The 510519-nt window shown below is 39.2% G+C and overlaps 11 protein-coding genes and 2 long non-coding RNA genes across 36 annotated transcripts; 9 read left to right on the forward strand and 4 right to left on the reverse strand.

The window, feature by feature from the left end:
• Positions 1-7722: 7722 nt before the first annotated feature.
• On the reverse strand, positions 7723-13521 carry LOC133269189 (cilia- and flagella- associated protein 210-like). Its single transcript, XM_061453137.1, has 7 exons — positions 13107-13521; positions 12129-12285; positions 10880-11019; positions 10397-10589; positions 9677-9841; positions 9000-9104; positions 7723-8138 (listed from the first exon to the last, which is right to left on the reverse strand). The coding sequence occupies exons 1-6, from the start codon at positions 13202-13204 to the stop codon at positions 9003-9005; spliced, it is 855 nt and encodes a 284-aa protein (XP_061309121.1). The 5' UTR covers positions 13205-13521; the 3' UTR covers positions 7723-8138; positions 9000-9002.
• Positions 13522-13703: 182 nt separating this feature from the next.
• On the forward strand, positions 13704-24757 carry PHOSPHO2 (phosphatase, orphan 2). Its single transcript, XM_061453146.1, has 2 exons — positions 13704-13733; positions 22891-24757. The coding sequence occupies exon 2, from the start codon at positions 22893-22895 to the stop codon at positions 23616-23618; it is 726 nt and encodes a 241-aa protein (XP_061309130.1). The 5' UTR covers positions 13704-13733; positions 22891-22892; the 3' UTR covers positions 23619-24757.
• Positions 15196-21916, reverse strand: LOC133269215 (cilia- and flagella- associated protein 210-like). Its single transcript, XM_061453193.1, has 9 exons — positions 21804-21916; positions 20205-20431; positions 19747-19920; positions 19465-19658; positions 18391-18547; positions 17703-17842; positions 16680-16872; positions 16189-16353; positions 15196-15694 (listed from the first exon to the last, which is right to left on the reverse strand). The coding sequence occupies exons 1-9, from the start codon at positions 21856-21858 to the stop codon at positions 15434-15436; spliced, it is 1566 nt and encodes a 521-aa protein (XP_061309177.1). The 5' UTR covers positions 21859-21916; the 3' UTR covers positions 15196-15433.
• A 1901-nt stretch (positions 24758-26658) lies between the features above and the next one.
• Positions 26659-31704, forward strand: KLHL23 (kelch like family member 23). Of its 2 annotated transcripts, none has more exons than XM_061453106.1 (3): positions 26659-29018; positions 30599-30751; positions 31321-31704. In XM_061453106.1, the coding sequence occupies exons 1-3, from the start codon at positions 27806-27808 to the stop codon at positions 31629-31631; spliced, it is 1677 nt and encodes a 558-aa protein (XP_061309090.1). In that variant the 5' UTR covers positions 26659-27805; the 3' UTR covers positions 31632-31704. The 2 variants fall into 2 exon arrangements, with proteins under 2 accessions (XP_061309090.1, XP_061309097.1); XM_061453113.1 differs by having other exon boundaries at positions 31185-31454.
• Positions 31705-35242: 3538 nt separating this feature from the next.
• Positions 35243-45532, forward strand: SSB (small RNA binding exonuclease protection factor La). 4 transcript variants are annotated; one of them, XM_061453129.1, is made up of 12 exons: positions 35243-35352; positions 39765-39841; positions 41287-41390; positions 41570-41744; positions 41895-42002; positions 42103-42203; positions 42448-42519; positions 42604-42646; positions 43367-43507; positions 43872-44055; positions 44226-44345; positions 45061-45532. In XM_061453129.1, exons 2-12 carry the CDS (start codon positions 39776-39778, stop codon positions 45165-45167), a joined length of 1221 nt encoding a protein of 406 aa, XP_061309113.1. In that variant the 5' UTR covers positions 35243-35352; positions 39765-39775; the 3' UTR covers positions 45168-45532. The 4 variants fall into 4 exon arrangements, with proteins under 4 accessions (XP_061309113.1, XP_061309115.1, XP_061309109.1 ...); XM_061453131.1 differs by having other exon boundaries at positions 35325-35348; XM_061453125.1 differs by lacking the exon at positions 35243-35352 and adding an exon at positions 36728-37561.
• METTL5 (methyltransferase 5, N6-adenosine) lies at positions 45193-51978 on the reverse strand. 3 transcript variants are annotated; one of them, XM_061453180.1, is made up of 8 exons: positions 51957-51978; positions 49285-49406; positions 48452-48566; positions 47843-48024; positions 47368-47450; positions 47015-47066; positions 46280-46329; positions 45193-45301 (listed from the first exon to the last, which is right to left on the reverse strand). In XM_061453180.1, the coding sequence occupies exons 2-8, from the start codon at positions 49391-49393 to the stop codon at positions 45248-45250; spliced, it is 645 nt and encodes a 214-aa protein (XP_061309164.1). In that variant the 5' UTR covers positions 49394-49406; positions 51957-51978; the 3' UTR covers positions 45193-45247. The 3 variants fall into 3 exon arrangements, with proteins under 3 accessions (XP_061309164.1, XP_061309153.1, XP_061309143.1); XM_061453169.1 differs by lacking the exon at positions 51957-51978 and adding an exon at positions 49758-49855; XM_061453159.1 differs by lacking the exon at positions 51957-51978 and adding an exon at positions 49805-49826.
• UBR3 (ubiquitin protein ligase E3 component n-recognin 3) lies at positions 51256-160263 on the forward strand. 9 transcript variants are annotated; one of them, XM_061453014.1, is made up of 40 exons: positions 51258-51829; positions 65371-65510; positions 65918-66076; positions 67775-67918; positions 68524-68573; positions 73056-73122; positions 77013-77143; positions 82849-83077; positions 86886-87065; positions 87687-87820; positions 89281-89367; positions 90006-90071; positions 90160-90249; positions 91079-91207; positions 91292-91344; positions 91835-91968; positions 92532-92617; positions 93969-94110; positions 97335-97431; positions 99021-99162; positions 101797-101901; positions 102745-102918; positions 103149-103178; positions 104590-105050; positions 108918-109006; positions 116451-116600; positions 117079-117212; positions 120753-120863; positions 123009-123221; positions 124001-124137; positions 129625-129710; positions 138253-138358; positions 144990-145087; positions 149612-149736; positions 152603-152710; positions 153214-153324; positions 154149-154325; positions 155399-155608; positions 157141-157280; positions 157846-160263. In XM_061453014.1, exons 1-40 carry the CDS (start codon positions 51384-51386, stop codon positions 157961-157963), a joined length of 5589 nt encoding a protein of 1862 aa, XP_061308998.1. In that variant the 5' UTR covers positions 51258-51383; the 3' UTR covers positions 157964-160263. The 9 variants fall into 9 exon arrangements, with proteins under 9 accessions (XP_061309058.1, XP_061308998.1, XP_061309005.1 ...); XM_061453021.1 differs by having other exon boundaries at positions 152603-152707; XM_061453030.1 differs by having other exon boundaries at positions 123009-123209.
• Positions 160264-172146: 11883 nt separating this feature from the next.
• MYO3B (myosin IIIB) lies at positions 172147-379740 on the forward strand. Of its 7 annotated transcripts, none has more exons than XM_061453075.1 (37): positions 172158-172243; positions 176311-176376; positions 176582-176621; positions 202206-202389; positions 203887-204021; positions 207322-207426; positions 207690-207789; positions 211300-211376; positions 223579-223724; positions 250015-250080; positions 264991-265146; positions 274630-274726; positions 275619-275735; positions 276600-276704; positions 279411-279494; positions 280160-280362; positions 280730-280828; positions 281413-281527; positions 281905-282031; positions 282177-282387; positions 283466-283613; positions 283857-284010; positions 285994-286082; positions 287275-287404; positions 301201-301280; positions 304356-304376; positions 305444-305521; positions 307580-307785; positions 317418-317529; positions 318475-318637; positions 319335-319415; positions 328478-328598; positions 338160-338223; positions 339107-339245; positions 377210-377316; positions 377691-377737; positions 379046-379740. In XM_061453075.1, the coding sequence occupies exons 2-37, from the start codon at positions 176370-176372 to the stop codon at positions 379179-379181; spliced, it is 4050 nt and encodes a 1349-aa protein (XP_061309059.1). In that variant the 5' UTR covers positions 172158-172243; positions 176311-176369; the 3' UTR covers positions 379182-379740. The 7 variants fall into 7 exon arrangements, with proteins under 7 accessions (XP_061309061.1, XP_061309059.1, XP_061309060.1 ...); XM_061453076.1 differs by having other exon boundaries at positions 172160-172243; positions 176585-176621; XM_061453077.1 differs by lacking the exon at positions 176582-176621 and having other exon boundaries at positions 172147-172243.
• A 22557-nt stretch (positions 379741-402297) lies between these two features.
• On the forward strand, positions 402298-404404 carry SP5 (Sp5 transcription factor). The gene is made up of 2 exons (XM_061453205.1): positions 402298-402479; positions 403025-404404. Exons 1-2 carry the CDS (start codon positions 402429-402431, stop codon positions 404075-404077), a joined length of 1104 nt encoding a protein of 367 aa, XP_061309189.1. The 5' UTR covers positions 402298-402428; the 3' UTR covers positions 404078-404404.
• Positions 404405-417202: 12798 nt separating this feature from the next.
• On the forward strand, positions 417203-423305 carry LOC133269227 (uncharacterized). Of its 3 annotated transcripts, none has more exons than XR_009743380.1 (3): positions 417203-418329; positions 418601-418709; positions 420008-420402. It is a non-coding gene; the product is annotated as an uncharacterized LOC133269227 (long non-coding RNA). The 3 variants fall into 3 exon arrangements; XR_009743379.1 differs by lacking the exon at positions 417203-418329 and adding an exon at positions 423194-423305 and having other exon boundaries at positions 418347-418709; positions 420008-420167; XR_009743376.1 differs by lacking the exon at positions 417203-418329 and having other exon boundaries at positions 418347-418709.
• Positions 421465-424162, reverse strand: LOC133269231 (uncharacterized). The gene is made up of 2 exons (XR_009743383.1): positions 423556-424162; positions 421465-423508 (listed from the first exon to the last, which is right to left on the reverse strand). It is a non-coding gene; the product is annotated as an uncharacterized LOC133269231 (long non-coding RNA).
• Positions 424163-438798: 14636 nt separating this feature from the next.
• On the forward strand, positions 438799-472562 carry GAD1 (glutamate decarboxylase 1). 2 transcript variants are annotated; one of them, XM_061453244.1, is made up of 17 exons: positions 438799-439445; positions 440611-440748; positions 442623-442685; positions 447460-447609; positions 448336-448578; positions 450557-450647; positions 455458-455570; positions 456951-457066; positions 457170-457249; positions 457454-457508; positions 458576-458692; positions 458931-458995; positions 462297-462375; positions 463784-463933; positions 466275-466382; positions 467081-467170; positions 468765-472562. In XM_061453244.1, exons 2-17 carry the CDS (start codon positions 440679-440681, stop codon positions 468936-468938), a joined length of 1764 nt encoding a protein of 587 aa, XP_061309228.1. In that variant the 5' UTR covers positions 438799-439445; positions 440611-440678; the 3' UTR covers positions 468939-472562. The 2 variants fall into 2 exon arrangements, with proteins under 2 accessions (XP_061309228.1, XP_061309237.1); XM_061453253.1 differs by lacking the exon at positions 438799-439445 and adding an exon at positions 440299-440320.
• Positions 472563-493520: 20958 nt separating this feature from the next.
• Positions 493521-509172, forward strand: GORASP2 (golgi reassembly stacking protein 2). The gene is made up of 10 exons (XM_061453372.1): positions 493521-493702; positions 501754-501834; positions 502536-502739; positions 503163-503249; positions 503718-503848; positions 504425-504557; positions 504677-504800; positions 505161-505247; positions 507226-507321; positions 508124-509172. The coding sequence occupies exons 1-10, from the start codon at positions 493640-493642 to the stop codon at positions 508441-508443; spliced, it is 1326 nt and encodes a 441-aa protein (XP_061309356.1). The 5' UTR covers positions 493521-493639; the 3' UTR covers positions 508444-509172.
• The last annotated feature ends 1347 nt before the right edge of the window (positions 509173-510519 follow it).

The following is a 510519-nucleotide window of genomic DNA, read 5'->3' on the forward strand; positions in this document are numbered from 1 at the left end:
AGGAAATCCTTTCTACTCTTGCTGCTTCTTTGCAGCCTATGAGAAGGCTACTGCAGTTCTCCAGTACTGGAGCTTGGTGTAGTTGGAGCAGAATTTCAAGTGGTGTTTAAGACAGGCTCTTAATTTTTTTAAAACAAAAATTTGCTTTCCTTCCTACATCCCCTCATTCTGAAGACTGTACTCTCAATTCCTCCTCATTCCCTGCTACATGTATGTCTTCCTCAAACCAATTCCCTCCCTTTTCTGCTTTTCTTTCTTGCCTCTAGGATCCGCCTATTTCTTTCTCACCTCCACATCTTCATATGAAAGAGGAGGAGGTTGGATTGTGTTGCTACAGGAGTGCCCACATTCATCAACAAAGAGCAGCTGGGATGTGGTAGTGGTCTGAGAGGAGGATAGATTGGGTACACACCCCAGCGCTGCTTTCAGTCCTTTCAACTAGTCACGCTGAAGGTTGGCAAATCATGAAGTCCCTCAGGAGAAGTGATGAGCATTAATGTAAAGCTGTGTTGAAGCAAAACAATGCTTAAAAAATTGATTTTGTTGTTTGTTTTTTTTTTGGCAGATCTTTGAGTATATGGCATAACTTGTTCTTCCTGTCTTTGTTATGAGTTGTCATTTTTGCTATATAACCCACTTTGTGATCAGTGTGTGTCTACAGCAGATTAGCAGAATTGCTGAAACTTGGCTTGATGTGATCCAGGCAGTCGTTATTCTAAAAGAAAACAAATGGTTCTGTTTTGAAAGCAAAAGAAAATCCAGGTTTGTGAACCACATAAGCATCCTTTTCAAGGGAAGAAAACTATAGTGTTACTTTCTGGCAGAATACTTAAGTGGAGCCACTTTGGTTATCAACTTTTTCCTGTGTTTTAGTATGAGTTTCACATTGTGGTGGTTGTTTTACACAGAATGTGTAAAAATGTTTCCCAAGTCCACATGTGGGTGGAGGATACAGCTGTTAGTTAAAACCGCTTATAGTAGTGACCCAAAGACCTGTATAGTAGGCCTGTTCCATGTGAAGCCACTCTGAACTCTGTGGAGAAGATGTAGTCCTGTTTTGGGGGACTTTAGTAAGAAAAAGGAAATTAGGCTTAAGAGAACTGTATGGCAGCCTTGGACAGAGACTTCCTTGGTGCATTTGGTACTATGCATGCCATGTGCTTCACAGTCTCATTTAAAAGCTCTTTGTTGCAGTATTATCATTATTTTTATGGAGCTGAACCACAAGTAAACTATTGCTGAAGAAGTATATTTGCGCTACTCATATTCTTGCCAATACCACTGAAGCTCATATAAGCGTGCAAACAAATGCAAAATTCTTCAACTGTATTGACTGCTGCAGAAGAGGGGAGAAAAGCAGCAATAAGGCAATCCATAGGAATTGTTACAAAGTAAGTTGCAAAGTCCTTAATTCAAAATCTCAAAATGGAGATTATATCCAATAATAGTTTACAGTTGTATATAGTTATTTCAGAAGATGTGCTTGTATGCCCTTTCATATTGACTGCTTTGTTACAGTTCTGAAAAGTATTTGTACAAATTTGAGCTCTAAATTATTTCATAGTTTATTAAAATTCACCTGAGTTGGTGTCACAAAGCTAGTTTTCTTGGGTTTTAATGTACTTTGTGAGAAGTTGGTTATTTTTACTTGCACACAGTGGGATACACTTGATCTCTTGATGGTGCATTCCTTTACCTGTGCCATACTTGGTGCTGAATTGGTTTAATGCTGATCACTTTGTTTAAACTGAAACACAACAAGTGTACTTGTGTTTCCCTCCCTTGTAAGAGGGAGGATTTACCACATTTGTGCTTTTTCGTGGAAATTGGCAATATTGATAAAAATTTGGTGGGACTAAAGCACAATCCCACGGACATCCCAAGCACCAGTGAGCTCTTGCTGCCTTGTGAAGCACTGACTGCTGCTCTCGCTGTCCAGGAACTGTTTCTTCCCTCTTTGGCAGAGCTTTCCTGTTCCCAGATTCACAGTAACCGCCTTGTGCTGTAGCCACAGTGTGGCTCAATGCCATGTTTGGCAGCTGTGTCACAGCTTGTTGGCTTTTGGCTTAGAGACCTGGACTGGAAGCATATTTAAAAGCAATACTTGTATGTGTACCAGAGGTAATCAAAACAATGCTTGACGTTGTTCCTTGCAAATGTGGAAAATAGCACATTGAGAGGACAGCTTTTTCTGTCAGTACCCTGGAACTGACCTTACTCCAGAGAATGTGTGAACCTGAAGACTCAGTGAAATGAGGGCAGGGTGTATGAAACTGACTTTGTAAGCAGTTAAGTGTATATACAGGCATTAGACATGCATTCTCTTTTGTATTGACAGTAGATACTGACATTTGACTAGTACCATACAGCCTATGTATGCATGGAATACTGAATTTAGTATTGGCAGTACCTTTCCAAAGTTCAGCAGAAAGACTGTTGTTTGGTGTTGGATTTTCTGGGTACTGCCATCAACTTGGAGGCACAAATTCTTAGTGAGGGTGGGTGGATATAACATAAGGTTGTGTAGACACTGTTGCCTGTAAAAGATGCGTTGCTGTCTGTGAATTCTTTGAGACAGCCAGTGTTGCAGTTGTTGCTTTGCTTTAGTTTTTAAGAAAAAATCCTGTGTTCTATCTAGTTGTCAAAATTTTAACCTAAAACTTCTCAGTTGCTGGTTGAAATCCCATGCTACAGACTTTTCTTGCAGTGGTCTATGTCAGATGCCCTGAAGAATTTGCAGTGATCTCCTAGCAATGTCTAATTTGTCATAGTGTCAGTCTGGCAAGTGGATTTTATATTAATGTAAACATAAAAAAAAGTAGTCCTTTAGCCACCTTTCCTGGAAATGTTTATTTATTTGGAGCCAATAAAGTATATTTTGACACCCTTGTAGGGGCTTAGTAGACTGATTGCTTGTCTGATTGACAAAAATATATATCCCTGATCTTAGGACTTTCCTTATAATAGAAAACCTAGAGTTATTCATGCTATGCTTTATCAAAGATCCCTCTTTTAAATCATCTATGTATTTTCTCTCCAATACTCAAAGGACAGCTTTGTGAGAAAAGGCAGTATTTTAGCAACAGAGTTGCTTTGTGGGTGTTTTTGTGTGTATGTGTGTGTGTGTGTGTGTGTGTGAACTTAACCTGGAGGATACCAGTGATAAAATTAATCTTCATGCTGCTGGAGTCAATGTGATAGAAATGTAAAGAACTGTTACTTCCACTTTCCTTCTTTTGCTGAAAATAGTACTTTCCCTAATGCAGTGTTTAATGAAATTATTTAAGAAAATGAATATCAGAAGTGTGAACTTTTTGCATTTTGCAAAATTTGAGTTTGGTAGAATTCCGCAGTTGTCTGGCTTAAAACTTTAGCTTTCCATTTTGTTGCATAGGTACTTCTAGTGCATATGATAGACATTTTCACATATCCTATACATATCTCTGTAACTGTATATAAAAAGTAGTCAGTGTATGGCTTTTGCCATAACTGCTAATGAAAAGAACGGCTGGAAGGATTGAAAAGAAGTTAAGCCTATTAATTTATGTTCAGTTGGAAGAAGAACTAGCTGATTACTGGTTTCCTTCACCAGCTAAAAGAATTGTGGTTAATCACAGAGGCAATATTGTGCATGTAATATTTAGCAGAGTATTTGGAAACCTCAGTCTTTGGACATTTTGTAATTTATAGACAGGAAAGATCCAGTTCTCAGCTGGGAGAAGTAGCTGATATGGAATGTACAGCTTGTGTATTAAAACACTTCTCAAATAAATGCCTTTTTGCATATTTGTTAGTGTATTCCATATGTCTGCCATGTGTGCTTCTTGCAGTATTACTTAGCATCTTCTGTATTTAGATCAATACTCACTTCTGAGTCATATGGTGCAACCTGTGTGTGTAAATGTGCTTGTGAGTGTCAAATCTTCAGCCTTTTAAAGTGGTAGTGCTGTCAGTACAGCTTTACAAAGTATGGTGATTTGATGTCAGGGCACTACCTCTTCAGTTAAACCAGTCTGTTCATTTTTACTGAAGATGTGAATAGTCAGATTTTTATTCCATGCTAAATTGGATGATACTGTAGATGAAATTAGAATGTCTACTACAGAATGACAAATGACAGTCTATTCACTATATAACTACAGAATGACAAATGACAGTCTATTCGCTATATATTGTAACATACATAAATATGTAGTCATATAATGCAACTGATTGTTGTACTGATAGTTTATTTGCTAGTGGCAAACTTTGATCTTGTACTTGCATAAATATAAGTCTTGTGTGTGAAGCACAGTAGCTTTCACTAGTTATAGAACTCCCTGTTCATGGTCTGCACTCAAAAGTAGGGGTAAGACAGCTTACATTCAGTTTATAACTGAATGAAAGAACAACTTTTGATCAAAAAAGTCACCTACTGGCAGCCTGGCAACAAAGTACTTTTCCCATTCCCTACAGTCCTTTCAGAAACTTGTGTGCTAGATACCCACAGTCTTAATGCAGACATCACTTTCCCATAAAGGATTAGACTCAGTGCCACAACTTGAATCTCAAGATAGGAATACTATCTTCCATTGCATTCTCCAAAGTCACAAATAGAAAACTGTAACAAATAAAAGGTGCTCTCACCATTGATCTTATTGATACAGGCAGATGTTTTTAAACAGCTTACTCAATTTTATTATTTGTTCAGCAAGAAATTTTTTTTTAAGCCAAAGCATAAACTTTGAATGAACCCTGGAGGCCCAGCAATACTCAAATACAGTGCAGGTGAGTTGATAGTTTACCTTTGGTTGTTACCTTGTGACTTCTAAAAAGTAAATCTACTGCTTTGTTCCATAATAAAACAGAGCGGTTACTGATACAGTTGCAAGCTGTGGCACTTTGTTGTTGAGCTGAAGTTGAGTATAGGTGGTTTTTGGCAAATAGCATGCCTTGTAACTTGCTCCAGCTGTTAGGCACTGATAGGTTTCACAGGCACATCTAACTTGTAAGGAGGCAGTGGCTAGCTTCTTATTCCTTAGTAGATACTTCTGCAGTTATCTGATGTATTTCTGAAGAAGAAACAGAGTTTTAAGTCTTGCTGTATAATTAGCAACTACATTTATATGTATATGCTCTGATCATCTGTAATTGAAACCAATGCAGAAATACTTGTCTTATATATAACTAAGCTTTACCAAAATGTCCAACGTGTCCCTTTTCCACTATGCCACTGTACCAGTTGCTTGATCTGTATTTACCAGATATCGGTGGTCTCATCTTCGATCTTGTCTCTGGTCTGCTCAGTAACTATTGCTTCTTCCAGTACATGTTGCTGCTTTCTAACCTTTCCCACTTTTTCCCTTTTAAATAGGAAAGGAGTCAGACCAGCTGCCACTCATTTAAGACGGGCAACTACTATTATGTTAATGGAGATGTAATGTTGAATTTTACTGGACCTGCAGTTCTGATGTTTAAACCCTTCATCACCTAACAGAATTGTGCATTTCTCTGGATAATATACTGGAGATGAGGAAGCCTACAGAAAAAAAGTGGCATGCTGGTTTATGCAATACAGTCTCAACCAGCTATGAACAACTATGCTTTAAGACTGCTTTCTAGAGATTAACAGATTAAAGGGTGGGTTTGAATCATTTATGTATCTACTTGGGTATCTAGTTCTTGCCATCAAAGACCATGATGCACCAAAACTAGAAAAAGCTTAAATTGTAATGGTGGCAGGGCAGGAATGTAAAGGGAATGACTACATATATTCAACTTTAACAAAGTCTATAGCACAGCTTATTTTAAATAGAAAGGAATTCCTTTAAAATGATTCCAAAGATGACATCTCATGTGGTCTTGTCACATCTTTGGCCTTCAACTCCCTCTTAGTCTTAGCTGTCAGAGATGAGGGTTATTGTTTTTGTGTTAGTGCTGTTTTGGGGGGGTTTAAGAGCTATTTGTAAGTAGCAGATTTTCTTTCTCTAAAATATGCAGTGCTAGAACAAGGAGGAAGATTACAAACTAGCAGTAGCACTCTTCCATTCAAGAGATACCAGAAAGGTGTAAGTTAATAACAGGCATCTGAAAAAAAATACCTATTGAAACAGAACGAATAATTTGTTCTAACATGACCAGTGAGCTTTGGGAAAAATAAGCAAATAAATAAAAATTCTTTGTTTTTCAGGAGTACCCAGCCAGTCTGTACTGGAACATGAAAGTGTCCACCCTTAGGAGTCCCAGCTCTTGGAGCACCAACTCTTCTGTTTGTAGGTAGTTTTGTTTCCAGGTATGTGTCCTCTTCAGACTTCCTCAGAGCCGAGCAGTTGCAAAGGCTGTCATGTTAAAAAGAGCTTGAACAGAAGTAACAACTCCAGCCTGGAACACTACCTAACAGTAAAGAGCTGCACAGTGAGTCAACTCAAATTCCCTTAGCAGAGGAGGCATTTTAGAAGGCTCCTCTCTTAGTTTCTTAGGTAGGAGTTTTATTAGATCCATGATGAAAGCACTGTCTTACAAGGGTACCACAGCCACAGGTACCAGTTGTGTTACGGTTGGGAGAATATCATCTTAGACCCTGGAGTCCTGTGTGTTTAAACTTCAGTTGCTGCTCCACTTCCAGAGTTGGGTGACAGGTTTGGAAAATATGCAGTTTGATTTTGAGGTCTCTTTCAGTCCCTCCAAGGGTTGTCTTGCACTTCTAAGGTCTTGGCTTTGTAGTAAGGCCAACACCTATTATGTTTCTCATCTGCTATAACTTCCTAAAGCAGCAGACCATCTGACAGGGTGCTTTGTTGAGCAAAAACAGTAATTGAAGTTTACCAGTAAAATAATTTCTCAAATAATATTCTGATTTTCTAGCTATTAATTAAAACTTAACCTAGCACTGAAGTCCACCACCATCTATGCATCTTTTAAATACCTCTGAGGATAGTGACTCAACTCCAACTATTAACTAATACAAGTAGTGATGCTAGGCATTAGATCAGAGGTACCTCTCAATTAGGAGATTATTCCAGGTCAGCAATTTTCCTTAGCTGCAGTTGATCTCCATGTATTTTGTTGCCATCTTTAAATGGTAGCTGAAAAGGACCTCTGATGGTCAGCTAGACGAACCTCCTGCCATACATGGGACATCTTTAAAGCCTTCACAAGTACTGATTCCACCACCTCCTGCTGAAGCAGGCTTTCATGTCTACTCAGCCTGTTGTCCCATGTCACAGCTTGTTATATCAGTCACCTGACTCTGCTAAGAAGAGTTTGGCTCTTTAAGGAGTCTTTTCATTGCTGGACTGATTCTCATCTATTTGCTGAATAGCTTCCTTTTGCTTGCACAAGGAGCTGTTCTCTCAGCCTATTTCCTCTACTCCTGTCATCTTCAACATACCATAAACAAACTGATTTTAGTCTTCTGTATTATTCCTGCAAGCAGCTTTCCAATTCTTGCCTTTCATGTTGGAAAACTGTAAAAGACAATGAAATGTTACTAAATGTTACTGAAAATTTTAGAACCTGGAGTATTTCTTCATGTTCTTAAAACCCTTGAAGATTTTTTTGCCAGCTTTTATAGAGGATTACTAACTAGAGCTTGTCATTTAAAGCAGACACACAAAGCATGCGCATCTCAGACTATGGAATAAAGTGATACCATGATTCATACTGGATTTTTTCCATGCTTAATTTGGGTAACTAAATCGGCATTTAGCCAATGTGCTTTAAAAAAAATACTCGCTTTAGGTGTACTGAAAGGAAGAGTTGTTTTCTGGTAGTTGATTTTGATATTTCTGTAGATGCTCACAATAAAAAGAGTATAAACCCCATGGAAGCAGGCTGTAGACTTCAAATGCAGACATACATAATCTGCAGAACAGGGCATTTCTTGAAGCAGAACAGGAAATCGGGCTGCAGTCCACCTTGGTTCTTGCTTCTGTAGAGGTAGACTAAAACCCATTTAACTCACCAATTGCATGGTCGTGAGCACGTGCAAATATGCACTTGAGGGTGCCTTTGGAGAGTTACCAAGCTCTGCAGGTTTCAGCACCACGTCTGCTGTTGTCAGTGCTTCTCAAGGCTCCAGCTTCTGTGATCAAAAGGCTTTAATAGAAGTTTTCATTCTTTCTGCTTGCTGAAAAAAGCTTGAAGTAGTAAAAGGAGCACTGGCTCAGAGAAGGGATATAAGTCTTTTGTTAGTGAACCAAGTAAATTTTTTGAGACAGTTTCACAAGTTAATTGCCATGTCTCTTTTTTTAAAATATGTAATTTAAAAAATACATTACTCCAAGATTATTGGAGAGAATTGTGTCTCTTTCAGTTGATAGTTCAGCAATGTTAGCATTTTAGTTTAGATCACAAGTTGAGTTGTTGAAACAAGTCTCTTGGTTGTTTCTACTTACTGTGCTTTGGTTCACATTACAGAGCGATCACAATCTGGATCCTTTTGGATGAAACTTAAATAGGAAGATGTGCTTCAAGCAGTGGCTAGAGCTATTCTAGGCAAAACCTCTGAAAAACACGCATCATGGGTGTAAAGTTCTCAGCAGCAACTTCCTCACTCTACAGACAAGCCCCTTATGGGCCACACTAACTGACATGGGTACTGGGAGCCAGTCAGCTCCCCCCCAGCCATGTCCTGCTGTCCAAAAACCTAGTAGCAGCCTAGGCCACAGCAGGATGGACTAACCAAGACAATTCCTGGTATGTGCTGGCTTGGAGGAGAGCTCTTGTCTCTGTCATCAGGCAGGGCTTTGAGGGGGCAACACAAGCCGTAACACTCCTGCACAATGCTCAGTCCCTGAGCAACCTTGAGGGCTCACATACGTTTGGCAGGAGGAATATGGAGAATCCTCTTATCAACTATCCTTCCCCCTGACCCCTGAGTTGTTTTGTAATACTACACATGTATACACTCCACCAATCTTGCAAGTTTGCTAGTTAAGAAGCCCAGGTCTTGGTCCCTCCTTAGAAGCTTGGAGAGAATAAAAATTAGATCCAGTAATGGCATTGAGTCAGTTACTCACTCTTTATCTCCAAAATGCTCGATCCTTGCAGAAAGCAGCTTCTCTCTGAGCATCGTAGTCCAAGTCATCTTGCTTTTCCTGCTGTTTTTTTGCCTGCTTTTCAGCCTGGTAAAGATAAGGGAGTAACGAAGCTTAGTATTTCTTTCGCAACTTAACTTTCCCTTAAAACTCAAGAGGATGAGCTTACAGGAGTTCTGAAGTAATGCTAGTTTATAGTTAGTTGATACTTGTCAAATATCATTCCTCTAAACTTCTTTCCCCTGCCATACCCCGCCATGAAAAAGGTAGACTGAATAGCTCAGTGACTGCTACTCTTTCCAGAAGATACAAAAGGAAAACAATGATATGGTTGGAAAAAATGACATAATGATATAGGACAGGATATGATCCATCATTGTTGATCTCTTTCTTATTACCAGCCCTCTCAGGTCATCCTCCCTGACCAGCACGGGCCAAGTCACCTTGGAAGAGGCTTCTGTTCCACTGCTCTGGGAGGAAGCTGGTCCCCAGCTTCAGCACCTGCAGTGCTTACAGGTAAAAACAAGCAAACAACAGAATACGCATATCACACCCACAGTAAGCTTGCTTTCTCTCTCCCGTCCAGGAAATCTAATCCTATGGCTTTAGAAGCGTGCTTCTGTCTGAAGGCATTGACAGGTTACAGCTCTTCTGTTTACCATTTGCTGGATCTGAAATTTCTGTACATCCATGCTGGCATCATGTTGTCTTTGTTTCATGTCTTTTTCCTTTTCCAGGTAGGTGTGATCTGCTGTCATCTGCTGATTACGATCTCTCTCACCCTCTGCTTTTTCTTCTTTCTCCTTCTCTACTTTCATCTTCATCTGTATTTTACAAAATACACAAAAAAGGATAGCCAAGGAGCTAGCCTGCTAAGCTGGAACTCATATCTTTTAGCAGAAGCAGCCCCGTATCAGCACTCTGATGAGCACGGTCATTGTGGCTGGCCAGTGTCCAAGCCCAGGGCTTTCAGCAGCCATGGCAGATATGCACTGAACAGAGAAGTGGGAGAGAGAGAGGGGCCAGGAAAGATGTCAGTAGCACTGATGGAGCATGCTGATGCAGGGCACCAGAGCCACCAGATGTGATCTGGGCCAGGCTCCTCAGCTGCAGTGCAGAATCTGGAAAAATGTCTGCACAAATTGCCAACAATTCTGGAGCCTTCTAACTTTTGAGAGAGGATCATCACATCTACTGCTTACACCTTCTTTAAGAAGTTCATTCTGAAACTACAGATGGTAAATTTGAGAGGCAGCTGCTAAGTGAGAACCTGCATGTGCCTCTCACTTGTTTTTCTAGAATCTATGCTGTTTCCAAAAGGTATTCAGAAGTACAAGTATATGACAGAAAAAGGATTAAGAACAGGCTAGGTTTCTTACCATGGTGGTTCTGTGTTCAGCAATAGCTTCAATGGCAGCCTTTTGTTTTGCTTCTTTCTCTTTGATTTTTATTTGGTATTCATCTTCTACTGCTGCAGCTCCTCTAGCAAGACGATCATCTTCAACCTTAAATGCCTCATTTATCTGCGCAGTTAGTTGTTCAAGAGCTTTGTCCTTATGCACCTGGATTGCCCTGCAGAAGAACATGAGCTACTGTAACATACCAGGATATCTGCTCAGTTTACCTGGGGCACTGCTCCTACCAAAGCCAGCAATCCCACCCCCAACAGCACCAATTACTACTGGAACTAGTAGTCTTTTTTTTTTTTCTGTACTTTCTATTTCTCCCTCAAGTTTTAATTACAGAAAGATTGCCTACATCACAAAGTTTCAATTTTGCTGATACAAAATTGAGTAACATTTGTTACAAAATAAAATTGCAAGTTTGAATCTTAATGCTGAAAAGTGTAGCCCTAGACCTACCTATTAGTCTCAGCAACTTTTTCTCTTGCCAGATCAGCCATCATTTCTTTTTCTTTAATATAAGCCTCAATCCGATCATCTTCATTGTCTTCTTTTTGTTTCTCTTCAGCTTTAATTGTTTTCTTTTCAGATACATACTCCTGTTTACATAGAAAACAGCCTTTATGTAGAATGAGATTTTGAAAACATAAACTGGGGGGGGGGGGGGGGGGGGGGGGGGGAATATAGCAAAGACTTCAGGCCTAACCTAATAAGAGTTCTTTGGTTGTAGCAGTGGTGAAGCTATAGAAAATTGTAACCCAAAGGTGGAGGAGCATTCTCATGACCTACTTACCACAAACTACTACAAGAGTAAAATCAGTGTCTGGTTGCAGCCCCATGGCACAGTATCTGTAAGTTATATTATTTCCTCTACTTTCCCGCTGGCTCCAACTGTACTGCTCCCATCCTGTGCATCAGTCACAGCACAGACTGAAGGCCTCAAACAGTAGGAGTCTGTAGAACCACTAAACTGTAAAGCACAAGGCATTTGTGCAGAATGCACAGTCATATAAAGAAATGGCAGTCATATACAGCTTCTATTGTGTATTAAAAGTGCAGAATTGGCAGTCATATACAGCTTTTATTGTGTATTAAAAGTTGGGAACAATTGAGGTAAAAGTTGTGTAACTGGGGTGAGAAGAGTATGGGGTGGGGGAGCAAGTGGGGTTTCAGTGGGAGTTGTCTCCTCTTACTCTCTCACAATCCAGTGAATCATCACAGTACCTCCACTTCTCCTTGCTCAAGCAGGCATGGGGAGGGAAATACTGGATGTGGTAAGGATGTCTTGACAGATTTTTCTAAACCTCTCCAGTCATAAAGGGAAAGACAAGTCAAAAAGATATTATGTTCAGTCTCAGACTAATTCCCTCTTCCCAACAAATGGCCTTAAAGAATGGGTACATGGAACCCATGAATTCAGTTCTCAAGTCAAGGACAATCTCCTTGATATCTATAGCAGACTTTTTCCATTTTAGAAAAGTCAATACTTAGGTGCCATAATACAACTTCCAAGAGGCCTTTCTCAAAGGCACAGAGGAAAGACATGGCTTGCGGCTGGCAGGGTAGGCATATGATCCACTGCTACTGAAGCTGTAAGCAAACCTCCTCTTGCCAGGAGGCCCATTTATTTGTGGGCCAAATGCAACAGCTTCACTCCAGGCAGCCAAGGTGAAACAAGCATTTTAAACTCTGACTTCCTGTTACTTACGTGATGCTGCCTCCGGCGTTCAACTTTTTCTTTCTCTTCCTTTTCTCTGTCTTTCTGAATTTCCAGTTGGTACAATTGGTTTGATAACTGTATTTGTTCCCCTTCTCTTTTGTCTTCTAGCTTGGCCAGATCTGCCTGATGTTTGTGCTCCTTTATTCTGAATTGGGAAAAAGTTGAATAAATGTGCTAGGGACTGCACAAAGTAATGAACAGGTGTGGATTCTGCACAGCTACAGGTATGTTTAACAGTAAGCCTTAATATTTTGAAGTGAAAGTAGAATGTCAGAGATTAAAAATAGAACCATGTTTTTTTCAAAGGCAGGTGCAAGTCCTTTGGCTAAAGCTCGGGTCTAGTGCAAGGGAGCTGGTTAAGCCTATACTAGCAAAAACAAGTATGACGTGTATAGCGACTCAAATAGTAGATATAATTTGGTTAGCCCGGTTTAATTGTCAGCCCACTCACTGTCACAAGCTGGGCCATTGTCAGCTAGCTGACTTCCAAGCAGTGCCACAGCACTGTGCAAGGCGTGGCCATGGTCATCAGCCGTGTCAGTAGGATCTGCGAGTGATTCTGGGCAGGGGGCATCGGCAGTAAGGAATTTTGCCTTAGAGAAACAAGCCGCTTGTTCTCATTGCCAGAATCTAGACAGTCTCTTTTAACTGACTAGGTCTGCCCCTGAAAGCAAGAGACGTTTGTGAAGCTGGAAAAACGGAGTTACGGAGGAACAAGGGGGTGACGAGTTTTCAGCCTGACGAGGGAGCGATGCTGAATCAAACAATGGTTTACGAGCAATGAGTCACCCGCTCCCGCCTCGGCTGGTGCAGGGTCGCCTCAGCCGCGTTGGCGCCAAAGCACTCGCCGCCTGTGCTGTGTGCCCCCCCGCCGCGGGCGGTGCAGGCGGGCCCCGGCAGCAGGGAGCTGGTTACGGGGTGATGCTTAACCCAGCCGCGCTCCCCTCTGCACGTCGCCGGACTCACTGCGCCAGCTGCTCCTGGGCCACCGCCCGCCGCGCCAAGTAGCGCCCGCGCTCCACCTCTGCCTCCCGCCGAGCAGCGTCCGGCCCGTCGCGGTCCATCCTCGGCTTTTCTCCGCTGCGGGTCGGCCCAGTGCCCGACTCTCCGGGAAGCGGTAGCGTCTGCTGAGAGAGAGCCGTATCCCTACCGACAGCCCGGTGTCCCGGGGAGTCGAGGCTCGCTCTTCCGCCCCCAGAGAGGGAACAAATGCGGCGGCCACCACCCTCCCCCGGCTCCGTGCCCGCGGGAGCTCCCAGCCCCGAGCCACCCTGCCCGGAGCTAAAGAGAGCAGCGTTACCTCACAGCACGAACAGCGGTGGGGACTGTGCCGCAGCTCTTATAGCAACACAGCGCCCCGCCCCGCCCGGAAGCTGCTGTCGGGCGTCAGCTGCTCCTTCAGGGAGGGGAGGCTCAGTTCAGCCTTTGAGGAGTTTCTTTCCCTTCCTTTCTTTCCTCCGGGCCGGGCACAAAAGCCGGCCCGACCAGCGGCGGTCACTGCAGAGGCCACGGCGCGACGCGACCTGTCCTGTCCTGTCCTGTCCTGTCCTGTCCTGTCCCGTCCCGTCCCGGGGCCGCCCTCGTCCGCAGCCGGTGCGTGAAACACCCGTTCCTTTGTACGGGCCCGTACCCGGTAAGAGGCTGCAACGTTCCGCTCTGCCTCCGCCTTTCCGCTCCGAGCTCGGCGGGTTTTCTTCCCGCCGGGTTGCCTCAGCTCTGCGCGGCAGGTGGTGCGGCGCTTTGGCTGGCTCTGTGGGCTGCCGCTCCCGCACGTAACACCCATCCAGTTAGGCCTGCCTGTAGCTGCGTGTTGGAGACTTGCCTTTATCCATTATCTGGACTCAGTAAGTGGCCCCTGGGCACTGTTTTCCCTAAGGAAAACCCCTGGGAGCTGGATGAGGGGGTCTCTCCTCCCCCTCCTTCGACAAGTTCCTTCCTTGCCCTGCCTGGAAGAGACTCCTCGAGGGAGGAGGTGGCTGCTGCTCTGGGGAAGGAGTACATTCATCTTACATCCAGATGTTTTACACTGTAGGGGAGGCAAAACTAGCTTTGCTTGGCCCTCAGCTTGCAGGAGGGAACTCACCCGGTATAGCCTCATGTCTTGCTCAAGTCCTGTGCTTCCTTCAAAGCCTGTTGCTACTGAAACCAGGCTCACGAAAGACCTGTTTCCAAGTTGAAATATTGTCAAGCATCCTTTCTGTAAAACCAGTTTCAGGTTTGTTGTTTGTTTGTGTTTCTGTTTTTTTTCTAGAACTTGCATAATTTTCTAGTTTGTCCAGCAGAGATGGGCAGCTGGAAGGCTGGGACAGAAGCTTGTGTGCAACAAAACAAAGCTTCAGGTTTCTTGGGTTTTGTTTCCAGTGAAACCCAGAATAGGGGGATACCCTATTTAGACTCCAGGTCATTACACAAAAGTCATTACAGGAAACCTTAACCCTGTCCAAGGCAGGAACATGATGGTAAAATTTTGGCAAAGAAACTAAGCTTAAGGAGTGAGATGTGTGGGTGATTTGGGTGTTGGAGAGTAAATCAGATGAAGAATCTGAGAAGCAATTTCAGGTCAGATCTATTTACCACAGCTTGAATCAGTCTCTTTAAAGGAACAGTTCAATGATATTGTCTCTCATTGCCATGCTGTTTTTGTAGCAGCTATTGAGAGTTACATTGGGACCTATATTTGTTTCCTAGGTGACCTCTTAAGGGCTGTGATCAAATCACATTCTATTTTCATAGAAATATAACTCATTTATAGTGGAACATTTGTTTTACAGAGGTAGTTGCAAAATTATGTAAAAACTGCAGTACTGTTCTGACTTTCACGTGTATAAGGTTGTTTTTTCTTCCTCTGATGATTGTGGAAAGTATGGGGAATACTTAACTGGAAGTAAGCTAGTGAAAAATGTGAACTTTTGCACTGGGAATTTGTATTGCAGGCCTGAAAAACCTGGGACAGTGAGTTTTTAGAACAGTGAATAATAAAAATATAACAGTAATAGTGAGATTTTGGCTGGAATGGGTTACATGGATGGTCAATTATATATCATGCATTCCTGCCTCAAGTTTAATAAACTAACTTATATTTTTGAGAATATGACCAGTTCTCAGGCAATATCTTTTTGTTTTTCAAATAGACTTTGTGATTCACAGTATATAATAGATGCAGTTTAACTCTGCCTGTAAGGTTCAAAAAGACATTTTTTAACCACATGAAAACTGCTTCTGCCCTTCCCTGCTAGATAGTCTCTGTATTACTTCATGTTTTTAACTTCTTGTGCAGTAGTACATCTGCAAGGTTACTGGGTCCCAGCACCATCCTGTGCTTGAAAACCATTTGATCCTTCTTCTCTGGAAAATGGCTTGAGTCCAAGTCCTCTTACATCTTTGTATGCTTTCAGAAGAGGATAAAGATGATGTGTAGTCTTGGCCTCTGATTCAATTACTTGCTTTGCATAGCTCTGAAATTCCTGCTCTTTACAGAGAGCAATAAACTCTGTCTGAGCATTGTAGTCCAAGTCTGCTTGCTTTTCCTGCTGTTTTCTTGCCTGCTTTTCAGCCTGATGAAGAAAAGGGAATAACAAAGCTTAGTATTTCTTTCACAACATAACTGTCCCTTAAAACTTAAATGTATTAGGAGATGTGGTGATGTTAGTTGATACTTGTCAGATATAATCTTTCCCCACTCTTCTCCCCTGCCGCATCCCCTCAAAAATGGTACATTAGATAGCTGAGTGAACATCAGCATTAATTGTTGCTCTTTGGTGACCTGCCCAGAAAATACAAGAGGACAGCAGTAGTACATAATGGCACAGTGCAGGAGGTAATCTGTGACTGTAAACCGACCTTGACTTGTGCCACTGCTGAGAGGAGGCTACTCTGTGTATGCAGAGCATAATTGATTTAAGAAAACCAAACCCAACAAACACACACCCCCTCATGCCCCCCCCCCCCCCAACCAAAAGACAGTAAGCTTCCATTCTTCCTCTCAGGTAGGAGCTAGTGCTGTTGGTTTAGATGCATGTTTCTTTCAGGTTACATCTCTTCTGTTTACCATTTGCTGGATCTGAAATTTCTGTACTTCCATACTGGCATCACGTTGTCTTTTTTTCTTGTCTTTTTCCTTTTCCAGGTAAATGTGGTAATTTTCCATTATTTTATTATATTCTTTTTTACTCTCTGCTTTTTCTTCTTTCTCCTTGTCCGCTTTCATCTTCATCTGTATTTTACAAAATACACAAAAAAGGATAGCCAAGGAGCTAGCCTGCTAAGCTGGAACTCATATCTTTTAGCAGAAGCAGCCCCATATCAGCGCTCTGATGAGCATGGTCATTGTGGCTGGCCAGTGTCCAAACCCAGGGCTTTCAGCAGCCATGGCAGATATGCACTGAACAGTGAAGTGGGAGAGGGAGAGAGAAGGCCAGGAAAGATGTCAGTGGCCCTGGTGGAGCATGCTGATGCAGGGCACTAAAGCCACCAGAGGTGACCTGGGCCAGGCTCCTTGGTTGAGGTAAAGCAGGAATAAGAACAGGCTAGGTTTCTTACCGCAGTGGCTCTGTATTCAGCAATAGATTCAGTTGCAGCCTTTTGCTTCTTTGCCTCTTTGTCTCTGCGTTTTTTTTCTTCTTCAGCTTTTTTTGCAGTGTCTCTAGCAAGATGACCATCTTCCTTCTTTAATGTCTCAGCCATTTGTAAAGCTAATTGTTTAACAATTTTGTCCTGACGTTCCTGCGCTTGTCTGCAGAAGAATATGAGCTACCATAACATACCAGGATACATACCTTGGCCTACCTGAAGCACTACTGATACCAAACTCAGGTGTTCTGCTTCTAGTTTTCTCTCCTCTTGCCACACAGTCTACCCCAACCCACCCAACTCCTCAATCTCCAGTGTTCCTCCTGTTTCTTTGTTTTTAATTGTCTGCTTTAATAAATATTCCCTGTATTCTTGTAACACTAGCTTTCTGCTGCAGTAATGAGTTGGATCATGCAGTGGAGAGTCTGCCTAGCATTTTGCCATGAGGGGAGAAATGCTGGGTCTATTGGCCCAAAATGAGAAAAGAAGGAAAGTCTTAGATCATCTCAATGGTATCATCATGCTGTCCCTGTATTGATAAATGACCTTCCCTTAATAATAACCCAATGTAATTAATTAATACAGGTGCCTAGTTAAGAAGTCAATTATTTTTCATGATCTGGTTCAGGGAAATATAGCTTATGCTCAAAAATACTTTTGTTGAGGATTTTAATTGTCTTTAGTTGTTGAGGAGGTGGAGGCTTGGCAGGTGACATGGAAAATCACTAATCCCAACACACTGGTGTTGAGCTTTGTACTTCTGTATGTCTTTGTACTTTGAAGGGCGGAAAGATCGCTTCCCCCGCCTCCCCCCCCTTACTAAGGAACCCGTGACAGAATTTCCTTTTTCTCCCAAATTTCCTACCCTCTCTATCATAATTTAATTTTTAGAATAACTGTGGATTGTGTTATATCATCAGCCTGAAAGATTTGAAAATGGCTACAGTATGATTTTTAGTTTATTTGCAATTAATACTCTATTTTTGTACCTACCTACGCAATTCAGCTTTTTTCTCTTTTGTCATCTTGGCGATAATCTGCTTTGCTTTAAAATGAGCTTCGATCCGAGCATCTTCTTCCATTTGTTTTTGTTTCTCTACTGCTTTGATTATTTTCTGGTCAGCTACATGCTCCTGCAGGGGCAAAACGGTCCTGATGTAACGGGGAAAGTTGAGAAAATCTGGGCCTAGGGTAGCAGCTTAAAAGAATCACTCCCAATTCTCTTTTTCTGCGTTTGTTTCAAAAAAGAGAGGGAATAGTTTCTCAGTACCTTCATTCCTGCCTCCCTGTTCATACATGAAGAGAAGATAGTAGATATGAGTAAGGAGAAGGGGAACTGAGCATTGACCAGCTGCTTCTCCAGCCCATTACATAGACAAATTGCTATGCAATGCAGTGAGCATTATCCCTTGTTTCCCTTCACACACATGGGAGAGGGGGATGTTGAGAGGAATGGGACTGTGCAACCCCCACCAGTACATGCAAGAGGCCTTTCTCAAAGGCACAGAGGAAAGACACAGCTTGCAGCTGGCAAGGTAGGCATATGATCCACTGCTACTGAAGCTGTAAGCAAACCTCCTCTTGCCAGGAGGCCCATTTATTTGTGGGCCAAATGCAACAGCTTCACTCCAGGCAGCCAAGGTGAAACAAGCATTTTAAACTCTGACTTCCTGTTACTTACGTGATGCTGCCTCCGGCGTTCAGCTTTCTCTTTCTGTTCCTTTTCTCTGTCTTTCTGAATTTCCAGTTGGTACAATTGGTTTGATAACTGTATTTGTTCCCCTTCTCTTTTGTCTTCTAGCTTGGCCAGATCTGCCTGACGTTTGCGCTCCTTTATTCTGAATTGGGAAAAATAAATAAATAAATGTGCTAGGGACTGCACAAAGTATGAACGGATGTGGATTCTGCATAACCATAGGTACCTTGCACAGAAGAATGTGATACTTTAAATTGAAGATGGGTGGAATATCAGAGGTGAAAAATGGCATCATTTTTTGTAATGGTAGCCCTAGATCCTTTGACGAGAAATTGGGTACATGGTGTGCTCACAGTTTGCAATCTTTTATCTGGATGACTCGTTAGCACCATTGCATTTATAATGTTCTGGCCTCTCTCTGCAGCATCCTCAGTCACAAGAGTTCTCCAGTAAGTCCCACTGTATCTGTGTTTCTCTCCCTGGTCATGCAGGCAATAGCTTAAGCTGGTAGTGTTCGATAAGAAGTTCTGCAAGGATTCATGTGTTGGACCTGGAATATGTGAGACCAGTCTTTGAACCCTTCCTCTGCCTCAGGGAATTTGACTCCTATCAGATCACCAGGGCCAGATGTCTGTAAATACTCCTGGGGACTCCTTCATTAAGGTATCTGGAAGAGCCCCACAGAAAGAATGGAGATGGCAATGATGTTCTCTTGATGCCGGTGGAGGTGGCAGTGATGTGTTCTCTTGATGCATTCTCCGGACTCCAGTTATGGGTGAATGGAAAATCTGGTTTAACCATTTTTGGAACTGAAACTGAGTTCAAATACACTTTCAGTGACAACTTTTGAGTAGTGATTTGTCTAAAACCTATTGAAGCCCGCTAGACTGTTTACATGTAGGCTGTTGGCAAGTAAAAGAGTGCAATATCACAGCTTTTCCCATTTGTGCAAGGTCCTTTGTGGCACCCTGGATTCAGTAAGTTTCTGCAAAAACTTTGTATAATGTATTTGTGAGAAGAGTAAATAACAACTTAGGGTAACTTTTGATTATTACTTACTGTTCCAGCTGATCTCTGCGTAGTGCCTGTTCATTCATGTAACGCCGACGTGCCTCTTCTTGATCCCTGAAATTAGCTTCTTTATATTCATGTTCCTTTTCTTCATCCTTCTTTTTGTTAGCATCTGACTTTAACTTTTTAAATTCAACTTGAGCATCTCTTTCTTTTAGGACTTTGGTAAGTAGAAGTGCACTCTGCAAGAGAACATTTAGAATAATTTGCATGTTCAGCAGTGTTTAAAGACGTTCAGTACAACTTGAATTTGAAAACCTGTCAACACACATGAAGCCCTTTAATTCTTTCGTTCTGATAGCTTAGGTAGGTTTTTGCACGATCAATAGCCTCCTTCCGTTTTGCTGCTTGGAACTTTGCTTCTTCCAAATCAATTAACTTTCTTTCTTCTTCTTCCCTTTCTTCACGTAATTTTCTGGCTTTTAGTTTCCGTTGTGCCATGCCCTATATTGCAGATAAAATTAGAATTAGAAATCACATCTAAAGCCCATGGATTAAAAATGTATAAACCATTCTGAAGGTGAGATACTCAGTGTTTTGGGTTTTTATTAATTTTGTATTTTACCTTTTGATTAAAAAAAAGTTGATATTAGAAGTTAAATATATTTAATTGTCTTTAGTTAAAATATTTATATTTTAAAAGCAAATGTTAAAGGGAGTGCAGCTAGCAATATTACTATGAGTGGCTTTGCATATATGATTTGTTTACAAATGTGTGTTGTACTTGCCATACAGGTATTAGGCCAGTCTTTTACAGCAGCTTTGGAGCGTAAATGCATTTCTTCCCGTTCTTTCTTCTCGGCGAGGATGACTGCAGCTTCTCTGGTTCTGCTGCCAAGGCTGTCCTGAAGCCTTTCCCATTCTGCCTTTGGCAATATAATTACCTGATGAAGATCTATTCCATTTGGAAGAAAAAAGCCATCTAGAGTGTCATTTTCTTCCAAATGGTGTGGTGCTGTGCAGAGGGAAGAAAAGATAGGTTACTTGGTATCAGAAAATCCTATATTCAAACCTGTCACAGGATTTGAATTCTTTCATAGCAACAATAGCAAGATATCCTTAGTATTAATTACTCTCCTGTCGTGGTTTAAACCCAGTCAGGTAATTCGTTCGCTCACTTCCCCCCCTTTCTTGCCCTCCCCCTGCTCTCGGAGGGATGGAGAGGAGAATTGAAAAGAATGCAACTCCCACGGGTTGAGATAAGAACAGTTTAGTAACTAAGGTATAACACAAATCACTACTGCTACCACCAATGATAATAATGATAAAGGAAATAACAAGGGAACAGAATACAACACCTCAGCACCAGCCGACCAATAACTCGCCCCCCAAGCCCGACCAAGCTCCGACCGATACCTCCTCCAACCCTGCAGTCTCCCAGCCCTTCCGGCTAACTCCCAGTTACATCCTGGGCATGACGTGCTGTGGTATGGAATACCTCTTTGGTCAGTTTGGGTCAGGTGTCCTGTCTCTGCTTCCTCCCGGCTTCCCCTCCTCCCTGGCAGAGCATGAGGCTCACAAAGTCCTTGGCCAAACCAAAACATCTCTATCAGCTCTGTTCCCGAGCCGAAAGTCAAAACACTGCACTGCACCAGCTACCAAGGAGGAGAAACATGACTGCTACTGCTGAACCCAGGACATCTCCCCATCTCTGTACCCCAGAGGTAAGACAGGGTATCTGTAGTCTAACTACAGCTAGTGCATGTGCTTGGGCTGTGGCACTGACTTAACTGTTGTATGTCCCCTTGTCTCTTTGTCTTGTGGTAACTTACATTAGGTTTTGTGAAATGCCTTTCAAACTATCACCAGTATTGTTAAAGGAAATGGCACTCTGTATGGAGTAGCATCCTGTTAGAAGTTCTTGTTCATCTGGTTTGCAGCAGACTGAAATGCTGTTTCAAATGTAAGGAGGCTTTCAGTGATACTGACATCAAAGGCTATTTTTCAGATGCAATTGCTAATCAGTTTGCCCCATGATAGGGACCAGGCAAGGCCTTCTCTCTCTGTCTTAGGTGAAAGCAGCTAAACTTGTACACTGAAAAGGCTGCTCCCTGCATGTAAGGAACTGCCAGGTGCCTAGTTCTTGAACTCCAGCCCTGGATGACACTGTACCTCCACTGGTTTCAGGGTAGTTCTTTCTAGTCAATTCTTAAGGAGAAACAGCCTGTCTTGCTGTCTGCAGCTGTGAGAGTGGGTGGTTTGGACAAGGAGACAGGAACACCCCTACAGCCGCCCGGAGCCGTGTATAGCCGGCTGTGGCTACGGGCTCGGCAGTGCCCCCCCCACCCCCCGCCGGTGCTGAGTCCCAGCAGGAGAGCCCCACTCACGGGCGAGCTGCTGCTGGTGCCGCCTCCCGCGGGAGAGCCTGGGCCCCGGCGCCATGGCCCCGAGCTTCGGCGAGCCGCCTGTGGACGCGCGCTGTTGCCGGGCAACCCGGCGGCAGGGGAGTCATGTGATGGCGTGGGGTTGAGGCACGTGACTCGCGGCGGCCGGGCTTCAGGCGGAGGGAGGCGGTCGCGGCGAGCGCGGAGGTGGGTCGGTGGCAGTGCGGTTGTCGGGCGGTAACGGCTCGGCGCAGGTTTGCCGGCTCTGGCCCTTTCCCTCAGGGCTGTCGGTCTGCTGCCCAGCTCCCCCAGCGCCCCGGCCAGCCCAGCCCCGCCGCCGCGGCTGCTGAGCTTTAGTCCTCGGCCGGGCGGTTGGCTTATGTGGCGGCGCGGCCTGCTGGCAGGGAGCTGGCCTAATAGGACTCCTTGGGCTGAGGCGGCGGTGCCCATGTAGGGAACGGCGTTAAGTTCCAGCTGAGGTGTCTCCTGTTCCCAGGGGTTTCCGTAACCCATAGGTGCGCTGCAGGTACTGAAGTTGTAGGACAAGAGCAAGCGAACTTCATGTGTTTGTTTGATTTCCAGATTCCCAAATGTCAGTATGTCTTTATGTTGGCTGGTTTGATGCGACATGTCATGGTTAAAAAAACTGGCTACATCTGTTCAGTAGCAGTTTCCTTTTGAAATACTTGTGAAGGTGTTTTGCTAGGAAAATCCCAGTTTGGGTGTGTTGGCAAGTGCTGATGGAGAAACAACTGATTAGTCAAACTGATGGTGCATGTGTACTGCAAGATTGGTTCTATGTTAGCAAATATGCAGCATGAGTTTAGATACTTTCACTAATTTAAACAAGCTTGATACTGACCTAGAACTTTGATCTTTACAGACTGTTTTTTTTTTAGCTTCAGCAAAACTTCCCATAGCTGTAGTGGCCATAAATAGTTTACTTTGTTTAGATATTTGTCCTCATTTTCTTGAAACAGATTTTTTCCTCTTCTGAGCACAAGTTCAGGGTAGGAATTCAGTACTTTTATTTATATAAATAATTGTCTTTTTTTTTTGTTTGTTTGTTTTGGAAACTATTTTCTGACAGCAATGAAATTTCTGTTGGCTTTTGATTTTGACCATACAATCATAGATGAAAATAGCGATACTTGGATTGTGAAATGTGCTCCTGAGAAAAAGCTTCCTAATGGATTAAGAAACTCCTACCGACCAGGACGATGGACAGAATATATGGGCAGAGTCTTTGTCTACTTGGGAGACAATGGCATCAAAGAAGATGTAATGAAAAAAACTATGACAACAATCCCTTTCACTGCAGGAATGGTAGATCTTCTGGGGTTTATTGGCAAGAACAAGGAGTTATTTGACTGCATAATTGTTTCAGATTCTAATACAGTATTTATTGACTGGATTTTGAAAGCTGCTGACTTCCATAAAGTGTTTGATGAAGTGTTTACAAACCCTGCAGCATTCAGCAGTACTGGCTACCTGACTGTACAGGACTTCCACGCTCACCATTGTGCAAAGTGCCCTAAAAACCTTTGCAAAAGGGAAGTTTTAAAAGAATTTCTAGATAAACAGTTGGAGCAAGGAATAACTTACACACAAATTGTATATATAGGTGATGGTGGGAATGACTTATGTCCGGTAATGTTTTTGAAGAAGGGTGATATTGCTATGCCCAGGCAGGGCTATACCTTGGAGAAAAAGATTTCTCAATTGGCCCAAAATCTCAGTCCTGTGGAGTGTTCTGTTCTGGCTTGGTCTTCTGCTGTTGACATTATGTCTTACTTGAAACTGCTTATAAAGGAATAATTCAAATGATAAAAGGAAACTAATGCAATTATATTTAATCTTCCTCAGAGAAAAAAAAACTGAATGCGTATAAAACCACAAAATTGTAACATTGGGCTGTTACCTGAACATATCTTTTTAAGCACAATATAAAGCTGTTTATGTTTAATCTTGGCCATAGTGGGAAAGTGAAGTTAAAATGGCTTTCTGACATAGTACACCTTCCAACGTAAGTGGAAAAAGGGGCTTGCAAGAGAAACTGCCATTATTCTTAGTCTTCCCCCTCCCCCCAGGCCTTTACCAAAAAAGTAACTGACCTTTTCTGTCCCACATGCATAGGGGAAGAAGTAGGATTAGTGCACAAAATAAGTTCTTTACTTACAAAACATTCGGTGCCAGGAGCATGGTTCTGGAACTGTTGGCTTTTACATCCCTTCGATCAGGATAAATACTCAATTTTGTAAATTATTTGGTATGCTTGTAATCTTGTTTGATCTGAAGATGCATTTATATTTTCAATATACTAAATATTTTACCCAGCAAAATTACTTTTTAATAATTTATCTTTTATTGTAAAGACAATTAAAAGTTACTGTCACTGACAAAAGCAATGCACCTCATTTGTGTAATGTGCTCTGGCCTGTGTATCATCAGGCACCTGTTCTTTGAAAGTGTACAGCGTACACCAGTGTAGGTGTCAGTCTTTGGATAATACCTTCATTTTTTTTGTCAGTCAGACCCCTTTTCTTCTGGAGAGCAGTAGTGATGTTACTGCTCTGTTTAAAGAAAAGTCACTCTCCCATTCCCTTGCCTGCAGCCCTGACGGTGTGCTGCTGCCACTCCTTATAGAGCTAATACCAGTTTGAACTGCTGTGCGGACACCTTTGAGACAGCTTGGTGCTTTCTTCTTGTTAGGCTTCTGCTGCAATGCACAGGCCCATAAATGGTGCACGTGTATACATGTTTACATTGACTTTTGCCTATACGCTGTCATCCATATAGTATAATCCTCTTTTAACTTTGTAACAGGATTGTTCTGCCTTGAAGTAGTTTAAGGAATCATTTGTGAATATGCGATCTTTCTATCACTCACAGTGAGATGAGTCTCAAGAGTTGGGCCATGTGTATAGAGATATTAAAAAAAAAGTCTCATTAAAGTTAAATAACGTATTTTATGCCAAATGTTTTCCTTCTTACAGTCCCACAGAAGGTCCAAAATGATAATGTAGTGTGCTATTGAACTGATACCTGTTCTAGCTTAAATGCCCTAAGCTTAAGTGCCTTAATAACTGAGAAACAGTTTTGCAGCACTTTGGTTGCAGATGTCTGAGGTGTAGCTCAGCAGCCTGCAGTTGCTGTGGCTCTCTTCCCCTGTTTTGTGTGCAGCACTGTTCTTGTTTTCTTCCTGACATTTGGTACTGTCATTGCCTTCTTTTTCTCAGTTGAAGACTTTTAGGAGTTGTCTTGCCTGTTTTCAGGCTGACAGTGTATATAATTTCCTATGAATACTTACTTGTAAATGGTCCTGTTTTTATCCCATCACCTATTTCAATGAATTGTAAAAGGTTACTTTGAATTCTCTGTTGTCTACAATGTCCAGATTAATATAGTTGAATTCTCAGGAGTGTTTCTTTAGTGATGGATATTTGGTAGATGCCTAAGATATTTGTATTGGTGATCTTACTCTATTGTCTTGTGCAAGGGCAGGAAGACAGCATCTGAAGAACTGGTAGGTCTCAAGCTGTAGCAGGTTTAAACTGTCTGATTTCCAGGCCATACAAAAGAATGGTAATGGCTGTTGTATAGTACAGCTTGGTATGGTTTCTTTTTTCTTTTAAGGTCTGTGTTTCCTTCATTCCAGGTGTGCTGCTGAATGTTCCATGTCTTGTGTCTGTTTCTTCTGTGCTTTTCAGAACTTGGTCGTGAGACAGCTTGCTTTCAGTTTGTGCACAGATCTTAGTTACTTACTTATAACATAAAAACAAACATAAACCACACATAAAACAAACATAAAACATTTACAAGTAATTTTTCAGCTTTTTCACTCACTTCATATTAACTGTTGTTCTTTTAGCTTTAAGTAACCTGCTTTGTAGTTTGTGTTGAGAGTGAGAAATTCATCTTCATGCTCAAAAAGGGGTGCTTTTGATGAAAGAACTGATGCAGGAGTTGAGAGTAGATTAAGCAGTCTATTTGAAATATTGGCAATTATGATTTAATAACTTCAAGTAGAGGATTGAGCTGATGCTGTTTTCCAGACAAAGTGCATGTTGGAGACAGAAGAAATTTTTCAATTCCAGTAGGTAGACCATTAAGGTATTAATGTGAGGTCTTTTTGTTCCTCTTAATTGAAGAGAGAACTTTTCAGAAGTACTACAATTACCAATTTTTTTCCACATTTGGATAAAAGGGAGGGGAGATGAGGATCTTCAAATGATGAAGCTGGTTTAAGCTGGTAACCCAGCCAAAAAAGAAAGGGAAAAGCTCCTTGAAGGGACACATGTGCAGTACTAAGTGTTGCTGACCACAAGACTTGCTTGTTCAGCACAGTTAAATCGATGTACCCTCTGGGAGGGAGATGATTAGGTAAGGATGTTATGAAAATAAATGCATAAGGGAATGTGTATGTGTATGGGAAACATTCTATATGGTAATGGATCTGCTGTTGTACACCAGCTACTGTGAAGACTACGTAGCCTAAGTCTTATGTGCTGGTCCAAGGCCTAGGAGAAGTTCTTACTTGTCCATGGGGAGTTGATGACATGGAAAGTGCAAAACCACAGCAAAACAAAGCTGTTGGCATAGGAATGCATAAACAGACTCAGGCCTATACATGGGAATGCTCAAGAGAAAAAAATGGAGTGAGTAGTTGAGCTAAGGGACAGGCCTGGCTTGGAGGCAGCAGGGCTACTGCGAGTTCCTGGGTTACACCACAGAACTCCAGTTTCCTGGGCTAACAGTGTATCAAGAGTGGTTGAAAAACCAAAGGCAAAGATGTGTGAAGGGTTTTTTGCTTTTTGTTTGGATCAGCTTGTTGATGCCTCACTACAGAGAGGTCCTGTTGGGAGATTAGCATGTGAAGAAGGATAGTAGAGAAGTATGTCTGTATACACTTTTCAGTTCATGCTTCTGGTGGGTATTGCAGAGGAAGTACCACCAGTAATTAAAAGACAAAAATTGCTCTTTTTAATCTGTGCTGAGCAGGAATTCTCCTAATTTCTCCTTTTGGGTACTGCTGGCACTTAGCTAAAAATAACAGATATTCACCCCCTTTTGGCAGGGGAAACTGCTGCCAGTCCTTTCAATTCAGGAGAGCTCTGGCAGGGTAGGGGGAACCCAGCTGCAGGATCCAAAGGATCCAAACCCTGCTGCAGGTGAAGGAGGGAGTACAGCTTCTTAAACCCAGAGGATGCTGTGTTTCAAATATTTTTTAAAGGTCTCCTTTGCAGAAAGTGTTCTGCTAGCAGAGAAGAAAAAGAATTCTTAAATTGTGAAGCATTTTCAGAAGTGTTAAAAGCCAATATAATGTTCTTCGTGAATAATTTGCTTCTGGCTACAGTCTGTCAGCACAGTTTGTGACCGTCCTTTGCTCCCAGCCAGGTTCAGGTGTTTGAGGAGAGCTCTGGCCGCCCCCTCTGGAATCCTGCCCTCGTACAGTGGGAGAGCCCCAGGAGCTTGCTGCTCTTCCCAGCATCTCCCAGTGCCCGGAGCAGCGGGGCAGCTCCAGCTCCCTGTTCGTGGCAGCCGAAGCCCTCTTGCTTTGTTGTGCGGCTCAGTACCACCGAGCTGGCGGCGCTCCCCGGGCATCAAGCTTCTGCCCCGAGTACGGCCGCGCCTTCTGTCCTCGTCGCAGTGGGCGCCATACTCGGCTGCCCCGGCAGTGGGGAGCCCCGGCTGGCAGTAGCGCTTCAGACCGGAGTTCCCCGGGGCGGGGCCCGCTGATCTGGCGAAAGGGTCCGGGGGGCCGGGCAGGCGGACGGGGCACCAAAATAGACGCTGCCGCTGCGGGCCCGCCGCCTCCCGCGGCTCTTCCAAAGATGGTCACGGGGCAGCCACGGCCGCGCTCCGCCTGGGTGTAAACGCCGCGCCAGGACTGTGCGGGGCGGGCGGAGGGGCTTGGCGGAGCGGCTTTGTGGTCCGCGGGCGCGGCGAGGTCAATCCCCGGGGAGCCCTGCGGGCGGCCCCGCTTTTGTGCGCGGGTCAGGGCGATGGCAGCGGCCGGCCAGGAGGAATACGCGTACCTCTACGAGGACTCCTCTCACCCCGCCGGCTTCCTGGAGGCGTTCCGAACGTTTTACGTGGACGGGCTGTTCACCGACATCACCCTACAGTGTGCCTCGGGGGTCATCTTCCACTGCCACAGAGCCGCCTTAGCAGCTTGCAGCAATTATTTTAAGGCCATGTTCACAGCCGATATGAAAGAGAAATCTAAAAGACAGATCAGACTTCCCGGGCTCAGCCATGCGGTACTGGAAGCTCTCGTTAATTATGCATACACATCGCAGATCCAGATAACAAAGAGAAATGTCCAAAGTCTGCTCCAGGCAGCAGACCTCCTCCAGTTCCTGTCAGTAAAGAAAGCCTGTGAACAGTTTCTGGTGAGGCACTTAGATACTGACAACTGCATAGGGATGCACTCCTTTGCTGAATATCATGATTGCTCGGAGCTAGAGAAAGAGTCCAGGAGGATATTGTTATGGCAGTTTGAAGAAGTGTGGACTCAGGAAGAGTTTCTGGATACTGGCAAGGAGAAGCTCTCATATATTCTCTCCAGAGATAATCTCAATATTTGGAAAGAAGAGGCAGCCATCGAAGCTGTCGTTAAGTGGATTGCTCACAATGTGGAAGAAAGACTTGAAGACATCTATGAACTGCTGAGCTGCATCAGGGTAGACTTCAATAATGTGTATTTGAGGTCGGTTTTAAGCCCACAGAAAAAATGCCGACTTAATGATACTAAGATAAGGTCACTCATATACAGTGCCCTGAACCTCAATCCCAAAACTCTTTCCAGAAGACCTACAGCAGCCATGTATGTGATCGGAGGATATTACTGGCATCCCTTATCAGAAGTGCATGTCTGGGATCCATTAACCAACACATGGGTTCAGGGAACAGAGATGCCAGATCATACCAGAGAGTGTTATGGGGTCACTAGCTTGGGGTCAGATATATATGTGACAGGAGGTTATAGAACGGAGAGCATCGAAGCCCTTGACACCGTGTGGATATATAATTGTGAGAGAGATGAGTGGACAGAAGGCTGCCCCATGCTTGATGCAAGGTATTACCACTGCACCGTTTCCTTGGGTGGCTGCATCTATGCGTTGGGTGGATACCGAAAGGGAGCTCCAGTGCAAGAAGCTGAGTTCTATGACCCTTTAAAAAAGAAATGGCTTCCTATAGCAAACATGATCAAAGGTAGGTAGGCTGTTGCATGGTGTCTGCTTCAAATGTCAGTCCTTCTGCATCTGCCACTTTCTAATGCCATGATCATGTTTAGGGTTTGATATAAGTTCTAGTGATGTCCACGGGAATCTCCTGTTAATGCTGGTGGCCTTTGCTGCAGGTCTCTACTAGGCAAATGACTGCAAACATCCAAATACTCTGTGGGGTTGTGCTAGAACACTATAGTGGAAAGGCAAATGGTAGTCTCAGTTTAATTTTGTCTTCTTTCAGAAGTGAAATTTCTGTACAAATTAAAAAGAAATCAGAAAACTACCAGGTATTAGAGTCATAGAGACTGTTCAGTGTATATTAGACTAAATGGTCAAAGAGCAGCGGATTTTATTGTTTTAATATAAAACCAGATTACTAAGATTTTCTGTGCAATCATCTATAAAGGTGTCATCTTCATTTAAAACTTCTTCCATGTAGTTCCCTCATATTCCAGTGTATCATCTGTTCAGGATCCTCAGTTTAATCTTTAGTATGAGGATAATTAAAAGCATTAATGCCTGTTTCTAGCAGCCAACATAATGATCTATTAAAAATGTATGAATTTGGATCACAGCCTAACTAAATGGTGTTATTTTGTTATAAAATTTATAAACAATTATCCGCTTATACATTTTTATAAATTAATGCAATTATTTTCAATTAATTATACGGTTTTACTGTAAGTTGATGCAACATGGTATTTTTCTACATGTGAGAATTTTTGGAGGTATCTATAACATGAAAAAACACTAATGCTCCTATAACTTTCTTCATTATTTGTATATTTTCCACAAACACTGCTATTATTCTGGGTTTATTTCCTTTAAAAACAGAAATGATAGGCTAGTACTGTGAGGAGTTACACAGTCTGTGCAGTTGTTTTATCCCTCTTTCTGTGTGAAACTTATTAGATGCTTAAAACTCCCACACTGATTGCCTAATTTTGGTCCATTTTATCTTGCCAGATCCCTTGTTTTATTTTGTTTTGTTCTCCTAGAGACAGAGTTAACATGGCTCCATTCTGTTTGTACCCTTGTTTATACAATAGTCTAACTAATAATACCATGAGAAAGACAAAAAGTATCAGAAAAGATATCCCAAGACGCTGAATGATCTCAGCTCCCATATGAGAAAGATGAAAAGTATCAGAAAAGATATCCCAAGACACTGAATGATCTCAGCTCCCATTGTCTTTGTCTTTGCCATAGCAGTGACTTTTACAAATCTCTGTAATTTAGTGAAATACTGAAAGCAATTCCATATTCCAGACCCAGTGTGATGATCTGTCTTCAATTACTGCATAAAAATTCTGTGAAATGCTGCATGGGCTATATTACATGCAGTATGTTTCCATTACTGCAGTTTTATTTAATTGCTCTAATGCTGCTAAAATAAGGTGTCTTGACAAACTTACTTAATTTCCCATTCAGCTAAATGCTTGCAGCATAATTTCACCCTAAAATAGTAATTAATGAGTCATTTGAAATGGGGTTATGGCTGGAAGTGACTGTGGATATCATCTGCAGTCTGAATATGTGCTGTGACTTTCACACTGTTTACAGGTGTTGGGAATGCCACTGCCTGTGTCCTGCATGATGTCATCTACGTAACGGGAGGTCACTATGGATACAGGGGAAGCTGCACCTATGATAAAGTCCAGAGATACCATTCAGGTAGCAATGAGTGGAGTATAGTCACCACAAGTCCGCATCCAGGTAAACAGTAATTTCTGTAACAAGCGTAGAGCTTGATTTGATAACTGGTATCTGGGGGTATTTAAGCCCACTTCAGAGCTTCCGGCATGTTCCTAATAAAAGGAGCAATGCCTGTAAGGCAGCAAGGGCCAGAGTGGGATCATCTCCCATTTCCAGACTCTGAGAGTGAAAGACCGTCTTCACGCATCAGCTTTATAGGAATCACTATATAAATATTGAACTAAGGAATGGCTGCATTCTGTTAAATAATATCTCTATATTTCTAACTTTCTATAAAATTTATTCATAGATGTTTGGCAAGAACAATTGATATGAATTTTAAATGGGTTTTCTCTATGTTCTACACTTGCTAACAGTAAATTTTCAAAGCAGTTCTCACTAAGTACTGGTGGGCATGTCTGTATCATCTTGATCTTGCTTTTACCAAGTTTAGCAGGAAATCCTGAGGTGTCTTCTGAGCTCAGTGAAGAAACTCAGATGCCCTCACTGGTGCCCAGTGTTTGTCAGGTAGCTGTAGTTCAAGTTATCATTGTCATGCTGAGTTGAACTGTATTCCTTTTTTCCTGAAGAATATGGATTGTGCTCGGTTACATTACAAAACAAGATCTATTTTGTGGGTGGACAGACCACGATCACAGACTGCTATGACCCAGAGCAAAACAAGTGGAAGCAGATGGCTCACATGATGGAGAGAAGGATGGAGTGTGGCACGGTGGTTATGAATGGATGCATTTATGTGACAGGAGGATACTCCTATTCAAAAGGAGCATATCTGCAGAGTATTGAGAAATACAACCCTGAACAGAATACATGGGAAGCAGTAGGGAATCTTCCCAGCGCTATGCGGTCGCACGGCTGTGTCTGTGTGTATAATGTGTAAACATTTAATTTTCATGTTGCTGTTAAGAAAACAGCAGATGCAATATCCATAATGGTACTGAGTGGCTCATGAATGAGATGTCTAATACGGTCTCTTAATGCACATAATTTTAAACACTAGGTATAATTTGTCTTTGTTTTAAACAATTCAGTAATACAAATATGTTAACAAGATTTCCATATATTTTTCAGTCCAGTCATTCTTTTTCATGAAAGTTTTCAAATGACTTTCTTGTAATACTTTGTGCAGCTGTATAGAAACTACTGTGAAAAACAGATCTGTGTTCATTCATCACTGCGTGGAACTATGATCTGGTGCTAAGGTGAGTAAAGCCAAATGAAATACTTTGCATTTCTATGGACTGCTGAGCTTAAGATAAATCTTTAATACTCCAAAGGTAGCCGTAGGAGTGGTTCATTGCCACAAGCTAAGTGTGTGGTATGTACAGAGCAATATTACTTGGGTAACCGGGTTATCACATCCAGAAATCGGGCAGTTATACGATGCCTCTAATCCTACCTTCAGATGCCAGAGTGGAGAAAAGCACAGGCTGGGAATGAGGGAAGAAATGTCGTACAGTAGCCCCAGAGCACAAGCTGAAAGTGTGCACTAGTTTTCCAGGAGAACAGTGCTCTGCAGTTCAAGGAAGTTTGAGGAAAACGCTCACTCTGCCCTTCTCACACTGGCAGGGCCTGTGAGAAGTTAGACTCTGCATGGCTTTGCAGTGGACTCTTGGGCTGATGCACAGGTATTGGGGATTCCTCCCATCCCCCCAAAAAAGCCTTACCATGGTAACTTTTTTTTAAATCAAAGTTAAAATATGTCTTTTTATGGAATGGAAGGAGGAAATGAGAGACTGAATAGTTGCTAATATTACCAGGTTACCAAGACACAAACTTCTGTTTTTTATAATAACGTCTTTTCTAAAACTGTTAAACTGCGACTTGAGCAAAGGTGACAAGTGGAAGAAACTTGTCAGAACATGTTGAAGAGACTGAATGCCAGGTGGTTTCTGGATTTACTTATTATTTCTCTCAAAACGGAATAGGAGGTCTTAGGTCTTCCGATTCTGTCTAGAAAGCAACTTGAGATGGGCAGGAAGATCATCATTTGGGCATCTCTTCACTGGGAGACACGGGTGGCAGGCTCCCAGTGCAGCATGACACTACCAGTGCTGGCAGAAAGTGGAATCCCTATGGAGTATTTAAGTATCTGGTGGTTTGACGCTGCCATCCCCAGCCTTCTCATGAGTCCGTGTTCCGCATGTTGTCATGTAGGTAGTTAATACAAAAACATTTGGTTGAATCGTTATTGCAGTGACTTCTTGGGATTTGTTTTCTCCTTATAGCTTGTATAGATAGTGTAAAATGTGGGGCTTGCTGTTAGCCTGGTTCCTGAGGGGGCAAGATAAAACTGTGTCGTCTTTCTGTGTGTGTGTAAGCTCCTCTTTAATGCTGGACTCCCTTGTTTGGATTCAGCCATGTTCTACAGGGAGGTATAGGCCTTAAAAATACACAGTTTTTCAGTTTTTTATGAAAACTGGTAACAGAAGGGGGGGGGGGGGAAGAGAGACTGAAAGGAGTACACCAGTCGTGTGGTAAGTACAAGATGGCAAAGCCGTCCTAGTGCTGAAGAGGTGGCTGTGAGGAGCGATCTCTCTCCTGCCTTTATTGCCTCTCACCCAGTCCTCCTTCAGCTGCTATGGGACCACGGGGTCTGATAGCAGTGATCCAAATAAAGAAATGCCTTGGGAAGCAGGGAGGCTCTTTTAGCTGGGATCAGTTCACCAGCACAGCTTATAAAGAGACTGCAGGAACAGCTGTTGGGCATTGGCATGAGAGGCAGGGATGAAAAAGGGCTGTGGTGGGAACTTCCTGCAGCAGCACTGCTACCTAAAATGGAATTTTTGTTTTGCTGGATTTATGGGTAAGCCATAAATCTTTTTCTTGGTGATATATTTTCCATTTTTTGTTTGTTCTCTCATGTTTTTATGCTATTTCTCATTTGAATTTAACTGCTGGTAGCAGGCAGCACCCAGCTCTGAGCTTCGATGTGATGCGCTGCAGTGTATATATAGTTCTTGGTTTGAGGTCTTAGTATGTCACCTTGCTATGTCAGAAGCTTATGGGCGTGTGGGTTCAGTGTTTTGCTTCATTGTCTGTCCAGCTGAGAGCTACTCAAGGATCCAATGTAATTTGTTTGAAGACATTAAGCTATGAAGAGGTGTGGGGAATTGAACTCTGACAATGCTTGAAATGCATGAGCTGGACAGGTGGGCAAAAGAAATAAAGTGAGTTTGTCCTGGCAATCCCACAGCTGAGAATTGTTGACAGGCAGGGGGAAATTTAAAGGACAATATCGCAAGAGCATGAAGGTGATCTTTGTATGGAACCAAAACCACAGTGAGCTCAACACGTGTATGTAATTTTTCAGTGCAAAATATATACCTGTGAAGCTTCACTTTTGTGGGAAAATAAGAACATAGAACAGCTGTTTGTGCCTGGCCCTGAGGTTCCTTCTGGCCTCTGTCCTGTCACCAGCAGTCCTAAGTCAGTGAAAGAGAACAAGGTGAGGACTAACAGAGCCTCCCAGTGCTTGCTGGGAGAACTTCCCTGTCTGCTGCTTCTGAACTCGGTGCTGAACGCTGCTGAAGGACAGCGCTGTTCAGAGTTGGAGCACAGGCACTGCTTCCCTGTCTCCCTCTGGGCACCCTGCAAGCGAGCCTGATGCTGCCTCTCGGCCTCATTGTAACTGCAAAGTGACAAAAGGCCTTTTAATTCTCACATGCCACCAGAAAGAAAGGACAGCGTGTGCTGTCTGGCCTAAAGGAAGTCGGTGAGATTACTGCTAAGGTTCAGGTAAGTCCTTGTATGTCTTAGAATAAATGGGGTGTAGGAGTTCAGACCTGTGGCTGTACTTTAACTGGTGCTATTTTTTATACCAATTTACAATGCCCTTTTGGATTAGCTTATGTCTGTGGCACATCTTAAGGAAGTGTATAACACTCAGGTCTGGAGCACAGGCAGAAGTGTGAATGCATTGAGAGGAACAGGTTCTCTGGCTTCCGGTCATCATCTTGTGCACCTGAGTGGGAATGGAGAGCTGGGAGCAGGGCATCTGTGACGCATTTTTAGTAATCATAGTTGAATATGCACACTACATTGTTGTGCTATTGCACCTGTAGTACGGTAGACAGTGTTTTACTGTTTCACTTGTAAACTGTACCTAATACAGATGTCAAATATTTGTAGCACTGTAGATGTCTACAACACGGCTACAGTACTTGAGTGAATGTTTGTAATGTTAGTAAGTGTAAACAAAGCAGTAGGTTACAAATGGCGGCTCCTCAGTTACTTTCTTGGTACCCGTGCAGAAGCCTGTGAACGCGACCCCGCAGGCTGCGGCCTCTCGGTGCGGGTGAGGCACATCCATCGCCGCACCAACCCTTCCCGCTGCTGCCGCTGCGCTCCCTTCACCGCTCAGGAGGGGCGGGCTCCTGAGGTGGGCGGGCCGCCCGTGGCACCGGGTTAGAGGCGGACACCTCCCCGCTGGGGGGCCGGCCACAACCCAGGCCCGCCCGAAGTCCGCCCGCCCCGGAAGCTGCGCCACGTACGGGGTGGGCGGGCGGTGCCGCGGGGGCTGCTGGGCCGCGCGGTGCCGACTGCGGCCTTTAAAGCCGCGGAGGGGAGCGGTGTGCGCGCTGGGGCAGGAGCTGCAGTAGGTTTGTGCTCCACCGGGCAGGGCTTCCCATGGGAGCCCCGGGCCGCGCCGGGACAGGGAGGGCTCCAGGCGGGTGGCGGGGAGCGGCGGCTAGGCCGGGAAGCGGGTGGACAGGCGCGCGCCGCGGAAGCGGGAAGCACGTGCGGCTCCTTCTCCCCCGGCTCGGGCCGAAGCGCGGCGGGGACAAGGGGGTGCCGGAGCCCGGGCCCTTCGCTCGCACCGGTGCCGCCGCCGCGGTGGCCCCTCGCCGGAAGCGCTTCGCGCAGCGCTTGACTGCGGGCGGTTCGCCGCTGGCTCTGGAGTGCCGCAGGGAGCGAGCTGTGCCTGCCCTCCCGCGGAACAGGGCCCCGGGGCTGGGACCGGGTTGGCTGAGGGCTGCGCTAGCGCTGCGGCCAGGCCCGGGTGCCCGCAGGGCGGGAACTGGGGACACGGGGCTTTAGGGGTTGCGGAGCGGGATCTGCGGTCGCTGTGGCAGTACGTAAGTGTCCGGAACAAACAGCCGTAAGGGTCAGGAGCCGGCGTTCCTGTCACGGAAATACTTATTACTCCTTATATTGAACTGATTCTACTCAAAAAAACAATCGTGAAAGTAATGCGTGATCATGAGTGGTGGCAGTTAATCCTTGTCTTGAATAAAAAGCTGCGTTTTGATGTAAGAATATGGTCAGAAGGCCCCGGCCTTTTACACAGAGGTTCCCGCACACCGCATGGATGAGTAACAGTTCCGTGTTACTTTACTGGGGATCCTTTTTATTTTCTTTTCAATTTGTATTACAGTAACGGTAAAAGCAGCCTGCAACTAGGCTTTGTCCAGACCTTGAAACTAAGTGGCTGGTAAGACTGAAATTCACTGGAGAGTTTTTCCGGGATGCTTTAGTTAATACAGTGTGGCATCAAATTGTTCTAGTTACAGGGCTTGACTACTGTCATTTTCCATTTGTAATTTAAATCCCATACCTACTTGCACTATTTTAAGTTGTTTTCATCTTGAGTGGTTCTGATGCAGACTGTTGGCACACCAAAGGAACTAGTCAGGGTGGTCTAAGAAAGCACTTGTAATAAAATCTTACGTAGGATTTTGCATGTTCAGACTGTGCCTGTTCTTCTGTGGAGGTAGCTTTTTATCAGTCCTTGTTGCTGCACAGCAACTGAAAGCTATTGATCTGGAAGCTGGATCCAGAAGACAAGCTTGTGCCAAATGACAGGGCTAAGGAGCCTGAAGTGAGCATGTGCAAGACTAGAGGTTCCCTTAAATTAAAAGGCTGCTTCTGTTTTATTTTAAATAGGTTAGAGCTTGGTCAGTGTCTGAACTGATTCCATGTATGGCAAGCTCAAGTCTTTCTAAATTTTCAGTTTGTTAACTGCAGCCAAATGGGTGCTTTTTAGAAAAACTTTTCCTGGTGTTAGCCGTGATCTGGAGGACTTGTGCCAGACTTTGTGTTGTTTTACACTCCTACAGTTTGGGTTTATACTGCTAAGGACAGACTCTGTTTGTCATTTCTTCTTAGCAGTAGAGCTGAGCCTCCATATGTGTAAAGCAGGTTACTGGTTCTGAGGAGTTTGGTACCCAGAGTGAGGCTGATGAGCAAGTGGTGCACTGTGAGAGCTGGGGAAATACAAGAAAGATGGCATTCAAGGATATAACAAGGCTGAAGGAGTTTAGGTGGCAGGAGCTAGGTGAAGATATAAGCCTATGTTGTTCCATTAAGCTTCACAGCACTATTACCTTGGCATTTCTTAATAGGTTCTTGGGTATCCAGCATATTTCAGAGTGGTGTAGTTTTTGGACAGGCTAGAAGAGCCAAGCTACCCTGCACAGATTTGAGGGTCAGTGGTCTCTCTAAATGACAAAACCAAAGCAAAGTCAACAGGCTTATGAATGGATTCTCTTCTAACTAAACTGTCTCAGACATGCTGCCTCTGTGTGATGCTCAGCCCATTAACTAGGGTGGAACTGCTGGTGATTAGTCGGCATGTAGCCAAAAGGCCTCAAGTTTTATTATAACAACTTTTATTAAGGGAGAACTTGCTCCAAGAAATCCATGGACCGTTTGTTATGACAGGTAAAACAGCAGAGACCACAGAAGGAGCAACCAGAGACAGCCTCTTGGGATGCTGGTCTATGTTTAATGCTGCAGAAGAGTACAAAGCAGCTGTCTCCACTCAGCTCACTCCCAGCAGTGTACTGAGACTGGCTGACCACCAAGGTGGTGAGGGAAGATTTCTTTTTTCAGCTCAGTCTGTATTTCAGTGTGCACCAGCAGACTTGTCTCCATTCTAGAACCCAGAACACAGTGTTAATGCATTTTCCTTAAAATGGGGTGCATGACTAAAATACAAATTTGCATTCCTCAGAATATGCAAAAGAGCAAAACTTTCGCATCTCTTAGTAATTTTTATGTTGTCTTACACGTTAATTGAGCTGTACTGTGAAGAGCACCCATAAGACAATGGTTCACTTAAATATGTTGCCTAATGCTTAAAAAAGTTTGCCATGCTTGGAGAAGAGACTTTGCAATGACTTGCATCTCATGAAGATGCACACAGCTGCTATTTTTGACCCTGAGGATATAGTTTAATGTTAAACCTAACCCACTACAACTGCTTGCTGACACAGAAAGGTTCTGATTGGTTTTTTTCTTCTCTTGTGCTCCCTGCCCAGCTCCATCACTAGTGTTTTCTACAAGCTGAACTGAGCCAGTGATAAATTTAATCTAATGGAACTGTTCTTCCCTTTTTTGGTGGGGTCAGGTGTTACAGCAGCACACATGTCAATTAGCTGATCCAATGGAAAAAGCTGAAACTACTCCATAGACTGCCATTAAATGACACCAAATTAGATACAGTATAAAATAGAACACTGGTTTCTCTCACAGTTCAGGTATTGGGGATGGCATCACAAGGGAGTGTTAAGATGGTGCCAACACCTAAATGAACACACTGAACTGAGTCAGTCTCCTGTAGTCAGGGTGGCTAATAGGTGACATCTGAAGGAACTGCAACTGTCAGCTTGTGTACTGTGGCCTTGATTCTTATGAACTGCTTTATAAACACAGCTGTCAAATAATACTTGTGGAAGCCATGCTCATGCTTTAGAAAGTGCCACAGCATCAGATACTGGTGCAAGTCCAGTAGCGGAGACTAGGATGCAGATTTTGAGGCTGTAAGTGCCTAGATTAAAAAGCACTACAAGCAAGTCAAAAGATGCAGTATAGCCTCAAGATCAGGAAGAGGAGGAAATGGAAAATGGGAATACTGCAGATTGCAGTAGGCTGAACAATGAATTAAACTACTCAAATAAGAAGGTGAGGCAGCCACTTGGCTGTTCTGATGGGGAACTATTTCCTGTGATAAGGGAGTGTCAAGGCAGTTTTCTCTGCTGCTTTGCTGTCAGTTGTCTTGATGCTCTTGATGTTGCTGTCCTGCAAGTAGCATAAGAGCAGAATGTGTGTAATTAAATCTTTCAATAAACTATGCGAGAGCATTTTCACCAGTAGTCCTAATGATGGCTGTTCTTTGACCTGGGGGCCATCAGACTGCTTTATCTTTTATAGCTGGATTTAACCAGTGTGTTAGGGCTCAAAGGGAGAAAGAAGTCGGTATAAAACTGAGTTCAAACCAATTTCTGACAGCTTTTTATAAAGCTGCATTTTTTTCCTCAAGGATTACTCTTAACACGCTGTTCTTTATCTAGACAGGCATTTTCTGATCCCCATTAACCTTCTGGCCAGTAGCTGCTTTCTTGCCAACCTTCTGGTGTGTGTAGTGATTGTATACTGGGATTATACGCTTAATGCCAGTTTAGGGAAGAAGTTACTCTAATGATAAAACATCTTGCCTCTTAGCAAAGGTGCTTGACTCAGTATTCAGGGAGAACTGAAGTGAAGTTTGTAAAGGAGAGAACTAGACATCTTTAGGATGTAGTAGTAAACACAGATATTTTCATTCCCTCCTCCAGTAAATTTCAAATATTAGGAGGCGGAAACTTCAGAAAAGTTTCTAGTTATATCTATTTAGGAATATTAAACAATTGGTTATTGATGTTTTGCCTGTGATGAAAAGCTGGATTTGACTTAAAGAACAAATGTTGTTGGCTCTCGGGTTTGTTGCTGTTAGGTACCAACTGAGGATCTGTGCCTAGAACAAGTATCAGCATGTTTCTTTACTTAAATTCAATGCAGGATGCCAAATGCTGCCTTAGCAACCAAAGTATTTTACTTTCTTGTTTCTTAGTTTCCCTTTGGAGTTCTGTAGTCATGTTTAAAGTTGGCTCACAAGTGTAAATGTATGGCTAAAGAACTTGTTTCTTACCTTGTTTAGATGAGGCTGCAGTGAAATGCAGCACTATGAAGATAAGTCTGCAGAAAGTAGTATTCAATACTTAGTGCCTTTGTTCTATGTTCTTTCCTACAGAGCTGGTGAAAATGGCTGAAAATGGAGATGGTGAAAACATGTCCCTTTTGGAAAACAAAATATGTCAGCAAATCGAGGTAAGTTCAACTTACTGTTTGGGATCTGAACTGAGGTGTAGTTTTGGAGACATTCATTGGTAGGGACTTGGCTAATGGGAAGTTAACTTCCTAGGGAGTTAGACTTGAATCTTCGGCTCTTTATAAATGTCTGTTATTGGTCTATGACAAGTATTTAATGCTTTAAGGTAATTCGTAATTGTAGTCTAAGTTGGAAGTTATGCAAAACTGCCATTTAAAAACACAAGTGTTTAACTTGCTAGCATTTTAGGTGCTATAGCAAGTGAACGTATCATTAAACAATTTACTACTATGTTTATTGGGATTATTCTATCTATGTAAAAAAGAAGATGCATTTTAATTCTGTATGACTTAATTTGGGGAGCTTGGGGAATCCTCCTACTTGGCAATCTCTGCTGGTCAGAATGCTAGCACATCACATAATTTGGTGTTATGATTTAGTGCTTTGTAATTTATTGCTACAAATTACAACTAAACTTGCGTGCCTACTTTAGATTAACTATTTCTTACTCCAGAGGTTTGAAGGGTTGCCCTACAATGGAAAACTGAGCACCATCACGTAAAATGACATTTAGAACAGAAGTTTTTTTTCCTGAAGGACAAAAATGTAGCTGCATGTGAATCTCCATTAGCATATGGAGCTGTAGCCATTATGAAAAAAAAACAGGAAAAAAAAAAAAAACCCAAAGCAGAGACTGAGGAAAAAGAGCTAGACTTGTGGTAATGTGAGTTTGAGGTATACCAGAGGAAAACGTATTGTTGTAAAGCTTACACTGACTTTTTAAAGCACAATTTACACAGGGTAAATTGGAAACACTATAATTTACCTTATGGCTTCAAGTGTTTGACCCTAGTTAAATGATTACCAGTAAGCAAAAGAATCTGATTGTCTGTCTTGTACTGAATTGTTTTCCCATGCTGGACATGATCAAAATAAGAACAGAGCAAATTAAAATAAAACCATTTTTTAAAGTCCTATTTTCCTGAATGAGACCTAGAAACTCTAGTATACCAGTATGATTTTTCAGTATGGCAAATACAATATTCTTGCTTATAGATTCCTTAAATAAGGACTAAACCTGAATCTGTTGGTGAAAAACTTTACTATTGACTCTGCAGAGCTTGATCTGATTGAGGAGTAATTATGTTAACAAAACAAGCTTTATGCCTTTCCTAAACAAAACTGCAATCTACCTGTGCTTCATTAGTCCTATTGGATATGAAGTACGGGGTTTTTCTTACAACGTATGTGTTGCAGCTAACTCTTGGAAAATCATCACATTAAAACAGGAAGTAATAATTTTGGAGTTTCTAATTACTCAGATTAATTACTTTTGGTGTGTCTCAATCCACTGCAGTGAGGTGTCAGATAACAATAAAGTTTTAAGACTGAATATTTAAAGAAAAATATCTTTCCCTATTTCCCCTCCCCTTCTTTTTTTCAGTACTATTTTGGCAATCACAATCTACCAAGAGACAAATTCCTGAAGGAACAGATCAAACTAGATGATGGCTGGGTGCCTTTAGAAGTAATGATCAAATTCAACAGGTAAAACCAAAGTACAAAACTAGTCTGGAGTCTGGATGGAAGGGTGACTTTCAGCTACTTATGTCTATTTGGGGCCAAATGTCCCTGGTCAGCATGTACAACTCCTGTTGCTGTTTTAACATTTGGCTTCAGCTTTGCCAGTGTATTTGTAATAACCTGTGTCTGCTTACTCAATATAGGTTGAGTCACCTTTCAACAGATTTTAGTGTTATTGTAGAAGCATTAAGAAAATCCAAGACTGGTTTAATGGAAATAAGTGAAGACAAAACAAAAATCAGAAGATCTCCAAACAAACCCCTTCCTGAGTTAAATGACCAGTATAAGGCTGCAATTAGAAACAGATCTGTATATGTCGTAAGTAAACTTCTTCCTTGGCTCTGCACCATTCTGCATGACTTTGACTGGAAACCGTCTAAGGAAAGCCTGAATTAACTCACACTAGATAGGTTATAATTTCTAAGTGTCAGCTGTTGCATATAATTGAAGCTTGTTGCTCTCTTGCAGAAAGGCTTCCCACTAGATGCAACTCTTGATGATATCAAAGAATGGCTTGAGGATAAAGGTCCAGTTGAAAACATTCAAATGAGGAGGACACTGCAGAAAACATTTAAGGTAGCTTTTGCAATGAAAATTCAGCCCTGGGGCAGGGATCCCCCCCGAACAACATTTTGTTCAATTGCTCTAATGCGGAATATCTCTTACCATTTAACAGGGCTCAATATTTGCAGTTTTTGATAGTGTTGAATCTGCTAAGAAGTTCACAGAGATCCCAAACCAAAAGTACAAAGACACAGAGCTGATGATACTTTTCAAGTAAGTCCACTTAACTAATGTATGAACTAGTAATGGTCAAAGGTAGATTTAGACAAGAATCTGGCTTGACCAGAGAAGTTTAAGTTTCTGCACTGTTGCACAGGTACTGATAGCTGTACCTTTTGGATAGTAGCATCTCTGATCTGACAGATAATCTGAACTGCTTCTTGGGTACTGCTGTCTTATAAAGCAATCGTAATGGAATACTTTAAGTGTTGTTAACTTAGCACGTCTTCTGTTGCAGGGAGGAGTACTGTACAAAGAAGAATGAAGAAAGGAAACAATACAAAGTAGAAGCTAAAGCAAGAGCTAAACAGTAAGTCATTATCAATTGAAACGCCTGGTTTTGTTCACCTGATCACACTTGAAACAACTCTTAACTAATTTAACCTTTCTACAGGGAAAAAGAAGAAAAACAGAAACAAGCAGCAGATGCTGAAATGGTATGGGCTTCTTAAATCTCTGTACTTGAAAACTATGCAGTGCTTGCTGTTGTATGGATTTTCCAATCCACACATTACAAACATGCTCCTGCAGCACATTTTGTAAAGCTGACATTCAACATTAACCGTTTGAAATTCTGTAATACAGAGCACTTTCTAGAAAGTTCGGCTTTTCCAACTGACCTGTGGTGAGACTTTGTGTTGTCCTGATATTTCATCTTATTTTCAAATGACTGATTTTGTTTAAAGGATCATATCCTGAATTTAAATTATTTAGCACATTTACCTGTTGAGAAGTGATCCTAAATGCACCACCGAGATGACAGTTCTCCTGTGGTATTTAAAGGATCTAGTAAGGATTTAATAAGTATTATATAGCTTTTCAGTCTGAGGTGTCAGCCTTCAAAAAACTGTTCTGTAGAATTTAAAGAGTGTAATTCTTACAGGAAGAGTACAAAGTTCCTCATAAATGTGTCAGAGTAAGCAAGGAAAATTCAAGAAAAGGCGGCGAGATACACCATGCAAGACTTTGACATCAGCATTAATAAGCTATAGGGCAAGAACACTTGGGTTACTGATGGCGCTAACGGGGGCTGACTTCAACTGCTTATTCATGACTACCATGTGTTAATAGTGTTAGGGTTGGGGGGGGGGGAGGGTGGAAATGAATATTCAGGCTTGACTCTTCAACAAAAATGTGTGGGTTTTTATTTCATTTAGAAGTCTCTGGAAGAGAAGACGGGATGTCTTTTGAAGTTTTCTGGTGATCTAGATGATCAAACATGCAGAGAAGACCTCCATGATGTATTTTCTGATCATGGAGAAATCAAATGGATACACTTTGTCAGAGGTGCAAAGGAGGTCAGTAGAATCTTAGACAAGGAATTAAGATCTCTGTATTAAAGTTTTAAACTGAATGATTAAATGCTTGGTCTCTTACATAATCAAGTAAGAAATTACTTGGCTTGTGGAATTGCAGAGTATTCAGAGAACTGAATTACAAACAGATAAAGTTTCTGGCCTTCTCAGCTGACAAGGTCAAACCTGAGACTGAGAATGTTAGGACAGTCTGAGGGTTTTGCTTCAGTCTAATATCTAATATCTAATTTTACAACATGCAAGAGTGATGAACTTGCTGAGCTACCTAACAGAAAGCGTTGTTCATCATTCTAGCTGAATGTTTTTGCAGCAAGATTCAAATGCTAATGCCATTCTTCTTTTTAAGGGAATTATCCTTTTTAAGGATATTGCAAAAGAAGCTCTGGAAAAAGCAAAAGCAGCACATAATGGAAACCTACAGCTTCGGAACAAGGATGTTACATGGGAATTGCTAGAAGGAGATGTAGAGAAAGAAGCTCTGAAAAAATTACTGGAAGACCAGCAAGAATTGCTGAAACAGAAGACAAAAGGTCCTCCTTTTATTGGTTTAAGCATTTATAATGTCCTAAAAGTGGCACTGTGGTGGAAGTAACTGTAAATAGTGAATATATACTAAACACTGCCTAACTGTAAAGCATTCTTTTGAGCGTGCTAGTTAAAAGACAAACTACAAAGTTCCTGACATCTTCCATCCCCACAGGACGCAAAATTAAAGGAAAAGGAAGAGGGGGAAAGACACCTCAAGGAGCACAGAAAGGAAAAATTCAGTTTCAGGGCAAGAAAATCAAGTTTGATAATGAAGAAGGTGGTGAAGATGATGCTAAAACAGGTATGTCGTTCTGTGCAGTGCAGTCTGCTTCTTTAGTACAGGGAGCTACCTTCTGGAGAAGTACTCATGTTTTTAGAAGTGTTTGGGATTTGGCCCTACATTGCAGTATTTCTGCCCTCTTGTCAGCCATCAGTAAGTTATCTGAAGATAAGGGTCTTGTGCTTGATTCCTTCCAGAGCTGCCCCAAAAGCATATTAAAAAAAATTACTAGATATACAGGGCTGTACTGTGTGGCTGTTCAAAGCATTCTGCATTGAAAGATGGTGGTTGTAAGCAACATGACACAGTTGTACAGAGCCAGTTTAGTGGCAATTTCTCCTCTTTTTCCTTTGAGACTATGAGAAGACTAATAATTCTGCATATTGGTATTTTGCTTGGAGAAGAGGAAGAGCTAAGCTTCTGTTCATTAGATATGGCACCTGCTTAAGCAAAACCCAGTTGATACCTAGTCCTGCTAGATTGTCTTCCTTCATCTTACCTGCTCTCCTCCTGTGAAGTTATACAAGTAAGAAGCTCTTTAAAGATGTCTTTTAGGACATCTAAAAGCTGTAAATCACAGTAATAAGTAAGCCCTCTAGTGTAGCAGTGCCTCGTGAATAAACTAGGACTCATCCTTGAAGTTATATGATAGGGAGGATTTTTTTTTTTTTTCTGAAGATTTCAGGCAATACTGAAATGCTATCCTTTACCATAAATGACTTCCTACTCAATCTTGCAGAACCAGCAAGTCCCAAGAAGAGACCACTAGAAGAAATGGAAAAAGAAGAACCTGCACCAAAACAGTTGAAAACAGAAAATGGAGGAGGTGATTAGTAATACTAAAATAATAAAGTTTAGAAAAAAAAAAATCATTGTTTTATTGTTCCATTTTCAATAGGTTTTAAAGACATGCCTCAGTTCAGGAGTTTCTTGGCAGAAAATCTAATGAAATCCACTTCAATGTCAACCTACAATGAGAGGAAAGCTTCATTTTGTTGGGTTACAGCTTTTTTTCTGTTTAAGAAGCATGCTTACTCTTAACATACCACCCTGGAAAACTTTTATATTTATACTTTTGTTTATACCGTCAGATCTTCACAGTTTCTCTGGCAACCCACTCAAATGTAAAAGGTTCTGGACTCTGTAATATTGCGGTTATGTTAAATAGCAGCTGCCAATAAATTCAGAACTTAAAACTGCTTACTGCTGAAGCCTGGATGTTAATGTAGTATGAAGCTGTACCTGTGAAGTAGCAAAGCTGAAGGACAGACTTCCATAATTTCAGTTCAAGTCACCAAGGCAATAGATACAGCTAAGTGAAACTTGTCTTTGCTACTCAACATACCTAACAGTCTTAACATCTAAGTTGGTTTACTCCAGGATTCTCTCCAATTCCCCTGTGGTAGTGGGATACACATTTAGGCCAGCAGTCCTCTCCCAGGAACTTGCCTGCGGGGCTAAGCTTCCATACTGCAGCATCCTGGCTAGATGTTCTGGGAGCAGTGCACAGCTTGCTCCTGCCCTCTTCAAGATGTTTCTATGAGGGATTTCACTGGCTGCAGCTATTTGAGGTAGAGAGCTGAAAAATAGAGTACTGAAATAATCCTACAGCTGTAAAATCCTTGTTACTCTGGCCTTCAGTACTTCAGGCTAAGTTTCAAGCAAATAACTTTTCAGTAGGCTACCTGTAGCTTTTCACATCAAGTTGCAGTGCTGGCTCTAATCTTTGCATACAGTTCTGACTTGCATTACAATGATTCTTTTCTCTGTTCAACTACAAAATGTAGTAATAGCAATGGAACTTGATGCCATAATTGTGAACATCTCTAGAGCGTTGTAAGCATTTCTCATCCAGTATATATGGCCCTAAAACTTTAGTGTCCTTAAGTAGAATTAACTTGCCTTGTACAAAACATTTTCTCAGTTACGTTAGGTTTTATACTTACTGATTTCTTCTTATGGAACTTGTATGATGCTGGTAAGTCATATCTAAGTTCTGTAAACAGTACAAAGAATATTTGTTACACTAGAATGAGTATTAGTTGACTTACACCCTACACCTATGTTCTTCTATGACCTGTGCCTGTTGTCCCTGACTATGTAACTGTTGACCTCTGACCTAGACTGTGCCTGAACATTTAAGCCAGCTGCATCAGACAGTAAGTGGATGGTTGAAATGCAGTTGTGTTTCAAGCATTTGTGCAACTTCCGTGTCTCAAGTTGTTATCACTATGTAACACATCCAGCTGGCAACTTAAGTAGTGGGAAGACACTTGAACCATCATAAAAGTACTTAGGACAGGTGTGTGGTTTTTTTTTTGTGTGAGAACTAACCAGCACTTTGCCTTTGTTATTCAGCAACAATCTCCTTTTGAAGCAGGAAGGTAGGTAAGCTCTGCTTGAAGGCAAAATCTAGCCCAGGAAGAAATCCAGTTCTAATTCAGCACAGAATAGGCATTCCTCAAAACTTAGTAAGTGCCTGCTTCTATTCTAGCCAGGCATCACCTATTTAAAAACAACCAGCCAACAACACCATGCCCCCACCCAAAACCTCCACAAAAGGAGTGCCTAAAAAAAGACTTCATTTTTCAGTCACAAATCCAAATTTACATCAGGCTGTTAAGACACTGGCCCCTGCCATAATGGTTTGGGGGTGGTGTTTAACAATTAATTAATCTTACCTGCTATGACTTCCATCTTCACATTCCATTCATCTGCTTTCTTTTGAATATGCTACAACAGAAAATAGATGCAGCTAAATTTAAAAGCACATTTCTATACTATTTATACATATCTACACCCTTACACTTATCCAAGAAGTCTCCTTTTGTTTTTCAAGCTGAAACATACTTATCTTGATTAGTTACTTACATATATAATATATATATACTTGTCTTGAGATTAATTATTTGGCATGATTAGTATTTCCCCAGAACAAACTTTACACCCATAAAGGGGTGTGTGAACGCATCAGTGAAGCTATAGACAACATCCCTGCCTGATTATGCTTGCCCTATTAGAATGAAGGACTTACCTGCCGTGTTGAAGTTTTGTGAAGGGAATATACAGCTGTTTTAGCCATCTGTAATGCAGTTTTCAGAAAAATCATATCAATTCCTAAAAGATTGATGAAATGATTAAAATTGATAAATGCAAACTTAAACTAGAGGATTTAAAGATCTGCTTCATGCTTCTGTTTTTTCTGGAGTAATAACTATTTGAGAAACAGTACTGAATACATTAAGGTACAGAATGTATTTCTAAAACCCAATTACTTTTAGTAAAAGAGAAAAATGATATGGATATGAAATAGCTGGTATTGTTTATTTCAAACCCAGCAACTGTTAGTTACAACACTGAAATTTTTAATCTGTACTTGGGAAACTGATTCCTGATGAACAAAAGTCTAGGTAATTACAATAGGTAACTGTAATAAAGAAGGGAGATGTTTCATTAGAAGCGTATCCCTTGCTGTTTCATTCCTAATAACAACTTTCAGAATTACCAACCTTTATTATGCTTGGTACCAAATGGAGGGTTCATAACAACTGTGTCAAAAGTCTCTGACATGCTGTCAGATAAAGAACAGACATCACACTGAATCATGTTGATGTTCGTGAGCTCAAAGTCTTCGATATTACTATTAAATATTTCCAGTGCATCTGCGTCAATGTCAAACCCCACACTAAACCTATTAAAAAAGAAGTGTGACATATTAGTCCCCTGCTAACTAAAATGTTTAAATTCTATAGTAAAGCTTTGAAAGGGATCTGTGTAGACAACTTGCTTTACCTAGGCACTATAAATTCAGTCCTGATAAAAATGTGAGTAGCTCTGTTGCCCTTTCTCAATTATCTTTTTTCAAGTTTGTGGAGTATGTTTTATGTGTTCATTTAGTGCTTCAGGGGAAAGCTAACACTATGACTTCCAAATTCATGTCAACTGTCCATCTCTTCCACTATCTCAATGGTTATTGACTGTCTAAACAGATTAAATATCCTCATTATGCACCAGGTATTTTACCTAAAATGAGTTTAGTTCAGCATTACTATGTTCTAATCTTACTTTCTACTCTTCCATACCAGAAAAAAACATATCCAGCACTTAGTATTACTTACCCTGCTCCTAACATTGCACTTCCAATGCTGAGCATGCCGCAACCACATCCTAAGTCTGCAATCGTTTTGTTTTCAATATCATCAAAAGTATTGTGAATTGTATAAAGCATACATGCTGGGAAAAACAAACACAACCAACACACACAGATCAGTAATATCAAATATGCATCTGATTAACCAAGAAAATCTACTTCTGCCTTCAGAAAACTCTGAACTACAGGTTTCTTGTCATGCAAAATTAAACCTATGTTCTCACTGCCTGTAATTGTCTTTTTCATTTATATGTGAAAACAAGTCAAAAACATTTTGACAAGTTACAGAACTCCAAATCTTTGTTGGAGACATTACAACCAGAGCTGTGAGTATTTGTGGGAAACATATGACTCTCAGGTTGTTTGGGGTACATCAATAGGAGGTGAAATGTTGGAAAAAAAAATCCGTAACTAAGGTGACTGTCTCAGTATATATACTTTTACTGGGTTTTGTGTGTCATGAAATAATTCCATTTTGGCTTTCTCATTTATAGGTTAGGATGTTTATTATAACTAAGATGTTTCTACCACAACGTTGTATTTTAAATCCATTTAACTTGATTTTTTGATTGTACATTAGCAGTATACTTCTAATAAAAAAAGGTTATCAGATCGTTATGAAATTAACATTTCTGCTGAATTTCTCAACTACTTTTAGTTTAAAGGACTCAAATGAGATAATGCAGTAGAAACTTTTTGTTTTCCTATTTTATTTTTCCTGGGTTTTTTTTACCCTACTTTTTCAGTGCTGATGAGAAGTAGCCAAACGGATGACAATGCTGTATGCAGGGTTACCTTTACCTGCAATATGAGGTCTTGTTGGATATTGTTCAAGGAGTAGTTTTGGATTTTCAAAAGTATCAACTTGTTGAAGACAGCTTTCCAGTTCTTTAAGTTTTAACTTCTTCATGTTTGTAGTTTACCTATTGAAAACAACGTGTAATCAGTTGCAATGCACTTACAACAATAAAGTACATGTTGTCTCGAATTATCTTACACTTCACACCCCGGTGTACTCCTCAGCATCTCCCAGGTGTTTTCCAGCAGCGGTTGCCATGGATCCCTACGACGACAGGGACAGGCGCGGCTAACGGGAGGCCGGTCCGCACCGCGACAGACCCTCTCTTCAAGCGCCATCAATACCCTGCTCCTCCCGCGGCCGCTTTGCGGGCGCGTCCCGGAGCTCCGCTCCCACCGGACCGGCTCCTCCCGCCGCCGAGAGCGGCGCCTAGCCCAGGTCGGAGCAGGAACCCAGTCCCAAGGACTATCCGTACCGGCCGCTCGCCCGACAGAGCCCGCGAGGCCTTGGGCCAGCACACACCTGCACCGCACCGCCTCACGCCACCTCCAGTCACAGCTGCCCCGGGGGCGCCGCGCACTTCCGCCGTGGAGCGCCCGCCCCTTTCCGGGTTGCTGCGGGAATGGAGGGCTATAGAGCTTTCCTTTTTTGTTATCGAGAGGTGTTGGCGTTGACTAACGCGTGTCATAGACATGACACACTTTATTGCAGCCCGACGTGCCACCGCTGCTCGGCGACTGTGAAAGCCCGCTCTCCAGGGCCTGTCCTTCCCCAGCACTCAAGCCAGTGGGGGCAGTTCGGGACAAAAAGCACCGAAATGGGTTTCCGTCTCCTCAGTGGAAAGGACAGTCACCGAGAGAAAAGAAACCGGTTTACTTAGTTTTCTCATGTTTTCCTTCCTGTAATCCCGGAGGGAGAGACATACTGCCCAGTATTCCCTGCCCTTAAGGAACCTCAACAGAAGTCATGGGATCACAGAACCATAGATCAGTTTGGGTTGGAACGGACCTCTAAAGGTCCAACACCCCTGCAATGAGCAAGGACACCTTCCACTAAATCAGGTTGCCCAGGACCATATCCAGCCTGGCCCTAAATATCTTGAGGGATAGTTCACCCACCACCTCTCTGGGCAACCTTTGCCATTGCTTTACCATCCTCACTGCAAAGATTTTTTTCCTCAAGCCCAGCCTGAATCTCCCTTCTTTACATTTAAAACAATTGCCTCTCGTCCTGTGGCAACAGGCCCTGCTAAAACGTCTCTCCCCACCTTTCTCATAGGTCTCTTAATAACTGAAAGGCTGCAATAAGGTCTCCCCAGAGACTAGAAGATGGCTGGTTATAGGGAAGAGAGCAGGAAAGCCAGCTGAGGGAGGCTGCCTTGGGGACTTGGAGGTCTGCTGCTGCCAGAGAAAAGGTTTCTTTTAGGGACAGATTTTCTCTGTTTATGTTTTCCATTACACAGCCGGAAAGCTATCCATCGAGATCTAAAACAGCCGGTCAGCATATAAGCTACGGCAACTGGCATCTACACACTCTCCCGGTGGGAGCATGCAGACACAGTACCTCAGAGCTCCGGCCACCCAGGCACGGAACTACTGCCCATGCCCGGTGTGCTCTGCCGGCTTTGGCAGGGCGGCTGAAGAGAGCAGCGTTCCTCCGTGCCCTCAGAGCCACCGCCGCCCGTTCACACTACTGGCAGCTTAGATGCCTTCGCTCTCGGAGCGGCTCGGTAACAAAGCGGACTCCAGTCCTGTCGGGGGCGCAACCACGCTGAACACGGCCGGGACCTCAGTGACAAGCTGCGCGCCCCTCATCCTCGAAGAAAGTTTCGGGCCGGTGGGAGGCGACATTTTGTGGGGCGGCGGCGTGAGCCGCGCACCTGCGCGCTGACAGAGCGGCGCGGGCCAGCTGGGAGAGCAAAGGAAGAGGAGGGGTAATGTCAGGGGAGGGGAGAGGCAGTGTCAGGAGGAGGGAGCGGGAGGGGAGGGCGCCGGTTCCGCGGCTATCGCGAGAGGCATCGCTGGGAGGGGAGAGAGGGCGGCGGGGGGAGCCCCAGAGCTGGGAGCCCGCCGCAGCAGTGAGGGCTCCTCAGTTTCCCATCATGGCGGGGACAGGCGCCAGTGGCCAGGATAAGCAGGAGACAGCGAAGCGGCTGAAGACGGAGCTGGGCGGCGAGAGCGGCACGGCGGCGGCGGGCCACCTGCGGGCGCTGCTGGAGCGGGTGCTGGCCCCTGCGGCGGGCACGGGCGGCGGTGAGGCAGCGGCCGAGGCGCTGGAGTGGTGCCGCTGCCTGCTGTCGGGCGGGGAGCCGTGGGACAGCTTCGTGCAAGCCGTGCGGGCCTACGACCCGGCGACGCTGTGCGGCCTGGTATGGACGGCCAACTTCGTGGCCTACCGGTGCCGGACGTGCGGGATCTCGCCCTGCATGAGCCTGTGCGCTGAGTGCTTCCACCAGGGCGAGCACGCCGGGCACGACTACAACATGTTCCGGAGCCAGGCGGGGGGCGCCTGCGACTGCGGCGACAGCAACGTCATGCGGGAGGCCGGGTGAGCGCCGAGCGGCCTCGGCGGGGCGGGCGGGCACCTGCCGGCGGGGGTGGCCCCGCACGGTGGCAGAGGTGTGTCCCGATCCTGGCGGCTGCTCGCTGCCGGGCGAGGGCGGTAAGTGGGGCACCTGCTTTCGCCTGGGTCGCCTCTCTCCTCTCTCCCCGGCTGGCTGTAGGTCGGACGAGACCCTGTGGGAAAGACGCCCGGGCCCGGGGGGGCGGGGAGTCAGCCCCGCCTTCTCAGCTGCCAGTCCCGGCGGCGGTCCAGGGAGGTGGTTTCCTCCTTTGTTGCAGTGTTTGAGCTTTTTTAAAGGACTCTTATGAGAATCTGGTTGCCCTTGCACCAGTGCCTGCCTTCAGGGAAGTTGGTAAGGCAGAGTGCATGGGAGGCAGTACCTGTCAGCTTCCAGTTACCTGCTTTGGCCTAGCACAGCAAACCATGAAGTGTGTTCAAGTACTTTTGGACTTCATGTGAGCAAATATGCCGAAATTAACAAATTGAGTGAGAGGGAGCCTTTTTTGTGTGTTTTCCTAGTGTAGAAAACCACACAGGTTCATATTTCCTTCTGTTTTCACTATTATCAGCTTTAAACCAAGGAATTCATTAACTCTTGGATGGGTATAGCATGGCAGGATTTTGCGAATGTTGAATGTCATTCGTATTCTGTCAGCATGCAGACCTACTGGAGGCAAGACTGAAGTACCTGGTCAGAAGAAAGGGATTTGAGTTCCTCATTGTACCCTCCCTTGTTCCTTTTGTAGTCACTGTTAAAAGGAAAGAGCAGTCAACCAGTTACTGGGTGGTGGTGTTATATAGCCAATAAACTTCAAATTTCTCAACTGGGTGTCATTTTGGAACAACCTGTTCGTGTTCATTCATCAGTGCAGAAGACTTCAAAAAGGCAGTCTGGTGTGCTTGAGTGAGGCTTCTCTTCTACCTAGCTCTCTAGAATAGTCTGTGTTGACTGTCTTAGCCTGGGTGAGGTGGCATGCTCTTACAAGAGCCATCTTGGCTCTTCCTCATAAACATTGGGTTGTGGTGCACCCAGCAGCAAACACTAGGAACATACAGAAATATTAAAACATCGGTTCTTTTAATGTTTTTAACATTTAAAATGTATAATTCTGTATCACTCTTTGTTTGAGATTCCTTCTGTTTTTGCATTTCTAGAGATTACACTGATTTACTTTTTTTCTGTTGCTTGAAGGTTGTTCTTGCTTCTGATTCTCTTTGTCTGTAAGTCACATTCTCCTGTTCTGTGCCTTGAGGTGGCTTCATTCTTAGTTTCTTTCTTTTTTTAAATATCCTTTTGTTTCTCTTACTATCTGCTTCATCATTTCTTCATTTTAACTTTTTGGCGGAATCTTTTCTTATTGGTAGACTCACTCCAATGGAAGAATTTTTCCCCTTTTGTTTTCATTGATCTTCAGTGGTTTCAAGGGGCTACTCCTGGAGTGATTCTTTTTTTGTCTGTTCTTGCTCAACTTCTGGTGATTTTGCTTTCCTCAATATCACTGAAATAACAGTTCCCCTTGATTCTGAGAAGTAAGGCAACAAAATTAATGTCACTTCCGCAGTGCTCAGTGTGGGATAGATTTAGGGCTCCTCATGGTGGTTGGATTTTAATAGAGCACAGACAAATTGATCTGTTTTAGGTAAATATTAAAATAACTTTTGATACTGCTCTCATCTCAGAGTTTATAGCTTGCACAATTGTCTTTTACTATTTTGAACATTTTTTTTCCTTGAAGATAGATGGTTTAATAAAGAAGAAATAAAAACCACTGTTAAATTTGCAGCGAAAACAGATGCAAAGCCTGAGGGAGTAAGAATATTCTCTTAATAGTAGAATTTGAAAGTAAATAATCTTGAGTGTGAGGTGGGTCCCTTCAGGAGGTTTGATAATTCCTAGATACAGAATTCTGTAGTACTCTTCAGAAACGGTGTTCTTGAGCTGAGTGGTAGATTTTCCAGTCCTTGTGAACGTAGAGGAGGACAATACATGACAGTATATATGGTGTGCCTGTACTCAACATGAGGTCTCTCCTACTTAACTAAAGAACTGGTATTAAGCCAATGCAATAAAGTGAGGTAGAAGCCTTGTTTGCTGTGCAAGGCAAAGTTAAGCTTATGCCAATGTAAAAACATTAATGTGTGCAAGCACACTGTTTTGCCTGTTCACTTGAATTGCTTCAATGCAGCATGTTTAGATAAACCAATTTAACTCAGTGTGTACAAATCAATTGCATAATTACAAAGGTAATACTTTACATGTTAAAGTTAGGAGGCCTTCATGGCAGATCCAGGAAACTGGAGTGTCTAGCCCAATATAACCTTGGCTGTAACAGCCTAAGTTTCTATTAATAGCAAGGGAATCAAATGTGGAGCCTACTTATGAACTTCATCTATCATCTGCCTGCTCAGATATGATTTTGTGTAGATACTGTGTATGGATATTATAATAATAGTCATTTATTTCTGTTGGTTCTTGTTATCTGGACTCCATGTTCTGAGGTTTTTTTATTTGGTGCATTTTAACTAAGACTTCATCAGAAGTATTCTTTAACTGGTCTGCTGTAAAGGAAATCTTTCCAGCTTACCATTTGGAATATCTTTTAATTTCCTTTAGGGTGGCTAATGTGAATCTAAAGATGGTTTGGTCTGAGGTAAAAGTATGTGTGTGTTAATATGTTATGACAAATCTATAATTTACTTTTTAGAGATAACAGTGTTAATTTTTATTTCTTATGCCTTTATATAAGGAGTCTGGAATATAGTGTAATGGATGGATGCTGATTTTCTTTAGGTACCTTGTGTAATTCTCATTTGTTTTGGAAAAATCAGATTGTCCCACTTTTCAACCTCAAGATCCTCATGCAAATTTTGGAGGTTTTGATGATTACAGTATTACAGTATGCTAGAGATTGGAAGGGGCCTCAAAAGATCATCTAGTCCAATCCCCCTGCCGGAGCAGGAGCACCTAGATAAAGTTTAAGGTTTAAGGATTAAGTTAATTGCAGTTGGTCTGATCTATTAGAATATTATTTAGACTTCAGAAAATATCCAAGTCTGTAAACATACCTGCTTGTCAAAGTATTAAAAGCTCTAGCTGGGACAAGGTTTAATAGATTTTAAGATTCAGTGATACATCAGTAGGAGAAAATAGTTTGTAGTCATCACCCATATGGTATCTAGCCATAGGCAAATGAAATTTTGCAGCTCCATCAGAGATCATAGAATCATAGAATCATAGAATAGTTAGGGTTGGAAAGGACCTTAAGATCATCTAGTTCCAACCTCCCTGCCATGGGCAGGGACACCTCCCACTCTCCCACTAAATGCTTTCAATCAGAGCAGAAATAACAAATATTTTGGGTGGGAAGAATGATAAACCAGAATAACTTTACTTTTCAAGGAACCATTTTCAAACATTTAAAAGTAATAAAGAAAAATTCATCTCTCTTCTCAGTAGGTAACCCAGTTGCAGGCAAGAAAGAGCTAATTTTCAGATAATTAATAATGTTCCGAAGAAGACAAAATCTTCAGTTCTAAAGCGTTTAGAGTAGACATATGCTCATAGTTCAGCTGGTGAGTTCATCTGTTACAGGAAAAAAAACAACCATGCAGTTAGACCAGGAGAAATTTGGACTGGGGTAGTTTTTGGTTGGTAGAGGGTATTGTGTTATAATGAAACTTGATAAAATAAGTTGGAAGCAGGCAATATGCCATGTGGTTATAATAAGAGTATAAATAGTCAGTAATCTGTTACTGATGAGTGCTGTCTTGTTTCTGTGGCTGGCTTGTTCAGGTTCCTCTTTAAGTCTGTAGACAATAACCTGATATATTAGAGAGCCTCTGCGCTTTGGCTATTTCATTCCCTCCGTGTCCAGTTTCTGAGTATGCCTTGCTGTGTGTTGACTTATTTGTTAAATTAATCATGTGGGAAGCAGATGTTTTAGTGCTGCATTACAGTACAAAGAGAATAATATCTTCATCAAGGGTTGCATATCCTGAAAGGCAAAAAGCCAGGTTAAGAATTTAATTGCACAGGCTTTGCATTGATGTTTCCTGTGCATTTGTTCGTAGTTACGGCAACCAGTGGCTTCATTGACAAAGTGTGTTACCTTCTCTTATGACTTTTATCAAAGGGTCTAAGAAATTATCAATTTCCACTTGTGACAGTGAGCCATTTTTTTTATCAGTAGGCATGTGTGAAGTACAAAAACCTATACTTATAGAAAGGTAACTGTTACAAATTGATGTTGTATGCCTCGTATTCAAAAGCGCCTCCAGGTTCCTAGCTATAAGCTTTCTGCAGGCCTATCTCTGATGATCCATACTTATCTTTCCATTTAGCTTTGTGTCTTAGGGTATACATGACTGTAGGATACATGGGCATCCTCTCTGAGCTACACACTGTATCAGACACCTTCCTCTGTCCTCTTATGAAAAGGCTTGGAAATTCTCTTTTCCTCCTCTCGCTGCCAGAAAGTATGAGAAGTATATTCATAGTTTCTGGCCTGCTTATTTTTTCTGCTTCAGTTTGTTTAGAATTGGCTCTGTTTTTTCAATGCATTAAAATGTTTGCACCCAGTAAGTACTGAACAGTTTTAGTTTAAATTTAAATTTTGGACAGTAGATACCTAGTATTGATGACCTTTACTACTCTGTCCCCATGTCCTTCTTTCCTTCACTCTCACCCAATTCCTTATTTTATCCCTTTTCAGAGACTCATTTCAATAGAAATGGCCTTGCTGTTTGGAAGCTATGAAGATTATACTCTTATTTCTTTTTTTTTTCTGTTGCTAAGTAAGAGTAAAGGACCATTTTCATATTCCAGACTTGAGAGAACTTTAACAAACAGATTGAGAATAAAAAAGCAAGCTTGCTGTTGAGAAAGCTGTTATTAATGGTTACCTCTGGATGGATTCTGTGCCTGTTCATCAGGCAAGGTCTCTTTATCATCTTGGGTTGCAGCAGCTGTGATCCACTTAAGATCAGAAAAGTCAGATCTTCTTGCAGCTGTCTTCTGGGGCATGCAGGTAATAACTTTTCCTGGCATTAAGTAGATTATGTGGTTATCTTATGGACTGTCTTGCAACAGTGAGTCTCCTGTTTAGCATACATATTGTATGTTGCTGCTTCAAGGTTGTCCCTTCTAGTGTGACTCTATCAGTTATATTCCTTAACAGTAGACAAGAAGGTTTTAATTCTCCAGGTCCTATGTTAGATTTGGTAATGCAGCCTCAAAGAGTGAAGGGTGTTCTTTTGGATCTTTTAAGAATTTTCTGAAATGGATGCTTATCAACAGGCTAAGAGCCTAGACATTGTCAAGGAGTTTAGCCTCTGAATATTATGAGTCTACATAAAAATATTAGATTTTTTCAGGATTGTTGGGTTGGTACTGTGCGTTCTGTAAGATCTCTATCAGTTTCATGCAACTTTTGAAGTTAACTTTGGGCTAACAGGGAAGTCTGAGCTGTACTGCCTGTTAGCTTAGCATGAGTCTGAATAAACCCATGGTCATGTACTTCTGGTGGGTGCAACTCTTCAGAACAACTCTATTATCTGGTCTTCTACATACCAGGTACAGGAGTTCATACTAGGTTTCACACTGACATCAGCTTTTCAAAGAACCACAGTTACTATGCATCTATAAATAATTGATTCTTTCTGCCCTACTCCTCACTTCCCCCATATTTAAAGCTCAATATTTGGTATTGCTGCTTAGGATTCCAAAGTAGCATTCAGTAGTTTTCATAGAGCTTCATATTAGGTCTAATCCTTGGAAAGCAGAAAAGATTGCAGGTTGCTGTGTTGATTGAGTCCATCGTTGCATACAGACAGCGCACAGACCTGCCTGTCTTGATTTCTCTTAATGTCTCTAATTAGGGCTACATCAGCCTCTACATTAGTCACTGTGATGTTTTCCAAATGGTTGACAGCCAAGTGATAATTGTGTATTACTGCTTTTAGAGCTGTGGCCTGACGAGATGCCATGTACTTTATACATGCTGAAGCATAATATGCACTTGTTTCGAAGGCATCAGTAAGATACTCAAACATATTGGTATACATAAGTGATATATATAAGTTTAAACATTTAGAAGCTTTAAATCTTGCTGTGTTAGTCACTGAACAAACTTAAATGATAGTTCTACTTCAAATCTTTTGCTAGCAGGCCAGTCTAATTTGAAGAACAGAACAGTAATGTGAAAATTGAGCTTGCAAGATAAACTACTTCTTGCCTTGTCTGAAGTTGGCTTATTTATTGTATAACTTGTCTATTGCTTTGTAATATACCTTGGTATGTATTCAACTTAAGAACTGGTGTTTCGGAGGTCTCTGGAAACAGTCTTGTTTAGATTTGGGCTAACCAGTGTTGATTTTCAGTTCCTTTGCTTTGATCCCACCAACTTCTTAAACTCCTTTTATCCCTTTTGTGAAACTACCAGCTGCCCAGGGTTCTAAGTTTGCTATGTCAGGGTGGAGTGTTATTCATCTGGTACATATCTGATCTATGTGGGGCTGTCAATGGATCTGTTGGCAAGACAATAAAAGTGATGTAGGGTGTATGTTTGCGGAATGCATTCTGAAAGAACTTTTGTCTCTTAGATCTTTCTTAATGACAAATAATATAGTTTGATTCAGAGTTCAGGCCATTCTTCCTTATAACCTGCAGAATATCAGGAATTTTGTGTAAAAAAAAAAAAAAATTTAAAAATCCTGAAACGGTGTCTGACAACTGCAGGTGATTTTTAGTAGTATGCCTAGGTGCCCTTCTGTAAAGAGTGTTCTGTTAGTAAGCTCTTCACATTGAAGTAACAGAGAGAGCCCCTTGGGATATTGCAATAACAAGGACTATATAATGAACTCTCTTGCCTTCATTGGGATGCATCTCTGTTTCCACGCAGCATCTGCAGTGATAATGGCTCTGGCATAGAGAACATGGACACTTCCCTTTCCAAGAAAACTGCAAGCTACATGCAAACTACTATGTCTGTTGGAAGCCCAACCAAATTGGTATCTTCAGCTTAAGTTGGTAGTTTTTATTAAAATCCACACATCTTAGTCAAATCCTGATGAAATTAAGGTAGTTTTTACATTTGTCTCGCACTCTGCAGTCACTTAGAACTTTGTTAGATATGAAGTATTTGGGTCAAAATAATACCTGTTGTATGTTTGACCTGTTTAAATTTTCTTGAGAAAATTCTCTTAGCCAGAAAATGTCTTTGTTAACTATTTTGGAAACTTAATTGTTGCTATTCAAATAGAAGATGAAATTGATGTAACTCTGAAGGCAACTGTCCAGGGAGGCTGCATGTGAACTAATGGTTTGGGAAGAGTCAGGGTCAAGCAAAGATGGCTAAGGTGACGGCTAGGACCAGATACTCTATTTGCTGATCTGCTTCTCAGACATATTTTTGAAGTCAACTGGGAATTCTCCTTTGTGAATGCTGTGTAAGGTTAAGAATGCTGAAAAAATTATATCCTAAAAGTTATGAACGTAAGCATCCAGAACTAGAGTATACATTGTGTCTTTGTTTCTCTATCTTTAGGTCCATATTTGGGAAAAAAATATCCTTTAGGTATTTTTCTTCTGAGCTTTTTAAATGTTAACCTTAATGAAGTTTTCTACTCAGAATTCTATTCCTTCTCATTATCACTATTTCTAAGGTCTTACGATTGAAGTTGCTAAATCTGTTTCTGATTGATAGTGGATACTTGTATACTAATGAAACTCATTGTAGTTTTATCTACTATACAAGTTGTTTCTGTCTGAGGTCTAACAAAGAATAATAGAAATGCTCTTCTGCAGAGCTTCTTTGCTTTTTCTTTGAATTGTAGAGCTTGCTTTGATGAAGGGTGCTCACTGTAGCTCTGAGCACCAAGGGAACTGCTGGTGACTCACTACCACTTTTCCTGCTGTTCTGCAAGGATTGGAATAATTTCCAAGTCTCACCTGTGATTTCTAGCCTCCCAAGGTGGCTGAACAGGTTTGTCATGAAGGATTAGAGCCTGGAAAGATGTCCTTTAAAGTTCTGACTTTGTTGTTGTTTTGTTTGATGTTGTGGTGGTGTTTTTTGTTTGGTTTTGTTTGGGGTCCGTCCCCGTCCCCCCCACTGAAGCCATTAATTCTGCTGTGTTTTATTGTCCTTCACTATTGACTCTAGTGCCTTTACTTTGGAGATTTCCTGGTTAGGAGGATTAAACTGACATCTTTCCAGTTGGCTTTGCTTCTTGTTGGAGTCCCTAATAGTAGAAATGCAAGCATTCAGTTTTGTCTCAACTCCTCTGTAGCTTGCATCTTTCTTAAAGAGCAGACGAGCTGTCATTCCTCAGGCCTTGAATCAATTTTGGAAGTCTATTTTGTAGGTGAAAGCAATTTAATTATTCAAAGTATTTACTAGGGTGTGTGAGGGAAACATGCAAAATTTCTTTTTCAGAGGAGCAGTTAGTTTCTCTGCATTTTTTTCAGAGTTACCATTGTGTTTGTTGTTTGAGACAGTGGATTTACATAAGGCAAGGCTACAATATATCAAAGCCCTTTTACATGCGGATAGTTTTCTAATGCTGATTATAAAGTTATATTTTGTTCTGCATTAAGATTTGGTTTAATATGTGAACTGCAAAAGCAGGAAAAAAACATTTCAACGCTCTTTGCCAGTACATAAATAATGAAAAATCAGTTCACAAGAGCTCTGAGAGACAACTGTAGCACTCAAAAAATATTTTGCATCTTGCATCTATTTTGTAGATTCAGTGTATATAAGAATAGTATTAGCATGTTAGTTTTACAGTAGGGACAAAATGTGTATTAAAGTGTCGAATTCTTATTTACAAAGCTTGCTTGGGTTTTTTGACTCCTTTATGAAACATTGTCAGTTGTATGGTATACAGTATGACATGTATGTAATGTCTTAAATAAAAGCTCAGTTTACATATTGGTACTGAATTGAAGAATTAAGTGGAGGTTTACTTTCTTTGCTTAGGAATTGATTTTCTGTAGTTTTCATTTAGGTCCTGTCACTGGAGTCTCAGATTCTTGTCCTTAAAAGCTTCTGACAGTCAGGTACTCATAGTGCTGTAGTACCATAAAAGTTGTGAAAATGGGATGCCTTCTTTTGACAGCTCTACAATTCAGTTTAAAACATACGACTTTTAAACATGGGGAGGCAGGGGACAAAGTAGTAAGAGAAAAGTGAGGGTAAAAATAGTCTCTCTGTGTGTACGTGAACTTATGTCAAGTTTCTGGAATGCAACTGAAACATGAGACACTGTGGGATGTAGTGGAAGGGAGAGCTGAGCAAATGTTCAAAAGCTGTAAAGGTGTGGTCTGGCTGGGACTGAAGGCATTTATCAGCTGCTGTAATAACTGGAGAAGTTTAAAATTTCTCCTTTGAGGTGAAGGAGGAGTTGGCTTCACAGGGAGCGTTCTATCTACCTAATGTGCTGGTTGGCCAGGACAGCATCCTCCTATATTGCTGCGTTTTGGGGTTTTTGTCCTCTGTTTTGCTCCCTGTCATGTGAAACAAGTGAAGGGATGATGGCAGGATGATTTAGGGATTTCACTGTGATTTCAAGAAGGCAGGCCTGTGAGTGTTGGTGAATTTAAGCTGGCCCAATTAATTTTTATTTGTTTTGAAAGTGAATAGCTGCTGCTAGCTTAGCTCCTGAACTGGTTTAATACAGGGTCAATCAAGTGCTAGTGCTGAAACAAATAAGAGGGCTGAAGACAGGCTGTGGCAGGACCGCCCTAGTTCAATTTATGCAGTTGTGAAACTGTAGCTTGAAAGAAAGGAGTTACTTTACCTGCAGGCACTTGTAAAATACATTTTGGAAAATCACAGTAGAATTATTAAAGATGGAAAAATAGTAGGAGAGAGTGGAATCAATCTGGAAAGCCTAAAGTGAAGGTTGCTCGGAAGATGTTAATGCTGCTTATGTTAATAATAAGTGGTATTCCTTAGTCATGTAGATGTCAGCAGTATTCTACATCTTACAAATAACATGCCAATGCAGAATAAGAAATTGCAGGAATTATTTTGAAGTTGTGTGGACAAGACCTCTTATCAAAGCTGGTTTTATTTAATTGCAGATTTTTTTGTTACTCTCTCCTTTTGCCATAATTAGTCTTGTCTTTTTGTGAAAAAGCTATTTCAAAAGTAGTGAGCTGCACAGAAGAAAAACCCCAACAAACAAAAAAATATCAACAGAATATACTTCTGAATTGGAGAAAAGAAGGGAAAAAAAGATCATGACTTTTTTTTTCTCACCGTAGACTTGCATTTTAGTACTTTTGTGTTAGACATTTGGTGAGATAGAGCTTGAATATCTGTGGCTAATGAACTGGCACTCTCACTGAAATACTCCTATTCTTAAATCTCATTGGAGTATAATAGTAAAAATATTCACAAGGAAGACTGTATAGCACAGTAAATGTGAAGTACTACAGATTAAATAGAAACTACATGCTTGTAAAAAAGTAATTTGCAATATTGAAATAATGTAATAAAGCTTAGGTGATTTAACAACTCAGGGTAATTTGTTATTTGTCTAGTCAGTCTTCCTCTCCATAATTATTTTTTAGCTTCTTCAGAAAACTGTTTCTTATCTAGATTATATCCCCCTTTCATCACCCCCCTGTTAGAGACTTCTGCCTGCTTCAAGTGGTGTATTTCCAAAGCTTGATGTTACCAGGAGAGATTTGGAAAATACTCCTTTTTGTTGCTATTAAATTGCTATTTCAATAGTCTTGGGAGCATTTTGAAAGTACATTTACGTAGACAGACAATTCTTTAATTGAAACTGTGGTAAGGAAGGTCTTCTAGAAGTATAAGGTATTGATTATGGAATAGCTTTGGCTGCTGTTTGTCCAGTGAGTGTGTAACCCATTGAGAAGTTTGTCACAGGTATCTCTTTCTGCCTGTGTAAGAAGTTTCTACTTGTTTCTTTCTTGGCACAGCTTGGGGTTCTGGCTCTTCCGAAGTTCAAGCAGCTTCTGTTTTAACTCTGGAGATCTTCCAAGTCATTGTCTGGCATTTTGGTCAATATCTGTAGAAGAACTGTATAGTACTCTGTGGAGGCAGTAGTGCTTTGAGTAGAACAGAGTATTGGTATTTTAGGATTGTGCAAGTACCTTTGAGTGGCAGGGTTGGTTTTCCGTAATTCAGCATAAAACGGTGTCTCATGCGTGAATGTTATAAACTTGGGCTCAGTAAGATTTCTTCATCCGGATTTGTAAATAATACAGTCTGGGTTGCCTTTCTTGATCATTAGAGTAATTCTTGTCCTTGAAATTCAGTCTGGCCAATAGCTTGTCCAGTGGCGGGTCATGTCAGCAAGGAGGTGTTCTGTGGGTTAAAGAACAGCTACAATAGGATAGTGATTTTTGACAGTACTTTAATACTGTAGCCTTTGAGCCATAAATACAGAGTATGGCTCATCTTGTAAAATGATACTGGCATTCCTACTTTAAGGTTTAGGGCCTGGTATGTAGAAATCATTCCCTGTTTGGAACTGCCGTAGTTTGTGCATGTGACAGTGAAAAGACATTTCCTTGTAGTAAATTGAATTTGGGTTCTGCCTTAATTTTTTCAGAATCTGTATTAATAATAGCACACTTTGTAAGTAGTGCTTTCTTGAGAATCTCAGGAGAAGACCTGATTTTAAAGTTCAGTTACAGGATGTGTTAAAATTGGGATAATTCATAGGCTGATTCACAACTGCTATGCTGGCATAGGCTTCTTGGGGAGTAGAGCTTTTTATTTTCTAAGGAAGGAAGCTTTGTGCTTAGCAGAAACTGGGATTCAGAATGACTGCGTGTGAGTTTTATTACTGTGACTCCCTTAGCATGTATGTGATCATACAGCAAAAGCATTGGTTGAATGCAAAATATATTGGGGGGAACCAGGGGAAGTTATTAAAAAACCCTGCCTAGTAATTCTTTGCTTATGTGTCTTTTAAGTATTTATTTACTTTTGATCCCTTCTTATAAGGATAGTGGTGAAAGGGAAACCAAATACCTTTAAGATAACAAACAAGGTAGCATATTGCAGCATAGATCAGGCCAGATTCGTGATTTTCTGGCACTTCAGGTTTCTATATGTGAATGGGACAAAAGTGAAAGACAGAAGTGAAAAAGTGAATGACTTTTCATAACTTCTGTAAATGTCATTTGCAAAGATGAATGATGAAAGTGAAAACCATCCATTTGTGCATTAACAGAAAGTTACCAGTCATCACTGAGCTTGTTCTGCCAGGCACTTTTTCCCCCCCCTCGGGGATGCTTAGGCTGTATATACAAACTGCAAATTATCTGGCTAGTCTTCTTACCCTTTAATTAAAAGTGTAATCTGTAATTAGCAAAGGAGAAGCTCTTGATCTTTAATCTTGCAAAGATGCCATCTGAACTGCTGGACTTCCATCCGCCCCCTTTTTTGTTGTTGGTTTTTTTTTTTTTTTTTTTATGTGTACCATAAATTCAGATTCTTGCTTTGTGTCTTCTGTTTCCTTCTTTTGAAGGTGAAAAAAGGTTCTCAAAGAAGAAAGGCTTATGTTGTAGAAAGTAGCAGGCTTCTTCTGGAATGTGTAGCATAGCAAATATAGTGGAGACATGAAAACAATTTTCATATTTAAACCTGAACCATTTCCGAACCTTTGATCAAAAATTACTGGTAAAATCTAGTGAATCTTTCCAGTGAAAGTGGTGTGGTTTAGACTCTTTAGTTCTTGTTAGCTTCTTTGACATGGGTGAATAACTCTTTGATGCTGGTAAATGTTCTTTCTAAAAATAGATTTGGAACTGAAAAGTATTCAGTGACTCTTGAGTCAGGCTCATGTTAAGTCAGTGGGAAATCATTCTGTCTGCTCTAACGGGGTTTGGCTTAACCTCATGTCACTGTGCATTAGCTAAGCCTCAGCTACTACCATACAGGAATTTGCCAAAGAAGAAATGTTTTCTTTTCTTTTTAAATGAAACAGTTTGCACAATTTTTGTTTCTATCATCGTTTGATAAGTCAATCTTAGTTGTTATACATTTGAAATAAATACTGATCCTGCAATGTCTTAAGCTTTTGGGAGTTTTTTTTAATTTAATGTCAGAAGACATTAAAAATGTCAGTAGCTGAATGAGGACTTGAAGACTCAGTCCAGCCCCTGACTATTTCACAGAAAGGGGAGGAACTGTTTCAGTTTGATATTTTCAATTAGTCTCTTTAGAAATTGGGAGTTATGTCTTGCTAAAAAAAAAAAATATAATTGTTCAGTGGAAGAAGCTTCTAGCATGTCTAGGAAGGAACTGGGATGTTAGATATGTGGACTCTGATAAGGGGAAAAAATGTGGCAACTTAATAATTTGCTGGACACAGAAACAAAATGGGTTTGAAAATATTAGCTGGAATTTCAGATTGTCATTTCTGCCCCACTTTTAGTGTAAATGGATGCAATATCTGAAAAATATAAAAAAAAAATAATGATTTTCTTAGTATATGTTCTGCTGAGCTGTGCTTGGCTAACATTTTTCTCATCTGTTTTATAGGTTTTGTAAAAGACACCGGATTAAGTCAAATTCAAATGTTCCATGTGTCCCAAAAGACTTGTTGATGATGTCAGAATTAGTTCTTCCACAGTTCATCTTTAGTCTTATTCAGCACTTAAGAGAGGGGTATAATGAGCCTGGTATGTTTTCAATTTTCATGTGTCTAGTGTATCTTACCATGCTGCTATCTCTTGCTTTGCAGTCTGTGAAGAAACAGTACATGAATACTGTATAGAATGCATGAATGCTATCTGTAGTTAATAGTACTTAATTTTGTACCTCTTTTCCTAACAAAGTTACTGCCTGGCTAGGTCATTTGATCTTTGTTCTCTGCTGAAGAGCTTCTTAAATACTTTAAAGGTTACCAAGCATTGTGTTGAGCTCTTCAAGGAAATTAAATTGGGATTAATTTGAAACTTGTACATGTGGATTTTAGAGCATTATTAGCACAATTTATTTTTTGGTGGTCATAGCTGTTCTGCCTTGTGAAGGTCTTGATCAAATTACATTACATTTACACCAAAAGTTCTTGTTGTGTGGTTTTCAGCTCTTGATCTGCCATCAGAGAAAGACCTTCATAAAATCCTCCAGGTTTTGGAGCCTCATGTTTCCTTTCTAGAAGACTTGACCAAAATGGGAGGAGCAATGCGATCAGTTCTTACCCAGGTTTTGACTAGCCAACAGTTCTACAAAGATCTTAGCTCTGGTATGTTTGTGTTATTTCTAATAACTAAATTTTCAAGTTATGGAGAATTTAAGGACATAAATTTTATTTATCAGTTTCTGCATGTTTTTATTTGACATCTCAAAACCCAGAAAAATGCATGTTTTTACGGATACTTTTGTTGTTGATAGAAGGGGGGTGGGCTTCAGGAGCAACTAGAAACATTTGTTATTAAGGACAAACCTCTTATCTTCTGTGTCCCAGATAACTGTATAAACATACTTAATTTCAAAAGAGTTCTTATAATGAAGTTGTTATCTTTAAAGTGAGGTGAACGTGGCAGCTTAGATCCTCCAAATAAGGCATATCAAGCTTATTCAAAGTGGAATATGTCTAACTTATTTTGGGATCTGCTCTCACAGAGGTTACAGGAGGAGACCTGAATGGCAAAAGGCCATAGTGTGTCCTGTACTTCTGTGCAATGCTTTTTTATTTTTCTTTTCTTCCTTAAACCTCCTCCCTCCTCCCAATTATATATTGCATCCTGTACCAAATCATAATGAATCTGAAAAAATTGGGCAGTCACTATTAACTCCATACCACCTAGTATAAATTAACTCCATCTTACTTTGTTGGAATTAGAAAGTGTCTTTTTTTGAGTACTTTGCATACTTCCTTTGCATACTTCCTTTGCATAGGTAAGAAACAAATAGTAATTACTGTAGATTTAAGTTGCTGTAACTGGCTTGGGCAGCAGGTAGTTGTAGAACAGGCAATTGCCAAGTCATTATTTGGAAGGAGAAACGCTTGGGAATGCTGCCTCAGGGACAGTTGTCTGTATTCTGTTTCCTTCCTCTTTTTCTCTCTTGTTTAATGATATTTGATTGAGAGAAATTTAATGACTTCTCTTTTCCTATATGCAATGAATTTCCTGAGATAGAAAAGTGGAGAGGCAATGGGAAGTAAGGCATTCTTATCTGGACTTCTGGAATGGAGAATATGTGTGCAGGAGTAGGTACAGTTTCTGGGTAGGGAAAGGAAAGAAAGGGATTTTAGAGCAAAACATGTCCTTTTGGCTTCAAATGCAAAAGGGGCACAGCTAGAAAGATGCCATCATCTTTTTCATGTTTTCTTTTCCTTCAACAATTGGCAGAATTTGCTCTTCTAAAGTTTTTTTTTTCCTTCTGTAACAAACGTGTTGAGGTTTTTTGGTCCATTTCTTTGTGGAAAATTTTATATCCTGAGTGTTCAGTGTGACTTTGCTTCATCAAACAGTTGCAATTATGTTACCTTTATGAATAGTCTTTGTTAATTGCAGCTGTCAGAACTTGAACTTTGAAAGAAAAATTCCAAATATTAGAAATCATACCTGGTGTGTTACCATTACTGTTTTTTTTTTTGTTTTTTTTTCCCCATGAGAAATTGTAGATCCCTGTCCTTTCGGTCCAAAACCAACCAAATCCTTTTTTTGCTTTAGTGTTAATGATGGCAGTGCTGATAAAACAGAAATGAAGTACATCATTTAGAAGAAAACACTGTGTTGGAGGGCAAAAACTGTGGAGGTTTCTTGTCTTTTAGATTTCAGTTCATTAGTTGAAAAAACTTCTTAGCTTTTACATCTCATAATTATACAGCTTATTAAAACATTGTGGACCATTTTTTAACTTGCTTTTATTGAATATAGAATATATGAACCAAGTAGCTGTTGTACATTAATGCTGTTTTACGTATGTATTTAAGGTGTTGGAGAGAATGCATGTGCAAAGAAAAGTCATGAAAAGTACCTCATTGCTTTGAAAGGCTCTGGACTGGCATTTCCTGAGGATAAAATTGCATGTGGTATGCAGGAACAAGGAGCTGGAACTAGCACATTAGCAGTTCAAGGTTTGTGTAGAAAAATATATTAAGAGAAGATTTTACTATTGTTGCTTTTGATATAAATTGTTTAGTTTATTGAAACAAACAAAACAAAAACAACAAACAACCCAAACCAAATCTTAATAAAGCTTAAGGAATTACCTGCTATTTAGTGCACCATCAAATTACAGGACTCATTTTAATTCTGTCAACAAAGCTAAACATGTTAACTTTTTGTTGCTAATATACTAAGCATCATTTCCCAATCATAGCATTAGTGGAATTTGAGTAGGCAAGATGAAATTGCTCATAGTGGAATTTTGTCACGGCAACTGAGTTAAGCCCCCTATTCTTACAAAAGTGCTGTGGATTTTTTTTTTTTTTTTAATCACTGAAGGCCATCAGAGTTTTCTGTAATTTCTGAAAGAACACATCTTTGTTAACTCAGTATGTTGAAGTTTGCATTGGTTTTGTATTGGTTGGAAATCTTACTCCAACTTCTCAGTCCACTGCTGTGTATCTTTTAAAAAAAGTTAATGTAGTGTTCATTTCATACTGGCTCATTAAATATCATAAACTCTTTTCAGTTTAAGACTTACAAAAGGAATATCTGAATTTTTTTATTTCAAAAGGTTTAGCAGGTGCTACAGCAACATCAGGACAAGGGGATTCTTCAGATGAGGTGAGACTGTTTTTAAAGACTATAATGAACTGCAATGGAGTATTAAATGGAGAGAATGCTTGCAGCCAAATCCCACAAACCTTAACTCTTCCATCTACCACATATTCTCTCCATTTTAATAATTAGGAATAAATGAGATATAAAGGAATAGATCTTATGCCTTTGATTTACTAAGGATCTTTTGAAAAATCCTTATTTTTGCTAATACTATTTCAGTTTAATATGTGTATGTAATGTAGAAGAAACTTGTTTAGGTAGTTCAAAAATCACTATCAAGTAAATTGGGCTTGATTAAAGCTAACTTACAGCGTGTGATGCTGTGAATGGTGTTAGCAATTTTTGGCACTTGAGAATCCAGCTGAACTGGTGATAGCAGCAGTGAGAATTTCTCTGTAGATAAATTCCCATGTGTAGACTTGACCTTACTTAACAAACGCATTGAGTGGGAGTGAAAAGGAGGGAATCTCCCTTAAGATTGAGCTGTAATAAATATATGAAGTTTAAGGAGGGAAGTTTAATTCAGGTAGAGTTACTGTATCAATTTATTCTCAGTTTGGTTTTTTTCCCTACTATTTAAAACCCAATTTCAACTAGTAAGTCTTAGCATCCGTTCTTGTAGAACAATATAACAAACTTTAAATAATGTAAAGTATAGTTTTTGTAGGATCTTTGCTTATGTTGAATTCTGTGTGAGCAAGTATTGAAGTAAAACCAATTGTTTGTGTCTGTCTAAAGCAGTTGTATGACTTATTTGCCTCTGTCACGAGCACAACAGCATCTGTTACGCTTTCTGCAGTGCTATTTATAATTTGGCATTTTTCAGAGTATTGCTTGCTGTTTTTTCACCATCACTTGACAAACAAACAAACAAACCCAAACAAACCCCAAACCAACCACAAAAGATTGTTGACTATCCCTTATAAGGACCATGAAAGAAGGTGGCAATTCAAGTTAATGTTAATAACCTCATGTAGTATTTTCAGAGAAACTTTCAATGGCTCAGCATGCTTCTCTGTATTTTACTCCTATAAGTGATGAGGAGAGAGGAATAAACTGAAGTTGTTCAGAGTCTGAAGAGAGACTGGATATTGCTGATGTTTCTTTTGTGACTACAGGAGGGAGGTGGCAACAGGTGTATTTTGGGGAGAATATTTTTTTTTACAGGGCAAATACTTTTTTTCTAGGAAAAGATATTTTAAGAATAAATAAAGGGAGGAATTACAGCAACTGTGTTATAACTTGCTAGTTAAAGATACCTGTTGTGTAGAGATTTTTTCTTTCTGATCTCTAGGATATAAAGGTATTTTATTATGTTACTGCAGATGTGGGTTTTCTAGATTGAAATCCTGCATATATTCACATACCTGGAATCAATTTTAAGATGTTAATTAAATTATACATTGTAAAGAAGCACAAGAGCCTATTTTGAAATCTGTATTTAGAAAATTTTTAAAAGTAATTACGAAGTAACATAGCGCTAAAACATTAAGCACTCAAAAAATTAGGTGTTTCTTAGTATTTTCACTTCTGAATTTTCTTTTCATGTCTTCAATAAAATCTCATTGATACAATATGGGATCCAGTTAGAAATAATGTCAACCCTTGGTGGCATCTCTGGAGAAAGTGAATTTTTTATTTTACAGTTTTTTTTCTAATAATGGTCTGCTTGACAAATATGAATTGCTGAAAGTAAATCCAGTCCTTTCATCCAAAAGCCAAAACAGAACAGTGCAGGTGGGAGGCTGAAATGCTGATGAGAAAAATGATGTTACTAGGGAAAGGAGAAAATAGTTACTTTGTTTTGACTTCTCTTCCTCTACCCTGAACTCCCTTGTAAGTTACAAAGCACATATAAAGCTTTTGTAATGCCTTACTGTACTCTCTTACAGCAGAGTAAAACTGTGTTCTAATTAAAAAGTGTGGCAAGAGTCTGCTTTTAACTGGATTTTCTTCCTCTGGTATTTAAGATGAATTTAGAAAGGTTAATATTATTTTCTTACCAAGTAAGTCTTAAAAGTAGCATTGCTTCACAGAAGAAAGGCTAGATTACCAAATGTATATAGACTACAAATTAGAGCAGTGCTTCTGCAGGGTACTAAACAGCTTGAAAAGTTTGCATAGTTTGATATTTAGTTTCACTTCCACAATAGTAGATAGTTCTAAGATAAAAATAAATCTGAAGGATTGATTTATCCTGAGATTGTTAGAGGTTGTTCCTCCCCCACCAGTAGTATAGGCTTACTTGCGCTCTATTTCTTAAATAGTTTGTGTTACATCCTGTAGTATTTTGTAGAGAACTTGCTATTAATTTCTTTTGTTAGCTTTTCTTTCTCATATTTTCCTTTTGTGCAAAAGGAGAAAAGAAGTCCTGTCTAAACCTGTCCTCCTACTTAAGAAATTTTTACGTTCCGAGGAATCACTTTTACTACAGTGACAAATAAACCTTTTTTTGATATGTCTTTTTGGCTGCCCTTGTAGTTTACTCAGCACTGAATGCTGTATTACTCAGTTAATATACTTGTTGGCTCCAATTGCTGTTTAATGTAATCATACAAAAATCAATGTATGGTATATAATATTTGAAGTTTATTATTTGTGTTTACAACAGATATGGCGCAACATATTGTTAAATATTGTTGGCATATTGTTAAATATTATGTTAAGTAAACCTACATAGATCTTTGCTGTTATGCAGGTATATTTAGACAGCATTGTCCAATGGGTAAAAATAAGGTGTTTTGCTTACCTATTCTCTTACTCTTTATCCTTGGGCTTGTCAGACACTATGTGACCTAGCACTCTCAATCTCAATGCTGTCAAAACTCCTGCACTGACATTAAGATGTAATCCTACCTTACTTAAGCAATGGAAGCCAACTGTCTAACATTATGGAGGGGAAAAAAAGAGTTATCAAGAAAGCATTTCTCATAAGTCACTCAATTTTTCTTCTTTTTATTGAAATCACTTCAAAAGTTGTGATAAAGACTTAGATGTTTACATTTTTCTCCTACTGCATTTTATTTGCCAGAGCAGTGATGTTGGAGGCTAGAATCAAACACATTAATCACAAATTGTATACACAAATGCACTGTTTTCTGGTTAAGGCCCATCTAGCAATTCTCTGGATTAACTGAGGCTGCTGAAGCAGTCTTGAGACTTCCAGCTATCAGCTTTCTAGCTACAGGAATTTAGACGCCTCTTCTTCAGGGCAGGAGACTTACGTTGCAGAGTCTTGTAGTGTATCAGCAGGTCTGATGTTTGCTTTAGAGTACTTGGCCCCCCTGATGGGGGAGTGGGCAGTGGCAACATCTTGAGAATTGTCTGGCTCCCAATTGAAGTACAAAAGTTGCATGTGTTCACAAAGACCATAGGACACCTAAGAGTTCAAATGTTTGTCCATCTTAAAATGAATTTTCAGATGGTGGTACTGAAAAAGGGTAGGAAAATTCAGACTTTTCATGAATATGAAACTTTTGGTCAGTCCTTGGATATAAAATATGAATAATCTTTCTTCCCAATGAAGGACAGTAACTTCCTGAGTATCAGGTTATCATTGTAGTGAAGTTTGGTTGTAAAATAGGACATTTGCTAAGAGGAGAATGGCATTGATGACTTAGTTTCAGTACTAGATATCTGCATTAATTAACTCCATATTACTCAATATTAGATCCAGTAGGAATCTTTATTTCCACTGTTGCATTAGGACTGTTACCACTGTTGGTAAAGATCCATGCAGCATTTAATATAGTCTTGCAATTCTTTTTTCGCATTCTTTTTTCTTTTTTAACGCCTAGTGTTAGATTTTGTAAAGTGGTGGTGATGATGTTTTTAACTTGCATTTTGTTTTGGAACCTTTACTATTTTGTTTGCAGAGCGCCTTGAAAGCTTCAGATGACAAGTGCCTGCGTAAAGTGTTTGCATTATTCTGTAGGGAACAAGCAATTAGAATTCAGCAATTAGATTTGACCTCTTAAAGGTGTCAAAAATACTTTATTCTTGCATGAAAACTTTTATATTGATTAGAGAATGTATAGCTAAATGCCTATGCTGCCAACTCTAATAGTCAACATGTTGGCTGCTTTTTCTTTTGGGAAACAAAAAACTCCAAACCCTACAGATGAATGAGGTGAAACCTTGGATGTGCAACAGTTAAGATTTTTGTAGCATTAAATGTTTTTGTAGCAATCAGTTTCAGAAATCAAAGCAAGAAACATTACAAAGTTAATTAAATAGATGAAGCTGTCTGAACTTGCAGATAGTAATGTTGCCTGTAGGGGAAAAAAGGCAAATTAAAAAAAAATGTGATTTCTTTTCTATGGAGTTGCATGGAGTCGATTGGTTCCTGTCAACAGTAAAAGTAGTTTTCTGGTGTATTTGGGATTTTCTGTTTTAGCTTGATAGTTAAACCAGAATTTTGAGAGCATACCATCTCTTGGCAATAACATTCTAAATATACCATTATCAATTTTTTAAACTCTTCAGGAGGACCAGGATGGTAGCCAAGGTGTGGGCAAGCGCAAGAGGGTGAAACTAAGCAGCACCACCAAAGGTATTTATAAAGTACTGATCTCAGTTTATCATATTTGCTTTCTGTCTATCTTAAAAATTAACTAGGGATATCTGTTCACTTCCCAAGCACTGGAGTGCTGCATGTGACAGGTGTTAAACACAGCAAAATCTAAAAAAGAGTAGCAAGTGAAATTGTGGTAATTGGCAACTTTCGCTTGAGTGAGTACCACTATCTGGGACTCTGTTTGACCAGTCATTTTGTCACCTTCGTGTCGTAAGTAGACTTCTAAAAATTCATTCCATTTTCACTGCGTGGCTGACAAAGTTGCAGTGCAACTTAGCAAACAAGTTTTTTGATGTATTTGTTCTTAACAATTACTTTTTTCATTACACCCCTGTACAGTATGGATGTATTCTCAGGCAGGCAGGAGTGGTTCTTTTTGGTTCTCGTTGGTCTTCGTCTACTCTTCTAGTGATGTTTAAGAAAAGATACTTGAATCAAGTCCTGTTTGAAACCACTTCATTGTTTTCCTAGATTGAAATTAGTCCTCTGTGCAATTTCTAGTCCAACATGAGCAGCACTTACATTGAGGTCAGAGCAAGTTCAAATTCAATAATGGCCATAGGCTAGAGGCAAGGTAGCCCTATCCTGTGCTGTCCTTGTCAATTTTTGTGCTAAAGTGTTTAGTAATAATATTAAAAATATTATTTTTAGTATTGAAGCACTTTCTGTTTTTGTGGGGGTTTTATTTTGTTGTTTTTAATTATGAGTATGAAGAGACTGATAAAGGCAGAACAAAGAAATTGCAAGTCTAGAGAAAAGAACATTCAGGTAGAAAACCTTCAGGTGAAAGTTGGAATTAAACTTCTGGAAAAGCTTTGAGTTGAAAGTTTGGAACTTGAATTTGAAATGCAAGGTTTCATGAGGTCAGTAAAGAGGTTGGAAGGTGTTGTGAGGAGTATGTGAAAGTAAGATTGTTTCTGGTGGTTTCAGATTGAAGGAAAAAGATTGGGAAGCTGGAAAACCAGCTAATTGGTTTTGCAACAATGGTGTTAAGAGGCAATCTTAGAAATGGTGTGTGAAAGATTGTGACAGAGAATAATAGTGTGGAAGAAGAGGTAGTTTTGGGGAAATGCAGGAAACTTAGAGACATCCAAAGGAAGCTCTCTTACTTGAATTTTTGAGGCAGTTGGATTGTCTAAAAGATAAGCTAGAGTCAGGTAACATAAGAAAAAAAGTTGAGTTTCTCTGATTCATAACTGATTAGGGGAAATAGGCAGGGAGGACGTTCAGGTTTAGAAGGTACCATATCTGAAAACCAGTATCAGCAATGGCATTTCAGGAAAAGGGATACTTTAATTCAACATTTGATTTCCCCCCAGGATTGTAGTCTTCCCCCTCTGAGGCATCCCAATATGGACTGTGCTCATGATGTTGATAGCTTCTAGTATCAGCCCCAGAGGAGGGAGTCTGCCAATGGGGGAAGGGTAAGTATCTGTTTTTATTAAATATTGAATAGTTTTCTGAAGTTTTCAGTATTCATATTTTATGTCCAGTAGGGTATAAAATAAGAGTATGAAAAGAAAATTTTAGAAAACTGAGTATTGAATAAAAACAGATTTACCTTTTCCGTATGAGCAGACTCCCAGTCCCATCATAGGTCTGTAGTGGTACTGTCTTCATAGAGCCTTATTTATATACTGGGGATATCTTAGAATGCAAGACTTGTGTTCTAGAGAGATGTTTGCAGCAATTTCTGGGGTTTTCTGTGGCACTAGGGAAGAACAAAAGGTGTCATTAAAGAAAATAAAGGTTTTATGCTGAGGTTCACTGATACAGATATAAGACTGAGTATTGAGAGGATTTTTATTTTACTCTTTTAAAATCTGCATCCATCTGAAGGACCAGATGTTTAAGGTAATTTTAAACCCACAGGCACTATTGACTTATTTTTAAAAAAATATTATTTGGTGAAAGAAATTCAGACTCATGTGGCACTTTTCACAAGAGCAGGGACATGAGTCCCGGTGTTCTTGGCAAATTTTCCAAGTTGAGTAAGAGCATTCTGCCTACTTAAATTCTGTAGCAAGTATAAGTGTATATATATTCTGTTCCTGCCTGAAACTGCTGCGTAAGGAATTTGGTACGTGCTGTTCAGTTGTGATACATGTCAGAGAAAGGTGCACGTGAGTGACAGATGAGGTGGTGTGCCACTTGTCTCCATGCCTGGTGTTCTTACTCAGTGGTATTTTGCACGTACCTAAACCGGTGCTGCTGTTCTGTGGAAAGAGGACTTCAGTTTGCCTGGCTACCAAGCTTTCACGGGCAGTAAAATCTCTTAAACAATTTCTTAGCAAGAGACAAGGAAGAGAACATAAACAATCATTGTATGTTTGCTGCAATAGGTGATGTGTAATGCTTTACAAACACTTTAAAATCTTTCAGGATTCTGTGAAGGTAATTTTTTATTTCGATGCTTACAGAATGTATTGGATAAAACATATTCTTGTCTTTGTGTGGCTTGCTAGAGTCTTGAGGAGATCCCTGAAATTTAAATTACATGATACTATTTATGATCTTTTGCAATTTCCTGATATGTTTTGGGTTGATTGGTCACTTGACTGGGGAACTCTGACCTTTGGTAATGGTGGAAATTTGAGGTAATTCCTGCTTAAGAAATACTCAAATGCCTATCCTGTTTAGGATAGGCAGGATGCTATCCAGTGCAGTTCCTGAAGCTGTCCTACTACAGAGACGTTTCGGGTCTTTGAGGCTAGATGATGTTCAGCTTAAGTGTTTTTGAATCTCTGCTGATGGGAGCACTTCATATAGTCCCACTGGAATATGGCATTTGGGGGGTGCATGTGCATGTGTGCATGTCCCAGGCCTAGTTGATTTCTAGGTATAAAGGAGCATTATGATAATTGTTTTTCTTTAGTCCTTTTATGTTACAGGAGTGAACAATACCTGTTGTAGTTTTAAATCATAAATAACCTTTTAGAAGAATGATGGTCAAGACTCTTTATATTTTAGTGTATTTTTTTCCAGTGGATTTAATATGATTTATGCTTTGTCAAAGCCAAAGTTTCATGAACAGTTTATTCTAGCAGAGGTCAGTTTGTGCAGCTCTGCAATTGGGAAACTGATGCTTAAAAATGCAGCTGGCAGAATGCAAAGATGGCTTGATTCCTACTTAGGTACCCTACATGGATGTACTGTCAGCATGAGTAGGGGTCAGAGTGAATGGCCAGGAGTTAAATGGGGAAAGATGAGACTCTCTCTTCTGGTACCATCAGGAGCTAGTGCCTGGTTATCTGATTATAGTAATTTTTACGTTTAAAAAAACCCAAACAGCAGGCAACCAACAACTGTGTGGTTGATCAGTCAGAACATATGATGCTTTAAAAATAAGAATAACTGATACATTATTGTTTCCATTTTGCTTGTTTAGAACTTTATAAACAGAACGTAAGTGTTCTTAGGTGATAGAACTCATTACTTAAATTATATTTTGTCGTTTTGCTGTTTTAACTTCAGTTAAATAGTAGTCTGCATGAATAGTTTCAATTAAGTGGCTCTGTAAATATTGTGCATATTGCTGTGATTCATTACAGTTAGTAGAGCTATTAGAGTAAGGTGATGTGGTTCAATGCAAACAATGAAGGCTAGACTCTATGTGGTAGAATTGTACTAAGTACTTTCATTGGCTTCTCTGGGAGGTCCTTTTTATTGTTACAGACTGACACTACAGTGTTGGCCACATTCATTTTCTCAGGGTTTCTTGAGGAAAAAAAAATGTACAGTGTGCACAAAGATGTTCTTAAATTTTTGTTACTGAATTTTATATAAGGCGGTGCAACTACACTATCACTGCTTTTAGTTTTCATGATTATTACATTATACATCCCCTCCTCCAACCTTTTATGCAGATCAATCTATCATGGATGTTTTGAAGCATAAGTGTTTTCTAGAAGAATTATTATTTTGGACAATAAAATATGAGTTTCCACAGAAGATGGTGACTTTCTTACTCAACATGCTGCCGGATCAAGATTATAAGGTACTTGCCTTACTTCATTCAAACTTAAATGTCTTTATTTATTTTCATACTTACTGTGCCTTGCATGAGACCACATATGTTTGTATTTGAGTAATCAGCAGTACAATGCAGATTTTTTTTTTTAATCTTGTTTTGAGTATTCTGTTAGAAGGTCTAAAGTGTATAGTATCTGAAGAGAGGTGTAAGCAAAACAAGATGGATAATTCTGCAGCGGCAGTGTAAATTTTGGTGTAATGGGTCAGTTTTTTCCTTTTTGGCTGTTAGTACTTATTTGCATGTGTTGGACTTTATTTTGGTTTAATTTGCTTTGTAAATTAGGTTTTTTTATCAGTTAAAAGATGTGGACCAGCACTGAATGATTCTGTAGTGTGGTATGACTGGTAAATAATTGTGGCGACTTTGTTCCTGTTGCAGCTGTTGTAGGCAGTGGTTTCTCTGTATAGACCATTACAGTGTGAGTGTTCTTGCTGCAGCTATGCCCTAGGTGCTTTTGGGAGCCTTCCAAGTGCTTCCTTACAGAGTTTTGCAGTTGTCCATACCAAGTGTCTCCTGGCCTGGAGTCATGGATACTGGATGTCATCTTCCTGTTTTAAATCTTGGTGTGCAGCCAGGTTTGGTTGTTTGCTCTACATGTTCCCAAGACCTAGTATACATAGCAGTCAGGCTTAACATTTTGCTCTGATCATGTCATACCTTTAAGCCATGCAAATATTTTGGACCTTCTCGATCCCTGCTGGGGATCTGCAAAGATGAAGAAATCCTAAAGTTCAGGCATGCAGGTTTCTTCAAAGATGTCTGTTTATAATAGGACAGCCCTGTATTCAGGCCCATTAAAACCTTGCTGTGTCAAAGCAAAGGATATGAAGATAACTTGGAAGGAAGAAAAAGATTAGATACAGGCTTTCAGCAATACTCTGTCCAGGTCAAGACAGCATTTTGATTTGGGATGCCAGCACAGATTCATCTTGGTCTCGGATTCAGCTATTACATGAAGAGACATGAGGACTATCTTAACTGATGATCCCTTGCCAAGAAGCTTGGTGTTTGGAGACAGACCCATGTGGACATCCAGTTCCCCTGATCCATTGCCAACTAAACTCCTGCCTGTACTGCTGGTAGCATGCAGAGGAATCTGGTAAGTGTTGCTATGTTTACCTGTTTACTGTACTGTGTAATAACAAATTTTAATGATCATGAGGTCTTCTTTCCTTTGACAATAAGCCACAGTCTTCAGTGGTTTTCTTCATTGTGTTTGTAATTTTTCTTCATTATGTACTGAGAAAAAGAGACCATGTTATATTTAGTTTCTCTACTGGCTGCCACTTTTGTCTGGAAATCAATCTGTCTTGCACCCATCTGTACAGTAATGTTTAATAATTAAATATTTTTTGTTACCCATTTTATGTTGTGTTTGATATAAACAGTTAATTTTTATGTACAAACTTCCTTACTAGCGTTTGAAATCTTCTAGAATCTGTGTTGATTCTAATTGCTGTGGCTAAAAAGTGTTTTTCAGTAGTAAGGAAAGTCAGAGCAGGAAATGTATCACACAGCAATACTCGGGAAGCAACAACACCATTTTTTTCCCAAGATACCTGTGCTTTGTTGCAAAACTGTGTCAGTGATGCATGAATTCTAAACATGTCTATGAGGATTGTGGCTCATTTACAGGGACTGGCTCTGCCTCTTACAAGTGTACAGAGAGAACATACCATTTTGGGATGAATTAGAAGAATGTTTTGTCTTCTAAGCTTCTATTTAGCTTTTATGAAGGAAAAGCTTGAATTCTCAAAACAGTAGGAACACCTGGAGGGATATAGGTAGTTCCAAGTGATCTCTCAGCTCTCTGCTACTTTCTTGCATCCTGACTATACCATTTTTTTTTGTCTCTGCACTTATGCAGTTGGTCTGATTCTTCATGAGCTGATTTAGCTCATTAAATAATTTCCAGTCATGATTTACTGAGCTAAATCAGCATAGTTCTGCTAGGTAGGTTTTCTGATAAACTGAGTAAGCTAGCCAAACACTGAGCGCAGAGTTGGCTATCTGTGTATGTTCTGAAATTGCTTAAATCTCTGGCCTCTGGCCTAAACATCGTAGAGCTGACTGAATCCACCATGCTCTGAGCAGCACTCAGTGAGCCACCAGCAATCTCTGTTGCACAGATTCTTATTTAAATAGGAACACAAACTTCTCTTTTTAGGGTTCCCAGTATCGAAAAGAGGTTTTGAAAGGGGGGGGGGGGCTAAAACCCTGGGTTAACTTCCCCCCCCTCCTGCCTTTTGCATTTGAGAGAGACAGCACATAACAGTGTGGTCTTTGCCTTACAGGATTTGTGCCTGAGGCATCTGTTCCATCACTCTCTGACATTTGAAGCTTTGAAGACTTACAAGTGAAGAAAAAGAAAACAGAAGCTTTTTACCAGAGCTTCCAGGAAAATAGAGGTGTTATGGCATGGACAAGGTTGCTGCAAGAGGAAAAACAACAGACCAGAGAAATAGAACTGACCTTCACGTGACCAAGGAGAAAGCAAAGAAGGGGTTGCCAATAAACAGGAAGCTGATGGAAAAGTGTAGATCATCTAAGAGCAGAGCCCTGCTGAAATCTGGAAAACTGGAAGTAGAGAAATACAGAAGCATCTGGTAGAGAAAATGAATAAACAATTATCAGAAATGCACTGCCTTGTCAGGCACCTCCCATAGTGAGCATTGAGGCAGCTATTATAGCAATAGGACTTCACTAATTCCTGGATATGCTGTTCTGCAGATTCTGTAGAAGAGTTTTTCCAGTGGAAATTTAGTTTTATTATGGCTGTCATCTGGCAGAACTAGCTTTTTCTTTGCATTGAGAAGATAAATATGGGAGATGGAAGTTCTAACTGAAACATGGGGTTGATGCTAGGCTTCTAAAAGTTCTGGGATGGTTGAGTGGCCACCAAGACAAAAGGCCAGATGAAAAAATAACTTTTGTATTTGCATAGGCTAGAAATTTAGAAGCTGCACAAGTTCTTAAGAGAGTTAATTAGTGAAGGTAATTAAATGTACAGAAAACATGCCTTAGGAAGCTACTTCTTGCAAATGGCTGCAAGCTGAGTAAGTATTTGGAAAGACATGTTATGTAAATATATGCATTCTTGCTCCATTCTTCATTTTTCCTTAGTTACATATACAGCTTTGGCCACTCAAAGATAGGATACTGAGCTGGATGGACTGATTTGACCTCTATGGTTATTTTTATATATGGAATGCAGTTTACCACAGTATTTCAGCGTTTTAAATCTGGAAAGAAGTTTAGTGTGTTCCTCTCTGTCCTGGGTTCAGCTGTAGCAGTTATTTTTCTCCGTCATAGTAGCTGGTGCAGTGCTGTGTTTTTTGACTTTAGTCTGAGAACAATGCTGATAACACACCAGTGTTTTTAGTTACTGCTAAATAATGCTTAACCCAATCAAGGACATTTTAGTCTCATGCTTTGCCAGTGTGGGGGGGCACAGGAGCCAGGAGGAAGCAGAGACAGGACACCAGATCCAAACTAGACAAAGGGGTATTCCATACCACAGCTTGAGGTCAGATCACTGCTTGGGTGTGGCTGGGTGTTGGTTGGCGGGTAGTGAGCAACTGTGTTGTGCATCAGTTGTGTTTATTGTTTTATTTTCCTTTTCCTTTTAATTTTATATTCTCTCCCCTTGTTATTTCCCTTATTATTATTATTATTATTATTGTTATTGGTGGTAGCAGTAGTGGGTTTGTATTGTACCTTAGTTACTGGACTGTTCTTATCTCAAGCAGTGGGGTTTACATTCTTTCTATTCTCCTCCCCGTCCCTCTGGGAGCAGGGGTTGGAATAAAAGGGGGAGAGAGTGAGTGGCTGCATGGTTCTGAGTTACCGGCTGGGCTTAAACCACAACACTCAAAATTTGAAAGGTTGGTTGTTTATCTTCAAGGTGAATATAGAAATAATGCTTGTGTATTATGGAATCTCTATAATTATACCATATTGATAGTGAATCTACAATACTATCAGAAATTCGGTATTATCATAGAATAGTTAGGTTTGGAAAGGACCTTAAGATCATCTAGTTCCAACCCCCCTGCCATGGGCAGGGACACCTCACACTACATGAGTGAGGCACAAAAAGTTTTGAGGTGTGCTGACTTTAAATAAATACATCCAAAATTTGTCCTTAGAGGGGGGCCATGTTTTTACAATGATCTTGAGTGTTGTGTTTGACAACTAAAATGTAGTTTCTACATCACAGAATCTAAGAATCCTATCTAAACATTATACAGTGTGAAGAAGTAATACAGAAATAAAGTATACTTCTTTTACTAGCAGCATTAATATGCTAACTTTTTAAAATATCAGGTGTATCATTTGTGTCTGAGACAATATTAATAGCATAAACATCTTAATGCTTGTTTTAAGTGTCATTGCCAGTGATTAAAATAGTATCAAGCTTTAATTTAAAAGAAATCATATAATAGGTTGTTCTGCCTTGGAATACCAGAACAATACTGTATTAACTGTGTAAAAGTATTGAGAATATGTAATTCCAAAAAAGCTTCAGCTGAAAATAATTACCCTTGAGCTGTGTGCCATATGTACAAGACGCTCAATTATTACAGTATTTTCCGTCATTGTGAACCAGCTAAAGGAAGGCAAGTTAAGCTGTGTTGTCATGTCACCATCCTGGTCTGATTTTTGCATGAGCAAATTTATTTTTGAGGATATTTGCTGGAAGAAGCAGTCTTTGTGCCCAAGAGCAGCATTATGGCATCATGATATTTTTGGAAATATTTTCTAAATGAGAATAACATGATAGTGCTATAATAAAAATACGGGAGCACTGGGTCTGAGGCAGGTAAAATGAAGTATTGGTTTGTATGCAGTCTGGTGAAAACACAGCTGCCTGAGGGTGGTTTTAAAATTTCTAATTTTATGCTTATGAAAGGTTAGTACTTCCGAAAGGAAAAGGCAGGGGATTTTAGACTTTGAGCTGAAAATTTTCATCGCCACACAGCTTATATTATCTCTTCTGATGCAGCCAAGCAAGTCCAGATGGTGTTAATTCAGAACTTAAAGTACTAAGTGAGAAATGGTTTCAAAGCTGGCAGATATGCACACAATGTATATGCAGTGCAAAAGGTTGGTTTACAATGAAATTTGAGGCTAATGAAGTGAGACAAGAAATAACCTACATGATATATCTACATGATGTAATTTAAATACATGTAGATTTAGATCTACATATATTGATACATTTAAATACCTGGTTTAAAAATCCCTGAACAGTTGCCTGAAGAATAGCAAAGCAAAGCTTGATATTTTTTTAATATACAGCATATATAATTACTAATTTTTTACATCCTAAAACTTTACTGCTTTCATAGGTATGCTGAGATCTTATATTCCTGATTTCAGCATCTCTGGGTTTTTTAATGTGGAAAGTATAGAATGAGAAGATTAGATTTTGTGATAAGGTAGTAAAATTGGAGGCATAAGTTATCCCTGTCTATAGATTTGTCTTTTCATGTGGACTGTAGAAACTAGACATGGGATATTTAGGCCATCAGTTTTGCTTTGTCATAGCAACTGGTGTTTCCCAGGGTATGCCGATAGTATTTTTGTAAAGGATTATTTTACAATGAAAGAAAGCTGTAATTTTTGCATGGTGCTTGTTAACATAAAAATTTCTTTGTAATTTTCAGATTGCTTTTACAAAAACTTTTGTTCAGCATTATGCTTTTATTATGAAAACACTGAAGAAAAGCCATGAATCCGACACAATGTCTAATAGAATTGTGCATATCAGTGTTCAGTTGTTCAGCAATGAAGAGCTAGCACGTCAAGTAACAGAAGAATGTCAGCTGCTGGATATTATGGTCACTGTTCTGTTATATATGATGGAAAGTTGCCTTATTAAAAGTGAATTGCAAGGTAGGTTGATTTGTTTGTTTGCTTGTTTCCATGAATAAAAAAATTGATCATAGAGGAAATTTAATTGCTTTCTTTGGTAGTCAACCCACCCCCTCAACCTCTTCCCAAAAATGCACAGGATCTAGCAAGATATAGTAGAGGCTGAGTCTTAAAATTCCCTAGAAATACAGTTATCAAGAGCGACACTGATGTTTTATGCTTTGCTTTATAGTGTTTTCTTTTGTAAGACTGTTACACAGTTAAGAATACAAAGGATTATCTTGCAGGTGCTTCATTTGTTGGGTGAAGTGCATAAACATTCTTTGTGAAGCTCATGTTTGAATAAGAAATTATATATGCACCTTGAGACCCTTTATTAATTTAAAAATATTTTCAAGGTATTTCACAAGGTATTTGAAGTATTTACAATTGCTTTAATTCTTCTCACCTGTGCTTGTCTTAATAAAACTTGATAGAGTAGAATGATTTAATACTTTGGTTGACAGAGTGGCAATTTGAATTAGTGTACACTGTTTAACTTTATTAGTGAAAACAGCTGTCCTGTTTCTACCCTCCTTGTTTTAGCTGTCCTTATCTGAAAACGATAGTGTAACAAATCTTGCCAGCTTCTGCTTTTCATGCTCTCATGTACCAGACTGCATACCTCTCAGCTGTCTTTATCCTTGTTTGAATTTGGACATGCTCTCTAGATAGGCTGACTGCTGCTGCCAGCTAGGTACCATCAGCTTCTGCAGGAAATTCTAATTTTTCTTGTCTGAAGTGTCCTTTGTTTCCAAGTCTGTGTATAGCCTAATACAGCACAACTGTACCAAAATGGGAAATCATTGGTCATCTAGTGTCAAGAGTGCCCTCAGCTGCACTTCAGCAGGAAAAATTTTTCTATTGGCCTACATAGATTGCTTTACTGTATTCAGAGGAAAGTGTTGAATCTTTAACAGTTTGTATATGAAGTGACTTTTGCTTGCCATATTGGTGGAATGTAATTTAAAGCACACTTTTAAACATGTACAGAATGTTACTCATTGGTCAGAATGGGATGTTGCTAGCATGGTGGTAAGATTCTGTAATGGATCAGAATTTGCAGCCAAATAGAAAATGGCTGTGACTGTGATTAGCCATTCTCCGAAGAAACTTCCTGGTAATTAATTTTGTAAGCTGGAGCTGGTTTATGAGAAAAGACTTGCCCCTGGAACAGCTATCCCAAGACATGAAGCTACTTGTTTCCGTTCCCCAGCACCAATGATTTTTGTTAGCTAAGTCTCCATAATGGAATCTGTAGAGTGTTCTCAGTGTTTTCACAACTCTTCCTCCTTACTACTTTGTATAGAAGGGGTTGGATATACTGTAAAGTGACAGAAAAAAAATAGTAAAATACTTTATTGGTTTTCCCTCTGCTCTCATATTCTCAGCGTCCTTCTTTTGCAGTTCTGTGTGCTTGTATCTTGTGTTCAGTTCAAGGTATCTCTCGTGATGCTGGAAATAGTAAGAAGTCTGTTAGAACTCTGTGCTAGTGAGATAAATTGTGAAGAATTGTGTTTGTGCAGCTAGTGCAAGCAAGTAGGTCATTTAGTATCTGATTGAGATGAACTTTACAAATCCAGCCAATAGTTAGGTGTAGAAAATATGTTGGAGAGGAACATGGAGAACACGGAGCTGGAATTGTATCTGTTACAGCCGATTTAGTTTGTGTTACAGATCCTAATTGTCTTTTGGATAGCTGACACGTGTTAAAAGTATACAGTTCATGAAGGGTATTTGTGGATGCTAAGAGACAAACTCTTTTCATGAAACAGAGTTGACTTAGGAGCTGTGTTGATACCAACTTTGAAAGTGTTACTAGTTCAGATTACTGCTCTCAAACATGATGTGAAAGGATGAGGAGGAGAAATACGGGTGCAGATGCTAACCCGGCTCCCTAGGAAGATTTATGTCCTTATGATCTTAGAGATTTTTTTCCACTCTTCCAGAATTTTACTACTCCTGAACTTTTTATATGAGAAGAATTTCTATCCCAAGGAAAAAGTTGTTTTGGTAATGGTTCATCCTTTAAAAAAACCCACCTCTTTGACCTTACATTAACCCTGGCTTGTAGAGTGCTCTGGATAAGAAGCAATGCCACTGCCAGTTTGAAGTATTGCTGGATTTGTCTTACCCATACTCAGGCAGAGAATCAGCAGCATGTAACTGTTGGCTCTTTGAAGAGTCCTTCGGTGGGTTCAAGCAAAGACAGCTGAGATGTTACCCTGTTCTTCGACAGGCTGTGTGAGCATATGGGAACCAGGCCATTCAGCAACAAGACCTAGTTTCCTTTCTTCACAGATGTACCACATAACAAGAGAGATGAAAGAGTATTTGATCAACTGTGGCAGAGAAGTTTGAGAAGCTCTGCAGAGCACTTCTGGGTTCCTGTTCCTTCCAGTGCTTCAGTGTAATAGACTGGAGTCAGTCTTAAGACCTGGAGCTCTGTATTAACTTATGGTAACAAGGAGGTATCTATTCACTGTTGTGTGCAACTCAGGCAGTGTGTTTTTCAGGATGAAATCTCATTCATTTTTCAGACTGTGCTGTGCTCTTGGGAAGTAAAACTTCTCAAGATCAAAATATTGTATGAGTTCAAGTTAGAAAACTGTTGGTATAATAGGTAAGAGGGGAATTTGGTTTTGTAGTTTTTTGTTTTGTTGGTTGTTGTTTTGTTTTGGGTTGGTTTTTCTTTTCCGCTGCTACCAGTAAACTAAACCCAGGACACAACAAAATAGAGAAAGAGGGGAAAAAGAAGTATTTTCTTCAGTAGTCACAACAAAGGACAGGAAAAAAAGCTTTCATATATACCAAAAGGAGCCACTTCAGATACAGATGTGCCTCATCAGCTGGAGACTGGAGTTTCTTAATAACAGTCCTTTAGCTGTGCCTGTGCTGTAGTTATGACCCTTTCACTGTGTAAAGAGTAACTGCAAGAGTCCTTCAGTGTATTTCAGCTGGGCAAAAGCCATCCCCGGGGCTGATCATCAGATGCAAGATTCTTGCTTCTGTTCACTTAAAATAGAATAGCAATTGACAGATAGGTGCTGGAAGATACTTTCTCTTGGACTGTGAATTTGGGACCAGTCCTGTTACCCTTCTGGTCTTTGCAGGGGTCCCTCTTATGAAAATCAAATAAAGAGATTTGTTTGGCAGCCATGGAGAATGTACTTCTGTGCTTTGGGGGGAGGAAAGATACCTACTCCCTGCACCACCCATGTCTTCTCTTCTTTTGGGAACCTTGTTCTGCCCTAGTCTCTGGAAGGCTGCATAAACACTCTTTGAGTTCCAGCTTCAGAGTGGAAATGCTTTTCTCTGCTCTCCTTCTCAGACTTAACATGCCAGTATAGGTTTCGATACTGGATTCTTGTCTGGATGCTGTCAGGTGCTTCTTGCTGGAAGCATGGCAAATTCAAAATGCGTTTCAGATGTTCGTAATAGGAATTGTATTGCTTGGTCTTTTTATGCTTCTTGCAAGTATTCAAAGAAGGCATAGCTGTGATGGTTTTACTAACGCACTGCTTTTCCAGGGTTGCAGTGTTCAAAGTCTGTGTGTCTCCTACTGAGTAGATCCGTGTTTCTCATCTGTGATGAGAAAACAGCCTCAGGTACCACAGAACAACCACTCTTCTTTTCTGCAGTTTTCTCTCTGTGTGTCTGATCACAATGTTACATTAAATCCTAATTGTTATTTTTTTGCATTATGTGGTATAATAACTTTATTTAAAAACTACAAGAAGAAAAATAAATACTTTTTCTTTTTTTCTTTTTTCTTTTTTTGTGAATCTAGATGAAGAAAATAGTTTACATGTTGTGGTAAATTGTGGGGAAGCACTACTGAAGAATAATACTTACTGGCCCCTGGTTAGTGATTTTATAAACATACTTTCACACCAAAGTGTGGCAAAGAAATTTTTGGAAGATCATGGCCTTCTGGTAACATGGATGAATTTTGTATCATTCTTTCAAGGTATGTGACTTTGATAATCAGTACTACTACAAGGATCTTAAGACAGCTTAATGTATGCAGTAGCAAAATCCTTACAGTGACCTGTATGTAAATATGTAAGTCATTAGTATTCTTATAAGTCTGTATTCCTGCAAGGGAAGAGTATATTCTAGAAAGCAGGTAGACTTGAAAATGATCTAATGGATGTTTGTCTTGTGTGGACTAGTTAAAGAGCAATTGCATCACACTTGACTGAGATGCATGGTGTCAGAATTCTCAGGTTGTATTTAAAGGGCAAATCATAATTTGTGCTAGAGGTGTTTTACTGGTGAAGTTCTAAATTTAAATATTTGGTAAATTAATCTGTGCATGTTAATGTCATCTGAACATCAAGGACTGCAGTTACTAGCCAGCTGAGAGCTGTTTCTCTTTTCTGCTCTATTTCTGTTCAAACTTTGATGCTTGTTCTCATACTTTATCCATTATTCTACTGCTAGATGGGATAGCTTGTTACACTTTGTGGGTTGTTGTTTTTTTTTTTTTGTCTTATGGTGCGTGTGAATGCGTAATACTGAAGATAATGCATTCCACTTATCTCTAGTTCAATATTTTAGTTGTATAACTCTGCTTAAATCTGTGAAGGTATGAATTTAAATAAACGCGAATTAAATGAGCATGTGGAGTTTGAATCACAGACATACTATGCTGCCTTTGCTGCTGAGCTGGAAGCCTGTGCGCAGCCAATGTGGGGTCTTCTGTCACACTGCAAAGTTAGGGTAAGACCAACATTTCTCTGTCATTATTCTTAGTTTTATTCATGGCTTACTCTAGGCTTGTTGAACGTGAAAGGTCTGTCTTTTTTTATGTTTGGAAGGACTTGTTTTTTGCTGTCTTTTTCTACCAAATATACTGTGATCAACTGGAACCCTGTGTATAGTGACTATAGAATTCGTGCTTGTACCTGATATATTGTCTCCAGAACTGGGACTACAAGTTCAGGATGTGTACAGTCATTCTGTATGACTGTATATATGGAATAATGGGATAAATGTCTCTGAGTCATTCCATCTTTGTTTAGTGGAAAAGGAGATATATGTCATCCTAATGAGATTATAATGTTGATTATGTCTGTGAATAGGTGCTCTGTTATGATTGGTGATGCAGTTTTTATGGGTCTGTGGTGTTTTACTAACAACCTGACATGAAAGCCTCATAGATTCTCACATCTCACGGTCTCCTAACTAAAACAAAGAGTTGCTACCATTTGCTAGACTGTAAGTTATATTAAGTTATAGTAAAAATCCACTAGCTTACAGGAATACTTAACAGGTGAAAAAACTTCTTATTGGTTATTTTTTACGAAATCAATACTTATCTTTGAAATTAGCTTTTTAAGATACAGTTTAAATCGGGCAGTTGCAAAAGCCTTTCCGTTATGTAAGTTATACTGACACATTATGAATGTATCAAGTTAAAAGTTTAAACTGTCTTTTGAAAACTGAATTACAACTTTAGCTTTTTGAAGCATTGCTTCTTTTTAGCTTAGGATTGGAAAGGGTCTGCCTTTTAAAACCTGTATGATTCCTTGCTCCATCTGTCTGCTTGTCGGTTGTGTTTTCACCACCATATTTGAATCTTTTGTTCTTTCTCAGTAAATCTGAAAGTGTTTTAGAAATTCCATAGTTTAATGTACTTGTTTAGTGAAACCTGATGGGTGGGAAGAGATTCCAGTTTGCGTTCCACAGGAGAGCAGATCCTGGCCGCCATAGAGGGTGGAGCAGCAGGATGGGAGTGTGGCTGTTGTATTTCCTGATGAGAAAGGTGTCTGAGCCAGTCAGCACTTGCACAGTGTCTGGCTGGCTAAAGCACTGCTGGCTTTTGCTTAAGAAATGCGTCATGCATATCCTAAGACTGTGAGGCAGGTCTGGAGTCTTATGTTTAGGGGGAAGGGAAGCTTAAAGGAAAAGTCCATTAAGAAGTCAGGCTTTGTAAGTTCAGCTCACTGTGTATTTTAGCTCCCACACAGCCTTCCCTTCTTCATATCACTGCTTTTCTCCTGGAGGACAATGTATAGTTCTAGTCTTGAAATACAATTTCATGATTTAATCTGAAATATATTACAGTTTTTAGGGCACTGTTAGAGAGTTATATGATACAATCATTTTTAATAGAAAAACAATGATGCTTTCTTAAAACAGTTTTGGCTCATGTGGTACACTGGTTTCTCTTACTGCAGGAAACACAGGAATACACACGAAATGTTGTCAGATATTGCCTTGAAGCACTTCAGGACTGGTTTGATGCTATCAACTTCGTAGATGAGGTAAATATCCCTAGTGAATTTAAGTGAAGTACTGTGAAAATCTGATTAAACTTCAGAGGTGATACACTCCCTACTTTCTCATCACCCTCTTAAATTAAATCATAGTTCTAGGTACTGAATAAAAAAGGATTGCCATGCTGAAATTAGAGTTTGTAGTTAATATTTACAATGTTATGTCCTACGATTGTTTCTTGTAGGTTCTTGGTAATTTAGATTTGCTGATGCTAGCTTAAACAGTGAGTCTTAAAAGCATTATCATTCATGTACCAGTGTATCATGCTTAAAAGCATGTATCATTCATGTTCCAGTGAATGAGCTGAAGCAATGGCAAAACAGAAGTCCTCTTCTAATATGGTAGTGGGAGGCAGTTTTGCCACTTTAACAAGTGATACTCAATCAGAGTAGTGTAGTTACCTACTGGGGATTTAGTAAGCGATTAACTGCAGTTGTTTCACTAAGGAAATTTATGAATCATTAGGAAGTGCAGGGAATGAACTAATATGAAGTTAGTGGAAACTAGGACCATGAAATGTAGACATGCAAGATACTGTTCTTGGTGGTTGTGAAAAATCACTTGTAGGTGTGTGGTTTTTTTCTTTTTAATGTATGATATTAAAATATCTTTATTTTGCTTTCAGCCAGCTCCTAACCAAGTTACTTTTCATTTGCCATTGCACCGTTACTTTGCCATGTTTTTAAGTAAGGTAAGCACATGTTTTAGTCATGCAGATGGTGGAAATTCCCTGTTGAGTGTGATTGTTCAGTACAGTGTATGCTTGCTTTTGTTTCTAGGCCGTCAAATGCCAAGAACTAGATCTGGATACAATCTTGCCAGATCAGGAGATGCTGATGAAACTAATGATTCACCCACTTCAGATTCAGGTATGGGCAGACTTCTGACTTTGCAGGTGTAGAGATATACAACAAAAAATAATTGCTGTCTGATTCTTTTAATCCCAGTCACTTAAACATATTTGTAAGTATTTAACAAGGGCTAGTATGTCTTAATTGGGGAATATCAAAATAAGCAATATGTGACAATAACATCTAGAATATACTGAGTAGTTAGGATTTTTTTTTCCTTATTTCCAAAATTAAATATGTGGTGTTAATTATCATACTCTGACAAGTATGATAATAATACTCACTATAGCACTTTCAAAAGTTTAAGGAGAAAGTTTACTGACCCTTTGAAAACATGGCATTACATGTTTATGGAATAGCTACCAAAGGAGTGCAAGTTGAGAAGAAACCTGAAGCTGAAAATTTCCTATCTTAAATTGAAAATGAGTTCAGGAATGGATGCACCCTACAACTTTTCTAAAATTTACGATTTGTATTTATTTGTATGTCAGTGGTAATGAGCAGTATTTGTAATCACTGCTTTTACATCTAACTTTTTTGCCTTCATTTTTGGTGTACTTTTCAACATTTTAATAAATGCATAAATCACTTCATTGGCTTTGATAACTTTTGTTGTCTGAAATATGCTTTTATATGAAAGTATAGTATGTGTTTCATAAACTTGCAGTGGTTCCTCTTCATCCCTCACTCTCCAGAAGTATGCTGGTATAAAAAAGGTGTATGTATGAAGATGTAGTGTGTATGTATCTATAGGTGCAATAATATATTGATGATTTGCTAATGTTGACCTAAATAGCTGAATATTCTTGAAATATTTGTAACAACTTATTTTATTTTCCCTCAACAGGCAAGTCTTTCTGAAATTCACAGCAATATGTGGGTTAGAAATGGTCTACAAATTAAAGGGCAGGCCATGACTTACGTGCAGTCTCATTTCTGCAATTCAATGATTGATCCTGATATTTATCTGCTACAAGTAAGTTACATTTTCTGAGAAGCCAAGCCAATGCTTGTTTACAAATGAACTACTGAATCAAATGGATTTATTCTCTTTCCACAGGTCTGTGCCTCTAGGCTGGACCCGGATTATTTTATTTCATCTGTTTTCGAAAGGTAGGGTTAAAAGATGAATGTTCTTGTTCAGTGTTGTGCGAGCTGTTGACTAATTTATGCCATGTGAGAGAAAAGTTGCATAGCTGGGACACATCTTCAGTGGTGCAACTCTGCCTAGTCAAAACTAACACTTAAGGGCTCTACCGAAAGAAGTATCTCAAGGTGTATCCTTGTTTTTATATGGGATTGGCTTTTGATTCTGGATAAAACTGTTTGAGAACAGATTTATTTGCTTTAGCTTTTATATATTCATAAATATATAGGTATTTTCCTGTGGAATAAATATCACCATGGCACATTCCATAGTTAAACAAAAAATCCAAATTTAAAAAAAGAGGGTTTTCTTGTATGTTTGTATTACGCATTGCATTATGCATTTCATTTTGTATTAATTACGGGTTGCTGAATGAATGGAATCCCGAGTTTATTGTTACATTTCATATTGGTGTTTTAATGTTGGAGAATGATGACTTCAGTCTTTCCTGTGTAGATTTAAGGTGGTAGATCTCTTAACGATGGCATCACAGCATCAAAATACAGTCCTTGATTCAGAGCATGAAAGGTCAATGTTGGAAGGAGCCTTAACGTTTTTGGTCCTTCTGTTAAGTCTTCGTTTACATTTAGGTAAGAATTGCTGCTTTAGGAGTACTTGTATGTAAGTAACGTGCCTGTTTATATTCAACATTTAGTAGCTACCATGAAGCTGATTAATCACATAGTAACTTAAAGCATTTGATACTTGGTTTCACTTTTGCCACTTCCTGAATTACTGTGAGGGTGGTGAGACACAGTGGAACAGGATGCCCAGAGAAGCTGTGGCTGCCTCATCTGTGGCAGTGCTCAGGACCACGTTGGTTGAGGCTTGGAGCAACCTGCTCTAGTGGAAGGTGTTCCTGCCCATGGCAAGGGGGTTGGAACTAGATGATCTTTAAGGTCCCTTCTAACCCAAACGATTCTATGATAATACATAGAAATGTGGGGAAAAAAACTTTAATACAAGTGGGCAATTTATATATGTGATCATCCTTTTCAGAAAGACAGCAGGTTTACTTTGTGCCTGTCTTTCCTGACTGAGAATTTGTTAATGTTTGTATCAAGTTTAACTTGCATTTAATGATAAACATGTAGCTGAATGTGTGTTTTAAAATCATGTTATTTTAATGGCTTTTAAAATTTTACCCTTCTAGGAATGACAGATGATGAGATCCTCAGAGCAGAGATGGTTGCCCAGCTCTGTATGAATGACAGGACACACAGTTCATTATTGGATCTTATATCCTTGGAATATATTAATTAATGTGCACATATGAGAATGACAGATACCTGGATAATAGTAGGATTTTTGAGCTTAAAACATGTTTTCAGCTTATGTAGTTATAAAAAAATCACGTGAAGGTGTGTTTGCATGTACTTATCAGCAAAGGCATTTGCTCCAACTTTGTTTTTTCTTGCAAAATATGCAGTAGATTGTAATAGTTTTAATATTGATCCAAAATGCTGAACTGCTGTTTTTATTATTTTTTAAACAGTACAGAAGTCTTTTAGGTGTGAGGTGATAAGTCTGTTTTCCAATAGTATTTTTTAAAGTTTAGCCAAGCATAACCTTTATCTGGTTATGATTTGAGCTTTCGTTTATTGCTAATTTTATGACAGTATAAAAAGCAGCCACTCTATGCTATATTGGTGTTTGCTATCAATAGCTAAAAATGCAAATAATAGCAATTCTGAATGCTGCTTTGAAATGAGAGGGAAATGTGTATGTCATGGGGGAAGCATCTTACTTGAAGAACAGGAAAATCTAGTAAGTCTTTCTGCACAGTGAAATATGGTTCATGTTCCCAAACAGTTGAATGCAAATGCTCAGGTCTTAACTGCTATCAGTGTATTAGGCTTTGTAGGCAAATTAAATGGCTTGTGGTGATTGTCCAAAAGAGCCCAGGGATAAGCAGCGCAAAATACTAGGAATTTATAAAGATGGGAAAGAAGATAGTTAAAAATGTTATAAAAATTATTATTGCAATACCACTTAGTGACTCGATCACTTAAGTATGTAAAATAAGCAGATCACTTAAAGTGATTCACTTAACTATGTAAAATAAGTAAATAATTTCTACAAGCAATCACGTTTCCTTATTTGTAATTGCTGCTTGTGATTTGGGGTAATGCCTGTAGGTCACTTGAGTGTTGCTCCCAAAAATGAGAAATAGCCAATTCAAAATGGAGAATTACTTAGTGTGTTTATGGATCCCAAACTATTTACTGCACTTGGCTGTAAATGTAAAATATTCTTGCTATGAAGAGAGCCAAAGTGTTAGTAAATAAGGGCAAGTATAAAAAATTTATATATACTACAGATAGCAGTTCTTATTTCTCATTTAATACTTCTCTTCAGCCAAGCATGTAGCAATTGGCTTGCTTTAAAAAGTTTAGTGCTTAAGAGGCATTGATTCACTTCACTAATAGTTATTGTTCTGTAGCAGCTGGAGCATACAGACCTCTTGTGGTAAACACAGAGCACTGCCGAAACATAGCCTCTGAAATGAGTGACTGAAATTGTTAAGAGGGGAGTAAGATGCTGTGTACTGCAACTAAGTTAACTTTGCTTTCCTTAACACAAACATTACATTCCAGAAAACCCCAATCCTAAAAGTGGTATTATTCCAGGAAGCTTAAGCTTTGAATCGGTCTTGTCAGCAGTTGCTGATTTTAAAGCTCCTGTTTTTGAACCTGGAGGTTCTATGCAACAAGGAATGTATACACCTAAAGGTACAGTAATCAGTATCCTCTTGTAAAATACTGGGTGGTAAGATGCTTATCCAGAGGTTTCTTTTTTAGGAAAACAAACAAGTAGAAAAGCCCAACTGATGAATAAAAACCCTGCCTCACCTTCCTCACAAAAACCCCAAACTACCACCACCAAAACCCCACAAAACTTGTTTGACTTTTTCATGATTTTCTGTCTCTTCTTGAAAAGCACTGCTAAAGACTGTTGGTAGGTTTTAATAATTTTATTTTGATCTAGAGTGAAAAGGAGCATCTCGTGTTCCTCGAGTACCCTTAGAAAACAAGGGAAATAAAGGAGAACTGAAAAATTGTTATTTATATTTCACTGGTCTGCATATGTCATTACTCATGGGATTTAAAAAAGTCTGATTTACATTCTTCAGTCTACAACTGTTAGCACTAGTGAGGTGTCAGTTGCAAAGATATACTGTCTGTGAACTCTGCATTTTCATTAATAAAGGTACCATGATATATAATTCATTCTTTTGCATTGCTTAACTGTCTTGGTATACTGTAACATTTTTCCTAGTCAATAGTGAGGGTCTAGAGCAAAGTTCAAGGTGGACAGATTACAGAATATTGTTCTGTAATTCTACAACGCATACAGCACAAAAATGACAAGTTTCGTCTCCCAGTCAACTCATCATCTAAATCGGACTTGACACAATATTGGTATATCGAAGGAGAGGAAAAACTTAGCAACTCAGTGTTCCATTACTGTTTCCTGTCACTGAGCAGATAAGCCTGTAGGAATTTGAAATGCTCCATGTGTTCTGGTTGTGCTTCAGCTCATGGCAAAGCTGAAGAGGGATTAACTCCTTCCTCCCCTGTGTACCTCCCTTGAGAACTAGAAGGGTTTGGTCTGACAATCTTGAAACCATTTGGTTTGTAGGCTGTGTTCTTTTGTGGATTTTGTTGTTGTTAGTACAGTATTAGTTCTCAAATTAACTTGTTTGCTATTTTTTTGTACTGGTAAATTGATGAGTCAGCCAAGCTCTCACTTTGTACACAAATGAGCAACCAGTGAGGTAATTTTTTGAAACTTCACTTTTGGGAATTAATTTGTTCTAGTTCCTTGATGTGTAATTAGGCAGCTTAACACCTATGTATTTAAAATAAGTTTATTTTAATGTAATGTAAACTGTGTTTCCTTATGTGATGTCTGTTTTTTTCTTGAGCTTGTGACATGCTGGTCTTTTTGTGTGAAGGAAAAAAAATGAGATTGATAGTCAATTATAAAATGTTAGGGAGCATTATAGTTGGTTTTGGTTGGTTGGTTTTGGTTTTGAGTTTTGGGTTTTTCTCTTTATTTTTGTATTTGGGTTCTTTTAACATATTTTACCTCTAGAATAGGTTGTTTATCTTAATGTGTTTTGGGTTTTTTTTTTAAGTATCTCATCTATGGCAGTGAATACTGAAGTGATTTGTAACACTATGTAAAATCTCTTTTTCTTACGGTAATACAAAACTGAAAGAGCTTCTGCAGAAATAAAGCCAGTATGGTTTTCTTGTGTATTACAGCGTTTTAAGTGTTACAATCTTTGTAAGACTGTATAGGTTCCCAAAAAGAACGATGATACTCCAGTTGCTTTTAAGAATTGTAGTTTGTGGCCTATCACTCTTGAAGCAAGTCACATAGAGATTCATTTCTCCTAATCCTTGGCTTTCCTAAATTTAGGGGAAAAATCTACTTTATGATCACTGAAGTCCCAGATTCTCCTTCAATTAACCATCAGTTTGAAAAACAGGGCATAGTTTTTCTTGTTATCTGTGGATTTGTATGCTGAAGGTGCTAAGTGTGTCCATTTCTAATACTCCCTATATGGTCACGTAGTCCTTTCTCCTAGTTGTGCACTAGCAGCCCAGAGAAGCTTGGTCTGTGTTTCAGACTGCAGTAGTAAACTATGTCCAGAAAAAACTGATTTTTTGCAAGCAAAATTTGATCGTATTTCATACATAGTGGAAACTATGCTAAGTGTTCTCTCTCAGCACCATGTGAGTGTATCTGTAGAACTGCTAACAGTAGCAGGGGTTAATAGGAGGATAGACTGTTTGTCTTCCTGCCTGGGGGAATTTAATCTCTAAAGCTGCTTAGTTTTGCCTGTGAAAACTTTAAAGAATGTTGTAAGGTTTGTGTTATACCTGCTGGTGGAGCTAAAATTCTGTACCTACTGGGTTTCTTCTTCCTTTTATGGGGTCACTGTATCTTGCCTTCAATTGCTGTGCTACCAGAGCTAAGGACTTCAAAGCAATTAATAGAATGAACATCTTAATTTGGCTTTAGGTTGGAAACTTAGTTTTATTTTATTAAATAACTTGTAAATAAAAAATCTGTTAAAAAGGATATTTTTGTAGTCTGTTTTGACTTTCCTGTTTGTGATTGCTCTGAAAAGCCACTCTGCATGTTGCTTTAGAGCTACGGAATTAAACAGAGATAATGAAGATTTTAATCCCAAAATAATGCATAGGTTTTAGTTTTAAAACAAAGGCATGTTTGTAAATGGATTGGGCATAACTGTTTTTGGAGAGGAAGGTTGCCCATTTTCAAGACTGAACAGAAAATTGTATTGTAGTCATTTGGTTCATTGCATTTAGTAGTTAAATATCACCTACATGCTAACTGCTCAGCACTCTTCTTGTTTTCAAGAGGGCTTATGCTTATCAAGTACCAAATGAAAAATGTTGTAAGCCTTTTCTTACTTGTGCTTGCAAATTTAAAAGAGCAAAACAAGATGCGTACTGAAAGGTGGTTTTTTGGTACTGCCTTTGTGTACTTAAAATTGGATAAATGCACTTAATTTTTAAATTTAATTTAATTTTAATATCCTCAGCATATATTGCAACTGTTTACCAGAAATATCTTACTTTTCTTTTTATGTTTTATCCCACGTTGTAAATTTTTACATAACAGAAAGGAAAAAGATAAAGTAAAATAAAGCTTGTTAACAGAAAAGATCTATTGCCTTAATAGATTGTTAATTTATTTTTTTTGCTTTGGAACTAATAAAAATTTCACCAAAGATACTGTTCTGACCACCAATGCTAGTAATTTTAGTTCAGTAAGTATTATTAATAAGAAATATTAATATTACTGTACGTCATTTCAGAAATTACTATATAGCAAAAAGCTAGTGAAGAAGAGAATCTAGAATAAGTTATAAGGTCTTTAAAGAGAATTTTGACATGTAACTTCTTTCAAACAACAGGTGAAGTTTGGGATAAAGAATTTGACCCAGTCATGGTAATACTTCGAACGGTTTACCGTAGAGATGTGCAGTCTGCAATGGACAGATACACAGCATTGTGAGTTGGATCGTTTTTAGAAGTGTAACATCCTATCGTTGCTCATTGCACAATAATATTTTTGTTTTCACTGTCTGGTAGCACTGATCATGTACCAATGTTTTCAGGCCTCAGATTTGCCCTTGAGTAAATAGTTTATAAATGTCGAAGGAGTATCAGGGCTTCGGTTAGCTTAGTCTGTTTCTCTTCTGTAAATATTTAGAAATACATAGGAAGTGCCACAGACTAAGTAGTGAATGTCATCACAGATGAAATACGTAACCAAAAGTTAATATTTAAAAATCAGTTACAAATTACTTAAAGAAAGCAGTCTTACCTATTTTTATTTTACATTTAGGTACATGAAGCACAGTATTACAGTATTCTGTGTTTTGAAATAATACTGAAGACAAGTGTTTTTCTGTGTATTCCCCCATTGCAGAAACCACAGGTGAATTAAATACTGATCTAAATACAGGAAAAAAACATTTGTGGAACTCTCATAAGTTCTAAGAAGCAACATTATTTGGTCTTAATTCTGTTCCTTAACATTCCATCCCTTACAGCTTCTTATCCTTATAGATTTTGATTTCAGGTAATTTAATTTGGTTGTCTCTTTTTTTGCATACCTTGGGAGTAAAAAACAAGGTTAAAAAGCCCTTATAATAAACTTAGTGAAATAATCCTCTGCCCCTGTGCTCATTTCATTAAGTCAAAGGGTCATCATAAATGTACACTGTAAGGAATTTTGAATGGAGTAATGTTCTATTGAATAACTGCATTATTCACTGAACTGGATTCCAGCTCATTATTAGAAATTTGGGTCCGTGTTGAACTTAACACTTAAATTCACAGATATGGTAACACTGGTACTGTCAGCTATAGCTAATGTTAAAGCTGGAGAGGGACTTCTTACAAGGCCATGTAGTTACAGGACAAGGGGAAACGGCTTTGAACTAGCAGAGAGTAAATTTAGATTAGATGTAAGGAAGAAATTCTTCTGTATGAGGTTGATGAGGAACTGGAACAGGTTGCCCAGAGAATCTGTGGCTGCCCCATCCCTGGCAGTGTTCAGGGCCAGGTTGGATGGGGCTTGGAGCAACCTCGTCTTAGTGGAAGATGTCCCTGCCCATGGCAGGGGGGTTGGAACTAGATGAGCTTTTAGATCCCTTCCAAACCATTCTGTGATTCTGTGATTTCTATGTTCAGAGTTTCCTGGTATTGCCTGTAATCCATTCCTACAGATGTGAGATTTCTACGTTCAGTGTCTGACTAACATGTGGATATGGGTGAAGTGAAAAGTTTTCTGCCTCTTTGATGTGCCTCTTAGAATGAAAATGGAATTCTTAAATTCATAGCTTAATTTAATAGCAGTAATTGAAAATTCATTTAACTTTATAAATAAAGGTCATTTAAACCAGTGGTAATCCACAGAAAAATAAGAATGGGTTCAGTTTGTGTATGTATTCCTGGTTTTGGAATGCTGCCTTAGAAATGCTCATCAATTCTAAAGTCAGTCTAAACAAAAAGAATGCAGGATAGTTACCTGTAATGGTGGCTGTTGTCTACATTATTGTAGTGTTTAACGTAAGTCTCATTTCTTTCAACAGTTTAAAGCAAAGTGGTAAATTCCCTGGGAACCCATGGCCTCCTTACAAGAAGAGAACACCACTGCACCCAAGTTACAAAGGTCTCATAAAGCTTTTGCACTGTAAAACTCTGCACATTGTACTGTTCACACTTCTTTATAAGGTACAGTCATAATTCTCATTAAGTTTAGTATCTTATTTCTGTTTTTTTCAGAACAGGAGTTCTTAGAAGCATGATACTTGAATAGATCATTTGGAGTTGTCAGGTTTAAATTGATATAAGGTTGGTTGGTTGGTTGGTTTTCCAAGTCTAGTATGATGATGTTTTTCAACCATTTTCATGATTTCATGAATGATTATTTCATATATACATACACTAAATCAGGTACCCCAGTGGATTAGCAGTTCTACTCTGGAGAGCTATCTTAACTGTCAGAGTTACTATTTGAGTTGTTGCTCCTTGATAGTTGCAGGGAGCATAGTGGTGTGAGTAGTGTTACTTTGGCTCCCACTGCAGTGTTTTAGGGCATCAGCAGCCTCTGCAAATATATGCAGTCTCGATGGCTTTAGATCCTCGGTGACAGATATGCCTCATAACTGCAGTTGGTTCTAACATCACTTCCCAGGCACACTTCTGGCTTTTGATAATGTTATAGCACTTGTTTTTCAGGACTAATTGATGCCTTTAAATTGTGTTTGTTTTGTCTTTGGCAGTTGGCTGCCCTTTTTAAGAGAAGGACATCCTTCTTGAAGAGTACATTCGTCAGAAAACTTTGAATGTGTCTTTGTATTTGGAAAGTGTTTTCGCAGCACTGTGCTGCAGATGCAGATGAGGGCCTATAAGAAGTGGTTTGATTGAGTAGTACTTTTCCTGGGCAGACATTCCTTTTGTGCTGTCTTAAGTGCTCCCAGCTCCCCTAAAGCTCATTTCATTTCACTGTTAAACTTCAGTTGAATAGAAAATATTTGTAAAATATAGTAAAAATGTGCTATTTATAAAAAGCTGTGCTTATTCCCATGAGTTGTTACAGCTGATTTCTTTCTCTAATGAAGTATCTTGTAAATTGTCAGTATACCGTTGAAATGAATGACTTAAGATTTTACCTGAATTCATTCAATAAATTTCACCTTTATGTCAGAAAAGGAGTTTTTCTCAAGAGCTTCTTATTGTTTTCACATTAATTACTTCAGTAAGCTGTAGGTTTGACTGTAACTAGTGTACTTTCAAAAAACTCCCTTAAAAGAATATATAAAAATGTTACTATTTTACTACTAATTCTCCCTTCTCCTTATATGCCATCCTCTTATGAATAATACTCATTTCTCTAGTAGCCTGTCTACAATGAAATTTTCAACATATTTTCTCATCCTCTTTTTTGGTAACTTGCAGGCACTTGCCATTTTCTTTCCCTTAAGTCAGAAGCTTTTATCAAGAGAAAAGCTGTTTGGGTTTTTAATTTCAGCAGCACTGCTTCTTCCTCTCAATGCATTGAAAGCTGTTTTAGAAGAAAGATATGGGCATTTATTAAATTAAAGATAAGGTTATTTAGTATTTATAATTAAAAAGGATTATGTGAAGATGGTTGTGAACTAAATTAATGTTAACCCTTCTGGTGTTTCCAGTTATCTAGGCATTGCTTATAAGACTAGGACTTAAAGGCCTTCTGGTGACTAGTCACGTGAAAAAAAGAGGGGAGGGTGGGAGCAGCTCTTTGCTTGTACCTGACAGTAGTGGTATCTGTGTGGCTATATCTGGCAGCTTGATGTTAAATTGAATTGCATCTTGAGCTAGCAACAGTTTGAAGGTACAAGTTTGTTTGACTGGAAAGTTGTAAAGTTAAATTTTGCTTTTGTGGTGATGCTCAAAGGTCAGTTTTTTCTAAACCTCAAAATAATTTTTAGTAATCTTAAAAAAAATAATTATAAAACCTGAGGGTCCGAAGTGTGTTGTCCAGAAAACTTTTGTAAGTTAGATATAGTCAAATCTTAAAGGGCTGAGTGGAATAATGATTTCCTGTCTTTTAAAGACAGCATGCTTTTGATCCATCACATCCACATCTTATTTTGTAGTAGTGCTCCATTGCTATTATTGAAGAGCTATATTAATGTTGATACTCTTACTGTTCTCGGCTTACTTAGAAGTTTATGTTGGGGGTTTTGTTTGTTCCTTTTTTTTAATCCTATAGCATAATCAGGTATTGTGCTGGAGCATTCAATCATAACAAGAGTGAAATGTAAAATATCCTGCTGATGTTTCAGAGTAGGTATTCCAGGAAATTGAATAGGAAATTCACTGCTCTTGAAAATAATTTTTTCCTAACCATATCTTTGTGCATATGATAGGGCTTAGAAAGTGTTACTGTGCAACAAAAAGAAAACTGTTTTACATGCTGAAATTGGTGCTCAGTGTCAGCCCAGAATACACTGAGGTAGCAAGTGGTGTTACTGTGTTCTGCCTGTCCAGTCTTTTCTTTTAACTGATACTTGTGTATCATGATAGAAACAAACAAACCCCAAAACAAATCCAGGCAAAAATCAATATATGTGATTCAAGACATTCTTCTACCTTTCCTAGTGTGGCCAACCTGGAAGGACATGCTCTGAGGCATTATTTGTAGGTAGTATACTGAGCTACTTTCTTTACCATCTGGTTTGTTAGAGCTGTCCGTCAGGTTTTTAGCAGTTTTGGGTTTTGTTTTTTTTGTAATAGGGATTGTGAAACTCTCAAAGGTGAAAGCTTCTAACATGTGAATGTCTTCTTTTTTTTCTTCCCCCCCCCCCCCCCCCCCCCCCCCAGATATTAATGGATCACCAGAATTTATCAGAACATGTGCTGTGCATGGTTTTGTATTTGATTGAGCTGGGACTGGAAAATTCTCCGGAACAGGAGTCAGATGAAGAGGTAAGAATAAACTCTATCTTTTTCATTAAAATATAAAAGTATTGTCTAATGATTCCGTGTTATTTAAAAACAGATGTTTATTAAAATTATAATTTTACCATGGGAATAAAACATCTTTACTTAAGCAGGAGGAAACTTTCAACAGCTTCTGTATATATAACCTGGTAAGACAGATTGGTTACATCTTTACTACTCTGTAAATTAGTACACGAAATTGGATGCAAAAAAAATTTAAAATTATTGATTATGAAGCTTGCTTAAAATATCTGGATTTTTCAACTGAAATATTTATCACTGAGCATGTTATTGCTGAAGTCTGTATCTTCTAAAATATGTCAATTAGCCAAAGTTTTAACATGCTTTTGGTGAGAATTTGGATATAAAGATCCATTATTTTCATGATTCCAGATTCTCTTATGGTATATAACTTTCTTAATTTTTCCTGCTGTTTAATGTTGCTTTTATCACTACAGGTCTGCAACTTTTTTTCTCCTTCAGAGACTGACTTTGTATAGTTTGGATTTTTTTTTTTATTAATCTTAAACTTTACAGCTTTGGATTTCTCCAAGTAGTTCCTGTTACTTCTGTTACATAGGTCTGATGTCTGTATTTGATTATATTAGAACCAAACGTACAGATCTATGTACTTAGCAGACCTGTAGTCCTCATGGTTGGCATCAGTCATGTAATTTTAAAGAGGTGTATCAGCTCTAGTGAGATACATACTGTTCAGCATACTTGTTCCTGTCTCATGGAGAGATGGTGGCCTCTGTAATGCAATTATAAACCCCACATGAATTACACATAAAAGCAAGTATACTTCTTTCTTTATTATTATTTTAGGAATCTGCAGGTGGTCAAGAGCGTTGCCATGATAGTTGGTTTCCAGGTAGTAACTTGGTTTCTAATATGCGTCACTTCATTAACTATGTTCGAGTAAGAGTGCCAGAGACTGCTCCAGAGGTGAAGAGGGAACCACCTGCAAGTACAAGTTCTGATGGTTTAGCTTCATCACAAGTAAGTATATACAAATACTAATTTTTCCAGAGTAGTTTAAGTTATCTCCTGTTTGGTCTTTTTTGTTAGGAGTATTTTTTCACTGTTTTTATGAATTGCTTAGGATATTTTTTTTTCTCCAGTAATCTTTGAGTGTACTGATAATAGAAACAGAAGTTATTTCAATTGATACCTCCTTGCAAATGATGTATTTAATGACTTGTTTTTTTTTTTTGTCCTCAATCTACCAGAGTTCAAGGCGGAAGAGCCTCCAGAGAGAGGTAGATCTGTGTGCAGTTTGTTCTCCTAAGCAATCAACTTAGCAACATGGCTTTAACTGTGCTCACCTTAACATTCAGTGAAATCTAATTTTCCTGAATTTCCTCTTAATTCATATTGCAAGGACTCATGCTTTTTTCATATTATTGAGTGTAATCTTAGGTAGTAGATTTTTAAACAACGAAATGCTCTTAATTTTTAATGCGCATTTTGAAATAAAAGCTTTCTATCAAATATAAAATGTCATCAATAGCTTACTGCTTGAGCTTTGTGTTTAGGCCTGTTCTGTCTTGCCAAGATATTACTAACATTTAATAATGTAGAGTAGTCTTAGCATTCTTGAATTTAGAGAACTTTTAACCTTACATTGAAAGTGCATTTTAAATTATTAATGGCAAGTTTATTTGGTTTGGGTTTTTTGGTTTTTTTTTGAAAACAAAATGAAGATGTGAACAGTGGGATCCTGAAAAATTTATATCCAGTCAATAATACCACCTCTGTCTCAGGAAAACTTTTGTATACAGCACTGCCTATTACTGTATGCCAGATGTAGTGGAACGTAATGGATGTTTCTTTTGCATGTTAATGTTAGAAAAAAAGGTCGAAAATTAGGTAGCTGCAGTGAAATATATTAGAGCATAAGGTAGGTGAGATGATTGTCAGAATCCCATTTTTACATTTGATCTCTGAAGAATTTGATATCTCTTGGCTGGTCAGAGTCCTGAGAAGGAAAGGGTAAGATGTAAAGCATTTTGAATTTCATGTTCAAAATATTGAGGAAACATCTCTGCTAGGGATTCAGTATATGTGAGTAGCTTCCATGTGCCCTTAATCTGGGACTGAAAGCAGGTTAGTATAGATAGAATAGGGCTCTGTCATTAATGTAACTGCGCTCATGCTCATGTATCTTGAATAGCAAGCTTCTGGATCTCAGCTAATAAACCTACACAAAATGGATAGTGCCTGTGGGGATGTATGGGCTCACCTATGTTAACCTCTGTGGATTATGAGTTGCATTGTGCAGCAGAGCTCAGTAGACTTAAATAAAGACACTGAAATTAAATGAAAATTCTAGAAGTTATGAATATTCTAGAAAAAGTAAGGAAATATTTCTTTGGAAAACAGAATTCTGAGTTAGACTAGAGCAAAGCCAGTTGTTGATTCTTTTGGTATGAATGACATTTTCATTTTGTACCTGGCTTTTTATGCAGCTATTACAAATTTGTATAAAAAACATGGTATGTGGATTTAGTATTTTGCTATACCAAATCTCAGTGCTTTTTGGAAGGGGAAAGGAAACTTCAAATGTTTAATGCTTTTCCTCCTAGCTTAAAATATTTTTTATAGTTTTATAAATGTGTATTGTCTATACTTGTATTTTTGAAAATTAAACATTGTAATTCCCCCCCCAAGAACTCGGGGACAGCTCAAGTGTTCAGTTTGGTCGCAGAACGCAGGAAGAAATTTCAAGAGATCATCAATCGAAACACCAGTGAGGCAAATCAGGTGGTTCGGCCCAAAACGTCAATGAAATGGTCTGCACCTGGAGCAACTCCACAGCTAACCACAGCCATTCTAGAGGTCAAGGAAAGCATTCTGTCCTTGCTGATCAAATTGCATCATAAACTCTCAGGAAAACAAAACTCTTACTATCCTCCATGGCTAGATGATGTGGATGTTTTAATCCACCCAGAAATTCCAAGATACTCTCATGGTGATGGAATGACAGCAGTAGAAAGAATTTTATTGAAAGCTGCTGTACAGAGCAGATTGAACAAACGTATAATTGAAGAGATATGCAGAAAGGTGACACCTCCTGTACCACCAAAAAAGATCAGCTCTGCAGAGAAGAAAACTTTGGATAAAGAAGAAAGGTAACATTAATAACAAAGAAAAGGAGCAGTAAAAGGGCAGTGTGTGTTACACGTCTATTGACAAATCTCTCTCTAGGCCTTTGCATGAATTGCTTATCAAAAGAATGTCTTAATTCTACTTTTCTTTAGCCATTTTGAATATACATGTTTTACATGGGTATTGAGGAAGAATGTGCACCTTGCTAATTAGATCTTTACATTAGAAAACTTTCATAATGATTTTATGTTATATACATGCTCACCCTTTGTGTTGCCATGTATACCACTCGTATACAAAGGTGAAGAATGAAGTTTGTGTTAACTTTTGAGGCTTAACCTCAAGATGAGTTAGACATTTTTAGACATTTACTTCATGTTGTTCAGTCACATAGACAAGTCACACCATTGTTATTTTTGTTTGTTTAATATATGTGGCTTTGGTAATTCTGCCTTTTGTGCTTCTGAACCAATGTTCAGTTTTGAAATTCTGGTTTCCATTTTTAATAGTCTTTAAAGTTTTTTAAATTATATTGCTATTTTCTCATGATGTGGCCTGAAGACCTGCATGCCTGGTGCCTGTCTTGGGCTGAAATTTTTTGAGGAAAAAAGACAGTTTCAAGATTGAGGTTGGGGCATAACGGAGTTTTGAGAGCACCCAAATTGCTAGGTGTGAAACTGAATGCTGAGAGCCTGATTCTCTTTCTGCTTTTAACAAATGTGTTGGCAAGTGAGTCCTATGGAAGATGATTCATCCAGGCCAAATGCCTAGAGGACAGCAACCAGAGTGGAGAAGTAGAGGTGAAATCTAGGACTGGTAGGAGCAAAGTTGAAGACTGGGACTGGGAGGAGAAACCTTCTGGTTGACGTAATAGTGAGCAAAGGGAAGTTGCAGGTCAAATGAATATTTGATGTGGGAAGACTCAAGCTGGCAAGTTGGGGATTACAGGGAAGAACTGGGGTGTCAGGACAGAAATACTCAGAGAGGAATAGCAAATGAACCAATTTTTAGTGAAAATCTTTATGGGGGAGGAGTTTTGAGAATTGATAGGAGAAGGAGGAGCAGGAATGCAAATGCCTGGAAGGTACGAGTAAGAAGTTGGCATTCGGGGGCATGTAGTAGAGCCAGCCAGAAAGAAGAGTTGGCTGGAGGCGGGGAGAGGAGTGTGGGAAGAGATTGGTAACTGGGACAATGCATTTGAAGCAAGAGGATTGTGGTTAGTGTTAGAACATTGGAGTGTAGAGAGTGTCAAGTCAGAGTGTTTACCACACGAACTGAAGTAGAGACAGGGCACAAGCTGGAATGGACAAGAATAGTATACTTTGTCCATGCAGTATTTTGACATATTAGTGGTTTATGTAACCAGACTATAATTATGGTTCTATAAAGTTGGTTCTATAAACATGCAGCCATCTGCTTCAGTTGATTTCTAGATTAGTTACCTTTGTTCATCCTGCCATTCTGATTTGAAAATATTTTTTTCATTAAATTCTGTGTCAAAGACCTACACTGTCCTTGAAAATTAAACGTAAAAAGAAGATTTAGTATTTTTTATAAGTTACGTACTGTACAAAGTAAAATTATTCCTTTTTCTTCCAAGTGTGCAGTTAATGATTTTCAATATCCCTTCTAATAGTTCCGTAAATGAGAGAAATAGTCAAGGTTTAGTGTGTAACATTCTTTCAGAAAATGCCAGACTGAATGGCTGCTTTAAATAAAACACAGCAACATCCTGGACACCTACTCCTTATTGTGTACTCAGTAGTGCTGGATTTATGTGTGGGAGAAGGATGGGAATCAATGAATCACGTAACTTTTCATATAGAAAGGGTAACGTCATTCCTTTCCCTCTAAAAAGGATGTGATATTTTCAAAGATCAGTTGTGGGCAGTTAAGTTCTGGGGCTAGCTGAATGATGAAAATAAACGTTTCCAGGTCTTTGTTGTTCTGAGTGAGTGTTTTCTTTCCCCCAAATTCATAATGGCATTGGGGACCCGTTAGTGGACAGTGTGATAATTGAAATGACTAATCTCATAAATGGACAGTGCTCATATAACCACATGGCAATTTTTACATTCTTTTTTATTCTTATTTTGTTATTCTTTTCCCTCCATGTCTAGTTTTGTGTTAGTGAAGACCAAGTAGACTGAGTGTTCAGTGATCACCCTTTTTCGGTTACTTCAATATATAACAACATATTTGGCATCACTGAGGCAATGGGTTGTTGCCATAGAAACCGTAATGCAGCTTGAGCTGTTTGCAGTATTTTTTTCAATTGCAGTGTCATACTCCCATGGGCCATCATGGAAAATTACAGTACTGAGCTGTACTGAATCTGTCAGAGTTTGTTTATGTCTTCTTATTAAAGGCCTCTATTTACAGTCATCCTGCTTTCAGTCAGGGCGTGTATTGAGAAATTCCCAGGGAGGAATAAATAAAAAGAGGTTTAATGAATGCCCTGGTATGATGCTCAGAACAATGAATCTTAGGATTGTTGTAAATAGAAGTTATTTTGAGAAATGCTGGTGGTAAAACATGACAGATAAATGGGCAGAGGTATTTGGGGTTTTAAGGTGCTTTTAAAAAAACAAGTTAGAAGCTTTGACTTATAAACAGACCACTTAAGGATAACATGTTACAGTATATTAGGTGCTTTGGTCCTGTGCATGTCTGTTCCTGTGCCAGGACAGTAATAAGCAGACAATGCTGGAGACTAAAGAGGACTCACCCATCAGCATATCAGACGCCAAGTGATGTTTTTAAATCCCTTGTTAGTTAGCTGAGTCATCCCTGGGTGGGGGGAGTGCGTTGTAAATGCTGATGCACAGAGTTTGTAGCTATGATAGAGCGTCCCTAGCTGCACTGGGAAGGTGCTGTGTAAAAGCCCTAGCCATGGTGTATGTAGGTCTTTGCATGTGCCATGTGGTGAGCATCTGTGATATGAGTTTTGTTTGTTTTTCCCACTTGCACTGCCCCATTTCTACTCTTTGTAAACCCTTGTCAAAGTAAAGACCCTTTCTTGGTACCTCAGGAAGAGAAAAATAAATTTCTATTTTCATTATCTTTTTACATCCATCAATATTATTCTGACTGCTGCAGTAAGTATATACACAGAGTTACAGAATACCTGGTCTTATAGTGTTTTACAGATCACTGATACAGTTTAAATGGAAGGATAGTCAAGAATGGGTCTAATGTCTTCCATTTGTAAATCTAGAGCCATATTAAACAGTGAGGAAAAGGTTAGTCAAGTCAGCATGGCTCCAGAGAGATAAATTCCTTCAGTCTGGAAGCAGTCTCAAACTTCTTTAGGTTTGAAAGCTGTTGGTGACCAGTATCCTGGGTAGAAGTGGGGGAACCAGTATAAAGAGCCTTAGCTGGAAAATAAATAAATAATTGTTTCCCTTGGCACCAAGCTTCATATCAAAAGTGAGTGAGGTAGGCTGCTGCTATCATTATTACTACTACTCTTGTGATTACTATTATCTTGTTGACATTGGTTGCTCACAGGAGCGCTTGACAATTGACATTTCACTCTCTTATTCTTTTCTTGCATAATAGAAAAATAACTTTGAAGAATAAAGTCTTGGGCTCTTTTTCTTACGATGCTATGTCCTAATCTACTAAATGATATTTTGATTTCATGGAGGGTATTTCAGAGCAGGATTTTATTTCTTTCAGACTCAAAATAACTGTTAGGCTTGAAAATCAATCTTATATTTGGAAAGAAACTTGAATTTTGTATTACGTTGTTGAAGGTGGTGACTGTAATAAGCCTGAAACTACTGACTAAAACCTCATTTGTTGTCCTTCATTATATGTACTCTTTTTATTCTTTTTTTTTTTTCTTCACCTCCTTTTCTCTCTTTCCCCCTGCTTCTTTCACTCAGACGACAGAAGGCCAGGGAAAGGCAACAGAAATTGTTGGCTGAATTTGCTTCAAGGCAGAAAAGCTTCATGGAAACTGCCATGGATGTTGGTAAGTTTTTTTTTGTGTGTGGTTGATTGCTTATTCCCTCCGCCCATGTTAGTATTAAGGTTTTTACTCAGTTTAAAAAAAAGACAAACTGTATCCACTTGCTCACTAAATACTTAAGAGGCTTAAAGTTGTGTTTTCTGGGAAGATAATACTGAATACAGAATTGCTAAAGAATAAATAAAATTATCTTGAAAATATTTACATAATTTTGTTACTACTGTTTCTTAATACACAGTGGATGAAATGTGTGATGTATTTTGGAAGTATTTGCTTAACATCCCAGAGTTTGTTTGTCTTTTAAAGACTGCATTTTTTTCAATCTTTAATAATAAAATTTAAGATTAAAGTTTTAAAATTTGAGGTAAAAGTTTTCCATTTTAAATCTCTGTATAGAATTAAGGAAATAATTTTCAGACCATTTCAGTTGCTTTAAATGATAACAGTCTATTCTATTTCAAGCACAGGCTTTACAGCAGCACCAGCTCTTGTTTTTCTTGAGGGTAAATTGTTTCACATTCTGCCGTGTAGAAGCATGTAATCTTGATTGATTTGCTTGTGTTTAACTGAGGAATAGAAAATATTTTAATCTTTTGGATTATTATTTCATTGAAAGTCAGCACTTTTCAAAGATTAAAAAAAAGCAGAAATTGGGGTGCTTCCCCCCCCCCTTTTTAAATCAAATATCATCTGCTGTGTAATTCGTTTTGAGTTTAAGCACTGGCAACTGCTTTTGCTGAAGAAGTCTGATTTTTTAAATTGTTAAATTCTCTCCAGTTCATAAATTGCTGAGAAAATTTATTCCTTTATACTTACAAAAGTCTTGTATAAAGCAATCATTAAAATTTCTGGAGCAAATTAATGACTATATGTATAGTGCTATGCTTGGAGGGTGTGCAATAGAAAACAAAATCCACAAATAAAAATGAATTTAAGTCATGCTTATTAAATGGGTAGCTGTTTCTTATTAATCTATAAGTTGAAGTAAGAAAGAAGAGAATTAAAAACATGATGTTCTACTTATTAAAAATTAAGTCTTTTTATGGTTGTGGCTAATTGGAAGCAATTGGGAATCTTTGATTCTGCAGTCAGCTATATTACGAATTCTTGATATTGCAACTTTAAAGTTGATGGTTTTGTATATGAAATCATTTGTAGCTATATATATTTACCTGTCATAGCTATATTTTCATATATACATATGTTTGCATAAATACCCCATTCTTGAGTTTTATAAGCTGTGGTTAAGGTAACTGCTTTGATTTATGGATGGACCACATCATTAGTTAAATTAGATAAATCAATAAATTACACAGTATTTATTTATGTCAAAGGCTGGTAGCTTTTACTTAACTACATATGTCAGATATCTAAAAGAATCCCTAATTTCTTTAACAGGCAGACCTGGGCCCTTTGTGCTTATGATTGTGCAGGAAGGTTCTTGGGCATGCAACACTGAAATTGTTTGTTTCTTAGTATTTAAATAATGAATAACTTCAGATATCTGAACATAAAACGTAGTGTGGGTTGTCAGTTGTACCAGATCATGCCCAGCAGTAGATATAATCAACTCAATGTGGTATGTTTTCATAAAATTGTTCTGCATGAAGACTTTTCGTGGCAACAGCTTAATAGAATTCCAGGCATTGTGTTAGCTGAAAAATTGCTTTTCTTCTCAACCAACTTTTTAAAGTGTCTTCTAAGTTGCCATACTGTTTTCTGAGTTTGTGATGAAAAGTTTGCTGAATCTGTACTATAGCCCAGTATTAACAAAGTTTTATGTTCTGACTGGCAGAAAGGAAGTATCTGTTCCATTATAGTGTGTGGGATTTATTTAAAAACCTAGATTAATTGTTTCAGCTGTGAATGCAGTATTGATATGCTAAAGCAAATTATTGAAAAAGCTGCAGAAAGTATTGTTGCTATAATGCTAATACACAAAACATGGCAAGAATTCTGAAGCTAGTCTTTCTGGAATGATTAAATTGAAAACTAATATATTTAATAGGCTTACCCTGAATTGTATTATAGCTGTGTGTATTTTGTTTTAAAACAAAAAACAAAAACCCTTTTCGTACTAAAATCAGTCAGTTATAATGCATTCCCCTCTCGCACATTCAAACTGTTACCTTTTTTTATTACCTCTGTTACTTTTATTATAGGTTGAAATTCAGCAGTAGGTTTATTCCTGAATTTTGATTGTTTGTTGTAACAGTAATAGCACTGTCAGAAGGCAGGGATGGTGAGGCCTCAGCTCCATGTCTTTCTGACTGATTCAGTTGGTGGCATTTGAGCAAGTTAGTACCATCATCATCGTCGTCTTTTAAAACTTCTTTATGAAATGTGGATGTGATTCACTAGTAAAATGTGAGAACTGGTGAATTGCTTGTGGGTATGCACTAAAGAAAGTTCATAATAACTTCCTCTTGACTGCAAATACTCTGAAAACAAATGTGTCTAGATGATGACAGGAATAATAAATAGCCAAAGCTTAAAGATAATTTTATTAAAACCTCATAAAATTTATAGTTTTCAAAGTCTTCATTAAAATACATAGAGCCACTTAATCCTCTGAGCATCCCTCTGCTTTGATTGGTGGGGTACTGCAGTGAAACATGGCTTAAAAGGAAGTTGTTACCCAGTTACATGTTCGTTTTTCAATATTGAATGTCTCATCTTACCAGCAAAAATTATGTATTTGAACTGGAATTCACAAATTCATCTGAGATGCTAAAAGTAAAGCATGGCATTTTCTTGCATATAATTACTGTAGAAAAAAAAGCCACGATTATGTAGCCCTTTACATTTGGGCCCCCAGTTAATTTCTATTTATATTCTGTGACATCTGCAGAACTGCATTGCCATTCAAGTTTGCCTGGAAGTAATTAAGTGAAATTTAGAAACAGCTATGTTAATGAACGAGAATGGAACAGGGCCCACTGTGCTGTCTTTAGCTGTTTGACTGCAGGACAAACGTAAAAAATAGAAAAATAAACCAAGAAACATCTTTCTAATAGCAGAGATAGAGCTCTTGAAATATTTAAGGAGACTGTCTAGTGAGCCAGTAATGTGTTCTCATGTAGTCATATACAGTGTCAATGCTGTAGTTCTAGTCTCCTACTAGCAGCTACTTCTGAAGTCACTTACCTCAGTGTGAGGCTGTGGTTTACCTGTTGTGATGTGGAACTCCATGCTAGAGATTTTTGAAACTTCAGCTGCCTTTCAGGCAGGACTTGATAAGAACAAAAATTAATCCCTCTGCGCAAGGTTAATAGTAGCCTTTAACAAATAACAGTGATATTTATAGAGATCTAAGTTTTATAAGCATGAAATACTATGATCTATTCCAGGCAAGCTGCTGAACTACATAATCAAATATATCTTAGTGAAAATTTGTGAATCGTTTAATTTGTGAATTAAGATATCTTGCATTCCTTCAGTAGTTTTGCTGTCTCTGAAGTGCACAGTGTGATGGTTATGTTGGGTTTTTTTTACTGTTTTTTTTTTTTTAAATGCTCATGATAAGCACGTGGTAGGATCTTTGTGTTTCTTTCCTATGGTGCGAGTGTTGGCAGGACATTATTTTGTCCTTCAAGAGAAAATTCCTTAGCTAGACTTAAAAAGAAGTGCAAAGTTGTAATGCAAGGTGACATACATTTCCTAACGCTCGACCTTCTGAACCCAGATAGAAAAATAAATTAGGTACTGATCTCTAGAGAATATATATGCTGGGTCAGGGTGAAGAATATTAGCATACTAATGGTTGCTTTGATGCCAAGGGGCCGCTTTGACACAAAATGTCGACAGCAGGAAAAATGTTGACTACCATCAACAGAGACTGTAAACTATATTTACTGTGTTTACAAGGCCCTTTTGGTTCTGGGGTTTTGCTGGCTAGGGGAAAGAATAGGAGTGGATCTTTTAACTCTGGATAACAGAACGGAAATAAAATTTGGGCAGCAAAGCATTCTGCAGTAAAACAGTGTGCCAGATCAGTATTTGCCAGGAGGTAGGAAGTGCTAGGATTTTGTTACTTTGGAACTCTGAAGAGCTAAATAAGTAACTGTAAGCATCCTTGGTTGTATTACAAATAATGCTTGATGTTTGTATGACTGCTGCCTTAGCAGCTAAAGCCACCTTGGTCTTCCTTGCTCTTCTTTGCCACTACTTACGTTCTGAATCTCCGCTAGAGTGATGAGTTGTCTTGTTTTGGGCGACACTGGTTTTCATGCAATACAAGACTGCAGGCTTCTACAAAAACTGTTTGAAACATGGAGGGGTAATCTGTCTCAGGATCAGTATCTTAGCAAATAGGTGGCAAAGGATTCTTTTGGCACTCAGTAAGGCAGCATTGTTCTAGGACGTAACACAAGTGCTGTTTTTCATGGAGATACCTCCCTAGTGTCAGCAAAAAATTTTGGGAGTTTGTGCACCACGGGAAGCAAGATAAGGAGATTTAGGTTATCCTTCATCTTTTATTTGCAACTGATACAACTTTGTTCATGTGACAGTTCTTGATGGTGATTTGGGTGTGGGTTTTTTTTAGGTAGAATAGAAGGAATTTTGTTATATTAAAGTCAGTGTTTAAGGCTTTTCATCAATGTAAAAGCCATTTAATGAAATAATAATTTTTATTGAGCTGTCTTTTTATAATTATATCCTGTCAGCTAGGAAATGTTAGCTCATGCTTTAAAAATCGATAAGAACCTGTACTTTATAAATCAAATTAATAAAATACATTGCAACTCCAGTCATTTAAAATAAATGCTTCATAAGTTGCTATGAAAAACACAAAACAATTCTGTATTTTTCTTTATATGAAATGGAGAAAGAGGAAGAAAAAAGCAGTGTGGAGCTCTGTTTCTGGGCATTTAAAGCTTCCATATGAGTACTATTGCAGCAAAATGCAATTCAGTTTTATTTTTCCCCACGTGAAACAGGAAATATGTAACTGAAAGTGAAGTGGAATGGAGGTATGCCAACTACTTTGTACTCACAAGTATCAATGTATTAATGAAATAGTTTAGGTGGAGGTTGCAGAAAAGAGTGTCCCTCATTTTCAACGGTATTTTGAGTTGAAACATGTTTGTCCTGGTCCTTACCAGTGTAGGTAGATTATGTAGCTGGTGTGGCAGGGTCTGGTGCTTCCACAGGAGCTCCACAGAGGCAAAACTCAGGAGGGCAAGAAAGATGAGAATGAGATGGTTGCTATAAGTATAGCTTGCTTTCTTTTTTCTAGTCTGCCACTAATACGTTTTTCACACCAGGAAATATGCTGCCAAAATATACCCTTTCAAACAAACCCTTGCCCAGGTTTGATCTTCTGAAGAAGCTGACAACTGGTTTAAGCCAGTAATCAAGCTTTATCATAGTCCATTCAAAAAGAACTGGGGAGGAGGAGCTTTTGCTTGTTTCATTGGAATTATTTTAGTCTGCTTGATTATTTGAGATTTTAAATTCTTGCAAATTTCTCTTGCCCTTGGATTTTGTGTAAATTGACTTTATTTTCTTTCACTGCCTCTGGGGGAGATTATCTTATTAGGAAGTCTTCCTTGATGCTAGAAGCTTAGTTTTTGAAATTTGATTGTTTGCCAAGTAGCCTATCACTTAGTCTAAGTACTTAGGAAGGAAACATTCATTAGATCATTAAGTTCTATAATTAAATTAGCCGGATTTTTATGTGCTGGTTGCACATAGGCAATAGAAATATAGATTATGTATACTGAATCAGTTGGAAACACCTTTGAAACAGTGATGTGTGGGGTTTTTTCATTCAGGTTTAAAATATGCAATTTGCTATGAATGAATGGTATTTTGTAGACTAAATTTTGGCTGGTTTTGAGGACTTCCACTGAGTTGTTCAAAATCAGATTGATGCACTACAGTGTCTTTCTACACTTAGAAAGTATTGAATGGATGTGTAGTTTATGTTGTACTGACAAATTTTAGAGAAGTGAGAAGGCAGAAACTCTCCCGTCGTTCTCGTGTCGTGTGCTTCTCATACACAAGTATGTGTGAGTGTGCGTTACACTATTAGGTGATGTTAAATATAAAAGATCACTTTAGTGCTTACTTCCTTCTGTGCTACAGTTGCTCCTGGATTTCCTGGCTATCTGAACTTAAAAAATAAATGATGTGCAGTTGCTGCATTCTGCTTTTTTTGTCATTGTACATCTGACTGCCACTAGATGGTGATAGACGTGTGTACAATATTAATAACTGCATGACAGTGAAGATCAGAGTTCATTTTCATGCGACCCTCAATAACTGACTGGGAAATCAATAGTTACTAAAATTGTGTAATTTTGATACTGCCCTGTGAGTGAGAGCATAGCATGGAATTTTTCATAGCAAGGAAAGATGCTGCCTGGCATCAAGCATGCTTCTCCTTGAGCAGCATGAACTACTGAGCTTCTCATGGACTTTAAGAAGAGAGCAGTTCTCCTAAGAACAATTCTCTGTGAGGACTTCTGCTGCACTTAAGGTTTTTGTATTCTCTATAAATCACCTTGGCCTACTTAATTAAGGAGATATAAAGGGCATAGTTGAAGATAGGAAGGAAGTGGTTTTGTTTTGGAAAAATTATCTTCTAGGAAAGAAACAAAGCACCCTTATGTTCTATGTTGAGAGGCTGGCTGTATGTATTCCCGAGCAGTCAGGAGAGGATCATTTAGTCCTATGGTGCTTTTCTTTCAAGCATAAGATAACATAAAATTGCTTCTGCTTCGGTTAGCCCCCTGCTCAGAAACCAGCACAACCAAGTGCAACCAGCACTTGTGCATCAAGTGCAATTGCGTCATAATTTGAGGCTGGTCCTTAGCCTCAAAAGTTTCTGTCTTTGCACCTAGGAAATGATAATGTGGGGCATTAGGAAACCAGCTCTCTGAGACATCTTGCATAGCAGCAGATTGGTTTCTTAATGACCCCTAATTTTTAAAGATTATCCAAGTTTCATATTTGAAAAAAATCTTTCATTTTTAGTTTCATGTTTAATTCACCTTTTCTAAGCATCTTAAAATTATATCATACATCTCCAGATGAACTTTTCCTTACAGTTGTTGTCAATCAGTTATGAGCAAATCTGGTTTTAATAGAGATTCATATTCATTGCCTTTCATTTCTCTATGTTCAGAGTTTTCAGCATAGTATTTAATGAATTAGAAGCTAGATCTCTGCTTTATATAAGTTTTAAAGAGATCAACTTTAATACAAAACTTGAACTAAACGTTTCATGCCACTGGGAATAATTTTGAATATGGGGAAACTTGTACTTCATTGTACGTGTATCCGTTTTAAGCAGCAAGGTTAGTTTCAAGTTACTTTCAATATTTTAGTTATAGATAAACTAGAGGAATTATTTTGAAGGGTTTTTTTGTCACTGCCTCAATGGAGATGCAATTGGATTTCTTTCCCTCTGTTTCATATGAATTTTCTTATCCTTTTTTAGAATCGCCAGAGGCTGATATTGCCATGGAGGTAGCTACATCAGAACAGCATGTTTCTGAGGCCATATATGATTGTGTTATTTGTGGACAAAGTGGTCCTTCTACTGAAGACAGACCTACAGGGCTGGTTGTACTATTACAAGCATCCTCAGGTATGAATATATGACTTGTTGGACAAGCAGTGTTTCTGCAGCTTTTAAAATGTGTGCATAAATACCATTGTATTTCACGCAGCCTGGAAGGACCGTGTGTCCTCATTGTTTTGTGGATGGTCCTCCATAAGGCGCGTATATAGGTCTGAGGGTACTGAGAAAATTTTCAAATGTTTGGGAAAAAAGTGAACAGTTGGGTGCCCTCCTAGTTCCTGTCAGCTTTGCAAACCTAGAAGTATATAGTAGGACTGCAGTAAAATAAGTATTAAAAGAAAAGGAGAATTAAATAGACATTAATGTGTCTGTATATGTGTGTACATGTATGTACTTTATGTACGAGTGCAAAAGCACAACAGTTTTTTGATATTAAACAGTAAAAAAATTATTAAGAAGGCACATTGTAGTTACAAACCAGAATTTCCTGGTTATTTTCTTAGTTGTTTAGTTTATTGTTTTATTGCTGCATTTCCTCATACAGTATTGGGACAGTGCCGCAATAGCACTGAGCCGAAGAGACTACCAACTACTGAAGAGGAGCAAATATATCCTTGGGATACCTGTGCAGCACTGCATGATGTGAGGCTTACAACTTTACAGCGATACTTCAGAGATGTAAGTATTTCATATGAACAATACTACCACTTATGAAAAAAATATGTGTAAAAAGGTAAATGAAATTACAGCTTGGAGTCCTCCTTCTTTCATTTCCACATTTAGTAAATGCTGTGTCAAGTTGCAGTAGTTATGAAGTATTTACATCTGATAGGGTCCTTATTTTTAAATAGCATCTGGCTTTCCCAGAGTTACACTTTTGGCATATAGGCATCTAGTGCATCTACAAGCTATATAGTTGTTAAGTACCCATACAGATCTTCTCTAGAAGATATTTTGCAATTCAGTATGGCCACAAATTGAGATGTGAGTTTACTGTCTCAGGTATTATTTTCAAAATACCAGTTTTCTTGTGGCTGTTGAGAGAATTGATCAAGGAATTACTCTTCATTGATTGAAAGTATTGTTGGCAGCACAGAGTAAGTGGAAAAAGTTGTTTTAACCTGTAACAGTTTTCTGAGCTGCTACAGAGAAGTGGAAGGGGAGGATCAGTGCATGGAAAGAAGGGATCATCAGAAGACTTCATCCTCTTCTGCTGAATCCTCAACTCTGCACATTACTGAAGTTCAATTTTATATTAGTTGTATGTCACTGTCTAGTTTGCAGTTCTATTAGCTGTTCTAAGCAAAGTTTTGCGTTTTTTCGCAAAGCCACTTTACATCTTTTAATATTTAATTTTGAGAGCCAACTCTTGTTGCTGAGCAGGACATGTTCAGTTGTAGAAGTTCGTGGAAGTGCTGCCTGTGACTTTCCTTGCTAGTATGTGAAACAGCTATGTAAGAGAATACATGACTGTTCTGAGAAATCATTCTGGGGGAGAAAAGTATGTAACTCATGACCCTAAATTAGCTTCTATAGACTAATTCCAAGTGACATACCAACTCTCACACAGATCTAACTAAATAATGAGCCTTTAAAAGCTTAAATATTGGCTTTAAGGAGTCAAAACTGGGACAGTTTCTTGTGTGACAAAATTGCTAGCTTTCTTGTAATTGTCATCCACAGATAATTGAAAGTTGCTAACTGCATCAAGCTTGCTTATGTACATTATGTAGATTAATTTAGAGTAAATTCTGTAATTGTGTTGGTATCATTTTAAAAATTTGGCAACATTTTCAGAAGAGCACCTTCTCCTGAAGTGTTTTCCGTTCTAGGAAGTAAAAGTTTTAAAGATATCAGCAGGAAATTCTTTCTGAACATCTGAACAAAAGACTTTTTTAATTCAGAAAGAATCTGTGGACAGGCTTTCCTTCTTTTGACATTGAGGATGTTTGTTTGTAGTTTCAAACAATTAATGAATATGTTTTTCCTACAGAAGTGATAAAAAACACAGAAACAATCCTGTAGCTTTATTTTCACATGTTTGCATGCTACAAATGGATGGAGTTCCAAGCAAAATATTACTCAAAAACTTGATCTCACCAAAGTGTATATTTCTTTTTCTGCGCAGTAATGCTACCAGCAGATTAGTCTAAAATACACTGTGTAACGCAAGGAGCAAATGCATCCTGCTTTCAAAAATTACAGTCCTAATATAAACATTAGTTGAATTGACTACACTTGCTTGCAAGTTTCCAGGTCACTACTGTGCTAAAAAAAATGTCTCTGCATGAAAGAACTAATCCTTAAATTTCTTTTGGCATAAAAATGGAAACATCTGTCTTGAGTGTCTTGTTCAGCTGAGCTAAGCAGTAAGTCCTTTTGTTTATCAGATGTGTCCTTCTCAGTAAACGTCCTTCCTCTAACAACAGATTTCAGGAGGCAAGTAAATAATTTCTCTTAGATGTAAGAATTTGAAGTTACGAAGCATGATACAGCTGATTCTACAGGAAGAAAAAATATTCAAAAGCTTTGTGCTGCATACAGGATGGGCAAAACAGGCCAACTCTTTCCATAAAGATTCTTTTTGTGCTTTCTTAGCTGATATTTGATGTTCACTGTCAGTCAAAGAGTAGAGTTCTCGCACATGAAAGGAAAATCAATGAAAGTGATTCTTTTTAGTATAGAGATGTATGACTAAGGATTAGGAGATAAAAGTTTATATACTTATATCAATAGGACTATTTTCAGAATCACACAGTGATTCAAGATAACTTGATACAGGTATGCTCCGTGCCCAGCCTGTGGCTTGCTTGGGCTCTCCTTTATTTCTAAATTCAAGAGAACAGAGAAAAAGTGTTCTTGCTAAGACTTTGGGGGTGGTTTTTTATCTTCTGTAACTGCTGTTAAGCAGCCTTGTTAAATACATGCAATTAATAAAGGTTTTCCCAAATTAAATATTTGTCCTGTGGGGTTTATCCAGGTATACCATATCGCCTTACTAAATAGCGCCATTTACTAAATCATGCACTAACCAACAGGAAAAAAAAAGAAAGTTTTTTCTTATTCTGTGGCCTGAGGGTCACAGCACATTATGAATGTCAGGTTGAGGCAGGGTAAACAGGGTTATGTCTTGTGGCTTGAATTTGTAATTTTGTTTTAATTTCCTGCTCATATGCACGAAAAAAAGGCAATGCTAGGGCATCCTTAGAAAATACAACTATCAGAATGGTTATTCATAGTACCCTGGTTTTGAATCATATAGTAAGACCGTTTCAGGGTGAGTCTGCACTAAAAATTGTTTCCCAATTCTGGTAGCTATAAATCTTTTTCTGTTCCTTAAATGTATAACCAGAATCCACATTTCACTCTGTGTATGAAATTTATTTACTTACTTATTTATTTATTTATTTTGAGAAATGGAGATTTAATAATTTGACTACAGCTGCAAATTCTGCAGGAGAGTTTTCCAGAATTCCGTATCAAAACTTGCAGTCGTGCCAGGGTTTGTTTGGTTTTTTTTTTAGTTCATTATTTTCTGAGAACTGCCACTGAGGTAACTTTATATTTCACACATGGGCTGTAAGTAGAGTCTTTGAATGTGGCCAGTATTTTCAAAACAATCCTAGTACAAAACTCAATTCACTAAACAAATGTCTGTTCTCTTTTCCCTTTACCATGTATTATACATAACATTGTTCAACAACTTCCTAAAAACTCTCTAAGTGTTTACACTGAATTTTAATAACAGATCAGGGTTTAATTTTATAACTGTGATCTTGTTATTTTAGTTACATACAGAACTGAATTAGGTGTGTTGGAACAGTTCGTTGTAGAATTAGGTGTGTTGGAACAGTTCATTGCACTTGTACATGGGATAACTTGTGCTATTGGAACAGATGGTGGAGTTAGAGCTGTCTTCATGTTGTAATACAAGAGGTTCTTTAAAGAAGCCATTATCTTAAGTGACAAGAACTGCAGAAGTTTAACTTAGGTGCTTGGCTCCTTGTTGGAAAGAATAGCATAATGGCAGCTATGTAAGTTAGCATAAGGAAATACTTTAAATACTTTATAAAATATTTTTTCTTTATTTCCACATCTTTTGATTTGATAATATGCAAATAAAAATCTGTTTTTTAAATCTTAAAATAAGTTGTCCAAATACCTTTATAGCTTCATATAAGCTGCTCTTTTTTTCTCATGATTTTTGCTTTGTTTTAGAGCTCCTGTCTGCAAGCAGTGTCAATAGGCTGGGAAGGAGGTGTTTATGTACAAACTTGTGGTCACACTTTACACATAGATTGTCACAAATCCTACATGGAATCTTTAAGGGTAAGTGAAACTAAAAAATCAGTTTTGTTTATTTGGCTCTGAACTGTTCTTAGTGGAATCAGTTGGATTTATGCTGTTCAGTTCAGAGAAAGAAAGACGGGATTTATGTGAATGAACAAGGTGTTTTTATTATGTTTCAGGAACTCTAGATACTAAAACTCTTACCACACCTTGACAATATTAACAGAAGTATTCTGTTTTCAGTTATTCTGGCATGTCAGAAAAAGTACTTGGCTGAAATAACCTTGTTGTAAAACAATACAAAAATACAGTAATACAACTTTTTATTTCTGGCGTGGATTTCAGGTAAACCATTTCTTACAGGTTTTTCATTTCTGTTTTATAGATTCATATTTTGATGTTTCAAGTGTTAGAATTTACAGAGAAAGGGAAGACAAATGAGGGGAATTTTACAAGAATAAACTTCTGCTTTTAGTTCTTAATATGAAAACTGAGTTACAGAAAGTTAGATATTTTTTGTCTCTAGCTATGTATGGTATATATTACATATATACACAAAGGCTAGAGAAAGTGAGTTGAAAGAATTTAACTCTTGCGAACTGTGCTTTTTTTCCCTCCTTGGAAAATACTATTGGGAAATTACTGCTATATATGGTTTTAAAATACAGTTTGTTAGTCAAGCCTTAGAAATCGTTGGCTAGGAAAAATACCCATTTCTTTTCACATGGTCTCAGTATGCAGGGTAGTGTTCCATTGATGTTGCTGGCCTCTTTCAACTCCCTCAACCTCTTGCAGACCAATCTTCTGAATGGCACCATAGAATGCTACCACAAGCTCTGCAGTTGTAGAAGGCATCAGATTTTAAGCAATCATTTCATTCTGTATTATTTAGTGTTCTAAAATGAAGACTAATTGATGACTTCTTATTGCATATGAAACAGCCTTTCTATTCACGATTACTTTATGTGGTGTTTGTTTATTTTCTCGTAAATTTTGTTGATTTTTGTTTTCATTTTGACAAAAACTATGAGCAGTGCTTTGTATTTTTAGTATCAGCATTGGTCATACTGTGGAACTTGCTCTAGAGAAACTGGAAGCTGTGCCACATTTATTGGACGCCATGATGAACTGTACTTTTCCATATGACTGTAAAGATGATTTTCAGGGGTAATTGTGTCATCAAGATAATTAAGTAAAATCTGGGCTTTCATGGTAGAATCTTCTTTTACTGAATTTTGGGAAAGTAATCTATTGCAGCATATACACGCTGAAGTCCCTTTTTCGGTGGATTCTCACTTAAAATTGAAGTAAACTGTAGATCCATCTCATTGTATTCTTGAAGATTTCTAATTTACTTCAGTGAACTTTTGATTCTAGATATTACTACTACCTAGATGAATGCATAATAATTTCAACTATTTCCTAGTGTTCCTAATACTGAAATAATTTATATAGACTTGTAGTCATATGGATAAACTGTTTATTTTTACATAATACAATCAGAAATCAACATCCAGAAAGGTACGTAAAAGTCTCAGCTTTCTGGGCTGATATCTTGAAGTTTAAATTACAGTCACTATTAATTTACAGGAGAAGGAGGTGATTGAGGCAGTTCACAAAAGTAAAGCAGTGTTGCTTGCCAGTAATAGGAGTACTCAGGAGAGGTGCTTACTTCTCGATCACATATTTCCATCTCCATTTTTTGATCCTTTATGATAAAGAAAAACAATTTAGAGTTTTGCCATGCTGCCCTCCAATGGCTACTTGATCAGATTTTTTCAGCCTATATTTCTGACAAATATCTTCAAACGTTTCTCATTGATGAAAATAAAATTGTCTTTAAAAGATCTTGTCACAGGAGTTACAAACTTTATTGGAATTGCTAGAAAGAGACAACACATGTGGAATGTTCAAAATACCCCATTAAAGGATTTCTTGTTTATTATGGGGGATATTGTTGATAATGAAAAGTACTTAAAAATTAGGAAAAACAGTTGAGTTGGAGGATTGTAAGACAGTTGCGTAGTTAGGACCTTTTTCACTAAAATGAGGAGCTATTCCAATTACTATTTTTTATAGTTTTTGATTTTAGATCTACTTCTTTAACTACACACCTGAAATATCAAACTAAAAAAAACACGATCTTTTGCAAATTTCAAATACATCTTCATTATTTTCTTTCAGAATGACCAGGTCCTTCAGGGGTTTTCAGTGGACAAAGGAGAATTTACCTGTCCCCTCTGTAGGCAGTTTGCTAATAGTGTTCTTCCTTGTTATCCTGGCAACAACGTGGAAAGAAGTCTTTGGCAAAGTCATAGTAACAAGTGTATGCAAGATCTTGTGCAAGAGGTGGAAGATCTTCAAGAACAGCTGGGAACTTTCCCAGTAAGCATCAGTGTAAGGCAGAAAGATCCTTGTTAATTTGCCTCTACCTTTCAGTTTTTACGTTATGTTGCATTTGTGACCTCTTAGAAACTTGAGAACCGGGGGAAACTTCGTTTTTTCCTGAGATGGAAGACAGCATAATTTACAGCACTTGAACTGCATTACCTACTAAAAATAAACAATTAAAAAGCTAAGACAAAATATGATTAATATCATTTTTATGAAATACAATTCCACTTCTCTCCATAGTAATTTACATGGAATCGAGTCATGTAATATAATTTTCATTTATCATTTCTTTACAATGTAAAAACCCTGATATCCCTGTAACTGGAAGTTATTTAAAGAATGTCTATTTAAGAACATTTTTTGCTATGGATTATTTGTTTTACAGAAAGCAGTTTACAGACCTTCATGTGTTAAAAGCTTCGTGAGGTCTTTCTGAATGGCAGAATTAATTCTATTAAATTTTGCTAGCCTTCTAGTCTTCATGGAAATACAAAGTATTACTTTCATGTACTTGTACAATGCAAATATGCTTTAAAATGACACAGTGACATCCTTAAACCTAGGACATGGACAAACCAGTGATGTTTCCATATTCAGAACAAACCAGAATAACCTTCAGAATAATATAACACTTCCGTGAAATACAGTATTGGCTTTTAATGCATATTTTTCATAGCCTGTAAACGTGTTTTTATAAATATCAAAGTGCTTGCGCTTTGCAATCAGCTACTGCATTTCTTTGGATAAAATTAACTGATCTTCTTGTATATGTTTGCTCATAGTCTGAAACCAATCTCAGTAAAGAAATGGAATCTGTAATGAAAGATATAAAAAGTACCACACAGAAGAAGTATACAGATTATAGTAAGACTCTTGGATCACCTGACAATGATTTTCTGTTTATGTATTCTGTAGCCAGGTAGGTATGGTTTTCTTTTTATTTTTTTCTTTTGTTTTTCACACTAATGGTATTGCCAGATAGTTTACTTAAACAAACCAAAACAGCAGACTTTCTCTCCAAAAAGTACTTTATGAGTACTTAGTAGATCAAGGTTAGATTTTCTAATATTCGTATGCAGGCATATGCAAGATGGAAAGATGCCTCTCAGTTAATTTTTAGCATATGCAGCAGTGGCTTGAAACCTGGGGAACATTCTGTCATTTCCTTATTTCATTTTCTTCTTTATTCAAGGTTTTGTTTTCCATATAATCAGAATTTTCTGTTGAATTTCTTTTGCAGCCTTCCTTTCCCAAACCATCAAATCACCTTTACTCCTGTTTAGCAGAATTAGATTATTTCTATATCACTGCCACTGCTGTGTTGCTGTTATTTTAAATCACAGGGTGTTCTTAATCTCTTCGTCAGATAGTTGTTTTGTTTACTTAAATGGGGATCACAGGAGGAGCTTTTTCTACATCGGCAAGCAGGAATCTCTGTGTGTGAGTCAGACTTCTGAAAAAAGTGTCAAAACTACTAGCATTTTCTCTGTGATGTTTGATTCCAGTTTTATGGCTGTCAGTGACGCAGACACTGTCTCCAAGAAAATCAAAAAGGTCCCTCCTTCCATCTATACCATAAATGTTAAGGTGCTCTGAATGGTTACTCTACTCAGATTTACTGTAACACAGTGTTTTTCCATAAGAAGTTGAAATAGTTAGTAAGCAAAGAATTTTTTTGTGCTGCGAGGACTACAGGGGAGGTGCTGACTGCAAGTCAAGAAAAGAAAGTGCAGGCATGCAAGTGATTCAGTAGTATTTTTTTTTACTGCAGTTTCATAAACTCTGGTTGTTGAGTGCCTTGAGTGTATAAGCAGTGGAAATACTCAAGACGTGGCTCAGCAGGACTCTGGATAAGCAAATCTAAAGCTCAGCTTTTGCAAGAAGGTTGGACTATGTGATCTCCAGAATTTTCTTCCAACCTACATTATTGTATAGTTCTATTAAAAGAAATATTGTCTATATTTTTAAAGGTGTCTTTACTGTGCCTCAAGAGCAGCAATTAAACTTTATACATAACAGATTATATTAAGTGGTATATGCTATACAGGATTAAGTAATGTTGAGATTTTTAGCAACAATGCATTTGGTCACTACAGTTTAATATCTTTCCAAAAATACAAAGGACTCAAAAGTCATGTTCCCCATATCAAAGTATGATTACTTGTAACCATAATTTGATGTTCTATTTAAGGTAAAAAAAGGGCATTATAATACATTTCTGGGTGTAATGTTCTATGGTTTAAAAAATGATAGCTAAATCTCTTTTAAATATTTCTATATTTTATTATATTTTATTAACACCCCACACCGAAGATTTTTGTTTTCATTTCAAGAGTTAAAAATACCTCAAAGCAGAACAGTGTTTCATTGCTGCTTGTACAGCTGGAGAGAGAAATCATGGTTGACCACTAACATTAGAATATGCCACCTGTACTCATTGTGACCCCTCCTTGTTAGGCTGGACTTGTGTCAGTGGTTTCCTATTTATTCATGGCTGAAGGATTTTGGGTGTTGGGTCCAGTCTTGCATATTGTTACCATAACTCATAAGGTCACTTAGCAGGGGCAGATTAGCTGCAAAATGGTTAATCTCTCTTGCCTTTCGATTTGGCAATTCAGATTTGCAGGCTTCTACTACTTGATAATCACATAGCTAGGTTGAAAACCCCTGAAACTTCTAAAAAGACATTTTAATACAGCTTCATAGTTTCTGTTTGTGGAAATAAATATATGAGCTCATCATCTCCCAGAGCAAAATAGCTTTCTCTGTATGATCTCAGTATGTTATGTTTAATTTTAAGTATCCAAACAATGGATTATCCACAGTTAAATTACAGGCTAACTTGCTTTCTGGAAATTATTTCTGTCATTCATCCTGTTTCTTCCTTATTTCCATCCAGTTCTTTCTGAGGTAACGATAACCTTGTGTTCCTTACCAACCTTTGAGCATTTCTAGTTTCATGTATCTGAAACATTTCGTTGTTTTTGGTCAGAACTTCTACAGCTGTTATTCATTTCATCCTGGTATTTAACATACAAATTAAGTGGTCAAGATGATAAGTAGTCTCCATTTAAATAAGCATTTGAATGCAATTATATTTTTATTCACTTCATATATTTGCAAGTGAATTAAACACTCTTAATCTTTTTATAAGTCATGTTCCGGTTTTGGCCAGAAAATGACATCACCTGCAGCTTTCTTAAAAGATGCTAGTTTACAGCTGGAGGCCAGCTTTGAAATGTATTTCCGCATGCTGGAATGGGAATACTACTGGTTACACAAGATGTAGCTGCTTCCCACAGCTTATCCTTTCTGCTTCAGGAAAACCAGGAACTTTTCTTCCTTCACTCTTGCTTACCCAGGCAGTTGTCACTGGTAGTAGAAAAGAGAAATTACAAGCAAATTGTCTACCACCCAGTGGGAGAGCTAGCCCCTGTCTGCTTTCCTAGCAAAGGAGGCACTAGGGGTCTTGGTATCCTGATTTGTATGCACAGCTGGAAATGCAGCTCCTCAGCTACCTCCTCTTTCCCTACAGTCTTACCTTGTTAAATTTATGACCTTTTCATATGCACCCCTGTTGGTTTTGCTACCGATCTTAAAAGATTAGTGCATCATTTGCAAATCGTGTGTGCCTAGCTTTAATTTCAGTAGCTCCACGTTCATAGCCCTGATGACTGTCGTTTGTGGCAGTACCTTGGAGGCCTCTTTCTGGGTTGCACAGCAGTACATTTTGTTCTTTTGTTGTCTATGTAAACAAAGCTTTTGGTTTTGCTGTCGACTACATATAGACTAATATGAGAACCTTCAGTTCTTCCCTTCCTGTCCGTGTTTCAGTATCCATTTTGTTATTTTCTTTTCATATAGGTATGTTGTCTCTGTAAAGTGAAATGGAAAAACTGGTAGTACTTAACTTGATTCTTGTGTCCCAATAAAAAGAGGAGGTCCATCCAAATATGTTCTCTTTCTGGAAAGGGCATTGCATTTTTGCGTCCCCCTACTCTGTCCTGTTACAAATTCTGAGAAATACCTTCCCCCACACCCCATATGTTCCTTTAATGAAAGCTCCCAAGAAGAGATGAAGCGGGAGTCTGTACAGTTGAGCCAAATTGGTCTTCTCAGTTTTTTTCTGTGAGTGAGGAAGATAAAGCCAGTGTTCTACAAAATCGTTGCTCCAGTGAATGATACAAAGATTTCTAGATACAGGAAACAGCCACTCATAGATTTTCTTTCTCCTTCCTTCATGTTAAGGAGGCCGAGATGGAAAAGGATGCTTTCAGAGACCACTCTGTGTTCTATCTTATATCAGATGCCCCAAGTTTTTCTTCATTGCTTTTCTTCAGTAAAGGGCACATGGTGCTCAGATCCTCAAGGCAGAAGGGAGCCTGAATTAGGAGGAGATACACTGGTCTCTTTCAAAATTATTTAGGACTGTACATGATGTTGAACATTTTATAAAGTAGAAATGTTTAGTTCCACAGAAGATGCTTTCTCTACTGTGCACTTTCATGCCAAAGTTCAGGTATGTTTTGAAAGAGATGTGTTAGAGAAAAAAGCTATTTTATGTTTTCAAGAAGGTTGAACTGTAAGCTGCTGTCTTTGAGGGGCTGGGGGCAGTGAAAAAGTGTGGGACGTGAGAGTTGGTATGGTATGTATGATGGAGTATGTGTTTCCACAAATCTCTCTCCTAACATTCCATGTAGCAAAACACACAACAGCTCGCATGTATCGAGTTTGTTTTTTCTTTTGTTTTTCAGAATTGTCCCTGAGGCTTGTTCTGTAAAATTGCACATATTTATTGGTGAAAGGGAAATTTAAAATTCTAGATCTAGGAACTTATTCTTAGACATTCTGGTAGTGGGTTTGATTTAGGTCTTAATTATCTTGGTTTTAATGGAAGGCTGCCATTGATTTTGTTCTACAAATTAGTTTTCAGAAGGTTCGTAGAAATAAAACATACTGGTTGCCTTTGTATTTGCATGATGAACTAGCACGTACTGATCTACAGTTGCTATTTTGTCCAGTAATATGAAATCCCTCTCCCTGCTTCCTTGCTGGTAGATTTTTAGAAGTTCAGTGAGCACTGCAAATCGCCTGAAGAGTGGAAAATTCCCCTGTCACACAGATGCCCTTATCAGCAGCAACCAGATGGAGCTCTGAGAAGGCACATTATCAATGTTAAATTGCCTTTTCTGAGTAGAGAGGATTAAAGCATTCCTTCAGAAATGAGTGGCATAAGCTGCAAATTTAGGGGTAGTAATATTCTGAAATGTTACTATTTTTAAAACCATGCGAAAGTATCTTAACAAACACCGCATATCAAAAATGTTATTTCAAGCTGATGGAGCTCAAATATGTAAAAAAAAAAAAGTTTTGAATAATATAGTCATCCTGTAGTTTCTTCTTTAGATATGTGGATGTATGTTCTTATCTTGGATATATTATGTGCCTAAAATTCTAAAATAGTTTTTAATATGTATTCAGCTTCATTATATTGCACCTAAAATTGTTCAGTTCTTAGTTAAAGGACAAAATAAGTTTAGCCTGAGCTTTGCAGTTTGGATTAAAGTAGCAAAATAGCATTTCAGAATAATAGAATTATATTCCTTTAATTAAAGAAATGTACGTTGACTTATTAAAGCAGCTCTCAGATAACATAACGTAAATTGTTTGCTCCAAGTCTTGGAGGTAGAAGATAATGCAGTACTGAAACATCCAATTGCAAAATTAAACAAAGCTAACAAATTGGGCCTAAACAATTCTTGCCTACGTATCAGATTACAGTAATACTACGAAAGAAAGAGTCAGTGTGACATACAGGGATTTAGTGACACAACTCCCGTGTCATACTAATGGGCTGCAGTGAATACCAGTGTTTCATTTAGAATTAACCTACAAGGCTTTTATTAACAAATTTATCTATAAAGGTCAGTGCTTCCGTTATAATTCAGGCAGTTTTCTCACTTAATTACTTGATGGCATATCCATTGTACTGTCTGTTTGTTTAAAGCAAAACAAGAGTCCTGCCAATAAGGGAACACTTTCTAGACATGTCTGATTGATTGAAATTTAGCCAATTTGTACATTGTCGTTACAGATTTGCACATAAATTATCAAGGAGTTGTGTATGCTTACAGAAAAAAGCCTCAGAATTAATTTTTTTTATTCTTCAATCACAACCATTAGCAGCTTCTTTTATATAGTACTTGCTAATCGAACCACTTAAAATCTTATATGTCAGTATTTTGATAAAGCTAGTTTGAGTCATATTTTGGCAGTATCTCGGACTAAAGATTAGTTCACAGGATTCTTTTACTTAGTGGAGGCTGGGAGTTTGTGGTAACTCTTTTATGTCTATAGAAGCTTGAATAATTCTGTTCCATTCAACACAGTTATGTTTTTCTTGCAGAACAAACTTGGAACTTGAACTGGTCCATCGAGGAGGCAATTTATGTTCAGGAGGGGCGAGCACAGCTGGGAAAAGATCATGTTTAAGTAAGATTTATGTTACGAAGTGCAATTTAAACTATTAGAATATTGAGTAAAGATGTCTAGTTCTTTCTAGCATTTTCTAGATTATATCAGCTTTTCTTTAAAGAACTTTTTTTCTTGCCTTACTCTGAGTTTTGTTGCAATTTGAGAAATCTGAAATCTACTTTGCACAAATTATTCATTAGAGATGTTCATGTGCTGTGAGTATAATTATTTAGAACTCAATTGTCATAGTATTCATTTAATGTTTTTTGGTAAGTAAAATGAGAAGTATTTTAAGGGTTAAGCAGGAAAGCTTCGTTTCACCCTGGCTATTGCTTGTAATAGTAAAATAGTTTGTTTCTCTGAGTGCTAATGTGTCTGATGACTAACTAGGTCTCATACTTAGAAATTTGCAGCTACCATGTCCCTTGTCTTCAGTTTCCCTAGCTCTTTCTCTGACAGGAGAGTTTAGCAAATTTTCTTTGGTAGAAATTCTCAGATCTTCATTGTTCTAAAACCTTTAGTATTTGGCAAATAAACAATTCTGCTATCATACTTAATAATTTTTTCACCACTCTTACTATTTTGCCATTAACTCTGTGTGTCTCGAAATGAACCAATGTTGCTTGTTCATCAAAATAGATTACTGGAACAAACTAAACTTGCAGAAAGTTGAAGATACTTCTCATACTTAAAAGTATGGAAATTATCATCCTAACAACAAGCTTTAAGATTACGTTAACTATGGCTTTTAAACTTTTAAAAACACACAGTAGTTTAGAACTATTGCTTTTAAAAATACATGTTAGTTTACAAAATTTCAAATGTTTGAGATATGTAACTTCTTGGTAGCAGCAAATCTGATTTTAAACTGTGTGTTATTTGTCTATATAAAGAGTAAAATAGCCCAAGAAGGAAAACATAGGTTTAAATCCTTGTCTTCAGAAATGTGTATATATTTAGAGAGAAGAATTTTTTTTCTCCATGACGTGATTTGGCTGTTTTTGTGTACTTGCCCACAAAGGCTTAATCTGAAATTGGTGGAGTGTTTCTTCTGATTGGAAGTTGTGCTGATGATGCTTTTAGGGTTACAACATTTCTTGATATTTTTTGTTTGTTTCTACTTAGAACACATTGCATTTTATTTACTGACTAATATTTTTCTGTTCCCTTCTTAAACTGTTGTGCATGTGTTGGGTGTGGTGTACACAAAGTAGTGCTTTCTCCTGCAGCTGCTGCATTACTTTTAAGGATTCTAGCATGTATTTCTGATGAAGTAGAGACAGCATTTAAACACAATGCACTTGCTTTTTTCCACCACTTTAGAATGTGTGTAGAATGGTACATTTTCTTATTTAGATCTAAATCAGTCATGTTGGTGGCTTCTAGTATCTGCCTTGCACTGGAGAAAACTTGAAGGCCTTTAAAGCTTTTGGATGAGAGTTGTTATGTGTATGAATGTATTGTTGCTTTAAACAGCATGGACCTATACATGTCATCTATTCATTCTTAAAATGTACACATGCTGTTTATGTTCTCTGTTGGTACTTATTTGGTAAAATTGTTGTGTATCAAAATAGTCATATTTAATCTTGCATGAAAATAGGCTCATTTTTAATGTTAGGTAACAGGGTTCTCCTAGGACAGAACTGTACAGTACTTCCATTTTGTAGTATTCTGTTTAGTTTTGGAGCTTAGGCTAAGTATGTTTAGTGGGAAGCAGAATTATTTCTCCATATATAGAAAGGTTTGTTTTCAAGAAACTGTTATATAATAGGCCAGGTTGGACGGGGCTTTGAACAACCTGGTCTGGTGGAAAGTGTCCCTGTCACTTCAACCAGGGGGGTTGAAACCAGATGAGCTTTAAGGTCCCTTCTAACTCAGACCATTCTGTGATTCTGCGATAATTATGCGAGTTTCTTTCACTGCCCATTCCTTATTGTTGCATTTAAAGATAAAAAATTGCAGTTCTTCAGATACTTTACATTCTGTAATAAATTTTATTATCTTTCCATGCTAATTTCTTTTTCCAAGAGGATTACCTCCTGGATTTTTTTAAAGTTTCACTCAAATATACCTTCAACTTCTTCATGCTCTTACACAGTGAAGAAAGGGTGACCTTGAAAATCCATGCCCCATCTAGAACTTGAATACTGTTTTCTTTAAAGTCTTGCTTGCACAGTATTGAAACTGCTCTTGTTTTTAAACGTCATTCATGTCAGGTCCAGCAGAAGTAATCTAAAATATAGCCCATTTTTGTCTGTCTTATCTGTGAGATAATGAGGTGTCTCTTCTGAGATCAAGCAACCCACTGTGTCATGTAAGAACTGTAAAGTTTGTTGATTAGATATTGCAGAAAGAGGGGTATGTAGTCCCAGGTTAGCTGTTACAGTGGCAAGCATCAGAGAACAAAAAGGTCAAAAACTCTTTTAGTAGACTGCACCTTGAGGGCAGCTGCTCTTGGGAGGTAAAATTAAGAGTGATTAATGTAGCTGTTAGTATTAGTGATTGAATCTGTGCAAGAAGAATGAAGAAGAAAATTTGGCTGTAAAATTGGCCATTTTAAGGTTTAAATTTTTGTGTGTGTTATGACATGGTATGCAACCAAAAAATCCAAATAGAGTCCTATTCTTATTACTTTAATGTTAAATCCTGTTTTAAGGACCACATTACAGTTTTAGTCTGTGGCCTTGAAGATCTCATGGGCTATGGGGATAGTTATGATGTATAGCAATTGCACAGTTCTTACTTCTCTGTTGTGTGTACATGTTTTTCTCTGCCATTGTTACTCTGGTAATCTTGCAGTAGTAGAGCGAAAAATTTCCAAAATTTAAAAGTTGTCTATAAATTAAATATAATCTAGTCCTTTCTTCCTTGTAATTTTAAATAGTTCTTTCTTTCTGGCTGCTTTCTTTTCTTTTTTCCTTTTTCCCTTTGTGATAAGGATAGGATTAAGGTTTTTTTGGAAGGATTAAATATTGTGTCACCTTGTCCTTTGGCTTCAGTTTCCCGGCATAGGAGCTCCTTATCCGTCTACTTCCCTCAGATGGCAGAGTCTGGCATTTCAGCATGAACTGCATTAATTGGAAAGGACAGTAATTTACAGGGGGACATCAAAAAAGTATTTAAGACTTGTGTAAGCTCACCTGAAATGTCCAGCACCTTCCTTACTTTTGTGATAGTTCTAACCATTAAGAAACCGTTTTGCTCTACTGGGTATTTTGTTTGGCTGGGTTTTTTTCTCCTCTTGTTCCTTTGAAGCCTGTGATTTGTGTTTGTAGATGGCTCAGCAGTGTCATCTGTCTTGATTAAAATGTTAGTATCAATTTCATCAGTGCTTCTAGTGTTTTTGTGAGCAGAGAAAGTCATCTGGATGTGAAGCATTTTCCAAGCTCTTCATATTCCTTCTGTATCAGATTTTTCAACCACACTGATAGTAATGACTGTCTCATTTTACCAATATGGTCAGTGGTACTTGGGACCACTGAGTATTCACTGTCTTCTTCCTGTAATCTATTAGTATGAATACGGTTGCAAAGTTTCCTACCAGATCTCTGCAGTCACTGAAAATAAGAATAAAATTAGTTTTCAGGAATGCTTTTTCCCTTGGCACAGGGGGTTTCTGTGGCTGCTTGGGTTTTTTGGTTTGTTTTAGTGTTTTGTTCTGTTTAATTTTTTCAGTTAGTCTGGCAGTCTGCAGGTCTTTGGTGCCCATCCTTTCATGCTAGATCGTAACCATTTCCTAAAAACCTTGGTATGCCATTCATACCTAGGGTGAGAGAGGCAAAGGTAGATACTGTTGAAATTCTATTGCTGAAGTTGATTACATACACTGGCAAGTTTGGTGTCGAGGATAATTAACTGCTTCATCAGCAATTAAGACTTTGTAAAGACTATTCATGTCTTAATGCCTTAATAAGCTTTTCCTGACCTTCACATATTTTTTTTCTTCACTGATTCCAATCTACTGGATCAGCGATGAATGGGAAGATGCTGTCAGCAGGTCTTTGCAGCTGTTGTTGCTAAGTGGACTATATAAATCTCTACAAGGAGACAAAAATTCCTCAATCTCCTTATTAAGAATCAAGTCCCATCTGGTTGTGTCAAGTCTTTTTTGTTATAATGTACATTCTTCCTGATAGTCCAAGAAACTCTGGGGCAAGAGCATAATGTCTCTAGTCTAGTCCGATCTTCATGCAGCTCTTGAGAAAAGGGGTGTTTTCAATTCCACTTGTGGTGAACTGCTGTGTCACTGACTTTTGTGGTCTTTTGACATTGTAAACATGAATACCAATTTATAGAATGAAAAAAATAGAAGAGTAGATGGAAATAGCAAAGTAGAAGTTTTTGATAGCAGTATATTATTTACATCTATCTAAAACATGAATATGAGAGAGAGTGGGAAATAAACACATCATCTAGACTTTTGCAAGCAAACCAAAGTCAGCTAATTCCTTAATTTTCTTTGTCATCATTATCGCAGCACAATTGCTATACATTGTGGAAGTGGAATTAATAACAGAAAAAATCTTCTGATTTCAGCTTTCATAATTTGAGAGTCTAAAGTCAAGTGACTGGAAGGAGGAAGATGAAAAAAAGGCAACAAAAGTCATGTGGAAATTTGGGATCTCCTTGGCAAAGATCAAACCAAGATTACTAGTGAGACCAAAACTTACATCTGCCTGTAACTTCCTGAATCACTAATTCCTTAATACAAAAATTTGTAAAGAATGCAACTGCAGGCAGTATGGATAAATAGACAAAGTACCCATTATCTTTAGTTTTTATGGGAGGAGCAGCATGAGAACACTTCTTCATATAGCGCCAGTCCGTGTACAAAGACAAGGCCTTATCCACTGAGCTGCTCCCATTCCGATTGAGTTTATCGCTCCTCTCTCACAACAGGATAACATTAAGAAGAAGAGCTGATACAAGAACAGTTGAAAAGAATGTACCAAGAGCAGCAATGTATGGTACAACAGGTTTATTTTCATGATTTTTAGAAATGGAATCAGGATGGCTAATCTGACTCAAAGATAACCCTCGTGTCTAACTGCTAATCGAGGTGATTCTAGTAAGTGTTTTATATAAGCTTTACATGTATTCTAAGAAAACAAAGACCATCTAAATAAGTTGGGGGAATTGAGGCAGCACTGCTTTAATGTAGGTGATATTTGAGCCATATGAATGTGTTTTAAAGCCAGTAATAATTTTGCCCACTTAAATCTCTAAAACTTGGAATCTTGCCAAGCCCCTCCTGAGTTTCCACAATAAGTTACATTGTGCATTCTAATTTTGTGATTTTTGTACTTATTCAATTTAACTTGATGCAGTCAGTCTCAAATATTACAAGGTTTTTGGGAAAGGAGGACCTGGTTCAAATTAATTTTACTGTTTACTTCTCATGGTTTATTATCAACAGACCTGTAGTTCTCATTCAGTTGTGAATTCATAATTACTGTTCTCTAATTTTGTTGCTGCTATGCTTTCTAAAATTAATATTCTACCAAATTTTGTTAAGAATGTTATTTTGATGACTTTGATCCTGTCTTTCCATTTCATGAAGGTGGTCTGTCCTGGAGAGAACTGGCTGTAAGATACGCTGTTGAGCGGTGGTAGGATTTGGGATGTCTGGCGTAGCTATGGCCTTCCCTCCCATTCTTCAGCAGAGTAGGCAAGGTTCTTGGCTGTGGGCCATTGTCATGTTAATGTTCTGCTGCTACTTGGTTGGGTTTTTTTATGGGGTGTTTGGGTTTTTTCTAGGTCTATTCTGAGCTTCTAAGTAGGGTATAAGAGAATGGGAGGATGTTCTGTAATTTCATATTTATATTTTGGAATGATGCTTTCACACAAATACCCAGGGAAAATAAACCTCTGGCGTTCATTTGACTCAGAGCAGATTTTTGCCATTCCTCATGAAGTAAGAATGTGGTGAAACACCAAGTACTTGGTGCACAAAGAAGTTGCCCGGTCTGCATTCTCAGAGCTCTGGTGTTTTCCCTGGCTTTCTCCAATACTCCATAATTACAGTAAATTTGAGGTAAAGCAATTGGAGTCGCTGTGGTGTAAAACAGAAGAATGTGTTTGTGAGGAAATAAACCTTTGTGTATTCCTCTGGCTAGTCCTAAGTATTTGCTGATTGTTAGAAATCTTCTCAGATAATGCCAATATGAAGGCAATAGCCAAATCGGAACACAATTTTACTGACTTGGAAGGTGGCTGCCGCCAGGCCATTGTTGTGCGGCACTGGGGGCAGTATTATTCCTTTGTCATGGGCTAGAAGCAAGCATGGCATTGACTTGGAGAGCATCATAAAATTTTTAAGTCAATTCATTAAAAATATTTCATAAAAAGTCATTGTAACTGTATCTTATTACCTACTTCCTCCCTTTACATTCATGTGCTAAACACGTTTTCTTCCAAAGGACTGATAGCCACCTTGATCACAAACAGAAATTACTGTCTTACGAGACTGCTATACGGAACTTTTCTGTTCAGATTCAGTTGATGATAGAATATATCTTGAATCTATAAATGTTACATGTTTGGAAATTACAAATAAGTTCTCCAGTGCTAGAATTTGATGCTTGCCTGCTTATTTTTGTCTTCGTAAAAGCTCAGGAAAATAGCTGTTAAAGGAACAGAGGGTTCATTAATTATGCTAAGTTGCCTTGTTTGAGGCAAGGAGCAGTTCAGAAAAGAAAAAAGTAACTTTCCCTTTAGTCACAGAGAGGCAGGAGGGAAGGAATGGTCTAATGGGTTTCATTCCAAATCAAACCATACTGGAGGGGGGGGGGTTTATCATTTTGATGAACTATCAGTATATTTTCAGGGATTTGAAGTTTGTCAGAAAAGCCATGTTTTGCTGGAATCTCTTACCGGGAGAAAAGATGACTTATTTTGTCCTCAGTGACTGTTCTTATTCAGAAAGCAGGTGACAGCAATCAATTCCAATGCCATCTACATCTCCAATTATTTTACAAACCCCAGGAGCTAATTACAGCCCTCAGGCTCTGGCAGTCAGCTGACTTCATCATGCGCCTCTTTTGGCTGTTGCATACCTCTGAGTAATTGTCTATTTATGGAAAATAAATTAATAGCTGCTATTTCTACTTTAAAAAGAGGACCTGTGAGTGAGTGTGTAGGCTGAGTTGTAGATAGGAGGAAGATGAAGAGAGTAGGAGGCAAAGATATCAACTAAAGGAATAAAAGAGGAGTGAGGGGAAAGGTGATGTCAAGATGCTAAGGGAAAGAGTTAAAAGGAAAGGGAGGAAGGAGGCAGTATCCCAGAAAATTGAACAGGAGAAGCAAACATGGCAGCAAATGGCAAGATACAGTGTGACAGGAGGAAAAAAGTGAGCATTATTGTGGAAAATAGTATTTTAATATAAACCTGTGAAGATAAAATATGCTTTGTTCCCAAATTGTAACTGTATTGTAAACACAGAGAAGTCTGAGTCCTTGGCAGTCCCTGACCTAGTTGAAGGTATCCCTGCTCATTGCAGGGGAGCTGGACTAGATAACTTTCCAACCCAAACCATTCTGTCGTTCTTATTATACCTTGCTGGAAACGCTTTCAACAGAGATGTTGCCTGCCTTCCTGGCTTGCTTAAGGGGAGGAAGGATAGCCGTTATTATCTTTGTATTGATCAGTTGATTCATAGAAAAATTAAAACTGTGCATTTTAATACAAGATACTGCAGTAATGTGTGTGCATAATAACTTGAGTGTCCTTTGTTCAAAAGGTTCTGGAAGTGTCTTGTAAATATTATGGACACAGTGGATATACAGAAGGTTTTGAATTGATGAATATCAGCAAACTTTGCCTGCAGCTCGTATAGACAAATCTCTGCCATTGTAAAGACTGTTGCTATTTCTGTGTCACTGCTGCGTGGTCAGAAGTTTGTTTGGATTTTTTTGTTGGTTGGGTTTTTTCTCTTACTAAGGTTACCTACCTACCAAATAACCTTATGAAGGCATAAGTGACCCTGCTATAGGCCGGAACTTTAGCAACTTCAGGTTAATTTAAAATACGTTGTGTACAGAACTTAACTGTGAGAGAGGAGAATAAAAGCTGTGTGTTAAAAGTATATCGGTCTCTATTCAGAAGAGATGTTTAGGATATCATGGCTTCTGGCATAAACTAGAGAGGGAAGTGAAGTGTGCATGTAACCTTAGCAACACAGCAGCGTATGTAACATATGAAACAGGATTTTTTTAAAAAGCCCTATAATTAAGTAAGTGGAGCTGGTGTTTCATGAGCACTGAAACAAGTGGGATGTGGTTGGAGCTTTCTAAGCAGCCTTTCCCTGCTTCAGAATGCGAGGAGAGGAAAAAAATAAATGTTTTAATCTACATGCATATGTTCTCTGCCTTCTATCGAAATCTTGCTTTTCTTCTAAACCTGTTTTAATGAACAGATAATAAAAATGTGCTTGTTAGGGTACTAGCTTATTTGGAATGAGATGACAGGCATCATGCAAAATAAATGATGGCATCTTAATGTAAAATACTTCCTAGTATTATATGTAATAATCAGCAATCTGTCTTCTCCACCTTTCAGATCAGCTGTTCCACGTGTTGGCCATGCACATGCGCCTGTACAGTATAGACTCTGCGTACAATCCATGGAGAAAACTGACCCAGCCAATACAGGATAAAAATTCAGAGCAAGTATTTTAATTTATCAAATATTAATTTTACTTTGTGAAAGAAACATCCTTACAGAGGAGCTTTGGGTAACTTTCTGTCTTAATGTAAATTCTCTGTGAGGCAGGCTGATGAACTTCACATCTAAAAGTTGTAGGTATATGTTTTTAAAAATAAATTTTCAGATTTCTTTTATATAATATCTGACACATTCCAGTTTTAAGTTAAAGCTTAAACACACCACTTGCAAGCTTAAGCATATGCAGATTTAGCAATATTGCATAAGTGGATAGGTGCACTGCTGGTTTTGGTATAGATGCTAGACAAAATTTACATTGAGATTAAGTTCAAGAATAATGTATTGAAAATCAGGCAATGACTAATAGCTGTTACAGAAATAACATAAGTAGGTCTAATACATTTGAGAAGTAATTCTACTTTAAGCTGAAAATTTTCCTCATGCTTGTTATTTTAAACAAGTTATTTACCTCAGTTTGCTTTTAAAACATTAACCTGTGCAAGGATTAACAATATAATAAATGAAGCCATGTATCTGTGTTCTGCAAGGCCTCTTATCCCAGCGTAAGACCCTTCTCTTTTCAGATTCTACCTTGACGGTGAGAATAAAGGTTTCTCACCTAACAATAGATGATTATTTTTCCTCATAGGAGGAAAATAGGTTTCTTTTTTTTTTTTTGGTTTGTTTTTTTTCCCTTTGGCACATGGAGCATCTTCATAGCTAAGGTCTCCACTTTACGGCTTGCAGTAGTGTTGAAAGACTGTCCTTTTAGTGCCTATGCATCCATGTATTCGTCAGTGTGTTTCTAGGAGCCTAAAGTGGAAAGCATTACGGAATTTCAGGAATTGATATAGGACAGCGGGGCTACAGTCCTACTCGGCAAATTGGGAAAAATTATTAAAACAATTGTGCTTGCTTCTAGTTTGAGATTTTACTCTTTGTTCTCTTGGACCCAGGTCTCTTTTTGCAGTCAACATTAGATTATTGCAAATGGTCTATAAGCTATACTGTTAATTAATTAAATGAGATTAACAGAACAGTTTATAGACCATTAGCAGAACAAAGCATCAGTTTTATTACCTGGAAACCTATGTCATTCAGCATGCATTCAGACCACTTTGAGAGGCTGTTTCCTGTGATTCTGCCCTGACCTACATGTAAGGTTGACTGACTTATACCAGGCAAAACTAAGATCACGTTCCTTAGGCTCTTGGCAGGCAGAATGGCTGTGGGACTGATTGTGCACTTCTCATTTTGGAATTTGAAGAGCTTGCTGGCTTTGGAAGCAGCTGTTAATAGAGGGGCTGCTTTTTCTTTATCTGCAACTTTTTTTCACCCTTACAGACTTGATGGAGTTCACCCTGCATTGGTCATATCAAGGTTAGATCGCTGCAAGTTAGGTTTCATTAGGCAATATATGAATCACCTAGAAATTAATGGTACAGTAGGCCATACAGTCTTGCTTTACAGGAGGTGCTGCATGTTGAGAATGCATTTGAGCAGTTCTGTTGTTTTCTGCACTGGTTTTCAGGTTTTCTTGGTAGACTTGCTGATGCGGATTTGGCATTACATCCTAATTGGCACTGCATCCTTCATGGTTTAAGAGGCTGTAACTGAGAGATCATCCATTTTTCCATGATGCAGTTTACTGTTAGGATGCACAGATGCACTCGTGCTGGGATTTTTTTGCTCCCTCTTCAGAATGTTTTTCCTACCTTAATCTGCAGGCCCTGGAAAGCTGCAGAGGAGGCAACTTGGGGACAGGTTTTTAATGCATAAATTAGAGCATAAGATGCATAGCCATAATTTTATTTTAGAATTTGAAGTTGTAGTTGTACTTGAAGATGGCATTTATAGGATTGGTGTGTATGATCTAATTGCACATTTCTTAGTCACCCAGCTTTCTGAGAAAGCCAGAATAGCAAACTTCTTAAGTTACAGGAAAGAATACTCAGAGCAATTAGAAGGCGATGCACTCACTGCTCTAAATCGAAGAAGATTAGAAGGTGGTGGAAAAATAACCACTGCAGATTTTAGATGTTGATAGCACTCTGGCATTCTGAAGCTAACCAGGTAATCTAAATCATCAGCCGGAATGGCACACTGGGCACATGAGACTTTAAACAGAGGCTTGTAAAATATCAATGAGAAGAAAAGATTGACTGCATTACTGTGATTCAAATAATTTAAGATCAGGAAAGTCACAGGATGCTACCCAACATGCTATCCAATTTTGTTTTGTTTTTACTTATGCTTATTATTTCAGTTGAACGCAATTTCCATAGAAGTTACTTGTGTTCTATCTATTTAAAAGGCTAGTTTTCAAAACTAAAATAAATAAGTAATTTATGGAATGCAAGTGCCATTGTATTACCTTTTCACTGTTATTTAGTTGAAGTTACTTGATTCAAATATACATAAATATTTACAAGTAGAAATATCCAGTAGCTTGGTTTAACGCGGTTCAGCTATCATTATTCATAAATCATGCCTTAGATTTCATGTGTCTGGGAGGACTGATCAAAGTAACTTATAAAGACTCACAGAATTGTTCTACTATACTTCCCAAAGCCCGTGGTTTTGCGCGGTGTCATCTTCTACAGTGGTACCTAGATTGCTCTGTAGTTGAACATGGCAGCTGAGAGGAAAGATAGGAAGGAGCTCATGCAGTCACACCAAGGTAATGTAGAAATAAAGAAGTTCTGAGCAAGAAGATACCCTTTCAGAAAGGGCCTAATCAATGTGAACTGTTTGAAGGAAGGAGGAGGAGAGGGAAGACAAAGCTGAGTCTGATGAACTGTGAATAGTCAAGTGGATTTTTTCTCCTGTGCAGTTTCTTGGTCCCACGGCTCTGTTTAAACAGATTGTTCTACTAGGGACAGATCTGGTTTCAATGGTGATAAAATAAACAATTATTGTGGTGTAAGTGGAATAATAGCTTTTAGGAGGGGGCAGAGAAAGAGCAGCTGGAGGCAATAATTACTGAATCCAAATGTGGATTTAATTCAGTAGTCTGAATATACAGAGTTTCAGGAACAGCAAACCTGAAATGAAAGAATATAATGGTTTTGTAATTTACATCTTTACAGAGTCTGAAATTTTTGTGTCTGTTGTGACAGACAGAATATGTTGGCAAAGAACTATTTGTTAAAGCATTAAGGATCTTTGCAGTAGAAGCACTTGTGGGGGCAAAATGCGTGATGAACTGAAATGCTGAAACATACTGGGTTATTTTTACCAGAGTGTTTTGCTGATGTTTTGTTCTAAGCTAGATCAATTGAGTAACTGTTTACAGTGTCACACTGGGGCAACAAACTGCAGCACTGGGATGGGAATGAGCAAGTGTGTGTGGGAACCTCCTGAGTCACATCTCCATCACAGAAAATGGGAAATGGGAAAAAGAGTTTTTATGAAGATACTTTAAGGCAGACAGAGAGTAGGATGATGGGACAAGGGGGTTTAGTTAAGGTTTGTTTAAGAGGTGGTATTTACGTATACATGCTGCAACAGGACTTATGTGGTACAGTCAGTAAACACAACTGCTGCCTGAAACACTGGTGTCTCGGGACATATGTTAGGAAAGGGAGGTTTTGATGGTAATGCCAGCTGCAAGAGTACTTGCGCTCATCTGTTTCTTCTTTCCCCTTTAGTTTAGCTCACCATCTTCAGCCGTGCTGACGTAACTTGGGCGGGCTGCATCATGAACAAAGTCAAGCAACTAATCCATGTTTCTAAAAAGGTTAATTTGAGTAAGCTTGGGAATGGCTGACAGGGGAGTGCTAGGGGCACAGTGGTGAAAGAGAGAATGGGAGATGCCTGCTGTTAGTACTGCCAGTGAAATCCTGTGTTGTATAAGGAGAAAAACTGGCTTGCTGCAAAATCTGCTGTGACACAATGAAGAGCAAATACGAAATTGTGATTATATCCTAGAATGTACCCAGAATAAATAGTAGAATTCTACTTTCTTACCATGAACATCAGAAGCTGTGTATTCCTCTGACCTTTCTGCAGGCTGGGACTTGTGGGCTGTATTTCTCCTCCTGCAAATTCTGAAGAGAATATAAATTTGCCCTAGTTGATTAAGCTTTCAGCTGCGTCTATATCCCTGTATCTCAGGTTTTCTTTATCTGACAGTTTGAAGAGGTGTGAGGCCCAAACCTACCACTTTATTGAATTTCTAACTTTATAATCAGTTGGAGTTAGTATCAAACAAAAATTTTAAGTGTCTGTAGCTGAGAGACAAGGGGAAGGGGAGGATATGTGTGAGGAAATGCCATAAGCAGATGCTGCTTGTTGTGGAGTAGAACAGAATTTTCTGTTCCTCTGTATCCATTCCCATTCTGCTATGACCTCTATCAGGAGGATGCAGAGAATACAGAGGCAGAGTTCCTCAGCTGTCAGGCACAGAGTGAGGTGCAGCCCAATTACCTTGTACTGGGGGAGAGGTCAGTTCCATACAGAATGTGGAGCAAAGCCTTTTTGGTACATGTTTATATTGCAATATGTAGTTTATTTTATTTTTCCCCCTCCCTATTTTTAATGGATTCAATGTACAACTGTAATATGTTTGAATCATTTTATATTACTTTGGTCCCATCTGCAAATGTACTTGCTTCCGTTTTAATCAGCGCTTCTGTGGCACAATTTTTTGTAAAGTCAGATTTATCAAGCTTTCACACATGCATTGGAGATTGTCAGGTTGGGCAATTTCCATAAAACACATTTCTAAACACATTTTATATATTCAGTTTCAGTGTCATAATGAAGAAGTTGCTTAGGCTCTTAACGAGTGACAGAGCAATTTTTAAGTGCTTTATATGTTGCAGTGCTTGATGTCAACGAAAGCAGCTTATCTAAAACCCTGGCTTTTAATGTAGCTTTACTTCTCCAGTTCGTATGAAATGAATAAATTAGGCAAATCATTCAGTTGGTCCTGCCTGTGGAAATGAATTATTTGTGATACTGCAAGTCAGTCACTGTGTTCTGTATGTATATTTCCTAATTTTGCCAGAACTGGTGTTTGACCTAGTTGTTCCATGACTGCTAAACAATAGATGTTTATACCCCTTGTCAGAAAGAGGTATTCAACTACATGTGACCAGAGGGAGTTAATTTTTTTTGTCTTACTGCTATTCCCATAATTTATTTTTCCCATAATTTATATATAAGTTAACAATTAAAGGTGAGAAGTAATTTAAGAGAAGTCCATGGTTTTAAAGTCATTATATAATGAGGGTTGTTATAAAACTGAGTGTCATAGGTCATAAAATAGAACTAGCCATAGGTTAAGATAGAATTAGAGAGACGTAGTGAGATTAACATCATCTTTGCCTGTATAATTTTGAAAATGAGACTTGGTAGTGTGATAACTACACTTGGTAGGGTAGGGGGCACAGTGTTTGCCCCCTTTATCTTCTTTAGAATTGAGTGTACTGATTGGTAGATTTTGCTTCTTTGTTCGTTTAGCAGGGGCCCACGTATAATTATGTATGTTACAGTGTTTTAAAACAATCATTTTATAAAATGATTGATGATAGCAGAAGGTGTTCTAGATACTGTTTGCTTTGTAGCTGTTTGGGTTCATTAATTCAAAAGGACCAGTTAGACCATGTTTGCTGTGACTTCATTTTATAAGACCAGTCAACCATGTGACAAAAAGTGTTCTTTTAATCCTCCTCTTACATGACTGCTTCTGTGTGTTAAAATTCTGATCACTCCTAGCAGTGCCTTTTGTAGAGAGAGGTCTGAGTTTTCATGACATCAGTAGTGATGTAGAGGTCTCTTTCCAAATGTAGCATCATATTTATGTGCCACAGAGATGATGAACTGGTTGGATCCCCAAAGCTGACAGAAGTCACTAAGGATCTCCTGCGTGCATCTACATCCTGCTGCATGGGAACAGCCTTTTCCAGCATGTGGTCTGCAAGAGCTCAGTTTGTCTGATGTGTGTGTGTGTGTGTGATAGTTGGCACCAAGGGGAGTCATCAGCGGAGCTAGTGGAGTAGCCAGTGCCAGCTGAGTTGGGTCAGAGGAAAAGCTTGGTGCCCTGGGAAGAGGTAGCAGTCTGATCCAGTGGTAGTTCATCAGCTGTGATCTGAAAGGGCAGAGCTGAGACAGAAGAGGGCTTTAATGCCTTGTCTGTGTGTTTGCTCAGTCTGATTCTGTTTGTACAGAAACTTGGGCACTTGCTGCAGGGCTTAAGAAAGTCTCACTGAGGAACTGTGGTCCACAATGTCTTGCAGAATAAGCTAAAGGAGGAGAGTGAGACTGTAGTTTTGGTGGTAGAGCTTAATAAAGATATATGTATAACTTCAGTACAACTATCTAGCTGTTCATCAGTTGTGGTTTGCCTGCAAGACAGTTAAGATTGCTGGAACAAAGCATGAAGCTAGCCTTAAAACTGCAGCCGGTGGATGCATTTTGATTTCCTGACATTTTCAGGTGTTTTTTATGGAAGGCCCAGTGAAGTGCCACATGGCATACAGGCCTGTAGTTACCCTAGGTAAGGGAAGGGAGAATTGTATTTGTCCTCTGAAAGCTTGATATAAAATGTAATACTATTTAAAATAAAAGTAAAATATGAAAATGGGTTTATAGTATCACAAATGATTGTCTTTGGGGTTTTTTTTCAGGATAAGTGAAGAACTGCCAGAAGTTCCTGTACTTTACAGAGATGTCTCATCCCTTTTGCTTATCCAGATCTTAACCATGCCTCAACCATTGCACAAAGGTATGTTACAAAAACGTGTATTTAGATGCTTATGTATATGAGGCTGCATTCATGGTGGTTTACATGGTAAATCCTAGCTGGTTGACCATGTATTCTAAAATAATGTTTCTGCGTATCTACAGAAGGTGGCATTGAACAGAAATTTCTGTTGTGGGTTGACACGTTTATCTGTGTCCCCTGTCTTCTCCCCTTATCAGTCAGCCTGTTCATTAAAGATACAAGAGCTGAGCAAAAACTATTAAGTACTTTTACTGAAGGAAAAGTGTCCTTTGTTTGACCTTCATCTCTTTGCTTAGACGGGCATCTCAATGGTTGAAGTTGAACTGAGTGCCTAAGGGTGAAAGATTGTAATTTAGTTTGAATTTCAGAGTTTAAATTACAGCAGCCTTACATAAGAAGAGGTCAGATATACAGATGGTAATTGCTGTAATGCAGCAACTTCAGCAGAGACAGCATACAGTATTATTTAGAATAAATATTAAGTAGATACTTAAGAACTAAATTTTTCATTACTAAAGCAAAATTGGTTTAAACCTACATTTCTTTCCTGTATGAAAGGAAAAACTGAACCTGGTCCGTCTTGTTAAGAAACAGCATGTGCTCCAGAAGAATGTGTAGTTCAGACCCTCTGGGCTCTGGCTTTATTATTTATAGCAATACCTTTAGTTTAAAACCAGGACAAAAAAAAACAAGTATCTTTTTACTACTGCACGGACAATGAACTGGGTATCTGCTTTGGGGTCTGTGTGGCAATAGCTGAGTTTTGCTAGTTTTTGAATAGGTAAATAGAAGGACGGTTCTGTTCTTGATGCATGCACCTAACTTACAAAGTATAGTAGGAAGTCTGGTGTTTAGTCCTCACTATTGAGTGTTCAAATTCAGCTCAAGTGACCCTGTGTGTATCTGTGAATGTTTTGGGTTGTGGTTTTTCAATTCAGTGTACATGTTTATAGATTAAGGCTGTTCAGTAAGTTACAAGAATATGAAAATACCAAAATAATAAAATATTTCTGAATAGGAAGCCTATTGTCAAAATATTTTTTCTTTTTCTTTTTAACTACAGCTTAACTTAAATTTTACTGGAAGGACTAAATAAAAGCAGTAAATGAAAGTTTAATGAAACTAACACTTTCTGAAATACAAGGAGAAACTTGTAGTTTATGTTCAAGCACTGGAAAATGATATTTATGCATATATACCTTACCCTAGGAAAGACAACATTCAGTTAATAATAAGGCATCCTGTCGAGAATTCTGTAAAATACCACACATCAGCAGCATGTTTTGCCGTTGTTCTTAGGTTTGGTGTATGTTGCAGTTGAAAGGGAAATGACAGGTGGCAGGCTTCTGAAGCTGTTTCTTCAAATAACTGTTCAAGCTTTAGATCAAGAAGAATATTTTCAAAGGTTATTTAAGTAAAGTTGCCTTTCTGAATTCACTAAAAAAGGTCCGAGTTCCTTAATTCTGCATTTGGTTTGCTTTGTGCATTCTTTCTGCAGTCATTGCCTACCAGCATATATATCTAATTTGATACTTAAACTAAAAGATGCATGTTGACAGTGGTACGCTTATTCATCTGCACACTTCTTGCACTAATGTTAAAATTAGAGTTCTGGAAGTGTTTCCTATATAAACTTTACTTTTAAAAGGGGTTTATTTAGTGCATATAATGGGATGGGATGCTGTGAAGTAATTTGGTTCAAAAATTTTGCTTTAAAAAGTTTTAAATCTAGGAACATAAAAGCGTTTCTCAGTACTGTTCAAAAATAAAAACAAAAATGCTGCAGTAATCTCTGTTCTGTTTCTAATAGCTTAGTCTTAGTAATAATACTTTTAGACTGTCAGACCATTAGATTAGGATTTTTATGTACAAACACAGAAGTCCTGACTGCATTTTAGTGCAGAACATTGCACGGTAGGTTACTCCACGGCATATAAATATGCTAGCTACCTTTAGAATTATTAAATCAAAATGACGATGTAGCAAAAGCACAGCCTGCCCTAAGGGAGCAGCAGGAAAACACCGCACACTCCCCACATGCACATTTCTGAAAGGCAAATAAAATTGCTCTTTGCAGTAGACAAGAATATAAGAGCTCTCTAGTGTTGCAGATACCTACATCTGTCAGATTGTTTGCATTTTACAAATAAGGGATAGCACATATTAATGAAATTATAGTTGATCCTCTGGTGGTTTTGGTATGTCTCCCATAAGATAATTTTGTGACTGTAAAATACTTGTTTTAAAAGCCATGACACTTACTACACAGCATAAGTTTGTGCTGAAGTCAGGACTTAAGCGTGATCAGAAGTGGAAGTGGGTGTGTTTTGTCCAATTCTGGATTCTCAAAACCTGAAAGCCGTTGCCATTTATGATCACATACATAGAAGTAAATACAAGAATGTGAATTCATTTTTAAAAACGGTTGGAACTACGTGAGCTTTAAGGTCCTTTTCCACCCAAACCGTTCTATGATTCTGTGTAGTATTTCTGGTGAATTGAAAAATTAGTATTAAGGTGGGGATAGGGATAAGGAGTAATTATAGTTAACAAAACCCAAGTTTTCAAAATGTCCTATTTCCATAGGGTGCTAAGACACTCAGTGTTGAGCTCTGTGTAATCACCACAGCAGAACAGGAGGAGACCTAGAAGACAGATTGGGCTACAGCAGATTGGTGACTGTTAACTGGTGACTAGTTTTGCTGCTGTAAGCAGAGTGGTTTTCATTCATGCTTTCACAGTGTAAAATTGGTCTCTATCACTTGTACCTGCTGTTGATGGAGATAGAGCTCAGTACTTGAGTTCAAGTCTAGCTACAATTATAGACTGTAGCTCAGGCTGAAGAGGCAATTTGTACAATTCTGTGAGTACATGTTGTTTAATCTTGTAGATCTCAGTCCCAGAAAATTCACTGAAAGGTTGCCCACTGTTCCTCAGGAGGATTGCTAAGAAAATTGAGATTTCAGCAAAAGAGAAAAGTAGGGCCTAGAGATCTAATGGGATCTGGTGAATTCTCCTGAGGAAATGTGGAGAGGAAAAATCACTACAATTCTACCTGCTCTAGAATGGGGCCGGTGAAGTATAGCAGCATTTGTCATCATGTTAACATAAACTCCATAGGAAGATAATACAGAAAAAAGTGCACTTTTAATTACATAGTTACAAACGATCATTTAGGTGCTTAAATTGTGCTGCTTGTACACACTCAGTGACATTAAAAAGTTTTGGTAGCCATTTCTGTGTTGATTTGTAAATATTTGTTATCTATAAAAGCAATTGTTATTTCACAGATTTAATTACGTACTCATGTCCTGGCTGGGTTTGGTTTAGAATCCAGTAGTGGGGGTTTGATATTAGATACAAGAAAGGAGAAGCAAGGAGTTTCATCTCCATTACCTCCTTTTAATTTTCACCTACAAAGCTTGTTTTAAATCCTTTGGGAAGAAAGAAGAATGTAACCTAATTTTTGTGAGGTGCTTATGTAAATAAAACTGTTTTGCTTGACTTCAGAGCCTGAGAGGACTTTTTAAACCCTCATTCTTTTATAAATTGTTTCAGATACTATATTATAGTTGTGTTTGTGCTTAAGGGGTGGTGTAAATGATGATAGAAGTTCTTTGATCTACCTAGATTTAAAAACAAAAAAACAACACAGATTGTTTGGGATGGGAAATAGAAGCTAAAATAAAAAGAGAAAAAAGGATTGGTATTAAAAAAAGGGTATGGTATAGTCTCATTTCAGAGAATTGTCGCATTTACCTTTTTTCCTGTTCCAGTTCTAGGAAACCTTATTTTCCTTGTGTTAGTTTCCCCCAAAAACATTTCAAGGCCCTTCTCCTGCAGTCTGTATGTAGGCGATAATAATCCTTTAAATATACAAAAATATTGCAAACGTTAAACATTTTCCGAAAGAAGGTAAGTTCTAAAATGAAGGTTTTAGTCCTCCTCTATTCGTGAGGTCCACTAAATAGGTACTCACTCAAAAGTGATTTTCAGGATTATATAGCTGGATTCATATCTGGAAGTGAAGGGGTAGAAGCTGAAGTATGCTTCATGTCCTTGCAATGATTTTTTAGGAACTTTAATTTTCCAGTATTTGTATGAATGTAACTTAGCCCAGATGGATTAATCATTGCCAGAAAAGATGGTAGGATATGCATTTGCTTACATCTACGGCACCCAATTAGTTGTATCTATCAGTAATCAGTAGCTTCATCTGATGTAACGTTTGGACAAAATAAAATCTGTAATATCACCAGGTACCTGGAGGAAATCACTGCTGATCAGGATTAAGATGAACAAATGGAGCAGTGAAAAATTACTTGCCCTATACTTGTTCCATTCACTATGGCTGCCAAGTCATTTCTGAAAGCCAAGAAATATGTTGTGTTTTGGGGTTTTGTACTTTTTGTATAGTGCTTGCTTTTCATTTGAGAAGCATCGTTTCAAATAACTAGAGATTCTGTAATCAGTGTATTTGCTAAAAATACCAAGTGTTTAAAGATTACTTTCTTTGTTTTACAGAACACTTCAACTGCATTATAAAAGTGCTGTTCACTTTACTGTATACTCAAGCCTTGGCAGCACTTTCTGTTAAATGCAGTGCTGAAGATAGGATGGCATGGAAAGAGTCAGGAGCTCTCAGAAAGGTTGGTTAATTTATTAAAACATTTATGAAATCTTGCTTATGTATTTCAGGTAGGAATGTAACAGATTCTTCTGCTTTGCATGTAGTAATTTGCTTCTGCTTCACAAAAATCCAGTATCTTGTTTCTCTTTTTAGAAGGTTTTGGTGTGTGATGAGACTTAAAAGCTTCACAATGAATATCTAGTTCCAGAACTCAGCTTCAGGCTTGAGGCTGTATCTCTATAGTTTCAGCCTTGAGGTTTTTTTGCAATGGTATCGAATAAATGCAGCTTTCCTTCCTGCCAAATTGAAGCCTTCCTAGACAAACTGTGGTTTGATCTGATGTGTTCCTTTACAGGGAAAGCACACAAACTTGTTAGTCGGGGAAAAAACCTCTTGTCTCTTTCTTATTTATTTATGCTGTTTGTGGTTAGCCATATAAATTTCTCTCAGTATGTGGTTTAGAGTGCTCATGTGGTGAAGAGGCAGAGAAGGAAATTCGTAGATTAGGCAGGTAGATATCTTACTATCATTTCATTGCCTTTTGGTATTATTTACAAGGAAAGTGAAGGCACATCTTGCTATTCCACTTCAGCTGATTGAGTGCCAGTTCCCACCAGAAGACACAGTTCCCTGCACTGGCATTCATTTAATCCTTCAGTTAGTTTTCTGCTGCATGGACTGATTCCCCAGAAGGTCAGAAGAATGCTAATGCCAGACTTAAGGGAAAGGATGAAAGTGTTGGGGCCAGGAGGAAGAATACCCTTTCAGACAACAGCTGGGCCTTAAGATTATGTTGGCTGTAACATGAAATGCACGCTGAGAAGCATAACCTGCTTTTCACATAGAAGTTAGATTTGTCATCCTGGTCAGTCACAACTTCAAGGTATTACGGACAAATTATCTGCTACTATGCAAGGTTTGTTTGTTTTCTGGGGTTGCATTAAGCATTGAGATCATTGGGCAGTGCTGCATTTTGTTAGCTCCCTCTCCATCCTCTTCTTTGAATATATTTTCTTAGAATTTCAAGAACATTTCCTTGAGACTCTTGCTGGTGAGGGGGTGTTCAGTTTTTCTCTTTATGTAAAGGTTTCCCAAGTGATAGATAATTTTGCAGTTTGAAATTTGTGGTCTAAATAGATTAAAATGTTAGCATCTTATATTCTTTCATAGCCCATATGATAAACATGGACTACATTTTTTGTTGTAGAAGAGGTTGGAGTTTATTTGAACACATGTTTACAATGCTTAATTTTTTTGTCTACAGTGACAGGTTTTACTGTATGAAAATACACTTAGGGTGTCTGGTAGGTGGGCTTGCTACCTATTAGTTCTAAGAACTTTGCTAAGAACTTCTTTTATAGAAGCATGTGAAAGCATTTGCTTCACATAAAGAGCTTTGTACTTGAGGCTTGCAAATTATGATAATGGCTCAGATAATGGATTTATGAAGTAACCATCTGTCTTGATACCGAAGAGCCCGTTTTAGTGGAATTTTTACTAGTGTGCTTGTCTTTGGATGAAAAGGCTGTGTGGGAAGTAGCACATTAAACAAAAAAGTATGTTATTGTGAATGGATGCTGTGGTTTTTCTTACGTGCTTGATAATACTGACATTTTGATCCCAGGATGACTGCATCTTACTTAATTTCTGTCTGTGGATAATGCTAAGAGACTCTATTTCAGTTTGGTATTCCAGACATTAAAACACGAACTGAAGTCTTGTCTTTGTATTCACACCAAATGATCAAACAACTATAGGAGTTTGATTTCTCAGTAGGGCTGAGAGGTGGATGTTCTACTTCTGATTCCCAACTTCACACTCGCTGTCTTTGCAAGAAGACATACAGTGTCATAAGAAGTACACTGTAAACATCTGTGGAGTAAACTTCCAGGAATAATGTAGATAAAAGGTTTGTCCTAATTGCTAATTTCAATATGTGTTGCTTTCTGGCTCTTGGACTATGAGCATGAACAGTGAGTCTGCCTTCCCAATGCTGAAAGGTGAAGGCCCCATCTAAAATCAATAATTTTAACTGATGTCAAAATGCACTAAAGAAAGCAACTGATGAATTATGTACATTGTTATGTACTGAAGTCTTTATAGGTCTAATCCCACCTAGCTGCTTTGGAATTGTTTTAAAGAAGCCCAGTAATGCTCCTCTCTGTTACTGTTTTTTATGTTCTTGATACGCTAACAGAGCTCAAAATTCGCACCCAATCATGTTATTCCTGGGTAGGATTTATTATGACTTGAAACAAACATGTTTATGTGAATACTGCTTTCCATTTCTGATGGCTTTCTGTAATCGTTGCCTTTAAACGTAAATATTGTGGCACAAAGCTTAGTGGCTATTTATTCTTTCAACTAAATATTTCTTTCCATCTGTAGTAGATATTGTTCATTCCAAACATAACTTTCCATTTTATGATAGACTCATTTCAACTTAAAATACATAGCAAGAGTTTTGGAGCTCATTCTGGTTGGTACATTTCAGAAAGTTACTACTTTTTTTAATTAGTTGTATTAGAATTCAAGTTCTGTCAAAACATGATGTATCCATGAAGTGATTCTTCCCAATTGTAAAGTATGCATTTTTATACTCACAGAAAAAAACAATGGATATTCAACATTTTAAAAATGTTTTCATGTAACACTCACTTTAGACCACATGCAGCTGAAGTAGCAATTCCCATTTCACTCTGTGACGTAAATGCAGTCCCTTTGGTAGAATTTATTTTTTTTTCTAAAAGCAGTATGTATCTTCGCAGGTCAAAATCCGTGTGCTGAACAAAAGGAAATGTACTTTGTTGCTGTTACTTTTACCAGGAGCCTTTTCTCCTTTTCATGACCATTGCATTTTGGGTTTCTTTCCTTCTTATTTACAGAATACATCCAGTGGAGAAAAATCTTGGGAAGTGTTGTTGGGTCATGTGATCAGTGAGCTGTCTAAGGGGAAGATGTATGAAGAGGGAGAGACTGAAGAATTAACAGTGGTATTGGCAAATCTCTTGAGAAGTTATCCAGCATGACCCGTTTCTGTCTCTTATTTAAGTTTTTCAGCTTTGTTGTTTAAAATGATTTTTCTCTGATCTTGCTAAAGACTACAGTACAACTCCTCATTTTCCAGATCAAAGCACATCCCTTTGGGACAGTTTGCCTGTGCAAATCTTTCTTTTACTAATATCGTATGTGGCCAGTGCTGTGCTGGGGAATTTGTTGACAAATACTTCTTTATGATTGTGGGTTTTAATCATATGTATGAAAGACCTTTCAGAAACTTGGAAAACTGAATATTTAAGTAGGAAAAAACATTTGTCAAGGGGGAGAAAAACCCACAGTTATTTCAGATTATTAGTGAAATGCTGGCCTTTGGAATGTGTTTTTAATGTAGTAGCTTATATAGGATGCTAAAAAACATTTGTTTCATATTGGAGTTTCTTACATGGCAGACAACTTATTTGGGGCAAAATTCAGTAATTGCTTCCTTCCTCCATAGGTAAATCCTGATTCTGTAGAGTGCTATCTGCAGCAGTTCTGCCTGCCTTTCCTCAGGATTGCAAGCCTTCTTCAACACCATCTTTTTGGAGGAGATTTACCTAGTTGCCAGGTACAGATTGAGAGGGGCACACTCAGATGTTTCCATTTAAAAGCTAGAGATCAAAACTTAAGATTTGAAGGTATCTTTTTCATAGTATATATTTTCTATCCTAAGATTATTTTTTTAAATCATTTAATAGCATTGCTCTGCAGCATTGTTTGTTTTCTATAAATTTGTTTTCAAGGCAGTTTCCCTGATTTCTGATATTCTTAAAATTCAGTACATAGATGCTTATTTATCAGATTGTAAATCCCTGTCTTATAACATGCCAGCATACTTCTAAAACTTGTCCAGCATTGGCAGAGATGGCATAATTTTCACACAGACTGCAATTCAGCCCTGCTTTCGCTTAATGCCTGTTAATGTCGACTTTATTCTCAGAGGTGTTGCATCATCAGACAGTAATGTTTAAGTTCCATGGCTGATTTAAGTACAGTTTGCTGCAGCTCAGCTCCTTCAGTTCCTTGTTTCAAAATCATCTCATCTTTAAAACCAGCTACAAGCCAGTTTGGAGTGATAAACAGGAAGAAAGTTATTGGGGAGTTTGGAATTTTCTTTTTTTGTTTGTATTTTTTGGATTCATGTGGGTTTTGGTTGGGGTTTTGGGAGGTTTTGTTTTTTTTTCACTGACTAGTTTTCCTGCATTTTGAAAATTCAGTTTACGGTACTCTGGAAAAATTCAAAGGTTTTCTGTGTCTCTAAACATGATTATTAGCATCATTGTACCAGAACATCTTTACTTTTGTGATTGGAATAGATAGATTTTTAATAAACTGTTTAAACATTTAGAGCATATGCATTAATCTAAGTCTCTCTGGTTTCATGCCCAAAAGGAAGATGAAGAATTCACAGTTCTTGCAAGCTGCCTGTGTCTATTACCATCTTTTCAGTCGGCTCATCAGTTCACCAGTGCCTCTTGTCTTGATTGGCCAGTGCCAGCATTTGACATGATATCACAGTGGTGCTCAGAATTGGCTTCATTTGGAGACAGACATCCAGATCAAGTAAAGGTATGTAGCAAAATTACTTCTTCCAAAATAGCCCTGATGTGGCAGCAGCTGTTTGTTGCTTGATTCACTATGCACATATACTACTGTCCTGGATATGGATCTGAGAACCTGACTTGTAAATAAGAGAGAAATTTTACTCAGAAATATTAGTTAGTGGATGTGGGATGGATTGGTTAAAAATAGGAATAAGAAAACCTGTCTGTTTTTTTTTTTTTTAAATATGATTACTGGAGACAGAAAATAGAAATGCTATTCTTAGATGATACTAAGTGTATCCATGTCTTCTGCACCTGAAGCCTGTAAAAGGCATGTAGTTGAAACTTTGACTTTTAAAAAAATAAGTACCAGAAGCTTTTTCTTGCCTGTAAGATGTTACTGATATTTTTTAGCATCTTCAGTTGCAATACTGAAAAAGATCAACAAATAAAAGCATTTTTAGTAGTCAACTGATAAAAGATTGCACATCATATATGAAAGGTAAAGAAACACAACAAAGACTTGAATATGATTGGAGTATCAGTTGTGAAATGGAAATGTTTCAACATTACTCATGGTTTTTATGAAGAAGGTGCCTCTCAACAATTCGAGTTCCCTTCTCCTAAGTTGATGGTGTCAGAGACAAGCCAGTTGCATTCTTTACTCTGCAAAATTATCTGCATCTGCCATTGCATGCTTGCAGGCATGAGTTAGGCTATTGTGAATGAAAATTTGAATACTCAGATTAATCTCAAAATACAGTTGCTGACAATCTGATACGCATTTGAAAGAGACTGCAGTGAAACTGATAGCATTCTTTCCGTGATTGAAAAGGAACCAGCTACATGTTAGGTTCTGAGGTCTCTCTTAAAAAAATGTCATGTTCAGAAACATCCGTGGGAAAAGGCTACTGTCTATTTCACACCCATTGCAAAAGATGAGATGTGACCACAGCTGGGGAGGGTGTTCAGCCAGATCAGTTTTGACTTCTGAATGGAGGAGTGAGAGATTTTTAAACTGCAGGCTTCCTTTCTTAGAAAATACTAGGGCATATGTTAATGTTCAGAACTAATAAATTGTTCTTATATTATTTGTAGGCTTTGCTTATCCAGGAACCCAAGTGGGACTTGCCACGCCTCCTTCAGTTGCCTGAGAATTATAATACCATTTTCCAGTATTATCACAGAAAGACTTGTACTGTTTGTACCAAGGTTCCTAAAGATCCTGCTGTTTGTCTAGTTTGTGGTACTTTTGTATGCCTGAAAGGACTATGCTGCAAACAACAGAGTTACTGTGAATGTGTTCTGGTAAGAGAGAGATAATTCTCATTCTATAATTGATTCTCACTCTCTTGTATAGCTTTTACCTCCATTGCTCAGTTTTGGTGGTTTCTTTCCAAAATGTGCTTATATAATCATAGGATAGTTCAGGCTGGAAAGGAACCTCTAAAGGTCATCTAGTCCAACTCCAATGTTTAGCACTTATTTCTGGTAGATGGGCCTACACTGGATTCTAAAGAGTAATTTAATTCACATTTTTAAGCCCACAGCCTATTTGAGGAATTCTTGCAAAGCCGTTGTTTGTATCGTTGATGCATGGTTTTGATTCATAACCAATGGAATTTTGTCTACATTCTGATTGCTTATTATTTTAATTTTCCTGTTTTGTTTCCTTGCTTTCTGTGTACACAAGAGTATCAGTGTATGGTCTGTTGGGGTTTTCTTTTTTTCCCTTTTATAGAATATTTTCTGATATACCCGACCATCTACTAGTGATCTACAGACTATAACTAGATAAAGAGCATTTTAAAGTCTTTGACTTTAATTCAGCAGCAAAGTTTTCTAGTCAGCATATCCATAAGTTTTTTCAGGAACCTCAGTTGGACAGCATCTAGTATTGTTTTCCTGTCTATGATAAAGGTTTGCTTTAATAGCTGTTCCGTTTCCTACCATAGGACAGTCAGTAGTAGAAGGCTGGAACTACTTGGACTTTATAAAACTGAGGGGAATTTGGTTTTTGTTTGTTTTTGGTTTGGTTTTTTTTCCGAATGAGGCATAAAATCAGAAGAAATGTTAGAGGGATCTTGGATACTATTTGAAATTGTTTGAACTCGCCTTTCTCTCATGCTGCTAATGTGGACAGGATTTTAAATAGAACTTACAGCTGTATTTAAGGTGTCAAGCTTCTTGAAAACAAAGTTATAAAAAAAGGAATTAAAAATCTATATACTTAAATTTCATTATAGGTTATGCCTCTAATTGTAATAACATTGTATAGGAAGAGCACGTTTTTAATTGCTAAAATAAATTTGTTATAATACAGATCATGCTGTTCATAGAGATGGGTGACACTGAAGTTTAAGCAAAATTACTAAAAGAATTTTTTTTACTAGACTTGTAGAGCCATAGACTAGGTCTGTGAGCATGGACAGAGAAAGCAAATGCTTAGTAATACAGACTATTGTAAAAGAGATTAAGTTTTTCTGAATAGTTTCTCTTATTCTTGCCATCTATGAAAAATATTTGGCCATGCCACACAGTTTGTTACTACAACAACAAATCCAAAATACCACAGAGAATTTTTTTTCTCATTTTTGTTAGGTAATTTTATTTTGGCATGATAACAAATATCCTCCCTTTTTGAGCAGGAAACCATTTTGTTGTTATGGCAGCACAAGACATGGAATTTTAGTTTGCCTGGAGAGTTCTGGGGCAGGCTAACCTTTTTCAAACTCTTATTAAATAATGTGTATATGTTATTTCAAGCAAAACAAATTACAGTTTTGACAGATACTAATAGAATCTTTGCACTCTTACCTTTTTGAACCATATTGTTACAGCATTCTCAAAACTGTGGAGCTGGGACAGGAATATTTCTTTTGATTAATGCATCTGTAATCATCATCATACGAGGTCATCGTTTCTGCCTTTGGGGTTCTGTTTATCTAGATGCACATGGTGAAGAAGACAGAGATCTTAGGTAATGTTTTCATTACAAGTATGTTTTATTGTTGCTCCTCTGTATAGATCAACTTTTATGTTATGCAATAACAGATTATAATAACTACCTTCCTTGACTGGAAAATCCCCATTTACTGCAAGTTGGACTGACTCTGTTTTTGTTTTTGCCCTGAGCTGGTGTAATCATGATCACTGACAGATGATTCCTATTGACAGATTCCTATTCTCAATGACAGTCAATTCTTGGTGTTGCATAGGGAAACACTATTTCTCCCAAAGTTGTTGTTTGCTCTCAGTCAAACGATGCAGTTAAATCCTAATGTAGGGAAGGAGTGCAGCTTCCAAGCTACACAAGCTTGAGAGAACAAGAGATGATTTCAGGTTTCTACTATCCAGAAGGGAGGAAGGGAAGACCCAACAGTTATCCTTTTATAAGCAAAACCAAAAGCCCCTCACCAATAAAAATGCAGGCTTCCCCCGGGAAAAAAGTTGTATGACTGTCATGTGTTGATTATGTAATGAGGTTTTACACTTACTTGGCCTATTAACTATTTGTATTTCTTTTTTTATCCCTTTTCCTACAGGCGTGGTAAACCTCTCTACATATGCAAGGAAAGATACAAAGTGCTTGAGCAGCAGTGGGTGTCTCATACTTTTGATCATATCAATAAAAGATGGGGGCCACACTATAATGGCTTGTAAATCATCATCTACACGCCAATTCATTGCTGTCACCATGAACAAATGCATCTCGACTGACAATAGCTTTAATTGAATGAGAGTTTAGCTCTTTGCCTCGGGGTGAAGTGTCGTCTGGGCATAAAAGGGAAATGGAACTTTGTCAACACGTGAAATTTTAGCAAAATTAGCTGCTGTTGCTATTAAATAATGATACGATAATTTGAAATTAAACCCACAGAATGGTGTGAGCAATCTGATTGCACTCCGTAGTCCATTTTTCTTCTTTTTTTAAAGCCCATTATTGTTAAGAAGCACAAATTTTACTTACAGTTGTTTAGAGGCTCCAGGGATAGCTGTCAAGTTTTCATTTTTTTCTGCATGGAGTTGTTTTTAGCAATTTCTACTGCAACAGTGTATATGTCTACTACATCTACTAAATATGTTGGATAAATTTCTTGGCCTTTTTTGTGTTGGTTTTGAGGTTTTGCTTGATAATGCGTTTGTAATTAGGGTTTGTAAAAGAGTTGTGAGACTGCATGGTTACAATTGGTCTGGAAGTTTAAGTATTTCACTTATCATGAGAGATCTATTGAAATATTTCAGGCATTACTGAAAACTTATGCATTCTCAGGAATTCCTTTTATTTTTTTTTTGTCTCCATAAATAAGTGAAATAGCTGTAAATTAGGTATCTATTGCTCTTCATGTAATCCAGAACATATATTCTTATTCTTTTCCAGCAAAGAGACTTTTTTTTTTCCATATAAATTGAATAAACCGTTAGTGATAACACATACAGAAATTGCTGTATATAGAGAATTTGTATGGCGCCCAACATAGCAGATCACAGTTACAAGCCTAACCACCATAAGCCTGCCTGTCATTTCAAACCCACATGTATGTTTCAGAATGATTGGATTAGAAATGTGCAGGCTATTCTGCAAATGAAACATAATTTTGCATCTTTCCCGCCATTTCAGGAGGTTCTTCTATATTGTATTTGTTTAAAGTAATCACTGTTCTTTCTGCTTGGTTTCCTAAAAGGGAAAAAAACAGAGATAGCCTAGATGAACAACCAATGCATGTGCAGCCTCACTGGATGAATGCCAGAACAGTTCATGCTTAGAGGTCTAAAAAAATTCATGACAGCAGGCATGACTGGGCTAAACCCCACCGTGTAAGTAGGTAGGAAAGATTATAATTAAAATCTGGTATGTAATATATTGCTACTAATGTTTTTCACAAGCGTTGGACATTTGCTGGCTATTTCATACAGTACTACCAAGCAGTCCTGGTAGTTTTGACTTTCATAGCTTGCGTGTAAGATAAAATTTATATGTGTAAAATAAACCATCTTATGATAAAACCACATATACAATGAAAGCAGTTCCCCAGTGGAAGTCCTTATCTAGTGAAAAGTGTGTAGGGGAAATAAAATGACTGTATAGCAATCATGGAGAATGGACAGAAGGAAAAGTAAGTAAATACAATGAGTTTTTCTGGATACCTGCAATTCAAAAAAAACACAATAAAGGATGCTGGGTTTTATACATACATATAAATATATATCTTTCAAAAGTATTACAGTACTTCCTGTAAGAGTAGAATTATTCTGTTTCACCAACTAAAAGGCTGTGTCTTTTCCAAAATATTACTTTTTTGATACTGTATTATAAGTTCTGCCTGTAATATTTTTGCATTGCTCATTATGAGTATCAGGCCATTTTGTAAGTGTGGTTAAAGAGCAAAAAGAATCTTTACATCTCCAGCATAACATTATTACAGGGCTCATGAACTTGAGTAATCTATAGTTTGAAGCTCCAATGCTATATTCACAAGAGATAATGTACCCAGAATTTGATTACTGTGTTTTATTTAAAATGGAATGTTCTCTGGTTGTGCATATGGATGTGAAGTAAAACTATTAGCCTTAACTTTAACATTTGGGTATGTCATAGTGTTTATTTTAGTACTGGTGAATTAGTCACCAGTCAACTTAAAACCAACAACAAAAAAATCACTTGGTGGAAAAATTGTACTTGAACATCCTTGCATGCTGCTAAACAAGAATTTTTATTTCCCCCATAACTTTTTTAATCCTCCTTTGTTAAGCTAACCTTGAAAAATAACAGGTCCAAACTAGAGTGGTGTGTGCGTGTATTACTCAAATGTTCTGGTGTGATATCCTGTATGAATGACCATTTAAGTACAGTACATTACTGTAGAATCTAAATCTTTATAACACATCAGAAGAGTATAAAACTAGGAATACAATAATCAACAATTGTAAGATATGTTAATAAAATTCTACTGTCAATCTGAGTGTTCGTGAAATTTTTTTCTCTACCACAGTCATCCCAAATATGATTGTCACTCAGTTTACTCAATAGCCAGGCCGTTATTTAAAAGTCAGAAGCTTATGCATGCAAAGTACTTTGCATAGAGAGGAATCTGGTATGTTTTCTTTTTGTTACTTAGACACAGTCATGTATTTTGTATTGGTAATTTGGATTATTTTATTGTTCTCAACTATACCACTTAAGGTTGTGCTTAGTTTTATGCTAGCTCTTGCAGTATTGCTGCTCTAAACTGCCAGAATTAAAATGCTGAGTTGAGAAACTGTATTGCTGGGAAAATCATGCTTGAGCTTCTCTTCTGTCAGTCTGTTTCTGGAGTTAAATATTACTTCAAGTTGATGAATGTACATATTTATGTATTAAATTTCTCCTTTTTTCTGACCTTTGAGAAATGTGGTGAAACAGTCTTGTTTTGACCTTGACCTTTGGATAATAGCATTTTTTCTTAGTGGCAGCCTGAGATTTTCAGTGACTACTTGCATCACCTCTGCAGTGGGAATCTTGCATAACTCACAGCATTTCACAACAAAGCACATTTTTTCCTTTAAAAAGAGAATCTTTCTCTACAGTATCCAATAGATGTTATTCTTTACTTCAGACTCCCATACAATTAATTTGAGCTGTGAGTATAGCTGCCAGAGGAGACAGTGCGGTTTGTGCTGATCTTGATATGATTTAGATCCATTTTTCACCTAACGCAGATTCTGCAGAACTGCTTTACTTTTTTTCAGAGGTGGGGGTAATGATGAACGTAGATAGGATTGACAGGACAAGGGGGAATGATTTTTCAACTGAAAGAGGGGAGATTTAGATCAAAGAAGAAATTCTTCACTATGAGAGTGGTGTGGCACTGGCACAGGCTGCCCAGAGAAGCTGTGGCTGCCCCATCCCTGGCAGTGTTCAAGGCCAGGTTGGATGGGCCTTTGAACAATCTGGTCTAGTGGAAGGTGTACCTGCCTTTGGCAGAGGGGTTGGAACTGGATGAGCTTTAAGGTCCCTTCCAAACCAAACCATTCTGTAATTCTATGAAATTATGATGTTTGCGAAGTAAGAAAGCCACTGGGATGAGCTGACCCAGCGTATGGAGGTTTACAGCTTTCAAGTGTCAACTGCAGGATACGACGGTGTGCATGTAATCTTAGGATACTGCCAGTGTGTGACTATATTTGCTGGGTGAATTGCTCAGTGCAGTCAGTGAGATCCATACTGCTCATCTGAAGGCCATGCTGCATGAATACCTGCTTTTGGGAGGACAGTGCCCAAGCACTTCCTCTCATGTTTTCTCAGGTGGGCAGTTGTTTGCCTGAAAGTGCACTTACACTAAGAAGAGCCCCAGCTGCTGTGGGTTCAGCCTTGTGATTTACCCTGCCTCTTGTGCCACTGTGGCATCCTGTCACCATGGTTGTGATCGTCCTAGGTTGGACTGTTAATTCCTAGAACTGGATGTCCTTAAGTAGGAAAAGCATATTCTTAATGAAGTCAAACACTTCGTGAATTCTTAGCTGTATAAATGGCCAAGGTGTTTTAATAAATTAAAAAATCATGTTAATTGATAGATTTATCTTTTTTTATTCAGTTTGTAATTTTTACTTTCTTACCTCCAGTACTGTTCAAGAAATTTAACATTGCGTTTCTTTGAAATACTACTGAGAAAGCAAAATTGAATCTTAGGTTAATCTTACTACCCTGAAAGATGATTTTTGCAAGGCATGCTTTTGCATGGTACAGGAAAATATGGAACACCCCCACCTCCCCCCCTGCAATCTTTTGAAAAGCCTGTTAAATTTAGCTGTAAGTCCCAGTTAAAATGCCTCAAAATGAGCTTTCATGAAAGCACCATTACTTGAAAAGCCATTTCCTGTAATTCTGTCACTTAAGGTACAGCAGGCTACTCTCTTTAATTCATGAAAATGGGAGCTGGTTGCATAGAAACCCCTCACATCACTGAACAATCTACCACCCAGTAACCAACTTTTATTATTCCTTTTTGCCTTTATCTCTTATATGTACCACATGGATGGTAAAAATGGTAAAACTTTCCACTTCCACTGAGAAACAAGCTTTTTTTCTCCCCCCCTCCCCCTGTATTGCCTGCTGTTACAGAGCATGAATTTTCTGGGAGAAAACTTTTCCTGTAAAATCAGACTCCCTCAGTCAGTTTGTTAAATTGCCTACATCATCTGTTATGCAATACATCTGCCATCATAGGTCTGCTTTGAACTTATAACTCCTCAACTTCTTAATAATTTAGACTGAAAACGATTCTGGCTTATTCCTCATGGTTGGAGTTTCAATCTTTTTAGGCTTCAACCAAAAAAAGCAAAAGCAAGATACCTTTCAGAGATTAAATCGGGGGGGGGGGGGGGGGGGGGGGGGATGAGACGGGAAGTGGAGAAGTATTGTTTCCTTCATTTTAACAATAGTTCTAAGTGTTGGGCACATACACTGTCTCTATGCTTTGGCCTTAAATGTGGTGACCAAATGTGCCACATTAAAGTAGAATGGAACTGCATACTGAAGCACTTACCAAATCAGAACAATATGTTCTTAGGGATTATGTGTAAGCACTGGCAAGTACCTAAAGCACATAATGAGCCTTTGTCTGGTTTTCAGGTGTCAATATCCTTTGCACCTGGCTCTTGAAGCCATTAATACAGTTTGCTGTAAGAAGTGTTGTTTTCCTTCTGTTTCTTTGAAAAGCTGGGGCTGTCTCCTTATAACCTTTTTCACATCTTTGTTGTCTCTCCATATCATATATGCAACTACCTTGTTTTTGTAGTATTCCACAAGAGAACAATCCTAAAACAGCTGGAGAGTCCCCTGCAACTGTATAATGATACTTTGTAAATAAAACTGCATTCTCTTGGAGCACTTCATAGAGAGATACCCAGGGGTACAGCTTGAAAATAGGTTGTAGAAGCTGTGGCTGCTTTCTTCCTCTCTGGTGGTAGTCACTGTAGATTTGTTATACATCAGCTTTGAAAACTTAAAACCAACTTTGCATTTTTTCAAGGTACAGGTATACTGTCTGTGTTCTAGGACAGTTTCCCAGTGCTCTTGAGAAAGTTAACTACAAAGCTGCTGCTTTAATCTGAGAGCTCTGCACCAAAGTACTTCCTGAGAATCACTGGTGTGAAGTTATGTGTCATATAAACTATAGACATGCACACTTGTTAAACTAAGATTTTCAGGGCATCTGAAGGGACTGTTAAGTATTGTTTCATTTAGGTGCTCTTGCCGTTTGTTTTATCCTGTTGGTTTTGTCTCACACTGAACTTGTAAGCTCCCTTAAGACAGGGAACGCCTCCTGTTTGGTTCACTAGGTAAATGTAAGTGCTGCTCTCAAATGGTAAATAACTGGTGCTAGAGGATTTCAGGTAGTAGGATCTGCCATAATCAAAGAAATATAAATGTATACAGGGAACTTAAGTGAGATTCAGCCCTTTCATGCTTCACTTTCATGCTTTCTGCATATTTTCATGCTCTGCTGCCTCCAACCTCAAATGTCCTTTCCATACAGATATTTTGGCAGTAATCAAAATCACCAGGAAATTAAAATTGGTTTGTTTCCCACAGAAACCTGTGACTCTGGACACACTGATAGATACCTCCTCAATAGCCCTACTTCATGGGTTGGCGGTTTTTTTCTTGTTTTGATGTTGTTTTGCGTTTTGTTTTGTTTTCCCCTGCCAGAAACTGCTATCTCAAGAAACAGATATATTCCAAGACTCAAAATGCCTGTTGCCTTTCATGAGACTAGTGCTGTATTTGTACAATTGATACTTTCCAGCAGGTGATTGATGTCATTCAAATAACCTTCAGATACGTGGCTATTCAGAAATGGCTCATACTTTCACTTTATCCCTACTTGGATTTGTTTTTCTTAATAGCAAGATAATAGCAAGATTTCATGCAGAAAATTTTCCTTGTACAAGGAAAAGAGGTTTGCTTGGGTTTGGTTTTGTTTGTTGTTTTTTTTTTGTAATATATAAATTAGATCGGCACTATTTTAGTGACACCTATTTCACAGACTGGGATTCTTTGTATTTAAATTGTGGGCAGAATTAGGGAATATTACTCAGTTTATTACGTATATTTTTACAATTCTTGGATGTCTAAAGAAACAAGTAAGAAATCCGAAACAATCTCAAGCTGAGGTGCTACAGTAATGCTGCTCTTCTGTGTGAGTATTTCTAAGGATGCTGCAATACATTTTTTCACTGACTGCTGCAGGGCTGCGTTGCATCTGGTCCTCAGAAACATGTCACAAGACATGTTACATTGGTGAATACCAACAGATGGTTCCCCTAGCAACAATAAATAGAAGAAAGCTCAGCCTATTCAAGTGATTTACCCTTATAAGTGTGTGGCAGCAAAGATAGATTTTGAACACTAAGGAAACTCATTAGCTGTAAGAATAAAGCAGCAAATGAAGAACAGTAGATCTCTCTTGCACAGCATTGTTGTTTATTAGAATCATATAGAGTGTAATTACTGGGAATTTGCATAGGATATTCTTAACATGCAATACAACCTCATTTTACTTTTTCCTTCTGCAGCTTTTAGTTTTCTGTACTATGGGGAAAAATGCTATATGAGAAGGAAGAAGACCTTTGGGAACTGGAAATAATCATTTGGATAAGTTCACCATACAAACTTTATTAATAATGTCCTGCAGGCTTGCTCAGGCCTAGCATTTGAGTGACATAGGCCACTCAGTGGTTCAGATGTTCATCCACTAAGGGTAAATTCAGAGATTTAAAAACAACAATTATATCGAGTCTGCCCAGCGATAATTCTCAATGTAGCCATGAGAGGTTGTAATGGCGCTCCCAGTAGTATTATTGCTGCTTCTGTGAAGAAAACTACAAAGCAAGACTAAAGATTACTTGTGGGAGCATCTCACTGTAGCTCTGCAGAATGAAGTGTAAGATTATTGTGTTTGGGTAACCTTGACTCCTGTTGTGGAATAGCTACGCATTAGGTACTGCTAACTGCTACACATTGCTTGCTAGAATCTGTGTGGATCTTTCTCTCAGCAACTGGTATCTAGAATATACAACATGTAGGCTCTTCTCTCTGTATTGTTTGTTGTTGGTTTTCAGGTCCTCTGAGTCACCTTTCCTCTGGAGTTTAGAGCTGGGAATGAATCCAACATAATTCTAACTCACTATAGTTCAGTGGTGCTATTTATATTTCAGTGCCATCTCTACATCAGGCATTCCATCTCCCCCGTTCTGTTTCCAGGTGTCTGCCTGACCTCTGCAGTTTGTGCTTATGATTTGTAAAGGCTGGGCTATGGTTATGGACCTTGAGCCTTAGCCTTGGCTAGAACTGTTACATTGTTACTGCTTCTGCACTTTCCGGATGCAAGTGTAATTACTCTTAAATGCTGTGTTGCTACCTAAAGAGTTTTGCTGCGTTTCTATACACCTTAACTGACTACTCTGCAGCTGCTGGCTTCTATTCTATATAATCTTTGAATATATGCATAAAGTTCCAATATTTTTCTCACTACTTCCACTGATTTCAGAGGCAGTGGAATCCACTCATATATTAACACTGCCAGTTTTGCATTTCCTTCGTTGCTGAAGACCTTTTTAATGGACGTTCTCTCTCCTTTTCAGTTCCCTTTGCGTTTGTTTTGCTTTGAATTCATGCTGTAAAACCTCTTAGTTGCTTTGCCCTTGCTGTCCTCTGTATTCAGGTAATGCAGTAGTTTTGTATTTGGGATTTTTCTTCTACTAGTGCAAATGAGAACAAAACTAGATTTTTCAGCTGGAGCAACCATCTTTCTATGCAAGTCTGCACAGACGCATTAAAGGTAGGAGCTGTCATGTCAGGTGTTTGCCTAACTGAAAGTCTAACTGCAATAAGACCTTAGCTACCAGACCCTTTAGACACAGATTACTGTATTTGTCCCTGCTTTTCCTCTCACGTGGTAAATGGGATGAGGGACAGTCTAGGATGGGATGGGTTTTGGGATGGAATTATGATTTAGATATGACAACTCTGAATTGTTTTGCTTGTCCCAAGACAAAGAAAGCAATCTGGTCTTTGGCTTAGCAGGCTGAGAACTGGCAGCTTTGTTTCCTTCAGGGGCCTTGAGCTACACTCCTACAGGCAGAGCCCTGATTTGGGACTTGGGGTAGGTTCTGTGACTCTCCCAAGGAGCTATTAGCAATGACTGCACACCTTATCCTTCTTTTTATCTTTTTCTTTTGCTCTCAGAAGTACAGCAACCCTACTTTTAAGCAGAGATGCAGATGAGGAAAGTAGCAGGTAGGATAGGGAGTGTTTCCATGTAAACACTCCCTATGTGTTCCAAATATGATTTGGAAGAGAAGGAATGCACAGATGGAGGGAAGTCTTAATGCGAGTTCTCCCTCTTAATGAAGCAGAAGGCTGGCGACCTGTGAAGAACTGGCTGAACCATAGAGTTTTGTTTGTTTTCTTGAAGATGGTGGCAACCTTTGAACAAGGTGCATTTGCATTTATTTAAAAGCTAAGAGGCAAACTGAAGCAGCACCCAAGTGACCTGGTAGGACAAGACAATATGACATGATATGCATTAACTTAGATACTTACACTTGAGAGTGCTGTGTCCATATTTGCACAGCCAGAAATTAAAACTTTCTCAAGATTTTCCCAAAATAACAGGCATTTCAACAGTATACTTAAAGTCTTCAGCAACTGTTTTATCCCTTCCAGTGAAACCTGTTTGTTATAATTACATTAAGCTCTGACTCACCAGTGTTTATGATGTGTGTAGGTTAATGCAATCATGCGTTCTGTTTGTCATCACAAGTCCATTTCCGGACAAAGAAAAATGCACACAGGGATGAACAGGTATTTAAAAAGCATGAAACTCTCCTGACTTTTAAAGGGATTTACTGTAGTGAATAATGTTTGTGTATATCCATTTAAATAAGAACATTTTAAGATTATATATCAGGCTAAGGCAGTGTATCTCAACTTTTTAATTACAGAAAGAGTAGGTTCCAGTATATGTTGTATGATTAAAATACTTCCACATATAATTTGTTGGTTACGTGTTTTGCTACAAGTCAGAACTGTATGTCTATTTAAACACGAACAGATGCAAAAAAAAACCAAAACAATCCCAAATCTACTTAATGGTCAGCACCTGAGCACTTTCATAGAATACACTTTGGAAATGCTCATCAGTTAAATTCTGTAGACTATTTGCTCCCTCAGAAATACTCCATCACTATTCAGTTCTTGAGATCATTTTATATATTTCATTTAATAATAGCTTTTCACCTTTTGGCATCTAGCCATGGCCATAAACATGATGAATTAATTTTTCAAATACAGTCTAAAGAAAGGCTAGAAATAGCTTGCATTAGTGGAACAATTGTATCAATTGTCATGCATGTCATTACACTGCATGTGTAATTAGAAAATACTGCAACAATTAGTTGCTCTTTTCTATCTCAGATTTGCAAACAACAACAAAAAATAATGGCTGTGCTGAAATAAGGCTTGGTTTGGTTTGTTTTCAAGGATAAGCATGTTCATATAAATCATAGTTTAGGATTGACACTCATCCTGTTACTGCAAACAGTAATATTAAGGATGTGAAGCTGCTTGAGTGAGTCCAGAGGAGGTCCACAAAGATGCTCAGAGGGCTGAGACACCTATTCTATGAAGACACGCTAGAAGAGTTGCACTTGTTCAGCCTGGAGAAGGCCTAGGGGAAACCTGACAGCAGCCTTCCAGTACCTAAAGGGGCCTATAAGAAATCTGGAGAGGGACTTTTTACAAGCACATGTAGTGATAGAACAAGTGAGAATGGCTTTGAACTCAAAGAGGGTAGATTTAGATTAGATACAAAGAAGAAATTCTACCCGATGAGGGTGGTGAGGCCCTGGCAGAGGTTTCTCAGAGAAGCTGTGGCTGCTTCATCGCTGGCAGTGTTCAGTGCCAGGTTGAATGGGGCTTGGAGAAACCTGCTCTAGTGGAAGGTGTCCCTGCCCATGGCAGGGGGTTGGAGCTGGATGAGCTTCAAGGTCCCTTCCAACCCAAACCATTCTGTGATTCTATGAAACATAAGAATCTGGGAGAAATCTGGGAATACCCAGTGTCTAGATTCTTACTATGAAATAATTCTTGAGAATACTGAGGGAAAATGCACAATAGTTCATGTAAATATTATTTTTGCTTGAATCTAGGTGTTCACTTGAAAAAATCATTGGCGTATTGAACATAGGAACAGCCTCCAATTTCTTTGTAAACAAAGGAAAGTGTATGAGAGGAATACCTACCTGCCTTTCTTCTCCTCAGGCAACCATAAACAACCTGAAGATGGTTATGCCTGAGCTCAAATAAAATTAATAGGTACAAAGGTGAAGCTTAAAGGTGGGGAGACTCCTCCATACTCACCCCCAAAGGGGGAGAAGTCCTATATAAAATCATTTTCCTCATCAAGACCCATTTCTCAGAGCAGAGATGGAGCTGTACTCACAGTTCATGGCTCTGGACAATAAACTGAAGAGATGGAGACAAGCAAGGTGTTTAGTCTCAGTGTAAGCTATTTAATACTAACTATGCAGATATTAATTTCATTTCCTGCTCCTAACGATTTCTTCAGTAGCTCACTAAACGTTACTCTTCTTTTAGGGTGTTTAACTGGCCTCCTCTGACAGGCTCCGCGCCCGGCTCGGCGCTTCACAAGCAGCAATAGAACCGCGGCCTCCCTGAGGTAACGTCGCCCGCCGCCACAGCCACGCGGCGCTGCCTGACCCGGCTTAGCGCCTGCTCCAGGAGGTGGCGGGCCCGCTCCCGCCGCCTCAGCGCACCGGCAGGGCTAGGGCGGGGCGGGGCTGCCCCGGTTCCACAGCTGTGCCTCGCAGCTCACCGTTTCTCCCTGCCGTAGAGCGGTGAGGCTCCACTCCCGGTTAAGTCTCTGGCCCGGCAGGGCTGCCCCGCCGCCGTGTGGGGTTGAGGGTTGCCCCTTAATGAAGACGGGCTACAAAATGGCAGTCGCCATTTGCCATGTAGTCCGGTGGCGCTGAGAGGCGGCCAGGGGCTGTGGCCTCTCTGAGGCAGTGTGTGCTGGCAGGGCTCGTCTCTGCCGCTGGAGCAGGCCTTTTCCCCAGGACCCAGAGAAGTCTGTTCTGAGCCTGGCTTGGGGAGGCGACCTCTGCCCTGTTGGCGAGCTGCGCCGGCCGCTGCGCTGAGGTGGGGTTCCTGGGTTGCATGGGGCCCGCTTCTGCAGCGCCACACAGGGGGTGCTGCTGACGCTGTGCAGGTACCCTGCCTCTGCAGGTGACCTGTTTCTCGTTTTGTTTTGTTTTGTTTTCCTTTAAACTTTATAGATAAGCAGTGCTCAAAAGAGAAAGAAAAAAAAAAAACCAAACAACAACCTCTGTGATTAAATGATTAAAATGGCAGAAGATAACTACAAGGCAAGAAGTACACGTGATACAGGGTTCGGGCACATTGTGACAAAGCCATGCATAACTGAAGAAAAGTCTCTGTAAGTTCCCTAAGTACCTGAAACAGATCTGGCTTTAGTATACAGTACTTATTTACGCAACATACTATTAACTAGTGAACCATAATACGCGTTGCAAATACTATGCTATATGATAAATTCCTTAAAGCAAGTATATGTGTTCTTTTCTCCCTCCCTGGTACTTATAGGTATGCAGCTGCTAAGAAAAGAAAGGAAAAGGTACCATTATCCATAGAAAATACTGCACACAAATCAAAAAGAAGAGGCTAACTTAAAAAGTCTTTGCAGTTATTTCTCTGAAGCAGTGCATTCAGTTCTGTGTAAATACAAAATGGTTTTCAATTTTCATATTTAAAAGCAAGGTTGGTTTCCCCCCCCCCCCCTTTATTTTCCCCTTCAAAACCTGCACTCTGGAATTCCAGTTTCAGTGTACTGTCAAAACCGAGGTTCAGTGTTTTGTTCTGCAGTATTTTGAAATTATTAAGTGTAAAACTATGTTCCTGTACAGAAATCTGTTAGTATGAGGATGTATAATAATAGCATCAGCATATCAGATGCAGTTATTGAGTTTTTTTCTGGCAAAAAAAGTGAGCTGTTTATATCTTAATTTACTGTGGGCTCTTGGTGAATCTGTTCTGAAAATACACAGAATCCCTATTTAAGACTTTTTGTACCCCCAAATTGAAGTCCATCTCAGTTCTTGATATGCACTTTCAAACTCTTATGCATTTATTTTTCTAACATTATATCCTTTAATCCTCTAATGTTAATCCAGATTGATGTAAATTACTGAAATTGTAGCACATAAAGTAAAAATGGAAGAGTTCACCTAAGTTTTATTCCAAAAATAAAAACGTGACTTGAGTCAAGCACAGCTATTTTCTTACTGGGCTAAGATTTTCTTATGGTAGTCTGGCTAGAAGGCAAGATGGATATAAATTTCTACAAGCTATTTCAGGCCCATTTAAAATAGAAGGCTAGTTCAAGTGTAAATGAATTGTTTTGGAAACAGGGAAAGTATGAACTTCTGTGCTGGTACTTGCAGCTCTGTGGTGTTCCATGATTAGGAACTGTATCCTGGGCTGCATCAAAAGGAGCATGACCAACAGGTCGAAGGAGGTGATCCTGCCCCTCTACTCTGCTCTCATGAGACCTCACGTGGAATATTGTGTGCTGTTCTGGTGTGCTCAGCATAAAAAGGACATGGAACTGTTGGAACAAGTCCAGAGAAGGGCCACGAGGATGATCAGGGGACTGGAGTACCTCCCGTGTGAAGACAGGCTGAGGAAGTTGGGGCTGTTCAGCCTGGAGAAGAGAAGGCTGCGTGGAGACCTCATAGCAGCCTTCCAGTATCTGAAGGGGGCCTATAGGGATGCTGGGGAGGGACTCTTCATTAGGAACTGTAGTGATAGAACAAGGGGTAGTGGGTTCAATCTTAAACAGGGGAAGTTTAGATTGGATATAAGGACAAAGTTCTTTACTGTGAGGGTGGTGAGGCACTGGAATGGGCTGCCCAGGGAGGTTGTGAATGCTCCATCCCTGGTGGTGTTCAATACCAGGTTGGACAGAGCCTTGGGTGAAATGGTTTAGTGTGAGGTGTCCCTGCCCATGTCAGGGGGGTTGGAACTAGATGATCTAGTTGATCCTTTCCAGCCCTAACTATTCTATGATTCTATAGGAACGTTACCTGGAGCAGTATGTTTGTGCATGTTGGAGAGTGAGTGGCACTGTGTTATTCCTTCCTCAGAATTACATGCTGCCTTGTTGATACATGTGCAGAGTAAGTGATTTATCCAGTACCATCCAAAGTTCTTGATTAAAAGAAATACTGTACCTGTGTTTTTGACTCCTGACTACATGGAAGACTTAGTGAGCAGTGCAGGGGCAGCTTGGTTGCTTTAAGAGCTGCCAGGACCAGTTATGCAGTGTTTCTGCCAAATGTATTCAGAATCAAAAGTTCATTTGACAAAGACAACGATTCTTGCTGTGGTATGTCTGGAGAGGCTCGCTAACAAGGGGCTCCTGAGTGCAGGCTTGTCTGAGGAAGAGAAACATTTTGCATCAGGAAACCCAAAGTTACTCTCTTTACCAGCCGCCTGTCAATAAGGAAATGGAAGATAAGGGAATAATGAGCAAAGTGCTGATACACTGCAGAGCTATGAGAGTAATCAAAAACCACTCTTGTATAGGAAGGGGTTTTGAAGTATTGAAAATTATGGTGATTTTTTTTTTTTTCCTCTAGCCCTAGTTTTGAGGTGTAATCGGAATCATCTGAGCACACTTAGTATGATAGGTTGTATGTCTGTAGCTTCACTTTCGTTAGTTCTTACAAAATTTTCTTCTCTAGAGATGAGTTCTAGCTATCTACCCCAAAGAAATAGAAGAGAGGAGAGCCTATGGATCAGCAACAGAAAATGAGGAGGTGAAGAAAAGCCTTGTAGAAACCTTGAGCATAACTGGTCAGGTGAGCACTAAACTTCTTGTCTATTATTCTGCCTGCTGAGCTTCAGTAACGTAGAGCCAGAGAACAGAGAACAAGGCACCTTTGGCTTGGCTGTTTCAGGGAAGTTGGGAATGCACCTGCAGGAACAATCAGCGCTTCACTGAATAGGACTTTTTCTTTTGTTGTTGTTACTGTTTAATTAATTTTCATGCAATTGAGCGGAGCTGAACTGCAGCAGAATTAACAAGCTGCAATTTGTCTGGCAATTATGACATAAGTTCAGAGTAGGCATTTTTAGTAAAGACTCCTGCATTACAAACTAAAATATGGAGCTGTATTCCTCGTAGTGCTAATGGGACAAAACAAACATGCAGAGTTGTTTGCTGTGATGGATTATCACTGTGCTGTTTGATAAGGCCATGTAGCTCCTAAAATGGGGAGGGGGAGATAAGAAGAAGGTGAGGGAGCTGCAGCAGGGGAATCTAAAGGACAGAAGAGTGCACGGTAAAGGTGGTGGTCAGCCTAGGCAGCTGAAGAAAGCACCTGTTCTACTGTTTATGGAAAGTGCAGGGACTGCTCTGCAGGTAAAAATTTAGAAGAAACAACCATCTAATGCATGAAATCAGTCTTCTGCTGGTTCCCTCCTAACTTGTCTTACCTTTCATGCAACTTTAACTTCTTTGCACAGCTCTTGCTTTGGGAGTTGAACAGGTGACATAAATAGTGGGGAAAGGGTGGTTTGTGTGGGGTGATGAATTGTGACTGATGTGTTTGGTACTTCAGCAAAAGTAACAATGCAACATTAACAAAGTAAGGCCTTGGGATTGACGTGGTACACCAGAAACCTGAAAAATAATTTGAGAAACTGACATTGCTTAATTGTGTAGTATTTCTGCAAGGAATTTCCCCCTCTCTGGGGAAGTGAAGTTCTCTAAATAATGCGTTGTGTAGGGCTGTACATGCTTTCTTTGTGGCAAAGCTGGAAAGCTGTATGACTGTGGCTAGAATGCCACTACTCTGGGATAAGTGTCTAACAGTGTAAGGCTGAGCTTTCCCATCTGAATGCTGCACAGCAGGCAAGAAGCTTGTGCTGACCACAGCTGAAAACTGGCCTGTGGTAATGGCATTATGACAAGGGGGGAGGATGTATGAGATTTTTAATTCTTTATTGTTGCTTTGTAAGGAGCAAGGCATGTTAGTAGCCTCTTGCTGGCTGGTCCTCTTTTTCTCCACCTTTTACCCAGTTGATCCTTCCTCAGGCACTGACTGTATCCTGCTGTGTGGAAAGGGAGTACTGATACTGTATGTGAAAAAATGAACTACACTTTATATGTGGAATGCTTTTTCACATATATATGTGGAAAAGCAGAACGACGCATTTGAAAACACTAGTTTGAGTTAATTTGACAATATTTCTTTTGAAATGTATGAAAATTGAAGAAAATTAACACATTTCCTTATATAGCATGATGAGAATTAATAAAAGGAGTAACTTTTAGTAGTAGAGCATGTGTGAGATACACATCTCTCAGAATAAGGGAAGAGTTAAAGATAGCACATATCCTTTCACATCTTTCACTGTTCCTCTGCCCTTGTAGCCAGAATATCAAGATAAAGTGTAAGGCTGTAGAAAACGGCTCTTTGCCTGCCTGCTTAGCCTGACAGTATTACGGCTGATGGCAATTAAAGTCGCTGGAGTCAATTTTTTATTTTTTTCTTCTTCCAGTTCTGAAGGTAGCACACTGACTGTGAAGGGAGGTGCATTCATTACACTGGTGATGTGTTCAGCCCACCTGAGATAATGGCATAATTACTGCTGTCACTCTATTTAGACAGCTGTTTGTCTAACATTCTCATGGACGCTATCTTTTTGGCTTTGCTTGAGCCTTTCTCACTTTACACATGATCGTCCTGGGTTCAGCAGTAGCAGTCATTTTTCTCCTTCTTGGTAGCTGGTGCAGTGCTGCGTTTTGACTTTCAGCTTGGGAACAGAGCTGATAACAATGATGTTTTGGTTTGGCCAAGGACTTTGTGAGCCTCATGCTCTGCCAGGGAGGAGGGGAAGCCAGGAGGAAGCAGAGACAGGACACCTGACCCAAACTGACCAAAGAGGTATTCCATACCACAGCACGTCATGCCCAGGATGTAACTGAGAGTTACCCAGAAGGGCTGGTACACTGCAGGGTTGGAGGAGGTATCGGTCAGTGCTTGGTTGGGTTGGGGGGGGGGGGGGGGGGGGGGGGAGTTATCAGTCGGCTGATGGTGAGGTATTGTGTTCTCTTCCCTTGTTGTTTCTTTTATCATTATTATCATTGGTGGTAGCAGTAGCGATTTGTGTTATACTTTAGTTACTAAACTGTTCTTATCTCAACCCGTGGGAGCTGCATTCTTTTCGATTCTCCTCTCCGTCCCTCTGGGAGTAGGGGGAGGGCAAGAAGAGGGGGGGAGTGAGTGAACGAGCCCTCTGCCTAGTTTTAAACCATGACAATGATTCAGAAGAAAATTCTCTCTTCTTCAGTCTTCTGCTGCAGCAGAAACAATAAGGAATCGTTTATCCATCCAATTCACAGAGCAGCGTTTGCACTAACCCCCAGAGATTTCTCTGGTAAGCAACCTGAAACACTTGAAAGGGATGTAATTTCCAGGGTGTCAGTGTTCACAGCTTCAACAATTTATTAAGCTGGGCATACTGGTGAAAGAAAGATCTGCTTGTATTGAATCTGTGTTATTATTCCTATGTTGTGTGCAATGACTGGAAATTCTGTGTTCAATAGCAAGGTCAACTCTGTAAAGCAGGTAGCAGCACTTCTGCTAATAAATACATACTTCCTGCCTTGTATTTAGCTAGGTTTTATTTTTGTAGAGGACAGGAGCTCATTGTCCATCTTCCTTTGTGGCTAAATGTGAGAGCCAGCCTAAGATTCAAACCTGTTGGGAGTGTAGAACAGGGTATAAGAAAGAAACGCATGGGGTTGGAACTAGGTGATCTTAAGGTCCTTTTCAACCCAAACCATTCTGTGAATTCCAAGTGAGGGAAGGTATTGAAGTGGAGTAAGCAAATTAAGGCACTCAGCTCCAGTTTCACTGAGATGCCATGTGAAGAGTTTCCAGTATGTCCTTTTCCTGAGCAGTGCCCCTCTCCCAGATCCACATGCTGGTCTTACTTTCTTGTTGCGAATGTCAGTTTAAATGTCCAACTTCCATGTGGGTATTCACATTAGAATATCTAAGATGAGTTCTGTGTCTTGCTCCCTCCCCCAAATTAGGAACTTAACATTTAGATGGAGCAATGTGAAGTGTCCAAATAGATTATGTCATTTTCTGAATGCTGTCCTACTCATTAGTATCTGCCGCATGGCACTGCAAGTAATAATAAGAATTCTGCAGAACAGAATACAGAGGAACTAGAAAGTATTCTCTTGAGAGGGAAAATTGATGTCAATTTTTCCTTTCATCCTGGCAAGGTTTCTTATGTTGGTTGGTACTTTCTAATTGCTGTGAGCAAAGACACAAAGTTATGTAAAAGAAGTTCCAGCCTTTGCCCAGAAATCCATAGATTTCATTCCTGCTGTGCTGTGCCGTATTCAGAGTTAATTGGATGACCCAGTTTTAAACCTGAAATACTGTGTGAACTTAGAGACTATATCAGCAACATTACAAGTTGCTTAAAGAGCACATCTGCGGTCTTCGGTACAAAGAGCTGGAGGACAGAACACAGAGTTGGAAGCATGTTAGTGGTTAACGATGGAAAAGAGAGGTGACCAGTGGAATGGGAATGTATACAATGACCATATGATAGAAGCCAGATATTTCCATTTTAGTTAAATTCTACTTTGTGAGAGACTGGTATGAAGGCAGTTCAGGGTACTGTGTTCATCATTTATTGCATTGCAGTAAAGCATTATCCTGCTTCTTTCCATATGCCATTTAGTGTTTGAAATAGATCAGTTGAGAAAGAATTCAGGAAACTCTTAAGTTCCCTTTACAAACTAAATCAGATTGTAAGTTTTGCATTTCTGTTTCATTCATCATGTGCCTTTGAGACCTCCTCAAGTTCTTGTTAATAATTCAGCCTTTACCTATTCTAGGTTTATTGCTCAGAGAGACATTACCTTTTGCTGAGTCCAGCATATGGCCAACAGGAGCTATGTCAGGTGAGTGCAAACTTTAATTTTTCACTTTATTCTCCTTTGTCACTTATCAGCTTTGGCGTAGAATTATAATACAAGCAGTTGGGTTTGTGTATGTCAACAACTGTTAGCTTGGGTAGCTAACTTACTTTGAAACAGCTGGAGAAATGCCAAAGATCTCAAATGTCTTGAAGGCTGTCAAGCTTTTACTTTTTATTTGTTGTTGCAGCAGCTGAGAACAAAGCAAGTCCTGAAGCAAACTGGAATAGGTAAGAAAGAATTTTCAAATGTCATATTCTGTGGCACCCGGGAGAAAAAAACAAATGTATTGTGTTGTTCTGACTCCCTTCCCATAGAATAGATAAGTCCTTGTCTCATTCTGCTAACATGTCATAATTACCTTACAGATGGTCAGCTAGTAGCTATGAAGCATTGCTTTGCTTGCAGCTGTATTTCTTAACCTTTTTCTTTTTTTTTCTTTCTCAAGTAATGAAATTAAAGTTATCAAACTAGGAAAAATAGCTGACTCCTGATTTCATCCTAACACCAAGAACATTGTGAAAGAAAATTACTCACCGAGAACTTGTAATTAAAAATAATGGTTACTGGCTGTTGCTTCTTAATGTGGCCTTCATACATTTGTAGTAGCACAGCTGTATTTGACTCAGGTTGCAGTAGAAGCCTTAATTCCATTCACGAATGTTTTCTAAGGGTAGAACTTCCCTTGTGACTGTGGGCTCGTTCAGCCACTTCTCTTTCTACTGCTGTGCAGAAACTACTTGCTAGAGAGAGACTTTTGAACTGGGTGGTGCATGTCTTGGTGAAATACAGGTCTCTGTGACTGGTAAAAGTCTTAGTTATATTTATTAGGGAACTCTTTGGCCTCATCTCTGAAAGAAAATGACAGTGCTTAGTTTCTATAGGCCTTACCTGTTAGCTTCTTTCAAAAGAGTGAGTGTGTTAAGTCATACCTTAAAAGCTGCTAGTCTTGAGTTACGAGTTTGTAGTGTTGATGGTTTTGATGATGGGCAGTGCCTCCAGTATTGGAAGATGAATAAGCTTTTACAACCTTGATATTATAAGAAAGAATGGGTTGTGAAGGGTGCAGCCTGTACTACTTTCATTATAACTCCTGTCTGAAGAATTGACTCATGGTATACTTTTTTCTGCTGACGATCTTTGCCAAAAAAATAAAATGGTAGCTCTCTTTCCGTCAGGATTCATGGCCCTGTCAGTGTCAACCTATTGTGAAATGAAACACAGGGATTTCATTATCAAAAATTTTAAAAAGAAAAATCAGCTCACTGAGAATATTAATGCTGTAGGTAACGCAGTTTCCAACTAAGGATTTACATACCTAAGTGTTTGCTCTTAAAAGAAGAAAAAGTCTTGCATAGGTTCTTATGTATGTATATAAGTAACAAGAGTAGCTCTTTTTAAGTCATGGTGATCATGAAGCTAATGACAAGACAGTTTGCACTGTCACGCTAAGGTGATCTTCTCTCTTGAAAGATAAAATCTAGTTAGATTAGCACATTTTTGCAGAGATATGCAGTTATCCATGTGTATAAAAGGTTTGACTCCTATTAGCTAGCAGATGCCTGTGTCCTTGACAAAGCTGTATTTGCAAGATAGATACCTCTATAGAATGCACAGTGGTCTGTACTGTATGCCATAGTTTCCTCTCCAAAATGCTTTGTGACTTGCAAATATATAAACATTTTGGGACTAGGTGGAGGATCTTGGACTTCTGCAGTGATGCCTATTCTTGTAAGGCTGCCCTAAGGCCCAGGTGTATTGGTTTGCTGTAGGACCAAGTAAACCCTCTACTCTGTCCTTGATTGACATAGTTACAGGTCTACCATGGAGGTTGTACTGAACTTGTAGGTCTGCAACTGCACCTTTTTTGCTGCCCTCCCAGCCTTCCCTCTTTCTCACATTTGGACCTCGGTGAGCTTGCTAACTGCAGTTATACATCTCCTTGTTGCAGGTGTGTTGTTTTCTAACTAAAGCTTTCAGGAGATAGAAGTTTCTGTGGAACAGTTCTTTAGGAGGACTCTGTCACTAATAAGCAGCATACTGTAAATGCTTGGATAAAGACTTTATGATACCTTGTAGTGGGGAGGTATCCTGCCAGTTGATCTGCAGTGGGCTGCTTGAGTTCAGCTCCGAGCCTGACAATGAATACCAATTGAGATTCATATGTAAATGATGTGCTGTGCACAAAAATATTTAGGTGTAAGAAGGTAGAGGCATCTCTGGCTTTTTTTTTTTTGTGGATAATAATGGAAAACATAGAAATATTTAGGGAAAATTTTCTTCCTGGCATTGAAATCTGGAACAAGAAGTGCTGCTTAAAACTGTTTGAAAGAGTGCTGTCTCTGCTCTTTTTAGTTTCCTGGGTAGGCATAGAGCTAGAAGAGTGATGCTGACCCCAAGGTGGGTCTCATCTTTACAACTGACTACTCCTTGGAAAAGGAAAAAATCTGTCCATTTTTTCATAAATATTTTCCTACTCAAGCAGGATTTTACTCATTTCAGCAAGGTGGAGAGTTTCCTCATTCAGTGTTCTCTTCTGCTTCTATCCTCAGTTTAGGCATCGGGCAAATGCATATATTGTAATATATTAACTTTGAGATTAGCCAGCAAAACCTGGAGGTATAGGGAGAGCAGAAGCTGTTCTCCTTCAGGTTCCTATCTCTAAGTATCCCAGCTAGGCAGTCTGGATACCAACTATGTAATCAGTATCCACTTCACTTCCATCATGGGACAATCCTGTCATGTTGATAGCATGTCCAAAGGACCTGTCACTGAGCTATTTGGTACATGGTTGTGTTTCCTCTAAATAATTGGTATAAAACCTGTTCTGAAACAAAAGGAAAAGAAAAGGGAACATTTTTGATATTGGAAGTATGTAATATAGATGTTGCTAGCAGTTTTCCTGCATATATGGGGAATAAACTCAGTCTGAGGGTATTAAGCAGGAGAAGTTGTAAAAAGTTAAAAGTGGGATGGCAGTTTTTGTGTTCCCTTGTAGGTTTTTCACACTATACTTTAAACTTACTGGAGGGCTTAAGGATTACTTCCATCTCACTTGAAAGAAGAGGGCATGTTTGGTGCACATCATGTTGTCTTCACTTGTTCTCTAATCGTTTCTGTCAGTAGTTACATGGATGATCTTTATACTTTGTGTGTAGCCTGTGAAGTGGATATAAAGACCTGTCAAACTATCTTTTCTAATACATTTTCTTTTGTGGAAACAAACCTAACGTAAATGTCGCCTGCAGTATGAGCAACTGTAGCAGATAGAGCATTAAATTAATGGCTCTGAGAGGCAAGCCAGGAAAGATTGTAAGATGAGATAAGTATGTCAGGTAATGGTACATGACTCAAAAAAATTTCCTGTGATTAAAAATGAGTTCAGGAAAGAAGAGTATATCTCCAAAAAGTTACAGAGCATTTTACAATCACCTATCTTTTGTACTTTTGTAAAACAGTTAAAAAGTCTTTTGCAATTATAGGGAAAATCCCCCATTCATTTAATGAAAAGGATATTTTTCAGCTTTTTTATATTCTTTTTCAACAAATACCTTGAATATGCTGAAGAGTAGGGAATTTGCTCATAAATGTGTCTGGTATGATGCCTCATGTTTTGTGGCAAGATCACTGTTTCAATGAAAAACTATTATAAAACTAAACTGCTTGCTGTATTGTAAATCATACATACTATCATCGAATGTAGAGGAAGTACCAGTGTTAGTCAAAGAAAGTGACTTGAGTTTAGCAGCTGATAATATATAGGAAGGTGATGTTAGTGGAGATACCTTGCTGGTATTCTTTTCATAGGTCCCGAGAACAGAAGCAGTTTATATGCTGGCAGGTTTTGGAGGGTCTGCAGAAGTCAGTGAACAATAAACTAAAGTTTATTATCAGTGATTCATGTAAATAGGCCAAGTTGCTTCTCACTGGTAGTGGTTTGGCCTCTTTCCCTTTTCAAGAGTGAAAGACTATGGCTACTGACTGTAATAATGCATATATTGTAATACAGAGAAACTAGCTGATTTAATAGCTGGACAAAAGGTGTTGGTATGGTGATTTGTGATGGCATGAGGTTGCTCAGCTGAGAACTACACAGAGTTTAGCAGCACTGCTGAGAAAATGTGCTTGGTTTCACACCCTCATACAGTGAACTGGCTACTGTGAAATGGACACCTTCTTTTGACTAATCTGTGAAAAGGCATTTGGAACAGAAAATTAATCCACTCTCTGAGCTGAAAGGCAGATGCTCTTTGTGGCAGGCTGAAAGACTGAGGATGCAACATTTACAAGGAACAACTAAGAATGCAATTTGGAGTACTTGTTAAATCAGATAATGTCCTTTCAGCTATAAGCAGTTGTGGTGAAGAATCTACACCCTCTTCTCCCTTCATAAATTAGGGTGGTCTTTCCATATGTAATAGTCTGTTCTGTCCTGGGGCACATCTTTTGCAAGCCAATTAGTTCCATGAGAATCAAAATGGGGAAAACAGTGTTTTAGCCTTCGGGTTCACAACTGTGGACAAGGATGCTACAATGCTGGCACTTCCTTAAGGTATCTTGATACAGCTATCTTAAGATTTCCTCATATTTGCCTCCACAAGCTGCAGTCATTCCTCTGGATTCCTGGCAAAGTGTTCCTGAAGTGGGGAGTCGTGGGGTGGCTGCCACATCCTAGTAGGTTCCAGTTTTCAGAGAGTTCTGTGGAGATAGTTAATCTGAGTTTCTCTTTTGATTGGTAGTATCAGCTTGCTCTGACATCTGATTAACCTGTACTTACTGCTGATAACACATGCATGCACAAACTTGGGTATTGCACAAATTTGGGTATTGGCAGCAGTGTTTCTCTTCAACTCTTATCTGCATTTTACCATGAGCTGTCTGAAAGAGAATAAAGGGAATACCTAACCACTTGGAAAGCAAGGACTACAGATGGTTCCTCAGGGAGCAATGGCAAAAGCTCTAATAACAAGCACAAGGCAGGAAAATGGTAGTACAATCTTAAACCAAAGTGAAACAGGAATCCCCCTGGGACCTAGAGCCAGCAGCAGAATTGCACTGTAAAGCAACACAAGGGCTGCAGATGAGGTGTTTGAAAGTCAGGAAGTTGGCAGTAGAATGGAACCTGCTGAAGCAGCTGGAGAGGAACCCAGCAATCAGCACTGCAGTGCTGCAAGGGCTCAATAAATGACTAATTTAACTTGGTGGCGCTCTGAAGGAGGTGTTTGCCTTAATTACTGTAGTCCCTCAGAGGCATAGAGGGAAGAATTCACTACACAAAAGTGTATTTTTAGATCTGTAAGAAGTCATGCTATACTTTTCTTCTGAAACAGATTTATTTGTCCCACTTCTTCCCCTGCTCCCCGGTAGCAAGCTCTTACGTTAACCTACCATTCCTGGGGATTTCACCTTTGTCTTTTCATCATCCACTTGGTTACTATCTCCATGCTCATGATCTTTCATAAGACAGACCATGTTCATTGGCGTGTTGTTGTGTGTGTCCCACATAACCCAGATGCTCCTTGTATTTTTGAAGTGAGCTGGAGAGCAAGTTTTGTCTTTTCCTCTAAGAACTCAGCTTTTTCTTTTCTTGTCATGCTTTCCTGTCTGTTCTGAATTTAGTCAGTTACAGATGCATAGTCTGCTTGTCCTAAATCAAGTAATTAAGTAAGGGTTGGAAAATTAATGGGAAAACTACATACAGTTATGCTTCTGTCTGTATTATCAGTAAAAAGTGCATGGTGTTCTACCACAAAGTTACAACAATACCTTTTTAAAAAGAAGCCACAAGAACTGCTGGTTCTGGGACTATTGCTTGTGAGGAACGAACATTGTACTACCACTATGAGAAATTTATTATGGTCCTGTTTAAATAGCTGTAAGGTGGGCTGAGGTGTAGTTTTCTGTCTTTATTTAATCTGGCTTCTCTGAATCTTAACAATATTGTGAAGTTTTAATGTTGAAAGCTTAGAATCATAGAATAGTTAGGGTTGGAAAGGACCTTAAGATCATCTAGTTCCAGCCCCCTGCCATGGGCAGGGACACTTCACACTAAACCATGTCGCCCAGAAAACTTCTGTAAACTTTGTATGGTGCAAATATGTAAACCTTATTTGTTTATCTATTGTCTGTAAGTATTTGTCTACCTGAAATATGGAGTCATCTTTTTAAGTAGGTAGTGTTCTAAGTCCTGTGTTGTACAGAAAAGGGAAAATATTAGGAGAGTTTTGGGAGGCATTTTCTCTAGTGTTCAAAATTAGATGAAAGAAAGATCTTTGCCAGTTCCTTTCTGAACAGAAGTGAAAAGGCTGTATCCCTCCTTATTAAAGTCCTGATGACAAATGGGTATGAATATTTCATCAGCCAGAAGAATATTTTGTTACCATTCAAACTTAGTCTTATGCTTTCATGAACTCAAGACTTTCAAATCAGAATAATTTTATAATCTGTGCCAAAGCCTAATTTTATTAAATAATATATACTAAACTTCCAGAATTTTGCAAGAACTGTTTATTTCATAAAAGAAAATAATTACATTTGAGAATAGGTTTTGAGGGAGAGTTTTTTTTTAAAAGCAGGTCCTGAAATAGGGTTCTGCTTTACAGTATGGGGTTTTGTGTAATTAAATATTGGTTGCCTCAATAATTACTCAGTCAAGAGCAGTATGTCCTTATGGACTTAAATACTTGCTTACTCTGCGTGAAGGAAGAAAAGAAAAAGGAAAAAGGAAAGATGAAAAAGAATTTATTTACCTTAAAATATTTGCCTTACAAGTTCCACACCACACTCAAATCTATTTCAATTAACAGTTTCTATATAAACAGTATCTAGCATTAAAGTTTAGTTTAAGACATATAAAGCCTGACTGTTAGCACCGGGTGATACTGGAGCATGCATATCTTCATCTGTCTTCCTTTAAGCAGGTAAAAATAGTGACCATGGGAAAAATGTATCTGGCTCATCTGTTTATAGAGCTGTTGGATCTCAGTGGTTTTGCTTCTTGATATGCTCTGAAGGATCTATAGAGCTATAGGTCTCACTACTCTTTGGTTTGAAAAACATCAATTTTTTGCATGTTCTGAGGGAAGCTAGCCTGGAAAAAGTTGTGGGTAAAGTGCCAGTAGGCACTCTGCAGTGAGGGCTGGCTGCCCTGCAAGGGCAGGTGAGCCAGGAGCTGTGGGTGCCTGTGAGGCAGCAGAGGCAGTGGCCTCACTGAGCATGGGCCATCCTGGCAGAACCCCAGCCAGGTGAGGGTGATAGGCCCAGGGATGGCAGCTGGGAATGGCCAACAGTCCAGTGACTGCCAGGCGAGTCTGTATCCACAAGGCAGACTCAGGGTCTGGCTAGGAGATCAAGTCCACACATTAGGGTTTGCATCTGAATGAAAACGGGGTACATGTTCTGGCAGATGCATGGCTGTAGGATAGCTTGGGCAGGGACCAGCAGTGATGGCCTGAAGTTAAATGCAGCTCCCAAGGAAAGCAGATGCTCTGACATTGCATACTTTTGCAAAATTGTGTAATCCATTGTGTTGCTTATGTCTCTTTGCATATGCTGGGCATTCCTTTGTTTGTTGTTGCAGTTGATAAGCAGTTTTACATCTGGCTTGAGTCAGAACTCACATACTTGTCTGCTGCAGGTCTGTTTTCTCCTAATATTGTGAATTCATGAGCACCTTTGTTATGTCATAGTACAGCCCACTCAAGATAAGAGTCATTCTAGCATGGATGGCTTCGGTTGCTGACACAACCTAATAGCCTTGTCAAGGATTAATTCTGGATTTTGCAGTAGTTTCCTTTTGAGTAATCATAATAAGATCTTTCATCAGGAACTTAACTCATCAACTTGCATGATTGTCTCATCATCTTTTGGCAGCTAATTTTTTAAAGTGTTTTCTTTGTACAAATAGCAAACCCCGAACCTCTGGTGGATTTTACATAGGGTACCATATTCCTTCTCTTTTTGTGACATTGCACTGTACTTCCTTTCTACAGGAAAGGTACATACTTATGAACTAGCAAATACATCAACTGCTTCAGAATCTGACTGTCATCTGAAAGGTTTTCTTCCTTTTTCACTGGTGTTCAGTAGTTGAAGGTACAGAATAAACCGTGGTTTATGACTCCTCATTTTTCCTCCTTTTTGTTCCTGGAGCCCTGGAGGCCAGCAAAACACTTCTGAAATCGCTATAGGTCTGAGATGCTTAGAGAACAAATCCTGCAAAACATGACTCTCTCTAACCTGTCCCTGTCTGTTTTGGGGATTTTTTTCCTTTTTTTTTCTTTTTTTTTTTTTCTTCTTTTTTCCTTCCCCTGTAGAAGCCAAGTTATATGAATTTGCAGTTTCAAAACCAGCAGTCTTCATATTTTGTGACCTTTTCCTGTCTGATCTTTCTCAGTAGTGATGAGAGGAAAGCAGTGTTCATAGTCTATGGCATTATTTCCTAGCATTTGTAGTAGTACCTCTGCTTCCAGACTCATGACAGTAGTGTTTCCTCTGTTCTGGACCGAACTAGACAAGAATTCTGTGGTCTTACCTTGGAAATGCTTTGTTGCAACATCCTTCCAAAATAGGATCATGTTAAACTAGTATCTAACTCCAGCAACATTCATTATTACCACATACAGCCTCTATTAAAACTCAGTTAAATGAGACATGCCTTCATCACATTTGTGTGTCTGCTTAACCTATGGTTGTTAACTTACAACATAACAAATACATAAAAATCTAAATATTAAAATTTTGATGGCTTTGGCTCATAGGTTTGACCATTTTCCAGTTAATGTTATGCTTCACAATGGACTAACAGATTGTGAAAAGGTGAGCCAAATGTGAGTAATCACGAAAGTTTCTTGTAGGGCAAATGAAACTCTTTGCATGAGGCCTAAAGCTGTCAGCCTCTCCAGAAAGTGGCAAGCAATAGTTTGATGGAGAAACAGATTACTTCTTAGATAAATGACTAGTAGCTTGTGTTTTAGGGAGGTGGACAAAGGCACATTGTCCCAGAGATGGCAATGGATTATAAAGCAAAATGGTTGCCAAAGTAGGATTCTCTTCTGTGAGGGGATAGGAGCTGAAAAAGAGCTGTGAGTTTATTAGATAAGAAGACCCCTCAAGACTGATCCGATTCTGGATGGATGTAAACTTATTTCTTTTAATTTCTGTTCTTTTGTGACTTTAAAAAACTTTATAAATGGCATTGTCTATTGCAGATGTAGTAAATAAATTCTTTTATTAGCTGTTTATGTTGACCTGGTTTGGATGAGGAATGATATGAGTACAGCCATCTAACTTCAAGGAATTTATGCCCATAGGCTCTTGCAATAGATGGTACTGAACTACTGTCAGGCAGCCAGCAGCCCAAAACACTTACCAGAAGCTATAAAGGATAGTGGAGTTGCACTGGCTAATAACTCTGTGCCTAAAAAGAAAAGAGATTTCTATTGCTGAAGAGGAAGTGTCTCTGCTAATGCTAGTGAGAAGCCCAAGGATTGCAAAGAAGTGTAAGGGTAGAGGATGTTACTGCAAATTTTAAAAACTGGGAAATTAGAGATAGAGAAAAATGAGATGATATTTCTAGGGTACACACAAAATTCTTCTGTCCTGATATCATAGCCCATTCCTAGACTATACTCTTAAGATCAGGTGTCTGCCAGCTCCTGTTAGTTGCTTTCCATATGGTGGTTGCCTTCACTAATGTAAAGGTTGAGCAGACTGTTAGGTTGGCATGCCTCTGAGATAACATCCCATTTTTAGAATTAGTTCAGTTTTCATTAGTGAATTAACTGGACATATAAATATTTATGACTATCTCAGATGTCCGATTACAACAGGAAATAAATAATTAATTATAGAAAATTACCTTTGTACAATTGATACCACAAGGATATAAATCAGATATGGCAATTTAAAAAAAAAAAGCAGCACAATATATTGGTGTAGTTTAAACCCAGCTGGTACATCAGCATCTAGCAGCTGCTCACTCACCCCCCCTTTCATCCCTCCCCAGGCGGGATGGGGAGGATAATCAAAAGAATGTAAAACCCGCAGGTTGAGATAAGAACAGTTTAATGCCTAAAGTATAACTACTAATTATAAAGGAAATAACAAGGGGACAGAATATAAAACCAAAAGGGGAAAGTAAAAAAACCCAAATCAATAAACACAAGTGATGCACAGTACAGTTGCTCGCCACCTGCTGACTGATATCCAGCCTGACCTGAGCAGTGATCTGACCTTCCAGTTTATATGCTGGGCGTGATGTGTTGTGGTATGGGATACCCCTGTGGCTAGTTTGAGTAAGGTGTCCTGTCTCTGCTCCCTCCTGGCTTCATGTGCTCCTCCTCACTGGCAGAACATGAGAGACTGAAAAGTCCTTAATGAGAGTAAGGGCTACTTAACAGCAACTAAAACTTCAGTGTGTTATCAGCATTGTTCTCAGACTAAAGGCAAACACAGCACTGTACCAGCTACTAGGAAGGAAATTAATTCTATCCCAACTAAAACCAAGACAGTTGGTTTTTCTGAAAAACTCTTGAGTATATTTTTGGTAGAACCATTCCTGGGTAACAAACCTTCCATTGCGTGAACAGTAATGATGTGAGAAAGTCTATTTACAGAAATTTGCATGTGATGTAAGTGTATTAACAGTTGGGTGAACAATCCAACGCTTGGTGAATTCTGCTTCACAATGATAGGAATAGCCGACATCGAAGGATCAAAAACCAACATCGCTATGAACACTTGGCTGCCACAAGCCAGTTATCCCTCTGGTAACTTTTTTGACACCTCCTGCTTAAAACCCCAAAAGCCAGAAGGATCGTGTCCTGGGTTCAGCAGTAGCAGTCATGTTTCTCCTCCTTGGTAGCTGGTGCAGTGCAGTGTTTTGACTTTCGGCTCGGGAACAGAGCTGATAGAGATGTTTTGGTTTGGCCAAGGACTTTGTGAGCCTCATGCTCTGCTAGGGAGGAGGGGAAGCCGGGAGGAAGCAGAGACAGGACACCTGACCCAAACTGACCAAAGAGGTATTCCATACCACAGCACGTCATGCCCAGGATGTAACTGGGAGTGAGCCGGAAGGGCTGGGAGACTGCAGGGTTGGAGGAGGTATCGGTCGGAGCTTGGTCGGGCTTGGGGGGCGAGTTATCGGTCAGTGGGTGGTGAGGTGTTGTATTCTCTTCCCTTGTTATTTCCTTTATCATTATTATCATTGGTGGTAGCAGTAGTGATTTGTGTTATACCTTAGTTACTAAACTGTTCTTATCTCAACCCGTGGGAGTTGCATTCTTTTGATTCTCCTCTCCGTCCCTCCGAGAGCAGGGGAGGGCAAGAAAGGGGGGGAAGTGAGCGAACGAATTACCTGACTGGGTTTAAACCACGACAGATCGTGAGGCCCCGCTTTCACAGTTAGTTTTACCCTACTGATGTTGTGTTGTTGCAATAGTAATCCTGCCCAGTATGAGAGGAACCGGAGGTTCAGACCCCTGGTGCGTGCGCTTGGCTGAGAAGCCACTGGCGTGAGGCTACCATCTGTAGGCTTATGACTGAAAGCCTCTAAGTCAGAATTGCATCTAGACATTTGATGTTGTGCTGTTGCATCATTGGTTACTTGTGATTGACCCAGGAGATGACAATCTTGTTCAGAATGCGTGGGTAAAACCCTTCCCGAATCTTTGTTAGCCAAGGCAGGCCTTCCTCATAGGAGAAGGAAAACTCCTATGTTCAAACCCGGGCAGATGGAGCTCATCTAGCCTTGTAAGGTCTTCCATCTAAGAGAAGGACACTCTTGTAAAACCTACAACCTGTGGACTTTGCTGTCACCATCCTAGCTAGCCAGGCCGTGGCAATTAAACCTCAGGTGTAACGGGTGGGGCCAGTTCTGTGCACGCTGCGCCTCACCTAAAAAATCCACTGCGCAGGCTGGAAGGGCTCACTCTCACTGTCTGTAGCGACAGGCCAGGGACGAAACAGTAGGTGACAAGGTGCATGGGAAGCTGCAGATCCAACCTTGTATGCGGGCAGATCAGGGCATTGGTCGCTCGAGATTGCCCCAGGAGATGACAGTCCTGGTCGGACACTTCCTGATTGCCTAAGCAGCATTTTTTCCAACCAGATTTCCCTATCCCACATGCCCTTGGTCATTGTGCTTGTAGTAAGTGTGGGTAAAGCCCTTCCCAAATCTTCACTTGCAAAGCCAAGCCATCAATTGACAGTTGGGACAGTTATGGAAGTCTACATATATTATTTCTGTTTGAAGTTTCTGTGTGTAAGTTTATCAGACTACAAGCATCATTTTGAGTAGGGGTATATTTGTCTGTTGTACTACTTCTCTGTTAAGTTGGTTAAAATAAACTACACCTGCCAAAGCTAACAGAGAGGACAAATTAAATTCTGATAAGTGAAATGGCATTAAATAAAGGGTTGAATACTCTGTTACAAGCCAGTTTATCAAGCTTTAAACTTTGGTCACATAGGGGATTTGAAGAGAAACCATCTAATAAGGAAGACCAAGGATTAAAGGAAAGGGATTCTTATCAGCCATTTAAAAGGAAAATCAGCCTCGCTTTCCACAAAAAGGGTGCTTGCTGCAGAGGTCAGGAGAAATGACTTGAAAGAGAACAACTGTGTTTCAGCTTAAGTGGCACAAGCTTGAAAGAAGAGATTGAGGACTCCTGCTTACAGTGAGTTAGAAGCTGAAAGAGTTTGATGTGTCAGGAAGTCTTAAAGCAAGATGTTTACTGTTTGACTGTTATGTTCCTTGTAATAGCTAAAGTAAAGGGGTTTTCAAAAACCCTGTTAAGTCGGTGCATGTATCCATTTCACCTCACACATCTTTAAAAATGCCCTTGTTGTGGAGCTCTGAGGGAGGGTTTCAAGGCACTGGAGAATGAGCTGCCAGCATACCTCTGTGGCTAGCTGAGCTGGTGCACAAACTCATGTGTCCAACAAGAGAAGCCAAAATGCATGACCTTTGAGTCTTGAAGGACGCTTACAGCAATCTGTGGGGTTCTCTTTGCACTGTTACCTGGGGACAGCTGATGAGACTTCTGTGAGGGCTACCACAACAGAATATTGCTGGAATGTTTACAGAGATACAGCTTGGGATTCGTATGTAGGAGATAACTTTAAATACAGGTGTTACTGTTGAAAGTTACTAGTTTTTCCAGTTTGTAAACAGAGAACCCAAAAACGTAAAAGAAAACTGAATAGCTGCTAATGAATGGCTAAAGGCTGGTTATTCCAGGTCGCAGTTACTGTACCCAGTGCATAGTATAGCATCCTTACCAGTCATGTTTTCTCTTTGTAAATTAAGTTCAGGTATTCTCTTAACTTTGTTCAGGAGCATCTGCAGCAGACAAGAGTTAATCTGGCAAAAGAGGCCAGTCTGTTATTACTTTATTCTGTGTTTAAATTCTATTCTGAAAGTTTGTGGACTTTTTTTTTTTTTTTAATTCTTCCCTCTTCAAGTTCACAGCTGTTGTGGGTGTTACTCTCCTTTAAATCCCCTGAAACAATAGGAATTTAAATTGATTAGTGTTTCTCTATGTGAAACACCTGGCAGGGGCAAGCTCTGAGAATTTTTGCTTGTCTCCATATTGGCATCTGTTGTTTTTACTGTGGCAGTTGTACTTTTTTCCTCAATTAGGTACTGAGGACTTTGGTACTGTGCTTTTGTATTAGTGGACATTAGGCCTATATGTAAATTTTGTAGACTTTCACTTTTCATAACACTTTATGTGATAAAGATAAAGCAGATCTTTTTTTATTGATGACCATATATCAGAATGTATGGTAACGTGTACCAAGATCTAAATTATTGTTTGAAGTTAGAAAGCCAGACTTTTTGCAGGATGAATATCATTGTGATGGTTTAACTCCAGACAGCAACTAAGTACCACACAGCCACTGCCCACTCCCCCCACACACCGGGTGGGTTGGGGAGGAGAATCAGAAGAAGGAGTTAAGAAGGAGTTTAGTAATTGTAGTAAAATATAATAATAAAAATAATAATAGTAATAATAGTGAATAAAAAAAATGGGAAATAACATTCAAGAAACACAAGTAATGCACAAAACCATTGCTTGCCACCTGCTGACCAATGCCCAGCCTGCTCCCAAGCAGAAATGTGTGGCTACCAGCCAACAGCCCCAGTTTATATACTGAACATGATATTCTATGGCATGGAATATCCCTTTGGATAGTTCAGGTCAGGTGTCCTGGCTGTGCTCACTCCCAGCTTCTTGTGCACCTGGTCACTGGCAGAACATGAGAAACAAGTCCTTGATCAGGGTAGGTACTACTTGGCAACAACTAAAATATCAGTGTGTTATCAACATTATTCTCACACTAAATCTAAAACAGAGGACTGCACCAGCTACTAGGAAGGAAGTTAACTCCATCCCAACCAAAACCAGGACAATCAGAGAGAATCAGAGCACTACAGCAATGTTAATTGCTATGCAAGTCACAATATGCAAATGCATATGCATATTTTTTTCCTGAAAATAGCTTCCCATCAGAGTTTGCTAACACACAGTCTTTCTGCTTGCCTTAAATATTAACAAATGGTAAGGTCTTTTTGGGTTCAGATCAGCAAAAAACAAATTTGTTTTTGTTCCTCTCTGTAGATTAAGGTGTTACTACATAACATGTGTAGGTATAAGAGCTCTGAGCAGCTTCTATGTGTATCACTGCATGTCCTTTTCTCTTACCTACCTGTACCCCAAAATCCCTCACTGATTTTCAAGTTCAGTAATTAACTGTGAGCAGCAGTGGACAATGACATTGTCCTGCCACTTTTTGTCAGTCTTTTTGACTGGGAAAGCATCAAGCCAATTGCTTGTGGATTTGCCTTGGTCTTTGTTACTGACTTGAACTTAGATTGTTATAGGCCCAGATAGCATAACCTGAATAATACATTTATATTTTATTAAACTTAATTCTTTAAAGGTTCTTTTGATAGGTGCTCCATGAAGATAGCTGCTGAAGGAAGTTTAAAATTAATGGATTCTATTTTGTATGCCTATTATTATTTTTGAAGCCTGTTAGAGAAGAGAAATTATGCAAATTGGTGTCACGCTAGGCTACTGCACACATGCTGGTACTGCATAACAACTAGCTCACTGATGAAAATACTTTATCTTAAGCAGGAGTCATTGTCAGCACTAAGAGATGTTCTTTGTATCCTGGTTAACCGTTTATTATTATTTTTCTTACAGATAAAGGAGGGTGTTCTTATTAAAATTTCTCATTAGAATAAGACTGCTGTAAAAATAATACTGGAGAACTCTAGTGATGAATTGTGATAGATTACATTATACAATTAAGGTATATTGAAAAACAGTAGGAAGATTCCTTCGAAAAATTAAGCAGTTGTTGCTCGCCCTCTATGAACGACTAAGTGGCTTTAATTCTTCAGCTCCTGAATGTAAAAGACTTGATAAATAGATCAGGCTCAGGATCAATTAGTGTCACAATGATCTTCAGTATTAATGAAGCGAGCTGCTAGGATTGAACCAGTTTATCTGTACCCTTCATGACAGCATCTTAGGTTAACACGCACTGCATTGTCTATCTAGTACTGGGCATGGGAACCTGTACACAGAACATGCAGTTCTGTGCAGCTCTGACCGATAACAAGAGCTCCTTGTGAGGAAGCTATCTTAGTCCTGAAGAATTCCGATACCTTAGCAGGACAAAAATCCAATATAAGATAAGCTGGCTTCAGAAAATAGGTCGCTAATGTAAGTTTGCAGTTATTTTCTTCCCAGGTTTATCCTACATCTGTCTTGGGTTTCTTTTTCCTCATCTATATACAAAGCATGTCAGACTTTTCTGATTAGACTGCTGGGAAGAGCCTGGTTTTGGTCTAAGGGTCATCATTCTGTTACAGCCCTTCATCCTTCTGTTTTAACACTAAAACATGCATCTTGTTTTCCCTGTTAAATTGCTGCTGAAGGAGGCAGAGAAAACCTTCTCAGGTATTGATTTTTCACACATGGGGACTGTAGCTCATAGTCACTTGGTTTGCCACCTGCAGTTTATAACTGAATGGGCTCATGGGATTATAAACTTCATTTTAGGGCTGAGTTTCCAGCCTGAGGTGAAGTTGATGTGTTTGCTGTTAGTCATTTGTATCTGCTTTAATGTATTTTGTTTGTTGGAATTCTGTTTAGATGGCTAATATAAATAGCATTTTTGCAGTGGAAATATCACTGATCAGAACTTCCTATTTGAGTGTCTTAACTGGCTTCAGGTATTTGGATATGGTCTGGGATAATAATTTCTGCCTACTATTTTTTGGTCTTCATTGTTACATTTATAATGTAATAATTATGAATTATATCATGGTAACTGACCAGGTAACTGACCAGGACAGTACATAATTTTGTTCAACATTTGGTCCTCGGAGTTGCAGGTAATGAACTTGATTAATTAGCAGTCAAACAAATAACGTGTATTAGAGTTCCTCCAGAATAATCAGGGGCTTCATTTTCAGTGGTACTCAAAACTTCACTAAAAGTTTCTGTTGATTTCTGTGTTCATAGCAAGGTACCCATTATCTCACAGAATAAGACAACTCTGCAAAAACAGTTGGTTTAGCAGGTGCAGGAAGTGATTTCTTTTTCAGTAATTTGAATCTCAGCAAAGCATTCAGTCTTTCATCACTGAATATAATTTTCTCTGTTGGTCCCAGCTTCCATTATAGGTTTTTGTAAATACATGGTACCTCCCAGAAACCTTGGAAGTATAATGTTTTCATTAATAATATATTTTGCTAATTTTTAAAAAGGAATAATGTATTTCTTGCATGTTAGTGGGAAGTGCAGGTTTGCTTTATTAGTCATCTCTGTGAATTACACAATCTTTATATGCCTTGGTTTGACCAACTTTTGCTGAACTTCCAATGCCAGCACAGATCTTAGGATATTTATGTTAAATCTTAGTGAAGCAGTCTTTTGAAGTTTTGTAAGAAAATCCTTTTTCAGAGAAGATTGCATCCAGATCTGACAGAGAAGTAGAAAATCCCCTAAATAAATAATTTCCTACAGTTTTCGTAAAAATCTGTGTCAGGCTAGAGGAATGAACCATAAACATTGTCTCCTCTGTGAAGATACAGGTTGAACTTTGTCCTTAATACTTTCTGCTTTGGTTGTTCCACCCATGTGCTAACCATTCCAGTTTAGCTACAGCAGAGGAATTTGGGGAATCAGAGGAAAGAAAGAATGATAATTATTATGATAGTAAGAAATTTAAAAAGTGCATATTTATCATGTTCATTACTCTCACTGCTCACGAGTTGCTTTGTGGCTTAGTCCTATGAATTACTGTTTACAAATTCTCTCACTCTAGCTACGTTTTAGATTTTGTATATACTCAATTAGCAAAGTTCAGTTATTGTAGACCTGCATGTTGTATCTATAAAATCCTATGAAGATGAGTGGGATTGAATGATTCTAACAGAAATTTGATTATTAATATAATACCATTGACATCAATGAAGATTAGATAGAAGAATCAAAGTATCAAGAAACCTTCTGAAGTACTAATAATAATTTTGATTAAAAAAGATAGAGTGGCTTGAGCTCACCCTGATCTTTAAGACCTTCCTACTCTAGAAAACCCCAGTGGGTGCTTGTTCTATTCTTGATTATGGAGTAGATTGAGGCACTGTTTAATTTAACTTAAAGTGCATGGCCTCATTCTGTGCATGTTAAATAGATCTATTTAAGGCTAATATTACACTGTTTGCGAGTCCCACTCAACTGAAAAATGGCTTGAGGTGAAGCAAATTGGTGTGGCTGTTGTAGACAGTAGATGTCACAAAGCCATGGGTCTGTGGTAAGAGAGAAGCAACTTAAAAATTAATTCTGGGAAGCAGAAAGAAACCCTGATTTTTGAGAGAGATGCAGCTACGAAGGGGCCAAGATGCCGCTAATATTAACTGGACTTCATGGGAGATGGAAATTGCAGGAATGCAAAGATAAGGTGCTAAATAGTTCTAGAGTAAAATAACTTCTTTGTGACCCAGCAAGAGAGTCAGCAGTGCTTCCTGATGTGACACAGGCCTTCAGGAAAGACTGAAAATGCATATCGAGTAAGAGCATCATTAGATTTGCAAGGCAGCTGGTCAGGAGCCAAGAAGTGCTGTACATTTGCCTACAGGCTTCCTAGCTCTGCTTATGAAAATGGCTGATCATGAGGATTTATTTGCCCACCCAGAACAATACACACATGACCAGTCATTATTGGACAGAGGTTAATGCTTTACTTATAAATATAAGGGTGCCATAGATTTACCAATAAAAATTTAGAGAGCAGACTTTGGCCTCTTCAGGAGCCTACTTAGTAAGGTTCTGTGGGATATAGCCCTAGAGGGCAGGGAGACTCAAGACTGTTGGTTGATATTCAAAGATCACCTGCTACAAGCTCAGGAGTGTGGCATCCCAACTAGAAGGAAGTGCAGCAGGAGGGCCAGGAGACCTCCTTGGATGGATAAGGAGCTGCTGAGGAAACTTTGAAGTTAAAAAGAGGCTTATAAAAGGTGGAAGCAAGGACAGGCAGCCTGGGAAGAATATACAGGGATGTTGTCTTGGAAGCCAGGGATCAGATTAGGAAAGCTAAGGCCCAGAATTGAACTTGGCTAGGGATGTGAAAGATAACAGGAAAGGCTTCTATAATTACATTGCAAATAAAAAACAGACTAGGGACAATATGGGCCCTCTCCAGAAGCTATCAGGACAACTGGCTACCCTGGATTTGGAGAAGGCTGAGGTTCTTAATGACTTCTTTGCCTCAGCCTTCACTGGCAAAGGCTCTGACCACACCACCCAAGTCTTGAAGTCTTGGAAGACAGACACAGGGACTGTGAGAATGAAGACCCTAGGCCCACTGTAGGAGAGGATCTGGTTCGAGACCATGTTAAGAACCTGAACATGTACAAGTCCATGGAACCTGATGAAATCCATTCACAGGTCCTGAAGGAGCTGGCAAATTAAGCTGCTAAGCCACTGTCCATTGTATCTGAAAAATCATGGCAGTCAGGTGAATGTGATGACTGGAAAAGGGGAAATATAACCCCCATTTTCAAGAAGGGGAAAATGGATGACCCAGGGAATTACAGACCAGTCAGTCTCACCTCTGTGCCTGGAAAAATCTTGGAGCAGATTCTCCTGGAAGGCATGCTAAGGCACATGAAAATCAACAAGGTGCTTGGTGACAGACAGCATGGCTTCACTAAGGGGAAATCCTGCCTGACCAATTTGGTGGCCTTCTATGATGGGGCTACAGAACTGAAGGACAGGGGTTGAGCAGTGCAAAGCGTTCGACACTGTCCCACACGACATCCTTGTCTCTACATTGGAGAGACATCAATTTGATGGATGGACCACTCGGTGGATAAAGAACTGGCTGGATGGCCGCACGCAAAGAGTTGTGGTCAATGGCTCAATGTCCGGCTGGAGACCAGTAATGAGTGGTGTCCCTCAGGGATCGGTGTTGGGACCAGTCTTGTTTAACATCTTTGCCGCTGACATGCACAGTGGGATTGAGTGCACCCTCAGCAAGTCTGCCGATGACACCAAGCTGTGTGGTTTGGTTGATACCCTGGAGAGAAGGAATGCCATCCAGAGGGACCTTGACACCCTTGTGAGGTGGGCTGATGCCAACCTCATGAAGTTTAACCATGCCAAGTGCAAGGTCCTACACCTGGGTCGGAGCAATCCCAGGCACAGCTACAGGTTGGGCAGAGAAGAGATTCAGAGCAGCCCTGCAGAGAAGGACTTGGGGGTCCTGGTTGTTGAGAAAATGAACATGAGCAGGCAGTGTGCGCTTGCAGCCCAGAAAGCCAACCGTATCCTGGGCTGCATCAAAAGGTGCGTGACCAGCAGGTCAAAGGAGGTGATCCTGCCCCTCTACTCTGCTCTTGTGAGACCTCACTTGGAGTATTGTGTGCAGTTCTGGTGTTCTCAACATAAAAAGGACATGGAACTGTTGGAGCAAGTCCAGAGGAGGGCCATGAGGATGACCAGGGGACTGGAGCACCTCCCGTATGAAGGCAGGCTGAGGAAGTTGGGGCTGTTCAGCCTGGAGAAGAGAAGGCTGCGTGGAGACCTCATAGCAGCCTTCCAGTATCTGAAGGGGGCCTATAGGGATGCTGGGGAGGGACTCTTCATTAGAGACTGTAGTGATAGGACAAGGGGTAATGGGTTAAAACTTAAACAGGGGAAGTTTAGATTGGATATAAGGAGGAAATGCTTTACTGTTAGGATGGTGAGGCACTGGAATAGGTTGCCCAGGGAGGTTGTGAATGCTCCATCCCTGGCAGTGTTCAAGACCTAGTTGATGAGGCCTTGGGTGACATGGTTTAGCTTAAGGTGTCCCTGCCCATTGCAGGGGGGTTGGAATTATATGATCTTAAGGTCCTTTCCAACCCTAAGTATCTATGATTCTATGATCTGCAGCGCAATAGATTATGATGCAGTGAATGTAAATGAAAGTATGCAACTGGATTATCTGGACTTGGCACACACATCTTTTCTACCTTGCATTTTCTTGGCTATTAGTGAAGAGTTTGCTTGTTTAGACTCCCAACATTTAATCCAAGAATTTGAGTCCAAGAATTATAATATTACAAATGGTTGTGGTTCAGAACTGGTTTAAGAGTGGTGATGTGAAAGTTTAACCATTTGACAAAAGTGTTGAAAAATCAATTTTTAAATTTTTTTTTTCTTTATTTCTAGAGAAGGAGGTAAAATTTATGTAGCCAGGATGTCAGTAGCTGTTTTGTGGGCAGTTTAGTGCGACTGATCCTAGGAACAGCATTGTGTTTCATGCTGTGATAAACTGGAAGCATAGACAAGGCAAGGGAGCAAACATTCACATTTTCTTCAGAACCAGCATCTAAACACAGTCCATTGCCACTGGTTATTACTCTGTTGTGGCCCTGTGGCTGATACTGCAAGTCTAAAAGCTTAGATTACCTAGATGGTCCATATAAAGGAAGCAGAAGGAAAGAAAGTAACAAAGATACTCCTGAATTTAAAGGACTTTATGTAGTAAAAGAGAATGTATTTAGGCACAGTTGGTAAAAAGTTTAAAAAGTTTATATTTGAGGGCGTGGAAAGGCAATTGCATCCTCTTCATCTCCATTTTGAACACCCACAAAGTCAGTTTCATGGTTTGTATATTCAGCACAGACTTGACTGTGAGCTGAATTTAGTAGGAGTGTTTTCAGGGATCTACCTTTCATCTATAAATAATAGCAGTTCTATTCCTGATTGTCCTGTTTTTCCCTTATGTTGGCCTAGTGAAACAATGTGATCAGTTAAAGTATGGTTCTTTTTGTTTGTGGATTCTATAGCATCAATAACAGCTTTTGAGCATACTTTTATCCTTCTCCTTCATCTCCTTCTATCACCGACCTTTATCCTGGGTAGAACTGTGCACATCACATTCTGCAGTCTCTCTTTCTGAGACCAACTGAGAACAGTTATAGGATGGTGTGTTGATGGATTCTTTTGTATGCTTCATTTCAAGATATTGACATCCCCTTTGTTTTAATCTAGCCAGTGAGAAACAGCAGGAGGAGAATAGCAGAGGAAGCTGTTCTGACCATTGATTTTCTTGTGCCTTTTGGTGGTTCATTAGTTCCTCCAGTAATTGCTTCTTAGGTAGCTGTCTGTGTGTGACCATTACTACCCAAGAGAATAGGGGCTGTCATGGCTGGTAAAGCCATAGCTGATAATGTCAGCTTTCCTTTCCAAATTGTTCTTAGTAAGCAATACTGAGCTTACTAATATTTACTAATTTACTAATATTTACTAATAAATTCCTTACTTTTGATTATGACATTCTTATTCTTCTACAGCATGTGTGGATGCCGGAAGAGTATAAGCCAGCTGTTTCACAAGGGAGACTAAGGCTTAGACAAATAGAACACTGTAAAAATCAGCCCTGTGAATGAATTGCTCATATGGAAACAGTATGTTCAGTTTTGTTTCACTGGTATTGACTGGTATTGCTATTATGTCCATACCCAGCTATATTAGAATTCAAAACTGTTTAGTACTGTATACCAGTTAGACTGTTAGAAAGCACCAGACTGCTGGGCTGGAGTGAGGCACTTACTAATTTCAAAACCTCTACAAATGTCTCATTTTACTGTAAACTAGAAAAGGGTGTGTGCTGGAAGGCGATAGGCAAACCATTGTTGCCTAGAAGTTGAATAAGGCAGTACTTTCTGAAAATAGATCAATAATTTTAAAGCTATTTCTGGCACTGGATTTGTTTTTTTGCTTATGAGTCCTTCTTGTTCCTGTAATTTCTGAGAAAGATAGCTGTGATAATGTGTGTAAGAAATAGTTGCTGATTTTATTCCTGAAGTAGTTGCATCATGAAAAAATCTGCATGTAGTTACTCTTTATGCGGTTTGTGTTTTTTGTTTTGTTTTCAAAACATAGGTTGTGAACGTAGGAACATGGAAGTTCACAGCAGAACTTCTAGGACACCACATAATTTTCTAGATAGCTGTTTTTAGGCTGTTTAGAGCCAGGGAATACAATTGGAAAGCTGTGGTTCACAGAGAGAAAAATGATTCATGCACTGTCCATAACCCATATTTATTTTAGGTTATCTTTTGTATCAAACAATACATGTAGTGTGTTTGTCTTAGGGCTAATGTAAAGGGGTGATAATGTGCAATCATTGATTCAAATGTTGATCTTACAGAGAAATATTTTGTTTAAATGTTGATAAATGTTATTTGCACACTTGCCTGCCTGCCGTTAGTCTGTCATGCCTGGTCTGACATAATTCATTCTGGCTGTTAAAAGTTTTCAAAATAGAAAAATCCAGGTGTAACAAAGAAACCCATGAAATTTACTGTATTAATGGAGAGTATCTTTTCATGGTTAAATGAAAGAAAGCCTGTCAGTGGCTGAACCCTGTTAATTTTTTGTCTTACCCTATTGCTTACCTTTGTTGGTCAACTTTTACAAGATTTATTTTAAGTTAGTATATTATCTGTGCTTCAAAAAAAAAACAAAAACCCCAAACAAAAACCCCAAACGATACTTTCCTCTATTTCAGCCTGAGATCAGTTTGACTGGACTAGAAGACTCCATCAAGTTGTCCTTACTTTTGCTTTGCAGTCTGTCTCTTCCCAAGTATGCAAAACGGGATTTGGTGGAGTGCCATTGCTATGGCTTGCTGATAGCATGTAGTCATTCCTCAAATAGTATGTGTGTGCAGTCCCAAATAGCTGTGTGTAAGATGTTCTCCATCCAGTGGAGTTAATTGGGAAGTGTAGTTTTTCAGCAGCTGGTGTGGGCTGTTTTGCTTGCCTGCATGGAACAGACTTAACCACTGAGAAGTTCTCTCCAGCTGGTGTCAGAAATCGTGAAATACTTGCAATCTGTAGATCTTTAATAGGTTGAGACTCCCTCTGGGGAGGACATTGCTAAGTTTTTCACAGCTAGAAGCTACTCTGCACATCATTTCAAAGCCCAGAGAAGGGTGAGGCCTGATACGGGGGAGTGAAAGGAGAAATTTCTTCCTGAAGGAATTTTAGCTTCAGTTATTTTAGTGTTAAGTTCTGAATACGGGGTTGCAAAAGTGGTTGCATTTGTATGTAACTTTCCTCTGTAGAGAAAAAAGTTAATACAAGGACATTTTATTTTCTGAAGCTTAGCAAATCAAGAAATAGAAAAAGCAAAGCACAAATTTACTTTACAACTTCACCTTTTTCCTTTATTTTTTACATTTTGTGTTTAAAAAAAAAATCCAGATTTTACAATACTGAAGATAATGGCAGTTCTTTTCCCTTTTTTGTAAAGCGTTCCCATCTATTATAGGAATGTTAAAGGTTACATGTGTGCAGTGGGACTTTCACTAATGGCAGATGTAGAACCTCATTTAGGTATGTATTACTTCAGTTCAAGAAGAGGGTGGCTTAGTTCAAGCAGAAGAGCTTTATGATACATATTTGTCAAGTGTAATGCTGTAAATTCTATGTCACAATGCATAGAAGTGCTCACTCACGAAATTTTTCTTCAGTCCTCCACCAGGACTCCATTTGTAACAATTTTGAATTAGATATTGTTTTGTCAACATTGTCTTCTGGTATAAAGAAATGTTAAATGTATTTTGAAAATTTGGCAATACCATTTTAAGGCTTACTTTACTCAGAACAAAAGCTGGCCATGAGACTAGATTGTTTTGTTTTAAGGAAAAAAATACTTATCCACAAAGGCTGCTAGGAGGGAGGCAGCATAATAAATATTACATCAGCATGAAGAGTGCCATGCATCATTTTCTGGACAATCTGTGTGATAGGGTAGTTGGTATAGTGGCAGTGAAATAAGTATCAGTTTGGGGTTTTCTTTTTCTTCGTATGTTTTTGTTTGTTTGTTTGTTTTTTGTAAGGTTGCATCAAAGCTCTTTGCAGTCTATTCTCTGTTTCTTTGCATGTGCACTTCTGTAGTATTTCTTCTAAAGCATTAAAACCCATCATGTTCAATATATTTGGGTTTTTTTTTTAACCTTAGATGCAACTGTTCCAGTTTATGTTTATATTCATCACCACTCCCCACCATGCAAGCAAACGTTGCTCTTAAGGTTGGCTTATCAGGAGCTACATGTCTGTGGCTGTTGTCTTCAGTGCATGTAGTACACTCTGTTCACTGATTTCAGAGAAGTCTTTCAGCTGACCTGCTTTGCTGTTGAGGTGCTAACTGTATGGTTCAGAATACTGTTTGTTATTTGCGGTATGCTGTTGTGGGTAGAACAGTAGTGAGAAACTCTCCTTGTAACTTACATTATTGACCCACAACAGATAAATGACATTGACTTAAGCTTTTTTTTTTTAGCCTTCCATTCTTTTGCTTTCTTTTCTCTGTCCTTCTTTTCTTTTGGTCAAAAGACCAAAACAATTTGATTTGGCACAAACTTTAGTGCAAATACATTTTTAATAAGGAGGAAAAATAGGTTTTTTCTCTAAATGTGCTTGCCATCATTTAAAAAAAGATTATACTTCTAACCTGACTTTGGTAACAGCCATGTTTGGTGCCTGCTATATGGTAAATTACCTTAACATCATGTAAGCTTTTTGTTTTAGAGGAATGAAAAAATTTCTCCTGGAAAGGAGCAAAGCATGCAAATGAGTTTATGCACATGCTTCCATCTGAATATTGCTATACAGACCTGCACTGCATGTGAATTTGCACACAGATTGTTTTCTTCTCTATCATGAACAAAAAGCATAATTATTTCTTTAATTAGATTGAAGAGCTGCTGCTTCATTCCTTCTGAATTTAATCAGTTTCTACAGCCAGACTCACATTTCTTTCTGACTATATTTCTTATGCCAGATAGTGGCCACTGATGCTGGAAATGGTGAAGAAGTAAATCAAAGAGCATGTTTTAAAAATTATTTTAAGCAGGTTTGCAGATACCAGACATGCTTACAAAGAAATGGCTCAAACCTTAAAATTTAGAAATTCAAGTGTATGTTTTAGGTGCTAGTTGATCTATCTCAAAAAATCAAGAGTTTTTGCATTCACTGATGGTATTGTCTTGAATTGCATTTGTCAAGAACCCTTTCTTATTTTTTTCCCTTGGTTTGTTCATGGGTGTGAGTCTTCTGAGCTTTCTGTTCCTTCATTTAGTGATAATATCTTTCTGTCTGGCTTTCATTTGTGATTCCATCTGTATTTCTTCTCATATTAGGACAATATTCGATTTCTTTATCATAAGATGCTTTCTTTAGTACAGAGTTACATAGGGCTTCCCACTGTATGTGTGTCTACTTTCTTTTCCAGGAAGCCATTGTATGGATTGTTTCAATATAATTCCAGTATGATTGGATTAGAATCATTAGCCGATCCCTCAGATACCTGGGAAATTATAGAGACTATTGGAAAAGGCACTTACGGTAAAGTCTATAAGGTTGCCAATAAGAAAGATGGGGGTCTGGCAGCAGTAAAGATTCTGGATCCTATCAGTGTAAGTAAAAAATATGAAATTGTAACTTCATTGTTAATGTGAAAGAATTCTCAAACACAGTTGAAATATAAATCAAATATATAAGATACTGAAAGCATCCTGAAAGGAAAAAAAATGCAGAATTCATTGACAGAAGTAGTTTGGGACCAGCACCTGAAAGCTGGAACTTAAAATTTCACTGTCTTGTTATGTTATTTAAGACAGCATTTGCCTGGTTTCTTTTTGAGGTTTATGTAATTCTTCTGGTACAAATTTAGGTATCTATGCTTGGAGCATGCAAGTGATAAGCACAGAGGCATTGCCCTTAGGGTTCTGCTATAGCATGGAAAATACAAGATGCTTTGAATCTTAATGTTTTTATTTTATTCTGTGTACTGCCCAAAAGAATTACTTTTGCCATCACAGAAGTGCTGTGAACTTTAGGATGGTTTATAGTTATCTTTCATAAGCTGGTAATACTGTGAGGCCATAGTTAAGATAAAACCAGAAGAGCACAGCCCAAATTCTCAGAGGTAGTTCTGTGCCAGCTCCTGTTTTAGTGGGCATTAAATGCCTAGCTTCCCTTGAGAACCAAGGCCCTAGTTTTCAGTGGAAGTTCTAATTGGCAGTTGCTCAGGTTGGATTGAGCTAAAGTTTGATCATGACAGCTGGGCTGAAGTGTTTACTAAAAAGCTACATTTCTGTTACCTACTACTACTGAAATTCATCGTGGTTTTCTTTGGTATCAATCTAAAGGTAGAAAATTATACCCTTTCTAGCAAAATGCAAAAAAAGGAAAATGCATGCAAGAGCTTAAGTGTTTCTAATAGTCACAGTTAATGCAGAAACAAAAAAAGTTTCAGTGCTTAAGAACTGTTCTGAGTTGTGGCCTGTGTGCTGATATTAATCAATATTTTGTAATTATCACGGAATTCTTTCATTAACAAATATTTAGTAACATTTGCTTATTTCATGGGTTTTGTTTTGTCTCTTTAATTGTTCTGGTCTGTTTGTTTTCCTCCTAAGAATGTTTTTACTGATGTCCCCTTTGAGGTTTTGTGAAATTGTTCTCTGTTTGGTCCCATCTGATAACCATAGAAAAAAGGATGAATTAAAGATTCCTGTATTTACATATAGCTTACAGATAAAAAATATGCATGTTTAAAAACAGGTTAAAAATACTACATGTGTAAATTTCTTATTTAGACAACTGAGCATAGTTAAGTATAATTTTTACTTCTCTGGCTGAGTATATTATGCACTGAAAGAATCCTTGAAGAACACTGCTTGCTTTACACAGACTTCATGTTCCTGTATATAAAAAAAAGGCAAAAGTGGCATAATTTGATGTGTATTAAATTTATAGTATTGTGTGAATAATTTCAGCTGTGTGAAAGAAAACCCATTTAAAACTACAAACTAATTAAAAAATGGTTGTTCTTCTCCGTGAGAATTTGCTCTTGCTTTGTATGGACTTACTGTGTTCTTATGTTCTGTATGTTTGTGTTTTTTATTTAGGATGTAGATGAAGAAATAGAAGCAGAATATAATATTTTACAGTTTCTTCCGAATCACCCTAATGTTGTTAGATTTTATGGAATGTTTTACAAAGCAGATCATTATGTGGGAGGACAGCTCTGGCTAGTACTTGAGGTAAAAGCATTTTGATAACATTACATCTTAACTAGCAAATGTTTGCTTTCTGTTTGTGACTGCTAGAAGAGCCACAGCCTTTCATGGTTCTCTGATTGGGGCCATCAATCAAAGGACTGGTGAAAAATGATGTGTGGTAGCCTACTGTTGAAAATCACATCCAGACTTAAAGTTTGTTCAGCAGGGAATGTCTTTGCATTTTATTTCTGTTCAAGGTGCTACATTCTGCTCCAAAACACACAAATCCTTTGGATATAAGTGATTGCCTAGAACCAGCTTGTTTTTTTTCTTGGTTGAGGAAACATTAGACAAGACATTTCTCTAAACTTTCATAGAGCTCAAGCACTTAAGGGAAATGCAAAAGATCATGTAGTAGTAACATGGCATACAGTTAAGAAATACGCTGTCTATTGCAAAAGCAAACAGGGAAAATGTAACGGGAAAATCTGTTTTATGGTAACTTAAAACTTGAGGCTGGTGGTTGTTGAAAATCTAGCAATAGAAATACCTTCTTCATATTGAGTGGCCATCAAAATGTATTTTGGCAATAAAAAATGAGTTTTGGTTGTACTGTTGCCAGTTAAGTGAGTGCCAAAGTTTGCTCCAAGTTGGGGGGTTCTTCTAGATTTTTTTCTAGACTAATTGAAACAGAGCTTTGCACAGAGTAATGAGCAATACCAGACCATTTATACGTTTCTCTCTACTCTTTGGTTTTGAATGGTGACTCGAATCAGAATAGGGAATCTTTATTTCCACTTTAGGGTGTGGAATCCCAACAATACATCTGACTTTTATGTGGTACAGAGTTACATAGCTTGAATTAAAACTTTTGGATGTGTTTCATCTTAAATTTCAGTAACCGTTAAAAAAAGGAGCTTTGGTATTTTTCATTTGGTGGGTTTTTACTGTATGCCTGCTCTCTTTGTCTTGAGTTTGGGCATGGTTTCCCATGTGTTTTCTGTTTTAGTTCAAGTGCAGTGTATTCAGCAGAGGCATCAGATGTGGGATCCCATACAACAAAATTTTGTAAAGCAAAATCATGTCATATTCTGTGTAGCAAAGTCGAATGTAGAATTTGAGACACTTAGCTGTTTGTACAGACCTTATCAATTAAGTATGTTCATTCAAGTGGGTTTTGGTGCACATTATCCAAAGTTTTAAAGAAATTTGGCATTAAAAAAGTGTTTTCCTTAAACAGACAAATTTACCAGACGAGTCAAACTATTTCTTGCCTTGGAATTTATATGCAAATTTAGGTATGCACAGAAGTCACTTTTTATATTATAAATTAATGACCCTTTTTCAGTCAAAGGGAATACACAGAGTACTTGGACTTTGTTCCCTGAGTCTTTGATAAAATATATTCATTGGATGTGTGACTTCCAAAATTTGTAATAGAAGGATGTTCTTTTCTTCAGGCACAGTTTTGCCATGTTTACTCACTACAAGTAGGACCTTGCTTTAGTAAATGCCTGAGATGATGAATGGTAAAAAAAGGTGGTCACCTCAAATAGTTTTATGATGATGCAGTTCTTGTATAGGTGAAGCACATGACAACTGTAAAGTATGTTTCCCTACTTTTCAATCTAAATGTGCATCATTTCACTTTTTAAAGTGTTGCCATTAGGTGTGAAGTGGTAATGAAGTTTAGAAGTTCATTTCAACCCGGATCTTTGCTGACTGTCAAGAACAGTGTCACTGACAGCTACAGCAGTTTCTGTGGGGTGTATTTTTCAAAGTCAGTCATTCATTTGACATACACTACCAAGCAGCTGTCAGTCTGTATCATTTTTCAGTCACAACCAGGTTAGGGATTTTTTTAAGTGAGGGCATGCTTTTCTGTAAACTAAAGATAAGTTTAGTGCAGTCTGTCTCAATAGAGCATTTAGTGCAATGAAAGCAAGAAGCAAAGATCTTTGACTTACAGTGGCTTGTCAGGACATGGTTAAGCGTGGAAAGAAAAACATGAGCTTTCTATGACAAGATGAAGTTCTCCTTTAAATATGCTTGAGGATTGTTATTGAGCTGAAGTTTCCCACCTAACTAAAAAAAAAAAAAGTTAAATAAATCCCTACAAATGAATTAAAAAGTCAAGTTCCTGCAGAACTCATCAGTGTTTTCAAGTAATGAATTTTTGCTTCAGGAACTTATTTACGTAAAAGATACCTTGTTTATCATGTGGTCTGGGACTTCCAATGAACTGAAACTTTTAGTCTAGTGAAACCTTTTCATGCAAGGGGAAGTTACTAATAAATGAAGGAAAATACTGACATATCACAGAAATTAATGATTGAACTGAAACACAGTTCATAAAAACTATTTGAGGGATGCAAAGCTTGAGAACTTCTGGTTTCATACCATTCTCTGGATTTGCACTGTAGTATTTTAAACTTAATGCTGGTAAGGTGAAATGCACTTCTGTTGAAATGCATTTGATCTCTGTATGGCAAAAATGTTTGTAAGGGTGCTAGCTACAGAAACAGGTCTAGAGGAGTAAAGTAAATGTAGGCACGGCAGTCCATTCTCCAGTTTTGGGTTTGTTTTGTTTTTTTTTTTAATCAAATAATTAAGGAAAGAGAAAGGGGAGGGCAAACAACTGCTTAGAAGGGTATAGACTAATGATGTAAGTGAAAAGGTATTTACAGAGATTCTAATTTTACTTTTTCTCCTCTTTTGATGTGTGGCAGCCTATTAGTGGGAAATGCTTGCAAGAACCTGCTTTTCTGGATCAGAATGTTTCATCTCAGCTGTTGACAGCACATGGCATCAAATCTGAGTATAGAGATATGGCTTCTGTCTACTTTATATTGCCTGCCAGCAGGAGCATTGATGGAATGAAAGTTTAAAATGACTGTAATTTATTGCCTCCCAGTTATCAAGAGCATCAGTCTTTTTTTTCTGGCCTTCTCTTGGCACAAAAACAGTTTTTCAAAAAGACAATACACGTATCATTGTGAAAATACTCAAGTAATGTAAATTGGACTTACAAATCCTTTTTTAAAACAAAATACATTCTTAATATTTTGATTATTAGTTACATTTTATAAATTACATTTCATAATCTTCATTTTTCACTTCCTTCCCCCACCCAGGCTGCTGTGATTTATTATTAACACTGCTAATAAAATACATTCTGAGGTGTGGTGACAATGTAAATAATTGGAAGGTAAAAATCTAGTTGTTCCCAGACCCATGTTGTAATGCAGTTTTGCATGGTAGGTGTTCACAGTCTAAACAAGTAAACTGAGTAACTGCAGACTTGTCTCGTTTTTTCCCTTCTCACAACCTCCCTCTTCACAGCTGTGCAATGGAGGTTCTGTCACAGAGCTTGTCAAAGGCTTGCTGAAGGGTGGCCAGCAGTTGGATGAAGCTATAATCTCATACATCTTATATGGTGCTCTCTTGGTAAGGATGTTCATTGGGCTTGTAATGACGGCAGAGGGTGCAATTTACTCATCTCATACATACATTTTCCATTTATAAAGTATGGTAATGTTGACAATATTATGTGGGCTGTTATAGCAGCAGGAGTTGTATGAAGCATGTAACCCAGTGGACAGATGTTTCTATAGAGTATGTGCAGATTTTCTGCATTACATTCCCTAACAGTAGGGTAATTGTTTTTAAATAAGGGAGTAAACTTTTTTTTTGTTACTGCTGGTATATAGGGCCTTCAGCATTTACACAATAACCGGATCATTCATCGTGATGTGAAAGGGAACAACATTCTCCTGACAACAGAAGGTGGAGTCAAGCTCGTTGACTTTGGTAATGACCACTTCCCATTTGTTTTCCTGATACATGCAGTTTAGCCAGAGGCATCTGTTTTACTTTCCCCTGGGAAGGCAGAATGCCATAGTGAGAAATTCAGGAGGATACTTGGAATTTTTTAAGAAGGAAAAGTGCAGAAGGAACCTGATACTGCAAGAATAAAAACTCAAACCAAAAATTGGTAATAGACTTTTAACTTAAAAGCTTAATCAGAATAAGTTAATAATTAAAAATAGTTCTGAAGGCACCGTTTTATTTACAGAGCTCTTTTGCATTTCACAAGGAATGTCATTTCCAAGGTAGTTGTCCTACTAATTTAAATTTAGATATTCTGTCTTTTGCATATGAAAAGGAAACATTCTTCTCTCTGAAATGGCTTTTGCTAGCCTTAAGCATATTTTTTCCCTCTGAGCAGAAGGTAAAATGGTCCCTTGGGTCCAAAACCCAACATCCATTTAATTTATGATTACTGCTGCTAGACTTGAGCATTGAGTCTGGAAAAATAAGAAACAGGAAGCAGGGAAGAAAGGGACTTGTCAATAGAATTTAACTCTATTCAGCAGTTTTGTTTCCCTTTAAAGATACACTTGTAAAAATAAGGCAGCTCAGATACATATGCAACAGAATGGCCAATTATATTAAATGTAACAGAAACCAATTATTAGTATTATGATTTATTGATGAAATCATATAATACATAAGGTAATCATCATTAAGAATAGCAGTATGTGAATACCATGTTTGTTTAGCAGTGCATGAAGATAAACGTTCACAAAATGAGAGTAGTGTAAAATGGTGTGCCAGGAAATTCTGCAAATAATTATTTTTCAGAAAATAATTTTAAAAATGTATGCAGTGGCAAGAAAATTTAATACTGATATTGTCATAGTATTATAAATCTAACATAAAATGCTATTGAAGATGATAAAGTAATTTGGGAAACAGGAGGCTTTTTAGTATCTTCTGGGGACAGAAAATCATTATGTTGAATAGTAAAGGCAACAATTAAAATAGTGCTGCAAAAAACATATGGCCTGAAGCAAAACTTGGAGTGGGTCCCTGACCTAGTACAAGGGAGGAAGATCCCTTTGCATTTGGGGAAATTTTGGCAGTATGATCTTTGTTTGTAACTAATCTGTTCTGGGAAAAGCTGGCTTTTCTCCCCAAACCAAAATGTTTTTATCAGATCTATCAAATGACTTGGCTGCTGTGGAAGCTCAGTTTGGAGCTCTGGCTTTCAAAGGCAGATGAAATGTGCTACAGCTCCAAGTGGCACATTCAGGGAAACAGAATCCCAAACTTTCTGGTGACCCATGGGTTTTTCTGATTCCACATTTTAGTTTTTTTTTCCCTACTGTTAAAGTTACAACAGTAACACTAGAAAATTACGACAAATATGACTACCTCAGAAAGAGACATGAGTTGAATCTTGAGTGTTTCCTAACACTTAATGGTTAGGAAATGCCAAGAAATGCCCACATATCTGTGGGCTTCCTGATTAAAGAAGCAACCAGCACCCACCTTTCATTAAGTTGCTATTTTTCTCTGTTGCCCACTGCCATAGTCATAGAAGGCACTCTGGGAACAGATTAGGACTGAGTCATGGGTGATGTTGAACTGTTTGTCACATTTGTTGCAGAAAGTGGAAAATCTATAGTGAAAAATGCAAAGAGCTCAGAAAGAAAAGGGACTCGTGGGTTCAGATGGTTGAGTGGCATCAAATTGGAGACTCTTCTTGATTCTGCAAGTTTCTCGGTGTTGCTGGCAGATCACCTGCATCAAACTTTGTAGAAGTGGCCACTCTGCTCCTCAATTTACCAATAGCCAGTTTGAAACATCTTGTTCTTTAGAGAAGATCTGTGTTCAGATCTATTACAACTCTACCTGAGGCATGTGGAGTGCCTGAAAACAGAAAGATCTCTGATTAAGTACCTCAAAACAGTGGATGCTTTGGATATTTTTAGGTTAATCCCTGGAACTAATAATCCTCTCCCAGTTTGCAGGAATGTTAAGGAGATTTATTCTTTGATGAGGAGGGAAGGAAAAACGTCAAAAGGAAAACAAAATAATAATTTTAAATTTAATGTAGGATTGGATATACTAAATAAGTATAATAAGAACTCAAATCAATGGGGATAAAAAATATTAGATGACTGTCTATTCAGTGAATGCTATCCATTCTGTCCACAAAATGAGACAGAATTTTGAATAAAAGTTAATTCATATTCAGGGCTGTACATATGGATAGTGGGTCACAGAGAGGATTATACAGATACCCTTAATTGAGGCTTTTTTTTTTCCCCTTTATTGTATGATTTTACAGCTTGCTTTTTCAATGTAACAGACGTTTCTACCCTCAACTGCTCTCAACAGCATGATATATTTGAATAAGCATTGGTCACAGTGTAAGTCAACCCAAAATGTCTGCAAATTATCATTCATTTATGCTCATGCTTGCTCACACTTTCTTACTGTCTCCCTGTCTCAGCTCTTTGGTATTCTGCACTGTTCTGCGGTGTCTGTAAATAGCAGCTACAAATTAAGCTAGCTGAAGAGAGATCAGAGTTAAATGCACAGAGGCTTGCTGTAGGTCCTAGCCATTAACTGTTTCACAGCAGTACTCATGAAGTCGCTGAAGACTTGCAGTCAGTCACACTGAAAAATGACAAATAAATACAGATCTGAATGTTGAAGCTAGCAATTGAATCATTTAACTTATGAATTATGAGTCCCAATTTCTTATTTATTGGCATGACGCAATGTATATTATATGTGTTTCTTCTAATTTTTGTCACTGGGTAATTCCATAGGATCAGACCAATGTTTTTTGTTTTTAAACAATGACAAGGTGAAATATGTTTTTAAGTCATTGCTGGTTTTGTGCCAGGCTCCTGAACTCTACACTTATATGTTGACGAGAACATGGAAGATTTGCTTTTTTTCAGCTGTGTTTCAGTAGTCCAGCCCCAGTCAGCAAAGCCCTGAATCACAGCATTTGTTGTGTATACGCTTAACTCCTTAAGTAAGAGCTGCAGCCTGAGCTTGAGTTTGCAGGGCAGGATTTAAGCAAGTGCTTAAATGTTTTGTTGAACAGGAGCTTCTGCAAATACTCCAGTGAACACACTGGCTGCCAGCAGTGTTCAGGGACTAAGTTTCTGAAATGGAAGTTTTAAAGTTAAATTGTAATTTGAATAGTTCTTGTTTATACTCATGGAAACATCAAAATGAGGTCTCTGATATTTGGGTGCCAATTGAATTTTCAAGTTTGAATGGAAGTGCTTCAAACTGAGAATCATTCACAAAAAAATCTTTCAGCAATTCTGAATGAAACCAGCAAGCTGAAATTAATCAAACAAGTAATTCAGTACAAACACTGCACCTACTTTCACCAGACATTCTGCAGCTGTACTCCCAGGTTTGGGGTTTGTTTTCCAGATACTTGAAATAAACTAACTGAAATGACAGAATAAATTTGAGGCCAAGTTTTTTACATCTCTTTTATTGCAGGTGTTTCAGCCCAGCTCACCAGCACACGGCTGCGTAGAAACACCTCAGTGGGAACACCCTTTTGGATGGCACCTGAGGTAGGCAAACATTCCTGTCTGGGTTGTCTTCATATATTGCAGTGCACACCTCTTCGCCACTTCCACATAATAAAAGAAAAGAGTATCTTTTCTTTCCTCCCTCCTACTTTACTCTAGGCCCCTATTCATTAAAGTGTATGTATCGTTAGAATATACAAAATGGATTTCTAGTAATTTAATTATTCTATTCTCTGTAATGTTTCCATAACAGTACTGACAACGTGCAAATAACGAAGGGTCTTCTTGAAAATGTTATGACTTGCCAATCAAATATTGTATGTCTTGGTGTGCTTGTCTGTGCCTCTGAGTAGACTGGAGTGAGGAAAAGGAGGATTTCCTACGTTCCTGATTTGTTATATGACTCTGCAAAACCCTGACTCAGCTATGTGGTTTTTAACCTTAATCACTGAGTAGGGACCTCCACACTTAGACACATGGAGCAGCATAGCTTAACAATGAAGAAAAATAATGTATAGGCTGCCTAGGCAACTATTTTAGACCATATTTTTATGTTCTACTCCCCAGACATAACCCTTTTCCTTCTATTTAATGAAGCTCTAGGAAGTTTAAACGCACTGCTGAACAAAGTCTCTTCTGTACTTTCCCTAAAATTGGGATGAAAGATGTTAATCTTTGCCCTTGCCATTTTAAAAACCAGAAAATACTTCTGTAAGGTATGGATTGTGCAGTTAAAAAATATGGAATGAAAAGGGAGTGATCTGTTTATTTGTAATCTGTTAAACCTTCATAACAGTATTGGCCTCATTTCTGTTGAAGGCCATTAGACTTCTTTGAATTTTGTGAAATTTGTGATGGAATTTGTATCTGTTACAAATACACACAAGTCTATTTCTGTATGTCAGACAGTTAAAACTATTGTGCAAACATTTGTTTTAGAACATTTTACACTTTTTATACATCTGTTTCTGTTGCTAAGGAAGGCTGATTATAGCTGAGTAGAGAAAAAAAGCTGCTGTAATGGATCCAAAATTGATCTTGCACACTCTCACAAAGAATGGTTGATATTTTACCATCTCCATAACAACCAGTTTACGTCACAAAGGAGACACAAGGTACCTTAGAAGCCACTGTGCAGGCATTATTTATGGAATCACCTTGGTTGGAGACATTCTGAAACCTTCATAAAATACTCCTCTAGACAATAATTGACATATTGTGAAATATTTTATTAAACTGGGATTATTAGATGTTATTTTTACAGTACTGTTTTGCTTGAATAATTACCATTAAAAGCAGGAATCATACTGAATTCATTTTCCCATCCTGCTTGAAAATATTAATTCTTGAGTTAAAAAGAAATAAGCAGAGATTTTGATGTGAAAATTTTTTACCTGAAAATACAACACATGTATAAGCAAGGTGCGCTATGTGCCTAGCATATCAAACCAGGAAGAGAAGTAGCTTTGAATGCTTTTTGTTTTGATTTTGAAGATTTCTCGAAATAACCAGCACCATAAGCATAGTAACTCATCTCACATTTGCATGCCTGCATGAGCCAGGACGATGAGGCTTCATAGAGATACGATCTGCAAAACAGCTGTAAGATGCTCAGATATCCATTACGCTGTTGTTGAAATGGCTTTTAAATGACAAGTTGCATAACAGTCATGCTAAAGGCACTATGGTTGCTTTCTTTGTGTTTATACGAATGACGTTTCAACTGTCCTGTGAGGTGCAATTTGCCTTACTTCTGGGGAGATCTTTCTGGAATTTTTAAAATGTGCAGCCAAATTTTTATGTGAAAGGTGAAAGATGAGGACTGCAATAAGCTGAAAAACTCTGCTTGGGTAACAGCTTATTAGGAACAATGTTTTCTAGGTGGAATTGTGATGAGAACAGTAAACCCTAGAAAAGTACTTAACAGTTGCAAAAATTTGTCTGTTTTGACCTAGGATAGAATCTATGTCAAGCCCCAAAATACCGTAAAATAACTGGACAGGAAGAAAATATTACTAATCAGAAATAGAAAGCATGAAGAGTAGGATTTTTTATTAATTATTTATTTATTTGTTTTTAAATTGGACTTCTGTTATCTATGTGTGAAATATAAGAGCCTCAGTCAATGCATAAAGCAGTCATGGGATCTCATGTAATGATGAGAAAGATGGATTTATTCTGAAGGGCAAGTGGAGAGGGGACATGAAAAAGCTTGCCTTGGAGGAAGAGACTACGGGAGTGTTTCAGAGAAATGAACCTTGTGAAATGAAGCTGACAGGGAATATTTTCCAGGGTAAAACCCAGGAAAATACAACTTGGGAAAGAATTGTGCAAAATTATTCAAGCTGGCAGATATGAACAACTGGATATAAGCAAGAGACAAATATGCTGAAAACTAGAATGGCTAGGATCAGGAACAGTCTGCATAATGAGGAAAAGCATTGTATTTTAAGATTAATTTTGCAAAATGTATCAAAGGGATTATATGGCATGGTACTTGCAATAGAAAGAGTTCATAGGAAAATAGGGTGAGGGTGATGTAAGGTGTTGTTTTCAGCTCAGTGTTCTTACTGGCAGTATGAAAAGCAGTAGCTTATAACCATTTTGACTGACTCAAACATCTTCGAGGGCTGTTTTTTTCTGTGACTGTGAGGCTTGTTTAGCAGCAACATGACAAATCAAAAAGATCTGCCCTTGAGCATTTGTTCTGAGCAGAGTGTGTGATTAACAAAATTTTTGCTGAAAACTGAAAATAGAGGGAATAACTATTCTGTGTTGGAAGCAACAGAGGAACTTGGAAAGGATGCATCAGTTTCAGAGCAGCTTTGAAGTAAACTCACTGAAAATCAATCATTGCTGTTTAACCTAATCAGTATTGTCTCACACTTAACAACCATAGACATGCAGAAACTTGAACACTGAATGCCAAAAAAAGATAAATAAGATAACATAGTTTAAATATGGTGAATACTTAAACCTCTCTCTTGCCAAACACTTAAGGTACTGAAAAACTGCTTCTTGTATGCTGAAATAAATTGTGTTGAATGCTAGCAGGAGGAATCAGATTTGAAACTTTTGAACTGAACCACCTATGCATCTCTAATTCTAAGCCTTAACATGTTTTGTCTTCAACCTCTAGTGCAGAGCTGAACAAAATCTAGTTCAAATAGAATTGCAGTTTGTTTTTTTTTTTCTAAATGTATCATGATTTGGCTGGAAATTTGACCCTTGAAACCAGCTCAGTTAGAATCTGTTCATGTTTTCTTTGGCCAAATTCTACTTTTCAGAACACAAAGAGAAAGATACTTGAAGTCAGAAAGAACTGGAGAGGTGCTGAAAGTAATTTAAAACCATTCAGAGTATGCTTATATATTTTACTGATAACTGCTAAAAATGACAATGGTGCGTGAATATTTAGGTTGTAAAAGGAACATTAGTAAAACATAGTTGATCCTTTGAAGAATTATGTGTTGAAATATGACATGTGATAGTAGGAAAGGTTGGGACATTGATAAAGGTAAGAGTTCTGTAACAATGAGTTAGCCAGTGGTAAAATCTTGGCTTTGTTTTGCTATTAATTACAGGGGGATTTCAGATGTAATATTATTATTTAAAGCTGTGTTAACTCTGTATTTTGGATGTTTGTTAACCATCCTCCCGAGGTGAAGTAGTGATCAGTAAGACCGCCCCAGATTGTTTTCTTTCCAGCTGCTGAATCAAGGCATACTCCTTGGGATAAAATTCAATGTGTCTGAGCATGAGAATATATTTTTGAATTGTTAGAACAGTAAGTGACTAGTTTAAATTGTTTTTCTTTTTTTTCAGTGCTCCTGTGTGGTTTTTTTAGACTTTGAGCCTGATTATAAGTGTGTGCCTAATCCTGAAACAATGAGTAATATTTGCATTGTTTCAGTATAAAGCTGTGTTTCTGCATAATCTAAAGAGGCATCAGTGAAACTGGTAGTTTCTGAAACAAGTAATTTCATGTAGTTAATGTAGTTTAAAAATATATGAAGGGAAAAAATCTAATTTTGCACAGACTCACAGCAGCTTTTCCACTGAGGCCAATATTCATTTCAGTAAGGGCTGTGTTCAGAGCTAGAATTCTGTCAAAAAAAAAAATAAAAAAAATCCTCATTTTGGTAAACTAGGGCTGATTTCTCATATTTACCTCTCTCAGAGGAGACATCAACAAATTACAAAAAAAGTCCATTTACCAGTAAATACATTTCATGTGTAGTTAAATACTGAGTTGGAAAAACAGCACAGAAAAGACAACTCCATCACTAACCTGGGCTTAAGTTTTTAATTTACTTTAAACAAGTACAGTGATACATTCCTTTGAAACTACTAAATATATTCTCATTTTGTCACACTTCAACCTAGCTTGTTTTCCAGCCCTTTCTAGCCCATCATGGGACTCAAGCCAGCAGCCTGTTAACAGTTTTAGGTCTCTTCACTTTGATTCCTTATTAGCTAACATTAGCTCTTCTGGTATGCACATTTTCACTACACTTTTAAATGCCAAATAAGTATGGAATTTTGTAAATGCTGATTTATAATGAACTGTAGGAATCCACTGCTTAATATAATTGGATATAGATTTTCAAGAACATATATACACTTATTTTTCAGCCTGAAAGGAATTTAAAAACAGTTGTACAGTGAAGCAGTATGCATATTTTGTGATATGGAAACACAAGGGATTATCTACCTTCCCTAGAAAGGAAAATATTTCCTTTTAAGACCTTCCATGAAGGTGTAATAACTGTTCTCTTACAGGTAATGATTAGATAGATTACTGAATTAGCTCTTACAATTTATTTCTTTTTTTAACCTTGTGAATTACAGTAAGTGAGATAAGATTGAAAACAATTTACAAAAAATAACGATGTCATTTGGAAGAAACTTCACAGATAGGAATGGGAAAAACTTCTGCTGCTTTTATAGAATTTGTGTTTATCTGCCATGATTATTAATAGTGAAGTGATTGAAAATCCCACACATTTAGTGGGTAGAAATAATAAATGCAGTAAGAAAATGGTAAAAATAAAGAATGGTGGCATTAAAACATTCATAACATAGATTTTTGTTGAAGTGTGATTTGAATAATTGCTTGTTGTTTAACATTACTTATAACAGTATGTGTTAGGCGTAAGGTGAAAGGGAACAGCCTTGTCGTGGTTTAAGCCCAGCCAGTAACTCATGACCACATAGCCGCTCACTCACTCCCCCCCCCTTCCCTCCCCCCCACTCCTGGAGGGGTGGGGAGGGGAATCGAAAGAATGTAACTCTCACGGGTTGAGATAAGAGCAGTCCAGTAACTAAGGTATAACACAAATCACTGCTGCTACCACCAATAATAATAATGATAAGGGAAATAACAAGGGAAGAGAATACAACCACTCACTGCCCACCGACCGATACCCAGCCTGACCTGAGCAGTGATCTAGCCCTTCCGGGTAACTGCCCCCAGTTTATATACTGGACATGATGTGCTGTGGTATGGAATACCTCTTTGGTTAGTTTGGGTCATGTGTCCTGTCTCTGCTTCCTCCCGGCTTCCCCTCCTCTCTGGCAGACCATGAGACTCAAAGTCCTTGGTCAGAGTAAACATTACTGAGCAGTAACTAAAAACATCGGTGTTATCAGCATTGTTCCCAGGCTGAAAGTCAAAACCACAGCGCTACAGCAGCTACTAAGAAGGAGAAAAATGGCTGCTACTGCCGAACCCAGGACAAGCCTACTTGGCAAAGACTCAGAAATTACATCCCTGCTTTCAGAAGTTAAAGTAGTGGGACACCACTGCTCTAAAAAGTGTGTCAAAAATTAGGGAATGCTAGCTGCCTTCTTGAAATGCAGAACTGAGTTTGAGCATGTCCTGTGTTACATGTGGTGAATAGGTATGGGCATGCTGGAGAGGACCTACTGCAGTGTCTGTGTGGGAAGGCAGAGTGGGAAGAGTGGCAACCATTGATAGGGCAAGATTGTATGGAAGAACTGAGGAACATAGAAGTGGAATGGTTTGCTTAGGGACTTACAGCAGGTCAGTGGCAGAATGTGGGATAAAATTAGGGCTCTAAATGATCGCATGAGGCTGAATTTTGATACAGAGGTTTCTTTAAAGGGGATGGCACACAAGAAAGGCAGAGAGTGCAGCAGAACAGCATCAGCAAGCTCTCCCTGCAGAGCAAGGTCCAGCAGAATGCATCACCTCCTTTGCCTCCAGGAGAGCTGACCTCCTCATGGGCTAGCATGGTAGGAGGGGGTTGAAAAGGATGTAGCAGCTGGAGGGAACCTTGCCAGTAACCTTGATAACATGATAATCTTGTGAAGGGATGTGGAGGGGTTGCAGATGCTTCTGTTTTGTTCTAAACTAAACAGCAGCTATGGAGGGGTTGTAAAACTTCCATGTAAGGTGATTAAAGATTTTAAAAAACAAAACAAAACCAAAACCCTCAAACCAGTAGAGAAAATAATTTCACTACCACACTGCTCTGCCCTGAGATCCCTATGAGAAATCTGTTTACTTAGGAGACTGGAGTTGCCTCCTAGTTTTCAGTTTGTTTGTGAAACACCATTTACAAATCTGTGCGAGGTGTGTAGAATATAATTCTTACAACCCAGAGGTAAATCTGTGGGTCAGAAATAAAATGGGTCAATGCTACTAGCCTTACTAGCATTGAAGCCTTGAATAAAGGCTGGTATAAAGCAAAACAGATTTGTGTACTTAAAAGCTTATCTGTTTTTCCCCACTGTATCATTTGGTCTAATAAAAAGTATTGTGCTTCTCTACAGATGTAGCCTGCTGGCAGAGTAGTCTAATGGTCTCAAGAATATTTCACTTGGGTGAATTGAAAGCAAAAATAAAAATTGGTTACTTGCAGGTGTTAAAACACAATTGACTTCTTGACATTTAATAAATTTCAATGAATCAACATTAATTGTGATAATTACCTTGAAGAATTATTTAAAATGTTCATTACTTTCTATTTTGGGAACTTTTCTAACAATATAATTATTATCTGATACACCATGGAAAAATTTATATGATGATAAATAAGAAACTGAAATCCAAATAACAAAATGGGGAAATATGGAACCAATTTCAATCAGAAATTTGCTCTTTTTTGATTATATGAATGTGCTTTAGGGGAGGGAGAAAGGGAAAGAGGGAAAGAGGAAATGAGGAAGGGATAGAGATAGGTATTGCTTTGGCCTGGATAATTCAGTATCCCCAGTGCTGCTAAATGCTATCATGAAAGATAGTTTCCTCCCCCCCCATGCATAGTCATTAAAAGAATATTTGCTATTCTATCTCCTATGTATATAAATGAAGTTGGGTTGCATAGTGTAATGTGGAGCACAGAAGTTCAGTTGGTTTATTCCATTTGGCTTGCATAGCTAGCAGTTTTGTTCTCCTTGCAGCAAGGGTAACAATTTTGTGCCACCTTCATTTTACATACTCAGTGCTTTTCAGCATTGTGCTCACACACTTCATAAGCTGCTTAGTAAGCCACGTCAGCTAAGTACAGCACCACCCTAGTTCAGGAGTTTCAACGTTTTTAACTCCAGACTTCTTTCTGCGGGTGGGTCACCAGCTCTAATTGTGTAGCAGTCGTCTCCAGGTAGCACATCTGTATTGCTGTTAACGTTATTGTGTATGCTTGCAGCTATACTTTGTACGTGCACGGTATACTGAGGCAAAATGAAAGTAAGTTCACTTCTAATAATTCTAGGTAAACTTAAAAGGGTTTGATATATTTTGCTTCAGCTAAACATATGTATAGCTTCCTCTCTGTGAACAAGTTAGTGTTTTCCTTCTTTTGAATACACCTGTGATCAACTTATGGGCTTGCTGAAGTCAAAGAAATCTTTGCATTGATTTCAGAACAAGTGGACTTATATCTTTGAGGTCTTCTAGTCAGGGTTAGAATGATCTTATGTATCTCTCTGAAGTTTTGTGTTCTCTGTAGAAGTGGTAAATCACACAGAATGCTTAATCACTGGCTTCTCTAAATACCCTCCAGTTAGTGTGACTGATTTGTTTATATGCCATCTTTGCCAGACCACTGAATTCCCCTCACTTCACCCTGTCCTAGTATGACCCTCAGCACAATTAGTGTTGAAGCTACCATCGTGTTGTCTCTTTCTGTGTGGTGTTTAGGTGCTTTCCATCCTACCACAGTATGGCGGGGCATGAAATCATGATGAAATTACAGCTAACACAAGAAGTGACAGCCTGTCTCCTTAGCAACACGGGCCACTGTGTGCATGTAACCAAAGGGAAAGACTTGGTGCTTATTCCTTTAGTGTTTACTGGTGAATCTCAAGATTAACTACGTCCTCCCCCAAAGCTTGGGCATGATGAGTACAGTGTTTGCAACAATGCAAACTACCTTCTTTTTTGCTTGTACAAGGACAGGGAAGAATTTGCTGGATGTAAAATAGGTACAGATGTGATGATGTCTTTGCAAAAGGTACAGAAAGGAAGTAGCATTTTCTTTCAGTTTCAGATAATTTCTTCTGGGCTCCCTATCTTCATGCCCCACTGGGCAGAGCAGGCGTCAACAGAGCTGAGAGGCAGTCTCAGCTCCAGAACCTTGACCAAAAAGGACAGATGATTCCAAAAAGATAAGTATCTCTGAGTTCCCAATAGAGGCTGGAACATAATGAAAGATAAATAAGTTGAATTTTTCTTTTGTATTTGGCTTTTAGAGATATTTGCTCTGCAAACAGTTGCAATAGTTTCCAAGGCAAAACAGGACTGGGGCATTCCCAAGGACTTAGCTTGTAAACTGTGACTGAGAGAACTCCTTCAGATCTCAAGACAGTGTTGTCTGCTAGCCAGCATATAAAGCAAACTGCTGATGTGCACTTCCCCTTCATTAATGAAAAGCTGTAAATTTGACTCTTGCATTAAAATTTAAAATTAGTGGCATTTGTGTGTTTTTAAGTGGTGCATAACTTGGTAGGATTCTAATAAATCCCACAGAAACTGAAAACTTGTTTCAAACTAAAGTGACCATTAAATTGATATATATGCTGCATACTTAGTATCAAAAGAGCAGTTAATTTTGTATGTTTTCTGTGGTGCTTATCACACTATAGTCAAGCTACTGTGTGAAACATACTGGATTGAACAGTCCACTGGCTGAATTTTTTTATAAACGAAAAAGAGTGCAGATTAATGGAAATATTTTTCCTAAAAGGATCACTGCAGGCTCTGATATTGGAGTGGAGGAGAATCTAATAGTGTTTAATTCCCCTTGGTTAGAGTGCAAGTATTTTGGCATAGTGTCACATTACCGACATGTACCATATTTACTGGAGGTGTAGCTGTTAGCTGTGGAGCAGAAGACATACAAAGATACATTATTTTCTCTTTGGTAGGTGATATATTGTGAAGTTGAGAAAATCTCAGACCTTTTTCCTTTTTGAAACAGCAGTTGCAGTATACTTTCTTTCCCCCATATATAATGAGTACAAAGCCCTCTGATGCTCATGTTATTTTAGTGTAGCTTAAGCTTTCTAAAATGGAGGTACGTAGCAAGTCTTGCCATCAGCCTGTAGTTAGAAGCGATTGTGATGTGCTTTAAGAGGAAAAAGTGGTATTGTCTTTGAATGTGAGAGACCAGCTACATCTGGCACTGCTGACAAATTCCATTGGGACCTTGTGCAGGCCCTTCTTTTCCTTCCCTTGAAAATAAAAATTTATTCCTCTGCATCATAAAATTGGAGAACAAACAGACAAGTCTGCAAAGGACTCAGCACACTGATAAGTCAGGCAACTTCTCAGATGGTCACTTCCAGAAGATGGGCTCTAGCAGCTTTTTAACCAAGCAGGTAACTGTTTTTCGTGTGTTAAAAATGAAAGGAGAGCACAGCATTTAATTAGTCATATATGGACAAGCTTCTTGCAGCTTCTAAGTCATGGTCTGGAAGTTGATTTACTTCCTTCCTTTGCTTCCTTTGCTTGCTTGCTTCCTTCCTTCCTTTCCTTCTTTTCTGTCCTTCCTTCTTTTCTTTCCTTCTTTTCTTTTCTTTCGTTCTGGGTGTCCTTGAATATACAGGTGGTTTGGGGAACTGTATAAAGAAACAAAAATAATCAAGAAATACAAGCTTCCCTTTCAGTCTCTGAGCAAAACTGCAATGTAGGAAACTCCAACCAACACCAGTATGGCTTCCTTATAATACATTATTTGATCTTTCTGGTGGATCTTCATACTGACTTTCTTCCAAGTTTTTGCATCAAATTTTGTTTCTTCTCTTTAAAGGCATGGTACAAGGAAATTAAACTATCATATAGGCCTCTGAAATAAGGGTGATGGTTTAAAGCCTGAGTTGCACAGAATCTATCATCTACTGCACAGTAAGACTCATCTTTTTCAAGAGGTGATAAGGGGATCTCTGGGACAAGATCAAGGCTATAATGAACTCTTTGAAGAACAAAGAAATATTTCAGAACTTTCACTTCTGTTGAAGACAAGTGAGATGGGGAAGTGATCTTTGCATGACAACTGAAAATCACCACATTAGCTAACAAAACTCTGCCTTTTGAGCTAAAGAAAATAAATCTCTGGACCATCCTTCGCAGTGCTTATTTTCATTTTTTCCCCCATTCTGATTATCTGATAGTTGATGTGCAGGGGAATGTGTATGTATGTTTTTCTCAGATGGCTTGCAGACATTCTGGTGACCACTTTATCAGTTGTCTTACAGATCACCAGTGTTCTTCAGACAATAGTTGAGAAACACTGGTTTAATACTTTATCAGAAGATTCTTTGGCATTACAGCAATAAAGGGGAAATACCAATGTCAGTACTGTATGGAAAGAAATTTCTTTGGCATACTAACCTGGAAAAATGAGGGGGAAGAGAGGGTTCTCAACACTTGACAAAGCATTGATAGAAAATTCAGGAAAGGTCTTAAATTTTCTGGACTGATTTTCTCTAGGAAAGGAACTGAACTATTAGTGTGTGGCAAAGGAATTAATTAATATCCAACTTTACTGTCAAAAAAACTCCCCCCAAACTACAACACCCCCCCTCCCTATTTTCATATTAATTTAACTAGTATGTTCAACACCCCTGGCTTCTAATGAAATAAATGATGAGTGCTGTATGATGGGGTCCTGAGTCCTTGACGAAGAGGTGGACAGGCCATTGGAGCTTGTTGGATAGAATCTCAACCAAAGGCAGGAACACCTCTCTGGTAGGTGCAGGTTACAGAGAAAGTCACCAAGAGGGCAAGCTGGAATCGGCAGCTTCTCCAGGAAGGGTTTTCTTCCACAGCAGGCAGTGAGTGGTCCTTTGCCAGCATGTATGTGGGGTGCTGACTTGCATATTGGCATCTCTGCAAAACATTGTTCCAGATTGAAATCATGGAAGCTGATAATAGCGATATTTGGGGATCTGACATATTTTCAAAGCAATTGGTCAATTGATGAGATTTGGGAAGACAATCTTGAGACGGATCTCAAATCATGGTTGAGTAAAAACCAGTGAAGCTGTGATTTTTGTCTCATCCCTTGCAAAGATAAAGTTTGAATCTCATGTTTAGACACAGAATTTTTTCCAGCTTGTATGAATAGTTAGCTTATGGTTAGGATGCAAACTGTGGGTTAGCTGGAAGTGTGCATCATGTTTGTAATGTTAAACATTTCTGATGTCCAAGGAGAGACTCCTGTTAATGTCAATTTTTCTTAGACTAGCTACAGGGTATGTTATTTAAATTTTTTTTTAAACTACTCAAATTTAGTAGAGACAAACTAATAATAAAAAAGAAAATAAATTGGCAGAAATGACTGATGGAATATTCTTATCTAAAACCAGCTGTGCAAATCAGTCTAGCCTCATGAATAGTCATAGAAGTTAATAAGAACAACATCAATAGGGTTCTCTACTATTGTAATAGACTTCTGTTAGAAGTGCTTTTAAAAAACTGGATTTAGTAGAGTGATGTTCTTTGTATAGATATTTAAAGCATCCCGTGGAGCTTCATGTAGTTAAAAAAACAGGGAGGGTGTTGTTTTGTTTTTTAAAAGAAATCACAGATAAGTTCTAATTTACTGTTACGTTTTCATGGGGGGGGTTCCTAACTGGGATATACAGGCACACATACGTATTTGAAAGCTACGTAGGATTTTAGACATGAATCAAAAATGACATTCAATGTCACACTAGGATGATGTGAATAGTACATTAGGTTAAAGCGTTGTTTTCTCTGCTTTTTTTCTGATAGGTCATTGCTTGTGAACAACAGTATGACTACTCATATGATGCTCGATGTGACGTATGGTCCTTGGGAATAACAGCTATTGAACTGGGGGATGGAGACCCTCCCTTATTTGGCATGCACCCGGTGAAAACCCTTTTTAAAATTCCAAGGTATGGCACTAGATGGCTCTCTTCACTCACTAGTTTGTTCGAAGGCAGTCTAGGCAAAGGAGAAATGCTTGGTAAACGGTTGTGCTTCAAATCCTAAGAATATTTAATTGGAAAAGGTATTAAAAAGCTGTAACGTTAAAGACTTTTTTTTCAGCCTGAAATCTACAATAGTTTACACTGAGAACACCTTGAAATGATAAAGACTTATGTATTTATTTTATTCTTAGAATGTAAGTCATAAAGTATCAAGATACCTCCCTTCAGAAGTACTTTTCTTAGTTACTGTCGATGAAAACATTTGTTTCAAAAAGCAAGAAGCCAACATCTGTAACTGCTGAATAACATTTTTAAATATTATTTCCCTAGAGTCTTAGGCTTGTTTTACTGTGGAAGAAAATCACACAATTTTTGACGATGCTGTGAAGCAGACTGGCAGTTCAAGCAAACTGTAGTCATAATTTATTTTTTAATTTACCTAAGGATGTTAAAATGGGAAGATTTCAGTTGTCATACCTGGACATGAAAAGAGATAGAAATTCCCTCTATGTATAGTCAAGTGAATTAGCCATATTATTTCATGCTATTTTTGTTTTCGTTTTGTTTTCATAGAATCACAGAATAGTTTGGGTTGGAAGGGACCTTAAAGCTCATCTAGTTCCAAGCCCCTGCTATGGGCAAGGACACCGTCCCCTAGACTAGGTTGCACAAAGCCCCATTCAGCCTGGCCTTGATCGCTGCAGGAATGGGGCAGCCACATTTTCATTTTGTTTAGTCTTCCTGAATAAATTGAGATTGACAGTGTAAAACAGAGTTTAACAGCAGAACAGTTGTAATAATAGAACAAATACAGAAAGAATTTGTCCATTATTCATTAGACTGGCATATACTTGACTTTTCCACATTTTGCTCATGAAGAAAGAATCACCAGTAACTGATAAATTTTTAAAGCTTCAGCAATACAAGTGTTTGACCTTTTGTTATCTGCACAGTTATCATAGGCTTTCAAAATTTCTTCTGATTGCAATTTGCATTTCTGATTAAGTCTATTTATATGCAGGTGCAGTTGTGCTGGGTTCTGCGTCATAGTTCTACCCAGCTCAGACATGAGCTACCACCACTCTTTCCAAAATTATTCATATTGAAGCAGTGGTTCATCTTGTTGCCTTTGCACAAGTGTAAAACAGGTCTTGGCAGTTAAGGCAGAAAGGGAGGCTTTAGATTACTAAAGCGATATCTATAAATTTGATCAGTGCTCAAAATGTTTTAGATAGGCATAACTCCTACAAAAAGTATCAGCAAGCAATGAGAAGATACACAGAACAGGGCATGTAGAGGCTTTGATTCCTATGAATAGTTTACCGCTTTCCTTATTTGCTGTTACATCTGTGTATGACTTAGCAAAACAAAGGTAAAGTATCTATCTGATTAATTAAGTAATGGGCACATTTGTTAAATAGAATGGTAGCAATTTTTAAGTTGAGAGATTTGCCTCTGCTTTGCATTTATGAGCCGTAACCCTGCTGCTGGTAAGTATGTGCTCATATTACATAAAGTAGGTAGTGGTGAGTGCCGAATGGCATAAGGTTCTGGGCTATAGGAGACAGAGCTTCTCTACTGGTACTTGTTTGAAGTCAATTCACAGCAAAAGTAAAAGATGCATTCCCTTCTTATAGTAGTTAGACAGTTTAGTAGTAGTATCCTTCATTTGGATATCCTGAATTTGTCCAATACAAATTCTCACCTACTATAGCATCTGGTAGCAAAAATGCTTGTAGGGCAGCTATATTTTATTGGAACAACTCTCCCCTTTGTGTGCCACTTCCTAGCTTCATTTGGTAACCCTTACCTGCCTTATGAGAAGAGGAAAGGTCCAGTCAATCCCTGTTGCCCCTCTCCATATGACTTAATGCCATTGTAAGATCCAGTCAAAAAATAAAGGAACCCTGCTGGGGTTTCCTTTTTTGTTTTCTTTTTTCGTTTTCTTTCTTATTTTTCTTTTTCTTGTTTTTTCCTTTTCCTTTTCTTTTCCCTTTTCTCTGCCCTCTGTTTTCTTATTGCTTCTCAGTTTCTTACCCAAGTTTCTCTTGAAAAAGGCAACTAGCAGGAGGTTAGCAGTTGCTCAGATTATCTCAAAGCTGTAATTTGCCATTCAAACCATATTAATATTGGAATACAATGAAGCTGAATGCTAAGGCACACACTTCTAATTCTGGGATTCTGGTAGTTTCAAGAACTTGGTCAGAAAGCAGTATAACCTTATATATATATACAGCCTTGTGTATTTACCTATACTTTAATTTCTGACAGATACAGGATGTAACTTGTTGATAACAGCTGCTCTTTCAGCTGGGGTTTCTTGTGGTTTGAGGTGAAATTGGAAAATCAGGTTTCATTTAGCTATTGCTAAATGGACTAAATGCCAAAATATGAAGTGACACCAAAGCGTGTTGCACAGTTATGGTGTGACTGTGGTACCCTACAGTAATGCACCTACGTTTTATCTGGAAGTGTAAAAAGCTACTACAAATAATGAGCAACAAATCTAGTGGGCTATTGATTTACTGCATATATCTGATTTCTTTATGTGTTCTCACAGGGTAACTGTTGTTAATGGGGCTGATTTGATGTTAGGTTGGAGAAGAGATGATCTTTCTATTCACAGTAAATGACACTTGAACATCACTCAGGCAGAGTTATCAGGAATTCTTTCTTTCTTCCTTTGCATTCTTGGCTATGGTTGATCCATATCTTTCTATTTATACTGCCTTCTGTGTGCTAGACTAGTCTGTTTTGTGTGCTGCTGATTTCTTTACATTAGCAGAAAACTTTGTGAGAGTTTTCAAGCACTGAATAATCTGTTATCATGAATGTACTTGAAAATGTTATTAATGGCAAAATTGCCAAAGCTAGACACAGAAATTTCTATGTTTGTTTCTACAAAATTCTTCCATTCTCAAGTAGGGAATAAAGTAGTTAAGTTTCTGTGTCACTTTAGTCATTGGCTTTTTTCTAGAGAGAGTCAGTAATGGTGCTGTTAGCCTTGGCATTGAGTGTCAACTTAGTGAGCTGTGGAGCTACAGCTGTAGTCTTAAATGCATATAATTGAAGTCAGTGAGTCTTCACTTCGACTTTATAGGGTTTGAATCAACCACTGAATGAATGATTTTGTATTAACCGTCACAGCAGTTACGTACCCCAAAGATCCTTGAGATGTCTTCTTGTGCAGAACTCTCACAATAAAACATTCCAGTTGCCCTGAACAGTCTGTCTTATCCTAGGTATTTATCTCATTGGGAGACTGTTGAAATTTGGATTTTCCCAGTCATACTTCTCTGTGCAGGCTAGTGTTAATACAGAAATGACAGAATATGCAGTGATGGTCCTGTGAGCTGTCAAATTAAGAGTGGAATTTCATAAAGAAATTCCAGGTAGAATTCCATAAAATGAAAAGATCTGATGGCACTAAAATGTTTGATTATTGCTTTCTCCTTTAGTGCTCTGAGGTTCTTAGTTCTGTATTTTTGTAACTGGGTTATTTTTTTTTATAGTTTTCACATCTCTGTCCTTTCAGCATTGCTGGGAAAAGATTCAAATACTTTTGTCTCTGATCAAAACCCTGTCTCCTAAAAGTGTTTTCATTGATGATAGTTCTTAACAGGACATTGTAGATAGCAAGGCCTCCATCACATCTCTTTCTCTCTCTGTTGCCTCCATCTCTGCAGCATGAACAGCAACTGTCTTGTCAGATTGCTATGCCTTTCTAGGTAAAGATCATAACTTACCCTTTATTTGCAGTTCTCTTCCCCCATCTTGTTCAGAGTAAGGATTTTTTTACAAAGATTCTAGTAAAAGGCTCATAAATGCTTCTGTTAGATAAATGACGTTAGTTGAAAGACTGCAAGCAGATGTGTTGCTCCCTGTCCTCCATTTTTACCATTTTTTAAACTGTAACGACAAATGGCCCACAGTGTGAAGTGGGTGGGTGACGTACGTGCACTGTTGAACTGACATTGTGGTGGGTTGACTCTGGCTGGATGCCAGGTGCCCACCAATCCACTCTGTGGACTCTTGCTCCTCAACTGGACAGGGGAAGGAAAATATCACAAAAGGCTTGTGGATCGAGATAAGGACAGGGAGAGATCATTTACCAATTACTGTCATGGTGAAACAGACTTGGCTTGGGGAAATCAGTTTAATTTTTTAACCAATCAAATCAGAGTGGGATAATGAGAAATAAACCCAAATCTTAAAAACATCTTCTCCCCACCCGTCTCTTTTTCCTGGGCTTAACTTTATTCCCAATTTTCTCTGTCTCCTCCTCAACAGTGGCGCTGAGGGATGGGAAGGGAATAGGGGTTGTGGTCAGTTCATCACATGCTGTTTCTGCTGCTCCTTCCTACTCAGGGGAGGACTCACATTCTTCTCCTGCTGCAGTATGGGGTCCCTCCAATGGGAGACAGTCTTCCATGAACTTCTCCAACGTGAGCCCTTCCCATGGACTACAGTTCTTCATGAATTGCTCCAGCCTGTGTCCCTTCCACAGGATTCAGTCCTTCAGGAGCAGACTGCTCCAGCCTAGGTTCCCTTGGGGGTTCACAAGTGCTGCCAGCAAACCTGCTCCAGAAAGGGTTTCTCTTTCCACAGTGCCACAGGTCCTGCCAGGAGCCTGCTCCAGCACAGGCTTCCCATGGGGTCACAGCCTCCTTTGGGCATCCCTCCGCTCCAACATGGGGTCCTTCATGGGCTACAGGTGGATATCTGCTCCACCATGGTAGTCCAAGGGGACAGTCTGCCTCACCATGGTCTGCACTACAGGTTGCAGGGGAACCTCTGCTCCAGTGCCTCCTTCTTCTCTGTCTTCACTGACCTTGGTGTCTGCTGGGTTGTTTCTCTCCCGTATTCTCAATTCTCTCCCTGGCTGCTATTGCTGTTGTGCAGCAGGTTTTTTCCCCCTTACTTAATTGTGTTATATCCCAGAAGCACTACCACTGTCACTGATGGGCTCAGCCTTGGCAAGTGGCAGGTCTGTCTTGAAGCTGCTGGCACTGGCTTTATAGGACACAGGGGAAGCTTCTAGCAGCTTCTCACAGAAACCGCCCCTGTAGTCCCCCAGGTGATGCCACAGTGCTGCACTCCCCTGAAAACCTGATCAGTGTTTCAAAGCAGGAGATGCTGGATGCTAAGCACTTTAGAAAACAGTGGTTTTTTAAGGTGTGCATGTATTAACTTTGTACTTTTGATAGTATGGCCTGAGCGCTGGGCTAGATGCTTAAGCATCTTCCAGTGGTTAACCATTTGTCCTACAGAAAATGTAGCGTCTGCAGTAAATATCTGATAGCAAGAGTGGAGTGAAAAAGAAAATGTCAGTTAAAATTTAAGCTAGATGTTTCATTAGACACTAACCTTCTGGACCTTATTTCTGTATGTATTGTGTAGATTTGGAAGTGAAGAGCATATGTGTTCATGGACTAATGCAAATTTTAAAACCCTCTTTCATTCATGAACATTTTATTATATGAATGTGCAGTGTCGGAAACAGTTGTGGTATCACATGCATGCAACTTATTCTTGGAACTGCATTATCTTGTTAATGTTCTGTTTTGCAATGATGCGCACATTCTTCCTCATCAGAATGGATTCTTGGATCTGACTCATAAATCTCCTGAAAAGGGACCTCCAGTGCCTAGAGATAAGAGATAAATCATACTGTGAAGACACTGAACCATGAAATGATTCTGTTAACATGTCATCTGTCTAGAATATATTTTCAAATTTCCAACAGAAGGGCCTAAATTATGAAGGGAAGGTGGCCTAGCAAACTTGGTAATTCAGGAGTTGATACTTTTAACCTTTTCCATCTGCTGCCTCTGGGTAGGTGTGTCTGTTTTAGCCAAGTATTTCAAAGTAGAAGATTCACAAATACCATTACACCTAAGCTTTCAAAAGTAAAATAAGTCCATAAATTCTTCAAATGATGTTATATTATGAGAAATGTTATATCATGTCAATACTATCTCTTAAGGCAGCAGTGATTTCAAATTTTGGAAAGAAAAGAATGAAAAGTAGTGTGGCAAAAAGGAGATTGTGCATTATAGTCTGGAAAGGGTGAGTGTATATACTGGTGTAAAGTGAGGATTTTGGATCATGTTGGAAAGGTCCTGTGTTTCAGGACACAGTCATGCTACAATTGTGCTTACAGGGAGGTGGTAAATTAACAGCAATTTTCTAGGTTACACTGACAGCCGACACTTAACAGAAACTGAACCAAATTCTTCTCCCATGTCTGTATGAGTCAAGTGTTGATCTTTTGAAAGCAGTAGAAGGCACCTGTTCTAAAACTGATTGGTGGTAAGAAATGTGTATTTAATTTTCTAACCCATGAAAACAGAGAGTTAAATGAAATTCCATTAAAAATTATTATGCTTCATTAATTCATGTTAAAGAGCCAGGAGTGGGATGGAGTTGAGCTTGTGAGTATTCACTTAATGATGTAGTTCTTCACCTATGTTGTATTGTGTTGAGACCTAAAGCTGTTGGGAGTGCTTATTAGTTTGAATTTAGCGATGCTTGACTGCTTCAGGAGCTGACCTGGCTCTAGCAGAGCCAAACCTGGTGTCTTCACCTCCTAACTCATCCCAACTTCAGCTTCCTGGCAGTTTGCAGATAGGCAGTGTGATTATCTTTGTGTTTCCTTTGCAAACATACACTATGTCTTCAGTGTTGATAATGATTTCTGAAGAAGTTCTTTAAGAGTATGCAGTTACTATCATTTTTAAGATATGATCATGTCAAGAGAGAGACAGACCTGTTTCACTTCAATAGATATTGTGACTGTGGGTCAGGCATATGAGGTAGAGAAGCCAAAAAATTTGCACCTTCACCTTGCTTTATTGTATGGAGCTAGCTGGCGTACTACAGGTAGTTTCATTCATCTGAACAGGTAAGAGCTGTTGTGGAGACGTTATTTTTGGAGGTAACAATTAATATTAACATTTTCTAATGGAGGCTTTCATATTGCAGCTGGCTTTACCAACTCTTTTGTGATTTTGCCATCTGCATTGGTGCTGACGTGGTACTGATACACCATGTAGCATGTACTTTTACTGCTGTTGATTGGAGCAGTAAAGAAATGCAAGTATGTGTTGTAAGACACTAAAGCTTAAGAGTTCATTGCTTTTGTGAATCAAAAGCCTGAAGAATTAATAGAACTGTTATTTAAAATGAAGTGTTTAAAGTAATTAAAGGAACTTGATTAATATAGTTTTTATATAATAATTTGACAAGAAGTCTGCAACTTTTGGAGTGCAGTATTGTTTGTTTATTTCTTAATAGGAATGTGAATTACAGTTACAGCAGAGTGACTAAACTACATGGAAAGACCAGATTCTGCCTATGGTTATAAGTGGAGCATCATGATATCCGTGAAAGCTATGTATACTTGTCTAAGGAATAATTTGACTTTTAGACATTACTTTTATGCCTGATAAATTGAACTTTCATTACTTTGTGATTGTATTTTTATAGGAAATATAAACCACTAGGAATGTAAGGTGACATGTTGTATCTAAGAGTACTGTGGAAATTCCTAATAAGCAGAATTACAAGGTCTTCCGGATCCTTCTTGGTTGGTATATGAGTAGTAAATAAATTAAAGGATAGAGTCTACCTGTAGGTGGAAAATAGTACAGACCTGTGATTGAGGATTAGAGAGACCACTGGTAGTTCTTCAGCAAGTTACAGACTGCTGATAGAATCTTGAACCAGTCCAGTATGATTAGATTTTCTAAATTATTTAGATCCCTAAATATGTTGTTAGGTAGCTAGTGGGGTTTCTGAGAAGCACTCCTGTGTTTCATTTCTGTTGAAATTCTTTTAATCTCCATTCTGTGTTTGATTTTTCCAGAGTTCAGGATCACCAATTTAGCAGAAGGTGAACTACTGATGTGTTTTAAAAAATGTCAGTAAGTGTGTGTACTTGGCTATATCTTCCACAGAATCACAGAACAGCTAAGGTTGGAAAGGACCTCTGGATGTCATCTTGTCCAACCCTCCTGCTGGTTGGTTCTGTGTTTCTGTCTCGACCTGTTCTATGATTCTGTCTCAACCTGTGCCTGTGCTCAGTCACTCTCACAGTGGTGAAAAAGTGTTTCCTGATGTTCAGGCTGAACCACCCATGTTTCACTGTGTGCCCAACACCTCTTGCCCTGTCACTGGGCACCACTGAAAAGAGACTGGCTCAGTCTTCTTTACACTCTCCCTTCATGTATTTATACATATTGATAATATCTGTTCTGAGCTTTGTATTTCATGTTTTAAACAGTCCCACCTGTCTCAGCCTTTCCTCCTGTGAGAGATGCTTCAGTCCCTTAACCAATCTTAGTGATCCTTCTTGGACTGTCTCCAGCAGCTTTGTATCTTCTGGTATCTGTCCTGCCCAGAACTGGACGTGACATGCCAGGTGTGGCCTCACCAGGGCTGAGGAGAGGGAAAAGATCACCTTCCTCAACCTGGAGGCAGCACCATTTCTAATGCAGCCCAGGATACCATTAGCCTTGTTTGCCACAAGAGCATGTTGGTTGCTCATGTTCAGGTTGGTGTCTACGAGGATCCCTTGGTCCTTTCACGCAAAGCTGCTTTCCCAGTGGTCAGACCACAGCATATACTGGTGCAGGGCTTTACACTTCCCTTCACTGAACTCCATGAAGTTCTTGTCAGCCCATTTCTCCAGCCTGCTGAGGTTCCTCCTCTAGATAGCAGCACAACTTTCGGCTGTATCAGCTGCTCCTCACAGGCTGTAACATGAGCAAACTTGCTGAAGGTGAACTCTGCTACATCATCCACTTCATTAATGAAGATGTTGAATGGGGCTGGACCATTTTTACCCCTGGAGTACACTGTTAGTGATGAATGAATGTCCTGGCATTTTGGCATTGCTACTATTGCATTGTGTCACGGTTTGCAACAGTACCAAAACATGCCAGAGCAGGGGCTCTGCTCTTAAAAAGATGTATGTCAGTTATTAATTATTAATTCATTTCTAACTGGTAAATGGTAAATGCATCCTATGGTTTGAATATCAGATTTAAATAGGTTTGTGCCAGGGTTGAACTGATCAATGAGTAATCATTATACTGTCTGTCTAAAAAGCAGAGAGCTGTTTGTGTCTAAGATCATACCGAATATGTACAAACAACTAGTCATTTAAATCTGTCAATATCTGAAAATTGAAGTGTATGCAGTATGCATTTGCCCTATACTGTAGCAAAATGGGGTCTGTACCCCATTACCTTGTGACATTTTAGTATATTTGAGAAAATACTAACAAATATTTTTATATACTACATAACACAGTAGAGAACCAGCTTTAAAGTTAAATCATCTTGGTGCAATTTTGTGAGCTGTGAACAGGTAGAATTTGATTTTCAGATGTGTTCTTTGTTCAGATGTATTCATAGCCTAATTTCAGCAAGTAATTCATGCTCTGTGGCTTGTTGTTGAATAGTCTGTTTAAGCGTTATCTGTAAGGGAAGACTTTGCCTGCATAGTACGCTGCTGGTTTTGATTTGTTAAGAGTCTCTCCTCCAACTGAATGTCTCGTGAATACATGCAATTACAAACAGAAGGGTATTGTTTTATATGTATATTCTTCAGTGCCTATTTAAAACAGACTGTTCAAACAAACATTCCTGCCAGTATATTTGTTGCTAGAACATTCATGGGAATTACATACGTAAGAGCTACAAAGAAATGCAGCTGAAATAAATTCATTGAGGATCTCGAATAATCATGAAAATAAGCATGCTCAGCTCTCAGCCATTTTCTGAGCAAACAAAAATAGAATCACCTCTGATATTCTGTTTTATTCTCTGTGCTGCGCTCTAACCCTCTCTGCACTCTAGGTAGAAGCTGAGATGTCTTTCAGGCATTTTTAGTGACTCTATATGCAGTTCATTTCATTCATTAAATGCACATAAACTGTTCTAGTCAACCAGTTTCTAAAGTAAATTGTTACTTTTCAAAATCCATTGCATAAATAATAACAGACTGCTAAGAAACAGTAAGTGCCATTTTGTTTTGCTCTAGTGGAAAATTTCATGCTGACAAGGTCAAGCCCTGCAGTCTGAGAGCAGTCAAGTGATGAAAGGCACATCCAGCAGGAGGAGAGGTGCTAGATGGACATTTAACTGTTGTGTCTTTCAGAAGTGAGGATTTGAAATGCGGCTTAGTTAGATTTGGGGGATAGAGCTGAGCTACAAAGTCTACAATCTGATATTGATATTCATATTCCTATTCATATAGTTGTAGATTAAAACATCTTGGTTTTAGTGTGTTTTCAAAACTGCTTCCTTTTTCTTGACAGAACTGCAGTAGTTAGCAGCATTATCTGTAGTTGTCCTGAGGTAGTGATACTGTGACAGTAGCAAGGTGATCCTTACATACAGTGCTTACTGATTTTTAAGGAGATTCATGCTGTGGTACTTGGTAAACTTGAGATTGCAATGGAGAAGATGTAGCATGGCTGATTTTTTTTTTAGTGCAGCAAAACACTTGTGCTCTACATTTAAAGTGATTTAAAGATGATGGGAAAATCAGTCAGTTATGAATAGTTAACAGCCGATTTTCCACCATTCAGCCAAGAGAACAGCTTCCTTCCAGGTAGATTATTCACATCTAATATTGCTTTGCAGTAAGACATCTAGTGTTCAGATATTTTTATATTTATTAATATACTTTTTTTTATGGAAATAGATTCTTAGGATAAAAATAATTGAGATAATCTAGGAGTCAGATTGCTCTGTAGAGAACTAGGTAACTATATTTTCAATATATAGATCTACATCATTACAGAGGTTGCTGAGAAGCTGCTGATGCCTTATTAGATAAGGCTTAGATAGATTACCTGCAGCACGAAACAATTTACTGAGAACAGAAAATGGGCTTCCAATACAGTCCAGAAATGAAACATCACAATTATTTGAGGTACTCTGTAACCTTGGAAACAATTGGGAGCAGTGACATCAGCAACAATTATGTGCAATTTCTGTCTTTAGTTTATCACCAAGGTAACCAGAGCAGGTTTTCCTGCTTGAAATTTTAAGAATGTCTTGGTTCAGTATTAAGTGTTCATGAAGCAGACTATTTAGGGTCTGTTAAAATTGCATTCTGCTTCCTTTTTAAAATGGTCCTTCAGAACTTAAATTTAAACTCGTGCTTTTGTTTTGTTGAGGATTTTTTTTCTCTTTAATTTTTCCTTTCTCTTTCTGAAGCAGCTGCAGGCAAATGAAGCCTTAGTTACTGTGTTAAATTCTCTGAACACTTGAAATAAGGAAAATTGAATTCCTCATTGAATTCCTTTTGCTGGCCCCAGATACCATGTATTGCAACTGCACACAGAGGCTGCAAATTGCACTGTGTTGGTTTTGGGGGTGCGACTCACCCATAGTTGAGAATACGTGACGTTCCCACATCTAACTTCCTTAAGAAGAGCTTTGCATGAAAGTCTAGGCTCACAAGAGACTTCCAGTCAGTGCTGCCTGAGGAGTACATTGGATGAGTGATTCTCTTAGACTTCCTGGCTGTGAAGGATCCTTAGTCAGCCTACCTCACCTTGTGATTGTGCTGGTCAAGAATGGCCTAGCATGATATCCATCTACATTTTTAATCCAGAGAGGTTTTTTTTATTGTGGTGGGTCTTGGGGAAGGTAATGTTCAAATTAAAGCCCTGTTGCACAGTGGAAAAACCTGTAGACCCCTTCCTAATTGCTCTTTGATGGTAAAGTTATATGGGATTGGAGCCATAATGCTGACAGGGAAGGATGTTCAGGATACACAGTCTCTCGCTTATGTATGACTTGCTATGAAATAGTGATAATGCTTATCCATCATGCATGGAGGTAAAAGGGGGAGCTGCATAGTTGCTTTTTTTGTTTATGTCTGGAACTCTATCTCAGTTTAAGCCACATCAGTTGAGAACTTCAAAATGAATGTATATGTTTGCATTCCTAAAGCTTGCATATTTTACCAGTGATGTCTACTTTGTCAAACATACCCTATTTTCTTTTTTTATTATTGTGCAGGGCAAGTGATGTGCAGGCAACTTGCCAGTCTTGTGTCTTACATGTAAGTTAGAATGTCATGTTTGAAGGAAAATAAATAAAATTCTGCTCATTTGGAATGCAGTCTTGAAGAAGTTGAACTGCACTTCAAGCGGTTAGCCCTGCGGGTTTCCAAAACACACTTTATAGCCTATGTTTAATGTAGGAATTCAGTAGCCCACGTTACTTATAATGAAGGGAAAAGATAATCTCTTCATGTAGTTTGGTACTGCAGAGAGGTAAGTCACCTCATACATTTCATAGTACTAGAGACTTTCATAGAACCATAGAATAGTTAGGGTTGGAAAGGACCTTAAGATCATCCAGTTCCAACTCCCCTGCCATGGGCAGGGACACCTCACACTAAACCATGTCACCCAAGGCTCTGTCCAGCCTGGCCTTGAACACCGCCAGGGGTGGAGCATTCACAACATCCTTGGGCGACCCATTCCAGTGCCTCACCACCCTCACAGTAAAGAACTTCCTCCTTATAAATAAATGTAAATTCATGGATGTAAATTGAAAAACAGATGCCTTTCTCAGAAATAGAATGTTCATATTTTCAAAGGAATTAATTCAATGACTGATAGAAGCAGAAGAAAGACAGACATTTTAGATACTAGTCCCATTCTAGCAAGATTGTAATTACCCTTAGAATTGTAATGAGTGTGCATTGGTTATTTTATTTTTCTAATAAAAAGTCACCAAGTGCCTGTGTGCTTTGCCCTCTGAAGTAATTTCCAGAAATATGCAGTAATAAGTAATCACACTATTTGCAAATATATTTGGTGAAAAAAATCTGTGCTTTGAAAAGTATTGATTTGCTTGTTACAGTTATCAGTTTGATTAATGTTAAAATTCTTTGCAGTATATTTAATCATTACTCATTACTAGTACAGTAATAAAGTACTACACATGTCTACACATTTACTATTAACAATTAGTGTCTTATATTTCTTTCATATCACAGGTGTAATTATAAGGTAGAACTCATAAAAATTTTAAAGCAATATTTATTAAAATAGACATTGGTTATAAATCTTTTTAACTACAGTATTCAGGGAGTTAATAATGATTTCGGTAGGTTTATTTTATGATAATGAAAAGCCGTTTAGATTACAGTTGTGTTGCATCTTCTCTCAAGAGTTCCTCTAGGAGGTTCAAGTTTTCACCACAGTTGTGAAGCTGAGAAAAACTCCCAGACAAGACAGCAAATACTGCATTCTGTGCAGAGACATCATGTTTTACATATGAACAAACTGAAACATAGTCAGATTAAATGACTGTGTGGTGCTACGTTCATAAAAGTTACAACAGTGTTGTTTGAAGAAATAGGAGGCAGGGAATGGAGAAGGGAAAGAGAGGAGGAAGAAAGCAGTAAATAATGATGAAGTCGTGGTGAATGGGTCTGTAAGTCAGTTCTGTGGTAGCATCAGTGTTTATATGGATCTAATGTGATCTTAGGGATGTAGGGGATACCAAGCAAAAGGCATGTTCAACGGGGTGGGTTTCAAAGTGCTGCCTGTCATGATAACTTCAGAAATCCTTGTGGAAAATTGACTGAAAAATGTATTCACAGTGTGAAGACCTGAGTGGATAAATCCCTGAGAAATGTGACCTGAACTCATAGGTGATACTGCTTTGAGCAGGAGGTTGAAGTAAAGACCTCCTGAGGTTCTTTGCAGGCTGCATTAGTCTGTGCTGTGGCAAAAAGGTTCATGTCATCCACGCAGGTGTATAAGGGGGAATTCAGATAGTGAACAGGATCATTCACTTGCCCAGTCTGAATAAGAAAATCACTGGACTAACTTGTCTAGTGGTGTTAGTAACCTTTCAAAAATAGCATTGAAAGCATAAAACTAGGTTAGAAAACAGAAAAAGAAGCTGGTAAAACTGATCAAAACCAAGTCAATTTTCCAGGAGACATACAGTTTTTTTAAAAGAGAGCCATGTTTGCTTTACTGAAAAAGAGTGCCAATAATTTCATGGTGTATCCAAAAGAAGGTTAGAGGCAACTTGAGTATAGCTCTGATTGTCTCCAGGGGTATAAGATATTTAAGACTAGCCTTCTAATGGGAAATAGAGAATGCAATCCAATGACTGAAAGTTGTATTTACAATTACTACATTCCAATTACTACAGGAACAGGGGAAGCAACCCTTGTGCTTTTGTAAAGGGAGCACTTAATTTTTTTTTTTTTTCCTATGCAAACCTTGCTTTAGTAGCTTGGGGGAAGGTAAGGAAGGGAACATCTCTTCTCTTGGGAGAGTTGGTATCTATGCTTTGGCATCCAGCGCCACAGTCTCTGAGAATATTAGGAAGAAAATAGTAGTACCAGCTTTCATCTTTCTACCTGGCTGAACCAAAGTGATTTGACTTTATGCTGTTTACTTTGGTTGAATTAGCCAAAATGTAACTTCTAGGTTTCTTCATGCACAGTACAGATTATATTGATTATATCAGATTCCCTGTTATCAGACTGTTCACATATTAGAGCAAGTGCTGATTAAAGATGTTCTGAATTACAATAAGATAGATTTATTTTGCAATTTGATGATCCATGATCTGTTGCCAGCATGCAAATGCATCAGACTTACAGGCAGCATCTGCTTGAACCGTCTGGGGAAACAAAAAGAACAGAAAACATCTTACATTGGAACAGAGATTTGACTTGATGAAAGTGTAATTTTCTTCCATGTTTAGCCATTCTACATGTTATTTAAAATTGAGTCTTCATGTCATGTCACTGCATGTATAATCACTTCTTAGTTCCTCATAATTAATTACTGAGAGGAAATTCAGGGAGGAAGGCAGAATTGTGTCCCATATTATAACCTGTATTTGTATTGGTGCAAATATATTTTATTTCTCACCTGGCTTATTTTAAAATTTTGGTTGGGTTTTTGTTTGTGGGTTGGTTTTTGTTTGTCTTAATTTTGTTTGTTTCTTTTTAATTTCATTGTTTCTTGTATTGGATATTCAAGTCTTGCAGAATTACGGCTTTTTAAGACTCCACAGATGTAGATAGTGCCCTCCCAGCTCAATCATACGGTAAATGCTCTTTGAGAGAGCTCTCTTTGAGGAGAGTTTAACTTCTTGGTCTGTTCAGTTGGGAGGATTTCAGTAGAACTGTGTCAGAACTCTGCACTCTAGAAAAAGCAGGGAAGGTAGGACTGTATATTTTTAGTGCTGGGTGCCAGAAAATTTCAGAGTTTCCAAAAGGACACATTCATTTTTTTCCCCAGATTTGTTGAGGAATAGAGTACTTGCTTGTTGAAACCACCTGATGTGTTACTAATGTTTTTGTAGGTTTTAAAGGTAAAACAGTGCTATGATTCAGATTCCTATTCAGTGCCTCAATATTTAGTATAGAAAAAGACAGCTAGAAGACATTTGTGTATCCTCAACACTTACTGCTGTTGCATTCTATACATTGTTTATGACACAGTTCTGATTGATGTCCACAAATGATTAAATTCTTTGCCAGTGGTAAAAATCTAGTAACTTTCAGGGCACTCAATTTCTACCTGAAATTTTCTTTAATACTTTTTTAACAATATGCTTTACTTATAGCTGTTTCTTTGTTTTTGATGTATTCCTCCTGCATTCCTCCAACACCAGCTCCTTTACTGTTGTAGACACAGTATGTCTTCAAAATATACCTTTTTAAAAGGTCTGTATTGTGTTTCAGTCCCTGAAATATATCCTTGGTTATTTTCTTGTTTTATCTCCCCATGCTAAATGTCAATGCTGTCTTAACCACAAAGAATGAATTATGTCAGCTCTTTTCCTTCTTCCATGTTTCATTATTATCCTAATTTAAATATTTTGATTATCTCTCCATTAACCATCTTGCTTACTTCTGTCCTCTTTGGTCCTCTCTGTTTAGTGAATGGTGCTTGTGGGGTTGGGTCTGAGCCTTTTTTTTGAGAGAATACCCTATATTGGGGATTTTGGTTTGCTTGTCTTCATCTTCCTTTTTGTCTCTCATTTTTACTTTTTCCTCTTCTTACTTGGTTACTCTTCCAACATTTTCCCAGTCTTGGCATTGTCTTGTCTTTCCTTACACCAGGATGTAGCCTCCCACATTCAGGGCACTCCCTTGTCCTATATTTGTCATTTATCATTGCTCCTTTCAACAATTTTCTCTGGATGTGTTTACTTATCCAGAAGATGTTTCTGTGCAAAGCTTACCCTAGAATATTCATTGTGAAGTGTTGGTTAAATCTTGCATTGAAAAAAATAATAATAATCCCTCTTGATTTTCACATGTTCCATGGTGGTTTAGTATTTCAGCTTTGTAGTTTTCACGTTTTTTTGCCTCGCATTGCATCACTAATTGCTTTGTTACACATTACTTGCACTGTTAGCATTTCTTGCCTTAAATTTACTGTAACTACCTTCATCCTTCCCTAGATTCCCTAGCTTATGAGTCAATGTTTTTCCACAGTCTGCCCAGTTGTTTCAAGAGACACATCAGTTTCAAGTTAGCATCTTAAAGGCTTACTGGGATATGCTCTTATTGATAGTATTATAATTTATTTCTGCATAAGAGAGGGTTTATTTGAATTGCTGTAATGGGACTTTTTCATAATGAATAAATTCTTCATGTTTATCAGGCTGTGTTATACTCCACTTATAATCTACAGGGATTCCTAAATCACACATTTTTTTTCTTTTTTTAAAGCAGACAAAAATTCAAGTGTTTTAGAATAAAGTTTATTGGATGGAATAGGTGAAGGAACAAATAAATTCCATTCCACATACAGTCCTCATGCTCAGAAGGCGTATTACCTTAAATGATAATTCCATTTTTAAAAAATGGTACTCTTACATGTCTTGCACATTTCTTTATGCTTCAGCATTTATTCAGTCTGTTACTTCAGAATTTTATAATGATCCTCCTAATGGTCCATTGGAAATATGCCACCATTAACTAATGTATTTCCTTTATAAGTATTCATTTCTGAACCAGACTAGTAGGGCTATCAGAATAATATCAGTTCTCACAATGCTATGAATGAGACTAAACTGAACACAGTAAGTAAGATTTGAGTCATAAAGTACAAATAAGGAGTAATCCTTGTTTCTTGTGGAAATGGAGAGTTTAAGTACTTGCTTTTGTCAAGCATAATGATTGAATTTGATGTTCAGTACCAGCCATATCAAGCAGATGGTAATAAACTTCTTTTATGGGGTTACTGTTAGGTTTCTTTTTATTTCTGTAGAGCCTCAACTAAGAAGAGGGTTTCACTCCATAAATGGAAGGATAAGCAGGTGTCTTCCTCTTTGAAAATAAGAGCTAAATTAATCAGACAAAGATCTGAAGGTAAAGAACAAGTGGCAAAACTGCTTCTGTTGTTCTGTGAAGCAAGTCCCTCTTTTCACAGGAGTAATGTAGTGAAAACATTTTACTCTTGATGTAAAGAAAGGATCCAAAAAGCATGTCTCAGCCAGTTGGAAAATACAAGTACCCCATGTTACCATGCATGCCCAGGACAGTATGAAGCTTGTTGGCAGACTAACTGTGGTATGACAGGGCTTTTTCTGCTGTGTGTGTCCTGGGCAGAGGCAGGTCTCAGCAGGAACACGGAACTGTGAAACCACGTTCTGTGTCAGACTCCAAAATGTCTATCTAGTTCTTCCCATAGCAATCTTTCTTCACTTCTTTAAAGAAACAGTTTGTGGCATCCCTCTAAGTCTTCCTCCCATTGACCCAACTTCTAGCTTTCCAATAGTAAATCTTCTCCACCAGGCAGTGCCTTCAGGCAGGTGACCTACTCAAAGCCTCTTAAAGTGGCTGATGTACAGTGGAGTTTGAAACACATACAATTTGCTACTTGCCTTTAGAAATTTATCTGTGAGATTTTCACATTCAGATTTTAACAGATATTTTACTTTCCCATACGGTTCTACAAACGTGGTATAATTGCAGTATTTTAATAGTCCAACTACAGAAGTGTCTAGACAGCACCATATGTATTTCAGTCAGGCATGGAAGTATTATTGTCCCATTTTTATTTCTTTGGCAGCTGACATTCTCCTGCTTTGCAAATTCACAGAGCAATGGTTTTAATAGAAGAGCAAAATACTACATTGCAGTAAAGATGTGTACTGGTTATAAATAAAAATCTCTACTACTAGTTCCTCTGTTTCAATTGCTGTTAATTTCAGGGACCTTTTTAGCTCTCTGAAACTTTTGTGAATAAATGAGATGACAAAACATAATTATAATTCAGTTATGCTAAATATTTGTTTTGGAGCTTGACCACCAGAATACAAAGCTGTATGTTTTCACTTGCATCAAAAAATATTTCTGAAATAAAATACTTGTTTCTATCTCAGTGAAGCCAGAAACTGAAACTGGAAACCGAAGAGTAAATGACAGATATAAATGATGCCTTGTCAAGCCTTGAAAAAGGCTAATGAAACCTTGCAGCTGCCAAATCTGACTGAAACCAGTGGCCTGTGAATCTCAGTGTTCAAGGAAAAAAGTCAAAGATAATCCAGATGTTCCCAAGCAGAACACTTTGCTGTACTTTTTCATCCATTTTCTTTCTGTCCGTATGAACTAAAAGAATTACATAACTGAGATTTGTTTTAGTACATTTTCTGGAGGTTATTATTTGACCTTGCAGCCCAGAAAGGCAACCGTATCCTGGGCTGCATCAAAAGGAGCGTGACCAGCAGGTTGAAGGAGGTGATCCTGCCCCTCTGCTCTTGTGAGACCTCACTTGGAGTATTGTGTGCAGTTCTGGTGTCCTCAACATTAAAAGGACATGGAACCGTTAGAACAAGTCCAGAGGAGGGCCACGAGGATGATCAGGGGACTGGAGCACCTCCTGTATGAAGACAGGCTGAGGAAGTTGGGGCTGTTCAGCCTGGAGAAGAGAAGGCTGCGTGGAGACCTCATAGCAGCCTTCCAGCATCTGAAGGGGGCCTATAAGGATGCTGGGGAGGGACTCTTCATTAGGGACTGCAGTGATAGGACAAGGGGTAACGGGTTCAAACTTAAACAGGGGAAGTTTAGATTGGATATAAGAAAGAAATTCTTTCCTGTGAGGGTGGTGAGGCACTGGAAAGGGTTGCCCAGGGAGTTGTGAATGCTCCATCCCTGGCAGTGTTCAAGGCCAGGCTGGACAGAGCCTTGGGTGACATGGTTTAGCGTAAGGTGCCCCTGCCCATGGCAGGGGGGTTGGAACTAGGTGATCTTAAGGTCCTTTCCAACCATAACTATTCTATGATTCTGTGATTCTGTGACCTCCAAATTATTTGATAATTTGCTAAGCACTAGCACGTTATTTCTGTCTGTACTCATTACTTTAAAGGTGACTTTTAATTTATCAGATATCTGCCATTTTGAATCACAAGATTGGTCATGTGAAGGAGGTTTCTTAGAAGGTTTCTTTTGGCAGTCTCTTTATAGTCTTCCTGAAGTGCTTTTCTTTTGGCAATGCATAAAGTGAATCTTGAAAATCAAAAGCAGATTTGTACATAATTCTGGAACTGACTACCTTTTTAGCATTTATTAGTGCTGATTATTGTGTTGGCTGATGAAATATTCTAAGCTGGAGAGTTGTGAATAAATCTTGATTTAAGTGTGTTTTGAAGAGATAGTTGATATTTTCATTTGTGGGTTTGTGTTTGTTTTGCTGCTGAGCACATATTTCATTGTTAATCAGTTAAGTCACCTACTTAGTGGCAGCAAAATAGATAAATAGTCACATAAAATCACAAGCAAAAGGGGGAAAATGTGTCTTTATGTGTTATAAGTCATATAGCCATCATTCTCTTCTGAGAAAGAGTGAAAACAGATATCCAATTTGTATTTTACTAAATCAGGACCCTGTATGACACAAAAAAAAATGTTAAAAAGTGAATTGGTACCCTCAGCCCTTTCAAGTAATAAGAATCCTACAGTTTTTAGTTACATTTGTTTGACTTTTAACTCAATACAAATTTATCATATGCTGTTGGATTCAGTCCAGACTTCTGTAATTGTATATGGCCTGTGGAAAATGAAGAGTATCCATTCCAGTAAAGAGGGAAATATCAGATAACTTTGTCTCTGTAATTAGAATATAGTAGAATACTTAAGCAAGAAGACTATTTTTTCAGAAAATTGTTTCAGAAATGAGGCAGTAATGTCTTGTGTTCCGTTTCCTCTTAACTGATTCTTTTCCCTTGGTAGGTTTTGATTTTTGCTTAAAGCAGAGTAACTTTAGACCTGGTTAGAATTCAGGCATACATTATTTGAATAGATATATGCTTCCGATAGTCTAGAAGATGAGAAGTTGAGGTTGTATATTAACAGCTTTGAACCCAGATATTTACACAAGGAAAACAGTTGTTTTGGAGAAAATTGAGGGGGTGGAAAAGGAGAAACTATTTAGAAGTGAATCAGTTGCCAGTGAGAAGGTATCTGGAGAGTGAACATGACAGGAGCATAGTTGCTTTTACTCCTTCCCCCAAATCTTTTCCTAGGATGTAATGTACCCTTAATTCTCACAGAATAAGGGTAATTTTTCTGGTGTTCCCTAATTAGTACTGGTTACAGTTCCCTGTTAGTACTGGTTACAGTACTAAGATCTGGCATTAGTTTGTTCCCTTGCCTGAGAAAGGTTTATGTAACTACAGAGCCCCTAGAAAGCTAAAGGTGATGTGAGGTGCTGCTGTCTCATATGCTGTGATTTGGTACATATGGTCTCAATATATGGTTCATGTCCTGTTGACTGAATAGGTGTGGTAAATCCTTGCTTATAGATCTGGTAAAGAGCTGAAGGGAGATGGGTCTGCAGAATCGTCAAGACTTGCACAGTTCCAAGTGTTTTGAAGAAGGGGCTTCAGTCGCCCCTAGATCAACTCAGTGGACGGACAGTTGCTTTAGCCCAGGAGCCAATTTGCCCATATTCCGTGTTTCTGGTATTGCTTCCCATTTTTATTTAGATCCTGTATTCTTTCTGATCTTCCAGTTTCTTGAGACTCTGCTGTGATTTTGCGCTGGTTCTCCACTTGTGCAGGCACCTAAACTCTACAGTTTCTATCTTAACCTTACAGAGCTGAATACAGTACCCTGCTTCATGCTGAGTGGACTCTGGTAAAGTATGTTACCAGAAGTCAGTCAAACTTGAGTAGCTTTTAGTAGGAGACAGATGAATGGGAGAGTGTTTAGGTTATAAATTTTTCATTCAGATCAGTGGAAACCTCTTACTGATTTGAATGGGCCATAAACTGTGTGTGTTAGGAAATCCTCTGAGCTCTGTTGAAAATTGACTGGTGTTTTTTGGAGAATTATACAATGTGGGGATGCTCTGGAGTGACAGGACTTTAAACTTGTGTGAGAAATTATCAGGTATTAATTGATGTAAATTATTCACATATTTCAATAGATACAATTTGCTTACATAACATTTTGTAGGGAAATCTCTTTATGCATGGTTGACTCCGTGCTTTTTCTATGGCTATGTCACTTAGTTTTTTGAAATATACATGAATGGTTTAATTTCATGTAAAAACTGTCTATGTATAAACGTAGGCAACCATCCACAGAACTATTGTCTCCAGCCTGCTAGGAAAATAATTCACAATGTGCGTATACAGGGCTGTGATTGCCAGAGCCTGCCCGTGGTGACAGGTGTTGGATACTGATCTGCTAATTTCTGATCAGAAACAATGTGGTAGGTTGATGATACAATTTGGTCACTGGAGGCCCTGTCTTGATTTCTGTTTATAAAATGGATGTCTGTGTTTACTGAAATAGTTAAAAAAGCAGTAGATATGTTTTCAATTTTTAAAAATTTGTCATAGAAGTATTTTAAGATAAAATACTTGTTTTCTCATTGCCAACAAAGAAATGTTATCTGTTATCTGTAATTAGGCTCACAGCTTAACGTAAAGGCTGAGTGGTGCTCGCTGAGCTGCATCATTGGCCTTATTGTGGTAAAATGACCGATTTTGTTTTACCAGCTGTGACTTTGGAGGCAGGCTGAATGACAGGGAACACATAAATAAAGCTTGACAGATTAAAATATTCTAGCACAAACCCATGTGTGTATCATTCAGAATTCAGCAACAGTTCTTGCTTGATAAGCTTGCTAATGTCTTCATGTTCTAAGGAACACTGTGCTTCTGTATGGGGTGTCTTGTACAGGCTCGATCCTGCAGTCTTCACAGAAGCAAAATTCCAACTGAAAAACAACATGACCGTGGAAAGCACTGAATATGAGGGTAGAAAAACTCCTCACAAGACCAATGCATCTGCCTAAGAAAACAGAGCATGTAGTTCTGTGACTAATTATGAATTACAGAAAGGATAAAAGGAAAAAACACAGAAAGTTGGGAAATAAAGAGTTGATTACTCATCTTGCATGAAAGAGGACATTTTCAAAAGATAAGCCCAGTTATACCCACTTTTTCTAATAATATTCATATCTACTTCTCACAATTTCAATCACTTATAATAGAAAATGAGACTGTATTGTCCTTCAGCTTCTTATGTATGTGGCAAGGAGGATTGAAGGGTTGCATGCAGAGCTTTCTAATTTTATATGAAAAGAGTAGAATAAGTTATGTTGGCAAGTTAGGAATAATGTGTTCTGAGTACTGCAGAAACAGCCAGATGATGGTGGACTGCTGTGATGTTGGCTGATGCAAGTGTACAAAAGCCATAGAACTTGATGTATTGAATTTAATATAGTCTGGAATCACAATGGCCCTAATTTTGGTCTTTGAGCTGAAGTAGTGAGGCATTTCAAACTGCAAAAGACCTGCAAAAAAGCTTAAAGTGAGTTGCTCTTGCATACCTGGCTTTTAGTGTCACCCTGGAACTTGAGTTTGAGTACTTACTGCAGAAGTCTACCTCTGAAGGTGCTATGGAAGGCATGGTGTTTTTTGCTGTCACCATGAAACAGTTTGTGGTGCCTTAGGCAAAATGAAGGCAGGAATTTGACCCTCTTATGCCCATTTCTGAAAATCGTTTATGGATGTGATGCTAGAAAAGGTGAGCTGACTTGGTACTTTGTAGTTAAGTAATGTTTTTCATCATATGGAACCAATGTGCTTTACAGATGCTAATGAATTAAGGTTCTGGTCATGTTTATCTGCTCAATTTGCAGATGAAGCATCAGTTTGGTGGCTTAATTAGAGAAGACCACTAGTTCTAGGTTTTTACTACAAAGGCACAAAGAATAACATATCTTCTGTCAACAAATACAGAAGTATCAATATCAAGCTCAGGAAAACATCAGTAGATTTATAGATTTCTTAGTTCTGTTGATTTGGCTCAGCCACCTGTAAGAGAGTAACTGTCAGTGAAATCTTAGTAGCTTAGTAATTTAAACATATTCTATGTGGTTAAAAACATCACTTTCTCCATTAATAATTAACCTGCAAATGACTAAGTGTATTTCGTGAATGGCATTCTCTCTGCTGGTCTGTTCTTCCATAATGAAATCCCACCTCTTTCTCTTATTATATTTGCAATTAATGTGACTATCTCTGTGTCTTTTTTCAGGATATTTCTTGTGAGATTCTTAATAGAGTCTCCAAACCATATGGGTTTTGTAAGCCCTGTTGTTACTAGAGCAGTGTGAACACAAGAGACAAAGCTACATATTCATGAATATGTAAGCTTTTGAAAAAGCAAATTTCTTTGCAGTGCAATTCAAAATTTCACAGCAGACAATCTGTAGATGGTGCTGGTATCATTCTAAAGAGAAATACGCTGTACTTCACATTACAATAAAAAATAGTTCTTATCAGAATCCAGACTGTCAGATAGAGTATCATTCATGCAAAATAAAGACTAAAAAGGTATCAGAACCCCAGCTGGCTGTCCCCTAAAGCTGTTTGCAGAGTTCATGAATGTGGAATGTTTGGACTGATAACTGTTTTCATTAAAGAGCAAGAGGTTTCTAAAGTGTTTCTAAAGGTGTGAGGTTTTGGGGGTTTTGTTTGGTTGTTTTGGTTTTGTTTTGTGGTTGTTTTGTTTGTTTTTTTTTCTATGGGACTATCACTAGAAATACTTTCCTATGGTTATTTTTATGCTTGTTAAAAAACAGATTCTGTGATGCGCAAGAACATCTGAGGCTGGTAAATGGAAGACAGCTCTGAAATGTTACTGTAATATAAAATAGCCAATCACATTTTTTTCCTAATGATAAATTTGATAAGCAATGCGCAGCTCAAACATTCTGTATTTTTTTCATTTCATGAAGAAAATTGCATTCCCTGAGTCCCCTGTAACAAAAGAGAAAAGTAGTAATATATCTCAGGAAACATGTCTACCCTCAGTGAAATTAGATGTCTGCATTTGTTTTGAATAGCTACAGATGAACAAAAATGGTCCATCTCTTACAAAGCCACATTGTAATTTTTTTAAAACCATTTTGTTTGGATTTTTGAGGGTAATTGTTAAATGGAACTAGTCTTTGAATGAATATTCATGAAAAAATCAAGACTACTAAGCAGATCAGCACAAATTTACGTTGTTTCTGCTACTTGCCTTTTTGTTTGTGAGATTTTCCAAGTAGTGTCATGCTGTGGAACATGGCCCTGGTATAAATGAGGTGATTGATGGTACAATCCAGAATGTTAGTGAGTTTCTGTCATAGAATAAGTCTTGTGATTTTTTTTTTCTGACATTTCGGTAATGCATGACCCTTTGCATTGAGCCCTCAAATGCAACAAAAGACAAATCATTAACGTTTCATAAAACACGAATTTAATCTGAAAAAGTTAAATAGACTTCAGTACTTCTCAAATCTGAAGTTGCAGATGAAACCTCCGAAAGATAACATAGTATAATATAACAGGAGATCTGTGAACACTTCCTGCTATAAGTTGGTCCGCTTAAATTTGAGTCACTTAAAATTTGGTCCACTTAATATGACCTATAGGCCTTGCTCTGTATGTTTGTGTATTTAGCTGTTACAGTAATACTCATCAAGGAAAGTAATTTCATGTCAGCTAACATGGAACTTAAAAGCCTTATGGAAGGACATCTTACATCTTTACATAGTGTAAAAATACTGTCTGTTTAATGTGCCTTTAAGAGTAACAATGATTTTTAACAGTTGTAGAGTTTACAATGTCATCTCAACTGAATACAGTTTGAAATCCAGACTGAAAATCCTACAGATTGTTGACAGTTTTGTAGTTCTAGTGATGAAGATATCCATTCTCACAAAAATTGTGGTCAGAATCAGTGATCTAGGGTAAAGTGGTGTGATGGCTAGCTTAATCTTCCAGTAGCAGTTGGTCCTTCCTGAATCAGGATGAATTGAAAGGGAAATGTTGTGAAGCGCACTGTGAGCTGTAGGGACTACCAGCTTCAAAGGTATTGGCATAAAAGAGGAATCACTGAATGATTTGGATTGGAAGGGACTTTAAAGATGATCTAGTTCCAAACTCCCCTGCCATGGGCAGGGACAACTTACACTAGACCAGGTTGCTCAAAGCCCCATCCAAACTGGCCTTGAGCACTTCCAGGGATGGGACATCCAAAACTTCTCTAGGCAACCTGTTCCAGTGTCTCACCATCCTCACAATAAAGAATTTCTTCCTTATATCTAATCTAAATCTACCCTCTTTCAGCCATTCCCCCTTGTCCAATCACTAGGAAAAAGTCCCTTGGAAAACATCCCTCTCCAGATTTCTTGTAGGGCCCCTTTAGGTACTAGAAGGCTGCTCTAAAGTCTTCCCAGACTCTTCTCCAGGCTGAACAAGCCCAACTCTCTCAGTGTCTCTTCATAGGAGGGGTGCTCCAGGCCTTTGAACATCTTTGTGGCCCTTTTTTGGACTTGCACAAGGAGGTCCATGTCCTTCTTGTGTTGGAGGCCCAGAGCTGAACGAAGTACCGCAGGTGGGGTCTCACCAGAGCAGAGGGGGACAATCACCTCTCTCAACCTGCTGGTCACGCTCCTTTTAGTGCAGCCCAGGATCTAGTTGGCTTTCTGAGCTGTGAGCACACACTGGCGGGTCATGTTGAGAGTCTTGTCAACCAGTACAAGGATATGAAAAGAGGGACACTCTTACTGAATAAGCAGCAGCAGGAAAAACCCAACAGGCGTCTGAAGGGGACACAGACAGTTTGAGCATTTTCTCCCTAGTGGAATAACTATCATCTTTGTTGACTGTGCAATAATTCCAGTAAACATTAACATTTTAAACCCCAAAACCTTGTGTTTTCTTTTCAGAAATCCACCTCCTACTTTGCTACATCCTGAAAAATGGTGCAGAGGATTCAACCATTTCATTTCACAGTGAGTTGTATTTTCTTCTAAAACCACCTTATCCAGCAAGGCCTACATGCGTCAGCCTGAAAACAGAATTCATTTATGGAGTTTTTGCTTTTGCAGGGTTTTAACTTTTCACAGACTCTAGACCATGCTTCACTTTTTGAAAGCTATACAGCACAGTTTGATCTTCTTACATAATTTGCTTCACAGCTTCTCTGAAGTGTTTAGTTGATTTGCTCCTTGCTTTTGATGGACCTGGGACAGATTTATAAATATACCTGATGTCTTTGATGGTTTTGCAGTGAAATTTTGTGTCAAGGAGAAAAAAAGGTTGATGAAAATGACTTCTTAATTTAACATAAGAATTTAAAAGAGAAGAAAGAAAAAAGTTGCCTTTTTCCACTTTACTAATAGTCAGTAGGTTGTATGCCCAGTATGTGTAACAACACTAGTTGTACCAAGAGTGTAATATGTTACCTAGACTTTACCAAATTTCTGGATGCCGCTGTCACTGAACTAAAATATGCTTTTGCTTTAAAAAAAGTAAACCAATGAAACTAAGAAATTACCATTTAGTAGTTGTTAGCATTGTATTCAGAAATCTTACAGCAACTTGTATGAGTGATTTTTAGGGTTCTTCAGGATTTTATTGTGACCTATTACAGCCTAAACTGTTTAACATGGGGAATCATAATATCAAACCCATGGGAAGTTTATGCTGATCAAATAACCAGATACTTTGAACACCGCTTGTCAGTGTTGACTTTTCAAGATAGGTTTGAAAACATGCACATCTGCATTTTGAATCTGTTTTGTTCCTTAATGTGTCTTGTTACTTGTGAAGGAGTACAATATCCCTTTCCGATATGTTTTTCTATCAGTTGTGTAGTAGTGTGTTGCTGTTTTAGGAGAAGTTAAAGACTAATGCAAATTTTATTAATAATATATTTGTATTTACTATGCTGGTCTTTAATCAGGCAGGACGATGAGGTACACTGTAGTGGCTGGTCTACAGAGGAAGGTCATTACTGTCATTACACAGAATCTTTTCCAGCATAGGTGGTAGAAGTGTATTCCTCTAGAGCAGATTTACCCTAGTTCTGTTTCTCCATAATGCATGTCCTTGTCTACGCAGCAATGTACATGGTGATCTATGGCAAAATCAGTGTTTAATTACAAAAGTGGTGGATGACTTCCATTCTCTTATAGAGAAACTTTATTTACACTATTCATGGAGTGTAGCCTATGTTCTGGGTGCTCTAACCCTGGTGGGTTATATTCCACTTGTGCTTTGGAGAGGTAGTACCCCTGGTAAATAAAATTACATTCTTTTTCAGAAACATTGTGCATTAACCTTCAGCACTGTTATACAAGTTTTTTGTTTCTTGGAATCTCCCTGTTTAGAAGTCTCTACTGAGCTTGAGAGCCATACAAAAAAACTAAGTTTAACATTTCTTAACAGTTGTTCAGTCCTTTAATTCAGCATGCGCTGTTCATGAAAGAAGTTATACGTGAATGTTTTTATGGCTATGCTTGTTTTTAATTTTGTCCCTTGGGTTTTTGATATCTTCAAATTATATATTTTTAATCATATTGGTTTTTAATTACTTTTGCTTAATTACTTCCTCTCACTAGGAACATCTGCAGGTTCTCAGATCTTGCTTCTCATTTCTGCAGTAATACGTACAATGAAGTAAGGAAGTATGCTCATATGCAATTTCTTAACATGGAGAAATGAAACAAAATAAACATGTTGGGTTTGTAGCTACATTTAACAGAACACTGAAATGGAATTCTCTGACATTGCTTCATTCTCAGACATGCGTTAGTAGAGTTGTTATGATGCAGAGGTTGCAAAATATTTTTATGGGGGCTTGGCTTTACATTACTGGATTTTCTAGAAAAAAAAATAATGAAACATTGAATCATACAACTGCAAACCTTTTAGCCATTACTGATAATTGGCTCATTTATATGCATTAACTATGCATTTATTGATGTCCACCTTGTGACAGCTTAGTTAAGATAAATTAAAAGCAATAATTGTATAAATTCCATACTGCCTTTTATCCATATGTTAGGACCTTGCCTGATGTTTCTGTCACCCTTGTGATGAGTGGTTAGCTTTCAAGTAATTTCATTATCTACCTCCTTCCTGATGGCTAACATCATTTGCATAACAAGCTTATCTGGTTCAAGTTGTGGCCAGACCAGTGTACTGACAGAAACTGAGCATGCAGCTTTGCCTAAGCATACTTTTGACTTCAGTTCTGTTTGCACAATAATTTTATTTATGACAAGACTGCCAAACCTTGTCATTGTAGCTTTTTTTCACCCCACATTCTCAGCCCTTGAAATGCCACTGCCTGAAGAGGTATTTTTGTTATGTGTTCTCTCACATATTATAGAAATTTATAACATGTCTAAGTGTTAAGCTTCAATGTGCTTTTGTAGGTAATTCTTTAAACTGTTAAAATAGTAATCATATATTTTTTAGAAATGAAGTCTCTATTTTTAACTGTGATTCTGCTGCCCCAAGAGATACAATTTTCACACAACATTTTGAAGTCCAGTGCATTATTTACAGAATCTGAATGGAGAGTCAAGATAGTTCTTAGCTTGATGAATTTGTTTCTATTCCCAGCATTGTTGACCTTTGCTTGAGATGAAGACTGTAATGTGTTGTCTTCCTAAGGACTTTTACAATGAGATAGCTAATCTGAGTTAGATATTTTGTTTAAAAAAAAAATAAAGACAACACAATTTCAGCTAAGTCATCTCTGGCAGCAGCCTGGTTTTGTGTTTCATATCTGCTGAGATAAGTGCAGCACAGACTTTTAAAAGGTCAGTAAAATTCTATGTATGTATAATTATCTGTACTGGCCATGAAGAACTTAGCTGCTCCACTAGAGCAAGATGAGAAAGAATTAATTATCTGTTTATCCACATATTAATAGGGTTTAGCATTCCTATAAGGGCATGTAAACAGCTACATCAGTTGGAGGATTGGCTACTAACCTTCTTTACCTATGTTTATATCTCTTGAAATAAAATCCCAGTTTTGAAGAGTTCACCCTATTCATTGCCCGTGAATGTTTACGAAGCTTTTTTTTTTTTTTGTAGCTACAGCATAGATGACATTGCTAAGATAACAATTTCTTTCCACCAGCATTTTAGACATACAGTGCTTTAGACTTAATTTGTAAAATAATACAGGCTGTATGTTATGAATGTATACCCCCGCTTCACTCACATTATCTCACATGCCACAGATAATTTTCTTGGCAGTTTAAACCTTGGCTGTTCTCTAGGGGTAGATAGAAGAGTTAATATGTTCTAGGAACAGAATAATCTTTATTTACATTACATCACAAAATGTTAATTTCAATTAAAATGAGCAATGGTATCTCCAGGGACATTCTCCTTTTAAATTTATTTAACCAATGATTAGCTATTATGGTTCTTTGAATTCATCAGTCATTCTTGAACTGGAGGGAATAAAAAATTAGCAAATTCAGGAAGTACAAATGTCAAAATGTGATGTTACAGTACTTGCAGTCAGCATTTATCATAAGAACATAACTTTTGTTTTAGCAATGACATTGCAAATACAATACAAATGTAATTTTTAGTCTTGATAAGCTCAATTTTTGTACTCAATTTAAACACAGCCTTACAAGCTGAATTTCATATTGATGAGTCTACATTCAGAGTTATTCAATTAATAGATCATCCAGATTATCTAGTTTTTAAGTGCTCCATTTATATTCAAGTTCTCTGAATACAGACCAAATTTTTTCATAGTCTAAACAATAGTTTAGTGACATTCTGTTCATATTACACAAAGAATATTTTACTGTTTCTGTCACAGAGAACATGGTGTGTGTTTGACAGAACTCATTAATTTCACTGTGTCTAAGAAGAGGTTTGCAAATGTCAGAAAGATTCAGATTGCGAGGTATAGTACCTGACAAAAGATCTCCACCGCTTTTGAGTACTGTGTGAGATATTTTATACAGATGAATGGGCATATGTAATGGATACAATTATCTTAGCTTTCTAATGAGCAGTTTTAGTAAAAACCTACAGCTTTATGTGGAGGTGAGAAATACTTGGGCGCGTTTGAAGTCCTGACCCTGCAAAGGATCATGCTAGATTTTACAAATGTCATAGTATCAAGATCTTTCAATCAGTAAAGTATACTGTTGAGATCCTTACCATTAGTGATAAGCACTCATTCTTCCCTTGGTTCTCATGGTTTTTGGGTTTATTTGCTGGCTATTCTGAGTCATTAAGTATTAATAGTAGTAAGGAAAGTGCAGTGTATCCATGGTGGAGTGACAAGTCCATTTGGGAAGCATTAGCAATTCTAGGAATAGTATGCTGCATGGAAGAATATAGTATCAGAGAGAGCATGTGAAGTAATTGTCTGATGAGACAGTTTCCTTATTCCCTTCTTCAAGCTCACATTGTCATTAAGTGCTAGTATTTCAGTTTCTCAAGTAGTCCCTACCTATTGCTCTTTCACTGGGATGGTTTTTAAGCTTAATTCTAAGCTTAGACGCTTCTAGAGTTCTAATGTTAATATCATTTATTGGAAGGAAAGCCTGTTATAATTGCTGATGCTTACCATCTCTGTGCTTTACTTGAAATGAAATGTGAAGGCAGGATGTCCTGTCAGTCATCTGCACTTGTAGAACAGAGACGAAATAAATTTCTTCTTCTGCAATTGAAGAACCTTAGACAAAGGGTACCTTGCTAGAAGTCACTCAATAATCAGCAGCAGAGCTGGGAATGAAGCAGCCCAGCATACTTCTAGATTAAGGGAAGCTTCAGGGAGCACAGATGCGCCTGCTGTCCCCTTGTGGGCCACAGGGTGTATGCGTCAGGTCTGTCACACAGTAGCAGGAAGAATGTTAACTGCCGGTGGACTCCCAGCTAGTACACTTAACCTGATCTCATCTGCCCAGGTGCTTGTGAACTTGTTAAAATGAAGATGTCATAGCATGGCTGAAGTTGGGGTTTCAAAGCAGAGAGCATCAGGCAGTCAGCTTAGCAGAGTATAAGTGAGAAACTTTTCCCAGCTGCTCTGTGATTATAGCAAAATGAACCTACAATTGCCCTTTTGGTGTCTGTCCTTATTTACTGGAAGATAGGAAAGAATGCACTAAACCCCAAAGGAGAGAAAAATATCTCTGTCCTTAGCTGCCTTTCCAGCTATGACATAAAATGTAAAAGAAAAAAACTGTCAGTATTCTTTCCTTATGTCCTACTTTCTCTATGCTCCAACTACCTCAAATCAACTGCATGCTGTATGTAGTGTCAAAGGGAGAATGTTTAGCACAAATGCAAAACACTTCCTAATTAAAAGTTTCAGTTGTAAATAAGGTTCTAAAGGCTTTTTGTGTTCCAGGGTCTTCAAGGACAGGCCAAAGAAACAGAGCAGACCCATGCCTGATAAAAGGCTAGAAACCCCCAATTTCATCACACAATAAATCCCTAGAATTGTTCTGACTGGATTTCTGTTGTCTCTAATAAAAAACTAAGGGTTTCAACATGAGCAAAGTCTGACCTATTCTGAGTGCTGTAAGAAGTCCCACTCCATAGAGTTTCCCTTGTTTTTTCTCCAAACCATGTATATATATAAATTGTTGTGTCTGTTCAGCCCAAAGGAGGCTGGGAAACCTGTTATGATTTGTTTTAGTTGTACAAGAGGTACTACACTTAATCTTACAATTTCTGTGTGAGTGAACCTTTGTTAGTTTTCAGATGCATTCTCTAAGTTAGGATGCTTGATTGTAAAAATTAAACTGAAAGAGGATTTATTAAGAAAACAGGTGCTGATGACATTTCAGTGTTAGAGTATTTCTCTCACTGTTTGCTACCAAAGGGCAAATCAATAATGATATGAATGTGTTCTGACCATCAGAATTTATATTATGTATATGATGATTGAGTACTTTGTTATAATTCAGTCTTTCATCCTGATATCTGACTGTAGCAGAAGGAACAGTAAAATCCTTGTTATTTATCATGGGATGCTGGTTCAAGACCAGAGACCTATTTAAACTATATATATACCCTTTGTGCCCAGCATTTGTTTTTTTCCAAAGGGGCAACTATATATAGTTCTGAAGATAAGGTTATTTGTATCCTATATGTCCTGTTGAATTAGGACTGAAAACAGAAATGCTGCTGGCAAAGCTGTCACAGTTTTTAGTTCATCTTTGAAAACAAGTGACCTGCAGCAGTGGGGGGGATGGGCAGGCCTGGGAATGGGAAGCAGGAAAGCTTCAGGGAAGCAGGGAGGCTTCAGGGAAGTAGGGAGCCACAGCCCTGCATCATTATTACAAATGTAATTCATAAAATGTCTTCTCCACATCTCTGCTGCATGCTACTGACCAGTGTTTGCCACAGCACATGTGGTACAGAGGTAGGAGGAACAGACAAAGCAATTGTTAAGAACAGAATCTTTTAACCACTTAGAAAACAATCTCAGAGACTGTTATTTTTCCTTCCTTGACTGGAAAGTTTCAGACCTTATGTGCCTGGCCTAGGTGATCTTGCTTGTCAGTGTCTGTCCTTCCATTTCTCCAAGCAGGGGTGTCAACCCAGTTGAGGTCATGCTCTTGGTTTAATTAATCTTCCACCATGAAACGACCTTCAGAAGGTTTAGATAGGAGAGTATGGGGAGGGAAAAAAAAATGAATCTCAAAACCCAGAGACTACCTTCACCCTGCTTAGGGAGAGGATGAAGAGAATATGACCTTCTGTGATGTTCTAGATCCTCAGCTGAGCTGTCTCTGCCTTTGGAGAGATCATGGTAACTGTTTTTTCTGCAACTGGGAAGATGGGAGCTCAGCGTCTCAGGATGACCTGAAGTCCTGTTCAAGACCCTGGAAAACTTTTCTATTCCAATAGGAGAATCCTGGAAAGATTCCCCACTGCTAGCTAGGCAGCAGGTAGTTGTGCAAGCAGAGAAGTATTTGGAGGGCAGGGGAGAGTGGTGTGGAGCTGTTTGAGGAGCAAATGATTGGAAGAGCACCCTGATGGGCCAGGGAGTGGCAGAGAGATAGGGACCTAGGGACCGGAGGAGTGGCAATGAGAACTTTATCTAACTAGTTGCTGAACAGATCAGAGACTTTGCCCAGAGGCTGCAGTGTGGATTCTCAGCTCTAATAAATAGTTTGATACAGAATCATGCAATAGTTAGGGTTGGAAATGACCTTAAGATCATCTAGTTCCAACCCCCCTGCCATGGGCAGGGACACCTCACACTAAATCATGTCCCCCAAGGCTCTGTCCAGCCTGGCCTTGAACACTGCCAGGGATGGAGCATTCACAACTTCCCTGGGCAACCCTTTCCAGTGCCTCGCCACCCTTACAGTAAAGAACTTCTTCCTTATATCCAGTCTAAACTTACCCTGTTTAAGTTTGAACCCATTACCCCTTGTCCTATCACTACAGTCCCTAATGAAGAGTCCCTCCCCAGCATCCTTATAGGCCCCCTTCAGATACTGGAAGGCTGCTATGAGGTCTCCACGCAGCCTTCTCTTCTCCAGGCTGAACAGCCCCAACTTTCTCAGCCTATCTTCATACAGGAGGTGCTCCAGTCCCCTGATCATCCTCGTGGCCCTCCTCTGGACTTGTTCTAACGGTTCCATGTCCTTTTAATGTTGAGGACACCAGAACTGCACACAATACTCCAAGTGAGGTCTCACGAGAGCAGAGTAGAGGGGCAGGATCACCTCCTTCAACCTGCTGATCATGCTTCTTTTGATGCAGCCCAGGATACAGTTGGCTTTCTGGGCTGTGAGCACACATATGTTAAGTTCCTCATTGACAAATACCCCCAAGTCCTTCTCTGCAGGGCTGCTCTGAATCTCTTCTCTGCCCAGCCTGTACCTGTGCCTGGGATTGCTCTGACCCAGGTGTAGGACCGTGCACTTGGCATGGTTAAACTTCATGAGGTTGGCATCAGCCCACCTCACAAGCATGTCAAGGTCCCTCTGGATGGCATTCCTTCCCTCCAGCGTATCAACTGAACCACACAGCTTGGTGTCATCAGCAAACTTGCTGAGGGCGCACTCAATCTCACTGTCCGTGTCAGCGACAAAGATGTTGAACAAGACCGGTCCCAACACCGATCCCTGAGGGACACCACTCATTACTGGTCTCCAGCTGGACATTGAGCCATTGACCACAACTCTTTGCGCGTGGCCATCCAGCCAGTTCTTTATCCACCGAGTGGTCCATCCATCAAATTGATGTCTCTCCAATTTAGAGACAAGGATGTCATGTGGGACAGTGTCAAACGCTTTGCGCACGTCCATGTAGATGACATCAACTGCTCTACCCCTGTCCATCAGTTCTGTAGCCCCATCATAGAAGGCCACCAAATTGGTCAGGCAGGATTTCCCCTTAGTGAAGCCATGGTGGCTGTCACCAAGCACCTTGTTGTTTTTCATGTGCCTTAGCATGCCTTCCAGGAGAATCTGCTCCAAGATTTTGCCAGGCACAGAGGTGAGACTGACTGGTCTGTAATTCCCCCGGGCATCCATTTTCCCCTTCTTGAAAATGGGGGTTATATTTCCCCTTTTCTAGTCATCGGGAACTTCACCTGACTGCCATGATTTTTCAGATACGATGGACAGTGGCTTAGCAACTTCATTTGCCAGCTCCTTCAGGACCTGTGAATGGATTTCATCAGGTCCCATGGACTTGTACATGTTCAGGTTCTTAAGATGGTCTTGAACTCTTCTACAGTGGGCCCAAGGTTTTCATTCTCACAGTCCCTGTGTCTGCCTTCCAAGACTTGGGTGGTGTGGTCAGAGCCTTTGCCAGTGAAGGCTGAGGCAAAGAAGTCATTCAGAACCTCAGCCTTCTCCAAATCCAGGGTAGCCAGTTCTCCTGACAGCTTCTGGAGAGGGCCCATATTGTCCCTAGTCTGTCTTTTATTTGCAATGTAATTATAGAATCCTTTCCTGTTATCTTTCACATCCCAGTTTAATTCTAACTGGGCCTTTGCTTTCCTAACTTGGTCCCTAGCTTCCCGGACAACATCTCTGTACTCTTCCCACGTTGCCTGTCCTTGCTTCCACTTTTTATAAGCCTCTTTTTTTCCTTTGAATTTTCCTCAGCAGCTCCTTATCCATCCAAGGAGGTCTCCTGGCCCTCCTGCTGCACTTCCTTCTAGGTGGGATGCCACACTCCTGAGCTTGTAGCAGGTGATCTTTGAATATCAACCAACAGTCTTGGGCCCCCCTGCCCTCTAGGGCTATATCCCATGGAACCTTACTAAGCAGGTTCCTGAAGAGGCCAAAGTCTGCTCTTTTGAAGTCCAGGGCAGTGAGCTTGCTGCACGCTCTTCTCACTGTCCTGAGGATCTCAAATTCGAGCATCTCATGATCGTTGCAACCAAGGTTGCCCTGGTGCGTCACATTTCTAACGAGCCCTTTGCTGTTGGTGAGCATGAGGTCAAGCATGGCACCTCTCCTTTTTGCCTCCTCTATTACTTGCAGAAGGAAGTTGTCTTCCACACAATCGAGGAACCTCCTGGATTGCTTGTGCCAAAAAAAAATATAAAAAAATTATTAAGGAATAATTTCTTCCAGATATTAATGTCTGAATCTTTGTGCCTGTAAATGGTAAACAGTGATGAGGTGTCTGGTTGGATATTTGATATATGAGACAAAATAAGTTCCAGTCATCCACTTTCATCATAAAATGTAGTATTCGCAAAATGTAATAATTGAAGAAAACAAAATACTGGAGATAAATCATAATGCAACTAAGCTGTAAGTATTGAAGCTGCTTGGTTTCTTTTTTTCTTCAAGAAAGTACTTGTGGCCAAATGGATTATAATAGATCTGAAAAGAAATAACTGCTGCTGCTCTGTTTAGGTTTGGCTGCAACAGTGAATGACGTTAGTAATTGTTTTCTATTTCTGAATGCACAGGAGACTCAGACCACCATTGCAGTTCTCTTGAAATCTATTTCTTTCCACTTATTCGTTAGTAAATATTAGCTCATGAATGCTTAACTGATAAATATCTCTTCATTTCAGTCATCTGATTTGCTACTTGCAAAATGGCAGTTTACATTGTTGAGAGGTAGCAGTTCCAACAATGTTATCATCCAAATGCAAGCAGCCAGTGAATTTTTAGAGGCTGTCTCAGACAGGCCTGTGTGTATGGGAGTCTGCTCTGATCCCCTGCTAATAAATGCTTCATCTTTGCCTGTAATTGAGGCAGAATGGAAATGGTACTTAGGAGCCTGGCTGTGAGATTGCAGCAAATGGCTGCCGCCTATGTTTAATGTAGTGACACTAATGAATTCTGAGAATTAATTTTCAGCTAAGAAAGCATGATGGGAGATACTAGAATTTAAAATTAGGTAATGGATTGACTTTCATTAAAGCAAACATGTACAATGTTTGTTTCTTTTTCAGTCTCTACTTACTTAGCCTTCATGTTATTTTAGATCAAAAAAATAGCAGACCAAATATTGTCATGTTTTCATCATACCTTAGATGAAACCCATCTTGTAGTAGATTTGCTCAATGCAAGACACTCTCACCACTTTTCTTTTTTAAATAATTTCCATGGGCCAAACAATTGGCTTAATCTGCAGATACAGCACATTTTGGGGTTTTATATGTAAATGCAGCATTGTTGTTTTTTGACAGTGCCTAGGCTAAGTGTCCAAATTGGTCTTAAACAAATGCTTAGAAGGGCACCTGAAGATATTTTAGTTTTCTCCTTTCCTCAGAAGCAAATCCTTCAGTGGTAGGACTTCTTAATATTGCTCTTGCACATTCCACACACTGATTTCTATTGGCTGCACTGACTATTTTCTGATAAGTGACATTATAAAAGCTGTTTTGTTAGTGTAGTCTTCTGCTTTCAGATGTTAATATTGCTGGATTTTTTGTGTATTACTTCTTGATTTCTTTTTTTCTGGCCTCTACATGGAATATATTTCCTGACTGAATGTACTGGCAATTTTGGAATCAGGCACCCATATGATAAACTTTTTCACACATTGTATTTCAGCATGCAGGTCAGTAGAAGTGCTCACCTTCATGCAGGCTTCAGCATTGTAAGAGCTGATATTCTGTTTTGTTTCTTTCTTTCTGAAGAGCAATACAGTGTCAGTGCTGCTTCCATTGTAGATGATACGTTACTGAACGCTTGCAGTGACACTAGCAGTCTGTTGCATTCTTTTTCACTAGCACATAGGTAGTGGCTCAAGGATTGTTATTTTACAGGTAACGTTGACTAAGAACAGCAGCAGTATGCATTCGGTGTGTCACTAAAAGCAACACAGTTGAAATGACAGCGTGTAGAAGGAGGGGATATAAATATACCTCAGAATATTAATAGGTCTTGTCTACGCAGAGAGGACAAAGGAATATGGATCAAGAGGAGAAACATCGTGTCTTTACAGTGTCACATGACAGCTCTTCATCCTGCATTCCTTTGCAGCAGACCTGGTGATAAACCAGGGTGGCACTGAATATCTGAGTACACGTTGAGCCCACAGTACCTACTATGACTAAGCTGCAAGCCAGTTACTGGCACTTGAAACATAATGAGTAATTTCTGGAAGTGACTGTGTCAACACTTCTGCTGTTTCAGAGCAAAAGGAGAGTGTATATGCCACAGACATTCAATTCTCTATGGCCTGCCTGGTCTTTCTTCTGCTGCTGTGTTCCTAATGTGCTAGGAACTTGCCATTTAACTTGATGGATTAAACTAGCTTCAGCAGAGATGTACATTCTCCTCTTGGTCTTTTGCCTGAACCGATGCAGAAGTACTCACACAAGAAGTTAACTACATGAATTTAAGTAGCTGTCCCTCACCCTTGCACTGTGTTGCTTACTAGCTCTCTGCTTTGTTGTGGAGTCTAACCACTTGAAAGGGATCTGTTCTTCCAATACAGGCACAAACTTGGCACAATAGTAGGTGTGCTCTCTCTGAATTTGGAACAGAGACTTTGATCAGAGACAGAATTGTGTGGATTTGTTTTGTATCATTAGCTTGGTCATATGAATTCATGAAGCTTTACTTGTGTTTCAAGTGACCACAGATGGCAAAAATATCCTACTACCAGAGAATGAGGGCTGCATATAGGTGAAACAATATATAAATTTGATGGTTGCAGAGCAGAAGAATAGCATGCATGAAAAGTGAATAGGCAGCAGGGGACTGGTAGGAGTATGCAATGGAAGAAAATATAATCCTGAAGTTGTCTTTAAAACCACCTCCCTGACAGAACTTACCTATGCTCATTGAAACACCTGCCCGAACTAAACAGTTAACATTTCAGGCACATAACAGAGAAGCTAAACAGAGAACCTAAAATGTTTTCCTTTTGTCTTTTCTTGTTGGGCTTCCGTAATGAATGCAGTATCCTGGATATTTGGATGTTTCACCTAGGGGCCATCTATATGGAAAATTTCTTTTGCAACTTCTGGATCTTGTCCATAGCATGTCTTTGGAGGTGCATTTTTCCAGAGCTCATAGTAGAATTCATTTTAATAACTACATGCCATCATGTAAAAACTTCTATGTTCTTTGCACTTCTGGTAAACACAAGATGTTCTGTCTGGAACTGTGTAATTTCTTGAAGAGAATGTGTTTAAACTTTAATGTTGCTGTTATCTGAAAAGCAACTGCTATGACATTAGGGCCTGTTGCAATTAGGACAACGGGTAATGGTTTTAAACTGAAAAAGGGTAGATTCAGACTAGATATAAGAAAGAAATTTTTATGATGAGGGTGGGGAAATACTGGAAGATGTTGTCCAGAGAGGTGGTAGATGCCCCGTTCCTGGAACTATTCAAGATCAGGTTGGACAGGGCTCTGAGCAACCTGATCTAGTTCAAGCTGTCCCTGCACATTGCATGGGGGATGGACAAAGATGACCTTTGTGATACCTTCCAACCCAAACTGTTCTATGGTTCTGTGACATAGCTTCACTTGAATTCAGTTATATTACTTGGAGAACTTCTGATGTGATGAAATTTAACACAAAAATTTTATATATAAACAATATAGAATAATAGTAAAAATTTGTAATTATTGTTAGAATGGTAAAAGTCACAAGTGCATGAACTTTTTAGGCTGAAATCTGCACTTCAGATACTTGCCATCAATCTATGATTTTGTATACTGCCTAGCCTTTGTTGGTTTATTTGTTTTGTTTGTTGTTATTTTTTTCCCCTCTGCCTTCCTGATTAATGTTATCTTTCTTTTCAAATGCTTCTTTCTTTTTTTCTCTCAGGAAACACATAAATTTAACCAGGATTGGCATAGACCATATTGTCTTTGTGGGTGTACTGACTTTTGAAAACCATGGATCACAAAAGGAAAAGGGCTCTCTGTGTGTGTGAGAGCCTGTTGTAGGCTAATGATGTATCATCTCTCACTAAAAGGGGAGGACTGGTATTTATAGCCTTACTCTCAGAGGCATGGTGATAAAACAGGTTCTGTTACTTTAGTCTTTCTTCCAGGAGGCTACAGTTCTGGCAACATTCACAAAAATATTTATAAAACCGTAGCCCATTTTGCAGGCTGTCTTGTCTGGACTAGCCACGCTAAGAAGAGGTTGGGAAAATGGTTTTCAGGAACCTAAAGTATTAAAGTTGTATTCAGAGATATTTCAGGATCATTTTAAGACCAGACCTTAGGCTTCAGTAACGTATTTGAGGTGAGGCTGAACTAATTTGCTAATGTGTTTGGTAGTATTTGAAATCAATGTGTTTGGTTTATTTCTTTTTTTAGATGTAGTTTAAAATTTTGCAAGTTGATATTGATAGAATATAAATTCCTTTAAAAGGTATTAAGTTACCATTGCACTTTTAGCTAAAATGATAATCTTTATTTGTGATATTTGGCGCTGCTTAAGAAGTACTTTAGGAGTATCACTTAAGATCAGCAAATATGAGACATAATTGTAAAGTATGTAATACAAATGCATCTCATCAGATAAACTCATCATGGGCTATAAATTGCTAGGAGGGAAATACATACTGAATTGCAGCATTTCTTTTTCATATTCTCAAATAATGTTATTATGTAAGATAAACAGAATACTTTTAATGTAAAGACTTGGTATTTTAAAGCAGTATAATCTTATTAGATCATTCTTCTGTTTGGACTGTTTTATTTCCTCTTTATTTTATTTTTGGGATAGCTTCCTCAGTTTTAAATCCCAATTATATAAATTAGCATGATACTTTATTTTATGCTAATTTAATAGAGTCTCTCTCTTTATTCCTTACTTGATCACCTGTTTCTATCACAGACAGAACTTTGATACCCTGACTAGCGTTTAATTCTGAGTCATTCATTTCTCTTCCAGTCTGAATTGGTAGGTTTGCAGAATGTTCTCATTCTCATGCTAGCACTTATCATTGCACTATAGAAGATCTACCTGAAATGCTTATTTTAAAAACAAGACAAAGCTCTGTATCAAATTGTTCTGACTAGTGTTGTATCACAGATTTCACTTGTAGTTTTTAATGGGATATATCATACACTTCATCAGACTCTCATCAGAGAATAAGTAGAAAATTGAAGTGAATTAAGTATTGTCTATTCATCTTAGGTTATGTTTAATGTATATTAACTGTACAGCAGTTACAAGATAGGATGCCATTTTTTCATAGTAAACTAGTTACAGTTAAAAAGAGAGATTAAATAAGCTTAAATTCATAGCATTTATACTAGTATACTTGTAGGGTGAATTCACTTAAGTACTTTATGCCAGATTTATTCCGATATAGAGGAGTTGTCTTGCTGCATGCTGGGGAACTTAAATTTGTGGAAAAAGAAACTACTGTACAATAACAGCCGCACAGTAAGCTGACTCAGATCATGCCGTAATGAGATATCATCATTGCCTGAGACTGCTTTTTCTCTGACACAGGTGTCTTATCAAGGATTTTGAAAAGCGTCCTTCAGTCACCCATCTTTTGGAGCATCCATTTATTAAACAAGTACATGGTAAAGATATGTCTCTGCAAAAACAGCTGGCTGAGCTCATTCAAGAACAGCAGCAGTTAGGCTCTGTCGCCAAAACAAGGTATTGTACAACACACATGCTGCAGCCCTCCTTCCACACATGAATCCTGGGAGCATGAGTTAAAACTCTGAATGCATAGATATTCATTGTTTCAATCGATGATACTAATACATTGGTTACCACTGTGATTAGCAAAGTGCTGCATGCCATGTGAATGCAAGAGGCATGTTTTCCCACTGTTACTTTTTAAAGCTAGTTTTATCAGCCATAATGCAACCTTCTCCTTAGCTGCCTTTGTCCCCTGGACTCTGTTCTATCTGCATTCGCTTCTGTCTCAGTCACAGAGATGCTAATAATTCCAGAATGTCTGGTTTGTGGAAATACGTATTGGCATGATGAAAAATTGTCATATTTTGGTAGCAGATCTTTAAAAATACAACTGTGAACAATGAAGCGACTACTAGAAAAGTTTAAGATCATGACATACTAAAGTTAAGTGTTTGGCTAGATGCTATTAGTAAGAAGGCTGTTCAGTACTTTAAGTAATCGTTTTGCCTGTAGTTCAATCGTAACTTTTTTTTTCATTCAGCCTAATAATTAATTTTAAAATGTGCTTAAAAAGCAATGAATATTTATTCAGCAGCAGTGGGATTTTTGAGACTGATTGTAAATATATATTAGTTTTGTTGTTGCCCAGAGGGTGGCAGAATTTCACTGTTTCAAAAGAGAAGTAAATGCAAATGAACACAGCTTCCCAAGCTCAGCAATCATTCTGTAATATGAAATTTGTCTAGAATGAGATAAGCTCTGGCCCATTATTATAAACAAACACCTACTAATGTTGATGAAGAAAATTAAATGTCCGCTATGTATGAACAAGTATATACTTCCATGCCGTAAGACTCTGTAGCTTAAATGCTAAAAGCCCAAACAAAAATCTACAAGTTAAAATAAAGGAATAGCTGTAAGTACAGTTTCAAGGTGAAGTTGACTTCTGTGAGGTTGGTGGTTTTTCTGTTTTGTTTTGGATTGGTTTTTTCTGTTGTGTTTTTTTTTTGTTGGTTGGTTTTCTCCTGGAAAAATAAACCAAAACTGCTTACAGTGAGGGAGCTATGCCACTGTTGAAGTAGAAGTATCTGCTTTATCTAGCCTCCTAAGCAGACTTCCCTGTGTAACACTTCACACACCAGATTAGCTACAGCTGTGGATTGGCTGACCCAAAAGGTATCAGAATTTTCCTAGCTGTTGACCAAATAGAAGATATAGACAGAGTGAAATGATCTTTGTTCCAATAGGAGCTCTGAAATGGATTCCACATGGTATTCCTTCTGGGATTCTGTCTGGGATCTGTCTCCATAATGTGGAGGGAGAAGGAATTAGGACTAAGACAGCATTTCTTTTCTCAAGCCTTTCCATATATTAACTGGGAATGCGGTGACAGACAAGCTGCTGCATGTTATGCTTATGCATGACTGGAATATAAGAAGGATTTTGCTTCCAGCACCCCTAGTATGAATCAGTGCTCACCTAATAGAGTTTAACTGCTTGTTGATCCTGTCACCACCTAACCCATCTTAGATATTTATTGGGAGCAATTATTTGCAGCTTGTGTGCAGTAGCACCTGCAGATTGCAATGGTGAAGGGGGTTCTCTTGCTATGGGTTTAGTCCTAATTTTATCCTTCCTATCAGTCTAAATTCTGTTATTGCTGATACTCCCACATTTACTCTGCCAACTAGTCACAGGTACCCTGTCCCAGGTTGTTACCTGACTTATCATTTCTGTCAGTCTCTTCCACCGTTCATTCTGTTTGTCCATAAGGCTTTGTTCTCCTGTTAGTGTCGGCTTGTGTCTTCTTCCTCTACCACTCCAATAGCTTCTGTTTCTATTCTCCACCTTCAGAAAGTCCTAGCTCAGGTTCTTCTATTTTTTCAGCCATTTTTCTGTTCTTGGTATTCCTCCTCACCTGTAGTTTGCAGCCCACTTGTTCTTTCTCTTCACTGAATTCAACTCTCCCAGGTCTATTATAATTTCTTTTTTACTTTTAAAGCTTTACTCTCAAAGCTTTACTCTCAACAGTCTCTTTGTACCCATCTCATTATTTACTGGACTGTTGGCTTGCTTTTAGACAACACTTCTGAAGTAGGTGGCTTCTTCCTCTGCCAGTGAATGATTTGTGGGGAGACATGATTAGGCTGCTGTAGAAGTAGTTGTCTTTACTGTGAAGCAGGTGTGCCTTGCTATTGGCTTCAGTTTGAGGCAAATAGACCTAACTGCTATTAAAGAATGTCCTTCTGATTTGTGTAGTGTTATACTCCGGTATACTTGTTCTTTGCAGCACCAGCCCACTTTAATCAGGGCTGAGAGCATGCTGAGTGAGGACAAAAATTTAGTGGGGTTTTACCACTGAAATCTACAACATTGTTCACAATGATGAAGTGCTGATTTTCTAAAGATTTGAAAGTTGATTAAATGAGACTGCAAAAGCATATCCCTGCAAAAAAACAAGTCTGTGGGACAGACAGTTAATACTGGACTACAAACATAAGATTATTGCAAGCTAACTAACCACCATGAGCATCTAATTGTCATTTTCCCCAGAGGATAGACGTAGTAAAGAGCTTGGCTCTGTAATAGGGAGATAGTACCCTCTAGGAAAATTTGTACCAATTAAAAGCCTGTAAAAACTCTGTAATGCATTTATAATGTAATTTTCAGTACAGAATCTGGCACGCAGAGGAACATATGACCAGCTAATACAGTAAAAATATTTACTGGTGTTCATTTGCGGTGATCTGTAGAAGACATCTGAATGTATAGTCACCACTTCAAAGTAAATAGGCCAATTAAAGCCCATGTTGAGTAAGACCTTTCTATTGTACCACTGGATATATGTGCATTCTTTTCCTGTTTATTGATGTGCCCATGACAAGTACAATGAAATGTGCATTAATTCCCTGGTTCAGAGATAAAGAAAAGTAGATGCCCTTTTTAGGAGTACAGCAACACTACAGATCAGTCATTTGAAAGATAAGTAAAAGAAAATGTTCTCAGGCACAGGCCGGAATTTTCAGAAACTGGAAAATCATAGGGATGCTGGTGTTAACAGCATTTCGATGCTGAGTGACCCAGGGAGTCACTGGTGATGACAACTGATCAGGAGGCATCTGGGTTTTTTCTCATTTGAAAGTCTTAAAGCAGCAGTGCTTTGGATTTACATCTTTGGGTTTACTGATTTAGCAGCTGTAGCTTTTTTAATAGTATTCTCTTTCCAATTGAGCCATGCCAGTTTTGCCTATTTTGGGACATCACTTAAGGTCATTTTGCCTGAGAGCAAGCCTGCAGACTGGAAAGTCAGTATTACCGATTTAGAGGGTATGATGGAGAGATGTGGTAAGCTGATCTAGCAGTTTGCCACTACTGAAAAGGAGAGAACTGGCTTCTTTCATTTTCCCACAGCTCCCAGGAGCAAGCTCATGGTGCTGTTTTTATTGCAACTCCAGTGATTATCAAAACTTCCTGAAGTAGAACTTCTAAAGTAAGAGAAAAAACAGGGCCAGCAGAAACACACAGTTTAGTGACTGCACGTGGGTGCCTCACTTGATACAGCTGAAGTGTAAAGGACGAAATACTCCACGTGACCAGGAACAAGGAAGAGAGAGGAAGAAAGAAGCAAGCTGACCCCCCTTTTGGCAGGATCATCTGGATTGACCTCTGGACACACAGACTGAAATACTGTTTCTTTCATACTTCATTTATAAACTTATTTGTGTGCAGTATAGCTAGGCTTAACTTCAGCACAGTTCTTCATACCTCTGAACTGAATGAGCGCTTCATTTTCCTTGCTGAGCTCAAAGGAGCCTACTAACACATATATTTGTGCTGTCATAAGTTTGTTGCTGACAAATATATTGTTGCTCACTTACTAGTGAGCTTTATATGCTATTTTTAGGTTAGAAATTAATAATGAAAAGGTTTATGCTAATAAAAGTTTAAAATGAAAAAATGGCATTAACAGTTGCTCCTGTTTTTTTTACTGAAAAAGATGCTCTTTGAAGCCTTTTTACCAGCTCTGTTTTTTCCCTAAATTATTTTCAACAGTGAGATGCAGATATCTCCTATCCTTATGCGAATAGGTCTTTTCAATTTCAGAAAAGCCAGCCAGGATACCCCTCTTTCCACACTTATGAGGAAGAAAATCCTGTATTCTTCTGTTGGCATCTTATAGGCTGAAGTCTGAGTTTTGCCGTGATCTTGAGTGAAGTTGAAATTTCAGCATAAGCACCCCACTCCTGAATTGCCTGTTCCTTATATTCTTCTGGGGAAAAGCTTTGTGAGAAAGCCCAATTTCACAGCTACATAAGGATGAGCTCTGGGTATTTTCTGTATTTCTTTTCCATATCCCTTTCGTAAGCTATCAGGTAACTACGTATATGTTTTGTCTAGTTTCTAACAATACCAGGGCATAAATGAAAATCAGTATATTAATGTACGTTTAACAGCTTTGACATAGAAGCAGTTATATGAAGTTTTACTTTAAGAAACATATTTGATGTTAAATAGTCCACTAGTTCTATTTCTATAAAAGTTCTTTAATCCTTAAAAAGCTGAAGTTAGTACATCAGAATGTTGTTTCATGTATGTTAATTTCAGCAATGCTGAATTGTTCTCTTCCACCTATTCTAAAGTCAAATACATCATTACTTTTTAACATATGGATACTAATTTGTAATTCATCTTGGGAACTAGAGCACTCTTATTCCCTCCAGTATATAGCTGTCCCTAGGCAGGAATCATTTCTTAAAATCAGAGGGAATGCTGTCACACGCTTTCAACCATGTTTTGTTTGTTTGTTTGTTTGTTGGGGGGGGGGGGTGTTAGTTTTTGTTGGGTTGGTTTTGTTTTTTTTTCATTTTAGCAATCCTGTGCTTGCACAAGGGCTGTGAAATGCTTTCAGGTTATTCAAATAGTATCCTTGTACAAAGTGACAGTTTCCCAGTTATCAATATCTTTGAAGAGGCCAGCTTCAGATGTGGCTCATTCTTCTCTTGGATGTTTTCCTGCAGACGAGGTAGCCTTATGTTCTGTATATAGGCTTCTTCATAGCAATCAACCAGAAAAGGTGTTCTACCAACCTTCAGTTTCAGTGTCTAAAAGAATGAAAAAACTTGTGTGTTTACATGGATAAGGTTTTAAACAAGCTGACTCTAGACAGTAAAGAGTTCAGAGTTTATTGGTTTGGGTCATGTTGGGTCAGTGTGCTACTGCTGGTCACCATTTAGAAGTTTGTGCAGTGTGGAACAGAGTTACAAAACCTTGCATTTTGAAGGATAAAACACAAATCTGAGCATCATGAAGAATCAAACTTGAAGAAGGTGGGGGGGAGCAAGCAGAGAAAGGAAATATAAGCTTGTAATCATTTGATAAGGACAGGTATGTTAGGCTACCTTTCAGGTATTAGGATGAGACTGTGGTGGCTTGGCAGCTTTCCCCTTATTAGCCAGCTGGATTACAGCAGCAGTCCATCCAAGGAAGTAATTCTTACAACCAGATATCTAGCTTCTCTGCCAGCTCACATTAAGTTTTGAAAGCAATTAACTGCAAGGAACTTGATTGCATCCAGCCAGTAATTTCCTTTGGACTCAGAGATAATAACCAAAACAGATCCAGAAATAGTTCTCTGATGCTATACACAATATAATTCAATGCAATTCTTCTAGCCTTCTTCTATGTGAATATTAGGCAAATGAGTTAATTTTTTTTTTCCTTTTTTTTTTTTTTTAATTTCAAAGCTACTGTGGCCCCCCAAGGTGATCCTTGCTCTAATTGTAGTGTATGTGTTTTTACAGGGGGTTGCACAGATTTTTGCTATAGCTGCAGCATTTATATTGTAATTAGGCTGTGTCAGTATTTCTATTATGACCTTGCTTCAGCAAATTACCAGGCTGAAACTTGAAGCGCGGGGGCAAAATTCAGTCTTTGCAATGTGTGGGAAATAGGCTGTGTTTTTCGGTGCAGCAGTAGCAGACTCTTTACTTTTCTTCTTTTCTTTCTCATTGTGTTGAGTATTTTCTTGTAAATCTCAGTTTGTGTGCAATTCATTTAAAAATTGTCAGTAATGTAATGGAGAACAACTACAGAAACAGTTTTTCCTATGTGAATCCTGGGGAAAAATAAACCAGTAAACGTAAATGCTTAACTGCAGCAAGAGGCCAAAGTAATGGCATTCATTAAAGAATGTTATGAGTGGAGAGGAGAGAGATCAGAGAGGAAGCTTCCCAATGAACATAAGCATTCTTGGTGTATGCTGCTTCCTGTCTTAGGGTGGACCTGCCCACAAGATGACTTTTTGATCTAGAAGTCTATGTGGTCAATCTAGCTTTTTCTTCCCCATCATCAGCTGGGTAGCAGTATCTTATGAGCGCACTTACAATGCACTTCTATGACTATGGCTGTTACATAGTACAAAAAGAGATTTTCTTTCCAACTTACCTCTTCCCCAAGTAGAACAAGCAAATGCTTCCCACCCTTTTAATGAAGTTGTTCATCTGAGAGAGAAAAGCTTCTTGCCTTTTGCTCTTCCTCCAAAATCCAAGCAAAATCTGTCGCTTCCAGCTATTCCTGTCTACCTGATAAAAAGGCAAAGGGAAGGTGCTTGAGAGGATAGAACCTTATTTAATAGACAGTGTTCCTCACTGGAATTCTGGAATAAACCTAATGTTGCTCCTCAGATTTAATAAGGTTAGGTACTTTGAATGGCCCTTTCTGTCACTTCTTTTGGCAGTGAAAAGATTACATCCTCCAGGGAATGATTCAGAACGTTGCTGGAACCTTAAGGCAAATTAACAGCTTTGATTTTTGTTTCTTGTGCACCTTGTATGTCATCAGAAAGGAAAGTTAATTGAAAAAATGGCTGATAATTGTACTTTTTATGCAAAGCATATACTAACGATTATTTCCCCAATTGAAAGTGTTTCCTTCCTTAGGCTTTTTAAGATTTTTATTTTTAATATTTTAAAAACAGATTGTATTTCTTATGTAAAATTCTGGAAATAATTAAAGGTTACTCTCTGTATTCTTCCTTCCCCCTGTGTCAATGTATCTGCAGGACATAGGGTCAGTAGAAAACTGATGAGGCCAGCAGGAGATTTGAAGCTAATGTGATGTTATGCTCCTAATATCCTCTTCCTAATCATGTACTTAGGAAAATGAGTTAAGCACAAGAAATTGTATGCACAAAGGTATATGTGTTTTACTTGTATTTGAGTAGTACCAGTTTCCTTAGTTATTTACAAAGTGTTAAAAACCCCACCCTTTTCCAATACTAATAAAAAAAAGTTTGTTTATTACTTAAGGAGAACAAACAGTGGGAGTTTAATACACAATCAGATAACAGATTAGTTTACAAAGCCATTCTGCAATTAGAGATGCTTAGGTTTGAATGTGCCCTTTTCCCCCTCCTCCCTTCACCTCTGGTAGATACATCCATACTTGTAACTTGTTGCAATTTGATATTGTGGCTGTGATGGTTTGTTTCAGGAAGCAAAAGCTTCACAGATGAGTTATGTTAGTTATGATGTCTGGCCATCACTTTGTTAGTCGCATCTCCATGAAGTAAAGCAGCTGTTAAAATATATGTTGAGGGGTGCTCCTATCTCTAAATGATTTACTTTATTTACAACAGCGTTTTTCTCTGCAGTGAAGTAAGAGGTTGAATTCTGGTTTGAAACATAAAACAATTAAAAAACAAAAAAACCAACCAAAACCCAAACAGTATCTTAGGCCACTTACATGCATTCCTATTCCTTTGAGGATCTGGCTTGTCAGCAAAGTGTAGTGTTCTTGAATATAGTGGCTGCTTTTAAAAAAAAAAGGCAGCACCCTCCTACAACCCACCACTTAATAAAAAAATGAATTGAATGGAATTTTGAACAAATTTGCTTGATCATCATGCTGCCCACTGGAAATAATATCCACTTTAACAGTTTTTCTTTCGTAGCTTCTTATTTGTGTTCTCCTTCTTTCACTTCTTCTTACGTACAAGATCAAGCAAACTACCATCTTTGGACGTACAGGATGTAAAGTGTAAGTGGGACTGTCAGCAAAGCCTGCTATGTTCCTGCTATTTTATTTCCTAGCTGACAAAACAGTTTTCATATTTTCATTTAGTTACAGGTTAGATAAACCATTGCAGAATACTTTTCCAGAACTCACTGAGTAGCCAAAAGTAAATAAGGAAAAAGAATAAAAATCGACATAAAAATATTTAGGATCTTTAAATATGATTCACAATTATTAGTGTAGCTGTACTCATAGCTAACAGTCTTCTTCCTCTGTGTTAGACACTTTTCATGCAATACTTCTGATGATGATATAATAGATCTTGGATATGAAAATGTTCTCCATATTAAATGAAAGCTCACTAGCTTCTAATGTAGAAGCGTTCATAAAGGGGAAAAAGCAAAAGCCTCTACACTCATTTTTGAGACAGGATTCCATGAGTATATGAAGATACAATTAAAGAAAAGAAGACCTGCTATATCTTCAGCATTGTAGATAAAAAGTGTTTTCTGCCAAGTCAGAGTACCATTCTGTTAGTGCTTGATGTAATATTTAGCGTTGGTTTGGGATGTGTGATCATGTGATTCCTACATTCTACATGGCAACCAATGCAGAAACAATCTGTCAAGGACTGTCATTGAGGATCAATGCTAAATGTTACTCAGCAGGATGCAGACTGTATCTCAGTGGGTGTCCTCCTACTATGCTTTGATTATGTTTGTTGTAAAGAAAAGCCTAGTTGTGCTTACAGCATTCATATTTCACCCCCTCTGCGGAAGACATATTTACAGCCTCTTGATTTGTCCCTGTTTCAACAAGATGTGTTGTTTAAAAACATATACACAGCATTTTCAAAGATTCCTTCAGCATAATCTGATTATGAAGGGGTTATGTGACAGTTTGTCTCTGCTGCTTATTGTGTGACTTAAATCTCTGAGGACAAGCTGACTGAACATCCATACAATTTAGAGTCTGATGGAAGCTGTGGCTCAAAAATGTTTTGGCTCAGATCTAGGGTCATCTGAGGAGGCACTTTGTCATACACCAAGGTAACAGAAGGATTTTATACTACTTATTGATTCTTATAACCATTAGATGACAATACTATAGGCTAGGTACATGGGTGGAAGATTTAATTAAACAGAGTGGTAGTTTATTAACTTAGAGTGAGAAGGGAAGGGAAAAGAAATGTTTGATACTTTACTGTGTTAGTGGGGAGTAGTAAGTCTACAGGTAAATCTTCATCTCTGAGCACCAATAAATAGGGTTATATATTGTGAAAGAGAAAACGTATTACAGTGGACAGCAGGCTGACCTATTGCTTTTATAAAAGGATATTGCAGGCAAAAATATGTATTTCAGAGAGCATGTCTCTGTTTTCTGCATGACAAAACCACCCACCCATGACTTTCCACTGCCTCTTAATGTTTGCTGTCTTTGATACAGTATTATAACACAGGTGCTCTACTAACACACTTGCAGGCATGAACGAATACACACTAGAAGACCTTACCGTGTGGATGGAGCGGACAAGTACTCTCTAGATGATGATCTGGTAAATCTAGAAGTTCTAGACGAGGTACTGTACTGGCTGAGTAGCAGTTTCTGACAATTGTGTCTCACGATTTGCCTGTTTCTTAGGCTTCTTTTAACAGAATGAAAAGAATTCCTTCTTGTCTCACCATGGCATTGTCATGTGACTGCTCTGCTATCATCACTTCATTAGTATTCTATATAGTGACATAAAAGCAATAGCAGTGAAATGTGTTATGTGGAAGACCTTAACTATGAGTGATGCTAGTTTAAATTATTTTGTAAGTAAGTTTCCTAAAATGTGAAGGTTAGTTCTGAAGATGTAGATTTAAGAGATTTTTCCTAAAATTGGCGAATTTATGGGTTATTATATTTATGGGAAATTATAGAGTAATATGGTATCTACAGCTTCTGGATAAAAAGTCATAAAACAATATCAGTTGCATATTTCACTGTATCACCTACATGCAGAGTATCTGTAAATTTTTGTTTTGATGAGCCTTAAATTCCATGCCAGCAAGAAAAAGACATGGTACTAAATTGTGCTAGTGTCCTCTTTAAAACAGTCTCTTATTACCACTTAAAATTTAATCCTTGAAAAATTATTATCCTTTTTTCATGGCCAAATAAAAAATTTAATGGAAATATACTGTGCAGCAGTAATGTGCATGGCCATTTTCTCTTCAGGAGGTTTTCTTCTCAGGCTGGTATAACAAAATACGTACTATTCTGGAAATAGGAGTTGCCATTTAACTTAGGTTTATGGCATTAGGAAGAATTTTGAAAATATTTGTCTGTTTTTGTGGTGTTGGCATTTGAAAAATAATTAGTAACACTTATAATAAGTATTTCGTAATTAGTGTTCTCAGCATATTTACAAAAATCTTCCTAACTGGGAAAATACTGTTTAACTATCAAACTTTTTGTAATCTTCTCAGGATACAATTATCCATCAGCTGCAGAAACGCTATGCTGACTTACAAATTTATACTTATGTTGGAGACATTTTAATAGCCTTAAACCCCTTCCAGAATCTCAGCATTTATTCTCCCCAGGTAAGAGAGAATCCAAGCTGTGGACACTGTTCACTTTACATTTTGTATTAACACCGGCTAAAATACTTAAAATGCTTAAGTGATGTTGAAAGGTAGGAGCACAGATGAAAAGCCAGCCTTTTCTTCTTCTTTCAGAAAAGTGTAGGTACAATGTTTTTTATCCCCTCCCTCTCCCACTCCCTCCACCCCTCAGCCCTGATTCGGCCTCATTTGATTCCATTCCTTTCTGCTCGATGGCACATATTCCACAGGAGGGGTGAAGATTACCCCAGCCTCCTCTCTGTCTCTCATCTGGGCTTTCTTCTGGAAAGCAGAAGAAGGCTATATGAACCTCCTCATGCTGAGGCTGTTGCTTCCTCAAGAATTGCTCTGACTATTGGTTTATTACATCTCCTGTGCCATCAACCGCTTCTTAAAATAAGTGAATGGAATGCTGTAAAGAGAGGCAGCTTAATTCCCTACAAATATGAAAAGAGGTGAAGTCATAAATCTTAGTCTCCATGGATGCCTATATCAGGGTTGCAGGTAGAAGGGGTGGGTTTCAAATTCAGTTGTCTTTGAAGTTTCTTTTGTACAAGTTGGGTATTTCCTTGGTTGAATGCTTGTGTTTGAAATTCTGTTCCTTGTGATACAGTGCTCTTTGCTGTGTAATGGGGGAAATGGAGTGCATTTTAGGAGTTGTAATTTGCATTCTGGAAGCTAGGCAGTGCCAAGAATTACCACTATTCTTCCAGGTGATTCAGTGGAAATTCTGTGGTAAAAAACAGGCAACTACCTTCTGTTGAACTCGCCTCTTTTCAGTTCTTTATTACATAGCTAAGTTAGTTACATATTTTGATGATTGTATCTTGTTTTTAAATTTAGTTCTCTAAGCTTTACCATGGTGTGAAGCGTTCATCGAATCCCCCCCACATATTTGCCTCTGCGGATGCTGCCTACCAAAGTATGGTTACATTCAGCAAAGATCAGGTAAGAATCTGTTCATTTGGGTTTAAACTTCATGTTAATCATACTGCCAGTATGCTACATGGCTGTGACTAATTTTCTGTTATTTTGTACTTTGGAAATTTTTTTTCTTTAAGCCTTTTATTCCTACATCAGGAAGATCAGAACAGAAATATAGACAGGTTTGGGAATTCTGAACAGGACACAATGCCATAAAAGAGACTAAAAGACTGTAAAATAAGATGATAGGATTGCCTGCCCAGTATAGTTTCCTGATACCCATGAAATCCTGGCAGTTGATACCATCTGCAAGTGTTGCTGCACACTCTAATTATAGCCTGACTTGCACTAGGTATTGAAATAATTCGCACCTATGTAAAAGAGGAGGGTCTCAATGCAATAGCAGATTGAGTTAGAACCACTTTTCCGTTGCGTAAAGACACTATCAAGCAATGGATAATCAATTCCTTTAAGTACAAGTCACAAAAATAGGAACTATGAACTAATTTTTTTAGTAAAGTATAATAAGGATAGGTCTAATATAAATGTAATAAGGACACAAATCAAATCACATAGCAATGATTTTAATGAGAAAGAAATACCATGCTATAGAAGCTAGATTTCTTTTTATTACATTATTTTGTAAATTTATGCTCTATTTTGATGCACTGTACGTACATGAATGTTAAGACCTAATAATTATTTTTATTTATAAAATCCTTCTGATTTTACCTTGCTTATCACATAATAATTCATAGAAAATGCTCTTTTAAAATCACAAAAGCAGAATAAAATAGTAAAACCCCTGCAGTCAGAAAATACCAAGCAAAGAAGATAAATAAAAGGGACATTGAAGATGAAGAAAAGAGGAGGTCTGCGGAGCATGAACAAGTAGACTGGCCTGAGAGGTGTCTAGTAGTTCTTTAATGACTTATATGCTCTTTGATGGAGACATTAGAGAAAACAGGTACTCTTGTATAGTAACTTATGTGAGAACTTGTTATCCAAGAAAAATAATAGTTATGACATCAGCCTGTCAGGCTGACTTTGTTACATCTTTGTTATGTTTCATACCTGTTTAAGGAGTAAATTCCATTTAGATCTAAGTCAGTTTCCTGTTTTCTGTTTGCAAAGGGTAACAGGAACATGTTCATCTACATTGCATGGCAAATGTTATGGTTCTTCAAGTAAAGGTGCATTATATAAACACTGTAGCTAGATCAAAAATAGATTGTTTGTTTTATCCATTGAGCTTTCCCTTGTATTTTCCTGTGAAGCCTGAAAATTGACTCCAGGTCTAACATTTCTCCTGAAGCTAAAAGCAAGTTCTGGCCAATTTTACAAGTTTCACAACTTAAGAAGTCATAGGCATTAACTGTATAAACTGTTGTATGTGACTTCTCTAGTCACACAAAGACAATTAATTTAGGCATCGTAACCCTGTAAATCCATCATTGGGTTATCTGTTTCTGAGAACAATAAAAATACCTGTCAAGAAGGAAATATATGAGTTGCAAATGTCATATTGTGCACATTGTTTAGAGTCAATTCCTGCACCTACTGTCAGACACCACAAGACACCACCAGAGAACTGCTGCATCTTTCAAACCCTTTCACGAAGCGTAGTTCTATATGAAGTGTCATTGCATCAAGGACCTTGTATCTTCTCCCAGCCTAGAATCTTGTATGTTCATAGTGTGGTTCAAATAATTTTCAGGTGTTTGCATAAAAACACACAAATATATGCAACCGCTCAGTGTTAACATTTTAATTATATGTTAGTTGATACTGTACCCTAAGTAGGCTAATGTACTGGTGACCTGTAGAACACATGAAAAACTGTGAAAATAATAAATGCTGTTAGAATTTCTTACTTCCTATGATCTGAAGTGTTCACACTTTGGTGTTCAGCTGTCAGGTGGCCTTCAGGGTGTGCTGGCCTTCAGGGTGTACTGGTCTTCTCTTTCCGTCTCGTCCATGATGTGTAACAGCAGAGAGGAGGATACCAAGTGGTTTAGGCCATTTTAGCTAATCCCTGAGTCTGGAAGCCATTTTCTGAGCCTATAAAATACCATGTGTTAAGACTGCTGACTCAGGAAGAAGATGGATGGATATATTCTCCCCAAATCATCCAATGAGCAGATGCATATTCTTCTGGAATGTTTAGATGCTAGTTTGCTGTTCTAGCTTGAATATCAGTGTCACCTACAGAAAATCTCTCTACACAGCAGCAATTATTTAAGGTTATTTCTAAAGCCAGGAGGAGACTTTTGGTCAGTGTATTACATAGAGCTGTACCCTGTGTTTCATGATAATTCATATGAAATCAATACAGTGAGCTCAGATGCACTGTTGAATTATGCCACATCAACTGAGCTTGGGCAATTTGCTGAGTTTTATGCATTTGAAACAAGCCACGTATGCTCATAGTGTCTGTTAGTCTTTAGATGTGGTCACTCATTTATATGTCTTAGCTCTTAGAAATTCAGTCACTGCTTCACACAGGTGCACATTGCTGTCAGGCATTGTGAGATGCATTTTAGTAATCTAGGGAATAAATTATTACACTGAGCCTTTGCTGATCTTTCCTTTCAGAAGGAAATTGAGGGAGTTGACCCTTAAAGTATTTTGTGGTCTTGGTGCTAAGCATTAAATAACAGTTAGAAGCCATAATAGCTGAAATTGATCATGTGGTGAGCTGTGCACTTAACTTTGGTTTTGTGTGTTCAGTGCATTGTCATCAGTGGGGAAAGTGGTGCTGGAAAGACAGAAAGTGCCCATCTGATCGTCCAACATTTGACCTTCTTGGGAAAGGTATTTCTTTGCCAATCATATAAAACTATGAACAAATCCTTCCAACACTACCTCCAGTTTCCACTTTATTTATTCTTTAATACTTAAAGATGTTCGTGTGAGTTGTCCCACTTGAATTAGGGACACAGTGATCATGCATGTGAGAGTATTGAATTAAGATACTAGAGAATGACCCACACCAAACCATTCAGTATTTTTTTAAAGAGAAGGTGCCTGATCCTGAGTGTTCAGTGCCTGTAGTTACTTACAATATTTATCAAATATACCATGTTCATTTATACAGTAAAAAATGACAGATCTTGCTATGGCATAACATTTAAATGTTATGAGTAATGCTGTTTTTGCAAAATGACCGGAAAATCAAATGTGTAAAGTTAACTTTAAGTAGGTGTGTTTAGTTTTAATGGTTTCAGTGCTCTGACTAATTGTGTGATACCTCAGAAGCAGAACAATTGCAGAGAAAGAAAAATCTGGGGTTTCCTACCTGTGTGAGACTTTGTCATCAATTTGTTGGTCTTGTTGTTTTGTAAGTACAAAGGTTAATGCAGTATCTAAGTCCATACAAGCATGAGAAAGGGATGCTATGCTTCTGAAGCAGGAATTGGTTTATGGTTAAACAGTATATTCTTTTCATGATCCTTCTGATCTGTATCTATTCTGTCAAGGCCAATAACCGTGCTTTGCGTGAGAAAATTCTTCAGGTAAATCCTCTGGTTGAAGCATTTGGAAATGCCTGCACTGCCATCAATGACAACTCAAGTCGCTTTGGAAAATATCTGGAAATGATGTTTACACCCACAGGAGCTCTAATGGGGGCAAAGATTTCTGAGTATCTACTTGAAAAATCAAGGGTCATAAAACAGGCTGTGTAGGTATATTAATTGTCTGTCCTTTCACATTTATGTAATGTTTTTATTCTTTTTAATTGTCAAAAATCTTTCTTTTAAATACTACTGTGTCTTCTGCTAAAGTAGTGAGCCTTTGTACAGTGCTATGATGACAAGAATTATCAGTTTCTTTTGGAGTGGAAGCTAGAGTGGCTCCATTCTTTGGAGAAATTTTGTAGTTGGTTGGGTTGTCTGTGTTTCACAGCTGCTCATCCTACAACATTAAAGCAAGTGGGAGATTTGCTACGTATTTCAGTGAGCTCATGATGAGAACATCTACTTTTACCTTGTACAAGATGCCACAAGAATAAACGCATGTGCTTTAAATGGATGATTTTTTTTATATAGGGGAGAGAAAAACTTCCATATCTTTTATTATATTTATGCTGGCCTTTATCATCAGAAGAAGCTTTCTGAATATAGACTTCCTGATAAAAAGCCTCCTAGGTAACTATCACTCACTTGTTTTAACTGCTTGTTGTAATTAGCTATTGATCAGCTCTTGTTTTCAGTATGATGCCTTAAAATCTCTCTTAATCCCTTAAGGATTTTTTTAATCCTCCCAAGTGAAGAGGATGGACAATAAGGCATTGCATTATTTGTATGTGTTTGAGAACTTGAACTATTTAAAGAGGAGGAGAAAGAATCAAGCTTATTATCATGTGGATGTTCTGTTATACTTTCATGTCAGGAAAATTGCCTTATGATTTCTTACGTTAATGCTTCACTAAGAACCCAGAATATGCTTTGGAGATCTGTTTTTTAATTGGTATTTGTACTTGGGGTTCATCTGATCTGTATGAGTGAGGGGATGTGTGTGAAATTTTGGTAACACTATAATAGATACTAAGAATAAGCAAAAGTTAGTGCAACAGAAACAAAAACTTCTTTTAAATTAGTACTAAAGTAAATAATTGGAAGATACTGAAATATATGCTCTTTCCAGTTACTGAGGGACTTGCTTTGAAGTCACTGGAGATTGTACCGGTGTATGTGCTAGTATGGTGCTTTCTTTCTCCCTCTCTATTTAGATATATCGATAATGAAACTGGAAAAGTAATGCATGATATAGTTACTAAAGATTCCTATGGAAGACAATTTGAAGCAATTCAGCATTGCTTTAGGATTATAGGATTCACTGATGAGGTAAGAGATCCAGTTGCTAAACTATTATTGACCTTCTTTATGAAAATCATCCCCAGTGCTGCCTGTGCACAGAGTGCTGGTTGGTTTTGTGGGTATGCGTCTGTGCCACAGGATCTCTTGTGACAGAAGTAAACTGTGGAAGCATAACCACACACTTGGAAGCCAAGACCAGTCTGAGGTCTTGGTACTCAGGCGCGTCTATCCACAATCCTCTGTCACATGGTTTTCTCTGTCAATAGGAGCTTATAGAACTTGGTCTCAGAGCAAGATACACGCTTTAATAGCCATTCCAGTGCCCATGTTTTTCTTTAACAGCCTAAATATGTTCTGTATATCTAATTGGATTCCTTAAAAGTGCTTCTTGTCATCCTTTGCAGGAAGTGTACTCAGTGTACAGAATTCTGACTGGAATCCTAAATACTGGAAATATTGAGTTTGCTGCCATTTCTTCACAACACCAAACAGATAAAAGTGAAGTTCCCAACCCAGAAGCCTTAGATAATGGTAAATGCATTTTAACATTGTCAGTTCTGTAAATGCAATATGATTGTATTTGTGAGAATGTCTAACTCATGGTAATAGTTGGACAATGCTAGTGATTTCCATTGCATAATCACAGTCCTGTATCTTTTTCCCCACTGTCTTTTAGCTGCTGCACTGCTAAGTATTGGGTCAGAAGAACTTCAAGAGGCCCTAACCTCCCACTGTGTTGTAACACGAGGGGAGACTATTATCCGAACAAACACTGTGGACAAAGCAGCTGATGTGCGAGATGCCATGTCTAAAGCACTTTATGGCCGCCTCTTCAGCTGGATCGTAAATCGTATTAATACGCTGCTTCAGCCAGATAAAAATATATGGCAAGTTACACATCACTGAATTGTGTATTTAGTGTGCATATGTGTTCCTCCTTTTGTATATTTTTGATTTTGCAGAAAGTGTGCTGTGTTTATTTTGGCTGAGGCTTCAAAATGGCTTTTATGCTGTGATACTGAATTCTGTTACCAGGACATTAACCCCAACAGATTCAAAGAGCTGAGGGGAATTATGCACTGACGTCGGTAGAAATTGGGTGGTTGAGTGCTGTACAATTCTTTAGAGACATGTTTCTGATGTAGTGAACATTAAAATCATACCAAAGGCTGGTAAATATCTGGAATATACTGCAGAACTTTAGTATGTATTCACAGTCCTTACAATCCTTCTGCTTTTGTAAGCTGGTAATAAATAGAAATCTCAGATTATTATTGTGCTGCTACTTGAGATGTGATTTTCTTTTTAATTTTTCATAATTACAGAAACATTCACCTTGTGCATCCTTATGATTTCATTGCCAGGTACTGATCTGGCTGCTATGGTCTTTTCAGGCAGCTGTAGAGATTTTTAGAAACAAGAGAACCCCTTAGGTGATGTGAAAATCCTCTGATCTGAGATCTGTACTTGGCTGTACTCCCTATATTGTATAGACATGTTCTCATCCATACTTGCAGTTCTGATGGTGACTGGTACGAGTCTGCTTGAGCTACTGTATGGGCTTTCAACAGTTCACCTTCTAGTGGCAGCAGACTCAGTAATTACCCTACTGGCTGAGTATAGAAAAAACATGCTATTGAAGCTTGACGCCTTTTGTACACCTGTAGGAGCAGACAATATCTTTATTTGGGATCTGCCTGTTGAAACCACTTGTTTTAATATAGCTGCTGTCTCTTAGTACGTACCTATGATTCACCTGCCTTATTCGTGGAAATTTGAAAGAAGCAAGTGAAAAACAAAACTGTTAACAATGCTGAAAAATTGCACAAGTTGTCTTAAGCTCAAACACTTTTTCTTCTCTCTTTTTGCATCAGACAGATTGAATCAATTATGCAGTCTTGGTTGCCATATTTATTGTAACTTGGTGCTGCCCATGATGAACTTTGTTTGTATTTTCACATGCAGCAATACTGAAAATGGGATGAATATTGGGATACTAGACATATTTGGATTTGAGAACTTCGCAAGAAATTCCTTTGAACAGCTGTGCATAAATATCGCTAATGAACAGATTCAATTTTATTTCAATCAACATATCTTTGCACTTGAGCAGGTAAATTCAACTGATGCAGTCTAGTTGAATCAGCTATCCTGAAAGACAGAACATAATCTATACATCATAATCTATAAAATGGGTATGTGATTTTATACACAGATCAGATAACAACATCTTTCAGTTGGAGTTCTGTAAATAATGTTATTGGGGCATATAGAGTATTGCTGAGCATCATAAATGATCTAATGATGATGTTGCTTTTACTGGTTCAGTATTGAAACTGTGCTGGTGACTTTGTAGATGGAATATCAGAGTGAGGGCATTGATGCTACTACAGTAGAGTATGAGGACAACCGTCCACTTCTAGATATGTTCCTCCAGAAACCCATGGGTCTCCTGTCTCTACTAGATGAAGAAAGTCGATTTCCTCAAGCAACAGACCTAACTTTAGTTGGTATGTGCAAACAAAAATTATGGGAAATAATAAATGTATTTTGATAGGGCAGAATGGACAACTAGCTTAGTTGTCCTTCTAAGGCTATGCCATTTCATTTGGTACATATTTGTCGTTGTGCTTCATTATTTTCCTCTGCTCATGTGTTTTCTGTTCTTTTCATATTGCTAAAGTTTTATGATATATCAGGTTTCTAGGTCTTGTTGTCTTTCCATTGTTATAAAGAAATAACCTGTGTCTTGTCCCTGTATGAGACCAGCATCAACCAGCATTTATCTCAATTTACTGAAGGGAAGGCTGAGACATTGTAGAATCTAGTGTCTAGGACCACCCTGTGAGCAGCATTAGTGTTGAGAGTAAAATTTAGATCTTCCAGGCTTCTAGGCCCATGTTTATCCAATTAGAAAATACTGCTTCGCTCCAGATTATCTCATCATAAATAGAAAGTGTGTGTTATTTCTGGTGTGTCATCTGGCTGAATATCCCCCTTCCTTCGTGCATATTTTACATGTATTTTAACAAATCTTGGTGCAAACTTTAAAACATGGAGATCATGCCATGTTCAAAACAGTTGCCCTGCTTTTTATTTTCTAAAGCTACATTTTTCCCTGCTGTTTGAAACACAGTTGCAGTTCCTTCAATGGAATGTGTAGCAGAAACTCAAACTGCTAGAGAAAAATAACAGCTGGCTGTTATACTGCATGATATATGTACAAGATTTTTCACTTCTGCTAGGCTAAGTTGAAACTTGAATTTAAGTCACAGAATGAATGCTGTGGTTTCCTTCCAGTCCTTTTTTTTTTTTGTGTACTAAAGCTGTGTGCTTCCATGTTGGTCCTATAAATCAGTTAGTACTGAATATTGAACTTACACTTTCACAGAGGCACTTGCCTTGGTCCAGTGCCGATCAGTCATACTGCTGATCTATACACAGCCCAGCAGGATCCCTCAAGGAGACAGTAAAGTGGGAAATTTCTGCCCTCTCCAGATGTGCCAGGCAGTAATTAATTCTGCCACCCTCCTCCCACCTCCTGAAATTCCAAAGTTAGTTCTTCTAGCTTTAGGTACAAGCTTGATTAAATGTTAATAGAAAGAAAAAAACTAATAAAAAATATGAATGGACTCCAACATTAGAAAAAACATGTTGATAATATTCTCTGACCTACACAAAAAGACAGAATTTTATCAATTGATTTTGGCCTGAGGTCTCTAGTTGCTAGTTCAGATAAAGAAATATAACAACAAGTTTTACTGTATCAGCACTAATTTAATTTCAGACTATTAAAGAGCATACAAAATGTCACAGGGTATAAAAGACATTTTTCTTAAAAAGTGGTGGGTTTTTTTCTGTCAGCTCTTTAGTCATAGGAGCTAGTTTCCTAGTCATAGGAAAGAGAAGTTTCCAAGTCATAGGAAAGGGAAGGCCTCTTTAAAAGAGGTTTTAGTTAAAAACCTCTTTTTCTGTAGAAGTCCAAAGGTAAATGAGAGATGGTCCCAGCAGGAAGACATTAACATATACTTAAAACATGATGCTCAAAGTCAAATGAATGGGGGAAGGAAGACAGGGAAAATACAAATAATGGGCATTTAAGCAAGCAAGATGTATGCACGATTTTGAATTAATATAGTTGAAATAAACCTACCCCAAGTCCTATTTAAGCAAATTCATAGCAAAATATGACCAGTGGTTGCACTTTCTCATTGGCCCCTCTATTTGATAGATTTGCATGCATGAAACTATCCACAAGCAGTGGGATTTGAAAGATGGTCTTACTGGACTAGTTTAGGATGAGTTGTTCCATTCAAAAGAGGCAGTTTGGAAGAAAGCACAGAGAAGCTGGCACACAGCTATTTCTGAGCAATCTGATAATATATGTGTTCATAGTGGTTCTGGCTTCTTGAGCAGCAAATTGTCCCTAGTTAGCATGAAGATTTTACTTAGTCACTCTAAGTTACTTATAGCAATCTCTTCCCAATGTCTAGATAAATTTGAAGGCAATTTACGGTGCAAATACTTTTGGAGACCAAAAGGAGTAGAATTGTCATTTGGTATTCAGCACTATGCTGGAAAGGTAAGGCCACATGATTTTTATTCAGTGCAAATAACTGGTATGGGAATTCCTTGTTTTATACAAAGTTTCTTGTTTAGAATTTTTTTTTCCAAAAATTTGAGAGTCAAAATAATAAAGTTTACAGAAATGTAGATTCTACAATAAAATTTTCATGTGTAGTGCTCTATTTTGGAACCTGTCCTTAGGGTTCTTTCACAAATTGTGTAGACAATAACCACCTTCTATTCTGTAAGAAATCTGGCACCAGAAACATCATTACTACAATCATTTCAAAGGACCAATTCTCTGGAGCCAAAACAGGCCACATGACTGTTAACAGCATGTTAATGCCAGTAGTTCTGTGTGTGAGTGCATAGAAGTATACGCACAAAATGCAATGTAAACCAGCATCTGCAATAGAACTTAAAATCCTCTAGAGAGCATTGGAAAAGACTGGAACTAGCAAGCACAGATGTTTTCTTGTACTCTGTAGCTCCTAACTTCTTTTTAGCAGTTCACGTATTATTTTATATGGGGAATAATGGGCCAGTTGTTTTACATAACATGAGCTTTGCTTGTGATTACAGTTCCAAGTCTTTGTGAGCAAAACTGAAATAGCCATGTTTTATATAGTTATCAAGGAAGTCCCATCTCTGGCTCATAAAACTCCAGAATTTTAATATATATTCTAGTAAACTTTGTCCAGCTTTCTAGCTTGTTAAGAATAACTAAAATTTCGCACAGGTTTAGGAAATTCTTTGTAACCAAATGGCCAAGTCATAAAAACACTGCTGGCCAGTTCTGTATTGCAGGAGGACATTCAGTTTCTGTGTAAACTAGTTGACTCCAGTGCAGTTGGGCTAGAGAGGAATATTGCTAGTTTCTTATTTCACACATAAATTGTCAATTTAAGCTTTCATGAAGTATCTCTGTTATATTGCATCATGCATACCATAGTTACCTGTGACAAAGCATAATGCAACATGATTTAAGCCACTTAACCCAATTTGATGTGGAGTGGAATGCCATGAATATAGGTGCCGTTTATAGATATTTTCCATTCTGAAGACACTACTGTAGCTGTACACTTTGCAGATAATTCATTGACATGCCAGAGCCAAATTAATTGGTCTACTTGATCATCCTCTCTGTTCACATTTTAAAGAATATAGGGGTTTTTTGGCAACTTCTCTGATTCTCTTTCCCATGCTAGGTATTATATGATGCCAGTGCATTCCTTGAGAAGAACAGAGACACACTTCCTGCTGACATAGTGGTGGTCTTGCGAACTTCAGAGAACAAACTTCTTCAGCAGCTGTTCTCTAGCCCATTAACAAAGACAGGTATTTTCTGCACAGCTTTGCTAACGTTGCAACATGTTCGGCTACCTACTCCTCCAAAATTGTAATTGTTTCTAGACAGTTTTGGGGTTTTTTTTAATTCTTTTTCAGCTCTGCTGTTTAAAGTTTCCTGGATAGCTAAAATGTTAATTACCATATTTTATTATTTTTTTAAACATGTGGGCATGAACTCTTCTAAAAAACACAGAAAGATTCATCCCTCACTCCAGAGAAAGGGCAAGAACTCATTCTCAGAGCAGGATGAGAATATAGGAGTTTCTTAGTTCTTAGTCTATTAATGAGATCAATTCTCAGTTGATAGATCGCACCGTGTCTTACAATTCGTAAGTCCTCAATGTAGATCAAGTTATTTTGAAGTTAATAGCCATCTATTTAGAGGCATAGATGCAATAAATAAAGTTTCTTACAAATTATAAGAAACACATAGTAATCTGCTAGAATTAATTAATTCACTTGATTTAAAACTTGTTGATACTGACTTACATAAAAGTGCGCTGATCTATAGCTGGATAGAGCAGCAAGATGAATTTTGATTACTGCATGGATAGATGACAGAATACCATTAACCTGTACAAATGATCTGCAGTATACATGCAAACTCTCCTTATATGTAAAATATTTTTTTCAAAAAGAGCAAGAAAAAGATGTAATACTAAGGAATGATTTAATTATGATGGATTGTATTAGACTGCAAAATTCTTGTAATCTGATATGACATATGCAAATGATGTTGTATTTTTAGGTAGAAACAAGTGTACGTGCATTAGTTGCGTGAAAGCTTATTGTGCATAGGCTGTAGATGCAATTCTGTGCCTGTGCAGCAGCCCTATCTGGGGTTTCTGCATCCTCAGTAGCCCAGTCATAGCCTCTGGTGGTGCATCTAGTCTCTCTTCAGATTTCTATGTAGAAAAAGAACATCTGGAAGAAGATGTATATTAGAGCCTTCTTTGCACGTGTAAAATTGATAGCACAGTATCTGTTTATATTCTACATAGGATAGATTCCTGTTAAGATATCTTTGTTCTTTTCCTGTAATTAGAAGGCTCTGGGTTACACCCCTTCAAATCATGCTTTTAGAGGTTCCTGAGAGGTGAGGAATCGATGAGAAATCTCCTTCTCCTTTCAGCTATGACAAGCTGAGATGGAGGCGAATATAGTTTAAGATGGAGTAGAACTGGTTTATGTCCAAGTGGGGAACAAAGAATCTTTCTGTCTACTTCTGACATTTGAGTCTGTTAAACTGGTAAAAGAGATTCTTTTACTCATGCTAGATGGTTCAAACAAAGCAAAAAATAAGCTCACATCTGGTCAAATGTGCCTCTGCATCCCTTTTTACTAGCCATTTTATGCCTTGGTGCTCATTGTGAGAATGAAACAGATAGGTGCTTTGTCCCATTTATCAGTCCAAATTGCTGTAAATATTACATGTTTGATCTTATTGCCATTTTTAAATCAGAATGCTGATGCTTTTGTGTAAAGTAATTTTCCTCTGGCTCTTTAGAGATATTTTCAGTGGCAGCAGCACTGAACTTGGGTATTTTGCCCAAGATGCATAAAAACTTCAGTAAGAAGATAGTTCTCATTGCAGTAATGTATAGTTACCATGTTACCGGGTGTATTTCCACCTTTTTTTTTTTACATGAATTGTGTGCTTTCTGCCTCCTACTGTAGAACGTTTACCTTTCCATGATGAGCGCACAGCAAGTTCAGTGTTACATGTATTTCTGTCAAGTTGGTACAGGACATCCTGTTAAGAAATGATTGTGCATATGCTCCTGTGCATGATGTTATAAGAATAGCTTAAAACCCTTATGTCATTTTTATATTATGGAAAGTCTTTGTGATTTTACACTCTTTTTTTTCCGGCTATCTAATATAATTGGCACTCACAGCCTGTGTTGGGGCCTCTGTGTTCTCAAATCAGATTGTTGCCAGGTTTAGTTTTGGCAGCTTGCAAGATAAATGAAAGGTTTGGCTGAGAACAGAAGGCATTGCTGGCAATGCTGCTTCATCTCTGCTCAGTGAAGAAGGATAATGCTATTCTTTTAACTTTCTACAAAGAGGCTCTTGTAAACAACAGTGACTGTGTAAATGCTCCATCCTACTCTGTCCTTGCTTCTTAGCCTTCTTCTCTCCATTCAACATGTGTTTCATTCCTAAGGCAAACCAGAAAAAAATAGAGTACGGTTCATAATCTTGATCATTTTCTCAGTTTTTTGTAGATTAGTGACTGATACAAAAGTTAATAATTTACATGGAAGCCATATTGCATCTTTCCAGGTAACCCTGACTTGAAATGAGCCTTCTGCCAGAATCTCTGGTGTTTTGTTTGAAGATGAGTGACAACACATTCTCCCATCTGCTTGCAACTAGCGCTGGAATTTGCAGTGTAGGTGGTTTTTGCCAAGCAGCAGTTTCCAATATGTGTAATAGTCACTAGGTGGTGCTATTCCAGAAGCAAGAGGGAATTTGTGGCTGCTAACATGGGTCTGACAATTACTGAAAATGTAGTTCTTAAATACCAATAAGAACAAAAAGATGCCTTTCCCACCCTGAGAAGATCCTCTGTTTGAAGTATATTTATGTAACTGTCATGTCTTCGGCTGTCAAAAACTGAGCAGCAGCAAGAAAATAAATATTAAAAAGACCAAATTTCTTTACTAATTTAAGATCATGTTAATCCCTGCAATTTATCAAATATACTTATCCCCTCTTAACAAATGCTTCCATTTCACATTAGCAGACTGGAGTTTAGAGGGCCAGAAATTAACAGCAGGACATTAAATATACATTTGTAGTAGTAATGTATGTTTAAGAGTGTGCACAATTAGCGATACAAGGTGCCAGAACTTAAACATACTGTCAGTAATAGTGTTGTGTGTACAGCATGTTTTGTCATCTTTCAGTGGAAACTTTCATTCAGCACGTCTTGGAATCCACACTTTCTATGGGTCTTTATGAACATATTCTAGTTTAATCTACCACTTCTCCCAGCTGCTTCCATATTTGTCCAGAAAAAAAAACCAAAAGTTGCTGCCACCTCAGTTGAATGTGCATGTTCCCATTCAGAGATATTGTGTTCCTGGTTGCCTCTGGGTTTTGTTTATCAGCATCACAGAGAGAGTTTTATTAGCATCAGAGAGAAAGGGAATCATGTGACTTAGAAAATAGAGTCCCCTTGTAAGAGAAGTCTTTAACTGGAAAAATTAAGGAGAGCCTTGGGACATTCACTAGTGGTATCAGTGAGGTGGTCAGGCGATTTGACTCACTGTCCTGATATTCCAGGAATACAACCATGTAAGTGGTGGTGCCATTGGACTGCTTGGGCAAGCACCACTGGGGCTTTTCAATATTGCAGCTTCCTCTTTCGCTTTTCCTCTCTCTTACCTTATTTCCCCAGCTAACCAGATCATGCTGGTGGGACAGGGAGGTGTTTCAGACGGACTTCGTCTTCTCAGAAAAGCTGCAGCACAACATGATTCTCTACTCCTGAAACTCAATTTCTGCACACTTTTTTACCTTCTATCACTCAGACATGTAGAGCTTTTGTCAGGGCTGCTCTGCTGCACCTTGGGTCCTTACTGGAGAGAGTTGAGAGTTGCCACCTGCAGAGAGGGAAGGGGAAATCCTCCAAACTTCCCACCAGCAAAATAGAGATGCTGAAAAACGTCCTTGTCTTTGCTCTGAGGATCTGTATGGGCTGGGCTTGGCTGTGTAGATACACAAAGCGGAGTATCATTGCCACTACAGCAACATCATGTCTAATAATTTTGATAACATTGGGTATTCTTTGCAGATTCAGAGTCATATAGTATCAACAAAGTATCCATTGCTAATTAAACACTCCTTGTTCATGGTGCCTACGTATTTGAAGATAATCTGTCAAAGAGAATTAGGATGAAAGTTTTCACAATCTTCACTGAATAGTTAGGATAGTGATGTTTTAACCAGGGAATATTTTTCACCAAAATAGAAGGAAAATAGTTTGGTTTGTTTCTTTGTTTTTTAACCAAGTTAATTATAGTTAGCCTGCCTAAAGGTCACTTCCCCTCCTCAGTATTGATTTTTGGTCTGTGTTCTTTGTGCCTTTGAGTCTCCAGCCCTGCTTACAGCTTTTAGACAAAAAGTTATTATAAACATAAACGATGCATGTCTCATAAAAAAAAACAACACAACCAACTAATGGACTATGTACTGAGAGGGAATGTGAAAAAGTTTCAGGTTTTCTTTATGCACACTAAAGAACTCAGGAATTAGGACCTTTTGCAAAATCCCTGTAAAGAATTGTTTTTCACCACTGCTTGTTGACAAGAGTTTTATCTCAATATTAATTTGTCTCTAACTTTGATATTGACTTATTCGTTATGAAGAGTCAGAAACTGAAGGAAACAAATGGATGTTCTTGCATTTCAGTCCCTTGAACAAATACTACCGTGCATAGAGTGAAATCCTGGCCAGTTGAAATCATAGATACTTTGCCATTGTTTTCAGTGGAAGCATGATTTGAGCTTGTCATGTTTGTCACTGTGCATTCCTATTGAGCACAGCCCTTTCTCTAGTGATAAGTAGTGGGAGGTCTCTTGGTTTGACTTTTGCACTGAAGTAGAGCATGTTTTCATTTGGGTTTAGCAGACTTTTTTCTTTTAATTCCATACATCACAATAGAGAAAAACACTCAAATACATCTTAATTTCACTAATTTGTCCTACAGTAATACCTTTTCATAATGGTACTTTTGTGTTAGTGTTTTCACCTCTAAGAGATAACTGCAAACACTCTAAACCACATGAAACAGAAACAAAGCCATTGTAATTATAATTTCTCTACTTAAAGATGAATCAGAATTTATATTTTGTAAGAATTGGATCAAATTAATGGAAGCTGTATGTTTTCACTCAGGACACAGAGGCTTTCCTGCTTCTGACTGGTCCGTATGTTAAAAGCATATAAAAGTTAATCATTTTTGCTTTGCTGCCAGTGTGTTGTGTGCAAAGAGAGGCTTTAAACCCCAGCTGTGCAATGTAACAATTGTGAACTTTACTGAGTTGCAGATGTGGGACATCAGTAAACTAAGTTAAATGTAGCTTAACTGAGTTTGGGAGGTAGGGTGTTAGATTACTTTTTATTTAGTGTTTCTATTGAGCATTTTACAGGTCAGTGTTTCTTTTTTCTTCATATTCTGAAGTTTTATGTCACAGGACAAATGCAGTACATAAATACAAGACTTGCTAGCAGCGGGATCCAAAATGCGGCCTAAACTAGCCCTAAAAATGGAACTCATGTAGAAACGGAGCCATCAATCAGATCAAAGTTAAGGTCTCAGTCCTGCAAAAGCTTTATATAAGCCATAATAATTATTTACTGTTGAGAATAACTCCCTGTAAACAAAGAGTGTCAGTGAATCTCTGGAATTGCACATGGCAGTAAGCACAACAGCTGAGAAGGGTCAAGTTAGATTTATCATGTTTATGTTTGGTAAAGGGTGTTGCCCAAGCAGAAGTCCACTGGTTTTAATATGAGACTTCACAGGTTACATTGTACTGAAAATGGGCAGAGGGCCTAGATTTTTTTCCTTTTTATTTTTTTACTCCAAGTGTTTGCAAATTGAATCCTAAAAAGTGTACAAGTGAGCAAGTGTAAGAACAGATCTTGATGAGCTAACTGATTTCATTCATCATAGGCCATTCTCAGTAGAATAAATCTTGAGAATATTTTTCTTTACCTTCAGAAGAGAGGAGGTAACTCTTTGATTTTTATGTTACTAGCCTAACTTCTCAATTCTATAATGGACATTATCTCACAGTAGTGAATAATAATCTTAACACTTCACTGTATACTAATTAAATTCAAAATGTGTTGATACTGAGGAAACAAAAGCTGTGTTACATAGAAGATTTTACCAGTTTTAGTATTAACTAGTAGACTGTGGGATCTCACTGTGCAGCATATGCAGAATTTTAAATAGAGAAATATTCAGAGACCATTATACAGTAGTTGTTTTAATGAGTAACTTACTAGGCAGTTTTGACAGGCACTGTGTGCTGTAAGGTCAAACTGTGTCAAAGATGCGTGGTACCTTATTGGAAGCATTCAGTAGCTTTCAAGATCAAATCCTAGAAGAGCAATTATTTTTAAATTTGCTGGTGAGTTTGCAGAGCAGATGAATTTGTTGAATATTCAGATAACTGTGCTGGTTTGAATATCCAGGATGGGTTTGGTGTGTCCTTTACAAAGAATGTGCTTATATTTCATATTCTTTCAAAATAATTGAATTAGGGGTTAATGTATCCAAGAGATTAATGTCGTTGGTGGAAAACAAACCTCTGAGTCTCTGCTGGATTTTCTGTATTTGTTACAGAGTATTCCATACTCAGAGAGTGATGTCTTTACTATGAGTTTGTACTTTTTTCTATTTTCTTTATTCACTCACCCTACAGCAAACTGTAAGGGTCTGTACTTCACTAAATCAGAATTATCTTTTCTCTTATTATTTGACTTTGTCTTGCTTATTCCAACCTGATCTGGCTTGACGTAGGAAAGCATATAACTGAATTGCCCGGACAGGAGGTCATAGTGTATGTCAGAGACAGGAAATGCATTTGTGGGTGTTTGTATGAATGGGTATTTGTTTCATTAAGTGTGGAGATAAAAATGCAAGTAAGAACAATGTTTTGAATCACCACAAACATAGCTGATTGTTCTCTGCTGTGATAATATATGGAAGCACTGAGATCCAGAGGAGCAAACATTCAGCTGAGAAGGCTTTGAGACTTGATTAAATTAGTAGTCAGTATCATTACTGTTTAGATTTAAAAATCAGGGAGGCAGGTGACTTTCATGAAGTTCTGTAACTATGTTTCATGCTAAACTAAGACTTTTAAAAGACAGCTTTTCTCTTGAAGTGTCAAAACCTGGTTTTATCCTGTCTAGCTTAGGGTCTCAGCCCCTGAGAAGACTGATAGTCATAGCGAAGTCAGAAAAAATGTTCCTCCATTTTATTCCATGTCCTTTTGGTGAAATCATTATACCTGAATTTTTACCACTGAATTCATTAGGAATCTTCACTGACTTTAACAGAATTTTGATCAGACTGTTTATTTAGGCAGCAGGTCCCAAGTGTTGGAAAACATACCATAAAATGTGTTACACATTGCATGGAGAGGGAACATACTCTGTAAATACAAACAGTGGGCTGGAAATCACAGTTCTTGACTTCTCCTGGGTTTCCTGTTCATTCGCTGGTCTAGTAGAAAATTATTTTGGCCTCCAGTTGAACTGTTAGTGTTTGATGACAGTCCTGAGAATGTCAGAGAAAAGATTCTCAGGTGTGAGCTACCAGAATGCGTGCTGTTGCTTCATATCGGTGAAGGAACATAGATAAAATACTGAAATGACTATCATGTTCTTAATAATCAGACTTTTACTTTTCTAGGTAAAGCATTTGTGATTGGGTATGTTCAGGGAATCTTACCTAACATGCAAGAGAAAGGATGTCAATTACACAAAACAGTGAGGGAGACCAGAGCTGGATCAGCTTGTGTGGTAACTGTATTTTCAGCCTGTGTATGTTTTTAGATATATTCTTCTAAATACCTCTGGAAGAAGAAATAAACTTCTTGTCTCTCTGAAATAGAAGTAATTAGAATAAGGGAGTTTTGGCTAATGCTGAAACTTAATGGAGAGCTCCTCAACAATGAAGTCTTCAGAGTAAATACGCCTCTGTAGTTTTCTTCTAATCTCAGTTACAAATGTGGTACAGGAACCAGGGCAATCTGCTGGGGCAACAGAAAACCTTGTGTTGATGGTGAGGTATTTTGCCATAAACACAGACTGAGGTGTTCTGTACTGTCTGCTGTTCCTCAGAAATTTTAAGGTTTGTTGCCCAGAGCTGATTACATGCAACGGCATCAAATCATACACAACCGAAGATGTGGATGGAAATTGAAAGATATGGCTCATGTCTTCTGTCAGTATATAAACTATAAAAAGCTGAACTACAGCAGCTGCAAGACTGATCAGATCAGGCTGAGGCCAGCCTGTCAGTCAGTCTCCAGATAGATAGGCTACAGACTTGACTAAAGAAAATTCTGGGCACCAAGCAATAGAAGACTCTAGAATTGTTTATACTATATCCTCTAACTGCTCTTTCTAAGCAATTTTTCTATTTCTTTCTTTTGTTTTCTCTTTTGTCTAGATGCATCTTTGGATAGTTAGCTCTTAGCTGTACTTAGTGTGCTGCTCCCCCTCTGCCACCCTCTTTTCCAGAACCATGTGTCTCTACCTTGTCCACTGCCCGGGAACCCGTCTATCACATGATCAGGCTACAGCATATGTGCTTTGCCTGCTCTCTGTAAGTTTGGTCATGTCATGGGACTATGATGTTCTGAGAATCATATAAGGTTTGCTTGTCTATCCTATGATCATCTATGTGCCTGTAATATTTCAGTAAATGTCTGCATTTCAGTGAACACGCTCCCAGCAGAGTCAATGCTACACGTCTGAGTTTATTGAGCATCTTGCTTAAGGTAGCCATTAGTACTCATGGTTGTGCTTTAAAAATATTTTGGGCTCTACCACAAGATAATTATATGTCATAATCTGTGCTTCTTTAGTAGGTGAGAGTAAACACTAAGACTTTTTTTGCTGAGATCATACATTTACATCTTGGAATATAGTAGGCAGTTTGACTTCCATTTCATCTCAGCTGCTGTCAGTGTCTTTCTTCCCTTGAATTCTACAAGAAGTCTACTAACCTACTGTGTTAAAACATAGCAGCGATGGTGCTTACAAGCAGTTTTATTTGTTGCTGTAAACATCATGCTGTGTTTCCCAGTGTGGCTTACTAAATGTGGGAAGTGACCACTGAAGTGTCTGCAGTGTATGCAGTAGAAGGCATAGCAGCACCGAATTTACTCTCAGGTTCTCCAATCCCAGTTTAGCAATGTAAAGCTTTTAAGTATCTGTAAATATGATCTCTGTGATACCATGCTAGTAAGACTAAAGAAACCTTTAGTCTAATTGAGACTCAGGATCAGAATTTCTCAGTTCATTATGGCATATATTTGTAACTTAAAATAATCTGGGCCAAAAAGTGCATCTTTTTTGCTCCTGTAGCAGTTATATATAATTAGGTTATTCCCAACTGAGCCTCACTAAGTTTTCATGATTATCAGATTCTGTTTTGTAATATGGATCAGATTTTGCAAATACTATTTATTATTTTTATTTGCTTATTCCAAATAGGAAGTGATTCTCTTTTCAGAATAAGCAGCAGTGGAAGTGTGTCTGTATTGATAATTGTATTCTAAAGACAGTATTTTTATAAACAGATTCTTGTGTAAAATGTGTAGTGTTTGAGAAAATTGGATTCTTAGATTTTTGTTGCACAAGATTAGCTTAAATGACTTCAGTGACTGAAAAGAATAGAGTTTTGATAGTCAGTGACCAGATTCAAATTAGTGCCCAATAAAAAAAGTACATGTATTCATTTATAGTTGGGCTAAGAAAAGCTTAGTCTTACAGTAGCAGAAGATGAAAATGCATTATGGAGATAAGCAGTCTACTTCCTTAGGCTAGATAAAATGTACTGAAAGGAAAGACAGAGCAGAATCTGTGTGTGTCAAAGACATTGTCTGACTCTGTACCTCTTCTGGAGTGCAAGTGCTTAGCTGTGATTAGAAGCAGTGTCAATGAAATATGAATGCATTGTAGCATTTCTGACCATATTATACTGTATCTACATGGTGTTTCAAGTAACCCCCCTTTATCTGAACCAGAGGCATGAAATAAATTAATAAAATACATGAGGATAAGGAAAGATCTTGTACTGTGCCCTCTATATTATAATAATATCTCTGCTACAGCTTGTACAGTAAGGTGACATTGTTATTAGGCTCTTTCTCTGCAAGTCATTTGCACTTCACAAACTAGACATATCAAAGCTTAATGTAATTCTTACCTGGCATGCTCTTACTTTGGGAGGGATGACCTATCGCAGACATAACCAAAATGAGGTCATAAATACAGTGCTAATATTACTAATATTTACTTCATATTACTTATAGAGCCCATCACCTAAGAGTAATGAAGCACTGACAAACCATAAGTAACATCAGAACATCCCAGCCAGAGTGTACTTTTCCTAATTAGTATGGAAAGTCAACTGCTGAACAAATCATTAATTCAGCCAGATCACACAGTGAGTAAGTGCCAGGGATGCAAGTGAGAAGCCAGTAATGCTGACTAATCCTTTCTGAGGTCTAGAGACCACATCCAAAGTCCAACCTGATAAAGAAAAAAAAACATTTCTTCTTTTTGTGCTATGTAAATACCTGAAATACTTTCAAAACTTCTCCTCCTTGGCTTTGCATAATAGAAGGGATGCAGTACCTTGACAGTATGGTCTTTCTCACCTAGCAGAGATGAGGTGAAGAATATGTTTGCAGAGATGTGACATCTCAGACAACTTCAAAACAAAAGGAATTTTGTTGAGCACTGGCACAGTGAGCTTAGCCAGTGAATGCATCGATTTTTGTGCTGCTACTTCTTTTTCTGTTGGAAGCTCTTGGAGCATTTCATAAACTTTAATGACTGAAACTTCTCATGCATTAATGACATTCCTAACTTTATTGAACAGTGAAACACTGGGGCTGACTTCCCCACTGACACAAATGAATCCCAGAGACCTTAGTCTCTGTTTTGGCAGGCACATAGGTAGGAGCCTTAATTTTTCAGATGAGCAGTCCTGTTGGACTGAAAAGGCAATGCATGTGAATGAAATTAAACATGTACATGTTTTAAAGATTAATCCTAATTTCAGCCATTAACTTCTCTCTCCTCCCTCATGAGTGCCTTTAAAAAAAAAACCCAAACAAGCAAACAAAAAACAAACCTAAGAAAAATTTGAGAAGGTTTCAGATTGCTTAATTGATCCACTTATGGGGTTGCATTTAATATAGGTAATATTTTATTTGAGTCTACATGGATGTCACTTGTATTTTCTCCAAAGTGTTAACCATATAATAGGTGTGAAGGTAGGCTTCTGAGAGGCACAGTGCAGTCTTTTAACCTTTTAACCTTTCAAGGAACCCATGGCAGTTTTAACTGGCTATGTTATTATCTAAAAACTTTGTTCTTCAAATATTGATGTTCTTCAGAAAGTAGAATAACATTTAATTATTTTTGGTGTGTAAAGTAATAAATGACTTCGTAAATGAAAATCGAATGCAGGGACTGGTACCAAATATTTGCTGATTATAAACACCATGCTAACTCTTGGTGAAGCATTTCTTACTATGTAGACTGAATTTCAAACCACATTTATTCTGTTTATTATGTTTAATGGCTTAGACATTTTAAAGATAGGTAGTTATTTTCCTGAACATGAACTACTTGAAATGACTAATTCATGAACTTCCGTTGGAGCGTCATTTCTTCTTAGGAAGAAAATACTAATAGCATTTTTCTACAGATTTCCTCCTATGCTGCAATTCAGTAGCTGTAATTACATAAGAATTCACTTGACGTAAGCACTGATAAGAATTCATTCATAGAAGAAAGTAGCTAATGAACAAAATCATACATAAAGCATTTTGGTTTTTATAAATAGGAACTGACCACTTCTGGGTTGTGCTTCTTTTTTTTTTTTTTTTCATTCATTAAAGATTTTTATTAATAAAAGTATTTATTTGTTTGCTTGGTTTGCCAGATCAGAAATGTTAAGTTAGTTTTATTTTTGCATGAAGAACCACAGGGGGGCTCAGGGATATTAATCATGAACCCTAGAACCTAATGCCAGCAGTAAGTATGGTGAACTTTGAACTGTCTTATTATTCTAAATCTTGTTTGATCCTTAGAGTTTTGTAAGTTGTTAGTAATTTTAAATATCTGATTCAATTTGTTTCTTCTCCCAACTCCCCTCTTTTATCCTATGTTGTGTCATCCCAGACACAATGCAGTATGTCCCCCAGTGCAGTGCCTTCAAGCTTTAGACTTGCTGGTCTGAAGCCTGACCAAAACCATCTGTTCCAGGTTTTCTGCTTTAGCCAAAAAAGGCACTAAAGGGTAATTTCTAACATGCAAAAATATCAAAACTACAGCTGAAATAATAATAAATTCACAAACTATTTGCTGATTAAAGTCCGCATTTTAAACTTAGAGACATACATGATTATACCTTGTGTACCATGTGTGTATATAGATATACAAGATTTCAAAATGGAGTTGCAACTAATCAACATGGTATAGACTAAAACAGTTTCCAAAATCAGGAAGATATTTTGTGTTCTGCACTGTGATTCAGACCGCCAGGTAACATACACTGTTAGATCTGGAAGTGATGTGTGTATTGCAGCATTGTGTCAATCCCAATGCCAGGAGCTTAAAAGATGAATACTTTTTAAAATGAATGCAGAATGTTTGAATCGCTCCAAAGAATGTCATTGCTGTTTTGAGTGCTGGCCCCCCAGACTCTTCTCAGGGGATTGGTATTTTTCTTGTTTGCAGGAAAGTAAGAGCCAAAGTTCCTTTCAGTGTTATGTGGACACTGGGTTTGCTCTGCTCCCTTATGCAATAATTACCAGCGATTAAGTGTTCTTGGTTTTCTTTTTTTCCCATCCTGCCTCCTCACCAGTTATGCAATATATAGTTTAGCAAAACTGTGAAGACTGTTTAGAGATACTGGCTTTCTGTAAAGCAAACAGCTAAACACGAGTTGATGCAAACAAGGCACTTAGCATCTGAAAGAAGTGTTAACACTTTATTTACATTTAAATTAAAATGGACACTTATTTATGTGTTCTGGTTCTGAAAGGTGTGTGGTACATCTGCAGAGGCCTATTGTTTATTCATGCTGTAAATCCTTTGAAATGTGTTAAAATGCTTCCCACTCATTATAAAAATCCTGCCACCCATGGATTAGGGCTTTGATGTCACCAATCCTGCTTCAAAGGGTTCTTTCAATGCTATTAATCACAGTTTAGCCTCTGAAGATATAGCCAGAGAAAACATTTGGACATCTTGTGCTAGACTTGCTAAAACTTTGAAATACACAGAGTGTCTTGCATATGCACAGTCCTGTATCACTTCCTCTCTCTTCTCTGAGCCTTTATTTTAAAAAGCTATTTTGTGATGACTTTGGCTTTCTAGAAGTACAGAGGAAAAAGTTTAGGACACATAATACTGTACACTTAAAAAAAGGCACTTGTCTTTCAGTTGACACTACAATATGTTTTGCCTGAGGAACTGAGCCAGTCTTTAGAAACCTCAAGGGACAATAAGATCAGGGATTAAGCAGACCTATATGTCAAAAGGTCAAAAAAAGATACTGTCTTATCATTTTCTCATCTCTTTCATTAGTTTGTGATCTTAAGATGCTGTCTAAACACTTCAGGATCCACATGATTTCATAGAAACAAGATTGTTTCTGCTGTCTTTTTCTCTTTTAAATCTTTCAATGAGTCGCAGAGAAATTGATTACTAGTGATTGAGCTGTATGCCTTTGTGCTGTCGTTGTTTTCATCAGCTCAGTAGCTAAGGTCAGTGACATACCACCTTATCACTGACTTCTTCCTCCCTTTTAAATCAACACTGCAGTCTGTCATGCCCGTGCTGAATACTCTGCAGGCACAATTGGTAATGCGTAGGGTGTGGAAGAAGTGTGGTTTGGTGTCTGCTATTTTTCGTGCTATTGTACAAGCTGAATTTGCCACCATATAGTTTTTTCCCTTCTAAGCTTCTTGAACAGTTTTTGCAGCATGTATTTCTTTGTTTTTGAACAGGTAACTTGGCACAAGCAAGAGCCAGAGTGACAGCAGCATCTAGGTCTTTGCCTCCACAGCTTAGTGCTGGGCGTATCAAGGTTAGTAGTGTTCCCTTTGAAGACAGGCAGCTGTTCATAAAATATTACAGCGAGATTAGGGGCTCGATGCTTAGCTGATGTAGGTACACAGTGAGGGTCTTAGCAAATCAGAGTCTGCCTTTGCATCAGAAAATGTTTACCTCAGCTGGGATCACTGTTTCCGGTTCTAGTGAGGACCCTATTGTAGAATCCAGTGAAGAATCAGTATATTACTGAATAGTGTTCAAACTTTTGAAGTGAAATCTGTTATGGCAACATTCCTCTTTATTTCAAAGAAGTCAAGGTTTCCCTGTGGCAATTTTGGCCTAGAACGGGATTTCATTAGGTAAAATTTGAAGAGTGTATTTGAAAGTATGAAAAGCAAAATGGGAAAAAAAACCACATTCTATTCCTTTTTTTTAATTCCACTTGCAAGTGAAAACAGCACATGCAGGGATAGATGGCCAGAAAAGAATGACTCGGCAAAACCACTGTTCTTTATAAGAGCAAATATAGAATTTAAACTGTACTGAATTTTGCCATGAAAGTATGTGGCATAATTACAGAAGGGTGGGATAATTTTATGGCAGTTAATAGGTTGTGTTGCCAGCTGAGTACATTTTATTTGTAAGCAAAACTGTGAGTCAAGCTCGTTGTATGTATACCCCCTCCCTGCTTCCCAAATAATACTGCTAGAGTTAGCTTAGTTAAGGGCTCTGAGGGGGAGTTTGCCTCCAAAACAGATAATAATAACTTTTAAAAATCAGTGTGGTGACAGCAACTGTTCAAAACTTTACAGAATTTTATGTTCTGGGTTTTCTATTTCTTTTTATTTTCTCCTGTTATTAGGAGCTCAAATGTGAATACAGTAATTCATGTCACCCAGACATCTGTATCCTTCACTGTAGCTGCAAATACAGATGTGGATTTTAGAGATTTATTTCTTCTCTGGTATAAACCCTTCCAGTGCTGAAGGACAGGTTATGGCCTCTCCAATTTTCTTGTATGATACACACATTGTCTTTCACATCCAGCTATATTCAGCAAAAGCTTTCTAAGCATGCATTTTATTGATACAGCTGGAATGGAATAGAGCAGTTCCCTTTTAGAGCTTTAGTAAACACAGTCCATTACTAAGTAGTGTTTAAGTGGTTTTTACTCACCCTTTGAATTTTTAAAGGAGCTAAAACACATGCAGCACTATTCAGAAAATGTTAATTGAAGTAGTTTTCAGCCAAAAATAATTTCATATCATTTCATAAAAATTCTAATTAAAACATTTTAAATCACTGTTTTACAATTTGTTAAAAAAAATCCAAACATTGTAATTTTGTTTGGAAGTTTGGAATTTTGGGGAATTTTTTAAGCTGTTTTGCTTAAAAGTTTTTTCTTTTTTTTTTTTTGGTTTTACAGTATTTCATACCATACCAGCAGCAGGTGTGGTCAGTATGTGAAAATAATTTCCAGTGACCTCATAAGGTGACATGATGTCATAAATCATTCTTTTAATATCGTTTCAGAATATTATAAGCAGGTTTAGGGTTTTTTAGTGATGGAATAGTTTGTCTTTTGTAGGTCAAGCTGTTTTCCATTTCAGTTGTGATCATATAAATGTATATTGTGTGTCACTACTACTGTCATGTAAAAATGTGACTTAACTGTTGAAATATTCTTCATTTTAGTTTAAAAAGAGTAGCTGGTGATGTAAAACACAAGATTATATTGTGATGGTCTTTCTATGTTCTATCATTTTCTACCAAGCCAGTTGTGATAAAACCTATTGCCTGTTGTACATGTGATTATTGTCCTACCATAAAATTGCCTGGCTTCATAGACATGCAATGTTGTAAATTAACCATAGGCAAAACTTGTAAAAATTCTGACAGGAAAATCTCCCTAGCTTCAGGGCCTGTCAGATTTTTTTTTAACGCATAATTCAAATGTTTCTTGTCAAAAAGATTTGGAAATTGATCCTGGTCCTTGGAGATTGCACAGATCAGAGTTTACAACTCCATCCATAGAAAAAGGAATCTCATGATACTCCTTTTACCCTGATTTTCTGGGAGGGCAGGAAGAGACTACTACATCTCCTCCATGAGTGTTTCTGACCATCTGTCTTTCTGTGTGTTAACTCCCTCCCCCCCCAAAACAACCCAAAACAAAACAAAACCCTTTTGAACCCAGCAGGCTGCAGTAAACCATATTTGACAGAGTGGCAGTCTCGAAGTTTGTAAGATTCTACAGGTTTGGTGAAAAAAGGCAGCTGTGAAAAGGAAATGCTTGCAGCATCGTACTGCCCAGAAGGTGTAGAGCATAAGCTCACCCTTTACTGGCCAGCAGATATTCCAGAAATGACTGGGAGATCATGAGTGCTGAACCTCCAAAAACAATATCACTAAGAGTCTCTGCTTTTGTAGACAGACAAGAATTCAGTTTAGAAGCTGAAATTCATGGACATTTGGGCTTTAATGCAGTCCTCAAACTACTTGGTTTTGGGTTTGATTTGGTTTTCTTTATGATTAAATTGTCTTTTAACATTTAATGTTACCAGTTACCCTGAATTTACTTCCAATATTCACTTTTATGTTTTTTGTCTTCTATTTGACCTTTACTAGAGATTTAGATATCAATTCTCAAAAAGCAGTTGTCTTGCCAAGTTAGTTACGAAACGTTCCTATATCCTTCCCCATGGATGTGCCTGCTCTTCTGATTAGGTCATTGATGTTTACTTTGTCAGGTGACCTTTTAAGATGTTTGATGTTATCTCTGCTGATAAGGCATTTTTCCTGGGCTGTATTAAAGAGTTTTCTGTTACATTCTTAACACTGAAGTCAAACTGCATTTATTTTTTTTTTCCTTACGCATTACTTGGAGATTTGTACTAGTGCATGTACACCACTGGGCTAAAACATCACAGGTTACAAAAACATACTGAAATATTTATGATCACCCTTATGGAAATCTGTCTCCCTTTGCACCATCTGCATTCTGAATCTTGTCCTCACAAGTTTTCTTTTGATTTCTTCCCCAATACAAAATCCATTTTCTTGATCCATTACTACTTAGTGCTTCATTTCCTTTATATTTTGCATGCAGTCTCCTAAATATCTCCTGAAGGTAAGAGACACAGTTATTTTATTGAGAACTGTAATCTTTCAGCAATTACTTATACTTTTTGTTCAGAAGAGTGGTCTTAAGTCAGTGAGTGTTGGAAATGATCGTATGGAGCAAAGTCCAGGAAGTGTAGCACAGGTGCTGACAACAGCATTATCTGGTTTACACAAATGCCACCTGGTCAGAGCAGATGGTAAACTGCCACAAAGCAAGTGAATGCTAAAATGTTGTTAATGCTTCATGCAAACAGGATGCTGGTTGATTTTCTTTAATTTTGTTGAGCTGTAATACAGCAACACAATCTGCTTGTGATTGGTAACCATGGTTATACTCATTCATAAATTCTGGTTTCATTTTAATAACAACAGCTGTAGTGACAATGTTACTAAAATATACAAGGAGCAATATGTTCGCTGTCCATGTGTACCCTCTAAAAATAACTCTTCTGAAATGCTGGAAAAAGCAGTATCTGCAGCTATGGCAGCTCAGCAGAGTAAGATTGCTGAAATTCTTGGCATCAAAATGGCAATTTAAAGTAATTAATGGCAACCACAGCAGCAGAAAGGAAAAGACTTATTCATTCTGAGATTTCCTACTTTGTTTGCCACTTGTTATCCGACAACATTTTTTCTCCATACATAAGCAAAATGAGTCAGCTCAGTTTGCTTTCTGGTCATTACAAAAATGATAACACTTATATGTAAAATGAGACCTGATGGAGTTCATTGTAGTGGTGATAAGAGGAATGCTTTTTAGAATGCAGTTGATAAGGTATTGCATCTTGGCAGCTGCTTCATTGGCTGTTATACTATCAAAACAGAAGTGTGAAATCATTTGGAAACTTGCAGCTCTCTGAAATGATTGCGTGTCCTGCATCTATTAGAAACTGGCCTTCTTACTTCTGATAAAATACGCTGAAGTACATCTGAAGGAATGATCATAACAAAACTTGAACCCAGCTTTCATGGGAAAGGCAGCGGGGTGCAGGGAAGAGAAGAAAGAGAGAGTGGAAGGGGTGGGTGTCTGCAGTATTTTTGGAACAGCTCTAACATCTGAGTTTTGTCTTCCAGGTTGACACAATGGAGGTTATGCGACATCCTGAAGAAACAACTAACATGAAGCGGCAAACTATGGCTTCCTATTTTAGGGTACAAAAATTGTAAACAAACATTTTGGGGATAAGAACAATAGATATATCTAAAATATTTACAGGATTGTGAGATCAAAGAGAATAAAAGCATTTTTTTATTCTGTTGTGAGGTCTTTGTAGACTCATAATTTTTCTTTTTCTCCTTTTCTTTTTGTTTCTTCATACTTGTATTTTTATAATTTCACCAAGTACACTGATAACAGAATCTAAAGTATAAGACTATTTCTATCTAAAATGCTGAAGGTCTAGAACAGGCCTGTTTTCATAAGCAGAAAACTGATTTTGTGCAAATAAAATAGCTGTCATTACTAAAGCACTCATTTTTTCACAAGTTCAGACATACCTACTTTTAAAGATTAAGATTTGTCATTTGTGCTAATAAGTGAAAACAATCCATCTTTTGGAAGTACTGTTCTAAGTCAAATGGATTGCCATTTTATCAGTAGTAATCCTGCCTGGGGTAATGTATATCCTGCATGTGTGTTTAAATCAAACAGGTAAGGAAAAGGCATTGAGAATGTTGGAACTGGAATGTTAGGAGTCAGGAATGTTTTTTTCATGCAGTCCCTGCAGAGGGGAAAAGTTTTAGGCTGCACTTGTACCATGGAGAAAGGGGAAGTTCATAGTGCTGTGCTAGCCACTGTGGGTCAAAGTTTCATGCCATGTAGGATTTCCGGTTTTCTTTGCTGAGCAAAACAGTGTAAGAAAAATTATAGAGTAAGCTGATGTATACTGAGCCGTTACCCCAGTGTGGGTACAAGGACACACATTCAGACTTGTCTAGTAATAGAAGTGTGGATTTAGAGTGCTTTCTGGAAATAAATGACAGCTGTGTAGGAACCACAAGAATTTCTTTACTGTGAGGGTGGTGAGACACTGGTTGCCAAGGAAGTTGTAAATGCTCCATCCCTGGCAGTGTTCATGGCCAGGTTGGACAGAGCCTTAGACGACATGGTCTAATGTGTGATGTCCCTGCCCAAGGCAGGGGAGTTGGAACTGGATGATCTTAAGGTCATTTCCAACCCTAACTATTCTATGATTCTATGATTAAAATAAAATAAAATAAAATTATATTAAATTAAATTCAGTAACATAAGATAAAATAAAATGGAGTGGGGAAGTGACTGTGAAAGTATAGCAGAATATGCATGGAGCCTACAGCAAAATGACTACAGTCAGCTTGAAATTGTACGTGGCTTTGAGATGAAGTGTATTTGGAGCAGATACTTATCATACAGTGGGTTAATGAAGTGAGGATGGAGCAGAAGTATCAGTATTCAGAGGAATCATTGGAAAAGCAGATGTATGTGATCAGATCACACTTTTTTTCATTTTAGTGTAAAATGAAATGGAATAAATTGTTTTCCATGTCCAGGGTGGATAGGAAAGGAAGTAATGGGCCTACATTTCCACAGGAAGATTTAGGTTGTATGTTAAGAATATTATAAATAGTCATGATAATGTAACACTTCAGTAGATTGCCTAGGGAGATTGTGTGGCCTGTAACCTCAGTGATTCCGAAAAATGGATTAAACAGGGATGTGCTTGAAATGGTAAAGATACATCTGCAGTTCTCTGTGGGCAGAGGACTGAACTGATGACTTCTTGTAATACTTTTCTTATAATTTTCTGTAAATTTTTGTGAATTGCATGTTTCACAGTAAAGCTTGTTCTTGGGGATATTTGGTCAAATGTGCACACAGTAGAGAGTTATAGTTAGGGCATTTTTCAATTTAATTATTGTTTTATTAATATGGTCCCTCTTCAGCTACAGGAATGTGGTACAAGGAGAGAGGAAGAGGAAGGTGTTAGAAGTAAGGAATAAGAACTAGGAATTTAATTTTTTTTTTAATTTTTTTTTTTGCAATTGAAAACTTCAGTAGGTTCTGGGTTTTGACCAAAGGCTTAAAAATTAATAAACTGTCAATGCAGATTGACATGAGTGATTAAAATATAATCAAGCATTACATACTGTTTAGAAGTACATCTGTCTTGCTGAGTAGTTGCATTGCAGTTTTTTGTCAAATGTGTGCATCTTTTTTATTTTCCTCACTAGTATTCCCTCATGGATCTTTTATCCAAAATGGTTGTTGGACAGCCTCACTTTGTTCGCTGCATTAAACCTAATGATGATCGAGAAGCAATGATGTTTTCTCATGAGAGAGTTCTACTGCAGCTACGATACACTGGAATTCTGGAAACTGTCAAAATACGTCAGAAAGGGTATTCTCATCGGATCCTCTTTGATGAGTTTGTTAAAAGGTAAGACTTCTATAATGCAGCAGGTTTAAAACTCCATTCAGTAAAATATATTTTAAGTACAGAAAGTTCTACAAACATTGCTTTATGCATGTATAGTCGGATTCTCTAATGAGAGGAGTGACTATCAGAGATAAAGACTACAAGAAATGCCTGAGCTCTAATGGAGAAAAGCCAATGAGAGATGAGCAGTGAGTACCTATTATTCAGCAACAAGCCTGTCCCTGTGGTTCCTTCAGTAATGCCAACAAGTGGAAATTATGCGTCATGCTCAGATAATGCAGGGATTTGGAAGGTCAGTGACCTTCAGCCATCATATGAAGAATGTGCATGTGCTTAAGAATGAGCTGATACAAAAGCTTTAGATTTAGAAATATCCCTCATTATAATTTCATAGCCTCATAGTCATTTATATTGGAGATATCATGAATTATAACCAGATCTCTGTCCAACTGAACCCTTGTCATGGCTATTTTTATTGGCTCTAATACAGTTCTCAATCTCAAAATGTTATAAATCTGATTCAGGAAATGCTATTACCTTTATGATGGCAATATATTTATATGATCATTATGGTTTCCTCTAAATTTAAAATAGGGTTTTGTGTAGTATTTACTGTCTTCCAGTCTGTGGGATTGATAATTCAATAATAGAGCAGAAGCAGTACCATTAAGCAATCAACTACTCAACAGTAGGCACAACTAGTGAATGGTAAAATCAAGCATTTAGTAATATATGCTGAACTGAAGGTTGCTCATCTAGATGATATAGACTTAATAAATTTACTAAAAGTGAGTCATTTATAGGATGCTAGAGGGAAGGAGGTGACTATTGTTTTGAGAGAGACATAGTTTCACAGGCCTTTCTAAAACACAGAGATTAGGTAAATTTACACCTGTAAATCAGTTTGCACTTGGAAATTTGTGGTCCTTGCATTCAAGACGCTGAATGATAAACCATAGGCTAATCAATTAATTCTGAAAAATTCTGCAAATTTCTGATTTATGTTAGTATGACAAATGAGTATGCAATAGGAAAACACTAGAGAGATAACCCAAGGAAGGATAACTAACATGTTCATTTGTCCATCAAAGCCGTTTAATTTTCAGGCATGATCTCCCCCAAACTCTTTTGTGTTTCATGACTAGTTTTAGAAAGGTCACACCATTTTAAAGCAGATTTAACAAAGAGATCAAAATTTATGATCACTAACACGTCTTTGCAACATCCTGAAGAGGCTGAAGGCAGAATTATTAACCTTAACTTTTATCCAGGTTATACAGAAGTGAACTAACTCCACTGAAATTAGTGTAAATTGACAGAAAATTAGGCCTCCCTCGCTTTCTTTTCAAAAGTGCACTAAATTTGAGTAAAACCTTGAAAAGCAATGGTAATAAAATCAGCGCTCACTGTAGCTTTCCCTTCCTGCAGATAAGGGCATCTTGTCAGATACACCCCAGGTTTTTAGTCCAACTTGGTGTAATGTATTCACGAAAAAAAAAAACAACATGGCAAGAGGAGTGAGTGTGTGTGGGGAGATTTTGCAATTTGCCCAACAGCACAGAAGACTTCCTGAGTTCAGAATATGGGGGGGGGGGGGGAGCAGGAGAGCAGGAGAGGGGTTGATCTTGCTCCTATTTTCACTTCATGCATTATTTTTAATCACATTCTATTCTGTTTTGCTCTTGGGGGGGGGGGGGGGGGGCAGGGAAGTACAATGCTTAAAAAAGCTATCAGTGGAACAAGAAACATTTTTCTTCAACTTACAGCCATGACTAGTCAAGTGTTTTTAGGAGCTAAGTAGTTGAATACATAAAAATGTTTGAGAAAACAGGTCAAATGCTAAACAGATTGGCACTTCTTTGTTCATAATCAAAAAGACATTAAGCAAGTATGAACAAGAGTTTCAAAATGTCAGTAAATGTGTGGATATCAAAGATTTTCTAAGCCAGCAAGTTAATTGGTATTTTGATCCTTTTGAGCAACTGAACAACAAAATGGATGAGCCAGCACTTTTTCTCCCTTGATGTTATTAAACAAATAGGTGTGGTTCTTATCTGCCTGTTCAATAATGCTGTTTTGTAAACTCTTAGCAGGAAATATGAGGACAAAACAATCAAAGGCAGGGAACAGAACCATTCAGGGTTTATTAGGTGAGAGGTAAACAAAAGATAAAGCTCTGTCTAATGTTACTCTTTACCATCTTCTCTTTTCACATAGAACACATTATTTCAGTGTTGCAAACCTGGAAGTAGTTTATTGGGTTAAAAAACAGATGGTGAGGAAAAGACTTAATTGTAACTCGTTCACACAGTGTTTCTTCAGCCAAGTATACAAACATCTGTTTTATGTGTATAAATACACATATTCTTTTACTTAAAGTAGAAAAATATAATCTGTAGCCCCTGTAAATACTGCAAACCTGTTAAGTGTTAAGACACTTCCATCTCCATTGGCATTGTCTCGTGCCCCATGCCATCATGTGTCTTACTTGTTTGCTTTGAAGCAGCAAGATTCCTTTCTCAGGCCTCAGGTCTCCTAGGTTTTAGACACAGGTTATTAATCGCATCAGCAGCCAGGTGTGCCTGGCTCGTGGAGCTGCATAGTGAGCATACACTGCACAGCAGCTAACCGAGATGGGCTTTCTAGGCAGGACCTATACTGAAAGTCCCACTGAATGGGATGCTCCTTACTATATCCAAGTGCCCAGGCCCCTGAAACTTCACATGACATGATGTGATGTGCACGTGTGTCCTCACCACATATCCCCCAGCTGTGTACACCTTTTATGTAATGTGGCATATACGGTACCAGGATAAAAGACAAGGGACTTGAGAGTCTAATGGTGCTAAATGCTGTCAAGATTGAAGTGCCTCATAAGCACATAGGAATGTATTGAGAAGTTTACAAGTTTTGTTTAAGAACTGCATTTTTTCACTTTCTCTGCTTGTTTATGTTCTGCATTATAGTTCTGTGTGCTTCATTAGAATACAGGATACACTTTTCCTGGAAGTGCTACCCTACTCCACTTTAACTAGATGATGTTACTGGGCTCATATGCTGATGGCAATACCAGTGCTATTACTGAAATAAGAATCCCAGCAAGTACTTTTTTAATCTCACAGTGCAAATTTGCATAAGGTCACTGCTGATAGGCCTGGTACACGCAGTCTGTGAGCCATCTGTGTTACATTTCTCATTACCATATACAGTCTCATATTGAACTTAATGGGTCACATTCTGCATTGAGTGGAATAAGAACTGGTCAAATACTGCAAAATCTTTTGAAATATTACCTCAATACATGCTTTCTTCTAGCACTGAAAATGCAGTGGTGATAGATGTATTTACTATTCACAATCAGGAAGCACTAAATTAAATTAGAAGTCAACAGGTTTGCTACAGAGAAAAGAAATTATGTCTTTTAAAAGGGTGTATTTTTATGAGGGCGTGTAGTGATAGGAAAAGGGGTAGTGGCTTTGAACTGAAAGATGGGAAATTTACACTAGATATTAGGAAGAAATTCTTTGCTATGAGGGAGGTGAGGCACAGGAACGGGTTGCCCAGAGAAGTTTTGGATGCCCCATCCTGGAAGCATCCAAGGCCAGGCTGGATGGTTCTTTGAACAACCTGGTCTAGTGAAAGGTGTCCCTGCTCATGGCAGGGGGGTTGGAACGAGGTGAACTTTTAAGGTCACTTTCGACCCAAACCAGTCTGTGATTCTATCATTTTTAATGCAACCTTACTGTTAACATTGAGTCTGCACTGTACCAAAGTCCCTAAGCAGTTTCTGGAAACAAAATTATAACATCCCCTATCTTTTGATATTTACTATTATCCATGGAAATGTTTCTTATTTGTTTCAGTGGCTTTAAGATTACTTCAGGTCTTTTTATTGTTCCTGTAACTACTATGCCTTCAACATATCCTTTGTAGACTCTTGTCAGTCACAGAACAGTGGTAAAGGGTTCAGGATGGAGAAGACAGAAAGCCTCTAGGAGTGAAAAGTCTGCTAACCCCTTATGAATTGTATATGCAGAATTGACCAAATTATGCCTTTCTGAGAGTATTTCTGTAATTCTGTATTTATCTGATGATTTGCAGCATAAGCATTAGGTATCTGTTACTGAATTTCAACAGTATCCTTGATGTTTTTTGGCTTTTCATTTAATTTTTTTCATTCATACTCTCAATATAGAGTCAAATGCAATTAGTTGTATGAGCTCAAATGTGAAAGTTTCTAGAAGAGGTGATGTCGTGGTTTAAACCCAGTCAGGTAACTTGTTCACTCACTCCCAGTGAGTGGTGCCGAGCTGACAACAATCAAGGTCTGTGTCCATCTCCCCCCCCCCCTGCACCGGGGCTCTCCCCTTCCCCGCTCCCGGAGGAACGGGGAGGAGGATCGAGAGAGTGCAACTCCTACGGGTTGAGACAAGAACAGTCCAGCAACAAATCACCACCGCTACTATCAGCTAAAACAATGATAAGGGAAAATAACAAGAGAAGAGAATACGATACCACCGGCCAAGAAAACGAGTTCCACCCGGAAGCCCCTGTTCTTCCGGGTAACTCCCAGTTACCCCCCACCCCGGGCATGACGTGCTGTGGTATGGAATACCTCCCCGGCTAGCCCGGGTCAGGCGCCCCATCTCTGCTTCCTCACAGCTTCCCCTCCTCCCTGGCAGAGCATGAGCCTCACAGAGTCCTTGGTCAGGGTAAACATCACATAGCAACAACCGACAACATCGGCTTCACCAACACTGTTCTCAAACTAGAAGTCAAAACACAGCACTGCACCAGTTAACACAAAGGAAAAACATGACTGCTACTGCTAAACCCAGGACAGGTGATATATGACCAATACAAATTAGGAATTTTTGAAAGTTATTTAATGGCTCTTTCAGTGCTAAAAACACTGGGGGGGAGTTAAACTTTCCAACTCTCTGGCTGAGAAGGAGAAAACTTCTTTTGGAATGTTGAGAATCTTGCTGCTATTGCTGGGGGTCTGGCTAAAAAGGAATTTTGCCCTCTTGTACCTCATGTTTTCACATATTATTATCCATTCTCCACCTTAGGCAAGTATGTTTTAGTACAAAGATTTGCTTTAAAGAGCAAAAGGGTTAATCATTACTTTTTTTGAGTAAGTTGAGTAAAAGTAGAATTGATGCTGCCTTTGAGTCTGGAATGCGAAGGCAACTTCAGTAAGAGAGACTGGTGTAGTAGTTAATAGTGCTATTTAAACACATTTATTGAACAGCTCCAGAGTTCACCGTTTAAGGAAGGAAGAGAAATTGAACCATTTGTTTACAATCAGTATATCTAATCTAAAGCTACCAAAACTAAAATGCCTTGGCCATAATCAGATAGTTAATTCATAGCATCATGAAGTTTTCTGTATCTTGCATGTCTGTAATGTTTAACCTTAATTCTGCATGTCCTAGTTTTGCAGTTGTTGATCTGGGGATAAATTCAGCTTTCAACTATTTTGTTTTATGCCTAATGACTACTAAGTACAGTGAATCCCATTTTTTATGTTTTGTCTAGAATACTGTTCGTGTCCACGAAGGATAGTTTGTAGTACAGTGTAAGAACCACTAGTTAAGAAATGCGTAATTCCAGAGTTTCATCAGCTCTGAGAAGTCAGTTATTTTGAGGGTAAATTATTTTTCTCTTACAAGTCTTACTGCCACTGAGAATCTGATTAGTCAAGTACTTTTAGGAAACACGTAGAGGAGTATGTGTCACACCTAGAAGCACGATTTGTAACCCAAGAAAATAACCTGGTTTTGCACAATCGTGTGCATGTTTATGAAACAGTGCATGAAGGATCAAGGGTCTAGAGCACATGTCTCAAGCTGTGCCAGGTGAGGTTTAGACTGAATATTAGGAAAAATTTGATAAAGGATTTGATAAGAAAAGAAGATGTTTTTATGTTTTTTTTCTGAGTAGCAAAAGCAACTACATTCTAGATCATGAAGGAGAGCTAATGGCGAAGGTACTACATTTGAAAGATACTGAATTTAGTCATAAACAAAAATGGTGTGGTCAGACGTGGGAATTGCATAGCTTAAAAATACTTTTTAGTCAGGTATTTGTCACAAATAAGAAATCAACTTCTCAGCAGCTAGAATGTCATTGATAAAATAGGAAGATTTAAAAATTATGAGATCCTCCTTGACTATTTTATTGCATCAGTGCCATCTAAGAACTGTTCTGTTGTTTTAAAATTCTCAACTACAACATGCCTTAAAAGATGTATGACAACCAGAAAACTGGTATGATCACTCACTTGAATCATTCTTTCCTTCTAAGGAAAGGAACTGCTCAAGTCGCATACATGTGTAAAGAACAAGGCTGTCTGAACTGGCTTTTGAAGCAAGCAGCAATTTACTATTGGTGCATCTTCCCTGATGTATCTGTCAAGTTATTTGTTGAAATTGCATGCTAGCACAAATTGTGATATGTATATTTGAAAGCTGAAGTTTATTATTGTAACTCATAATACCATTTGTCTTGCGAAAACTCACATTATTAAGTTCAGTCATAAGTTGGAGGAAACATACTTTTTTCTTTTAAATACACCATGTTTCTCCATACCTACTGAATGGTATGACTCTCATTATTTTGGAAGACTTGGCTAAAGAATTTGCAGTATCATATTGTTGAGAAAGTTACTGCCTTAAAAATAACTCAGTAGTATATAATTTCCTATCTTTATTCAGAGTGGGCAACATATCCACTTGGTGAATAGCTACGTCTTGGTCCAGGACTGATTCCAGTGCTTCTGCTTTCAGATGTCGTTTTGTTCCCCTTTGATCTTCATTGACTATTTTAGTGGTTCTTTTTTTCTTTCTTGTGACGACTGGAGCTGATATCTAGAGATTAACTGGAGCTAATATTTCAAAATCATGTTCTCCTGATTAAAAAAATTAATGTCTTGCACTATTCCATTCTTTCTAATTGGTTCTTCATATTTGTTTAGTATGAGGCAGGAGATTTTCTTACTCCTATGTGGCCACAGAGGAATCTGTCTTTGAGGTTCACTGGTCGTATTCTTCTCTTTGTTTTAAGGATGGCTCTTTCCCATGTTAATGATTAGGAGAATGGTTTGCTCAACCTGCCAGTTTCTCTCAAACACAATATAAATAGATTAGTACCTGTAGAAGTATAACTTAATAAAAGCCAAGACAACGCATAGCAATTCATAAATGAGAGCTGCGGTGACAGTTGCTACCATCTAACAGTGTATTTGTGCTAAAATAACCTTCAATTTGTAAACTAACTGGAACATATTCTTGCTGTTACTTAACGTAATTTTTTGCAAGTACTTATAATTGTAGAATGATTTGGCTTGGAAAGGACCTTAAAAATCATTTAGATCACTGGTCTCCACTTGGACATTGTGCCATTGACTGCCTTTTTGAGTGTGACCATCCTTGGATAAGGTCAATTCCTTATCCACTGAGCAGTCCATGTCTCTCCAGTTTAGAGACAAGAATGTTGTGCAAGACAGTGTCAAATGCTTTGCATAGGTCCAGGTAGATGACAGCAGGCCCTCTTCCATTTATCCACCAACACTGTCACCCTGTCACTGTCATAGAAGGCCACCAAATTTGTCAAGCACCTTTTGCCCTTAGTGAAATCACATGGTCAACAGTCACCTTATTGTCCATGTGCTTTAGCATAGTTTCCATGAGGATCTGCTCCATGACCTTGCCAGGCACCGAGGTAACACTGACTGGCCTGTAGTTTACCAGATCTTCCTTCTTTCCCTTGTTAAAATGGGGGTTCAGTTTCCCATTTTCTCCTCAGTGGGAACTGTCTGGACTGCCACAACTTCTCAAATATGATGGATAGTGGCTTGGCAAATTCATCTGCCAGTTCCCTCAGGACTCGCAGATGCATCTCATGAGGTCACATGGACTTGTGCACTTCAGGTTCCTTAGATGTTCTTAAACCTAATTTTCTCCTACAGTAGGTGGTCTTTTGCTCTCCCAGTCCCTGCCTTCTGCAGCTTGGGTGGTGTGGCTGGAGCACTTGCCAGTGAAGACTGAGACAAAATGTCAGTGAATACCTTGTTCTTCCCCATATGCCAGGGGACCAGGTCTCTTGTTTCCTTCCTTTTATCACCGATATACCAGTAGAAGCTTTTCTTGTTGCCCTTGACTCACTTAAATTCTTCATTAATGCATCGTGGCTTTTCAGGTAGGGATTGGTCCATTTATTCTTCATTCAGTTTAAACATGTTTGCATTAACTGTTTGCACAATAATGTTTTTTCACATAATTGTTAATGGCTGTTCTTTGCAAGGGAATGTGGATAAAAGAAAAGTCAATGTTGTTTAGTATGGGCCTTCTCCAAAGGCCACTAAAATTGATCATAATCTTTCCAATTGTTTATCTGAATCAAACAGAAAAAAGACATCATGCCTAATGAGTCTACAAACTTAATCCCAACAACATAAATCCTAGTGAGTAAAAAAATTTATAACATTCATGTGAGGAGCAATTAACTTGTTTTCTCTTTAAAGTAGCTGCTAGTTTTGCTTAACCATCAGCACTGATAAAATCCTTGCTGCAGTGATAGCAATGCAAATTGTTTTAACTGCAAATATATATGACTCCTTCTGGAGGTGTGAAACAAGTAGGTATTCATGCAGTCTGAGCATCTTTCTATCTGTAAATGAAGATTGATATGAGAGTTGCTTTTACTGTAAACTAATCTTTATTCAGTGTCTGCCTTTCAGCCTCAATAATCAGTCAGTATCACTCTATCATTGTTCTGCCTACCCTGCTGGAGCTGGCCTTTATCTTCAATGACTGAGCATCCTCAGCCTTCCTATTAAGCATACTGAAAATGGGAAGCTACCCCAACTTCTGTTGATGGGAGTGATCTTGTTACAAACTTAAGAGCCTTGGACTTCTTATGTGGATTTATGCTCTCAAAGAATATCAAGGACATTTAAATTCCTTTGTGAAAAATGACTGATACGAGTAACTAAAATACTGAAAGATTCTGAAATTCCTTTTTGGCCATTTCTCATAAGAAACAGGCATCAGGTCATGAATAAAGTACTTCTGGTGCTTTTCTCTTTCTTTAGTGCTAGCATTTGACTTTTCTCCCACTCAGAAATCTGTAAGAGCTCATTGAACACCTCAGGGAGCACATTCTTATTCAACGTAACTTGCAGGCTTACAGTGAGATGTAACTGTGCCACAGTATGTTTTACATGTTACGCAAAAGGTTTCATTTTTGCCTTCATTTCTATTACTTCAATTTCTAGCACTTTTCCCACTTCCTGTCATTCATTCATATGTTCACCTGAAAATTTCAGAGCAATCCTAAGTTGCACTGGCTTGTGAAAGACCTTTCTGGATGATTAAACCAACTCAGGAATTCTAGAATGCACCAGATTCTTGTCATCACTATTGTACCACCTATTTTCCTATGTCATTCATATGCTCAAATACCCATTTGTGACAGCTGTGTCATGGTTTATGAAGAGGACTGAGTATAAGGGTGACTTTGGTCTATTAGTTATAGATATGTGGCTCTGAGCTGGAGAAGGACAGTGAAAGAACATCCTGATTGTCAAGTCAATTCTTTCAATTCTTTCTTTGTCATTGGTTTTACAGGTATTATTACCTTGCATTCAAGGCACACGAGACTCCCCTTGGTAGCAGAGAAAACTGTCTTGCCATTTTGGAGAAATCTAAATTAGACAACTGGATTCTTGGGAAAACCAAGGTAGGGGATGCTAACGTTTTCTCAAGGATAGTATCCTTTTAGCAAAACATGCCTAATAATGGTTTGAAAAGTACTGCATGAACAGAAGAGCAAGGAATTAGCTCCAGTTAGCCTCCTGGGTTATGGAGGTGTGCTCTCAAGACAGCTGAGTTGGTGTGGCAAGAGGAGGGGTGCATTGGGTACTTCCCCAAAGGGCATTCTGCACCTGGCTAACTAGATAAGGAAAATATATCTGTCAGTGCCTGCTGAGGTAGTGCCTCCTTGAAATTCTTCCTGCTCTTAATTATGGCGTGACTGAAACGTCACACTCTGGCCCATCCCGTGAGCCTGGTTAGTCCATCATCCATTTGTGGAGTTTCAGGGAAGATCCTTCTGACTCTATTAAGAGCCTTTGTTCATGGTTTAAAATGGACTGGATGACTTCTGTAAAAAGGATGTTACACAGTGTCTTGAGTTGTTTTACAGTGCACAAAGGAAAAACAAGGAGAATTTTCCTGATCAAGACCCAGATAAAGTGTATGTAAGCACACGTAGGATTTGCCATCTGAAGTATAATGCTTCATTATTATGTCTAAAACCAAATTCAATCCAGGATTTATCTTCCCACTGTCAAGAAAGGCTACATTTCAAAATTGTTGATACTTGAAAAAATCCCCCCCTTCTTTTTTACTTTTTAAAGGGGGTAAACATGTGATTTATTTTGCAATGGGTTGATTATAATCAGTGAAATAATGAAATTCTGCAAGCACACTGAGAGCGAGTATTTGATTCACAAGATTGCTGTGATATTAGCAACCAGTATTTTACCAGTTTTCTCAGCAATGGTGCCCTAAAATAAGCTGAAGTAAGACTAAAGAAAATGCAGAATACAAGAGGTTATGTTACTGCCTGCATGTAATACTGAATTTATTTTTCTTTTTTTTTTTTTTTTTTGTTCCATTCCAGGTTTTTCTAAAGTATTACCATATAGAACAGTTGAATTTGTTCCTGCGAGAAGTTACAGGAAGGGTGGTGGTCATGCAAGCCTATATCAAGGGATGGCTTGGAGCAAGGAGGTACAAGAAAGTCAAAGAGAAAAGAGAAAATAGTGCTGTTACCATACAGTCAGGTAAATGTTCACATTCCCTATTTCATTCAGTGTTTTTGCATTTCAAGCTGTTAAATTTCATGTACATTATTTATTCATTCATAATAGTTTATTATGAAATCAAAATAACTGGAGGTGCTTTCCTCTTCAGCTAATTGATGCAAATATTATTGATTTACTTCTAAGGTGTCATCTTAGTATTTGGTAATGTCTTTATTTAAATATTTTAGTATTTTGAGTGTGATGCCTGTGCACAAAATTAAAATATTGTTAGGTGTGTCTATGCTAGCATGCAGCACATAAATTAATGCAGTAGCATGCTCCTCCTGCCCCCATGTATACCAAAATTCCAGGTAACATACGTCATGGCGTGGGCCCAAGAGGCTTCCTTATATCCAATTTGGGGAGCTGTGTGAGGAGGAAGTTCTTGTGCTGACATGATCATGCACCTTTGCCTTTTGGGTTAGGACATCAGTGAGCACATGGTGACAATTAAAATTTGGATGAGTGAAGCAGTGTTTGAAGTTATGGGGATGTGAATACTGCAGTCATGAACCCAGAGTTCAACATGTGGGTGGGTGGGGAAGAGGTATTGGGGGTGGGGGATGAAGTGGTTATGGCAGGAGGGATGAAAGTTTCAGCACATCTCTGACTCTGTAGACTCTGTAGCACTTCCTTAAATAAATGTAATTTCCAGCACATGGTTTTGTATTTTTAGCCTGGAGAGGATATGAAGCTCGCAGGAAGTACAAGGAAATAAGGAACAGAAGAACTGATGCTGCTATACATATTCAAGCAGGTAATTAAAACATCATTTCAATTGCCAACACCTATTCTGATTTCATGTGTTGGTGTTTATAGCCAAGAGAAATATTATACAGTCCAAACAAAAGCTATCACAAGCATTACTTCTTATCCTTTGTTCTTCAGTGCGAAATGACACCAGTGACAGGTATCAGGCACTTAAGGCTTTTTGTAATTACTTCTCTCGAAGCAAAACATACTGATTAAAAGCTGTTGAGTTAATTCTTTAAGATTCTTCTGAGCACAGTCAGTGTGATTCAACTATACATAGAGCTGGTATGAAGCACTGGTTTGTTTTGACTGTGATTGTGGATGGAGGTGCTGGACCTGCATTTCTCTGTCTTTGTGTCAGCCCTCATCTTGGCAGGTTGACAGGTTTTTGTTTTGACTGCATGTGGGGTTTGCCAGCTTTGGCCAATCTTTTGACTCTCTGCCAGGCTCCTATGCAGCCATATCAATATGAATTTGAATAAACTTTAAAGAGATTACTGGAGGAACAGGCCCATAGGGCTGTGTAGGTCTCTAGTAGAGCGCGGGGTACCATATGGCACAGAAATCTAGGAAGCAGTGCTGTGATCTCAATAGTGTTTTCAGATGCTGTTAGTATGAAGCAACCTCCATATAATGCAGTGTAATACACTTTTCCTGTCCAATCCCAGGTTGAAGGACTGTAGCCGCTCAAAAATGAGTTGTAACAAATGTGTTTACAGATAAACCAAAGTACCTTATTTATTCTACCGGCTATCTGTGATATATTTCCTTAAGCTTTGTCACCTCTCAGTTCTGTATCCTAGAGACTAAAGTCAGTCTGAAAAAGGTGTGTTCTGAATATTCTTTTGATTTGTTCTCAAACTATTTTCAGTAAATTAATTTGTTTTCTTTTTGTCTGCGTTTGCTACTCTAAAATTAAGCTTTGCTGTGACCTTTTGAAGAAACAGAATACCAGACTAATTACAGAAAGGAACAGAGTATCACTAGGATAAAGTAACAATTTATAGCTTTGCATGCATACTGTTCTGTGGAGTCATGAACCATGGCTGTAGGATTAAATGCAGAATATTCTATTAAATGAAGAACTGTCAAGGAGAATTCTTTTCTCCCATTGCAACAAGCATTGAAGGACTGCATAAGTGCTTTCTCCCCTTTTTCCTCTCCTTTGTGTTGTCATTTTCTGTTGTTTTCATGATAGCAGAAAGAGTAGATTTTAAAGTACCCCCTGCAACTGTTTTCTGGAGTATTTGCTACATTTAGACTTGGCCATGCCGGAACATTGATTTCCTGACTTACAACAGCCCTTTGCCATAAAAAGGAAAGTGAAGCAGTTGACCCGTCACTATCCCACTATTACTAGTTCCTTAAGAGGAGAGTTACCCAGTTTCAGTAGAAAGCTGGTGTGTAGCAGTATTACCTGAAGAGTGTGGGGGACATTCTGCCTTGGAGTTTCATGCAGAGTTTTTCTTGGGTGAGTAGGAGATGCGTGCTCATTACTAGCTCTTCAGTGAAAGTGACTGATCTATTCTGCTGTTTGCACACAAGGGAGAGATTGAGCTCTGTGTTCCTTCCTGCCATCTCAGATGCTGCATTGAACATGGCAGAGCAGAAGCAGTGAGAGTGTACACATAACCTTGAATTTGGACACTTCTGTTGAGCTCTCTGGACCTAATGCTGGAGGAATGCTATTAGCACTCTTCCTACCAGCGCACATGTTGTCTTCCTTTGTAACCTAGCACTTGACAGTTCTGGTGTCAGTCTGGGTGAATAACATTAGGAATATACGGTTAAGAGTGACACAGTGCACCTTCGTATTAATTAGGCTGTCTGCCCCTCCTATCTTTGGTGCTGCATTCAAAGGAGTAAGGTAATAATCCTCAACTCCTCAACACATTTCTGTCTGCCTTTGGAAACCTGTGTCTAGGACTTCTTATTTGAAAATTCTTCTTGTGCAACATTTTCTCTTCTCTCCGTGCTAATTATTTTGTGTTTCAAATCAAAGTTCATGCTTGCTAATGATAGCCACCGTTTTCCAGGTTTTAAAACACCTTGACAGTCTTTCTGTTGTTTACATTACATTACATTGTCCAAGTGCCTAGTGACACTGAGGCAAAGGCAACTCCAAATCTCTCTTCCCTGCACATCTTATAATGTGAGTGTGTAGTTCCAGGTAGCTTTTCAGTAAAATTGAGTATGACCACCTTTGTATTTTTTTTTTTTAATGAGCCTTTTCAGGCAGTGAGATGGATTGTTTGCATTTGTCATCCAGACATTAGCAAAACCGTACAATTAAAATATATGTACTTCCCTCTTCTTTCCCTTCCCCCTCGCCCCCTGCCCAAGCAGGCCTTGAAATTTAGGAAGCATTTGGCTTACATGTTTCTACAGAACAGCGCATATTGAAATTTGTTTTCCTTTCATCTCTTTCCCAATAAAAGCAGCCGCTCGGCTTATCCCTTTAGCTTCCTCAGAACTTCCTTTCAGAATTCCCGATCTATTACAGCACATTCACATACCAGAAACAAGATGCCTTTTCATGCTGTCAACCTTTTTCATCTGAAATGTAAATTAATTCTTGCTGGTACGCTTTGACAGAGATCAAAGTAGGGGTATTAACCTTATTGGGCCTTCTCTTCATCAGAATCAGTTCCAAAGACTGCAAGGGTAGTGTTAGGAGGCCAGTCTTCACTGTTATCTATGGCCCTCCTCCAGGCAGTCCTCTGTCTACAAGTCAGCATTTCAAAGGCGCTGATTTCTTTTGTAAATGACCTTATCATTACTTTAAACTGTGTGAAAAATGATTTGCCTGAATAATTCTTGCAGGATTATCCTGCTCATTTTAATTGTGGGGGGACTTCATTCAGATTCCAGGATATTGTTTAAGTGGTTTTGACAGCAAGTGATCATAGCCTGATATAAAGGAGGAACACAGCTCCTGATTGGAAACCTCTTGACTTGTTCAGATTGTTCATTTCTTGCAAGTCAGTCTTTGAGGTAGACTGCATTTGCATTTTAAAAATAAACAGATGCCTTTCAAATACATGAGCTGGTGGTCTGGAGATCTCTGTGGGCCCAGCAGTTCACTATCCATTGAAGAAATGTTGGAAGAAAAAACCAACTTATGAAAAAAACAACCCTCACAATATACATGAGGATACAATTCCTGAGTGTTTTACATGAAAAAAGTCATTCTTTCAGATGGGGGAAAACACCCTTGCTAGCAAACAAAATATTTGTGAATTTAAAATAGATGGGGAAGAAAAAGCTACCCTACTTCAGCGTATTTATATCGCAGGTCCTCAGAATACACAGATGTTCTTAGACTCATGGCAAAAATGGTAGATAGGGTACACAAGGTCTTTCCTGCTTCTTCCAGTCACATTTTCCCAATCTGTGAAGGTCAGAAAACTCTAATTTTTAACTTGGAGGTGAATTGTAAAGAATGATTTTGTGTGAAATGTTTGAGTTAACAATACTTTGCACTTCTGAGTATTTCTTTATAATTTGGATTTGTATTGTTTTGATTTTAGTCTACATAAAGGAAAATATTTTGTTAAAATAATCTTTTTTTTAAATTATGTTGCTACATACACAGCTGGTTTAAATCAGTGTATATCCACTGAATCATCTGACTGAAATGTTGCTGCACTGATTTACCTCGCATGCAAGACTCATTTGTTATTTCTTTGTATTAGAAGAATGCATTAATAAGAATTTAAAACAACAGATAATACAATTATAAAAGTATGTTTTCCAGTTCTGATAACATGTATTTCCATGCAGTGTGACTGTCGTCCCAAAAGACTTACAGGAGGATTTTAATCTGGTTATTTCGTTTGTGAACTGATGTTGCCAAAATGCCAAATGAGTGGTGCATGCGATTCACTTAGATCCAAGGTGACATCACTGAATTCATTTTAATTAGGCCCACTTTAGCCATCTGGAATATACTGTGCAGCTCTGGTCAGGACTGAGTTTAACTATGCTTCCAGAGGTGAAAGGCAAATGACTAATCCATTGAGCCACCATCTCCTCCTCCAACACGTGCTCACACACTCACCATATGTCACATTGTATTGGAAAATTCTTTATCAAGAACTCAAGATTTGGGTTTGTTGTTTGTTTGGGTTTTTTTTAATATATATAAAAAGTGATGGATGTTCAGAAGGAAACCAGATGAAGGAAATCCTTTGTGAATTACTTGCTTTCTGTAACTTCTGCCCATACAGGTTTGCTCACTATTTACATTTCTCTAACATGTGCTTCTAGCAAAATTTACTCCATTATAATAATAATAAAAACAGAGGGTGAGAGAACAGCTGTAATTTACTATTTTACGTTTACAAGAAATGTCAGCTTTTAATAAAAGTGTTACCTTCGGGATTTTTAACAACAAAGGTTTAACACTGGCTTCAGTAGAAGGCAAGGAAGTATTTCTTGAAAACCCTATATTTATCTGTCTATTTATATCATTGTGCACGTGTGCGTACGTGTATTGAGCTAATACTGTTATATAGATCTAAGAATTATATGAGTAAAATGTTCCAAAAACTTCTAAGCACCTTATAAATATATCTAAAAATATTTTTATTTTCCTGAAAATAACAACCATTAAGTCACAGATCCGATTTTGCCCTTTTTGTATCTTTTTTTTTTTCCCTTTTAATTACATTGTCAGTGTAAGAACCATTGAAGAGATGTGTTTTTCTGAATGACAGCTGAACTGACTCATTCTGTTATCTTGATTTCACATTCAGGGTAAACCAGGCTGGTTTGTACAGGCTGCACAGCTCTGGTTAACTTTACTCTTCTGTCTCTTCGTGTTCTGTGCTAGCTGAGGGCATCCAGTAATTCTTTACTGTTAGTGTTTATCTCTAGTAACCATTAAAAGCCTGCTGCTCATCTGCAGGGAACATGTTAGGAAAAGTAGGAAGGTCTTACTTTTTTGAAGTATGAGGTCCTATATTCTGTCCTCATCTCTGAGCTAAACTCTGTCAATATAAGTACATCTGCATTTCCTTTGGTTTACTCTCCTGCTTTTGAGGAGGTGGAGACCATTCTTACTAGTTTTCATGCCCTTGATACGATCAGGAAGGGACAACAATGGACATTGTCCAACAACATGTTGGAAAATCTATTCTTGCTAATGTTGACAAAGAGTTTCACAGTCATCTTTGCTTTTTTTTTTTTCCTTTGACCAAGTCTCACAATCAGAAACTGTAATGCATGGTAATTTAAAACCCTGTATTCAAGTGGTGATAGGCATCAGTGACACCAGTCCTGATGGCAGTCTTGGTGAGTCTTCCTAATAGTCACTTCTTGTTACTAATAGTTGCTGCTTGTACGTGAGAACTCATGACTCGCTTTCTCAAAATGCTTCTGCCACAGAACTTAAAAGTTTTTTTCTGCTGTTAAACAGGAATCACCCAATATCCATCAAGAGTGAGAGATGAAAGAAGGGAGGTATTCATGGGACCCAGCAAAGGATGTCACTCTCTGTCCCTTTTAGTGTTCATTGGAATTAATTTGGCATGCAGTGAAGAATCAGATTTATAGGCTCCAAATCCTCTCAGATGTTGTTAGTTAAGCTGCTGAATGCTCTTTTAACTGGACAAATTAAGAAAGTGATATGCTGTTCATAGCAAATCAACCTCTGAGTACTTACTACCATGATATCTTGCAATGCAAGCATCAGCTTTCCTTTCCAAGTTGCTGTTATATGCTATTTTATGTGATACTGTAGATTTAAAATTGTCTGCCCAGAAAATACCTGGTTAACATGATTTTTTTTACAACTGAGAATGAATCCTTCTGCTGTTTAAAAAACTACTTAATCTCTTTTCTTTATACTTCTGCTATAGACCTGTGATTATTTAGCTTTGATCTTTCCACATTGTGCTTCACAATTTGCTCTGTAACTGTATATTTCCTATGGGATTCAGAGGGAAAATGCTTGGACTTTTCCTATCTGGAATTGTGCAACGTTGTGTGTAATGTATATGCCTTGGTACTTAGACCTTAAAGGTTTTTTAACTGCAAGACACCAAATTTCAGACTCTTTGAGGTAAATATATTCTTGGTTTGCAAGGTGCTGGGGCTGGCAGCAAACTTACTTTGTGTGAGAACTGATCAGTACAAGAAGTAAAAATGTGTATGTGGCATATAAACATTTAATACCAAGTTACTAATGTGAGTGCTAAAATTAAGTTCAGTTTCTATGTTGCTTTTCAGATCCTGTCATCTTTGGCTATGTAAAGATTAGGGTTAAAGATACTGTTTCTGGAAAGTTTGGAATATAGACTGCATAAAGTGAAAATGAGGTGACAGCTGGTAATCATTCTTCTTCAATGATGCAGTGATTGTTCATGGAGCAGTAGCAACATGAGTCTGCTAATTTCACACTCTTTGAGCCAAGTGCTTAGTGTCAAAACCACCACCAGTCAGTAATGCAAATTGCTGTGATGGAGCAGCTTCTCAGCCTCTCAGACTCCCCCAGTAGAATTCTTTGCATATGTATTTCTTTTGAAACGTTATAGATCCAGTTAATAAATGTTGAAAAGATGCAGCCCTACTAATGCTCAATGAAGCTTTTGAGAGACAAGTTTGTTTACTCTGCTACTTCAGTTATCCCATGAGTCAAAAGGAAAGTAGGAAAAATCCAGCCATTTACCTGTCAGATTCAAGGTATTCTAGAAGAATGTTAGAAACCAGCTTGCAGAAAGGTTAAGTTGAAGAGGAGTTGGTTTTGAAAATATATATGAAAACAAAAGACAAGGTAAAAACTGTGTTTATTAAATCAGATATAGCAGGTTTTGTGTAGTGAATGAGGGAAAGACCAAAATGGTTATACTGACATTAGTAAGAGTCTCTGGGAAACAGAATTCAAAAAAATAGAATCACAGTAGCTATCAGGGTTGATTTTAAAGACACACACACACATGCAATGAACTACTTAGAAATTGAGAAATTGCTGAAGATAAACCTGAAGTTTATTTTATTAGTTCATTTGATTCAGTGCTTCTTTATAGTAGACCATCGACTGACTGATGCTCAGCATGTTTCAGCAGCAGAGAGGTGGGTGCTGGCCAGCTGTCTCTGCTGCCAGTGCTGGAGTAGTCTCCTTGTCTGGTCAGTAGGGGATAGTTAGGAATTGGAAGCTGGATCACATGGGCCAAGTGAATGCTTGCCTCATCTCCACCAGATAGGCAGATTTTTCCAGTCAGATTATTAGGGGCAGAAAATTCCTCAGCCTCATGATACCTGAGCTTTATATTCAGTACACCTCAGCAAGCCCAACTTCTGTCACGCCTTCTGTAAAGTGAATGGTTGTTTATTTTAGTAACCTCTCATTAAAAGGCAATTTTTGCTGCTTCTTACCCTGGAAACTTCTGTAGCACTAAAATGCATGGATTGTTATGGTGCATTGAAAACCACAGCTTGAACTAGTCAGATAGTTTCCATTTTCTTATATTGAACAAATAAGTGCAACACCACATATTTTTGAGGAGGTAGGTGGCTGAAAAGATGACCATTAACATTATACCGGAAATAAATAGAAAATAAGGGATTAGTCACAGCACTTTCCTAAGGGAAAGAGCAGGTGCAATCAGGGTAGCTCTATTTTGTTTCCTCCACTATCTTTTCAGTACACACACACAAAACCAACCCAAACATGAATGAATAAAAGTAGTTAAGTGGAAGAAAAGTGAAATCAATCAATTATCTCATAATTTGGTAATAATTGAGGGACTGCAAATACTACAGGGTCTTTATTCTCTGTTGTGTAAGTAATGCATATTCTTAGTGTTTTGACAAAACCAGAGGTGTGAATACAGGGAAAACTTGTTAATCTTCTGATCAACTTCTCAGTTTTCAATTTATTCAATAACATATATTTATTCTACCACCCAATTTCCCATTGTAATCTACAATGTTGTCTTGACCCTGATCCTGCATGAGGTTGCCCTAGACCACATTTCTGTGCCTATTCTACATCCCACTGTAATATTTAACCCTGGACTCTGTTGATGAGAGGGCTGTTCTTTGTGTAATTAGTCCCCAGACTGACTCTGCTTTTGCGTGTGTTTAGTGTGCTTAAAAGCTTTTTCTGGATAGGGATTTTTTGTCTTCAAAATCGTATTTCCTGATCTTAGCTCCAATTTTCTTTTACATACTGTCTCACTGTTTAAATTGCAGTCCTGCTAGACTAATAAACAGCTCCAGCTCCTTTCCCTCACTACCCTCAGCCTTCTTAATCAGCAACTGCTTGTTGTACACTTCAGCTACGGCATTGATACTCTACTTACCATCTTCATTATTCAGCGCTCTCTCACCTTTTATCAAGGTATTTCTACTTAAAATAATGCTTGAAATAAAATGTACAAGAAATAAAATTTAAAATCTGTGGGTTTAAGTGCAGATTGCTATACTTTTTAGTCTTTTGTCCTAAGTGCAGTAGTATTGATGTCTGTGGTTTCTGCTGGAGCTTTATCTCTAACTGCTCACAGGGGTCAAGAATTCAGGTAAATTTATGTTGGATAAAATTACAGAAGTAATTAAATTACTTAGACACCCATATCCAGAGACAGTGCATAGAATAAAGGATGTGGGTATCTTCAGAATGTTATTCATGGCCATTTTCTTTGCCATTTTATTTTTTAAGTTTTAGTTTAATGTGTCTGTTTCTATCCTCATCCCCCACACTAAAAGTGGGTAAAACTTCTGATTCTGTAAAATTCTGATATGCTCAAATCATGGAGTTGTGATTAAAGAAGGTGTTTGGGGAATGATTTTCTGCTATGTATTTTTAATACGTTCTAAGTCAGAATCATGTTTAAATTTGACATATGCTCATTTCAAGGCCTGTCTTTCTTGCTAGGTCCAATATAATTTTCAGCTGATGTTAACTTTGCAAACATTGGAGCCACCCTCTGAGGTGCTGTCTGTTCTTTGTGTCCACTGGTCCAGTTAAAGTTGAGGACATTCAGCTCTGCACTGCAGAGCCAGGTGCTGCTCTGTGTTTTAGCTCTGCAGAATTTTTCTCTGATGCGTAACTGTGTTTTTTAGCTTTCAGGGGGTACATTGCTCGTAAAAACTACACAAGATTGAAAAATAGCCCTGGCTGCGTGGCAGATCCTCAGCTTAAGAGCAGCTCTTCTACTTCTGAGTTTGGCTGTGAAGAGCACTGGTGAGTTGAATCCTTTGCTGTCTATAGCCTAACAAAAGTAATTTTCCAAACAGTGAGATCTGAAAGGAGCAGGCGTGTCATCCTGATTCAGGTAGCAATTAGGGAACCTGCCATTTTCTGAGGATGAGCACCTGCAGGTTAGCCACGCATCTCAGTGCTCTCCCAGTTAACAGTTAGATTTACTTGCAGTGCTGTTTGTCCTGGGTTGCTGTCCTGTTTCTGTGTACTTCTCAGGAGTACCCAGAATACCATAGACTGTGGTCTATAGCAAAAAGAACTATAAAAAGCAAATGGACAAGTCTGACAGAAAGCCTGGTAATACTGTAAATTGTAATAGTGGTGCCCTCCTCTCTATAGAGGAAGGGTATTTTAACCTTCCTTACCAATGGAGTCACCCCAGACAAATGTCCCCCCTGATGCTTCCTTGGGGATGAGAGGCAAGAAGAGATCTGTTACATCTTCAGCTGTTGTCCCTCCAGCAGTGTTCAAGGAGAGGTGGCTGCATTTGCTGGATTAATCCCTTTGATTAGCAGGTTTCAGTGACTAATTGTTATGAGATTTCTCTTGCTATGGCATGGACAGAAGGACATCTCAGTGCTGTTCCAGTCTTTATTTCTGTTATATGCTTCCTATATACATATAAATGCAGGTTCTGTTACACTTCTGAAGAGTTCTCTGAAGAAAGCAATTACTTTTTTGACTATAACTAGATAATGTTATTACATTAATCAGGGTGTGGGGTTTTTTTAATAACCATTGAGCTTCTCCAAAATGGTATTTCTTTCTCTGTGTATGCTCATAACATTAAATTACATTAACTTCCATGCTAATTTTGATTGATTTAGATTGAATAATATCTGCTACATGTTCTGGTGCATTATTATAGGATATTATTAGTATAGGATATTATTATTATTATTATTATACATATATTATTCTGGCGTAATCACCTGATTCTTGTAGGTTAATAGTGATCCAGAATCTTTTCCTTGCAATACTCTTGTTTTCAGCAAGAAAACACTTCAAGCCAAATTCTAAGTAAATAAATAAATACTTAGATGGGTTTAGTAATTATTTTCAAAGAAAGGATAAGCCCACTGCAGTTTGCCTTTTTTGCGTTACCTTACTGCTCACTGGGGCAATGAGTTTCCTAATTTATTATTCCCTTTATATGCATGCAGCTCCCTCTGTCTCTTAAGTAGTTAAGGGGTATGTATCTTGTGATCGCTTTAGAACTATTGATGATGGCATTGTCATTTGTTCTCCAGTCTGCACTGATGGTTAAAAGCAAGAGCTAATAAGCTACTATCAGTTTTATTTGGCATCCTAAATTATAATTATTTACAATATAAATAGGCTTTTTTTTTCTTCTTCTTTTTAGTGTCACCTGGACTTGTTTGGAGGCACACAGCCTCTCAACTTTTTCCTTCATCTGTTTTATGTGTATTTAGACAAAAATAGTTTTATTCTCTTTTTGCATTAGACTGTTTCTGGAAGTCCTTGTTGTTCTCCAAGCAAATGTATTTTTCTGGTTTAGGTACAGCTTGCTTAATTGCACATCACTCACAAAGGCTCACAAAGATTTTATGGTTCGGTAACTGTTAAGGTGAATTTGGGCTCTATGAAGCACAAATATACAGACCTATAAAGACATTCAGTCACCAAACTCCCTGAAATCAATGTCTAAATGCCTTTAGATATCTGGCCTGAAGGTGCCCATATAAAATACATTGGCCATTCAGGTCTTGCACCAGTCCTGATTCTATGTGCAATCAGACAGATAAATAAATTAATTCCTTCTTTTGCCTGGAGTTGCTAAACTGCCATTACTGCTGGCAGTTCTCAAGTTTAATTCCCCCCCCCAAAAAAAAATATTGCAGTTTATTTGCCTACTCCAATAAATTTTTCAGCAATGGCCTCAGGTTCCAGTGATTTCATTGAAACCTGAAAATGTCCAACATTTCACAGGTGATATTCATAATTTTAGGACTAAATCTGATAACTTACTTCCCATGAATCAAGCCTCACTTCCACATGTAGCTGTTACTGGGTAGTTGTGTACTAAGCATTCGTCTGTTCAGTCATACAGGAAACTTCTAGGAAATAGGAAGGCTGCTGAATAATAGTGCAGATGTTTAACACAGTAGCTGGTAATCTGTCCCTAGAGAAGACAGCCGCACTGTGGCTTCATGTACTGTGGGTCTAAGGTATAAAACAATAAATATTCTTTTATCTTAATTGTGTTTCATTTCTTTTACTTTAATTTCTTTTCTTTCTCCCTCTCCACCCCCTAACTGGTAGTTTTGGAAAAATAAAATTAAGCTGAAGGGTATGCAGGATCAGAAGGCAAAATCATTTACAGTTCTGTTCTTTGGTATGCACAGGAATATAACTGCACATTGAAATGTATGGCAACCTGCTGCTTTTTCAAAGATCTGTCAAAAAAAGAAGTTACAGTATTGTAATATATATAGGACTCAGTTTTACCAAGTAATGAATTTCAAAGTGTTCAGAAGAAATGGGCACTTTAAAAAAAAAAAATTGAATTCCTTCAAGGAAATTGAATCTCTACGACTAGTGCACACTCTTCAGTCAGTGAATGCAGGATGTAAGCAAATTCCAACTAATACATGGCGTAGGATGTTAATTAAATGCACACATCAGTTCATTTAACATTGTGTGTTAAATGTTTCCTGTATTTACATGCTTAACTTGAAAACCAGTATTAACTGTGTTTGAATACAAAAATACAAATACATGGAATTAAAGACTCATTGAGAATTGGCAAATAGGAATAGAAATAGGTACAGGAAAATAATGTAAACGTTAGCAGGGAAGTGACTTTGTGTCATTGAAGATACGTTTTTCCATTCAGTTCCACTGAGCTGTGAAGTTGACCATGATTCCTTCTACCAAAAAACAGTCATGGGATTAATTGTCCACCTGAGAGACTGACACTAAGTCTGAATTCTACCCCCTGAAATGCAGTCTGTGTATGCGACACTTGCCGAGCCTTTTCTTGACATCATCAACCACTGAGAGGAGCCTGCAGGCCTGCATGGTATGAAGTAACTGAATCACAATCAAACCATTTCCCAAGGTAGCTTATTGAAAAATTTAAAAGGGCAGAGTTATTTAAAGAGCTAAACACAGTCAAGACTAAATTCAAATGAGGAAACTGAAAACCTTTCAGAGCCCTTTTTACAACCTTGCTGAAGAACAGATTTGCCCTTCTGCAGAGAGCCGAATAGACATCAGAGAAGGGAGGAGTATGACAGGATCTCCTCTCCCACGAGGCCAGAGTGGACACCTACCTCGCCTCATGTCTGCCTCCATTTTACAATTGGTCATTGCATAAAATCAAAGTTGCTGCATTTTTCAATGTCATAGCTATAATTTCAAGTTATTATTAGAGATCTCTTGAGCTAATTAAGAATAATCTGTAGAGAAAAGAGAAGTAATTTTATAAAACAACCTGTGATTTTTAACTTGTTAGACTGACAAATCTCTAGTGAATATATTGTTCATAAATGTTCGTGTTCTTAGCAGGATAACTTATAGTTTAGTGACTAAGGACCTTAATCCATGCTACGTTGTTCATGTTCTTGTTCAGGCTGAGCTCTCATCCTCAAGTTTTTTTAAATCCCTTTAGAATCTCATCAAAGCATCTGTAACCTACATATTCCACCATCTTCTTATCCATTTCCCTCCCAAATGAAAATTGTGTTAAATAATACTGATCTGATACTTACCTAGGAAAATGTTTCTGTATTGTTCTTTTTTTCCTCTAGCTCACTGAACTGTAGCTCACTAATGCTGAACGTCACAATACAAGTTAGCTATATGTACATGATCAGTGGCCTTATACTATGTAGTACAGCAGAAAGAATACTTTCTACATAGTGACTTTGTTACACATTAGATACGTCTGTAACTATAACTGGATATCAGTGAGTATCCCTTGCTGCTTTGTGTCCTTATGGAGCTCTGTGTCTTAAGGGTGCATGTTAGAATATGAACAGCAGTTTATACTTCTGGGTTGAATTCATTGTGATTTTTCTTCTAACATCTTTCACTTTTTAGCTACTTGGTGTCATATTCACACTTTGGTCAGCATAGGTTCTCTGAAACCATTCATTTTAGTAAAGCTCTTGACATTCATGTGAGACTTAGGTAATCAAGATTGGATAATAAAGCCTGAACAAAACTACACAGGTATGCCACCTCACGTGTTTGGAAAGTTACCGACAAAAAATAAATATCAGTATTGCTGTGTTCTACAAGAAATATGCATCTGAAAGCCAAGTTCCAGAAATGGGCCTGTTTCTACTCATTAATGGCTTTACTGAAATCTGATCACTAAATTTGTATCAGTACTACATGAGTTAAAATCTGATAACTAAATTTGTATCAGTACTAAGTGAGCAATGATTACAAAGGTTTAAGAGGGCAGGATTAGAATTAGAAGCAGAGGTACATAGAATGAAAATGAAATGAATATCAGTCAGTAATGACACCCTCCTCCAAATTTTACATTGGGTAGTAGCAGTGAGGATACATGCTACCTCATATAGTGCATCATAACATTTTCACATCACCATCAAGACCTCAGTTAGTGTAATATAAAATAAGCAAGAAAATAAGTAAGTCCCTCAAAAAAAAAAAAAATCACATATCTCTATAAACCAAGATAAGGGGAGATCTCTAAGGGAGATGGAAAACTGAGGTACCTGTGGTATCATTTCCCCAGTCGTGTTAGGCTGATGTGAAGAGGAAAGAAACAAACTGTTCTCCATTGAGAATCAGGCAAGAAATAACTGGGTTGCATTGCAGCACAGGAGAATTAGGTTAGACATCAAGAAAAGCTCACTGATGGTAATCTGAGTTAAACCCTGTGCAGGTTACCTTGGTGTCACAGTTTAACACCAGCCAGCAACTGAGTACCATGCAGCTGCTTGCTCACTCCAAAGTTTTGAGATCTCCACCACTGTAGGTTTTAAAAATCAGCTTACACAGATCTATGACAACCCCCCCAGAAAAACCCAGACTAGTAGGAGTAGCTGATTTTTATCTGAAAATGGAAATGGCTTAGGTGATTTGCTACGGTTCTTTTTATGATTTATAAATACAGAGTCAATTCTCAAAATGTAACATCTCCCAGCCAGTGGATTTGGCATTGGAAGTCAGCCACTTTTATAACATCTTAGTGCCAGGAGCCATTGCTGCACTAGGAGTAGGGAGTAAGTATAAAAACTATCCCAGAGGGGTACTTCTTGGGTCAGCTGTATTCACACAGCTTTGTCTCTGTGTCTGAAAAAAAAAACAATGATCATGTATAAAAGTTTTGCAATGCTGGAGGCCCATTGAAGCAGCATGCAATGTGGATTCACCTATATGGATGCTGGAGGGTTGGCATGTAAACATAATATGCTGTATATCACTGAGAGTAGAGATTAAACATGATTTCAGTTCACATGAGCACAGACCCACTCAGAAACTGTGTGAATTAAAATTTTCATCTAAAAACTCTTCTATTATCCGCTCTACTTTGACTCAGTCTGCAGCTTGCCTCTTACTAAAGTGAGGTTCACTCCGTCAGTCATTAACGAAACTTTCATTGGATTATTTTGATTGAAACAAAAAGAAAATCATTATGTTAGTGTGTTTCAATTCTTCATGGATAGCTGCTTGAAAGGGCTGCATTTCCACATTTTAGTTGTTTGCTTTTTGTCAGAATCTCCAGATGAATGGCCTCAGGTCCTGGTGATTTACTGCTTACAGCTTTCTCACTTTGCTCCGTAATTTCCTCCTTAGATAATTTCAGTTTCTGTCCACAGAGACTGAACACTCTGTGTGTGATTTCTTGTGTAAATCATCTTTTGAATATGACTTTCCATTTCTTTCCACAGTAAAAGCTGTGAGAAAAGACATTCTGCTTTCCTTTAATTGCTTCACTTTCCTATTTGTAATCATAGCTAACATTAGGTTATTGCTTGTGATGGAAATAGGTGGCTGGTCTGCAATTCCTGTGGCACACAGTAGAACTCATTGGGCCTGATTCTGCTCTCATGTAAGCTTCCGATTACTTTACAGTTGATAAGTTCAAATAATTACTTATGATTCTTAAAGATGTAAATGGAAATTTGGGTCCAATTTTTTAGTGTAATCACTTTTTTTCTTCCTCCCCATCCCTTTGGAATTTTTCACTTACCCTTGCTGGAAGGATTAAATTTTTTTTGTGCAGGTGTACATTATTTTTGCAAAACGAGCTGTATTCTTTCTAGTGGAGTATCTAGGAGTGTTTCTAAGATTTTTTAAGGCATTTAAACGATGAAAGTCTGAATTCCATGACTTGCACTCATAATGTCCAGGATAACTCCAAAAACAGCTGGTTTTCTCCAGCATAAATTAGTCTGCAATACTAGTTTTATGCTGCTATGGTATGACTGCTTTCAGTGCTAAGGATAGTGTGGCTATACACTATACAGATGTGTAGACAAACCCTAAGAACCAGTGTTTCTCTTCTTGTCAATGTTACTTGCTAATTGAGTAATTTATAGACAGTCCATATGTGCAGACTGAGGCGTATTATAGCTCAGTAGCTGAGCATTCAGGCACATGAACCTGGGTCTCTTGCACCTTTCCCAGGTAAGTGTGCTGACAGGATCTCATCTCTCTGACCCAAACGCTGCTTTCATGCAAATGTTGAAAATAAGCACATTTTGAAACCATAGGACAAGCAGTTTCTTCAAAGATAACTAAAAATACCCTGCACCTCAAAATCAGCCTCCAATGCCGCATTTGAGAACATCAGCTAACATCACTGATTGGCTCATGTGAACTAACTACTGCTATTGCATTTTTCATATTGCATACTAGCCAAATGTTCAGAATAGCTCAGAGACTGATTTCAAGGAGCTCAGCATCTACAGTTGATGTGTTTTCAGTGTGTTTTCAGAAGTGTTCCCTGCCAGTTTGACATTGTGGTGGGTTGAGCTTGGCTGGTGGCGAGGTGCCCACCAAGCCACTCTGTCACTCCCCCTTCTCAGTACAACTGGAGAGAAAATTACAACTAAAAGCTTGTGAGTAAAAGCTAGTGAGTAAAAGCTAGTAACCATAAAGTACATAGTTATATCAGCAAGAGTACATTCTCTGGAAGGATGGGGTATCTTGTGCCAAATATAACCCAATTTAGGATTGTTTAAAAGGCAAATGGCTGAACTTTGCCTCTATGCTTTTGAAACGTTTAGGCAGTGTTCTAGCCCTGGCATAGTTAACATGCTTGCAAAGCCACACTAAATTCTAGATGTAATTTGTTTTAATAGAAGATAGAAATTAGTTCAGGCTGCAGATTTAGATTCAAATCTAAGCAACCCCAAAATCTGGATATTTAAATTTAGATGACAATTCAGTCCATTTTGGCATTGTAGGCCATTTGCAACATACTGATCCAACCATAGATTTTGATTTTTATATTCACCACAGTGATATTTGGGGATCAGTCATGATTTTTAGTTCATACTGGGTTTATTTTCTGCAGTGTTGAGAGGTGGGGGGATGAATCATTTCAGCAAGTGCTTGAGTAATTTTGGGGAAAAATGGCAAGTTATCTAACTAATCCTACTAAATAAATGGTTATCTAAATAATACATATACAGGATAAATAGTAATAACATTACGGAAAACATGGTACATGCACAAATGCAGTGTTAAATACAGTCACAGATATATTTTATACTTTCCTGTACAAGATGTGTGCCAGTACAAAATGAGAATGGATTTTTAAAATGGATCGTTCCATTCCTCCAAGGAAAACACTAGTTTAAATTCAAATTACAGTTTAGGCTTAATGTTTTCCTTCTCTTAGTGTCAAAGAATAAAGGGGAATTTAAAATTCCCTAACCTGACAAACAAATCCAAACTTCCTTCGCAAAATTGCAACATTACAGAAAAGTTGAATGTTTACACAATGTTTCATTTTGTTCCCACACACTGAGGTGGCTTATTGGCAACCGTGCTACCGTCATGTTGTGATTGGTTTGAAACAATTCAAGTGAGTGCTCTTGAGCTGAGGTACCACATTCAGATGCACTTCATTAACCTGAGAGTTTAAAACCCATTGCAAATAAGGCTTGAAATACTTCAGTAGCCTCTGTGGATGGCACAGGATAAATGTGTTATCTAATACATATGCATGGTGATATACAGCTGTCAAATTTAATACACAGTAGTTTAAAATCTTTAAAGTCTTTCAGTAGTGTTATTTTAATCTGAAATATTTTAAAGGTGAGTTTTGAAAGGTAAAATGCATTTCTGGCCAGACATTTTCTGAAGTCCAGCATGTTGTTCTATTGTTACAAGAATAGTTTATAACTAGTGCTGCTGACTGAAACTTAAGTATTGACAAAAGATGAAATTTGAGGTCACATACATTGTAATTTTTAATCAGTAAAGCAATTTTTGTTTTTTTCATTCCCCGCCTCCCACTGCAACTGAAAGGGCTGAAATGTATGCAGTTGTAGCAACTGTAAAACTGAAAGAGCTCCTTAGTACCTTGTAAAGCTTTGTCCCGTCTGTGAAAAAAAAGCCAAGATATAGTTGTTTAAACAGAAATCTATGACTGAAATTTAGATATCAGATTATTTCATTTATGAGTAGAAATACCACTGCCATTAATTGTATTTTCAGAAAGGTTGTGAGGGGGTTGGAGAGTAATGGTATAATGGCTGAGGCATGTTTGGATAATTTGACAATCCTGGTTTTAATCCAAGTTTTAGGACCAAGAGCTTATCAAATAAAATCTGTGAACCTCAGGTTTTTATCCATCAAATGAAATTGGTAGTATATTTCTTTGCTTTTGTGTAGTTAAGGATTTTTTTAAGGATTTTTTTCTGTCTGGGTGGACTTTTACTGTAGAAAAGATCCATTGACTTCAAAGGCCTGCCAACAAGGATCAGGGCCTACAGAGGGGTTTTATGATACTTTAATTAGCATTAATGAGAGCAAGAATTGGCCTTTAATATTTTTCTGGTGACATAATGTGATGGCAAAATAATAATAGATAGACAAAGAATCTAAGAACTTTTACTCCTTGCTCTGTGCTTAACCCAAATGGCTTTAGGAGAACACAAAGCCGTGTGTTTCACTTCTTCCTCATCTGTCAGATTTTGAGTGCCTAAGTTTGAATTCTGTGAAAACAGCTTTTCACAGCCCTGGGGGGGGGGGAATCATGTAAAATCTTGTCAAATTAATTTTAATACATTACTTTGATTTCATAGAATTCTTATAAACTCATTTTACACATATGCACATATCCACAAATTTTTAATGACAAATTCATTGTTCATAGCCTGTTACTGTGTTTAATAACATGCGCTTCCTTACAAGAGGAAATGGGTCTGGTCTGTGTTTTCTCTGAATTGATTGTATGTGCATATTTAGAAATTGGGGGAGGGGAGAAAGGGAAAATCAACAAAAAAAAAAGTGTATGTCAGTAAACCTTTTTTAAGAATGAAGAAATTATGATATTTAAACTACATATTTTCTTTTTCTTTGCTTTAGGCAGCAAACCAGTAACCAATCTTCTCCTGTGGTGCCTGATTTTCCTGACAAACAAACAAAAAAGGTAGCTCTAAGTTTATATTCTAAAATAACATCACATTATAACTTCAAATTCCTGAGTCCACAGTTCTGCAATGTGTTCATGGCTGCTTGGCGTCGCCATCTGAACATGAAACCGTTAGTGATGTTTTGAAGTCTTTGAGACAAAAGCCTGCTTGCTAAGAACTTTAGTTCTGTAGAAAGACAGGGAGGTACAGTGAATAAGAGAATCAAAAGGCTGGAAATTTGCTGCTGAGAATAAATGCTAGCTGCTCCCTGAGGTGATTTGTCTGTGCACTTCACTTTCTACAGATGTTAGAGACTCTTTTTTAGTAAGGACCTGAGGTTCTTTGGTAGCACTTTGATATCCTGCTCGAATTCAATATGTGAAATGGAGGAGTCGCTCTGTGACTTGGAGCACAGCATAGTCTTTGAAGTCTGATCCAATTTTTGCTGCTTACCATTTGATGTTGAAAGGATGAAATGGAGAAAATGTACAGTTTTTGCCAGTAACTCTGCTGAGCATATGTAAGATTAAAAAAACAAAATCCCTTGGATGATGTACTTAGAAATGTTAAGCAGATTAATACCTTCCTATAGCTTTTTTCTAAAGATACAAATTAACTATGAGAGGAAATCAGCATACAGTGCATGCTATGATTTAACTGCATGAGGAAAGGGGATAAATAAGTTAAACAGAAAAAGTAAACAAATGTTTGTGATGTGGGTGCTAAGTTGGTGTTACTGAAACCCACAGGAATCTTGTGTGACTTAAATCTAGCATTAGACGTTTCACAAAGTCGTAAAATATAAGAAGTCGCTCTCTCTGAGGTCACAACTATATCTAACCATGATTGAGTGGAATCAATACATTTCTTATGTGCCTAAACCAGCATTCTTTATTCCAGAATGATTTGGATGAGATTTCTGCTTCTCCATTTATTCGAAGACACTCGTTCAAAATGAGTGTTTCACAATCAATTAGCCGGTCCTGGTCAGTTGCAGAGCATCAGTTGTCAAGTCCCTTGAGATCCCATAAGAAAGGAGGTAAGAAATATAGTAAAGTAACAGAGATCTTTCGTTTGCTATTTATAACCTACATATTGTCAGTGTGTAACTTGCTTTATATATTGATGAGGTCTTTTAACAGCCTCTTGGAAGGCAGAAAACAGAAAGCAACTAACTTTCTTCATTAAACTAACATTTTCAACCTGGAAATATAAAAAAGCCCTTAAGTACCTGAATTACATAGGCAGAAGTATGAAGATTTTTGAAATATAGTTTATGCTAAAAATGTGGTTAATAATCTCAAAATTCCCTTTTAATGACATCAAATTGACTTTCAAGAGCTTCAGCTTTCCCTTGCCTTCCAGCCTCAAAAGTGGAAAAGAGTAACGAAATCTCTCATGTTTGGCAGAATGAAAGACAACTTGTTTGTTCACACACACAAAGATTCAGTCAGCAACACAGGAAAGTCTGCAATAATTCTACAATCTATGGAATGTGGATTTTTGGTTTTATTTGCTGATACATTATTTTTGCCATGGTCAGTAAGAGTTTAAAAACTTGAAGTAAAACATTATGACATCTGTTGGGTTTTAACTGGTTCAGGTTTTAATATTACAGGAAATCATTACCTATCAGAACACTTTTCTCTGTTGTTGTTGTCATTGTGTCCTAGCAAATCTGTGAATACAGACTTTAATACTGGATCAAAAAAAGGTCCAGGTTAGATATAAGGAAGAAATTCTTTCCTGTTAGGGTGGTGAGGCACTGGAATGGGTTGCCCAGGGAGGTTGTGAATGCTCCATCCCTGGCAGTGTTCAAGGCCAGGTTGGACGAAGCCTTGAGTGACGTGGTTTAGTGTGAGGTGTCCCTGCCCATGGCAGGGGGGTTGGAACTAGATGATCTTAAGGTCCTTTCCAACCCTAACTATTCTATGGTTCTGTGATTCTATGATTCTATGAAAAAATACCTTCCATAGTTTAAGATGAGGTAGGTTGATAATATGATATCTGTAACTAGAGCCAACATATAAATGATACATTACTTTCCAAGTTATTACTGAAAATTAGTTATTTACAATTTTGTGCCATACAGTAACATTTATATTTATGTATTTAATGCGACAAATTTCATCTTGTAAGTATACAAGTATTTATGTGAATACTCAAGCCCTAATCCAGCAGTTTCTGTGTTTGAACTTTATAGAGCTCAATTAAACAACTTAAAATGTAAAGGCAAGAAGATAGGTATTTATAGGGAGATACTTCTGTTAACAGAAAATAATGCAAATTCAATGTTTTTAGTCTGCTACACAGCCATAAAGTGTTTTCGGTGCTAAAAACAGAAGAGTATGTAAACACAGCAGGTAGAGAAATCCATTATTCTCCCTTCACGCGTTTCTGTCCATATGGGTTTTGAATCCATAGTGTGGGACTGCAGGGGATGTGTGCATTACTATCTTAAATTATTACATGTTAAACAATAAACCTGTCAAATAGAAATATCTTCATTGCAGCAAATCCTCTTGAGGAAAGCAGTCTGGGCCCAAATCTGTCATCCTTTCTCTCAGCAGATATTGTACGTTACCCTGCAACTAGTCTTCTTGAAATCAAAGACATTGTGTCTAAGGTAAAACAATTAGAGTAAAACTGGCAGAATTACACCCTTAGGAAAAATGTGATTCAGAGCCATTACCCAGTAATTTGAAGACTTAAAAATGTGAAGTGATATAAGAATAGACTTTGAAGAAGAAATAAATGCAACATTGATTTGAACTATTTAAGAAACATGTATGGGTAAATGAATAAGCATGCAAATACAGAAAAGTAAGGAATTTCCTAGGTAAGCATGAAGATACTCAGATAGATGATCATATAAATCACACTTCAATGATTAACTATTAAGGAAATAAACCTGCTTGAAGAATAATAGCTTCCTTGGGTGCTTTTAAAAGCATAGCTTGCATTCAGAAATTCAGATGCTTTCACAGTCTGTATTCAGCCTTATTGTGTGAAGTATACTTTTTTAAGAAGAGGTTATTGTTAGACCTATTGTGAAAACTAAATGAAACAGCAAATACCTTTTGGAATAAGAACTCATGTATAAAATACATGTGCTTTATAATGTACTGCTATGCTATATAAGCTGTTATTCACGCACAAAAAAGCTGTCCACTAGGTGGTCCAAACAATGTGAAGACAGTTATTTTTCATAGTGAGACTTTATTCTGCAATGTTATAGATTGATTTTGAATTCTCTTTTAAGTTACATTACAGGCAGACTAGTCTGCAGCCTGGTGGTAGTGCTGTGGACCTGGAACACAGGCCAATGGGGAAGGGAATGTGTCAGGTTTTTGCACTGGTCTGTGACCCGCTTATGAAGCAGTGATGTTTGCTGAAGGAGGGAGTCTGCATCCAGGCTTAAACACAGAAGGAAGGACAGGCTGCGCACTTGTCTCGAGGCCTTAGTAGGTGAGGCTCTAGTGCAGTCAAGGAGGGACAGAACACAAAAGGGAAAAAATGATTGAGTTTACATGTTTTTGTGTTATTCAAGCAGACTATTCACTCACATCTCGTTATCCAGCTAATAGCACGGACTGCCTGTTGTCAGCAGAAGATTGGCAAAGGAAAAATAGACTGAAATTTCCACGAAGATCCTGCAAATCTGTACTCTGTAATTAATGCAGAAAGAAAACCCTCTTTTTCACTTCAAAAGCCTTTACACTGGGTCATAGAAAGACTGAGCAGTATGGCCAAACTGCACGCAGCACAGGTTAAGTGGTGGGGCAGGACTACTAGCAAAGTCAAGAATCTCTCCAGTGTCTTCTCTATGACACACTGCCTGGGCAGAGAGGACAAGCAAATAGTAACAGTTAAGCCAGAAGTTAACTATTTTAGTCACAATAAAGTAGTACTAAAAGAATAAAAATAATACAATATTCTGAGGCCAAGTAGTGGTATTCCCTTAGATGAGATAGTCAGAATATTTGAAATTATTAATGAGAAGTGAGTGCTTCATTGGTCAATTACCAATATAACTTGTAACTTTGCCTCAGAAGTATGACAGATTTCCTGAGATGCAAAGGAAACATGTTTGTAAAAAGAAAGCTAATAGTATCTCTGCATTGACCAGAGGATGACATAATTCTTCATGTTAACAGAGACACTTTGAACAAGTAAGAAAATGCACAGTATGTCTCTGGCCATGGGCATTCTCATGTGGGAGAACAATACATGCCTTCTGATGATGTTTCATATAGGCCTTGCAACTCACAGTGTTGTCTGCAGCATTGGAATTTTGTGAGAGGTAATGAAATTTGCCACAGTTCTGAGAGATCTGGAATTATGCAAACTGTACAGAGTCACAGTCTGTGACTGAGGTAGTGAAACTTGCGCTGTAGTTGTAAAAGTCAGTTGGCCATTTCCAATATAACCTTCAATTTCTTAATTTGTTATGTTCTCAGAAACTAGTAGAAATTAGGGCCTGGTGTGTTTCAAGCTGGAGTCCCACTTGTCAGTGACTGGGAATGGTTTCCTTGCAATATGTCCTTTTTATGTTGCTCGTTTTTCTCTTCCTTTCTGGTAAAGCTATCATAAAAATGTGATTTGTAGGTGTAGCTGTGTTGGGTTTGGAGGAACATGTGAAAGTGATCCCTGTTTTTCACACTGATGAAGGGCAAGTAGATATTTAAATGTGTTAAGTTATTGATGGATGGGGAGGAAGGCTGCTGCCCACCTCCGATGCTACTATGAACAATTTTTAGTAAGGGGCATTATGGGCATGGGAGACATTATTCCCAAAAAGTTACCCTGTGGTTGTCATCACATGAATGATATTTACAGGTTCATCATCATAAACAGGAAATTTCAAATAATGATTACTTCATTAACTGTTATGGCTTAACTCCAGTTTTGATGAAGCGATCCAACTTTAATTCTATCAGACCATAATCATGTCAAAACGCTCAAACCACAGAGAATATACTTAGGTGATTAGTCTTTGCTTCAGAGTTGAGCTTTCTTTGATCAGACTTTGCTTTTGGAAGTACTCTAAGTTGCCTCGGTCTCAGCTGTATAGTCTTGGTTCAGTATCTTGCACTTGCAAGTGAAAGGTGCTTAAATATAGGGAACTCTCTTATTCCATAGTAGTTGAACATCATAGCATAATTGAACTCTGATTTCATTTAATTCATATTTGTACACTGTTTTAAAAAAAGATAACAGCTATGGCAAAGCTATTATCATTATTAATTTGGAAATGGGAGAGCTTTTTATCCTTCGATTCATAGAAAGTCAGTATCCCAGTGTGACTGTAATAGATACAGTAAAGAACAGGCAGTATCTCACACAAAATGTGGTATCGAGATTGGGATGCCTTGTAACCAAAGATGCCACTTCTTTTCCTGAGTGTGAGAACAAAATCAATCCAAGGCATTCAGCTGTTTCTCTCTATGTAACTCAGCTTCCTATTTGATTCCATCATAGCAAACCTTCCTTTCTAAATGAAAAACAAATCTGTGATATAGTGTGAAATGCTGCATGGGCTTTCAACTAGTTGTCATTGGAAGATGGGATGATACTGACACATGGATGCCATTAATTTCAGAATCCTATCATTCAGAATAAGTGAAAGAATTTGTAATCTATTTAAAATTATTTTTAGTTGTTTAATCAGGAGTTTTGTTTCATCATTTTTAAGCCCCCCACTGAGACTAATTTTACAATGAAGGAATATAAATCATTAAAAACTTGACTGTAGTCAGTAGAATCATAACAGTGAGCAGAACTGGGTCTCTTGGTTATAAAAAGTTGACACTAAAAATTCCCTACATATCTGAAAGCCATGGCTTTGGGGGTAGAGGATTTTGTTTTGGCATTCTTTTGAGTGGGTGGGTGAGGTTTGAAATGGTCATTCTTTTGCAAATAAAATAGCATGATATTGAGATAGTCTGAATGTTACAGGAAACACTGGAAAGGCCAAGGTAGCATTACATAGTATGATCTGATTGTACCGAGCATGCTGTAGCTATGGCAAGGCCTATGAGATCTCCACAATATTCTCCTACTATGTACCACACTATAGTAGAGGAATTACAATTAGCCATGTTGCAGTTGAAGCCTCAGGCAAAGGAGTTGCTGATGTGGCATGTTGTATAATAAATTTCCATTGAAAGGATCCTCCTTACAGTATTGTTTTGTGGCTGTTGAGCCAAAATCTGACTGCACATGACCAGGAGAAAAAGTATCTTTTATTTTCTTTTTTTCTTTAGAGGAGTATCACTGGATTGCTGACCTCTTCACACCTGGTATAAATGCTGGCCTTTAGGCTTAGTAAACAGAAATCATGTTTCCAAATCATTCTTTTTACCTTACGTATGTATAAGTAGAAATCATAGGAAGAAGATATTTTTTAGGATGTCTCTTGTGAAAATAAGTTGAAAATAAAGCTATGTCTCAAAGCCGTCATTACTGTTTGTATGTGAGGCTGCATTGTAGGCAGATGGATTTTGCTGGTGCAAGTAAACCTGTTACTGTACATTTCATTGTATGTGGTGGGACCCTGCAGAAGGCCACAGGGGGGACCATCACCTCCCATCCTGTGGAAAGCCTGAGTTCCCACTGTCTGGATTTGTGCTGGGCAGGAGCCTGTTAGCTTCACTAGCTGTTAGGGTGAAAAGTACAGTAACTCTGTTTCAGTATTGCAGTTCTGCGCCATATAGTTCCAATGTGGACTCAGAAAATCTGACTGCAAACTAAGTGAAGTCAGCTGAACTTCTCTCGGCCCTATGTAGTTTCCAGTTGAGACTTATACTGATGATGTTTGTATTCTGAACTGGTTCACCCATAGACACTTTTTGTTAAAGCTTTTGTTACTCCCTGATGGCATGATTTGCACACTAAGTTTTACAGACCAACAAATCGGAAAAGAAATTGGGCTGTTCTTGAGTTTTTCTTTACTGCTCAGCTTCTTAATTGTTTTTCCCCTCCAATAGACAAAGACACAAACAGTGACAAGTGATAAATACAAGCTTTCATTTGTTAAACACATGTTAGCTCTGTGTTTAGCCCTAGGCAGTGAATTTCATTATAGGCTGGTTTACTTCTGGATTGGTTATTGTGATTGCTTCCAATGCAAAAAGATTTGACCTGCAGCCATGACTGATTAGTATCAGAGGTGAGAGATAAAATAAGATGCAAGTAAACTGCGCAGATAAATTGCAGTAAAGTTCTCCAGGGACAGCTCAGTACTTGTTCTTTATAAAACAAGTTGAAATTCAGCTCATAATGGCTGCATTGCAATAAAAAGAGACTGCAAATCTCTCTTATTGAAATACTGAAAAATAATAGTAAGAAATATGAGATATTTAATGAAGTTGTATAACATATACACAATATATGCTGTGTCAAAAAGAATTAATAGAGGTTCAGTTTCTCTTCTTAACACCTAATGTCTACTGCACCGTGTATTGCACATAATGTCTGCCACAGTCTTTCTGATCCAAGCTGCAGTTCACCTGTTCTTTCTCTCTTCATTTTCTATCCATGACATACAGGTTGGTCTTAGCTCTTCTTTTTGCCATGTCTTTGTTAGTAGTTAAGCTTTTCATCCTGCAGTACTTCACCATTCTGTTGTTATTGCTTGAAATTTCTCTAAGTATTCTCCCACAGCCTTATTTTTATTATTTTGCCTCAGTCACTAGTGCTCTGAACCAGCAGTGTATCTCAGACAACTGGTCTACTCAGGCAAATAGTGTGATTCCTATTCTGTTCTAAAAAACTGCACTGATCTATCTAAGTAAACTTTGTTAGAAAAAGTACGGTAGGTAAAGGGCTTTGAGGGTGCACACAAGGTTCTATCCTAAGAGAATAGCTATAATAATATTTTCCTAAATTATATTTTGTGTTTTGCAGAGAAAGAGACAATTCAGAGTATTTGTAACATTTCCCCTCTATCAGAAGACTTTTGAGAGTGTCTTTATTTTAAGTTATTTTGTAAGAAAAAGGCTAAGCAGGTAATCATTGACTTTGATAGAGTTAAGATTTCATCTGCTAGTTGTATGTTACCAAATGATTTCTGGTTCTTTGCTGATATTTAATAATATGAATTCAATCTGATGAATCCACCACAGTTAACTAGTAATAGCTGGATTTCACAGATACAGTTTGACAAACAGCTATTCCATTCAAGAAGTCATGAACTAGCTGTGGTGTATTTGGGTGGAAAGAAATTATTCTATATGAGTTATTCATTAGCTCTGCTCATGACAATGGTTGTATTCCTTGGCTTTCCATCATTACTTCTCTCTACTCAGTGAAAGTATTTTATATTTTAATTCTCTCATGGATAACCTCGGTTGATCATAATGGTTAAATGGAACACAGCAACAGCAAATACTAGTTTGTAGCAGTAATTACGAGCTTGTGAAGACCATTTCTGTCCACCGGCAAGAATAACCTTCCTTGAGGATCTTCCTTGCATATGGAGAGAATTATCAGGAGCCAGTTGTGCTCATGCTTTGTCTGATGTGGCAGTGCACCAGAAAAAAATAATGCCACATTCCCATCTTCCCTGCTTATAACACCTTTCCTCTAAGGAAAGGTAACAATACCAGTCATGGGAAGTATTGATGTTGCTGCCAATGGGAGAAAGAGAAGCTGCTTTCCTATGAGCGCTCAGGCAGGCAATGAGTGTAGCTTAGCCATATGAAAGAACAGTTTTATGAATTCTAGTTTGTTTTTTTTCTTGTTTTGTTTTTTTTTTTTTTCCTAAAAATATCTTGGTACCCATTCTTTATCTTTAAGGTTTATCCTGACTTGTACAAATCTGTATTTTATGTAGAAGCATAAGCAATGAGGAGTGTAAGAAGGCAGGGAACACAACTATATAATTACCAAGTATCACCTCTTGCTTGCTGTGTTGGTCTGTCCTAGCACCCAGGCTAAGTCTAAAGGGAAGAATGCAGAGATAGCTACACAAGCTGAACAGCATCAAGAATATCCATGGAAGACTCGGTCATCTTTAACGTGTCCTTCTTTATTTGACTCTCTTACATTTTATTAGGAACCAAATAGAGTATGTGTGATTGCCTGCTATGTAGGTTGGAGAGCTATACCAGCTCTTTACCTTCAGCTGCAGCTAATTGTTTTCTCTGTAAGCTAGGAAGTACATTTTTTGTTCTTTGTCCATGGCCTTATGAGTATAGTACTATTCTTGGGACTCTCTCTCACCAGTGTGCTTATGTTTCCCTCATGCAGACAAATGCTAAAGTCACATTCAAAATAAGGAAGAAAATATTACATTGTTCCAGCCCCTTTTTGTAGTTTTGGGATTTGCAGACACCAAAAATGCCCTCCAGCAAAGTGGTGCAATTGTTTTTTTCTACATTCTTTAATGCTGTTCTTTACTGCATATTCTTAGTTACAATAAAGAGCATGACTATCAAATGAATAACAGTAAGCTTGTGGGGTTTAAAAGGCTTATTTGTGGGGAAAAAAATATTTGCTGCAGCTCTACTAAAAACCTGAGCTAATTTGAGTAGCAGCATACATGAGTGTAGTTTTAGAGATTCAGAACAATTAGCTGCTATAGTTAAAAACTGGTAAAAAAGGATACTTGTGTAACAAAAATCTATGAGCTCTTGATTTTTTTTCAGAGACAGGTTAATATATATGAAGTTCAGAGCTACACTGTGTTTCCCCTAATCTCCCAAAAGGACACAGGTATAAGATTCCGGTTTGGGCTCACCGCTCATATTTTGCTCATCAGACTTAAAGTGGTATCAGTTTCTTTCATCTGTTGTTGTTCATGTGTTTCCAATTAATTTTTCATTCATAAGAAACTGATAAATTGGAAGTAGTACTGCTCTTAATCTCCTCACGAGGATATCCCCCTTACAATGGTATTCAGAACAGCTGTTAGGTCAAGTCTTTAGTATATATCAGTTTTCTTTGTGCTGTATCAAGCTCATGCTTTGTGCCTTTTGATCATTGATTTAAGGCCCAAGAAGGGTGAATTCCTCAGCTTCATATCCAAAGGGTCTTAACTGCTTTAGAAGAATGAAATTTTACATTAGTGGATTAGATATTTTTATTTGCAAACTGCAATCTGTTTTAAAACTCCCTGGAAAGAACGTAGTCATCACAGGCAGCCACAGGCAGCCACATCTCAAGGCACTGCAAATGAAGCAGGTTATTCATTATCACATTTCAGCAGCAGCAGCAACTTGCAGCCCTAAACTATTTAACTCAAAGATTGCCTACATGGTAGTACCACACAGCACAAGCTAATCATTGACACACATTTAAGAAAATCACCATTAATTCACAAAACTCCCTCTTTCCACCCACAAATAAACATGCATAAACAGAAAAGCAGCATCAGTCACTTTGCAGCTTAAATTCCGTAAGTTATTTGTAGAACTATAGTGGTTCCTGGTGTGACTTGCGAGGATGGGCATTGGCTTCTTCAGCTTACCTCTAACTGCTCTTTTTTTAAAAAAGAAAAAAAAACAGAAAGAAATAAAAAAGAGATGTAGGAAAAAGGGAAAAGAACCAGCCTAACCTTTTCTTGGAGAGGAAATGTATCAATAAGGCAGAAGACACTGTCCATGGCAGATGAAACCACGCAGAACTTCACATACAGCGAAAACAAGTAAGCAACATAGATAGACAACACTGAGTAAAGAAGTCAAAAGTGGAGTGGAGAAGGAATGTATCATCAAAGAAGGAAACCTTTGCAGGGAAGCAGGATGGATAAAGGAGGAAGAAGAGCATAAGAAGAAAAAGTGATTAAAAAAATGGCATTTAGTTTGAATAATCACAGAACACTTGGTAGCCTTAGCAGTGAACTGTACTACTGCTTTCTATAGCATTGCTTTTCTTGTATCTAGTTGCTGAAGTTGTTCAGGGAAGAGTTTAGCCTTAGAGCATTTGAAAGGAGTATGTCACTGTATTGCTGTAGGAGAGGTATACTTTATGCTCTGTTTTGAAAGATGGACTCTTTTTGAAGGTTAATACTTAGGGAGCTATTTTCTTCGCAGTAGTGCCCATATCAATGCATCATTAGCTTGCAACATTTTACATCATTATTTTCAACACAGTTTTTCATTTATTCTTAGAATTAGTGTGGGTCTCTGAAAGGGTGGCATTAATTGGTCCAGTGGGGTGCTTAGAGTCAGGCCTATGTTCATCAACCTATGATTTTCTGCATCTTGTCTACCTTCCAGATGTACTGGAATTTTAACAAGAGTTCTAAGTAAGTTCATATTATAAAGCTTCTTGTCATGGCTAGTTATCTTCTCTTGAAGTCCTATGACTATGCAGGGTCATCTGAAGCAGGACAAGATATGCCTTGCTTTCTGGACATAATTATTTGAGTCAAACAGGTTTCATCTGAATTGATAGTTGCTTCTGAGAACCAGGGCCAGATTAATTCTTTGAGTTGGCAGGCAGTATCTGTGTTTAAGGCATGCGTTCATTAGTGGGGCTTTTATCCTTTGTTGCTGGAAGAGGAAGTGTGTCCCAGATTGGTGTCTGGTTAGTCGTTGTAGCCAATGAAGAAATAAGACAAGACGACTTTGGAAGAAAACATATTTTTGTGTTCTTGCTTTTGCTCCTTTAAAAAAGGAAAGAAGTCGAAGATAATGTGCATATTCCCTCAGTAATGTCAAATAACTTCTCCAAATAAGAATTCTCAGCAATAAAACCATCATTGGCTGCCTTTGGATTTGCAGTTCCATTTACTGTAGTCAGAAAAAGCCGAACTCGGTAGAGCAAACATGCTTAAAGAAGTGTGAGAAGGATAAAACTGAGCCAAAGAAAGCTTGTAGGGGTTTTCTAACGTGGATGTACTGTATTTTTAGTGAAGGGTAGAGACACGTAAATTTGGGTTGACTGGAGGAACATTACTACCAGGGAAGTAATAAACAAACATTACATTTTTAGTAGAACTTTGAGTCAGCTTATTAAGAGTTTCCAAAGTCTGTGATTTTTAGGCAGAAGAACTAGAACTATATTTGGGTGGAATAATCAAACTGTAGAAAAATACAGTTTCCAAAGCATTCAGTAACTCCCTAAATGGCCTTTACTTCCTGGTGAGTGTTTCGAATTTTGCCTTGGCAACCTGGCTGCTAAGTTTGATGCTCGAGAGGTAGCTGAGTTCTGAAAATTGTCACTGGTACCTATGATCTGTAGGAGACCTGAGACTGTGAAAGAGACTGTGTCCACCGTTCCCTTTGCAAGCTGACTGCAAGACTGCAGACACTCTGCTGGTGCATGTCCCATGCCTCGTAACCTCTGAAGAGATGTAGCAGGGAAAGATGTACCTGTGTCTACAGAGGCTTCTCCAGTTCAATGTCAATAACTGAAACTGGAAAAAAGGAGAGTATATGGGAGAGAGTTGTTCTTATTTTCTCAAGGACTGCAGCCTTTTATCTCAGTGGCTTTTATTCAGGTTTGTTCTACTCTGCCTTAGAATGATTCCTATCCTGAGACAAGTAGGAACGCAGACACAGAGTTGGCTCTGCATACAGCAGGCAGGCCTTCTATGCTAGCAGTGTTCTCTGAAGAGGCCTCAGGGCAACTGTAATTTGGGCCTATTATGTTCAACTTTGTCATGCATTCTCATGCTCCATCGTGAATAAGCATGGCTGGTCTGTAAATCTAGCCCACTGTATCTGGATTACATTTGTTAAACTAATGCTTGGGGTTTTGTCTGGCTTTATTCATACCAACACCAGAACACTGAGTAAGAAGAGCAAATCAGAAACAAAAAAACACAAACATTTAAAAATATTGCTCCCACAGATTGGAGTCCCAAGTGTGGTTTATATAAACAATTTGAATTGTGGCTGGATTTTTGACCAGATTCTTTCCCCTGAAGGACCTTTTGAAACAAAAACAAACTGAGCAAAACAAGTTTTGGTGGGATGGGCCTGTGCCTGTTTTCATGTAAGCTGATGACAAAGCTCAGAGCGGGAAAGCAACAGCGTGCTGGTATCTGGTGTACATTGTGTTCTGCGTGTTCCCAGTTGACTCGCCAAGAGTGATCTAGAACTGAAACAAGGCCCTGTTTTTGCTAGGACACAAGGAAAGAAGTCATCACTAATCTAAAACAGTTTAGCTGCTTGAAAACAATAGGCTTTGTTAGTATGATATCCTGGTTGTGCCTTATTCTCATGTGAATGTGCAGCCTGTGATGCTGGGTCAGGAGAGTGAGAGCTTTTGAGAACTGTCCTTTCGCTTGTATGGCACATGAAAGTAGTCTGTATTCTGTCACTATGCCCTCTATCTGCTTCAGTTTGGGTATAAAACGTCACGGAGGAGATGAGGAAGTGGCTGGCTTCAGCATTTGTCTACTGGGAAAACTGACTAGCCACAAGAGTCTGGAATAAGTTGTAGTCCACCCAGCTGTTCAGCATGACTACACCATCACGCAAAGCCTACAGAGTTCATCTGGCACTTGCAAAGGTGCTTACAAAGCTGTTTCCAGTGGGATAGTCCAAGATTATTTTCATGTGAATGTGCCATGTGTCATGGGATTCCAGGGAAGGAGGCAGGAGGTTTCCATATCCTAGTGATGAAAAAAAAAAAAAAAGGAAGGTGAGGCAAAGATTTGCTTGTAATAGTTGCTTGTATTTATTTTAATGGGGTCACTTTCATGAAATACTCTGATGCGGTTTCTGTAGGTGCTGTATCATTGAACAAAGTAAGTCTCCTATCTGGAGCAGAGGTGAAAGTGAAGTCGCACTGTGGAGTATTGTGCTTAAGTTTCAGGAAGGGAGACTGCATAGAATTGTTACAGATTTTTAATGGTATTGCTTGTCAGGGTTTGGTTTTTTTTTTAGCCTCAAATTTGAAAGCTACTCCTTTATTTCTAAACCTTCATATTTGCATCCCTTTGATATGAAATACTTGTGAACTAACTAGAGAACAGAGCTATGAGTTCAGTAGCCAAGAGATCCTTGATTTATTAACATAGAGTTTCACAGGCTTATATGCAAGATCTCCTCCTTCTGCATATAACATGCAGCAGTCAGAGGCAGAGGTTGATAATGAAGGGCCCAGTACTTCAGGGTGTAGCAGTGGTTATACACACATCTTGTTAAATTCCATAACAATCATTGCCTAAATGAGACCATTCAATGTGAGAAAAGATGGAAATACGGATTCTAAGTGACTGCTTAAAATTAGGAGTTTATAGTACAATTTGAAAAGTAAATTGGATTGAACAGTGTAGACAGCTCCATGGCTGTGAACAGACTTTCCTATTTGGTGTTTCACATTTAAGACAAAGATAATATATATCTGTGTTGTGGAACAGTACTGAGCAATAATTGTGGTATAAGTACATAAAGCATTTAAGCTGCAATAACTAACTTCTGCGTTGTCCCCTACAGTGTCGTTAAGACACTTAAGGGGGAAATTTAAATTACTTCTAAGACATTCTGTCACCTTGTTATTCTAGAGACAGTTGTGGATATACAGTTGCTGTTTGGTTAAATAATACCCTACTAATGATGCCTGTGCAAGTAACTATGAGAAAACATTTAAATTTAGTTGCATAGGAATTTCAGAATAATATTTGTGATGCATATCAGATTCGTGGAAGATTAAAGACACTGATGTGCCTTCTTTTTGGTGTATGTGTATGACTACAACCTGCAGATTTCTGTGAAACAAAAGTATTTTTAGTGTAGTCTTACGCAGGAGGGCAGCTGTAAAAAACTGAACTACAGCTGAGCTCTAGTTCAGCAGTTAGCAGTCTCATTGGAGAAATTACCATGAAGACAACTGGCCAGTTAGGCTGTATCTGCAGTTAAAAGACTGAAAATGTAACTGTACTGCAGATGTGTGCCAGCAAACCTCCTTGCTGGAAAGGTATCTCATCACAGTAAAACAGTTTTTAAAGCAGTTTGCCAGATGGACTGAATTGTTCTGGTAAAAAAAAATAGCAACATTTCTAGCTGAGGACTTTCATCAAGCCAGATGATGGTAAGAAATACATACATTGATAGTATTTGGTGGTGTAGACTAAGCCTTAAACTAAACTGTTGCTTAGAGCAAGAGCCACATGTCTTTTTCTTTTCCTTATGAAACTTCCATTACTTTTTCAGGAAGTAACCTGTGGACCTTCTTCTTGGTGTGTACCCAGGGAAGTCAGTCTCTACATAGCCATTGTATCATAGGATTAAAGAGCTCAGGCTCAGGTTTTCATTTGGTGTGAACCCTGCCAAACATGGCCTCATGTGATTATAATTAAGGAGGAATGCTCTTTTCTCTTACATGGCATTTGAATAAACACCAGTATTTAGTCCTCTAGGTTCTAAGATAACCAAAATAAAAACAAAGTGCTAGAAATACATCAGGCCGTCAGGCTGCTGGCCTGTACTCAGGGCTTAGTCAAAGACAGTGAAGAAGGTCCCACAGACTCAGTGGATTTCAGATAAGATCAGAAGAAATAAAAATGAGAGGACTGAATGGACCCAGCAGTGCCTGGTTTCCCTGCCCTTTTCTGATAATGAAGAGCAATTTCCTTTTTTTTTTTTTTTTTTTTTTTTTAACTAGAACATTCATTATTATGTGGTATTTCTCAACAGATACAGATTTTCCAGAGCTGAAAGGTAGGGAATGGATATCCCATGCAGGCACTGCACACACACTCTGGGGTATGCAATGTGATTGCAGCTGCACAGTATCTTCCCTCCACCTCTCAATCAGAGCATAGCAAGAGTCAGCCCTATTTTTTACAGCTATACTTTCTTAATTTCTTCTGGAAACTCTCAGGCATATACTTCAGCAGTATAATATAGGCAGAGAGATTTAACAGGTCTACCTACAAATATGTTGTTACGTTATTAGAGGAAGACCAAATGTAAAATGATCAGATAGGCTTTTGGTTTCAAGACTAACACATTCGTGAACCGTGTTCATTCAACAGTATGCTTCCCATGTCATCAGAAATTACTTACAGTGTGAACAGAGAGGCCAGTCCATGTATCCTCTCTGCCTGTTGTTTGTATTGATGAGTCCCATAAGTTTCTCTTTGCTTACCCGTAGTATTCAGATAAACTGAAATACACATCCACGCAAATCTATTTGTCAGCATTGTGCTATAGTGTTGGAAAAATAAGAGGTGGCAACAGTATCATCTATAAACTTGAAAACAAATCATTACATTTTCATGTCTAAGAATAATGGCAAGTGTCCTGGGTTTAGCAGTAGCAGTCATTTTCTCCTTCTTAGTAGCTGGTGCAGTGCTGTGTTTTGACTTTCAGCCTGGGAGCAGCGCTGATAACAATGATGTTTTTAGTTACTGCTCAAATGTTTAGACTGACCAAGGACTTTGTGAGCCTCATGCCTTGCCAGGGAGGAAGGGAAGCCAGGAGGAAGCTGAGACAGGACACCTGACCCAAACTGACCAAAGAGGTATTCCATACCACAGCACATCATGCCCAGGATGTAACTGAGAGTTACCCAGAAGGGCTGGTAGACTGCAGGGTTGGAGGAGGTATCGGTCGGTGTTCGGTTGGGCGGGGGGGGCGAGTTATCAGTCAGCGGGTGGTGAGGTGTTGTATTCTCTTCCCTTGTTATTTCCTTTATCATTGTTATCATTGGTGGTAGCAGTAGTGATCTGTGTTATACCTTAGTTGCTAAACTGTTCTTATCTCAACCCGTGGCAGTTGCATTCTTTTGATTCTCCTCCCCATCCCTCTTGGGGGGGGGGGTAGGAGGAAAGAAAAAAGGGAGGGGAGTGAGAGAGCGACTGCGTGATTTATGACTGACTGTGTTTAAACCACGACAGCAAGTTTTTCTAAAAAGTATAGTATTCTCCTCAGGTATTGCATCTGGAACTAGCTGAACCTGTGAAAACATTCTTCTCCCTCCAGAAATTAATTTAGTTGGTCCCTTGTAAGTACATGTTCTCTAATGGTCTTTGGTCACTTCTAATGTCATTTCTAGATACAGCTGAATCTAAAGAATTGCAGGTTTTTGGCCAATACACAATTTGTCTATATTGATCAGTTTAATGTCTGATTTTTCAAGATTTCTTCACAATTCTGGAATTTTAGCAATGCAGATATTTTCCTATTGCCCAAGGCAATAATAGATGTGGTGTGCAAACACTGCTTTAAAGAGGGCGTCTGTCAGCTGATTTACATATTTTAAAAGTATTAAGATCAAAAGTAATGAGAATTTAATCCATATGGCATGTAGAAGATAAATAGGAATATTAATACTGTATCAAATACTAATTAAAGGAAACACCAGTCCTATTTTTAAAATCTTGCATGCAGATGAAAAAGAAGTCATTGCAAAGTTAAGATCTGATTCTTAAAGAAATTAAGAATTAACAGTTTTCAGCCACAGTGAGACTGAGTTCATACGCTAGTGAGTGAATGGCTGTGTGGTACTTTATTTTCAGCTGGGGTTAAACCACAACAGCTAGGCCAAATTGTGGGTTTGTAGTACTTTGCAGTATCACAGCAGCACCCCTTTCTGTGAAGCATCTCAAATGACTCAAAAACTGAAAACTACCACCAGCTCTACTACCAACTTTGAAGATGGAAATTATCCCTCATTATCCAAGAAACTGAAATACAGATGGCTTTCAACTTGCCTACACATATGTGCCTGAAGCGGTGCTAGGCCCTTGAATAGATCAATTCATGGCAACTCTGTTGGATTTTGATTTACTCTGGTATGCAGTTTTGCAACAGTGGCTGAAGAAAATGTCATCTACTTCATGGAAAACTCTAGACAAGAGTGGTCAAGATGAATCATAAGTTTGTCATGTCCTTGCACTAGACTAGATTTTTGTATTTCACTGGTATGGAACTTATAGGTGAAAGTACCTTGGGATATGTGCTCCCAGCAGGGTAGCAAGTGCTGGAAAAACTGCATGTAGATGCACTGCAACTAGAAGCTTTAGCACAGTGTCAGCCTAACACTCCATGTAGACAAATTAGCCCCTGGCAAGACATACGAGATACATTTAGAGCATCACGATTTCTATAATCTCTAAGACTGTTGACCTTCAGTTCTCCATTAAGTCTTTGTTATAAATATTAAAGGTAGGGGATATACTTTTAGCAGGAGAGTAAGCTTGGAGTGAAGAGTTACCTTTGAAATATGAACAAAATAAACAGGGAGAGCTTAAAACAACTTTTGCCAGTACTGCAGAATCTTGTGAGAATAATCTGCATCATTTGCTGTAGCAGACTGAAGAAGACCAGAGAAAGAATTATTTTCTTCTACATTTGTAGAAGGGTATGTATATACCAAACCTTTCTGAGACACAGCTGGAGAGGGAAGTCTAAAACATTGTATCTTGTTTAGTTTTGTGTAACACTAAAATTCTGATTTTTTCCTTGTAGGTGTATGGTTCCTGTGTATTTCTATAGTAACTACAGCAAGTACTCATCATAGCAAATCTTGTCCCCTGCAGGTTGAGAGAACAGTCTGTGATCAGTGGACTATCTATCTGCTTCAGGTGGTAGTGATTATACTGTAGAAGGCAGTAAAACACTTAGAAGATTGAATAAAACTTCAGTGTTGCTGTGTGTTCCGTTCTGACAAATCAGAGTGGTCAGGACAAAGTTGTTTTGTCAGTGGATAGACAAATCACAATTCTTCTGCAGCCTTCTATCCACTTTTGAAGTGCTATTCCATTCTAGAGCAACTGATGCAGAAACACATCAAGCAGGTACCAGTTGTTCCACACATACATGAAGCAAAGTTATCCAGGACCTGCCCTCTCAATGCAAGAAGAAATTTGATATAAGGGGCAAAATGCAGTGACTAGAGAAAGAATGCGAAGAAGAGTGCTATAAATCATTCCCAGCTGCATATATGTAAAGCCAGTTTAGCCGATCAGCCCAGATGAGGACTGGCGATACAGATCCATCTGCTTCTTGTCCTCTTCCCAGAAATACTAGATAGATGCAGTAATTGCACACTGTGCCCCTTCTTTACAGTCAAAGGGTGATTTCACACAGCTACCAGCCCCAGTCCATCCAGGAGCTGACGTTTGTCCTGGGTGAGTTGATGCTTTTTTTCCCCAAACATTATTTCAAATAGTATTTCAAATGGTGAGAGTATGTTGGCTCTGTGCTTTCTGTGGGCAACAGCCTCTGTGGGAAGGAAGGATGTGGTTACACTCACCAAAGTTGTTTTGTGGACTGCTGAGTGGCTGCAGGGCTTTGTATCCCAGGTGTGTTTGTTTCTGTTCCCTTTCCTGCAAAATAGCCTAGGTACTGTTTTTAATAGTTGTGTGTATTTTGCAAAAGACCTTTTAAATATTAAATAGAGTTTCATTTTCCAGATGGAGAATTAAAACATAGAAGTATTTCATCAGATCTTTCATCCAGTCTTGAAGCAGTTTTGAAATGTTAACTGAAAAAATCTATCTGCCTTGGAGCATTTTTACATCAAACATTCCATGAAAATATTTTCCTCAGACTCTTTAAGTATTTCCAAATATTAAGTGAGAAGAGAGATGACTTTTTCAAGTATTGGTGATGGTCTAATGCAGCTAGTGTCAAGTTCATGTATTTTTTTTAAACAAAAAAGTAGTGTAAACATTAAAGTGAGGGTGGGACTTGCAAGCATCACCGTCAGCACAGGCTGACACACTGCAGATGCTGATTCACAATTATCCTGATAGAGGTGTCACAGACACCGAATAAATAGAGTGTCTGTTGGTAAGCATTTTAACCTAGAGACATGAACCAAAAAGAGTCAAATTACTAACAGAACGAGGAGTTTGCAGATAAGTATACAGGATTCCTTCCCTCCCCATACCATTCCCTCCTCAGCCCCATCTCTGTTTAGCTTTTGAAATGGTATTCTAGTAGCCATAGAAAAGCCTTCGTTGCCCTTTTCAGAGCTGGGGAAGAGCAAGCAGTAACGATTGGAAGAGGGATAAAAATCTTTTCTCTTCAAGACAGGATGATATTCCAAAGGTGGAAAATTTTTCATTCCTATAGCATAGTGTGTACAGGACCTGTGTGGATAATTTTAGGATGTATTGTTGGCTCTGTATCTATCAATTAATAAAACCCAGCTTGATTCAGCATTAAGGTTAGCTTAAGGCTCTCTAGAAACTTACTAGGCAGAAGTTTATCCTGAGAATTCATTTTTGTTCTGGGCCTAAATACTTTCTTTGCATCCTTCATTGTCTTTTGCAGTTTTTGTCTGGATAACCCTTGTCCCTGTTCTCCAGCTGGAGAAGCAGTCAAGTACTTCTTAATCTTTACCTGTGGGTTTAAAGTATCTCTGCTGCTTTTAGTGGGGAGAGTTGGAGATATGAAGCTCTCATCCCTGTCACATCTATCTCCAAGTTTCTGACAGCCTTATAACTGTCTTCCAGGAGAACAATAATAAAAAAACATTCTAGTGAACTTCTACTTAGAGCTTAACCCATATGAGTAAAGCTGGATTGAGAAGATGCTCATCCTAAAGCACACACTATTTCTCTAGGATGTTGTCTGTCTTTCCTTAGGGTATGGTTTTCAGTATGGCTACAAAATAAGGTCAGTCTCCCAAGAGCTCCAACTCTGTCTGAAGAGGCATCTCTGTGCAGTACAAATTCCTCTGAAAGCCTGGGCTGTGCAACAGTTCCTGTTTAGAAGTCTGTATGCTAGGCTCCAGTATCTGCTGTCGATGGGCATCATTGGGACAGCACTATTGAGCTGAGTCAGCTGGGCAGCCAAGGTAGCAAAGCAGAATCTCAGAGTCAAGTGAGATGATGTTCAAAAACAAAAACTCATTCAAAGCAGGTCTTGACACAGCCGTCTTGACCATACTCAGCCAGATCTTTTGCAGCACATACTATCATTTTATTTGCCATTTTCACACCTTTCCTGAAGCCAGGGTGCTCAGTACAGGCATATCTGAATTTTTCTGCCTTTGAGAAAATAAACTTTCAGAACTCTGTGACTATTAGCTGATAGCCATTTGCGTGATACGAGTATTCTGTCTATTTGTAGAAGTCATCCTCTCTTGAAAGGAAAAGATGACTATCCCTCTTCCAATCACCACTGCTTGCTCTTCCCCAACTCCCTCATCCAAGGATTGGTGAACTGCATAGGACCAGGAATTATGAGTGGAAATTGTGTATGTAAAAAAAATAAGGGGCTGTAAAGGCATCACCTAAAACTGCTGGAGAGTATAATTGCGCTGGAGCCCTGACATGCCTTATCAGCACCAGCATGCAGCTTTCTATATATAAAACTTTTAAAACAACTCCAGCTATTCTGCTGTCCAGCATGATTCAGAAAGCTGAGCGCATGCCCTCTTTACCGTAGAGCACCCTACAGGGAAAGCATTCCCTGAGCAGACTTGACCGGGGAGAAGAGATGATGAACCTATGGGTAAGCAATTATAAATACCCAGAAAAGGATAAAAAAAACATTGCCAGTGCTGCTCCAATCCAGGGCTAAAATGGCAACTGCAGAGAAGCTACTTCATAGCCATGTCTCCTGTGTGTGTATGGAGGGCAGATTTTATTCCTTCCTTCAGTCCTCACAGGCAAATCCCAGTTACTTGGAATTTGTTCAGGAGAAGGGTGAATTTTGCCCTAAAGGAATTAGGAGGCATTATAGATTCAACATATGGGACCATATGTCATTGTATTGTTTCCAAATGTTTCTTTTTGAGCTTTTTCCCTCCATTGAGGACAGCTTATTTCACCACACACTGTTTAGAGAAGGGAGTTTTATATTCCCGTTTCTTTCATTAAGCCACTATTAAATCTATATCAATTTTGTAATGCTGTTTGTCAACATTGTTTCATTCTTTATTTTAAACATGCACTTCATAAGTGCGGTTTGAGGCAAAAAGTTTGAATATGTTGTTCAGACACTGTCAAAGTCAGTGTCAGAAATGGAGAATGCAAGCAGAGATGGTCCTAATCCAAAGTACTCCACTTAGTTCTAAGGTTGTTCACAATGAAACCAGGCATTTTGCTTGAGCCTTAGTAGCGGGAAACCAGAACTGATTTTTGAATGTGAGTGCAATTAAAATTGGAGATGGGTGGATTCTGCCCTCTCATTGCTATGCAGATCAGTATCTTCATGTAATGCAAATTGAGCTGTTCTGTATCTCCCTCTTTTGCTGTGATTTTCTGCTCCAGCCCTGGAGAAGAGCTCTGGTGTCCAGTGACATCTGTTGTAAATCATGTTTTGGAAAAAATGTAAATACAGAAAACTTGAGGTCAGGCCCAGACAAAGCACTGGGCTAGCTCACAAGGCCTTTCTGCATCTGGGATTGTTTGATGTCAGGAAGGCCCCCCACAATCAGAGCCATCAGTGATGGTGGCAAAAAGAGACCCTTCAGGTAAGGCTTTCCACGGATTTGTTAACAGGCACTGTAAGTATTAAAAGTCTTTTGCTGAGCTCCCTACCCCTAAAAATCTGTGGCTGGCTGGGTGCTGTCTCTGAAAGGGGGGTTGTGCTTGCCTGGGGAGTACAGAGGCTTCACTCTGTCCAAATGAGTGGTGATGGGTCTTCTGTACCTTGAGAGAAGTGATGGGGTAGATGGCTCCAGTCTCAGCCACTCTCACTCATCATGTTTTTCATAATCAGTTTTAATTGTGTCTAATTCTGCTAGTATCAGACTGTCTGTCAGCACAGGCCTACATAGTTCTGGACCTCTAATTTATCAGAATTGCCAGATTTTACTCAATCAAAGTTTTGCTAAGCATTGATACCTTCATGTTGGACTAGTAGGAGGCAACATTGCAGAAGTAAGTGCCTGAAAGAGTCTACTGAAATGTGCACAGCTGTCATTGGAAGGCCTTAGATTCACAGGTACATTAGAAAATCACCCTAGACACGGGAGAGCTATCTCCTTTGTCTCTGTAAGCTCAGGAGGTCTGCTTTTTGTTTTTGTGCTCAAGGGCCTAAGATCTTTTGGCATTGTTCTGGGCATTATTGTTTCCCTAAGACCAATAACTGTGAAAATTGGGCTGTGTTTGGAAAAGCAACTAAGAAGCAGGGACATCTTAACTAGAAACCAGTTTTAAAATACAGAGTTGGCATACGTTTAACATTTTTATTGAGTGTGTATTTACCAATTAGTCAGCAGCCTAAGCCAGTGGATTTAATGAAATTCATGTGATTTTTGCATAGCTTTTATTAATTGTGCCAATAGGGATAAATGCTGGCTACAAATAGATGCAGCTATCTCCTTTCTTTTTTAAATAGTGCCATTTCATGTCATTAAACTACTTTATTTTTAACTACGTGTTGGAAAGTGGTAGTTTCTTACCTTCCATACTACTGTCCTTCCACAGGTAAGGCTTAAAACTTTGACCCATATTTTCACTGGCCTGGGCTCTGCCCAAGGCAGATACAGAAGTTCAGAGAAAAAGCATTTTCTCCTTTTTACCTTTCTCCCATCATGGCATGTACATTAAATAGTAAGTAGGCCACAGGAACAGAGAGCATGTGAATGACTTGAGATCCTGGTAATTTGAGCAGTCAGAGGAAAAGGGGGCCAGCACCTGGCTTTCAGTCTCTGTTTCAATGAATATTTAACTACTTTATGCAAAGTGGGACACTTTCAACAAATGAGGCTGGGAGAAACCTACCTAAGAATATTTTCTAGCCCAGCAGCTAGGTTACTCTCCTGAGAAGCGTGATGTTTGGGTTTAAGTCCCTGTACCAAATCACTTAAAGGAGGTGTTTGAAGCTGCATCTTTCACAACCTAAGAACATGGCCTAATCAACGAGTTTTTGGATATCAGGGGTGGCAGCACTACCTCCTCTGTTTTGGGAAAGGAGTCCCCTTGTGACAAAATCAAAATGTTTTGTTTTTGAGATGCCAAAATGAATTGTTTCAACATCTCTGAAGTTTTTTCATGTTATTTCAGCTGAAACTGTTAGCTAATATGACCTGAATTCACAAAGTTTCTGTTGCCCTAAAATTCCAGTATTAGTGAAGAAATAATTGAATAAAAATGAAGCCTGACTAACTTCTAACTACAGTTGTCTTATCATGACACTTCCTGGAGAAGGGCCCATTAGTGATTGTGCTTTATAGTTTTTATTGGGATGCTTCACTTCCACATAGGTGGAAATCCCTCCTCTTTAGAAATAAGAAGGGTTGTGATCTTGAGTACCCAGATCACAGATTTAAATTCTCCTGGCATGGTATGCTAATGGCCAAGAAGTGGGAGCACCTTTCAGAAATCTTTAAGCATTTTCACCCATTAAGCACCATTTGGAGCTTATCCAACTAAGTACAAGGCTATTTTTAAAGTTAAAACCTCTTACGCACATTGGCAAGTCCAGTGAGATCGTTTTATTGACTTTGTGTGCTACTTTAACAGTTTCTCATGTTCAACTGCCAGGAATCTACAACAGACTTTTTGATACGATATTAAAAAAGAAAAAAAAAAGCGTAGGCACTTCTTGTGATGGCAGTGACTTTTTTTTTTCCCCATTGAGTATGGACAATAAGCATGTTTTTCTGGTGGATGCTAAGTTAAATTGCCATAGTTCTGGTTTTACTAGGAGACAGAAATATGGCTGGATGCCATCTTAGTTGCACTTGGCAGCAGCAGAGCACTTCTTACCTGCAGGTTTGCCTGAAGTTCTTTATAAGGATTACAAAAGTGTAATTGTAGGCAGGATTACTGGTTTTGTCCCAGTTCTACATGAAGTACAAACTTTGCCTCTTCGTCAGTGCTGTGGTACATGACAGGACATGAAACATTTACTTCTGACTATTTTCATCATCCACAAATAAAACTAGAAAAGGTAATCGGGTGGGCTGTCTCAGCTGCTTGCTCTCCTTGAACCTTCTCCTGCCATGGTGGTTCATGACAAAGATGAGCTCATGGGCTCACCCTCCTTTCTGTGGGCTCAGGTTCACAGCTAGTGTTTGGGGACTCAAGTCTTTCCTGAATAGTGGCACAAGATACTGCTGTTCCTTGTGTAAGAGGAGCCATGCACCATGTAGGTCTTCATAATATGATTGCCTATCATCTCTTCCTCCTTGTGCGTTGAGCTCCAATGAAATAAGTAATGATGATGTTTAGAGTGTCATCATTAGACATCTGAATTTAATACTTCAGCAGGAATGACTGGGAAATTCATCCCTCACAAGGCCAATGTTGCAAATTCTCTTTATGTTCAAACTGTTATCCTAGTCCTGGCTGTCTGCAGCCATGGGGGAAAGAGAAAGAAGAATGAGTGTAATGAGGATATTAGACCTTTGCTGGCACCCTCAGGTGGTAGAGGCACCTTATCAACACAGGCCACACAGCATCTGTGTAGCCTGCCTGCTCACATTCTACCCTGCAAGACTTTCCTTTGAAACATAGCAAGTAGAGCCCTCTTTCTCTGAAAAATAAATACACCAAAGGCGTAAAGCTAAGACGTCATATGCCGGAACAGCTACCTAGGGTGTTTTGTATCTCTGCATAAACTTTCCAGATCAAATCCTAATAGCAGATACACACACAGAATGCATAAAGTTATGGTAAGTGTAGTTAACCTCTACTATGTATTTTAGAACCAAAAATAAGGATTTATGTTTCTGTGTAAATAGTATTGCACTTTCTGTACCATGGATGGTTCTGAACCCAATGATGTCCACATAATGATGAAGGACAGTAATTTTATTTTGAAGAAATACATGTTACTGGTTGACAGTAATTAAAAGGGATAAATTATTAAATAATAACAAATATTTTAAGGAATATTGGTCCCATCCTACAAAGCCTCACCTGATCCACCAGTATGCAGCAGCATAATACATTGGCTTCACTTAGATTGCTGGCATTAGTGAGTGTTTGCAGTAAAACCTGAAAATCTTGTTTTGCTCTATGTGGTGCTGTAGAGTTTTCTTCTACAAAATTGCATCTTCAGAGAAGAAGAGGTATCTTTGGCACCTCATATTTTTCTGGCTGCTTTTTGAAGTAACAAATAATGCAAAATCACCTAATCAAAAAGGAAATGTGTGATGAGGGGGAGATAATTTCCTGCCACGCTACCTTCTGAAATCAAACAATGAACTGTAACTTATGGTCCATAATTCATGTTTCTTTTCTTTTTGCTATATTCTAATTTAAATGTGGTTTTTGAAAATGATAATTTTATGGGCCTCTTTGAAGTGATTTATGTGTTTTGTGCATTTTTGAAAACATAAATTTTGCTGATTATCTTCAGTTTGCCTGTCCACCCACCAGTCTCATTCACTTAATTTAGACAATGCGGAGCAGCTACATGTGGAATTGATACTTTCCGTGAAAGCAAAAGTTATTCCTGTGCTTGTTTTATTGAAGAACCTAACATAAGAATTTTGCATCAAAGATTAGTTTAAGTACTCCTACACGTTATTGTATGTTTGTAGAAAGTGTATGGCTCTAAATTATCTATGGATTAAAACTGCTTCATGAGTTAATTCAAGTATTGAGTAGATATTACATTATCTACAGAAGAAGAGAAGAGCATATTTCTCTCTGCCCATAGCCTTTTACTGCATAGGACCTTTTAATAATCAAAGCAATTAAGACAGTCCTTTCTAAAGGGAGGAGTTTTAAATTTTATTACACACTTCAATTTTAATCATATTTCTCTAAAACATATTAATTTCCATGTGGTTTTCTGATACTTTCCATTTTTTTGTCCTTGTGTGCCTAATACTAAATGCTTAGTGTTGAGGCTGGCTTCAGAGGAACTAATTCTTATAGTGAAGGGGTGTTAGCAGTTTCAGGATATGAGCATTTCTGCTGGGGACAGGATATTGTCATTATTATTATGATATTACTTCAATAGGAGACTTTATAGCGGTAAAACTGATTTTTAGGTTTTGTCTCCATGGGAAAGCTAGTATAGAATAAGCCATAATATAAAATTATGATATAGTGACTCAGTGCATGCCAGTGCTTTGCAAAGCTGCTGAAGCTAGATGTGAATCAGACCCTGGAGGCAGTGTAGCTGGATGAGTGCAGCGCCGTGCCTAAGCTAATTAGTCTTACTGAGAAGCAGGATATGTTATGGAAGAGAGTTATGTTAACATGGCCATATTTCTTGGCTATCCAAAACAGATAAATCAGAAATGGCATTCTGTAGGAACAGGTACACTTGCACTACATTAGTGTATTCATGTTGCAATACTGTATGGTCCTTTGTAGGTCATTCACATAAGGAATTAGTGCACAGTAACTAAAGTACACTTTGCATGCTCTGCAATGCCCACAGACCCAAGTACAGAATCAGAACACAAACAGAATTTGATGTTGCTATATCAGAAACTATTCTATAGGGATATATTATTCAGTTACCAGCCAAGAATCTAGTACAGATCTGTAAGAAAGGATTTGAAAAAAAAAAATCAAATATTTATAGTATTTAAGAGGTAGAAAGCATGTCCAAATGAACTCCCCCCCCCCCCAAAATTCTGAAATCACTTAGTCTGTATTTTCTGGAGTGACAAGAAATTTGATGTACCTACAAAAAGATGCGATGAAGAAGCCTAATTTTCTAGAAGTGGACAGCTTGGTTTAAATAATGGTTTAAAAATCAGCCCTCCTGGTGTTTCAATTTGAACCCTGAAATCACCGCTCAGTTTGATAAAGATGGATTTGTTAAGCTGTGAGGAATAAAATGTCATCAAAGTCACTAGAAATAGTCAAGTATGTATGAGAAAAATAAAAAAAAAAAAAACAACTAATTCTGTAACTTTTACCAATTTAAAATAGTGACACTCAAGTACAAAGACTGTGTTCAGAGGGGAATATAATACAGTGAGCCGATATACTAATGCAGGCTGTGCCCTGTCAAGAAAGGTGGTTTCAGAACAAAACAACATATTATCCCATAGGCAAGTCACTATAATATTGAAAAGTCAACTCGCTTTGTTTGCATATGTACGCATAGATGTGTGGCTTCCTCTGTTTCCATGAGTTGAATTCTTTACCAGATTTGTCGTTAAATGCTTCTAGGAAGGACTGGATGAGCAGTACATATATTCTATGTGCTTTGCACTCCCCAAACTCTTACTGCAGGTGGTGTGGCTGGGTATCATGAAATACATAGCCTAAAATTGCTGTATTAGGATTAAGATCCAAATGTTGAAATTCTTTGCAGACCTCCCTCAAGTTTTCTTGAATATATTTTCTGCATTTTCTGGCACACTTTGCTACTATTGGAAACTCCCATCTATGTTTTCAAGATGAAAGTTAGTGAACTACACCTGTGGAAATAATGACCCCTTATCTTTATACATGTTTAGCATTCGATCCTGAGATTCACAGTGTAAGATGTCAGTAACATGCTTGTGATTTGGATTTACAAGAAGGAAGAAATATCTAAGTACTCTGCACAGGGTGCAGACATCTTTAAAGCCTGATTATTTTTTTTTCTGGTCCTACTTATTTTCTGACTCTGTCACTGACAGAACTGTTTGTTCATGCTTCTTCAGTTTCCCTTTCAGAATATTCCCTCAGCATTTACTGGCCTGAGTTTGATTTGTAGATCACTTGTGAACCATCACTAACTGTAGGTCTAATGTTAGGAATCCCAGTAGCAATTAACAACCCCTTAAAGGTCACTGTAGCACATAGGTCAGCAGCACTAGATTTCTTTATTTAGCCAAGATCCTTCTTTACTCCCAACATTTACAAAAGTCAGACCAAATCACTGTAGCCACATTGGGAAGCAAATATCTAACTAATGGCATTTTTGCAGGCTTCAGTCAAGTTTTTTTTAATACTTCCTTTAAAAGTTACTGCTGCCAACTACCTTGAATTCAGAAAAAAAAACCTTCTTTCTTAATGAAGAAATCTACTGAGAGTTTTATCTTGGGCTTCTGCCATTTATTCTTTGAAATATATGCTGAATCTGCTACACTCAAATTTGAGATACTCGTTGTATCAATATGGACCCATGGTTTCAAGCCTTTAGATATGCAAATTGTGTTTCTGTAACGAACAAAACCTTAGAGACCGTGCTGTTGTGGTTCCACAGAGCCTTTATTGTGCCTCATCATTATGCTAAATTAATACAAATTTCCTGTGTGTCCAGAATTCAAAGTCAATCAAGTGGCTTAATCTCTGAGGGTATGGGATAAAAATGCTATTATTACAGTTTGGAAGAAGGTAAGGGATTACCTTTAAAAGCATCCAGGCTATATGCTAGGACAGCAACTCTTAAACACAGTCCTGTTACAAACCACATCTTAACTCTGTGTGAACTTACAGATTGGCTCCTGCCCTAGTTTTGGTTGCACAGACTAACTCCCTGCATCTGTATGGTGCATTTTTGGCAACGTCAATAGTTGGCTTTGTAGAGAAGCAGTATTAGAAAGTTATTTGTGATTTGTTACTCTTCTCTAATGCACAGAATGTTTTGACTGTTTTTGAAACTTAATCACAGTGTTTACTCTTTATGTTTGTTTCATCTTTTTCCTCATATGCTTTGCTTTTCTTAGCTAGAATCCACAAGATGAACCAGCGCCAAGTGTCCAGTGAGTTTTCTGAGGCATATTAGCACATGATATGCAGCTCTTGGGATGCACAATCTGCAGTTTAAATCTTGTGCATTAGCAGGTCCAGATGTACTTTGGAGTACATCTCTAAAATTGATGATACTGTCATTATATTTACTATTCATACTTTAAAGTTGCTAAAGCTATTTGATCAATTAGATTTACTAAATCATCATCTTAATTCTTCTTTGAATAAGCTGTCATCTTATTGTGCAGAAGTATAATGAGTGGCTCCATTGTTGATACTACTATGTTCATGAAGATTTTTTTGATATCTTTTGTTTCTGAGCAATTTTGAAGATTTCTCATACCTCCAAAATGAGTTCTGTTTTTACTTTGGAAGGCAGGGAAGGACAAATAGTCACTTGAAGTTCTTTCTAACCCTGTTTTCTCTAACTTCACTAAATAAATCGCATCAACAGGCTGAGTCCCAGCCATGACATAATGCTGATGGGACAAGCTTTCGTCATGGCAAGTCTCAGGGTACATTGTGGTTGTGTAGGTACTCCAGTATTTCTAGTCCAAGACTAATACCTCAGACATACTTGCAGACATAGGAAGATGGGTCATAACCAGAAAATTGAAGAATGTCTGGCTTTCTTTTGTACTCCACTTTGGATGGAATTTCTACTTCTGCCTTCCAGAAGCTCAGGCTGATGTAGTGCAGTGCTACAAAAAGGCAAGTGTATTACAACTGTCCTGCCATAAGTAGTCGTAGTTGACCTTGAAATGATCTTTTAATTGAAGATTCTGATATGTACTTTGTGAGGAGTTACCTCAACCTCAGGTTCAAGTACCTCTTGGGGATTTGGTCTGCTCGAATTTATTCTAAGTGTATTTATTTCCTGGTCATTTGAATGTTAGCAACAAAAAAAACCAAAAAAAACAAACCAAACAAACAAACCAAAAATACCAAAACATCACCACCATAAGAATGAGTATTTCCAGTCGAATCCAAGTCTGTTTAGCCTAATTTCCTCTCTCTGACAGTAACCAAGAGCAAAAGCCTAGGGTATAGTACAAGTAGGGCAAAAAGTAGGGCAAGCAGAGATATTTGCCCAAAACACCATTGAGCCTAGTAAGGTTTGTGGCTCAGGGATATCCCGATCCGGAAGTGATCTCTTTGTATTTAATTGCTCTCAGTAGGTTTTTTGCCTGCAGAATTCTTCATTCACTTGTATTGACTATACAGCACATCTCAAACAGAAAGAGAGATACACCTCATGTGATTGATAGTGTAAAATAGATATTTCTTACCACCTGATAGCTATTGAATAAGCAGGTCTTCTAAAATCAGGAAGTAGGCTATGATATGTAGTAATTCCAGCATACCTGAAATGTCCTGCTTTTCATCAGTAACCTTCTTCTGAAAAATCATGAGAATTAACCAAAAAGCAGCTTCCACAGCCACTTTTAGTCAAGTTTAAGGAGGAGAAGAAAAATAATGATCAGTTAAGTTTTCTGCTTTGTCCAGAAGTAGTTTCTGCCATTCAGGATGGTTTGGCATGTTGTTTTTTTTTTTCTGAAGTTAAAGATGTAGCTGTGTAAATCTCTTGGGCTTTTACTGTTTAGTTGACTAGTTGCCAAATCTCTGGAACCCAGTATTAGATGTTATTACATGCAGAGAGTATGAAGGGTTGTGTATATTCGGTGTGTATAGGAAGACGTCTTCGGGACAGTACTTGTAGAAGCATGCTATTTGCTGACAAGTTTGAATCTTACCTATGTTAGTCACTGACACTTTAGTTCTTTGGTATGCTTTGTTTAATCTCTGCCTTTTCCCTCTACAGTTACATCACTCACAATAGAAACTGAAAGAACTGACAAATACTGAAGGATCAAAATTGTGTTGGAAGGGGAAAAAAAAACAACAAAACCCAAAGTTCTGACTATTTATGGATCATGTTTCCCAACAAAGTGTATCGAAAAGCCATTGTCTCAGAGTTCAGAGACAACTAAATGATTGATTTCACATAAAATATTTGTTGCTCTAATTACAGTATCATCTGGGTCTTTGGCAACAAACAGATGCAAAAACTTACCATCTTGAAAAACTTATGATTTGCTTAGTGTGCTTTGTAATCTAAAGCATATGGTTTTGCATAGAACTGCAGTATCCAAAATGAAGCCGTAAGTAACGAAGCAGTGGGTGGAAGAAAATGCATTGCTTCTGTTACGAGTTCTTTCAGTGTGTGTATTCAAATGGTTCTGTTTAGGGTTATAAACAAAAGGCTATGCTCACAGTTTTAGCAGTGTGTTACAGATTCTGGGATGCACATGACATCAAAGAGGCTACACTAATTTCCCTAGCAGTCAATGGCTCTTGGCACTATGAGCACACTCCATCTGAATAAACAGAATTCTAGTTCACCACAGTTGTGTGGGGGATCTAAGGTGATCATGAAACTTGGTTTGGTTTTATTTTAAATCTTTTTGTTATAGGACTTTTTACCCCTCCAGATTCTGTGTTTTCAGTGAATCTGGTAACTGCATTTGGAGTTACAGACTTAGACTAAAAAAGAGCTTGACAATAAAAAAAAAATAATTTTAATGTATTATTCTTACCTACTGAATCCAAGTAAGAGTTGAATAGACTGGAATTGCAGGATTTGCTAAGGATTAATAACTCTAGAGCATTAATATACATATTTTTCTAAGTTGTTAGCATCCTTTCCCATAGCAGCAGTATGTGAAACTCTAGTAAGATATTTTGTGAGAGCTGGCAAGGGCTGAGGCCTCAAAGGGCATCTGATTTATTGTTCTTTCCATGCTTTCCTGTCACTAGCAGCATGAAGAGCACCAGCCCTTACAAATATTCCTAGACACCCTTCTGTAGAGGAAGGGACTGAGGGAACTGGGTGGCAAAAGTGTTTTCTGTCATACTGTATCTCATTAGAGATGGATGGCCTTATTGAACATTTGCAGAGCTCTGAAGCAACTGCTAGGTGAGCATAAAATATCCTGCAGAGAATTACAATTGTTAATAGTATTAAATATGCCAATATGCCTCCAGGCTCCTGATGTTACTAGATTAATCAAATCCTCTGATGCCAGAACTTAGGTTCTACTTCTTCATCATTAATGGTTGTTTATTCCCTTTTCTTCTTTTCCTTAGTTTCTCAGTATCTCACTTGATTTTTTCATTTTTTTGTCTTTTTTCCTATTCATTTCTCATTCCTGTAGTTTTGTCTTTCCCCTCTCATTAACCTCAGAAGGGAAAAGAAAATATGAAACATACCTCATTACTTAAGTCACCAAGTAGTCTTGCTTTTTATTCTCTCCTGCCCTATGTTGTGGTCTCTTGGTGTAGTTTTTCCTGTACTGAGATTAAAATCTTTCAGAGACAGTGTGTTTGTTTTCTATCAGCCTCCAGCATTTTTGTAGAACTACCATAATGTAGTTAGATTTATAGTGTATAGCACAGACCTGATAACTTCATTATTCCTAAATGAAGCAGTATTTGTTCTGTGAAGCCGATTGTACCTGTTATCCTGTCCTTGTTTCTGGTGCATTTATAGTTGGTAGAATTTTAACAGGCAGTGTACAAATAGCCTGTGATGTGGGCCTGGTATGTCTTAATGTGTGCTCATACTGAAGTCACAATGACTGCAGTTTAGTACAGGGATGTGTGAAATAGTTCTGTGTTGACTGGTTTGATTATAGCAGGCAGGCAGGCACAGCAGGAGCTCAGTGGGGGCTAACTGCCCGAGTATTCACTCTGCTTCTCAGGCAAGTTTTTAATTTTTACTCCCATTTCGCACTTAGCGGTATGATGCAAATTTGTGCAAATGGTGGAGAATTATGGGAATGAGAGAGGAAAATATGTTTGTATGAATGCTCATGGCCAAACAGCATTATGTGCCCTTTGTAAATCTCTCTTCTTTAAAATAAAGCTGAAATAATTAAAAACATAAAGCCTCATTCGTTTACAGCATTTTTTACTGCATAAGTGACGTTTAGTCACTCCCATTTTACACTGATATGAGTGGGACCAGAATCACTAGCCCCTTGAGTACTCTACTTGAAGAGACTTGTATGGCACAGAAGAAAATGTAGCTGTTCCTTGATATCAACATGCTGCACATAATTATCCACTTAGCATCCAGTCCAGGAGGAAGATGCGTATTATCATTGTCTGTGAGGTCATTTCTGCATTTGCCTAAGACTTCAAGAGAAAAAGTGAAGTTAAATTGCTGCCTTGAAAAATTATTCAAACTCAAAAAGCTTGAAAACATCAAAATACATATAAATTATCAAAGGAGAACAAAGACAAGTTTTCCCACAAAAGTCTTCTCCCCAGGCTATAACAATGCGTTACATAGGCATGATCAATATATCCAGACTTGAGAACCAAAGTCTTTTGGAATAAATTAGACTGGCAGGAAAAGAAACAAACAAAGAACAAATTAACATGATTTTAAACATTGCTTAAATTTTCATGAATGTAGACCTTGAGATGTTATGATGAGATCCCATGAGTCTGTGCTAATATTTGCTTATAATTAAGGGTTGCACTTTCATGTTTCATCTGATATTATAGATTGGAAATCAGCCACATGCTTACTATTTTTCTTGGTCATACTGATTTATCTACTTTATTTACTTACTCTGTTAATATATATGATCCCCTAAATGGCCCCCTCACCTTTCCTTTAGCAGGCTGCCCCTTTTCATACTCTAAATCTTCCCATCTGAGTAATTAGAGAGGGACTACCCTTCCTGTGACACTAAGCTGTATTCACCTGTAACAGAAAAAGACAAGACTGACTCCTTCCAAACCTGCTTTGGGTAAATGGCTTCAGAAGAAAATCAAAGTACTCAGCTCCACCCTTCACTGTGTATTGTAGTGGATGGATTCCCTTTGGCAAGGGAATTGGCGACACAGCCTATTTGTGGCATTGACGCATTGGCAGAGATCCCTTCTATGCATTCCTTGCTAAAAGTAAGATGTCATCCGGAGCCCCCTCTGTGCTGCACCAACGTTAAAACAATCTGACTTGCATCAGTGAAATTCACAAATTCCAAAGGCAGTTTTAGCTGCCTCATCACTATTTTCTATGCAGAATGCTCCATGTAGGAAGAATCAGCAATGTTTGGCAAGGTTATCAGCATCAAGGGTTTTTTAAAGCAAGGTTTTAATCATGAACTGCTTACAAAGACCCTAGTTTCATTGCAGAGAGCAAAACCTCATGATACTCAGTTCCTCTGAAGAGTATGCCCAGTGCCTGGTCCCCAAGTTTTCACTACCAAGATAAGCAGGACAAACAGAATCTAAGATGAGATCTTTACTGAGCATCAAGTGAAGTCATCTGCCTCATGGGAAGTCATTAGAGAACTACATTTTTCCAGGTATTGTTTGAAAGTATTGGTCAGGGCCCAAATCCTAGATGCAAAAGTCCTTGTGTCAGTGCTAAATAGCATTTTGAAGTCTTTCATTAAACCTTATTATTTGGCAGTTTATGCATTTCTCAGAGTCCTTTGCAGCTTTTGGAAAGGTTGGATTTTTAAACAGAAATATCATCTAAATAAGATATGGCATAAGAAATGTGCTTGTCATCTCCATGCCAACAGATGTCATAAAAAGCATCTGTATGATGGATGTGATGGCTAAGTGAAGAAAAACATTTCCATTTCAGCCATAAGAAAGCAAAGAAGAATCACATGGAAATTCAGAGGTGAAAATATATCCCAGAAATCAAAAGATTAGTACAAAATATGCTCCAGATTGAAACTTGTGATAAAAATCACATTAGAGAAATGAAATTATATTAAGCTAGAAGTGGTATGTGTCATATCTTGAAGTTTTTAACTTTAGCTAGAGTCAAAACATACCTTTTCTAAAAGCTTCCAATCTCCACCTGAGCTTCCATCATACTGCTAAATATTTTTTTCTGCTGACTGCTGGTTTTCACTAAGTGCTCTGAAATTTTCAACTTCAGATTGTTAGACAGTTCAGACTTCTGTTTCCAAAGGTGAAAACCCCTCCACCTTTTCTACAAGGGTTTAGACTTGCTTCACATCATCTCTTAGCCTTCTTTTGAAACAAAGAAAATTGAACAGTTGTCTTAAATTTCTCACCATATGGAAGGTTTTCCATATTTTAAATTGGGTTTGTTCTCAAAACATTCGGCAGTTTACAGCACCCATTTTAAAATAATTCTACACTCTACGATAAAACTGTTTTCCTATTTCTATCGAGTAGTCCTCTGCTTTACACCCAGTCTACTTCATATTCAGCTGAATATCGGTGGTGATCCTCAAGTGTGTCCTGGAGACATTGCTTTCCAGCTGCACAATTCCCAGTTCATAAAAATGCTTGAATTTGCATTTTGTTGAAAACACGTCTTTTAATCTGTCTGAGCTCTGCAAGGTCCTGGTCTGTTGGCTTGGGCTCCTATGTATCACAGAAATAAAAAGGATTACCAATAGTGGTAGTAAAGGAGTAAACAGAAATGTCATCAGTTTGTTTACTTATAAAAACTTTATACTCCAACATATTCACCCATTTGACAGTTTCTCATTCACTTCACTGTCAGCAACATCAATTTTGTGATAGCTTTAGGGAAGCATCCACATGAACCTGCTCACCTAGGTGAATCAGTCTGTCTGTGTTCAAGCGAGGATGTGCAGAACTTCACCTACCCTACCTTTCTGGATCAGCTGAATAGTGCAGTTGGCAGAAGGCATTTTGCCTACCTTATGTTATTTCTGCACTCCAGAAAGGAATTTACAATAGCAATATTGTAACCTAAGGAATTTCTGCAGTTAGAGTTAAAAAGGAAAGTTTTTCTTCTAGGCAAAATTGGGGCAGATCTCTTAAAAAAAGGTGATAAAGGACAATCTGAAGGAAGTGTGTGTGCTCACTCTCTCTTATGGTCTCTATAGTAAACTCTGAAGCCTGAACATGCTAGAGGCACTTGGCACAATTTGGGTGCAGTGTAGGCGATTCCATGTTAATGATACTGGTGCTGCTGCTATTGCATATTAAAGTGATAAGTGACTTTTTTCTTATTGGTGGCTTAAAGTTTGTCATCAAAGCAAAATATTTTAGAACAGCATTTAAGATGCCTGTTCAGCTGCTGAGTGTTGAGCACATGTTAATGCCATTTTCTCTAGATATGTTAGTTTATTGTAAATGTTACCAGATTTTGTACTGTTCACGTAGTATGCTACTAAACGCTAAGACAAATGGGCCCACTGAAAGGGTATTTCCTTTGGAGGACACAAGCTGCAGACCACCCATAGAATAAACAGAAATAATTGTCAGGATAAAAAGCTAGAGCAAAATACTAATGTCTGAGAATTCTAATGAATAAATAATTTTTGAAACAAAGACTATACATATAGGTGTAACATGAAGGCCACAACAGAACTGGGAGGAAAGGGAAAAAGCATTGTATTGTCAAACCGTTTGGAAATTTCCCGGTATTTTTGTGCTGTGTTCTTGCTATTGGCAAGCTGCATAGAGGCATGTGAAATTATGCAAAACTGAGAGGACATGAGCCTTTCTTTATACCAGCCTGTTGCTACAATAGAAAAATTATTTGTGAAGAGGTACAAAAACTACAATGATGTAAAAAGGAACTCATATGGCCTCGCACCTGAAAACATTGTTTGTAAAACTTGCAGACCCTGATGTCCTGAGACAGAAAGCTCTAAGCCCCGTTTTAGTAACTTCCAGAGCAAACAGAGGAAGAGTAGAACGTAGTTATGGCAGGTCTTCCACAAAACTTCCAGAGACTTCTGACAGAATAAAATTGTGCCTGTATCCTACCTAAATGTTAAAGAAATAACTTTCCAAAGATACAGATATTACTTGAGTACCCAATTTCCCCAGAGCTTTTTCTGGAACAACTTCTGCCTTGTCTGGTTATATACAATGCCAGTAAGTAGCAAAGGGTTGCAATCTTTTTGGCAAAAAAAATGAAGGTTTACTGAACTTGCAAGTATAAAGTATTGAAGCTTTGGGTCTTCAATTAGCAAGCAGCATGAGCATATTATTTCAAAGTTATTTTGTATTACTTCAGAAATGTAACCTTTCTTTATAAAATTGGGTTTGAATTTTGGACCCAGCTCTGCAGTTGGTTCCCTGACAGCCATTTAACCCACCATCCTTCCCAGGTGTTCTGAGGGAACCTTACGGTTGGCACAAAACAAGTGCTCTCTTCCCACACTGATGTTGCAGTCCCACACTGAGAGGAAACTATATCTTTCAAATCTTACCACTGAGAGGGAGAAAGACAGGGAAAGAAAATCTCCCAGAATAGTCATTTGGCTGAAAAGGGTGAAGTTCAATCACCTCCTCTGCCTCACTCAGTAATTGCAGAAAAGTACAATAGTTGCAACCTGTAAACCTGGGTGTATTATAAACTTCCTTTGTAATATTACCTGCTTCTTTAGGCCATATCTTACAAATGGATTTGTGAGATTAGAGCCCTGCATCTGCACAAGCCATATTGACTTCAGTTTTGAAGCGTTTAAAGAAACTCATGTGCTACTTGATCTTTGTGCTGATCTTTTGTATTAGAGCAAGTTTCCTATTCAGTATGGAATGCAAATGTGATAAGATGTGTATTCTTCCTTCAGTGCCACCAAAACCTGGTTTTATTCATACTGTCATTAAATGATTTTTTAACAGGGAGATAGCAGAAAAGTCAAAGGCATTGGGGGAATTATTTTAAAAGTAAATGGCCTTTCCTTACCCCCACCCTCCCCAGTGTCTTTTAGTAACCTAGTGATTCTGATTTATCCTGAAAATAATTGTCCTGGTAATCTAGAGGATGTGCCACAGAAAACACCTGATCGAGTACAGCGCACTACAATGCCATAATGTCTGTTTTCCTTAATATTAAAACAACAACAAAAAAAAGGAATAAAAAGGCTATTAGTTTCTTTCAGAATCCACCCCTTCTAAAATATTTCCTTCATCTTTAAACTCTGCTTTCCAGATGACTTCAAGCAACTGTTACTTTACAGCACATCACAAACTATATTAAGAAAGCATAATTCCAAACCAGTCTGGTTGCTCTGATTAAACAGAGAGCCGTGTCAAGAAGGTAGCCTTTTTTATATAATAAAAGTGATGATAATAGACTAAGTCTCATCAGTCAAAAGGCTTTATTACTGTCTACTGTAGAAAAACGGTTTTGCTGTTGCTGAATGATATATCCCTAGCTAGTCACAATATACCTCATTTCCTGCTTAGATAACAGAAGATACTAAGATAAAGCGTGAAAGGGATAAGGAGCTATGTGATATAGATATATGGAAGAATAAAAAATGTTATAAAAGTAAAATGAAGTTCTGCTTAAAAACTTGTGTTTGAACTAAGTTTCAAAAGAGAAAACAAAGATACCCAGGTTTCTGTCTGCTTACTTTGGATAGGAGAGACTTGTTAATAAATCCAGGACCGAATAGGACTGAAGAAAAGACTGTTTACAGACTAAAATACACTAAGATGTTCGCAGCACCTGGCACAGCTTAAAACTAAATTGTGTTATCTTACTGAAGGTTCAGAAAACTGTCTTGAACAGAAGCTGAGAACACCTCGTCGACGATGTCAGCAGCCCAAAATGCTGAATAGCCCTGAGGACAACATGTACTATAACCAGTTAAATGTGAGTTCAAAGTGGCAATAAAGCTGTTTTACTGGCTTTGTTTCCAGTTAATAATTCTGTTATTAATACCTGTTTCAGCCCCTCCAGCCCCACCCCCACGTTCTTCTGCTCTCGTCTTGAACATGTGCTTATGCTCTTTATCTGTTGCTTTCATGTCAGGATGTCTGCCTTCACGGTGAATAATTGATGTGGTTTATCAAAGACGAGCAAGATGCATGCTTCATCAGGCTCACTTGAGCCCTTTGATCAAAAAAATTATGCTGTGACTTCTGATATTATCAGCATCTGCTTGCATTCAACACAAAATCACTTTGAATTAAAAATTAACGACTTGCTGCTTTGCTTTGACTGTGTGTTCTTGGCCCTCTCCACAGGGAACTCTAGAATATCAAGGGAGCAAGAGGAAGCCAAGAAAACTTGGGTAAATATCTATCTTCTTAGTTCTAAGCAACTGTAAACAGAAGAAGTCCTTTGTGATATTACAGAATATGCAAAACTTTCTAGAGATGTTTCTAAAAATAAACAACGTATTTCTGTGCATTGACATTGGACATTTGCTGCAGAAGCAAATGTAAAACTTGCATGTACTGCGGTCTGCAGACACTAGAACTGATTCTTACAAAATAGGCTCCCCAGCTCCCTCTGAGTACTACTGCTACAAAAAAAAAAAAAAAAAAAAGCTTTCTTCATGTTTTTAAGTGCATTTAGCATTAATGGAAGGTACCAGATGAAGGGTGTTGAAACTGAAGTTCTCTGACCTAGAACACAGACAGAAGCTCTGCCAGCTTTGCAGCGTCACACTGGCAATAGGCTTCAGCCCTCCTGGGGGAGCACAATTTAAGAACTGACAGAGGCACCACTCAGCCCAAAAGGGATCTGCTCCTTCTCTGGTGAACTGAGTCACTTCTCATTGTCACATGAGCAGTTATCCCCTAGCGATATTAGAAATTGGTGAAAACAACTTACAAAAGCCAGGCTGGCTACCGTACAATTGCCAAAGGATTTCATTGACGGATCACATTGACCGGAGGGAATTGATGGATGCTTGGTCTTGCAAATACATCTACTCCAAAAATATACAAGAACTTTCTTTATTACTTCCTCTGTTTTTAATCAGTCTTCCGAATGTAACTGTAGGAATAGGAGGTCTTTGAGTCAAGGTTAAAGCCCAAAATTTTGCATGACTGCAAGATTTGGTTTATCTCCCTCCCCTAATTTAAAAAAAAAGTCTGTATTCCTGCTCAGGGAATAAAAACACTAACTTGGGACAGCAGTGTTCATTATACATCACAGGAAAATGAAAACCTCTTGATGTCAACAGGACTTTTCAAACAAACTGGTGATGGGGTCCTTGGCTCTTATTCACAGCAAACCATCAGCTGAAACACATTACCAAAATCATACCCTACTTGTGGAACACATACAGGCAAAAAAGCCACATTGCTCAAATTAAATGCCCGTTTGGTGCAAATAGTTGGTCTATCATTCTGTACACCCAAACTAAAAAACATTATTGCATTTCACTGACTCAGAACCATTCAGAGTAAAACTATAAAAAAGTAATAGCAAAATAGAAGAATGTATAAAAGCTATATCTTTCTCATCAAGTAATCTTTTTTTCCCTTTCTTCTATTTGCACTCTTCATTTTCACATCAACAGAGAAGTTTCTTTTTCTGAAGATATTGACAGAATGATTTTTTTAAGAAATGTTTTTTCTTTTCTTTCAAGCCAAATCAAAGTGCTGGATGGTGAGGATGAGTATTACAAATCATTGTCAGCTGTTGAATCTGCCCCTGAAGATGACAGCTTCCTTAGTTCCCCATCTCCTCCTGCTTCAAGACGTGTGTCTTTTGCTCAAAGCTGAACCTTACTTACTCTATTGATTAATACTGGTAACAGAATTTTCATGCTTGTAATCTCTTTCAGTTAACTTTGTACATGTGTGTTTATATAAGGTATAATAAAATACAGTTTCAGCTAGTAACTTTCACTAATTTAGACCTGGTTTTGCAGCTGTAATTTGTCCCATTTAGTTGAATTTCTGTAAGCAATTCCAGTAAAGGGGAGCAGCACTACCTTACCTGTATGTGTTGATGTTGCTAACAGATACGATTCTTTAGCAGCAAGGTTAGTTTACACAGTTCCCACCCCTTCTTCCCTGCTCCCCCGGCTGCTGTTCCCACCCTGTGCCATCCCTTCTGTTGTGCTGGCACAACTGCTGGTAGATCTGTGTGAAAAATAAGATCAAGGAACTTACTGAACTGGATTAAAAGAACTCTCTACTAAAAATTTTCATTTGGGGTCATAGTGAAAATGTTTTGTATTTCATTAGACTGATATCAAACATCCTTTATAACTTTCTGTGCTGTGTATGGTTTTTAACACTGCAAAAATGTACAGAATAAAATCATCTAAAATAATAATTGTGTCTTAATTTACCTTGTAAATATTTTTCATATAAGGTATTAGTTTACCATGAGTTTATCTTGAAGAATTGCTTCAAACAGAAGAATTGAAACAGTTTGAAAGCTAATGCTTCACACACTGCTTCATATAGTTCTCATATAGTGATTGAGACCATCATTATGACTAGTTATTCTTGTAATCCATGTAAGTATTTAATTTCTTTATTAACCTCTATTGCTGGTCTCCAGTAATTCCTACATTTCCACAGCCCTCTTGATACAGTAGGGAAAAAAATGTCACCTGCAAATTTTTCTATTTGTTTTTCACTTTCTTTCCAAATCTTTAATGAAACAATATGTAACTCTCTATGGAATGCTGAGATTCTTTGCTGGTAACTGTTTCCATGACAGAAGCTGACTATTTCATCTTACTCTTTACTTTCTGTTTCCGAGTCACAGTTTTGATCTGTGGCAATTCTTTGCTTCTTTTCCATACAAGCTGTTGTCAAAAATGTTTTAAAATCAAACATTTAAGTGTACAGCCTTACAAATTTGCTCTTTTTTCCCTGATTAAATCTGATCGTGTATTATATATTATATTATATATAATATATATGATCCTTCGTTTTATCTCTGTCCAATGGGTTTTACTCTGATCTGGGCTAACAAACCTTTTTCCTTGTGGAGGTGCAGTTCACACGTGTTCATAAGCTACAAAATTTCTTACTATCAGGGTTCACTGGCACTGTCTTTTTGACCACAGGACAAAGGAAGATGGCATAGGAAGAGACCAAAGTCCAGTCATGTTGTCCCTAAGGCAGAATATAGTTTGAAATGAGAAAAGGTAATGAAGTATATAGTTCAGTAAAAGCTTTGTCTCCACTAATAAACACAGAAATTAAGTCAGGCAGGACAGACAAGGATGTGAGAAGGGTTCAGCTGTTCCAGGAAGAGCAATCCTTCACTCATTTCTTCACCCAAAATGTGACAAAATGTTGAAACTAAAAGTTATAATCCTGGCAGAGATTGAAGTCCTTCAGTTCACTCCTCGTTTTCCTCTGCTGTACATCTGGGTAGTACTAATATAAAGGCACTTTAGAGCCTTTAAAATTTAGGGACTCCTCAAATAACAGAGAATTGGTGAGTAGCTGCAGCTGAATTAATGATATTCAAAAATGCAGTAAGAAATTGAATGGCAATTAATATGAATGCATGTGTGCATATCAGTTTCTTTATATTTTATCAAAATGTAGCAAGAATGAGTATTTGTTATGATATCTCATAAAAAAATAACATATAACTTTTTTCCTATAATTTCTCCATTAATTTGTAACTTATCTGAATGGAAAAGAACATTATTTTAAAAGAGTCAAATTACTTACTCTCTTCTTATATTGGCATAGATCACACAGAGTTCTAGCAGTATCAATGTTCCATCCTTTTTGAAAACTATTTGGAAAAATCAAGTTTTAGTATTACTGCAATTAGGTTATCATTACTAGTTAAAGTTTATTAATTGTTTTAGTTAAGTGATAGTGAGGTTTTCAGTTAGGTATTGTGTCACCTGTCTAAAACCCCACAGTTTACATTACAGTGAGTAATACATTACTCTGAGTAGTTTTATTAATTTCATAAAGAAGTGAGGGAAAGTGAAAAATAATATATAATTCAGTAAAGCACTTAAGCCAAAGCCTAAATCCCACTGAAATCAATGAAATTTCAGCATGTGATTAAGTGCTTTGCTGAATGGGGGCCTGAGTTAAGCAGAGTAGCTTGAGAACATTAAATAGTAAAGCACAAGCAAAATGCAAACACTCCCTAAGTACATTCCTTAGATTTCTTCTTTTTTCTTCTTCCCAATTGTTAAGTTTGTATCAATCTCAGCCATCAGAAATGGACTTCAAAGAGATTTTAAGCAGTCTTTAATTGCATGGGAAGAGTAAAATACAGTATTTTCCTTGTTATATGTAATGCCAGTCTTCATCTGCTATAACTTTTCAAATTAATGTCACTAATACTTTTATAATGAAGCTTTTTTTAATACTGAAGCATATTTTTACACTGAAGTTATTAGACGGTAACTGAAGTTCCTATCTAAAAACTGCTGCTGAGTAGTGTATTTTCACTCTAGCTAGTTCTTGGCCAAAAACTGTGCATAAAGCCAGTCTGTGCATTTTATTGTTTCATAACTTATCCCACTTTCCTCATTTGTTTTTGACCACCTTACCCTCACCAGATAACCCCTGTGATGTGGCCATCTCGCGTCCGCATTTTAGAACACGTGCATGCCTTCGTATTGTTAAGAGGCATATGCTCAGCTTGCTGTAGAGCCATGTAGTTATTAGAACTAGCTGAAGAGTTAAACTTCTGTTCCCACATTGATAGATGTATGTGTTTGTGTTGATTGATTTATGCATGAAAAGTAAAGGAGACATGTCAGTGTGATGGTCATGGTCAGTGGGAACCTATCAACATGAATTGCTAAGATTTTCTCATTTGGTTTTGACACCATTGAAGCATTGTTCCGATTTATTTCGTTTCACATGTATTATCCTAGAATATTAATGTATTTTGCTTAATAGTTTGTAACATATCCTGGTTTTAACATTTTATAAACATAGAGTTTAAATCCTGTTAGGAAGAAGTACATTTCTTAGTGTGTAATATATTAAGCAGTTTTCAGCACATGGGAGAGAAAAAGGTGAAGCTCAACAAGGTATATTAGCAGATTTCTTCTGTAGACTTTAATAGCACTAGAAACCAGTTCTTGCTGAGGACAATTTCTGCCTTTCAGTTATGGCAGGGACCTTCTGGAGATTAGCCCCTTTCATTTGGTAATTTTAAACGTGCTTCTCACTTAAACATTTACATCACTTCAGTAACATAAAGGGACCTTAGAATAGGAGTAAATTGCAGCCGTTTTAAATTTGCCCCTCCTGTGACCTCCCTCACCCATACACTGAGTAAGAGTGTTGGAAAAGGCTTTTGTGCACTGAAGGTCTTTTAAGTGGCCCCTATCAGGCCATCCAAGGAATTGTTAGTTAGAAGCTTATAGAACTATACATAATTATAAATAATGTAAAGCTAAAGAATTTTTCTAAGTCTAATCAGGCCAAAAGTTGATTTCCTTTTGCTGGTAACAATCAAAACCAAATTCTTCAGTGGTAGATCTAGAAAGTAACACACATTAGGCAATTAGGAAATCATGTTCCTGGAAGGAAAATTTCTTCCTAGTAGTAGGCAACTACTGATTATCACGTGTCATTTAGCACACTTGCTAATATAAGCATAATGCTTATATAATTATGTACTTGTATTTCTGTATTTTACATAACAGTGAATGTTTATATTTGCAAGCAATTGTCTCATTATATTTTAATTCTGGTAAGTTCCCGAATTCTGGTGCACTGGTACTAAACAGTGTACACAGCAAACAAACACAAAGTGGATTTACTGTTCCAGTTGTAAACAAAAGGAATGTATTTAAACATGGTACTTTTTAATTGAGTTGGAGACCTTCTGACTTGAACTATCAGAGGGCAAAAGAGAGATGCCAATTTACTTTCTTTAGACTACTTTTTACATACCCCCAGTGCACTTCTCATTCAGTATAACTGGCTGCACACTATAAAGATATGTAAGGGAACTCGTAGTGATGCAATTTTCTGTATTTAGATCCCTTCGATTTTTGCTATACTTTATTTACAAATAGGCTTGACTGGATAATCTCTAGCCTTCGGTGTCATAACCAACATCCTTTACTGTGAAGGAATATTATTTTTTGATTACATCTTCTATCATCATGAAAAACAGGTATGCTTTTAAATATAGAAGATATTAAAAATTAAAAATAAATAGTATATGTAGGGTCTTTAGGTCTATTCTTATTTGATATTGAATTCAATAAACAGTAGGAAAATGGGATGAGTTTCATACACGTCATTATGTGTTTGTCTCTGATAGTAAAAGACAACTATGCCTAAAGCCTACAGTTTTAATAGAAAGTGGTCTCTTTTCAGTATCCACTGGTCTTTGCTTCATTTCATGCATATGAGGACAGATGATCAAATCTCATGTTTTAGGACTCAGGTCCATCACTGTAAGTAGAGTTTCTTCACAAGATTTTTCTTTAGTGAAAATCAGGAAATACATAATTTGGAAAAAAGATGATTTTGTGTTTTGTGCAGAGGTTTGTGGTGGAAGCAAATGGCTGGAGGTCAAGATGTCTGGGTGGTACTACCAGCTATTTTACACCAAATTTAAATTTATGTAAAATGGGATTTAAGTCCCGGTTTTAAAATTTCATCTTTTGGAAAAAAAAAAAAAAAAAAGGAATGTTATAATTGAATGTTTTTCCCTCCTTTTCTAAGAATTGTAATTGTGTCTGAGTATTGCTTTTTTGCGGTAAATTACTTAGCAGTGATTGATATACATAGCTGGAGTCTTCCCTACTCTTGTCATTCCTTTTTTTTTTTCAGTCAAAATGGAAGGAGAATTTTGGGGTACAACCAGGTTCTGGCATTTTTAAGTGTTTTTTTGTTAACTAGATACATATAGTACCTACAATTAAAAATAAAGCCATATGGTGCAAAAATATCCTATAAGAAACAGGTTTATAGTTTGGTACCAATTTATGCACAGACATGGCATTAACTTATCCGTCCTGCTTTTAACTCTGACAACAAAGTATGAGAGATAATGTCAGTTAATGTGCCTTTTCCTTAGGACTGTTCAGCCTGGGAGGATTTGTAGCAGAATGCTTAGTTAACAGAAAATGTTTCTGCTTGACAGCAAAGCAGGACTCCCAGATTGACAAAAGTAGCACAGAAAGCTAGGAAAAACAAAGGCCACTACCAGTCCTCTGGGCCAGAGCTAAAGGTTACCAAATTCAATGAGAGGTTTTGTGTCTTCTTTGTGCTGGGCACTAGAACTGGTAAGAGAAGAGGCTGGCAATTCATAATAATAGCACGCTGTGTCTTTAAACACAGGCTGATATCCTAACTCATCTTAATGGATTTGTCAAGAATTATTGGAAATTATTTTATTACATGTATAAATCCAGTATCAGTCAGGACAGTAAATATATACATTGTGTTATCAGGGAAGTGATTATTGCAGTACATGTTGTGATGCTAAAGGACATAGGAGCAGATAAGTGAAAAAAAGTCTTGGAGTAGTAATTTCAGAAGCCAGGCTACATATTATTGATCAGGCCAGTAATAGATTAAATCCTTGCTTCTGTTTGACAGGCCTATTTTTTTAATTAACTTGCAGGGACAGATATTTTTTTCAATAATTTAGTATTTTATAAAGTACTTGGCAGATGGAGATGGCGAGTAGGGAGATCAACGTGTTTACATTTTTCTGCAAAATACCCAGCCCTGATTTCTGACCCATTACCAGCGAAAAGTAGGGTTGAAAGTCTCGTCTTGGTCTCTGAAAGAAGTATCACCACAGCAAAGACTGGGTGCATTTATTGGCCTGGAGTACAGTGCTGGGATGGAGGGAGAGGCCTGTCCAGTTTGTTTCTGAAAATTGTTGTCCTACCAATCATGACAAGTCTCTGATGAAGACCTGTCTGAACCTGGACTAGCAGAACCAGGGTACTATGTTGTATAATGCACTGGTGGGAATAGGTGAGGCCAGGACAGGTAGCAGTGTCTTGTGCTACTGGTGGAAGTGATCCTTGGAAAGCCGCGTGCTGGAGTACAGCATTGCTGTATAGCTGGGTAATGATATGGAGGTGCTACATCGGGCCCTTAGCAAAGAGAGAGGAATGCAGAGGAGGTACTTCCACAAAATTGTGTGACAGTTTATTTGGTGTTTTCTGTCCGTGCTGCAGCTCCCTGTTATAAGCAACAAATTAACACAGTTAATGCAGTAGAAGTTATGTAAAGGCTTCTATGAAAATGGCTCTTACTGATACTGCAACATCTGCCAAACAGAGACTTTCAGTTTTTCAATTCCTGTCACGCCAGCAATGAGTACTCCTTGGTACTATTGCGAGAAAAATGATTTAAAATAATCTGTTAATTTGATAAATCTGACAGTAATCTAAGACCCCCAGTTCCCATACACATTTCTGAGACTGCTGAATGCTGTAGGTGAAAAAAGAGAAGCAGCTCAGGCCATTAATCCGTGCAGCTGAAACTTGGGACAAGACAGTATATTAACTACAGTGTTCCTAGTTTGCCTTTATGCCTCAGGATGAAAGTAAGCTGTAAAAGAGGAAAACAAGCACTGTATGAATATAACCACAGTTATTATTTCCTTGTTCCATAGGATTAACGCGAAGGAAGTTTACATACAAATTCAAAGATAAGTGCTGTACTTAATGCAGGCACAGACTTAATTTCTTTGATCAGACTGATCTGTTGGAAATCAAGTTTTGAAAGAAAGAAAAACACTATCTTTTGATGATTTGTATTACAATCTCCAGCATTTTTAACTCAGTGCAGATTTATAGCTGAATTCCAATTGGAAATTCATATTGATTGATTATGTTGCTCATTTAACATTCCAGCATGCTGCAACAGTAATGCAACAGACTGTGATAAAATGGGATGTGATCTAACAGGACATGACCGATGGGATGAGAGCAAAACACTGGGTCTGCTGGTAGTGCTGTGCGATAGTTCAGACTGGCATCTTATGTGCTTTGATTGTTCATTTCATTTTACTGTTATCCTACTGAGTTGAACATTTTAAAAGACACAGTGTTTTTCCATCTGTAAGTCATGGAAAGACAGATGGATATGGAAAAACTCCACCTACAGAGCCTTGACTGAATGCCATTGCCCGCTTAGTGGTAGAGAAATCCCTTCTGGAAAATTAGAATGTCCTTACATATATTATGTTGGGAAAAGCGCTTTAATATCAGAACCTACAGATTTTTGTTGTTTTTTTTTTATTTTAATGAACACAAGTAAAACAAACTGGTTCTTATCAACATAGCTGTTATATTATAAACACCAATTCTGTTACACTGAAGTTAATCCCCAGTCCTGCTACAAGAAACTCATCCTTATTAAATTAACATTAAGAGCTTCTTTTTATTGATCTGCTTCTTTCACTTAATGATAGGAACTTACTGATGTTTTAATAATAACCTTGCAAGCTTTATCTCATTTTACTTCAATGCGTGTTACAGAAAGATGCTATGGAAACTAACTTAGCATAAACATTTTGCAGATGTCTTTAAAGGTTAGGGAAAAGAGATTTAGTTGCACTGCATGTTAACAAAGATGGCTGGAAAACTACAAGATAAAAGAGAGCCTCAAGTATGAACATCAAAGAATTGTTAATGACAAGAAATACCATTAGGGTTAGCATCCCTTTTGTTTCAGCCCCCTCACACCTGCAGTGTGTTGCAGATTCTCTCTTTGTTGGCACATCTGAATTACTTCCATTAGCATTTATAGAAAAGTGGCTGCAAAACAACAGAAATGTACCCCTGGTTTTCTCTGTTGCTCCAAAAAGTCAGATATTAGGTTCTCTGTGGGTTTCCTTCAAGGTACAGTATCTTATTGTAAAGGAGACTATAGACCCAGGATTCCGTTGATTGCAAATGAGCGAGGTTGAAAGGAGAGGGGAGCTTTTGTTACTGCTAGAGAACTAATATAAGCAACTACAAGAAGCACACATAAGAAGCTCAGACATTAGCAATAGCAAAATCAGAGCGTGAAATTCAGATTAGCCCTCCACAGGCTGTGAGAGGGAGGGGGTATTGGAAGACTTGGCATGGCTAAAGGTATAACCTGTTTCATTTGGCCCCTGAAAATTTTTAGCAGATGGTGGGACCAGCTGTCTTTTTCAGCCATTTAATAAACTCTTCAGTGGTAACAGTTTGGGAAGTGGGGGGTTTTGAGTTTTAGGCCAGAGGAAAAAATAAAGAAATCTGTCCCAATTGTCTTTGCCAAATAGTGAAGTCTGGAAACATTATGAAAAGTTACAGTGAAAAATCTAATTGATGATACTGTCCTGATTAGCCATTTCAACAGAAGAGGAAAAGAGAACTGCCTGTGCCCAAGTGGACCAGTGCATTAAAATAAAAAGCCTATTATGTTGTTATCTTTATCTGTCATTTTAATTTCAGCTCTTGCAAAGGAGGCACTTAATGAGAATTTTTAAATGAGTTGTAGAAGGAGAAACCGCCTTACTTTCTGAGATATGATACTATGTCAAAGTAACAAGCAGAGTGATCTACTCTATTAAAAACAAACCCCAGAATATGTTTTGGGTAAGATAAAGTTTAGACCATCTGCCCAGGTAAATACAGCAATCAATGAATTTATTCTGACTTACATAACACAGTGTTATAAAATGACAATAAATTGCCATTTTAGAAACATGTAATGTGCAGGCTCTAACAAAAACCTTAGTGATGTATGGGGGTTTGTTTATTATGACACTATATAAAAACTACACTGAAACTCTAGTTCTTCAGTTAAATTATTCTTTTCTAAATTAACATTTCCAGCACAACACTTAAATGGCAACTCTCAATTATATGAAATGTTTTATTTAAAAAGCATGTCTAGTGTCTTTGAACAGAACAGTTCTTTTTGCACATTTACATGCTACCCAGCTGAGCAGCCAACCCTTCCATTTGACAAGGGCTTTGTTCTGCCTACAGGCCTATTATAAGCCCTAGATTGTTTGCCCTTAATAAATTGCAACAATAAGACAGAAACCTCTTTCAGGTTAAGAGAAATAAAACACATTGCCTACATAGCAAAGCATATGAAGTTTAATAATGACAACAGAAACCTATCTACTAAATCTCATTTGCTTTGCTCCCAGATCACTGCAGTTAAGATAGCATAGAAAGGTTAGCATCTTTCCATGCATCAAACAAAAGATTAAAGAAAACAACAGTGGGACAAAGCAACTCTAGCTACAGATGTTGTTGGGGTTTTTTTTCACAATATAAAATCATACTGGATGCTCTGTAAAAAAGCTGGTGGGAGCTAAACCAGAAAGAAATGTGAACGTGATAAATGGAGAACAGAAAAAAAAGTTTTAACTAAAATGAAACAAAATTTCATGTTAGTGAGAGGAAGAAAAGAGTGGAAATTATTCAAATTGAAGAACTTATACTACTCTCCAGTGTGTTGGAGTGTGTCTGCTTGTGTGTGCCTTTCAGGTCCTCCACTGCATCACAAAGCCCTACCAATTTTGCTTTTATAGCAGCTAATGGACATTCTTCTGTGGCTCAAGTGTTGGTTGGGAACTTGTGATCTTAAACAAAATTGTTAAGCCCTGTTTCTGAGGCCCCATTTGTAGCATTCAGCTGTCAGCTGCGTTGTGTTTGCTAGAGATTGTTAGAAACAGCTACCTTTGTTGAGCTTAGATCTGCATATTTTTTCACTTAAGCTGGAAATTCCCAATGATTTTTAGAGTATATCTGCAAATTATGAGGAAAAAAAGAAAGTGCAAAATCGACAACTCCATGTGCAAAAGTAAAATTCAAGAAGGTGAGGATACTTGTTATTAAACCACTAGGCATAAGGAATTTGAGAGATTTCTCTATTAGAAACTCGTTAGGAACTCAATACAATGTTTTCAAAATAAATTCCAGTCACTGCTTCATTTATAGTTGACGTTTTTTAATTACAGATGGGAGTTCTGAGGACATATTTCTTTGCTTTGATAAAAAGAGAAGTACGCTTAGTACTTGGAAATGTTGCTGACAAGCTAAAAGTACAGTGATATAAACTTTCAAAGGAAATGCAGTGTTTATGACAGGTATTGATTTGGCTGGGTTACTTTTCTTTCTTGATGGTATTTTTGAGCTATGGGTGATGCTCTGAGGACTATTAGGTATTTTCTCGGGAATGCTCAGTATTTTGGACAGGCCTAACTTTTCTTCTGCTCAGCTGTAACATGCAGGAAACGTCACTGTTATCCTGCTCTCACAGGAAGGGGGAACTGAAGATCAAGGTGATTGTGGGTTTTCTCTCTCCTGTCTTCTTTTGTGTCAAAAGGAATTAGAGGCGGATTCTTCATTGTCTCTGCCACAGTATAGTGACAAGGTGCCAGCTTCACTGCTTCTTCCAACTGCTACACAGAACCAACCAGAGAGCATGTAATTGTTATTTCTGAGAGAGCGAAGCCTTCCTGTTTTACCTTGTGGCTTCGTACAGTGCTAGCTCTGATGTATCCAATTTCTGGGTGACACTTGGAAGAAGAATTTTAAAGGATCGACATGAAGAAAGAAGTATTAACGATCATTGATGAAGGGAGAAATTAATGGACTTGGGGACAATGGAAGCTAGAAAACTACAATGAAGGAGACTTGGAACAAAGGAGAGGAAGCTACTTGAGAGAGGGGGGAAAAAGACATAAGCCATTAGGTTTCATGGCCACCTTTAGCAGATTTTGAAGATTATCCTCATCATGTACTATAGCAAAGCATTAAATCATCTTGCAGAGTGTCTTAACATGTAACACCTATGGTAGAAAACCACTTTGAGATGCTTTGGAAGCTTCTTGAGAAGGCAGGTGGTATAGTTACCATAACTCCAAGTCTTTTAGAATACAAAATTATAAATAGACTAATTGAAATTGCAAAACCAAAATCAAATAAAATGTGTCAGATATAAAATTCCTAGTTTTCCTACAATAGGAAATTGCCCTAATGTTGAAATTGATATTTTGGGTTCCTCTTTCAAAAATCACATAAGATCTTCGTTTTTTGGTGGTTCAAAGTAAAACTTTTGTTTTTTCCCTAGGTCTGCAGTACTGCAAGGAATCAGGTTTTTAAACCATTAAACCCATTATCTTTTCTAAATCTACTATAAGCTTTGGAAAGAATCTTTCCTGACAAAAGTTTACAGAAAATACCAGTGCAGGAATAGAGATACGCTAAAAATAAAATTCTGGGATTTTTCATTTTCAAAAACAGTAATTGCTCAGTATGATTGATAGAAATTTGGTGGTCAGAACTCCATAAAGATAGCTTACTGGTTAGGTGATAAAAATCATAGGTAGGTGATAAATAGTATATTTAATTAGAAAATACTTCTTCAAACAAACCTCTAGAAATACGCTATTAGATGGCCTGATAGCTTGCTGTGTTTAATTCTTCATATTTATAAACATATTGTAGCAAAAATAGTTGTAATCCTTCATCTGAGGATTCTTCTGTATTAATGATACAGTCAAAAACCCACTTATTTCCCCCTCATTTTTCTGATGTTCATTATGTGGCAAGAAATTATTTGTTGGTTTGGACAAATTGCACAGAGAAGGTTATCTCTGAATATCTCTTAACATACATTTATGTTTTCACCTTCAAATTGAGATGATCAAGAGATATCATAAAAATACCAAAAGATCAAAATATGCAACTTTGGTTTTTCCAGTTCAATCCTGTAAAAACTCAAGTTTCACTCAGATATCTAAATATAGGCACTATTATTTTCTGCATATGTAAAGATCTTGGATGTTTACAGCCCATTTACAATTAAATATATAATCTGTCTGCTCAGCCAGACTAAATCTGGGTACTTTCATTAAAATCACACTGCTTTTGGTTTTGACAAAATAATTAATTAGTAGCTGTAAAATTGTGTTTAACAATAGCTCACATGCACTCTGAGAGGCAGGATTACATGCTTGTTCCCAATATCCTATGAGTCTTCATTCAGTTCTTTGTATATCAGTCTATAGCTGTAAATAACAACAAAACCTGGATTGAAATTCATCCTGGATTGAAACCTGGATGAAACTGAACATGCAGGAAGGGTGCTGAACAAGGGTTAGGTAGAGATAATTTTCTGCATCATCCAAATAGTTCTGAGTGGCCAAGAATTATAAGTACCCTAAATTTTTATTCCTCTTTTGAACTCTCCAGACTTCCATGACGTGAACATGCCAGTTACATAAATAGAGCCTGTAGGACTGTTAGAAAGAAGCAGCCAAGCATGGATCAACAAGGAGCTGGTAAGGGAAAAAACAGTGTCCTAAACCTTGGCTAATTCAGCAATAAGGTAGTGTGTTGGTGTCTTGTGTAGTAGCAGGGCATCTCATTCTTGATAAGCAGGAAACAGAGTGCTGGCCACAAAGCTATTCACTTTTTTAAAATCAAACCCCAAATTTTGTGTTATGTACAATGCTACCATAGCTCAGCTGTTCTACAGCCAGTGGAAGGTGCTGGAGATAACCACATGCCATCTACACTCACTGTGTTTGATCATACACAGTGGTAGAAGGATTCACTGGAACAGGTTGGTGGAGCACTGAGAAGAGGAGAAAACTGGCATAGAGAGAGAGGGTCTGCTTGAGATGGAGGAAAATTAGCTCTTTTGAATGCTCCTGTGTGTGAGAGTGAGTATTTTGGTGGTTGGTAAGTGAAGCTGGAGCCTTGGACAGAATCCTGTAGTGAATAGTTTGCTAAAGCGGAGAAAGGGGGGGCTGTAAAAGTTAGGAAGTATCCCGTTATTTCTGCCCAGTATGTTCAGTGTTTGAGTTACAGAGTTTGAGTTACATTTGGCTGTGCAGTACAGCCTACCTAATACGTATTTTGTCTTTTGTAAAGCAAAGGTGTTAGGCTCTGTTTTTTTACTTCTCATACGCTGTATTCGCTATCCACCAGGAACAGTAGAAATATACGTGTTGTGGGCATGTTGGTTTATTGCTCTTCTTGCAGAGACTGCGTGTTTGTCTCCTAGCTGCCTCCACCCAGTCTCATTGATACCTCTCTGCCTGCCCAAGGTTATCTGGGCTTTCTTCTTCAGCTGTGTTTCCCACAGAAAGATAAATATCCGCTCATAATCAAAGTTGCTGAGAGAGTGTACAAGTATCAGAAGAGACTGACATGAAATCAGGGGGATGGAAGGGATTTAGAAAAAATGTTGGATTGGATTTTGTAAAGGGAATGAGGTGGAACATGGAATGATATGGTCCCAAGTTGTGTGCTTCTGTTCTGTAGTAACATTTCTCAGTCCAACTCCCTGCCCTTCACTAGGCTTAATCTGTGTGTGACAAAGGACAAGGTATGTGGTCTCCCTGTGTTTCCTTTGGCAAGAATGAAATAAAAACACACTACTTTATAGAGGAGTTGTGGTGATAAATGCTTTAAAGATGATGTGCTTATATTGTCTAAAGCTCCTCCCAATTCCCTCACTGCATTTGACCTTCCTCTTATTCAGGGCCAAGATTTTGCTCGTTGATCCAATTCCTGTATTCTTCCCTAGCCTCACAGCTGTTACTCAGAAAAAAAAACCCATCCTGAATATGCCCCACAAACCTGGGTGCTGTTGTGCTTCCTGCAACTTGGCACGTTCACAAAAAGAAGAAAAAAGGTGAACTGTGAAAAATAATTGCATTACTGGCTAGTGGCAGTAGAGAACAGGGAAGTGGAGACATAAAGTTTCCACCCCTTATCTAGGTTGAATGTATATATGGGTTGAGTGTCAGAGGATGCTGTATATGCCTGTGTAGGAGACTTCAGAGTGAAATGTTATTTTAGCCAAAAAACAACACCCCACGGAGATGAAAACGGCTCCAATCAATCACTCAGAGCAGAGTGAACTGCTCCATTCTTCTTGGTGTTCTCATTACCGGTGACCCCACCGTTGGCATGTATGAGGCCACACTCATTCTTAGCTTTTCCAGCCAGTCTCAGCACTAACATGGTGCCTGCTCAGAGATTACCTTTCCAGCCACTCCACCTTTCTAGAGGAAAGAAAGCCTTTTGCTTCTTAACCTTCCCAGATTGCTTACACAGGAAAAGGAGATCAGACGTATCCATTCTGTAACACACATGAATAGGAGCTCAGGTCGTGGTCAATCAAGGGGCTGCAGGAATGTCAGCAGAGATAAAGTTCTCCTGTAACAAGAAAGTCTTGGTCTCCAGGCTACTCCCTCTCAGTTCCAGACACCTGCCCAGTAGTCTTAGTTGGCAGCATGTAGCTCTGTCTCCTCTTTCCTACATCCCTCATCTGCTGGTCTCCAGTTCTTGACTTTCAGCACTGCAAATACTGTATAAATGATAGTGGAGCAGCATATATCAAAAAGGAAAACAAAACTGACTTGACTGTGCTGTTTTTAAGTATGTGTGAGAAAATACTGATCAGCTGGGGCTTGTCTGGTAGAGCAAAAGTAAACAGAGGAAGTGACTAGTTTTATAGATAGTGTGATCAAAATCCCTGTGAGGGCTATAAAGTGGAGAGCAGCAACTGAATTGATGACCAATGAGGCATATGGTATCGAAATTAACAGTGTAGGATCTCCCAAGAGGAGGTCATTGGGGTATCAGAAAGCTGAGGCAGAAAGTTTCTTTTGTCTCTTCCTACATTAAATTCCTGAGATAAGGGAGTGCTATAGTAGTATGGAAAACTAGATGAAACTGGAACTGTAATACTTTAGTCTTTGCTGTAGAGTTTAATGGATAAGGCTATGCTCGTTGTTAGGACTGTGTTTAACCTCACTGTGTACATTTCTAAAACTTGATTTAAGAAGGATTTGGATTACTCTGTTCTCTTATAAACACTGTTTTTCTTCTAGAATGCAAATTATCCTTAGTTTAGAGCTAAGTAAATGAGAACAGGCAGGAGAAATTCATAAATCAACTGATTACTGCATCTCATTAAAGAGAATCAACTGGCATTATAGAGCAGATTCTTTCAGAGTCACTCCATGTGCCAAGTGCACTTAGCACGTGTAGTGATGGAAATGAAATAAAGTAGCAAATCATGAGCCTGGTTCAGTTTTTACAGGCATCAATTCCACTGACTTCTGTGAGAATTTTGACATACTCTAATACTTTGATAAGGATGACAGCATTTTATAAAGTTAGTCTGATGGCACTGAAGAAATGGCATGACTTTGCACTTGGATTTTCTCCGGACTTTCTTATTTTAAGATAAAAATTTTGGAAAATAGTTCTCTGTGGTTTAGTGTGGCCTCCGAAGAAGCAGTCGGTGGTTGTCAATCACAGATTTCTCCTGAATCCACTTACTTGGGTTCAAAAGTGGCTCATGTGATAGAGCTGTATCATTTGGGGATTGGAGTCCCAGCACTGCATCGTAGTTTCTCTCTCATTCCCCAGCATAACAAATAGGTAATTTAGGCTAAGAATACATTTCCATTTTATTTCATTATCTTTCCTTCATGATGGACCATTCTGTCTTTCATATGCAATATGTGATTGTCTCAGCTCCATTCTAGTAGAATATGGGGGGTTCCTCCATGTAATGGGAAAAATAAGGATGCGAGGTTTACTGAGGGAGGTAAGTCAAAAACTGTACCCATTTGAAGGTCATTTCTTTTCGCCCTTCATTTCAGAGATTCCAGAAGTGTGAAAAAAATTACACTGTTCATTAGACTGGAGCAGGAATCATGGCCATCCTGACACCCTTGTCTTTGAGGGGAACAACCTTTCTCCTCTTCTTGTCATAGAATCATAGAATAGTTAGGGTTGGAAAGGACCTTAAGATCATCTAGTTCCAAACCCCCTGCCATGGGCAGGGACATCTCACACTAAACCATGCCACCCAAGGCTCTGTCCAACCTGGCCTTGAATACCGCCAGGGATGGAGCATTCACAACTTCCTTGGGCCTCATGTATGCAATGCTTGTATTATGCATTAATAATGTAATTATTACTTAATAATGTAATTATTCAAGTGCCTCACCACCCTCACAGTAAAAAACTTCCTCCTTATACCCAATGTAAACTTCCCCTGAGTAAGTTTTAACCCATCACCCCTTGTCCTATCACTACCCTATCACTACAGTCCCTAATGAAGAGTCCCTCCCCAGCATCCCTATAGGCCCCCTTCAGACACTGGAAGGCTGCTATGAGGTCTCCATGCAGCCTTCTCTTCTCCAGGCTGAACAGCCCCAGCTTTCTCAGCCTATCCTCATATGGGAGGTGCTCCAGTCCCCTGATCATCCTTGTGGCCCTCCTCTGGACTTGTTCCAACAGTTCCATGTCCTTTTTATGTTGAGGACACCAGAACTGCACACAAGTGAGGTCTCAAAGAGCTGCTCAAGCTGTTTGCTCCTGACCAACAGGGGCTGATTGAAGAGTGAAGAGAAATGTGATTTATTCCCAGATTAGGATTGTTTGCTTTGGTTTGGCATGGCCAGCCTGCCAGCAGGAGGTACATGCCTCGGCCACTGCTCCTGAGGTTTGAGCTGAGCTGGAGCAATTTAAGTGTTCAGTGAAGAGCAGTCTGGTAGTCTGTGCAAGACTGAGGCAAGGAGCTCCTTTTTCCAAACCTGGAGCAGTTGTGTGTATGGCCATGGTTGTTCCCTTTGAAAAGAAGGGGATGAAAGCTGTCTCTGCTGCGTGAAAGTACAGTGAGAATGACTTGATATTTCTACAGTGCTGTGAGGATGGAAAGCATAATACAAGCATTACATACATTTGGTATCAGTTTATTTATGTCATTTTTATTTTCAGAATTGGAGGGGGCAAATTTGTATTTGAATAGTTCACACAATTTATGCATTTACCTATTTATGTATTATTCTGCATCACTTATGGCATTAAGGTATGAAGTGACACAGAAACATATCATGCACTGCATTCCAGAAAAGACTTTTCTATCAGTCTAAGAGGGCAGTGTTTTTAAGTCTTTATGTTCAGCTAAGGAGAGATAAGTAATTTGAAAATTGTAATTGAGGCTTTCCCCAGTCCTCCTTGGGATCCTGGGCCTGTGATGGCAGCCAAGGAGACTGACATTAAATAAATAAATGAATAAATAAATGAATATATAAAGAGAAATTAATCTTCTCTTAATTTAGAACTTTCTAGGTCACATTCAAAAACTCTCCCCACATTGGGGGGCACATACCTGTGTCATAGCTGATAGGCACAAGGAGCTCTGACTGCCTTTCACCAATATGCATGCATTGGAAAAGCAGTCAGAGCAAGTTACCTCAAAACCATTATACACAGAGGATCTCGAGGGAGGGTTTTCAGATTATTTATTTCCCTTGGTGTGAAGACAGTATCTTTTACCCAACACACCGGCAATGCCACAGCCATGTCCCATATCTGTGTTTTGACCCTCACAATCCCACTGTTGAGATTTTTCCTCCTGTCTCCTTTTTTTTTCCCCTCAGCTAAAGAAGAGTTGTTGAAGACTTTGTATAGAGCACTTACATTTTGTAAGAAATATAATGGATTTTTTATATATACTCTTGTGCACTGGGCTGTTTCAAAAGTGAAATATTGAAATATTGAAAAATGTTGTTAGAAAATACTTAATCTTTTCTGTACCAAAATGTTATAAAATTACAGCACAAGTTCATTAAGTAACAGGTGTATTTTTACAGTGGGATTAATCCATTCAGCCAAATCAATAGCAATGTGGCAGCCATATGATCACACAATATTTATGTGTAGGTTGAACAATGATCATTATGGCCAAACTTTGTGCCGTTGCCAGTTTTAACACAGTATAGACACAGACAGCTGTTTAAGTTGTCAATAAATATACTAAGTAACTAAAATTAATGACCATGGGACCCAGGTTTTAGATAATATACTTCCTGTAGTTAAAAGGAGGCAAACAACAGTTTAATTACCTTTTCATTCCACACTGAGTAATTACAATTCAAGAAAAGAGTGGTTGTATGTATCTGTACTAATAAAATAAAAGGTTCCCATCCAGTCTTCCCAAAACAAATGCATTCAACCAAAAATACAGGCTTTTTTAACCTAATGTTTCCCACAATGAAAGGACAAGCAGGATGCACACAGCAGATCTTTTCACATACTCACCAGAGTCTTGGCTTGCTTTTCATTTTTTAGAACTCCTTTTCTAGCTATTAGTGGTGAAGAAAGTGTAGCTGCATATGCCAGAGGCAGAAAGGCGTTTCCAGAGTTCAAAATGATCATTTTGAACTTAAAGGTGTCCCAGGCATTCAAAATGGAGCCAAGAATAACACTTTCAATATGGATATAGTTAAGAGTCTGACTCCTTTTTAAAGTATGGAAGCAAGGGGAGGAAGTGTATCCAAAAATGTTCACCATTGTTCCCCAGGACAGGAGGAGGAGTTACAAAGGGCCAGCCAAGGAAGGAGAAGATGAATACATTCAAATATTTAAAGCTTTGACAACAGGCAGTAAAACTGTTGTGAGGCATGAAATTTGTCCTCCTTTTCTTTAAGGGCAGCTCAGCTTTCAGAGGTTTGGGAAATCTTCTAATAATCTTTGTGAAATCCACACCTAGCCTGGGAAATGTTGAGGCAAGCCTTTAAATCCTAACTGTGCTTCTGCATATGCTGATCTTGTCTAGGGTTTTGTTTTTCCTTCATGCACAGAAAAATGCAGGAGGTGCTGTAACAGCTTTTAATCCTTTTATTTTCACCTACTGATGTTCAATTAAACTCTGATAAAACTTAGGAAATACAATTTTGTTAAAACTATTGGTAATCTGAAGCCAATAAACAAACCATATAAACTAGTGGGTTAAAAACATCAACTGGTGACTCCTATTACTATGCCAGTGATGTTGCCCCTGTAAAAATGTGAATATGCTGAAGTAAATAATAGTAATATTAAGGGTACGTAACTCAGAACTTTTGGCAGTATGACTACATGTACTTGGAGCTATATACATGGGTTAATTTAACTTCTGGTGAAACTTCTTGCTGCTATGGATAGATGGTCTCTTTTAGTAAGGGTTTAAACCAGATAGAATGGGGGATGGTGTGAGAGCTCTGCCTTTTGGAGCAAGCTTATCTGAAGCCTGTTCAGGTTTAAAGCCTGCCACACTCTCAGGGAGAACTAGGAGGCTTGGCTGAACGTTAACCCAGCTGTTCACTTAAGAGCGCTCTTGTTTTGATTCTTTTCCTGCTAAAAGAACACTATTTCATTTAAGGCAGCCTCCGATCCCCAAACTGGGGGCAGGATGTGTCTAGAGCTCATCCAGGCTCCCAGGGTCATTCCTGGCTGTCCTGGAAGAGCTGAGGGACTGGGGGATTCATGGCAGGGGAATACAAAGGTCTTGGGGGGGACTGGGAGTGTCATAAGAGGTGGGATGGTGAGTGCATGGGTTCACATGTTAGTGTGAGCTGACACTCGGACAGGCTCTGAGGTAGGCTCCAGGACAGAGTGCTGGAGGCCTAGGGGGCAGAGGAACAGTGGAGACCATAGAGGGGATCATTGGCACTTCTCTCATTCCCAAGTATTTTTTTCTCTGCTACCTGCATTCAAACCAGAGTCCAGAAAGCCCTTGCACAGTGGGACACGCACTCTGGGATATCCGAATTTGAAAAATCCTGGCTTTGAAAGCTGTGAAGGTGGTGATGGTGCCTCACGTTTTATGTCCACTGCCTTGAAATCACCCGCTCCCATCCCGCCCAGAGCAGCCTGAGTCCTTCTGGCCCGGTGTCTGCTGGTCGGTTTCCGTGGTGGACGTAGCGCCAGAACAGGCGGTGGCTCCTCCGCACCTGGGCTGGAGCTCTTCTTGCGTCCAGGCCGGGGTAGGTCGGCCCCGGCGGCGCTGCCGCACCCTCCCTGGCGGGCCCCAGCGCCGCTCCGGCTCCCGCGGCCCTGCCAGTGGGGACCGTCCCCCTGGGCTGCGGCCAGAGTGGGTTCCCTCTCGGAAGCTCCTGCCCGCCCCAGGCGCCGCTCCTCAGCACTGGTGCCTCCTCGCTTGACAGTAGGATGTAGCGGCAGCCCATTTCTCATGGAAACGGTGCTTTGTGTAAGTGAATTGACACTTGGCCTTGATACCTGTATCTCCTGATAACTGAAACAAATTTCTAAAATAAATATTGTACTTTGATCTTCCAGCCCTGCATTTTTAATGACAGCTCTGAACATCACTTCATTAAGAATACATTTCAGGAGACTGAAATGCTCCGAGTTTGAACACTAATTATTTGTACGGAAAATTATGACTGCAACGTTTCATTATTCAGCCCATTGGTTTCTTCCAGAAATGAGAAATTATTCTCGATTTCTAAGCAGTGTGCTTTCTTGGCTGCAGATTTATGGCATTTGTAGTGTGACGTCTGTATAGAAACTTACCCAACTTTCCACTAACTCTTTTGTAACATGACAGTTCATTTGGGTTCATCGAGATAACTAGGAAATAACATACCTTAAGGACTGGGGGGAGCCGGGAGGTGTTCAGTGTCTCCTGAACTACCTATCCACTCTCATTTCGTTTATAAATATTGTTCAGATTATTCTCCCGGCAATTATTAGATAAAACGAATTAACAAACTTCGAGTTAGGAATTAAATCAGGCACCTCGTAGGAATCCCAGGTTGGCACGACTGTGGGGATGCAGAAGTTTAGGGACAAGTACGAGCATCGCCATTCCGCTTGCCTGGCGGGTTATCGCTGCTCCAGGGAGCGGAGGTGCGGGTCGGGGTCCCCGCGGAGATGTCCCACCGGCCTCCTCCTGCCCAGGTGCAGCAGGAAGGGAGCACGCCTCTGACCGGGGCGACCCCAGTGGCGTGGATGGAACTCGGCCGGGGATCCCGGGGTACCCGACGGCTGCTGGCGGGGTGGTACGCGGTGGTCCCGCTGGCGTCCGCTGCCGGCCGGGGCCCGCTAGGGTTGCCCGTCTCCTGCCATGTCCCGTCCCGTGTGGAGGCGGCGCGGTCCCCGCGCATCGCGCACCTGCGGGGCCGTGTGCAGGTGGTGGGCTCCGCGAGCAGGTAGGGACCTGCTGCCACTGCCTCGCACCCTGCTGCTGCGGCCGCGGCGAGCGCGGCCTCGGAGCATCACTGCGTGGTAAAAGAGCTGGGTGCGGAGCGCTTCTCTGCCTAGTGCCGACCTGGTGAAGCCTGGCCATGGGGAGAGCTTGAAGTGGCTGCTACGTAGGGGATCAGTGCTACACGGGATCGGGCTTTTAATTCTCCCCAGGACTCAATATGGAGCCGTGGGAGAGGACTTGGCACTTTAATCCCTTCAAAGATACCGATCTAATTCAAGCCCTACAACTCTTGAAAGTCTTTGAGCGGACAGTGATTGTTTCTACAGGAAAGCCAGATAAAGATCTCTGTGTGCTGGCGTTTAAAGAGGCTTCAGTGGCGGTGCGAATACAATTGAACCCGGCGACTGCGGGGAGGATCGAGTTACCTGGGCAAACAGCCCCGGAGCACCAGAGCCAGCCGGCATCTGCCCGGAGGGGCACCCCTCCCCACGGCAGAGCTGCACGTCCTCGCCTGGTACCTGGCCAAACGCGCCGGCTTACACATTTGCGACGGCCCCAGAGCAGATGGGGAAGCGGCGAGGAGCAGAGCGAGGAGCAGAGCGCGGTGCCGAGCGGGCCGTGGGAGCTGTGACCCAGATGTGCTTGGTGGTGCTGACTGGGGATATAGCCTCGCCGGCGGTCCGAGGAAAAGCGGGCTGGATTCTTCAGACACACACGTATGTGTCTATACACAGGCCGAAAAGTGAGGGGTGAGGGAGCAGAGCCCTCGGGCCCGAGTTTTATGGCTTTGTGTCAGGAGGTGGACCAGAGGTTGGAGACAGCAACCCGGCAATACTGTCCGTGCTCCGAGGAGCCTGAGATCCCGTTCTCGCCCTTGCCCAGGCAGGCTCGCCAGGGCCGCCGGGCACAGCCCTCCGGCCCCGCGGGCACACATTTCTCCCCCAAGAACGCTGCCAGGAGAGACTCCTGCCTTCGTTTAAAGAAATTACGTGTTTCACACCCGCCTCCCTCTAGGGAAGAGGAAACTTTCCCGTTCTGTCTGTCGGCGGCTGGTCGGCCGGTGTGTCTGCCCGCGGGGATGCTTGCTGCCGGTGGCACCCCGCCGTCCCACCTCCCAGCCTGGCCCCGCGTTACCCGGCGGGGGCTCTGGTCAGTAGCGCCGCAGAGCGACGCGAAACCAAACCCGGCGACCAGAGGAGAAACTGCGCGGGTGTTCGCGGAGTCACACCGAGGGCATATCCCCCAGCCGCGGGGAAAGGGCGGGCGCAAGGAGGGAGGGAGCGGGGAGGAACTGCTGACAATTACTCCTGGGAAGTTTTACGGCTGGGATCGACCAGCCCCGATCAGGTGAACCCGCTGTGCTCCTGTTACTTGGAGTCATTAAACACTATCAGGGTAATCCGGGGGCAGATTTCTCGGGCGATAACAAAGACACGCTGTCACTTTAGGGCTCTGCCACAAATCCTTAATTGCAAACAAAAAGAAAAAAAAAAAGGAAGAAAAAAAAAGGGGGGGGGGGTAGAGCGGGGATCCAGTGTCTTGGTGTATGGCACATCCAATGCGAGGGTCTCCAGGCGGTAAGGGGTCCTTTGATCAAGAAAATCCAATTATTTGTGTATATACATTTCCCACATAGTGATTACTTCATTAATTGTCCCGCCTTTATCTCCTCCCTTCCCATCCCCCCTAATAATCAGTTCTTTTATCCAGACCAACAAACACACCATAGGAGCTTTGTGGATTCAAAGGATTTGCTTTCGCTTCTGAAAGAGCCGCTATTCTTTGATGATTGGGTAGCGGCAAACTTCAAAGCCATAAATCTTCCCTCTGACTGGTTGGCGGCCCAGCAAAGTCCTTATCAAATTCTTGGAGGTGATCCTGGTGCAGTCAGACAGTCCGCGGAGATCGCGCAGTGCGGGGGGGTGGGACGGGCACGGAGGCGAAGAGATCAGAGGGAAGGGGAGACGGAGAGAGAGAGGGAGAAAGAAACTGGGCAGCTCCTCGTCTTCCTTTCGGTGTCCCCATGCCTCGGCTGTGCCCCGGCGCCTTCCCTTCGCCCCGGGAGCAGTAGCCATGGCTGCCGTGGCCGTCCTCCGGAACGACCCCCTCCAGGCTTTCCTCCAGGTCAGTACCCGCGCTCGGGGCCGGGCAGGCTCCACGGGTGTGACCCGCGTTGCGCAGGGACAGCGGGCGCCTGCTGCCTCCCTCCCTGGGCTTCACCCGGGGGCGGCTCGGGAGAGGTAGGCAGGGACCCGGGGGTAAGGAGCCCGGCATTTCTGGCTGGCAACTTCCCTCGCCCACCAACAGCCCGGCGGTAACTCCAGGCACCGTCCCGTGGCTGGGTGGGTCAGCGCGGCCCGGGGGCTGCCCTCTTCCCGTAGCGGCCCCTTTCCTGTCGCCCACAGTCCAGAACAGGCGGAGGGGCCGGCAGCCCTTGCCGCAGGCGGGACCGGTCTCTGGGCGGGGCGCGGGGGCCGGGCCCGTCCTGCCGGTTTGGCGCTCGCTGTTTTGGGAAAGTTTGCCAGCCGCGGGAGCTGTGGCGCGGCTCCGGCCGCCCGCGGGCAGCGGTGCGCAAAGTTTCCCGCGAGCGGCGAGGCTGCTCCCGCGGGGCGGCGGCGAGTAACGCGCTCTTCATCATCCCTCCCTCCCTCCCTCCCGCTCCCGCGCAGGACCGCACCCCCAGCGCCTCCCCAGACTTGGCCAAGCATTCGCCCCTGGCTCTTCTGGCCGCCACCTGTAGCCGGATCGGACAGCCGGGCGCAGCGCCCTCGGACTTCCTGCAGGTCTCCTACGACCCGACCCTGGGATCCCCCTCCAGGATCTTCCACCCGTGGAGCGGCGAGATGCCGGCGCACTCGCCGGGGGGACTGCCGCCGCCGCACCCCAGCCTGGGGCTGACCCCTCAGAAGAACCATCTGCAGCCCTCCTTCGGGGGCGCGCACGAACTGCCCCTCACCCCCCCGGCGGACCCCTCCTACCCGTACGAGTTCTCCCCCGTCAAGATGCTGCCCTCCTCCATGGCCGCCCTGCCCTCCAGCTGCCCCCCCGCATACGTCCCCTACGCCGCCCAGGCCGCGCTGCCTCCCGGCTACTCCAACCTGCTGCCCCCGACGCAGCCCTGCCGGCAGCTCTCTCCCAACCCGCCGCCCGAGGACATCCCCTGGTGGAGCATCCAGCAGGCCGGCGCTCCGGGCAGCTGCGGCCACCGCTTCCCCGCGGCCGCGGCGCTGCCTCGGAGCCTGGTGCTGGGCCACTCGGACTTCGCCCAGTACCAGACGCAGATCGCCGCCCTGCTGCAGACCAAGTCTCCCCTGGCGGCCACGGCCAGGAGGTGCCGCCGATGCCGCTGCCCCAACTGCCAGTCGGCCGCGGGCAGCGCCCCGGAGGCGGAGCCGGGCAAGAAGAAGCAGCACATCTGCCACATCCCCGGCTGCGGGAAGGTCTACGGCAAGACCTCGCACCTGAAGGCGCACCTGCGCTGGCACACGGGCGAGCGGCCCTTCGTCTGCAACTGGCTCTTCTGCGGGAAGAGCTTCACCCGCTCCGACGAGCTGCAGCGGCACCTGCGGACTCACACGGGCGAGAAGCGCTTCGTCTGCCCCGAGTGCGGGAAGCGCTTCATGCGCAGCGACCACCTGGCCAAGCACGTCAAGACCCACCAGAACAAGAAGCTCAAGTCGGCGGCGGACGGCGTCAAGCGGGAGGACGGCCGCGACCTGTGACCGCCGGGCGGCGGGGAGGGACCGGGCCGGGACTGCGCGGCACCTGCGGGCCAAGACGGGGCGCAGCGGGGACCCGAGCTGAGGGAGCCCCGCAGCCGGAGGCAGGGCGGGCGGCTCTCTGACTCGCGTCGGGCCCAGCGAGAGGGAGCTCGGCTGGAGGCGGAGCCGGGACCCTCAGGCCCGGGACTGGACGCTCGTAGGGCCCCGGGTCTGCCGCCGCCACGCGTCCTCGTCCCGGGACAGGCACCCTCCCCGCCCCTGAGGGCCCGGGGCGAGGCTGAGAGGAGACCGCGGCAGCCGCCTCCGTGGTCGGGGCTTGTAGGCGCCGGGGGGTGGCTCTGCAGCGCCGGCCGGGCCATACCGCGGCCCGGCCCCTCGGCTCTTTCAGGGTAAAAGACTGAAGTTTTGTGTACAGGTTATTTAATAGTTCTGTTTGAATACCGGTGTCCCTCTCCTCGTCCTCGGCCCCGTGGGGGGCTCCAGCATGAGATGTCTCTGTAAAGCGACTCGCGACTGCAGCGCGAAATAAACACGTTATCACTGGGGTCACGCAGGGGAGGTCCCGCCGCGCCGGTTTCATTCGAGCGTCCCGAGGGCCGCTCCGTGTGGCCGCGCGCTTCCCGCCACTTCCCGCTGAGGCGGCGGAGGGCCCTGAGGTGGGCGCGGGACGGGTCCGGCTCCACCGCCGCGGTGAAGCGAGGCGGAGCTCAGCGCACGGAGAGCTGTGAGCTGCTCATCGTAAAACAGCCTTAAAATCCCCTGGCTTCTTCGGACTGGTGCTGGCCCGTTGGTTTGGGGCGGTTCGGGTGGGTTGGGTTTAGTTATTGTCAGTATTTTGTTTTCTACACATGAAGGCGTGAGAGAAAAGAGGAACGTATGGTACCATGGTGCCAACACTGAGAGTGAATGTACAGGTCAAGTACTGCGGGCTGCGATATAAATGCCCCTTCTCAGAGAGAGCCAGCCCACAGGGCCTGTTACAACCAGCCATGCCCAGCTTCAAGCTGTCTGTGGCATGGCACAGCCGAAATATGCTTTCCGTGTGCTAACTTACTGTAAAATCTCAGAATTTTAGGGTAAGAAAGGCACTTGTCATCCTCCCAGTGTGAGGAAATGGTAGTCACTCCCCTGCACAGGGGAAGCTACTGGCACAAAACTGTATTTAAAAGTACTTGGTAGATGGTAATGGCTTTTCGGGTTCCTTACGTCTCAGAGGGCATCACGTAAGTATGAGTTTAGTCATACATTCATTTTGGCAAGTTTCTTTTAAAGTAATGTCCTTTTTTACTGTAGTGAGTTCCCCCCCCCCCCCCCCCCTTTTTTTTTAACTGAAATTTTTCTAGAACAAACAAATTGGGAACCTGATTAGCCATTTGCTAACTTTTGCATTTTAACATAGAGAACTTGTTGTTTGCTCCTTATTTTTGCCAAGTCAGCTTTATTTTCTGGTTGCCAAATGAGACAACCAGATAAAAACTGCCACCAAAACTTCACTGGGACTAATCTAGAACCGTTATAGCCTCAGATGGGGTCCTCTGGCGGAAGTTGCCAAACAAGCTTCAGCACAATCATAACAATACAGATGTGCTTTGCCATGGACTTCTGAAACTGGAAAAGCAGCAGCTCGATAAATGTCATGACAGAGGTGTAAAACTGACGTGTTTGTATGTATGTCAAATGCTGCCAGGAATCTATTCTCTCAGGAAATAATGAGATGAGACAATACCACTAGAACCCTCACTTCTGAAATAAGGAGAAATTAATGGACAGTTACCATGGTACAGCTCCTCAACAATATTTCCATGTTTGTGATTCTGAATTAATTTCTCACACCATATTCTTTGGGTCAACAGATTAAATTAATAACCAGGCAGCTATCCTGTTTACTAGTGAAGAATCTTCTATAACCTGTCCTGTTATAGAAAGCCTTGTGAGAAACATGTTTAGTTTCATTGGTTAGCATTATTTTGCCAAATATTTAGGCTCCAGAAGCATATTGTTGAAGGATATTAGGTAGAAGATACCTTTAATGTTCCAGAGTGAGTGACAGCAATACAAGAAATAACTAATGGATCTGATCCAGAAGTCCTTGTTCAAAAAAGTCTCTGAGACAAAAGAGCATCCTGTTTTCTACTGACATATGATTTAAATGTGTCATCAGGAATAAGGTAATGTTTCTGCTTTTTAAAATGTTTCATGGCATAGAGTGTCAACCTGCTTCCTTTCTTTGATATTAAGTTACATTAAGAATGTAGTGTTACAGAATTTAGGACTACTTTAAAAGAGGGTTTGTTTCCCTGAATAGTCTTTCAGTTCTGTTTCCACATCAGACCTGCTGAAAATTGACAGTGCTTTTATTGGTAACAATAGAAGGGAAACAACAGTATCCCAGAGTATGAAAGGTCCACTTACAGGATAGAATTATGGACTGGGATGTTGCCACACAGTAATGGCCTTTCACTGCTAAGTAAGTGCCTAATCAAGAACTATTAAGGTGAGCTGAAGCAATGAAGGTTTCTGACACAAATTTAGCTTGACTAAGAACTAGAGAACCATTACTATCAGAGCAGACATAACTATCAGAAAATAGTTTGATAATTGTAGATGTAATGGATTCTAAAATGGATCGTTATGGAAAGATTTTTCTCCAACTGGATTGACAAACTGAATTTAACCCAGCATCTGTGTTGTCTGGTACTACCAGACTATTTTGGGTTCTTACTCATTCCTCAAGACACAAATTGTACTGAAAGTTTTACTACTCATTTATGTATAAGTCTGCAAGTAATTTAGGTTTTAAGCAAAAGACCATAGCACAGGCAATGTCAGCACCATGCCAAGGGAGTGGTGGTACCTAATTAAAAAAACCCAAAACAACAGAAAAACACACACACACACAAAAAAAAAAAAACCACGAAAAAAAGCAGTGCCACGTTGTAACCTTGTACCTTGCATGATATCTCTATAATAACCACTTTTAAAGCATAGAAGTGCAGAGCTTAAAAATAGGTACAGGCAAAAGGTACTAGCAGGGAAGTGTCCCTGCCTGTGGGGGGTGGGGGGTGTGGAACAATATGGTCTTTAAGGTCCCCTCCAACCCAAAACATTCCATGATTCTATGAAAATTAGTTTAATACCTATAATGACAGAAAAATGCATATAAGTGAAGACCCATGACAGCAAATGCCAGTAAGAATCTTAATCTATGAGATTACTACAAAAAAAAAAAAAAGAAAACTAAGGATGTATGTATGACACAAGGTAAGTAAAAGTAACAGTTTAGAATGTATTAAAAATATTTAATGAAACATTATTTCTGCCTAAAGCTTTTAAATAGCTCTTTGGAAAAAGAGGACATATCCATCATAGCTGTTTCATATTCATCTCTAAATAGCTAAATCATATGATAGCTTTTCAATTGAAATCATTAAACTTTTATAGTAATATGGCATTTAAATATACATGTGACCTTTCTGGTGTATGGGTAGAGCGTTACAAAAATATATTGCTTACATCTCAAGAATTTATTTCTAGTTGGCAGATTGCACTCTATAACAAAATTAACTTTTAATTTTGCATTCACAAAATACATTTTACACTTTTAGCTGTTTCCAATCAACTAGAACAGCTGTTCATTTTATAAAATTAAATGATTAATATTCTTTTTAATTATACATTTTGAGTACATATGCCACTCAAGGTCAATGCATTTCTGAATTTTAAATCTTAAATGTCATTGGTATAATCCACACATCATATAAGCTAATTAATCTTGTGGTTAATTCAAATTAATTAATCTACCAAAATATAGGGAAATGGTTTAGAAACTTCAGATTTGGCACGTTTTCTGTGTTGAAAAGTGACTTTCACACTTGGACAAACTTTTAAGCAGATAAGATTATATATATATATAAAAAGTTCTTCAAATAGATGTTTGTTTTTTTTTAGCATGCTAATATAGTTATTTTTTAGTTAAGGGCCAAATAGAATCAGATTTTAACCCACTTTAACCTCTTTGTCCTGACAGACTAGACTGTCATTGCAATAATCCAACAAATTTATGAAGTTATGTTTCATATCTCTTCATCTAGTATTATAGACATATACGATCATTTTTTTAATTAGATGTCCTTCCTAAAACCATTGCCATGTACTTCCTCCATACTAAATTATAGATGTATTTCTTAAAAAATGTACTTAATGTGAAATTATTTGCAGAGAGATTGCATTAAGTTTTAAAGTAACTACAGCTTAACTGTTTCAGCTTGTAAATTCTCAGCTGTATCTGATACTAGTCTTGAATACTGAAGAAAGAGGGAATTTAGAATTCTGATGTCTTAAAATTCTTGGACAAAGATACATTTTACTGTTCAGTGATATTCAGGGATTTTAGCAGACCACCCGAAAGTTCAAAAATAGGGTCAATTTGTATCTCTGTGCAATTACTTGCACAATTACCGAGGCACTTTTGAAAGAGCCTTGTAAAATTTAATAGATTTTGTCAGTTTATCCCCTTTCTGAGTGCTGAGGAGCAAAAGTATAATGCCAAGTTATTGCCAGATCTTATGGTTTGCTATAGAATCTTTTTTCTTTTTCTTAGTTTCTCCAATTATTTTACACTTTTTATGAGATTATTGTGAATCCTCTGGTGAAGATGTGGATCTGCTGCTGTGGCACAGAATGGAGTCGACTCAAAGAGCTCTTAGATTTTCCTACAAAACTATTTTTACAAATACTTACCAAACAGGCTCCCTAAGTCTTCAAGAATACTGAACCTGAAAGCAAACCTTTCCTCTGACTGATTGCCTAGCAAGTATCTTCAATAGCTTTGCATTTAAACAGCATCCAGGCCGCCAAGGACATGGAAGTGTTTGGCAATCAGCAAGGCTCACAACTGTCAGGTAAGTGTTAATGTGCAATTCGGAGAAGAAGGATCCAAGGCCCTGAATGAATCATCCTGACCAGAGAAAATCAGCAGAAATGTGTTAATTCAAAGGTTCTTTTAAATTTGTTTATGGGGTTTATTCCCTGTTAATATTTACTCCCAGCTGATTTGAAGTCATATAGGTGTTTCATTATGGATAAAGAAAACATGAATTTTGACCTTGTGACTGTGACAGGTCAGTGGGAGATCATGGATAGTGGGATTTGGCCTTTAACCTGGAGGCCATCAATCCTGTTTTTCTTCTCATCATCCCTTAACTTTTTGGGGGTACACATTTACTTAAGTACACACAAAATCTCAGCATGTCCCTGACCCGGGTCTGGGGGTTACATCCCTGCTTATGCATGTTAACAGGAGCCCAACCAGAGGCTGTGTACAAATTCTCTGTGCTCACTGAGAAAGGTTATGGACATGCACTCAAGGGCGTGTAGGTACATAGCAGGGGTCTATCTCCTCTTCGGGTGACTGTGTGGTGAATCCCACCCTGAAATGTACTGAACTTTGGTGCCCAGGAACTCTTGAAGTGGAGAATGTGTACTGAGGTGTGAATTGAGTCACTACTCGCTGAATAAGTGCTCTTTCATGGTACGGAGGCCTTGTACAGAGTCTGTATAGGTTCAGGGTTCTCTTGGGAGTGGTAAAGGCTAGAATTTCATCTAATTGAAATAACAAATCATCATAATTCAGTTTTTGATGTCTGATGCCATTTAACTCTGACTAAGTAGGGAACAGTTTACCAGCTTAAGAATATTGTATTCTAGAAGCTATTTTAATCTGTGTGACCATTCCTCTCCTCCACTTCTGCTTCCTCCCCTCCAGAGTAAAAAAAGAAGTTGTATCAGCAAAAGAGCTGTCTTGTCTGTCCTGCTACATCTACAGTGTAGTCTTCTGCCAGTGCAGATGTCTCAGTTAAGGGTTAGGGATTTTTTATCTCCCATGATTGTCACAATTGTACCTGCAGCAGCGTGTGGCCAAAGCCTGATTTACCTTGTCCTCAGGTGAGCACAGACTTTTCATGCTTTGTACTTAATTGTTCTTTCTAGCCTAACAATATAATGTAGCCTTTGCCTCCAGGTAGGACCCTCCATCTAGCTCATCTAATACCCCTCCTCCAGGGCATCAATCACCAGCTTTTGCTGGTCATTGATGCCAGTATTGAGCAAGTAACTCACTTCAGGCAACACCATCATTTGCCCTTCCTATCACACTGTGCCATCATAAAAACCAGTATTTTTTTACATTTGTAATTTCCAGTTGCCACTAAATCACAGACTTTAACCATGACAGTGACTGAGATGTCCTGAACTGAGTATTGCATCACCATAGCATTTAGAATAGAAGAAACCTTAAGAGGGAAAAGGAAAAATAAGAAAAACATCTTTTTTTTTTTTAGACGGTATTTATGTTTTAAATGAAAATTAATACTCAAACGACATAAACTGTGATACTTTTCACAAATTAAACTTTTCTGTTCACAAATACCCACAGCACTAGCTTAATCAGAAACAATAGTGTGTGCCTATGTTTTTTTAATTTTTAAAAGGTAGGGTTGTCTGCAAAAACAATATATTCCTATTATCTGCCAGCCCTGTTCTTGGAGCAGAACTGAGCAGTTTAAACAAAGTTACAGTATTATCTAACATACTACTCCAAAACATTTTTCATTTTCCTTTTTAACATGAACCAGCCATCACAGAGCACGCTTTCAATACAGGCTCTAATTACAAAGCAGGTTAAAAGAAATTTTATTAGACCAAAGCCTGTATCTTCACTTGAGGTCATATCCCACATGCTTTATTCAGGATCAGATGGTGTGCCTGTGATCTCCACATGCAGATCTCTCATCTGTATGGAAACGAGATGTCAGTCATGCTGCTACATTCCCCCTTGTTTTAAACAGCTCTCCAGAACTCTAGGATGCACATGTGAAGAAGAGAAAGGAAAATGTGCTCTATTCACTCATTAAAGATTAGCCAGGAAAGAGAACACAGTCCTGAGAATGTCAGGTGGTCTCAGCTACTGTATGTTAATCCCAAAGGAGCATGGAAATTACTTCATTTCTTCTCCTCATGTCTAAATAATTTGCTTTCCCTTCTGATGAGGTATAGTTTGCTTTTGTTGAATCTTGCAAAGGACAGCCAAACACTTGACATCTGCTTTCTTTACATGTTATTAAACACTGCTTGCTCACCTTAGTAGCCCAGTATAGGAGGCCCACTCTTCTCAGCATTACCTGATCCTTCAGCACTGACTTCTTTCTATTAACTTGCTCTGAAAGAACTGAAATAGTTTTAAGTGGGCAAAGATTACACTATTATATTTTCCAAAATATTAACCAAATCTTCTTATGTGCCTACATGAGACCTAAGGCTATGTCTGAGCTGCTTAATAAAATGCTTGAATAAATTGTATAATGATGCTGAGAAGCTACTTGCAAAGTACTGTAATTGAGGCCATGTTCACTGCTTGAATAGTTAAGTTAGAGACCAGAACTGTGAGCAATCTTGTTAGGGGAAGCAGGCTCTCTGTAACACTACTTAAAACTGGCCAGAGTAGCTCAGTTAATTGTAAACACTGGAACTGTAACTGTTACCCCAGTGGGATCTTGAATATACAAAGAACAGTACTAAACATGCTCAGTGCATCCTGGCAGTCTATGGGGAAGTGGTTTTTCCTCATCGGGGGAAGGGCTTATGAAAGTTTTTCCCAGAAGGGGTAAAAATTGGTTCATGGATCTGAAGATCATTTCTATCAGTCAGGAGAAAAGGCCGAAGACAATGCAGCCAGGGAACCTTGCCTTTTTATGGGCCACATTTGCTCATGCTCACAAATACAGAGACGAAGAGCCCTACTTCCCTTCTCTACCCCCTGAACATGGAGGGGAGGTGCAACATACAATAATTTTTAGAAGCCTGTAGCTGATTCACTTCCCCCAGTTTCCCCACACAACTCATGGGAGTTTGTGGTATAGCCCCAAAGTTCTCTGTAGTACATTCCAGTATGCAGCTGTTGCATTGCCTTTGTGGGGTTTGCTCTCTCCCCATCCTCAAAAAACCAAATCATTGTGCACAATTACGCTATTTTGAAATAGCTTGTTATGCATGAAGAAGAAAGTTTCCTAAGCTGAATCAGTGATTGCAGAGTACTGAAGTCACAGAGACTTAAATGGGGGAATTACCTTCTAGTTTTACCATTTAATTATTTTTCCAATTAGAACCACAGTTTTAATCAGCTAAGAAATATTAAATATTAAACAGTTAGTATAGTGTGTTACATTAAAATAATTCTTTATAAAGTGCCTAAGTATATTACAATCTCATTTGTCATTTTATTATACACATTCATTCATCCTAGACTTAATTTAAAATAGGTGTCAGGTGTCAGCTATAATACTGAGATCTGGATTCTGATCTAGATGCTAGAACTCTGCCATTTACTAAGCATATACAAGAAGTGGGAAGGAGGAGGGTAAGTTTAGGCCTGGTTTTAATAAGCTACAGCAATTAGATATTTTGAATACTCAGAACGATGTATTAGAATTATACAATTATTTGGTTTGTTCGGTTGCTTTTCAATACACTTGAGAACCAGCTCTTAATTAAGATACACACATCATCAAAGACTAGAAACTTAGATGGTGGTAAAAACAATTAGAATGATGATGTAGGCTTAGATTCCCCGTGGTTTTTGTACAGATCTGCCAAACAGCTTGGGGTATGGACACGTGGAATTTGCACAAGGTCCAGAACATCTGCAGTACTTGTGTGCCCTGCAGGGACATGAACTTTCCCGAAGCAGGTAGGATGCTCTGGGGCATGGCTCTATTTTTCCCAACCCAACTGGGTACTCTGACAGCAGGAGCTTTACCCCTCAAGGGAATTAATGCAGTTCTCCATTGCCTCTGGGTAAGGAGTTGTTCCTCTGCACAATTCCTTCTGGGGAGCAATAGCCTAGGGGTGCTGCAGTCCTCATCCTGCTCCCATGGCAAGACTGATAAATCACAGTGGAGCCTCTATCTGTGCAGCATATGCCAGTTATGTGTTAATTACTTGTTAGTTTAGAAAACATTCCTTCCGATTTAAAAGGTGTAAGAGGAAAGCACAGCATACAACAAAGTACATTTTATAAAATGGAGGAAAATAAATGATCCAACCAAGATTACCTCCAATTATAGGCATGCTTTACCCCTTTAAAACTATTACCTCCAATTATACGCATGCTTTACCCCTTTAAAACTAATAACTATGTAATATACCATCCTTAATACATCCTGAATGTATTGGTCTTGAGCTCAAAAGCAGTAAGAACAACCTGTCTCATGAAACTTTGCTGCAGAAAGGACCATCTCAATGTTACACGAAAAACCTTAATCAAAGCAACCAAACCTCTTGACTTGCTGCTGATTCCACAGCACTTTTTTATAGTGATATCACTTTTATCTATCATCATTTATTCAAAAAGGTAAATCAAAAGCATAAAATAGTCTCATCTGATTTTTTTGCCTGCAGGAGATAGCATTTTCAGTGGTTAAGCCGTGAAGTCTTACATCAGTCAGAGACAAACTAAGTGGCTGACCTGACTTTCTGTTCTCATTTTCCAAGTATAAAAGTTTCTTACGCACAGGTTACAATCCAGTATCAAAATCAGAATTTTTAAAAAGAAAATATTTGTCTTCAGCAGCTCAGCTGACACAAAGGAGTACTTGTATTTTAGACAGGTGCAACACTTTTTTTAATTGCTGATCAGAAAACCAATCCTCTATTAATCCTAACCAGGTAAATTGAATATATCACTAACGCCTGTTAGTATGAGATGCGTTTAGACCTATATTAATGATGATTAATAGCAAGGATTTTTACAGTTTGAATCCTACAAATAAATTCATAGAATCATCATAGAATTCTAATGTGTTTGTAAAGTTCTTACATTTTGACTTTTATCAATCTTATTTTCATTTAAAATAAGTTATTAGGAAATCACTTTGAACTCGACTCCAGTAACCAATACTTCAGCTGAAAAGGTTCACAAAAAGATGGGGTCAGCTCTGAAGATCTGCCCAGGGATACGTGGCACGTTAGTCAACACAGTGATGCAGGCCAGTTTCTGTGGCCAGTAGCAACAGAACAGTGCAGTTTGAATCACATTTTGCCACCTTCAGCTCTTTGGCCTCAGTGGTTAGGTTTTTATTAACACCTCTCCACCAAGATGCAGATTTTTTCTAACTTCTTAGGAGGGCTTCAGTTCATGCCTCTGGGCCCAGGGTGTTTTACTCACTCTACTGTAATGCTCTATGGAAAGACCTAACAGTGTCCCAGCTACATCTGCTTAAAATCACTTCAGTGCCTTTGGGGACATGTGTGTGTGTGTGTGTAAGCCCTTAAGGAAGCTGCAGAACTGCACATGCCCTGGGAGCCAACCAGATAATCATTAGAGAGTCGCAGAATGCAGGAAGAGCCCCTGCTACACGTGCCTTCCTTTGGCAAGCAGGAACAGAGGGGCTTGAAATGGTTTTCTCAGGGGAAATGGTGAACATAATGGAGATGCATAACTATCATAAGCCAGACCAAAGGTCTGTTTAACCTAGGAGCCTGTTTTCCAGTAACAGATGCTTAAGGAAAGTGGATTAAAAACAAGGCATATATAAAACAGATATTCCCCTTGGCATGGCCTCTCAGCTTCTGGGGAACAGTGCCTCAGAAACTTCCTGAGCTGGAATCACATTTTGTTTGTTGTGTTTAATAGTCACAGATAGGCTGAGCCATCACAGATTTGTCTCATCCGTTTATGTCTGGATTTACACTTTGTGGGTCCACAACATGTTCTGATAGCTGTTTGTAAGGATGGATTATATCCCCTCTGCAGAGAAAGACATGATGACTTTATAACCATCTCGTTTTTCCCTGCATGCCCCCTAACGCCGCGGAGTGGCGTGGAGCTGCGTCTCGTCTCGCTCCCCAGCCTATTCGCACTGCCTTCCTCGGACGCACACCCGTCTGGCGCAGTCGCGGGCTACAGCAGCGCCTCGGACCCCAGCCCAGCCCGGCCTGGCCCGGGCCGGAGCACCCCCGAGGCATCCCTGACACCTCTCCCCGCGCCCAGCCCGTTAGGATGGCGGCAGGTGCTGGCCCTGAGTGCAGCCCCCGGGGCCCCTCCCGCCGAGCCCCATGCCTGGGCACGCCGCCAGCCTGCCTTCCCCCCGGGCATGGCCTCTTGACAAGGTTGCCCTTACGCTCTCAGGCAGAGGTGGGTACTGGAGGTATCGTTCTCCCGTCGCGGGAGAGATGTTCCCTCAGGCGGGTTCGGCTGTGCTGCCCTGGGCAGGTGGGAGCTGTGGGGACCTGCGAACATAAACCTGACAGGAATTTCAGGCATATTGCATACTTTTTTACAATAAATTGCAAGTCAGGTCACAGAACCATAGGTCCAAGTTCCTCAACATTGGTTTGGGGTTTCTTTTTTTTCCCCCCAAAAAAAGTCACTTGATATCAAGACTCCTAGCTTTTATTTCTGTACCATGACTTGTTCATCTTTCACTGTGGTCATGTAAAACTCTGGTGTTGTCCTAGTTTGTTTTTTCTGAAGGTTTCAGATATGCACCAGCATTTCCATTCAGAGCTGTTCCTCACAGCTTGCTCCTTGGCTGTAAAATGTCACCATGGGCTGAAGCGTGGTATGTGAAGTCCAGAACAGCTTTTCTTCCATTAGTATAAAACGTTGGAGTTAAAGGAGTGAGTTAAAATATATGGGTTTACTTCTTTCCAAATCTTTTTATATGCCTATATAACATGAAAGCTGATTTAATTGAAAGAATAAAATGGGACTTGACGAGCCGGTGGTCCTGACTTTTATCTTGTCCCTTTATTGCATCCTACAAAACATGAAAATGGTTAAGATGTTAACATCTGAAAGGTGATACCCCTTTTGATACTGTATTTCTCTTAGGATAAATTTCTTAACGTGTTTTTATGGGCTTACATATATATTCCCAAGATCTATCAAGTTTCCTGTATGCATCAGGTGATGTATATTTGTCACAAGAGATGTGGTTCAATATTCTGAGTCTGTGCTACTTAGGCCAAGTTAAGTAGTTACTCCTCTCTTTTTTTCTTCCCTCTTGCTTAATCCTTCCCTCCAGCTGGAGATCAGTAAAGAGTGGTGCCCCTCAGGGATCAGTGTTGGAACTGGTCTTGTTCAACATCTTTGTCAGTGACATGGACAGTGGGATTGAGTGCATCCTCAGCAAGTTTGCTGATGACACCAAGCTGTGTGGTTCGGCTGATAACGCTGGAAGGAAGGAATGCCATCCAGAGAGACCCTGACACGCTTGTGAGGTGGGCTGATGCCAACCTTATGAAGTTTAACCATGCCAAGTGCAAGGTCCTACACCTGGGTCGGAGCAATCCCAGGCACAGCTACAGGTTGGGCAGAGAAGAGATTCAGAGCAGCCCTGCAGAGAAGGACTTGGGGATGTTGGTTGATGAGAAAATGAACATGAGCCAGCTTCAGTGTGTGCTCGCAGCCCAGAAAGCCAACCGTATCCTGGGCTGCATCAAAAGGAGTGTGACCAGCAGGCGAAGGAGGTGATCCTGCCCCTCTACTCTGCTCTTGCGAGACCTCACTTGGAGTATTGTGTACAGTTCTGGTGTCCTCAACATAAAAAGGACATGGAACTGTTGGAACAAGTCCAGAGGAGGGCCACAAGGATGATCAGGGGACTGGAGCACCTCCCATACGAGGATAGGCTGAGAAAGTTGGGGCTGTTCAGCCTGGAGAAGAGAAGGCTGCGTGGAGACCTCATAGCAGCCTTCCAGTGTCTGAAGGGGGCCTATAGGGATGCTGGAGAGGGACTCTTCATTAGGGACTGTAGTGACAGGACAAGAGGTAATGGGTTCAAACTTAAACAGGGGAAGTTTAGATTGGATATAAGGAAGAAATTCTTTCCTGTTAGAGTGGTGAGGCACTGGAATGGGTTGTCCAGGGAAGTTGTGAATGCTCCATCCCTGGCAGTGTTCAAGGCCAGGCTGGACAGAGCCTTGGGTGACATGATTTATTGTGAGGTGTCCCTGCCCATGGCAGGGGGCTGGAACTAGATGATCTTAAGGTCCTTTCCAACCCTAACTATTCTATAATTCTATGATTCTATGATCTGTTCATTCCTACTCTTGAACCAGAATCTGGTATGAGTCACCTGGAATGTAACCTACCTGCAGGAGCAGGAGGGAGCACTGGGTCTCTTCAGTTCCCAAGGTGCAAAAAGTTACAGCAGGTGAAAATGAGGCAAGGATAAGAGTGGCAGCCATGTGGTACTGGTGCTGCTGCCTGCTTTTGAGGCTCTGAGAGAGGCTGTGTAGTATGTGGAGAAACTACTAAATATAGTCATAGTTACAGGTACCTGTAGTGAAATCTGCTAATCAGATGTAATTAATCAAATCTGCTGTGGTTTTTAGTGGCCTTTTCTGTCTGTTGTCAGGAAGGTAAGTAGGATTGCATCTAGATTATTGATGAGATGTCTGAATTTTGGCCACTTCTTCAGGTGGTAGCCCTGTTTTCTCCCTGTCACTTTACTCCATGGAAATATAGACGTTGCTGAAGAAACTTGCTACTCAAGACATCTTTCTGCTCCCAATTAAGTCAAAGGGAAAACTTTCTCTGACTTTCAAGGGAGCAGGGTCTGGCCTTGCAGTGGAATTCAAACATAAAACATTGTGCTTCCCTGACAGCTGTGTGCCTTCTGTGAGGGGAGGCCAAAACTCAGCAACAAATACAGCTTGCTTTAGCTGCTTCAAAGTGAGATAGCTGTGAGGGGAAAATGTTTATAAATGCCAGTGCTGGCAAGGAGAGTGGGGAGACATTGGTCTGTTGTTTTGAAGGATGCACAGCTACTGTTTGCTGAGGAATTCTGCTTTTTGTTCTTCGGCTTTGTGTTGAGGAATTCTGCTTTTTGTTCTTGAGCTTCTGATGTGTATGCTATAGGAAAATGTATGTATCCATAAGACTGGCCACAAAATTGCTTTATTTTTGACCCAGAGAAGTTGCAGATCTTCTTTGTTGAATGTTCTTAATAATTTTTTGGCACATGGCTACTGTGTCATAGGCCCTTTTTGTCTAAGATTAATGGAAACTCAGCTGATTTTGTTTATAGGAGACTTCAGATATCTCTACTGGATTTTATAGTGGATATGGTCACCAAACTGGTTTAAAGATTGTTTTTTTACATTAAGTTTTATTTTTCAGGTTTTTTGAACACCTGAAGTGATCAGTCCAGATGTATTTTCTTATGAGCTATCTGCGACTACAGATTATGGGGGTGGGAGGGTTAGAGTTTCTAACTTTAAGTCTTTTGTTAAAATGTTGAAAAGTGTGTTATTAAGCTCATTATGAAAGCATAAGTAGTGTATCTTAATATAGAATATTTTGCTTCAGATTTTAAAGAAATACCATTAATATTTGCATCTTGTCCATTGTGTGGCCAGGCAGACCTGCTTAGAACTAATAATGGCATTTTAGCATTGTCTTTTGGTTTAACAGTGTATACTGTATAGCTGACATATCCACTTTGTGAAAAGTTACTCTGACAGAAGTACCCAACTTGAGATATCTATCATGGAACACGTGTGTGTTCCCTCTTGTGTCCCACATGAAAAAAAGAAATCTTCTCAACACCTGTTTCCAAAACCTCTTTCCCATGTTGAATGTTTAACTATAAACATTGTATTTCAGGCTTTTAAATTATTGCACGCTTTTTTCCATGTTAAAGTACACAGCTGTGTATAAGATGCATGTTTAACTACTTACTGTCTTACCTAAAATAATAATATGCGGTTTTTTGCATTCACTGATTCCTGAAGTTTATGCTAGTTTCTCTGTGTTTGTTTATATAATTAAAACTTTTTAATTAAGAAAAGTATCCCCATAGCTACCTAAGAACTACCTAAGGATATTTTGGGAAGAAAAGAAAAAAAAAAACACCCACCTGCGAAGCTCAGCACACATTAGATAGTAGTACACATAATTTCTCTTCTATACAGTTGTCACATACAGGAAGCCATTCAAGATTAGAAATTCTGGTTAGAAATACCATTTAAATTTTGTTTAAATTGTGTTTTACTGTCACTACGTAAAACCAGTATGAGCGTATACTCTCACAATTACACAATGCCAGCCTTGTAATCTCCTGTAAGTTGTATTTACTGCTTGTAGTCTGTAGAAAAGTGTGTATATGCTCACACAAATGTATGTATAGCTTATTTCTGAAGGTTTTAAACAAAGATTTTGTGTTAATAGCAATGCACAGCAGAAATCCTTATAGAACATCTAATGCTGTTAAGAATAAAATCACACATTAATGTTTCCAATATGCTTTGTAGGATGATGTCTTATCATGTGACTCCTGGGGTGGTATTTCACTTCTTTACTACCATTATACTTGTCTTACAAAGTATCTTCTTACATGATGATGAATCATCTCACAGACAATGTCTTTTTAAGTACATGGAAATGTTAATAATGTAATGCTAACTTTGTTGTGCTAAACTAATTAAAAATTTAAAAATATAAATTGCAAAAAGGAGAACTTTTATATGTAAAAATTGTGCTAAATGTACCATGCCTGCTGGTTAGAGAAACTTACTCCAGAGACACCTGTGATGGACAAGGTAAGAAAAGAAAGACACAGCTTAATGCTGAAAGTTTTTAAAAGCTTTAATTTTACAAAGACCATAAGAAGAGATCAGTTACTGGTCTGGGAAAGTACAGTGATGGGTGAAGGAGATTTGGTAATTGCCACTACAGCTACCATTTATTTGTAAATGTTTCCCCCCTTATTGTGCATTAATAAGTTATTTAAATGAGTTTTTCATACAAGAGTATGCAGCAATACATTTTATTTTAAATAAAAATGCTTCTGCTTTAGGTTTTGGTTAATTTATGCCTAATACCTAGATCATATAGAATGAATTGTTTTATTTGTTTATTGTGATTTGCAGGGATATTACTCCATGACAAGGTTACACTGACCTATCATTTCATGCATCAGCAGTTCTTCTATTGCACTGATTTGATCGAGCCTAGTGGATAAAAGAGGAACAATCCACCCAATGGACCAAATTAGAATTATAATAAAAACTGCACCTTCTGAAGGACAAAGTAGGTTAAGTATGGTACTTACTGCCCTTGGCATAATTTTTGTGATGTGTCAAATTTGAACCTTTTTTTTCACGTTTGTTCAACCTTTTACATTCAGATTTTGAATTTTGATTTTATGTAGTTATGTAAGTGATGCTGCAGCTGCAGTTGAGGAAGAAGGTAGGGTTTTGTAGCTACTGGAAGCTTTTTTAGGTTAAGTACCTGTGAAAGTGCAATAAATCTTTTTGATTTTGAATATGCAGTAATTTCTGGATGTCTCTTTGCTGTACAAATCCAGATACTGCTGTTGCTCCTCATGTTGAAGAACTTCAAAATTTTGCAGTTATAAAATGGCAAACAACCCTTCCTAGATACTGGTTTGGGCTCTTCTAGACTGCAAAAGGGACTGTGTGGCCTACGGCTTTACTGTTTCTAGAGGTATCTTGTTCCCACTTGCTCTCCTTGAATGCCAGTGATGGCTCAGTGAATCAGGAGGGGCTGTATGTTGTCTGCTCTCTCCCAGGTAAGTTTGGAACTGCTCTTATCCAAGGGATGGGCCAAGGTACCTGTCTTACACAAGGTGTGACATAACTTGTAGGTTCAGACATAGTTTTAGTAAGATGTAGCAAAGAAGATCTTCAAATGGCTCTAAAGTAAGATATGTGGAAATTACAACATAGAAGCTTCTTTTTGTTTGTTTCTCTAATGAAAAAGAGTATATGTTAGACAAAATTTATTCATTTGTACTATATTGCTCTGTTGTGATGATCCACTAGTACTGCATAATCAGTCTGTTTCATGAAGGTTTGCCAACAGTAGAAAATCAAGGCCATCAGAAATGGTAATTACAAATTCTAGTACCTCATAAATGCTAAAGAGCATAATAGTAGCATTGATGTGGTTTGCTTACTAAGGAATCCACAAAGAAATTCATGTAAGTACACATTTAAGTTTCAGCGATCTCTGTAGTGCATAAGAACAGACTGCAGTTGTTTATGTAATCGGGTTGGGCATGGATACATATGTCAGTGCTTTGCTGGATAGATCACTTCTAATAGAGATGGAGATCCCAGTGAAGAACTCCACCTCAAGAGCTTATAGAAAACACTGGAGAGATCCTGGTTGGATCTCTTTGTTTTGTTTGTTGGTTTGGGTTTTTTTCTTTGTTTGAATTAGACATGAAGTCAATATGAATTAATTGCTTCAGTAACTGAAGCAATTGCAACTGAACAGTTGCATATCTGTTTCGACAAATTCAGGAAGTCTACAGTAAAAAGAAACAAAACCCACAGTTGTGGGTTTTTTTTTTGGGGGGGGGTAATTTATTTTCTACTAAATAGAATTGTTTAAAAAAGGACAGACCAAGAAGGTGAGCATGAACTTACTCCAGAACTTAAATATACACCACCTTCATGGCAATAGATTAATTTCTTATTCAGATATTCTGTTGGATGATATTTTAAATTCCATTGCTGTGAATATTCATGCAGTAGATCAAATGATGCTAAAGTTTCAGTTTGTATCTTTGTGTGGGTTTGTGTTAAAGTTGCTGAAAATTTTCACTGCCTCAGGCATTTAATAATACCATGAATAGAAAATGAAAGCTTTATAAAGTTACTGTTTCTATTTTGAGAACAAACAGATAGACAAATGAAAAATTATGTATTTGAGGGCCAAAAGATAGATTATTTAACAAATACTAACTTTTAAAACAATACTTACTTTAAAATACTTGTTACTTACTGAGGGAAATCTAAGTAAGCATGGGGTTGAGCAATTCAGTAGTTGCACACTTGAAGTGGAACTTTGTAAAAGATCACCACACAGCTTCAACTTAAAAGAATCTTAGGGTTGAGGATCAAAATTTGCATCAGGTGAACAAAAATGTGAAACAGCTGTTGTGTGTTTACTTTTCAGAAGTAGCTATTGAATCAATTCAAGCAGTACCATGGTAAGATGTCTTTGGTTTTGCAGCTGATCTATTACATGCTTTTTTAAGCCATTAGAGCTCAATAATGCAATCATTTGTCATCCAATTAATTTTGAAAGCCTGGAAATATATGGGTGAACTCTGTAACTTGTGGTTCACTTAGCATCATTGTTATTTAGATCAAATTAAAGAAATGGTAGTAGTATTGGGTAAGCTACATTATAGGGACTTACCATCTTCATGTTCTGTGGCTTCTCCGTTAATTTTTAAAATACTTTTATTACTATAGATAAACATGGATAAATGTAGCATGTTTTTGTTTTGCATAGAATATGTAAATTCATTATAATTGGAAACAATACTTGATAAAATGACTGTGAAAATGTATCTCCAGGGCTGATTCTGTGCCCCAGCATCCACAGAAATTGTATCGAGGGCATTAATGTGTGTGGGCTTTTGCTCTATATTTACAGCTTTGAAAACCTTAAGCACTGAAGCTAAAATTCTTGTAAGGCTAAGAGAAAGCTGTGGACATATCAAAATAAACCAGATCCTGTGTTTTTTTTTAATCTTTCTAATCTGGAAGTCATGAAACATGTTACTTCAGTGCACCTGAATCATGCTTTATGACAAGATTCTGCTGCTCCCTAGGAGAGGCAGTGTAAAGGCAATTTCAATATGGAAAGTGTACTTTCCATACCTATTTTCTAGAATCCTTGCACTGAACTTGCACACATAGCAAACACTGACTCAGATTTTTGTATTCTTGGATAGAGGTGTATGAATTTAGGAATAATACACGTCTTGAGAGTTTTGGAGGTCATCTGATCCAATGCCCTACTCAGAATGTGGCCAAGTTACATTGCTTCAGGGCTTCATTCAGTGAAGAAACAAGTATTTCCAAGAATGGAGATGGAGATTTCACAGCCTCACTGAGCAGCATGTTACAGTGTTCGACTACTCTCGTAATGAAGCTGTGTGGGTTTTTTCCTGATATTTAATCTAAAAATCTTACCAATTGAAATATGTATCTTTTTGCTTCAGATAATCTGAAATCTTGGTATTTGTCACCTTCTTGGCTCATGACTCTCTTAGAAATCATATTTTTCATTTATAGGTTGTGTTTGTAAACTCATCTGGAGTTGTCATACTGGCAACTTACTTGGGCTAATGTAAACTTGGGATAATACTAAGGACTTCAAGGGTGTATGTCTAGATTTATTCTGATATAACGCTAATCAGAAATGTGATTTTCTGCTATGTCTTATAGGGAAGCCATTTCTTGCTGCAAAGAGAGTGAGTCATATAATTCTGTAGAGGTAGAATAAAAAGAAGTCATTCTTTATCATTCAGCTCAGGTACAGGAAGATTATTTAACTGTGATGTGTATACTAGGTTAACACATTCCAGTATTAATTGGTAATTTCATTACCTCTGTATTTTTGCTGAAGTTTAACATTGTTTACTCAGTTAATGAACTTCTGTATCCCTTAAGACTACAGACCTAGCATTGCTTATTACATTTTTATGGCTCTCCAGGTGGGTTATCTTAAAAAGAATACTCACTTTAGACAAGCATGCTCTGGACGTAAAAAAAAACCAAACAGAGTTTGTCTGTAGTGTAATGTGAAACAATATGTGCAGTTTACTAAGGTTGTGACATGTAATGTCTACTGTCTTTCTGTTTGTGAGCCTTGCTACCTTGAACTGCTTAAGGATTCCCCAGCATTTATTTGCTCATGTGTCACATTAAACATGCAACAAAGCAGCACCAGGAACATTTACAGGAGAAGGTGTACCTCCAGCCCTGCTGCTTTCTCCTATATGGAGGCAAAAGTAGGAGCAGCTCCCAGCTCTGCTTGGACTGCATGTGGCACCGAAAGAGACTGATAACTACTCAGGCAGTACCTCTTCTGGAAATAAATGGTGATTCAAATGTTTGTATGTTCCATTTGGAAGCAGTATACACTTCTGGAGTGAGCATCATTATGCAGAAACTCTGAGGGTGGTTATTAAGCTCTATTTAAAGAAACTGGTTTCCACCATGTCACATACACTTGGACTTTTAAAATTGTTGGTTTGGATTTGAAAGATGAAGGGAACCCTCGTAGAACACTAGAATTTTGCAGCTGTAGCATGAACTTCCACATTGGGTCTTCTGTGTCTGTCTGAAGTATTTTCACCACCCTTATAATCAACAACATAAATATTGTTTGATTTGATTATGCCAATGGTGATTTGGTGTCTGTGGAAGCTACTGGTAATACTGATCTACTTATAAGATTTCCAGTGACAAATAAGGTGGTGGCTCTTTAACCTTAACCGCACCTCCTCCCTTCACCTGTTCACGGCCAAGGTCTTGAACTGCAGGTTAGTAAGATGTGCCGAGAACTACATATTTTCTATTGCTGCTTCTCCTTCTGATACACGGTAGGTATCCCAGAGAGACTGGTGGCAAAGATGAGGCAGCTGCAGTCAACATGATCTTCCATTGCCGAGGGTGAATACAGAGGGGAGAAAAACAGCATCTCAGGCAGCCAGAGAAAACCAGGTTTGAGCTGTGTGGTTTTGTCTGCTGGACATGACTTAAAAATAAACGTACTCTAAAATCTGGAGCTACTGTAAAACCATAATTTTTTTGTCAGTGAACACAACTTTGATCTAGGTTCCCTTGAAATTAATCACAGGGAAGAAATTCATTATTCATCATACTCCTTGAAAAGCATGGATAGTAGAAGGCTTGTTAAAATGTAAGATAAAATTTCTTTTTCTTAGTGGAAAGCAGGAAGGGAGAAAGGTAGCAAGCTAAATGGCTGTTCCTCTCTGATACTTTATAAATGAGGGATTTTCAGCTTCAAGAGTGAGTTACTAGTGCATCATATTATGTCTAAAACTATTTTTTTTTGTTTTTCACATGTGTTAATCTTTCAGCCAGTCTGGTTTTCTGTAGAGAATTAATACTTGCTATAGGATTATCACAGGATATATTATTTTGCTGTGGCTGTAAAACTTCATTAGAGATCAGTTTGGTGAATAATGATGTAATTTTTAGTATTTCTCACATTTATATGTTTGGTTTATCCCCTGCCCCCCAGAAAATCTCTTTCAATATATGTGGGATGCTTCATTCAAAAGTGTGAAAAATAAGAATGTATCCAGCATTCTTCCCCAGATGATATGAGAAAATACAGGTACAATTTGTACTTACTTAAAGTTACCTACCTGTGATTTGTGGGGGTGACTGTTCAGCTGAGACACTTATGATGTGTTGGTTTATAGTAAATCATATAAGCAACTTATAAGCTCAGTTGTGCAAAGAATTTGGTTTTCCCTTAGGTCTGAGTATGCTGTCTTGGCATCTGTTTTTGTCTGGCTTAATGGAGAAAGTCTCACCCATGTGCTGAGTGCTCTTCTCAGTAAAGCGCTGGCCTGTAAGCATACTACAAGCAATGGGAACCATGTTTTTTAGTTCTGTCGTCTCCTGAATATAGCTCTGTAGAAAACAGTCTGCTATGTTGTAGTAACAAAAAGAAAACATTTGTCTTTTACCAGTGTGTTAACAGAGTTCAGTAAGTACGTGGTAGATACCCTCTAGCTAGATTGATGTGGACCTAACACCTGATGGCAGCCACACTACAGAATAATTGCCCCAGAACAAAGTTTGTATTTTCTGAAGCTGAGGAGTCTGAAATTCTGAGTGCATCAATAGCTTTATGTGGCAGATAAGATTTGGTCAGTGTAAAGAAATTCTACAGAGGAGTTCAGGGATTTTTTCCTTTTTGGCATTAATGATAAATAAATAGCCACCATGGAGAGGGGTTGGATGCCCAAAGAGGGATGCTTATAATTCAACACACTGAGAAGCCTCCTAAGCCAGTAAATTGGAAATACTTTGGTTTGTTTTTCTCACCTGAAATGCCATCTTCTGTGAAGGGTTTGCCTCCAAAATATTCAAAGGAATTCTTGAGAAATTGCTTTTTTAAAAAATTGACAGCAGATGCTCCCTTTCATTGCAATTTCCGAGGAACAAGGGGCCTAATTTTCTCGAAAACAAGCCTCTTGGGAAACTTTAGTGTGTGACTTTTCATTGAGAACAGGGATAGAGAACAGCCACGTTCAAAGGGAGAAATTTGGCTTAATGCAGTTTACTGAAGACAAAACACTTTATTGTGAAGAAAAAAAAAAAAGACAAATTTAATTCTTATAAAGAAAAAAAATAAATGCAAACTTTTCCTCAAGATTGCAGTGAATTTAAACTATCCTAGAAGTCTGAAACGACATACATGAGGAACAAAGAAATTCTTAACTACATACTTAGTTTCTTGTGATCTGTTTTCAAGTTAGCACTTTTTTCTGACTTGACCAGTGCATTTTTATATGTGCTGAAAAAGAATTGTATGATTGAAAAAAAAATATTTGTGAACAATATGGTTTTTTTCATCTAAAGATGTCAATTCTGTCCTTTAATCTGTATAACTCATTGTTACACTGAAACTGCAACTTATATTTTCTTAAATATGTTCTGGTCTGCATCAGTTCTTTGACTTTTTCATATAATACAAAATTTTACATTTTCTTTATTTTTTCCCTTGCTGCTGTATTCTTTGAAGCCTACTCTTACAAAAATTTCTTTGCAACAGAATCTTATGGGACAAAGCTGGTAAAATTAATATCACTAAGCTGAGTCCAGTGATGTAATTGTGTTTGTAGCCTAAAAGTGAGTTTAAAGTCTTAAAACTTAATAATTCATGAACATATTCTTTCAGCTTTTTGTCCTGTGTGTCATTGCATTTGAATCAGGTGGGCATAAAGACAAGAGGGGTTTAGACAACTAGCATTTGGAATTACTAGCGGAAGATACCGTCTCAGTCCCATTGCATTCTTGTAGTAAGAGATTGTTATTTTTTTCTTTGGGTATAATATTAATATCTTTAAAGTTCACAAACTCTTCTTAACTAAAATTTGTAAAGGAATCTTTTTTATGTAATAGTTAAATAGAAAATACTTGAAACTATGTAAGAAAAGACCTTATCAGTGGTCACTGTTAATGAATAAATGTTTAGGAGTTAGTCTGGACATATAAAATGCTCTGCAAGGGTTATTGTTGTCATTAGTACATTATTTTACCTTTTTAATTCAGATGAAGAAGAACGTAGGAACAATAAGAAAGCATTCAGTAATGAGCTTGGTGCTGAAGTTGAGCCAAATACTACTGAAAATCAAAATAATGATGATCAAATATCAAATGATGATGAAGAAAGCAGCAATGAACAAAGTGCAAATGAAAAGGGAAAACTTACTGCACCAATAGAACCGCTGGGAGAAGTAAATTTTCCTTTACTAAAATAACAAATCAACAGCATAACTAAGTGTTATGGACTCAGATAAGCTGGGGCACCAATTCTGCAGTGAATACTTCTTGATTCTTGTCAAGATTTGTCAGCAGTATTAATTACCCTTTCATTCCCACACCTAGGTTTGTGTGTGAGTTTGGTTTACAGTGAAAAATACTTGTTGGTGAAAATTTTGCTTTTTGTCAGTTATTGCCATAATTTCTCAGCAGCAACTCCTGATGATAAATATGTTTATATACTTCGCCATGTTTGCCAAGCAGTGCAGCTTTGGAGGCCTCAGACACATGGTTGTTTGGGTTGGAATCGTTCCTCTCTTTCCTGCCTGCTTGCCATCAGTTAATTGCACAGCTGGCTTTAGAATTACATTCTTGGATCTCTGTTTCTGTTGTTGCCTCTAAGTGACCTCAGCTGATTTCTCCTGGCTCCCTGTTCATTAGATGGTCCTTTATGCACTGTTCTTCAGGATGGGGAAGGGAATTTTTGTTTCCACTCATCTAATTGTTTTTTGTAGAAAATGCAATAGAGAAGAAAGGTTGATAAGGGGAGGCAGGATGGCAAAACACAAAATACTGGGCACTTTGCTATAACAAGAACAGTGAATTTTGTATGATACTGTGAAAAATTACAATTGCACAGCCACTATCTGACTGAATCTTGGGTGTTTCATTAGGGCAGTCTTCACCTCAAAATTATTCTTCCATGTGAAATTTTTGTATTCGATTGGTTTGGTTCACTTTATGGTACATGTGTGCATGTGGCATGTAGAATAATATTTTCATGTCTTATTATTTTTGGGTTTCTTTCAGGTTTAACATGGTGTCTGAATTTTCTGTGTTTGTTGTTCTTATTTATGATGTAATGATGATATCAAGTAAGATCTTTATTATTTTATTACTCTTGAAAGTCATTTGTCTCCTTTCCACCTTAATTCTGGAATTAAAGTTCTACCTGAAATTATTAATACCATTTGCTGAGATTTTTTAATTTTTTTTTTCCTTTTTTTATTGCAGACACTCAAAATTATGATACTACATAAAGGACAGGTTACAACAGTAAGCTTGATATTCTTCAGATTATGAATATCCATTTCTGGTGTGTGTATATATAAAGCTTTTCATTAATATAATTGCACTTTCATGAATGATAAGTGGCAGACATATTTCTGGGTTTTTTTTTGTTTATTTTGTCATCATATACATGTTCGTAATATGTTATGTTGTCAGCTTGCAGTTCTGACATAAGAGCCAAAAAATACTGATTCCACTTCTTGAAGAAAATATTTTGATGGGCAAGTCTAAGAATCTCAACTACAATATTTATTGTAGAGGCATTCTTGCCTTTCACAGATAAACACTGAGAATTATTGTACCAATAGGAACCTGACTTTGTGTTTAAAGAGCCAGCAATTGAGAAAATACTTATACGTGGATTATTAACTTCTTAAATAGGCTGCCTTGATCTATAAAATATCAGAGTAAACAGTCTCTAGTGGTTAATGTTCAGTTGGAAGTATTTATTCTACAGTGTATTAAGGAAGGAAGAAGACAGTCAGAAATCTTCTTACAAATTTAGAAAACAGTCTTCTAAACTCAGAACAAGTAGATTGGATCAAAGGAGCTTCCATCATTGGTCTCAATATAGTATCAACTACCCTAGTCCAAAGCATCAATAAAGACCTTAAGCTAATCTGGGTCACCCCGCACTTAAGTGGAAGAAGAATGCTCAAGAAAACTTTCAGCACTTGGGCAGGGAACTTTCAGCAGAGAATATGTAAAAATTAGTAAAGAAAGTTGGTTTTTAAACTACTCCAGATAGATGCACAAAAAGATGTCCGATGTTGCTCTGGGTTGCTACCTGTGATCATGGCAATGTTACCTGTGCCAAAATGTAAGCCACGTTTATCATGAATTGGGTATGAGGCTGAAGGATGTTAACCTCAAGAAGTGCCTATGAATTCTGTAATATGAGAAGGAAAGAATTATAGAGATCAGTTTAATCTGTCTTTGGATACTCCCAAGCTAGGTTTAGATGTACTTCGTCTCTTGCATGTTAATTTTAGCTTACATCACTTAATAATAATCAAGACTTCCTAGTCCTGTATCAATTAGGCTGCAAAGATACCTAGGGCAGGAAGTAGAGAAAGGGGGACTCTTCCATTCTCTTGCTGCTGTGTGGCTACAGGAAACAGGAACAACAAAGAAGCTTAACAGTGGCTTAATCCATCTGAACATACTCCAATAAACGAGTGATTTTCTGGTGACCAGCTGTGCTAGTTTTAGAGCTATGTTGAGCCAATTCCAAGTGCAAAGTGGTCGCAGCACATTTCAGGATACCGGCTGACTTCATAGTTTTAACTGCAGTTTGCCACACACAGGGCTTTCTTCTTTTGCAAGAAAGCATTAATAAGTATTTAATGATTTAATTGAAAATAGGTGAAACTAATTGCCCCACTTGCTTCTTTTTAACTTTTTAATATAAAAGACTGTGCAGCAATGAATGATCTTATGTATTTTTATGGCAGAAGTACAGAAATTTACCAGTTGAGTTGGTGAAGATGATGAAGAAACAAGTGATGAAGAAACAAGTGAAAGCAGCTAAAGCAACATAAAGAGTAGGAGCTACACAAATAGCAATGATAAATGAAATGAAGTTCTGATGATTCTGAGAAAAATGGGTTTGGAAATTCTACACAATTTCAGTTGATGGTTTTGATTCTCCAACGGAAATGTTGAAGTATACTGTCTAATTATAATTTTTCTTACAAATTTCAATAGTCTTTACTAACATTAATATCAGGTCTTAGAAATTTTGTAGTCTTTGTAGTATTTTCAAATTTATACCTTCAAATGACCTTGCTCTGTAACTTGATGACAAGTGCGATCATGATGTATGCACAAGTAATTGATAAAGCATTTTCCCACTGGAGCAGTAGGTCACATGGAAACTGCAATATAGATTGTCAGTTGAGCAAAACATAGTATTGTAGGACCTACATTCCTTTGTACTACCTTAACAGACAAAAGAATCTTCTAACATGATTATATGAAACTCCTTATTCTGCAAAATGATGATGCAGTTTTGGGTGACCAAAATGTTGTCTTAAAGTTAAAACACTGCTTGCTGAAAATTGTTGTGATTTTTATAGCCTTGACATTAATGAAATAGCTGTTAAGAATATTTCAACAGAAAAGCCTTACGCGAAGCCTTTGTAAAAATGTGTATCTTCAGTGAAAGTCTTGTCTAGATTTGGAGATGAACTATATAGCGCTTTTGGGTAAGTGCAGCTGTAAAATTGATCAGAAAATCTACAAAATTGATAAGATTGTGACTTGTACCAATTTAGTATTCATTTATTGTTAACATTTATAAAAGCTACAGACTGAGATGGCATGAACTACAGTAGTGATGGTAGCTGTTACTGTGATGTGAAACATTCATAAGCAACTGGTGATGTTTGAAGTCATACTCCTAGCAAGTTTGGTCTACATAAAGAGATTATAGGATTGAGACTGCTGACTAAAGTTACTGCAGATATTCAGCTGTTTCTCTGGCCACAGCTAGGCTACAGAAAGAACAAAAGTTCGGTTTCTAGAAATGGATAAAAGGTAAGCAATCCAGCTGCTTTCCAGACAGAAGCAGAGCACCTCCCTTCTCACTTAAATTGAAAGGAATGAAAATGATCAGCCTCTTTGAGGTTTTGATTCCTGAATGACTAATATTCATTTTAGTGTCCACATCATTCAGCTCCTACTACTTGGGGGTTTTAATTTGGAGATTTTTTTTTCCTAAGAGAAAGTGATTTGCTCCAGACCAAAATTAATTCATATTCATACTTTTAAAAATGATGGGGAAAAATCATGGACTGGGAGTCATTCTTCCCACTTTATAAATATGCTGATTTTTCTGGACTGGCATTAAAACTTTAAAACTATTCAGATATGCTCTTGAGAGCAGAGTTCCCTTTTAGCAGAGTGTCTCAAGAATAGATCGGATATATAAACTCAAGATGGTTTGCATTTTGTGCTAATATCTTCTGCCATTATTAATGCAGACATCTATGTGGGATGTCTGCCACATGTATTACCTCAAATCAGTTGGTATCCACATGGTGAGGACTCAGTGAACCATGTTACAATGCTGAAAGAAATAGATAAGTTAAATGTTTTTAAAAGTTTCTACATAAATTGGCTGGCATGACTGTAAAAAGATATGCATCTAGCTCAACTGAGAGTGCAACTCTCTTGTTTTAAAATGATGAATAAGAATTTAAACCTGAAGTTATATGGGATTGGAGAATTGGACTGAGTGTAATCACATTCAGTAAAATCAACTAATGAAAGCCAAACATAGCTAACAGGCTGTTCTGGGGTACACAGGAGTAAACATACTTTATTAAACACACAAGGACATTAAAGTTTAGTACTACTGTTGAGTATAGAAATTCTAAGGCCTGTTATTAATGTTTAAGACTATGTAGTAGCAGTTTCTTGCTGTAATTTTAAGAGTGTATCTTCCTTTTACCTCAGTGTAAGAAAAAAATGTGTACCAATGATGTGTCTGTTATTGGATAAATGTTTTGCATGTTCTTTTTCATATGAAAAATAAATGCTCAAGAAATAATTATGCTATCTAAGTTTATAAGTCTTGCAAAAATAATCGGTTACTATTCTCATGCCTAGATAGATATGCCTATATAAGAAAACTAGTGGTTTCTTATTACCTTTCACTGCTGTGGTATTTCTATTTGTATTATTTTTCTTTCAGTAATTAATGATGACAATCTCTTTGTGTAAATATGAGAGAGAAGGTGATTATTAAATACTTGTGACTCTTAAGAGGGCTTAGCTTTGCAGTGTCTGTTTCTTTGTTTAACCCCAGCAGCTTAAAGGACATGAAACCACATTTCTGAGGGGATTCAATTTGCTCGAAGAAACCTTCCTGTGTTGCAGAGGTCCCTTTGCAGTTCTCCAGTACTGCATCTTTGTACAAGGTACAATGTCTCTATCTCGGTGGCATCTAAGGCCATTCTTGGAGTCGCTGTCATTACTGGCATATTCTTGTTCTTCATGTTTCTTGTAGAGAATTACTGCAAAGTGAAAGAGAAGTGTAATTGTGTAACATTCTGTTACTGAGGAACTGGACAGAAAAGTATAAGCAAAGACAAATGGGCTAATATGGAGGGTCTCCAAAGGGCTCCAAAGTTTTACTGAAATTAATTCAGAATTAGGAACCTGTAGGGAGGATCAACCTAGTGACTGATAATCATAGACACTATTTTGAGAAACTAAAACTGAACATGCAGAGCATAGTGAAAGGATTTTTACCTCTTTTGCTGGAAGCACTGAAGGCTTTTGATGATGCTTTTCAGGGCTTCTCAGGCCTTTCTGGGAAGTAAACTTCAAACAAACAACCAAACAAACCAACCAACTAAAACCCCAGATTGTCTTTACCCATGTTTTTAGGGAATTTAAGTATTTAATTAAATACCTTGGATCTAATTTCTTATGTCTAATGACACAAGTTATATTTATAACTGTAAAAAATGAAGCTAATTTTTACTCTGCTGAATGCGTTTGACCTCGTTATTAAGCATTGTTTCTTGATCTCTTGGTTGAAGTTGGTCAAATAGTGACCACTTTGGTAGTGATCTTTCACTCACCTAGACTAAATGCTGTGTTTCTTGATGAAGAACCCAATCACTTGCAAACAAATACGGCAATTTTTTATATGTTAAAAACCAGTAACCAGAATGCAGTCACACCAGTCTTGCTTACTGCAGACTGCAGTCTGTTGCAGCATTTAATTATAATAGCCCACCTCTAGTACACAGTGGACACATTAATATCTGAAGGTATTTAGGGCTAATTTGTACCAATGTACAAGCCACATTCCAGGTCTAACATTTCATATACCAGAGAGTACTCTTTCACATCCTAGAAGAGATACATATTGGTCTTTTTGCAGTCTTCATATCCCTAAAGCCTTTGTACAGCATTTTCTTTGAACAAAGAGGCCAGAGGAACCTACTAACTAGTAACTAGTACACTACTAACTACTAACTAGTAGACTACTAACTACTAAATATTAACTAGTAGACTAACTAACAGACCTCTCTAACTTTAAGCTTTTCCATATGGCATGAAAAGCATGAGCCTGGAAATCCTTCAGATTCAGAATTTTTGCTAGCTCACCTTTTCTTCAGTGTGGTTGAGTTTAGACTTCTTTTTAAAGAGATTATTACTTTCTGAGAAGTTGTCTGGTAGAAGAACACTAAGGACTGAAGTCCCAGGTTGCTGGTCTCATTGCAGCTGGAGAGGAGTGCAAGTAGCCTTGTTACCTGTTCTGTAGAAAGCAGGAATGTCAGAAACCAGAGCACTAGCCACTGTACTCTCTTGAATCCCTTCCCAGGCATTTCCTTTAAACCCTTGTAAACATTAAATATCCCTTAAGATTGTGAAGAAAGAGGTTATGCTTGATTCATTGCTCGGAGCAGTGCTGATCTTTATCTGATGTGCGTAGGCTTTAAAAAACTTTGTTGTAGCTGAACATGTATTGTTGAAAGATAGCATGGCTTAGTTGTGTCTTGTTCTAGTCCTGAGTTGCTAACACTACTCTAGATGACAGTGGCTCTGCATTTTCTGTGGTCTTCTTCTAGTGCAGCTATCAAAATGCCAGCAAAAGGAATCAAAAGCATTAGGTAAATATGGGCTTAGAGAGAATTTTTGGAGGGCCAAAGTAGAGGACAGGAATTTATTACAAAAATAGACCTGAATATGTGTCTATAACGTGACAACTCTAATCTGATTTTCTGCTTGGGAACTGAAGTCCTCAGATTGAATCACCTGTCTTCTTGATCTGGCTTTTCCTTAAAATTGCCCCTCAATGCTCTAGGAATATTCCATACATATTGAAGAGAGAGGTGTGTGTAATACCTGTTGGCTTTGCTTAAAGCTCGTGCACTCCTCTAGTACCTCAAAATAGGAATCTGTGAGAGTGCGAATGAAATCCACTCAGATTGAAGAATATGAACTACTCAGTCAAACAGAGGGAAAAGTTCTTCCCTGCCCACCTGCTTTATATGGTGGACAAACTCCGTATCTAACTTTTCAGAGTAGAGTGTGCCAATTGTCCAATTTTGTAGCTGTTTGTACTGTCCTGTTTGTGTTTCTGTGCCTATGTCTGCACCTTGTTATCAAATGTAGGTATTGGTTTTCTACTTAAACAACTTTAATTTCAATCAGGTGCATTTAACTTTCCTTTTCTAAAAAGTTTTTTTTTTTTTATTTTATTTCTGTAATATTGTAGGTTAAAAGACACCAGAGGGTGAGAGTTTCAAATACTGTGCTGCAGGTGGCCTACTATTTTCACAAGTACTGATAACTATTCAGAGTGAACAGACAAATTCATCAATGCAAAACATGACTTATCCACCACAGAGAAAAAGGGGAAAAGGAAAAAGAACCCCCCTAGTTCACAACTGTAATGATCCTGAAAACTTTTGAGACTAAGGAAAGCCCATACATGAGAATTAGTTATGAATTGACAAGTGGTTTTTTTAAGTAGCAGAAAAGCCCACGTTTCTTGTTTCCTGAGGATTATTTATGAAATATGCTTAATTTTAATAAATTGTGTATTAAATAACCCCCGAGTCCAAATTCACTCTGAGATTGGAGAGCCAAGCTGCCTTACCTCCTGAAACAGCATTACTGACATTACTAAGTGTGTTCTCGTTGTAAACTGATGCCCTCCTATGGGATAGAAAGATATAATTCAGTGAGACATGTAGCAATTATAGCTACACATCACTAGGGAACAATCCAGGCATTAGCTGTCTTGGCTCTACAGAGTTACTGGGGGAGGCAGGCAATAAATTTTACTTCAAACACAGGGTAAATGGTTGCGATTCCCTAAAACTGGTAGAGAGCTGACTTACTGGGTGTACTGTCACTTTTGTTCTATTTTCATGCTACCATCACAGTTCCCTAACTTTAGCAATTTTGTCTGATCCATCCTGGGGTTTATTTTGTGATGGTTTGGAAGTAAGGGGGTTCTCTGCTTATTTCCATGTATGTCTGGGGGGTATTGAGAGTTCGGATTTGCTGCTGCTGTTGTTTCAGGATGTGGGTTGTTCTTCGGGGTGTTTTTCAGATGAAGCAGATCAAAACAGGCAGCAGCATGTGCCAGCATGGATCAGGAAGGGGACATCCTGAAACAAGAAGCCACAAAGTATGTAAAACAATGTGCTTCACATTATACTTCTCTAAATGCCCTTCATCATGTTGGTGCTGAGTGTTCTAGCTGGCAGCTCATCTTGAGCTGTCTTTGATGTTCAAGTGATGGACATGATCCTTAAATATGGGATAGTTAGGTACACCAGTGACTGACTGATCATAAAACCCAAAGTAAACATATCGTTCACCTTCAATACATTTTTATCAAGCACCATAAACCAGCAAAAGTTATCAACAGAATAGGAGTATAAGTCTGTAATCACCAGATTTCCATCTGTAGAATTTTCTGGGCAGGGACAAATAAGGAGAGCAATAGTTTTTTATTTTTTCTTGGCAAGTTCACTTGGATGGGTTACATATATACAGTGACTTATATCTGTATTTTTAGCGCTGCAGGTGATATCCAGGAAGGTTCTGAAATACTTATTTTTTAACAGTTTTCCAATTTTTCCTTTGTCAAGAGTTAAGGAAAGTTACCATTTACATTATTCAATTCTGTCAAAGATACAGGTCAGTGAGACGATTGTGTACCAGAAATGGTGGAAGAAGAAAGAGATATCTGATGCAATGAATACATTTTGTAAGAATGTACTGTATTACATATTATTATAACTGTGTGATTAAAAAAATGGTAATCGCATCCTGCAAAGATAAAAATACGAGGCCACAGTTTTAGGAACATCCCAGGTGTTCGGCGTATGTACTCTTGTATATAGTTTTAAGGAAAGAGTATACATGATCCCAACTAGTTAAAATAAAATCCAAACAAAATGGCTGTTAAAAGGCAACAGAAAGAGAACATTCATGGAGGGGAAGACCACGATCGTCGTAACAACCAAAAGGCCAGTTTACTGCTCTGCCTGCAGATAAATGCATATATAATATGCGTATAGTTCAGAACATGAAGAAACAAGAGACAGTGTGTCACAGCACCTTTCCCCTCTTTGCTTTTCTGTGGGCATGGGATTGCATTGTGAACTCCTTACAGTTAGGCAAGGGATGCTCCTGTCTCTTAAAAGACTGTACGCATCTCCTGACTCTTCAAACCACAGGCTGCAATACAACTAATAGACAATTTTCCTCTGTTCAGCAGCCTTATTTTAATAAGCCACAATTATAAACACTGTATAATCATAAACTGGTCTTTCCTGCTAAAGATATCTAATGCATCATTTTCATTCCTGTGCCCACCCAGGGTACTCAAGATTCATATTTTAGCATATCCGATTAGTGGATGGAGGTGAACTTTTGGCATATCTTTTGATACTCCATGGTCTGGCCTTTTTTTAAATGAATTCTAATCGATGCACTGGTTATAAGCTTCACTAACAGGTGTTATCTGTCTGAGCCCTGCTGCCTTACTGGTACTGGGGTTCAGTGGTTTCCCTAGTGTGTTTTACAATACATGGAAAGAGAAACCAGCAAAGAGGGGCTGAGCAGAGCTGGAGGAAAGGCTTTGAACAATCTCATGAAACTGGTACTTCTGAGTGGCCCTGCCTGGGCCCGTACATCTGGCAAAGGTGTTTCAAAGCTCTTAGTTGTCGTGTGGCAAGTACGGAATAAAGCCTCCAGAGCTGGAGTGGTTTGGGTTTAGGTTGGATTTTTAAGGAGGTCCGTTGCAAATGAGAGTTACCAGGCGTTTCCTTCCGTGGTAATGAGCGAGGGGAGACTCTGATCAGCAGAGACCCCAAGCTGCCGCCGCCGAGAGGGCTCTATGCAGGCCGGCTTTGATGAGCGTCTGCGCTTGAGAGACAGCACCATCTAGAGGGCACCTGGGCCGGCCGGCGGAGCGGGGACAGGCTCTCTGGGGCTCGGTTTCGGCATATTCCTGCCCGCCCGGTAGCGAGGGGGTTGCAAGCACACAGACACACACCACCCCGCCTGGGGCCGGCGTGGGCCGCTGCCCTCACCGCGCCTCCCGGGGCCGTGCCGGGCCGCCCGCGCCGGGGCGGGGTGGGGGGGCGGGCGCTGTCCTCGGTACTGAACGGAGCGGCGAGGCCCAGGTGCGGAGTGCGGGAGGTGCCCCACCACAGCGGGCATCGCCGTGCCAGAGCGACTCTTCGTTCTATCGTGCCGCTGAAAGCGCCCTGTTCTTCAGTGTCTGGTGTCTTCCCTAGTGGGCCTTCGCTTCTCTGAGTGTAAATGATGTTAAATAATGTCTGTTTACTCGAGACACGCGCGCTTTTGGAAGAGCAGAAGGAAAGGAGTGAGCAGACAGGCTGTGTGCCTGATAGGTGGCTTAGGAGTTCTTCGCGTGATCTTTTGTTGACTCCTTGTGCTGCAACCCTGCCACGATTTCCTATAAATGTTTGTTTCCGTTTATAAAGACCATCAGCTACAGTTATTTCTCATGCTGTGAACTGAGCAAATATTTTGCTGAATTAGTTGAAACCACCTTTAAAACAATAGCCGGGAATAGATGGATAAAGAACATGTCAGCTGGTGCTGTGAATACCTTTAGAGCTGTTTAAAAGCTGGCTTTTGTGCTGCTGTTGTTTTCATTACATGCCCAGTTCCTACACAGGTGTGCTCTGCAAAGCATTTGTCTTGGCTACTTAGTGCTGTCAGTTGGCTGGTCTCCTTTCCAAAAGGGGTTTTTCTTCCTTAGAGTCCTTCAAGAAGGACACATCCCTGCTGCTCATTGCACTGCCCAGCACCCCCAACATGGGATGAAACTCTCCTGCTCCATCAGGTTTTTTCTCCTCCTCCCATCTCACTGCAGATTCCTCCCAGCCCCTTGCATGCCATCTTTGTGAGAAGGGTTTGGTCTAGTCATCTGCGTAGCTACCACAACATGCTGAAATGTAGCATCACTGTTGCCACTTCAATGTTGGCAAAGCATTTCCGGGGAGTGGGATGGAGAAACACAGATCTGGAGTTGTCGGGGGTACAAAACAAAATGTCTTAATGTTTCTCGGTTTCTCGTAGCAAGAGGGTGTCTGGTATAAAATGGTAAGCTAAGGGCCGCACCGAGGGCAGGCCTCGGAAACCCAGGTGTTCCCTGCAGCCGTGCCCGGGCCTATGCCACCCTCTGGCGGACACCGGGGCGAGGGCGCTGCTGTCAGCCGGCGGGGGCGGGGACCGGCGGGGGTGAGCTGTCCGAGAGAACCGGCGGGGTGACCGGCAGGGCACATAGAGCCCTCGGCACCGGGGAGGGGGAGTTGCTAAGCTGCCGTTGTCACGGACCCCTCCTGGCTCATCTGTGGCCCGCACCGTGCTGAGGGGAGCCGCACGGGGCCGCAAGGACGGTCGGGGAGGTGGTTCGGCCCCTCTGCCGGTACGCTGAGGTGCGCGGTGCTCTGCCGCCTGTTAACAGCCGGTGACCCCGGGTCACGCGAATGCTAGAGAGGAAGAGCCCCCAGAGCCGGCCGCACAAGGGACTCGGCGGGGGACTTGCCGGCAGAAGCCCCTGCCCGGGGTGCCCGGGTGGCCTCCCCGCCGCCTCTGGGCAGCCCCACCGTCGCGGAGCGAAGCAGACGGGGTGCGGTGGGTCGTCCCTCCCCGCCCCAGCCGGTCCCCAGCCCTGGTGCGGAGCGGGGCGGAGGGGGTGGCGGCAGCTCTGTGACTCATGCCTGCGTCGCAGCAGATCAACCGGCGATTCACGCTTTTAAAAAAGCAAATCCGAGCACTTCTGGAAAAAAAGGTCATCTCGCATTAAATTCCGCGGCACGATTGGTATTCCGACGTCGTGTCTGGCTGAGTTTATAAGCAGCGGGTCGCTCTCAGGCTGGAGTCATCCTGCCTGCCTGGGCTCCCACAGTACCAGTGTCAGCTCGCGCCCTCGGTAAGTCTCCTCTAAACAGCATCCTGTTTTTTCAGACCTTTGGGAACCTCTTTGAGAATCTGGAGCTTTTTTTCTTTTTCCTAAAATCGGTTTTGGTTGCTGTCATACCTACAGAGGGATAACGGGTATTTTAAGACAGCCAGAGCCTTAGACGTTGTGTTAACCTGTTACTTCACTTCCAGGCATTGTCTAGAGAATCTCTTCTGCTTTGTGGTTTTATTACAAAAGTGAAATACCTCTTTTCAATTGGAATCATTGATCCGTTGAGTTTACACGCGGGCGTAAATCCGCCCAGCAGTGGAAATGAATCCCTAGCTACCGACTTGGAAAAAGCTAACAAAGGAAGCGTTTGTTCGTTACCGCAACCTTCATTTTCTGTACAAGGGGAATAAACCAAATCTCAGGTAGCTGCGAGGACAAAGAGGCGAGCGGGGCGCTGACCCGGCAAATTTCGATCAGTGACCCTGTATTGGTTATTGGAATGCGGTGTCGGCCAGGGAAGATCTGAACATCTGGCTAGGAACGAGGGCTGGTCCAGCACCCTCCTTCCCCAGACAGACATACCTCCTCCTGCCATTTATGCAGCTGAAAGCAACGAGAACGAGCGCTGTTTAGTGCTGAAGCTTGGGCTTGTCCCCGTTTGCTGAAACATGCGTGTGCAAATACACATTTGTGTGATGCCTGCTGTTGGACCTGGGCAAAACACGCATTTGTGGTGGCGGAGGTATATCTGACAGTATTCCCTGAATGTTTAGCCAGGCGTGTGTCTGGGGCTCGGATGGTAACACACAGAAACGGGCTCCGTTTGGGATTGTAGGTCGTTTGGGCAGGTGATTTCGAAGCCCGCTTTGTACATTGGTCTCCGTCTGACGCGAGTCAGATAATTGCTTTGCTCGGCGGCTAGCGATATAATTGCGATAGACTTCATGCTCTGCTAAATCTGTCATTCAGGCTCGGGGTGAGTGGGGGGAGCGCCGCGGCATCCAGAGGAGAGACGGGCTGGCTCTTGAGGCTGTCGAGGCATTTCTCCTTCCCGTCCCACCCCCGCCCGGGACCTGCGCGGCTGAAGCTGGGTTGCAGACCACCGCCCGCCTGCCCCCGGACGGGACTCCGGTGTGGTTCTGCGGGGGACCAGACTTCTAAACCCTCCTTTTCTTCCTTCTAGCAAATCCCATCCCTCGAAGGAATATCCGAGGAAACCTGGGCTCCGGGGACTGGGTCTTTACTGAAGGGATGGCTTCCTCCGCTCCCTCGTCCTCCAACGACGCTCCGGACCCCGCCCCGACTAACTTACGACCCACAAGTAGGTTTAAATATTTTCCTCGTTTAAAGTGTTTTGGAGGTTTCCTCCACCTAGGCTGGGAAAGACCAATTTCGAAACAAAACGATAAATCCGCGAAGCCCCTTTCTGTGCCCTTCAGCAAGGTGCGGAAAGTGTTCTACACAAAGAAACCATCTTCCTGGTGGGAGCGGGAGAGGTTGGTGTGGCGGATAACACGCTGGAAGGAAAAGCCCACCTCAACGGCCAGCTCTGCCTTTATCTTACAGACACATTTGAGAGATCTAAACTCTAAAATGAACCCCCCAGATGGCAAATCAGGATGTTGTAAGGGAGGTTGTGGAGAAAAGAATGAGTTAAAGGGCGAAGTGGCTTAAAGCGGCTGTTCCCCCCCTTATATTTTATAAATGCTAATGCTGCAGCTTCCTTTCAGCCTACGCTGAAGCCTGTAATCAAGCGAAATTTGGATGCTAATTGTAGCTTTTCAAAGCCTTTTGTTCCTAATTGCTTCGAATTCGCCTTGAGTTATTGAGGTGTGAGTGGGAAGCAGAGGCTGCTGCAGGTGGATAGAGAAACGGTTTATAGCCCCGCCAGGCAATTCAGACCGTCGCCTACTGAAAATAAAGAAAAAAGAAGCTCGACGCTATAAAGCCTCAGAGACAAAGAGCGGGCAGCAGTATGAGAGGTTGTCAGGCACAGCGAAGCGGGGAATAGCTTTTACCCTGAAAGGGCTATGAGGCATGAGCATAGGGGCCGTTATGGTCATTATTCTGCAGCTGGAAGGAGCGAAGGAGGGGGCGAAAGGCAGCACAGGTCTTGTTCCGGGCGGGGTGTCGGGCACCGCTGCCGTCGGCTTGAGGTGTCATACGCAGAAATCGAATTAAATGCAACGCGTCTAAACAGGAGATCGCAGCTGGGAGCAGCTCCCCACCCCACCCTGCCCTGCCCTGCCCTACCCTACCTACCCGCCCGGGCTCCCCGCCTCTGGGAGAGCAGCGCCCAGCCGAGAGGGCTCATCCGCCCGGCCCGCCCGCTCCTCCCCCCCACCCCCGCCGGGGACTCGGCAGCCGCCCGCCCCGGCTGGTCGGCCCCTGCCCAGCCGCTCTGTGTCTTCCCCTTTCACGCCCTGGCGCTCCCTCGGCTCCGGGGCCCCGTCAGCGACACCACACACCCGCCCCGGCAGCCCTCTCTGCTCCGCTGCGGCCACTGCCGACCCCGCGGCTGCCCCTGCCGACCCCGCTGCTGCCCCAGGGCTGCAAGCGAGGGCCCGAGGAGGTTTGGTTGTGCCTTGTGCCGTGACCGACGCTCCTCCATCTCATCCCCGACCTTCGCCCCCCACTTCTCCCGGGCTGGGCTGGGGCCGACCGGGACGTGACTGCCACACCGGCGCTGCCCCCTCCCAGGAGCCTCTCGGCGGCTTTTCCACGGCCATGCAGGGCCCACGGGAGAAGGGTTGCTGGCCCCGGGGCAGCCACACCGATGCCCGGGCCGGATCGCGGAGCATAGAGCTCTCCGGAGGAGGGGCCCGGCCGGGAGCATCCCTGGAGCGGCCGTCGACGGCTCGTCAGTCCGTCCGAGGTTTAGTCATGCAAGTCCGATCATGTAGTCAAATACTATTTTTCACCCAATTAATTCTTGAACTCTTTAGTGACCCCATTTCACGCCACTTTATTTTAAGCTGCCACTTCCCTGGAGCCCCGCCAGTAAATTATTAGATGCTCGGGTCCCGGGTGCCTCTCCGTCTCGTCTCGGCGGGCCAGCCTGTCACCTCGCTGTCAGCTGGGGCTCAGCTGCCCCGCGTCCGGCACGCTCCGGCGCCGCCAAGCTTGGAAGCAGCCGCTCCTCACGGAGGGGCCGGGGCGGACGCCCCAGCGGAACGATTCTGTCTTCTCTTCCAGCTTACGACTCATGGTGCGGTGTGGCTCATGGGTGCACCAGGAAGATCGGGCTGAAGATATGCGGTAAGTCCGCCCGTGCCTCGCCGTACGGAACCCACCCCGCCGTGCTTCGCGCAGGGGCCCGCGGTCCTTCCTCCGCGGGTCGGGGCAGCGCCGGGGACCGGGCTCGAGCGCCCCCTGCCGGCCGTACGGAGGCCTTGGCCCCGCCGCTGGCACCGGCCCCCGTTCCCCTCTTTGGATTTGCTTTGGCCGAGGACTTCCTCGTCCGCCGCAGGAGGTTTGGCTGCCGGCCCCGCCACCCCTCCTCTGTGTGTGTATGTGCAGGAGCCAACCCGGGGAGGGGGAAGAGCAGGGCCCGTCGGGGAGGCTGGCGGCGAGGAACAAGCCGGGGGTTTGGCTGCCTCTCGCTGTCTGAAATTTTTCAGCCTTATCTGACTGGAAAATACGGATCTCCTGGGGGAAAAAGATTAACGAGAGCCTTATTAAAGAGCAATTCGTCAGCTTGCTGTGCTGGTAAGATAGCGCTGGCAGCCAGTCAGCGCGCAGACACTGAAATGCAGGAAGGAAAACAAATGCACAATCAGATCGCAACGTTATAGCAAGAGATTCATTTGCAGATAACAAGCTGTCTTCAGATTTCTCAGTAGCGCCTTCACTTTCAGAGACAGTCAAATCTTCAGTTTGTGACGGGCAGAATTGTTCCGCGTAGCCCTTGCCCCTTATGAATAGCAATTATTTCCCATTTTCCTCAGCTCTCTCTTTTGGGGGGTGGGAAATTAGTCCGTGGGAGAAACGGGCCTTTTTTCAAAGCCAAGATATATTTAAACCTCTTGCCCTACTTGCCTGAGTCGAAGCTCATTCGCTAAACATTTTGTTACCTGGAAGTTTGGACTGGAAAAGAACCAGGCTGGGAACGTTTAGCCCTGTGTCTATTAGCGATTTCATTGGTACCCGCAGGCGACATTAACGAGTAGTGGCTAAGTTCTATAAATAGCTCCTGATCCGGGTTTAATGGACCGTTTCACTACCAGCCTAGTCAGTGGCTGTAGCGATGGGCTTTTTCATCATCGTTTTAATTTAGCCCGGCAAGCAGAACTGATAAAGTAACGCGCCGTTAGGCTTGTTCCGTGTTGCTAGACTACCAGGGTTACGGAGGGACAGAGCGGTTTCGCCCGGTGGACTCAAATACACTGCAAATGAAATATCCCACCATTTTGGATCTGAGACAGAGTGCAGTAGAAGCAGTGTGATGGAGTTCAAAACAAGCAGGGCTGCTGTGGGTTTGGCTCTGGTTTCCCTTGCTGGCTGTTGTGGGTTTTTTTCCCCCGCTGTTTTGCGCGAAGAGTACACACATTAGTGATTGTGTATTGAGAATGATCACATTCGGTCGCGACCACTGGATTCGCTCGTCTGAGCCCTCCCACTTGAATCTGTAACACCTTCACAGAGAGGGAAGGTTGCCTTTGGTAAATAGATGAGACAAGCATTAAGGTTGCCAGGAACCCTAATTAAACATGCTAAACCAGTCGACGTTTGACTATTACAGATATCCCCTCGTCCTTACCTTTCATAAGGCATCATTCAGGACCTTAAATATGGCTCAGACACAAAGCTATAGTAAATCAGGCGCCTCGGAATTGTTCTTGCTGTGTGTATCACACAGAAATCGATTCATTTTAAACTAAATAAGGGTTGAGCTCAGCGACAAGGCAGGTCTTGAACAATGAGTCCGTTCTTCCACCTGTGTTGTATATTAGGGGGTTGACGTTTTCGGTAATTACATATCCAAGGTGTAAATTCTTCTCGAACTGACCGATTTGATTAGCTTTTTTACTTTCTGGTTGAAGGCCACTGTCTAGAAAGAACCCAGCCGCTGCCACACCCCCACGCTGCTCGTCTCTGCACATCCGCTTAAAAGGAAACATATTTTAAAGGGGTTTAATGAACTGTCACAGCACGCGAAGTACGGCCAGGTTTCCCCCTGTGCCTGGAGTTGCTCGCTACACCTTTCACTCCCACCCCAACAACTATTGCTGCTCTTTGGACCAATCCTGCTGGCATGTGCTCGGCGCCAGTGGAAATAGTGGAAAACTGCTCAGGTGCGTCTTCAGCTGCTCGGCCCGGGCAGCTGATGGTTCCCGGCTGAAGCGAGCAACGCAGGAAGAGGGATTTCAAAAGCAGCCATGTAGGTTAGAAACTCGGCTCCTCTGCGGAGTCAGTCGGATTTACGACGCTGAGGGCACCGGGGTCTCCTGCAGCTGCCACCGACGTGCACCAGGGCCGGGCGGGCCCATTCCTGCCGCGGAAGCTGGCTCGGCGCCCCCGCAGAGTTGCGAGGCTGAACTGAAGTCACGCCGGATTTGTGGTCACGCTGAAGACCGAGAAACCTCCTCACCAGCCTGTTTCAGTCGGCTTTTAAAAACTCGGCCTCTTAAAGCGGATCGCTAAGAATTCCTCTCTTTGGAGCACCTGCGGGAGATGGCGGCTTCCGGGAAAGGCTGCGCTCCCCGCTGCTACAGGACAAGCAGCGCAGTTGCTGTTTCAGGAGCTGCTACTTGGTAGATCTCTCCTACCCTGACCTTACTTTTCACGTGGGATACGGATGAAGCCGATTGCCGCGGCAGTCAGGGATCCCATCCCAAGAGGGCGGACTGCAGCGCTGCCCCACAGCCGGGCGCGGGTCTGCGCTGGGAAGCGGCCTCTATCTCAGGGGAAAAGCCAGGAACAGGAAGGTCCTCGCCGGGCTCCGCATGTACCGGAGCCTCCAGGTCCCTGAGGTACTGATGTGGCCGAGGGACCTGGGCGAGCACGTATTATCCATGGTCGAGCAAGCCGGTGCCGGACGGCAGCAAGTTCCTCCTTCAGGGCTCTGGAGACGCCCCACTGTCGGGCGCGCGCATCCGCGGTCTGATGGGTCCCGTGTGAAGCCGCTCCGAGCCCCAGCTGATCCCGCCGACGTCTGTACATAATAATGGAGCCGGGAGACCCCGCGGGAAGAACCGCCGCTAAGTCTTTTGAGCGAGGGATGGGCTCAGTGGCCCAGCGTGCTGCCACCGCTGCCTCCTTGGTGTGGCTCTGATTAGGCCAGACCCTTCAGGGAAGCCCCGGCCTTTCTGAGGCCGAACCGGAGGCAGCTGCAGCAGTTCTCTGTTACCGAGGAGCTACACGCTCCTTTTCCACCGAAGCCTCCGAAGGATGCTTGTCTGCGCGCCGAGAAGGGCAGCGGTTGCGCGGCGGGGAGCTCTCCTGTGCTTGTGGTGGTCTCTTCTATAATTCTTCACGCTGAGCATCGCCTGCTGGAGCCTAAAAGAAAGACAAATGGAAAAAGAAAGCCAATTGAAGCCACAGGAGCTGGGGCAAGAGGATCCTGCCGGAATTCAGTCTAGACCGAACCTGCTTCCCTAGCAGCCGGTCCTCCTAGCTGTTGGAGCTAGTGGTCACTGCAAGGGCCGTTAAAGCAGTAACAAACGTAATCGATCCTAGACACCTGCTCAACACGCAAGAAGAGAGTTTTTATTGTAAGTCGTATTCCTAAATGCATCGTAAAAAGAAACTAATCAGTAGATCAATACTTAAATGCAAAATGTGGAACGTTCACTGAAAGATTGGGCTTGACAAACCGGCCTGTGAATTGCCCTCCTGGAGACGCATTTGGACTCCCTTTTGAGTAGGGACATGGGCCCAGCAGCTCAGTGTCCGGCTGCAGAGGTCCGCAGTCCCGGGTCGCTGTCGGGGCTCCGGAAGGTTGGAGCGTTTGGTTGGGAATCAGAGTGTGCTGGAGAGAAGCAGCATCGCGGGAAGAGGGTGAACGGAGTTACGGCGTTGGTTTCCTTCCTCGTAAAGTTCTCTGGCAAATGTCCCCAGCGGCGACGAGCGTTGCTTTCAGTTGCGACTTGTTTTATAAGGAAAAAGAGGCTGGCGCTGCCGTTCCGTCTCCTCCACAGGTTCAGGCACGCTCGCTGCAGCCCGGGAAGTCAAAATCTGATGCCTTCGTTCATAAAGAAAAGCCCGACGCTATGCATTCTTTAATGGGCATGGGTTTAATGGGTCAGATGCTGAAAACGAAATGTTTTCCCTGCCTTGTTAAAGTGGTCTGGTCTCGTTACTCGCCATAAGCCTTGCGTGGCGCCCACCGCCCTATTTCTGGGGGTGAAGGGATTTATTTTTGCCGCTGCACATACAACAGCAGTTGTGATCGCCTCCTGGGCGCCAGGGCTGCGTCTCCGGTGAGAATGGAGCTCCTGGCACCTCGGGCGTGATCGGTCTTTGTACCACAGCATCTTTCCAGGTGGAAAATCCGTGTCTCCTGGGCACGTGCCGGTAGGTACGGATAGCGGGGAAGTGGTGTTGGTGAGCGCCGCTCAGAGCTCTGGCGCTCTCAGGGCGGCTGCTCCGGAATGGCTGTTCCTTCTCCTGCCTTTTGTGCGTGAGAGCACGATGAGAACTGAAAGCGGCCCTGATTTTAATCATACATCATTGCCCCTGTTAGGTCCATAAACTTCGCCTGCAGGCTGAAATAGCATTGACTCATCCTGAACTCTCTTCCAGTGGCTGGTTACTGAAGTGGAATCTGTCTGATCGACTTAATAAGAATTTACCACTGCACTAAATGACGAAAATTTGTTTTTTTGCATGGCTGCGTTTTTGCAGTTGATGGCATTTTGAGCTCTCCCTCCTTGAGGCAAATAATCCCCATAAATACTCTTATTCCTGACCTCGTTAGTCAGATTCAGAGCCAACACCGCTTAGAAACGTTGTCTAGCGAGCTGCTTTGGGTATTTCGGCATGTTAGGAAGTGAGAAAACTCTGACCTGTGCACCTTGCAATAACAATGTAGGGTTCCTGCAAAGGACCAACAGCCTGGAAGACAAGAGCCGGATCGTCAGCTCTCTGAAGGAAAGGCAGTCCTCCAAGAGCCTTCTGGCGTGCGAGAAGGAATCCAGGTTCCGGCGTACCGAGACAGACTTCTCCAATTTGTATGCCAGAGGTAAACACTCATAGTTTCTGCTTGCTCCAGCTCAGGCACGTCCCTTAGCAGTCTGTCCTCACCTCCCTTGGAAGCGTAGCCAGGTGCAGCCCGTGATTTGGCCTGGCTGTTTTTGAATGAGGCTCTGGGTGCCTGTTTGCTGACAGCCGCCCTGGAGATGTGTAAAAGTTTCTTGAAATGCAGTTTCCCGTTATAGGAGCTGATCTCTCGCAGCTCAGCTCCAGCTGTTCCTCTGGGGTCATTCCAGATCTAGCCTCCGGGAGGAGAGTCGTTTAATATTGTGCTTCCTCCTCAGTAAAATAGCAGAGAAGCCGACTGTGATTGCTGGAACTGGACCAGGAGGGTGGGGAAGTGAAACGGATCCCTTCGCGGGTGGCGGGGGGAAGCGGTGCAGGAGAAGGGCAGTTGGGGTTTGGGGTGCTTTTGCCCCCCTCACAGAGGTAGCATTGCAGGGCATACTCTTGCCAGGGTGCTTCGGAGGTGCACCAGCTGTTCCCGTAGGCAACCTGGGCTCACCCTTCCCCACCGCGGACAGGGGCAGCACCCCGGGACAGCGGCGTGTTTCTTTTCGCCGGGGAAGGAGCGGAGCAAAGCGCCCGCCCCGCTACAGCCTGCGTAGGGGCCGCGGCTGCCACCCAGGTCCTGGCAATCCTGCAGGCGGCCGAGGCAGTTTCATCTCCAGCTCTCGCTCCCAAAGCAGGCGCTGACAGCTGGTTTATCCCGTAGATTTGCTGCCCTCCAAGAATGGCGAGGAACAGACCATGCAGTTCCTGCTGGAGGTTGTGGACATCCTCCTCAACTACGTGAGGAAGACATTTGATAGATCCACCAAAGTGCTGGACTTCCACCACCCGCACCAGCTCCTGGAGGGTATGGAGGGCTTCAATTTAGAGCTGTCGGACAACCCGGAGTCCCTGGAGCAGATCCTGGTGGACTGCCGGGACACGCTGAAATACGGAGTGAGGACAGGTAGGTTTTCTCACACTGGACAGTCTCTCCAGGGGCTTTTCTCTGGCCCACAGTAAAGGGAGCCAGCATTCTCTCCATGCCTTCTACTCTGCCTCCTTGGAGGCTCAGGCCCAGGGCTGTCTGCAGGCGCTTGAAAAGGTCTCTGCTCAGAAACTGAAGTTATTGATACTCCATCCATCCCCGGTGTCCAGGGCTCAGTGCTGTTTGCAGAGCCCAGAAACAAGTTTTTAAGATGTAATCTCTTTCACTTGATGAAATGCGAGCTGTCTGTATCTCTGGGGAGCAATATCATTAGGTAAATGAGGGCATAAATGACACTGAATTTGCAGTTATGTTCACGAGACATTTAATGAAAAATAGACTGGAATGTTAGGAATCATCAATAAAAGGAACCCTGTGGATTTCAGCCCATTAGCCAGGAGCCCCCCAAGTCCAGGTGTTTCTGAATCAGATAGAAATGCCCCTTTATAATCTTTCGCTGGGTGAGCCGGGCTCTAGAGCAAAGTCTGTGCTCTTTCAGGTTCTTGGGCCTGAAATGTTTAATCATATATCAGCAAAAAGCTCGGCTGGCAAAAAGCCCTAACCAAACATGTCGGGAATTGGAGCGGTAACGGAGTGGAGGCCGTGCCTGCCCTCCTCAGTCCTGCTCCAGCGTCTGAGGGCTGCTGAGCTCTGCCCGGCGAGCTGCCCTCTTCGGCGCTGCTCGGCTCGGCAAGTGCTGCTTGGGAGCTGTAGCGGTAGGCTTTTGTTTGCCCGCCTCTGGCCAGGCAGTTGTAGCTTATCCCGATATCTGTTCCCTGGAACTTTCTTGGGGCTGGCCGGACCCATCCCCCGGAGCTGAGGTACAGGTGTCCCGTCTCTCATAAGCTCTGTTCAAAGCAGCACCTGGTGCAGCTTTAAAGGAGAGCTGCCCGGGCCGTGTGATGGCCCAGGACACACACCCTGGCTTCCCGGGCTCACGTTCTCTCTCCGGGCTAATCTCCCTCTGAAGCCAGCGGACCCGAGTCTGCTGCCCAGCCTCAAGAGACGGCAGGCTCGTTGACGGCTTTGGGGGGTGTCAGCGAAATGTCAGCTTCCCAAACTGCGTGTCATGGTGAGGGAGGGAAGTGGTATCTGTGGAACCAGCCCTGAACTGCTTGGCTCCCGGGATAAGAGCAGCCTGGCCGCTTCCCCCCGTCCTCCCCATGTCCCACAGTTTCCTTGGCAACATCCCCTTCAGGATGCGCCGGGACGTGGCAGCGCCGGCCGGCTCACGCTTCCAAAAGTCCCCTCTGACATCGCTGGGAGCAGAATTGCATTTATTTCTTTATGTCAAATGATGCTGATGTTCCCCATGATGAGCCAGATGCGACGTGACAGGGTCCCTCCGGGCGTCGAGCGCTGACCCCGCGCTCGGACTGGGCTGTCCCCAGCGTGTCATCTGCATGTCCTTTCCCAAGAGAGCTGAGGCGAGGGCTAAATCATGACAGTTTCCTCCTCCCCTCTAAGGTACCAGCAGGGGACCGGCTCCTCCGCACCCCTCCTGTACCAGGCAGCCTCTGTACCAGCTCTGAGACTTCCCATTTCTCACTATTCAGATGCAAATGATCCCAGCCCCCGCAAACTGTCACTGCCAAATACACCCTCCACTTGTCTCCCTCTGACAGCTCGATTTCTCGGTCGGGACGGGCGGCTCTGGAGTTGGGCTAGCCCTTGCACGGGTTCTGAAGGTGTTCACGGGCTCAGTCGGCTCCTGGGTCCTGTCTTTTAATTTAAACGCTAATGATTCCATACAGGAGCTCCTTCCCAAGTGGCTTTTCAAGTTCTGAACAAGACCGTTAACGGTCTCCCCGTAAGCAGGACTTGCTTTGAAAACCTCTCTACGAGTGTGTCACAGCTGCAAAGCTATGGTTTGTGTCAGAATGGTTGGACGCTTTAACTCTGAAACCTGACATTTACCGGTGGAGTTGCTCTAAGTTGCTCTCAATTCTGTTTGCAGGTCATCCTCGCTTTTTCAATCAGCTCTCCACAGGGCTGGACATCATTGGCCTGGCCGGGGAGTGGCTGACATCGACTGCTAATACGAACATGTAAGCAGTATCTTCTTGTCAGCGTCTTTGAGCTGTGCTCGCTGGGGCTGCCAGCTATCATGGTAGATGTGCATTGTCACAGACCTGTGTGATTTTCTTCTGTAAGTGACAGTTGCTGCTTCTTCAATAAAAGCATCTCCTATTTTTCTTAATGTGGCAGCAATGCAGTGAAAACTGTTCAATAAAGGTGAACGGTTTCACATTTCTGATCAACAGAAATGCAAATATCCCAGAACACATGGTAAGTTAAATATGATGATTCTAATATAATCACATGAAATGACTTTTTCTTCTATTGGACCAATCTTCTTTATTCTTTCCTGATTTCTTGTTAAAGCTTTGTCTCTAGACTGAGTAATTCTGCAGCTTCTGGGTGTCTTCAAAAGGATTTAAAATGTACCATTGAAAATTGATTTGATGATAATGAAGGAACTAGTCTAAGATTTATTAAAATTGTATATAAATAAATAAATGGAAGTATTAAAAAGTTAAATTTTACATCTAGAACATAATGATGAGGCCTAGAACAACCTGGTCTAGTGAAAAGTATCCCTGCTCATGGCAGGGGTGTTTGGAACTAGATGATCTCTAAGAGCCCTTCCAAGCCAAACCATTATATGATTTTATGAGTCTCAGAAACTTTCCCTAATTTTTCTTGACCTCAAAATGAATGAAAGCTAGATATAAATGTAATGTATTATGCTGTTTTTTTTGCAGAGTGTAATTAATGACCCCCCCCCCAAAAAAAAACCCCACACCACCAAACACAAAAAACCTAGCCAGTTTTTATTTATATATTTAATTATATTTGTGCATGCTAAAAAAATATGATCAGAGTCCAAATACTTGGTCAGGTAACAGATTGCTCTGTTTTAGTCCTGTATTGGATGTGTTTTAACTCTAAAGCTGTCTCTGTATTGTTTGTTGCTAATTGGCTGAACACAGGAAAAGTATCTGCAGATGGGGAGGACAATAATATTGTCACTGGCCCATCCATAAGTATAAGGTTCATTAAATATAGTTGATTACTAGCAGCTCTGTGTAGATGATAAGCTGTGCTTGTTTTGTGACAATAGCAATATAAAAAAAATACAGAAGGTCCTCCAGCCAAAACTAGCTTGCTCTTCATAATCCTCTTCTCAGTTAGTTCTCTGGTCACTAAAAATTGGTATGCGATATTCAGATTTAAAAGTTGATTGGGAAGAAACCCCAGCAATATATATTGTAATTGTAAAATAAGTTTTGCAAAGTGCTTTAAAGTGTGAAAACAAATCTGATTATATTTCTAAAAGAAAACTGATTATATATTGTCCCTCCATGACTAAAACATACTTCAGGGCATGTCACTTTTTGCAAGCCCTTTTTTTTTGACTTAGTCATCCTAGCTTAGTTATCCTTTTGTAATCAATTGTACAAATCCATAGTACATAATGGAACTCAGCTACATGGCAGACTGTGGTTGTATTATGAAATATTGACATCATTATTAAGAAAATTGAACTCACTTCTGAAGAGTAACTTCTCTTTTTAAAATGAGGTCACTTTTTCCTGTTTGGTTTAAAAAGTGAACTGATAAATAGCTAGTGTTGTAAAGCTGGTTTCTGATACATTTATGCTTATCTTGCATGTATCTTAAAAATGCTTCTCTAGAGTATGAAAATTAAGTATCTGTTTGCTTGTATGAGGTATAGCCAATGCAATATAATCATAGAATCGTTGACTAGTTAGGGTTGGAAGGAACCTTAAGGTCATCTAGTTCCAACCACCCCTACCATGTGCTGGGACACCTCACACTAGACCTTGCCGCTCAAGCCTCTGTCCAACCTGGCCTTGAACACTGCCAGGGATGGAGCATTTATCACTTCTTTGGGCAACCTCTTCCAGTGCCTCACCACCCTAACAGTAAACAATTTATTCCTTATATCCAATCTAACTTCCCCTGTTTAAGTTTTAACCCGTTACCCCTTGTCCTGTCACTACAGTCCCTTAATGAAAAGACCCTCCCCAGCATCCTTATAGGCCCCCTTCAGATACTGGAAGGCTGCTGAAGTCTCCACGCAGCCTCTTTTACCTCTTAATGCATCCTCTCCTTTTTTTTCAGCAAACCAAGGTCAACACGATATGATTTTAAATAACACAGTAATTGCAAGTAAGACTAAAGCAAGATGTCATAAAATATGATTCGAAGAACTGACAGAGAAGGTTATTAAAAATAGCCAAATCATCTCTGTGAGCTCTGGGAAACATATTATTTGTTTTGACCACTGTTCCAGCACAGAAAAACAAGTTCTGACCTTTACCTAGAAACTGTCGTAACCTTTTTCATTTAACACAAGTAAGTAACATTAACACTGGATTATGGTAGGGAATATTATCCATTTGCCTTTTTTTCTTTCTACCCATAAGCATTACTTAAAACATTAATGAACAATTAAAAATATATGTTTTGAGTACTCAAAACACCTGTACTCTGTTTTTTAATTGCATTAGGGAATGTTACTTAAATGTCACTGTGAAGATAATACATTAAATAAAACATAATAAGCTTCCCCCATTGGCTTGGAAATAATGTATCAATGTGCTATTTATAGCTCAATCACTAATCAGAAGACCTTCAGGGTGGAAATTTCCGAAGTTGCTGTTATTCACCCAGCTCTAGGGATCTGCAGTCCAGGGCATTTGCTCACCATGCAGCAGTCAGCTGAGTTAGAAAGCAATAATATTATGTGGAAGTTCTCTATGCCCACTGTTAGCTGAGCTGACAACATTATGTTGGTGTTTTCAGTATAAAGCATTTGTGCTTATTAAGATGTAACATAAGAAAATGATGTAAAATACTTTATGTTTATTCGCAGAATGCTTTTTGCATACTGACAAACAGGAGAACAGGTAGCTAGTATGATTTGGCCAGGTAAAATTGTTTGGCCTTTACATTAGAGCAGAATTAAGATAGCAGTGCCCACTACCAGAAGATCTGTTCATTTATTCTTTTAGTAAAGAGCTGAAACTCACAACTGTTTTAGTTAACTCATAATAATACCTGAAAAGGTTGTAACAGTACAAAAAATCTAGTCCTCATTTTTTGTCAGAATAGGTTCTAAAGTCAGACAGTTTCTTCCAAGCCAAGCACATTTTCTGTGTTTAACTGATTCTTTCAAAATCATGTAAGTTTAAAGCAAATATGTCAAATTGAACTTTAGCAAGATGTGATTTAAAAAATCATAGTGGCAATCTAATATAGCTGCATTGGCCTTATTTATAATCATCTGCAGTCTTCTTTTGTTTCTTTTTCAGTGTTTGGAGACTCAGAAAATAATTGCATAATAAAACAAATAATGCTATTTCACTTGGTTGTGGGTATATTCAAAATTCCCTGTGAATTCTTCATATTTTATATACAAAAAACTTATTTAATATTACGTATTTTTTTTGTACAAGCCTTGAAGTCTTCTGGGAAGTAAGTAAGGATCAGTATGCAAGGTCTCAGGGCAAAAATCAAAATGTGTTTAAACTGGTGGAAAAAAATCCCCTTGACTTAAATATGTCTTGTATTAGGCTGCAGTGATCCAGACACCACCGAATTCCTGTTGAATTCACCTGGTCATTCTGCCTAAATTAAGACTGGAATCTGTCCCAGTCTTGGGACCATTGTTTGCAGACGCCAACTGGTTTATTGGCAGCCCTAAATTCCAGACCAGTTGTTCAGCTGCCTGTGTCAGACAGTTCTAATGGTAATACAAGTAAATAAGAGGCATTTTGGCTTCTGAAAATAGCAGTTGCAACAATTAAATTACAAATGCAGTTTAAACTTAAAGGAATATTTTAAGAATAGTGGAGGATTTTCTCTGATGGACTAAGGACATGTAAGGGTTGAATTAAAAATTAATATTCTAACTAACCAGTGTAGCTGTAAGTAAAATACAAGCTTTTCAGACACGTTCCCTTCCTCATATCACTTCTTCTTGAAGTTTGTCAGACCTATCTGTAAAATATCATTTTAACATTGGAGAGACAACACGTGTGTTTTGGGCAAAATTGTTCAAGTGGAGGACATCAATCAGATCCAGAGTGTCAGGGTGTCATGTTCTTACAGATTCCTTTGGAAATCACAGGTTGCTTGCTGAGTTTCTCCCTGCTTCCTTTCCTCCCCTCCTTTTTTACTTTTATTTTTCCCTTGGTATACAGAGCAAGCAGAGTTTGTTTACAACAGCAGCAATTTATCCATGTACCTTGATGACCAAAAATGGTTGTATGGTTGTCACTTTCCATCCATGTGTCTCTTTGTGACATCAGGGCATACCAGACTACGCAATGGTTTTGCCCTCATTAAGTGGATACAATAGTTGACTGCTGACTTGTTTTTAGTAATTGGTAATTAGAAAATCATCATTTATAATTACTCTTGACAGTTATCGATCACATGGTATTGTAGAAATAAGTTGTCCTTGAAGATAGTCAACAGAATAAATCCACATAATTAATTGTATTTAGACTTTGAAGCCCTAGTTCAATACTTCTAATTACAGTTGTGTTTAGCTCAGCAAAGTTCACTGTTTTCATAAGAATTTGGCAGCATGTTATTCCACAAGTGTGGAATTGGCACTTTGAGAAACAAATGTTTTACAGTACAATCTTGTACAACAATCAGCAGCGCTATGATGGTGATTGCTATACCAGAACCTCAATTTATAAGAAAACTTTTAGGAATCTGAAGAATTTTCAAAAAGAATCATAGACTAGGAATTTATTGTGTTTTTTAGAATCTCTATTAAATTCTGTTTGGTTGGGTTTTTTTTCTTTATCTGTGCAGGTTCACCTATGAAATTGCCCCTGTTTTTGTCCTCATGGAACAAATAACACTTCGAAAGATGAGAGAGATTATTGGATGGTCAAACAAAGATGGCGATGGAATATTCTCACCTGGTGAGTTTTTGTTCTCTGTTTTGGTCATTCAACTAAAACTTCAGAAGTTAAAATAAGCATAAGCAGTTTCTGAATGCTCATCATATCTGTAACACAAAAGAATGTGTCATATATTTAGATGTAGGAATACTTTGTTTAAACATCCCACAGGAAAGTTGAGGAAAAAACCATCTTTGAGTATGGCTATGTATCATGGCTGGTCAACATTTTAACACTTGACTACAAGCTCTGGTATATAGTTAAGCATTTAAGCACCCTTTATTTTGGACTGATTTTCTGGAGGTGCTGAGCAACCACGATTCCTGCTGGTCAATAGCTCTTGGGAATCATGTGCTGACTTCTTTGGTTAGTGAGGATTTGAGCTTACAGTCAGAAAAATATTGTGATTGCCTGTGACATGGTATCTGGGACATCATCTGACTGAATTCACAAGTGTGATTCTAATATGAAGAACCAAGATAAAGTGTCTTACCATGAAGGTGGTACAAAGGCAGTCAGCAGCAACAGAAAAGCCTGGTAAACCATGTGGAAGTCCTGGGCCCATGTGTAGACAGTGTGGGTGCCCATCACAGCTTCAGGTTTCTGGATATGGTGTAGGAGGGACACCATCCTATTTCAGAGGAAGAAGGACAGTTCCACATCCTTTTGGAACAGCCCACATAAAATCCAGGAATGCACACTTGCTTGGTCTTCAGTCCCATCTGCTAAAAACGTACAGATGTTTCTCAGTGTTTTTGTGGATGAAGAAATATTAGAGGAAGAAGTTATCCTAGACTTTCTGGATGAGATTCATCTTACCAAATCTTGAGGTCTGTATTGTGGAACTGAGCTAATTTTCCTGGGCAATTTTTGGCAGTGAAGCAAATGAAATAGATGCTTTCCCTCAGTTCAGATTCTTCAAAAGTCATTGTCAAATTCAGATTAGCTGAATCATAGCCTGAAAAGCATCAAAGCGTCGCTTTCCCTTAACCAACTGTAAGGAAAGCTTGGCTGTAGAAATACAATTTTGAGGCATCTACTTTATATTTACAGTGAGATAGCATAAATCCATCCAGTATGCAACATTTCTTCATTCTCAGACAATTTGATAAGTTCCTGTTATTCCTGCTAACAAGTTGTCATGCAAAAGCAGCACAACGAAAGCTAAACTTTCTAGGAATGTGTTGCAAAATGTTAGCAGTAAAAAGAGATGATGAATAGGAAATTCTGACTCTCAGTGTGACTTTCTAGAGACATGACCATGCATTTCATAGATTTATTTTTTCATAGTTCACTACCAATTTCACTGCATAATGCAAATGAGACTTGTATGTCTTTGGTCTAATATGCATTTTTTCTCATTATCACTATTTTATTATTCATTCACGTATTTACTCACAGGAGGAGCAATCTCCAACATGTACAGTATAATGGCCGCACGCTACAAGTATTTCCCTGAAGTTAAAACCAAAGGCATGGCTGCAGTCCCTAAACTCGTTCTCTTTACCTCAGAACACGTGAGTTTCATACACTGCTAATTCTTAATTTATTGCTGTGTGTTGTGAAGATACTTCATCATTAAACAACCACTCTATTAAATGTGTGTATGTTTTGCTGCAGAGTCACTACTCAATAAAGAAAGCCGGAGCTGCACTTGGATTTGGAACGGACAATGTGATTTTGATAAAATGCAATGAAAGGTAGGATGAATGCTAAGGTTTTGATACATTAAATGTGTTCATCTGTTAAATTTGTTGTAGTGGGCTTAAGAACTGATTCAGTACAGTATGCCAAGTCGCTAATGGCCTGTTGAGAAAATACTATAAAATTATTTCAACTGCAGCTAGTATTTCTATATGCAGTCTTTAATTCTCTTTATCTTTCTCTTTCTGTAATCATTACAGAGGCAAAATAATACCAGCTGATTTGGAAGCAAAAATTTTGGAAGCAAAACAAAAGGTTTGTGGCTTTAAATGCCTGGCTTAGTAAAAGTACTTCTTCCTTTGAAGGTTCAAGGTTAACATTAAAAGCGAAAATTATAATGATATAAATATTATAGTAATATTTTTAGCTGCTTAATTATACATCACATATTGATTAGGGAACTATCTGTATGTCTTGCTAAGGTTTCCATTTGCTGTGTAAAACCAACATATTTTAAACTCTTGAGCCACATCTGTATTTCTGACTTCTAGAAATAACTTTGTATGGAAACATATAAAAGAAAGTATGAAAACTAACAAAACTAAACATGAAACTAAACCTACTTTTACCCAAACTTTAAAGTTTAGCCAAAATCATGAAAGACTCTATTGAAGTCCTAAAAATGCCCATAGATTTCAAGTATGAGGTTGCAGGGTTAGTAAAATATAGCCAGTAAGTTTATTTTTATTGAGACATTATTGTTAATTCCTTAATTGATGCAATGTAAAATCCTTTAATTTTGTGTAAACCCACCAAAGTTAGAGCAGTCAAGGTTACTATTATTTTATTTCTTAACTTCTTTACATTTGGGCACTCTATGAAATTGCAGTTCACATTTATTTAATCTAATTCAAAATTGTCTCACATCATCAGATAGTTCCGCATTTATTGCTTTTGGTTTGGACTGCTTTGTTTTGATTTGTTCTGTTTATTAGATAAAGGCTAAAGGAATAATTTCAAGCCTTCAAATCACAACTTGCATATCACAATTAATTTTCCTTTTTATGACTGTAAAATCTCAACTTTTCTTGACTATTCCTGGTCTTCTACTGAAATGTTTGAATCTTCTTACTGAAGGAAATTAGACAAAATAATATTCTTTACCTTCTGACTGGTTAATTTTGTGATGTTACAGTACAATAAACCCAGAGATTTTTTCTACCACATATACAACTTGTTAGTTTCTACTGTTGCTTATATTTAACTTTCACATGGGAAGAAAAGCACTTTTAGGCTGGAAAATGGGATACAAGTGTTTCACATTTATTCTTTTTCCTGAAAGAGGCTGAATTTTGTATTTAATGTTTTCATTTTTATTGTAGGGATACGTTCCCCTTTTTGTAAATGCAACTGCAGGCACAACAGTATATGGAGCCTTTGATCCAATACAAGAGATTGCAGATATATGTGAAAAATATAACCTCTGGCTCCACGTAGATGTAAGTAACTAAATGAAGTGCTATTCAGGCAAAAGAGGATTTTTATTTACATATGTTTTGTCCTGAATTAAAGTTTATTTTTATTTATTACTAGATCCTGAGTAAATTAAAATATGGCAGGGGGGTTGGAACTAGATGATTTTAAGGTCCTTTCCAACCCTAACTATTCTGTGATTCTATGATTCTGTGTTAGGCTTTTCCAAAACAATAAGTCTTCTCTTGTTTCTCTCTCTTCCAGGCTGCCTGGGGAGGTGGACTCTTAATGTCCCGAAAGCATCGTCATAAATTAAATGGAATAGAAAGGTACTACATGATGCTTATTTGTAATACTATTATTAAAGTACTTTCATAAGATAAATGTCACCTCACAAATTCACCAAAAGATGAATTTGCTGCATTAAGTTTAAACACCAAATTAGACAAAAGCAAGACAGACGGGGAAGGTTCACACTAGGAAGACTGAAACAATGCTACAGAAGAAAACAGTGATGTACAGAGGAGTGAAAGGTAAGTTTTCAGCAGATTTGAAGGAGGACAAGGATATCGCTTGGCAAAAAGGAAGGGAGGTTGTTCTATGAATAGTTTTGAAAGGGCCATAAGTCTAGGATTACATGAAGGAGAATCTGAGGAAAAAGTGTGAGAGCTAGACAGTGTCTGAAATGTAGGGAAGGTGTTTGAGTGTGAATACATGTGGTAGGAACTCATGACATGGTGGGAATTGGTAGAGATTCTCCCCTGAAAGATGTTTGCAGTTGTTTCCAGAAAATAACATGTATGTTCTGTTTGAAAATGAGTGTCCTGTAAATGAAAGTTTATATATATATATATGCTTGCTTTTGTATTGCTTGTATATATACACACACACAAAATCATACATGTGTGTACAACAAAGAGAGTAACACATGATAGAGGCTGAACTAGCAGCAATTTTTAGGCAAATTACAGTACCTATGAGGCTGGAAAGGACTATGATAGCACCGAACTGGTTCAGCTCTACTGTGCCAGTCAGAGGACTGAGGGAACTTACAGGGAGGCCATGAAGTCACAGATACTCACTGTGTCGCAGGGCACAGGGCCGTATGAATTGGTGCCAGGTAGGGATTCCACAAAACAAGCAGGAAGCTCTTGTAGAGGCCAGAGTGAAATCTGCAGAAAAGAGTGCATGTTTGCCCCCAGGCAAGTAACCCAGGTTACCAAGATGCCCACTGAGACCAGAAGTCAGCCTAAATAATTAATTGAACCAAATTTAAAAAGGCAAAGCATTTGTATTGGAAGTGAAAGCAGAGTGTGAGTGTGACCCTCCTCCCTTGCCCCAGGCCTTACAATTCAGGCTTAGAAGTCCCATGTGTAGTCTTTGGCACAGTTGTTCCCATATCCAATGATGACAAGGCTGTAGACTGTAGAAGTGTTTATAACCCCATGGGTGTGTTTCTCTAGATTTCCTCTGAAACCACTCTATCGTAACAGACTGCCTGTCTGAATAACAATCAGACAAGCCATGAAGAACCAGAAGCATAAGATCTTTCCTATCATTGCAGGTGCCAGCTTCCAGGGAAGCAAAAAAAAAAGATTTGAAACAAGCTCTGCTCATGTACTCTCACAGTGACACCAAACTGTTTCCTCAAGTCAACTGTACTGAACGTGGGCATGTGTAAAGGTGTAAAATGAAAACAGTGAGCATTGCTTTTCCTTAGGGAAAACAAACTTTCCTAGTGATGGTCATCTCATGTAGTAAGTGAAAAACAAGCACAAGGTGAACAATAATGTACACAAGGAATGGTAGGAAAACCATGCAGACCCTTCTGTTGCAGGGGCAGCATTGTGGCAGGCGTACTCTGAATCATACAAACCTCTGCCAGTTCAATTTGTTAGTCACTCGTGTTATGGCAACATGTCTAACATGAGGTCAGCATGGCAACTTCCTTAAGGTACACAGCTTTGATGGCAGCAGTTAGGCACACCTCTTTTGACCTGAGGTCAATTCAGGGGTGCTGATTAAGACCATCATCTTAAGCAAATACAAAAAGCAGCAGGCCATGAAGTGTGGTATTATTTCCTTCCTAGGCAGCTGTATAGATCTTCAAACATGGAAAGGGACCCACCGGTACTGCATAATTGCCTGTCACAGGGCTCAGCTGGGTCTACTGCCTACACTCAGGCCAGACTTGGTCTGCCCAGAGACGCGGGTGTCTGTACAAGCAGACTGCCACGGTGCAGAGCGGGGATGGTCTGTGGTAGATAGCCTCTGGCTGGCTGCGCAGAGCAGAGAGTGACCTTTTCGTGTTAAAATAAACCTAATGCTCCTTGCCAAAACTTGAATTGTCTTTGTTTGGAACCCTGAAAGTGAAATAAATGCACGAAACTGAAAACATAGTGCTCTCAAAAGGAAATGAGCTTTTACATAAATTCCTGTTTCTTCACTACTATATTTGACCTATTAGTTAAGTTTCCAAAACGATAATTGCTTCCTAAGTCTGAGCTATGTACTTGCTGCATTGCCCTGCCTAAGCAGGAGATTTTAGAGGGGTGGTGAACTCACCACGTATAGCACACACTGTGCTGTTCTTTTGGCTGAGGGGTGCTGCAGCCTATCCTAGTGCAGATAGAGGTTGGAATCATAGCTGGAATGTATGGAATTAGTGGTCCTTGAACAGGGGTGGAGGAGTCATTGTGTTGCTCAAAAGAGAGAAACTGTCGTTGTGTCTGTGTCTTCTGAGAGCAGGGTGTAGAAGAGGCAGAAGTACCTTTGAATTTTCTTTCAACCACATTGTAAGAACACATGCATAGTCTATGAAATATGATTATACACTTTCCTTTTCTGGAACACACAGTGAATCAAAAGGGCATTTGGTAATTAATTACTTAGGCCGAAGAAGTCAATGAATGTGCAATGTTGGCACATTTATTTTAGCATCATCATTAAACTGTCTAGGACATTATGTTAAAAATACAGAATCTCATCTGGTTGGTTAGTAAATTAAGTGATCTTATGCATCTACTGTGTTTAGAAAGATTTAAGCTTTACATACCGAATGGTAGGATCGTGATGCAAAGTTTTACAGCCTCTTAACAGACCATGGGCTTGACAAGCTAGTACAGAAAAGGCCTCTTGTGGCTTTAACTGGGAAAGTGAATAGGCATGAGAAGTGTCTTTTCCTTTGCTTTCTACTTTTCCAGCAGCTGTTCAGTAAAGAGCTGTGTTCTCCAAAAATTCATATTATTTCCTTAATTTTCTGACACGACCCTCCCCCACTCAGTACCTTAAATTGATACAACCTGTCAAACTGGTTTTGTTAATTTTATTAGTGCTATTTCTAGAAGTGGAGTCTTCAGGGAATGAAGTCTAATCAGTCTGACACTAATTAACTGGTATTAGTAATAATATAAACTAATCAGAAGTCTGACATTTCAGCAGTAATGCATGAAAAGATCCTTTCCTGGACAGTACAGCTGGGAAGTGAGACACCTGAGACAGTAACAATCTCCTTAGTGAAACCATCATGGTCAAAACTCCATATATTTCCAGCTGAAAGCAGAAAGCAAAGATTGCTTCAGGTTCAGTTTCTGTTTTCCAGACCTATCTGAATGTGAAATTTTTTTGCAGAGCCAACTCAGTTACTTGGAATCCACACAAGATGATGGGAGTGTTGTTACAATGTTCTGCCATTCTTGTCCGGGAGAAGGTCTGCCTTATATTTAATAATTAAGCAGTTAAAAATAAAATTAAAAAGTAAATATCAAGCCCTACTTTTTAAGAGGGTTGTGCAAAATCCATTGAATTTCAAAACTTATTTTGGAAGGAGTAATTGTGTGGATTTGCATTGTTTAGGAATTTTTTTTTTCAGTTTTGATTTGGTGGGTGTTTTTTTTTGGGGGGTGTTTTTTTTTTTAAGCTCTATTAGATCTTTAGTTGTTGATTTATTTTGCATATTCTAATAGCAACACTAGAGCGATGCTACTATACTTCATCTGATCATCTGCTCTGTTGTTTCTATGATATACTGAACATAGACCCTTGGTCTTAGTAATTAGTCACAGTCTAAACTGCTTGAATAAAAACCAATTGTTTTTCTCTTAGTTTTTTGAGAGTTTCTCAATTCAAGTCTTAATTCTTTTAAGCAATATGTATTTTCCTTAGATGATAAAAAAAATCATATCATCTGTAGATAAGACTAATTCTAGTGTCTACTAATTTCTGTCGTGTCAATTGCTACTAGAAGAGGCTAGTCAAAGTGGTCCCTGTGCATAGGGATGAAGCAGTTGTGAGTTCCAGCCCTAGGTCTGCCATTGCTCTTCAGGATGACCCATCTCTAAACTGAAGGCATTTATTTCCCTTTATAAAACACTTTGACATTTATTGGAGATAAACACTAGCCGTTATTTAGTGCCATGCATGCTTATTGTGCTCAATGTTGCAGGATTTTGGCAAAATATTTTATTCTCTGTATGAGAACTTTGATAGGTGTTTTTATATTTATTAAATAAACCAGTGTCTTTGAGCTTCCAAGAATGACTAACAGAGTATAGAGGAGATGCAAACCATTTTAGAACTGTCCCATGTTTAAGACTTCTGTGTAACATACAAGAATTTGTTCCTTTGTGTTTGCTTCAGAGATGTTTACCAATAATCCATAGGTTTCTATTGGTCTGTGGACCATGCTTATTTGTAAGCAAAAAATGTCTGGTTTAGGTCATTTGTATTTATATTTATCACAATTTTGAGTGTCGTAAAGCTGGGCAATATATAAAGTTGAAGCCTTCACTTTCTTTCTTTTTAAAAAATAATTTTCTGTACCTGTCAGCTGCACAAGAGACCATAGCTTTATTCCAGTGTGTAATTTAACTCATCAAAAATTGAAGTCTTAAAAACATAGCCTTACAAAGTGAAGTGGGCAAAGTATCAAAAGCTAAGAATCCGTATTAATCTGAGAATGTTTTTCCAGGTGTGGGTGTGTGGGTATGTAAAACCAGATGACTACTCAGGGACAATTCTTCTGTATATATTCAAAATGCAGTTATCATGTATCATTAATGATTACACTTTCTTATGCACATACGCCATTTGTTTTAAGTACATGTTTTTCATTATAGGGTATACTTCAAGGCTGCAATCAAATGTGTGCAGGCTATCTCTTCCAGCCAGACAAACAGTATGATGTATCCTATGACACTGGAGACAAGGCAATACAGTGTGGTCGACATGTGGACATTTTCAAATTTTGGTTGATGTGGAAGGCAAAGGTAAATAATAAAAGTTTGGTTCAAAAATCTGAAAAGTATTTAATTTATAAGTCTCATGTAACTGAACTCTTTTTTTCTAAGATAAATGCCTTTGTAATTACGATCTCTAAATACACATTTATATGACTAGTAAGTCAGAAAAGAGCCATTTAAATTGTGGAACAATGTTAGCCACCGATAAATTCAGCTGGAAATTAGGAGGAAAGTTTAAGACTCTACATGAGTCCTATAGTAAAACCAGTGAACCAAAATGGTCGTTTGTTGTGATTCTGTACACTCTTATCTGAATTTTCTGACAGATCGCTTGTAGTAGCAGCAGAGTAGACTTGATGATTTACAAGGGTCCTTTGAGCGTCACCTTTCAATGCCTAGATTTTATAAGCAACTTTGAAGACAAAGCTTGTTTCTTAAGCAGCTTCGCCCAACTGATGATTTAAGAGTTGATTCCCTGGTACTACTGTGGTGTGGCTGGATGGCTGAATTTAAGCATGGACTTGTATACAGGTTTATGTGTTCACAAGATGAATGTCCAGGTAGTCAAGAAAACACATTTAATATTTATTTCTTTATCTGCAGTCATCTTACTACTATTACTCTTGCTCCTCTGCTGACAAAATGGGAATTCAGTTGGGTAACCTGCCTGCAGATTAATCTTTTTTTATAAAACTGAGATTAAATGTAATGTCAAAACGCACAATCATAAAATAGTTTTCACTTTGGGTGAGATTTAGACAGCAATAGTAAATAACTTGCGATGATAAAAGATATTTTCATGAGGATTAGTTTACTGTTGAAGAAAGTTACAGAATTTTAGTTACTTCTAAGCAGATTGTAGACATGTCATACTTTATTTTAAAAAGTACTTCAGAAAAAGAAACATAACATGTCTGCACAAAACACTTGTAACAATTATTTTAGTTATCAGCATAGGTTTGATTACCAGGCTAAGTACATTTCAGCTCAGGCTCAGTTCTTCCTCCAAAATAAATAATTTTGGTACCGTAATCCAGTAATGTGAAACTGCTTATGACACACTAGAATCAGACTGTGACTAACAGCTTTGAAGTGTGTTGCTTATTTACCAAGTACTGACTACAGACACATTCAAAGCACGGACTGAATGTTTTTCTGATTCCCAGCTGAACACATTTTGTTAAAACTAACATGCAGAGTCTACCTCTGCTGTTACATTCACCTGTTAAACTGACATCACTAAAAAAGTAGAACACTAAAAAAATAGAACACTTCACAATAAATTAAAAAAAATACAGTGGAAACCATAATGGATATGAGTCATATTTAAAATTCAGAAGTAAGATAGTCATGGATGTGATTATATAAAAATAATATATAGTTGATCTGTATATCTGGAATTTAAATTTATCTGGAAATTAGTTACTTTTGATTCCTGTTTGGTCTTGAGACAAATTAAGATTCCTTGGACCTGAGTTCTCTGATGTATTAGATAAAACCTGTTTCTAGCAGATTGCATGATTATATTAAAAGAATGTTAAGAAAATACAATATTAGAAGCTATGGACATTTTTCCTTCAGCATTAGCCATCGTGAGTGATCTTGTCCTCATAGTAGAAATGTACAGCCTAGGTCCAGAGGTATTCTTGTGACTTTACCTTCTGTCATTTTATTCAGTATAAAGAACTTACCCCACATATGCAGTAATTGAGGAGTGTACTTGTCTTTCTTATTTCTTCATTCATGTACAAAAAAAAACCCAAAACAACAAAACCCACAAGTTATTTTTTGTTTTTTTTTTCCTATTTTATTTATTCTCAACATTCATCTACTTTTCCTAAGATCATGATCTTTCAAAACAAAAACCAAATCAGATATGACAAAAGACCAGTGGGTAGGCAAATGACTTTCAGCAAACATATTGCAGGCTTGTGATTGCTGACTGTTTTAAATGCAAATTTCTTACACTGTTCAAAGGAAATAAATGATTTTCCAACTCTTACCCTTTCAACTGTGTTGCCATTCCATGTTCCTAGTCTTCCAGCAAGAGCTGAATAACTTAATATTCATAATATTTTTTGAAACTGGGGAAACCGAGAGCTTGAAATAATCTATCAAGAATATCAAACCCCCTTGTTATTATCATATTAAATCCTCTTAAAACAAGACCAAAACCAAACAGTGATTACAGTTAGGCCCCATTTAGCCACTTTTGTAGTGTTGATTAACTTTATTTTTTAATTACAAGAAACAATACTGCTAAATATTTTTTTGACAGCAAACACTTTAGAGTGAAGCCTATCTGAAAAGGTAAACGCATTGGAGTAGGAAAAATGATCACATAGGTAATACTTTCTTTTTAAACCAGGGTACTGTAGGATTTGAAAATCAGATCAACAAATGCCTGGAGCTGGCAGAATATCTCTACACTAAAATCAAAAACAGAGAAGAATTTGAGATGGTTTTCGAAGGGGAGGTAAGTTTTCTTTAACCTGTGCATAGGAAACAAATCTATATGGAACTTTGAAACCAGCCTTCACACTTTTCACATTTCTTCAAGCCGATTATACAAAACTGCTTTTATTTTCCGAAGAACTACATGACTATTGACACCTGGGCAGTTTTTTTGCTGAATGCATGTGGGTTTGTACTGTAAATGTCAGATTTATCTCATGCTTTTCTGCAGAAAACATCTCAGTTTAGGCCATGAAGACTACCTTAATACAATCTTCTCACGCTGAGATTCCCTATTATAACATACATAACTGTGAATGAGCTATACTGCTGTATGTTCTGTTGGTAGTGCCACAGCACTTGATTGATAGAATAACAAATATACTTTGTCTCCATTTACTAAGGAAAGGAAAATTGTGTTGCCCTTGCTGTGATCCTGGAAGCCAGTTCCTCATAAAACTGCATGAAGGTAGAAAGCATTTGCGCTTCATTAGTACCCTAAAATATTATAAGTGGAACAATGTATAGGGAATCCAAGACAGCAGATGAAACCAGCATCACTATAATCCATTTGGTTTTGTTTTAACATGCAGAACTGGGAAAGATAATGGTATATTTTGTCTTTCACACTGTGCTAAAGTATGCTACTGACTAACCTTTAGCGCGTGATTGAGGTGCATTATTTTGGTTATTGACGTATGTATTCGGTTCTTTTTGCAGCCAGAGCATACAAATGTGTGTTTTTGGTATATTCCACCGAGTCTCAGGGGCATGCCAGACTGTGATGAGAGAAGAGAAAAATTACACAGGGTATGTGGTTTTTGTTAAATGCAAAAATGTAGCCTATTTCAACCCAGAGTATTCTGCTCATTAAAAATAACGTATCTGTGTGTTGACAACTGTTCCAGATTCTGGGACGTCAGTTTCCCAATTGCTAGTCATGACCTTGATATTCATTCACCTTTGTCTCCTATTTATACTGAGCCTGAAGTCATATTTCTTCTATAGAACTTGATACAGAGCATAGCCAGTTATTCTTAGTTTTATTATCACTTCTGTGCTCCCAAGTGTTACAGATCTTTAAAAAGCAGGCAAAAAGGCATCCCAGCCCTGTTTGAATAGGACAGCATATCAGCAAGAGAAAGGGAAGGGTAATTATTTGAAAATGCTGGGACAGGTAAAGGACATGGAAACCAGTCAGTCTTTCTCAGGTCTTTATTTGTATTATAAATGTGCTTGGTTAGTCACGCATTAATGCATTCCAATGAAAATTAATACCCTTTGGAAAATTTGGGGATAAATTTATTTGCAGTAATGATTAGAGGGAAGTGAAGACATCATAGAGGCAGAACCAGGAAAAATACTTAGGTCTAGAGGGAAGTGAAATACATTAATTTTGTAGTGGCATTTTAGACAGACAAAAATGGAATGAAATGCACTCAGGAGGCAAAAGAATTAATTTGGTTGTTAAAGTGAGTTGCAATTTGTTTTATGTTTGGGAAGGGAGAAGAATAGGTAAACTTAGGAGGTGTTGTAGAGGATTTTATGTCTACATCACAGTGGGGAAAGACCACAGAAGAGTATAAAAAATCCTGGGTCAACCCAATGAAGTGTTAAATAAAGAAATTGCCAAAAAAGAGAGAAAAGAGGAAGATAGGTAAGACTGGTAAGAAGGATGAAATGTTTGACATGACCCTATTCAACATTAGAAGACATTATAAAGCATCCTACAAAACGGTAAAAAAGCCAGACATTTGCCCTTGGCTGACAGAGAGCAGGAGAAAGAAGGTCTGGATGGAAAAACTGGGCTCACTCAATACCAAATTTTAAGACTATTATTCCTTGAAAATTAAAGTGAGAAAGTGAGACTGTGGTAAATGCACAGTACTGCAAAACTGCTGGGAGGTTTCCATATCTTATGCTAACAGAAAATATTCTTTATAACTTCAGATCTTACTGAAAAATTTCCATCTTTGTTGTGTCCCCCTCCTCTAAGAAAATAACTTTGATAACATGTAATATTCTCATGGAAAACATCATTACCCTCACAAAGGAGGTCCTGGAGTAGATTTTCATAAAAAGAACACATTTCTTCATGACAAAATCTTCAGTACAAAGAAATGACATGTACATTTAATATATAAAATTATTACATAGTGAATGCTCTAGGATGTTGTTAGTCTATTAATCAAAAAGATGGATGTTTTCATTGTCAATTTTGCTTTAAATATCCAATCCTACATATTTAGGTTTTCAAGTTTTTTTCTGTTACATATCTTTCTATGGGAACTAGTGTCTTTATGATCGGTCCATGTATTTTTTCCAAACTAAGCAATGATGTGATATAAAAAGAAAGAATATTTTTTTAAAAATTACTCTTCTCTCTCTCTCTTAAATCATAAAGGTGGCACCAAAAATCAAAGCACTGATGATGGAGTCAGGTACTACGATGGTTGGATATCAGCCTCAGGGTGATAAAGTCAACTTCTTCCGAATGGTCATCTCAAACCCAGCAGCAACTAAGTCTGACATTGACTTCCTCATTGAGGAAATAGAGAGATTGGGGCAGGAGCTGTAGTACATTGATTGAATTGTTTATTTCTCTAATTCACTGTTTTCCAGTGCTGGATAATTTTTAAACCCAGTTCTGCAGAACATGTTTTAAGGAAATTCTCTTTCTGTGAGTTCCAATCTCCTAAGGCATCCTTAAATAAAACAACTGTAGGATACTGAAACATATATGTATTGGTAGATCATATTACTGAGGGAAAATGTATTATCTTGAAGTTGAAGTACAATTGACTCTTATGTTGGTCTTGTTTATTGTAGCCAGCAGGAAACTAATGAGTCCTAAAATAGCAAATTAAGAGCTCTGCACAGTATATATGTACAGTATAAATAAATATATATATAATTATATATATATACATACATATATATAAAGTGGGTATAAACTTAGATCTAAGCCACAGCATGTTTTCCACTTTAAGAGAATTAACTTTTCCTTCAACAATTAATGATGTGGATAATGTGCTACAGACTTTTCTGCCGGCTAAAATTAGACATATAGAAATGTTTCAAAAATGTAGATTCTTAGGAGCTAACGAAAATGTATAACAGTATTAAATCTTGTTGTTGGTGCTTCTCTTAAATACGAAACAGCAATCTCTAACAGCACCTTTGAGTATAATAGTTGTATTTCCCCTTTAGTGTCACATCAGGGGATAATAGTAGCAGAGTCATTGTAACAGTTATATTATTGCTGTATTTTTAGAGGTTAATTTGTGTAGATTGTGTATATTATTGTTAAATGACTTTGTGTAAAAGGATTTAAATGTAATAGTTTTGCAACAAGATAACTGTTGAATTGTAGGTATATGAAATATTTGCTTATTTATATGCAGAGATTTACCATGCTGAAGAGTTGTCTTGTATTTTCTTCCATTTGTAATGTATCCTATTTATATATTATTGAAGTTCTAAATAATGTTTATGGTATTTTAGTGTCTTTGTGAGCCAAAGAAAAAAAGACAAAAAATTAGTTGATACTTTAATTTAAATCCTAGTGCCCTTAAAGTAATAACTTATGGATAATTTTTCTGAATATAAGGAATTCTAACACTGTGTATAGACTGTCAAATGATGAAATCCTTTTAATCTATTAGAATTTTCAGTTTTATTTATTGTGATGTCGGACTGTTTGTTCAGTGTTCTGAATGCTTTTCTAGTGAATAATTGTTACTAACCAAGGCCCCTGTTTTTTATTTGAATTTCAGGACTAATCTCTAAAGGCCATTTTAACTAAATTCTGTGGGAGTTTTAAGCAGCGTCATTCTTTTAGTGAAATGGAATTCACTATGTGTTTGGAGCTTATAAAATAAATAAACCCAAAAGTAATCTCGGAATCTTTAAATATAGCTGGCTTGTCACAACAATTTCAACTGGCTAGACTTTTCAAAGTATAGGAACCAGATTCATCTTGCAGCTTATTCAGTTTTAATCATTAGATAATCAATACTACCAAATGGAAAACTCTATACTGGAAACAGAGTAGTGGAACAAAACGAAGATTCAATAATCCGCTGTCTACTGAGTTACTGTCATGGTGATTAATGGAATATGCTAATTTCAGATCTTTTCATACAGGATTCTATGGCTACCTCCTATATAAATCAGTAATAATTTGCTCCCCCTCCACCAAATCAGTAATAACGTTAAATTATTTTTGAAAGAGCCAATGAAATGCAGTAATGCTATGCGGTTTCTACAGCCTCTCTCGCCCCCTTCAGTCCTGTTGAATGGCAGCTAGAGTGAGGAGAGTTTTCCATTCTGCAGGTCCCACTGGTTGTCTTCTGAGGATGCTGTCTCACTTCTTTGGCTGCTTCAGAGCAGGGAGAAGGAAGAAGCTGTCATGGTGACTACCATACCATACAGAACAGCCTTCCCAGTTTTTCACAGGGCGTATTGCTTATCCCTCTTCCATAACTTTCTACTTTTTGAGTACAGAGAGAAGTTTGTGTTAAAGAGGAAGTATGTTACATTCTGATTTACAGGCTTCTGCCTGATTTCTGGTCTCTGTCAGTTTTACTTTACTCAAAGGGCAGCTACAGAAGATTGAAAGATTTCTCTTTCTTCTTTATGAGAAACCATATGAAATAGTATAATCAATGCAAAGATACATAACTGCTGACCTAGCTTCACTAGGGGATTTTACATCCGCCACACAAGCAGCATCATGTTCCTTGTGATTTTTGCAACCAGTTCTTAGGTGGGAATTTCTGACTTCCTCCACATCTATAGTCAAGATATTTCAGCAACTGTATTACTAAAGATTCCAACTTACCCTTAGTCCTCTAACCTGAATATTTTAACATCATGGACCTTGTATCCAGCTCATCATTTCAATATTCTAATAGTATTTTATTGTATTTGAAATATTATATCTCCTTAAAGCATGTATCTCCTTATAAACTAAGTGAAGAGAATAATCCTTATGTAACTGATCTGAACTAGGAAATACCATAATATGGCTTATTAGCATTCATACAGCAATCCTTAGACAGTCCTGAGATGTAGTCAGAAATAGATACAGGTCTCTTCAGCACGTATATGATGTTTTGCTTGCTAAAATTTCCACTTCTTCATTTAATAGAGTATCTTGTGTTTTGGGGGTCAAAAGCATCAGAGGTTCTACCTATTTCCATTGTTGGTTTGCAATTAGATGGGAATAATGGAGCTCCTCCTGCCTGTTTCAGAAGTGAGACAGTTAACACAGAGGTGTTTTCTCTGAAGACAGGGGAGTTAGATTTATTTTCCTGCCCTCTGCATTTTATCTTGCCTTTCTGCAGTGTTGTGTCTTGACACAGATGACACACAAAATTAGATTTTTGCAAAGCTTTTCATTCTAATAACAGGCTCTGGAGTGTTTCCCTATTACAGGTACCATGTTCCACAGGCACAGGGCTCCTATTAATTTCTGACTTGGTTAGCTGATTTTAACAGAGCAGTTATGGTCATCATTGATGATAAAACTCATCTGTGTTTTCTTCTCAGTAGGCAATTTTCATCTGGTATGTAACATCTCACATGTTACAGCTTCTCAGACAAAGCTTACCTGGAATTTGCCTGCTTTCTATTCCATACACTGTGAGAGATCAGTAAGTATGCATGCACAGTGGTGTTGACTAATTCAAAGCATTGTAATTCCAGGTGAGTAACTTTATTTCTGAGGTTTAAAATATACTCTAAGGTAGCAATTTTGCTTTTAAAGTCACATGAACAATCACTGTAATTTTGTGGGGGTGAATTCACATCAAACAAACAGTAGGCAAGATCTTAGGTGAACATGTAGCTGCAGTGCTCAACTGATGTAATTTATTTGGAAAAGACTGACCACTGGACAAAAATCAACAGCAGCTGTTGGTGTTGAATGAGAAAAATTCTGATTGTATAATTAAAAGTACATTTTAGAGAAGAGAGATGATACCATTCACGGCAGATAGACGGAACCAGAGGCCTTGGGAATAACGCAGGATTTTAAATTCATCTTGACTTAGTTCATAAACTGTTTTTTGAATGGTGAAAAATATGAAGAGATTTTTTAAATGGAATCTCTGTTTTGTGGTTTAAGAAATGTTGAAGTTATAAAGATATGCAATGCAGTTTTAATTTTTCAATAAAAGTTGATCTTAAAACTGTCTAATTTGTCTCATATAATTTTTGCTAGCTCTTTTGTTTCCCTAAGAATATGAGACAAAAGCCATACAATGTTATCACTCACATTAAAAACAGTAAGGTGAATACTAAGGCTGTTGGTTAGTTTTAATTGTGAATTGAATGTAAGCTTGTACCAACACAGGCTGAGGAAGAATGACATGCTCTGAACCTTGATTGGTTTGAATAGGGCTGTCCAGACATTAGTACTGTCTAGAAATACTAAAAAATAGAGAATCTAAACATCTTTCTGTGTGGTGTTTTGTGTGGTTTCTGAAATCATCATCGAGTTTTTACAGAGGACCAGAGAAAGTAAACAGGAACTTTGGAGTGGGTAAAAAGTATAAGATCAAGCCCTTGTGGTAAAAGCTCTGCTATCAATTCTCTGGATATATTTATAAAACTTATTTCTTGTAATGCAGGTCTTACTCCCCGGAAGACTTGAATATATGCTCACTTTGCATACTTTTGATCTCAGTGTTTGTTTATTAAGCACATTTAAACCTGCACACAATTAGAACTAGGATATTTTTATGCAAAGAATCTACTTTACTGAAAACCATCTTTTCTGTATGTAAAAAGCTGCTGGACAGAAACAGGCATAAAGGTATATTGAACAGAGTTGTTTCAGCACTTCTGTGACATAGAACTGTCATTTATTTTAACAGCATCTAATAAATTGAATTTTGACTGCGTTTAGGGTAGGATGAGCATCCTTCAAATAGGGTGAGTATCCTTCAAATAGGGTGAGTTTTCTTTGCAAGTAAAAGAATTTTATGCAGCAAACCGAGCATGAGGAAAACACATACTGCAAAGGAACTTACGAAGTCCATTAGTGTAGCATGAAAATGCCATAATGTAAGGCACTAAAAATTACGGGCGATGATTGCATCATGCATGAGCATTAATGAGTGTTCAACTTCATGCAGACTGCTCAATGTTAGGACCACAATGAGACTGTGGTCCTAACAGTCACTGTACAGCTCCCAGTGGTCAACAGAATTAGATGTGCCTGAATTTCTTCTTTAGTGTTCTATAATTTGCAAATTGTAAACGTTATGTTTGGGGTGATGACACATAAATCAGGAATACCACTCACTCAAGAACTGCAACTAAGCTGAAGAGGAAATGAGAAGACACAAGCACTGACTGAAAGTAAAGTTTAAAAGGAAGGATGGCTGCACAGTGTGGAAGGATCACACTTCTGGACAAAGCAGGATAAAATTAGGGGTAGAATAAAAGAGAAGATGCATACAGAACTTTTAAGTTGACCTGATAAAGAAAGAAAAAAGTAAATCTGTTTCTCTGCTTTTTAGGTAATCTGCTCAGCATCTGAATATAATTATTTCAGGTTGGATAAGTATATTTATTGTGTGCATTTGTGAATGTCTTTATATTTCTTGATATAAAACACAAGGACACATGCATGTACATAAATGAAGTCTTGCATCATGTGGACTGTTTTGTGTAGGACTTTTCAGGGCATCTGGAAGATTCTTGAAGTATAACATTATCAAGTATATCGTTAAGGAAACAGTAAATAGGCTTCCCTTTGAAAGTATGTGTGTGTGTTGTGTGTGTACATGAAGGGTTCAATCTCTACCATGAAAACTTCTTAAATTATATACCTTTTAACAGGATACCAGTCTAGTTCATCTGAGAACAGTTAGTTTGAGGCAGGAGTGACTGTGTGAAAACTTTTGGCCTTGTTTTATGTGAAAGGTGTTGTGCCATGACAATAGAAATATGTGAGACCATAGCAGGTGATAGGAAATGGAAAAAACCCTAAGTTTAACATTTCAAGAAACCAAAAAAACTGTCATCACAAGCAAAATCAACAAATGTAAGTACAATTTCTCTAACTTAGATTTACAGAAGCCTATCATCCCTGACCACAATGCAAGCTGATTTGAAGCCATATCTGCTTGGTGCAACATCAGCAAGAGTTTGGATGATGCTGGTGGGGAGAGCAAGCATACTGGCCTTCAAAAAAACCCAAACAAACTTGAATGCTAACTTTAAACTGAACAGGTAAAAATGTCTCTGAAAAGCCAATTGAGAAAGCTATGTTTTTCACTCAGTGTCATGTTGGTCACTGCTTTTTTTGTCTTCTGAAGATTGCATGTATTATAAATTACATTAATGTAATAACGCATGTATTGCCTTATTCATTTAAAACAACACAATATATTGCCTTATTAATTAGGACTTTCCATGGGCTCCAAAAAAGGTCATTAATCTCAATTAAGCTTCTTCCTTTACATTTGGGAAGGATGCCTGCAAGGTAAGACTGACATTTGTGGTTGTGGACATAGGGCCAGACTGGCCACTAGATTGTACAGGATGAACTCTTTATTTACATCACTTTTAACTTCTTATGGTTCCTTGTTGCATTGTCAGTCTCTTTCAGCTAGTTCACTCCGCTGCCACATGCACAGCATCGGCAATTACTAAACAGAGTAGAATGACTTTTGATTATCTCAAGGAGTACAGCTTCCCTGGGCAGTGGGGTGAGATCTCTGTATGCTGGGTTTGACAATGCTGCACCAAAGAACCATAATTGTTTTGATTACAGAAGGCTTTCCTATTTGTGGAAAAAAAAGCCTTTCACTAATTCATTGTAACTATGGCTTCTAATAACTCACGTTTTTAATTTGCTGGTAGGTATGGAGCTGCAGTAATTTGGTACATTCACTTACCTAGGTCACACTTTTTAAAAGCGTATTACTTGTACCTGATTATGTTATGTTTCAGGGTCATTATTTCTTTATACTGTTTTTGCATCGTCGTAGCTCTTCAATTATTCTACATATTTTTCAAGAAGAGTGGTGTTTTTTTCACACTACTGAAGAACCAAGGTTAGTTTCCCTGCTGTAAATACTTCGTATCAGTGAGTAGTTTTTACTGTTTTTACTCAGTCCTTGTGAAACATAATTATTCTGCAGATATAAATTAATGACCAGCTCTTTCTTGCAGTATAATGGAATGCATATTCTCTTGTTTTCCGAAGGATATGAGGCCTATCTTTTTGCAAGATACGAAAAGTCACAGATTACTAATTTGTGACCTGGCTCTCTAGCAGTGAGAATTGTAATTGCCATCAGACAGCTCTCTCTGCTTTCTTAAGTGAGTACATACAGAATGATTGCAGCATTACAGCTAGCATTGCAGTTGAAAGAAAACCCAACTAGATTTCTTCCTATTCAATACACCAACATTACATTAAAAAGAGCTCCTAGGCCAGTAATTGCCACAATTTGCCTTCCCCAAAAGCCTAATTTTAGTTGTGTAAGGCTTTTTTTCTCCTAGAAATTCTGTGACTAATGTAAATAATTATGCTTAGCTATTGTTGAACAACTTCAGAACTCGTGCTGATTTTCTATATATAATGCTGCTATAATTGTACAATTACTGCCATACTGGAAGCAGTCCAGAAGTGGAATGGAGTTTCTCAGGGGACTTTGAAGACTCCTTCATTTACTCTGCAGCTCAGTCCAGAGATGTTTCCATTAAGCTGGCAAAGTGGTGAAAAGAAGAAACTAAAACCACTGGTTTACACTATAGAGACTTGGATACTCAGAAAAAATAATTTATAACAGGGATGCCTGTTCCCTTCTCATCTTTTACCAAAACCAATTAATTAAAAGAGCTTCAACAAATACATGGCGTTTACTTCTCTGCTCAGCTACCAAACCAGTATTTTACATCTGTCTTCGAATGGAAGAGTAGGTTGAGAGATTGTCCTGACACAAGGGAGCAAAACTAATTTAGACAACCTGACTTTGGTGGGGTTCTCAGATACAAATGAAAGGGGGAAGGTATAAAATGGTTGGTCGTGGTACACAGGACTAATTTCAAAACAGTGAAATTGCCCAGCAGGCCAAAGGAAATGTGCAACACTCTTCAGGCTGAATTATTTATCAGAATCATAAAATAGAATCATAGAATCATAGAATCGTTAGGGTTGGAAAGGACCTTAAGATCCTCTAGTTCCAACCCCCTGCCGTGGGCAGGGACACCCTATGCTAAATCATATCAGCCAAGGCCTCATCCAACCTGGCCTTGAACACTGCCAGGGATGGAGCATTCACAACCTCCCTGGGCAACTCATTCCAGTGCCTCACCACCCTAACAGGAAAGAATTTCCTTCTTATATCCAACCTAAACTTCCCCTGTTTAAGTTTTAACCCGTTACCCCTTGTCCTATCACTACAGTCCCTAATGAAGAGTCCCTCTCCAGCATCCCTATAGGCCCCCTTCAGATGCTGGAAGGCTGCTATGAGGTCTCCATGCAGCTTTCTTCTCCAGGCTGAACACCCCCAACTTCCTCAGCCTGTCTTCATACACGAGGTGCTCCAGTCCCCTGATCATCCTCGTGGCCCTTCTCTGGACTTGTTCCAACAGTTCCATGTCCTTTTTATGTTGAGAACACCAGAACTGCACACAATACTCCAAGTGAGGTCTCACGAGAGCAGAGTAAAGGAGCAGGATCACCTCCTTCAACCTGCTGGTCACGCTCCTTTTGATGCAGCCCAGGATACAGTTGGCTTTCTGGGCTGCAAGCGCACACTGAAGCTGGCTCATGTTCATTTTCTCATCGACCAACACCCCCAAGTCCTTCTCCGCAGGGCTGCTCTGAATCTTTTCTCTGCCCAGCCTGTAGCTGTGCCTGGGATTGCTCCGACCCAGGTGTAGGACCTTGCACTTGGCATGGTTAAACTTCATGAGGTTGGCATCAGCCCACCTCACAAGCGTGTCAAGGTCCCTCTGGATGGCATTCCTTCCCTCCAGCGTATCAACTGAACCACACAGCTTGGTGTCATCGGCAAACTTGCTGAGGGTGCACTCAATCCCACTGTCCATGTCAGCGACAAAGATGTTGAACAAGACCGGTCCCAACACCGATCCCTGAGGGACACCACTCGTTACTGGTCTCCAGCCAGACATTGAGCCATTGACCACAACTCTTTGTGTGTGGCCATCCAGCCAGTTCTTTATCCACCGAGTGGTCCATCCATCAAATTGATGTCTTTCCAATTTAGAGACAAGGATGTCGTGTGGGACAATGTCGAACGCTTTACACAAGTCCAGGTAGATGACATCAACTGCTCTACCCCTGTCCATCAGTTCTGTAGCCCCATCATAGAAGGCCACCAAATTGGTCAGGCAGGATTTCCCCTTAGTGAAGCCATGGTGGCTGTCACCAAGCACCTTGTTGTTTTTCATGTGCCTTAGCATGCCTTCCAGGAGAATCTGCTCCAAGATTTTGCCAGGCACAGAGGTGAGACTGACTGGTCTGTAATTCCCTGGGTCATCCATTTTCCCCTTCTTGAAAATGGGGGTTATGTTTCCCTTTTTCCATCATTGGGAACTCCACCTAACTGCCATGATTTCTCAAATATGATGGCCAGTGGCTTAGCAACTTCATTCACCAGCTCCTTCAGGACCTGCGGATGGATCTCATCAGGACCCATGGACTTGTGCACATTCAGATTTTTAAGATGGTATCGAACCAGTTCCTCTCCTACAGTGGGCGCAAGGTCTTCATTCTCACAGTCCCCGCATCTGCCTTCCAAGACTTGGGTGGTGCAGTCAGAGCCTTTGGCTCTGAAGAAACACTTTGATAACAGAATCAACCCTAAGTGGCACTCATTGCATATAGTTTGAAATAGATACCAGCTTACATTATGTTGTTTTGCAGGAATACATAGGACATTGAATTGTATGTGGGTATCTACTTATCCTTTACTGCTTATTTACAGATTTTTAAATGCATGAGATTTTTCCAGCAGTAATATTTTTCGTTACACTAATAGGCACTAGAAGCACTTTTTGCCTTCTACATCACTCAGCAAAGTGTGCAAAGGGGTACTGTGTAGAGAGGTAAAACTTTCTTCTATCCACTTTGTTTACTTACATTAGCTACCTTAAATCAGGTTACTTTTCTAATAGTGTGGATGTCTATCAGGTTATGTGTTGGTTTCTTAAGCTAAATAACACAAGATTCATTACTGAAATAATTTGAAATGGTAAAGGGTAAAGCAAAGCAATTGAAAATACACTGTAGAGAAGAAAACTGTTGCAATGACTTGTAGAAGCAAATAATGTGAGCATTATTTAATAATGTAGCATTATTTATTATAATAGCTAGATTATTCTATCTCTACTTGCTTTAAGTCTGATGTGGTCTCTGAAATGCAGATTCCACAATCTGGGCAGCTTTCCAGTTACAACAAGGAATACCAAGGACTTAGAAAAATGGAAGCCTGTTTCCCTGTTACACTATAAATTCAGCCTTTTATGCCTAATTGTGAATAGGAGGTGGGATCTGGTAGGTTCTTGTCCACCAAAACCAAGTCACACTCACACTTTTACTTTTTTTATTTTCTTTTTTTTTAAATAAATAAATCAATTACTGTTTGAAAAGCTTTTATGTAGCATGCCATGCAGAATCTTGTCATGGAGGACTGTGTTTACATACACATAAAGATCTCTGTGTAAGACCCAATATCTTGATCAGTTATGCTATAAGGAGCAAAGAAAACAATATAAAATAATAGATCCAAACCGTATACATATAAAACCATATAAAATGTTAGATTTTAGCCATCATTTACTTTACATTGTTATACATGACACACTATAAATAACTTTTAAACTACCTTATAAAGTGAAGATCTTTATTATGTAATTCATAGTTATCCATGCTTTATAAGCCACATTGTAATTGCAGCTAGTATGAGTCTGCATTATTTGTAGGTCTCTGGACTCAGTAACATTTTAGAAGATGCAGCTGTTGAATTGCTTTTAGCTGGTTCAGTAATTGTTGCAATTGTTTTGCAGTTGGCTGTAATTCCTGGGATTTAGCGGGATTGGTACTTAAAAAAACCCAACAACAAAACAGGAAACTATCAACAAATTGCATTCCTAACGTATGCAGTTACATTGGAATCTGTTGATGGCTCTCTAACAGATTAGGACCTAACAGTGTAAATAAGGAGGTAGTTTAGAATCTAAAATAAAGACTTCACCCTGATGTAATTCTATTGAATTTTAGTGAAAATACAAAAGGAAAATAAGGGCAAAACTTAATGGACTAAAGCCAGGTATACTGCTCTGGTTCTACAAGGAATGTGGCTATACGAGAAGAAATACACAAGTTTGGAGAAGAATGAGGCCAGGATGACCACAGGAGATACTCTGCATCCCTTCTGTCAGCCTGCACCTAGGTTTCCAACTACGACTTCAGGTTCGTATTTCATGGCTGAACATTCAATCATTTTAACCTGCCAAACTTTGCTGCTGTGGTACAGTTGCACATAATGGTGTAATAATGGTTGGCACTGTGTTTCCTCTGTGAATGAACTGGTTATCTTGTGCAAGCTGCCTACTCAAATGGGGCCTCCCCCCTGCAAAAGCATGTCCAGATTGCTTTTGAATGTCTCCAAGGATGAAGAATGAGAATTAATCTGATCTCTGGTGTCCCTTATTTTTCTTTTGTATAGAGAAGCCTTAGCACATACCTGGAAGTGGGAGTACGTTATTCCACCTGGAGCTGTGAGGGAGACCTGGTTAGTAAAGTTTTAAATAGAAAACTACAAAACAAACCCCAAAACAACAACAAACCCAAACAAGCAGAGATGCAGTAGAAAGGGAGGAGCCAAAATGAGGTATTTCCATCCCCCTACCAGATATTCGAAAAGTCAGATTTCAAGGTTGAGTTCTATTAATGATTTGTATTTATTTGACCTGAACAATATTATTAATATGAAAAACAATATAAAATGTGTTGGAAATATCTCATCAGTGATAAATAATTATATTGTGTATTTTGATGGGTGTTAACCCTTAGAAAACTCCTGCATTGAGTCAGGGGGCTCCCTAAGAACAGAGAAAATATTAAAGAGGTGGGGAGATGGGGTCCTCTGTGGCAGACAGGGAATATTTCATGAATGACTGGTGTTGACTAAGGCACTCGTTTAAATTTGTGCTGCTGTATTCAAAGCTGTTGGGCTTTGATTTGGTTCAATAGTTTTGCTAACGCTTTGCACTAAACACTTTGCAATTCATAACTTTTTAATGGGACTAGAAACTAATTTGTACTTTTTTTAACTGTGGGATTTTTTGAACTGTTACCCCTATTACAGCAATTATTTTAAAAGCTCTCTGACAGCACTGCTTCTCATTATAATGGTTAGGTCCATGAATTGTGTATGAAAATATCCCAACAAACAACTGTAACAAATCAGAACCACTTTTGCAGGGTGTCTGTATAACTTCGCATTCTGGCTGCATTTTGCACTGATCAGATTTTGAAACTGCTGCTTTCAAGTTGTCATTTTCCCAGCTATGCCTCTACATGAGGGACATTTTAAAACCTGAGCACAAGGGAGTAGCCAGTTTTACCAGGGAGGGTGCAAGGAAAAAAACAAGGTAAAACTGAAATGAGATAGAAAACCCCTACAAATCTTACACTGTATATTTTAACAGCCAAAAAAATGGCTTATGTAAAATGGACATTTGTAGTAGAAATAGTCCCACTGCCTTTGATATTTTAATATGAAATAATACAACTCTAAAATTGCTTGCAGCCCCCAGTCAATACATTCTTGTGTTTCCCACTGGGCTTTCTGTAGTCATTGAAGAGAAGCAGTAGTTGGAGAGAAGGCAATTGGAAAGAAGATGAGGGGAATAAAACTGTGACCACAGGCATATGAGGGAGGACAGAGCTCTCATGGAGACCTAGATCTGAGAATTACTCCCAGCTGGGCCTGTGACTCCTTCAGCTCCTGCTGGGTCTGGGCCTTAGCCTGCAATCTGTGACTCTTGCAGCACTCTTTGTACCTTTTGTAAGGAGTTCTGTGGCTTCCATTGAAACCAGTGGGTAAACCGGCTGCAGCAATTTCCTCTGTGATTCTGTTTGTTAGACTTCAATGGTGACTGCATTTTTGACTCTTCATGCTTACATAAGTAGGAAAAATCACAAATAATCACCTGTACTCAATTTTCTTCACCCATTTAACTCTTTCTATCATTGATGTTGCTTTGCACATTTTTCTTAACAGCTTTTCAGCCCAAGTCCTTGTTCTAGCAGTGCCTGGGCAGCATCCAAGTTTGTGATGGGATTTAATGACCGCGTGGAACAACCCATACTTCACTGGGTCTGACACCGTATGAAGCCAAGACATACACTTGGTAGGTGGTGTTTGTCTTCCTGAAAAAGAAGATAAAATATCCTCCAGAAACATTTTTGAAAGTCCTTAATGCTTTGTTTATCAGTTCTCACATATGGCAAAATGCTATCCGTACAAATAGGAAGGAAGAGGCCCTTTAATGGTTAAGATTTGATCATTGTTATGAGTAACCACACACTCTTCACAGTGTGTAGTAACCTAAAAGCTAGTCCCTTCATTCAGAGAGGTACTCTGGTCCTTGCAGGACTCAAGCCCCTCGGCTCTAACAGTGATTTGCACAGAGCAGCAAGGGGAGAGCCAGTGACAGCAGGAATTAAGAGGCAGCTTCAGAAAGTGGCTGGGTCTTTCCAGCTGGTACACTACACTAAATCACCAGTCCTGTTGATTACACTAATACCTGCAAATCTCATCTCAAAATAAATAAAACATATTCCAGCACATCCCAGTGGGATGCACTTGGGTCCACCAGCTCCTATGTTGCAAACTTTGTGCTTGCTGATGAAAGCATTCTGGCAGGTGGCATTAGTGAGGACCAGTGAATCATCTTGTCAGCAGCAAGGAAAAGCATTATTGTTCTGTGTCATTTGGCTTTCAGTGTGGTGATCTCGGATGGCAAACCGCTCATTTGAATCTTAAACTCAATACACGGGTGGCATCCTCTGCTGCTGCCTTCAGGATTCTGCAGAAAGCAGAGAGAGCTCCATCTGCCTGCGCTGAAGTGGAAAACCATGTGAAATAGACGCTTATTCGGGGACGGTGCATCCTGTCATGACCTGTACTTTAATTTAGTTTAACTTATCTAGGTAGCTGTGGAAGTAACCTCTGACGCATCTTCTCTTTCTAAAACTCACTGGTTCTGCTAATTCACCCAGGAAGTCCTTGGCAGCATTTCCTCTTTGGAAGTGGCTCCCAGCGCACTCAGCCAGCCAGCGAAGGAAGGATTAACCTCCACTACAGACTTTAGCTGCTCTCATTAGTACATGTGAAAGGACACAATGTTATTTCTGGGGGAGAAAGGTAGGGTATCTTTACTGCGTTGCGATAACATTGCTTTATGGCCAGGCTCATAGGATCTGACTATATCCCAAGCTTTCTCTCTCTCCTTAACCAAATTTGTTCTCTTCAATGACAGCTCACTAACAGAAAGGTCCTCTGGCGTTAGCAAACCCTACCTACAGCATAATGCTCAAGTAACGTTCCTACTAGGATTTCAAGGTGGTTATTTGAGGATTCTCAGAGTAGAGGGTTGATTGCCATTCCCTGCGCTTAGGTTAGGTTATGTTACATGTTACCAAGTTTTTTTTGAATGCATTCAAAGTTCCAAATCTAATCTCAAAATAAATAAAGCATGTTCACAAGGTCCCAGCAGAGGTATCCTGCTGTCTCAGTGGTGTAATAACAGCAAAAGCTTAGATCCTATTTTTGCTCCTTGTTGTGGAAGATAGACTCCTCCTGCATGAGGCTTGAAGGAAAAGAAGTTATCAGCTATTAAGGCGGAAGAAAATAAATCACAGAAAGATTTCTCAGGGTAAGAAAAGATAAAGAAGGGGGAGTTGAACGTTGATTGGTTTTGGGTTTGGCTTTTGGTTTTGTTTTTGTTCTTTTACCTGAAGGGGAGATTAGAAATAGCTTATGAAATGCACAGTTGTGGAAGCTTTCATAGAACATGTCTGGGTTGAAAACAATTCAAAATATAACAAAGACTAAAAAGATTCTTTCCTGAGGCTAAAGCAGATGATAGCTTTCTCTGAGCTAGCAGTGTACTGTTTCAAGCATGACTGGAAAGAGGCTAATGGTGTTTAGTTTGTAGCTGTCTAGAAGATGGAGGAATGTGCCCTTCTGTAACTAATGAATGCATGTAGGAGAGCTGTCAGAGAGCTGGAGCTCCGTGAGCAAGGAAAAGGAGTGTTGTGAACAACACATATAGCCTATAGGGTTGGATCAGCCCTGTGTCATAGCCTGAGTGTAGTATTTATTCTGTTTATCTCAACTTTTCCATGATAACCTTTGTTTTGTGCCTTCTTTCTGTAAAGAGGAACCTTCCAGGACCTTTGTATTTCTCCTTCTCTTTTCCTATTAACCTGTCACAGGCAAGACAAAGTGGTAGAAGCCCAGTAATAGCACATCCGTAGCATATGGCGTTTTGTAGACTGGCTGGTTTCAGAAGGTCACTGTTCTGTTTAAGGATACAGAAGAAAATGGCAGGGCTTCTGCACGAAGCAACTCTCTGGTACCTGTACCTTGGTACATAAGCAGCTCCTGTTTCTTACGGCTTTTAGAACTGCTCCTGCATTCTGACAGCCAAATCTATGAAGGCCAAAGCTGTAAAATGAAATACTGGTAATGAAACCACTACAGGGATTTCTTTTATCCCTGATACTCAAGAACTGTATTTGGCATTTGTGCCTGGTCAAGTCTGTCAAGCCAAGTGCAATTTATTTTCTTAATATTCAGCACGTTTGCAATAACTCTGTAAGGCCTATAGAAAAGGTCTGGACTTTCTGCCAAGAAGGGCCATTTTTTCAACCTTTGTGGCAGGTAAAATAAATGGAGCACTATTCAGGATGGGACACTAAAGGATTTAATATATGAACCATTTTACAATACAGGTCTTTTTATCATAAGCCTTTATCCAGTACTGCTTTCATCCAGGAGAGCCTTGATCAACAGCCATTCTAAATATCCCTCAGCTGATCCTGGCAGTTTGATAATACAGTCAAGGTGTAAATTTTCCTTTCTGTCTTACTGCTGTTTTATCTTAAAGCTTAAAATCTGTGTTGGAAACTCAGAACTAGGACTTTTTTGTTTTGTTTATGTATACCAATGTCTGTCACTTGTGTTTCATCCTGAACTCTAGATAAAGAGCTCTAGAAAAACTCTAGGTGAAGCAAAGTGTAGCTGACTTCTCAATTTAAGGTAAATGAATTTAAAGCCCTATGTAGGTCAAGTAGTACATATCACTGCACAAGATACTGGACACCCAAGACACACTGTAGATTCTGTGAACAAAAACATTTATCTTATTTAATTTATTAAGAAAACAGGATTTCCCATGTCCTTGATAAATAAAAAGGATTGCAGCAGCAAATCCTTGACCATCACCCAAGTCCCTTACTGTAAGCAATTTTTAGGCTAACCACTCAGGTCAAAAAAGACTGACAATGTATGTAAGTATCAAGTAATGAAGTGGTTGCAAATTACTTAATTTGTTCTCCATTATGAGCTCTTCTTCTGCAGCATCCCTAGCTACAGTATTCCCAAAGCCAGCTGCTATCTACAGCTGAACAGTAGCAGGCCTATTAAGCCTCTTAAATACTTGCATTCTAATTGCTAAATTGGGTGGCCAGAACCTTAGTCTGCGCAATTGCTTCTATAATTAAGATTCTATCAGTGTTCCTATTATGAACCCTGTTTTCAGCCCAAGATAATTTAAAGAGGCTTCTCTTTTTTTTAATCTTTTTTTATGTGAACAGTGAAGCACCCCCCCGGTCTGTGATTTCATGTGCTTTGTGGTTTTTCCTGGTTAATAATCAAGCAAATCTTTGAAACATTTTGACATTTATCATTAACTGTGCCCACTCTGAGCCACTCACCAATGCACCTTTTATTGTGAATACATGTATTTAAAGGTTATTCTTCTCTGTTATGCCTGTTCTTAGTCATACACTATATAAAAATGCTTAACACTGTCCTTCAGGACAGAAAGCAGGGTCTGATGGCTATACAAAATGGGACAAGCCAGAGTAAGGATTGTGAGTTTAAAGTAATAACTTCTGGTGGCAGAGTAGTGAGGACATTGATTTCACTAAGCCTATTGCAGTATTCAGGCACACATTTTCAAAGCTTTGTAGGAGCAGAAGGTGTCTATTTTGGAGTTTTGTCTACAGTCTTAGTGGCTCAGGAGAAACCGCTGTGGCCATAGGAAGCAAGTAAAGATTGTAAAAAAAGCCACTCTTGTCAGAACCCTATGGCTGCAATACCAGTGTCTAACGCAAACAAACACAACTGCTGGGTCTTCAGCAGCTTTAGAAAGACAGGCAGAGTTAACCTGTATTACAACCAAGTCAGTCACTTCTGTGAGTTAAAGTAATGAAAGCTAAAAGTTAATTTCCCGTGTCCTATTAATAGCAGCTCCACAAATTAGTTTTGTGAAGTTTCTGGTTTTTGAAGCAAAAGCCTCGATTCTGGTCTCAACTCACATGGGGAAGACAGCTGTCGATTACCTTCACAATCCCTCTACCTCTGATCTGTTGAAGGCGCCTGCAGTCCTCTGTGCAAATTACAGCAGCCAGAGGAGCTGTTCCTGATAATAACCAGAGCATGACGACACTGACTACATCTCTAATATGTGCCCATGCCAGGAGCTCTGGGGGAAAAGCAGCAAGCAATTCTGCCAGCTATCTGCCATGTGAGCATTCCCCTTACAGAGATGCACTGTGCAAGGTCTGATCCTGCTGATATCATGGCCCTTCCCTCCCACTGACATAAGGAAGCTGCTGCGAGTCGCAACATTATCGAATTAGAGACTTCAGCTGAAGGCTTATTAGCTCCAGCCTTTTCTCTGCTGGATACAAGTCACTCCTCATTATCTCACTGAAACTGCTTCCCCTCCCTTGTGCATTAGTGTAAATAATAGGGTATAATGCAATGAAAATGGGTGGATTTTTATAGTCGCAAAAAATGGCAAGTGGTGAAGACCAAGCTTTCTGACTTTGGCGTGGTCTTTTTGTGCTGTGAGGAGCACAAGAGGAGAACCAGCCCCGCAGCGTTCTTGCTGGGAAGACTATGATTGAGAGCAGCCTGTCCATCTAGTGCCTCCTCCCTTGCATTTCATTCTCTTTTCAGCTGCATAACAATTAATGACCATAAAAACAGCTTTACAAAAGCCCCCCATTACTCCTGTATTTAATTAACTTTTAGAGCATCAGACCGTAGTATTTAATCACGGCCTGCCAAGTTTTGGGGGGTTATTCAGTCTGAGGCTCACTAATGCTTGGCTTCCATTCAAAAGTGTTTCAGCATTAACTTCTCTTTATATTCAGGCTTGGTCTGGTCTTTTCACAGCTGTTACCAGCAGCAGCTCAAGGACAGGCTCAGTCTCACACCTATCACGTTTGCACACATGCTGACAATTGCTACCTTGCTTTTATTTATTAGATAACCTCAGTTTCTAAACACCTACTGCTCCTAAACTGAACCTGTGGGAGTGCGAGTACTGCTGCAGCCTAACAAATGGGTGTAAGGCCTCTCTGTGTCAGAAGGCCTTTACCAGCCCTTGTAAAGCTAAAGGATTTGTCCTTTATGTCTTCTACTAATGTGAAGGTCTAAGTATTGAGGGTGCACAGCCAGGTGGATGCCTTCCAAGTAGCCATAGTTTGTTCCCTGTATGCTTGCAAAGGAGATAAAATCTCCTTGGGCATTGCTAACATATGACTTGTTCTTAGACATACATCAGACTCTTTATGGCTCTTTCCAACCCCAGTCCTGCTCTCCTCGGACAGGAGTCAACAAGTAGCTATTCTGACCTGCAATTCCTCATCTTGGGCAATACATTAAGAGCAGGAATGAACAAGGTCATACATTGATTAGGGGATAAAAGATGTTATGACCAAGAGCTATCTTATGACCCATCCTATTCTCAGTCACTGGACACTGCTGCTCTATTTCTGCCTAAAATTACCTCCTTCAATTTTGCTTACTGGGAAAACCCTTTTATTACTTTATCCACTGGAGATGCAGGCTGTTTCGTAACTCTGGCAACACTCCCTTATTTTATTTTTAAAGATGCCCGTTATTTAAAACAATTCTATTTACTGATCCTTAATAATGCCTCAAAAGCTTTTGTTCTGGCATATTTGTCTATGCTACAGCTCAAGGCCATTTCTGCCATAAATCATCATTTTCTGCCTGTCTTAGCCTCTAAATTATTTGGGCCCAACAGGCTGATTTGTACACTGTGTTTCAGTATCTCCCTTCCTGCTATACATGCCAGAATTTCTCTGTCCACCTTTATTCCTGCTTCCCTAGCACCAACAGTACAGAAGGGTTTAGGAGGGAAAGAGTAATACAAAAAAGCAGCTGCTTTTCTTCAGGCACTGTGTATCCTGCCCTGCGGAGGGATGCTGGCCCCCACTGAAAGCCTTTGCAACGCTGGCTCTGCAAAGGGCAGCGTGGCTGTTTCACCTGTTGCAAGCTGGATTTTAACCAACACCCGCAGCTGACAGTTTCAAGAAGGCCACTTCCACATCCGTCTTACTCAGACAGTTGTATGCAGTCTCCAAACTAATAATTCATCATTTGCACATGTACTTCATTACTTTATTAATATATTAGAAAGGCCCTGATTTATTTATTAAAATCATTATTATTCTTATCAAATGATGACGTGTTGTGATCCAGGAAGATGCATTTGTTACCTCACAACTAATTACGCCAATTAAGTTGTCATGGTTCTACCACAAAGTGCAGCTCATTAGTTACATTTGAAATGCAGCTGCTGAGATGCACACAGAAAGGAACAGGTAGGCTATAGTTGTTAGTTAATTTCTGCAAGAGGAGTTTGTTGCCATTAGGTCTTAAGTGATATTTTCGGGCAATCTTGTTTCTTGTTCCCTATTTCCCAAATAATTTTGTGTCTTTTCCACCTAAGAGGGTTCTAAATGTTGGTTTTGTTTGGTTGGTTTTTTACAGACTACCCATTTGCCATAGGACATTGAACCAAGTTCAAAGATATTTCCTCATATAAATCTGGTGGCTTCGTTCAGCCCTTAATGGGAATCAATGGACATCTGCAGAGAACATATTTCTTCACCGAGGTGGAGCCAGCCCAGAAGGAGTGATAGCATTTTGATGGAAAGCTGAGATGCTGTGGTGAGGCATCTCAGGTCTTGCAGCAATGCGTGTAGTTTATGTCTTCAGAGAGGGGCCAGCTTCATATTTATCTGAAGAGGTTGACTTGAGTGATTAAGAAGAACGAAAAACATCTGCCATTTCCGGGTTCATCATATCCAGGCATGAAAGTTTTACAGATCTCCTGAGGAAGAGAGAAATAGAATTTCTTTGAATAAGACAAACTGACTATCAGTGCAACAGTACTGGCTGGCTCTCAGAGGGTGTAATGTCTGAGCAGATTCATGGAGCTGCAAAATCTCCATCACCTTCTTTCCCCACTAGCACCTTCAGGAAACATCAGGAGCATTCCTCCTTTGATAGGATTTCACTCTTGCAGCTGCACTCAGAGTAGATATAATTTATATTCCCTTTCACGAGCGCACACCTCTCAGTGGTGGCAGGAGCAGAATTCAGCTGCAAAAGTGTTACTGCCAGTGACAGAGGCTTTCTTCACCTTCTGCTTTGTACATGGTGGTTTTGGCTTTGCCACTAACTGGGAGCCAGGTAATTAGAAGTTAAGGTCATAAAATCAGCACTATGGGATTTGGCCAATCCCAGCTTTGATGCTATTTACGTGTTTAGAGGCCAGATGGAAGTGCGTGAGGGATTTTCAAGCACATATATGTCAAAATGGCAACTTTCTGATGGCAAAACTCAGTTGCTGTTTTGGTTCTGGTATTGGTGGACAGAATTATCAAGTTTGGGGTAACATTTTTTATTCCCCCAAAGGAATCACAGTTCAGATCTTTAATGTCCCAGGAAAGGTCATTGCCTTCAATGACCAGTTCAGTTCAATACTATTCTAAGTGCCATTTCACAGTGTGTTTCTCTGTGATGTAGTGCTCACAGTAACCCCTGCTGAGAGATAACGCTTCAAGGATGAGGAATGCAACAGGCCGAAGTGAGGATTTATTGTCTTCAATGGAGCACATGAACAGTTATCACATCTGACCAAACATAAACTCTGACTAGGAAATCCTGGCCATTAATGAAATGTTTATCAGCTCCAGGGTTACTCACCCCTTCATAATCTCTGGGGAAACAGAATCGTCACTGAAATTTACTGTGTGGTCAAAAAAATGCTCTGGGATTTATGGGGCTTTGGCTGGGAAGATAAGCAACCCACTGCAGAGTTGCTTGAATTGTAGTATTTTTTCTTTTCTTAACACAGAAATAGTAATTCATGTGTCTTCCCTTCCACAAGCAAGGTAATGAAACTGAATATACCCTAGAGAAGCCTTCATTGAATGAAGGTTTTCACCTATAGGTTTGTCCTCGACAAAGGAGGGGCTGGCCTCACAGAGCCAGTCAGCCAGGAGGACAACATCTGGCTAGCATCTGCCTCATGGCTGCAGCAAACCTACAAGCAATACATAAAATTGCTAACACCTGCCTAGCAGCATAAGGAGAGGTGTCATACAGGAGCCACTCTCCCAGAAGAGAGTGAAGGTGGGTGGGAGAGACTGTGGGTGGTAGCTTGCCACCAGCTATGGATCCTTTAGGAAGCTTTAGATAAAGGGTGGTAAACCACAGCTGCTGTCCCTGGATCGCACTATATTATACTGCTGCCTCTCATGAACCTCTAATAGCAAGAAAGAAATGAATATGGCTGGGATTTTCTCCCTGAAACTAAATAGCATGTGCATGGAAGCATAAGATTTGCTCAAATTGGTAGAGTTTTTAGCCCTCTTTGTGTGACTTTTTACTTTATCATCTCACTGTAACAAATTTCTTGTACTGCATTAGAAGCACAGAAAATCTCGGAAGATATAGTTTATTCATACAATATTAACTTTGCCTTCTTACTTTGTATTGCTGCCTCTGGGTATCCTAGAGTTTATTTCTTCTTGTAATGATGAAGAGAGATGTAGGGAAGCAAACACGTCTGACCTGGTATGCAGACAATCCAGAAATGGCCATACCTGACAAGAGTGGCTGGAGAAACACCTGGGCACAGAGAGGCAGCCAAGGCTGGGAAGGGGGTTGGTCTTCTCAGTAGGCAGCACTGGGGTATATCCCATGCACAGTGCAATGAGGCTTTTATACTAACCAGTAAAACACTGATGATGAAGTTCCCAATGACTGGGAAAAGGGAAATATAACCCCCATTTTCAAGAAGGGGAAAATGGATGACCTAGGGAATTGCAGACCAGTCAGTCTCACCTCTGTGCCTGGCAAAATCTTGGAGCAGATTCTCCTGGAAGGCATGCTAAGGCACATGAAAAACAACAAGGTGCTTGGTGACAGCCAGCACGGCTTCACTAAGGGGAAATCCTGCCTGACCAATTTGGTGGCCTTCTATGATGGGGCTACAGAACTGATGGACAGGGGTAGAGCAGTTGATGTCATCTACCTGGACTTGTGCAAAGTGTTCGACACTGTCCCACACGACATCCTTGTCTCTAAACTGGAGAGACATCAATTTGATGGATGGACCACTTGGTGGATAAAGAACTGGCTGGATGGCCATACACAAAGAGTTGTGGTCAATGGCTCAATGTCCAGCTGGAGACCAGTAACGAGTGGTGTCCCTCAGGGATCGGTGTTGGGACCGGTCTTGTTCAACATCTTTGTCGCTGACATGGACAGTGGGATTGAGTGCGCCCTCAGCAAGTTTGCCGATGACACCAAGCTGTGTGGTTCGGTTGATACCCTGGAGGGAAGGAATGCCATCCAGAGGGACCTTGACATGCTTGTGAGGTGGGCTGATGCCAGCCTCATGAGGTTTAACCATGCCAAGTGCAAGGTCCTACACCTGGGTCGGAGCAATCCCAGGCACAGCTACAGGTTGGGCAGAGAAGAGATTCAGAGCAGCCCTGCGGAGAAGGACTTGGGGGTGTTGGTCGATGAGCCAGCTTCAGTGTGAGCTCACAGCCCAGAAAGCCAACCGTATCCTGGGCTGCATCAAAAGGAGCGTGACCAGCAGGTCGAAGGAGGTGATCCTGCCCCTCTACTCTGCTCTCGTGGGACCTCACTTGGAGTATTGTGTGCAGTTCTGGTGTCATCAACATAAAAAGGACATGGAACTGTTGGAGCAAGTCCAGAGGAGGGCCACGAGGATGATCAGGGGACTGGAGCACCTCCCGTATGAGGATAGGCTGAGAAAGTTGGGGCTGTTCAGCGTGAAGAAGAGTATCTGAAGGGGGCCTATAAGGATTCTGGGGAGATACTCTTCATTAGGAACTGTAGTGATAGGACAAGGGGTAATGGGTTAAAACTTAAACAGGGGAAGTTTAGATTGGATATAAGGAAGAAGTTCTTTACTGTAAGGGTGGTGAGGCACTGGAATGAGTTGCCCAGGGAAGTTGTGAATGCTCCATCCCTGGCGGTGTTCAAGGCCAGGTTGGACAGAGCCTTGGGTGACATGATTTAGTGTGAGGTGTCCCTGCCCGTGGCAGAGGGGTTGGAACTAGATGATCTTAAGGTCCTTTCCAACCCTAACTATTCTATGATTCTATATGATTCTATAATACAGAGGGAAATGCGTCCAAAAGAAGTGAGGTATGATAATCTGAATTTCTTTTTTCAGTTGAGGACCTTTAATATTGTGCTCCAGCTCACTATCAAACAGTTTCTGCATTACTGAAATGGCGTGTGTCTGCAGCACTCCTTAAAAGAGCTCTCCTCTCCCAGGAGATGTGTGGTACCAGAGGCAAGAGGCACAGTTTTGCATGGGAAGGCTGTGCAAAAACTTCATCTGGAGGCTTCTAGGCACAAGGGACACTTTTGGAGAGAATGTCTAAACCTCAGCTCATAATGCTCCCTGATACATCACCATCCACCTCCTCCAGCTACAAGGTGGCACTAAGTTGGCTTGAGGCTGGATTTTCCCACTGGATGCACGGTGTGTTCCACCAGTCAGCAGTTCTCCCTGTACAGGTGAGCTGAGAGCAGATGTCTGCTGTGTGTCACCGCACACCCTGCATCTGCAGCAAGAACCTATCCCCTTACCTTGATAATGTCTGTGAGCACGCACGTGCCCTCAGACAGGTTAACCCCAAATGCTGCTCCTGGGTGACATTTTTCACCCAGTCTCTTCTCACCAACGCATTATTTTAGATGGGATACTAGGAAAAATTTCTTCACTGAAAGGGTAATCGGACATTGGAGCAGGCTTCCCAGGGAAGTGGTGGAATCACCACTTTTGGAAGTGTTCAGAAACTGTGTAGATGAGACCCTTAGTAACATGGTTTAGTGGTGGTCTTGGCAGTCCTGGGATAATGGTTAGACTTGATGGTCTTAAAGGTCTTAAAGGTTTTCCAATCTAGTTGATTATGTGATCCTATGATTATTAGTCCTTTCACTTCAGCTCCAGCTACCAGACCACTTCAGGTGTGCCTGGGAATCCCTTCAAGGTGCACAGTGTGCTCCAGCCCAGGATGGAGGGGCCTCCAGAGCCCCCAGAATCACAGCTTGCCCTGAACTCTGCAGGGAGCTGCAGGACTAGAGAATGCGCAGGTTTGGTTTGACCCCCACCTTTCCCTCTTTATGTTCTGTGCACCTATTTACTATAATATAATATTAGTATAACACATTATTTACTATAATATTATTATATTACTGTTACATAACTTTATTATTTACTATTAATGTAATTAACGCTAGTACACATCCATTAGCTGCTCCTATCCACCACCGCCGTTTTTTCCCAGCCCGTGCGCGCACAGACGCCTTACCACCCTCAGCCGCGAGGGGGCGCCGCCGCGCCAGAGGCGAGCTGGAGGGCGCTGGTCCACGGCAGCCACCGTACTGCCTCCGCCTCCCCGGCGGGGGCTGTCCTAACCGCCGCACGGCTTCCGCTTCCTCCTAGCAGAGGGGGGTGCTCGGCAGGGGGCGCTGCGGCGCGGCCTCCCGGCATGCTCCGCGCGCGGCCTTCTCCCGCCCCTCCCGAGTCGGGCGGGAGAGGGGAGGGAGCGGGTGCCACGTCTCCGTGCGTGGGGCTTTGTGCGGGGAACAGCGCCGCCGCTGCTCGCCCCGAGCCATGGGCTCCTCGCAGAGCGTCGAGATCCCCGGAGGGGGCACCGAGGGCTACCACGTCCTGCGGGTAAGGGAGGTGGGCAGGCGCTTCGGTGGTCGTTAGGCAGGTGCTGGTCTTTGGGGCCCGGCGGCCTCTCTGCGTGGTTCCGCGCCTGAGCGCCCCGCAGGGCTCCCCAAGCCGGGCGGCCTCGCCGCTCTCTCCCGGCTCGGAGGAGGCGCTCGGGCAGTGGTGGCGGCCGGGCCTCCGCCCCGCTGCCGGCTTCCGTTCCCGGAGCAGCGGGGCTCACGGGCGGCCCGTCGGAACGGCTCGGTCCCGCGCTGCCTCACAGCTGCGTGGAGCTGCCCGCGGCCTGCTCTCGGCCCGCGGCGGCAGCCCCGCGGGCTCCGAGCCATCTCTGCCCGGTCACTGAGGTCTGGGCGGCCCGGAACTGCCGGGGGATGCTCTGCCTGCGCTTCGGGTTGTAACCGGGCCGGGAGGGCCGGTGCGCGGGAGCTGGTGCTGCTTTGGGGCAGCCCTGGGGGGGGCAAGGCAGCCGCTCCAGAGAAAAGGCTGCGAGCACACGGGCTTGACACGTCCGAACGCAGCCCTCCGGTGCCTGGCCCGGCTGACACGTCAGGCTCTAGATCGTTGCATCAGTATCTGAACTGTAGCTGCTTCCCCCTTTCTGGGGGCTTAGATCAAGGTATTTAAGCGACAGGCATGACACTTGCCAGAGCTACCTTCATAGGTATTTTTAACCTATTTTCATAGTTACGTAGGGTTTGCTCGCATTGCGGCCACTAAAGTTCAGGTTTGTGTGCCACAAAATTTTCCGGGCTGTGTTAGAGGTCTCTTGTGTAGGCTTTTGGAAGCCCGTTCTTTAGCGTGGCCTTCGCGGTCAGTGAGGGGAGGGGTACCTGGGTTGTGTCCTTGAATCTGCTGTGCTAGGTGATACAGTAACTTTGCAGGAGTTACTAATAACCTTGCCCACACCGTTGCGCTCTTGACACTGTAGCTGAAGCTTGGAGCACCCTTACTGTGTGCACTGGGCTGGGCCAGGTTTTTGTTGGCATCAGACCTTCTCAGATCCACGCTCTGTTCGGAGCTATCCCCCTGTTTTAGACATGTGCAAGAACACATGGATCTTGCCTAGTGGTGAGCTACAAATATGTGTTAGAGTATCATGGTGAAAAAAGAACAGAGATCATCTTTCAAGTGTTAGAAAATGCTTTTGTCATGCTTTTGAGAACCAAACGTTGGTCGTCTGCTCAAATCCAAACATTCATCTCTTAAAACTTATATATAGTGGTCTTTACTTCTCCCTTTTATTGTTACTAATATTTAGCACTCCAGTGTTACTAATGTGTAACAGTCCTTTTTGTATTTTCCTTTTCCCCACAAAAAAACCACTTGTGGTTTGGTAAAAGTGGCAGACTTTTTTTTTAGTGCTTTCTGTTTTTGAGGGTTCTAAAATCAGTGAGTGCTCTGCAGTGGGAGTATCAGTTATGCTGGATTGGTCGATTTGCACTTTGATTAAAGCACATTAGTAAATTGAGATGCATATCTCCTACGAGGTATAATCTGCTTGGTTTTTTTTCTTGTAATCTTTCTTGAATCTGTCACCTTCTGTTTTCATTTAAGCTCCTTTTGGTTGTAATGTTTTTGTTATGACTCGAAGTGGCAGCGTTTGATTGCCAGTCTTTGTAAATGTAGTTGGTAGGTGCACCTTAAAGAAGTAGATTTCTGAGAGGACAGCTGTATCGACATTAAGTGCAGGAAGAACAGGGACCTGCCTGTTGTCTTAGGCTGATGTCTCTCTTTCCCTGCCTTATCTTGCTGTTCAGATGCCACACAAAGAGCAGTTTTCTTTTTTTTTTTCCTGTGGACAGGCATCTTAAATTGCATCATGATCCCAGTCTAACAGGAATCAGGCCTGTGCTTATATGGAGTTGGGAGCATAGATTCAGAGTAGAGAAAAATTATAAAGCTTCACAGTTGTAATTTGGAATGCTTATATTGAAATGCATGTGGCATACAAGTGACCAGAGTTTTCCTCCCCTTTTTTTTCCAAGTTTAGTTTTCCGGTTGGATTTCTATAGTAAGTTTGTGACAGACTGCTTGCTTGGCTCACATGGTTAGAGGAGCTCTGCACAAATGTTCTGTCTGCGTGGATCAACTTTTGGTAGAACTTGGGGTCAATCAATACCACAATTTTCATCTAATTTCTTCTCAAGCAGACTTTATTTCTGAGCTCATTAAATTATTCAGATAAAGAAGAATGGTGAAGGAAACCATCGGTAGTCTTTCAGTGTGACAGAGCTAATTCAGATAAGGTCAGATTTCTTTGATAATGCCAAACTTCCATAAATAGCATGTAGTGGGTGTTTTAAAGATTTCATTAGTTGTGGAAAACTAGAGAAATGTTAGTTATTGGAAGAGTTTGTTTGGGTAGGACAAATAATTGAAAAATGTGTTAAAAGGCCATGAAGCAAATGAGTTAAAGTTGTTCAGAATGATGGTAGGAGCAGAGTACAAGTTGCCAGAGGGATGTGCACACTGAGACTGTTGCAAATCACAGGTTTCTTACAGTGAGACTTTTAAACTGCACAGGCTGCCTCCCTACAAAACTGGTAGCAAGTCTCTTGCTCTGATCACTTCAAACAGGAGTAGAAATATATGCAGCAAGTTAACAATACCATCAGTAAGTTTTGACATAAGTTTTGCAGTTTACTTAAATCTTTTTGGCTGCTCCTGCTAATATTCGGTGCAATACCGCTTTTGCTGTGGACTTTATTATCAGTGCACTTGTTACAGGAAATAGGAACACTTCAGGACTGAAGTGCTGTTGAAGGAAAATGATTTAATCGTGTGCATGCAGGAAAAGTCACTATGGGTTGTGCTGTTTGGGTTTCTAGACATTGAAATGTAGCCCCATTTTTATTCTTTTTTTAAATAAAAAGAAAGTTACAAACAGCTGTGTTGCCCTGATCTCTTCACAGGAAGAACTAATAATTAGTCATTTATTTGAAACAGTTCTTTCAAATGCATTTTTATTCATCATATCTTGTTTCTTGCTCTTAGGCTTCTGTTTACTGATTCATGTAAAACACTCCTAAGTCTTCCATTTAACTAGTACCTCCCAGGCCAGTAGTATGCAGTGCTACTTACCTCCAGGAATTTTCTCTGTTGTTTGTTTTTTCTCCTCTGTAAGCTTCCTTTAACAGAAGCTGTGTGTCTGATTAGAGCAGCTGTCTGACTCTAGGTGTTGCTCAGTATGCATTTGTTTCTCTCTTCAAAACAGAAAGAAGGAAAAGTTTAGATTAGTTTCCTGTTCGGCAGTGCAAAGCTGCTGCAGTTTGCCCTGGCTATTGTAATGGCTTGACAATTTCTTCAACTAATAGATGATGTCAGAACAACCCCATGCAACCTGCAGGCTTCGGGAAGAGTGGCTGAAAAGCTGACAGGTGGAAAGGGACCCAGGGGTGCTGATTGGCAGCCACTGAACATGAGCCAGCTTGTGCCCAAGTGGACAAGAGGGCCAACAGCATCCTGACCTGTATCAGAAATAGTGTGGCCAGCAGGACCAGGGAAGTGATCATCCCCCTGTACTGAGTGCTGCACCTTGAATACTGTGTTTGGTTCTGCGCCCCTCCCTACAAAAGGTGCTCATATAGGCAATCTATTTTCTTGCAGAAAGCTTATAAAGCTTTTTTTCTTGAAAACTGGATGTTTCATAAGGAAATTCAATACAGTTATGCCATGTAATGTGTTAAAATAGCTGACAGAAATGCAATAGGTGGTTGGACCAAACAGAAATTGCTTATATGTGATACACAATGAAATTTTATTACCAATTACAGTCAGTGAAAGAACTACAGAAAAACTTCTTTCAGCATTTCATTGGTAATTAATTTAATATTAGGAACCATTTCTTGCGTGGGGTGGGGGGAAGCTTTGGAGCTTGAGCTTCTGCTCCTTAAAAGTTGTGTATTGAGTGCTTGCGGCTAAGCTTCTGAAAGTTTAAGTGGACATTTGTATAAGTTATCTGACTCTCAAAAGTGGTAAGAGCCTTCATCTGCCTCTGAAAATCAGTTACTGTGCCTAATTCCATTCATAGTAGCACTGCTTGCTTGGGGCTTAAATTTGTGACCGTTGTGTTGCTGAGCAGCCTTATAATGTGTAATGTACAGTGTATACTGTGTAGGCATAGAGTGATAGTGTTGAGAAAGGTGTTCAGCAAAGAGAAACGTTATGTATTTACTGACAAAGAAGTCTTTTTAGTAGTGCAGTTTAAAATTAGTGTCTTGACTTTGAAACCTTTTCCCCATTTAATTCTTGACAGTGAATTAAAAGTGAAATAATTTGTGTTTAATCTGTGTGCTCAGCAGCCCTGCTGTCATCTTGGGGAGGAACGAGTCCTGCAGCATTGTACAGGGCTGGAAAAGTCATCCAGCCCTTTTCTGCCTTCTGACATTCAGTGTTCCTGATAGAGGTTGTCTTCGCTTGCTCTTAAAAAGCTCCAGTGGTGGCAGTTCCACAGCTTCTCCTCTCCGCCTGTTCCACTATTGTTTCTCTTCTGTTAGAAAGTCATGGCATTTACCCACAGGTGTCTGTAACTTATATGTCTGAAATAACAGCTGGCTTTGGGAGGATTAGGCTTTCCAAACTGCCATGCCTGCAGCGGCATCTGTTGTAAATGGTATTACTTGATTATTTCACAGTCCTTATTCAATTACAAAGGCAAGTTACTGAATACCTGCTTGGGGCATACAGAAAGCTGCACAAAGACAGATTGCTCAGGAGGTCCACAGTGTATGTACATATACATGGAATCTTTATTTCCATCATTAATGAGGTTTTTGTGCACTTTTATTTCCTTAGGTCCCTGATTCTCCTTTATTGCTGTAGTTCCTGGAAGAGAATCGCGGCCCCAGAGCTTTGAGCAGAGCTCCATGTAGTGCTTTTGGCACTGCTGTGGTAATGAAGTTTCTAGGTAGCTGCCTGAAAATAAGGTTGTGTGACATAAAAGCTGTATGGGGCTAGTGGTGATTTTTGTGTGAGGCTGAGTATGTCTGTCCTTTAAGCAGGAGACTTTTCATATGGAACAAATTCAGAACTTCTGTTCTGAATTTCTGGGTCTGCCAGGCATATAAATGCTTTTCCACCAGTGATGCTGGGCCAAAAAAGAGAGGGAAATAGGAAGCTTCTTGTCACTGAACCTGTGCATGGCAGCATGAGGAACTGATCACAGAAGGGATGCAGATGCATGTGTGATGGATACAACTCTAAGAGCTTGATTTCTTTTAGATACAGCTTCCTGGTAGTTTTTACATGGCCGCTTAGAAATGAACCATTCAGAAGTGTTCAGGATTGTGATGGATTTGAGGGAACGAGCTTAACATCTGAAGGTACTTTCTGCAGACTAATTGGAAGGTCTCACAGCCCCTTCATCAGTTTGGGGCAGACTGTAAATAATTTGCTTAGAATACCAAATCTGTACATCCCAGGTGTCAGCTTGGAGGCTGACATCGATGGATGCTGAACATATGTAAGTCTCACTTATCATAGGTGCTCCTTCTCATTTTAAAATTTGGCCTTATTGAAAATGGGTCACAGCATTCAAGGTATAACCTATCAGAGGCCATGAGGGAGGGATATTGCGTAGGGATTTTGTTTGGGTTTTTTTTAAGAAGCTCATTTAGAAATGGAGTAAAATCTCTGGATAAAGTGTGAACCGTGTCAGGACTGCTTTTGCAGCTGTTCTACTGGCTGAGTGAAGTCTGGCTTTTCATAATTTCAGGGCCATGACATACATCCTAAAAATCTGCTCTGTGATCAGAATAAATGTATCAGTTTGCTGGATTTACTGATGTTTTTATTTTTTTTTTTAATGCTGAGGTTTAGACAGACATGTTCTGTCTTTAAAATTCTTATTTTCTCAGTGACTTCTGAAACCATCTGCTGATTTCATTCTGGTATAAAGCCTTTATGGCAGGCTTTTAAAAACACAAAATGTGAGTTCTTGTATGTCACATGCCATAGGCGGTAGAATGAGAGAGAGAGAGGCTATTAAAGTATTTTCACATCACCTCCCTAAACTGAGGGAAGAACAACAAACAGCACAAGCTTGTTCTACATTTGCTACTAGAAAAAACACATCAGAGGAGAGAATGTTTTGTATTACTTAATTACAAGAGAAACTTCAAGCCTGAGCATGCAATTATGGAGCATGTCCACAGGAAAACAGAGTTCTTGAATTCTGCTTTTGTGAAACTGGTTAACTTATCTTTGGCAGGAAGGCCTCGAGTACCCAACTTAGTAAGCAAAATTTGAGAAGTATAATTCATATAGTGTATTTTAGCCTCTCTCTGCCTTTTCTCATGAGCTAAAATTTCTGTCTGTGGAGCTGTTCTGAGATAGCTCTACATTATTTAAGTTAAAAATGGGCTCAAGGGACAGTCCGCTAATGTCAAAGCAACATACACAGCGCGCCTGTGAATTTCTATGCTGCTGGTGTCAGAGGGTCTGCTGCATGGAGCTTTGCTTGTGTTTTTACCCTGTTACCTGGTGCTCATCTTGCAGTCTGATCTCTAGTTATTCTTTGATGAGAGTCATCTTGAACCAACGAATTGAGTAAGTGACATGGAGGCAGTAGTTCGGGTCTAGTTAGCAGGACTGAAAGTTCCTTTGTTGGTTGAGATTGGTGGTTCTGTACAATTAATACTTGGCAGAGAGGGAGAATATCTGTACCCCCAGTGGTAGGATATTATTTCTCCAGACACACTTCAAATTTTAGTCAGAAATGATAAATGTGGAGTTTGGGGATGTTGTTGCTGCCTCAGTGATTTTTTTTTTTTTTTTATTACTTTGTGATAATGCTGGTTTCATACGTTTTTACTGCTTTGCAAATCTTGGACAGCAATCTGTGTGTGATGTGACTCTGGAACTACCGATTCCATTCTTTAATGAATGTGTAGATTATATGACACTAATGTGCCAGCTTCTGTCACCTGTTACAGAAAGCTGCCCACAAGTAATCTGAGTTTCCAAGCTCTGATTTTGTGAATGTGTTGGGCAGAGATAAATAGACTCTAAGAGGATAGTTTTAGTATTAATCAAGTTTGGGATTTTTCCATATTAGAATATTTTGTTCTAGATGAGTCATATTAAAAAACCTCAATACCTGCAAAATCAGACCAGTATTGAACAGACCAGCAGATTTATACCGTCTCTGCCAGGTGGAATAACACATAATGTAAAAAGCACACTGGAAAGGGTGGGGTTTAGATATTTTTGGAAGATGAATGCAGCACATAAAAGATAAAGCCAGTGGGTAAAATGAATCAGCTTACGAATAAAGAAAGATAGCCTTTATTACGGAGGCTGTAGGAAAAATCTAGTAGCCATATTGGAGTTACTTTTGTCAGTCAGCAGCGCCTGAAACAGTGAAAAAACACCACTGGCAAAATGTCTCTCAGTTACTCCATTTGGAATTAAAAGCATACTTTAAGCTTCTGGGAGCAACGTGTATCCAATACTTAGGCCTTGTCCCAGTGGAGTGTTCGAATTATTTGAGCTGCCATAGCTGCACAATTGCGGGAGTCCCTTTTCTTGCAGCTTGTTGATATGTTAATAAATCATTGGTTGTACAGGTGTCCTCTGTGTCTCAAGAATGTTAACAGATGAGGTTTAATCATGAGATAACAACCCCTGCTTACACAGATGTGACTCTCCTTTTCCTCTAGTAAGTAAGGCAAAAAGCAAGGGCCAACACTGGTACTTTTGTGGAAAGCTACAGCTTTTTAACCAACTTTTTTGGAGTTCATGAAGCTTGACCATAACCTCCTTCATTGACATAAATATCTACAGTTTATCTGCTGTAATTGTTAAGCAGTGCTCATGCCAGGGGGTGACTGTTGGTCCTTCCTCAATAATTTATAGGTTACTGGTTCTTTTAAAACGTTTCTCTACTTTTTTTTTTGGTCCAGAAGGTTATATTTGAGCACTTAAAAGTCATACAGACATTACTAGCTTCTAGAGCTACAGTTTGCACAAGTAGAAATAGAATTCTGATCTGTGATTGATGCTGTGCACCAGCATTGGTGCACTTCTGCTAAATTCTTGTTCAACTTTGTTAGGTACAAGAAAACTCTCCGGGCCATAGAGCTGGATTGGAGCCATTCTTTGATTTTATCGTGTCCATTAATGGTTCAAGATTGGTAAGTGTGTTGCGATTTTATAACTCTGAATATAAACAATGTGCTGTGAATCTTAGCTTGACAGGTAAGTCAATGCATTTGTTCTATTTAAGTGTATACAGAATATGTACAATTCTATAAAAAAATTAGCTCAAGAATAATGATGCAGAGAGGACAGACATGCTTTCTGCAGACAACTGCTACTGACTCACCACTCACTGCTTGTGTTAGTGCTTTCCTAGTTCTGTTGGCAAAACTGCTTATGTGAGAACTTTTAAACTCACTCCAGTCAAAGCAGGTTGGTTGAAAGAGCTGTTGTCAAAGCTGTTAGCTGGGCAGCAATCACAGGAGGAGGTTTTCAAGCAGAGCTGTAGTGAGATGGCAAACCATGATCACAGCAGTGGAAAAGGACAGCTGTGGGTAAGCTCTTCCACCTGGATTCAAGAAAGCCTCTGAAGAGCTGCAAGGTACATTGTATCACAGATTGAATTGAAGTGCTTTCATGTTTGGAAGGCATAACCTGTTTCTGTGAAATCCCAGGCTTTTGCTGGAGTTATATTCTAGAATTATGAAGGGACTGGAAGCTTGTTATAAAATAGCTGTAGATACTTATCCTGATAATGCACAGCATTTATAGTACATTTGAAATACGAAAGTGGTGCTATAGAACTGGATGGTTGCTGGATAAACACTAACCTAAGTTCTTGTTTGAACATTCACAGAATAAAGACAATGATACTCTCAAGGACCTCTTGAAAGCAAATGTTGAAAAGCCTGTAAAAATGCTGGTGTACAGTAGCAAAACACTGGAGCTGAGGGAAACATCAGTGACCCCCAGCAACATGTGGGGTGGACAGGGCCTGTTGGGCGTGAGCATTCGTTTCTGCAGCTTTGACGGGGCCAATGAAAACGTATGGCATGTTTTGGTACGTACAGACTTCCACATGTTCTCCTCACTGTTGCTTACTGTTAAACTTTTTATCTCTTTACTGAAAAGTAACTTGCAAAGGGGTACACAAGATCAAATTGGTCTGTTTTCTTTTTGCTGATTTAGAAAGTTTGGAAAAATTTTGAAGGGCTTGGAAAGACTTTCCAAGTAGGACTGTTTGTTGAGCATATTATCAAATCTTGTGTTTAAATCAGTGGGTTTGTACAATACTCGGAGCTTCTTATAACAGTATCAGAAGAGACTGCCATCAAGCCACTGCTTCATTAATTCAGTGACTAATAATAATGTTGAAAACCTGACCAGTTTGTATGTCTGACTCAAAACTTCAGTGAAGTGTCTAACTGTTCTGTTACACCCTGACAGTTACATAGTGTTTTGTAACTTTCCATCTTGAAACTAGGAAGTGGAACCTAATTCTCCTGCTGCATTAGCTGGACTTAGACCTCATAGTGACTATATCATTGGAGCAGATACAGTCATGAATGAGGTAAGCATATAAAAATAAGGTGGTGTGTATTTGTTTTTAACTAAGAAAAATGTAAGGTAATAATTGCACCAGGGTAGTTTGAAACATCCCCAGTTCTGTCTCTGTTCAGTGCTAATGGATGTAAGTTAATGCAAAGAGGAAGGAGCGCTGGCATGGTGCCTCTTCGTGCTTAAATGCAATTCTGGAAATAAAAACTGCTCTCAGGTGTCTTCATGAAGTCAGATAGAAACTTTTTTGTACTCTAATATTAATATTTCAAATAGCAGATTTGAAGTCTGGGTTGTGCCACATCTTCTGAAGTGCTCTAGGAAAGCACATTTTAAAGTTGCCCTTGGGATTAAACAACAGCACTACAATTGCAGCATGTAGCAGTTACCACAGAAAGATAGGTCTAGTAGGGTGATCATTCTAATGTCAAAAGATAAAATAAAGACAAGAAAGCCCTTATTCATTTTTATCCTTTCACAGTCTGAAGATCTCTTTTCCCTTATTGAAACACATGAAGCAAAGCCATTAAAACTTTACGTGTACAACACAGACACTGATAATTGTCGGGAGGTGGTGATTACTCCAAATTCTTCCTGGGGTGGAGAAGGCAGGTAAGGAGACAATATGTTACAGGGGAGCGGGGTGACTTTCTTACAGCGCTAGCCTAAAAGCTGCTTGCTTATGTTTTCTCCAAAGACAGGAAAAGAGTGTTGTTATATCAAAGGTGTTTCTGCTATAATCAATTATATTTATTTGAAATTCAGATTTAGTTACCAATGGGGGGTGTAAATTAGTGCAATGGTTGCTTTCTGCATTAGGCTTTAAATAGTCATTAAGCTGTAGTATATTATTAAAGTATTGCACAGTAGCCAGAACAGAGGACTGCAAATATCAACTGTGAGTTGAATTCCAGGTTGTGTATCTGATGTAGTTGCTTGGTTTAAATAACAATTTATTTTCTGCTAAATGTTTATTGCTAAAAGCTACAGAATTTCCTTTCCATTGTCTTGTATTGATTATTTCTCGGGGGGGGGGGGGGGGGGGGGGAGACAACATGGGGGGGGAAAGAGGAAAGTTGTACAGAACTTATCTTGAAACTTGACGTCTTGAGTCAGCTTCGTTGCTTGCTATGAAGTCTGTAGTTGTAAAGTCACTTTACTGACTTATCAATGTTCACATTTTAAAAGCCTAGGCTGTGGCATTGGTTATGGATATTTACATAGGATACCTACACGCCCATTTGAAGAGGGAAAGAAAATTTCTCTCCCAGGACAGTTGCCCAGTGCATCTCTCAGTCCTCTCAAAGATGGCTTCACAGAGGTAAATTGTAGTCAGTTCTTTGCCTTGGTAAAAACAGCTTGATGTTATATTGTTTTTCTGCCTCTTGATTCTTGTGGAAGCAAACTCTAATGGAACTTCCCTTTTTTCCTTCCAATAAGGTTCAGCTGTCATCAGTTAATCCCACAGCCACATTACCCCCTGGGTCAGCAGGACTTGAACAGAGTCTTTCAGGACTTTCTATTAGTTCACCCTCAACTACTGTCAGTAACGTTCTCAGTACAGGTTAGTATGGAAGTAACTGACTTCTGAAATATGTGAGGTTTCTGCCTTTTTTTTGCATTCACAGATGTTTCTACCAATTTAATAGAAGGCAGAAGAGAATAAAATATTCTTTTCCCCAAACTTGTTAAGAAATGCTGGAGTACTGTAATTGTGCCCTACTTGCTCATGAAACAACTGCAAACAAATTCTATCAGAAATATGATGTGTATTATTTAGAATACTATTTTTCTTCATCACCATTTTATGGTTAAGGCAAATAGCAGTTCTTCTGTAAGCAATTAGTTATTTGTACTCCTCAAGGAAGGGAGCTGAGGTGTTGTATGCTTAAAATTAATGTTGTTTTCCTGTGTATGCCACCAGGTGTTCCAACAGTTCCATTATTACCACCACAAGTCAGTCAGTCCCTCACCTCTGTGCCACCAGTTAACCCAGCAACAACATTACCAGGTGAGTAGGGAAAAGTTCTTAAAACATTTTTGAAACAAAATTCTTAAGGAAGCAAGTAGAAATAGCTGTTTTTTTCCGCTGCCTTTGGGTGGCAAGAGGGTGTAACTTCATACAACTTGCACATTTCATGTTAAAGATCTCTATACCACCTCTACAGTGTTAGGATTTGGGTTTTGTTTGTTTGCTTTGTTAGGGTATGTGCCAGCTTGTCTGTAGCACAGAGGACTGAGATGGCAACAAAGTTTACAATCGTTTCCCCTTTAGGGTCCCCTGCACAATAGATGCGGTTCAGAATTTCTCAGGAAGGTATTAGCCTTGCTCTTTGCAGTGTTTCTGGAGTCGATACATTGTTACTTTCCACGGTTCATAAATTGTCTGTTGCAAAACACTTTTGCAAATAACTTCACAGTTTCCCGTTTGTCTTTTGCCCTGGTACATCATGAGGGAAGAAAGATCTGAGAAGGCAAGTCTTGCCTTTCTGCATTCTTTTCACCCATAACGCCTCCAGCTTAGGAAATTCCTTTTTAATACTTAGCTTGGTCATTCTTCTTAGTATAAATAGAGGTCTAACAAAAAAGATCTGTGTGTTGCAGCTACTGTTTCTAAATTACTTAGTAATTTAAACTGGTATATGAAAGTAATTCACAGTGGGAAACATGAGGTTTGTGTACGATTTTGCTGTGTAATTGGTGCACTGGTACAGGACTCAGTTGTGCACTCCAGACACTGAAGCACTTGTGTGTTATGCTTTGTATGCTATAAGACATGTACATAAAGATGGGTCGGAGAGTTTTAAGTCATGCGTGGAGGAATGCTCTCTAACATAGAAGAAAATGTGTAGTAGAGCGAAGGGCATGCAAAAGGGCAAGCAACTTTAATCTTGTACTGTTTAGAGAAAATAGATAACAACTTAAGAAGTTCAGCTCCTGTTAACGTCCCCTTCTTCCCCAGCCCCTTACCCATCCTTTCCCCAAAATCTGCCAATACAAATTTTCCTTTCACCTTGTTCTGTGAACACTATCCTTGCTTTTTTGAGAGCTATCAATATTTATTTGCAGTTTGCATGACTATATAGTGAAATTCTAAATATTAAATGTACAGGTTAAAATTTGAATGTATTTGTATGAAGTTCATCTGTTTTCAGATTTAAAAAAAAAAAGTTCAAACCAAAGTCCCTTGTAGCTGAGCTGAAAGCTCTTTGAGTCAGATTATGTCAGCCTTTGTGCCTAATGAATTCACAGGTAGGTAAAGATGGCTGGGTTTTAATCAAAATCTCTCTACTGTGGCCTTGCTTTAAGACTTTTCTCTGTCTTATTACAGTAGTATCAACAGTTTATTTTAGAAATAGCCTTCTCCGAGTTAAACATAAAGTAAGAATAGCACCCTTGTTTCAGAAATGCAGCTTTTGTAAGACAGGAGATTCAAGAGCGGAAAGATGTTCCACAGCGAACACAATGATGGAAGACCATGTGTCGTGCTCATTGTGTTTCTCTTCTCAGCTCATCCTGACTTTCAAAGTTACTTTGTCTTACCTTTTCTAGATATTTTTGTGGTTTTAATTCTAGTTATGAACCAAGTAGAAAAGAAATAGTAATCAGTATTAAGAGACCAATAGTACTATGTATTTCATCCTATGATTATTATTTGCTGTGCAATACAGGAATGGAGGGCTTCTGTACGGTGCTGTGGTGAAATAGCCACCTTTATTAAAGCTGAATTTGGAATACAAACCTACTAATTCCTTAATATAAGATTCTACTTTGCTCAGAAAAATCTGAAAAGTTGGGATTATGTATTTGCTAGTATGGACTTTCTGCTATAAGTTGCACAGTGAAGACAGATACCTAAAAGTTGAAACTTGAGTGAACTTGCATTCATCAAGATGTAAAGCGAAGTAAATTTTCAGTAAGATCTCGGAAACAGTTAGGAAAAAAATGATTGTAATTTCTCAGCTGTAACTTTTCCACTCTTCTCTTAGGTCTGATGCCATTACCAGCAGGACTTCCCAACCTGACTGATCTGTCCAAACTTAATTTACCTGCACCACACATTGTCCCAGAAATCGTGCAGCCCGGTATGTCCTTCTGCAAACTGAAACACTGTAATAGCAGGTCTGTCCTTGATGATCCTTGATGCTGTCAGTTAGAGCCAGTCATCCGGTTGAGTCCTGAAGAAGATGAATTGAAGATGAGAGTTGACGGTAGTGCCCCATTAGGTAGACAAGGAATATGTCTTTAGATAAACTAATTAGAAACCTGTGTCTGTACTTAGTTGTTTCACCTTATATTACCTGATTTATGATCTCCAAAGGGATTGTGCCAAGAATGAAAGTGTATAGTTTTATGGGTAGAGGAAATTGTGAGATGTATCCTTGTTTGCCAGATGAGGCGTTCGAAGCACCATGACTGAATGCCAGCAGTGTGAACTAATAATAGATTTATGGTTTTGAGTTAAACAAAACTGCTGAAGATGTACATGAAGCAAACAAAAGGAAATTGGAAGCTCATATAGAATAAAAGGTTCTCGTTAACTTCTTGTTTCTGGCAGTTTCATTGAATGGCAGAAAAATCTAGTCATCAGTATTAATGCAATAAATACCCAGTCCTCAGGGGAGGTAGAAGCAAACTTGAGTTTATTCTGATCCTCAATTCTGAAATTTGAAAAGTATCAGGCTTGAAACTAGCTTGCTGAGTCAGTGCTGCACATATGTCATGCTCACACTAAGTTCAAAAAGCTTCCCCCTCTCCAGGAGTAAACAGGAGATTAGATATGATAAAAAAGTTAAGCAGGTGGAGAATCTCTCCAGCTCTGTCTGTGGTATGCAGCTGCTCATGCTGCCTTTTTATTTTTCCTTTTTCCCCCTGTTTTCTCCTTAGGTTTGCCATCCCTTCCTTCCTTGTTGCCGCTGAATCTAATGGGAATAACACCTCTATCAGTGCCACCCAAATGTGTTCCTCTGCTTCCTTTGGTCACAGAGGCATCTACAGTGCCTACAGATTTGCTTCCCTCCATTACTCAAGCCGGAAGCGTTCCGATCAACCCTGCCACTACTGTAAATGTAGAACAGACCTCGACGCTCACCTTGGATAGTACTACCCCAACTTCTAAGGCAACTGTTGTTGACAGATCAAGTGAATCCTCCACAGTTAATGAGAAAACCTCTGGAGTCACAGATACACAAGCTTCTGAATCATAACTCCAGGTCACTCTGTTGGATTGGCTTGGTATTTATGTAGCCATTGGATACATATTTGAAGAGCAACCTATCATTAATTTCATACTAGTTTGTACTTAATCTTAGGAGTCCTGTAAATAATATGGAGGTATAATAAAAATAAAAGGGGGTTTATAAAGTGTGTGTGGTGGGAGGGGAAGAAGAGTACTTGTATGTAACCAAAAAACAAGTCAAGGTGGTACATAGATTTCCACTGCCAAACTCGGAGGTATATGTTTTTAATATAGGCTGATGGCTTTAGCCTGCTAGGCCTGTCCTTGCTTATAATTAGCAGTTTTTGCTTCGGATAGAAATGAAGCGGTTCTTGCGTGTGACATTTACATACCATACTTCTTGATCTTTGCAAGTATCTTGTTACTACAGTGGGGATGAGAATGTTTAGTCCGAGTTGTATATTTTAACATGGCAAAACTTCCACCTAAAGATATTTCTATTAAAGTTGCTGAGTGACCTATTAACTGACATCTCGTTATTCAGCTTTTACACAAATCTTTGTTTTTAAGCTCTTGAGAGATGCTCAAGCCATGTTTTGTGACTGCTGCTGTGTTGTTTCATATGCCCGCTGTAAAATGGCATTTGGAAGGGAACACAGGAAATGCTTAATATGGCACACAATTTAGCACTTCATGACTACTGTAAGACAAGTTAATGGATTAAGCATACATACAGCAATAAATTCCTGGTATTTTATCCTTCATGTGACAAAATAGCACATTTATTTGGTTAATGCTTGAATTCTCATTTAAGTGTTTTTATCTCAGCTCTCTAGCACAGATCGTGAAAGGGCTCCCCTCCAGAGGAGTGGATCCAAGAGGGAATGCCAGACTTCTTAATGGCAGGCAGGATCAGCACTAGCAGTTAGATCAGTTGCAGCAATGAGTCATGAAATCTGTCTGCATATGATTCATACTTGGCTTTTAAAATTGATGTTCAGGATGATAATTGCAGATTAACTGTAGGTTATACACGCAAAACTACTGCCTGTGCTATATTCCAGGTGATAGCCTTCACTCCTGGTATCAGGTACAGTCAATGCAGAAAACAATTCTGTACTACTCCAGTCTTTCTATACAACTGATGTTTCATTTCTATGTGTTTGCTTCCAGCATATGCAAACTTTAGCCATATCAGCAGCAGGCTGAAGCCAAAGTCTGTTTCAACAGCTATGTAATCGCTTTTGGCAATAGTGTGTCTGATCACTGTTTGGAATAGGACTTGCATCTAACTGCTCATCATAATGTCTCAAAGAATTGATTCAAGTGGAAGCCTTATCTAGGACCTGTTGCCCTGTCTCATCTTTTTCACTTAAGTATTTGCCTTTCCTCTGTCCCACTATTTCTGTGCCCCCCCCATCATCATCTGTTGTATCAAAAGTCTATGTTGAAGACAGACCACCAAATACTTCACACTGTGAGCTGTTTCTTCTTGGAGTGTGAAATTCCTCTGCCTTGTTAAGTAGAGGGCTCACTGTTTCTCAGACTGTATTTTTGATTTACCTTTGTAAATCCAGTGTCACATACCTCGGAATTAAACCTTGGCATGAGAAGAAGGATGTTCCCTCTTTGCTTTGCTGTATATTGAGGAAGTGTTGAGCTTCATAAAGCCTCACAAGTGTATCAGTCTTTTCTGTATCTTCCTTACACACCTAAAGTCATCATTATTTTTCCTTATCTAACCCAAGAACAGTAGAAACAGAAGTTTTGTCGCATACCAAATTTAGAGCGATTGATGCCTGTAGTCAGATGCCTTGAACTAGAGTCCTTGGGTAGAGAGCAGTGGAAGTAAGGCAGCGTTTGAGTGTAACCATGAGCAATTGCTGCCTGTAGTCAGATGCCTTGAACTAGAGTCCTTAGGTAGAGAGCAGTGGAAGTAAGGCAGCGTTTGAGTGTAACCATCAGCAGTTCTGCTAAAGATAACATGACTTCAGAGAGGATTCAGTGGTGCAGATTCTAAGCTGTAATCTCCCAGCTAAAAAGCGATAAACACTGAGGAGTCAAAAACTTACCACTTAAACTAGAAACGAAGATCTTGAAGTCA

Source organism: Pezoporus flaviventris, unplaced genomic scaffold (genome assembly GCF_033815535.1).
Source record: "Pezoporus flaviventris isolate CSIRO_AGI_PZ_B2104156 unplaced genomic scaffold, CSIRO_AGI_Pfla_v1 ptg000001l, whole genome shotgun sequence".
Taxonomy (NCBI): Eukaryota; Metazoa; Chordata; class Aves; order Psittaciformes; family Psittacidae; genus Pezoporus; species Pezoporus flaviventris.

Coding starts and splice junctions, on each gene's coding strand:
- SP5 (XM_061453205.1), top strand. CDS start 402,429: ATGGCTGCCGTGGCCGTCCTCCGGAACGACCCCCTCCAGGCTTTCCTC. Junction 402,480..403,024: donor CCCTCCAGGCTTTCCTCCAG/GTCAGTACCCGC, acceptor GCTCCCGCGCAG/GACCGCACCCCCAGCGCCTC.
- KLHL23 (XM_061453106.1), top strand. CDS start 27,806: ATGGCAGCGGCCGGCCAGGAGGAATACGCGTACCTCTACGAGGACTCC. Junction 29,019..30,598: donor TATAGCAAACATGATCAAAG/GTAGGTAGGCTG, acceptor CACTGTTTACAG/GTGTTGGGAATGCCACTGCC. Junction 30,752..31,320: donor CACCACAAGTCCGCATCCAG/GTAAACAGTAAT, acceptor TTTTTCCTGAAG/AATATGGATTGTGCTCGGTT.
- PHOSPHO2 (XM_061453146.1), top strand. CDS start 22,893: ATGAAATTTCTGTTGGCTTTTGATTTTGACCATACAATCATAGATGAA.
- LOC133269215 (XM_061453193.1), bottom strand. CDS start 21,858: ATGGCGCCGGGGCCCAGGCTCTCCCGCGGGAGGCGGCACCAGCAGCAG. Junction 20,432..21,803: donor GCACCAGCAGCAGCTCGCCC/GTGAGTGGGGCT, acceptor CCCTCTGCACAG/CACCACACCATTTGGAAGAA. Junction 15,695..16,188: donor AATTTCAGATCCAGCAAATG/GTAAACAGAAGA, acceptor TTTCTTCATCAG/GCTGAAAAGCAGGCAAGAAA.
- SSB (XM_061453125.1), top strand. CDS start 37,408: ATGACAGGTAAAACAGCAGAGACCACAGAAGGAGCAACCAGAGACAGC. Junction 42,520..42,603: donor GCTAAAGCAAGAGCTAAACA/GTAAGTCATTAT, acceptor ACCTTTCTACAG/GGAAAAAGAAGAAAAACAGA. Junction 42,647..43,366: donor AAGCAGCAGATGCTGAAATG/GTATGGGCTTCT, acceptor TATTTCATTTAG/AAGTCTCTGGAAGAGAAGAC.
- MYO3B (XM_061453075.1), top strand. Junction 204,022..207,321: donor AGCTCTGGCTAGTACTTGAG/GTAAAAGCATTT, acceptor CCCTCTTCACAG/CTGTGCAATGGAGGTTCTGT. Junction 274,727..275,618: donor ATCTAGAAGTTCTAGACGAG/GTACTGTACTGG, acceptor TAATCTTCTCAG/GATACAATTATCCATCAGCT.
- LOC133269189 (XM_061453137.1), bottom strand. CDS start 13,204: ATGGACCGCGACGGGCCGGACGCTGCTCGGCGGGAGGCAGAGGTGGAG. Junction 10,590..10,879: donor AAAGTTGCTGAGACTAATAG/GTAGGTCTAGGG, acceptor GTTCTTCTGCAG/GGCAATCCAGGTGCATAAGG. Junction 9,842..10,396: donor CTGAACACAGAACCACCATG/GTAAGAAACCTA, acceptor TGTAAAATACAG/ATGAAGATGAAAGTAGAGAA.
- METTL5 (XM_061453180.1), bottom strand. CDS start 49,393: ATGAAGAAGTTAAAACTTAAAGAACTGGAAAGCTGTCTTCAACAAGTT. Junction 47,451..47,842: donor TGGTACCAAGCATAATAAAG/GTTGGTAATTCT, acceptor TCAATCTTTTAG/GAATTGATATGATTTTTCTG. Junction 45,302..46,279: donor AGTTCCATAAGAAGAAATCA/GTAAGTATAAAA, acceptor CTCTCATTGTAG/GTTGACATTGAAGTGGATTT.
- UBR3 (XM_061453014.1), top strand. CDS start 51,384: ATGGCGGGGACAGGCGCCAGTGGCCAGGATAAGCAGGAGACAGCGAAG. Junction 68,574..73,055: donor AAGGGGATTCTTCAGATGAG/GTGAGACTGTTT, acceptor TAAACTCTTCAG/GAGGACCAGGATGGTAGCCA. Junction 99,163..101,796: donor TGTTCACACTTCTTTATAAG/GTACAGTCATAA, acceptor CCCCCCCCCCAG/ATATTAATGGATCACCAGAA.
- GAD1 (XM_061453244.1), top strand. CDS start 440,679: ATGGCTTCCTCCGCTCCCTCGTCCTCCAACGACGCTCCGGACCCCGCC. Junction 457,509..458,575: donor TTTTGGAAGCAAAACAAAAG/GTTTGTGGCTTT, acceptor TTTTTATTGTAG/GGATACGTTCCCCTTTTTGT. Junction 458,996..462,296: donor AAATTAAATGGAATAGAAAG/GTACTACATGAT, acceptor ATTTTTTTGCAG/AGCCAACTCAGTTACTTGGA.
- GORASP2 (XM_061453372.1), top strand. CDS start 493,640: ATGGGCTCCTCGCAGAGCGTCGAGATCCCCGGAGGGGGCACCGAGGGC. Junction 503,250..503,717: donor CAGATACAGTCATGAATGAG/GTAAGCATATAA, acceptor ATCCTTTCACAG/TCTGAAGATCTCTTTTCCCT. Junction 504,801..505,160: donor CAGTAACGTTCTCAGTACAG/GTTAGTATGGAA, acceptor GTATGCCACCAG/GTGTTCCAACAGTTCCATTA.